The sequence below is a fragment of the Falco cherrug genome, chromosome 15, assembly GCF_023634085.1.
Source record: "Falco cherrug isolate bFalChe1 chromosome 15, bFalChe1.pri, whole genome shotgun sequence".
NCBI lineage: Eukaryota > Metazoa > Chordata > Aves > Falconiformes > Falconidae > Falco > Falco cherrug.
The window spans coordinates 8,234,312-8,728,697 of record NC_073711.1 but is presented as its reverse complement, the minus strand read 5'-3'; the positions used below and the strand labels follow the sequence as shown (position 1 = coordinate 8,728,697).

The following is a 494,386-nucleotide window of genomic DNA, read 5'->3' as shown; positions in this document are numbered from 1 at the left end:
ATGAGCGGGAAAAAGAACATCGCCTGCAACTATTGTAGTGGGGTGGAAGGACGTGGATATTTTTGAGTCTGATATTTAGAGAGAGGAAAAAAAAAAAAATAAATTGGTGGACATACACATTTCTGAGATGAAGTCCTTAAACATCCCTGAAGGATGCTTAGGGCTGGGACATTGCCGCCTTGCAGGGAGCGAGCAAAGGGGCCCAAATTCTGAAGCGGTATCAAACACAGGCGTGAAATTAAGACAAAGTGGTCTGAGCATCTTTGGTGCCTGTTGGCACAGCATGGCAGACGCGATGCCAGCAGCAGAGTGGCGGTGTTGTAATAAAGGCATTTGGCAATTTCCTTGACAGAAATGCTGATGCATCATTCAGCTTCAGAGTGTTCTTTTAAAGCAGCCCACGCTGGGTACGTTATCTGCTAAAGCGACCCTGGCTTTTGCTCTCCGTCTGCCTGTAGGCCAGCGTAGTGATGCACCGCTAACAGATTTGAGGCCAATTCCTGCAGTAAAGCGTAAGTCTGTTGTAAATGGGCCTAACGCAGCTATGCACGACGGACAGAAATCCACACACAGCAACAGCCCAGCCCAAGCCCCTCTCCATGCCCAGCCCAGCCCCTGCTCTCCCCTGGGCAGTGTTCGGAAAATTCTGGCCCTCACACCACCTTTGAGAAGCTACAGTTTTGCTCCTCATTATAGCCTTCCTGCCTTACATAAATCCATCATTAGCCTTTTTGCTTGCGTTATTTCTCACAATCCCTCTTTATCTCTTCCCTAACCTTTGGGCTGTCCTTTGTCTCCTGCCACTTTCCACTTCCTTCCTGCTTCCCTGGTGAGAACTGGTGTGAAACTCCCGGCTGCTGCCTGCCAAACGCCCTCTCTCTTGCTCCATCTTTTAGATTCTTTGCTGAAATTAATCTTGCTCGCCTCTGGTGAGTGCTCCAACCTGAGGATTAATTTCCACTTGACACAGCTCTATCCAAAAACGATAGGAAAATCTGGTTTTAGAAGTATAATATGGCTTGCAGTACTTCTGCAGGCATGTCTCAGTATCTCTTTGCTATGTGCTTTTACGCCCACCTTTCACCGTCTTGCCTACGCTGGTAGAGCTTCCGTGGATGCTCCAGTCCCACTCGCACCATCATGGGCAGAAGTTTTAAGCGACTCTCCCCTGGCTGCAGAGGCAGGCAGCACATCTTTTCCCCATAAAGGCCTTGCAGATATAACAGAAGCAACAGCTGTTTTGTCACTGATATCCGCAGCAGACCCGTTGAGGGTGACAATGCCACCAGGACAAGGTTACTTATCAGAGTAGAACCAGATTTACAAGCCCCACGTTCCTCATCACCAGCCTGATGTTTGGTCCCTCTTAGAAACTGTGCTCCTTGTGCCCCCTGCGGCCCCGTGCCCTGCTTCTGCTACTGCTGGTTTGCAAGTGGGCTGTCCCACCTTGCTCTTCTGCACGAAGCCACATGGCAGAATAACTCCAGGAATCAGAAAATTCAATGCCTTAGTGCAACCTGGCTGTTTACAAATTAATAAGCTATGCTCATCTTATCAATAATGAAAGTGAACAGGATCCCTTAAGAATAAATTAAATTTTTTTTAAAAAAAACACAACAAACACAAGAAACAATCAAATGCCATCAGTACAGCTTTGCTCTCCAATGGCGTAGTCACACCCCTGCAGCCAAATTCAGCAACCACAGACCTGAACATAAAACCCGTTCAAATGTCTATGTGCATGCAAAGGATGTTTTGTGTTAAAAGGGAAGTGCAAGCACGAAGGGGGAAGAACTTCCTTTGTTTCAGCAAAGGAAATGCCATTGTACCCCAGAAGTACAGGGCTAATCCAGAGCTCCTCTGTCCGCACCCTTACCCCCCACCCCAAACTCAGGTTTGGGTCCATAATAATATTGCTAATAGTAATTGCCCCTGCCAGACGTGACACTCAGCAAAGGAAGGGAGTGTTTAAAGCTGAGGCTCAAATTCACATGCTGCCCTGTTTCCTTTAGCTTTGTTTACGCTGGGGTCTCAGCTACAGGTGTGAAGCTGGCAGAGAAAAAAAACCCAGCAGATAACTCGGACCAGAACAGGATTTCCTGTCTGCGGGAAATAAACAGCTTCTTACAACGTGGTTTCAGTCTGAACTGGAAAAGCTGAGTCTTTTCAGCCTCTCTTAGTTTTCTGAACTGTAAATTCAGAGAAAATACCACTCAGAATAACTCAGTCTTCTCCCTGAAATACCCCCCCCGCCCCACACATCCCCAACAGTGCCCAGGGAATGGACACCCCTGCTGCTTCCACGGCTGCAGGGCCAGCAGCTCACGCCACATCTGCAGCTCCAGAGCCAACCCTCTGCACAGACTTCCCAGCGTTTTCAGGACCCAAGTCCTAGCTCTACAACCCTGAGCCTAGAAATCCCACAGCTCAAGTTCGGTGTTCTGCTGCAGAGGGAGGAGGCAAATCCCTCTGGGAGCTTCGTGGTCCCCTGCTCGCAGCTTCATGGCAGGGAGCCCGAGCCTGACCCCTGTGTGCCAGCCCTCCCCAGGACTCCTCTCTGCAGCAGCTCCCCAGCACTTGCTCCAGAGTCACGCAGGATGCCTGTGAACACCAGCTTTCCTTGGCGCTAAAGCACTCCCCGAGAGATGTATTTTGCTGGAATTTTTCTTACCTCCTGTAAGAGAGCTGCATTCTGCCATTACCAGAGGTGCCTGATCAGACTATCGCCCAGACACGAGCACCTTTCTCCCAGAATAAGAATCCTTTACAAAATTCCCCATGATGTTTGCTTCTTATTCGAACTAGAGATTTTAGACATATCTTTAGAGTTTCTCTAGGGCACAACCCTTAGCCAAGAGGCAGCAAAGTGATACAAAAGCCCATGAAATCTTCTTATGACTACAGACTTCACCCTCCCTTCCAGAAGCTCTCTCTGGATTGCTGGCAGAGGAGGGCCAATCTTTTTGCCTGATGCTTTCAGAAACCATTTTGTCCTCGTTTGGTTGCACCAGAACCAGAAGATTACCAGCTGTTAAACGCTGACTACAGGAGAGTCAACGGGTGGCCAACAGCCTGCATGGTATTAACCCCAACACGCATCCACGAGCAGGGTCTCTTGGCCGCTGCTTGAATTCATTACCATTTACAGCATCATTCTGGAAGTGATTTATTGTTACTAATGCTTTTTATGAAGTCCTGGAGTAGAAAAAAAAAAAAACCAACAAAAAAACAACCCTTGATTTATTAAGCCAGCCACTAACTTTAAAGTTGTCCCCTTCCGTTTCAAATTACGGCATGGTTTAGTACCGTGGGTGGCTTTGCTAGACTGTCAGGAACAAAGTTACACATTAAAAAACTGTCTAGGATTGTATACAGCCTGGTGGCAGTCACACAAAGCCATGAGTACTATGTGATGAATACAGAAAAGTCGGGAATACTTTCATCAGGTCACACCTTGGAAAACATCGGTATAACTTAGCACAGCTGCTGCAAAAATTCTTTGGATTACAGGGGAAAGATTTAAGTTTCAGGCCATGGACACCCAGTTACTTAGACTCCAGTTTAGTTAAAAGATGCTAAAGGAGACGAACCACCCAATCCACTTCATAGCTTCAGTATTTCTGTGACCCATCCCTGCAGTGCTTGGAAATCACAGAAAGATGTTTTTGTTTTCAATGGATTGTTGGATCAGGCTCTAAATATTTCTCATGCTTTCTCCTATTTAAACCAAAGAAGATTTCACTTCATTCCAAACACATTAAGGCTGGGCCCAAAAGTCATATTTAAACCTGAACGTCTTCAGATTTGCACTTTGCAGAGGCTGCTGCATTGGGATCGAGAGACAGTTACTACCTCAAGTAAACTGGCAACACCAGAAATCCAGACAAACCAACCAAAACAGTCATTTCCCATACAATACTCGGGAGCACATACAGTAGTTTTCGGCTCTTTAAAAATCAAATAACTTCTTCCAGCTCCTGGCAGCCGTGCTAGTTCAGTTTCACAGGATATCCAAAACGAGACCAAACAGCCTCCTTCCCAAAGGATTCCTGAGCGGACAGGCAAGCTGGAAAAAGCGCCTCTCACTACTGTAATCACAGCCAGGATGTCCACCTCGTTTCCCAGGGTAAAGCTTAAAATACAGGTCTCCCACAAGGCTTGTGTCCAAACGCCGCTCACCGTGACTCTTGCAGAAATTCATCTTCTTCTCAATTGCGCACAAAGCAGCCTGCCGGAGGGAAGCGTGTCCCTACGCATGGCACGTAGAGAGCATGAGGAACCCTCTCCCAGCAGGACTGATAACCCTCCTTCACTGCCTGACCCATGACTTCACAGCATTGTTTCAGCGCGGCACTTTGGATTTCTCAAGCAGGAACGCCGCTGGCAGGGTCCCATTTCCCGTCAGCCCAGCACACAGCCCGGCCAGCCCTGACAGCACCACACAAACGCTTGCAGGGAGAAGAGTCCTATTTTCTGGAATGATGATATTTTGCACTTCTGGCTCTCGGACTCTCAGTTCCAGTGCCAAAGGAACGCTCAATTGTGATTTTATGCAGTAACACACAAACCACACAGATAACTGTTTCCCTGCGTGAAAGCCATTTCTGTTACACCGTCTCCCCATTAAAGTTTTAAAGTTTTTCCTACTGATTTTCTTTTCTTTCCTACGTCACCAGGAATTTCACTGTATGCCTGCTATCAGAACACCAACACGTTATCTGCATGCTACAGCAACACCAGTGCACGAAGGCTGGCTGGCAATTTGGCAAAATTAAAGAGCAAGATGATTTATTGAAACAAACTGAACTCATACATTTGAGATGACCATCGTATATCACTGGTGTGCAACCATCTGCCTAGCTGTGAGTTTTTCTCTTCCCTCCCATCTTCTGCAAAGTGATTTCTTCATTCAAAGCGGCAACCATTTTAAACGCTGTGCAAGGAACAGTAGCTATATGTTACTAGGTCATCAGATCCCAATGGGGTTTGTGAATACCATAAAGAATTTCAGCCCAACATCTGTCTGCTCCCTGAAACAGATGCAATTATGGGAAAAAATAACTGCTGCTTCTTCACAGACAGATTTCTCAGGAAAAAGAAACCAAAGAAAACTGACATAGCACAGTTTAATCACTTAATCACATTAAATTTATCAGTCAAAATATCATGTGGCATATGTTGGTTTTTTTTTTTGTGAAAGCAAGTCAAGTTGTGGTAACTTTTCTGGCAGACAGGCAGAGGGTTTTTTTGACTTTTAAAAAATCTTGCAGGCATGGTTTTGGTTTTGCCAACCTAATGCTAACCTTGGATGACTCAGACCACAGTTCCCTTTTATCCAAACCACTGAAGTTTGGTGGTTAGCTAAGAAGGAACTGGTATCTGAATCACCCTTGGCTTAGAGGAATTGTCAGATAAAAGTCTTGGGCACGGGGTTTTGGGGGCAGGGTGTTGGCTGGGTTTCCCCCCCCCCCTCTTCCCCAAAGGAAAGAAAAAAAACGCAGTAACTTTAAAAGCAGGGACACCGTTCAATGTAATTTAAAAAATGAAAAAAAACCCAACCAACCAAACAACTTTATCCTATCTTTTTAACCTTTCCAATGTCACGTGTCAGTCTGTGTATATTCTTAGTAAATGAAACAGATTTTTTTAGTCGTGTTGCAAGCCTAACCTGTGCCTCACAAAATGACACAATTTTAACCTTTTCTTCAGCTACAAAAAAACCACAACATCATTGCTCAAGTCCCAGTTACACATTTGCAGTTCCCAGACCCCCTGCTTCTCCTTTTCTTAGAGGGGAAAAAAAAAAAAAAAGTAAAAAAAAATTAAAAAAACCCCAACCACAAAAATCGTCATTTATCCCCCATCCAGCCCACTGGAACAAAACCTGCCCTCTGTGACCTACTAAACATCTTCAGGGAAGCCTCCTCTATTCTCACTCCAATTTCTATTTAGTTCCAAGTTGCTTTTCATCTCAGTAGTTTGTCAACTTTGAACATTTCAAACACACTCGGGCACACACAGTGCCAGAGCCTTTTAAATCCTCTTTTCCTCAAGGGAAATGTATCCCGTCTTTGGGAGGTTGCTTAATGTGTGTGTGTGTGTGTGTGTGTGACTGCAGGATGGGAAAAGCAAGGGGAAGCTCATCTGAGCCTTGAGCAATCGAGTCCTCTTCCAACACTAACTCATGAATAAGTCCTGTATATCCTTGCCAGCCCTGTCTAAACATTCTCTATCTTTGTATATTAATAACCAGCGTATAACTTCCAGCCAAGTTTCAATGATGTCTGTAACACCGTGTTCAGTCTGCTAACCAGCAGCACAGCTCCCGTGAGGGTCTGTCGGGATACTGGCCACGCTGGGAAAGCAGTGGGTAGGGGCGCCCGCCTTGCTGCTGCTGCACAGCGCAGCTGTCAGCTGAGGCTGTAAACATTTTAAAAATTAAATCTGACAAGTTGTTTAGCGGCTTGGGAAGAACGGGAAGTCGCTGCGCAGTCATTCACTGATATGTAGTCTCACTACAGCCTCTGCCAGTTATTCACTGATATTTAGCCATGGAAGTTCTGTGGGCGAGGGATGTGTCTGCGCAGCTCTGAGGCCGGGTGTATTCCCTGCTTTTATTGATAACCTGGAAACAAATCCCAAATCATTGCTGCATAGTTCAGAGAGGGCACAAAGCCGCAGCATAGCAAGAGGCACAGGGCTACACCTGTATGCGCACATGGCTCAGTGACCTAAACCCATTTAAACATTCACCTCTGCAGCTTGTTCCCGGTTCGTGCAAGCCCAGCTTGTGTGCAGCGGGGTGGAAGGGCCATGGCACAGACCTTTCTCCCCGTGCCAGCCTGGCGCAGCTGGGACACTGCCCACAGCACTGCATCCTGGAGGCAATCACAAACCATGCCAAACACCGCAGATCCGCGGGAACGCCTTGGTGCAGCGCTGTGCCAAAAGGGCTGATGGGCTCACGGCTGCAGCAGCAGAGCAGACCGGGAAAGGGACTTTACATCCCATACGGCTTTGCTGAGGTGGATGCTGGAGCTGCTGTTCCAGCGTCTTTCTAATAATGGGCAGAGCAGAAATGAAGGCTGGGATTCAGCACAAGGAAGCGGCACAAAACCGAATAACTGCGGACAAAATGCCTTACTGTGCCCACCTTGAATAGCTAAAGCTCTTACCTTGCTAAAAAGAGAAGTGACTTTATATTTTCTCCCAAGGAAATAACAGTGGGTATTTTAATAATAAAAGCCCTAATGAGAGCCAGCAGCTGAAGCAGAAACCAGACAAAACCCAAAACAACCCCCAGCCCAACAAAGTAGAAATCAAGGCACCATGTGTTAACAGACCTGTTGGTTTCCATTTCTCATGGATCTCTCACTTTCCAGTTCCCAGGGTAAGTGAAAGAGCACTCAGACCTCCCCAAACAGCAGCTGCTTTCAGCAGCCTCCCAGACTGTTTCACTAGTCCAAAGCAGCGGGCGAACAAGATGTCCTGACCATGACACCTCCTGTGCCACCCAGGAATCCCATCCCCTCCGGAGGGCTGCCTGGCTGCTTTACAGTAGCCAAGCCACAGCCCAGCCCTGACACCCTGTAGCACACTAGGGCTTAGCCTTCCAGCAGGGAGACCCGGGGATTTAAACCAGCTTCCCTTTTTGCAGCAGCTTAAGTTCTTTAAGGAGTTTAGCTCCATAAACCAATTAAACGTCTTTAAGTCCTTGAGCTCTCATACCTTCTCCAAGCAGCCTGCATGCTTACGTTGCTTGAAAGGGTGAAAGCTCATTTCATCTAGGCGAGACCTGAGCATCTCACAAGGTCACGGGGCGAGCAATCCCAAGCAGAGCTGGTGAGGCTGGAATCCTCTGCAGAGCAATTCTGGGGTGCCGCACTCCTGCGGCACCCTTTCTGCAAGCAAATTCTTCCGGGTTTGGAAAAGGCCGACTTTACCTTTAATTCTTTGCTTTCTAGAAGCCCCAGTTCTAGGTTATAAAGTAATAGGCGGCCCACGAGCTCATAAACTTCATGCGCTAAGAGTGGGAGTAAAACAGCCATTATGTGCATTTACACATCCACTGTGGCAGCGCGGGCAGGCGTAACTGTGTCACCCCCTTGAGTCCCATCCCAATGCCTTATCTGCCCTTGCTGCCTTTTTCCTTTGGATTAGTTAACACTAAAAGGAGGAGGAGGCTAATACAGTCATTTGATATTTAAACATGAAAGCTTACAACCAAGTCTCTGAAGTACTGTTTCAGGCTTTTTTGTTTTGTCTTTAAATAGACAAATCAGCAATATCTTGAAAGCCAGAAAACCACATCATAAAGTTTTATGTGAATCTATCACCAGCCTCCTTTGTTTCCTGTAGGACATATCCCACATAGCTAGATGTATTTATATATAAAGTATCTAGATTTCCATTATATATACATAAATAAAATTACTGCATAGCCTCTAAAAGCTGTAATTTTCACAGACGCTCTGTTTTTTTATATATATATATATATATGTCAGTTAATAACCATACATCATTATGTTGTATTAAAATAGACTCTTTAACTCCTGCACAGGAAAAACAACATGCTGTGGTAACAATACGATTCTGTAAACAGTTGTGGATTAACATTCAGTGACCACTGAATCTTTTCTGTGATTGAAAATCCCCACCAGCTGCCTGATCTGCTTTTGTCAGTAAACGCTGCATCATTTTATAGCAATAAAAAACACAGCTCGCCCACTCGCTTGAGGTCAGTCATGTGTTTATGCCTGAAAAGGAGCATTTATACAAGCATTGCGCGAAGGGCAGACCTGCTCCATTGCTCTGGAGCTGCTGCTGTTGCTCACCTACAAGGTCACCATCTCTGTTTCTTCTAAAACAGGACAACTCACCCAGGGAATGCCCCATCCAGCAGCTCTGCTGGCTCAGCACCCAGGTGGTACCCCCTGCATCAGGCTCAGCCGAGGAGCACGTGGTGCTGAGCCCCCGGACCCTGAAGCAGATCCAGGGGTGCTGGATTTTGGCATGGGCTTTCCAAGATGAGCCCTGTCCCAGTAAGGCACTTGGTGCAAGTCACTACCTGAACCCAACTCATCAGCAGGTCCAACTGGAACTCTATCTGTGGAACTTCCCGGCCTACCCCCCCAACCAGGAGGCATCTCGGCGGTTCCTGCCTCCCTGCAAACACCAGCATTTCTTGCAAACACAGATGGCATTTCAAAAAACTTACCTTTGACTCAAAATTTCTCAAGGCCACACAGCTCCTACTGAAGCCTTTCCAGCACAACTGCACCCACCAGCTCGGACCCTGCCTCCCCCATCCCCTGGCCAGCAGCGCTGTCCCAGCGCCTCCAGCTCTCCGCGGGGCAGGGGAGCACACGCCGCCTGCCCAGGGCTGAGCTCCCTCCTCAGGCAGGGAGCCAGGTGCCAGCAGTCCTGGCTGGTAGGGAAGGTGAACACAAGTGTGGGCAGTTTGCCCTGGTTTTATACTCTGTCTCTGATGATACTTCTACATGGGCCCCTTCCTCGCAGGGCCAAAGCGGGGGTGTCTGTACAACTTGGGGATCTGCAGCAGTTGCTTGCATTTTGTGGCGTACCTGGCCTGCTGCGGCGCAACAGGAGTCACAGCCTCGCACAGTGACACCCTCCACCGTGGTCCATCACACTTCCTCCAGAGCTTTCCGCTCCGATAATTTTAGGGCACCCCAGCTGTAACTCAGAGGACAGCCCTTGCCAGATGGTTTCTCTTCCTCCACGTGAGCACGCAGCTCCTGCACCCTGGCCACCCTGTGCAGGCGGCTTGTGCTCACCCTGAGCAACCGGCACAGGATACGGTCCCCAGCAGAGCCTGCCCGATGCCAGGGGCTGTCCGCCTTTCACCTCCGGCCGCCAGCGCAGCTCCCATGGCCCTGTATGTGGCACCTGTCCCCTGCACAGCCCTGGCAGAACCACCCCTTTCACCCACTCGCGTCTCCGAGCAGAGCACCGGCCAGCAGCCCGCACCATCGCCTGCTGCGCTCCCACCCCACGTGGCAAGTTACTTTGCGGTATCAGCCAGCCCAGCACTGCTCCCCTCTGGCCCCGGCCCTAGCCATGCTGAGCTTTGGGATGTGGCGGAGGGTGGCTCAGCAGCCTGGCTGTGCCGGGGGCTTCCCCGGCACAGACCCACACCCGTGCACTGTGCACTTTCTCCTCTTTAATCGGCCCTCCGAACCCAGAGATGTTCCTTGTGGTGACTGAACACACACGCGTGCCCTCACACACCTCTTCTGAGCTGCACGTTCTGCGCCGCCTCCTGCTTTGAAACAGCAACAGTACTTACATTTTTTCCTAGATGTTTTGTTATTGAATTAAAAAAAAAAGACCCAACAACAAAACCCAGAACTTTCAGTTTAACGTGACATACTTGAACCTTTTTGTTCTTTTTGCTGGATTTAGGTTACCCACAGGGATCGATTGTTTTCTTTCTTGTCCAGACATGTCGTCCTGCTTGGCCAGATAACAATTCGCTTTACTTTTGTGTGGCTGGACGGGTTTGTGTTTTCCCTTGACATTTCTGTGAACAATGTAGCGAAGGCTGTTGTTGTGTATCCCCATTCCCTTTCTCTTTCTGGCTTATTTTGATGATTCTCCCGTAACTGATGCTAGCTGTTTTTCCAGTTATATTTAATCCCCTTCGTGGCCACTTCCACTTTTCCAATGCATATACTGGCATTACATTGCCTGGTATCCTGTCCTAATTTCCATGTTACAGTTGCTGGGAGGATAATCACAATTTATCTATTTTTTTTTTTCTCTCTCTTTGCCGTGTCCCTTTGTATTGTTTATTCTTCATCTAGATTGGGAGGGCCTGCAAGTCCTTTCATGACTATTATTTTTTCCACATGTCCAAGCTCAAACTGAGAATTAGAAAGCTTCCAATGCTGATCTTTACTTGGCCAGCATTTCTATCGCATTTTTCTTTTTTAACCTTTTGAGAGCATGTTCTGCAGTTTTGCCTTCCCAGCTGCTCAGGCAGGGCAGCAGAGGCAGCGGGGGGGGGCTCACGGGGGCCAGCCCCCAGGGTGACTCTGCACTGGGGCCCTTGGCAGAGGTGCAGGCTAGGAGAAAGGTAACTGCATTTTAGTCGAGCTGGAACCTGATGGACGTGGGGGTCAGGAGGGACGATTCTGGCCTCTGGACAATGTTAACTCCACGCTGTGACTGCTGTGGTCTTCTACAGTGCGGCTGACCAGGAGGGTTTGGCTGGTTTGAGTGGGGAGCACGGTTTCAGCTCACTTCTTAAAATCTGGTGCGGTATTTGATGCCTTACCCATGTAAAACTGGGAAGGGGAGAGCATAGTTTTTTACTTCAGATGGCAAACTGAAAATACATCTGGTAACTCGCCTCCACGTTAGGAGGAATCACAAGTTCTGCCAAGCCACATCACGTTAACTAGCCTAGTTACAAAAATGCAGACCCTGTAACTCACAGCTCTTTTTTTGTCCTTGGTAGAAGCCGTTGGATCGATGGAAGCCAAATGCTCAGCGTTATTACAATCTTCCTTTTAAGCCCCTCAGATGAACGGAACAAATTCTCACTTGGAGAAATCAGGTACAGATCCCTAGCAACTGCACTGGTCTGACTGGCTTTTGAGCAGCACAACTTGCAGCAGAATATCATTATTCACTTCAGCTGTCCCCTGTTCTGGCAAATTATCTTTCCTCTCCCAAAATGGATCTCTCAGCTGGAGACCTTTATTTTATCATCTTTGGGTAAAAAATCCCCACTGCTTCCTCCCTCCAAGTTAGCAATCTATGATTTCCATGGGGAAGTCCGCCCTAGGTGTAGAGCTATGACTTATGCTTGACTAATACCACCAAGACTAGACAGGGCACCAGCACATTTTTAGCTTCCAACACCTACCTGAAATCTCTCACCGGGTCCGTGACTGCCTGCTCAGGGGTTAGTCACTTCCTCCACAGCCTGTAGGGAAGACAGCAAAGTTAAGGAAATGTTGCTCTGTTCTAACAAAGCTTGTCGTCCCTGGCTCACCGCTCACACATACACCGAATTCATCGTATTCTGTAAGAAAACTGCCCAGGCTGCAGGCTATGGTCTGATGGAGGTGTCGCTAGAGCCTTCACCCAGTCTCTTGGTGTCACCTGGTAAGCTCCTAAATTAACCAAGCACCACAAGATGTGGTTTCTCAATGTTACAGTGAGCCTCGCTGCCCCAGCGCTGCGCTGCAGGCTGCCCACGAGGAGCTTTTCCCTTCCCGCAGCCTGGGAACTGACGGCGCGGCTCAGTGCAAAGTGCAAGTTAAAAGTGAAATCATCAGCAAGGGTGGCTGGGGTCAGCAGTGATACCCCCAGCACACGCAAACCTGGGGAAAAGCAGAGCAGGCTGGGGTGAGGGAGGTCAGCCCAGCGGGAGGCTTCATTCCCAGAGATGCCAGGCAAAGCTGTAGGGACACGCTGAGGCTGATGATTATCTGAGCTTGTTCTGCTTCAGCTACTTTGTGAAAACATGGCTTCCACATCACAATTTTAAAGTACTATTTAAGAAGCTAATAACTTGCTACCGGTTAAATTGGGTCCTGAGCAGGTTACCTGGTGATACTTCAGTCTTACTCTGACATCGTAGTTCTGCCACCAGCGCTGTTCCTGCGGGTTTTGCTGGCTCTGGTGGACTCGGTATCAGAAATCAGATACCAGCAGGGCCTGGTGGATATGTGTACTCAAGTGCTGTTGCTGAGGAAGTGACAGCACTTGAACCCCTTTGCCCTGGGTGCTGGCCCCAGATGGGCATCCCTGCGCCACCCCTTGCATACCGTATCCCTGTCCTGCTGACACCGAGCAATAATTCGGTCTTTGGGCTTGCTCCGGCCTCAGCCTCTTTGCCCAGCAAAGGGAGAAGCTGCCAAAGGAGAGGTCTAGGCCTGTCCACTAGAAACAGCCCCATGATCAGCAATTAGCATCACTGAGAAGTGACAGTGGGATGGCAGCAGCTGTGGGTGGCAGGGTGATGGGTGCTGCGTCCCCCCATGATAAGGAGGCTGCTGGCTCCACCCCTGCGTGAGATGAGTGTCAGCCATCTCACATGGATACTGATCCCTGCCCTTCTGCACACTCCCACCCCAACTTCTGTCAACGCCCTGCGCAAACCACCACGCTTTTCCCTGGCTCTTTGGGGGAGAGTTTGTGCTTTACAGTCTTACTGTAAAATAACAAGTCAGGCTTTTAAAATCAGGAAGTTCCTCTAACAGGCTTCTGTGCTTTTGCTATAATCGCTCCACATGCTCCTCTGACAATTTCTGTGACCTTATTTCTCAAAAAAAAAAAAAAAAAAAAAAAGAAGAAGAAGAAAAGACAACTCCCATCATCCCTCAAGCCTCAGTAAAGCTCTCCACACACTAACAGAGAAGCAGAGGCTGCTAGCTCTCTATCTGGAGCTCTTCTTACACATGTTTGTTAACCCTCAGGGTACAATGGATGCTGAGAATTACTCTTTTGTAACATTTGTTTGGCTGCCAAAAAGGAAAAATGATTAGCAGCTCAAAGGTTACATTGCTGTGTTTTGCAAGAGAAGCCCTTGTCATGGGCTGCCTCTGTTTTGCTGACTGTGGACGTGACACGGCGATGCTCGGCTGCCCGCGGGGTGCCGGGGTACCCTGCTCGTCGGGCTGTGCTGCTCCAGCTCTCTGTCCCAGTGCTTGTGGTGCAGTGCAGGTGATATCCACCGCTGTCCTCTTCTCCTCCCAGGGATGGCAGTGCTCAGACCTCACGGGTGGTACCCAGACCTCGCAAGTGGCCACTTAAGGCCTCATGTCCCACCTAATCCACAAGATCACAACCAGCTTTATACTGCACAGAAAACACTCCCTGCTACCCTCAGTGCTACCTCGATACTCTCTCCAGGGACTTCAATATGTTAAAGACAAGTAAGATGAGTTTACAAGACATAGTCGACGGTTTAAGAAAGGGATTTAAAACAGGTTCCTGAATTAATGACTATTGTTTCCTTTATTAGCCCCTTATCAGCCTGTTTCCTGGAGACAGAGCTGTTTGGACAGGATTTACCTCTCTTTGGACCCTGGGGAGCTCAGGATTTGGGTACCTTAAATAGTTCTGGAAGCCTTCTTGTGGGTCTCAGAGCAGGCTGCAGTGACCACGAGATGTTGACACGCTTGCATCCAAGCAGTGCCCATGCCCTACACACCAGCTGCCAGCACGGGCATGGCTTCAGCGCAGGCCATGGTGGGCTCCAGCCCCTCACCCGCTCAGCTCCTGCCCCTCTCTACCCCACATCGCTGCTCCGAGGCACTTCTCAGATACACTCGCCCAGCTCGGCTGTCCCTGCCACATCACTCTTCTCACTGGGCACTCGTGTTGCTCGCATTTCACAGCCGGGGCAGTCTGCCAAGGACAGGCTAGGTCCATCAAGTTCATGAATGTCCTCCTTTATTTTGCTGTCTCAGGCCCCTCTCCCTTGTTCCCCGATAAAGGGGTTGCTTTGAATTGTCCGTACACTAAGGTACACCCGTACCTGCATTGCATTAGGCATTTTGCAAGGAGAAATTGTTAGGAAAACTTCTGACTGAAGCCTTCCTCACAGTCTGGCACCGTCGTATCACAGATGCTTTCTCTGTTCATTACGTTGATGGGTGTTAGCAATGAAGTTTGAACTTTGTTCAGATTTTCCCTCAGTTTGGCAGTATAAGAGCCAGAGCTCTGACATGGGTTCAGCCTGGTTGTTAGGTACAAATTATCCACAGTCTTATTTTTTCCCCCGCTGTCTCCTTTTGCCAGTAATTTGCTACAGAGCAGAGATCTCCTGCCATCTCATCTTGTCGGTCTGCATCCTTCCAAAGTCGCTTCGCTGCTGCTGATTAGCTTCTGCCTTTTCACCTCTCCGCAGGAGAGCTGCTGATCCATCCCACGAGGAAGCATCACGACTCACTCCGGGAGAGCCCTCCCATGGCCCCCAGGACAGCCGTGGTGTGACCCATGGAGGGCACAGAGGCTGTCCACACAAACTGGAACAATCTTGTTCTGTTGGTTGAGATGATGCGGCCACAGAGCCAGGACAAGGCCATCTGCTGTGAGGTGGCCAGTCTGGTCCAGGGAGCTCTGGAGTGGGAGGCTGTGGGCACGGCCCCAGTTCTGCCTTTGGATTTTGGTAGGATCTTGAGCAAAATGGATCCTAACCCTGTTTTTCATTTGCTAAAGGGAGGATGAAAACATGTCCCCGGTGGAGTTACGTGTTAGATTAATCGTTTCATGATCATAAAGCCTTTGATATCCTTTAATCAAAGAGCCGTTAAGGGTTTTAAAGGTTGTTATAATTCGTGGAATAGATGTTAATTTTCTGTGCAGAGCCTACACAGAATACGGAGCCTCTAATGTTTTTTGGGGACTAAGTATTAAATGCTCCCTTTCAGGTGCTGACAGAAGTTACCTTTAAGCCACATACACACACTGATTAGAGTATATTGTACTTTAAAAGCTTCTTCACATCTCATTAGACCTTCTCTTCTTGAGTCACCTCATAAGAGGCCAATTTACATTGAGTCTAGGCCACGTCAGGGTCTGCATTTCTCATGAAAATATGTCCTGATAGTAAAAGCAAAGCCCCTTGTGCTCTCTGCATGAGAATCACTAATTCTCTCCTTCACATCATAAATCCCAGGGCGTGCTCTGAATCCCAAATAAATTTGATTTAGAAAGAAATGAGGAACACAGTTCTTCCTTTGACAATTTTCATTTCCACCTTGACTTGCCTACATTTCTCCATGAAAAGAGGGCACCAGAGACCTTGCAAACCCTCTGTGCAATAGGAGCACAGCCAGAACTGGTGCTATATTCTCTAGGTGTTGTTCAGCCAAATACGTGAGCCCACCCTGCCATGCATGAGCACGGTGGGCGCCCCACCGCACGCAAACGTAGCCCTGTTGATCTACAACCTCCAACGTGTTCAGCAGTAGCTGTCGGTGCTCTCACTTCAGCAAAATACTTTGTATGCCCATAGTGGAAACTTGCAGGCAGGAAAACATTTGCCACCCACTGCTTTGTACAAAGGAATTATTTTACAGTCCTAAAAGAAATTGCAAAACTCATCTAGTATAAAATACATTGTTTTGTCTTTGTGTTCGTCCTGATGAGAAGAAAGCTCTTAAAACCTTGTAAAGCCAATTATGTTCTATCAAAATGAATTAGAGCAGTTGTTTATAGAATACCTACCGTGAGAATCTGGCTCAGCCTGACAAACTATATTTTTATTATTTTTATTTATTTGCTTTACTGCTTGGTCTGTAGCTGTACAATGATATTGCAATGAAGAGAAAATGCTGACAGGTCATGTTCTGCTTCTATTGGCCGGGCTTCTCTTTTACACTTACATGACAAATATCCTGGCAAAGCTCAGTAACTTTTACTTCATGTTTCCTTTTTCACAGACATTGTTTTATACCTCTTTGGAGCAGCCTTATTAACCTCTGAACTTCTGCAGTGGCATTGAAATGATCAAATGGCTCCTTGCGGTAAGCGTGGCAAAGCTGCCCTTCCTTCACCATCACAAACACTTCATGCCATTTCTTCAGGGAAGCGAAGTACATTTCAGAACATTGTTCTTTGTGTTTGCAAGAATGTGACGTGCCAGTACTTTCCATTTTCACATTTTGCTTCCTACCTGTAACAAAGTATTTCAAAATCCCCTATTTTTAACATTTGCTGTGCTAACTAGTGCAGAAACAGAACAGAACTGTTAATCACTATCCTTTATTAAATTTTAAAACCTTATATACTCTCAAGACCGTGGAGGAAGGTACTTTTATGTATTTTTCATTATTTTATAAGCAAATAGACCAATATTGATTATATTAAATGAAGGTCATTGCAATGTTCAGGTACTCGTTTTCCTCCTGACCTGAACAAGGAAGGGCTCCTTGGTTCACTGCCACCTTGGCGCGGCTCTTCCAGCTTCGCCACCCAGAGCAGTTGTCATTTCTCACAGTCCCAACTAACTAATGCTGCTAATGTAAGAACTGAAGACCAGGACTAATTACCGTGGACTTTTGATAAGATCTGACTCCTGTGTGGCTTAATTGCTTTGGAAAAACAGGCTCTGGCTGTGATTGCACTGCTCAGCAGACTGCAAGACTGAGACCCCCGGGGATGGTACTGATGCAAACTGATACAGCACCCAGCAACTACATGTTGCAAGAGCTGCAGAACTGCTGTTGGGGCAGTTCTAAACAGTGGTATTAACTTTCTTCCTGACTGGACCATGCTTACTGGAAACATACATCTGGTAGAACAGGGCAACGGCAAAAGCAAGCAGTTGGGTTTGCTGGAATGCCAGAGCCAGAAGTCATACCTCCAGCGATGGGATCCACTGTGCTGCAGAAACTGGTCACCTCACCCATCTCACCAGAGGTGATCTAGTAACACTTCTGGCATTAACATGAAAATTTCAAACCCACAGAACCAGCAGAAAATGTGAGTTTTTACCTTGTGGGGAATTTCCACACACGTAAAGAAGCTGTTTTTTCTTTTTCCCCTTTGGAAGAAACCAAGAAAGTTTCCCTACCAACAGAAAACTGAATTTTAATTTTAAAATTATCAAGACAAGGGTTCAGAATCAAGTGAGCTGCAAGAAATGGTATTTTTCTGAGGAACTTTGCACAGCATCCGTTGAATAGTGGACAAACATGACGTGTTCATGCAAGAGCTGTCATTGTGCTATATTGAATCAGTGTTTCTGCTTGGAAGACCCTGGACCCTGACTGCTCTCTTCCTCCTCTCTCTTCTTCTCACTCTCCATATATTTCTTACTGTCCCAGTAACTTTGCAGCCCCCAGCACGAACCTCAAAGCCTGCACAAGAGAAGAGGCATGAAATGCTGCATGGACATAGGGGTTTCTTGCAGATGGTATTTCTAACCTAGCTGTCCTACTGCCCATGGGGTAAGCTACCAGTTGCCCAACTGGGACACAATGAAAAAAGCTACGGTTCTTCTGTCTCTCTCTGAGACAGTTCTCTCACTGAGTTCCCAGGGAGCTGTCACTGCCAGGCTAACAAGCACTGAACATTTATTTCTTGTAACCAGGGCTGTGAGACCTGACAGCTGTTCTGCCATAGTACTCGCATCTATTCAGAGACTGAAATCGGAAAAGCTGCTCAGAGGCTCTCCGTAAGGGCACAGTTCTAACGGCTGCTAAATACTGTGATTTCTGGCACTGAACTACTCTTCCAGGCCCCTGCTCAGTAAAGTATTTCTCACTGAATTAAGAGGAATTTAAGTATGTGCTTACGTGTTTGGATGAACAGAGAAAGCCTGTTGAATTAAAGGAGCTACTGAAAGCAGAGTAGAAGCCCTTAAAAATCACTATTTTTTTTCCCTTAAAAGTATCTGTTATTTATTCCCAAGTCCTTATCTTGTTTATAACAAAGAATGAACAAAATTCCTTTCCCAAGGCTGGACAGTCCTGGAGCATATCCACACCAAACAGGGACAAAAATAAGCTTGATTTTAGGCAGATTAAATAAGCAAATACTTCTTAGTCTGTTGACTTCTTTCTCTCTCTTTTGTCTTTTTTATTCCTCTGTACACAGGAAACCTAAGGTTTTATGGCCTTATCCAAAGTTCTGCTGAATTTGATGGAACTCCTGTTGGCTTGAATGGGTTTTGGAGCAGACCTGTAGGCTGGGTATGGCAATATCTTTATACAGGGTTCTCATCCACTGTCTAGCAAAAGGAATATTAATCATTAAAACACTGGTCCAGCACACAGCCCCCAAGAACCGCCAAGATTCACTCTACTGTTACTCTGTTAATTTAAAATTGCACGGTTTTCTCTCTGAACTTCCTTTAGCAACATAAAATCTGAATAGTTTTCCAATTTCTAGCTCATTTTATATACAACCTACAAACCATAATTGCTTCCGAAGCACATCACACACAAAGGTAAGTACACAAACAGTAGCTTCCAAACCTTGTAACGAACTGCCCTTAAAACGAACATGCCCTGGACCAGAAGCCTCATGTGGCTGCAGTAGGGATGTTTGCTGCTGGGGATGCTGCTGCTGAGGATGCTGCTGCTGGGGATGCTGCTGCTGGGGAAGGCACAGCCGGACCAGCCGGCGGTGCCGAAGGCTGCAGCCGCACAGCGAGATGCAGCACCAAGCACCGTCAGGGCAGTGCCTCTTCCCCGACAAATCCAGCTCAATAAGGACACAGCTTGCGTGAGACAGTGGAAAGCAAACTGGCCTTATGCCCTTCTATTTCACCTAATGAGGTTCACCTGAATGAGCTAGAACGTTTTTGCCACCGAAGCCCTGACCCAGCTGCCACCACGAGGGACCCCGCTGGAGGGTGGCTATGGAGGTAATTTCCACAGTGGGACAAGCTCCCGGTCCCTGTGCCACCCATGTCCCACCGATGGACACGTTGCAGTGTTTGACAGCATTTTTGCAGACCCTTAAGTGCTACCTATGGCAACACTTGGCCTCCAGCATGTCATACTGCTGTCACATGAAAGTGAGCCAACGAGAGGCCTCCTGAGCTCAGGTCCCCACCCCCATCCTAAAAGCAGAGGGGTACAGGCGGTTCCGATTCACGTATATATTGTCGCAGTACTCAATACACACTTTGAAATCTTAAAGCAGATTGTGACTTGTCATCTATAACTAAAAGATACTGATACACAGACACACAATGTGCTTTTGCAAAATGACAGAAAAACTGTTCTTTTCATGTTACCTCAATGCAAACATGACTGCATTTTGCTTTTGAATAGCTACTGCTCTACGAGACATATTATCAACAGGTAAATGAATTTGCTACCCATTGGGAATAAAAAGAAGCAGACCAACCTGCGTATGGGTTATTTTTCTTTTGTTTTTGGAGTTTGCATGCTTAATACAGAACTAGTAGGTTTAAAATCTCACTGAACATTCTATGTGAATTAACCAGATTCTAGAGTAATCCTAGAGTGGAAAGGAAAAATAATGAAAAGTACAGCTTTTCATTTGAACATATGCAGCTCTTTTCATGCAGGGTTTTCTTTTAGGTTTTTTTCCTTTTTTTAAATTACACTTTGCATTAAAGAACATAGCCGGTGTAAACACAGTCTGTAACACTTATAAAACAGTGCAAATTTTGTAAATTTCTGGGAGGAGCTTGAAATACATATATTTATAATGGAGTAAAATCACTTTCTTTCTCAGTAGAAAAATATGTATATTAAACACCTATATGTTTGGAACTTAACTTCACGAAAGAGCAATTTATAATCCTATACTGTGTAATAAATTAATATCTGTTCTAGATTTCCATTTACGGTGTGTGTCAAATGCATAATGATGCTAAAAAAACCCAAGAGAAACATGTATTAGTTAGAACCCAATGAAAATCTTACAGATAATAACTGGTGTAAGAGGGCACAGAATAAAGAACGGGGGAAAGAAGCAATGGAAAAATACTGACCTCTATGAATTATTGCACATTTGAGATCATTCTCATGGCCTTTGGGCCAATTCTGGATACTTTTAAGTCTTAGGTCAGTGTTTGTTTCCATTTAACTGTAGGGTACAATTTAGGAACCACTGCAAAATGTCAAGGAACTTGTTTGCTGATGAAACCACAGGCAGCTGAGTGCAGAGTGCTAACTTTTATTCATGCAATCAAAGAGAACAACACTAAAAACATACGGAAATACAGGCAAGGTTGCCTGCCCTAAAAATGTTTTTTGGAACTTGCTCCAGCAGATCTTACTGAGACAAAACTCTCATGTCCACTGTGTTTCCATTAAAGCTGTGCCAAAACCTGCAAAACTGGCTTCTGCCTTCAATACTTAGAGCTTTTTCCTTGAATACTGTTGTCTCCATGGTCTGACTCTGCAACCCTTAATCAACTGAGTATGGAAATCTCCACGAAATATACTGGTCCGAAGAAAACTCAGCTCACTGAGTAGTAATGCTTGATGCCGAGCACCTGTATAACACATCTCATCCACGAGCAGCAAGAATGCCTTCCATGAAAGATAAACGACAGTATCCTATTTGACTGATGGGAGCACTCATGTAAGTGAGAAATGCAAGACCTTGCCAGCTGCTCAGAAATATCACTTTTCACTAGTTGCACTGACAGCAGAAATATTCCTGCTTCAACTGTATTTAAAAGGTACATAAACTGACAGGTAGGTAAGCAGAGAGAGAACTGTCTCAGGTGATTATCACTGCAATTGAAGTCAGACTACTAGTAAATCTGAATAATTTAGCACTTTGCCTCTGAATATTGCTGTAGTAATTAGTTTCTATTGCTGATGTTCTCACAAAAAGGTTAATTTCAAATTGTAATTACTGATTTTGGGAAAAAAATCCTATGTAAAATGACATTGCCTGTACTACAAATCTTAAAAGAGCTCAAGAGATCTTAAGAAATTTCAAACTAATGAATTGACTAACAGATAGACTTAAATTGTTTAAAAAAAGTCATTAAAAATCTGCAAAAAATTGTGAAATAACCTACAATTGACAGAAAAAGTGTTTAAAATCCTCCTAAACGTCTTCCAGTATTCTAGTAAGTTGTTTAATAAAACCACGTTGCTAACCATTGACTAGGAATACAACATGCCTCAATAATAAAATGAAGAGATGCGGATGTGAGCAGGTGATTTATTCTGCGGTAACTGTTACTATGCACTTTATTGACAAAGCTTCCTCTGCATTGTTTCAGCTGGTCATCTTCTAAAATGTTTTTGCAAGACTATGTTACTGGGAAGGTTTCCTCCTCCTTCCTTTTGAGAATGATTCACCCCTTGTGGTCTATGCAGGAGATAATCATTTTTGTAGCATGATTAGAATTTCAAACCGTACTGAAGTCTATATGAAAAACCCAACAACTTCCATGTATTTCAAATACTATTACTTAAATATGTAAGGATGTTGGAGATCATATACAGTCACCTTTTATCCATCCCAGATTGTAAACCTACTGTAAAAGGATGGGATATGTTTTTTCTATCCCCCCTCCATTTTAAAGAAGCAATAAAACTGTACATTAAAAGACAGGAAGGACATTACTGAGTTACAAAAGAATGCCCCCTTTGTCAATAATTTGTAAATGTAAACAAAAAAGTTCAAGTAGAAAAGCAAACAAGTGTGCCGCCACTTCGAGTACGTTTTCTCACCCCATGGGGTTAGGGCAATGTTCGTTAAAAATGTCTTCATGACGGTCATGAAGCATCTCAAGAGTCCTGATCTTCACTACCAAATATCACTGGTGAAGCTAAGCTCCTTCGCTGATAAAGGTAGCAATGGGTTGTTCCTGTGGAACTCCTGGGGATCCTTCATGGCATTGTTAAGAGGTAGCTGTCCGTTTAGTAGTGTCAAAGGTATGTTACAGTATGTGTGATGGTTGCTTATGGAAGCTACCGGCAACGTTGCTGCTGACACATCGTATTCATATCCTCTGCAATAATGTCTCATATGCACAGAGTCTGCTTGATGGTAATCAGTTAAACCAGCCCGCGATTCTACCAACGTGGCAGAAGTGCCCGTGACAGCAAGCGAGGGTACAGTCTGGAGGTCTCCGAAAAGGCCCTGCTCTGCAGAATCCAGGACCTGATGTCGAGACACCACCTCCTTTTTCTTCCCTGGCATTTCAAAGACTAGGCGCTTCCAAAATTTAGAATTCAGTTTGCTGCTTTTTGGTCCTTTCCACTTGACCACTGAGAGAAGTTTGATGGTGTGCTTTAAAGATTCCACTTCATGATAATTCACTTTCCCTTTTAATTCAGTACACTCAATCAAAATAACTTTGATTTCTCCACTGACTAGCATGTTATGGAGTCTGTTTTCCATCTCAAAAATACTCCATCCTCTCCTGAGAACATAGTCTGGAGTTAACACGATAATGAGTCTTCTGCTTTGTTCAACACATCTTGTGAGATCTTCAATGTAGGCTACAAATTACAGAAAGAGAGAAAGAGTAAAGAATAAAGAAGTCTATTGTATGAAAACATCAGGCTTGCAATCAAGTATAACAAAATCCTACAGCTTACTGATCCACACCATTTAAGATAAGGGGCATTTCACAATATACTCCAACAAAAATAGGATTGTGTACCACACCATATTTCTATTGATGGAGTACATATAGAAAACTCCATAATAATATCCTCTTCCTTTACTGTTTTCCCCTGTTATCTCAACAGAATGCCATTTATATAGTAATCTCACTGTGCAGATGAAGTAGTGACTAAAAAATACACGGTTCACTTACTGAAAAAATATCGGCCAAGATCAATGTAATGTTCGTGTAATTTTTAACATTAACGCTGGTTATGATTAACATCAAATTAAGGGAAGCACACTCTGGGAAGCAGTTCTTGTGTTTTGGATGCAGGGACATGAGGGTGCTGCAGGGTGTGTGAACTGTAACTTGCAAGAGCTCAAAACCAAATCAGCCTTCATCACATGCAGAACTTGTGCTATTGCATAGAAGCATCATGGTAGCTCCTTCTTCTTTATCTATTGACCACAAAGCACAATAACATTCTTTGTGGCCCAAGGGTCTGTTTTAATATCACAAACCTGTGCTTCTATGTACCCCGAAGTATTAACAGAAACTTCACAAGTGACAGGAACAAATGAAAAATTTAAACATATTGGAGGTGTTTATTTGTTGAGACATCAGTGACAAAGAAAATAGTATTCTTCTTTTATTCATGCATGCCAAGTAGTTGCAAATGGTCAGCGTAAGCAGAAATGCCAGCCCCATCGTTAGCTCCATGATGTCAGCTCACAAAATATTCTTGAAGTTGGGCTTGGATCCCTGAGTTTCACTTGTCCCAGGGATGGCAGGGAAGAGAGGACAATTACACTGGTCTGACATGGAACAGGATGGGAAAGAGATCCACTTACAAACCTGATCCAAAACCCATCCAAATGAACAGACTTCAACAAATTTCAATGGGTTTTGGGTCAAGACCAGAAAAATAAAATCACTTGGAAAAAAACCCACTAAGGTCAGAAAACTGTTCATTGGTTGCATAGCATTACGAGTGCAAGCTTAGAGACAGCATATATATATATATATATATATGTATAATCTTTTTTTTTTAAACTACATGAACCTCTTGACCATGCTACTTGGAACGTGCCGCCTGACAACAGAGGAGAAGCATGTGTTATAAATGAAGACTTGGACACAAGAGCTGCACAGAACATATCTTTACTCAGCACAGGGCAGGGCCTCTCTTACACACACTGCCCTCTAGCAGGAACAACAATTACAAATAACATCATTAATCAACAGCTGTTACTGCAAGACTCATTTTTATAGTCCCAGGCACCATACCACAGCATGCTTGTTCACACCACTTCCAGTAAAGTAAATAGCTACAAAATAGGCCAACAGGAACATTCTAAAATAGCTTATTTTCAAGAGATTGAAGGCATAGTTAGCATCAAATCTGCCTTTACTGATGTTTTATTTCACCACTTAGCAGCAAGAAGAATTTCTTTCACAAATGGAAAAAAGAGGCAATTGCAAACATCCCACAGACACACAAAAATTTAAGACATACACATACATTACAAATGTCTATGCAACAATCCTGACTTTTAGTTAATGTCTTATGACTCTTTAATCATGCAGCATTTACAGTTTGCTTTGCTTGGGTTTTTTTCTTCCTTAAAATATTTTATGAGGAAACCCCCCACATTGCTCTGTGTAAAACAGTTACTCATTAATGAAAAAAATTCAACACTAAAATCCATGGGAGAGGCAGCGGAGAGGGGAGAGAGTCAGCAACAATGAGAAAATGATAAGCAGAACTGGTGAAACAAAACTTAAGGAAAGGTAGAAATGTTCAATACAATGGAAAGAGATTATCCCAATGTATCAACAGCTCAGACTCTTCATTTTCTTCCTTTCTTTCTGCTCCCAAAAAGAAAGAATTTAGGTGGGAAGCTTCATCATTAGAGGTTGAATCTGCAAGATACAGTAAAACAACAAACTATCATGCATCTTTCCTGAGACATATTCATCCCTCCTTCAAACAACTCAGAACACTGCTATGTACAGACAGTTCTCTGCAGGACACAATACCGGTCAGTACCAATATCCGGGTTAGTGCTCAGCACAGCCATGCATATCCTATATGAATCCAATTAAAAACAAAACAAAACAGAAACCAACAAAACAAACAAATATTCACTCCACTTTCATCCCTTCAAAGATCCAGCGGCAATAATTTCAATAGCGCCAACCCAGCAATAATCCATTATACCATCTCAATCAAACCCCCCAGACTTTGCTTTAATCAAACAGGGAAGGAGGTGGGAAGACAGGAAGAATTCCCTATTTTCTCAGGTGGATACTTCTCCCCTCCGTGCCTCTCCCATACTTTGGCATGCCCACCTTACTGGATACTGCAGTAAGTTAGAGCTCTGTCTACAGAAGCTAACCAGACACCGTCACAAATGACACACTAGGTCGCTCCTTCAAATTCCAAATTTGCAGCTGGTTTACTGAGAGACATGGCCAATGTACAGGGTGCCTGTTGGTGCACTGAGGATAAAATACACCATATTATAGGAAAGTGGAAACCCAAATGAAAAGGCAAATGCATTTTCCAGCCATGTGGTCCAGAAGTACTTAGTACTCCCCGTAACTTCAGCTTCAGACTGCTAATAAAGGTAGGTGACAAACTCCCTGGAGCATGTGGATTTCTGTGAGCAAAAGCATGGGATTCCTGTCTTTGGAAATTCAAGTTTTATTTTTCCCAGTGGTACCAGGCTGACTGCATAAACTTGTGAGTTGCTAAATCACCCGCTGTTCTTTCTCTTCTGAATTTGAGACTGCTCAAAATATGGCAGGTTTGGTTGTCTGTCTTATTCAGCCCATTAGAAGGTATTAAATCCGAGCAATCTATATTGCAGTGTAGAATGGAGAAAGGGTTGTTTTCACCTTTCTGGTGAGTTAAGAAGTGATTGTCAGGCATTGACTCTGTTCCACTTTCAAGAAAAAAACTGAGCAGGGATTTCACAAATGGCATCACCAACTAGGATGAACTGTAAGATTCCAGCCCAACGTATTTCCATCAGGTAAACATAATTTTGCTGAAACTTCACTTTTTCTGCAGGAGATGTCAACTTCAATGATGTTTCATTTGGCGGGGGGGCAGGGAAATTGTCTTGACAAGATCAGTATGGAATTATTCATTTTTAATTCCCAAGACTGTGTTTTATCATAAACTCAAATGTAAATATGAAATGTCAGCATTAGAATTAACTGACTTGATTTTATTGAAAACAAAACAAAACAAAACACCATTTTAAATTTTGACCCTTTTTTCCTCCCTTGAAACACCACTTTGCAATATGGCACAAAAACTGTTTGCAAAACATTAGCATTTCCCATAGGTCAAAAAAAATAGAATTTGGGTAGCTCTGTCATTGACTTACTTACATCATGTCCAATGCAATGCCCAAGGAGGTATGCACAGCAAGAACTTTTCAACCCATAAACAAACATAGTTTTTGCATGGTTACCCTTTATAATGAAGACAAATCACCTGACAGCAAATACGTGCTCACCAAACACCGTCAACATGTAACGATGCCGAACTATAGTTTGAAGCACTGAAGAAGAGAAGTCCAAGTTGTGCATCCCACTTGCAATTAAATCAAGCATAACTGCCTATTGAATCTTGAATGAGCTGCACTAACCACAAGCTGGAAGGAAACCCAGACAATCTAATATGTAAGCAGACTAAGAGCAAGGAAATTAATGAACACCATGGACACAGAGTTGCTTACACAAAGAAATGACTGACTAAAGCAGATTCAGATGATTTGCAGAAACAGTTGAGGGAGAGGGAAAGAACACCAGAAATCATATAAAGTCCCGCAGATGTTTTTGGGAACCATGGTCTGCAGCACCACAAGAACCAACGAGCATCTACCATCAACCCCATACTGGCTGGTTCCTGGCACTCTGAAAATAACCAGCCTTTCTGCGTTTGGCAATGTGACCATCACTTGACAAAGTTATTCATAGAAGAGTAACTCAGTCCTGGTTTCCTAACTGAATAGTTCCCAAACCCTAACTGATTACTTTAGTATAACAAAAATGATTGCATGTCTTGTTTTTTCTATTTGTTAAATATCTGTTGGTTCTGTTAGCTCAGACCAGAACGGCAATGTAGCCAGAACTGCCAAAACACCAAGTGGAGTGACGGCCCCTCCCCAGAGAGCTCCCAGTCCCAGTATAAGCTAAGGGACAGCTGAGAAGTTCAACATAAAGAAACAAAGCAGATGAGCTAGGCACACTGCCCTCTCAGCATGGCACTCCCTTGGCCATCACCAGACTTTCTGTATTTGACATCACAAAGGAAGGAGGGATTAAGGAGAAGGAAAAGATGCCAGCTCTGGGGATGTCTCCTAATGGCAGCTCTAGGGATGTCTTGCAGATCAAAGTGTCTGAAGTGGGTGATTTTGGTGAAATTGTTTTAGCAATAGATTTTGGAATAAAAATTCTAAATAGCTAGAAACAAAGATTCAGACTCATACAGGTTAGAAGGGGGCTCTGGTGGTCTCCAGGTCAACACCTCACCCAAAGCAGGACGAGCTAAGATTGCTCAGGGCCTTGCTGAGTTCAGTTTTGAGGACCTCCAAGGTTGGTTGGAAGCTTCTTGTCAGTGTCTCTGGGTTCTGTTCCAGTGTCTGACCACCCTCCCGATGAAGAAAATTTTCCGAATGTTTAAATGGAATTTTCAGTGTTGCAAGTCATACCTGTGGCCTCTTGTTCAACGACTGTGCATCTCTGAGACAAGTCTGTCTCCATCTTTGTGCTTTCCACTGGAAAGACAACAATAAGATTCCTCCCTGGGCTTTGTTCTTGTTGGCCTTTTCTTCAAGAAATATAGTTCTTTTGGGCCCTCCTCTTATACTGTGTGGTCCAGTTCCCTGTTCACCTTGGTGGCCTTCAGCAGGCTGTTACAAGGTAGCCAGCCTTTCTAGCTTTCGTTCATATTTATTCCGCTTTCAACTGCCATTCCTCTGTATCCTTGCTACTCCTGCCAATGCCTGGGATTAAGTCTCAGATTCCTATAGAGTACACAACCAGGGACTTCTGAAAGGAATTTGTGGAGCTGAGTATTGCTGTTCCACATAAATGGTGTCCCATCCCTAACTAATGCTCCTTGGGAACTGCAGGCACACAGTCCAACTGGGTTTTCTTCATCCAGGAACCCAGGGAGCTGGAATTCACCAGGCAAAACCCACACAGATGGGCAGACAAAACTACAAAGTGCCAGAGCTGCAATATTGACTGTTGGGTGCTTTTTATCACATGCCTTAGGTGCTCTCCTGTCGTGCTGACAATCTCTCATTTTTCAGGTAAAAGCAAAGATTTTTATTCCATCGCTGTTGTGACTGATCTCTATAGCCTGGGCTGAGCTGAACTGTTGGTGTTTTTTCAATCCTGTCAAGATCAAATCCACATATGCTTAGAGAGCAACTAGATGATGCTCTAATAGATTTGTATTACTGGTATTAAAAATCCAACTTGACAGTTTTGACCTCTTCACTTTCAGGGTTTAAAATAATTTGCAGTAACCATGTGCAAAAAATATCTTCCTCTGATGTAGTCCCAATTTTAGAAGGGTCAAGTGCAAATAGATCTTTCTCTCTGTAGACACATTGTCCTTAGCAAGACAGAAAGTGGCTCAGGTAAAAACATAACTATTCCTGTTTCCCCCCTACCCCCCGCAACTACTTGGTCTCCTCAGGTGAATCAGAAAGCTCACAGGGCTTGAGCGTGCTTGCTGTGGGAAAGGGCTTGTTAAAAAAGCCCTGGAAACTAATAGGGTGTAAAAAATTCTAACTGCTAAAGAACTTCACTAACAACTGCAACCACGTCTTAGGCATCACAGCTTCATACAGGCTAACATGCTCAATTATGCCTCTAGTTACCTAGGCAGGAAGGTATACGTGCTGTCAGCTTCGATAGAATGAAGAATACTCACTCTGTTAAGACCAAAGAATATTCTTTTAAGAAAGAAGAGCTGCTGTAGCACTTCCTACAACGTGCGACTCAAATCCTGGGTTACAAACTTGGTATTCCTGCTTACCCAGCACACCGCATGACACGTCTCCCTGCTGTGTCGCCCCTCGTCTTCCAGCCTGCATGGCGGCAGGGGCTTCTGCATGAGCAAGAACACAGAAGCGGTGGCTGCTTGAGCCACGTTTCCACCTTGCCATTTCAGGGACCCGGCTCCATCTGTGCTGCTCTCAGGCAGCACCAAGAGAGTCACTTCACGGTGGTTCTCCCACTAGGACAAAACGCTCCACTGGGATAACAGTTCTATCCTGGCAGAGCACAGAAACTACTGCAAAACGTGACTCAGTCCCATCTGACCTGAGCTCTAGATGCCAGGGATCTGTTTCCCAATGGTGAAGAGGTGGCCTCAGTCCCCACAGCCATCACCCCTGTCCTCCTGGGGACAGCAACAATCACTCCATGGGCATCCCTGAATCAGACGGCCCTCAGCGCAGAGCTGGAATGCAGGGCTTGGATGTGCAGTAGGAAGGAGTTCCTCACTGGGTGCGCACGTCCCAGCTAAGGTGCATCTGGCTGCAATCTCTCAGCTGCACAGGACATGCAAAGCCTATCACAGTTTTTCCCCAGATGTTAGAGATGAATCAGCTGGGCAAAACCACAATCAAACCTGCCCCTGAGTTTTTCTGAAATCAGCTTTTTAGTTTGTTCAGAGACGTGTGCGAGAAAGTTAAAGAAATACTATTTAACAAATCTATTTTTTGCTTGCTCTCAAATCCAAGTAGCAGCTGTACGTACTGCTTCATGCCAGGAAGGAAGCACAATAATACACACCCTCCTGTGGCAGCACCTTAAAATTGCAGAGATTATATAAAACAACCAGCCTTACAACACGCACCTTCTTTGCTGCCCTAGTGGAATGGCACACATTTAAGTACACAAGACACAGAAGAAAACACACGAGAATGGAGAGTGGGAAAGCATTACATTACACCCAGTTATTTACATCAAAAGATGAAGAAATACAGTACGTGTGAGAATAAATATTTCCTACAACAAAAAATAACTGATCAAACCCCCATTTTTCTATAGAAATCTACCTTGAAGAGGCATGTATTTTGTCATATCTGCCACATTTTGAGAGAGTCACTCTAAAATACATTATGTTTAGCTCTGAAGTTTCTAGCAGGTCCATACCACATCGCACTGCCTGCTCTCTTCAGTAGGCACTGCAAGTCTTTGTAAGACTGGTGAGCATTAGCAGAACACAGCCACTTCTCCAGAGCACACCGAGATATTACAAATACAGAGCCTGAGTCTTCCCTGCTTCCCCATCACCTCTCCCTCCCTCTTGCCCCTCGAAATAAAGTGCCTTCACCCCCATCTTTTTCAAAGCTAAAGCACGAAAATCACATTCATTCCAGTTCCACGTTTTATTCTGCATTGTCATTATGTCTGATTAAGCGTTCTTGAAGCGCCATGTGTTAGCATCAGGCCCTTTCATAATACTGAAGAAGTGAGTTTGAGAGGAAAAAAAAAAAGCTATTAAATCTGTGAATGTTCATAAATGACAACTGACATTTTCAGGTACCCTACATTTTCAGGAGAGGTTTAATGAATACCCAAAGTGATGACAAGTATTTGCTGAGCGTCTGACTGACAAAAATAGACAAAAATTAAATACCATGATGGCTGGTACAGCAATTGGGAAGAAAAATCTCATTTCAGATTAATCTGTGCTTCAGTATAGTTATCACTGAAGGACTAGCTTTATACTCTTCAATTCACTGGTATAATTGCTATGTATAAGCACTATATTGCTGGATATGAAACAACTATTTACAACAGTTCTGTGATTTTTACTACAAAAAAAAGATGTATTTTCTCCTAATAATATCTAAAAAATCAGTACTACTTGCTTGTACTGTCAGAAATAAGAAGACTGTGAGCCATGTCCCCTTTCTGGAATATGTCACTAAGGGAGTAAAACTCATATCTTGCCGGGGCAGGGCAAAAGGAAGAGGGAAGCAGCTCTAACACAGGAGCTGCAAATGCACATGATAAATTCAAGCCACTACATGGGACTTTGCATGATCTCTGACTCCAGGATTCAGAGCTCTGTTTCCAGCTCCCTTGAATGTCAGAGAAGTAGGCTCCAGCTCCCGGGGCAGGCACGGGGGTTTGGCAGCAGCAAGGCAGCAGTTTCAATTCTTTTGGCAGGCAGGTTGCTAATGCAGCCATGTTCTAGCTGTTTCATGTTTAGGGACATCTGTTCCAGCACAGGCATTGCTTCATTTTCGTGTTCGTATTTCCTATGCAGTAGCATATACAGAGAGAAGTTCATATTCCCTTCTAATGTTTTTCATGGAGGTGATTTGCAGACAGAATTGGTAAAAAAAGCCTATTTTATACAAGGGTAGCATTTCAAATAAATGTGATATTAAAGCAAACATACTGTGCATTCAAAATTCATAAACATGTTGCATATGATTCCTGGTCTCGTTTGACTTCTCCAAAAATAAATCTGGAAGAAGAGATACCATAACTACAGCTAGGAAGGCATTAACTATCGGTACAGACATCCAAAGGTGCTGCTAAATCTTCAGGCATGGCAGCAAAACTGATTTGAAATGGACAACTGTATTTCACCATCAGCATGGAAACCAGCATCAGCTTACTGGGCTGTACATAGTCCTCTGAAGAATTAGTATTACTTACACAATACCAACACTGCTCAGAAATGCAATACTTGATCAAAACTCTAATGAAAAAAATTGCACTTATACCATTAACTGGGAAACTATTGTAGCTGATTTATGAAACTACAAGGTCAGGGAAAAAAAACCCCAAAAGACAAGGGAAAGATGACATTTAATTGTAAAGCTGCTGTGGACAAACATATAATTACCGGGGAAAAAAATAACAATCCCATTTTCAATGTTAAAACAAACACTATAAAATCTGTTTGGGAAGTTTCCTACTTAGCTACCTGTGTCTGACGTAGAGATTTTGGACTACAGTGTTGCTTGCAGTGCTGCAGCATTCCCTGTAGGAAGGTCCAGCTCCTGCCTCCACTGAAATCAATGGCAATTCCCTCTGATTTCAGTGGTGCAGGAACAAGCTCTAACCTAGAGCTCAAATTTGCAGTACTGAGAAAACTTTTCCAGTCCTCACAACCACTTTACAATGACAGGTTTCCCGTATCTACTACTTATCGCACAGTCCAGGTCTTCATGACATATCAGAGGGAATTAAAACTGAAAGGTCAGAAATACTTACTTCCACTAGGGATCAGGTCCCTATCTGGAATGAAGAGCTTATATCCATAGTGCTTTTCTAGAACATCTGGCAGAATTTCAAGTGCAAACTGCTCCTCTTCGTTATTATCACAATCTAACGCATCAGGATCTACTTTGGTGTATGAAAGATATGCATCATACTCCTTGTTGTCTGTAAGAAAACAAATTCACGTTCAGCCTGCTGTTTGCAAGACCATTATAAAGAATACAGGAAAGTACTAGGAAATCGTATTATTCCTTGAAATGATCAAGCATTTCCCAACAAAACTGGGATTTTTCACAGGAACATATAATCTGGCTTCCACAGAGAAATTTTTCAGATCCAGACAAAGGACATCCTTTTAGTTTTCTTCTGCATGTTGAGCTAGTTAGTAGCTCCGCTTCATGTGGTCACTGTATACATTTCACATCTGAAAAGATCGCGGGAAAAATTTTGATACAAATACTAAAGCTGGAACTTTTTATTTTAATCCTTTACATATGGCTAATGGAAATCTTTCAACTCCTATGCCTCGAGAGTGCTATGATTATGTGGAAGTTCTGAGCTTGGAACAGATTTTGACCCTGGAAAGTTTTAAGCAGGGAAAACTTTCTTGCACTAATAATTGTGAGAAAATACATGACTTAACCCAAATTAAAATCAATTACGCAGAAAGCAATGACAAAACAAACAGTCCAAAGCATTTTTTTCCAAAAATCTTGCAGTTTTTTAAACCAATATCTTAATTTCAGAGGTCGCTTGATCCAGGACATTTTTAATACTTGGGGCGCACAGAATGACAAGAGAGAAATAACTCCAAGAGCAAACGGGGCACAGGGGGAGACTTGCCCTGCTTTCTGCCTGCAGCTCAGGGGTGGAGGCGAAGCCTCATCGAAAGGTGGGGGCAGGCGGTGGGTGACAGAGGGTCCCAGGCAACACCACGTGAGGACAGCAGGGCTGCAACACAGTGGTTTAGCTAGAAAGGGCATCACACCTCCTGCTCCCCCTGCACAGCACTGGGGCTTGTCTCCAGCTCTCTGCATCTGAAACATGGAGCGAAGAGCTGGTGACTGTGCCAGGAACAGAAGTGACACCACTATCAAGCTTGGGATCCATGCTGGGATCAGACTTCGTGACATTTCTCTTTACTATTCCTCTACAGTAATGAAAAATAGTATATTGAAAAAGTCAATCTTCAGCAATTCCGTCTCTAGGGAAGAGCACAGCAGCCATAATTTACAGAAAATGAAAAATAAAATAGTTAATGCTGTGAGTTAATAGTTAATGTGCAAAACTGCATGAATGGAGGATTGCTGGGTACCAATTATCTGTAAAGAATAGCACACATGAAAGATAATTAAAGCAGTTAAAAATAATCAATGTAGTCTGATAAAAAGAAAAAATAGCTAATCACAATACAATACATTCCTTGATGACCTTGAAACGATGGTTACTTTCTTTAATTCTTGACACAAAGCCAGGCCCATGAGGGTCAGAGCTACAGACAAAACACATGAATAATTACACGTTTCTAAAAGGCAATTTGCCTAGTGTCACCATAGCTGTATGGGAGGATGTCCACCTGGCTTGCAGATATTTCTCTGAAATCAACAACACACAAAAAATAGTAGTTACTGATAGAAAGATGACAGAAGAACAAACAGCAAGGAAATAAAGGCCAGCCAGCTTTGAAGGCTTGTCCAAAACCTGCTACCCTGTCCGTAATGAAGCCTGCTAAAACCTTTTAAGAGAAGCCAGCTACCAAGCGATCCGGGAGGCAAATATCCCTGCAAACATTTGAGAACTCTGCAAAGGCAGCAGAGCAAAGCCCAGAGCACTGACATGCCTGCTTACGAAGCAGGCTGTGTGCAAGCAGTCCCCGAGCCTCCTGCCCCTTCCAGCTGCCTGCCCACAACGGCCCTCTCCAGTCACCTCTACTCACAGCACGAGCAAGCAAGACACAGGCAGAACCAGTTCCCCTGGGCTCCCCTGAGTCCGTACGCTTGCGTTACATCTCTGCGCTCTCAACTGCCTCTTCGCAAGTTTCACATACACAGAATGAAGCAGAAGGACCTACCCATGCCTGCCCACCGCTTGCTCTGTCTGCTTGGGATGCAGCGCTGTTTGCGGCCATTGTCTAGATGGCTTCCCTTAATCCGCAGTATCATTTTCTCTTGAAAACAATGCTACGCACAACACAGGAAGGGAATGCATCCAACGTTGCTTACACAGGGTATTTTTAGAAATAGGAATACAGCAAATGTGCTGAGTACCAAATCTATTTTAAAGAAATACATGTATAAATGGAAAATGACCCTGCAATTGCATCTATACAGTTAACTGCTCATGGGAGCTCTGTATGTTCCCACTATAGCCTACATAAGTAGAAAGAAACGTCCCTGTATATGCTTTCCCTTCAGCAATATTCTGCCTCCATCTTTCATTCTGCAGGATCAGAATGAGACACGCAGCTGCAATAGTTCTAAAATCATGCACTGGAAAAATAAAAGGTTGTTTTCAGAATTAACAAGCACATAAAATCCCCTATGTACTCATGGGCCTTCATCTAAAGAACTACAAAATAATATTGTTTCATAAATTAAAAAGTGACTGAACCAAGGAATTTACATGAATAAAAATGCAGCAGCTTCACACTGAAAATGCAAGATAAATGAATCAAAGCGATCTGGAGGAAGTTACCCCTTTGGGTCACTTTTTGTTGGTGTGAACAAGGGAGGTTATGTTGCTATAACCCCAAGGTGTTACGAGGTAAATTACTTCCAAAAGCACAACATCTCCCCCTTCACTTTCTCCTAGGTATCAGTATAAATATTGTGCAGTACTGTATAGAATGAAAAAAGCATCATTTTAGGTTTTCCCACTCACAGATGAAGACTGAGAAAAAGGAAGTGCCCTGCCTCCGTTCCTGCCATTTATCATTCCTCATTCTAAAATCCCCTGGATATCGTTCCGCCCATTCTCCAAAACTCCTATGGCTTTCATTGTGGTGAGACATTTTCACACCATATCTCCCCCGTGTTAAACAGAAACATTTTATTATTTTGATAACAGGAATGCTAACTGCCCAAAGTAACATGTCTGTGCAACTGCACACTGTTTTGGCACAGTAGGGGAAATGTGCTCCCTGCTCTTTTTTTTTCAATTACGTTATTTTTTCTAGATGTAATACCATTCCAGACTGCCTACATGACTCATAAGTGTTGCAGTGGGCTACGAAAAGTACCTGTACTCAAACACTGAACTTTAGATCTTTAGCAGATATTAGTTATATGCATACTAATAACATGTTAATTATGCTATAATAGAAGTGTTAAGGATATAATAATGGGATTTAAAGCACTTGGATTTAGTTTAGCAGGGCTTACTCCAGTTTCATAGGAGCAGGAATGTTCTATATTCAGGAGAATTAAAGTTTCAATTTAAAAATACATGTTTAGCTTTAGGCACCAAAAAGAATATATACTAGTGAGGGGGGAAGTGGCGGGGAAGAATGATGGAAACCAGCCTATTTTATTCCGAAACGTTCTCTCCAGGCAAACCGTAAGTTTCCACTAAGTTGTTTACAGTCTGTGAATTAGCTGAGATAACTAGTTAGCCTCAATAATCGCCTCTCACTAGTTACTGGAGTTAGTTGGCAGCCTGAAGACAATTAAATGGAAATATTTAATGAAAAATATCTGGTGAAAGGGCCACCCACATACTGTATGGCTCTCAGGAGAAGTGATCCTGGGCACATGTGGCACCGGGACACGTGAACATGAAGAGTTCTCTCGGGGCATCAACTCACAAATGACATTCGAGCCTTTATAACAGACTCATGAATAATTCTTCCACTCCCATTTGCTTATCACACAGCCCAGTGACATTTCAGTGAAAACAAATCATTGGTTTCAGGCTGCTTTGGGAGGTCTTAGGGCTTTACACTGTTGGGTACTGTGCTGGTTTTGGCTGGGACAGAGTTAGTTCCCTTCACCGTGGCTGGTACTGGGCTGTGGTTGGATCCTGCTGGAGCAGCGCTGCTGACACAGGGGTGTCTTCGCTATTGCTGAGCAGGGCTGGCACAGAGCCAGCCAGTGGGCTGGGGGGCACAAGGAGCTGGGAGGGGGCACAGCCGGGGCAGGTGACCCCAGCTGGGGGAAAAAGGAAGAGGAAGGGGGGGGACACATTCAGAGTGATGGCTTTTATCTTCCCAAGGCACTATCATGGGTGCTGGAGCCCTGCCTTCCTGGGCATGGCTGAGCACCCGCCTGCCCATGGGAAGTGCTGAATGAACGCCTGGCTTGGCTTTGCTTGCACACACGGCTCTGGCTTTACCTGTTAAACCGTCTTTATCTCAACCCACGAGTTTTCTCACTTTTACTCTTCTGATTCTCTCCCCCATCCCACTGGGGCAGGGGAAGGAGTGAGTGGCTGTGTGGGGCCAGCTGGGGTTAAACCACACCAGATGCTTAGTAGTTTGAACTTAAACTAGCAGCAGGTAACTTTTGGGATTCATTTCAATCTAGAGGCTTCATCACTTCAGGTCTCTGAAATATTTCCATTGCATATATTGAGTTTCCTGAGCAACTGCTTACCATCAGCTGCTTCGTCTCCTCCAAAGTTCTGTCTGTAGAACAGCATTAACTCTATGTTGTAGCACTTATAGATGGTCACAAGTAAAATAAGCAGAAGAAGGATGGCTCCCAGTCCTCCAGCAAGCTCTATTTTGTAGATCAAATCTAAAATTAGCAAGGAAAGACAAAAAGGTTATGATCTTTCCGAGCTTTATTTGCTCTAATCCACTGTACAATTCCACATAAGATTGTGCAGCTTCCAATTATAACCACTGTTACATTAAGGATGCCTATTTTTTTTGTTGATTACCTATTACTTAACTTTACCCATTTACTCCATCTACTGCTCATCTGAAATAACCATCCAGAATGCATTTGAGGCTATAATCATAATTCTTCTACAAGGGAAATATGTAGTGATTTTACACTCAGGATTAATCAACTTGTAATGAGCTTGTGGAGTTTGAAACTTCTGTATTAGCAGAGTGCATCAAATGCTGTATGAAGCATGTGAGAATAGATATACTAGACATGTCGTACACCATTTGGGAGGCTCTAGTCCCCTCAAAATTATTAAACTTTGGTTTTATATTTGTGAAACCAGTGCATCAGATTTTGTGAGCTGCCAAGCCAGGACTTCAGCTGAATCACTGGAGAGTGAATTGAGCATCTGGAATGCCCAAGATAGTGTGAGGTGCCAGAAGCACAGATCAGGCTGCTAAGAGCCACTTTGTTTGAGTTGTGATGGCTACTAACGGAGTTCTCACATGTTTGTTTAGTACACATTATACTTTAATGGGAACTAGCGCTAGTTAAAATTTCCTACTGGGATGCTTTTGTTAGGAAACATCACAAGCAGTTTGTTTCAAAGAACTTCAGAAATTCATCCAAAGGCGATTATCCATCTTTTACAGCTGGGGAAATAGAGGCGTAGAAAAGTGAAGCAACATGTTCAAGGTCATTCAGCAAACCAGCAACAGAATGGGATAAAACCCCCTGAATACCAGTCCAATGCTCTACCTGATGTAAGACACTAACTTTAACAGCATTGCTCTGTAGCCTGAAATGTCCTCTGAACACAATATTGCTTGCCACACCACTTGGCATATTGCTTAGCCATAAAAGACAAAAGATGACAATTTGACAATAGTTACCTCTAACAGCCTATATTAGTTTAGATAAGACGTCACGAAGATATTTGCTGCTGTTATAAATGCAATGTGAAGATGTAAAAACTGTAATAGAGGCAAGACAGTTTTTGTGATCTTTACGCTTCTAAAACTTAGGTCAGAAAAAATTACTGGTATGTCATTTGTGTCATTTTTCAAGATAAAAGGCAAATTAGTTGTGTATCTTTTGGGGTTATTCTTGCCTTGCCATGCCTTGTGTTTCAGTAATTAACATCAGATGTCAAACTATTCTCAGTTTACAGTATCTCTGATGTCTGTGTGGTAAGAAGTCACGGACTAATAGATGGAAAAAGTCTATCATAATAGCTATTTCATCTCTCTGAGAACCCAGGGAATTCATGGGACTTTTATTACACTGAACAATAAAGTTAGCATATGCTCGGGGGATAAATCTTGTCAAAAGGAGAATAGAGTTGGTTAAAATCACTTTTCAAGGAAAAAAAACTTTTTTTTTTTTGGTATGAATCTTTTTTTTGCTAGGAAAGTGAGATGATGGCAAAGCTGCCAGCTTGCAAGGACAGAAAATGCTAAGCCTTGATCATCATCATCTGCAGCCCACAAAGGACTTCTGTTCACTTGTACAGTATCGAGCAAAACCATAAAATCCAGCTCAAAAGGCAGAATCAATCTGCTTTTGCATGTCCAGTATTTGTCCTACTGCCCCACAAACTCTCCTAGCATCCAGACATAAGGATGCAGAAAGCCAAGTCTTTTGGGCCCCTTATTTCCATTCCAAGGTAAAGGCAATGAAAAAAAATCCAGAATGTTCAGGTTTTTTGCCTCTTCCAGCTCTTAGTCTCTGCCTCTGATTAATGCCTTACTCCTCATGTGTCCTCGCTGTGGTAAGTAGGGAAGGCAGCACACCCAAGGAAAGGGGTTAAGTCTGGGCTTTATGCTATAATAGTGACAAAAAAGCAGTAAATAGTAATATTCTGATAGTTTCTAATGTAAAATAATATAAAAGGACTTAGCTACAATGCATCACATAGGATTATGGTCTTTAAAATACTAGAAGTCTCATAACACCTAATAAATGAGAGACAAATATATTTTAAAAGGTTCCTCATCATTTAGTACTGTACCAGTATCAACAAAACCCCACAAAAAATTAGTTTCCTGCATGTCTTCAATAAAGGCAGCCTCCTTGAAATAAATGGTGAGGAAACATCATTATAATATTTACTTTTACCTAAATTCTTTCCACTAAAAGCACAGCTTGATTTTATTCTGCAGTTCCTGACGAGTTATTAATGTTCCAGGACAGTTATATTATAGACTGTACAGACTTCAGTCACTAAAATACTGGACTGTTTCCAAATTAATCTGAAGGCAATCCAGAAGTATTTCCACAACTAAGGGACAAGTAGGTGTATGTTGTGCTTCCACGTAATCTGAGCACCAAGCATGCTAGGACAGAATGGAGGAAAAAAACAAAAGCAAATGCAGGATCATCCGGAACTTATTTCTGAACTGCTTGAAAGCAAGTAACAATGTGGTCCTGCATGAAGTCAGTGAGGAAGATAGCAGGCAGTGGTATTCAGATCTCAGGGACATGCCCGATTCTGTCTTTGCATTGGTAGCTTTTGGTGTTCAAAACTGGATTTGGTTCTTTTTCAGTCAAAAAAAACCTTAAAAAAAAAAATCCTAAATGATGATGCGTGCTCTGGGGCTACCAGTACACTGGCACTGTGCAAACTGCACTTCTGTATTCTCCAAAAGCATGTGTAAGGACCATACCACTAATTACAGTAAAAGACTTCAACATATTTTACCTTAATTTTACCTTAAATATTTGAACAGATCCTTTTTCTTCCTTAAAGCAAAGTACGTGCTTAAAAATAACCTCCTGATGTCAAGAACTAACTCTAGAAACTCTTATACAACAGCTATAACTTGGATTTGGGGTTTATTCCTTGGTTTTTTATCCAAGCCTTCCTAGCTTAGCAGACTCATGACTCATGCTGGGTTGTGTAGACCTGATATGCTGCAATCACACCTTTGAAGAGAGGGCAGACATGACCTACAGCACTGTGACAACCTGGAGCCAAACTGGAGCTACAAGCGCCTCTGGCTGAGCAGGGGTAAGGCAGCCCTCTGGAAGGCTTTGGAGGGAGGGAGAGTTCTCTGGCCCAGAGATCCGTGATTCCTCTTTGCCAGGAGCCTCGGCATTTCGAAAGCTGCAGCACATTACAACAGGAATCCACGATCCCTTCTTTGACAGGCACCAAAGATGCTGGTCAACAGATGTCTATCAGTTCTGCCCTAAAACTTGTCACAGGTCAGTAAAACCAGCAGTATTTCCTGGCTCATAATGCTCCACAGTCAAATCCAAGCTGGAGAAAGCTAGGATGAGAAGTAATTATATCAAGCTGCAGAAAGGAAAGGTTTGGTCAAGTATTTGTAAAAACTTAATAAATAACAAACAGGACAATGGGACAGGCAGTCAAAGGACACAGTAAAAATACTGTGGTTATTTTAAATGACACTTTAATAGTTGAAAATCAACTGTTGAGAATGCCTGAGGGAAATATAAGCTTTCTACAGCCACAGTGCAGAGAGAAATGAAATAGTAGCTGAGAAGTGATCCTTTCCACCTCCAGATTCTGTATTCAGCAGTGCTTCTTCCATAATTTCAGCAGAGCTCTGAAATATCTGCATTTTCTTGTTATAAAACCCCCTAGCTTGTTATTATAATATATGCAACACAGCTGAACATTTAACAGCGTCAACATAGAAACACTATCAGTTGTATATTTATGAGGTTCAGTGGATGGAAAGGTAGAATGCTTTTGCAGTGAAGAGGCTAATCCTTCACCATGATGACCAGATTCCTTAATTAAAGTTGTGACATCCTGTCAGTTTCAATGTTAAATATACGTTTGTGTGTGTTCCACACCACACCTCCAGGCCCTTGTTTCTCAGAGTGGTTTGCACCTTCCGTATTGTGTTTTATCCCATCACTTAGTGTAAAACATAACCTATGCTACGCCCTTCTTTCTGGGAGGATGTAAAACTCTCACATACATAGCAAAGTGTGTAAGTAGGACTTGGTTCCACTGATTTTGACAGGACTGCATACTGTACTTTCACACATATAACCTGTGGGTTACATGAAAGAAGAGCAAAAAGCTCTTCTTTGTCCCGATACCGCCCCTCCCTCACCTTTCGTTTTATACAGATTATAGCCATGAAACGCAGCATTTAGCGTCCAGCATGCCTTTAGGTGAACCGATGACTATAGCTGTTTCCTAGAACGGCGGTGCCCCATCCAGAGGGGCCTTGGCTGGTTCTCCTGTTCCTCTGCCTGGCCCTTAGTTCACTTGTCCCACGGTGATGTCTACCCTAGGCTCAGAGGTCAATCTCAGCAGGCTCAGGTACTAACATTATGTTTAAACCTTCTCCAAATGGTGACGCTTCTGTGGGCTTTGGCTGCAGCTGTGATAATGGAAAACCCTGGCTTTGTTAACCGACACTAACGCTGCAACCCACTACCTGCTGAGAATCACGTCCTTTGCCTTAGTGCTCTGAAAGTACACAAAGGACTGGAGCAGCACCTGCAGGTGTGCCTCATGAAAGCATTTCTTCTTCTCCTCTTTTGGTAAATTAATTTACAGCCAACAATAATGGCAGAGATCTGGGACAGTGGATTAACTCTTCAGTCAGTCTCCTGGGATGAGGGCTCTGTGGTTTCCCCTTACCTCTTTATCCCCAGTGTGTAGCCTTTGTTTTCCCAACAGTTGCTTTTGTACTACTTAACACATGCTATCTTAGAGAGATCACCATCAAACTTAAATGTCACCCTACTTATGAATAGCACAGGTGACTGAACAAATATAAGAACTGTAATGAGATAGTTACACTCCTTATGATAATGACTTCTACAACCAGCAGAGCAGAGTAGCACCTTTTAATCTGGAACATTCAAACCCAAATGGTTTCCTTTCTCCTACAGATAACTTGTCAGTAGTGGTATTCCCAATTCCAGATACAGTACCAAGCAAAGCAACCACGATGGAGTAATTTTCCACTGATTTATAGCTCCCATTGCAACATTTTCACTCCCAATGCAGTTAGAAATTAAAATGCATGGCAACTGTTCAAAGATTGCTGTTTAAACAGCAAAGCCAGGAAGTAGAGAAATATGTGAACATCTGACCTCACTGCTGAGGTACCTATTCTAAGAAATGCACATCTTAATTCACACAATTATTTCTGATTTAGTCAGCCAACTCTGGGTCAGACTCATAGGTTGTTCAGTCCAGAATACTTCCACTGATTATGTTGGTGCTTTGTGGGTGACTGTATTCCAGACAAGTGCATCACCTGCAAGGCTGATTCACTAGAACCTGAAGAAAAAGTCGTGATTTTTTTTCACAAATAGTAAACTGAACTTGTAACAAACATCCTTCAGCTCCAAATAGGCACACAGAAGTCCAGCCTGGCTCAGAGAGGTCTGCAGGACCTTTGCCACTGGCTGACTTGCTGCTGCTCAGGCAGGCGAGAGTACATATGATTAAATAAAGAGAATTACCTTTCTTGCGCAGAAGAACACTGGCGTGTTTCCGTCCATTTCTGTTTTCCACATGACATGTATAGTTAGCCAGGTCTGCCTCCTCTACAGCATCAAAGATCAATGTCAGTTCAACTTCTTTTTCACCGAGATGTTCTCTGAGGAGCCTGAAAGGAAGGAAATAGTCTTTGCTTAACTGAATTTAAACAGCTGGAAGATTCCCAAAAGAACTATGTTTTCTCAGGACAAGATACACGGTGTTCCTGGCCTCCCCCACTCCTGGAGAAGGACTTAGAAGGAGACTCGAGCTGGCTGAAGAAGACTTCACAGAGGTGTCTTCCATGACAACCCAAAGCTTTTTTCTCTGCCACGTTCGTAGTGATGAGCTGAAACAAGTGCAGGAAGAGGGGCTACCAGCACAACCACAGCATGTGGCTTGCTCACCGCCTGCACCAAAATTAGATGCTAAAAACAATGTTTCCTTTAAAAGCAGCAATAAATAGTCACTTTCCAGATAAGTAAATATGCACTACTAAGCTATAGATGAGCAAATCATAAGGCAGTATTTTAAAGGCTGGGTATTGTGATACATTTTAATGCAGTCTGGAAAACCAAAGAAAGGAGCTGTGCTACTCTGGAATTTTCTTCTATTTTTGGGGGCTAGATCCTGACTTTAAAAGGCAATGGTGTCAAGAACAAGAGCTCTCTGCTCCTTTGAGAGGACAGAGACATGCAAAATCCCCACAAAGGGAACAGAAAGTTCTAGCTGACTTTCAGGCCAGAGGTACAGTCTTTTGATGTCATTGTTCCAATGTGAACATTAAAAAGAATGCAAAATAAATGCAAGTGTTTTCTGATGCTGACATTAAGTCTAAAAATACAATGCCCTAGTCTCTCAAAAGGCTTCTTATCAGTTGCTCAAGGAAAAGTTGCTGGTCGTTTGAACAAGGAAATGTAGCATCAAGTAAAATCTACCAGATTCATTTGATGCTGTTAGCGCACTGCTGCACGATGTGTAAGGGGTAAACAGAAAATGTGGGATGCCCTCGCAGTTGCCTGTGAATTCACCACTGCCCAGAGTGCTTCAGTGAGTCTTCTCTCTGAAAAGATAGTGTATGGTACTAAAAAGTAAAGGTATAAATAAGATCCGGGTTCACAAAAAACATAGTTCCTTGGGAGGCTGAAGGGAGGCAATTGGCCACAAAGTAATTAACCAAAGCTCTGTTTGTGCTTGATGGAAACTGGTTCTGGAGAGCTTAAATTTTTAAATAACAACAGCCCCCAAAGTTCTGTATTATGAAGTTGTTTTGGGGTTTCCAATACGCACACACATTTTCTTATGTACATCATTTCCTGTAACAAACACGGAACTCCAAACATGAAAACGCAACAGAAGTGAAGTACAAGGGCGTTGTACTAGACAATCAAGAATGCAAGCCTGACTGCTACAAACCACATATTGCCAGTAAGGCTTCATACAGCCTTTAAAGGCTTGTGTGATCTGACAGAACCCAGATGATGTATCACAGCATCCACCAACAGTTCAGCCTCTTTCCCTATGGCTGCATAACTTGCCGAAAACCAAGTGGAAACATTGGTTTAAGAACTGGCATGTGTGTTGCATTTGGAAACTTGGAATGCATCTTTTTTGCAAATTCACTCTCATTTATTGGTGGGGGTTTTATGATTCTGGCCTTGAGTCCAAGTGCTGAAAATAATGCAAGAAAGACTGTATTTTTGCATTATTTCTGGCCAGAAAAGAAACCTCCCAAGAAAGCCTGATCTGTCTGTAGACACAAATTAGTATACATCATTGCTGGTCAGATAAATAAATTCTCATTTACCTATTAATATTCCATATCTATATATAGTGATATATTTTAAACTCGGGAAAGTATTTTTTCTCTGTTGGTATACAGTATGATCCACAAATTTTGGCCTACAAATGCTGTAAGGAACAAATAAAATCATTAGCAGAGAAGATATCTGGGACACTAACCTGGAGCACGCTGAATGCTCAAATTGTCTTGTGTTTACTATAATTTGTGTATTTTACACAGAAAAATTGAAGACAGATTGCAATTAAGATAAAATAAACTATTATTCTGAATCTATTTAAAATAAAATAATTGATTGACCCTTAACCTAAATTTAAATAATACGTGATCAGCTGAAAAGGAGCTTTCGCAAAAAAAAGAATATGCATATGGACTAAGAATTTTTTTCCACTTATTTTCATGCTAATTGAAATCTTTAGGAAGAAAACTCTTCAGAATGGGATCTATCATGAAAGTGCTGACAGTCACTTAAGCATTATGCTAGTAACAAAGTGTAAAAAGCTCTTAGGGGTCTGAAACCCTTCATTCCTGCTTTTTTTTTTTTCCTTTCTTTTTTTTTTTCTTTTTAACCAGTACTCTACAGCTAATGATTCATTGCTGCCACAGTAATACACAGTTGGCACCTACATTTTTTAATGTGTGTGCGGCCTTTAATTGATTGCATTTTGTGGTTGGTTCAGAGAACCCTGAGCACAATATTTTTGCCTTAGAAAAGGAACACAGTATCAACATGTAAGACCTTAAAGCCACAGCAGTATATGCTGCACACCCAGAAGATGAAGCTCTGTCCCTACCTGAGCTGGGGGAAACTTTGCCAGCAACACTGCCAACAGGTGCCAGCTCCCACAAGCTGAGAAAATAATAGCTCTTTTTTCTGGTTTGATGAACACACTGTAGCAGTAATTACATCATTTAATACATAGGTAAATCAATGGCGCTTGACAACTCACAACAAACAAGATGGAGGGAGACAGAGAAGAGGTGGGTGTAGTAAAAAAACCCCACCAGCTTCTTTTTGTTCAAGCCGAAGCATTTTATTTGATCTGAAACAACACAATTTGTCTACTGATTATTTTTCAGGTAAGATATGAATAAAAAACAAAAGCATAATTTAGAATACAAATGTTTTCTTTGAAAAATATCCAACGTTTCAGATTTTTCAAATCTTTTGTCGTATTTTCCTAATGTATTTATGCACTAAGTTGAATCTGAAGTTAAAATACTTTTCCCTTGAAACCACATTTTCCGGCTTGGTAGGATCACAGATGTAAAGGCCGTGAGAAAGCTTCACTTGTTCTCTTTGCAAGACCAAAGCATTAATTCCAAACCTTTACTAATTTACATGTGAGCTGAAACTTACCAAAAAGGAAATTTTTATTCTTTATATAGTTCAGGTTCTGGACTGTGAACAGGAATAGGAACCGCAGTCCCTTCTTTCCAGTCCTTAACAATAGCCTGCAGATGAAAGGGCAGACCTGCGTGTACATAAGTACCTCTCCAACGAAAAGTAGTTCAACTAACAACATGGCACAGTGATCTTCCCTCTCACTTTCCTGCATCGTGTTTCTCATTCTCTGCTCAGGCACTGCCTACCTGAATAGTGCAAGCTTTTCAGAAGAGGGCTGTCATTGCCATAGTTCTCTGCAAAATGCCCAGCACATTAGCTAGGCAGTGATGGTAATTCTGCCTCGATCCCTCATCATCCCCTCCTAACAGAATACATCATCTTTTCTGAGCATTCTGCAACCATGAGTCGACTTTTGTGGGGGATGATCAGTAGGAAGAAACAAGGTTGTAGTTCAAAATGTCTCTGTTCACTTCTTTTCATGTCTCTAGAATGAATTAAACTATTTCCATTTTAAAAATGGAGAGTGAAAAAAAGACAAACATGCTCTACAAGTTGAGCATTATGAAGCACCTGCAAACTGTTCTGCAATGTTGCATGAAGAAGAAAAAGAAATGACTCGTAGGTGGCTGGGAGAGTAATGCCTGAAAATACGTCTTTGCCATGGCAGAGGGACAGTGTTGAAATTTGCTGTGGGCTCCTTTGATAATTAGGTACAACTGACAACTCTGCAGGCAGGCTTAAAGACTCCGATTCCTTCTTTAATAGCCCTGGTTCAATTTAAATGACATGTTTATTACTGCTGTGATAAACCCACCTGGCAAGCAAAGCCTCTTTCTCCTTTTCCCCCTACGTATGTCTTACATTTGGGGATCTTAATTCAAGGGAAGGCAAGGAGGCAGGTTACAGAAGGGGTTCATAGCCTCTAGTTCCTGCAGTGCTGATTAGTTACCTTTTATTATAAGGCTCTGTAACAAGGTCTAATAAATAACGAGAAGCCCAGAGCTACATACATATTACTCATGGTGAAATCTGCTTACCAAAAGAAAACGTTCCACGGGTTTGATTTTAACAGAAATGTTCAAGTCATGTGCATTCTTATTTTAGTGCTTTCATAACAGCACACTAATTGACTGGTAACTATGCATGCTAGAAGATGCAAACTAGGGATGGATGTTTCGTACACCCACACTGCACTGATCTGCAAACCTGAACTCTCATCACATACAGCAAATCCAGTGACGCAATGGATGGGTACAGTCCAGGGTAAAGACAGCACCAAAAATTTGGAGTGCTGCTACATTTATGAACTAATTTAACATAGGGGATGCAGAGTTAAAATGTTACAGTATTTGCCAAAGGAACAATTCATGACATATCTTGGTCTGGTTGTAACAATTCCCCATTACTTGTAGTTTATCAACATCAGCAGAAATGTGCTGATAATACCATATAGAAGCAAACTGATGAGAAAAGCATCTAACCAGAAAGTTCACCATGGCTCATCAAATTTGAAACATACATGACATTTTTTTGAAATACATCAATAAACATGACTGGGTGGAAGGTGTGGGCTGGCTCTGGGCACTGACAGAGAACAGTTGGTGCTGCTTAGTTTCCCTGAAGCAGCATACCTGCAATGGTACACATAAACAAGAGCTGTTACTGTGAAAAAAACATTTGCAAAAAGTTACTACTGTAGTTGCCATAGCTACTTCTAAATGAAAAAAGGGATGGACTGTGGCTCTGCTGGCAATGATGCAGTAGGTTTCGGTAAATGCTGTGTTTTTAACGCTGGGTGTGATGCACAGGATTAGGTACATGTTAAGTAGCTTTGCTGAAAAGAAGATTCACTGAATTGCGTTAAGTCTGTAAACTGAATCAAAGAATTTTAATGGAGTGAGAAAAGGGAGTTGTCACAAAATTTGAAACATGAACGTGTAATGATATGGCACAATGAAGGACAAATAGAGCTTTTTCAAACTCAGTTTCACTAACAAATGCACATAAAAGAAAAGTTTTGAACTGTGCTATAGCTGGAGAGCTCTTTAAATACAAACCTCAAATTGTCCTTCTGATGTAGAGGAAGAACATGGCCAAAAGCACTCTGTTCATATATATATACCAGAGAGGACACAATGTTGTTAAATGCCAATTGCTTGCAGTGGCAGAAGTTTCCAATAATTGTATTTTGTGGTCAGAAGCCCAAAAGAGGATTGCACACTTAAAGCCATTCTAGCAATATATAAATTGAATCTGTATGCAATTAAGGTGCAATGTTAGGTCAGTTATTTTAGTACATCTTAATAACTAGTGGCTAAATGGCTGAACTTCAAATTATTGATCAGGTAATAAAGCAAAGGAGTCTCTCTCTCTGCCTGCGGTCCAAAATCACTTTCACAAGAAACAAACAACTCAGAAATGAAACCAAAAAATTGTGCAATGAAAGGTGCAAAGACCTTGCCTTTCTTTATAATCTATATTCATTGTACCTATAGGAGCTGGGGCAACCTTGTCCGTAGCATAACCATAGCTCAGTCTTTGCTCAAAGAGCTATTAATCAGGTAATTATTAAACAAGGAAGACAAGATGATGCTGTTAGGTGCAAATTCCATGAATGTTCATGGGGATACAAGTGTCTTTTTTCTTTACAACTGGTACAGCAAATGATAACCAGCATCTGGAATCGGCCAAGCACAAGTTGGATATTGAACATTCTCACACAGAGACTTCCTCCTCTTCCTTAAGTGTTAAGAATGGAGGAAAAAATGCTGCTCTTTGAGAGCCCTAGTTAAGGCATACTGAGAGCTGCATCACAAGCAGACATTCAGTAGAAGAGAAAAAGTATGGTGTCTTCCACAGGAGACCATTCATCTTTAAGATTAACACTGATGCTGAAATGAATGTCATCTTGCCAAGGACTGCCACAAGGGGCAGCTGCAGTGGACAGCATCATTTCCACACGGGGCTAAAATCAACCCCCAAACCACTCCAGAGATGCTTCAGCTACCATCAGGGGAATTTCATAACAGATTCTCAGGCACATAGATAGCTGCTATGTCTTTTAAGTTGATTTGCTAGAAGGGAGAAGGAGTAACTCACACTGGCCTGGTTCCAAGTCATTCATCACTCTTCAGACAGAAAACTATTTCCACTTCCAATTAAAAAAACTCTTTCAAAAAACCCCAACGGGATTTTGGGACATACCATGTTTTCAACAGTAAATACTCCAAAAAGTACCTGACTTCGCCTTCTCTAATGTGACCTTCTAATTCTTCTATGAATTTTTCCCCTTTCATCCAGTAGATCATGGGGCCCGATTCTCCACTGAATCCAAAGAAAGCTTTGCAGGCCACGGTCAGCGGGTTTCCTGAGGACAAGAAGAAAAGAGGGGGTGTTAGACACTTTGTCATGGCTACTAGTGAAAGAATGATTAAAAGAAATCTAAACACCTCAGATAAATCTTCCCACTTAAAATCAGAGGGGAAAAAAAAAAAAAAAAAAAGAGGAGTAACTATAAACCATAGGAAAAAAGGTGATGTTGACTGGTACCTTAGGAAATAGCTGTGAAATGAAACTCTGAGGTTATCGATAATTTCATTTTTCCCTGAAAGATACTACATGAACAATGAGAAGGTATGGAAAAGGTGGCAACATAAGGGGATGTCAGATTGGTTGTTAAAAAGAAAGAGATGACTTCTTTGTCAGACTCCCGGGATCTCTACCAGGACTGGGGAGCGTGCCCTAAGAGGCCAGTAAATCACTGAACTTGCTTACTGCTGCTGATCCACCTGTAAAAAAGACAGAGTAATTTCTTCCTCACTTAGACAGAAATCAAATGTTAATGAAGTCTTGGTAAGCTGTTCAGTGAGCTTTTAAAGATCCCCAAGTAATACATGATGCCAGTGAGCACCAACAACACTCATGTTACTGTCAACAGGCTTTTGGCAAAAGACCAAACTTCAAAGCATTATTCAAGCAATAAATAACTCTTCCTTTCAGCTCTGCACAAATACATCCAAAAGAAAGAAAATAAACCTTGGAAACTAATCAGATTTCTTTTCTCTCCAAGAATTCAACATTTAGATGGGCTTTTGTTTGGCTACAGCTCTAGTTGCACTAGCTAGTTCAGGACTGTGCTTACACTGCCATGACAGATGGTTGTCTGCCTGCAGAAGAAAAAAAAAAAAAAAAGAATAAAAAAACCCCAGACAAGCCAGGAAATTCAGGAAAACCATGCTTGTTCTCTTAGTATGCAAATACAGCTGCTGCAACCACTTCTTTTTCCCTATTTTACCCAGCATAGCCCAGGTTACAAAGCAGCTACAGAGTCACTAACTCACATGGGAGGACAGACCTCATTTAATGTCAATGGAGACTCCTGCTGAGTCTTCCAGGACTTGGGTCGAGCATGAAAAATCCAAATAATGCATTTTACCATATTTAGAAGAAATGTTTTATTATGCCAGCCATTCTCAGTGCCAGCAGGAGACTCCTTTGATGCTGAAATAGAACAGGCCTACACTTCTCAAAAACAGCTAGTCATTTGGAGCACATTGGTTGCTTGGGCATGGTTTAATAGTTTCACATCAGTTACTCCTTGTCCACTCAGCAGTGATAACTCACTGTGTGCATGCTTGGAGCGTATGAGAGCTGTGTGTTAAAGCATCTTTGCCTAAACCCCCAAAGAGCTGTCCTAAGTCAACTGCTTGCAGTTGTCTATCCATTATTTCAGTGCCCAATTTAAGACACATCAAAAGAGTCTGATTAGTCAGGAAGTGCAGCACTCCCAGCCACTGAAAATCAGCCGCCTTTAAATTGTTTCCAAGTCAAGATCCAAAATTACAAGTCCTTTTGAAACATTAGGATACAGCAAGAAAAGGTTTAAAGACTGCACTTCAGTCTGTTTCTCAAATAGCAAAAGACAAAAATAGAAAATGTTTATCCTGAAAATGTTTTACAGACTCTTTGATTATCTCCACATTCGCTATGAACTCTGGTACCACAGCTGGCCACTGAACACGTGCTGACGCTGACAGATTGTATACAACCAGCTCAAACGTCCAAAATACAAGAAGAGGTGGATATTCATCCCACAACACTGACCACCATCATAAGAAAGTTCCAAACTTTATTAACTAATGAAGTCAAAAACACATCTAGGCAGACATTTAACCCCATTACAAGACAATATTGGAGAAGTCTGTTCCCTTCTGCTCCTAACCCGTTCACCCAGCCCTGCGAGGTGCTGTGTGCCCTCCACGGGTGGAGGGGAGGATTGGAGTCCCTGGCTGTATCCATCTCCTGTTTCCCTAACGTGCTGGATGCCTATGAGGTGTGAGGTCTTTTGTGCCGCTTGCCTCGGAGTCATGATACACATCTATTTAAATGCCACTTAGTGATTCCTAGCATGTGGCTGTTCAGTCCGTGTTTGATTTTAATAGAGAAAGACAATTGTATCAATGTGAAAAAGAAAAGGGTATCAGCACTGACAGTATATGCCCTTTTCCTGGCACACCATGCCAAGCATTAAGTGTTACAAGGAAAATATATTACAGGGTGTGCTTTTCCTCAAACCAGCAAATTTTTACTTAAAAACAAACCCTGAAGAAAGGAAAATATTCCAAGGTGAGTCTAAGATTTCTATACATGCAGAGTAAATATCCTGAGGTAACACATCTGATCTGAAGAAATAAGACGTTTTCTATACAAATAGGAAAACCTGAAAAACCTAGTGGTTGTTACACAGCTTCTGTAATAAACAAACCCAATATAAAGCATCAGTAGCCTTTACTGTGACAGCCTGCATGCTCTGAACATGCCCAGGCAGATCTATTTCCCAGCTTTGCCATGAGGGAAAACCAGCAGAATAAACTAATACTGTCAACAGCAAACTTTAGAGTGAATTAGTGTTTTCAGCTCCAAGTCTAGGACTGGCCACACCTGAAAAAAACCAGCCCATCTCATCTGCAAACCCATCACCGATGAGAAGGAACTGTAAGCAATGGGTTTCTCATGGAACAACTGATTTTTATCTCAGTAGCAGAATGATGCACATCTAGGTTGAGCTGATCTGTCCTGGGTAGAAAGAGCTTGGAATTTGATGACACTTGAAGGTCCCATCCAAACACAAACTCTCACACACTGTTCTTCTACTCCTCCAGCTGGTAAGGACATCATCTCACTCTTCTCTAGCTATCTGAAGCAGCTTCTGCTTTTTAAGTCTCATCACACCTTTGTGAACTCTGGAAGCAGGACAAAGTCAGAAAAGGTAACAACAGCTCTTCCTTGCAGAAAGTTTATCTACTCAAATAAGCTTCCATAAGGAACGTAAGGGAGGTTTCCCCTCTCCTGCTATGTTAAGGCACAGCTGGCCACAGCAGCAACCTGTTACTACTGGTTTTCAGGGAACTCCAACCAATTCCCACCCAGAAAAGAACATAGCATGTCTCACTGCATTTCTCTCCCAAGTACTGAGATACTAAAATACCCGAATTCCCTGGTTCCTAAATGTACCCTTGAATATGGGGAGAAATGTGCTGAGCATGGAAAGTGCCCTTTGCAGGTCCTGATCTTGGGGCTGGCTTTAAGCCATGTGGTGTCACACTGAGACACAGTTCCAGGCAGAAGGAACTAACAGGCAGTCTGCAACTCCAACAACTCATCTTGTGTAAGGCCCAAACTTTTGCATATCATTACTGCTATTCTGCATGACACTGAGTAGTTCCACAACTAACTGTTCTTATTAAGAAAAAAATCACCTTGCATCACTTAATTAACAACATCAAAGTTCCTAGAATGAATGCTATCCTAAGTTTTCCATTTATAAATGATTTCTGTTTAAATCAGACACATCAGTTGCAATTTTAATTAATAATTTGCTCAGAAACAGAGAAAATTATTAGTAAGATTTTTAAGACTCAACAGTTGAGATAGTATTTTAAGAAACAAGGGAAGAAACTAGAAAATCCTGCTTGTAGACATCACTGAGTCTACTGCTTTGCTGGGGTCACCTTGTTACAGTAAAGCCTCAGGTTCCAGCAGAAGTCTCTGCTTTTGCTTTTTTTCCCTCCTCTGTCAATCAGGCAGGCTTGTTGCAAACTCCCAGCTGATAAGACACAACCACTGGCAATAGAAATTACATTTTTTTCTAAATCTTATTGTACATTTTTCACCTGACCATTTGCATAACAAATCTGCATGAACTCTACCATACATTGTAGCATTTTTTTCTGAAAATAAGAATCCCACAGAAATGCAATTATTCAAGCAAAATAGCTGCCTGATGGCAGTAGGAATACTGGTTAAGGATGGAAAAAGAGTCTGCAAAAGAATGTAGCCAGGCATGATTCTGGATGTGCTTACTGCAGGTCCTACATGCTTTGAAAGAGAATGAAAAATCCTTCAGTACAGTCCCTCTTGAACGAGGAATGCTCCAAGTAACAAGTAAATGAAGCTTAAAATACCTAGAAGTTCTTCAGTCTTTTAAAAATGTAAGTGCCAAGATGAGATGACTGACCAGCATGGAAGACAAAAGCTGTTCACAGATCGTAAGATCTGGCTTATACCAAGGACCTTTTCAGGGATTTTTTTTTAAAACACAGATTGATTGTTTCTTTTTCTTTCACTCGTTTTGCACAAGTAGTTGTATTTTGTGGCTTATTTGTGAGCATCTACTCAAGGCTGCAACACAGAGTTTGTATTCTCCGATGTCCACATTCTGCTGGTTCTTTGTTCTTCCAGCAACTCAGGCTTTCACTCATGGAGCAAATCATCCCAGAGCAACCCCATCAAACTGCCAAAGCCATCTATGAATCCTTAGGTGCATTTTTTGTTTGTTTTGTTTTTCCCCATAGTTTGAAACAGTAGCATTTTTTCCAATTCTTTCACATTTTTGTGCCAGATACACCACTCTCAACAAGCCTGAACTGAAGCAGATGATCCTTCCAAGCTAGTGGCAGAACTGACTAAAAGTGTCAAAGGAAGACCTCCTTGTGTACCAAGGAACATCACAAGTCAATCCTGAACGTGTCGCTAGCTGGATTTACATCTTCAGCTCCAGCTGGGTGTTAATATTATTGACTGTAACATCATTGCTTTTACCTATTTCAGGGCTGGATGCTGTATACACGTCGAAGGGAAAACAAGTGCACTGCTGCCACCAAAAAATTCCATCACTCCAAGTCTCTTATTGATGCATATGCATCATGTAGCTCCTCTCTGATAATGGTGCTTGTGTCTCTTTCCCTACAAGTCTGACAGAGAGAAGTGTTTGCAAAGGAGCAGCTTCCCACTCTTGACACATGCAGATGTTATGCAGGCACTTCACAGGCTTTGTTTCTTCAGTTTGCTGAGACAGAGGACAAGAAAGGCAGGTGACATCACATCTCAGTAACTGTATTCTAGAGGCTGTCTGCAGAATCAGATCTGACTTTGCAGGCTGTGAGGTTTGCAAAGCAAATCTCCATGTCACTGACAAGAACATTATTGTTCTAATGTGCTTTACAAGTGCTAGAAACTGGCCAAATAGCAGCAGAGTGATTTAAATTGCCCTGGCAAGGCAGGCTGGGTTGTATACTACTGTGAAGAACACATTTCCTTTTCCTTCAGAAGGACATCCTGGATAAAAAGATACGGGAGGCAAAGCTTATGCCTGCAATTTATCCACAAAACAAATGCCAGGGGCAACAGAGACCTTGACTCATGAAAAACAATCTCTGTGTGTGGTAGCTTCTATCTAGTTAGCAGAGAATGTCAATTTTATCTAAGTCCCTTGCAAGGACATCTTCTTAGCTGTTCCCTTATGCTCGGCAGTAAGAGGCAGAACCCAGCAGCACACTGAGGTGGTGCAGCCTGAGCCAAACCATGGGTTTTGCTTTGCTGGCTGATGCTGAACGTCAGGCTGAGCTGCCACCAGGGGTGCAAGGATGGCAACAGCAGCAAATGGTGCCCACTCAAGTTGACTCTTGCAATCTGAGTGCCAGACCCTGCGGCTGAGCTGCTGAGCCCTAGACCTCTGCCCAGGGCTCATCCGCAATGGGATGACTTCCTAAAGAAGTCAGGAGGCATTCAGCAAAGGTAGCTGAGGATATGCTTGGGTTTTTCTCCTGTCACCCAGCACAGCTGATCACCTGTGTTTCCCAGTCCCCCTCAGCAGAGATCAAGGCGCTGCTGTACCACTCCATAACATCAGGGTCTTCAGCATCTGTTCTATACCTGGCTAAGGTGGCACCGAAATTGTTCACAGATTTATCTGCTACTGAATTTAGACAAAGCTACAAAAACCCACAAAAACCTCAGGTACATTATCACTTCCCTCCTTTATTTTTTTCCTGGACATCTCCCAGCATTGCTTAATCAAAGATTCCATGTTTTGTTTAGTACAACAAGATTTACCAAGTCAGTGCTAATTACTCTACCTGGGCTTCTTTTACTTGGCTATTCTACAGAATGCAAGCCTAGCTGTGTGCTAAATCACATTAACCCATTTAGGTAAAAGTCTCATGGAGTTCAGTGAGTAGTTTGAGCATTAGTGGATCCAGTGAAAATAAAACATACTCAAACCAAATTATTTTCCCTGACTGAGGAAAAAAAATTAATTACAGAAAATTCTATAATGTTTCAGCAGCCAGTAGGTTCATGACTGGACATGATCCTTCCAAACATTTGCATAATTAAAGATCAACCAGGAATTAATGAACTGAATGCATTAGGGGAAAAAAAAAAAAAAAAAAAAGAAAGAAAAATAGGGAAATCCAACCTCACTAGCCTCCAGAAATTCAGTTAAAGAACATGTAAAACCACACACACACGTACAGATATATACTTTACTAAGATTGATTTATTCTCCAAGTTTCTACAAAGAAATGGGCTAAAGGAGGTGTTCTTCCCCTAAGTAAGCCCCTGTGTTGTGAACAGCCTATGCTAGCCATACAATGATATTCTGGTAGCTGTATTGATACGTAGGAAAAATGAAAGGTGGCAGTACATGACATACATTAAGTGGGCTCTTCAGTCATGTAAGAACTTTTTGACTAAGGCAAGTCTGGCAATAACAAAGAGCCCAGTAAAAACTTTGACAAGAAAAATGCAAGAGATCTTTAGGTCTTGTTTTGTCCTCTGTAGTTTATGATCTTAATTCTAACCTTCTCTCTTGCTCTGCTCTTATTTCTTATGCCCTGAGACAACACAAAACACATGGCCATGAGATATTTGTGCTTTTCTGTCTCACTCAAGTGAGCAAATGGCATATATAAAAAGTAGCATAAAAATAACACTGACTAACAGCAAGCAGCAAAACTCCAAACATGAAACAAAGCAACTAAGTCTCTAGACAGTTTGTTGCCAAAACCAGAAGTCAACGTGTTTGCTGGCATTCCAGACAGCCCCAAAGCCTTCTAATTTAAACACCACAATCATGACCCACTGCAAGTGCTGCTTGTAGGCTGGGTTATTGACCGTGGCTCTCACAAAAAGGGAAAAAACTAAAACACCCACAAGGCTGAAATGTTGCCGATAAAAAGTTATCGGATGTTCTAAAAATTAATCAATAAAGGCAAAATCTCCTAGAGCAACTTTCTTCCAAAAGCATCCCAGAAAAAAATCCCAAACCCCACCCCTACCAAAGCAAACCTCACCTAAATCCTGCAAAATCCTTTATCCCATTTTCAGAACTGCCTTTGGGTCATAATTTGAAATCTTAGTCATTGAGAGCTCAGGTGTAACTGAGAGTCAAGGATTTCAGTGTTCCAGTTATTCACCTACAATGAAGACAGATGCTTTGTGGGATTTCCAGAAGCAGCTTGACAGCTGCCTTGTGCTGACTATAATTCATGCTCATTGCTGAGGGTCTGAAAATCTCATTTATGTGCATTTTGAGGCACAGAAATATTATTTAAGAGAAACGCCCTGTAGGTACTTAAAAAGCATTCCCTTGGTGGTAGAGTTCCTAGGGCCGGGGGAGCCCACTGGCAACAGAACAGTGACATCCAGACTAAGGTGAAGTAAGCAGGGAGCGAGATGGAACAAACCATCTCACTATGACCAGGGCATGGGTATGGCTTCATGCTGTCACAGCAATCATTTCCCTCTATTCTGGTATCACCTTTTAACATGGCCAAAATAGATGGTGACACACAGGTGGGTTGCTCTAAGAGAAGAGTAGGAAAGGAAAAAATTATTCAGAGGGACACTTGCTTCCTTATATCATTGTCCCATAGCAAGAAGGAGAAACAGCCAACTGTTGGTTTGAGCTACAAAGAGATGGACCACAAAGAGATGCTCCTGTCTCCTCCCAGCAACCTGCTGGTTCAAGGGGAAGGTAGGGTCCTATGCCACAAATGGCTGCTTCTTGCCAGCTTCAGGACTTTCCAACTCTCCAACTTGCCCTGCATAAAATTTTCTATGAACATTCGTGTCTTACGTTCCAGTTTCCTGAGCAAGTACATCTTTGATCTTTTCTCTCAGGGGCAAAAGAGGATGAAATCCAGCATCTCTTTCCAGAGAACAATCTGGCTTCACGCAAAGGAAGTGCATGGAGGAAACAACCTAATCAAGGTCTGCCACCATCAGTGTGGCCAAATGCCAAACCTTACCCACATGAGCATGTAATGGGTATCCAGCTGTACGTCTTAGTGAGTTCCCATTTAGTAGGCAGAGGGTACATTCAAGGTTGCTAAAGAAACCAGCTGCAGGCTGCAAGAGACTGAAGAAATTATGCTAAACTTCTTCCAACTTTCGTGTTAATTTTTAAATAGATGATAAAACTTCTTAAGACAATGACTAAAGAATGGATAATTCTTCTTCGCTTAGAAAGGACAAAGCAAACATGAACTCATGCTTCATGTTATGGATGTCCTGCCCTATAAACAAAGTGACACCCTTTGAAATCAATGCATGCTTCAAACTAGGGAGTCAGCCGGGGTGTTTTAGTACTTAGTTTGTGACTGGTCACTCAACTCCTGCTTAGATTTTGGCTAACCCAGCTCATGCTAAGGCTTGATGTAAGCTGGGAGCAGTGCCACTGGCTCAATGCGAGAGCACCATGTGGGCAGGACAGGCAGCCAGACAGAGCTAAAGGACCACTATGCACCATGATCCCCTGCAAACTGCTGTCTCCAGCAGCCATTACCTTTTGCCTGGAAGTTTCCTCAGAATGCACTAACTTATGGAAATGGTATAGATCAAACCTCCAAGGTGGAGGGTATAAAACATCAGTTTACCCAAAAAACCTTGTGAAGCGAATCGAATAGCAGCTGGACTGCTGAGGCTTTCATGCGTCCTGGTATGATACAAGGGGACACCCACAAGTTGATGGAGGAGGAAGGATGAGCACTCTCACTGTCAGCTAGGTAACTAATTCTTTTCTTTTGCTCATAGGTGCACGATATTGAGAGTTATGGGCTATAACTACTGAAACCTTATGACTTGAGCAGTGAATAAGTGAATCCACATGATACACTAATCTGGGCAAAAGGGGACTGAGCCCCTGTTTGTCATGTTTGTTCATTATATTTCTTCATTAGCTCATGAAATAAAGTTTAAATCACAGAGTACATTGCCCTGTAAATCTGAACGGACTGTGACATCAGCTTTGTACAAGGGCATTAATGGAAAAACTAACTCGCCCTGAACAGCTTGCTAATATCTCCATAGTGCCCTGAGCAGGCATGTAGAGCCAGAAACGTTAATGCGGTTAACAAGGTCCAGAACATCACCTTGATAGACTTATTTAGTCCTTTCCTTTCTCTGCTGTCACGGTCCTGACAGTGCACAGGAATGGGGTAGAAGGGCTAAGAAAAGGGGCCAGACACAAAAGGCAATAACTGCTGCAACCTTCTTACTTCTCCAGCTTTCCTAGCCTTCCTATAATAAATCAAACACAGTGCTGGGTTGTCCTGGTCAGGGGGATGAAGAGAGAGATGCCAATCACCTCTGAAAATGAATGTAACCACAACTGTCACCTCATTTGGCCTCAGTTATGCAGGTGGCCTCTCATCCCCGGGAACAGGGCTTGCTAGAGCCTGTGATAAGATGACACAAGTTCTCACTTCCCCTGCACAATGGGACCAACAGGGACACAGCTACTGAGATCAGCTTGTACTCAGATGAGAATCTACAACTGACTGATGTGCTTAAAGCTCAGCAAATAAACATTTTGCTGAACAGGGAGAGGGTTCCCCGTTGATTAAATTTAGGCACGTGTTTAAGTGCTCTGCTGAGTAAGGGCAACAGTGAGTTCTAAATAGAGGCTGTAGTTATGAAAAAGATTTAAAAAGGAAAACAACAGCCACAGAGCAAAATTTTAACCAAGCTAACTCCAGTAAGTAACTACCATTTATTATTTACTTAAATTTAGAGAAAACATTTAGGGTGTGCAGGAAAATAAAACACAGTTCAATAAATACAACCTGTATTTTCCTTATTGAATGAATCACTATTGTTCATCAGTTGTCCAATAAAGAATTTACAGGGAAGTTTAATCTCTTCTAATTTCTAAAAATTAAAGGACACATTTTTCTTTTCCCTTCTTTTTGTTAAAAAAACCAAAAGTAATGATAAAAAAACCCCAAGTAACATTAAGGTGGATAGTATTTTAATAAAAAGTCAATCACACAGAAAACTCTCACTGGTTTACATCTTTTCTTTCTCTTTTATTTCTTTTTTCCCCAAAACCTTGGGGTAAGAATCTTTTAACCAAGACACAAGACCTAAGCCAGACATTTGTATCTTGGGTGCAACAATTTAGCAAGCATTTAAGAATGAAAGGGTCATGAGAAATTTTATAAATTCGGACAATTTCTCAGAGTTAAAACTACTCCTTCCTAAAGAGAAACAGTGGCAGCCCTTGTGCTCAGTAATTTGAGCCATAACCTATCAGTTCAGGTAAGTGCCAGTTGAAAATGACCTGGGTTTGTTTTGTTGGTTTGTTGTTTTTTTTTTTCTGACAGATGTGATTTACAGAAGTCAATAGACTAATTGCCCTAAACCTATTAGCAGTGCGGACTCAGATTTACCCTAAGCCTCCTGCTTTGCATTCAGTTGACAGCATTCACATTAACCACACAATAAATGTAATTTTAGTTGCACAGGAGTCTAATAATCTAATTTTTCCCTAGGTGAGTGCCAAACAATGAAGTCTGTAACTTAGAACTCCTAAATTCTGTCCCATCACTTTCCCCCCCCTGGATCTTTATACAGTGAATGCACAGCCCGTGGTTTCACCTTACCCAAATCTACTTCACCCTCATTCTCAACATTGCTGATTACTGATGATTAAAAACACTCCAAAAATGAAAAAAAATCCACTTTGCCGGCTCAAGCAGAAACTCCTGCAAAGGGGTTTACATTCATGGTGATGAGACATCACATGCTTGCAGAAAAGAGTGGGAATTTCAAGACATAGCAAGGCAATCATCCCAGGATTGCAAAACTCGATGAACAGGGAAGGGAAGATGTCTCTGCAAGGACTAACTCTGGCCTTCTCTAGATCACAGCAGAGCACCCCTGAAGGAGGATAATACTGTCTTTGGCTCACAGCACCAGAGGAGCAGGGCCCAGCTTTTATAAACTCCTGTTCCAGGTTTGAAAGGAGGCAAAACTGTCAGACTAAGCTATAGACACAGACTGGATGGTACCAGCTTTACCATACTTGCCACCAGCATGGGATGCCGCAAAGCCCACATCTCATGTGCTCATGGGACTACACTGGGAAACAGGAGCATGAATTCACTCTCAGGTGGTCCCATTGTCTTGGGGATTTCCCAGGTGGCCACATCGCCTGGCTGTGGATTCCCCACAGCTAAGGCAAATGGCACAAACAGGTCATACTCTGAGAGGAAAGTGGGCTCAGAGCAAGAGATCCTCTGACCAGGTGTGGCATGCAAAGCAAAGACAAGGATAAGAAACCTTTTTGAAAGAATAAACCCCCCAATAAATAAAAAACCTTTACCTCCACCCAGTCTCCCCACCCCTCTTGGAGAGAGGGATGTCCCGTCTTCTTGAGACTTACAAGAAGATATTATGAATTTGAATCTGAATTATATTGAGAAGAGGGAACCTTTATTACCCTGCTGTGGAGAATTCAGCGTGAACTCTCCATTTAGGAGAGCCATGTTATGAGTGAATTCAGAGCAACCTCCTGAGAATTTAGCATGAACTTAGGCGGCTGATTTTAAAAAGACTATTTGCTATTAAAGAATGAAGGGGAATCAGGAAATACGAGCTCTTCTACACTGTGGTCAGGGCTCTCAGCCCTGTTATGCACAGCAGGCAAAGCACCAGTGAGCTACTGTCTGGCCCAGGTAGGAGTCCAAGCCTGCCCTTCGCTCTGGCAGGCTGTGAGCAGCTGTGCAAAAGCACTGAGCACACAAAGCTGGCTCCCACAGAGAGCAACTTTGATTTCATACAGTCCTGGAGCTTCAGAATACCCCTCCTTGTGTCTTGTCCAGGGTGGTGTTTGGATGTAAGGCAGTATCTTAGGAGCTCAGGATCTCAGAGCAGGATCTTAAAAAAACCCTCCTGAGAGAAAAGCTTTGCTCTTCTTTATTGCTTATCTCTTTTCTTAGCTGTGCTGGTGCTGAGAAGGAAATTAAGCCGCTCCCTGTAAGATCTCATGTGAAACCATGGTCACTTCAGTGCCAAGATTGTTATTTGAGCTTTTTTCTAGTGTCAGAAATCTTTGTGTGGCCTTCACCCGAATTAACCAGAGAAGGTTACAGACTTGCTTTTTCCTCCCTTGGGAAAGCTCCTGCCACCATCCGAAAACTAAGCAAGGACCCAGGTAATTGTGATCATCTGGAAGTGTAACGGTCTAATCACACACAGATGTGTAGGAGCAAGACCAAAGGACTGGCCTTTAGAGATGTGCATCTGCTACCTGGCAGAGCACTAAATGAAGCTGTGTCTGCAGCTGATAACAGGCTAAGGCAAATGCCTGCCCCCAAAGTCTTGTGAATGTTTATTTTAAGGATTTTTTAAAGGGATGCTGCACATGTTCTCAAAAACCTCATGTAACAACACAAAACAGAAACAAATACAACAGAAAAAAACCTTCTGTAGTCCAGAGTGGATTTTCCAACACAGGAAAGTCACCATTGCTCCATGCACAGGGAGTCATAAACATGGCCACGGTTCACTGTTATCCTCCTCCAATGCCCAGAGGAATACGGGGAAATGGTACCTAGCGCTGGGGCATACCTGTGAAGAGTTGTTAGCTGCCCTGAGGGGCTGTTCTGCTTTGCAGTCAGAGAGGTTTTTCTTCAGGTCTTTTTCTGTTGACTCTGCTGAGTATTAGAGACAGAAAAGGCCAGGTGAAATTTCTCCTCTGTTTGGATAATGATCTTCTGTGCTACCTTGTTGAGAACCAATGTGTCTGAACTAATTTCTTTCATTTTTCTGTCAAAACCATAATTATTTCCTTAATCAATCCATTCTTCCTTGGGCTAGGGGTCACAAAAAGACAGTAACTCAAGTCAGTTTGTCAGGAATTGTCTTCACTGAACTTTCCTCAACCCTCAGCTCGAGAGTCAGCCTTCCTTAAAGCTGTCCACCCTGACATCTGTGCCGACTCCGTGATGGATAGAAAGCTTCTTTTCTTGGGTATGGTTGATGTACTCTGGGGATTGCACTGGAGGCCTCTAATATTTTGCCTTATATGCTACCGCTGCTGCATTTCAGCCCAGTATTTCTCAGCAACATTCCCCTCTGCTGCGCTGTGCAGGTAATGGGCAACATGTGCTTCTTTTGCTCTGCCAGGTGGAGTCATCTCCAACAGAAAGCCTGCCTGGAGGGAGATGGGGCTGGGTGTGTGCAGCATCTGAAAAATCTTTCCCACACTGCAAAACTCTAATGGTGGGGGGTGCTGCCTAAAGAGTGGGGCAGTTGGGGCAGTGAGGAAAGAGGCTGAATCTTCACAGGCAAAGGATGCTGTTAGAGGAAAGAGGCTGAATCTTCACAGGCAAAGGATGCTGTCAGCTCTGGTCACGGGGAACAGGGCCCACTGGAGGCTCGTTGAGGGGAGCCTGGAAGCAGCACTCCGTGGGGAAGGCTAGGACAGATTTGTGCTCTGTGCTACCTATACCTGTGTCATTTCTCATTTCCCACTAAGGATAAGCTCACAGCCTGGCTCAGAGAATGAGCACAGACCCCTGCAGAACACTGTACTTTATGCCTCACAGTGTGCTGAAAAACAGGATCCCTTGGGTAATTATCAGTCAGACAGACCAAATAATACTCACTATCCCCAAATGCCTAACAAATCAGCCACACAGACACTCCCACCACTCCCCCTCCAGTCCCCCTATAATGAAACCCACTTTAAAAGTCCATTTTTATGGACATTTAGAAATCCATTTAAAAAAAACCCCAAATACACACACAGAGAAACATAGTCTTGTTTGCTAACAAGTTGGGGTTTTTTCTTTCTTTTCCGATGAATATTTCTCATTTTCCCAACAGACAGAAAATACATTAAATACTTCTGTACTGATTCCTGTAGCACTAGTTTTTCAGCCTTTTTAGATTTATTAACCTCTACAAATTTTCTGTTGGAGCTGTTGACTTTCCCAGAGACCCCCTTGCCCCCAGTGACACGAAGGTACAGCCTAACTCCCTTCCCGAGCCCTAAGGAGCAATCTGCCACACTCCAGTTACCACCCCCTCCCCTGGGAAGTTACCTGGCAGCAGCACACACGTAGTGCTGTGTGTGCTGAGATTACGGAGTGTATGGAGCAGTTGACTGGGGATAGCTGTGGAAGGCAAAGAGCAACCTCCCTTTCAGAAGACTGCTACAGAGAGATGGCTTCAAAGGGGAGAGCAGTAAAAGGGCACGTCAACAAAAGCAGAAACAAAACCTCAGCATAGGCCAACATTTCTTTTGTGTATGGCACAGATATGGAGGGGACAAGGAGTGAGCCTTTTGGGCAGTGAAAGACCCAGCTGGGAGAATACAAGGGACAAGTTGTGGCCTCCCTGAAGATGTGACAGGAGGGCTCCTAGTGCAGCCACCCCGGCACGATGCCTGCCGTGCCTGAGCAGCATTATTGCTGTTCCCAAGGTGTGGGGCTGCTGCAGTGGAGATCCATCCCTGTGCTTTGCCAAAAGCAAAAAAAGCTCAAGTTCAGTTTCAGCAGTGCAAGGGGTAGTATTAATTGAGGCCAAGGTTCTCCAAAGATGCTCCAGGGAAGTTTCCTCAGCTGCTGGGAAAAGGTGACAGCAAGGTGTAGTTACATAGGAGAAAAAGACATGTAAAATCTGCCCTTCTGGCCAATGGGGATGCAAACGCATGGCTGGCAGCGCACTCTCTCTGTGCTGGGCCTGCAGGGGAAGGTACAGCCAGGGGAGCCCAGCTGTCGCTGCCTGGCAGCATGAACCATGCAATGGCAGCAGCGTGTTTGCCCCCACAGGGCTGGCACCCCGGTCTCTGCTGCCCGCAAGCTCAGAGCAGCCTGGGGTGATGGATGGTCCTCAGTCCAGCCAGCACCTCCTGCCTGTCACCCTCACAGCCAGCACTGCCCAGCGCAGGGACACTGGGCCACATGCGCTGCTGCCATGCTCTGCAAGCCCTCAAGCTAGTGCATCTTTTCTTCCAGGGTTAAAGAAACTTCAGTCCCACTGTGAACAACCGCTGCTAAAGTAGGCCTGCCCCACTGGGAGAAGGGGCATGCAGGACCCATGGGGTCCCAGCCAGCCTCACTCCCTGATACTGCCTGGCCCACTTTTTTGGTTGGCTTTTAGATGCAAAGGAGAGGACAATGTGACAGGCAGTTTATGGAAGCTACTGATTGCTGGCACCCTGCACTTTGCTTTTGTCATGTTGAGTCATCTGCAAGCTGCTCAGAGCCTTCGTGGTGGTGCTTTTTGCTTGCTCAAATGGAAATGAAGTAAAAGCCAGGGTGACATGCACTACTGTGCAGAGAAACAAATGCAGAGCCACAGACTAGCACTTCCACCTAATTTGAGGCCCTGAGCTTCACCAGTGCCTGGGGAAAGTCTATTTCACAGAATGGAATTTCATTTTGGACTAAATGAAGACAAGGTTTATGTAACCTAAAATCCAAAAGCAATCAAAGGAGTCTGAATGGTCCCACAGAAGGTTGCTGGCCTGTTTTTTTCTGTGGTTTTCCTTCTTCAGTTCCTGGCCCCCCTGAAGTGTTTCAGGGGGTTGTTTATTACACAGAGTTTACCAACCCTGACGGTCACCTGCCTTTTGTGCGAGCCAGCCCTGGTTTAGAGGCTCTGATCACGGGCAATGAAACCTGAGCATCTGGCAGGGTACAAGCAGGGCTTATCTGCTGGGCTGGCAGCTTTGCCAACCACTGGTGGGCTGCATGAAGCTGCAGCAGGTACCACAGGCACCTGGTGGTGTGTATCCAGCCACACAGACATGCCCAGCCTCTGTCCCTCGGTCTCTGTCTACCCCTGTGAAAAGGGAAGGTGACTTTTTGCATAGTTGTTCTAATACATCCCTCAACCTATGAAATATTTGCTGGGGTAACAGAGAAATGCCAGAAGCACAAGGATACTACAAGTCGTTCCAGAGCATGACGTGATCCATTTTAGCTCAAGCAAAAATATCTTAACACCCCCTCAGCCTCATAATCTTTTGATTTTTAATATGCTAAATTTCTGGAAAAGTCTAGTTTTTCAGTGATTTCATAATGAAATTAAAATATATATTTAGTCCCAAACAGCAAAATACATTGTTTGCACTTCAGGACCACAGCTGAACAGAAAGGAAGAGAAGCCTTATGAGGATGGTTGAGGCAACAAAGCTTTTGGTTGCAAACAGGCTGAATGGTAAGATCTCAAAAGCATGATCACACTTTCAGTGGATTCAACTCCACATAAAAAACTGACTAGTGAGACCTGCTGTGATCACAGGTGACAGATGGAACCACTGTGAGTCACGCTAGTAGTTCACTTCCCATGCACAGATACATAGATGCAGCCAACAGCTGATATTGGGTCCCTCCCAAATGAAAACATGCTCAGACGTCTCCATCTTGAAAAAGAATAATAATAATAATCTCCCAAATACACTCATTTAAAACAGAAATGATTCAATTTTCTTTTGTTTTACACCAGATGTGCTCCAGACATACCAGTTTGGTCTCTAAAGACTTCCCTGCCTACTATAGTCTTCTCTTCGAACTACTCATCAAAGCACACAGGGTAAAAATTTCCTTCCTCCACATCACTAGTCATCAACGTGACCCTGTCATTTCAATTTCTCACACTTCTTCTTTTCCCCTGCCCTATATCTCTGCAAAGTCTCATCACTACAGCTTATTGCCATTGGCTACTGATGTTGAACAAAGTGCTCCCAATTTCAAACATAATGAAAAGAAAAATCAGTAACACAAAAGTGAAAATTAACCATGGAAAGCACTCTCCCAGGGCTGGCCAGGTTCTTTAGGTTCAACATGTGAATCTGCTTTACAGAAGTAGACAGACTCCTCTGCTGCTGCTGTTCTTCATTTTCTCTGGAGTTTGTTCCACTGAACAATCTGCTCCCAGGGAGAGAAGAAAGAGCGTTGGGGTGGGTGCCCACCTGAGAGAGCCTCAGCACCCTCCTGAACATCACAAAGGCACCATTCTGCCCCCAAGATCTTCCTCAGGTATACACACAGGCACAACTCCACACCCCACCAAGCAGCCCAAGATCTGTTTTACAACATGCAATGATTAGGAGACATGAATCTTTCCCTCAATTTTTTTTCTGTTACATGCACATTAGATGCACCTCTTTCCCCTGTTCCTGTTGGAACTCCAGCAAGTGGCTCTCATACCAGATTTTCACTTTAAAAAGCAATTTGTCAGTACAAGTGATGCTTAAATTTTAAAAGGTAGTGACTAGTGCTGGGATTTGCAATCTCAGTCCTTGAGCCAGGCGGAACAAATCGGGCTGCTGCCTTCTCAAATTGAGGGTTGTTAGCCAAAACTCCATTTTGTGCTCATTGCTAGTATTTAAAATTTTAAAGTGTTAAAAATGGCATCTCAGGATGTTGGTCTAAAGACACAGCTTGTGTTCAAGGGCACTTATGAGAAGCACCAAAGCACACAATGTCTGATTCATCCCTACAGCCATTTGGCTATGGGACAGAGAAGGAAGACAAAAGCAAGCTGGCTTTCCTGTGGGATATACTTTACCCAATGTTTCTACATCTCCTCATTTTTCACCAGAGACCTTCCTCCTTCATACTGTTTTGGAAGGGTTCCCCACAGTGTTTCAGCAGACAGGCATGGATTTGCTTACAAGCCACAGCCTGAGGAAATGATTCTTGGAGAGGATTTTGGGGAGGCATCCTAAAGCTGTGAAACAACCAGTCTCCAGGGACAGGACATAACCAGGCTTGGAAGCACATGGAAAATGCTCTTAACCATAAAGCAAGAGGTGACAAAGAGACTTAGGATCAACGACTCTTGTTTAACAATTCTATCAAGAAAGAACAAAGGCAGCCAAGGTACCACAGAAAACAGTGACTAAAAAAGCTATGGAAACAGCTCTTTAAGTCAATGGAAACCAGAGCACATCAAGTAAACTACTGAAGCACCAGTGCAACATCACCACTGCTGGTTCATCTTGTCATATCCTTGATGCCCAAGAAATGATCTGGCGTGCATGTGCATGGCCCACTGTATCAGCAGTCTCACCACGCTGCTCCTTACCCCTCATCCATGCAGGAGAGCAAAGAAGGGGAAACCTCTGGGCTCTGCTTCAGAGACAGAAGTAATTGCCTAGCTCTGTTGGTCCATGGACTGCTTCTGACAGCAGCTTTAAAAGGCAATGCGGAAAAGCAAGCAGCACTGTGGGAGGTTTTGCAACTACTGTCTTTCCAAAGGAACATCCACCTAGTCTGTGAAATGTACTCTCTCCTTAGAGGAGAGGTCCAGGCTCAGAGGACCTAGCCTTGTACTTCTGTCTTAATTTTGCAGAACAATGCACCATTTCTTACTTCTGGTCCCAAGTAAACTCACACTTTTATCCCAGAGTAGTACACACTTAATAGATTCAGCTAGTAAATCCCTCAATTCTTTAAATGATGTCTTGCAGAAAATTATCGTTTCATAAAAAAAAAAAAAAATTACATGAGAAAAGTCTCTCCCTGCTGACACTCATAAAGTAGATGCTACTTGCTTCAGAAGATTTGAAGATTACCTTCAAAGACATGCATTTGCCAGATTAGGCTGCTAGATACTATAGTGCTTTATGACTGAAAAAGCAGTGATTTATTTATTCACCTTACATCTTGCAAGAAACACAACTTTGAGCTTTATTCCCCTGAATACTGGATTATTCTGCACATTCCCAATGTCAACAGTGCTAGGACACTCACTGATGTTGCACACTGCCCTTTTTTATTTCCTTGAACAACTACAGATAGAGCAAGCTTGTTACTGCTGCACTTTCTAAGACGTTGACCTGAATTTTCCCCCTTTTTTTTTTTTTTTTTTTTTTTTGTGTGTGTGTGTGGTATAAAGCAGGAACAGCAGCGACAGTCTGTGAAATTACATAGTGGGTAGAGAACAAGAATTCAGCATACTGATGCTCAGGCTGATTCAAGAAAAGAGCTCTTAGAAATCTGCAAGAGTCTACCACATAGTATGCTGCCTCTCTAAAGCCGATATGATTCAAGCTGAAAATTGAACCTCTCTTCTGCTATTCTGTGTTGTTTTACTAACAACCAGAAGTTCACTTATCTAATGCTGGTTTTGCTCTCTGTTAGCTGCACTGGGCTTTCTGCAAGCATCAGATTTTTAAAGGCCAGAATAGGTCATCAAGACCATCTCTCCCTACCCCTGCTGATAATGGTGTTCTTACTGATCCTTACACTGTCCCTATTAATTTGTACTTTGGTGAGAGTGCATTTGGAAAGAGGGTGAGTATCTGTGTGTCTGGGAATGGGAAATGCTCTGTTATCTCTGATCCAGCTCAGAAAAGCTGTGGTGTAAAACTGAAGACACAAAGGGAGAAAAGCGCGCCCTCAGGAGCTCTCCCTCCTCCTCCTCTGTGGACGGGTTTGATAAGCCTTGTGCGGCCCTTGCACCACTGCAGAGATCAGGACCTATTTCCAGCCCCGTGACAACTCATTTCAGGAAGCTTGCAAGTAACGCACCTGTGCCATCCTGTCCAGGCTTTACAGATTTTTTAAGCGCTAGCTGCGTATACACTGAATTTTTTAAGAGAGGAACACCACCCCCACATTACTAAGGTAACAAAGGGCAAGCCTTCTAGCTTATTTTATCTGTTCCTGGACAAAATACTTCTCTGAGAAATTTTTATTTTTGAAGTAGTGATTAGGAAGGTATATGCTATCTGCAGTCCCTGTATTCAACTGTAAATATACTTTGGAAGAGAGGTACAGCTACATATGCGAACACCTAATATCACAAAGACCCTGTCCAGTCCCCAGCAGAGATTTGTAAATCTGGAAAATCTCAGCACAGCTGGCAGGCTTTGCTCAAGAGAGAACACAGTGGTGACAGGAAGGCTTCTGTCAGGATCAATTTACTTTGGCAAAATGTATTTAAGAAGCCTTGCAGAAAATACTGTTCTGTTACAGATAGCTCTGGCTATGCCAGAAAGTCTCTTGCATGGACTTCCCCCAAGGCAAGAAGGGTTTATGGCTTCTTTGTCCTCAGCAAGATACAAATCGTACCAAACATCCTTCTCTTCTCTCCTTTAACACACCGTCCTTCTGTACACTACCCCAACTCACCTTAAAAATAAAACTTTGGCAGAGTCATCTATCACTTCGAATATAAGAGCAGATATTTCATGAAACTTAATAAAAGTAATACCCATATTCTTCACCAAAACATAAAACATGATAGATATGGATTGGTTGCCATTTTTTATGAATCTGCTTAGAGCACTAGTGGATATAAATTATGGTAAAGGGCAAACTGCAAGTTCTACATGACTTGGCTTGTAGTAATGAGAAACCAAACCTGCACATAGCGTGTCACCAGATGACATACCATTTTTCTTAGTTATTGTTAGTATCCATTCACTTCTTCCTGGGGGAATTTTCCATGTATTTAGCTGTTTCTGTTTGTCACAGCCCTTGTTAACAGTTCAAGCAGTTACCACTGTTGAGTCAAAATCAAAGGCCAGCAACCAGTTATAATGATCCTTGGGTTTTTTTAAAACCTAATGTGCTTTTAAGGAAAGAAGAAAAGGAGAAAAGAAAAGGATTTTACTGCTTTTGCAGCATGTGTAATTTCTGTCATTCTAGCACTTCCCAGAGGTAGGTCTTTAAGTTCAGGTGAGCTAGCTTTGTCCTTCTTGATGCATTCATGCCTTCTGTTATATATGGCAGCAACGCTTCTATCATAATGAGGACTCAGAATGCCAGGCTCTGATTCTGTAACTGAGGGCTGGTGTGGGATGTGCAGAAGCCTAATATAGCCTCATCTAGGACTTTAAAAGGCAAGCAGAAAAAATATTCTCATTTAGAGAAAACATGGCCTTATCTGCAAATCACCACTGCTTTGAGAGTTCTTCCTTTTTGCATGAGGTTGTGGAAAACAAGCTATTTCAATAGGTTTTGTCCCATTTTAGCCTTGCCTCCCTATCATGAACACATGGCTGTTACTTAACCACTTCAGGAAGCTAGCAGAGGGTCAATGCACCGCTACCATGTTCTGCATGGCTGGTGCAAAATTTTCACATACACTTTTCTCAGCAAGGACCTTCCACCTAGGGGCAGGTGGGGGTCATTTCTCATACAGGGATTTCAACTTCTGTGATATGGGATTCTTTTTTGGACCCAGATCTCCACTGTGCTGACCCCAAGGGGACAACTGCAAGCAGTATGCTGAGGTAAACTAGACATGATTATTAAATCTGTTGGCTTCAGCAAGGTTATTCAAATGACAGAAGGGATTAAAAAGGATAGCGGCCGTCAGTCAACCAGGCAGTGGTAGTGAAGCGTAGGCTGCTGCTAAGGTTGCTTTGTGACCTCAGGGAGCAGGAGGCTGCTCAGCATACAACTGCCTATTGCTTATCTTAATGATCAGCCAAAATACCCACACTGGCTTCTGATATTTACCGCAAGAAAGACACAAGGCAGTAGAACTTCAAAGGGGACTGAAAAAACCGTGGAGACCAAGAGCCAGGACGCTGTCCTCAGCACAGCCCAAAGCTTGCTTCTCAAACCAGAAGAACTTTCTGCTACAGGAACAGCGTCTGATTGAGTTTATACTATAGTTTTTGATTAATAAGCGCACACAGGGCAGGCTGGAGTCATTATTCAATGGGTGCAAATCTTACGGAACTTTTCTCCCATTAGTTGAAAACCAAACTGTTGCGTCCAAAGCAGAGAACAATGGGAAGAGGCAGGCTGGGACAGCACCGTGCCTAGATCCTCCCTCAGCACTCTTGGGTACCTCAGACATGCACCCCTTCCCTCACTCACCTTACCAACCCAGCCAGAGCTGGGGACAAGCTCAAGCTGAAGGGCAGAAACAATTCTGCTTTAAATCATATTCCCTGCTGAGCAGCTGATGACACTGAAGCTTCAGAAGATGGAAAAGTGCCAATGCCCACTCCTGCAATTCTGTTGTGGAACCCTTCTGTATATGGTGCATAGACTGGTGCTCTAATCCTTTGCCTCCTTGTGGCGTGGATCTAGAGCAGAATGCTAGGGTTTATCCTGATGGTTATAGAGAAAATTGAAGTTCAGTGATCTGATTTAATTATGATGAAATGCCCAACAATGCCTGAAGACCATTCTGGCATTTATATATATTTTAAAACTATCTCATTTATTTTTGGAACCTGACATTCGTTTTCTTTTAACTCTTTGTGTTGGCAATAGAAAAGAATAATACATGTTTCAGCTCTGTTCAAGGAAGTACAGCTGGCAGAGAATCAGATCAGGTACTCTCAACTTGGGGTTGGGGAATGGGTCTAAGGAAGGAATCATGACTGATCCCTCCCTCTTCATTGCCAGAGTGGATGGCTGAGGATGAGGAAGTCCGAGTAGGATTCATGTAAAGACAGCGCTGGTTGGGAAAATTACCACAAACAACCCCCACTGAAGTGTAATGTAATTTAATATCTAAACTGAAATATGTGTTTCTTTGAACATACTTCATTAGAATTCCCAGGAAGCTGTTTTCCAAAAAGACTCTAGTTCTTAAATACAAGAACTGCATTTCTTACAGACCCAGGGAAAAGCAGCAACTCCACAGGGACCAGACGGATACACGTGAGGGTCAGAGAAGGAACAGAGGTCTTTTCTTTCTGCGTTTCAGAAAAGCTCCTGCAGTGCACATAGCTCCTATGAGACATACAGCTTCTTCCAAGAGATATCACTAAAGCCCTATTTGGTAACGTATCGATCAATGGACGTTTGCAATGTTGTCAGTTCCAGACAAGCTGACCTAAGATCAATTATTATACTGGGTACTGCTTACAAACGTCAGAGGCATTACTCAGGAAATTGATCTTGACTTTATGCAATTTAAAGATCAATAGAAACCAGCAAACAATTAGCAGGCTATTAGTAAGGGTGCACTGACACTCTTATTGACAGTTCCCTTGGAATTTATGCACTCACAGATACACATACTGTGTTTACATACCTATCGTCTATGGGCTATCTGTATCCTCAACAGACGCACAAAGCTCGCACTGACTTGCACAGCTGCTCCAGAGTCTCATCCCTTCTGTGATCTGGACCCATCATTACTATTATTATCTCAGTACCATCATAAGCTTGTACATATTCTCCTTGGGATACACCAGCAGCACTCAGCAGCTGCCTTTCTTAACAAGTGCTTCAGCAACCAATTTGTTAAGAAAATCGATGAAGTCAATCACTAGGGCATAGAAGAAAAAGAGAATTCTGAATTACTGTCTTCCAAAACATAAAATAACATCAAATATGTTTGTGTTAGTGTTCTGAATTAATCCTTCTGAAGTATAACACCACCTAGGAAAGCACAGCCTTTCTCATGCAATTGTGTTTGCCTCTTCAGAACTGACCTCTGTGATCAGAACCCTACTACAACCTGTATGAAGGAAAATAGGAGATTTTTGTCACACGACTTGCAAGGGTAATTTTAAACCCCTGTGGCTTCCCTGGCAGGAAGGGTTTGAGTAAGCACAAAGCTGTCCATGAGATTACCTGTATTTTCTTTCAATCTGACTACTTGTTAGATCGTAACTGCTTTCCTATTTCTAAACTACCAGTGCTTTGAAAATTCTGTATTTCATCAGGGTCTTACTCTAAGAACAGAATCCTCAAAAGGATTTAAGAATGTAGAAAATGCAGCTTGATTTCTTTTTCTTCTCTTAAATAAAGAGACTCATTAGCTAGCTTAGCTGCCAGTGTTTTGAAAGCAGATAGTGCCCGTCCAGTTGCAGGTGAACAGAAACCTGATAAGCAAACCCCTCAACTATCTTTAGAACCCGTTGCTTCCATTTTGGTTGTCAAAACTCCACAAGTCCCAAGAGTGATGAATAAGATGAAAGGTTTCCTATGATTATTATAGTTGTGTAAGTCACACCTGCTGTCACCTCATTCCCTCCCTATCTTCTTCCATGTAAGTGCTTCAGTTTTAGTCTGAATAGCCAGGAGGAGATTTGCAAAATAGTGAATGCCCATGGATACTGAAGATCATAAAAAATACTGCCTGGGGTTTAATTGCAAGTGCTCTGCATTGCTAGCTTGAGAGTGGCTTGAAGTGACAGAGATAAGAAGGGATTTACAAAATCTTATTTATTCCCTTTCAGATCCAAAGCAGGATCACAGACAAGCAACTCTTCCATTAGGCCTATTCTCACTTTCAGAGTGATGCTTTAGAGGTATCAAAGAAAGCAAACAGAAAAACAGGTGAGAAGCTCTAGCTGGAGTCAAAACAGGCTAAGGGGAAGAGCAGAGGTGCTTTTTTTGGACAAAGTCTCTGAAAAACAAATGTCAAATCAAGTGACTGAAGCAAAAATACCACTGTTGCCTTACAGGGTATAGAATCTTCCCTTTTCCTTACCGATCTGTCAGCAAAGCACTAATGTTGTAGGAGAGAAGATGATCCTCTAATGTACATGACCCAAATACACAAAGTCATTTTGGGGGTAGAACCTCATTTCCTGGGGTAGAATTGAGAGCTGAAGATTCAAAACTCAACAAGGACTTTCACTTCCTCACTTTCAACTTATTTTTGCAAACCTACAGCCACTTACGCTCTATCCTTGTCATTGACATGGCAACTGTCAAATGAATAAATAGCAAAGTTTCAAAGGAACATCACACATTGGGAAGAGGGCATCAAGGAAATTAGAACGCCGAGCAGGAACCCGACTGTCACAGGAGGCACGTCAAGAAATGACTTTGTAACTTTGCCTGTGAATGCAGCTGTGCGGTCAGTAAATACTGGCACAGCCTTTTCATTTTATTCCTACTGGCACAGCTGCCAAAGGAAGAGCTGTTAATTTAACAGATTCCTGCCAAGTACAGTAAGGGGAGCAGTCTCATTTGTGGTGTCTGAGGACTTTGTTAGCTGGCACCATGTTTTAAAGCCCCCAAAGATCTGTCTAATAATGAAGCCTACACACTCAGATGTTGGTATTGGCAAGTTCTTTGATTTAAGTGTACTTGCCCCTTTGTTGAGCTACAGTAAACAAGCTGTGCTTTTGCATTTTTGATGTGTTTGTAAAAGCAACGTGGTATGACATCAAAGCAGCTCCCATAGCGCTGCCCAAAATCTCTCCTGCAAGAGGAGCAGAAGGCATCATCAGCACCTGGGAATAAATAAGAAAGAATCCTGCTGATGTGATCTACCCTGTGCCGAAAAAGTTAACTTTCCTAGAGATTAAGCACTCAATGACGTGACTCAGTGATTAAATTTCAGCAAGTTGTGCGCAATTTCTTTGTATGCCAAATGTGGACTGGCTGACTGCAGCAAATTTAACTAAACTACTTGGCAGCATCCAGTGCTGAACAACACTTCTCTTTATGCCTGTGTAAAGGCACAGTCCGGCTCCTATCGTATCCGATAGGAATTCACAGTCAATGCTATTTTACCTACTTAGCCAAATCCTTGATTTACCATCTTTGGTCACAATTCTATGAAGATTTCCTTAATTTGCAAGCTAGTTCTGTTACAATCACTGAGTCTTGAGATGTTGGTCTTGCCACCAGCTGAGAAAGGGATGGCAGGCAGAACATCTGGGAGAACCAAGAAGAGGCCTTAAAGGAAGAATTCAAGTACCAGTATATTCAGTTTGTCAATAAGAGGACTGAAAAGTACCTACATTACAGTGTACAAGGATTTCCCTGGGAAGAAATGCAAGACAGCGGAGGATTATTTAGCACAGCAGAAAAGGCATTTCAAGAACTGAAAGGAGAAGCCAGAAAAGTTTTAATTGCAAATAAAACACCAATTTGAAACAGTGAATCTAAACAGCAATCGGAAGAGGAGAGTCTGTGAAACAGTGAATTCTCCAGCTCTCAACACCTTGAGATCAAGGCAAGCTGTCTTCCTGAAATACACAATTTTGTACAATACACTGTGTTGGGCTCAACACAGGGAGTGACTGAAAATTTAATTGCCCATAATGCACACGAGATGAAGTCAGGTGAATTAACAATCCTGTCTCTTGAAGCTCCGTGACGCTGTGGGCTAATGTTGATGGGATTACTTGCATTAAAAACACCCAAATAAATGAGAATTTGCACGACTGGGTCAATTTCTAGTGAAAACTGCTCCCAACAGATAGCATCTATGCCATATACTCATCTCAACAATACAAAATGACCTACATCTTAATTTAGAGGGAAACAGCAAAACTCAGGGGACCTACAAAGACTTTTAGCAAAAAGTTTATTGTCCTCCTCCCCCAGTAATTTCTTAGTTGTTCAGTACTGTTGTTTTTTTGTTTTGTTTTGTTTTCTGCAAACTTGACTACTGAAGTGCTGTTGTCCAAATCTAATCTCAGCACATTTTTCACCTTCAGAATTTCACACGTCTAATGAAATATTCTTTCTCATGACTCTGCAGACTTTGTTTGATTTTATTCCTGTTTTACGGATAGGAAGAAACCTTATTAGCCCTTAAATGCAGAGGTCACTAATAGGATTTAGGGAAAGGTCATTTAAGCAATTTATCTGCAAAAGAAATGTTATTCAAAATACAAAACATGAAATGCCTTAAATTAGTTTTAGGTTAAGAAGAGAAACAAACAAATACATAAACGGTCCCCAGGCTTGAATGAAAACCTGCTTATCTGTAAATTGGCTCTTTTTCAGAGTTCTCTTGGCAGCTTTGGCCTGAGGGAAGGTCTAGAATGATATGGTTGCTTTCTTAGTAGAGCAATAAGATTAATGGGACAGATATTCATTCACTGTATATAGACAGTTCTCTGGGACTTACACTCTCTAAGGATCTAGCCCAATATAATTTCAGAAATCTGGATTTCACATAGATGAACCAATTCTTAAAGGGAGGGTTACATTTTAAAAGGCTGTCCAAATATTAAAGCACCATTTTGGCTGGTAATTCTAAAAATGGACATTTCCCCATCCTCCTCCTAGCAGCAGAAGGTTGTGGACATTTTGTGATTAATTTCTAATTCTGTAGTTGATCTGAGTCTGCTGTACTGCTCTGAGAATGTCAGCCCAACTTACACTGGCAATTATTCTGAACTGAGAGGACATCTTTAACGAGCCAGGACTCCATTGCTGACCTGTTTCCAACTCATTAATGCTTTTAAAGTCTTTGTCATCTTTCAGTTCCACATCAGCTTCTTCACAGATGCACTTGCTAGTACACACGGCACTTTGCTAACAAATGATAATGGCGCACAGCGCTCAGCCTGGAGAGGTCTTACTCTAAAATTAAAGCTACACTTTAAAAGTGTGCTTGGAGTGACAGTGAACTCTGTCAGGTCTTGACTGCTTATTAAGTTAGCAGCACCTCAGTCAAAACCTGTGCAGTTGTCCAAGTCTATTACCATTTTTCACTGATGCCATACTATTCTAAAGACTTTTGTCTTTGCTCTTGAATAATTAACACTATCCTTGCAACGTAAAAACAGCCATACTGGATCAGGCCAGAAGTTCATCTATCCTCCTATCTTATCTCTGACAGTGACTGGGATGAATGCCAAAGGAAAAGGACCTTTTCCCTGAAACTGGTTTCATCCTTTCTGCAATCAGCATTATAAGGACTTCCTGAGCTGCAGGCTGTATTGCCTTTCACAGCTGCTGATGGTCATACCTACCCGCCTCTGTCCCAACCCGTTCCGACATGCTGAGCCTCTCCATTATAGTGTCCAGGAACAGAATACTTCTGTCATTTGTGATTGTGACCAGTCCAATTGCACATAAATGCCAATAACAGCATGTATTATCACACAACTGAAACTGGCTTTGACAATGATCGTTCTCCCTGCTTATATAACGGATGCATAATAATTACCACAATATATTTCTGATCTTGTCACACACGAAACTCAGCTTGTGACAAGACAGAAATAAACTTTTCCTGGTGGTTTAAAATTCATTTACATGCTAATCTCCCTTGTTATCATCTATTTAATTGTGCTAAAATTTATTAGACTGTAATTATTTGGACAGAGACTAGAAGTCATTCTTTCTCCAGAGCCCCAATCCAGGTATCTTTGATATGTGTTTTGCAGCCTGAAAGAATAGTAAGCTTTGTTTTGTGTTTTTCTTATATTTCATAAACCGGGTATCTCAAGCCTTCTGTAGGACAGGGACTCCTGTAGTTGTGGGCTATTACACAGCTAATTGCTCCTGGACTGAGTAAATGGTGACATACCAGCGGCACTGTTACACTGATGGGGCTGCTGAATTCCTGCCGTGCTGAGCCGAGGCTGCCACAGCTCTGCCTCAGCGTGAACTTGGGGGCTGGGTGGCAACTGCTTAGGCTTCATCCTCTGTAAATGTAGCTTTACAACTAAAGGGTTGTGTCCTGCCTGAACAGACAGTAGTGCTCTAGAAAAACACATCTCTCTTGAGGAATAGTTGGGATGGACACAGCGTCTCTTGCTGGGAGCTCCGTTGCACAAAGTGCCTCCTCAGAGCCTGCCCCAGCGCTGGGGAAGGATGAAGCATCCCAGGCAGCCTCGAATGGGAAAGAACGGCTTGAGGCAAAACCCTGAGATGAAGGGGGGTCAGGTAACCCTGTGCAGTTTATGTGGTTCCTCTAAGTCGTGCCATGAATCTAGGACAACTTCCCCAACAAACCATGGATGAGGGAAGTGAGTGCTGCTTCCCCTCGCCTCCCCTCCTGCTTCCTGCATGCCTGCTCGGGGGAGGGCGAGAGACACGGGGGGCATGCTGAGTGGTGGGGGAATGAGAGGCAGTTCTTCCTTACGGCCTGAACAGATTATATGTAATCAGGGTGCTAAAGGTGTCACAAAGCAAATGTGCTGCATTGGTTAAGATGTAAATTGTCTGCAGAGAGTTACTTACAAACACGATAACAATAACTCACCAAGTAGGCGGGTGCAGCTGAAGGTGGAAACATGCTAGCACCAAAGCTTGCCTGTCTCTCGGAGCTTTTACTGCCTGGATTTTGATGGTATTGTTACACTGACGTGGCTGGTGCTCTACAATAGAGATGTGCTTTGTGGGAAGATAAATAGCATATTTATCCAAGAAGCGTCCTAGTCGCCATCAGTGCTAGTCTCTCATTCATCATGCTGTCCCCTGTCACAAGGGGAAGTTCATCTATCCCACAATATATTCCAATAACCTAGCGGTACTTTAAGCATGCACTCTACCTATTGGAAATAATCAGCAAAAGATAGGTTTGTTGCCCGTTACCTCCATCAGCTGGATCACTTACATCCAAGTTAATCTGCATGTCATTTGCAATACTCGGAGCCTAAGCAACCAAGGACAGAGCAGTTCCCACAGAGAAACACGCTCCCGCTGCTCTCTCTGCAGGCTGACAGCTGCTATGTGTTTAGCTCTGCGTTCTTGACACAGGACGCACTGCTGTGCTAAAGTGGCATCTGTGGAGAGCCCATACAGTCCCAGGTGCTGTTCTTCATTTTCTCCCTTAAATGTAGGCAATTTATTATGTCTATGCTAACACCTAAAATCCTTAAATGTTGTGGCATCCCTAAATGAAGCCCTCCTACCATCAGATAGCAAAAAGTCAGATATACAAAAAGTGTGTCAATTTAAGTGCAAACACCAATGGAGTACCTGCACGCTCATAAGCTCTGCTAGATAGAAGTCTTGCAAGAACAGGTGTCTTTCTACAAGACTTCTGTGTCAGGCCAGTTGCTTCAACATGAATGCTGCTGGTGATATGGTACAGGAATTCTTTCACTACTGTAATGAACTGAGGTCACCTTATTTCTGGACACGGCTATAGCACAACTCTCTGGACTGAGGTAAAAGAAAGCACCAACTCTGGTGGGATTTTGCAGGGACACAACTACAAGTTCCCAACTGCAGCAGGGTTGTGGAGCATCATTCTTTCTTTTTGTGGTGAGAAAGCCCCTCACCAGAGAAACCAGACTGAGTAGCTAAAAATGTCTGTCACTGATTCAACAAGGGAAGGAATGTGCCACAATCAAAAATCTGTCAAAAAGTTTCTCCTCCAGAAATAAAAAATAGGAAATTACTTCTGTAGGGAATGTCACAGATCCTCTCTGTATTATAATAGGATAACAGACAAATATAAAGCAAAGCAAAACAGCAATAAGAAAGAGAAAACAGGGTAAGAAAGTTGGAAGTTCCTGCCTTCCAATCAGAATTAAAATCTTCCCTTAAAATGTAGGTAGAGACGGATGCATTTTCCCCAAGGGAAAAATAAAGCTGAAACTATTAATGAAACCCACCTGAAGTTACCAGTTAGTCATCAGTTGAAATCTAAATAAACCTTATTTTCCTTGGAATCCTGTAGGAGAGAAGTCTTTTTACCAAACAGCAAGGAATGCACATGAGGAGGAAGCACACCATTCACCCTGCAAATCAGTACGGGAGCGAGCCACGGATGCTCGCGGAGGTTTCTGCCATCTTTTATGGACACAAATCCTGAAGCTGCACCCAGCCACCCTGGCTGCTTCACTAACGAGGCCGTGCCTGTGCATCCACCTCCTCCTCACTGCCACTTCTGTAACAGTAAATAGTCTTGTCTGCTGTGCCCCTTCCTTCTCTGTGTACAAACATCTTATTGTCCAAAATAAGATCTCTCATTTAGCCTTTAATATAGCTGCCTGTCAAAGAAGGCTTTCCAAGGGTTTCCTTTTCCCTTCCTTCATGAATCTAAAAAAAAAAATAAATACAGTGACTGAATTTGAGCAGAAACTGTCTTTTGCTTTGACTACTAACCTTAAAAAAAGATTACATTTATTTGGTCAATTCTTTGTGATGGATAGCATCTTCTTATAAAGAAATGTGGACAATTTCTTTTGTAATTGGATCTTGATTCGTTATAGCAGAGCTTCCAGATACTCGCACAACACATACTAAACAATGTCACAGAAAGCATCATCAAGAAGCAAAGGGTACAAAGTCAAGCGCTTGAAAGCGGGGAATCACCTGTGACCTTAACACAGCTGCCTCGTGCAGCGGCAGCACCAGACAGCGTAACCACACGTACACCTATTTTTCCCACAGAGCCGTTGGCTCATGCACTGTGCAGGATGAATGAATGCTGTCCACAGAAAGAGCAGCTATTCAATATTTTGTTTTTTTCCCCTTTGTTTGTTGTGTGGTCCCATGCTTTATTTACTTCACATCATTCAAACACTACTCTGAAGACAGAATTACTAATTTCCTCCTCATCTTTTCTATGGAGTTAATCTCTCTAGTTTCTAATGGCTTCAGAAACAGTAAGAAATCTAATTTTCACAGCAACTCTGAGAAGCAGGGTGTGCGCGCACAGAATCTGGCCCACATAAAACTACCATGCGTTATGCAGAAGATCACTGCATATTGGACTGAAAACTGCCTTGGGCAGTGAATTTTCCTTCCCATGGTAAAGTGCCATGTTTATCAATAAATCCATAAAGAACAGTTGTAACGTTACAACATGTCTTAGTTTTTCTGAACATCATGCCACAAAACCCTGCCTTCATGCTATTTAAAAGACACCTCCTAAAAATGAGAAACTATTTCCTGCTACTTAACGTGGGTACGAACAAGTCGATGGAGACAGGCTAGGTAGTAATGTGCAGCCAAGAAAGGCCAGGGCCAGATCCAAATTCCACTGAAGTGCAAGGAATGCCTACTCTCTGGAGGACTGACTGATCAGGCCCTAAAAGCTAATGGCGCAGTTTTTGCTGAAAACAGACAAACTCTTTTTCAGAAGTATGTTTTCTGCTAGTGGAGGGGTCTAGAGGCTTCTTTATGCAGGCTAGCCTGGTGTTCTCTGTTCTAAAATCTTTTGTGCAAGCCACATAGAAATGATGCTATAGATTGCCAGGGATTTAGAAATATCAGCGGTGTTAGCACAGTTTTAATCACAGGATAAATGTGGTGCAAAATAGGATTTTTAGGTAACAGCCTCTATTCTGGGTGAATGTTACAGCCAAACGTCTCAGCAGGGTGATTTTGTAACCTCTTTGGAGAAAGCATTTACAGTGATATATTTATATATGGTACCTCAGAGAATATTTTTTAGTGTCAAAGGAGAAAATCTTTTGCAGAGGGCTTCAGATACTGGTCAAACCTTGTTAATTAGTCAGGCTGTCAGCTTGTCAGATGAATTATATGGATTTGCAGGTAATAGCTCATTAACAAGAAATAGCTACTGCTAATTATAACAAGGTCATGAAAGCAATATCATTCCAAATTTATGAACGAATTAAAAATAATAAGGCAAGTGTCTTTTCATCTGAATGCAGATTAAATGAGTAGTAAATGTCTTTTCTCAGTATAAAGTAGTTGGTTCTGGTAGTTGAAGTTATAGCTAGGTATCTCTTTTACTGGAAGATGAGATTAAATTAGAAAGGCCCCACTAATTTAACTTTACCCATTATTTAACCATGCATACTGATTCACAACAAGTACTACTCAGCCCTTACCAGTTATCCTCTTCTATGCTAAGATCTTTCTTAAACAACCATGTGTGCAATTACAGAATTTTGTTTTCTAGATTAGCTGGTAAATGGGTTTAAGTGCCACAAAATATCACGTTTGTAATAAATTACGCTGCTCTGCAATGTGGTTTAGCCTAAGGTAATAACAAATGTAACTTCTTTTGAACTAACAATTTACAATTTGCACAAAGGCAAATGTTTGTGTATTTAAATGCTCCTGGAAGTTTCTGTTTGACATTCTGAAACTGGCAATATTGACATAGAACATAAAGGATTAAGCACTAGTATGGGGATGCTCTGCTTTTTGGGGGATGGAAACAAAAGTCATTCCAGTCCCCTTTTCCCCTTGTATGACATACTACTTCTGAATAATATTGAAGCCCACTGCCTAACCACTGTTCCCTTTTGCAGTACAAAATTGTGGGTGACATTAAATCCCATAGGAAATTTACTACTGATTTCGGGAGGGCACAAAACTGTAATTGCATAAACACATTTAATATCTTGCTGAGGCCAGAATCTTAGATAGCCTTCTAAAATCCACAACTCCTGGGCAGTTTAAAAGGTTACAGTACCTAAATGTCTGCCTGGCCATCAGGCAGATTTTATTACCCTGGTAGCAGAGATGATGGAATAGGTGGCAAGTCTGTGAACCTCCATCACATTTTACAGCCTGGCATATATAACTTCCACTTGCCACCAGCTTCCCTTTAATAATACAGGCTGTAAAATGCACGGGCTGTTCTGTCTCATCTTGCTGTGGGCTCTGTCTCCAGCACTGGGGAGCCTTGATTGTCCAGCATCAACAGCCAAAACCACAATTTGACAAACAGAGCTCCAATTCTCACTCTTGAACCAAGAAGCCAGTCATGCCCTGAACCTGCCTGTTGGGAGAAGCAGGGCAGTGAATCAGAAAGACTGATACATAGCATAGAAAATTCTGGTCCCCAAAACAGTCACTAGCTTGCTTTCTTTTCTTTTATTCACAGACCCAGCTGTGGACAGTGGTTTCTTCCTGGTGACTAGTGTGGGAAGAGAGGAAGTTGCTAAAGCATTTTCAGGAGTAGTTTGTAATAATGTCTCAGTGACAAATTCCAGCAGAATTAGCAAAAAAGGCAGTTGTTATACATATTTTCACTACTGAACGTAATACAATGTGAAGCAGCAAATTGGGACTTTCATTTTGCCTCATGGTGAAGGAAATTTCACTGCAATCTCCCATACCTGAAGGTCTTCCGCTATATTGCCAAAACCCAAAGACAACATTTCCTCTATGAAATGTAAACATAAAGCAGTTCAAAATCTGGCCTGAAGTTCCTATCTACAATATTTTTAACTATCCCTACTGAACACAGAATGGTTTCCCTGCCAAGGAATTCTGCAAGGCAAAAAAGGAAAAGAATAGCTTGTTTTGTATAAAAATGGTAACATTTTTGGAATATGGAACCCTACTGGATAGTTTTCCATGAGGATTAAAATTTCTGTTTGGAACATATAAGCCTCTAATATGTTTCTCACAGTAGCTGAGATAATGGTTCATTTCTGTTTCTTTGGTGGGAAGTATTCCCGTTGAATAGAGTCTTAAATGCTAAAACAAAGAAAGCTCATAAGCGCAATAGAAAAACAAGCAGTGTGTGGATTTAAAAACAGAAACAAAACTCATTTTACCTCTTAGGAAAAGCTTTGTAGAAATGTGCTTAGTACAATTGCAAAAAATTACAACTACACCAGCATTACCAGCCAAGAAAGCCTCATTAATTTTAAAGATGAAAAGGCAGAGCCAATTCCAAATTACACTTGTTGCAGTATAACATATATAACATATGAAAAAGCAAGGGATTGAAGTCATCCCTAGACACCACACATGGTTCAAATTTCCAAAGTGCTTTTGTGTGTACAGTAAAACATTCTCCTATTACACATTTGCATTTCAGTTGTTTGAAAGGCTACCTGTTTTTTAAAGTAAATAAAATGGACAACAAGCACTGATGTTCTCTGCCAGTGATGATGATCTCCAGTGCAACTGAGCTCCCAAAGCAAAATGGGAAATGATTGATCCTCCTGGTTAGTACCACGATTCTTAAAGAAAGCCGGTTCTTTACTTAAAAAACTTTGTTACATTTGAAGAATTATTCTCTGGTTAACTTCTTCCATCACTGCCTACCAAAAGTAGTTATATAATCTGAAGCAGTATCAATAAAATAAAAATACATTCTTTCCCTCTGCACTGCAGACCTACCACGGGGCATACCTTGTCAAAGTTGCACAAACTTCACAAAGCCTTATCACTTATTCTGCTTAAGGATATATCTGCATCATAACTAACAGACGACCACCGCTGCGCTCTAAATGTTCACCAGGGCCTAACTGCCTTTTCTGTAAGTATCCTGAAAGCTGAGGAGCTCAGCTTAAAGGATTTCACCCCAAACTGCTGAGTGCTGGAATCCCACTTTAGGCAAAACACTGTGTGTTTTGGGTTGTGCAACCAACAGCCAAAAGGTAAAAAGAAATACGGAACAATTTCTTTCAACATAAATATTTGAGGCTTTTCCATTTCCTTGAGTACCAGCTTCTTGAGAGTGTACCACTTCTGCCAACCAGCAGTTCACAACCACCCTCCTGCACCCCTCAATGCCCACCCCTCTGCCCCTGCCCTGGGAGGAGCTTGCAATTTATCTATAAGAGGCAGAATTCTGCTCCCAGCCAGAATCCCCCCAAAAGAGGCTTAACAGAGACAGGCTTTCTATATTAGAAGTCACACTAGGACAATGCTCTTGGTTTTTTTATCTAGTCAGTTTTACAGTATAAATAGCAACATTTATCACTGCTTTTATCTCAATCTGTCAAACTACCCCGTACCTACTAAAAACTGCTGTAGCACTATGAAATGGAATGAGTAGAAATAATTCTAGGTTTATTACTGAAGTGAGGGTTTTGTTTACACCTAAAGGCTCTGTCTCAATTTCACCGTAGTCAGAAGCCTGAAGCCATCAAACATGTGGCAATTAAACATTTGGGGGAAAAAAGGCAAATGTAAATCAGAGATTGAAGGAGACATTTGTAGATAACATAGTGAGTTCCTAGGGATTTCTATCTGCTCTGGAATTTTTCATCTTAGCAGGACTATAAGCACCGAAAGTTTTAATGAACATTAACAAACTATAATTCATGTCTCTATTTCGTCTGCACAGCCCTACTTCACATGAGATTTGGCAACTGAGTCCCAGTCTTGGCACCAATCTATCGTGTGCTCTCTGCTCCGTACGCTGCTCACCATCTGCCCAAGCAACAGCCGGGAAAGCTCCCCCGTCACAGCCCTCCAGCCCTCTGAATTATACATGCCGCTTTCAGCTGCCCCCGACATGCTGGGATGAGGCGAGCCAGGCCAGTGCTGACCTGAACCAAATCGCGGGCTGATCCATCTCACATGTTTCCTACAAGAGTGTGGCTGGACCAAACGGCTGCTGCGTTATTGCTGAGAAGCCGTGACATATTGTTTAACGGCTGATTACTTAAAACATTAAATGTGATGAAAGGAGGACCCGTGCACCCCAAAAGGGAAGTGGGACATAGGACTTTCCATGAAGTTCTAACGAACAACGAGGACCATCTTGCCAATTTTAAGAAACCCCTCACACAGCATTTTTTTTTTCTGGAAAATGCAGCTCCAGTAAAGATTTGTCATTTTCTTTAATTTATAACTATTTTGTACAGATAAATGTATAGATTGTGCTGGTATACCCAAATAAATAGATGTACAATAGATTATGTGGGTACACACTGATACTTAAGGGGCAGGGAGAAGGAAGGGAAACTCAGTCACAAGAGTTACAACCAGTTGCCAAAAGGACCACCAACATATAAATGCAGACTAAATTAGTGGTAAGGATTTATCTAAAATCGCTCTGCCTGTGAAAGGCAGTAATCAGTAACACAAACACCTAAATGTGTGTGTGTGTATGTTTTACCTGGGAAATTCACAATCCACAAACACTGGTGATTCTTTTTCCCACTTAAGAAATGACACAAGCAAAGCACAGAAGGATGATCAATGTTTCTCATGGCCTAATGGATAAAGCAAGACAGAGTGATGGAAATCTGGGTTTTACTCCTAGCTCTGCCACCAGCCTGCTGCGTGTCCTTGGACAAGTCTGTGGGTGCCAGTTTCCCCATCTGTAGAGCACTGGGCCCCTTGGTATCAAGCTTTGAGCTGGAGACACTGTAGCAGATTTACCTTGAGCCAACCTACCTCTAGCGCAGCTGGTGCTGAGCTGGAACTATGACATCCATCTGGATTCTTCTTGCCCTTGCAGAATTGCCTGACTATCCCTGTGCCCTGCTCTGCAAGGCTCCCAGCAGAAGGTGTAGTATTTTGGGCTGAGCCAATACAGAATTGCAGGACCAGCTTGGATTTGGTGCTGCTCCCAAGCTAGAAAGCTCTTCTGAAGCCTGGATGGCTGGGGAGCAAATACATTTACATCCAGATGGGCTTATTAGCTCTAACTCTGCATGGACCTTCCCACAATCTGCAACTACTCCCAGAAGAAGCATTCAGTGCGTCCACCCTAGACCTCCCCAAGCTCTTCCTGAAGGATCACAGCACAGAAAAGCCCCAGGCTGGCTCAGCACATGCTTCAGCTCCATGCTGCACGAAAGCAGAGACTGCACAGGCCAACTAGAGACCCAGCTCCATTCCTCTGCCTTCCTGCCACACAGCTCGATGGCAAGGAGCGCGTTATTATTTACCTCTTCCTGCTGAGCCCTACAAATGCCGTCAGAGAGAAGGTGTGTAGGTTTGAATTATTATGTTGGAGGAAGGAATCTTCCAGTGTCTCAGAACCTGAGTGCTGTACACTACATCTAAATGTGCTCTGTCAAAGCCTTCCTGCTCATTCATACCAGTGGTCCCACTGAAATCAATAAGGCAGGCAAGATTTGGCCTGCTGTTACTAAGCTAGAAGCAAAGAGAACCTAATTTTTCAAGGACTGTATTAACTGATTACAACAAATTAGTCTCTGGTGAACCTGCTTACAATTCGGGTATTTTGTTTTATTGATGGCTTTAGAAGTTGTTAAACACCTGGCTCTTGCTACCGAAAAAGATTTAAACCAGAATATTTATGGAGAAAAATAAATGATCATATGGATGAGTGGGGCCTTTGTGTGCTAGCTAAGTAAAAGTCTGAGCACTTACAGAACTTAGCTGCAAACCTCCTACTAACTTCAGAGCTGAAATCTGCAGGGATATGGCACAGAAACTCAGCATGGCTTTACCAACCGAGTTTTTAATCTCTTAATTTCTTCTTCCTGCCCGTATAGTTTATACCTTGTAGGTGCTGAGTTCCCACTCTGTCTCAATCCTTAATGAACACCACTAACAAAAATAACTACTATACCAATAAAAATGGAGATTTTAAAAAAGATTGTTACATATTCTCATTAATCAATTGATTTTTAAATGACTTTTATTTGGTTTATATTTAGGTGGACTCTCAAAACACATAAAGGGTAGTCAAACCTTCCTTAAAGATCACCATGATTTAGCATCACGTAGAATCATAGAATCATTTAGGTTGGAAAAGACCTTTGAGATCAAGCTCAACTTTAACCCAGGACTGCCAAATCCAACACTAAACCATATCCCTAAGCACAACATCTACACATTTTTTTAAACACTTCCAGGGATGGTGATCCCAATACCACATCTTTTAGATGCATTAAAAGCCACGCTTAATTCTGCATTTTAAATATTCAATAGTATGTCTCTAGGAACATTTTTCACTTTAGTTATATTAACATGTTCTGACAAGTGAACATAATAATGAGATTAACAGCCCAGCTGTGAAACAAAACTCCTGAATACTGTAACTTCTGCCACATGAGCAGTTATGTTTTGACAGGTTTGGTGAGCTGCTTTGACTTGCCCTTTATCCAGTCAGCCTCCTGCAAAAGGAATATGAGGACTCTTCAAAAACCACAATATGTCTGTCTATTCATGTCACTGTGAAGAGCCTGTGCCCCAAACTCATGAGCCTCTGAAGATCTGGACTTTGACTATTTCCTCTCTTCCAGTAAAATGCAAAAGATAAGCACAAATCTTTGATTATGAACAAACTCTTTACTGGTTTACAACATGTAGATAGAGTTGTACAAATCACAAGGCGAGGGGACGCCAACTATGGGCATGAATGCTTTGTCAGCTAGGACTGAACCTTAAAAGTAGGTGCTCCATAGGAAGGGCTGCAAAGTTGAATACTTCTGCTAATCTATATTTTCATCAGTCACCTGCAAATAAACACAAGATCACGTGCTGACATATGTGCAGGTGACAAACTGGCTCAGTGATGCATCATGAGGAGGACAAGCCAGTGAAAATCGTGGGTATCACTGGCAAGCTGTACCCAGTCAAATTAAGTACATTTTAATTTAGTCAAAAGCAAGGCCTTTAGAAATAAGAAATGCAAATCTACTTGGAAGAAAGAGGATGCTTCTGCAACTCCAGAAAGGATCTGCATTGTGAAGAACTATACACAGATATATCTACACATACACATCAGCTCCCAGTATTACCTTAATTTTACAGAAATGCTAATTTATTCCTTAAATTTGAATACTGAAGGGCAACAAGAAGAAGTAGGGAAGTGTATACAGTGCTTGTGAGACTTTGTGTTAGCACACAGGGTGTTCACATCTTGTCTCAGAAAAAAATGGAGAGAATACAGAAAGCAGCCCCAAAACCTTGAGTACACGGACTCTATGGAAAAACCCATACAGTGAGACTGCAGAACTCTCAATACATTTAGTTTATAAAAAAGAAGACTGACAAGTGACTAGTTTATACACTGTAAGCACCTTGCCAGGGAGAAAACAAACACTGGGTACACTTACAGTCTCTCCTGTCTAGCAGGGAAATTACACAAGAACAACTAATGGCTGGGAACTGAAGTCAGACAAATTCATTTGGGAAACAAGGCATTACTTTTGCATGCTGAGCCAAGCAATGTAGTGAGTTCTCCATTTCTTTACTTTTCAGCTGGAAGATGCCTTTGGACAATAAGCATTGCACAGGCACAAGTTCTTGGGCTCAATCTGGGAGTACCAGGGTAAGCTCACATACAGGGGATCAAATACAATGATCTTCCATTTTATTCTGACTTTAAAGTAAATAAATTTACCCATGTACCCAGACCTTTTGCAACTGCCAAAAAGATCTAACACTTTCCTTTAATTATAAAACACTGCAGGGCAGCACTGGGGACCTATTAGCACTAGTGACAAATTTGCAAATAACAGGTAGCAACACCATTCTCAACAACCAGACGTGAAAATGGTCTGCCATCACTGCTGATGAGGGGACAGGCTATGTTAAGGTACTGGGTTTGCATGGCAAATTTTTGGTAGAGAGGGTTCTACAGGGGTGGTTTCCACAAGAAGATTCTAGAAGCTTCCCCTGCATCTGATAGAGCCAAGGCCAGCTGGCTCCAAGAGGGACCTGCCACTGGCCAAGGCCATCAGCGATGGTGGTAGAGCCTCTAAGATAAAGTATTTAAGAAGGGGGAAAAGTTACTGTGCAGCAGCCATTGCAGCTGGAGAGAAGAGTGAGAATATGTGAGAGCAACAACTCTGCAGCCCCCCAGGCCAGGGCAGAAGGAGGTCGGGGGGGGGGGGGGGGGGGGGGGGGGGGGCTCCGCGCACCAGAGCAGAGATTCCCTGGCAGCCCATGGTGAAGCCGCCAGTGGGACAGGCTGTGCCCCCAGCCCATGGAGGTCCATGGTGGAGCAGACCCCTTCTACAGCCCAGGCAGGGCCCCTCTGGGTCAGAGGGTGCCCACAGGAGGCCATGACCTGTGGAAAGCCCGCACTGGGGCAGCTCCTGGCAGGGCCTGTGGCCCCGTGGGGAGGAGCCCGGGCTGGGGACCCTGCGGGGACCTCCTGGGGCTGTCCTTGTGGCGGGGACTCAGGTTGGAGAAGTTCATGGAGATCTGTCTCCCATGGGAGGGACCCCACGCTGGAGCTGGGAAGAGTGTGAGGAGCCTCCTGCTGAGGAGGATGGAGCAGCAGAGACAAGGTGTGATGAACTGACCGCAGCCCCCATTCCCCATCCCCCTGTGCCACTGATGGGGGAGGAAGCAGAGAACTCTGGAGTGAAGTTGAGCCCAGGAAGAAGGGGGGGGGGGGGGTAGGGAAGGTGGTTTTAAGTTTTAGTTTTATTTCTCATTATCTGACTCCAATTTGATTGGTAATAAATTAAACTCGTTTCCCCAAGTTGAGTCTGTTGCCCGTGATGGTAATCAGCGAGTGATCCCTCCCTGTCCTTATCTCAAACCATGAGCTTTTTGTTATGTTTTCTTCCCCCTGTTCGGCTGAGGAGGGGAGTGATCAAGTGTTTTTTGTGGGCACCTGGTATCCAGCCAGGGTCAACTCACCACAATCAGTAAACTTTAATATTATGCGGTGAAGGGAGCTCATTTAGTATTGTTAGTTCCTCCCTGGTGATATTTCCCACAATATCTCATTGGCAGCTTGATGCTCTTCTTTGAACTGGATCTAGTTCTGCCCGTAAGGGGCTTCCCAAGTCTGTTCAGTTCACTTTTAGCATGCCAGAAGACTTACAATACACTTAGATTGGCTCCATTGTCAATCAGCAACAGACACGATACTGCCAAGTGTGGAGAAAATCAACAGCATGCCACCGTAGAAAAGAAGGAAATCCCAAGCCTAAAAGCTCAGCAAATTATATTGGGAAAACCTGCTTCAGCACTTCAGGCTATTTGGGTAGCCTTTCTGCACCAAACATCACAAACGATCCAAAAAAGAAAGACTTGTGTCTGCATGTATATTAGGTAGCACCTCACTGTGCTGGGAGCCCCTTTAGCTTGTATCCATGTTGCTTTTGTAAATGGTTAGAGGTGTCCCTAAATTACCCCTCTTGAACAATGTTAATTTCTCCAATGAAACCCTTATGGACTTAAAGGTGATTTTACATGAGTGAAAAATCCAAGCAGATTTTGGAACAGATCTTGAAATAGGAAACATCCACTCATTTTTAAATGAGGTACTGCAAACAGAGAAAATAAATTAAATGAAACAGCATTGTCTCTGCAACATAAAGCATGGTCTAATGTTCTTGCTCTGGTCATGTCTCCAAAGGCTTGTTAGCTGATTTCACTTGAATTAGCTTCATTTGGAGACAAAAAAAAAAGAAAAAAAAAAAAAAGAGAGAAAATTAAAAAGAAAGAGAAAAAAGGAATCTTAACAAGCTGGCATGAGAGATCTGTACAACAAACTGAGAGTTTGCTTACTCATTTTGTCTTATTATTATGTATAAAAGCTGAAGAGGGGAGCTGCTCAAACATGTCTTAGACATTTCTCTGTCTACTATGCCCTTACCAGTGCTGGTAAGCAGTCACTGCAGTAATAGCAGTGCGGCATACTTCCCCATCCCGGGATTACTGCAGCATATATTTTGCCATGAAATTCCAGAGGAGTGCCTATGTTCCCCACCTGGGTGAAGTGCCTGAATGAAGCTTAACATGTCACATGTCAACTCCCCAAGCTGCATTTCAGTGATGCATGGGCTCTGGCAGGTCCACAGCATGGGCCAGGTGGAGATCCCTCACACCTTAGTGCATAGGAAGGGTGTCACTGAGGACACCACCGTAGGGCCTGTGACACCATAGGGTTTAGTGTCTCACATCAAGCTTGTCATTGCAGCACCTGCAAAAGATACTGAAGAATTTCCCTATGCCCTGCAGCTCCTGAATCATAAACTCTCCTGATCCTGGTCCTAACTACTACTGGGACAACTGAATCAGATGACAAGAACCAGAACGATGGCGCTCTGTACTAATTTAGCATTTCTTCTTCTCTCCCTCAAGCAGAGCAGAATTAGCCTTTTGTTACAGAAGCCAAAGCTGTAGTTTATTTAACTAAAGAAAGATGACGAGCACTCTACATCAGCCTTGACCTAGCACTCTAAATGGAAAGGCACTCCTTCAATACAAAGTATTATAGGCATCTGCAGACTCTCTCTGTCAAAGAAAATTTTTGCATATGAGTTTTTGGAAAGCAGAAGGCTATTTATTTAAAAAGATAGGTTTCTAGTGAAAGTGTATTTCAAAAATAAAGCCAAGTTTATTAATTTATATACAAATGAATTTCCAAACGAGGTTAGCCTGCAGTTCATTACATGAATTAATAGATTTTTAAGTGCTGAAGCTAGCCATCATTAACATCACCCAGCCTGGCCTCTGGTGTAACATAATGGTGGGATTTGGAAATAGAAAACACATGATCATTAAAGAAACTGCAACAAGGAAAGAGCTACTACATATTTTGGGGACTAAAGCACAAGCAATAGAAGCTCCTCTTGTATCAGGAGAAGGTTGCAGCCCTGAAACTTCCACGCAGTTAATACAGGATTGCCAGGCCAGACTCTTCTGCAGAAAGTTCCTTCCATGTGGGTGCACACGTGTCTCAGTTCCCACCCAGACCTCAAAGATTACAGGCCACTGAAGAATTAGTAGCAGTAGGTGAAATCCTTATGGTTTCTCAAAGCACTGGCCGGAGATGACCATATTTTGTATTTGAGGCCTCAGATTAGCTCTCCAGCTCTATCTGGCAAAGCACAAATGCACAGGTTGGAATAAAAAGAAGCCCCAGATTTGATGCCTACCAGGGGACATAAGCATATGCTCAAGTATTTCACAATGGCCTTCAAGCACAACCTTTGCCAAACTAAGCCCTAAAATTTCAATTTTTTACTGACTGTCATTACAGCAAAAAGCTAACAGATTGCCTAATGCATCTCACACAACCAGCAGTCTGCTTGCTGTCCCGCCTTAGCTCTGTACGCTCTCCCTGTAAATCCGCACAACTGTGATTTCTAGGTGACTGGAAATTATCGGCGCACGGTACTTGAGGTGAAGGGGGGGGGGGAAAAAGGCGGTGGTAGGGGAAGGATTGGTTTTGAAAATAGATGATAATCAGAATTAACATTCCAAGCTAGTTTAACTAGAAGAGGATTTGACCTGAGCTGTCTCACTGGCAGTAACTCTCAGAGCCAGGAGATAAAACAACAGATGTCCCTGCAGAGCTACTAAATGATCGGTACTTCCACCAGCCCCGAGCAACGGTGGGAGGTTATTTTCCCTCTGGAGGAATTAGGGTGGCAAACCAGCATTCAGATGGTTAAAAAGGAGATGGACTAAAGAAAGTGAGTTTCAGAAATTCCTCGAGTAGGCAGATAAATTTAGCAACTACAATTCAAACAGCCATTGATTTCAGCAGGATGAGAATTGAACTCCCTGGTCACTACCATCATATTTTCCTTGTAATTTTCACTGCCCTTTAAAAGCTGAATTTTGCCATGTGTGCAATGGCCAGGACAATAGTGAAAAGTGGTTCAGTGCTGTGACCTCAGATGATCCATTTTGGCAGTGGCAAGAAGGTAGAGCAGATATTCCTCTGACTTCCTTTTAAAACACGTCCCTAAAGCCAAAGAAATTATACTGCTTTAGAGGTAGCAAAGGAAAACTATTTGTTAGATTGACTGCTGCTATTTCATCTATTTAATGTTGCTGGTGTAATGTCTCTACCCATTTTGTGACTTGAGTTCTTATTTATGCTTGTAAATCTGTGCTTAACATTTTACATTATTACAGAAATAAGCTTCTTTTAAATGTTCTGCTATTTTTTATTTATTTTTATTAGAACATGCAAATCCTCACTGGCTTAGCTTCCAAGTGAACACATCAACTCCCAAACCCTTTTTGCTTCTGAAATAATCGTTTTATTGTCTGTGGCATTTTGCAAGTTGTTTTTTTATTACAGTCTGGTCTTTTGGGGTTACTTGTAATGTGCCATCTCGAACTGCCTTACTGGTCACTCAGGAAGATTAATTCGGTAATTACAGGAATCGTCATTAGTGGGCTGAGGCACTTCTGAACCACCTCTTTAATCACATACCAGAGTTACCAGGGCTCTGTCCTCTGCTAAGGTAGAATGTTTGTGCAGAAGATCACAAACAGCACCTGAATTCCTGTTCCTGCATCCTCCTGCAGGGAAAGTCTTACTTGACTTTACCTCATCAGCCCTGATCACATAAGCACGGCACATCGTTCTCCAGCACGCTCTGGTCTGGAGTACACACAAAGGCATCAGAAAAGCATAACCTGGCCCAACAGAATAATTGGTTTAAAATGGATGTGAGTTCCTCTCTAGCAGAGGGAAGCAAACAGAGAATGACTAATCACTCTGGCTGCAGGATTGTGTTCCTGCACCATGTAAAACCAGGGAAAGTTTATTTTAACTGCCATTAGGATCAGATCAAGCCCGCCATGGTCTGTTTTCAGGTCACTTGCTGCTTTTACTTATGCCAAGGCAGCATCAGTGCCTTATTTCCCAAGAACAGTAGGATCTTAATAAACAAGTTCTTGAAAAGACCCTGCATCCAAAGCTACTCTTTTTCTTCTTTTCAGCAACTTCTGAATTAAACATGAGATTTTCAGTCCTCCCTTAAACTCTGGCAACAGGCTACATCCCTCTGTCTCTGAGGAAATGACTTTTGTGTAACCTTAGCTCCCTTTCTCCTTCTAGCCCTTTGAATAGCAAACCATAGTTAGTGTCTATATAAGAAACATTCTTTCTAGCTGTTGAAGGCTGCAGCTCACCGTTTCTCTTTCTTAGGACTACTTATTTAGCACCTCTCTTCCACCTACACATTTCTTCTTTAAGATTATTCATATTTTTTCTCTAGGGGGAATTATTTCAGAGGAGCTGTTCTTGACAGGAGAACAAATGTTTAAGACCTGAACCCATTGCTTTTACATTCCTGGCAAGAATAAAAATTCATAGTCACCTTTTGTAAAGTAAGAACTTAAATCTGACTTCAAAAAGCAGAAAAGATGTTAGAAAAGACGAAAAAGCCAGGAAGGATGCTTTTTCCTCTTTAGTCTCCTTATTTAACTACAGTGCATCTCAACACTTTCGAGATAAATTTTGGCAGTACCAATACTCAAGCTCCCAGAATCCCCAATTTGCACAACAGTGACGCACTACATGGACAGACTGGAAATATGGAGTGCCACCAGCTAGCATGGTAGGAATTAATTTACATTACTTTAACATGAATTTAAATTAAGCAACACCTGATTATGCACATCCCAGTACACAATATTAATGCCATGCTATTAATAACACTTCTAAAGGTTTGGGCCACCTAATTCTAAGATCCATCATAACAAACCAGAGCATATTGAACAACTCCAGAGTACATTTGTTAAAGTATCCAAGTGAATTAGTACTTGGTGTTCCATTGATTTTTCTCACAGATGTCTAAATCACTAATGTATATTGCCAAACACCATGGGGCTAACACATCCCAACACAGAGTAAAACACCAGGCACCCAGTTAGTCCTTTCAGTTCAAGCAGCTGGGAGTGCCCAATTTTAGAACTGTTCAAGGAGAGAAGTTAAACATGTACTAACAACCATTGCTGAGCAGGGAAGTACATTCCCGCTGTCAGGGAGTTCCTCTGGATATGTTAGAACGAACACATAAAGCAGGAGGGAAGCCAGGTCACACATGCAATCCCAGAGGTGAAACAGTTCATTTGAGGGCAAGGCGGTTTATGGCAAGTTGTTATTTTAATGATATTTTTGTGTATCAATGCATACTCACTTGAGATTGCCTATGTTCTTACCCCCAAAATATGAACTGTGCAAGAATGATAGTGGGTCAAGCACCTGGCTTGATATCTGAAGGTCTTCCAAAACGACAAACGAGGTGCCTGGTGCCTTCCCCTCTGATTCTGTACTGGACAGTAGAGACAAGGGATGCTCCACTATCTTCTCCAAGCTGTCCTGTCTTCTAGGAGCCTGAGCTGAGCGATGGGGTCTGCCCTGGGCGTCGTTTGTGACCGCTGTCAGTCTCTTGTGATTACTGCTTCCCTGCTGACAGGGTATAATGGCAAATGCTTCTAGAGAAGATGCAACTTTTATTTGCAAGAACCCAGTAGTATAAGTACCCAGTATTTTCACATTAAAACCATCCAAAACTGATAAGCTACTCCATAACAGTAAAGGATACTTTTCAGAATAATCAGACCTAGTTTAGGGCTTCCACTAGTACAAAAACACATTGCAGCGCAGTAACCAATCAGTCACTGCTTCACCTCTTCTTCTACCAACATCTTTTCGACCATCAAAATTTTTAGCACGTCTGACTTATTCTGGGCAGCTTTTTTACATAGTATAAATCTGCTACAAGAGATCTTGGACTCAGTACGTCTTTATTTTATTACAGCAGTGGAGAAAGAGCCATCTAAAGTCTCTTCATATCAGCAGTTGTGTCAGTCTGTGTAGTTTTTATCACCCCAGACAACTGCCACCATGAGCAAAAGAGGCTCAGGAAAGATGACATTCATTCTTTAAAGCTGATAGCTGTAAAACAAGGTTCTTAGGACTGCAAAGAGAAAAACATCTCAAAGCTTGGTGCACCCTAGTAATCAAGCGAGTTGCATGTTTCTTTTTAATTCTCAGATGTCTGTAGGCTTTTCCCTTTCACAGCATTGCCTCTGACAGCTGACAGATTAGGTGCCACTCACAATTAAAGCTGCAGGAAAACTAAAAAGATCATGTTTCTTTTGATGTCTATCTCTACACTCTGAGCTTGTAATCGAAAGCTCATTTAGCAGGTTACAAATACCTAGTCAATGATGATAGCTTACCATTGTTGGGATTTAGCATGAGATGAAAGCCTGCAAGTAAGAAGGTTCAGATCTACCTCTATTGTAATTTAGAAAATGCTGGTGTCCTCTGTGTACATGCGCCTCTTGACTCAGAGTCCACCTGGCCCATTTGCTGTACGTTCTCTGTGTCCTTGCCCTTTAAACGGTGACAAGGTATCAGGAACACTGGGCAAAGAGATCCACAATGCCAGGCACCAGCCAGTGACTAAGATGATGGGCAAAGCCTGGACAGGCCTGATGAAACATCCTCCCAGCAAGCTGACCACTGGCTGCCTTTCACTTCACCTTGAAACTTCAAGAGAAGGGAACTGGGAGTCTGCAGACAGGCTGGGGAATGTCAGTGTGGCAGAAAAATGGGGCACTTCAGGGACCTGGTGTGTGGAGGCTGAGCTGTGGGGAAGGAAGATCAAATCAGGACTGGAGTTAACGTTAAAGAGTGGAACAAAACCACTCTGGAGAACTGCAAGGGTATGGAAAGGTACGGCTGTGTGCTCGCTCTAGCTGCTAGGTACACATTTAAGACAGTGGTGGTTGTGCCGTTTCTGGTTTTTTTCCCCCAAGCCCTACAGCTCTCATTTTGAGAGATTCTGACCTCCCCCAAACCCCCACTGCAGCAGCTCCTGCCTCAGCATGCTCATGGGAAAGTACAATCTGCACTTCAAAGTGAAGAGGCTCTGGGAGGCTTAGATGCTCCACAAGCTATTGCAGACTTGGAGACAGCCCCAAGGAGGGAATGAAGAGGAGCAAGGAAAAAGCAGAGACCTAGTCCAGACCCATGTAAACCAAAGGGAGCTTTTTCCATCAGCTTCCTCAAGAGCAGGCTCTGGCGGGGGGAGATGAAGGACAGAGTTGCGAAATTGTTTTGAAAAAATCCTACTTGCACTATTTTCCTAGTTGTGCTGTTTTCAACTACTTTTTTATTAGTCACTCTTGGATGACACATCCAAGTCTATTTTGTTTTATCATTCTCTTGGGATGACCTAATCGCATAAGAAATAGGGAGGTTGTTCATGTCTAATCAGATGGCTGTGTGATTAACTCATTCACAGGCATTTTAAAGGCAATTTTATAAATGCATGTAAAGGCCTTTGTCTCCAAACTTGAAAAGTCTATTTCAGTGTGTGTACACAGTCAGGCTGAGTCACTCCCTTTCTGCTAGTCAGCGAAAAGACATCCTATTATAGGACACTGAACTCTTATCTATTTGCTGGTTACATTTATAGTTCAGAAAGACTCTGATTATTTATTTATTTTTGCCCGCTGCACAGATTTAGTGCCTGGGGACAAACGAGCTAGGTGACACCAGTGTCAGGCCTGCCCAGAAACTATTTTTAAAAAACAACGCTTTTAAACCCAACTTCCTCCTGTATAGAGGAGGCAGCATTGCACAGCAGTACCAAGAACTGGGGAGCCCTTGTTCCAAAGCGGAGGAGCTCGGGAAGAACAGATGCAGAGCCCAGTCATGCCTCGCATCAGAAAATTCTGTGCCTCTCCTACAAAATGGAGAGGGCAGCAGCTTCTCTGCCCTCATCCATGAGTATGTGCCGTACCCTGCATGCTGGCATCCTAGTCCTGCGTGAGCTTTCAGGATATTGGGAGCACGGAAATGATTATTTCCACTGTGGCAGCACTTAGGGGTCCCAATCCACTGTAGAACAGTGAAATATTAAGAATACTGCTTTAACACAGACGTGCCCTTTTTTAAAAAACTAGTAACATAATTCTTCCTCCAGAAGGAAAATGCACGTAGCTATTCACAGCTTTACACTAGGTTTTTCCCCTGGGTTTTATAACATGGCTGAGACCGTGGGTGAATAGCAGCATGCAGATTCCAAAGGGAAAGCTTATAAATCTTAGCAAAAAAAAATTTCCATTATTAGCAGAATGAAAGTACTTCTTCAGTCAATAGCTCTGAGAAGAGCAAAGGTATAATTCTCCCCCAGGTTATGATTAATTTTGTTGTAAGAACAAAGACAAAACTTACAGCCAGTGAGTGAAAGTACTATAACAAAACTTGACACTTAGCAGATTTAATTAAAGTACAGATTTCTTAAATCCATTTCCCATTATTATTCTTCTTTAGAAGCTCATTAGGCAATAGCAGATGTCACCGCTGTACAAATCTAGATACACATGCACAGATATCATAATTAGAAGATTTCTTAGGTCTCAGTAAAAGTTGTCTATTGATGAATGAAAAAGAAGATTTGCTCCAAATACTTTTCAACATTTAAACCTAAACCAAATCAACTTACTACCAGAATTAAATGGTAGCTCTCCACCAGAGGGATTACCTGTAGTGAAAAATTCAAAAAGGTCTTGACTTGCAAACATTTTTGGGTGCACGGGAAGCATGCGTACCCTGTGCAGCGCAGTAGCATGCAGAGATCAGCGAAGCACCACTCAGATCAGAACTGAAGGTGGCACAGCTGTCAGCACATGGTTTAATAACTTAGCTAAAGCTGCTTCCCAAATTCATCCTCACTTCTCTAGGTGGTGTTGCTATGACTCTGCCAGACTGCTCAGTACTATCACAGAGGTAGCTTTGCTCTGTGTGGTGGCCGCAGTTACAGCACTAGGCATACTTCTGCACGGTGAAGTACAACGTATGGGACTGACTTGCAGTCCCAGGGTCCCAGGTCCCCCTTTAGGCTGGGCAGAGGAGAGGTGGCCTTCACCTCTCACTCTGGTGAGTTGCTCTCTGTAGGCATTTCCAGGGTACTCCTAGAGAAGACCAATTTTTAGATGAGCTGGGAGGAGACACAACACTGAAAACACCACAGTTCAGGCTTTCTATTAACAACTCACAAGAGCTTGCTAAGGAAAATTAATCTTGACCCATTCTTTCCTCTCCATACTTACATTTCCTTGCAGCTCACTATCCCCCCATGCATACCCAGCTGAACCAATAAGGTCCTACAAAAAGCATCTGCTAACCAGACAGCTCACTTCTTGTACTAACTGTTCTTAACTTATGCTCAGCAAACAGTGCTGTTGAGATCATACAGGGCAGCTCTGTGCTTCAAGTGAAGCATGGGGGCCTAAATAAATAGGGCTTTACCATTAACTCTTCAAAAAGGCCAAGTCTGAAACCCACTGAAGTAAAAAACAAGATCTTATGATTTTAACAGGCTTTGAGTGAGTCACCGAAAGTCTTCGGCCATGTTAGCTACTGTCTCAGCACTTGTACACTGGGGTATGCACAGCAGTAATAATAATATATATTTCAGCTGTATTTGCATTAGCAGCATATCTATTTTGCAATAAAGGAACCTTCAATGTGTAAAAAGACATTAGTAGAAAAGTCAAAGTGTCCCTCTAATAAATGTAAATTTATTTAGCACTGGCAAAATGCAGTTTGTACTATCAATCTTCATGTTGAAGACCAAAGAACGAATTTAAGACCTTTCCTTACATTATTACATTGCAATAAATAAAAAATACAGTATGCAGGGAAGATGCTATTGTGCTCCATGTAAATGGCTTGTGAGAGGATTTTCAAAAAGCACCTATACAATCTGAAGACTCTCTGGTTTCCATTGAAAAATCAGGGATATCTGTACTTCTACAGCATTTGGATTTGCATTGAAAATCCCATCCCTCTGTGAGTTTCTCTGGTAACAGTACCTGATAATTCTTTTTCCACTCTACAACTCCTGTCTTTCCTTTTACTAACATTAGCAAAAACCTAATTCCTGCCGAGTAGTGTACTGTTGCTGACTTCTGATACACAAGCTGAATCAGCTCCTGGATATCTACAGCTATTTTCTTTTTTAATCCATATCTCTTTTTGCTGAGCTGCTTCATGCTGTTATTGTTATTCCTTGCAACAATGGGGGCAGAACTGTCTGTATCAATGCATAATAGATTAGTTGCAATAATAAGTCTTTTCAAGGCATCCCAGCTTCATTCAAATGAAAAGCACCCACTTTGGAAAGATAAAACCCAAAGGTGATTATTACCTGACTTGAAAACAACAAAAAGATGAGAAGCAAACTGCTCACATGGGATTCAACTAATATTTAAAAGGTAAAAATGCAGGAAAGATTGATGCCATTTAACGTTTTACCGGTTGTAAATGAAGTCTTAGACATTTAAATTAAATGATGCATTTGTACACAGGAAATATCTAAGATTAATAACACTATGAAGACATCAGTTCTTGCCACAGCAATAAAAGGAAGTTTCAAATGCAAACCACTGAATGATATTTAGTTACTGTGGAACTGATTTCAGTTTAAAAAGCTGGAGGAAGTATAGCTGCATAGAAGATCTCAACCTGGAGTTTACAGGCAACTCTGACCCAGGATAATGATCAGCATTTACCAGGAAGTGAAAATGGACCACTCTGCTCCAGCCTGCCAGACAGTCTCCTTCCTGCCCTGGGAGGTGTTTCTAAACCAGGCGAGCCTGTGGCACTGCGGTACCCACAGGGGAGTGGAGCCAGGTTCACGATGCAACTGTGAGCAGCAGGCACAAGAGGAATGCTTTTGAAAAAACAGACAATCCAGCTCAGGATTAACAACTACTATGTAGCTGTGGAATTTATTCAACTAAATACAAGGCTTTCTGCCCTCAATCCAGCTTTTAAGCAGTTTTTGGCTTTTGGCCCATTCCCACTTCAAGGCTCCTCTTAAGATGATTTATCTCTCCTTTAATGAAGACAAGCCCATTTCCTCATCACGAAAATTTCATAGCCAGTGGGAACCCTCCACATACTTTCTTAGCACTACCAAAACGTCTCAGAGACTAGTGGGCTTTGGCAAATTCAAAGCGGCAAAGAAGGCAACATCCCCAGGTTTGTCCTTAAAAAAAAACCCCTGATGATCCCAGGTAAGAGGTAACTTGATTTGGCTTAAGACAACAGATCCACCAGCAAAATAAATCACAACTAGCGCTAGCTGTTTTTTATCCTCTTTCCTCTTCATAGGTCAGATGCTAGGAAGAAGTACTTTTCTATAGACAGAGTGAAAGCAAAAGTTGAAACCTGTTCTCTCCTACAGGTGACCTGGACCGGACTAACAGACCTGTCTGTGCCCCAAACCACAGCTGGTCTCTGCCTGTCCAGATGGATCAGAGAGGCTGGATCCAACTGTTTTGTCCATGTAGGCAAGCCCCAAATAATGACAGCAAACACAACACCTGTGAGAGGCTGGATGTTCATCTGACTGTGAAGGCTTATCATTTGGTCAAATTGAACAGATTTTCTATGGAATGCCAAACGACACATTCCTCTCCATTCCTCTCCATTAACTTTCCTCTCCAAACTAGGAAGTTTTTGTTTACAAAGCCCTAGTTAAACAGAATATTTTATTTTGCTTTGCTCCCAGATACACCTGAGTTGCTTGGATTTAAATTGATTGATTGTCTGGAGCACACTCCCACAGAATGGGAAATATGAGTTCAAAGGTTAAATTTTACCCAAATTAAATGAAAACAAATGAAAACAGTGTTTTATAGTGGAGAGTGTCTGACTATCTTAATTAGACAACAATATGAGAACTGCTTATAAAGCAGAAAGTCTACTACCACTTCTTAGCAACATTTAGTGAACATCCACAAAGCGTATGCCAAATATGCTAGAGTTGGAAAGAACTAGAAACAAAAGTATAAGATTTCATGTTGTTCATTCACGTATTAAAAAACCAAACCAAACCAAACCAAACAAACCCCCACACAGTCCAGGACTTATTCCAGCTCTGGGGTAGGAGGGTGGGATGATATTCATCACTTTGTCAGGTCATGCTGGACAGTCCTTGTTCTGTCAAATGAGCCAGGATACACTCTTGCTCCCAAGGCTGAGAGCTGAGTAAATGAGCCATGTTCCGTAAAACTGGTTGTGCTGCCCTCATAGATTGTAAACAAGTTTAACAAATTTAAAGTAATGAATTTGTCCTGGTTTTCAAATGCCAAATGTGGACTTTAAATCAGACAGCTATGAATGTATGATATGCATTCCTCACTATCAGTGCAAATGGGTTGATAACATCAATTTTACACCAACTGTCCATACCACAGTTGTAGATACCAGAAAAAAAACCCCAAACCCAACAAACTCAAACCATAGAACACGAGGGAAAGCTGTGAAGTGATTGTCATTTCCATTAACAAATTCTGAACCTGGACCGCAGGAGCCACATAGAAGTGGGTTTTAGCATACACAAAAAAGTAGTTCTGAGAGGGGTAAGACATGTTTTGGACTGTTACCTGACAGCACAAGCTATATTCCATTTGCAGTTTTCAGATAAAGGCAGATAGTAAGTGATATAACACTGTATTCATGTGAACATGAACTGAGCTAGTGTTCTGTGAGTAGAAATTAGGGCTCTATGTCAGGCACCCTCAGTATTTCTGAACAGTGTCTTTGTCTTAAATCTTCAAGGCCTGAAGATATTCTTCAGCTATAGTGTTCCCAGTGGTGTCGCAATATATGGAAATAATGTGCCTCTGTGGCATGGAGGTGTTTCAAAATGGAATTTTTAAATGCTTTTAGGCTTTGAAAGTTCTGCCTGAACAAAGTATACCAGTGTTTTCTGTAACAGTCTTGGCATTACCCACAAGGTACAAGGGATACAGAAGAGGAACTTCTGCCGTTGTGAAAAGTAGCAATATGTGAACGTGGAAATACTGATTTCAGTGGACCCTAAGTTAGATCAGCTTTCTGAAATATCTACCCAGAGGCTTGATTTACCTACAGGACTCAGTCCTTAGGCACGCTTTCTGACATCAACCATACATACCTCAGGGGTTTCTTTTGATTGAGAGTAAGCTCACATACATACTGGTCGGATAACTATTGGTTCATCTATAAGCAGTCATTAGATTTACAAATCTAACTTGCAGCATCTAAATCACTAGGGTAAACGATTTGAAAAACAAGCAGACAGTGCCGTAAACCACTGAGCTGACTGGCACATTCTGAAAGCATTTTGCATAACTCTAATTCTTTGAAAGCAGTGACTCCTACAAGAAGCTGCCACTTGGCACAACGTTAAACCCTTCTGCTTTGCCTTGGGCTGTTAGCTGACTAAATGATCATTAATTCTTCGGAAATAACAAATACCTCTGAGATTACCACTTTAAGGTTGAAGGGAACCTATTTTGGTACAAGCAATGCAGAGAAATATGATACGAGGTTTCTGCAGTGTATTAATACTTCTAATTATCTTGGACACACATTTTAATGTGGTGGATATAGCCAGGATTTAAAAAAAAAAAACAAAAATCAGTAATATCTATTTGGGTTGCAATATACTTATTCAAGCATTCGCTGTGGCTAAGGCAGTCTCCAAGCTCAGGTCATTAGTTCTCACAATGTGCCAAGGATCCAACGTGCCAGAGCTCACCCATAAAATTCCATCAATGTGTTCATAAGTTAGGATGTTGGACCTTAGGTCTTCCGTATGCTAGCTATAACCATTACCAGAAAATCAAAGTTGACACCTGCCCACTCCACGAGGACATGAGAAGCACGGAAGCAGGAGAATCCCTCTGACAGAGAAGGCAAAGGTTCTACATGGGGAGGATGGTCCAGGCAGGCTAGGGGTGGTTGATATGCTCCACAGTGCATCATGCTGACTATTTGAAGAGAAGCACTTCCTCTCACACACACGTGTAGGACTGCTTTCATGGTTTCAAGCAGCCAGACTTTACTTCTTGGGTGTAGGATGCTATCTTAACTTGGAGGCTTTGCACAGGGGTGATGGCATGGCAGAGTGCATAGGAAAACTGTCTTTCTCTCAGCCCCTCGTTACAAGGAAGGTCAGGATTTGGCCTCTCCATTTAAATATAGTTCTCAAATACCTAAAAATCAAAATCCCTTTCTGGACTAGATAATTAGAAATCTCTAGCTTTCTCAACTGATGGTACTGATGACTTCCATAATTTTACATTAAAATAAATACTTAAAGACACAATGATTTGTCCAATCTGCAAGCATTTTGCACCCTGTTAAAATGAGATCAAAGTGACACATCAGTAGTTTGCCTTTGTCTTTTCTCATTATAGCCAACATTTTTTGTTACTTGTCACATCAGTTTGCTGGAACATTGATGTCGTCAGTAGCTAATGGTTGATATAGTTGATTCCTTGAAAGTCATTCAGCATTCGTCAGTCTCCTTTGTTCCTTCAGACTAATATAATATGGCAGCTTAGACACAGGCATAATTATCCCATGAGTTGGCTGCGCTTCTATATTCACATAGTCTTTTCTTGCCTTTTCCAAGAAGTCTTTGTCAGACATTGCAGATGATTCAAAGACAGCTTGAGAAAACTATCATCCCCTTCCCCAAGGAATTTCATCATCTTTGGATAAGGCTGTACCAAGTCAGAGCTCTGGGCCCAGGTCCTTAGCAGGAACCTCAGCTCTACCACACTACCCTTGGCAGCAAGGGCACAGCAACCGTGTAGTGGTTAAGTCCTAGTTCCAGTGAAACGCTATGAATAAGTCTGTGTTCAAAGGTTTCCTCATCTTACAGGCATCAAAAGTAACTCTGAGTGAAGGAAACCACCACAACAGGATGTGTTCTTTTGCTACTTGGAGCAACTGCTGAGCTGCAGGTGTTTTGCAACTGACTGAAACTGGAGCTTGTTTCATCAGAGCGGCCTCATCTCACTTATGCTGACACCTTCAGTGCTACTCTGTGATCTTAATGTGTATTTAGCATAAAAAAGAAAATAATCAGAGCCATGAAGCAATTGTTCCCTCCCCCAAAACAACTCCTTAGAGTTTGCAAAGGACTGTTAGAAATTCAACGCTTACATGAAACCTGCAGCAATGTGCTATGAAAGCATAACAAAGATTTTTACCAATGTCATAATCTATTCAAAACAATACGGATTACCACCAAATCGCTTTACAACTCTGCTCTCTGAAGTGCCAAATCTCCAAGGAGACACACATACCATATTATCTACCACTTTAACACAACACACTGGAAAATAGATGCCAGAGAAGAGAACAGGAACTATGTAATTAACAGTCACTGTGAAGTAAATGGGAGAAGTAGTTAAATGGGGCTGGCAGCTGCGCACACTCAAAGTTTCCACTTGATTTTGAAATAATGAGCTTTTTATTTATAGGACATAATTCTGACTCATGTTGCAATAACCTGAGGGCAGACCTTAGCCCCACTGATGTCAAAGGGACTGTCTTGTCTTCAGTAAGTGGCCTGATTTGCAGAAGTAGAGAGGTGCCCAGTGGGAAATCATGTCTGAGCAGGCAAGGCACCTAGCAGGCACCAAAAAAATGCTAACAGTTGGCAGCCTCTTCCATATAGCCACGTATGCTGCATCCATCCACCCTCGAACCTATCTGCATTTTTTGGCACATGCATGACCTTTGTAAGCGTAGCACTGTAGGATTCTGCCAGTGGCAGAATACTGACAGAATCTGACTTACTACACAGTAAAGTAGGGAACTGTGCTGTTTACAAAAGAATGATGCAAACTAGGGTATTGACAAATGACTAACACCCAGGATTTTCCCTAATAATTCTGTGTATTACCAAACACACTAAACAGAAGCAAAACTTCATGAGTTCAACACCACCTCTCCATTAGTGTCCAGAAAAATAATTTAGAAATGCAGTTTACTCTGAATGATGAAGATACAAGAAATATGCCTCTCTCATGATCTGTTCTTGTGTAATATACATGACAAATGATATTGTGTTCATTTATAAAGGGCTTAGAAAAGAGTTAGTGGCTAAGATTATACTGAGGGATTCCAACTTCTGCCTTTATGGAGCATAACAGGGTTAGACACAGTGGCATCTCAGCCAGTCAGAACTATGACAGTAACACAATGTATGGGATGACATCAAACTGGAAGATTTTCAGACAGAATCAAATTGGGACAACTGAAACAAAAGCAAAAAATCAGCAAGTACCTGCAGAAAAGCTGTCTAACTATTCTAAACCGCATGAAACAGATGTGATGAGATTAGATTTTTAAACTATTTGCAGGGAAGACTTCTACATTTAAAAACAATCAAAGTCTTTCATGCAGCAGCCTATAATAATTCCTCTTAGGCACGGAGCAGAATATCTGCAGTAAGTATGAGTATTCACTAGTCCAGAAGAAGAAGTAGTATATAACAATTTTCCAACCATTACCTATAGCAAAGCCTTATTTTAAAAGACAACTATTTTTCTCATGCTGCTATAGCATTAAAATCAGTAATGCAGAGTTATGTAATGAGGGATTGAACAAAACGTAAGTCTCTATTTAGAAATACAGATAATCTATTTAATACACATAATTTAAGGAGTAATAGCCCAATGCTCTAAATCTACATCTCAGAAATATTTAAAAACTTGCAAGAAAATAAAGCCAGTACCACTTTCTTCACCCAGGAGCTGTTCAAAGCACACTCAGAAGGAGATGGCATTCAGAGCAGAGTGCAATGACTTTGCAAATTCCTCTCTTTTCTTCTTCTTCTTCTTCTGTGTATTGATGTGCTGTGGTACAGATCATATGCCAATACTTTTCCAATGCGTTTTTTTTTTATAGTCAGACATTTACTTTTAAAACTCCCTGTCTTTACAGCTGAGAATTGTGTCCTTGTCCAGCTCTGCCTCTGATGTGATGCCTGCAGGGCATGGGAAAGCGGGCGGGCAGGGGGGTCTGTGACCTGAGTTTGCCGCAAGCTTCCCCTGGGGTGCACAGGTGGACTACAGCTTTTGGTTTAAATGAAACAATAGCCTCTGGTTAAAGGCTGAGTCTGGGCTAGGAGTCACCAACACTGAAGGTCAAAAATGAGCAGGCCAGACTCCGCAGGCTCTCCTCCTCCTTTCCCTTAGGCTCTTCTCTGGACTATGAGCTGCTTGGAATTACCTCTTTCTCAAACAAACCTACCCATACAGGAAAAACCAACCAACCAAATATCCCCTTCCCCAAGACTTTTGAAATCTCACAGCTCAAAGCAGAACAGCAACCAGACATCCCCAATGGACCTCTTTTCCCCAGAGCATCACATTTACAAAAGAAATTTAAGAATCCTTCCCCAGCAAAGCTTGTGCAGCAGCAGCCCAGCCCACTTCCAGCTTTGTTACTACAGAACTGAAACGGGGTGAACAGTCCCCAGAAATTTTCATTTCACTGAATATTAATATAATTTGAGAATACCCATGCACTCCTATTGCATGATCCCTGCCCCTTATCTGAGTTGAAGTTAAAGCATTTGCACTTTCCACTTTAAAGAACATGCAAGATGGCTGGGGGAAAGCATGAAGGGGAACTTTCCGATTACTTCTGAGTAAGGATTACACAGATGAGACCATAAATAATATCAAAGCTATTGAAATGACCTGACAGGACAGTACGATTTATTTCATAGTTTATCTGAACGTTTTGTGAGACGATGGAGTGAAGCTTGAGCGTTCAATTTAATCCCTTCCTCCTTTTTTTATTGAGTCAGGAGATGTTTAAAGAAATTTATGTAGCTGTTAGAAAGTCAGAATTTTTAATAAGTGGCAGAGAAAAAGAGATTACAGCGAGGAAAAGACGCAGAGAACACAATACTGTACATAAGAAAAAAAAAGCTTTGTAGTGACTTTTCCTGTGAAGGCAGAGGGACACAAGTTATTTTTCGGGATTTATCCATACAGTTTCCTCAATGACTATCTGCAACCGACTAAAGGAGGAAAAAAATTAATGAAAAAATATAAAAGGACAGGTTGGGAACCTTGCTGTAGAAATGCAATACATGGATGCAGAACCTTCCAGGGGCACAGTGTACGTATGTGAATAATTGCGTGTGAGATAGTGATCAAGTACAGTCAGGCTCTGTATGTTGACTTACTATCTGCCCAAAAGCAGAATTCTGTTCCTCAGCTGTCCATATGCATGGACAGTGGAGTAAAATTTTATTTCCACTAGTACCGGCTTTATCCTTGACTTCTCCAGGGCCAACATTTCACCTTTAACACTGAATTCTCAGCCTAAATTAAGGTGAGGATAGCAGCTGAGAGAGTTTCATTAACTCTTATGCAAAATGTTTTCAGGGTTGTGGGCATGCCCACTTAGAAAGACATTTCTCTGAATCTTTACCTTTTTTTCTCCAGTTAAGGGATGCTTTTGAAATGGTTAAAAAGCCAAATTCATAGTATCGCCCTCATTCACTTCAGATTTACTGTCGATAGCTAATTAAAAATTCATCTCAGATTTAAACAAATGGAGAATAATTTAGATTTAAATCTCATGTAACTGTAGTTTTAAACACTTTCTTGCAAGCAAAATATCATATATATGCAGAAATCTGTTTCCAAGCTTCTGCATGAAGTATAAACAGCAATAATTCATCTCTAAAGGACAGCTGAAATATGCACTGCTTTGAATTCTTTCAATATTGTGCACAAGGGATTGGTGAAGAGAATCAAGTGCCTTATGCTGCCTGGCTGTATGTATCAGATGGATAACAATAAAACAGAAAACAAAATCATTTAGAACCCTTTTAGGACCATATGCTCAACTTCACAGGCAATAATCAACAATAACCATAATACTGTGTGATTCAAGGCAAGGAACTGGAGAGAGAATCTGGGCTCATTAGGAGGAGAGTTACGTAACCCAAGTGTACAACCGCTTGCTGCCCTACTTGTGGCACAGCTTTGTGCAATCCTGAAGATACACACGTATGTACAGACCCATCCCTTTACACACACCCAATACAGATTAACTGGAAGACACACATACTTGCCGATAAATAAGTAAGAGAAGAAAAGTCAGGATCTGCGATGAGTTTCAAAGTAACTCTGCCAGTTTTCAGGGAGTGGCAAGCATAGATGCCAGTATTTGAATGTAATTGTAGGAAAATTATTCAGACTTTAATAAAATGTATACATCTGAGTAAATGGTCAGGAGAAGTGATGTAACCTACTTATGCACCTCACTTTTAAGACAGCTCTCCTGGGTTGGATGCTAGGTAGAACCATTTCTTAATTCTCTCCTTGTTCTTTGCTCTTATTTTTTTTTTCTTTTTTTTAATATCCTCCGTTCCTCACCAGGACCCTTCCATTTTGTTTTTCTTCTCATGATAGGTGATAACCCTTTCTGTAGCTTTCTGTTTCTCTCCTCCTGTCCTTCTGCCATTTCTTTTTTGTCTTTTCTTTTTCTCCCAAACAGCTTTTCCTTTCCTTCCCTCCACCCCCTGCCCCACTTCTTATCGTATCTCCTCATGTCTCTCCCTTTCTCTCCTGCTGTTACATTATTCTCATTTCACTGCCTTTCATAGGCTGTGCATCTCAGAATGGTTAAATTATACCAGAGACCCTGTGCAGGATCCTTGTTGGACTCCCAAGAAAAGGACAAATCCCCCAACCCCATCATTTTCACAATATTTTTTTTTGAGATATTTAATTGTTTTAATGCCAGCATTATGAATTCTTCATGCCAATCAAAGCCTACTTACTCTCAGAGTAGCACGTGAAAACATTGACAACTAAGATAGGGAAATGGAGAGTGGCCCTAAAAGAAGTAAACAGAACAGTTCTGAAGGTCGCTGAAGAACATATGGCTGACTAGCCATAGTCTTTATGGTTGGAGCTGCAGGTTATATTTAAATGAAATCCCTTTCATGACTGTTAAACACTTTATTGTACATAATTATTAAGCTTTAATTCCTCGTCACTGGTTCTTCCTTTTTTGGGCTGGGAGAATTCTATTAAGTCATACAATCCATGGCAAATACAGCAATGGATGTAAGATGTTCTGGGTCTATATTACAGCATAATTGCTCTAATTTATTTTTAATAACAATAACTAGGTCATAATTAATTACCCCTTTTGTCTGACTACCCAACAGCAGCATACTGCAGGCAAAGGGACAAGTTATTTGAATAAGGCGATGGCTCTGCTAAAGTTTGCATCATTTTCTCCAACGGATCGGAATGTTGGGAAGCAGTAGAGGGCTGGTTGGAAAAGCAGCAACTCAACTTGGGCAAAGTTCATTTGCAGCCAATGAAACCGGGTCATTAACAGCCCTGTATAAAATGCTAGGTCCAGATTTAACGATTTCTCTGGCAGTTTGCCATACCTTTGAAAATTTGGCTCTTTACCCCTGAGAAATGGGGAAAAAGCATATTGCCTCCAGAGATGTGCAAAACTGATAGCACTACTGTATGTTAAAAAAAGCCACAGCCTAAAATGCAACAACTAAAAGTCAAGGAACTAAATGAAAAAAAAGCAGGTAAAAATCTAAGAGCATCTGTTTTCATTTTATCAGGGTATCTCAGCACCTGAAGTTGCAGACAACTGTAAAACCATCAGGTACACCCATTCCTAGTACAGCTATTTATGAACTCATCTTTCAGGTAATACAGACCAAACTTGAGATTTACTAAATAGGATAAGGCTTTATAGGCCCCTAGGCAAACCACAAAATTTATATATTACTTTTTTTCTTATGAGAAGCAGAATCAGACTATGCTTTTCCATTTCCTTGGGAATAGCTCAAAAATCTTTCTTTTTAGACTCCTTCCTTCATAAAATACCAAATGGAGGAAAAAGGCAGGTTACTCTGAACTCCAGGAACAGCTAACTCCACAGTCTATTTTCCTCTCCTACATTAAAATGATTCAAAATGGAATTTGCTAGCAGAAAATCAGATCTAACTGCATTACAACAACAACTTTTGGAATCAAATCCCTCTTTGCAGGCATTTAGGCATATGTAACTAGAGCTTAGCCCTTATTTATAGAGAAATAAAAACAGAAATAGAGTCGGCACATAAAAAGCAAGCATAATCTGATATTTGTTTTGTGTAAACTCAGACCATCAGAGGAGGTTATTAAAACTATATATTACCTCAGAATCTTCACATACAAGTACAGACAGTCAACACTAAGAACAAGAAACTATCTTGGAATATAAGATACCTTTATATTAGCATAACTACATAGCAGGGAGTGCACTGGCATATCTATTTCCATTTTTTAAAAACCCACTTAATAAATCACATCTTTGCCATGCAGGTGCATCTCCCAGATTTGCAGCTGTTACAAGTTAGCAAGTTTGCAGCAAGCAAACCTGGAGGCCTAGGAGATGTTTTGGGGTGGGAGTCCTATGGTACACGAGCCACCTTTGATTCTGGAGTAAGACAATCATTCGGTCCCTGGGGTCTACATCTCAAAAATACTCTAGTTTGCACAGTTAGTAGAAACAGGACATTTTAGCCTGAATTAGGCCATTTTCTCTCATATACTGTTCCCCTACAGAGTGTACTTGAAAATAACGGAGCATTCCCACAGAATTAACAATTTTAGACCAGAATTTCACTCTGGCTGTGCACCAAGGCCTAGATGCTGTTGATTTTAAGGGGCTACGACCACTCAAAAGATTTTGAAATTAAGTCACTTCTATAACTGCAGGCTCAAGAGGTTAACACTGGGCATCCAGCTTCTCTGGAGATGACAGAGGCAGAAGGGCCCACTGATCTCCCACTGGGACCTATCTCATTACACAACTCACAGGATGAGTTCAGGCTGCAGCATATCCTGAATCACGCAAAGCCCAATTCCTGGCTTAAGAATCAACACTAACGGAGAGCCACAGGCTGATGACTTGCTGTACTGCTTTATTATCTTCCCTGGTAAAAGTATGTGCTGTAAGTCTAGCGTACACTCATCTAGTGTCAACACACAGTAATCAGATCTTGTTATACACTTCAGCTTAATAGACACAAGAGCTCTCCATCACCAAATTTCAATTCCCTCTATGTGTAATTCACAGACTAAGGTATGTGGCACTGTGTTAAACACGGCAGAGTTCCTAGACCTTTTACACTTCCCCATTCTTTAGCCTTTCTTACGGGTCTCCCTTGATTTCCCTCCATGTACTCAGCTTCTCTGAAGCGCTAACAACCAGACCTGGAAACTGTATTGCTCTAAGGACCCCATCAAGATGCCAGACACTGAAATATCTCCGGTCCTACATGTGCATACTCCCTAGGGACTGTATTAGTCCTTCTGGTCACAGTAGCACTCCTAAAGTGCTTCCCAAGCAGGCTCCCTCAGTCTGTACTCTTAGAGGCGTGACTGAAATGCCTGTTGAATGGTAACTCATAAGCAAAGCCTTCTTCACTATTGGCTTCTGACTTTTTCACTAAAGTGTCCTCTAACTTTTCCCAATTCTTAGCCACAATTTTTATGTCCTACAAATTCATTTGCCACATCATTTCTGTCGACACTGACTGTGGCTCCTTTAAAGCCGCTGTTAGTCATCTGCATTTTGTCACAGGCAATACAACTGAACCTTTTCAACAAAATTGATACAAAAAAAGAATTTCTCAATATAACAAAGCATCCCACCACTAATAACTGTTCAGATGACTACAGATTTGGAAGAGCAGGGACTGGGAGCTCTCTCTTCTATCTTTCTTGCCGCCCTCCTGCCCCTGCCAATCTAATTTCTCTTGGCAGAGCAGCCAGAGTAAGCACAAAATACCACTGGATGCTTCTGTGGAGCTGAGATCCACAGGGAAGGGGAACAGAAGCTACTGAAACAGCGCTGGTGGTTGCTGACACCATCCAAATGTTGCATGACAATCAGACCAAACAACACTATGGAGACTTACTGTAAATTAAGCTCTCTGGGAAATGGGAGTAGAGGGATGGGTACATCAGCAGAGACTGTGGCATAAGATGAAGCATAAGCACCACAACGTTATGATAGTATCAGTGACAAATAAAGCTGATACCATGCAGTATTACTCATATTTAGAAGGTTTTTTTCACCCATTTGGGCATTATAAATATAATGTAGAAACAAAATTGCCAAATCGTAGGCCTTTTACGTCTACTTAAACTCAAATAGCTTTTAGCACTCTGGTCTATTCCTCTTTGCCACTCAGGACGAAGCTATCGCATAAATCCCCCGCTAAGGATATAGTACTTTAAGGGAATGCTTTATTGCTGACAAAGTGTGATTTCCAGCTTGCCACAATGGGAATGAGATGCAACATGATGGATCAGCTCCCCCAGCCCTTAACTAACAGGGAAGGGCTTCACAACAGGTCATCCTGTTGCTCAATGCAAAACCATGGTCTGCAGACACCAACCCATTCCCCACCCTGCTCTTTCACGGCTACAGCACCAACTGATATGCATCCATCAGAAAATGCTTCTAGGTTCTCAGAAACAACAAATGCCACTTCTGACAGATGGCTCCTCCTCCCGTCATATGCTCTTAAATAGGATATAAACATAGATTTTAACACTCCCATCATGCAAATCATTCCCATCAGATTTCTATTCTATCAACTAGGTTGAATTTAAGCCCATAAATGTGCCATTCTCTTTCTTGTTTTTTATTATCCAGGTTTCTTGCATGGGCGTGTAAACATTAAACAACCACAAAAAAATCTTTACATCCCCTGATGGCTTGATTAATTTTATTCTTGACATCTTGATTTTTTGCTAAATGACTGCTCATTTGTTCTCTTTCCACCTTCCTTGTTTGTTGCTATTTAAATGCCTGCTAGACTACTTCATTCATTCATCTTTGACGGGTGCTTATGAAGTCTCTGGATATGAGAAACCCTCAGAGTCTCACATTTCTACTGTTGTGGGTCTGCACTTTGAAAAGAGGTCCCTGGAATTTGTTTTCACAAGGAAAATGCACATCTTTAGAACACAGTTACCACAGGCAACACGTAAGAGCTGCAGAGACAGCTTTTCCCAATGTGCTCAAAGGAATTATGCCAGGACATAACCTCAGAATTAGGCTGCTTGTAATCCAAAAGGCTGCAAGTTAGCATGCCTTAGAAAGTTACACAAATTACTGGAACATGATAACTGACAATATATGCAGTTTCAGCTGTTTACAAATGTGATCGTTTATTTAAACTATCCTAAAGGGAAAAAACCCAAATAAAGAACACCCACACCCCCCAAAAAATACCACCAACGAAACCCCAACATTGCAAGAGGAAAACCAAAGGTTTCTACTTACTAAAATTCACTGTCTCTAGAAATGGCCCAGTAAGTCCCCATGCACATAAAAAGGAAAAGGCCAAACACAGAGTTGTGTGGTCCCTTTTTAAAAAACATACAGAATCACAAGACAGGCTGTGGACTTCAAACACCCTTGCTGCACTGAAATCTGCCAGAGACAAGTAATACTAGAAGACACAGAGTTGGGAGGGGGGGAGGGGGGCAGGGGGTGGGGGAATCCAGACTGGGGAATATACAGGGATCATATCATGAAGGAATACTTGCAATTAAGGCCTGACTCTCTGGGCATCAGTCAATGTTTTATTAATGTGCATGCGTCTCTGTTCTCATTTAAAACACAACTGGACAACAAAAATACGTGAGGCTTTACACATCATATCAAAGGGTTTTATTTTCCCAGGGTTAAATGAACTGAGACTGGTTGATTCACAGAACAAGAATGAACAAAACTCAAGGAAAAATGTAAAAAGAAAAATCACTGAGTTTCTGCTGGTGCAATTGTGTTTTCTCTTTTTGAACATATGAGAGGAGCATTCATTCATATTCTGAATGGAAAAAGGCAACTGAAACAGGTGGTCTATTACTAGATCCATTAAACAAGAGATTTATGCATTACATATCCATCTTGAGGCAATTAGGCTGATCATTTTTTTTCCTCTTTTATGGCTTCATTGAAAACTTCTGGCAATAAAGCAATTAAAAAGTAACTATCCAAGCATTTATCTATGATATCAAAGACAACCAGCCTTTCTTTTATCAGAAAAAAGCTGATTCCCTTTCCATCCTTAGAACGTACAAATATACAGGCAACATTCACCGTTAAGACAGTGACATAATGCTGCCATTGTCCAAAGTCTGAATGGTGAATGATGGGGTACGGACTTGCTAAACCATTGTTTTCTTTCTATTTTGGAAAATGATCCTTTTAAGTTTGACTTTAATCTCAGAAGGCACGGGAACAGCAAGCAAAGAAATGAAGGTGCCAGAGAAGTAATCCTGAAGTAACCTCCTTGCTGCATGTGTTGCAAGGGCACTTGCAGCTTTGCGTTTCTACAGATGCTGTCCTTGTAGGTGAGCACAAAATCTGCAAGGAATAATGACTTTCAAAACTCAGGTTGATGTGACATATGGAGTCAGCCAGACAGTAAAGCATAAAAGTTTGGCTCCAGCAATAAGATGCAGGTGCTACAATGCTGTCTTTTTGGAGGTGTTTCACATGAATGGTGGAAGCCAGTCTGTGATGCAGGTCAAAAGGCCCCACAGCCTCTTCTCTCCCAAGAAGAGTTGACAGTAAAGGGATTTATGGACTGCAGTCCTCATAGTCCTCCCTCCCAAAAATTCAATTTGTAGATTCTTTCCTAAATGTAACCACCGAGTGAATGGAAGTTAGTTCGTCTGTCAATAATTTAGATAATCCAGACACTGGGCACATGCCAATTGAGAGCAGACTACAGAGACCGATACAGTTGCTTCAGCTCTAAGTGCCTGCTGCGGATGCAAGATTGTACCTGAGCATGGCCTGGAAGCAGCTCTTTGGAAGTCACAGGACAAAATATTTCCTCATTCTTTGTAGCAACAACTCTGCCTACTTTACGAAAGATAGAAGGAGACCCTAGTGCACACGATGACTGTGGTGATTCAGGTGCTTGGTCAGGGCAGAGTGGGATCCAGGGTGCCAAGTGGCTGTGTGAAGTCCTCTCCTCCTCCTCTGCAGGAAAGATCTACAACTCAGTGACTTTTCTCCGAAAGTGGCAAGTAAAGAAGGAAAGACTGAAACAAACAGAAGCTTGTTTAAGTGAGATTTTGCTGTTCCTAGGAGCTACCCTTCCCCTGTCCTCTTGCATTACAACAAAAAGAAATGCTCTTTAATGCAGGAGCTCTGAAAAGCAGGCCAGAAACAGTCTGAGGTGAACAGTCCAAATATCACAGTGACAGAAAGGTAAATCTATTTCAGGTAAATCTGGTTCAGTGCGGTTAAAAGCAACATCAACAGTGTTCATTGGGCTTAAGAAACAAATATGAACACCCAAACCAATGAACCCAACCTGCCCCATGTGCCAGTAAGCCTCGCTTGTGCACAGGCATGTGCCACTGAACAGCAGCTTTCTTCAGTTTGCTTTGTCCATCTCCTGTGGATGATTGGAACTGCAATGATGGAAATCCCAAGCATGTGAAAGGTTTTAAGCTCAAAACCCTAGTCTCTAAAGCCCCTATGAGACCAGAAACTATACTTGCCACTTCCTCCAGAGTGGCTTATTCACTAGTAGAAGACAACGCAAAATCACTTAAATCACCCAAAAGGTTGGAAAGTTTCCAGCCATACCTACATGTTTCATGATTTCCTTACATTCCTTATGGATCATAAATCTTTAAGGGACCTGAGGATGGAAATCAAAAAGGCTTCAACTGAACCTGTTAGAGCACGTCCAGAGGAGGCAAGATGATCAGAGGGCTGGAGCACCTTTCCTATGAGGAAAGGCTGAGAGAGTTTGGGTTGTTCAGCCTGGAGAAGAGAAGGCTCCAGGGAGACCTTATTGTGGCTGTTCAGTACTTAAAGGGGGCTTAAAAGAAAGATGAGGACAAACCTTTTAGCAGGGCCTGTTGCTATAGGACAAGGGGTAATGGTTTTAAACTGAAAGAGGGTAGATTTAGACGAGGTGTAAGGAAGAAGTTTTTTATAATGAGGGTGGTGAAACAGTGGAACAGGGTGCCCAGAGTGGTGGTAAGTGCCCCATCCCTGGAAACGTTCAAGGTCGGGTTGGATGGGGCTCTGAGCGACCTGATGCAGTTGAAGATGTCCCTGCTCATTGCAGGGCAATTGGACGAGACGACACTTAAGGTCCCTTTAAACCCAAACTGGTCTACAATTCTATGACCTTTGGTGCTACAGATGATAACATCTCTCTAACCACACACATTAATACATGCCAACAGCAAAGATCAGAAGTGAACTTTAGAAGCAGACAAAAGAAAACCATTTTAATAATTGGATTATGGAGTACAAATTAACTGCAATTAAATGGTCCACAGGAAATAGGGAGATAGAAGGTTATGTATACTGCCAAATTCATCAACATCATAAGATTTTAACATGAGTCTCAATCTTTTTAAAATATCTGGTTTCTTAAATCATAACACAGCGAATACTGAACAAGGAAGGGCCTAGAGAGATCAGCTCCTCCATCCCTAGCTCCCAAGGCTGGTCAAGCCAGCAACACCCAGCTTCATTTTCCTGCTGCCACTCTTGAGTAAACGATTATACAGTCTGTTCTCTATTGTGTGGATAGCGAGGTGTGGGATGACCTGGAAAGCCAAAAATCCATTAACATGGGTACTATGGGATATACTACGGGAAACTGAGAAGCTGGATAGTATTTTTCAAAGCACAGTTCTAACAATGCTCCTACAGGTAGAGTGCAATCTACAGTCACAAGAAACAAAAGGCAAACCTCCCCTTGAATCTGACAACTCAGTCTTGAGATTTATAGATACCCAACTAATGACTTCTGAAAGCTGGTAATTCTGTGTATCTTAAAAAGCAGCATGCACAGCTACAAAATATTCTATAGGATTAACCCCTCTACTAAATCCAGCAATTACAAACCACCTTACCATATTCAGTTCAGAGGCAGAGTGACAGCAGAGCACACATTGCAAACAGAGCTCTTGGTCTTGTTCCACCCTACATTAGGTAAGTTCAATAAGTTCTGGAAGTACTGCAGCACGTTGTGAATGATGGATGAAATGAAAAATCTCTGTTCAGTGCTCAGCAAGTAGCCAACTCCCTTCTGTGCTGCATCACTTGCTTTCAAGGTACTTAATATGCAACTTTGGTGAGAAACATTCAGAAAATCCCAGTGAGCCCAGATGTCTCAAAAATATAAATAGAACATTGCAATTTTTGTCCCAGGGCCTCAGCTGTTTTTACTCAATTTTACTTTTATTTTTGCCTACCTCTATCCAGTGGCCTCCCTTGTCACAGTACACAGTGCATTATGGACTCAAAACATAAACATCTACCACTGGTAGGTTGCTTCATCTCCCACTCAGTATGCAGAGTTTTCACTGCATGAATACTACTTCTTGAAAATGTACTGTAAGAATGAATAAGTAGTGAATAATCAGCTCCATCCCATTTTTCAATCAGGGTCTGCAGAACCTCATTGTTTTCCTAGCACTTTGTTTCTATGAAACATAAATTAATCCACAAGCAGTTTGGATTGACTGATCTGACTTACCATCAAACATAATCTGCTGGGCAGTATTACCATTGAGGATGAAAGATTTAGGAATTGCATATAGTTAACAAGCAGCACAGGTTGGCTTACAAAAAAATTACAGCAAGGTTTAAGTCACAGCTTCACTTTTGCTGGGTGAGAGGTTTGCTTCTCCCTGGCTATGTTATTATGCCATTTCAGGTTATTGGATTGGGTAGATGGTCAGCTGCTTAACTGCTCCTGAAAGGTCAAAATTGCAAAAATCATACTATTTTATTGCTTTGTCTCTCCAGTCCCTCATTCCTGCCTGCTTGTCTGTATCATCAATTTATTATTACTTGTAATAACTGCATAGCAGACAACATATTACATGTGTGGGCAGAGGTCAGAAGAAGTTGCTTTATTCTTAAGTACAACAGCCTCTAGTTGTAAACCCATTAGGAATGTTTAATAAGAAAAGCAATAAACCAGTTCAATAACTGAATCCACTTCTACTGTACCTCTATAGTTAGTAGTGGAAGGAAGAGAAAAGGATTAGCTCCATCACCACTATTTCTCCCACTAGGCTGTTTCCTTCAAAGGAAAAGGCGGATATTATTTAGAGATTACATAGTGTAATAGCTTTATTTACTCATTTATTGTCACTGTAAGGCTGTACACACAGCAACAGGCCTTTATACACAGAATTTATTACTAAATCTGGAATTTCAGTGTAAAGATACAAAATTTTCATGAGGAAGAACTGTGAGTGCAGTAAGTCCTAAATGTTGCCCATATGCCAGGCTCTCTTCAAAGCCCATATGCCAACAGTGCAAGGCACACATTTAGTACACTGGAAACACATGGTGCAAGTTTGCATGGATCAGCTGTCCTGGTTCCTTTTAGCTGACAAGGTGGTGCTGACTGCTAGGTGTCAGGAAGGTGTTTGTTTCTCTGTCACCAGCATCCAACTCCACTAAAAACTTTGGGTGCTTTTCTGGGGCTAATATTAAAGCAATATCCACTGTGGGAATGCCCTTGGCGCTACACTGATCCATCACTATTTACCATTCAGCCAATATGGTATTTCACTAACACCTAGCTCTAAAAATGTATTTATTTTTATGTACACATCAAAACCCCAACTGCTTTATTTGCTTGGAAGGCAGTGTGGAACTGTTCCAGCAGGCTTTCTATTTTCCACCAATTCCCTCAAGAAGGATATTAAGGGTAGAGAGCAGAGCGGGTAATTCCCATCTCTGGATGGAAAATGAGGCAGACTAGTTATTCAATAGAGACTTTCACTGATTAAGAAAGATGCTATATTCAGGTAGACAACTGGCCAGAAACAGATGCTGTTTGTGGGCATAACTGAGCATTAGCAAATTGGCTGTTTATTAAAACAGGTGTTTGTGGAGACTCACGTGTCTGACACTGCAGATGTGGCATTCTGCTGAGATCATGTTAGAGAACATCGGATTCCTTCCCCGTTACACTTACGCTTCAACTGAGTTGATGCAGGAACTAAATCAGATTCAACAGAGTCAGCATCAGCTTTGAAAACTAGTGATTTCAATCAGGGATATAGCAAGAAAATACAATATTTTACTCATGCCAGCTGTTCTGTTGCTCACTTTTGATCTCATAATCATTCATTATTGTCTGGTCAAAAAAATCCCACAAACCTGTTTAAAAAGTTTCTCTGGCTTCCATTAAAACAACAACAACAAAAAACCACCAAACAACTTTCCCCCTCTTCCAGAATTGCTAAAGATCTAGACAAAAAATACCCTAATCATACCATCAGAAACAGGAACACAAGGAGAGCAATGGCTTTACAGACTGAAATTTAGCTACAGACTGAAACTCAGAGCAGGAACACTACATTGTCACCATAAGAGCATGCATCCTTTCCTACAGGAGACATCATGCTTATTGATACTTGAGTGCCAGGTCTGCTTAAAGTTTTCATCATTTTATTGACATTGGCAGCAGGCTATGTCGATCAGATATTCTGAGTTTAAATTATGTTCTGACAATTGTTTTCTATTCCAAGTCAAAATGAAAAAAAAAATCTTTAACTTCCAGTGACAAGAAGATGTCATGCTCTTTTCCTGACCTGCCTCTACCTCAAATAAGTCTAAAAAAATAAAATTTTAAAAAAATCTTCTTTTTGGAGGTTTACATCCTTGCATTATTCATTTATTTAAAAGACACGCCACAGTGGCAATAGTGTATCATACCGTGCCAAACATATCGGGTCACGTCATTATTTGACATCACTAAAGACAACAATTATTCCCCATTTTTTGTAAACATTAATGATGGGTGCTTCTTCGCACAACCAACAAAACCTTCTCTAGATAGAAGTACCTTTAGCTCATCTTAGAACACTGTGAACTACACTGGGCCTGGGTTCTCAATGCTGTTTTCGCACTTCTGTTCATAGTTTAGACTCTCAGCTACTCCCATTTGTCACTTAATCTTTGCTGTACCAAAAAGTTGACATACACCAAACTTCTGATAACAGAGCTCCCTAAACATTTAAAGTGATGTTTCTGAATATTATGCACTTTTCAGATCATTATGTAGGATCACAATATCTCTATAACTACTAATTGCAGCGGAAATTCCCCAGAGCTCTCTCAGTCAAGAGATTTTTAAAATTTTAATTAACGTGGTCTTAGAAACAATATGAATGGAAATTCGCTGAAGGGATTTCAGTGTATAAGACTGTAAGGTCTGTGGAACAGGAAACAAGAAAATGATACACACCCATATTTACAAGTTAGTTATAAAGGAGCCTTACATCACACAGGAAAAATGAATCTGCAAGGTCAGCTTGCAGAAACATTGGTAAAACACCTTACTACATAGTTGGCACAGTCTATTGTACAAGACAGGTATGAACCAAGGACCTGATACAAAATTAGCACAGAAACAAGATGCTGGCAAATTCCCAGAAGGGACTTATTGGTATCCCTTCTTAAAAAAGCTATTCTAAAATAATCTAAGACAACCACGCCTGTTATTATACACTTCACATTGTAATTCGCCTGTGGATTTCCTGTATTATTTTTTTTACAGGCAAAACTACAGCTAATAACGCCCAAACGCTTGCTGAAAATTTAGGTGCTTGAAATCACGAGTTTGTTTAAGAGTCCTCTGACTGAAGAGGTATTTCATAAAAGAAAGGTCAGGCTGTGAAGGGATGTACTAGATTGTGAGAAGCTGGGGTTTGATATCCTGAAACTAAGAGTAGTAGGCTTGTCTGCATCTGAGTAACTGCTCAAATGCAACGGATACCTTCTCAGACATGACCACAGTGTGAATAACAATTTGATATCTACACACCGCTCGCTTTGCCAGATGATATTTAGAAAAGCTAAACTGCAATCCTAAATAAAAGCGCTTGGTCAATGATCCTTAGTAAAGCAGAATTCTTACTGCATACAGCACAGTCTCTACAACTTAGTTTCCAAAGTGAGTAAAGCATGAAAGGCAGATAAATTCAGATGAAATTAAGCTACAAATATCCACTGAACTTACAAATGAAACCCTCTGCTTACTCTGTATGCATTCACTTCATTGGGGCAAACAATTTTCCAGAAATGCAGTTTTCTGTCTGCAATGTTTATTAATATAAACAATTTGAATGATACACTGCAGAATATTATCTATAAATTTGATTTCAAATTCATCAATGCATATCAGGAAATCATTAAAAAGAGTTAACACTAATGTAATCAGGAAACAGAAAGCTTGATTTGATCAGTCTGCCCAATCAAAGCAGCTTTACTTTTCAAATCCTGCATATTCAGGGCTTAGCAACAAACTATTCAAAATAGCGTGTCAAGTCCAGAAGCATTTAGAGACTGTATCTGAGGAAGGATCCATATGGACAGTCTTTTCCTTCATAAAAAAAGACAAAATTCACAAAATACGTTACTTGCTATTATTTACCCAGCCTACTAGCAGTGAAAAAGCACACTTATCAGACCAGTTTTAAAAATAAATAAAAACCTGCTGCATCTTAAGTATTTAAATTCTCAACTCAAACCACCGAGCTTGGTCAGAGGAATGTGGAAAATGCTTTGAATTTTAAAAGAATTATGGAACTCTTGGCCAGTAAAGCATGTAGCAGCATTTGTAAACCTCAGCACTGAGATTATAGCGGTGGCATATGCTATCTATAAGCTACATATTAGACTCCGCTAGTTCTAAAACAAAATTTACTTATGCCTTTTAATTAATGCAGTGTGCAAGACCATCACTGAAATTTGTGAGCAATATAAAGCATTGCTCAAAAAATTAGGTGTTTAATCCTATGCCCCTCTGAGCTAAAGTAACTACACACCTGACTGTGCACCAAAGAGATCTCAGTGGGTTTTCATTACTATCATATTCATTTGTTCATGCGACTAGGGCCAAGCATGTTAAAATTAATAAGCCTCCCATATATTATAAGCAGATAACAAAAACTTACTCAGTACTAGAAATTTACAGTAATCATTTACTGTGAGGCTGGTTTGTTAAAATAAAAATGTGTGGTAGAAAACTGTGCCTCTGCTGCCTTTCTACCAATTACTGCTTTCTATACTTTCACTTTCCAGCTGATTAGGGGTACTGAGAAGTCATGTAACATGTGTCTTCAGTAGGTAATAAAGGTATCTCTCTATTTCAAGAGGAGTCTTGCTTTGATTCTCTTTCATTTGGTCTTCATTGGACTGAAATGTCTAACAAGGGTACAGTAAATCAACCTAGTTTTAATGGTCAAAGTTCAATTACCTAATACAAGCTATTTGTTTCTGTAGGATACAGACAAACACAAGGGTATTGAGGATGAAGTTAAGAGCAACATTTATCAAACATGGATTAAATGAAGCAAAGATTTGGCGAGCAGAATTCCATCTCATTTCTTTTGAAGGAGTATGACAGTTTTCATTTTCATGGCCTCTAAGATCATGACATTACGATATTGAAATTTTAAGAAATAAAAATTATACCATCACTCTTCATTTTCTACACTGCTGCCTTTGGAACAGATTACAAAGTAGAATTCTCTATTATTTTTCAGCAAAGAAAGAAAAATCATGAGAACTGTTAGTCTAGATTTTAATCTTCACTGGCCACTGAACAGCAGCACTGTGATGCATGACCCTGACCTTTCGCAGCCCGATATATTTCGACTGTTTGCCCACTCGGCTCCATCCCTACATTTCAGTGAGGCCGTAAACAAGAGATGTGGAATGGCATGCCCAGCAAATCACAGAATGCTGAAAAGGTCAAAATAGTAGTGCCGAATGTTTCTACTCTGTAATTTACAGAATATATGAGGCATTCACAGCCTAATAACTCATTCATATGACAAACACTATAGAGAGAATGTAAAATGGCAGAACATGAATTCCTTCCAGTGACAGTGTTTCTAACAAGCACGGAAAATGGTGCAAACTTTGCCCTGTGGTTCTCTTTTCTGGAACATTAATATTGCCTGACTTTCGATGCACAATAGCATATGTCTGTGGACTGTGCAGTAGAATGTCTCTGTGTTTGCAGTCTGGCTTAGAACCCAAAAGACAAGGTCCCCGAGGAAAAAATCCTGGTCAAGGTCAGGAGAACTATAGCAGAACAAAAAAACCCCCCAGCTCTTATCAACAGCCCTAATCCCTTGCTCTCCACTTAAGATCATCTTTTCTACGTTCTGTCCCATGGGCTGAACTTTATTTCTGCGGAAACAAACTTGTGCCCGTTTCTCAGACACAAGTCAAATGCAGCAAATCTAGAAACCAAGCAAGAGATCCTTTAGCCAAGTTCAGCATAGATGTCTGGCCTTGTATTTCCAAGTCCATTAAAATAAAAGAAAGAAGTGTGCCAATAAACTGTTCTCTACTTCACAGATGTAAATCTGGATTAACCACACAAAAGGCAAAACAACTATGGATTTACACCAGCTCAACAACAGATCCCAGCCACAAGTCTCTCAAGTACAGCATTTTACCATTATCCCTGAGAAAAGCAGGGATATTAACAACGTACCAAATTAGCATCAAAGCATTAGCGGTAATACACTTAAGGTATTTAGGGAACTACTTCTAAACCTAAATGTCAGACAATTTGTCTCTAATATTCCCTGCAGATTAGTACAAAATGATTGTAATAGATGCAAATCCTGCCTCCTTTCATACAGGCACGTATGGCTGAAATAGCTGTGGAGCTGCATCCCTTGCGTTGCAGAGGAAGGCAGGTCCTAAAGAATATACCCCTGGATTCTCTTTATTTCCTAGTGAAAAATGCTCCTTCATGTGTACTTCTGTGCAGGAACATGAAGCTTTTGGTATTACAGCCTGCACTGCTGGGAGAAAATGATTTTCCAGCATCGAGGCCGGGGTTATTTATGCAGTGAGTCTGTAACCTCTTGAAGGAAAGGGAATAGTGTATGAGGTTTGGTCTCCTGTGGGAAGAAAGGGGAACTCCGTGGGTGCAGGGGAAAGCCCTGGATGGCTGGAAGAAGGTGTGGAGCAGACAACAGCGAAGGTACCAGCTTGCTCCTCCAGACAACAGTGCACAGGGGACATCGTTGTGAGAGGAAGGTGCAGTGTGGGGAGAACCGGGGATGGAGAGGATCGAGTTTTTGCTGGCATTGGGGTGGAGAGGACACTAACCACATGCCTTCTCCACCTTTAGTCCCACCTCCCTCTGCTCTGCTATTCAGTGCACACAGACCTAGATCCCTGGTATGGGGGTAGGGGTTCTTCCACCCAGAGAAGGCAGGTCTGGGGCAAGACTGTCACTCATCCCACACTCAGGCCTGGCACAGGGAAAGACCAACTACGTCTCTGTGGACAGCTTTCAGTCTCCTCTCTGCAGGGCACTCCGTGCACAATTTAACCTTGGATGGGGCACCATAAGCCACTACTCAAAGTACTGTCACTTTTAATAATATTTACAGAGCCTTCTGACAGGAAAAGGAGTCGCATCCTGAAAAGTTGGATTCAACAGAAAAAAAAAGTGGTATTGCTGACTCTTATTGTATTTCTCAACCAAAAGAAACACAGCGTACTTACAGGTAATATCACCTCCTGTCGAGGCTGTTCTTCATAAGGCTCTGGTTTCATGTGCTTATAATTTTGTACTGATTGATCTGTTAGGTGAAATCAAAGCTGAGATATTAGTTAATTATCTTAATTAGAGCTTTTTAATTTTGGAAGGCAGGAAGGGGGATCTACATCAAAAATGTCAGACATTCTCACAGAATGACTGAAGAGAATGGGGGGGGGGGGGGGGGGGGGAAAGATATTTCCTTCCTTCTGTCTCCTCCTTTTCACCCTAAGAGAAGCAATGTCCCATTTGATGGCAAATAGTCTCTATACAAGACACCCCCAGGAAAATCCTCTAGAGTCTGATCAGGCTATAAGCTTTCAGAAGAGTCAGTCTGAACATATTCTGTGGCCACTCGGACATCAGCTGCCGAAGCCCAGCGCACTGCTTTGCCCACGTCTCGTTCCCACTGGGCTCTGAGAACTCCTTGCAAATGTGTATGTAGTCTGTCACCACATTTCACACAGAGTGACAAGAGCTCCAAATCTCAACGCAAAAAGCAGGGAAGGGAAAATTTTTATTTTTATTTTTTTCAAAAGTATCTGCAGCCCTGTCTCCTCCTTACCCTCTAAGCTTTAATTTTGTCCTCCTCAGACATCACTTCTGGGTCTCAGATCCATCTTTCTCCCAATTCAACCTCTTTGCTTGCTCAGGGGCCATTTGGATCAGGTCACCTCTGATTCCTCAAGCTCTGCCTCTTCTGTGCTGCCCCAGCTGAGCAGAGAGCAGGAGTAGCACAGGGAAAGAGGCGCAGAGTTCTGGATTTGGCCAAGGTCACAGAAACCCAGATCTCCATCTGGGACCCCCTGCTAAGCCCTAGGCTGGAGAATACCTGGTGGGAGCTAAGGCAGGCAGGAGGGCAGCATGTAGCTACCAACATCTAAGATACCTGCTTTGCATATGTACCTGCTACATTCCTCGGTAGTCATCATATGTGACCATTTAATGAAAGAGCAAATCAAAAGGCACATGCACAATAGTCAGAGGCCTGACCATGGGAGAGTATCAGTGTGCTTTTCACTTCCCAAATGACTCCTTCCAGCCAGTGCTTCAAACAAAAAGGCTTTTTTAAAAACTATTTTTATTCTATTCCCATACCTGTCAGCAGATGTAACTTTGTATATTCCCTTGCACTTGTTTTACAGTAGCTCTATTGATCTGCTTAATAACTAGTCCCAAGGAATTGCACTGTTAAATCTTCTAGAAACAAAATCTTTCTGAAGAGGTCAGCTATTAGGAAATATGACAATTCTCATAAACTATGTGCTTCCTTTTCTCAGCATCTTTAGAAGCAGAGAAACTACTATGACAAAAGTGAGTTAAGCCCCTTGACATTTTTCCTGTTCAGTAAATGAATTAACATAGATGTTTCTTGTTTTGTTTTCTAAGACTCCTGCTACATTTCTTATGCAAATGCCTGAAAACAAAACCAGTACTTAGTCGAAAAGCAAATGATACATAAATTATATATTCAATTAATATAGACACAAACATGCAAACATTCATTCCAGTCTCAACTAACTCATTCATAAGGAAAAGACAAACTTAACATTGCAGTCACTGTAATACATGGTACAGAATTAACAGACAGCTACTATTTTGATATTGTATTTTTAGCTTTTTTGATACTCTGTGGAACACACAACTGTAAAATAGCAGCCATGGTGCAAGCTAGACAACTCAGAGCTGCATATACGTAGACTAGGTAGATATAGCTCCTACAAGATCCTTACAGGTCACTGTCCAGCCAAGAATCAGCTGAGCACAACCGTGCTTCCTTTCTTCCGCAAATGCTTATGTTCCTGTCATGCTGCTTTTACATCAGCTAAGAGATGGCAGTGCAGTAACTCACAGTACTGATGTATCAGTCAGATTTTGGCTCGTTGATGCTACCAGAATTGTGTAAAGGAGCTAGTTCAGAGAAGAAACCTACTCTGTAATTATGTAATCAAAACACAAAGGATCAGTTATCTTCCTTTCCATGGTCTCAAAGCACTAAGAGTGAACAAAGTTAGCCAGAGAAGTATTTTAAAAATAAATTAAGAAATCAGCAGAGTGATGTACCAACATGTCATCTTAAAACTTACAGCACAGCATGCTCCACTTACTGTCAGAAGAGCTGTATGTGAAAACAGATAATAGATTTTTAAAACTTACTGCACTACAGCCTCAAGAATTCTGACTAAGGTTTTGATCTTTACTTTTCTAAATCATGGAAGGAGTTCTCTAACTTCAGGGATTTGATATGAACAATCCATATACATGCTTAGGTTTATACGGTCAATGAAGGCAACAGCAAATTCCTGCTCTAAAAAAAAAAAGGGGGTCTTTGAACAACTACTTTGAATGACAGGGGCATAACCTTTAATAAATTCATGTTCAGAGCTTTACGTGGAGACAGTCACATTTTACAAACCGAGTTTGTCATAGTACAGAATTATGGCATAAAATTCTTCAAATGCAATCTTAAAGGCCTCCTGCTAAAGCCACGTCATCTCCTGGGCAGAAGATCTGTATGTATTTTGGCTTATACTATCAGACATGATTTTAATGTCATGAAGACAACTCAGGGATATCTTTTTCCAGGAAGAACATTATCAGATTAATGTCATATATTTGCAAAAACATATACTATATAGTATAAATAAGCATTATTTTTTAAAATCAAGATATAATAAGATTAAATGTGCTGCATTGAAGAACTGTTATTACACTGACCCCAATGCAAAGAGCTACAAAACCAAATTAAAAGGGTGTTTTTTGTTTAGTTTTTTTTTTTTTTTTTTTTTTTTATGCTGTGGGTTCTTGTTTCTTTTTCTTTTTTTTTTTTTTTTCTCCATGAAAAGGGAGCAGCAAATGAACAATAAAAAAATCTGTCATCTTCTAGGTAGGCCCAGAGATGAAGTGACTATCTGACTTGGTAAGGCTTCTGAGACAGTGAAATTGTTTTGGACTATTTTTCTAGTCCTCTGGGATGCTCTTTTGTCCTCCTGTCAACCCTCCTCTCTCTGGTTCTGTTTCTCCAGCACAAGCAAATACAGAAAACAAGAAAGAAGCAAATTCCAGTTTCTGCTTCTCTCTAACCTTGACAGGGTTGGTTTTGATCTGTGTCACATTCCAAACAAAAATGGAAAAAGCAAAAAGTACATTCATGCTCCTTGAGAAGAACAAGGCAGGCTCTGGACCATGTTTGAAGCCTGAAGGAACTCTTTTATCTACTGTCAATAAGAACTGTGCATACCTATTTTCATGTGAATCTTCTTATAAAAGCTGAAAGCCAAAAGGTGAATACTGAAGTCTGCAATCAGGTCAAATAAGCTGCTAAACAGTTAGGCCACTGCCTAGTGTTCTAGGAAGATTTTGCATTGCATTGTGCTAATCATTAAGGATAAAGACAGTAAATAATTATTAATCTCCTCTGCTTATAAAGCAAAGACAGCTATTTCTTTAAAGATTAGTTTTCCAATAGAAATCTAGAATAATCTCTGCAGAACAAGTAGATGGATTAAACTCTGTTTCTTTTGTAGTTTAATGGCATGTTCATACTTGCACAACCACTGAAAAAGCATGCATATTGGGTGATTTGAGTCCCTGGGCTAAAGGCCCTGTAAAACACCAAAACTGTGCCTTGATTTCTAATGAAATACTGAAGCATGTCACTTGTTCAAAACGCCTATGAGCTTAGCAAGATTTCAGAAAAGTACTTCAGCAGATGACTTCACATATAACTTTCTCCTCCTTTACTTTGCTGCGATCAAGTGATTCCCTTTCTTGCACAGTGAGGGTCTGCAGCACATTGCAGAGGTCAGCAGAGTCTCCCAGCCCAAAGCTGCAGGTGGCCTCCACAAGATGAAGGCACTCCCTAAGAATTTTCTAGCTCTATTTGCCATTTAAATTGAAGAGGGAAATCAATGAACTTCATTGTACGTTAAAGAAATAAGTTCAGGTTCTTTCATATGCATTAATCTTTTATGCATAATATGAGTATGGTTTAGTGGCAATAACCAAACTCACTAAATAACAGAAAAAAAAAAAAAAGTATCATATGTAAATTCCCTGATCTTAGGGGACAACTAATGGATTACATTCCAGCATATAAAGATGCAAGATTTGTATTTCTCTCTAGAGATATTCCAAAATCCTATTACTGAGCCATACCTCCAAGGAGAAGAGGGGGTTGGTTTGTTTTCATTTTTTTAAAATCAAACCTCTTTTAAATCAGTCAGAACAAAATGTTTTCACACAGAAAAAAGAAGAAATTCAGTGCAAAACCAACAGAGTCCTGATGGAACAGGGGAACTTGGAAGAGAAAATGAAGATGGAATAAAAATTCAGTAAACAAAGACGCGTAGTCTTTGTGTGCCTTTATTACATAGATGTATGCAGGGATAGATTGCTCCCAAAGGAAACCATTAGAAAGTTGAATTTTAAGAAGCTGGACCAGGAGACTGAATTCAGCCTTTTGGGCTGATCCAAACTTCAATGACTGTGTTTTGCTGTTAATTCTGGTGAGCTTTTGACTACAGCTTCAGACCCATTTTGTGTTTCCCCCTTTTACAGCCAGTTTCTGCTCAGCTACAGACATGAGTCCTGTGAAGGGGAACCTGAATACACACATATGCCCCTGTTTGCAGAATTCACCTGGCACTGGCTGCCTCCCAGATCCACTCCCGTCTTCCTTCACACAAGCCCTTACAGACTCCTGAGTCAATTCAGGTATATGAGAGAAAGCTAATCTTTTTGATTAGGTAAGGTCACAAATGATTCCTATTCTCATCACGATCCAATAACCACATTCAAGGATTCAAGCCCCATTTTTGAATACTTCATAGCATCTTAAGTGCTCCACTGAAATTGTTAGGCACCTGGTTTAAGAACAAGGATGTGCCTTTGTACTCAGCTCAAGCAGGACCCTGTAGGCTTTCACAAAACCAAACAGCTTTACCACAATATTATCAGCCCACTTAAAATGCTTCATTCTGAGCCTCCTTGCCTTTAAACACCACTCCGCCACTGAACCCTAGCCAGCTTTGGTATAAAAGGAAGAGAGCGAGGCTCGAGGAGGAGAACGCCACCACTTCAGCACAAAGCAAATAATCCACATCTGCAACATATCTCTTCTAATTTAAGCTCATGGCACCAGAGTCCTCAACAAGAACTCCAATTCTCCCTCTCCAAATTAGAAATCTGTTTCCAAATCATGGAAAAAACCACCTCTGGGACTTCAAAGCCAAAGACTTCTTTCAGCACCAAGATGCCCCACAGTTCCCCAGAGTTAGAAGAACTCTCTAACATTAGTGTTTCTTGACATGAGAGAAAATACAGGCTGCCAGCTGAGATATGGAGATGTGCATTCACAGAAGAATATATAATAGGAGTGAGAAAAGCATACAAGCATTTTAGTCAAAAACCATTTCCGGTAAACATTCAAAACAACCTGAAAATGCACTGATTTACATTAACTTTTAAATGAATCAGCACTTTATTATGAGAATATTTGTCTTAGATAGGATGAACATCAATTGATCAATATCTATCTAAACAAATATTAATCTATCAATCATATATTAAAAAGAGCAGCAGTGCTTTTTATCTAACACCCAATCTAACCAATTAGTACTGCCATCCCCTGATGTTACACAAGTTCATTCCTTTAAATTGCCACGGCAGTAAATTCTACAGTTATAAATGAGAAGTTGCAGGTTGATTTGCATGTAATGACAGTACCACTAAACCTTTCTTACCATTTTCAATTTTTCCCATCTGCTACCAGAATGGAAGTTTAGGATCTGTTATTCCCAGAAGGGGACTTACCCAGCTGGACATCGATAACTGTTGGCTGGTTCTCCATGGGGAACAATGGCTTTGGAGGTTTGTCTGTGAGTAAAGCTAGAAAAGAAAATGAGAAAATGTAATGGAAAAATTGAGACCAATGACTGCAAAAGAAAAGCTTTGTAATGTAAGCAATCAAATGTTTGTATACTTGGTGGCATGTAAACATTTATTAGATAAGGTGGCTGTGCACTGCCAATGCATTACCACTTCCTAGTGACTGTGGTGGCCCACTCATTCAAAAGAAGCTATTTCAGGAATTACATTTGTAATACAAAGCAGCAAAACAAACTCCATGTCTCACTTTTTATCTACATATAATAACTAGATCAAGCATTTTAGATTCTCACCTTGCAAAGCTAGTGTACTTAATTAATTTGAAATGCCAACCAAATCATTTCAGTGTGACCAGTCTCAACACATCTTTATGTCTGCCCAAAACAGTATTTAGATGCTCAAAGAAAACTTGTGCATAATTTTATCTAATGAACCCCAGCAGCCTCACACCCAGCTTACACTCCCACCCAACCACGTGGGGCACCTGGACCATTTTCCCGAAGCCTGAGTGGGGACCCTGCCACCGAGTCACAGATAATACTACTACAAAAGCACAGCTACAGATGCAGGCTTCATCACCCGGTTTAAGAGCCGAGTACCAGACAGCATAAAAAGGTTTTGTAAATTGCTTGAAATAAATGACTGAGTATTCCTGGAGATGGGGAGAACTGTTTTTTGATCAAATATATCATCTTGCACTACATGGAATTAAACATTTCAGAATTACTTCAAAACTTTTCCAGTTAAAATTCATCTCCTGAAATTATTTGATCGGAGTTTGCAAAATTAATTTGCATTTTTCAAGAAAAGACTATAGGCAAAATTGCCCTGATCGCCTCAGAAGCCTCAGCACTAACTGATGTGATAGGAAACAAGTCTACCCAGAGGTTTGGTAGCTCAAGCTGAAAGTTGCCCATGGCTGGCGCAGCAGGTCTCCCTGAACCAAGTAGAGAAAGCTTGAGCTCTGCAAGCTCCCAGCCTCTGCTCCCAACTCAGCCTGAGCCATTGGTGTGCTAGGAAGACATCTCTCCCTCAGTCTGCTCCAGCATGAATCAATGTTCAACACACCTTCCATGGGACTTTAAAACAATCTGGCTGAGCAGCTGAAGCAGAGCTGCAGGACTTACATGTTTCACTAATGTAGCTCTGATAACTAGCTATCAAATGACAGCTGCATGAAATTGGAGGCAGCTGAATTATTCTGCTACAAAAATAATAATAAAAAAAAGAAGAGTCAACCTACAAAACATTTTTACATCTACAGAAAATGAAAGCTTGTCTTAAAGAAATACCTACTTGATTTTGCTTTACAGTTGACACCAGTTTTTAAACTCCTTAAGTGATTGTCAGCACAATCCAATTCCCCAGCTCCACTGAAATGAAAATGTCGTTCCTTCCACTGGTGCTACAGCCATGCTTTGCTTATCATTAAACAGGCATTTCAGTAACAAGCCAGCAGTCAATATTTCAGATCAAAATCATGTGTATTTGTAAGAACTCCTTGCACAGTTTACCCACAAGGACAATGCAGGAATCTCCAAAGTGATTGAAACAGCATGCTATTAAATAATAACAGTTTTTATATAAATTTATATATAAATATATTAAAATATATAACAAAAAATCACATCTATTGAAATAATAATATATTAATAAATAATAAATAAACATTAAATATTAAAATACTAAATATAAAAATAAAACCAGAAGCACGGCTCAGAATGAAAGATAAATGGGAAATTCTGTTAATGAGAATTCAGCAGTTCAAAAATGCTCGTCCAATACAAAGTCACAAGATTGACCCAGAAACAACATCAAGACTACCTACCTGTACAATCGCATTATTTGCAGATTAGCCTGTAAGTAGAAAATTTCTGACAGAAACAAATAATTAATTTGCTGTGCTAAGGTACCTAAGTCATCTGAATGTCATTAGAGAATAAGACTAAAATACTGCCAAGCCTATGTGTGTAAGTACAGTCTAACTACTTGCATTTTAAGGAATTTCAATCCTAACTGAAGTTGAAAACTTTTAAGTAGTTTTGGGCATCAAATGCAAGGGACTTTGGAACACATTCCACTGGTGATTTCTTAAGCAACATATGCTTTTAAATTGCTAAAAGCTTTTGAGATGCTCTTCCTTATAAAATCCCACTGCAAGGGGAGACGGATAAGTATTTATCCAGCTTCTCCACAGATTCCACCCTAATTCAAACAGTAAATTTCTCACTTGAAGGTCACACCTTCTTTGAGCAAGGCTCATTCCCAACACTCCAGGAAAAAAGAACATTCCCCAGGAAGTCCCAATATGTTGATAGCCAGAACATTTGGTAAGGTGGAACATGAGAGTGAAAGTACATTTTCAGTACTGACATTTTTCTGTTTAACATGTATAAGGGCTCTGCTTTTCTTAGACTCTTAATTCCTCACATGAAAAACCCCTGTCAATAAATAATAAGTTAGCAAGAAGCAAGAGCCACTAGACTAGAATTACATTAGTTGAACTGTAACCCACTGCCAGCTATAACAACGACCTCTTCATAGGTATTGCTTGCCATTTTCCCTCAACTCATCACAGAAAATTAGAGGTAGTGATGTCTGGCCCTGGCATCTGCTGAGAGGGAACCTCATCACTAGAGTCACAACCTGACAATATTGCTTTTCTGCAGTATTGGTTTTTATACTGCCTAGGCAGACTCCCTCAGAATGCCTGCTGGAAGGAGAGAGGAAAAGGAAGTACTACAAGGGTATTAAAAATTCAACAATGTTCTTAACTGCCTCTGTGCAACTGAGGTCAGTAACTTCTTACAAGAATGAGCCAAAAATCTCCAGAAAATGCATTTTGGCCTAGGAAGTGCACAATTCAGATTTCTTAGGAAGGCAAGATGTTGGCCTGTATATCTAATTGCAGAAGTACCCTGGCTGCTCAGCACAGAGAGAAGAGAATGGCTACGGCCAGAGACGCGCAACTATTTGCTGCAGCTTCCACACAGGCCTGCTGCAAAACTTGGCTGGTGGCTACAAAGGGGTTTTGGGATTTAACCCCGGTATTAACAGAATCACACCCTTTTTCCAGACTAGGTCAGGACAAGCAACACTCACCAACTCCTTCAGGTTGTTATCAGGTGTTTAAAGCCCAGCACACACACTAAACCTCCTAAGTAAGGGCTGAAAGGAATAAAGTTGAAAGGAAAAAGAATTGCATTCTCAGGCTGATCTCTAAACAACTTGATAAACCAGGTACATTTTGTTCTAGGTGGAAATTTAATGCATCAGGGGGAAGGAAAAAGCCCAAACACTCCAAAACCTTGCATCCCAGTTGAGTGTGGTCTCTTGTACTTTGTGGAGAGCCTCAACAAAGTTTCACTTTCTGGTATACTAGCAACTCTTCTTTTTCTTAGTTTTTCAAACTTTTGTTGCTACCTTTAGGCTTTTCTTGTATTACTATTTTTCACCTCTGGTACTGAATTGTACTCTGTGTGCACTGTAGGATGTGGAGAAAACTTGCTGGGGTAGCTGCATCAGTTCTGTGCCAGTGGGCTCAGAGTTTCCTTGCTTAATGTTCTTTTCATATCTCATTCCCACCTGCACCCCTCACAACCCAGTCTGACCAGGGCTCCCCACTGCTTCCCTTAGCTTTACTTGCAGTCTTCGGATGTTTTCTAAATGTGCTCCTGTATGTCACATTTTAAATGGTTATTATTTTGCCATATTGTTCTTGGAGAATAATCATTATAATGAACTGGCAGACTGTCAAAGCTCTTTACATAAGAACTGAAATGGCCCAAAGGGATTTTGAGTCTAGAAGAGAATAAACTGCTGGCTCTTCAATGTCATATGTGTTTAAAGAAGACAACAGCCATTCTTATTTTAGAGGTCAGACATCAGATCTCTTATTGACCTTATGAAATTCACTTTTGGTCCTTAAACAGTAAGGCAATATAACTACATACAATATTCTCAGCTATAAGGGATTCTAATATTTCATGATCTCTGTACACGACAGAAAAATCCACAAACAACCTTTATTCAAATGCCCATTCCTCTAAGACAAGCTTCTTTAATTCTCAAAATAGTTTTTTTATAGGTGTGCAACACTCTTGATTTCCAGCCTTGATAGAAAGGCACACAAGAAGCCGACATCATCAGTCTGCATCACAAGACAGAGGCTCCCCTACCTACTTGCCACCAGGCATATGGAGGGGTCCTGAGTGACAGGGAGGAATAGAAACAGGTCCCTACTCAGGGAAGCAGGCACATCACCCTCCAACCTACTTCACCTTCCCAGGTCCCCTACACAATAGATGCACAGCTCTGGAACCTGAAGGCCAAGAAAATGATAACAGACAAAAGCTAATCCAGGCTGGAGGCGTTGCCTAGAGAGAGGGGAGAGTCAGCCAGCCCCAGGCATCATGACCAGCTCTGCTAGGAAGAAAAGAAAGGTGGCTGTCATCAGCAACTCTACTCTAGAGGAACAGAGGGCCAGACAGACTGACCAGATCCAACCTATAGGGAAGTCTGCTGCATCCCTGCAGCATGGGTCAGGGATGTTACCAGCAAACACCCTTGTCTGGTATGGTCTCTGATTACTACTCATTACTGGTCTTCCAAGTCCTCACAGTCCAAGAGGAAAAGGTTAGTGACCTGCTGCTCCACTCAGATGTGACAGGACAAGAAGGAACGGCCTCAAGCTGTGCCAGGGGAGGTTTACATTGGATATTAGGATTTATTTTTTTTTCACTGAAAGGGTGGTCAAGCATTGGAACAGGCTGCCCAGGGAAGTGGTGGAATCACCATCCCTGGAAGTATTTAAAAGACACATAGATGTGGTGTTTAGGGACATGGTTTAGTGATGGATTTGGCAATCCTGGGTTAATGGTTGGATTTATGATCTCAAAGGTCTTTTGCAACCTAAATGACTCTGTGATTCTAAGGGGAAGTAGAGCAAAGTTACTGCTGTTACTGTATTATCAACATGCCTTTAATGAAGTTAACAGTATTATGCATTCTCATGTAACACTTCACCTCCCACAAAACCACAACTAAATGCACTGCAAACACTCTTCCTATTATTAAAAGTGCAGAGTACTTCTCAAAAGAAATATGAATATACCTCATTAACTGTCACAGAAAGAGCTGGGATACAGCAGCTGTCTACATTTTTTTTTTTTTTTTGACCCCCGGAAAACACCATGCCCCTGGGCTGCTCTGAGCAGCAATAGTTATATGGTGAAGCCGCTAGAACAAAGACAGTATTAGTTCCCCAAAGCAACAATTCCTGTGGCCTCACAGATAGACCTACCTTTGCAAGACACCAGATCTGACAATGTGGCACACTAAGGGTTTTGCCTTTACTCACTGTTCTAGGATTTCATCCCACGAACAGGCTGGGACAGCTTTGGCTGCATTTGGTTATGCAAGTATCAGCTGATATCACTGCATTACTGAATTAAGATTGAAAGGAAGGTTCACACAGGGCTTCTATGCTTTGTCCCAGGGTAACACTAGGCATGCTACCTGGGGCATCACTTGAAGTCACATGTGCTGGACGGTAAGTTGGAAAGACATTTCTTCACCCAGAGGCACCTGGCAATGCACTTGCCATCCATAAGAGCCTGGGGACATGGCCAGAGGCTGTTTAGCAGCCAGACTGCTAGGAGACTGCTTAAAGTGCTGTTTCCTTCTATGCTTATGTTCACGCTATTAGAAAGTAATAAACTTTAAGACAACAACCAAGTTGCTGTGATTCCAACACTCGTCATGGGGTTCTTCCATAAGAGATTTAAAGGCACAGCATTGTACAAATCAATACACTAATCTGATCCTCTGCCACTGTTCATCTAGGTGCATTCTCTTTCCCAAAACACATGATACTTTTATTCTCTCTTTTTCCTAAGTGCAAGGAATATGCTGCCCCAGGAGAAATGCCTCAGAAAAGCAAAGAGACCTGCAAAAGATTTGGTCTCTCCAATTAGATACACACTGACCTTTAGCAGACAAGGGAGAGCACGACTTGCTGCACAGAACAGTGTCTAGCTACCCACAGGACCAACTGAAGAAGAAAACAGTCTTGAAGGAGCAGCTCCTGCTTCTAAGTGCCAACACAGCATAAGAGCTTAGAGGCTCATTTTTTCTCACAACAGTCTATTTCAAAAATCTCTCATTCCATATTCAAACATACATCCAACACACTGATGACTTCTCTTGAAGAAGTACAAAGCAGCTGAAAACATACAGCCTTAGGATATTGTTATTTAGGGATAAGCAATGATAACCAGTTAGAAAAACCACCAGGCATCTCATAAGCACCACTTCCTTCACAGTTTATTATTTGACACAGCCCTCTTTCCCTGCACTGTTTCCTACCTTCCTTCTGCAGCAGCCTTGCAGTACTCTCCCCACTCCAGTCAGACTCACTTTAAAGCAACCATGGTGAGAGACAGACAGCCCAAGCTGTTGCTACAATGAACACAAGTCTCTTACTGCAATTTTTGAGTAGCTCACTAAACAAAACTTTCGAATTTAATGCAGATCACCTTCCCCTTATGCCATGCAAAGGCATGCTCTAAGCCAACAGGCATCACCTGAGCTCCAAGGACCCAAATTGCTGCCAGTGTGAAGTCAGTCAGCACCAGGGTCATGCACTGAAATCCAGCTGCATGTGATTTGATGGGCGCCTTTCTTCTGACTCAGCACAGCTGGAGTGTTTTCCAGACCAGATAACTCTTCGAAGGGAGATGAAGGCAGAAAGCTGAAAATGTTAACACCTGTGGCTAAGAACTGGTCAAATGCTGGGGAAGGGTTTTCTTCTTCCTCAGGATGGATAATGACTTTTCCCCTTCTTGTTACAGGCACCCAAAGTACATTTGCTGTTCTATAATTTTGCTGTTGATGTACCTCCTGGACATTTGTTCATGTAATTCTCAATGATGAAAGGACAAATTATCCAAATATGAATCAGAATACAGGGAATTAACAAAATTGTTTCAAATCTTCTGTGAGACAATTACATGCCAACCTACTTCCTTCAATCAAAGGATCTGGCATTTTCCCACCATTAATTAACACAGAGCCTCTAGTATCATTCAATCAAGAATCTGGCTAACCTTTTGACAGCAGAACCGATCTGTTTGAATAGCATCCTCTGGGGCAAAGAACAGCATGCCAAATCTTTAATCTGAAACTAGCTCACACCCAAAGTTAAGCTTTTGTTCACTCCTAGTTCAAATACGCATGCTTCCAGGCATGGCTGAGATCTACTTTGGCATCTAAAAATCTTGGCAGCGACATTGCAACTTTCACACCATAGATGAAGATGGAACTAACTGTGTGCAAAACGCTACATCAGTATGTTAACCAGAGGGCACATGTTGCTAAGACAAGCTCAGCATTATACCTTTTAAATAATATGCACCTAACTCCCTTTGGCTCATCTGAAATCCCAGCTTGTGCCAACAGATTTCTCCATGGCTGACAGTAAAATGCTTCAGGCCTGACCTGCTACTGCCTTATCTTTTATGTTGCTGCTTACACCTAAGCAAATGTGTGAGCCAATTGTGCAGATGTAAATGTAAATGTAACAGCTAGAGTCTTGGCTGCCAGGACCAAACTGTGCACTTAGAGTTAAAAGCTTGTCTAAAGAGCCAAGGGCTCCCACCTGGACTTACGTAGCAAGTCTACTTTGTGGACTGAGCCTCTAACACACGTTCCTCAGCAAGTCTTGCTACCAGATCAGAGCGATTGCTTTTCATTTTCTTGGCACAGCAGTAAACTACCACACAAGGTGAAAAGCAGTGGAAAACCACATGAAGCAACTCATTCATAAAAATGTGACTTTGTGAGGCTGTGTTTATATGGGGACGCTGTTCTCCCATTAGCTGTATGTTCTATCAGCCAGTCAAAACAGTTTTTCAGCATTCAGCTGTTGAGGTGCCTTTCCTTCACCAAAGTATCAAGCTGACAAAATTATTGCACCTCCATCCGTCATCTGCTGTAACAGAAATAAAGCCACTGCAACAAAATGTTGTCAAAGGATAAACGTCTCCATCTTTGAAAATAAACACTGAACACTTATTCTCAATAAACTCAGAAACTGTGTGGAAGCCAGGAGTCATTAACCAGTGACAAAGAGTTTTTCTCTATGTATTACTATTTGAGCAGGAAATGCATCTTTTGGGACAATGGGGTGAAATGATACAGCAACCAGATCCCTCCCCCTCTGCCACCACCACCATGAATATCACTTTTTGCAAACTCTACCTAGGATCAAGAGTGCCTTAATGCACTATAGTCTGCCTCTGTGAGACTATTTTCTGCCAGAAGGAGTTTAGCATTTTTATATTAGCAGTAAATAATTGGAATTCATCACATGAATTCTTTTTATGACACAGAAAGAAGGACAACACAATCACAGTTTTAAGGAAGATGCTGTGTCCATGCTGAAACGCAGCTCACAAGGGAAATGAATTTTGAGGCACTGAAATGCTCTTGGATCATTACTGGTGGTTTTGATTCTAACCCATTAAGTCCTCAATGACTTGGAACAGACCCGTGCCTGACAGGTCATACTACTGGCACCAAGAAGCTGGCCATGACTGTAGCCTCCTTGACTTTGAGAGCAGTCAAAATCCTAAACAACTAGCTGTGTCTATACTGTTCTTGCCAGCTGTTCCAACAACTTCTGCTGCAGGCATGACCTTGCAGCCCATGGTAACTGTTTAGAACTAGTGACAGCAGCTGGAAATTCCAGGTGCAAAATCATCTCTGAACAAGAACTCTTGCTGCCAGTCTTCTCACCTAAGCTACTGCACACAGGATGCTATCACAGTACATGGAGGTGGTCAAACTGCTTTGGAGAGAAGAGCAGGAGCATCAGGTACCAGATTAACTCTGTTGAATTCATTGAAATGTTAAGAAAAATGAACTACATTTTGGGTTTGGGATCTTGTAATCTTCAGATTTGTGCAGGACCTTTTCCCCCCTTCTTATAAGGCAATGAAGTCATGTAGGGCTGTAGAAAATGAAATGGTGAGATTCTGGTGGAATTATGCAACGGAATATGACATAGGAGGACTCTGGTGAAGTGGAATAGAAACAATAGCACAGATTGCACATTACTGAAGCACAGATGGCAAAATCCCACAAGGTGCCCATCACAAAGTAATTACAACGGGGCTGAACACTTAACACTACTGCAGTATACATGTTAAATGCCAGTGGCAGCTGACTGTTATGCATCTCCTGATGTGAAACATTCAGTGACACTGATGGTATGGATCACTATCAGCACTATCACTAGAGTCATTGCAAGGTGGGTGCTGGAAAGTAGAAGAAATCTGTGCTAGCAGGGCTCTCACTGTACTCATGCTATCAAGTTTCCTCACTCCTGTGGTTGCCAACATACCTTCCTTTTCACTGCATTTCTAAATTTCACAGATCGGATTAGATTATGTACAATCATTTCATTCCTTTCCTAGATGTGGACCGTGCAGCTTTCTTTTATGAAGCAAGCATGAGTTTCGTCTGAAGTAGAGAAAAAAGTGTAATAAATTGTTACAAAATGTAAATTACATTTCTCTGCAATATAATTCATGAAAATCTCAAATGGAGTGTGCTTTATTTAATGAACAGGGTGTATGTAACACAAAGGACACATCATTTCATCTGCACTCAAAATGTTTCTCTTGGACTCTGAGCAGAAATAAGATGCTTGAAATTACCCTCTATTTCAAGGAGATCTGCAAAGAACATTTTATGACATTTTAACTTTTGGCTTTTTAAATTCTTTTTTCTTTCTGTCTTATAAGAAAGTAAAGAAGTGGTGACGGATGAAGCCAGAACCTATCATCCATCTTGAAGGGACAGCCGGAGACTTTACATGCAAATGAAAGCTATCCTTCTTGTCAACCTGAAGCCAAAGTACCAAAAGCCTGCAGTCCACAATCAATTAATATTCCATGATCAATGTGACCACTCGTGTGCAGTGAACTACTGCACCGCAGCACAACCCCAGCTACATGAATTATCATGGAGTGGGTTTTATGCATCATTTTAATAAAACTCTGTGCAATCCATTATCCTCTGAAACTAAAAAACCCTCATATTAAATATAGATAGTGTATCAAAAGATAATTATTGTAGATGATGAATGCCAGCTGAACTAAGTATTAAGCATGTATGGTACTATCTAGGCAAAACAATGGATGCTCTTTTGGGGGCTGGGAAAAGCCATCTCTAAGCTCAACAGCAGCCTTCAGCCAGCGCACACCATGCTCTGGGGAAGGAGGAGCCGGTGCCATTTTGCCACCTCTCCTAGGCTGCTGTTTTGGGCAACTGGATGGCATGTGCCCTGAGACAGCCCTAAGTCAAAACCTTCGTTACAGACCAAACACTCCAGTTTTTCAAAGAAGAGGACGGAGCTACTGAAGACCAACATTAAAAATGTATTTCACTTGAAGTCTCAAAGGCAGTAGAAACACATTTGTACTCTGGACATGATTAGATGTTGCACAGTGTAACAGCTCAGCCTGCTTTAGTGTTCAGCAGGACCATTACAATTTCAAAGCTGCCATACCGCAAACAATTTTTAGATGGAATTTCAATTTTAAGTTTTTTAGATTAATGACATTCAGAAGTAAGAAACACAAAACTTCTGCTAAGTCATCTCTTGCCAATTGATTTGGCTCCATAGGGAGTTAATGACTAGGTTTCACCCTGCTCCATCCAGCCTATTAATTCAGATGCATTCTTTGGATTAGCACCCTGGCTTCCAGAGCTTGCTACAATGATGAAAAATGTTACTGTACTTGACAAGGAAAACCTTTTCATAAAATGTTTATGCAATATTTATGCAAGCTCTTTGTCTCTAATTTGCCTTCAAAAGCTGAAAAATATATTCCACCAGGTTTTGCTATTACTTTTTTTCATTTTACCACTGAAGAAGTTTTGAATTGTATTATTCACTAAGCATATGTAGTGTCGTTAAAATAAAAATTGGGCCGAAACATGTCATTATTGGTTGGATGAACAGGAAAATGAATAAAACCAGGCATAATATAGGCACGTAAAGAAATCATAGATACACCCGCTACTGTTTATCCTGCCTCATGACCGAAGATCAAGAAAATGTAAATCTTCTGATGAAAGACAACGCTTTAAGAAATGAAGGAGATAGTTATCCCATGAAATTTGTCTTCTCATTTGAGGCAAAGGATTTAAAAGAATTAACAAAAAAAGTAGCATCCATAGAAATCTCTGGCGGGACGACCCATTTTCAGAGTCAGCACTGCTGCCTTTCACCACTTTCATCAGAGTTTATACCAGCTGATAGGAAGCAGAATAGCCCCCAGTAATCAGTGTGGGACCTGAGCCTTTCAGCATCAGCTGCTATCAAACACATGGAAATTTTCTGATCTAAGAATGCAATTTCTTTTTCACCAAAACACACCAAACATGCACAAACCACTACCTCAAAGAAAGATACTACGGGAAACTTCATAGCTTTGATAACACAAGTTCCAGATAAATTATTCACGTTCTAAGTCAGTGGGCACGCTCACCCCTATGCATCAGCTACTCAACAATAAACATGTAATATTTTGAGACAAACATATGACTTGAAAATGTTTAATGGTCAGTGGAGATGCAAAAGAATGGCAAGCAAACCTCCAAGGGGAATGTGATTAAAGGCTGCATAGAGAGCTATACATACAAAAAGCACGAGGACAAATGTCATTCCAGTGCCCACTGGTGCATCTCTGTGCAACCCCATTAACAAGCCCAGTGACATGCAGCACAGTTTACAGGAACAAATTAACTTCCCAGGGAAACAATTCAAAGACCTTGTGGAAACACTAAAAGCAATGGAAAAGAGTGAAGACATGGCCAAAAAATCTGTCTTTGGGACTACACTCATTTTGAATCTATGCGACCATTGCTAAGCAGGCTGCCAAGACACCAGACGTTTATATCAGAGGAGCACGAAATAAACTTGACAGCAGAGTAAGCAATGGATTGTACCTATCCCACATGTCAATTTGGGCACAGGTTATACCGTATGCAGCAGAAACTGCAGGAGGGCCTGGCTTCCAAATCCCCTGAAATGAGAGATTAAACAGTCCCACAGGCTGCAGGTAAGGATTTAATCCTTCAGTGTATTTCCGCCATCCTTTATTAAAAGATGAAGATAATCTTTAAATCAAGGAAAAAATAGGGAAAAAAAAACCCCAACCCACAATGCAAAGAGCCAAAAACATCAAGCAGAAAAAGAGAGGAGAGGGAGAGGGGGAGAGGGAGGGGGAGAAGGGGAAGGAAAGACAAGGTGAGGCGAGGCACCCACCCTATTTTCATTAACAAATCAGTGCTGAGTTCCATCTCAGCCAGGGCCATAAACCCGAGGTGTGTGGGAAGGGGAACTCGTTCCACCCAGCCCTGGTGGACAAGCCCATACAAGCTCTCTGTGAACGGAGCATGGATGTGATAGTGATGGGCTGCCCAAATACACACACACTCTGCCTGCTTCTGCCTGAACTACCTGTGCATACACAGGCTCCCGAGAGGGGTCTTCTGTGTTCCTGCAATTCCTCCATCCAGCTGCCAGGTCAGAAATTGGCACTGCTCCTATCCGTCAGCCACCATGACACTGCTGGTGAAGCAGCTCAAAACACAGATCACCTTCCTCAGCTTCTAAATTTCTCTGCTGTGCTCAGAAGACCATTCATCACCCAGCTTTTACATTTTCTGCTGCTTTTTTTCCAGCAGCCAGATATAAGTTTTGCACCGGGAATGTAATTTCTGAGAAATTTTTCATGAAATTGTGTCAGGTTGTTGTAACGAACCTGCTTGACACTTCATTTTCCTGTTGAAAGTGTCTTCTGTTTGTCGTGTTGAAGCAATTCAAGATTTTGCTTTGACATTTTCAACAAGAGAACAAGATGATTCAATCTGCTCTACGTAGTAACTGCCATTACATTTAAACTACATCATTCAAATGAAACTCAACATACTATTTTGACTGTCGTTTTATATCTTATCTATGATTATGTAGTACTATAGCCCCAGCTCATGGAACCATGTTCAAGCCACAAAGAAAGTAATTTAAAGAAGATCCTTCCCAAAATTTTGCAATAATGCCATCATGAAACTTCCATTTCTTTCTGAAACACTATTTTCAAGTGGCATTCTTCAGATGTGCCTTTATGAGGGGATTTTTGAGAATTTTGGCTTTTGTTCCAATGTAAAATGAAAGCAAAATCCGAGAAAAAAACAAAAACAAAAAACCAAGACAAATTCCCTCCCATATAAAAATTATAATTTCCTGACCATCTAGAATACATCAGTCCCAAAGGATAGGATGACTGGCTGATGGAGAAGCTGAGCAGAACTCAGCAGTGGCAGCATAGGAAACAGTAAAGGCTGCATTACCTGTCATGTTCATCATGCGGTGAGTGTGATAACCTGCCCTGGGTACATGTGATCGTTCTACCTACCACCTACCCCCATTTGAAAATCCTTCTCCGTTTTGTTGTCTGCTTTAAAATTTATTATGCACCACACTCAGTTCTCTCTAATTATCACGTACACGTCCATCAACTCCTTCTGATGTACAAAAGGTATCAATCACGTTTTATTTATTACAGAATAAAAAAGATTATGTCTTGTTCATCAAGTCTTTTACTTCAGTTCTAAGGTCTGTTTTCTAAAAATGTAAGGGAACATTTTAAATTGAAAGATGTGAGATGCATAGCTAAAAAGCACGACAGTTTCTCAGGAGGTGAACAGTATTTGGACTAGCAATTAAGGAATAAAGTATTTTAACAGGGTAATATGGGGATAATCTAAATACGGGATTACAGGTGGGAAATATTATCACTTTCTCTCCTAGATTTTAATTAATAAATAAAGAAAATCTTTGTGTGTTAGCACGCTTGTAAAATAGGCACTATATAAAGATCTCTCACTTATCTACAAACTATATGATACCACTGCTTTTCACAGAACCAGTGGATTAAATAGAGAAAGGAAGGGCTGGGGTTTGTTTAGTTGTTGTCTGGGGGTTTTTTAGTAGCAAAAGCATAGCAGCATCATAAACGGGTTGGATCACAGAAGCAAAACCACAGTGCAGCAGTAATATTAGATACACTTTTAAGGCAGAACGTCTGTCTTAATCTGTTACTATTCTCAGATTGTGTCTAATGACCATTTTGTGTACCACGCTTTTGTTGACTATTACCCATCCAGAGATGGGTCCCTATATGTGTATTACTGGTATCACAACAAAAGGGAGTATTCAAATGCAACTGCAGGATTGGGCTCCATTTCAGCTAATACACCAAAGTAAAAGTCAGAGACCTCTCCCAGCCCTTGGTTTTATTCTGCAAAGACATGCTTCCTTACCAAGGTGCCGTAAAGGGATCTAACAAAATGCACTGTAAATAGGCAATTTTGGCTGAACGCATTGTAACACTATTTTTTAACTGCTCTAGAGCTGACATTTAGGGGATTCTGAGTTGTTTCTGGAATGCTTCTTTTCTCCTCCTACATACTCTCAAGTTGGTGTATCTCTTTCTGTTGGTAAATAAGCACCTCTGTGTTCAAAAGCAGCCTAATCTGGAGCTGCATAAACCAGTTAAATTATCATTAACACCAGAGTTGAAAACTCCAACACAATTTCATATCAAAGCAATGGAGCCTTAAGCTTTTGTGTCTATGAATGATGAGCAACATTACTTCAAATGACATCTTTTGTCAGAGTTGCTTGAGCTAAAGACAGAGTGAATCCATTTGTATAAATTGTGGCTTCGCTGCTGAAAGATTACAAAAATATATGGTGCTATCCTTAAGTCTCAAACCATTAATATAGTTAAAATATGCCATCTTTTCCCACGAAGAACTAGCAGGTCCTTAAAACACTATCATCAATCACGACTAATTCACTAAATATACAATTCCAACAGCAATAGAAAAAGAAAATACAGTATAGTATATCATCTGTCACTACATCAAACATCTCTATTTTTCAGAGGAAACTGCAAGTCAAGATTTCCAAGGTCTGTGATATAGATGGTTCATAACTGAATTCCTGATCCACTGGGGTTAGCCCTTTGTTTTGATTTTGTCTGATAGATCCAAAGCTAGATATTTTTATTTGGAAAAGCAAACAAACATTAATTTCCCCCTCGAGAAAATATATATCTGTACGCCACAGTTTAGTCATTGAAGTACTTTAAAAAGGATCAGCAATCAAATGGATTCTTATAAAAGATAATTTGATTCCTCAAACCTACACACTAACTGATTTATTAGAATTATACAGATTTTATACTGCCAGGGTGTCCAAAACCACTACAAGATATGGGCCAGGAGTCCACTGTACTGTACAAAAACTTCCTGCCCACTGGCACTACCTTGTTTGATTCAGATCATTGCCTTATCAGTTGTATTCCCATCATGTTATGTCATGGTTTGGAGCAATGAGCATTTCACTATGTAAGACTGAAGGTCACACTAACGAAAAGAAACACTAATGGGGTGAAAATGAATATCGTGGGGACAATAAATCATTCTTGGATTCCTATTTAATTGATCATTTTGCAGCTGACCTTGCTTCTGCAGAAGTCAATGGCAAAGCTTCCACTTCTGTGGATATGAACAGGATTGGGTCCTTTAAAGTATGACATGTTTTATGAATGTTGAAGGCAGCGTTTTTTACACTAGACTTTATTACTTCTCAATACAAAACTTCACCAAGAGTGCCAAATTGCTGTATAAACACACCCAATAATACGGTACATTAATTTAATATATGAAACATTTTCCTGCTAGTACTGTTAAATATTGTCACTTTCAATATACAGACATCTAAGCAAATTTTCTCCCCCCTTCTTCCTCCCCAAGATTTTCCTCCCAGTTTTACAAACGTGTATCATAAACTACCATCTCACCATCTTTGGCTGGCAGTCTAATATTTTCTTTAATAATATGAGAACTACCTCCAAGGCAACCAGATTTCTGCCTGAACCCAGCCCCCAGCAGCACAATGCCCACAGCACTATAACAGAGGACTGAGCAATAGAATTTATGCTTACTTGAAATGGAAACGCACAAGGATTATTCTGCAGCCGTATTTTTTAGGTTAAAGAACCTGACTTAACAGAGTCTGATGCGAGTCATGAGAGAAGCAGGCAGCTCGGGGTCAGGAGTCTCTGTGATCGCCTTGACCGTGGTGACTGAGGCAGATGCTCTTTACCATGACTGAGCTGAGCTGGCCAGGGCAAGGCAAACTGGCTTGGTAGGAGCTTAGGCTACATCTGAGGAAACTTGCTCATTCTCCCTTTTTTTTCATGTTACCTTAACTCAAGAAATCTCACTGTCTCTTTTGTACACTGATTGTTGTTAGTCATAACACCAGGATTTGATGAAGTGTTTTCAGAGGAACACTTCTTTCTCTCTGGTGCTCATTTCTGCTGTGTCAGCATACTTGGAAAATCTGGATCAGGGTGAGTGGCATCCACTGCTGAATGCTCAAAATCTCCAAATCGACACTACTGTGGAAGCAACCAGCACAGCACAGTGTGATCCTTCCATCCTAATGGCATGCAAGCCCACTTCCTCCTTTTTCCCATTTCCCTCTACTTCTTAGAAAGATGGTTTACCAATACTTACCAATAACGCACACTGAAATTCCCCCTTTTGGGAAACAAGTATGAGGGATCCTAGGTGGTAACAGAACAGGCATTTACAGTACAAGTACAAGCCATGGGGACTGTCAGAGATGCACTGAGATAAGCATCCAGATTTGGGGATGGAGCACTTCCTTGAGGGACCCTCTGTACAGGAATCTGAGACAGGAGATGTGAGCTTTGACAAGACCCCCTAATGGAAGCAAGCTTTCCACCACCAATGAAACAGTGCTTTCCTCGTGCCCTAGGTAAAGACCTAGTCTTGTGTTAATGAGTCCATTTTGGACTGGTGCAGGGGGAGCACAGTTTTAAGAGCTGGGAAGACCCTTCAGATCAGAAAACTTTCCAGTCTGAATCCCTCTAATGAAGTAAATTTCATCTGGAGATGTTTCCTTTGAGAGATGAGGCTGCAGTTTCACAAGCAAGCATATTCAGGGTAAGCAGAAGCTTTGGGCTGATTATCATCATGCTGCCTATTTATCCTGACCCTTTATAGTTTCATACTCTTGACTTTTGGTAGTGTGAGTGGGATGACTCTGAATGCTGGCACAGTAGTCTGTCATAGAGGACAGTAAATTTGGCACCTGAGTTCCAAGCTCCCAAATTTTGAGCATAATAGCTTGGCAGTAAAGTATCTGATTCTTAGTGTTCATTTTCGCTGGTATTCTTGGTATGCACATTTTTTAATTCATAAATTTCATTGTAAGTTTTGGGTGTATTACATCCATTCCCATATCTTACCCCTCTCAGGATTTAATTCCTTTCTTTTTTCACTTCTACATAATGTTTGTTCTATTTAAAATATGGATAGTGAGAAGCAGCAGAAACTAGGAGAATCCAATTATATTTTCACACTGTTTGAACACTGAGCAGTTCTCAAATATTCAAGGTAGGAGCCCAGATAATTTTTTCAGACAAATGGTTTATGAAGGAAAAGAAATGTGTTATTGGCTGACTGAAACTGTTTGTAAATTAATGTCAAATTCAGGTTTAGATAAAAAAAAAAAAAAAAGAAAAAAGAAAGGAAGAGTAATATACCACTTCTCCCCAAATAGGAACACCCTGGTGTGACATTTATCCTATGTGAAAAATAGTTACATTTCTTTGTTCAGCAAATCAAGACAGTATCTTTGAAGCATATTTAACTTCCTCCAATCTAAAACAAACACGTTCAGGTTTGTAGGAAAAAAAAAATAAATCACATCATGCCTTTTCCCCCAAATATTATATTTAACTATTGTACTCAGAAAATTGTCATACAGCACTTAGCAAAGGCTCATCTTCCCTTTCCAAGACTCTTAAAACCCTACACAGCTGAATTTCTACATAATCTTCCAAATGTGTCCTTTTATACCTAGTCATTAATTTGATTAATCTGGGTGTAGGGTTTCAGGATATTGAATTTCCCCTGGTTTTGCATAATTTCATATGATGCTTTCATTATTTAATTAAGCAACTGAATTGACTGAAATGACTCTTACATTTTCAAGCTTCAGATTCAGGCAGATAAAACTTCCTAATTTAAACTCATGCTAGCTTTGAAAGCTTCTTTCACAGCTGCAGCAGCTACAGCCTTAACTTTTGCTTTTGTTTATTTTTTAAAAACTGTGAAATCCGGGAGGAATCTGGAAAAAGAAAAACAAACTACTATCTGTATCTCCCATGTCACAACTTTCAAAGGAGGAATAACTCAGCTGTAGGTATTCTTTCTTGCACGAACTGTCTGCTCCTGCACAAGTCTGCTTCCTTTGCGTTAGCAGACTAAGGCCTCTAAGAGAATGGAGGAGCTGTTCAAGACTGGGTGTCTTGCAAGATATGATACTTATGCGAATGAGGCTCAAGAAAACCCTACGGTGAAATCCAAACCTATACAACAGACAAACAGATTTGAGGTATTGCCTAAACTGAAAGAGAAGATGGAAAAAATGCACAGAGATGCAGTTTGAGAGTTCCCTGTTCATTTATCCAAATGGTTTATTGGATTATTTATTGGTTTATTTATAACCAGGTTTATACTAACATTTAAGGTAAATGGGTGAACTTCTACACTACTACGCATTAAAGCTGTGTCCAGGGGAAGTGTAAGACAACTGCAGCGGTATTTTGAGACTGGAACAAATGGGAGCACCTCCTGTCTCTACTTAGTGACACCACTCCTGCACGCCATGCACAGGTTGCTCCATACTCATACCTGCTCGAACAAAATTACAGCTGCAACTGCAGCCTCCATGGACTTGGTATAGAAAATAAGCAACAAAATCAGCTTGTGAGCCAATGCCAGCTGAGACTGCCTGCCATCACACAGCCTCTGTGAGAAAGCAGCCATCAGCACACACTGAAGGACACTGCTCCAGCTCTGGCAAGAAAGATTCTGACGGAAGCTCCAGAAGAATGGTCTGTTTTCTTTTGGCAGCCCCTCCTCATCCCCACTCCAACTAGAGCATTAGGCTTTGTCTCTGTTCTAACCCTATCCAAATCCTAAGCCCAGTCTTTGGTTGAGTCTTAGCTCAAAGACCTACCCCCATTGCATATGCTTGACATTTATCATGCGCGCGTAAATCACTTGCTGGGCTGAACACACACTTTACATACTGCTGAAATGTGTGGGCTACCCAAATTGTGACTCTTAGTTTCCTTTAATTCTTTTGTACATTTGAAATTTATAAATCACCAGCTTCCAAAACATAGGCAAGGAAATGATTGCTCCCAGGCTGAAATATGCATGTGCCAAATCTCAGGTCAAGCTATTCTAAGTAGCACATTTATAATAAACCCATACGCAGCAGGAGTTTGACTCTGCCACTAGCATGTCATACTAGCTATACTAGCATGACATACTAGCATAGCATGACTAAAGAAAAACAGACATGTCATTTTCCTCTTAATCAGTGTTATTTCCCTTACGAGATCACACAAAAGGCATATAGCCTATTTCTATGGGGTAAAGGAGGCCACTACTTTGAACAGAACTAGACCCAACAATGCTGTACAACAGTCTGTCAAAGGATCTGGGGACAGGTAGGAAATTAACCCATCCTGGCTCTGCTGTAAATCTGGGTGACAGGCAGGAACACACAAGACAGGGTCATCTGAAAAGATCCACGATCTCTCCCCAGTGTAAGCTATTACTTTCTGTTTGTTGGTTCATCTGTGGACCAAACGGAATGAGCAGAAGCAGAATGAAACGTCAGCTTGTGTCATTCATGAGCTATGAGTGTGTCATAAACCAACTGTCCCTCTCTCACACAGAACTGTAAGGTCACAAGGATGGTCCAAATCATGTTCACCTTCACTAGGACAGGGATCTCAGCATTTTGTTTAAATGTCTATGCCTACTTCCTAAAAGGACACACCTGTGGAACCCTTTTCCACATGGATCTTGACAGAGGGATCCAAAATTCATCAGGGTGCCTGTCATCTCCAGCCTGCACTGGTTTGAATGCTTCCTGAGAAGTGGTATCCAGCCTTGGTGCTAGAAAAGATGGCAGGCAGGTACAAGACCCACACAGCTGAGTGCATTTGCTCTGATGAAAGCCGCATAAATGCCTTCCCTACTGAAAGCTCTGGTCAGCAGCTCTCTATAGTCATCCCAAACACTGAAATACTGCAGGCTGGTTGGGGAATATTTTCAGTGCAATGTTCTTGACTCTGGTGTGCACCAGCTATAATCAATGACATTGGCTTCGGTGCCTGGGGGCTGTGATACTCCAAGTGGTAAATAACGATGATGGACAGGCTCACAAGTGATAAGTAAATACAATCCCACAGTCAGATGAAACATTTTCAGATGTCCCTTGTATGTCATGCATGCACAGAACACAATATGCCCTTAAACCGTTAACATCTCAAGCCTGGGCTTCGGATGTAGTGGATCTTCATTCTGAAGCCCGGTGCTTCTTGTTGAGCAGCATGGTATGATGCTTGGCTCCTAAATAATCCAAGTTGGCCAGTTTGTATCATGTACTTCCATTCCCCATTCTTTACAATGACTTTGGATGTGAATTTTTCTCCTCCTGCTGCTTTTTTCTTTACAAACAAGGCCTTCTATTCTTCCACTTTCCAGTTAGTCTGACACAATAGCTCATTCTCAATCTCATCAGTACACACTGCCCACTCGTCAAGATCTTGCCCAACATTAAGCCCACTCCTCCAAGTCTCTATAGCATTTTTAATGAAGTGTTACTACACAACTGAAAATTAGCACATTTTCTAGCTATTCAAAACCCACACATCAACACATTGCTAGCTGCTAGGGAAGCCTGGCTAAAAGGTTTCCCTGGTGCCAATTATTGCTGCCTCAATGATCACTGATTCTTTGAAAAAATCATTACATATACACAAAGTCAACAGTCTGTTAGCACAGCAGAGTCAAAGAGCAGCAGCTGGCAAACACCAGTTACTTTGCACTCTTATACTAACAACATTCCTCTTGTGTAAATGATTCCTCTTGTGTAAATGATCCACAATGAAGTCACATTACATGCCTCTAATTTTGCTTCCTGAATGCAGACAAATCAAACAAGTACATCTTAGGACACAATTGCCAGCTTTGTAGGTCAAAATCCTGAGCCAAAGTAAGATGAATTTGGGTTGAATTGAGTTGTTCAGGTGGTACTTTTCAGCTATTTCAAATGAAAATGACAGTTTTGTCTGTGGGAATTCAGGGTACCTCCCTGTGTTTACAATCTAACAGAACATATATAAAACCCAACAACCTGTAAAAATCTTCTTTAAAATGAGTAATTTTGAAAATTGGACAAAATTGATATCGCTGAATAGCAGAATGGGCAAAGATATCACCATTTTCTGAAATTCTCAAAATGAACATACAATATGGTCTAACTTCTATTATTAGTATTATCATTAATTAACAATATCTTCATCATCATTATCATTATTAAACAACTCAAACCATTTAACTTTGCAACTTTGGTTCAAGATCGTCCTGTATTCAAATTTCTGATTCTTCAGGACATCAGCTTTGTAGACCTTGCTCTCAATAAAAGAATATAATTAACTTTGGGCACAGTGAAATCACACAAGCCCCGATGACCTGCTGTTCTGACACTCACGCTGAGCTGCTCTCATACAGCAGATGGAGGTTTCCGTCTTTTAACACAGCCTCATCAGATACCTGTGTGCAAGATCTAACATGTTCCCTAAGTACACCATTACTCAACCGATTTACAAGAAAGATGTAGCTTTCTATCAACTGGTCTTCCAGTCCGCATAGTAAAAAGCCAACGCACTCACACTATCGCCATGTAAGTGCACGTTGCAGATGCCACACCTTGCCAGATCTCTGGGGTTGGCCGTGCTGATTCTTGTCTTCCCCATCCAGCCAGGAAAGGCCAGGGGATGGAGACAACACCGTCACTATCACGTGGACACTTTGCTCCAGTGTTAGAACTACCTACTGTGTCCTGTACGAACCTGTCTGGGTTCACTTGGCACCTTCCAGCTTCTCTTTTGTCTTTTTCAGTGACTGTCAGTGAGCGTTTCTATGTGAAAACACCAAATACACCATCAGAAAGAAACTATGCCAGTACTTCTATTGATAGAGAGATTAATTTCTCTCAATATTAAGCCCTTTTGACAGGTTCTCATCACCAGCCTCCTCCTGCCAACAACTGCCCTTGGAACACACCAAGGAACCACTGTGGCTCCATCAGCACAGCACCACAATGTGCTCTCACCCCTGGGCCCCTGAGAATGCTTTGGGGTTTTGGGTGTGCCTGGCCTCCCTTCTTGCTGGGCACGTCACTTTGTACCTGCTAGTGTTAAAACATATTCTGGTTTAATATATACAGCTTGACAACTGATCCAGATAATGCTCTGAATTCTTCATAAGGCAAGGCCTATTTTGATCAATAGGTGTCTTCTAAGAAAACAGGACCATAAATAACACAAATTTAATTTTTAATAATAGAACTAACATCTAATGGAAACTCTAGAAAGGCAGGAGCAAAACTATTATTATAACCCTTCCTTTGAATTCTTTATTGTCTTGGGAACTTTTAATAAATAATTCCTGCCTGTATAACAAATCTACTGCTTGCCCTTCGATTTTCACATATGTCAACCTCCACTATTTTGGGAGGGTGTCAGAAAGACCCTGCAGTACCTTCGGAGAGGTTACAGTACATTTAGCACAAAATGCCTTGACCCACTTTCAGATCCCCACTAAGGAAAGGACTCCCCCTACAGTGTCACACACTGGAGACATTTTTAAGAAAGAGGCATGTCAACAAAAACCTATTTAGAAAGTCATCTTCACTTAAAAGAACAATGTTTCAGCTAAAGGACATTATTGGCACTGGAACAAGTGGGTGTAATTGACCGTGAATTCACTTAAGCTACGAAGAGATATTTTAACCATCAGAAAAGTGAGCATTTTGAATAGGCTTTGACTAAAGAAAGTAGGGGCAAAAAACCTCAATTTCATTTAAAACAAGACTGACTAGCTTATAATGTAAAATAATTGATGTGGTTGTAAAGGAAATGACTGAAACAGATGACCTTCGAAGTCCCTGCCAAATGGTGCTCTTATTTATATCAATAAAGAGAAATGAGTCTGGCTGTAGGAAAAGAAGAAATTTGCAAACACTGGAAAGCAGCATTTCATACCTTTACCATGCTGCCATTTGAAAGCAGACAAAACTTCTTTCTAAGTAGTAGAATCTCTTTTTCCATTAAAATGCTAATAGGAAGGTTAACTTCAGCTTAAACCACTGCAAAAAAAGCAGCATAAGCAAAAGAGTTTAGCTTGAGGTAATACTTTGGAAAAAAACCCAAGTTTAAGCTAAATGGGATTTCCACTGAGAAAGAAAACTCACTCAAACAGGAAAAAAAAAAAACACAACAAAGTGGGGAACAAATCTAATGCATTTGCTTACATGACACAGACACGGACTAATGTTTTCCTTTAAGAAACACAAATTCTGTGGCAAAAATTAATGCCTCCTGAGTGGAAGTGTATCACATGGTATCCTTGCCTTTTGGATACTGTAAAATTTATAAAAACATGTCACGCACATGCATGGCGCAGTCCCTGTGCTGATTTATGTGGGCTTGCAGAGGATGAGTCCTTAAGGTCTGTGCAGGAATCAGCAGCACAACGGTATGCAGAAGCTTTTGTACATATTCTGCATATCTCAGAGATAAGGATCAAACTCCGTAATGATATGCGGGTGCGGGTGATGAATGCAAATCTGTCTTCACTCTTTCATCTGAGAATTGGGGCTCTTTCATGCTTGATTATGCTGATGTTTTCACCGGCATATGGGGAACATGCAGGCAAGCAAACATTTTAACTTAGCCAAAATTCAGCTGCGACTACCAAACAACCTCAGCCTTCACTGGTGCACAGACTCAGAAGCTCCCTTCATACAGACAGCTTCATCCATATTAAGCACATGCCCCTTCTTGCCCTTTTGACAATGAACATTGAATGCAATATAATGAGTATCAGGCTATGGAGTTCAGAATCACTAATTGCACACAAGCTGCTGCAATATTCCAAATTAAGTAAGAATTTCAGGCCTGAATACAGTCAAGGGATAGAAGAAGGTAAAGGTGAAAGGAGGAAACACCTTAGCCCCAACAAATTTCCAATGCACAGCTCTGAACTGCACAGCTTTGAACTGCACATCCATACTGGTCAGTAGACAGTGGCTTCCATTTTCATTTCATGAGCAATTACATCAAAGCTATGTGAAAACTTCTTTTTTTTAAGTAAAGCCCAGCCAGCAGCCTCCAGCATTCTTGGATTTGCACAAAATTTGAAACCTGCTTGTAATGTGGCCTAAGTTCATTTCCATTTTACATTGAGGTCCCTTTTACAATCCAGCTTTTATTCTGACTAATAAAATGAGTGGAGAAAGGATTTCTTCTGAGTACCGTACCCAGTATTTTCACTGTTTTCTACATCTTTCCAGGAACAGAGGCATCTGCATTCACTGATGTTAATTCTAGTCTGAGGAATCCAAATGGTAAAAGTTTTCTCAAGTTAGAAGATAAGATACATTGATCTACACCGGAGTTGTATAAGCCCAAACCATGAGGAATTTCTTATTTCAAGGATCTACCACAAAAGTGGGTGAGATAACTATGCCATGTTCAGATCTTAGAAAGAGAACAACTGAATCTAGCGTTGAGCAAATATTTTCCATAGCACAAGGAGTGTCATTGTAAAGATGGAACTCATCTTCTTGAGTTCAAAGTATTCCACACGTAGGAGGGAGGAAAACTGGCATATTGTCAATATGAAGGCTACAAAACTAAACTGCATGTCCTGCTTTTGTTCCCATTTTTGTGCAATTGCTGTGTGAGAGGCTGCCTCTTCAACTTGGTTTCTCACCATCATTGTGAGACTCCACAAACACCATCATCCACGAGGGAGGCATTCTCTCAGGCCGTTTAAAATCGCAAGGTTCACGTGCACATTGCAGTATGACAGCTAACCTCCCTGGAGACCAATGGAGTACACAGCTATGTAAGGCAGAGTAAAACTATCCCATGAAAACAGTTTGAGGAGTGGAGCCCACCTTTTCTGGCAGGCTCTTAGGCACACCACAGTAAGTATTAGAGCATGATGAGTAAGCACAAATACAAGATGGGTGGAGAAAGGTTTGAGAGCATCCCTGAAGAGAAGGACTTGGGGTATTCATGGATGACAAGCTCAACATGACCTGGCAATGTGCACTTGCAGCCCAGAAATCCAATCGTATCCCAAGCTGCGTTAAAAGAACCATGACCAGCAGGTCAAGGGAGGTGATTCTCCCCCTCTGCTCCGCTCTTGTGAGACCCCACCTGCAACTCTGTGTTCAGCTCTGGGGTCCCCAACATAAGAAGGACATGGGCCTGTTGGAGCGAGTCCAGAGGAGGCCACGAAGATGGTCAGAGGCTGGAGCATCTCCGCTGTAAAGACAGGCTGGGAGAGCTGGGGTGGTTCAGCCTGGAGAAGAGAAGGCTCCAGGGAGACCTTAGAGCAGCCTGCCAGTACATGAAGGGGGCGACGAGAGAGCTGGGGAGGGGCTGTTTACAAGGACATGCAGCGATAGGACAAGGGGCAATGGCTTTAAAGTTGAAAGAGGGTAGATTTAGATTAGATATAAGGAAGAAATTATTTACTGTGAGGGCAGTGAGGCACTGGCACAGGTTGCCCAGAGAAGTTGTGGGTGCCCCATCCCTGGCAGTGTTCAAGGCCAGGCTGGATGGGGCTGTGAGCAACCTGGGCTAGTGGAAAGGGAACTGGAACTACATGATCTTTACGGTTCCTTCCAATCCAAACCATTCTATGATATGTACCTAATTTGTAGGTGGCTTAGATGCTCTTCAACCCCACAGATGAGAGATGTCACTTGCTGAACTGAGGAGACTTACTTCATACAAATGTATATATTTTAACTTGAAGCATAAGGTGAACATGAATTTCCTCCTTGGCTTTAGTTTAGAATAGCAGAATAGGTGGAAGAATGAAGAAATGTAATACCCAGTAACAGCTGCCTTATTGGCTGTGATAGTGTGCAACTTTATGCCAGTCTATAAAGTGATCTTCCCAACGGCTGGTGAAGTACAACATTACAAACCAGCATAAGACTACAAATATCCAGAAGGCATCATTCTGCTATCTCCAACCATTTCTCACAGACACACGACACATCTCACATTGAAAAAATGCCAGTTTCAGAAGTGCCTTCTTTAAGTGTTGCCTCCTCTAGTGAAACGTCAAATAAATAAATCCCTCTTTAGATATATTTGACTTAAATTCTAAGAAACTATCCTGCACACTACTGTTAAACAATAGCTTCCAAAAGATGATTAATGTATTATCCAGACAAACTCAGACTCATAATCCTTTTGGTTTTGTTTTGAAGGTTCACACAGAGCCTGTCTATTTCCATGAACTTTTTAATATATCATGATTGTCTGAAGGAGAACTGCAGCTGTAAATTTCATAAAATAGTTTCACAGAGTCTGGAATCCAGACATTGATGTAACAATGTTTTTGATTTTCTGCAATACTTTGGGTGCAGGGTCTTTCATACATTTTAAAATCTAATATTTCAAAATGTCATTTGCTTGCCTGAGGACAGCATGGAGAATGACATTATTGACTCTCAAACAAACTGTGCATTGCATTGGGATGTTATTCCTGTTAGTAAAATATTTACAATAAAAAGGTACATTCATCTGCAACTTTTTCCAAAGATTCCATGCTAAACAACTTACAGGATGTCCAAATTCCTAAAAAAACGTACATTAAAATCAGTAGTACAACTGTTGGTCACAATTCTAACTGCCAAATAGTTGGGTAACTCAGTGCACTGAGTACTATGAAGAATTAAATGAGACTGATGTGATCACAGATCGCACACACACACTGCTAAATCTTCAGATACGGTGGAGTTCTTGTGCTTCAGGGTCCTTTAGTGCTCAAAAGAGTCTCAGAACTAATGACAGAGAAATAAAAGCAGCTTGATATATTATCATTGATACATTTTACTGAGGGTTGACAAATCTCTTCAACAGAAAAAGGCAAGGTACCTGTAGAGACCATCTTTACCATTTTCCCAATCCAAGGGAGGATCTGCTCCACCTTCAACAATCCTCTACTACCACTGCTTTCCTGACAAGTGTGGATCAAACCTGTTCTTCAGTGTTACAATGAGACATTCAAGGTGACATGGAGTCACCGTTTGAAATGTGCTTTGAAAGCCTGTTCTTTAATACTTCACGCATTTTATACAAGCAAAGCTCAAGTATTCTCAAACTGAACTCAGATATTTAGCTGAAACTAAAATACCCCAAGTGAGCTAATGCAAGTAAATATACCCAGAATCAGACAGTACACATATTGTTGATCAAAACCAAAAATCCTTAGGTCCGCATTGATTCTCCCACAAGAACAAAGTTGGAATGAACGTGCCTTGACTTCTTCCCTTATCTTCCGACTTTACCCCGGCCAGGGTATCTCGGTGTGTGGTTTGCCTTATTTGCAATCGAACACACTGTTGTCTCATTTTCAACTTGGCATCCACTGTTACCACCAGGCCCTTTCCAGCAGCCTTCTGTGCAGGAGTAAATTGCAATCCCTGAGATTGTTCACACAAGGCTAAGCACTTTCAGCTCCCACTGGCACACAACTACCTAAGTTTTTAGTGAGATGAGCGTCTGGGATGCCTGCAAGTTTGGGTTCACTGCGCGTCAAGTGTTCCCTACCTTCCCTTAGGCACCTCACTGAAATGTCTTAATACTCTAAAATCTGTTTTCCCCTTCACATGTCACTACCGAACAACTGGGAATGGGAGGTTCCCAATTAAGTGCCTTTCTTCACTAGAAATGCTCGAGAAAGTATTTTAACTATTTTTCCAACCATTTAGCCACGATGGGAAATAGCTAAAACTTTTCCCATTATTGAACTTCTAAAAAGTTATCTGGGGGATGCAAACACATAGCTACTACCTCAATTCAGTGATTAAGTACAATAGTTGGGTCAAATTAAAATGGCAAAAAAGAAAGTTGGCTCAAGGCTTTCAAATCTCTGTTCTGTGGTATTATGCCCAAGGCATATTTTTCAGGTCTTATTAAAAAAAAATCCCCTGAAGTATTTCTTGGAGGGCTGCATGCTTATCTTATTCATGACAGTCTCCAGTTCAGAATTCATCATTTTTTAAATGACAGGTGCTAATGTATTCTTTTATCATCTTTTTTTATTATTATTTTACAAGACTGTGGCTTTGCCCTGCACCATGCTTAATTCTTTACTTTCACTGTAAAAAATGTTCTTGTTAAGATAGGCAATCATTAAGATTAGGAGTCTTCCTTTGATAAGATTTGTCCCTTGATGACACCTTTGCTTCAAATGTTAGACTATAACGTTCAGTTTATGCACATACTTCCATGTCCAGAACAGAAAAGAGACTCAGAAGGGATACAGAGGACCAGCTGTCTGTCTATTCTGAAGTTCACCTACTAACTCCTGGATTAAGAGGATTTTCTGGTGACATTTTCTGTTAAACTCTGCAGCAAGATACACAGCAAGACTCAGGAAAAGAACATGCTAAGAATGGAGGCAGGACCCTATTCCAACCACTGCTTGGTTTGCCTTCACAGCATTTTCCATGTTCAGCTGAAGCTGCTTGGTACCAGATGTTTATCTCACTTTGAAAACCAGGTTACTGAAGGCGTCTCACAGAAAATTTCAAAGGAAAGCTTAAAAAGCACAGGTAACATGTACATTTACCCAAGATACTAGGTACCCCACACTGATTGCCCCCTTTTTTTTCCTCTCTTTTTTTTCATTTTATTTGAAATTCTGTGCTCCAACAGCGACAGCACTCACTAGAGCACACGCAATTGGAATATTCAGCACTGGAAAGAGTCAGTATGCCCACACCGGGTTGTATCTTCACTCAGGAACTTCCAACTTACAGCACAGAAATAATCTTTGAGAAACTGTCACAAATTATCCTGTTAATACAAAATTCAAGACCATAAGATTCCCGACTTATTTATCACTATGGGCTAGAGAGTCAGCTGGAGCTAAGCAACTTATCTCACTACACTAACGGGAGCTACAATGATTTTCACCAGCATGGTTTAAGACAATGAACTAAACACAACTATTCAGTTGAGAGTAGGAAGAGTACATGCATCTGCATACAGGTGAGCATTTGTGAACATCATATCTAGACACTCTGATTTATGAGTTCTTTTGCACTAATGGGAATAAATGCATTATTCTCACTCTACTGAGGATAAAGCTCATAACTCACAAACATTCAGTGTATGTCTTAAAAAATATTTCATTGTCAAAATACCTTATGCACTATTTAAATCTGCATCACTCTACATGTAGCATCTCAAAAGCAAAAAATACTTTTTATGTGTACTGTAATTCTTCAGTAATTCAAATACCAAAACTATTTTAGACGTTGGTACATATATTTGAGAAATAAGACAGCATTATTTTGCAGATGAGTTCCAACCACCACACAGTAAAACAGAATGTCCAGAGGTTAGCCTGCTTATAAGCATTTGATTTCTTGTATTACTATTTTTTAAAACCTGTTTGTTGTGACATTATATCGCTTGAAAGAAATGGTAAAACTTATAAACTGTGATGTAAAGCTCCATGACCAGGCCATGGTTAACACAGTATATTAGAGAGATTAGAGATGAAAAGGTAAGATGAAAGACTGATAAATTGGTACAAGCCACGTTATGTACTGTGCAGTGAAAGATTATAATTTTATGATTAAAGTTAGAATGGATTTTGTATCACGAGGCTCTAAAGATTTGTACACAACATGATACAGGTACAGTGGATGCTTTTAAAAACGCCTTGCCATATGAACTAATTGCAAAGGTATTACACAGCCCATACTGCTGCCAACACGCTTGTCTGTGGAAAGGTGTCAGCATCTGGCCGGTATGTGTCCTCCCTCATGAGGATGCACACCAGAAAAATGAGTAGAGTTCAGCATGGCATAGGAATACTGCAGCAACTGTACTGAGGCAAGCACATCCCATGGATGCCAAGATTGATTCCCACACGCCTGTCTTTGAATTTCAATATTTACTTAGATAAATCCTACTATTTAGAGAACAAGCAGCTAGGGGCAATATGGAGAACTGAAGCTGCAGCCCCTTGAAGGTAAAAGTACCACAGGATTTTAGCGAGAGATCTGACCTTTCTGCAAAATTGTAAAGTCCAACTATATAACTTTATAAAGTTAACCTGCTTCAGAATGCCTCTCCACCTTTTCAAAGCAATCTTCAAAATAAATGTGATTCTGGGGAGAGTCACAATAATAATTTTTCTATGGGTGTTATTTGAACAGAAGAATTTTTCTGGTAGCTTTATAAAATTAATGTAGGGCTGGACAATAAAAAGCAAATAATAAAGTATGTATTTGGGGGCATCTCTAGGCTCCATCCATAATGTAAGGAAATAAAAAACAAGCAGTAAGCTAGCTAAACTACCTCAAAATTTATCATTGGGACTGAAATAATTGACTGACTGTTCTGCTCTGCAAAATGTATGTTAATGATATGCAAAACATTACAGTACTTGAGAGGAACATATAACCCAAGGATTTCTTAACCAAGTATAGCTCAAACTGGCACTTCTCTCTCTTACTTTTTTCAGGCTTTTTGCCCCACTTCTCTTTCACGCAGCAAACTACCCTTAATATGTAAGACTACTCATACTATGCTCTGTCTGCTTCTTCTTGGGAAAAGATTCACGCTAAATCAAAGCTCTCACCAAGATATGAGTATCTCCCAGATCAGAATATGCGTATCAAGAATATCCCCAACCCTTCTGCAAAGCAGTAATCTACATAATTATGAGGAGTCCTGCTGAAATGAATGCACTACGGCAAGGCAGAGCGCTGCAAGAGGCTGTGCCTGGCTCCACCAGGGAGATGCACTCAGGGAAATCCCACATTTCCACACAACCCTGCTGACCATGACACAGCAGCAGGGACATCGGGCATCTCACCAAGCCCTGCATGTTACCAAAACAAACAGATAAAAGCTGAAAACTAAATTAGAGGTTACACATACATTCTCCCCTTTTGCTTGTTCCTGTTGCTCGGTTTAATGAGCATACAACAGTTACCTTTCTCTATACAAACCTCCCAGGACAGTGAAGCTCTCTGCAGAGGTGCCCAGTTTTGCCTGAGATGATTCTCCACTAGCAGTGGCTGAAAAACACTCAACTCCTCTACAATTCAGTTCATCACTATATTCCCCAAGGGTGTCTATATTCCCATTTTACAGAGGAGAAAGCGGCACTGCCCAGGTCAATGCATCGGAGCTGTAGCAAAGCAGGGCTGGAACACAGGTCTCAAAACACTCGGTCTCCCAAGGTTTTCTTTGCTTTGATGTGGATCAATGCTGTAAAGCATATCTTCTTTTTCCTCCCAGGAAAAGCACTGTGTCATACTAGAAAGTCAGGCAAAAGGCTTGGTTTGGGTTCAGCCTCATTTCTGGGGGTATGTCCCAGAACTAAGCAAGCACTGAGGGGGTTTACTCCTTACTCTCATTTCCCACGGATACTACCACCTGAGCCAGGAGCAGCAGCTGAGCTAAGCTGTGAGTGATACCACAACACGGGACCTTGGTCATCACCAGCGGGACCAGGTACAGAGCAAGGACTTGGATTTTTGGTGAAAGACAGGAGCATCCCCACTGATTTAAAGTAGTGCTACAACCTTATGTCCCGTTTCCTATTACCAGTTCTCCAGAAAACATTTCAGGTGTTAATGCTCTCCAAAGACCTTATAATATCCAATCCTATGACACAGCAAAACCCAGGACAGAATAAAGACAAGTGTGAAAAGCAATAAAAGTACTTCCTGCCATTTACAGAAGACAATTTTCTGAATAAATAGGTCTCTAGCAACAAAGTAATGAAATCATAGAATGTAATATGGAAAGAAATCTCTTGGAAAGGTAAGCTATGTTCAAACTGGTAACAACTGCAGGACAAAAAAAGAAGTCTTGGGAACAGCAGCTGGAAGGAGTACTGTAGTAAACATATACAAAACCACATAAAATATTAAAGTATCATCACTTATACTGACACGATTTCTTGTTAAGAATTCCTTAGCAGCCAATTATTTATCATCAGAGATACAGCTCGCTTCTTGTGCTACAAATTTCAATTGACTCTAATAAGGAACTAATTAACAAAGATTAGCACTCTTTTTGTGTAACGAGCCACAAAGCCAATCAAGACAAGATGATAACAAGATGCAATCAAGAGGTATTAAAGACAACAAAATAGTGCCTAAGACTAGGGAGAAATATGCTGCAAAAAAAGAAATACACAGCCATAGAGGAGTCTTCTTCCTAATTAATTGCTTCACATGTTTAAATATTCACTCAAAAATGTCGAAGGGAGGGCAAGGTTTGCTCTGATAATTGAGAGCTGTGTGGAGTTACTGAGATTTCTGAACTCTAGTGAAATCTTTGTCCTGTTGTCATGCAACACCAATAAGGGACTTGCTAATTCATTTGCCAGGGGTCATAATACACCTGCCCTGCACTACCAAACACCCAATCTACAGGACATACACAACAGGCTCCTGTATCGGTTCCCAGGGCTACACTGCAATGCACAGCAGAAGGCATTTGCCCCTTTCCACACATCCCTGAGCTGTGCGGGGAGCAGTCAGCTCAGCCATGCAGTGCACTCAAAGATGCACCCAACCCAGAGCAGGGGTGGCATGAAACAATTCCCCTTCCACTGCTGAGAGGCAATAATGAAACACTGCAATGGGAAGATCCTCATGATGTTAATCACTTGTGACAACAGCATTAAATGGAATGATTCTCAGACCTTGAAATGATTTAGGCTATGACACCAAGGGATACCCTAAGGGCTGATCTGTGTACAGTGTGCAAGCCAAGACTGAGAGTTTGGGTCAAACATGATTCATGTCCATTTTCCATTCTTTACAGTTGCAATGATTTAAGGATAATCAGGAAACAGCAATTTAATTTGGCAGGAAAGTAGGAAGAAACAGGTTTTTTCCCAAAACTGCTTCTAATCTGCAAGCAAATCCTGATCTTTCTGTCCCTAAATCCTGAATAAACATCAGAATAGGAGACACTGGAATAGAAGCAGCAGTGGTCTGGTAGAAAGGGCAAATAGCTAATATAACTAATTGCAGATGAGAACTTCAGTCTCCCCGAGGTGGCTGCATGAACAATCAGCCTCCTGGCTGTTCCTGTAACGCACTCACTTTTGCCAGTAGCCTGGCATTTCCACGAATATCCGTGCATTTGCACAGGTCCATGTTGGTGAAACAGCATTTCACAAACCAAAAATAAAAGTTTTACTTAAAAGATTTTGATACATTTTTTTTTTTCTCAATTGTGTATTTTTTTAAAAATTAACTCTGTCTTTTAATCATGTGTAATTGTATGAGGCTGGGTTAAAACACAGATGCTATTGTTAGGAGCTAAACCAATCCCAAGTGTAAAGAGTTCTTGAGTAATACCTAAAGCTTCTATAAAAAGCAACATTTATATTTTATTATAAATGTTAAAATGTAGATGCAATAAAAAAATGGGATAATTTCATGCCTTGTCTGTATGAAAATCTAAATCACCACAAAATAATTCATATTTGAATCTGAAAGTCATTAAATTACTTCTAAATGGAAATAAGATAGGGGGTAAAAGGCACTGTATTGACTTAAAAGCCTGTGATCAGATCTGCTCTCACCAGAACATCTCAATCCTTCAAGTAGTTGCCCTGTAATAGTGTTAACATTCAATTCACAGGACATACTGTATCAGCTTCCTTTGTTTCAATGAAAAGATGCTTCACATTTCCATTCCCCTATCAAAACATGAATGCAGTAAAAGCATGGCTTCTGTAATAAATTCTACAGTAATCTGCTTGCTAAACCTGCATTAAGGCCCAAGTGAGGAAAGATGTCAGATTTGAGATAAACCGTACTGATTGGTAGAAAAATGCAGTGATCACTGACCACTGCCGTACCCTCTTTGCTGTCCTACCTGAGCTTGGTGGGGCAGAAGCAGGCAGCACGGAAGGCAACCTTCACGCACCAAAGATGCAATACTGCTGGAAGGGTCAGGCCAGCGACCGACCGGCATGCAGGAGTGCAAGGTGCCCATGCACGGGTAGGTCGCACACTGGCTATGCACATCACACCCCCTAGCTAGAAAGAATTGCCCCAGTCTCTGTGCCACCCATGCCGTCTGCCCAGGAGCCACCTGCTCTGGCCTCCTGTGCCCCAGCACAGTGTGACCTGCACTCTTGCCAGGCAAACGCAGCCCTTATCTGCTTTGTGGAACCTCCCGCTCAACCTTTAAAGTTAAAAAAAGGGCTTCCTCAAGAAAGAGGCAGCTGTGGATTTTATCATAGGTCTGTCTCAAAATGAATTAATTATACACTATAATTTCATAATTATGCATACACCAAATTGCATAATGAGAGATCACTTCAGTAGTTCTGTAACTACAGAGACAGCCAACGGTCAATGCAAGGTAATGAAAATAAACGCACAGGATAAAAAATAAAAAAATACCTGAAGGGACCATACTGCTAACGGGAACACAGAGCCGCTTACAGTCTAGAACACCTGTAGACCAGAACGAGAGCACAGCAGCCTTTCCAGGCGTGCCACTGCATGCAAGAGCTCATTTTAAAAAGGCTTATACCTGGGCTCAAAAGCCTCTATCCTTATGGCAAATAATGAAGCATTCTGTCCGAGTAAAGTTAGGCAGGTGCCAGAACACGTGTAGGCTGACAGCTTGTATCTGTTGAAATAGTTCCACTGTGGATGCCCGTTTCTGAGCCTGAAGTATTTAGCCACCATTTTTTGCACGCCTATGTCTATGTGTCTGTCTGTACATGTACGCGAAGCTTCCCTCTAGGTAAATACTGGGGATGTGAAGAAATTATGCATGTATTCTCCTTGCTCACACAATCGTAGGAACATCTGGGGAAACTGAAAATGCAAACCACAATCCAGAATTCTGAAAAATACCTGAAAACTATGGGTGGATGATATTGGGTGAGCTCACTCATAAAGACAGTAAAGAAAGTACGCCCTCCTCCTTCTCTTTGCCTTGCCTCCCCATGCCTGAGGCTGTGTGAAGACCCCCCTGCCTGAGATGTTGTTACGCATTTTCACTTCAGAGCTAGAAGTAGATTTGGTGGGATTTGCAGGCAAGCCAGCCTTCTCCAGCTACTGCCAAAACCTGCTGCCACTCCCAATTCCACACTTCTCCTGTTCCTCATCCCCCTCCCAGTTGCAGGAAAGCTCTGTGACAGCTCTAGGCAGACAAAGCTGCTGCTGCAATAAGGCAGGATTGTCTGAGGGTAAGAAGATTTCTGGCACTATAAATGAGCAGCAGCTCTGGTGAGCTGCTGCAGCTACCAATACTCATATTGCCAGGCATCTCATCCTTGGTCTGTTTGACTAGACCAGCCTGTGTACGAAGCAAGAAGAGGCTTCCATGTCTTATTCCCAAGAAAATCAGGTATACGATTTAGTCCTGCATGCACCTGTGACACTGTACCCTGCAAGCAGACAGAAAGCATTACCTCTGTGCATACAACTAGATGACAGGAACACCCCAAAACACAGCACGTGGCACTGCAGAGAATAACAACTTCTTGCATGTTACGGACAGACTGTCAGGACTGACAGGAACTCTCTGGTTGAGCTACACTGTGACGAAGAAAAAACAATCTCACAGTAATCAGAGAAGTGCTGATGGGGAGGCTGCAAAATGGCAGGACCACACTGCTGCCACTTCCAGCACTGAGGAGAGAACAGCAAGAAAAAGAATTTTCTTTGCTAAAGACTGAAAAATAGCTTAATATAAAGTCTAAAGGGCCAGAGGCAAATTTCATATTTCTTGCGGGTTGGGGAGGTAAGTATGCTCTGTCCGGGCAACAGCAAATAACAGTGAGTAAACAGTAGATATTACCTGGGAATGTCTCACCAAATGCAACAGCACTTTCATCAGGAACAGAGAAAAAAAAATGGACTTCACTGAGTGCTTCATTGAGTCCGTACAAGCTTTGGCCTCTTAACTGCGTCAAAGCAAGGCAAAAGCTTTAATTTCACACATCGCCTTTAAGGAAACTATTCTAAATTCCAGTAAATGAAATTAATACAAAAGTAACTCTGGGGCAGGGGGACTCTGCAGAGGTTTGGGATGGCTCTCTTTCATTTTGTGCAATCATGATTAACATCAGATGTTCCCAAAACCAAGATCAAGAGATATGCTAGCTACAGTGCATGTCTCCAAGTCCTCTACAGTTCATTTGTGGCAATTGGGTTAAGCCCATTTTTCACACAGTCTGATTTTCTTGCATTTTCTTATAAATTGCATTTTAAAACAGTTTTAAAAGCACTCAATCTGCAATCTGAAGCAAGCAGGCACAAACGGGGCTTTAACACTGTCTCTTCCATTGAAAAGACAATAATCCAAATGGCTAAAAATCCACAAATATAAAAGGAATTCTTGAAAAGTGGCAATTTCTCCTAGCAGTTACATTCCTCATTCCTCTTCTATTACTTGAACCAGACTTCTTGAAGTTAACAAGAAATAATCACAAAAACAGATAAAGGGCAAACCAATACATTCCCCTCTAGTACACTGCTGACCAGGGGTTTTTAGTAGCTAGAGTATCACGTTATCTCTGAGTTCTTTTAGAAGAGTGGCAAGCTCTACACTAACTAAAGAATGAGCTCAGCAGAAGCACAGTAGCCTTCATAGCTCTTCAGTGTTTCTAGCAAACTGTAAAAGTAACCCCACACCACCCCTTCCACCCCTCAATGTACCACTCTCTACACATCTACTGAGTAATGGATACACAAGCAGTAGGCAGCATTGTACATAAAAAAATAAACCACACCAGACAAACTGATTGCTCTTTGGCAGAAATAAAACAGTAAGGGCAGGCAGCAACACAGGAGATAAATATAGATGTTAGCAAAGTAACTGATATTGCACCTTATAAATGAATTATGAAAATGTATAGAAACATCCCAAGAATTGCATGCTGGCCTGTAAGCAGAAATCCGGCTGCTAAGTGGGACATGAAAGGGGAGTTACAAACTCTTCCCCCTGCCAGAATGAAGAACAGCCCTTACAGATACGGTGTGTGCAGCAGGGCATACAGCACCAGGGAGGCAGGGCTCCTCCAAAGAGAAAAGTAGGGTTGTTTCTGTATTGATTTTGTACTTCCTCTTCTCTAAGTAATTTTAAAAACGACAGCTCAGTCTGTCAGAGGATTGCCTGCAACCTAGTTACTCAGGAAGGGCTTTCAGGGGGTAAACACAAAGGGCAGGATTCTGCAGTCATGCTCGTCCATCCCCACGCACCATTCAGGGAAGGCGAATGAGCCTCCATCAGGGTGAATGTATGCCCAAGTGAAACTGCCAGAGGAAAGAGCTCACTGAGCTAATCCCAAAAAACATCACATTGCTGTGTCCTGAGCAAAACATACTTCTCGCTTAGGAAGTTATTATGCCTTGAAAAGTATGGATACACAAATCATTGGGATTGGATTTGCAAACTCTTACCAGGTGAAGTAAGGTTGAAAGCTTCTAAAAATGAGAAACCTGAGCCATATAAAATCTCCTCAAAAGACCCATTTTTAAAGTATTTCCTATAAATTAATATTTTAACTCAGGAACTGCTTATGTGAGAATTATTTCTTATCTCAAGGCCCTTCAGCATGTCCAAACGGACAAATCCCTTTTGTCAGCTGAGCTCCATTACTCTCTTCTGAATGAACGCCTCTGGGATGAATATAATAGATATAATTTTTAACAGCATATCTAGTCTGATAATAAAATGATGCCAGACACTGTCTGCACAGAGATTTAACACCAGTAGGACTCTCCAGCAAATTTTTGCTCCTGTTGTGGTGGATAACCTCTGAGTAGGTTTGAATCATATGGGGTTTATCCAGATCTTTTTATTCCCTAGGAAGAAAATAGCTAATACAGAAATATCTGAATAGAGCTGCATTTCTAATAAGACTGCTAATGGCACAGACACCATGATGAATGGACTCCTTGCTGTTATTTACCACAGTATACAGCCCTGGGTTTTGTGTTACCAGCTGAGAAGCTGGGGGAGCCCAAGATCAGATGCTTTTCAGCACTGTACCCTTCATTTCTGAACTTGAAGTGACAGGTCAAAACTGGAAGGTCTGCACCAGTCTTCCTCACGCTCTCTCACGCTCAGAGATCTAATGTCTCTGAATCCATTATCATGTTTCTGATTTCAGGAGAGACCTGAATTTGGTACAATCGGTCTTAAAAGTGTTTGGATGCAGGACAAATACTGTAACACTTTACAGCAGTATATGGCCACTGTTCTTCCCCAGCTTCCATTTCCTAGGACTGGCTTGAATCTAAGCTAGTTAATGCCGTCCTGCTGGCATATTACCAATTATATAAGAGTTATTTGCTGGGGCATGGGTTTTCTTGCAATCACCTCCACATTCCCAGCTAAAATACCCTCTGAGATTACATGATGACTTACCCAAACACGTGAAAAGTTTTTAGCTAAAGCCAAGTGCAGGAAGAATTAGGAGTTACAGCCCCAGTAGATAATAACAACTATTATTTTTACTTCTATCTTCTACCTACAGAATATTGCAAGCATGAATTCACCAGTTATCCTACACTCTGCACAAACAGTATATATGCTTGAGCTTTTGTTTGGACAGGAAAAGGACACACTCTGAATTTAATAACTTGTTCAAAGCCATGAGTTGAATAGGGCAAGCAGCAGAGCTGAAACCCTGAAAGTTTAAGTTTTGGTGGCTTCAGATCTCCATGCAGTCACATATCAGCCATGGTAAGAGAGTACTTGCAACCAGCTGTGATATATTTTTACCATCCTGGGTCAACCACTAGTGGGGGACAAAGCCTCATTCTCTACCAGTGTGGATTGCATCTGTTCTAACGTACTGATCACATGTCCACTAAAACCAGAAGCACTTGCACCCGCAGGGAATGTTCATACTCTGGTTTTCATCTTGCTTTTATATTTAAAGTTATTCAAAGAATATTTAGGTAGAAGCAGTGCAGGATTTGTTACTGAAACAGGCCCTTGCATGGAAACTCAGTATGTTTTTTCAAGCTCTGTTTTACAGCACCAAGTGTGTAAACCCTTCACAGCTTTCTGTAGAGTCTGGAATGCAGACTCCCAGCAAAGAAAAAATGTAATAAAATACACAACTGCTGCTATTTCTATGTGAAAAAGCAAAGCTGGCAAGCTTGTATGTTAATTATAGGCTAAAAAGCTATATGATTTTCTTCAGATCAACTAGAATCTTACATAATTATTTTGAACAGACGATTATGGGTCTGCTGTTAAAGGAACTCAGTAAATGACATTGTTATTTAGCAGTCAGCGAATTCACAGGAAGTTGCATGTGTTCTAAGAATGCAACCAATATGGCATGGGAGCAGTGACAGATATTATGTACATATTTACATTAAATTTCTTTCTGCACTAATGCCAGAACTGAGTGATTTAAATTTCAATGACCACTAGAAAAGTTTTATATTTCATTAAGCTTCTTTGTATTTCACTAAAATTATCCCTCTTTAATTAAAGGCCATTGTTTTTCAAGAGCCACAGAACTAAAAATTTTCTTCCTTCTCAATTTGAATGTGAGCTGAGTTATAGCAGCTAGAAAGATTTTTGTTTGAAAGGAATTCTGTTCAGATCATAATGGAAATAATCCCCAAATTATACCAGTGAACATGCAATTTTAATAAAAGTGAACAAAATATTTAACCTGGGTTCTTTCCTTTGCAAAGAGATACTGTGATTTTCCAGATTGAATTCTCCACTACTTGTTCACATCAACACGTAATGGTTTCTATGATGACCTGGACTATTGCCTCCTCCTCTTCTGAACGTATTCTTGGACAGAACTGGTGGGGAGCTTTACAGATAACTGCACTTCCTCCTCTGAGCTCTCACAGGCACTCCTGCAAATTAATAAACTTCTCACTCTTCTTTTCCTACCGAGGAAGTGTGGAATTGCTCCATCCTTCAACCAAGATCTACTTGTGTAAAATCTCCAAAACCTGTAAATGTGAACCGATTTTAGGTACTCACCCTAACCATCTCTTCCTCCCTCCTTCACCTCACACCAAATGACATAGCATCATACAACACTGAGGAACACACTGGTGCTAAGAGAACCATCTCAGGTGATGGAGCCCAAGATCCAAAGGCCCTTTTAACCTCACTTTGCATAATTACAAATGTCATTTATAGTCTGAAAATTATTTCCTCCTCTTATTAACCTTGGGATTATTTTTAACTGGAGTGCACTTAAGTTTCTCATAAATCTTGTACCTAATGCTTCCAAGACATCTCCCATACTCACAATGTGTTGTGTTTTACTTTCAATACAGAAAAGAGACTAATCCCAGGGATCTTGATTTTTACAATTGTCTTCTGAAAGCCATTAGCTCCATGTCTTGTACAGAATTATGCAGTGCCCTATTGCTCCCTTATTTTTTCAAAACCAAAAAAGCTAGCAAATAAACTTTACTTTTTAACAGAAAGCTATTGATTGCAGAAAACAAGTGAAGAACTGCAGGAAGATGCACAGGAGTGTGGGTTATGCTAGGGCATGCTCTGTATCTAATGCAACATTATTTTGCTCCCAAATTGTTGTCAGAGGATATTACCGTACTGGACTGCCACTTCCATGCAGTTTTACGGCACTGCATTTGGCAAGCAGCTTTAAAAAAATTATTTTTAAAAAGAAGAGATACAGTAACCCCAATGCATGTCTGTGCCAGAAGGATGGAAGAGAAGTGCATGAAGTCACAGCCAGATTTTCAATTGGTCTCACTTTTAAAAACCTGACAATTTGAAGAAGAGAACAAGTATTGGAAATCAGAAATAATTTACACCAGATCTGAGCAACGATTTACTCATGTGTACTGTTTTGTTAAGATATCACATTTTCCTTCGAATCCAAGATCATATGCCTTACAATGACAGGAAACTTTCCCGAAATCTTTAGCTATTACATACTCTCAGTGAAGAAAGTGTCTCAGTAGAAAGCAGAATTGAAACTCATTTCATAGCCTTCACATTTCATTGACAGTTGTGGGGCTTATTTCTCCCTTCTCCTTACCCTTGCAGAATTAATTTCTGACAAACTGAACCCAGACTGCATCCACATTACCAAGCAACACTTTGTTCAGGCTGTAGAGTTTTATTCTCAGGTGTCCAAATTAGGCACAACAAGTTAAAGGGCCGAGTATGTAACTGAATTTTATTGTTCTGTTCCTGTGTTTTGTTCCTGCTTTTCTGCTTTTTGAATCAACGGAGAAGTTCTGAGATAAGCATGTTGTAGAAGTGATGGATGCCACCACTGTTAATTATTCCACCCATTACAAGACACAGTATAAATCACTTTTTGTCTGGTAACTGTCGCACCGCATTTGTAGAGCACAAAAGACACTGCAGATCTGTGATATGGCTCTGTTCTTCTCATTACATAAGAGATAAAGATATGCATACTTAATAAATACATTTATTTTAACGAGATGAAGACAGGCCTAATTCAAGTACTAGCACTTTCTGAACAGCTTTTTTTATTATCATTATTACTTGGTACATGAGTACAAGACAAGTTTTATTTTCAATATGGCCTTCATAACAGAGCATGGTTTTTTGCCATTTATGTTTCTAGTAGCTGCAGCTAAAAATGCCATTCAGAGATGAAACTGCTGCACAAGTACACTTTGTTCAATACAAGAGCCAAACATTCATTTCTGTCATCAGCTCTGTAACAAAAGCTTCCTTATTCATAAGGTATTGAATCAGCATAAGTTTCCCATATACTTTCAAGTGTTTGGGATTAGAGGGCATTAGAGAACGGGAATGGATGTTTTACAACAACAGTGGGAGCCGCAGTGCTGTCACAGCTGGAAAAGCTGCGCTCTGACATGTGCCTGCCTCACCACATAGTCAAGCTGGAGGTGAACAGAGGCAGCCTTGGGAGACAGAAGGGCCCTGCAAAGGTTTCCACATGCACCGCTTCTCTGAAAATCCGTTTCTGTTCTGCCAAAGTCTTATACTATGTGATTGCCCTTAAGCATTGCGCCTAAACCTCATCAGCTTCAAGGAGAATAAAACATCTACGTTTTGCTGAACAGCATCAGACAGCTGGTTACGAGATGGGCAATAGTCTCATGCTTAACCGTGGTCCCACAGAAATAAATTAAGGCCCATGAGTACCCTCCTGACATTTCTAAGGGACTTCGGAGTCAGAGTTGAGACTGGACAGCTCAAGCAGCTCACAAAGTGTTTCTCCACACATGCAGCTAAACCATCAGGATGAGGAGGAGGTAGAGAACGAGGAACTCTGAACAAACTCATGTATGTAGCATCATTTCCACAATATACAGCAAGACATATGTGCATGCCTTTTCCTGGTATCAATGTGTTCCTACCTCTACCTTTATTTTTCTGCAGAGGTGAGAAGACAATCCAAAAGCCAAGTGAATAAATTATTTTGCTGTCAAGAAATAACTGTTTCCTCCTTCCTCCTCTTTGTTTACCTTTTGAATGAACTGTTTAACATAAAATAAGTTTTTTCATCTGTTATATTCTTCAGGGGCGTTTTTAAATGCTTGGGGATTTCACAACTGACTTCAATTTCAAAACTCAAAACTTGATTTGAACTTAGTCCTGGATGAAGGCCTTTGTTGTGATATGCTTCCAAAATTATAACTGTGAAATGAAGCAGCAAAGTCATTTGAGACTAGTTTACCACATGATAATTTTCACAGCTGGAACTGCATATGTTTCTCTTTAGATGGAAACAAAACATGGCTTGAAAAGCTTACTCTCCATGTCAAAGCAAACAACACCCACCAAAAATTCACTCTCTTCCATAGAAATTGAAGCTTTTTTGTTGTTGTTGTTTCCCTCACCTCTTTCTTTTCTAACTCTTTAGCGTATGCATCTGAACAGCTGTTCTCTGGCACTGCCTGGAGCATGTCTCCAACAGACCAAATGCTCAAATCTAAACTGGCAGAAGACCACTGAGTACAACACAAGTTACTTTGATTAACAATAATAGAAGCCAGAGTTTAATTCAGATGGTTTGCCCCTACAGTGACACAGGGAGTGAGCCTAGGAATGGCACACCCATCTAATTACTATTAGAACAAAAAGACTACCCTAGATAAAAACCAGCTTAATATACATGTTTGCTTTTGCATCCTCAGTTTTTGTTAGTGATGCTGTCTAGAGCACAATCACCTTCATCTCAGGAAGCTGGCAAATACTTTCCCTTCAGTTTCATGCTGCAATGGATTTCTTGCAAACCACGTATTATTTACTCTCTTGGTTACTTTTTTTATCTCCTACACTTCTCACCTTAGTTTTGTCATTTTGAGTTTTCCTTGGTAGGCGCACATTAGCCCTTATTACAATAGTTACAGCTATACATGCAAGTATGCAGACAAGGTTGCACTTTCGTGTCAAGTCACTGACTTACAAATCTTCCCCTGACAGGCTGAAATTTCTCAGGCTTGATCAGAGGCCAGAGTTGATTCTGCTGTTGCCATTTTTTTTGCAAGTAAAATATCTGTTCAGATGCTCTTTTTCTCTTTTGAAGGTCAGAAACTCAAAACCAAGGTCAAATTCAGAAAAAATGCTTTGAAAATATTCAAAGCCCAGCACCAGTTTCCCATGAATTTTACACCAATGCAACTATCAATTTAATTGACTTTGTTCTTCAAACAAACCAGCATAAAGGATACCACAGGCCCCTTGCAGATCAGGGCTCCCACGTCAGGCTCCCACCTCTGACAGAGATGACTGCCTTGAGAAAATCAAAATGAGGCTGTAAAATACAACCTGCACTAATATGTTTAATTTTAGCAGCTGCTCAGACAATAAGCACACTGTACGTGTGTCTACACAATGCGATGGACGCAGCACAGAGAGCCTCCAGCAAGCAGTGCCTGCGTTAGCAGGGGAGAAGTGCCCAGGCAGCCAGGCCATGGGAGCTGGGCCAGCCAGCCCACTGCACAGCGCGGCAAGGAGGTGGCACCACGTCAGTATGGTGACATCTGCCCTGTCCCTTGGGACAGTCATCATGCCCTCCAACAGAGATGGAACAGAGCTACGGTTCTCCACCGCTTTACATTACGTGTGCATCTTGCCTCCAGGACAACCCCCCGCGTGATAGAGCACACACGCCATCAGCCCCATCACTACAGCAGTGCAGCTGTTATCTTGACAAATCCACAGAAGAAACCGCAGCCACATACTTTCAAGTGACTCCAGTTCCCCCCCGATCCTTGCTCTGGCTAAAAGGAAAATAGCATTTAATATTTCAAAAGTGCTTCTGCTACAAAAGGGTTTATGACAAACACTTTAAATAATGATTTAAAATAGTAATTGGTACACTAGGTCTTCAGATGAAAGGAGAACAATTGCTCTTGTTGTTACTTGCAATGCCCTCTCCAGTGGCAAGGTCCTCGGCATATATGACAAGCTGCAAGCTGAATCTAAATCAACAGGAGCAACTTTTCAAACCCATCTCCGTAATAAGCAACTGAGAATTAAAATATAAAGGCCTTCGTTCTGTAAAAAACCACACTGTTCTAGATTTTTTTTCTGCTGATTTGTGTCAGTTGAGCCTCTGGATTGCTTTTTGGCACCTATTTTAGCCTTCTCCTTCCACCTCCCCACCAAGCCTGGACTGATTTGGACTGCTGGTGCTGGGTCACTGATTGCAGCTGCCCTTTGGAGACTCCCTCTTTCTCCCTCCATGACAATATAGCACAGCCTGGTTGTAAGTCCTCAGCTAGACATGAAAGCATGCATTAGAATGAAGGAGAACCTCAAATGCAAACATGGAAACAATCTCCGTTTGGGTTTAACTTTTATTTGATTCAGGTTTAATAGGCAGGGCTATGTCACGGGCTTGAGAATTCAAATTGCCAGTTCCATACTGCAGATGTTTCTCATGTCAGCTTCTGGGATTTGACTACGCCTTATATTTAGCAAACATAAGAACAACAAAAAGATTTGCTCTAATTTAGGCATCTTCAATCGATGATAAGGATCTGCATTTTCATTTCCTTTTCTTATTTTCATAATGTAAACCCAGCAAGCTGTTATGCACCAAGCATGCTACCAACAGCGAAAGCAGAGAAACACAAATGTCTGAATTAAAGCAGAATCAGAGCAGTACAAGAACACTAAGCCAAAACAAATCATATTTAAAGGACAGAAACATGCCATGAGGTGTCCAAATATAATTGATAATATTCTTGAAATGTAGTATTTTTACCAAAATAAGCACTCATCTGTTTTTCTTCATCACCCAGAAAATTCAAACAAAAGAACAGCCTGCAATGTTTAGATGAAAATACATGCATTGCACAGTAACTTATTTTTTAACCCAGACTTTATTATCAATTTTCTAAAATGTCATGTTTTAGCAACACTTTTCTACCCCGCAGCTCAGCTCTTTTCACCCCACATACTTCAAAAGAAATCCTAACAAAAGAAGTTGGTCTTTTGGTAATGTTAGGGGGGGAGGAAAATAAAATCACTCTGATTTTATTTATCATGAGAATGATTCAGTATCAAAGGAAGAAGATGTCATCAAAGGTTCTGGGAGATGATGAATAGCTTCAGGAAGGAAATGGGCTTTTTAATGCACAGTTTAACATTGAGAATGAAAATAAATATCTAGCCTGGTTGTGCAGAAGGATGGAAGAGTTTTGGGGAAGGAGAACAGGAGGAGATATAATGTGCACAGGAGGGTATACAGCAGTACACTGCAGATTTGGGGATGAGTGTTTTCTTCCATGTTTTTTCTTGAATATTGTCTGTCTGTCAAAGTAAACAGCCCCAATTATATTCAGCTCAATTGACACAAACAGAGCTTAAGGCTGGGGAGAAAATATTTCAATAAGCAGTTGAGTTACTGTAGGCATGAGGACATCAAGTTTTAGTCTCCTTTTCTCCTCCCCCTGACATTTTAAAATGTCAAGCTACTGTCCACATTGCTGACTTATTTCCTACCTCGTCTGCAAGCGAGCACAGGAAAGTTACCTGTTTGCTGCATAAAAGGAACCACAGTATCACTGGTGATTTTAAAATGAGAAATACATGACCACAAAGTTGGAGTAATAGCACAACTATAGGTCAGGAACTATAATGTGGTCAATTTAAAATTCTTACTTGAAATACGTTAAGTTTGTGTATACCACAGTCCCAGGACAAATCGGTGAGGACTCAGCACTGGATGGGGACTATCACACAGAACGGCAAGCTCCTAGCTCCATTGATGGCTGCATGACGGTGTCAGGCAGCACTTGCACCGGAGGGAGCTTCACATGCATACCAGGGCAAGTTACAAGTTCCTGTCACCTTCAGCTGAAACCCACGTGTCAGAGGCAGTAAGGAACACCTCACCTTAATGAGCAAAGCTTTTTTCTTATGTCAAAGAAAAGCCGGTGCAGCAATGCAATATTTAAACTCTACAAAGTCCTTATTAAATGTGACAGCAACAGCTGTAGCAGCTAGAGCACTGGCAGAACAAGGAAAAGAATTACAGCCCTTTTGAGGGCTAGAAAAAGAAAACAGGTACCATTTTAAATATTAAAATGAGGTCTGGGCTGATGGGGAATATGGATACAGTGGCACATAGCCAGAGATCTTGGAGGTGCTGAAAGCTGTTGCTCTGATCCTCCCACAACTTAATGAAAAGGAACCATCTTTAATTCTTTCCAGTCAATATCCTCCACATTAAACTAATATATATAATTCCCACTCCTTATCTTCAAAAGTATGATGGATCACATTAACCTCTCCCCCACGTCATGAGCTCCAGCTGAAACAAATCTCTGTATTTGCTTGTGAAATACACAATTCCAGTTGCGATGACAGAACAGTGGATAGTGGGGAACAAAATTATTCATGTTTGGAAGTTGGAGAAAAAGCAGAAATCAAAAATAAAACCCCAAAAAGGGGCATTTTTCCCTACAAGTAGAACAATACAACATGGATATTTTAGATGTGCCCAGCTTCTGTGACTGCTTTTCTGGAATGAATGCATTGATAATTATCCTTGAGGGAATGGCTGGAAATATTTCCATGCTTTACTATACTGCTTCAGTCCTGTTGGCATCATCTATAGGAACCTGAACTGTCTAGTACGGGAAGCCACTAACATGGAAGAGAAATTTCTCTCTAATCCAAGTGAGTTAAGTTTAGTCTATGAGTAAACTATGAAACATTTATTTGCACAGGCTGTATGAAACCTGTTAAAGATGAGGACATAATAGGCTTTGTCATTGCTGGAGGTGTAGGCACCCCAATACTAACCTTTGAGCACCACCATCTTTCCAGACTCAGCTCTCTACCATCTTTTCTTTCCACCTCCAGACTGTGATCACAGTATTTCCTCTGAATGCAGCATTGCCCAAGGCTTCTTTGTCAATTGACAGAAAAAGTCTTTTAATACTAAAGTTCCTCTTTGACAAAACTCATTATTTTTTCCGAAAACAGATTTTTTAATCAACCTGATGCTTTGGTTAGTGTTTTTTTACAAGTTTCAAACAGACTTTTAAATCAGAAAACTTACCCAAGTACCAAAGGTCTTCCTCTCTGCCCATCCAATCCTTCCCAGTGTTTCTGAGGCCCCTTCCTCTCATATTGTCATCCATGCTGAAAAATTTACTGTGTACCTCTCATTCCTATTTTATTTACAATTTAAGTTGCCTGTATTTCTGCAACATCCTGTGTCCCAAGAGAAGCACAAATGAAATGACATCTCTAAATCAGATCACTTTACTGCACAGTCACATGTACATAGACATATTCAGATAACAATATTCTCCTTAAAAACATCTGGCTAAATGTAGTTGTTACAGCCACTTAGAGGTTACAGAGCTGTCGGAGTGCTGGCAGGGTCACACCTCCTTTGTTCCAGACATAATTCTTTTTCCATTTAGGAAGAAAAAGAAGCACGTTAGTGTGTTTCAGAGAAGTTGTAAGGGCATATATAGCTTATGGCAAATTGGTTCCTCCACTGTCAGAAACTATAACCACTCCTGGTCCAGGATGGGCAACGCAACTATCCACAACTGGATTGCTAATGTGATATGTACTCTATAAAGATGAAAAACCATCTGGTGCTTGAGTCTAGTCTGCTTTGATATAACCAAAGGCCTTTTATCATCTCAAGCCGTTATGAAATTATCTCAGACCAATTCCTGGCAGACAGGTACCCACACAAGAAAACTGGCACCAGCCAAGACAAAATCAGAGACCACATGGAACACACCGCCCTTTACTAGTTGAAACAGTCCTTTAGGTCCATAGCTGGCTATACCAAAAAAAAAATAGAGGATAAGAACCCAAAGCTGCCTTACAAATTTACAACTATATTGTTTATTAATTTTACTGTTTATTAATTTTGGTTTGCAAATCTGTGCTTTATATTTCCTGCACTTTCTCAAGGTACTCCAGCCCATAGGGCTTGTCATAAACAATACCTTTGAGAGCTTTTCATTTTAACCTAAGAAAAAGATGAAATGCTAAACGACTTACTGTTCCCTTCCCACTGGTTGCAAATTACTAAAACACGCTTGAATTGCAAAAACCACTCAACACATACACTAAATAAGTCAGTACATGAAAGTCTAATGTAACCTAGCAGCTACCTGTCCCTTTGAAATAGTCTGAAGTCATAAACACATAAACACAAATTTAGTTGAATGCTTATTTTTCTCCTGCTTACAAGAGGTCATCAATACTATCAAGACAAAAAATAGCTTGGTTGGTCCTGATAAAAATTAAGAACATATATTCCATGATGCTCCATGGTATTAAAGACAGGCAGGGTACTTAACACAGCTACCATATTTTTGTATGTTCTTTCAACTTTAAAACTGCGAAGCACAGAACAAACATCGGCAAGTTATTAGCTTCAGTCTTCTGGTGAACTTCATATGAGTAACATCAGAGCCTGAAGCAATACTACTACTGTCAGATCTCATAAGCTAAACAGGGTCAGGCCAAACAGGCACTTCAATAAGGCACCTTTGAGGATCACATAAGTGCAGCAAGAAATAATGCTGACAATTCAGTAGTGAGCACTGTTCCTTCCACAGCAGAACTTTTCATCTCAGATACTCACAAGTGCTATGCAGCACAAACCAGCTCTGAAAGGCATCACCATTGTGCTGAGGAAACGTAACACTAATCCCCAGCTAAAGTTACTACAGTTCACCTATTAAAATTCTCGCAGTCATTTCAAAGGAACTAGATAGCCACTGCTTCCTATTCTCACACTCTTCTTAGGAGACAAAACATTAGTCAAGATTTGCAGTGTTTCTCTGGGAGAGTGGGAAGGCTGCATTTTTAGTGGGTAAAGCAATCTGCTCACTCATGTGTATCTATTTTACCATTTGCAAAATAGTTTCAGGGGCAGTGTTACTCTGTGTCTGCGCATCTATCTGCCTATCTATTATTAATAAAGAACAATGAGCATCCAGCCTCCACTTTCATGATGAAGGAAGCCTCTTTTATATAGGAAATGAAAATGTACAGGTTTATTCCAGTGGCTGTGCTTTACCTCACTGTTGTGGGCAAAAAACCCACAATGCTATCATTTATACTAAATCATCTCTACTACTGAAAGCACAATACACTTCGAGAATATGGCTCAGCAGCTCCCAGAATAAAAGGCAATTCTTAAAGTGGGAGCTCATATCTGACATTTACAGTATATAGTAAGTGATTCAGCAAGCTACAGTTGCTGTGCACAATGACAGATCATTGGATAAATGAGTAACTGATAACAAGTGTGGAAGCCTTGGCTGTCCACATCAATAAATTAGACAATACCAAATAATCAATGCTACAAACTGCAAACTGCTGATTTAAGGTTGAAGTAGAAAAACCTAGATGATGTTCAAGAACATGACAGAGAACTAGAGGGCATCACAGGTCAATAAAAGCTAACGCTATTTGCCATTCTAATTACTTTGCACCTTCATGAGCTAGGAAGGCAGTTTGTGAAGCTGTAAGTAAAGCGCCAAGAGTACTGACACTATATATAATTCATAGACAGCAGCATATTGCTACATTTCTCATTGTCCTTAGAACTTGTACTTTCTCCAGGAAATATGGAGGTAATACTTAATGTTTATCTTCCAAACTCATTTTTCACGAGCCCTATATTAACAGGTCACTCTGGTGAATGGAAAAGTCATCCATCTGGATCATTTAAGGGACTGAAAATGAAGGAGCTTTTATCCTTCTGGATATATTGCGTTGTCACTTCAACAGCAACACTGTTCACACAGGAACCATGAATGGGCACGTGCATCCTTCAGATACTGTCCAGATCCTCAGCTTACTGACTTTGATGAGGTGCTCTTGAAACCAGCAGAGTTGGGTCAATTTATTAGGAACTTTCTGGGTGTCAGGTGAAAGGGGGATGTTAAAAGACAGAACGTGACCGGCTGTGTCACTTCTTCCAGGTGAACGGGTACCTGCATTGTATTGATACCTTGCTCTGGACTGAATTTTCCTGTTGACTCTTCGCAGACACAGAAATTGCTGCAGATTTATGCTGGGGATTTTGTGTGGTTGAACAAGGCACAATCTGAAAGAGGCACAGAAATTGCTCAATTTTCCAAATGTGGTCAAAAGCAAATGGCCACATTTCTCTTTCTGGATCACACTGGGTTTGCCTGAGGTAGCTAGAAAAATTGAAGTCACTACAGAAATTAGTGGCTATTAAGTGTGCTTTGACCATAGAAACACACTTAGTTGTCTACAGTTAATGGGATGCTGCTGGCCAGACACATAACAAGTCACAAATTAAAGATTTAAGATAAATACTTTACTGTATGAAACAGAAACCTAATATTTACAAAACAAGGACCTTGATAAAAATTAATACAAATCACATAAAATACAGCAAAATAAATGCCTAATTTTTGGCACTTCCTATATGTAGCTTTAAATAGACAGTTATTTCAGCAATGGTTTGAAACCCAGCTGTGAAATTCATTTCCTGGTCTTTTAGCACTGTATTTGTCAGCACTTAACCCATTTCTGCCTTGGTTGCTGTCATAAAAAGGAAGGTTTCCATTAGAAATTCAAACTACTAGAAGATTCAATGAATCATTTATATGAAAATGCAGCAGAGGAAATGCTAATAACAATATCTCCTACTAAAGGTATTTCAAAGTTTGGGACTCTCAATAAAAACCTAATTTGTAAAAGTAAAAATCTCAATCCATTGCATTTAATGAAAAAATGATTCTCTGGCTGTGCCAAGATATTGCAAAAAAGGAAAAGAGATGAAGTCTTGCTATGGCAATGCGTAAGTTATAGCAGCAAGAAAATGTCAGTTCATATATGACATAACTGTTACATATTTTTTAACATGTCAACATTAGAAGGGAACAGGAAGGATTTTCTGTTCCCAAACAATCTGTAGTATCTTCCCAGAAGTATAGAATTTTTGCAGATTTAACTTGCTCACTTTAAGATTTCTCTTCTGAATTAAAGAAATACATCCTATTCACAGTTATTAGAACCGCAGTCACAAGCAAGCTGCTTTTATCTTTGCCTTTTGTTTTTGTAAATATCTTTCCCCTAATAATAGGTTTCTTGAGATTTTTTTCATTTATTCTCTTTTAGACTCAAATAGTGGTAAAAGTTCTGCTAGAAAAAAAAAATGTTACAAGGTGTTTTCCAGAAGAAAAGAAGGCTCTGCTTCCTCTACCACTATAGATACAGTGCATCGGCTGATGACATGTACTAACAGCACAAATCTAAAAGGAAATGTAAGTCACTACGAAAATCTTACCAGCTTATTATCCACCTTAACTGCTTACGCTATTTTTGATGAAAATATAACAATGCATACTTTATGTATTAATATGAAGAATATGAGCATCCTGGTTGGTACCCAAAACAGTGTGGCCAGCAGGGCCAGGGCAGTGCCCGTCCCCCTGTGCTGGGCCCTGGTGCGGCCGCCCCTCGAGCCCTGGGGGCAGGTTTGGGCCCCTCAGCCCCAGGCAGACCCTGAGGGGCTGGAGCGTGTCCAGAGCTGGGCAGGGGCTGGGGCACAAGGCTCACGGGGGGGGCTGGGGGGGCTGGGGGGCTCAGCCTGGAGAAAAGGAGGCTCAGGGGGAGCCTGATCAATCTCCACAGACACCTGAAAGGAGGGTGTAGCAAGGTGGGCATCAGTCCCAAGTAAGAAGCGATAGGACAAGAGGAAACGACCTCAAGCTGTGCCAGGGGAGGTTTAGATTGGATATTTGGAAAAATTTCTTCACTGAAAGCATTGTCAAGCATTGGAACAGGCTGGAACCTGTTGAACCAGGGAAGTGGTTGAGTCACCAGCCCCGGAGGTGTTTAAAAGACATGTAGATATGGTGCTTAGGGACATGGTTTAGTGGTGGACTTGGCAGTGCTGGGTTAATGGTTGGACTGGATGACCTTAAAGGCCTTTTCCAACCTAAACAATTCCATGATTTTGAGCTCAGCAGCTCTGGTCAGTTAATCTTTATATCTTACCTTCTGACACTATTAAGAGAATGATACTTAAAGGCCAATGCAGCACACAGGAAGATGGAAGCCACAGTGTTAGCCCTCTTCTACCTGCATCCCTCCTGAGGCTGAGATACGACCTCACATCAGCCAAGGAAACAGGGTGCAAACATCTATCACCCCCTTATTCCAGAAGCATTTTGCACAGCGATTTGCTGTCCATATTACTAAGCATGGGAGGGTGTTAGGGCTTACAGATAAAAATAGCTTGTTAAGTACAGAATTGGTCTCTAAATTGGTGCTTTCTACAAAGCACCGATGTTCTCTGACTGTACTCCAGCAGCTCCCCATGAAGTTATGGAGAGCAGAAGTTGGGCTTTCAGCTGGAAACAGTACATTTCCTGCCAAGAGTGAGCTCTAGCTAGAGCACTCCCATGGGATATGGCAGGGGACAGGCACCTTAGGCCATATGTCAAGAGTGGAGAGGACTGCCAAGCCCTGAGAGTGAACTGAACATTGTTCATGCCAGAGAAAGAAGGGCTAAAGATGCCAAACCAGGAGAAAAGGGAAAGAAGGAAAAGCATATATGTTGCTGGTTCCAACAGCTGCTGACAGCTTCAACACCACTTCAGATGCGATACAATTCTGGTGAACCCTAAATAGGGGAAATTTTTCATTTGGAGATGTGGAGCTAAAAAAAAACCTCTCTAGAAGGAGCAGCTGTTTCCAAGAAAAGGAATTCCAAATTGAGCAAACACTTCCCATCCCTGTCAGCAGTGGCCACGCAAGTATGAGATGAGGAGTAAACCCTGAAGGCCAGGCTAACTCCCACCATGCACATGTCACCATGTTTTACCCTGGAGAGCTTTTCAGTCTGTTTCATCAGGAAAATTCACAGGCTGCTTTAGGCTTTCATGGAATCATAAAATTGTTTAGGCTGGAAAAGACCTTTAAGATCATCAAGACCAACTATTAACCCAGCACTGCCAAGTCCACCACTCAACCACGTCCCTAAGCGCCACGTCTGTATGTCTTTTAAGTACTTCCAGAGTCGGTGACTTTACTTGAAATGTTTTCTGCTTTATTTGAGACAACAGACACTGAAAAATGTTTGAAAATACAAATAAATAAGAGAGAGCGGAGCTACCAGCTCTCACCAGATCCACTGGTCAAAATCAGGAATGAAAATATCCCTGCACTCCAATCAACTCACAGATCCCAGGGATTAGGTAAGATGTCTAGTGCTGCCAGGAAGTAGCGTCTGCATCTGGTGAAAATTTTGGCATGTTGTAAGAAAATCCCTGTGAAATATCAATTTAATTTTTTTTAAAAGAAAATCAATTCCAAGAAACTTTTTAATAGGGACTATCAAAACATCTAACTTCAGGAATGCTGGAAGATTCCAGTAATATACATTAGAAGCTATACGTATGATTAAAAATGATACACTCACAAATCAAATTAAAATCTCTTGGCTCGTGAAAAATAAGTAATTTGATGAAACAAAATAACAAATGCAAAATGTTGCAATATGATCTTTGGTGTTACAATCACGTAAACTGAAATGGATGTTATTTCCACACAGTGCTCTAATTGACATGTTACTATCTTATTTGATAAAATGGTGGTAACAACAGCTATTTCATCCTATTCCCCCAAAAAAGGTTCTGGAGTTTAGGCTATGAAGCAATAACGTGAGGGTGAGAGCCATCCAGCTTCCACCAGGAGCCAGAGGCTCTGCCCTCTCTACAGAGCGCAACGCCAGACAGTGCTGTCAGAGTTACTCTGGCTACCAAAAGCCACACAAACATGTTAACTACCTCTGCTGAAAGACTCCAGTTAACTCAGGAATCCCTACAGACCAGAGTTTTGTGCAGCAGGCATGTCCTTAACATAGTACATCTTAATGCAGAAAACTCTGCTGAATATGATCTACTTTTGTTCCTTAGCCACCTGCTTTTTTAACCTGTGTCTTATGTTGGCCCTTCTTTTATGTATATCCAATTCCCGTCTACACAATGACATTCAGAGCTCAGTGACCTTTTAGAGCTAAACTGTTTTTTCAGATAAGTAACTTCTTAGGCAATCCTGAAGCATTTCATAAATTCACTGAAGATTACGAAACTGCTTGTGCCAAAATATAATGCCATTTGCATAGAATCACAATGAAATTTTTTCAGATTTTTGAGCAAATAACAATTCTTATTTTCCATTATAAAAGTAAATCCCTTATAACAGTCTGAATTCCAAAGGACACGTTTCAGTTGAGTTCAAACAAGCTTTTAATTTATCTTAACACTTTTAGCTGTGGTGGTTTGGGAAACTGTCAACAGCCAAAAACGTTGTCAGTCAACATGTCATTTGTATGATTGTGTTGATAATACTTTATCTTCTGTAAACTCATAAGGCTTAGAGTGCACTTACAGATTGCTGCAGGTGTAAATCTGTAATGATCAGCGCCCACTGATTCCTGCCAATGGGCCACTAGACTCCACTACAAATAATGTAAAATAACATACCCAGCTTACAGGATTAAAAATGTGCAGAAAAGCAACTACCACCAAATAGTGGACACACTTTTATCTCATATTCTCACTTACTGTGTGGTAGCTTGTCTCTGTGTGTCCCTAGACCTGCTGCAGACTATGAGTAATCATTTGCATTTTTAAATCTATTTAACCCCTTTGACTTAACAATATCGAATCACCATGAACCACTTGTGCTAATAAAGGGGTCCCAAACACACAAACAAAATCTAGCAACAGCAGCAGGTGTAATTTGAAAAGTGAGCAATGTAATGAGATTTGAAAGAATTTAATTGAAAAACTATGAGCAAAGAGTGAATTCAGGCAGAATCATTCAATTCATGTAGCCATGTGGAATAATTTGTCATTTACGATGGTCAAAACAAATACTGCTGCATAAATGACGTTTAGGAACAGCCAGGCATTTTAGCAGTCTGTGAAGAATATGACAAAGTAGAGGTTGAAGGAAACTTGGAGGACAGGGCTGCTGGACAGAGTGGTTCAGTAACTCCTGCCTGTCACTCCAATCCATCACCAGCAGTTTATGAAGTTGGTCAGATGGCCACCTTCTGCTGTCACACTGGAAAATAATTCACCATTACAAATTCACAAATCACCTCTTTTCGCAGGGAAGAGAAAAAACAATGCAACCTCTCCCACTAGCATAGCTGTCTATGGAAAAGCAGATCCCTACAAGATCGCCCCATCTGCCAGGGGGCACCTGGGCCACCCTACAAGAGCAGGTCTTGCTCCTTTCTCAGGGGGGTTGCCCCTTCCCTAATGTCCAACGTACATCTGCTTACATCTTCTTCTAAGCCTGTCTTCTTACAGACCAGTGTCCCAAAACAACAATGACAATAGAAAAGAGTGCTGAAGCAGCAGGAAAACACAGCAGGTATTTTTCTCAATTGCATCTTTTCATCCCCAAAATTACTGAAACATTGCTATGTATCAAGACAGAGTAAACTGGCTGGTAGGATTCGGGAAAGCAGGAGGTTGTGTAAATTGCCTTTTAAAAACAATATGATTTTATATGTTTGGGTTTTTCTTTTTATCTGGATAGTATAATTGTTCTTCAATAAACACTGGCATTTAACAATACTCATCAAAATGTTTATGATTTCTGATATTCCTGACTATCTGTAATTTTATTAAAAACTAATACATTCTGATACTGTTGATTATCTGTAAATTTACATTACTATGTTCATTTTTTCTATGTGCGTGCACTCTAATTTATTATCTAATTAAAACCTGAGTTTCTGTTATATTATTAGGCTTTAGAACCCTGGATCACAGTTGCTAATCTCACTTGTTTGTCTACAACAAAACTACTAAGAAGCAAAAAGTGCATTTTTATTTTATTTTATTTTTTACATAGACTGAAGGGTGACATGTTACTTGCTAAGATAACGCTGTTGTCACGTTTCTTCAGCAAAAAAGGCTGACAAGACTTGTTTCACATCTGCCTGCATAATATAACAAACCCATGAAGAACTAGTGATGAAAAAGCTGTTTTGTTGACAACTTATGATTGTTAAATGCACCCAAACACCACAATTTAGGCACTGCTCATTAGTGCTGTATTGTAGCTCAGGATTTTGTCCCTATAAATACTTCACATCAAAACATTTTTTTAATATATGCTAGGCTGCAAGCCTTTTCCTTACAACCCCAGAGAGCTATAGCCTTTGAAGCCTTTGATCACCTTAATTGCCCATCTGTACATTACCATCGAAGTCGTACGATAGTGTTGCCCGCCACGTACAGTACTCCATATATAGTCCAAGTACCCCTTTCTACAAATGCCATTTTACCTGTTTGTTTTGTGCTCTGCTCATCTACTAATACTAATAATAACTGAGATCTCTACACCTTTCTTACTTTGGCTGGGCATTACGTTGATGGCTTTCAGTTTCCATCTACGACTCCAGAGATTTTTTTCTTACAAATTACTTCATAGTAGCTAATATCATGACTTAGTCACAGGAAGAAGAAAGGGAGTAGGAACTCCCCTTCTACCTCTAACGGACCCACTGAGATCTTCTGTTTGGACCTGCAATAGTGAGAAGGCAAGGCTGGACCTGAGGAAAGCAGTGCCTGAGGACCAGCACGTGCTGTCCTTGCAGCTCCCTTGCACAGCCACAGCCACTCCGGCAGTTGCCCTGACACTGGCACAGGATGTTAAGGCAGCACCTTCTAATAGCTCTAATGACTTCACTGAAAGTTCACTTAAATAATCACTGGATAACTAACTAATAAGAGCAGGGCTTTGCCCCTAATTAAAAGTCTCACCTAGCAGACTCTACTTGAAATAAATGCTTAAGCAACAGTAATATGAATACCAAATACACAGTCATTCTTCATGCAGTCCACCCCTGCTCTCTTGTCTGCAATTAACTTTGATCAGGCTGCCTTGTGGGATCACGTCTTCAGTAAAGCTGCTGCATTAGTCTCGGATATCATTAACTCTTCTGATTACCTTTACTAACAGCAAGTTAAAATGGTGCTACTGGCTCCTGTCCTTTCAAATTTTCCTGAAGCTGATACATCAGCACTGCATTTATTCTGATTTCAAGTTTCATTCTTCAGATGCTCATACTTCATTTACTATGAATATCAGTTATTTCATATTGCTACTTCCATACCTACCACAATCTCCAAAAAGGACTAAAATCTCAGGTACCAGATTTGATACAACTTTTAAAAAGGAAAGATCCTTGTCTTACAATCAAGTTATAGAGTAAATATGACTTAACTGGCATTTCAAGTATTGTGTACTTTAGCAAATGCCTGAAAGACTAGAGGAAATATAACCCAGCCTCCTCTCCCTCCATGGCAGGGCAGCTCTCTTTGCTTGAGGGAGTTGTGGGGTTGCCCACTTCACTTTCAGAATAACTCTTTCCTCTAATAACAATTTCAGGTTACCATGGCTGCTAGCAGTGGCCAACAGAGTCTTGCTGTTCAAAATCTGTACTGTTAGAGGAACTCAGACACTCGCCAATAAATGTCAATTCAGGCACATAAGTAAGAGAAATAGAAACAGCATTACAAAGTTCCTGCAGAAGAAAACAGTATGCAAGATCCTTTCCTCCACATCTACATTGCAGGCTCTCACAGACGATTCTACCACAGCTTTGCTGGTATGCCTTCATCAGTATTTCCTAACAGTGATTTTAAAGACCAGCTGTCTGTCTTTAAAAGGTTCAGCTGTTGGAGCTCTGGTCTCACCCTAGCTCCTCCTGGTACAGTATTTTGATGAGAACTCAGTTTTCAGACAGGTGAACAATGTGGCCCAGTGCAACACCAATCCCACTACAAGACAGACATGGGCATACTGGAACAAGTCTGTGAAGGGCCACAGATGATTAAGGGACTGAAGTATCCATCATATGAGGAGAGGCTGAGAGGGCTGGGGTGGCTTGGTCGGCAGAAAAGGCGGCTCATGCAAATCTTATCCACATGTGTAAACACCTGGTGGGAAGGTATAAAGAAGGTGGATCCAGGCTGTTCTCAGTGGTATCCAGTGAAAGACAAAGAGGGAACAGGCACACAAACTGAAATAAAAGAAATTCTGTTTAAACCTAAGAATTATTTTTTTTTACTGTGAGGGTGGTTGAACACTGTGACAGCCTTGTCCAGAGGTGTTGTGTAGTCTGTATTCTCAAAGATAATCAAAACGCAACTGGACACAACCCTAGGCAGTCTTCTGTAGCTGATTCTGCTTAAGCTGGGATTTGGATGGGATGATCTCCAGAGACGCATCCATCCTAGACCTGCACTAGCCCCAAGGAAACCAAACTCAGGGCGTGTGTTAACAACTAAACCAGTATGTAGTTTTCTTTCTGCCTCCCACAAGACATATTCTTCAATGAAGTCCCTGAGTACATCATGTACCTGCTCCTACCCTGAGATCTGATCTACCTCAGAACCTTCCACCTGACGCAGCCAGCCACACAACACAAATAATCCTCGGTTGTTTGTTTGACCTCTCCCCCATAAAGATCTAAACCCACATGCATATAATATTCACAAACTGAAACAAAACAGAAACAGGAGAAAGAAACTTTGTCAAGCACCAAGCTATAAGATAATATGCTTAAATGGTTCTATCTATTACATTGGTTGCTCTAATCCATATTTTCAGGCCATCATCTACATAAATTTACTAGCCTATACCAGCCTATTCTCTCTCTAAAGAGATCAAACCAGCAAAATGTAACATCAGATGTCTCCCAACACTTAAATGTGGAAATCGTGTTTACTAACATATGTGCTTTATTAATAAACTAAAGGAAATTTAATGTAATATGGATTTCATACCAAATTACAAGGGGAACAATCTTCTGGTTCTCAAGTATTTTCCAAAAAGAACACTTGCGTATTCCATACGTAATTTTTAATAATTCAGGTCATAAACATTTCAATAAAACAAATAAATTTAATACATACTACAGTTAGTTTAGGGCAAATTAATTAAATTGTGAAGTATGAATATACCACACTGTTCAAACAATGATGAGAACACCTGAATTCTAGCAAGGTCATGATGAGACAGAGAGAACAGAGTATCTGTTACTTAAAGAATATCCATCGTGGGAATTGAATTAAATGCATCTTATTTTCACTTTGTCAGACTTAGTTCATATTCTGGTTGAAGACCAGCATACTACCTAGGATAGCAACTACCCATAAAGCAGGTATTACATCTTCATTTGACAGGTCTGGGATCAGGTAGGTCAAATCAATACTTCAAAGATCTGTTCATGGTCAAAAATGGACAATGAAGAGTCACGATACATGAATCTGGCACACAGGGAAAAGAACTCATTTAAAATGAGGAGCAATGATAAGAATAGAAAAATGGATTTCACTCAAAATAAAGGGAAGAATTGTATTTCAAGAACCTATTAAAAATATCACATGGACTAATTCAGTCTGAAATAAGAAAGTAGAATTCTACTTATCACCACTTCAAGTAGGGCCTCATTTTAATCAGTGTGTTAAAACACAGACAGGAAAATACCTAAACATTTGTTTATAAGGCTTAGTGTGAAAGGCTGAAAAAACTCAACTGTTTTCAGATGCTTGCAAAGTTCCACAGACACAGAACGCAAAACAATAATTATAGATGTCATACTGTACAGTGGAATGGAAAGGGAAAAGGAATATATTGGTAGGAAATACTTTTCCGCTCATTCATTTCTGTTACCGGACAAAAAGGGACAGAAAGTACTGTTGTCTAGTAAGATTACTACATGGACTGAGAACCATGCAACGACCTCCTGATAAGCAGGTTACTATCCCCCTGAAAGTCCAATGTTCTAACTTCATTTTTGGAATATGTTGTGCCACACTTTTTGCTAAAGACAAGCCCCAGACTAGAGAAGTTGATCATCACAAACTAAACCAAAGCTTAAAAATATGAAACTATCACTCGGAGGAAAAAAAAAAAAAAGACTCAAGATGTCTCTTTTGACTGCACAAGCCTGTTTTACAGCTTCAGTCAACCTTTCCTCTGTTCAGCATTGAATACAAAACTGCAGTTTGAATTACTTCCAGTGTATAGGGAGGACACAGGTCTGCTCTACCTTTTGCCTTATAACCAGTATTTCCAGAGAGCAAAAGGCAGAAGTATTCTTCCATGGAATTTTATAAGATCTTGATATAAATCTTCCCTACTTTGGCACTGCTCAGCTACTGAGATTTGGTTTGGACTTAGCTCCCTAAAGGTGGAAAACACTTTTTCTTATTATTTCAAAGCTTTATTTTTTCCATTGGTATAGAACAAAGATTCTTACCAGTAACCTTCAATTCAACTGTTCTTCGTATAAGCTTGCCTTCAAACTTCAGTTCACAGGTATAATTTCCTCCATCTTCTTCCTGGACCTCTTGTATTAAGAGAGTATTTCCCTTCTGAATTACAATGCTTCTCCACATTTTTGGCTTACATTCCTGCAGAAAAAAACCCATTGCCAAAATTACCCAGCTTGTATGAGATAAGACAGTGTTTCCTGATCAGATTTTCAGTATTATACGTAAGTAAACAACCAGCTCAATGTATTTTGCAATTCAAATTCAAACATAATTTCAGAAAGCACAGAGATCTGAAACTGGAATTAAATTGAAGACAGAAATTAAACAGAAATGTTTTTACGGTTCAGTAATTCCTACTGTATCACATGGGCCGTGTTTAATACGTGGTACCCTGAAGCAATGGTGAAGTATCTTCTCTTTTTCATGATAAACAACTGCCAAGACCTCTGCTGTAGGATGGACTATTAAAATGCATATCTGTTTGAAGGGAGTAAGAGCAACATCTGTTAAAAGTTAGCCTGAAGGCAAACTTTACACACAGTCTCAGGCTAGAACTGTTTACCAACAGAATAAAACAGGAAGAACAACAGAACTTTTGGGAGCAAGAGAATTCAGGAAGCCTGGTTTCTCATCACTGGCTTCTCCAGCACCTGATGAGCTTTGATTCAGCCGTCTCCCATCACTGGGCTCTTTGTAGCATCACCCCCATGTTCATGCTCTGATGGAGTACATGGCACTGATGGCCTGCAATTCTCAGTGATTTTGCCAGGCAGACCTTGGCTGTTACTTGGCAGACTTAGGTTCATCACCATGAATTGCGGTCCTACTGGAACAGCATTTGAGTCCCATATGGTGTGTGATAGTGCAGGAAGAGGCTCTGGCTTTTCTAACATACCGTATCCTTGCAGCCAGATCAGTCACCTTCCATGCTAACAGTAGTCACCGACTGAATACCTCTTGGAATGCTCTGAACTAAAAGCACAGCACAATCTGATGACTGTCTCTTTAAAATGGTACCTTAAGATTATATATTTATTGTCTCAATAACTTTAATGTCAAGCCTGTTCTGCCTGCAAACAAAATCACGCTTTTCCCAGTTCTCTAAAACGCTCAGTACTCCTGACAGTTCTGGAGGCTCCGGCTACTTCTGTACCCAGAGCACACAAAGCAGCATAGGGCCTGAGTACCTTTAATGCCCCTCTCTCGAGGTGGCAACACAGAATAAGCTCTTGGACTGCAACTAACAATCTCACATCAGTTAGACCAGGTTCAGCAACTTCAGTGGTTTGTGTAAATAGTCCAAACCTATGCCCCATCTTCTGCTCATCTGCAACAGCAGTGTCAGAAACGTAGCAAATAGAACAGAACACTCTCTTAAGAAAACAGTCAAGCAAGAAAATACATTGACATGCAAATATATGGGATAACAGCAAGAGATCAGAATGACACAAACATGATTTTTCCATGGGACTCCATACACATTCCAAATCCATGATGTCAGATTCCAAATTAAAGGATAATAATAAAGAAATAAAAAGATGGGCCTGTGACCTTCTGACCTTGCATGTGAAAACAGAGCACTGAAGCATTCAGCCCTATCCTTAGGAAGCCAAATTCAGTTAAAATGTGGTCAGTTTTCAAATTCTGAAACTGCAGTACAATTGCAGGTAACAGGTGTTCAGGTTATCTTTCTGAACTACAGCTCTAAGGAAAGTGTAATCTTGTCTTGCATGTGAACTTTAGTTAACACTGATAACAGAGACCGATCAGAATCCAGATCCTATCTGCTGTGCTAAGAAGAATCAGAACTTTTTTTTGTTAATAAATTGCACTGACATCGCTTGAGACTCATGCAGGACAGATCTGAGCTGGAAAATGCTATTAAAACCTTTCTGATTTGCACTCAATTTGTTAGTCCTAAGGTACATCGACCACCTACTTGGAGTAACTAAATCTGATCACTGGGCAAAGAGTATGATTCAGTTCAATTCTAATTTAGAAGGAATATAATTCCCAGAATACACAAAGTAAGCATATTTCAGATATGCACCCTTTCAGTGTAGCACTGAAAGACTCTATTGTATGTTACCAGTTTAATATTGCCTATTTAATTTTTTACAGTATGGGAACAAAGAGGTCAAACATATATTTTCATATTCTTTTTATGTTTTCATGTATTACGTGATTGTAATAAGAAGGGTGACACCTTTACTACTATAGAGATTAATGATTTAGCACAAATATTGTTTGTGGTTTATGTAGTTTATTGTATATATAATATGGTTTACAGAGAGGAATTGTTCTGTTGGAATTGTACCACTAATTTCCTAATTGTTTCTTTTTCTATCTATTTAAAACACTTCATATTAAGAATGATTTATACGCTTTTCTTTTGCACATCTTAGCTAATTAATTTTTCTTCTACTGACTGTGCAAGCTTTCTAAACATATGTTGCAAATGCTTGTTTTATTCTGCCTGGTTTTCGCAGACCAATTCAACATGGAAAATTGAAAGCAAAAGAAGGGAGATGCTGGAATATCATAACAATTTGTATCTTAAGCAACAAAAATGGCCAAGAAACAAACCAATAAAAAAAAAATCAAACTAGTTTTCATATTGTGAAAAAAATCTAGATTTTACTGTCAGAGGTCTGCTAATTTCTCTAAAAAGGTAAATGGTCAATTGTATGACTGTTGCTATTTTAATCAATTAATTGCTCTTTTCTGCTTTTGCACCATGTTTACCTGCTAGAAGAATCTGCAAGTTTCTTCTTCTAGCCTATTCATTCTCCTTAGGCCTCATAAACGTTTGGGGTTTTTTTCCCTCAGTAATTATTTGTGCACTATTAAGCTTCTATTTCTCGTCTTTAAAATTTAAGTGGCAGCACCTCAACAATTCTGGTTTTTGTGGGGTAGATAACAACCACCTGACACTTCGATTGTTTTCACAACCCTTCCTTCAACCCCGTATTAGAAAAGAGATGGTGGAAATGGATTAAGACTCAGCGTTCTAGACGTAATATACCTTTTTCCTCTGCCAGTTGATTTTTCATGAAACCGTTCTTACTCTTAAATCCCGTTCATACAATCATGCCTTGACACATACATTTATTTTAAAAAAATCCTTATACTTCTTGTCAAAACATGTGTAACAGAGCTGTGTGTACATCACTGGCATTTAGTTGTGGAAATCTTCAAAAATAAGTATTTCATGCAGTGTAATTTTACCCAGAAGTGAAGTTCATACTACTGTTAAAACAAATCCTCACAGCAAATGTTTTATTACTTATTGGGCATGCATGTGGAAATCTATTCAGGCATAATTGTTTTAAGAGCATGTTTAAATTACAGTTAACTCCCTGTAAACTGATGCAATTATTGCCTCAGATTCATTAATCCCTACACATAGAGAAGCCTTTTGGAAGGCAGGGCACATCCTACACAGGGTGGGCTTCCACCGTTCCTGTCCCATCTGATGGTATTTCATCGGTCTTAAGTCCAAACTCTCCAACTACCAGTAAACTGGCAGGTTCTAGTAAACACAAGGATTTCTCTTTCCAGTCAAAGGTATAAAAAAGGACCCTCCAGGACTCCCTCACATTTATTTAACTATTTTTCTATTTTGTACAACTTATGCTGTCCCCCTGAATGAAAATCTTCTCTAAATATTTCACCATAATGAAAAGGAATTGCCCCCAGTGCCTCTGGAACAGATTTGCACGAGAAGATGGCTGATTACAACTTCATGTACACATCAAACTCAGCCACAAAAGCAGCAGGGAAAAACTTGAGGATCCAGTGTGCTATTACCGAAACAGATGCCTTCTTCAGAAAGCGAGGGTCAGATCCTAAAGTGGAATACCACTTTACACTGTTCTTTGGGAGAATGGACCTGCTTTTTGTTACATACATTGCCCCACACAGCATTATCTTAAGTCCCAGACTGAGGTTTCTAGGATTACCCCAGTACTCATCATATTGTTTTGAAATCCAAGCAATTATACATTTTCTAGAAACTGGACTTAGGCTCTTTTGCATAGGCAGATTTCCATTAACAGTTAGTACCATAATATCCTCTAGAATATTTTTCCAAAACCCTGTTTCAGGAATAAGTTTCAAGTGATATCCTGACATATATACCTTCTGCATAACGTTAATATTGACATTTCACATTACTGAGCTTCCTAACTCGGTGCAGATAACACAGGTGTTGTCTAAGAACTGAACTGATAGCACCTTATTGTTACTTATGGATAAGGAGGTATATGTTGTAGGTTATACTGATAATGTTTCTTCACTATCAAGCCAGACTAAAGGTTGTCAACTTCGATTGTCTCACTGTTACCATCCAACCACATCAATTCTGTTCAATTTCACCATGCTGATGACTTGTCAGTCAGCTGTCACACTCCAGCCTGGTGTCACCCAACCTGTGTGTACAACCCAGATAACACATGGGGGTACATGGAACAAAGACACTTCTGTTCCCTTTCTTGGTCAGCACAAAGCATCATTGATGTGGGGTTGCACATTCATCTTCCTTAGACTGATTTCTGTTCCATGACAGCTGAAGATTATTCCTGCCAGACTATTTTTGCAGTCTGTTCTTGCAAAAAAAAATGAGATCTTCAGTGATCTGTTGTTCAGTAATACCTACATCGATAGGGCAAGAAACAGCTTCTCTATGGTACCCTCTTTTCTCCAAGATCTCAGACTTAACTGAATACATCTATTTTATATATGAACAGCACTGAAGATAACCACTCATATGCTGAGAGAAACAGCTTTAATGGCTGAAGGAGAAACTTTGTTTAATACCAACAGTGGGTTATGGCACACATTTTGTTACTATAAGAAAGAACGTGTGAGATTTCTGTAAAAAATAGAAATAGATGGCAACTTTTATAATTGCTCTTTTCTGATGCAACCTGCTAAGGAGGAAAAAAATCTGCAGCTCTGCACATATTACTTATTTCACACAAAATAACTATCTTTAAAGAATTTTATTAAGGTTGGAAATGAAGCATGCAAAATTCAGGATTTAACTAGATTGTATGTTTCTGTCTTAATTACCTGAACCAAGTTTGTCCTAAACTCATTCTGCCTTTATCCCTACAATCCAAACTCTATTTTCCATGGACCCCACTGAGCTCTTCTTCGTGCCCAGCTATCTCTTCTTCCCTCTGATTCTCAGCCTTTCATTCTTCTCCACTGTTTCTTGCAGCAACTCATATCCAAGGGCTTTTCAAATATCAGTTTGGTCCAAGTCCAGACAACAGGTAAAATTTACCAGACTTTGCTATGGTCTTGGTACCTGATGTCTGCCTAAAAAACCACATTTTAGTCATTATCTTGTTTTCTTGGGGATCTATAGAAATGCAACACCAATACAACTGCTGCTGAAAGTGGTGTGTGATACCTGACCAGCACTGGAGAAGGTACAGCCAGTCAAGTTCCCTGCCAAGCAGTAGAAGTATCTAACAGACCTCAGTTAAAATCAACAGACCTCAGTAAAATCATTCAATGAACGTCAGCAAAAGTAAATGCATCTCTGTGAAATTGTCCAGCAGACTTTGGTAAAAATGAGCAAGTCTTGGTGAAATTACCCAACAGACTTAATAAAAAGTCATTGGAAAGCACTGCTGAAGCTGGCGGTGCTGGTACACCTCTGGTTCCATTGTAGGTTGCCTCCCTTTGTTTCTACTACAGTATCAGGTAGGGAGACATCCCACCAAGGTAGAGACTGGTACAGAGGCACAGTGGCTTGGGAACGTACTGCTGTTAGAGAAGTCATGCGATCCCTTGCACAGAACATCCTCATTAATGCTGATTTCTGTCGGATAATGACTATACTGGGTAGTTTTGCCAGCACTTCAGTAGTACTTTTCTAATACTGGGAGAGCATCCTCCAGACCAGCCACAAACCACTGCAGGCTCAGAAAACCCCATCTCTAAGCCTCACACTCAAAACAGTGGAAGTTTTGTATAGTTTCAGCACAACAGTGATAAGACAGCAATAGTTACCTTGTACCACACCACATCTGGCTCTTGACTGGCTGTTTTGTAATCCTCAATATCAGGACAGAAGATTGTCTTTCTCTTACTGACTTCTGATTTTTCCAGATATCTGATCTTGCTGTTGTAGCACAGACCAGATTCATTCTCAGCTACCGTCAAGGACATGGACACCTTCATGCAATATGTTGAGTTTCTGCAGGGACAGAAAGATATTTTCATTTATCCTACCTCCTTTTCACCATGTTTGTTTCAGCACTGTAAGTTTGTTAGGCTCTTATCTTCACAAACACCTCAGCAACACATCCAAATAGTGACTGTCACGCTGCGTATTTCCAACATAGAGGAATTACTAGAAAAAGTAAAGGCTTGTTTCTGATTTACTATGAAGAACCTTGTAGAAATTTTGTTGACAAGTGATCTGACCCAGCACAGCAGCTTTTTTGAGCTTGCAAGTCTACGAACACAGGAATCTGTTGGCATCTCAAATGTTGGTCAGGATATACTGTCCCGTTTCCTCTGCATGTCACACGTGCTCCCCGTCTCCCTCTTTCTTTCCCACCTTCAGAAGGTATCACTCCAGTATGCAGCGCTATACATTTGAGAAGAAGGGTTATGTGCTGGATGTTAAAGCACATCATGCATGAAGAATTCCTCCCCCTGACTGAACTGCTATTTAAAAATCTACAGCATGTGATATTGTGGTGGGTTGACCCGGACCGGCTGCCAGCCGCCCACCCAGCTGCTCTCTCACTCCCACTCAACAGGATGGGAAGGAGAAAATAAGATGAAAAAGCTGGTGGGTCAAGCTAAAGACAAGGAGATCACCTGCCAATTAGTCACAAGCAAAACAGACTTGACTTGGAAAAAATTATTTTGATTAATTGAAAATTAAAATAGTCTGGGATGGTGAGAAAGGCAAAAAAAGCTAAAACACGTTACTCTCACCTCCTTTTTTGACTCCTCTGCCTCTCCCTCCCCAGCTGGTGCAGGGGGTGGGGAATGAGGGGCTGTGGTCAGCCAGTAGCGGCTCCTCCCTGTCACCACCTCACACATGGGCCCCCCAAGGCTGCAGCTGCTGTCAGGGGACCCAGCTCCCCAGGGTCCCCCCATGGTGGCAGGGGGGTCCCCGCTCCCCAGCCCGGTTGTTCCTCACAGGTTTCCCCTCAGCACTTCCCCGAGGCACCGCCAGCCCGGTGGGGCTTGGCTGTGCCCTGAGCTGGGGCCGCTGGAACCGGCTGGAACCGGCCGGCACTGGCCGTGCCTGGCATGGGGCAGCCCCTCCGCTCCCCTCAGAGGGGCCTGGCGACCCCACACACACACAAGAGGTCAGACTGGTAGTTGCACAGATATATTTTGGCCTTAAAAATCTTGGAAAATGTAATTCCTTAGCAATTCAAACCGTTGGCTGTTCTAGCACCAAAAAGCCTTGACAGAGGCAAATCCCGGCTAGCGGATTGCGAGCTACACCTAGTTTCTCTCAATATCAGCGTAGAATAGACATAACCAGCCCAGCTCCTGTGCCTCGCAATTGTGAAAACAGGATTAAATTAAATTCCCTTGGACTTATACCTCAGAGCTATCAGGCATACGCTAAAAAAAAAAAAAAAAAAGGCAAAAAAAACCCCCAAACTGGTGCCTGCCATGGCATTCCTGTGAGGCGCTCACACTTCACACAGGGTCATTGCAACCCTAAGTGCCAGCTTCTGCCCTTTGCGCAGCGCAGGTGGCAACATAATGGGACTCTTCCTCCTGTTGTGCATCATTTTGTCGTTTTAATTGACTGCGCCACAACCAAAGATTGCCTCAGGTAACACTGCCGTGCCAGCTGGTTGCTCCCATCAAAGGGAGCTGTAGGGAGCTCTTGCGGGAGACATTGCCACCCTGCCACCGCTCCCCTGGCAGTAAGGGAAGCAAGAGGGTGGCATGGGGCACAAAAAACACCCTATGCACCTGGAAAGTGACCCATCAGCCAAACCCTGACACTAACACTACTGGCTGCTTATTGCCTCCAATTAGACTCACGCCAATGCTTCTAATTTAAAATAAAAAAGCTAAAAAATTCAACGGATTCCATAATGAATCTTTTCTTACTCAATGTTTCAACATGCCACTCTGCCAAGTGAGCCTGCAGTTAGGGAGGAAATAAAAAGGTCTGCAGGGACACTTCATCCTAAACAAGCTTCATGCTAAACAAGCACTGACAAAACTCTGTGCAAATGGCTGTTCGTCGAAGGTGTGCCATGAGCAGGCATTTACATAAAGAAATATTTGCAAGGCAAGTCAACACGCAATCTTCAGAATCGTCCCATTTTCAGCATCATTAGTGTTACACATTCAGTCGAACCACAGACTTCCCCCTCCCTAATCCCTTCTTTTCAAAATGCCACCTGTACCTTTATGTAATAAAATTGGTGGGCATTTTCTCCATCCCTTACCGCAGAGTGGAAAGGCTCACTTTGCACACTGCCATGATGTTTTTCAGTTCAGAGGTTATAAAAAAGTCTCATCCTCAAAACCTGCACAAAACATCTTATTTTATATGAAACAAAAATTCTCTGGACTGAAAAAAATGCATAATTTTGGGTGAGCTCACCAAAAATTCTTACATGATTTAAGGAACATAAGTCAACTTTCTCCCAAACTACTTGCTTTTGAAAAGGATTACCTTTTTTGTAGGAAGAAAACAGAACATATTTGGGAAGTTTCAGTGCTCCCAATACAGCACGGAAAAGCCACAAAATATGGACACAAACACTCAGTATAATCCATAGTAATTAATCAGTAATGATTGTTTAACTTTCCTGAATGACTACAAGTATTACTGAGTGCAAATAAGGTCACATGTGCTCAGTAACAATGATCCAGGCTAATCAGGAACAGTGACTTTGAACAGTTGTCCATTACTTGGCGTTATTTAATAGTGCTGTATTTTCTGCTAACAATCTTGCATTATTTAGACTGTATTTTGAACAGCGCTGGAGGCTACTTCTATTTAAAATGCTTCCTGGAACCACGACCTAAAAATGTAGTATTCTTTTCATTAGTTACAATTAGAATTGAGTAGATAGAATTCAGAAAACTAAGTGCCTGGTGAGCACTATCACTTTTGTTCACACTCCATGACCAAGACAATAAATCTATTCAGGCTCATGATGAAGAAAGCCCTCACTAAGCCAACAGCAAGAGACTTGAAAGCTTCATGAATGCTTCTTCACCAGCCATTCACGTTAGCGCTACTGCTGGTAATTCAGAAAAGGGCAACTTCTGCAGGAATGCCCATGAATGAAGCAGCAGCCTTCTCTTAGTGTAGTCAGTTTGGAATAACAATCCTATTTCAGGCATGTGCAAAAGGAAACAGCAGTTTGATCAGCCTCACTGTTTTTCTCAGGTTTGAGGCAGAAGACTGCGAGCCGAAGTTTGTACAAGGCGTGAGCCATTCCTCCGTGTGCTAGGCAAGCTGTGCCCCTGTGGGAATGGATTTCATCGCTCAGTCCTCTGAGCTGCTGATGGATCTGTACTGACTTTTTCTTGGAGACTCCCATGGCTACCATTTTTCTGTGAGCTCAGATGCTATGAGACAGAACTTCCTAAGAAGATACATTCCCTTTGTTTTAACCAGAGTATTGACATGGAATTGACCATGTTCATACTATGCGGGAATTAGTAAATGAACCTGTTAATTTTCCTACACATAAAACGCCCTTGTAATTTGAAATGGAATTTCCAGAAGACCATGCTCTTGTTTCACTGGTACAAGACAACACGCTGTCTTTCCTCCCTTGTGGGGCCTGGCACATAATGGGGCTCTCTAGAAGGTGACAGCTCAAGGGAGAACTCAGGAAGTGGGTCACAAAGCAAACGATGGTCACGACAGCGCTGTTTTTACCACCTGGGTGAACAGACAGGAATATTATGGTGCTGGCCACCACACAGGTCATTGAGTTGATGGGAACTCACCTACAGAGGTCCCTCAGGAAGCCCATATTGCTGCAGTCTGGCAAGGATCCAGTTCTTTCCTTACAATTGTTTTCAGGACCTCTGTGTCCACAAGGGTTCTCCTTGATGAGCTGCATTTAAACTATGTAGCGTAAGGGTCTTTTTTGATTTTTTAGGGTTTTTGTAAAGGTGTGGAGACTGACTACCATGAATCCTTCATTCATTACTTTTCTTCTTTTAAAAGCTAATCAGATGGCCTATGAATTATAAAAAGGAGGATCTACCTTTGTTTTCAGTACATGGTCATGGAGTTTGGTGGGGCAGGTCAGTACTCCCAGCAGTTTGCAGACTGGCAGGAAAGGTTATATGACCACATTTAATGAGGAAGGGTGGAACACAAGAAGAACAGTAGATAACAACAGCAAAGCTGGTAACCTGGGTTTTGCTGTCAGAATTGGTGGCTAAAGGGAATCATCTTCCAGGAGGAAGATGCTGGAGGGCTTCCAGTGGTGATCTCAGTACTGCAAGGCCAGGTAAGAAGAGCTGTGTATAAGCAGAGAATATTGGGACCAAATGAACCTGGCAGACTGCAGACAGCCCACTTTCCACATATAAGGGAAATAAGCTTACGAGTCTGAAAGTGAGTCTTTTAATAATTTGTCTTTTCTGAAAGGTTTCCAAACCATTTATTTTTCGGGGCAGCTGATTTCCAGTAGATTCCATTTCTACAGGAGGTAGCAGTGGTCATATGGGGAGCAGGAAGAGGGAAGAAAAGAATCGCTTCGTCGTACAAAGAAAGAAAGAAGTCTTATATTTTCACACTTAAACTAAGATTTGTAATTCCCTATTTCAAGGGACTAGTTATACAGTGGGCCTACTCTCTCGACTGGAAATGTGAAGAAGGGTTTAGCTTTGCCAGAGTTCACAAAGCACTTTCCTTTGTTCTGGTGGCAAGTCATCTGTAAACCCCAGGCCACCTGGAACTTGCTCTGAACCACAAACTGAAGCCAGCTTCGAGTCCAATAGAAAACCACAGGGAAAACCAAGGGAGTTTAACAGGTCTCAAAACAAAAGCAAGAAAAATTATGAGTTTGGCTTGACTTCGAAGCAAGGACCAGAGGGAAAAAGGGAGGATATAAAGAAACGGATAAGAGGGATGTTTGAAATTGAAGTGTCAATTGTTAAATTATTTTTCATCTTGTTTTGGATTCAAGACAATTCATCAGCCCTAAGGATGAATTCAAATTAGAGGAAATATTCACAACTTTGGAAAAAACTTACTTGGCATTTGTGTTCTTGCTATGTGAGGGTGGTTTGTTAAGAGTCAAGTAAAACAATCTTGTCTCCAGTATGCATAGAACCTTCCTCCTCCATTTACTGATTTTCTTATACAGAGGAAGGAGGCAGCAAAATGGTTGGGTATTTTATATCTACTAGATTTAAAAAAATCCCTAAATTTGAATTGCATATTTATACAAGAGGATTTGCACTTTTTCTTATTTATTTTTCTCTTGCAGGCTCATTTTTCATTAAGTGTTGGGGTTTTTATTACATTCTAAGACTTTGATCTCAGAACTGAGACTGTGTTGGTAGATCCAAGAGCTGAGAAGTGTATTTATCAAAGCAGTGCTCAGGGAACAGCCCAACTCAGACTTAGATCTCTGCCAACACACCTAAACACTCTGGCTGTTTTAATGACATTTTTATTGCCTCACTGAAATACTGATTGCCCAACTGTATAGGTCAACCCTTACATTCACCTTTGCTTGTTCTGAGTTAAAGCAGTAACAGCAATAACTACACCACCAACCGTCTTTGTCCATCTGAAGGTCCACAGCAATTAATGCACTACCAGAGTCACTGCCAGCTGCTATAAAAATGTGCTATGTTATCCTCTTTCAGACTTAATTGAGCATTTGATTGTTTTCCCCTCTCTTCATGAGAATTTTATAGATTTATTCCTGTCTAAATTTTGAACTTCACAGAATGGTTACCAGGCCGTTTCATTGGTATCTGAGTTTGTTTCGCTCAGATCAATAAGATCATGGTCTGGTGATCTAGTTAAAGAAAAATGATTTATTACTTACCATTATGTTTTTTTTTTTATATTACACAAATGTAACAGCTTTCCTAAAAACAAATGTATTATTCACCTGCTCTAGGTGAACCTGCTTTAAGAGTGGGTTGGATTAAATGACCTCCAGAGATCCCTTCTAACCCTGACCATTCGGTGATTACTTACTCTTCCAAGGTTTCATTCAAGTACTAACTTACATCTCGGTGACTACCACTGCTACATGTTTGGCGTCATCGTCTGGAAAAGATCAGTTTCCCATTTATGATGAGTATCACACTCAGAAGTTACAACAGAGATCCTTCAAAGTTTTTGGATTTTTTTTTTTTATCGATTTGTCAAGCGAGAGAGCAATGCCTGAAGAGGAATAATTCAACAGATGGCTGGCACTGCTGTAGTTGGTCCCTGAACCACAGGCCAAGAGGTGCAGCGATTCCATGGCTTGTGTGTGTGGTACCTGCCCTTGGCACAACTTCAAACATTCCTGCCTTGTATTTTCCTTGCTTGTTGCTGTTATAATTGCAATTCTAATACCGATTCCTATGCATGATAAGGAGAAATTCTAACTACATGTTACTTCTCCGTTAATGTCTGAGTGGTTTTCAAGATCTACTAGTAGAAGAAAACAACATCATGGAAATATGATACCAGAAAACGAAGTGCTAAAACAGTACGACGTTACAAATCTAATATGCTTGCATTAGCTCTGCTTCCTTTGATCCTCCAACAGACAACTGCATTGTGAATCCAGACCAAGGTACCATTCAAGTCCCCATTCCCTTCAAGCAGAAAAAGTATTTGTGCTGAGCTAACCTTACATCACTCTGAGAATTTTTATTCTTTCTGTACTTTTTTTCTGCTAAGGTTCAATCACTACACAAGACTCACTGGAAACAAGACAACAATTTGAGCTTGACTAAAACATACTACATGTCCCAGAGGCCCATGTTTTACAATGATGAAAGGCTATACCATCCCTGTTCAAAAGAAACAACTTCTGAGCAAAGTCACTGAAAGGCAGTTTTGAAAGGCTCACATTGATGACAGCTTGAAAAACAGATATTGAGGGATGTCTCCTCAAGTTAATCAGGAATATAGTTCTCACCAGAGGCACTTAAAAGCAAGACCTGTACTCTCTGCTGTGAGTTTAGGCCTATTTAGGGAATTTTCAGGCTTCCTGGATACTGGGACAGAGAAAGAAAAGATGTTTGGATCTGGCAGTTGGGTAGTTTCTCACAGTTGGGTATCCCTCACCAAAGCTTAGATTAAGTTTAATTTAAAGTTGGACTTCACCTACCATCCTTAGGAAGTGGAAAATGTGACACAAAAATGTCAGGATGTGCCTAGTACGGTCACTGATACAGCCCGTAACAGCAAGGCCATGATTTGAAAATTCAGGGATAATCTCAGTATCATGTTTCTTAAGTCTCTCTGAGAATAGTAAGTGACAGCGAGCCTGATTTGCACATGGTGAAGGGTCAGAAGCTATTTCTTTTCTGGTTGCCTTCACACACACATGCACTGGTCCAGCTGACCTCTGCATCATGACAGAAGCAACTGAAAAACAAACAAATCACCAGTCATTCCAACAGGGACTACTCAGGCACAGAGAGAAAATCTCCAAGCATTTAAGTTGAATCATGCAGGTCACCAGTGTTCCTTGGGTTTGTGGGTTGTTTGTTTTTAAGTCTTCAAAAATGTTGGTTATTAGAAGTGAACATATGAAAATATAACGCAGAACACAGAAGAAATGCAGAAACTGAAAGAACACCAAGTTATCTCAGTGTATCACACCTAAGTTCATGAACTATCTGGTCTCCCAGCTTCAGCACATCCTGTGCCAGTAGTAGTCCTGTAATTGGCTGGGTTTGCTCACAGGGAAAATTTATTCCTTGCCCTTAAGAATTACAAAGTAGCAAGTTGCCCTAAAGTTTGCTACTGCAAATGACTAAGCCCTTTTCATTCATTTGCTAATGATTTTCTATTAGAACTCTGGATATTACTGTTAAATTATATTGTCTTACTGAAAAGTCCATTACAAATGACATAAATCTGAGGCACAGGGACGACTGCTCCCTAGAAAGTATTAAGAAATCACCTTCCAATAATCTTGTATTTGCAATACCCTCCTTCTGACAGCACTGAACGCTTTCTCCTTTATTTCTTCCTACCCACACAGTATGTGAATTAGTGTATCTACTCCTCTACACTTTTTATTAGACAGCATGCAAAACGAAAGTTGCATTCAGGACACCCATCAGACTTGTCTGCATTGCTAAACCTCACCAATATTACTGCCTTGGGGAATAAAACCTGTGGAGCACATCCTTCTTCATGCAGATGCAATGAGGAAAGGCAAGCCCCTCCCAGTTTGTATGTGGGCAAGTGAGCATGTAAAACAGTGGATAGTTACCATCTCATAGGGTATTACAAGGAAGGCTATCATGAAGAATCCTGAAGTGAATGTCCTTATGCTGATTTGCAATGAGAGCTGTTTGGGTTCTGCAGCTGAGTCCTCTTGGCTGTGTCTTCCCTTAAAGTGCTTGCCAGAAAAGAAGAAATCAACCTCCAGGATCACTTATCAAATACCAATTTAACTCCCTCTGGTTCTGTCACCTTGTACTTCAGGCATGATGGATTTTCTGAGGAAACCCATTTGTCTGTCCACTCACAGGACACGTAGAACATTGCCTACTGACAATGACATGGTACAGTTACAGCTGGCTTGATGCGGGTTTCCACAGGATGGTACCTGGGGGAGCACATTCTCCTCTATTGTTAAGTGGGGAACCGAAGGGAAATGAAAACTTCCTGACACGTTGGAGAGGAGATGGGGAAGGAGGCCTGAACAGCATCTCAGCTGTAGGTCTCCTGCATGCAGAAGCTGTCACTCCACTTTGCAGCCTTTCTCTCCACCACACAAGGTTTGAAGCCCACTGGGGAAGGCACCCCTTTCACAAGCAACCAGTGACAGTGAGCTAAAAAGTTACTGAGGCACAGCAGCACATGGAGCTTTCGCTATGACTGGCTGTAGGGGCTAGAAAGTAATGCCAGTCATTTAAAGGTCTGGGATTTTACTATTAGGAAAACTGAAGGATACACAATGTTCTCATTCTTGTGCGTGCTGCTGCAACAGGGGAGTCGCTGGATGCTCTCCAGCCACAGAGCAGCACAGCATTTCTGCTCGAAGCCCTGATGGTTCCTGCAGCTTCTCACCAACAGTAAACACTGGCTTTCAGAAAGACAGGGGATGGATATTTCCTCTTTAAAGCTTTAGAGGGTGGTGAGTGAGCAGAAATATACATATCACCAGGGAAAGGAAACAAATCTTTGTTCTTCTGCAAGTGTAAGTGTTCAAAAGAACAGATAGAACTGATTTCTCTCAATAAAGACAATGTCATCAAAATTATTTGCAGGAGCATCATGAGTTTTTACACAGTTTCAGATAGAAAAGTAGAAGCATTCTGATTCCACTTTCTCTTGCATTTTGATAATGCCAAAACCTCAGTAAGTTAAATTTTATTTTATCATGAATCATACTGACTTTATATTGTATCTGCTCTAACAGTGTATTTAAGTATTGAACACTATATATCACAGAGATTTTGTTTATACAGAACCAGTCATTTCTGATGTGGGAAATGTCACACACTTTTAATGCATGACATTTAATGTTAGTGTCATACAGAGCTTGGGAAGCATATGCCATGCTGAATCCATGCACTTGCCCCAAATGTGAAATTCAGCTGGCTTCTACAGACATGCCTGGGACAGTACAGCCACGAAAGGCGATCACATGCCAGTGTGCAAGTCTGAGAGGTAACTATGAGATAACCTAATCCATCAGCTACTTAGATGTGCTCCTCTTGGACATCTTATGATCAAAGACACTGGCCCACTAGAAAGTATCATCTTTGGATCTTTTCAGAGTAAGTCTATGGGAAAAGAAAGCACTTGCCAGTGAAGCATATGGAAGGAGGTATCCCATGACTAAAATGGAATTACAACACTGTATTCAGAGGGATTTGAGATACAAAATCACCTTTGTCATGAGCAGCTGAGCACTGAATAAAGCCAAAACACCTGAAAATGAAACATTCTGTAATGAGAAGATATTGCCACCAACAGAATGAATGACTGTATTAAAACACATATTGTAAGAAACATGAGAGATGCCTGCAGAGAAAGTGGCCTTACCCCTGCACATTTTTGTGTCACAGTTTAGTCCAGTTTTCCTATTTGGCCTCTGTTTGGACCTGAAAAAACCCTCTTCTTTCCTTTCACTTCAAAGCCAGACTTTCAGGGCACAGAAAAGTGGTGCAACTTTTCCTGGGATGATGAGTGCATACCGCAGTCCAGGTTGCAGGCATTTGAAACAAGTTTCTCAGCTCTGCCTCAGACCCACTGAAGTGAGAGCAGAAAGGTTATGCTGCAAATTAAGTTTTACTGGCAGCCCCTCCAGGCTGTCTAAATCTGATTTTGATTTGCTGGTCATGCGCTCCACAGAAATTCAGAAGCTGGAAGGCTTAAAAATCTATTATCGGTCTATTTTATTACTGCTTAGAAAGTAATATCTCAATATTTCACCAGTGGCTCAGCAAAGGCTTGATTCCTCTGTGCATGTCCATAGCAATGCTACTCTCCATTAAGAACTGTGCAGATAGGGACAAAGTAAGGGAAAAAGGATACGCAGATTTCCTAACTTGATTTGTTAGCAGTCCTCTGGCATCAAATGCTGGTATTAAAGATCTGCAGGTTTATTGCCTCATAGGCATTCAAAGCCTTTATTCCTTTGTTATTCTGCATCCTGTACAAAATCTGAGGTTTGGCTCCGTCACCCAGTCTGGCAACAACAAACCTCCACTCCTGCTTTCCCTGCACCCCCTCAAGGCCCAGACTGTCTACCCTCCTGATTCACATTATGGAAATTGAGTCATTTTATTTCACCAACAGTTAATTAACAGCAAAAACGCACTAATGTTTTGCTCTTACTGATCTTGCTTATAAAGCATTTATTCAGTACTTCTTCAGTTTATGTCAAAGCTGGGCCCAGTCTGAGGAAAGGGCTTCAGGAGTGGTCCCTTGCTGAGGGCAAAGGTGCAGCTAAGCTTAGAATCATAGAATCATTTAGGTTGGAAAAGACCTTTAATCTTTGCTGAGTTTTTTTTTTCCCTAGCTCATCTTCTCTTCTTTTACCAGGTTAAAAATATCCAAGTAGGCCCAGTTCTTGTTCCCTCTTCAAAAAACAGAGGCTTTTAACACAGAAAAACAAATGTATTTGTTCAGAGAGCAAAAGCAGTGCATGATATGGCCAATGACTGTCTTATGTAAGCAGAACTTTAGGGCCACCCTATGCATTTAGATCTGTTTTCATTTCCATGTTTGGCTTTGATGTTCTCATCTCTGAATCCTTCAGTGAAGATGCTTCAATCCAGCGTGCTGATGCAAAAATCCCAGAACATCAAACCTCTGTAACAGAAATGCTGACAGCTTGATCTGAAAGTAGCACTGGTGGGTGCTGGAAGATTAATGGCATATCCAGGGCCTGCAGCACATACAGACCTCCAGAACACAGCATTTCCATACTGGGTGGTGAAGTCACAATACAAGTGTCCCAGCATTTATCTGGGAATTGTAAAGAAACACACATCTATCCATTAGTCAGGACCCCTTTTGGTTGTCACTGGATCTTGCTGTAGTAATATCCCTGATTTGGCACAGAAAAGGCATCTAAGAACAAAGCAAATCCATGGAATTCACATGGATTAGATGACACAGCTCAGTTCTGTGTTTTTTTTAAAGTCCCTGCAGAATCAGCACCCCTTAATATGTTACAGCCATGCTTAACACAGGAGAAGAAAAACCACAGTTCCTTTTGCATCTGAATGTCAGTGCAATGTATTGTGAGAAGAGAGAAGTAAGTTTAAATGCAACAATAATTTCTTCCTATTATACACACACACACCCCCCCTATGGAACAATGTCTAATTGGTTAATAAAGGAGAGACAATATTTAAATTATGGTATCCGACCTCTTCAGCCTGAAGAAGCAATCTCTTTCATTAAGGCTGCTCTAATATTCCTTAATTGTATTCAGTATTACGGGTTCATTTATAAAACAGACATTATGATTATTGAAATGACAACTCTGTACAAGAAAGAACTCACTGACACATTTACTTTTTACCCATCTCCAAATAACTGTCATATTAGCCTATCCTTCACCTGCTCACACCCACCCCTTTCAGGCAGCTTCTGAAAAGTTCTTCCCAATTTTTCAAAGATACTTATGCCTCAGTCCTACAAGCACCCATAAGCAACCAGAAAATGCAGCTTCTTGAGAAATGGGGTCTTTTTTAGAATTGTGAAGAACCTTTTCAACAAATAGGAAATCTAGTGAAATGTGCAGTTGCCATTTTTCCCCATACCGTTTTCTTATTTCTCATGTTGTTTTGACTTGGAAAAAAAGAGGTAAGTTGGGGGAGAGTGAATTAGCATAGCTCTCACTATTGCCTGTGACAACCTTTATGTACAACGTGCTAACACCCTTGGTGTTCAATTCCCTTATGTCAGAGAAGATCTTCCCATCCTGAGAATGTGTCCTTCCTTTCAAGCCATAAACTTCTGAGACAGGGACCTCTTGTCCCCACTCAGCCTCAGCCCTGCACCCAAGCATCTCATTCCCTTGCAGCCTTTTGCATAGACAAATACAAGTTTCAGACACAACAGTTCTAAGGCAAGAGACTTCACGTGGTTGAATGCAGCACACCCTAGCCCCTGGGGCACACAAATGTGGGTTTCCATCCTTCGGGCAGCAAAGGGAATTGCACCAGAGCTTCCCACCTCCTTGGTGAGTGGCCCGCAGTTCAGAACGAAATTACTTTTGAATTTCTCTCAGAGAAGGTAAACGAAAACTTCGTTGAGAAAAACTTCAGAAGTTTTACATTTATCTTGAATCAAAAGCATTTTCCTCCCCAGTTTTATTCATTCAGCTACCAAACCAAAACAATCGGTTACGCACACAACCCTAAACTCACTGCTGCACACTGACGGACACAGTCACCTCTTCATTTCCACTGCACTGAGTTTTCTCTACCAGTTTCCATTCAGTCTACAAAAGATGACGTTTGTAGCAGAAATTGTTAATGTTTCTAGGAAATAAAAATATATTCTAGAATTTCTGCTCTTATTTGGGACCTCTTAGTTCTCACAAAGCAGAAGATCCTGGTTAATGACTAAAACGCAAAAATTTGCTTATCCCCCTCCAAAAAAATGGATTAATAAAGCTGAAATTACACAGTTAATGGTGTGGACAGTCTACCACAAAAGTGTGATCATATTTCAGAAGGTTACATCTAGCACAATTTTAATTAAATTGAAATAAATTAATATTGCTATTTCTTCAGCTATTTTAAGCCACCTATGATTTCATAAAAAATAACAACAAGGATACATTACCAAATCTTTGGAAGAAAAAGATAATTCAATAAAGTAAGATATACGATCTTTTATGTGTAACCACTATATATAATATTCTGCACTCCACCATAAATTTGAAAAAAGCAAAAATATCGGTAATTATATAAGAAAGTTCTAGCCAAAGCAGGAAAACTGCGTAACTGACAAGGAAGATCTTATTGCTGTGCAATGCCTTCCAAGAAGTATGCCATATAGTTTTTATCTGAAAATGAGGAGAATGCATGAATTATTTAAGAACTTGCCCATTTGTTACCAATACTTTGTCATGTTAATGAGCAGAGAGTTTTGCAATTTCATGCAAAAAATAATACGACCCAGAATTTGATCCAAGATCAGTTCTTCATTGTTCACATAGGATGCAGATTAAAATTTCCAGAGTATTAAACTAGTAACCTGATTATCACAACAGTGACTTCTTATGAAAAAAGTATAGCTCCCTTGAAACATGTAAATCACTATCTTCCCATAACATTTCAAAATTACAAAGTTCACATTACACCAAATCTGTGACAGAGCTGCTAATACAAGAATAACAGACCTAATATTGAGTTTGGCAAATGCAACTGGTATTTAAACTGGATGATGGTCCCCAGTACAAACCACCACGTGCCACAGCACAATCTTTGATTTTAATAGCGCTCTTTAGGATCAGAATCAAGACTTAGCAGAGATGGAGAGACAGACAATTCTGGGCTCTGAACAGTGCTGTTATTTTGCTGCAAATATTTGATAATAAATTCACAAAACTTGTGTATAATTTCAGCATAGAACAGCAGACAAGGATGAAGCAATATTCATTCTCTGAAACGAAATAGTTTAAAACCAAATCATATAATGCATCTGTAAACTTTTCATTTAAAACTGAACCACTTAAGCAATATTTATTCATTCATTCTTGAAGAGTCCTCCTTTTTTATCTTCTCATTTTAGGCATAGAGCTGACATTAACATCCACATGATGGAAATCACAAGCTGCAGCCCATGCTTAATTTAAGGCTCATCCAACAGTTCCAAAATAATTCTGAGACATACATTCCAGTGCCTTACCAAACAAGGTCTGCTTAAACTTATGAGAAATCATAACTGTATATTAAAATAAACATTTCTTCAAAACTAGACAGAACTGTAACTCCCCATGGCCAGCCCCATCAGAATAATTTGAACTGTGTCTAACTCTTGAATAACTCAAAGGATCTGAAAACAGCATTACTTAACCATACTTTATGATTTAAGAGATATCTAGTTTTGAAGGTTTATGGCAAAATGAGAATTTGCAAATGTTGGACTTAAAAAAAAGTGAAAGCACACGTTTAATTACAGCTGTTGCAAGAGGTAACTATAATTACAAGGGAAACAAATTTTGAGACAAAGCATTATGTGACATATATAATCATGAGAATAAAAATAATGAGTATATATTAATGGGAAGAATATCTCAATCCTGAGAGCTAAATCTAAACATATTTTTTTTTAACCAAGACAATCTATACATTCTTAGTTACATTTTAACACAATACCCACCTTAGAACACATGTGTAGAAACCACTGTCTTGCAACTCAACCGAGTGAAACCATATTGAATCTTCATCCTTGCTCATCCTAACTTCAGAAAATATAATGGGTTCTTCTAAATCTCCTTTGTTTTTGTACCACATAAGCCTAAGACCTGTGCTTTGGGCCATGCTATAATTAGTTCTGATATAGCTGTAGAAAAGGGCACATTTCACTCGGACTGGTTCACCTGCCAAAGCCATGTATGTCTTGAGATCCACTGACCAGTCAATGCAACCATCAACTGAAAGCAAAACAATAATAAAGAAATATTAGATACAGATATATTTTTTCAAGATAGTGAAAGGCAGCTTGTGAAATGCAATGCAATTAATTAAAAGAAAAGAACCTTTGTTTTATAGCAATGTGAAAAACCTGAAGCAGCTATTGGCAAATAAAGGAGTTTATGCACCTTTTTTAGTTACATGTAAATGTGAATATGCAGATACTAAATAGAGCGCACTAGGCCTGCTCAACTCCATTTCTTTAGCATATCATTCTTTTAATCCCCAGAACACTAATTCTTTAAAAAATAAACCAAGTGTTTGTTTTAACATTACCTACTTGTCCCCATAAACTAGTTTTGAATTTTTTTAATTCCTTGTTGGAGGAAAAAATACATTGGCATCTGATCCAAATCTCATCCTTAAAAACTTTTCCATCCACCTCTGCTAATTATGCTATGTAAAAATAAAAAATAAACAACAGATGTGACTTTTATCATTTTCTTTTCCAGGCAGTTCCACACAGCTGCTTTTTTTTTTTTTTTCCTACAGCCTACTCAAACTGTAGAGATATGTTTTATATACAACAGGATACAACTACAACATGCTACCTATGCAATCAAGCTTAACACAGGAATTGTACAAATACAAAAAGGCATCCTTTGATGTTCTGTTCAATGAAAAATTTTGAAACAGTTTTCTGATATTCTGCTTTAAAAATGAAGATGTCAGCCATAATGACATAATAAAACATTACCTCTCCCTACATTTTTTTCTTCCATTATTTTAAATCATCTTAGTTACAGTATAATCCTAGAATATTCACACATATCAGCACGTACCTCCTTCCTCACATATCAGAGACCTTTTAATACAATCCTTTTTATTTCTGGAAAAAATGAAGCCTGAAAGTCAACCAAGATTATAACCAAAGAAAAACACTGCAAAGGCAGATCATCAATAGGCAAATACATTATCTAAAATTAATAGATTTGATTGAATGTGTAATTTTTAGAATTTATTGATCATATCCAGCTACATGTAAGTGGAACATCTTTACTCTTGATGTAGCTCCCTCAAATTCAACCAAGTAAGGTTAAAGGTTCCTCTTCTGCATTTACACTATCAGTTCTCAAACACTTAAGTGTTACACATTCTCATACATTCTTCATCTCATATACATCTTCAATAGTATTCACTCATTAAGTGTTTTTTTTTATTTATTTCCTAAACAAACGTAGTGAGTCAAAATTTCTACATAAGGTGGAATATCAGTCTAGTCCTTTTTTTTCAGTGTTTTTTACTGACTTTAAATTATGTTTACCATTTTTTCAGGCTTCTCTTTAATCCTTCAAAACTAACCCTGATAAATGGAAGGTTTTAATTTTCCCATTATAGTAAATCAGCTTTAATTGCACTGTGACCACATGAACCATGCAACTGAACCATATTTTAAGCCTGTTGACACTGACTGCTTTCATCCATCTCTAATACATAAACTTCCACGTAACATCTTGTTGTGAAACAAACGTTACTTATAAAACAAACCAACATAGCTCAAGAGAGAAGGGAAACTCATTACTCAAAACTATACTTTTAATGTATCTACTCTCATGACGGCATTGACAGGCGAAGGGAAACCGTTCCATACCCTCACCCCACGTGGTGTGGATCAGACTACCTGCTCCTGCCACCCACCCCCCAGGCCAATGCAAACGCAGCAGCTGGTTGTGCCAACTGACTTCTTACTTCAACAAAAGCCCCAAAACCAAAAACATTCAGCTGAAGTTACGTACACAAAGTTTCAGTTAACTTCAATTTTCATTTCCATTCTCATTTTGCTGAAAACATCCTGATGATTTAAAATGCATTGCTTTTTGCTTTTAGAAGCTCCTGCTAATGACATAAAATAAAAGGCCAGTAGCAACTTACTGACTTTCCTTTTCCTCACTGCTGCAGCGTCACTTCTTCCTCTGTGTTCTCCCTCTCATAGCTTAGTGCCACACAAAACAGGACGAGTTTGGATAACCCTTACTTGAAAATCAGGTACTGAAGTATTTGTTCTCAGTGCAAACCCTCCAGGTTTATAACATCCTTCATCCTGACCAAAGCCAGACACTGTCACTCAAACATTCTCTTGCCAGGACCCCGTGAAACACTGCATTCACCTCTTTCTGTGATGGTGTTATACAGGCACCAGCAACTAGCAGCAGAGCTGGGAACAGAACCCAACTCTCCCAGTCCTACAAACCCATCCAATCCACTATGACATTAAAGCCTGGTTCTGCCATTGTAAGCTGCCAAGCAGGTAACAATGTACTCCATACAGAGCTTCCTCACAAAAGCCATGTACTTTTTTTAAGCCCTGCTGTTCAGGCTGATGCGATTTTACAATTAAAGAGCAGCACAGAGCTCGCAGCCGCCTTTTCTCAGCAAGGGATGTGAAAGGCAGTGCTGAGCTCTCCAGGTGGCTCATCCCCGTTCTCCAGGGCGCACGGGTACTCTCAAAGGCACCCTTCCTCCTGTGCTTTAGCAAAGTCACAAAAGTCTAAGTAGGAGTGTAAACTGAAATGAATAGGGGTGCCCAGAACTGGAATTTAGATCCAAACTAATTCAGCTGATCTAACTAATTCTGTCAATCTAATCCTGTCATGTCATCTAATGCTTTCAAACCTGTGCTGGTTCAACAAAGTTAAACCACAGTGAAGAATAACTGGCATTCAAGCACACATGGAAAGCTTGTGGGTCAAACAGAAAGGTGCCAGTTTTTCATTTATTTCACAGAGCAGAGTCACAATTAGGAAGACTTACGGAGTTACTTACTGACCCAATATGGAAATCCAGCTTTGGAAGCTGAAAACGCCTCTGCTTCCAGTAGAATTTCTCCCACATCCACACCAAACAACTTTTCAAAGTACAGCTCAAACAAACACTGAGCATCCTTCACTGTCATTAGATCTGCCACATCTTCCACTTTCATTTGAAAATTTTTTCTCCTTTCTAGCGTGCACTACTGTACTATTTCATTTTCAAAACTACAACTGCTGGAGTATATAAAGCACAGTGGAGGAAATACATTTGAATGGTCATTTACAACCAGGTCATTAGAGTGCCTAAAAGCCACCTCCAGCTGCCCCCAGTGCAGGGCAAGATGGGCTGGTGCACCGACAGCCATTGCCAGCAAGGCACCAGACACAGTGACCTGACCCCAGCCCAGCACCTGCACCTCAAAAGAAGAAAATGAGATTTACACTAAAGACCTTTTTCCCATTAGCAGTACCCAAATGGAAGAATTTCAGCAGCCGGCAGCAAAGCTGACCCCACCACAGCAGCGCAGCGGAGGGGGAAGGTGCAGGCAGGCTGCCTGCCCATGGCCCCTGCCTGCACCGGCTGCTCCCCTGCAGCAGCTCGCTCCCCGCAGCATGCCAGGAGGTGGTAATTACAGAGAGCAGAGCACACAGGGAACGGAGCAACCGTTCATTATAGGGTTGATGACATCTGCAGAGGGGAGAAGTCTCACAGAGCGCCTTGACTAAATCTTAATTATTGAAGAAAGACTAATCAGACAGGAGACGACTTTTTCCCCTTGGTCTTTTTTTTTTTTTTTTTCTTGTTAAATACACAGTCAAGAATGTTTTCTCTTACAAAGCTGCAGAGGCTAAAATCTAGGTCAGGCTCCCCGCACTCACGTGGAAGCTGGAATTTTTCCTCTTGCTGCACTGTCAGTCATTGGAGCGTGAGCATTGTTATATTCATTTGGAGTATTCTCCGAGCTGTCATTACAAATGACTGGAGCTGCTTAGGTGGAGTTTAGCACTCCATTATCCAGAACAAAGTTTGCTGTCATTTTTGTTGGGCTGGCTCTCAATAAGTAATATAATCAGGGTGGTAAGATGAGAAAAACAATGGCATTAGAGAGAGACATTTATTATATAATAAATGTATATACATCTTTTCTCTGCTACCCAATAATCAGCTGATCCTTAATAAGCGCCTGACTGAAAGCCCATTCAAATTAAATCCTATCTATTGTGGGTGTACTTTAGAAACTTTCAATAAAGACAATGATTTGAAATATTTTGTAAAATTTGGAGCATTGACAGGATATGGAGAATATTGTCCCATTTTTAGCCCAGCTTCCTATGGAAAGAGGCTTGCCCATCTATCTGTCAGTCACCCCCCCATCCTGTTGGAATAACTTCTGACCCTATTGACAAAACTCAATCCTTTTTTGTAGAGCACGAAAGTGTTCAGGTACACAAGTGCCCTACATGGCTGCAGGAGAGAGTCCCAATGTGTCCCCCATGGGCAAGGGAACACAGCAGCATTTAAACACAGCGGGGCCCCACTTCCCAGTTATTTATCCAAGCTAATGCAACTTGAGGAGACGGTGAATTAAAAATGAAGGTTTCAAAATTACTAAGCAAATTATAGATTAAGTTGGCTGACAATAAGTTAACCTACTTTTATGTTAGCAAACACCCAAAGTATGCACTGCATCTCCTTCCCCAACATTTCCCGGTAATTTCCCATTATTCTTATTTTAAATAAACCTAGTTGTCTAGGGAGTCTAGATGCATTTTAACATGAACCATAATAATTTATGAGCAATTATAGAAGAGCATGTACATAGTCTCTGAGTAATTTGTCTTTCTGCTTGCTGTCATATAAATAATTTTTTGCATTGCGAATCTGCCTGTAATAATTCTTGTAGGGATCTGTCACCTACAGCAATTTATATGATGGCATTGTTACCCATGTTTGCCTGCCTTGTTACCTGAAAATCTCATTTTAAATTGAAATAATCTACAAATAAAAAATTAAAATACTAGCTAATGTATTACATCTATTGCTCCACAAAGCAAGCAAGGCTTGTGACTGTAAATACAGTCAGACAAAACAAAACAAAACAAAACAAAACCCAAAAAAAACCCCACCCCAAAACAAAAAACACCATTCTTCTGATACGGGAGTTCTATTTTTATTTTTATATTACCCATAGAACAGCAGACTAAGAATTTATATTCATCATGCTCAGGGTTTGCAGACATGAAGCAATAATAGATGCACTCCATTAAGGAGGTCCAAGAAAGAATGCCAATTTTTAAAATCTTAAAGGGGTGAAATCAGTTACAGCACATGAATTTTAGGCAACTTGGTATTGTCCGGTCTTAATTCTGGAGAAAAGGGAACACAGCTTACACTTGAGCAGTAATGCCTTTAATAGCTTTGGCTGGATGTGATCTTCACAAAGGGTCAGGGGTTAGATCAGGCTCACCACACATAACTGGTTTCACATCTCTGGCTTTCTGTCTGTGCTATGCTAATTCTGCTAATGGTGTTCGCAGACCCCTTCCAGCATCTCAGCACAGCCCAGTGCTGCCATATGGGACCTGTCTGTGAGCAGAGCCCAGCGTGTGGTCCCCTGCCACCCTGCCGCCTCCCAGAGCTCTTCCTGTTCCTCACACCATGTCGAGCCAAGTCAGGGAGCTGAGCTGCCTAAAAACTGACAGCAAGCATCACCCCCTACCCCTACCCGTGATTCTTTAAATACTCCAGTGTTCAGAGATACATTCGGTGGCCAAAGAACACATTTCAGACAGAAGAGTGTATTGCCACTTTGCGCACTCCTCAGAATCATGGATGTCACCTGCAAAGCAAGGTAACATCTTGCCTGTAGAGCTCCCTCACCTTAGCTGCCCTACCAAACTGCGTGGTCGAAGGCAGACTGTCATAACAAGTAATGAAAAGCCACTCTACCGAAAGACATCTGACCTGGTATCTCTGACAGGAGAGTTAAGTTACCCAGTTCTACACGGAAGAAGGAGCAGGCTACGCTGGCAGTACTTCAGAAGGGAGCGGAGGGTGCCCTTCTCCAGCAGCAAGGGTGTCGATCTCAAACATCAAGCAGGGAGGAAAGCAGAAGGAGGTTCAGGTAAAGAGTCTGTGATGATTCTTTTCTGTGAGTTACAGTTTCACCTTTCTTTGAGTCAAGTGAACACTTTGTTTTTGACTCTGACTATACTCGTATTTCAAACTGCATTTTAGGAAAAAAAATCAAATAGTTGTCCCCTGAGGCATATAGTAAATGAAAAAAAAATCTACCTGTTAGAGACGAAGACCACTTAGAAAACCACCTTTGACGATTTATCATGATTCAAACTGGGTGAATTTTGCAATGTTTCTCCTACTACGCTGTTAACAACTTTAACTAAATAATTCATTTCTATCACAGAAACATCTAGATTCAGCAATGATCAACCAAGCCTACTTTGCCGTAGAAATACCTCATCTAAGAAAAGGATCGCTCACAGACTTTGCAGTTTCTCTACTGTGATCTCTGTTTTCTGAATGTCTCCTAGCAAGATTCAGACCATTCAACCTTGAACTTTGCTGGTGAAAACGTTTGGGAATTTCAAGACGCATAAAAGTGCAAATATTCCAAAATCCCTAAACCAATTAATGATGAGTGCAAAAAAAATCTTCATTAGGTTTAGCAACATGCAAATATTTCTCAAAATCTGGCTCATAAATAAGAAAAAATGCATTTACTTATCCTTATACACTGGCTGAATTTTTTCCAAATTTTGATCAAAGCTTCAAATTTCTATAAGATGGGCTAAAAGGTTTTTAAGACTTGTGTATGCTTCATTTTTTTGACCAGATTTTCTTATGAGCCACAGCTAAACAACCCAACTCAAATGTCAAATATTCCAGCTGACCACTCATAATTTCCTTTCAGGTCAAGGAAACTGAATGTATACTGCCAGAGGTCCAAATAACAACGGACTGCTCTGTCCTGACTTACATATTTATAGGGAGCTAGAAGCATTTTAGTCTTGTATTGAAAATGCAAAAGAAAGAACATACTAGTAGATCACCAATCTGTAAAATTCTCCAGGGAGAGAAAAAACAGCTTGAACCCTTAACAAATTCTCAGCTTCCAGAGTGATGGCATATTAATGAGGCTGAGACTTAGAAATTATACTTGAAGAACAAAAACTCTAAAGTCGTGTCAGTAGAAGTTACTGGACAGGGACATTTAATCCTGTAGCATTTGCCAGAGCCAGCTTTTCAGGTGACATCTTATCATGGGGATTTTGGGGAACGCTTGCTGATGGAGAGAAGAGCAAATCACAGCTGGCAGGTCAGATTTTGCTGGAGACAGGGAGCTCTGAAACACATTCTGTGATGGACAGGAAATCTCTGGTCTCATTGTACTCTTTGCTGCTTCTTCCAGGTCTGATGATACTGGAGACAGACGGACCTGAATTGAAGACCCTTCCAAAGCTGTGCTCTTTGCTTCAAGCAGATTGCTCTGCTGAGCGCAAAGAAAAAGGAGGGCACTAGAGCAACTGTTTAAAATGCATCATATTTACCCCCAAAATGAGTGTTTGGTGACTTTGATCTTCTAATGACTTCAGTATCTGGCAGGTTTTTAAGGAGTCTGTGTGGAAGTAAACAGTACAGAAATTGGAACTTACAAAGTGGTTTGGTTTTAAGTATTCAGTGTAATGCCTTGATTCTCCGTGGCTGTCATCACATTAGAAAAAGTAAAAGGCACCTTGAAAATCAACAGCAGTAGAGACAGGACAGCAACAACAAAGAAATCACACTTCATGGCTTTATGCTTTTGTGTATTTTGTGAAGTCCTAGACATGGGTTCAAGCAATGTGCCCCAGCCTGTCCTGCCTTCTCAGCCCCTTCTGCCCTGCCTGGCCCCTGCCCTTCCCAGTGCGGTTCCCTTCCCACACTGGGGCAGGCAGATTTGGAAGAGTTGAGGGGAAAGTTCATTTACAAAGCTCCTGCCTCTGCCCAGCCTGTGCCTTTCCTCCCACAGAAGTAAAGCCAAGGCAGTGATCTGCAGTGAACAAGTTATCCAAACAACTAAACTTCTCTTCTTGTTCGTGGATTTATAACTGAATCCCCATTTCTTTAGAGTCAGCCACAAAATTACCATCATTAAATCAGCAAATATCCCCTTTTTCCTTATCCCACTAGCAAGGGAATTTTATTTTAAGCAAAAGGTATGTTGGTCTAGATTGGAGTGGCCATATCAGTTACATGACATTACACCTGCTTCTTAGACTGAACAAGTAACAAAACTTTCCTGTTAAATACTAAAATTTAAATTCTATAAACAAACATCTCAGGTACCCAACAACTCACTGCAAACATAGGTATGACCTCAGGGCTGTAAACTAGTTTTTCACCCAGCTTTGAAACCCATCTGAACCCAATTTTTTTTTTTCTCATAATGCCCACAAAATCTAGTAAATAAAAAATCCTTCCAGTTTCTAAGCTCCAGAAGGGGGTGGGGGTGGGGGGTGGCATTTGTCTAAAATCTTCCACAATGAATATTGCCATTTTTATTAGCTCTTTGGATTCCTGGGGAAGTCAATGAACGATGGAAAAGCACAGAGATTTGTCACCACCTCTGATACTGTTCTGATGCACAGAACTGCCTTTAGACAAATCAGGTAGAAAACAAGAAGAATCAGTATCTAAAGGAAAGGGAGAATAATAACAGATTTAAGTAATGTGTAAAACAGACTGAAAAAATTTCATTGCATTTGTAAATAAAAAATTTATCTTAAGAAGATTTCGGCTAAGGTGCAACACACTGGAATATGCTTTATACCTGACAGTATATGCAGTTAATATTTTAACCGGTGTTGACTATACATGAGTTCTTTAAGGACACTCTCCGAGATGGTTTTAATATTCTCCAGCCAACCACATTAACCCACGGAGACTGTCACACACTTCTGTTTTCAAGTCTTCAGCACCATGCCAACTTTGGGAACAAAGCTGAATTAATTTCAATAATTGATGAGTCCCTTTTCATTAGTCCCTTTGAATAAAGTTACTGAAGGTAAAGTAAATGGAAACTAGATCCCAGATCAGGTAGTTGCAGCCTCAAGTAATCACACAATTAGGAAACTCTGTATCTACTGCTTGTTATTCCCAGCAGGGAATTGTAGGAAACAGCCGTGAATAATAAGAAATTAAAATTAAAGAGAATGAAACTCTATTAACTTTCTGGTCCCTGTGGGGCAGAGGGACTGGTGTACATTCACAAGATTACTTTATTTTTCATCTGTTATTCAAGCATGTGGACAGTATGAGTTGGATTATCTGCTTTGAGTGGACAGTCCTCTGGAGTGTGGATTAGGTTAGGAGGATGGATTCCCGGTTGAATACGCTGGGCTAAACTTACTTCTTCTGCAGAGGAGAATCCCTGAGTGACACAGGTCTGCTGCAAGGGCTCTTACTGCCTCTCACTTGTAGCAGAGGAAGACTGCTCAATAGAAGAAAGCAAGGAGACCATCAGAAGAGCCTAGGGATAGCATCACACCCCACCACAAGAGGAAAGTAGGACTGTTATTCCTGAGGGTGATCCACATGGTATTTGTGCAAGGTTTAAGCCCTTACGCCCTGGGACACCTCAGCAGGGGCATTTCTCATCGTCCAAATTCCCCATTTACCATGGGCATCTCACACCTGACCGATGGGCCTGCCTCGCCCGCACAGCCAACCATGCCATTGTGCCAGGCTTTGAGCAGGAGCCCAGGTGCCAGAGGCCTCTTCCAGCCTACCTGAGCCCAGTGACTTGGTCCTGCCACCCCCACAGCCCTTGCTGCTCACAGTCCGCAGACACATAAGGGGGCCTTTTGCACAAATGCCCATATCTGGGTGCACACACTCTCTACCCTGCTCATTAATCATTTATTTTCTAGCTTAGAAAGATGTGGTCAGTCCATCAGATTACCAAATGCTTTACAGAACTGGTTGCCCATCATAAACACACTAGGTAGAATGAATGTTTTGGGCCTTGGACATTTGCAAACTACTTTATGAACACATTGCAATGCTAAAAAAAAAAAAAGAGAGAGAGAGAATGCACAACTTTTGATCAGGACATGCTCATAAACAGAAAAAAACAAGTCAAGTTCATCTGAATTTACTTGCAAAAATAACCAGCTTTGGTCATTTGCTTTGTCTTTACACATTTACCTTTGGATATCTAGACATACTTACCATTTTACAATTGCTATGCCATTCCTCCTGCTATCTGGCACAGATAATTTCAGCTGCAATGAGCCAATTACCATTTCCACTTGCATGACAGGTGGACCTCCATTTCAAAAGGTTGTGACCCACACTCTAACCTAGGTTGTAATTCCTCCTCTCATTTTAATTCATTAGCTGCATGTATGCAGCATTATTTAAATAGGAAATTCTCCTGACTGCAGAACACTCTGGATTCCCTTTCAGTAAAATGAACACTCACAAATCAAAACAATATTTGCTTTTATAGGACAACCATGAACAGAAGCATTAGAGGGTTATTTGATTAAAACGTGTCTGTAACTGATGAATTATGAAGTGTTTTCAAAGTGAGATATTTTTAAACAGTAAACATTGTTCTTAAGACTTGTTTCTATTTAAATAAACAAACACAGAGCTATCCTCATTGCAAGCTACTACAATTACATGTAAGGAACAAAAATGAAGGATGATTGAAAAATGAACTATTACAAGAGCTACCTGTGTTACAGACGTGTCTCTCTAGGTAAAGCAGCAAGCGGTAACGCAGGGCTGTGCGCTGTAGCACAGCATTGCACATTTGTTTAGGTTCACCTTTACCATTTACACACACATTTTCTAAAACCTGCCTATTGCAACATCCCGCAGCACTGCATCCACCGGCAGCTCCACGCACCCCAGTAATGTATTTGCAGGACCACACGCACTTTCATCGCTCAAACACAGACTGTGAAAAGAGAGCTACAATGGCAGCCCCCCACCCCGACCCCCCCCCCACCCCTGTCTGCCAGATCCCCCAAAATCTCAGCCCGCTTCCAGATCAGTTATGCGTGGCAGCCCTGTCACCAGCACCATGACTCCTCTCGGTCCCCTCTTGGCCTCCCATTCCCAGGGCCTCGCTCCTCCCCGGCCCCAGCGCTGGTGACAGCCCCTCGGTGGGGGAGAGGGGCCATCACTGGGGCTGCACCTCCCCACATGGGCACATTCCTGGGGACTTCATGAGCTTTCTGGGCATTTTCCCAAGTCTTGGCTCAAGACACCCAGACCAGGGCTGACGGCTGATTGAAACCCCACAGAAACCAGCACCGCTTCAAGCCGTCCAGAGCACCTACTATTTATCTTTAAATAAGAACTGTCATAAAGCAGACAGACCCCAAACCAGCCCAAACAGCCTCTTCCTCAAGCTTCCCTGGAACTTCACAAGCCAGAAAAAAAAAACTGGCAGTGGGAACATTTCATTTATTAGTAAGCAAAAGCGACTAACTCCAAATACTTCATTACTAATACATTATTTGCTCAGAACGGCACAAAACAAACAGGTCTGTGTTTTATTCATGGGCCTCCTGTCATCCTCGACAGCCCCAACTCACTCTGCAAAACACGCAGCTGCCGTGTGTTTCACCGAGCAGCGCCCAAGAGCGGGACGGGAAGATGGAGAGATGTTGGAGCTCCAGGCTGAGGTCAGGCAAAGATGGGAGCTGGGATCTGGGATGCAGGTGGGGAGCCAGGGAGCCCTTGGCACCTCAGCTCTTTCTTTGGCCATCACCATGTCCTCCACCTGGGACACTGTCCCGCAGCCCCACCATCCATCACCATGTCTTTATTAAATCATCATAGCTCAATGTTAAAGGATGATCCTGAAAAATCATCATAAAAGCCTTCACCTGAGCTACTTGATAAACCAGAAAAATTATCTAACCGGAGTAACACTTTTGATTAATGTCTCTCCACTGGTACTGCCTGGTTACTCGGCATTCAGTAAGCAGTGTAGAGACTGCTCATGTTCTATCCTGCTTCCCTTTCACTCCTCGTTTTTTGACCTAAGCCCCAGCCTTTGTTTACTTTCCCAGCCTCGGGAACTGACTGCCATAACAGCTTGAGGACAAGTGCTTAAGTAGTGTTTTGAAATTACTAATACAACTAAGTGTTGAGGTGACTCCACCTGGATTGGCTTCTGTAGGGATCACCCCAAAGAAAGCCAATATGTTTTCCATTTAGGAAACCATGTTTTAAAATACAGAAAATCAGTACTTAAATTCTTAAACAGAAAAACCTCAAGTGATTAAGGAAGAGAGGACAGAAATCCAAAGCTGGGTAGCTTTTTCTTCCATGTGTCCTCTTCACAGAGAGGGTGCTCGTTTCCAAGCCTGGCTGCAGTTATCTCAATGAGTTTGAGGGGCTCCAGCTGCTCAGTGTCCTGGGGACTCCCTTCCCTGCTTGGCACAGGCAGGCTGTTCCCACTCCTCCAGGCAGGCTTGGGGCGGGCTCCTGGCTCCCAGCTCTGGGCTGGGGGCTCTCCTGCCTCCCTGTCCCCCATCCCTCATTCATCACCTCTGCTAAATGCAAGTTGAAACCAGAAATGGTGTTCAGTGAGGAAGCTGGGTTTGGGGGGGAGGACTAATTCTGACAGTGTTGTGAGTGGATGCATTCCTGATTAAAAATGTTCTATTTAATTCAACCCCGGCAATTTTATTATTATTGTGACTTTATTATTTTTTCAGCTCACAATGACATGCTTCTCAGTTCAGAGGACAGAGCTGTCATCTGTCCAGCTCTACATCTGAAGGAAGAGGAAAACGACTGTTCCCAGCCTGAGGGGAAAAAGCACACAGGAGGCATGTGACCACAGGCTATGGATTTTGGGCTACAGACAGGGAAGTGAAGTGAGCGGTCTCTGACAGTGTAACACGTGTTCCTGGGGCACAAAAAAAAAGCACTTTGAATCGGCTCTCATCAAGGTTAAAGCAGAATTTGATGGCAACAAATGAGTCATGTTTTCATAAGATACAAGGTCCAGCCTCGGAGGTGTTGATGGTGTTCAGCTCCCACGGGGGTCGGCACGCCCTACACAGCCTCCGCACCCTGCAGCAGTGGGTGCCGATACGACCACATCCCTACAGCAAACCCTCTTTGTGAAAAGGGAGAGAGAATAAAAAAGACTGTGTTAGAACCAGGGGTACGAATCAGATATAGAGGTGTGGACGTCATACAAACTACGCCAAGGGAATCGCTGATAAAGAGAAGTTCTTCAAAGATGAAGACACTTACTGTTGTACTTCTATTAAATATAACAATCACAAACGCAATCGTATTTTTTCATGTGTCACTAGTGAAATAAATGATATTTCACTGTGAGGCTGACAGTGTAAGAAATGCAATTAGAATGATTTGCATATTAAAGACATTATTATGACTTCATTGTAAATATTTCCATCATGATGACTTTGAATAGAATCTTTGCAAACAGAAATATAAATACCCTCATGCCAGATTTCACATAATCTGAAAGCATGCTGTGTCAAGTTGTCAATTTCAAGAATTCTCCTAAGCCATTACAAATCTCATTTTAATCTCTCTAAAGACTCGTCTGATTTTAGGTAATTGAAAATAACCACTGCTTGTAATTTGTTAATTTTGATGTGCAGTAAATAACAGGGTGCCAGAACCCTTCCAGCCAACCACTGTTTAGAAAAGCTGTGCTGAGTTTTCAACCTCCAGACTGCCCAGGGCTGCAAAAACCTCTACAATGCAACTTTTTGCTATTGTTCAATACTGAATAATCCAAAGAACAGCATCAAAATTATGAGAATGGAATTTTTTTTCCTCTTCCCTGGGACTGATCACTGTGTCTTTAGTGAAAAAGATAAGCAAAAACAACCTCATTAATGAGCCACCAACTTGAGATAACAAAAAGCGTCACTAATAGCTCAGTTGCTACTGGACTGCTTCTCTGTGTAGTAGCCTCCTGTTAGAAGAGATGAATCTACTCAGCAGGCATAAAGGACCCTGCACTTCTTTGCCTCTATTTGCATATATTCAAAAAATAGTCTTGGCGCTCTAGAGAGCACAGATAACAAACACACTTGAAGGATGAGAGGAGTGACAGCAGCGTCCCACTAGACCCAAACCAACAGATGTGCAAACACAGGCATGGACAGAGGGGACTCAGGTTACAACTCTGAGTCTCAAGAATACTCACAAACTTTCACTGCACCTACATGTGCATAAATCAAAAAAATATGGTGCAGGAAAGAGTGACTTTCAACCTCTTTTTGCAAACTTTACATTAATTAGGAAAGGATTTCTCAAACGCCCATGCATCTCTAGACTCTGCTGGGAAGACCATTTACTTCTAAATGACAAGCGTAGGCTGCATGCAAAATAATCTGAATTTCTGGTTCTCTAAATTACTGTTAACCCATCATTATTCCTGACTACCTTGGGTTTTTAAATGGAATTACATGTAGCCTGCAGCTTCAAATCTAAATGAAAAATGTATCTCCAATTGAACCTTAGGAAAAAAAAAATGCAAAAGTTAATGAGATTTAAATTAGTAACAGCCAAAACCTTCCCTTAAAGAAAACATTATTGATTTTAAAGAGCTACCTAATGAAAAAGAATGGCGCTCATTTAAGATTTTGCATGAGCTACACTAGAGATTCATTTATAATAATAAATAAGGATGTGCTTTACAGTGCAATGAATCAGCAAAATTTATGTACATATTTTTATGAGTTAACTACACATTCCTTAAGCCTTTAATCACAGTTTTGGGTGAATTGTTTACGGTAGTAAAGAAATTACAGTTTCTAAGGCCCAGACCATCAAAGATAATTAAGTATCCATTCCCTGTAAGAGTTCAACACCTACACTGCTCTGGGGTTTAAATCTATCCTTCATTTGTAAAATGGAAATGGATATTGTTTCCCTTTATCCCTTATTAAAAAATGTTTCTATTTTAAGTTCAAGTAGCTAATTATTGGAAAAATTCTCCTCCTATGAGTGCTCTGCAGTTTTTATACAGTAAGTAACAAAAATGAGTATTGCCAGGAGAGGGTGTATATATATGCATTCTTTGTGAATTCCTTAAATAGGTAGGAAATCTGTCAAGCTGCTGGTTTTCATATATTTTCATTCAAACACAATTTTGTACAATCACAAGATACTTCATCATATCAGTACAATTCAGGAATATAATATTGTAACCCTATAACATTTAAATACGGAACACCGGTGACTGTGCACAGGTAATTATCTGGTTGCATTTCCTCAGCTTACCAAATCCGGTTGTTTTCTCTGAGAACTGCTAGGAAAACAGATGAAGTCCAAGGTCCTCCAAGATAGTTTCAAATGACTTTTAAAACTAAACTACTCATACAAAAAGTAAGCATAGCTGGACCCAGTCCAAACAGAATTTCATCTCATAATTAATTAATGCTCCAGACAAAACCCGTAGGAACAAAAGGGACATTCAGCTCATTTGCTGAGATACCTGAAAGTGCTAAAACTTTAAAATCCGTAAGTGGTCGCATTCCCTCTATTTCAGTTGCCTAAACACCAAGCTTGCTTGGGGGAACCCCGAGCCCCCAGCCTTGTTCTCCAGCTCCCATCCTGGTGGGTATCTGCTCAGATTCACTGCCTAAGCTGGAGAGCCGCTTGGAAGCACCTCAGTGGGCTGTCACGGTGCTACATACCTGCAGACTGGCCTTCACGTAGTACTGATGACAAAGACCAGTGTTTGACTCCTCACAAACTCTAAAGACAAAATTTCTCCCACATACAGCAAAACCAGGCAGCAAGATAACTACAGCTCTCTCGATAAAGTAAGCAACACAATCTTATGTCTCGAACTAAGCTTGTCCATGTCAGGATAACAAAGAACATGAAAAGATCCCCCATACAGTACCAACAAGTACCACAATCCCACTACAGCACCATTTTTGCAATGCAGTTCACCAATACATCATTTCACAGGGGAGACAGTACTTGTCAAAGTATGTCTGAACTGCTGGACTTCGTTTTTGCTTTGTTAAAGCAAAAGATAGATTTGCAAAGAGATGCATTTATTTTTAATAAAAAAAAAAAACAAAACCACAATAATTTCACCTGCTGCAAGACTGAGCTTTGAAGAGGTTCTTTAAAGTAACTGAATAAAACTTAATTCATCTGTTTAACAGAACTAAGCATTACACCTGACTAATTGTGAGCTGATTTACAGATCCCTGGCAGACCACCTCCCCTACCTGCCGTTGTCCACCTTAACAAGACTTTGGTCATCTTATTCACATTATCGTTACAATTCAGAACAGTAGTGCAGCTTTGAATCAAATCCTACTGCTGTCCTCCCTTCCCTCTCACAGTTCAAGCCACAAGATGGGTTTTGGTGGTGTATAAAAATGACATTTCCTCAGGTGGGTGTTACCCCAGAGGCTCTGCTGCAGGTACCCACACACACGCTCTCCTGCCCCAAATGGAGACAAACAGCTCCAAGGCAATAGCTGATCCTCAGACACCCTGAAGCAGACACGAGGTTGGGAGACACTCAATCCCAGGGATCAGCCGAATCCCAGGATTCAATTCTGGTTTGAATCAAACCCCCACCAACCACATCCCTTTTAGATGTGGATGCCTCTGCCCCAAATCCTTTGTTCTAACGATCTGCTCTTGCTGCACCAAATTATGTGCTAAAATAGATCTAGCCCAGGGTGCCTTAAGATGGGACTTTCTATTCATTTTGAAAGCGATATGCTTCAGACTTCATGCATTAAAAGAAGAGCTCCCAGAGGCAAGGCAACTCCCAAAGATGTAATCTTTGGGAAGAACTTTCGGTAGAAAGAAGAAAATTGTAATTGAAGTGCGCTAGGCTGGTTTTGCACTTTACCCTTCCCTTTCTTTAATTATAAAGTAAATTAATAATTGTGAGTGTTGTGTTTGTTTTAAACTGTGGCATTCCCTAAGGCATGGCACACAAAAAATGAAACCACAGGAACTGCATCCCTGAATGGATCTTAAGGGAAATAATTCACAAAGTCTACCCTATCATTGCTTGTTTCTCTAAACTATATATTTTGGTAATGTTCAATAGAATTCCTTGGAGATCAACATAAGCCAGTCCTTTTCACCCCATGCAAAATGTGACTGGAGTATATTGTACATCAGCAAGATTCACCACAGGAGAACCATGATGGCTTAGGAGAGCGGTGCAGGTGGGAAGTCACTTACAGTCAGAGCTGTAACCCCAGCTCTGGTTTATATCTAAACTGAAGGGACTAAGAATTACCAGTGGACAGAGGGCATCAGCTGGCAGTTGAAACAGTCCTAAATTGAAGAATACCCTAAGCTAGATCTGAGGGAAGCAATAAACAGATGTTACTCACCCTGCTGCTGTAGTGATTTTCACATCAAAATAAGCCTCAACTTTAAAATGTTTCTCTTGCTTTTGTTTGATTCCATTTTATACCACACTGTTTCTTTTCCGTCTTTTCATAGCTGATGCAGGGGTCACTTTCTGATGTGTTATGGAATGACAGCTCAAAAAACCCTGATTTAAAACCTGCTCCCCAGCAAAACCGTTTGTATGCAGCTCAGCCTCCTTTGACAGCATGCAGCCTTGTACTTTTTGTTAAATCCTCTAGATTTTAATTACCATTGCTCACATTCAATGAAGAAAACTTAGCACATCATCTCTGACTTCCAAACCTTTCACAAATAACAGGCTTCCATGAGCTTTTTTTTTTCCCCAGCTTTTTCTTTATTTTTCTTGTGTCTCCTACAGATTGGGGGTTTTTTTTGCATTGTTCCAACCCACAGAGTTTAACTAGGTTCATATTCACCCTGCACGCAAGTAAAAACTTCAAAATTTGGACATTTAAAGTTCGCCTTCCTCCCCAAGAGCCTTCAGATGAGTGTTTGCTCTGCTTTACACATTGTAGTGGGAATTCCTACAAGCACCTTGCCCTTTCCCTTCTGCCTGCAGGAGGATTGCCACTTTCACTGCAGGGAGACAACAATGAAAAATATTCTGGCCATATACACCCAAGCTTCCCTAGTGGAATGGTGTACAAGAGTGATGGTATTTATTTCGGGATGGAAAAGACTGTGTTCACAAGAAGGTGGCTGAATCACTCAAGCATTTATAATGTCTGTAACTTTACCAAGTCTCTTTTGAGCTTTGACAAAAGTTTCGTAGTCAGGTGAGACCAAGCATTATGCTCTTTAAGCTTCAAGCTGCAAATGAACCTACAAAAAATGTCTGAAGAGCATTTCTTCCAGCATTGCTACAGCCAGGCTTTCTCCAGCCTTACATCCCCCCAAATGGCGAAGGCTATCCTAGGATGGTCTTCTCGAGGAGACAAAGTCTGCTCACCACTCAGAGGCAAGATTAGTATGCTAACAAAATCCCTTGACTGTTAAAGATGCAGTTTTAACTCTGGTTTTCCTTTGTTGGAAAAAAATGATCTAGTGCGGAACTTGTCAAAAGAGCTTTGTTAACACTAACACTTGGAAAACAACTATGCTAATATGACATTTTCCATCTGCTTGTTCTGTACTTTTATGCCACTTAGCAATGAACTATAGCAATTCCCTCCCAGCCTCTAATATCTGACCATGTGAGTAGGTGGGAGGCCAGTTTTTTATTATTTTTACTGTGCTAATTTATTATCATTTATTATTTACATAGAGTACACTTGCACTTTAAACCTGACTAAATGTGCCATCTGACCAATAGCCTTGTTGACACAATGTTGGTTTATTAAAAATGGTTATTATACTAGTAAACTAGTACATTAGAGAAAAACACCTGAGGAAAGTTCATTTCTACACATGCAATGCCTCCATGCTTTATACAAAATATGCCCTGGCAGTCATTTGAGCACACAGAGGAACTGTACCTCTTACTCCCAGCGACAGCTTAGAAACCTGAATGATGCTGAAAAGGGTAAGTCTTGGGGAACTCTGACAATTAAAGAAGTATCTTGCTGTGACACTAGAACCACATTTAGAAAGCAAACAAAATGGCCATCCTTTCCTAACTAGCATCTTTAAAATGCACAAGAGTTTTCAAAAAGCCTCAGTTCTGGAATTCAAGCATGCAGGTAAATTGGCACTTGTATGGCCACCAAGGTTTAGCCACACAGCACTCGGTCACCTACTCTGTGTTATTATTATGCACATTCACCACTTAGTGTGCTGAATAAAAATCACAAGCCATGCCTAGATGTTTATCAAACAGACAAAAACAGGCTTATCCCCAGGAATATAAAAGCTTGATAAGAAGAGTAGATAAGAGGAAATACTAACTATCCCCATTTCTTAAAGAAAACAGAAATATTGATGCTTCAAGGCAAGAAAACATTTTCATACACAGTAACTCTTCAAAAAAGACACTATTCAGGCAGTAATGGTAGTGAAGGGATCTGAACACAAATCTGCAGTCCACAGCTTTCACTGCATGAGCATCCTGCTCATGGCTTGCTTGGTCTCCAAGTTAAAAATAGAATAATAATCAAAATTAAACCCAGACTGAAATCACTGAAACCAGCCTTCCACATTATTTTCACTTCAGAGTTGTCAGAGTCCAAGAGCAGAGGTCACGACGTAGACTTACCTCACAGGCATCTCTGCGAAGCCCTAAGCACTGATGGACCCCCAGATTGTGAGAGTCCCCTGCTAGAGCCCTCCTCGGAGCCGTGGGCACCTCGCACCACGCACGGGGCACCTCTCCCCATCAGCATCCCACACACACCGCCCTCGCGCTCGGAGGTTGGGGGGTTGTGCGGCCGCCCCTCGAGCCCTGGGGGCAGGTTTGGGCCCCTCAGCCCCAGGCAGACCCTGAGGGGCTGGAGCGTGTCCAGAGCCGGGCAGGGGCTGGGGCAGGGGCTGGGGCACAAGGCTCACGGGGGGGCTGGGGGGCTCAGCCTGGAGAAAAGGAGGCTCAGGGGGCACCTGATGGCTCCCCACAGCTCCCTGACAGGGGGGTGTAGTGAGGTGAGGGTCGGTCTCTGCTTCAAGGTAACAAGCAATAGGACATAAAGGAAACGGCCTCAAGCTGTGCCAAAGGAGGTTTAGATTAGATATTAGGAAAATTTCTTCACTGAAAGGGTGGCCAAGCATTGGAACAGGCTGCCCAGGGACGTGGTGGAATCTCCATCCCTGAAGGTGTTTAAAAAACACGTAGATGTGGTGCTTAGGGATGTGGTTTAGTGGTGGGCCTGGCAGTCCTGGGTTAACGGTTGGACTTTATGATCTTAAATGTCTTTTCCAACCTAAATGATTCCATGATCTTATTCTATTGTATATGATGCCCTTGCCATAACCCCTTATAGGGTCAGGGGGGTTTGGCTCCCCACTTTTTCCTCACCAGGTTTTCCTTTTCAGTCTACAAACAAGAATATGCTAGCTGACCTTTCAACACCTCAGTTTGCTTCTGCAGACAGCTGGCTACAAAGTCTGCCTATTTATAACTATTTTTAAAATACAGATTAAAAGAGAATCATTTGGATGTCAGGGGCTGGCTAAGGACTTAAAGTACACTGTTTAACAAAAAAAAAAAACCAAAAACATGAAGCTATAGCTAATCACCTGTGCATCATTTATCTATTTGATTTTGTTAACATCTATTGTGGTTTCTGAATTTATTTTTCCTTTTCGTTTATAAAAGCCTGCTCCTGACTCTATTCAAATGAACATTATTTTCTCCCTGCAAAGACCCAGCGTTGCCTTTCTTGACTTGTAAGTTCCTTTCCACTCAGCCCCAGTATTTACGCAATACCTGCCCCAACAGCTCAGCTGGGAGACCTTGAGCATTTGTATTTCTAAGGAGATAAGGTGGGGACCGCATCAGGAAGTGATGTGACTCAAATACATGGCTCCACACCATTCTGCAGGGTCAGATGTCCGTAACATCATCACCCGAAGAGACACTATGCTGTGGGCTGGACTTCAGCTTCAGCGGCGAGCCAGCCCATACCGAGCTAACGGTGCTGTCACCCACGCGTGAGCCAGCAAGGAACACTCAGTGCCAGATGGCCACATCACGTTGGGAATGATGCTCATTAAGGCGACAGCGTGGCACTTGCTTTTATTCTCTGAACAGACAGAGCCCTAAAATCTCCAGGCTGCCAGTTCAGTAGGAAAGAAGAAACTTAATTATTCGGCCAATTTCTTTGCACTATGTTTTTTATTTGTATTTTAAGGCTTTCATCCCCAAATCACATCAAAGGCCAAGCATCACTGCCTGTCCCTTAAAAAAACAGTAACTGAATTCCACCTGCACCTGCAGCACATTATAGCCATGAAGCTACAGTTCAAAAAAGGTGATGTTTTTCTACAATTGCTATAAAAGAGCCTTCATGCTACCAGTGGAAAATCAGTGATCTGCACATTTCATGCAGCTACTGGGTGAGCCAGCTGAGGTACAAACCTTCCACAGAGCTGGGACACTTTGCAGGACTCCAGACAACTGAGCGTAGATCCCACAGTTTATGGCTCAGGGCAAAGGTTGCCAAAAATTTTACTTGTGGCCACACTGAATGGGTGGCTTCTTCCAAACAGGCTGCTGTAGCTCCACATTTACCATGGTGGAGTTCAAGGGCTGCAAGCCAGGTCTTCACATGTCACAGCAAGCTATTTGCAACACTTTGCTTTCATTTGAGAGTAGAAGGAAACCTAATAACCATCACCAATTGCTCTCACTATCCTATTAGACCGCAGCATCAGCGAGCGTGAAGCGGCGGCTGGGCTGAGCTGGCAGCGGTTCTGGGCCATGCCTGCAGGTTCACCGCTGCCCCTGCAGCTTGCTTCTCCTCCGACCTGGACTGCCCTCCCTCTGCTTCAGGGCAGGCGGGGGGGGGGGGGGAATTAAAAAACCAATCACTTTTTAAAAGGCAATGTATACCTGAAGTGAACTGTAACTCTGATTAAAGTTTAATTGCCCTTTTCCTCACCTTGGCTCAGTTGAATCATACGACAGTGGTCATGCAGTGCCAGGAGCCACTGTAAAGGGACACATAAAAATGGATTCCAGAATATCACAGCAGAATCCTTACTCTTACTCCTACTGTTCCCACTCTTTGTCCTTTACTTCCTGCAAGAATTCGCGAAGAGCAGGAACTCTTGAGATCGCTCCGTCCCAGGATGGGCAGTTGAGCGGCAAGGACCCAGGGGGTCCGGGGCAAGGTCCACTGCAACAGGTTTGGGGGGAATGTGCATCTCCGAGTTGTGCAGGCGGTGAACCCCACTTGGCAGAGTGCCCCAGCTGTGCTGTGTCGGCCTCCACAGCGGGGCACCACGGGGGCAAAAATCCTCCTCTGGAGGACCCGTTCTCCCTAAAGGCACTTCAGAGGACCAGCGCTGGGAAACAACCCATGCAGACAGCCCTCTCTTTAATTGTCTTTTTTTCCAGCACCAGGGTGCATGTATGAGTAGGAGGGCACTCAGCAGGATCTCAAAGCAGCATGGACACACTCCAAATGCATGCTGCCTCTTAGCTGAGCCACCCAGGTCCCGCTGCAGGGCCCTGGCAGCCTGTGGGCACACACAGCAGCAAGGAAGCTGCATGCCCCTGAGCAACGTCCCGAGGGAAGGAGCAGTCTCAAGAGAGACAGGCAGATACTGCGCCTTATAGGAGAGCACCAGACGGCACACAGGCGTTTCAGACCTGCACTGCAAGCTGACAAACCCGCCACAGCTCTGGCTCAACATGCCCGTGCTGCGCTTATGAAGAGCTGAGCCTGGGACTGCTGCCAAGGCACTGTCTGCCCCACGTCCCCGTGCACCTCATCACCATGGGCCCCACTAAGCAAGTGGGAAGGCTGAGGCTTCCCCTCCCCAGGTGCAGAGCCATCTCTTTGCACGGGCTTGATGATTCACAGCTCCAGCACCGTTCAAGGCTGGTCTTGCATAGCGGCACTGACCCATGAGCAGCCAGTGGTTACATGGGCTCCTTCTGCTCACTCAAGCAGAGAAAAGCCTACAGGGACCCTGCTCACTAACCTCCCACAAAGGCCATCACACGGTCCCTCCTGCATGGTCTGATCAATATTTAAATGACAGTGACAGCATTTTAGAGGCCTTCCCCCACACACTGATACGGTGCCTCCAGCCATCCCATCTGGCCAAAGTCTGAACGAAAAAGAAAAGATGAGCCTTGTACTGTATCTTGAAGGTCAGTATGTTCAGGCATGTTTGAAAGTTTAGCTAAGGCTTCGTGGCAGGTCATCTCCCTATTTCCTGATGTGGAAACAATTTTATTTAATACTTCATTGAAATAACAGACCGTTGCATAATACCCCCGACAACAGTCTTCAGTGCAAACCTGCTGCCCCAGACAGGTAAAGCTCCGCTGCAGCGTAATTAACAGACTGTGAATTAAAAGCTTTGTAACATCCACCCCAAGCATCCATCCCTTCCTTATCCACAACAATCCCGAAGCAAAAGCAGACGGACACTGCACCAAGGCACTGCCCTGCTGTCACCAGCCTGTGACCACTCAGCCCTGCAGCCTCCCCGAGAAAGCCTCAGCAGGTCACCCCAGGCACGCACTTCTGCTCACTCCTGCTCACGCCGCTTCATTTGTAGTTACTTAAGAGGTGCAGTACATTACCGATGACACTGCTAATGCAGTTTCCACTGTGAGGCACAATATGGCTTTTCCAAGAGCGGAGGTGGGAAATTGTGTTATGATAAAGTGTTACACTAGCTGCTCCGAGACGCCATGGCTCCAAGGCTCCCCGAGTCATGACAGCAGGGGTAAGGTGCCTTTCCCCTCTCAGCACACAACAAAAGGCAGTGCCAAAAGCGTACCACATCCTGCACATCGCCCTGCCGCAGCAGGAGTGCCACACACCTGTATCCCCTGTGCCAGTGACACCCAGCAGGCAGGCAAGCAGAGAGGAGACCCCCCTCTGGTATTTAAAACAGGAACATGTGAGCAGGTTCCTCACTCCTAATTCTGACTTTCTTGCTGGTCTTTACTCACTGTCTTCTAATTTGCCTGATTTTTGAGGTAGCACACATTTACACACAGAGAATCTCTGTCACCTCTTAAAGAATAAGACCATTTGGGCTGACGAGAAGGTCCCTGCCATGCACCAGAGAGAGCACAGATGCTTTGCGATACGGCAGAGAAGCACAGACTTTGGGATAAAGCCCTCAGAAGAGAGAGCAGGAAAAGCAGAAAACACAAATGAAAAATGTTTCCCAAAGATAGTTTTGTCTAGTAAATCACACCAGAAGTTGAAAAAAACCCCAAAAAAACAACAAAAAAAAAATCCAACTGACCATGCTTCATTCAAATTACATTGCCCAAATTTCACCTTGGAACTGCTCTCAGCTTGAACAAAGCCTTTGGTAAAAGCCCACAGTGTGCAGTGACTTGAAACATCCAACATCAAGCTGCTGACGACTTTGGGAAAAATTCCTCTCTGAGGTGGCAACAGCGGTGACAGGCAGGGAACAGCCTGAGTCACTGCGGCTGTCCCGGCCAGCCGTCCCACAGCCAGCCGCCCCTCTCTCCAGCAAAACCACTGGGACTGGGATACAGCGTAAAAGGCAACGCCAGAGGAATACTGACAGGCAGCAGGGAGGGGAGGACACTCCAGGAAGGCTCAGGTTAAAGACAACTCCTGTTTTAAAAAAGACTTTGAAATAAGGCAGGTGCTAAAAATCTGTGGACGGCTGTTTCTAGGAGAATGGCAACTTCCCGGGATTCTCTGCCCACCAGGCACAGGGGCAGAACCACCAGCCAGACAGGCAACACACAATTAACAGAGTATTCTCAACCACATATATATTTTCACTCTGCTCATCAGATAGAGTCAGAAATCAGATTTTTCCATCAAAGTATTCAGCTACTACTTTTCTTATTGCAGGCCAGCAGAGAGCATACATAAGGAGTTGCATTAGGCTTGTCTATCCTGATCAGTTTTCAGTGATGACAAAGAAGAGTTTGGCAAGCCTTTTCTGTTTCATGGGATTGCAGAAATTGGAGCCAGTCACTACCTACAGAGCGAGACTCCCATTTCTGAGGTGGATGGCTCTACCTTTAAGGAACTGGAGGGCAGGCAGCTTGTGGGAAGCCCTGCTGATTGCCATCAGCTCGAGGCACACCGGCATGGCCAGATATGAAGTCCAGACATGGATCTAAATGTCTCCAAAGACTGGATGTTTGCCTCCAGCTTTAATGCACGGGGTGGGTTTTGAGGTTCCCAGCAGCCTGACTATGCAGATGGAATTATTTTTCCCTCATCAGAAAGTCTAACCTCTTGCCACTGGCAAGCAGGTCCTGCTACCCTTCTGCAGGAATGATTATGACCTTCCAGATACTGCGCTGATTCCAGCACTAACATTTTTCACACTTTGCTGTCACAACAACAACTAAATGCCCGCATTATCTGAATACAGGCACTTGTGGGAGCAAGCATTAAGCAGACTTTCACAAGGTAACGCAGATTCAAACAGATGGACAGACCCTGGTTTTTAAGCTGTACCATTCCACGGGGTTTCCTTTAGCCAATTTGATCACCTCCGAGGAGAGGAAGCTTTATACCTGATGCATCTGTGCTGAAAGACCCCCTGCCTTTAAAACGACTTTTCTGAGTGTTATTGGAAACAACAACATTAAGATAATGGCAAGACTGGCAGTGAGAAATTCACAGGGGATGCAAAATAAATGAAATCAATTAGTATTATAAATACAGGCTGAGTTTCACGTGTCTCACATGTCAATTATTCATATTGAACTTTTGAGAGTTTATTATTAACAGGTTTGTTTTGGCAAAAGCTATAAAAAATGAACTGAAAACCCAACAGTGCTATTTTAAACTTGTGCTGTCACACTGGAGTTTACATGGCTGCAAATAAAATGGAAGAATATTTTTATGAGCCATCAAATGGCTCAGCTAATACCAAGAGGAATTTACTGAAACAAAAATGTTGAACAAGCCTGCTTCACAGCAAGCCCAATTTTGATTTTTCCAATTAAACAAAGAACAATTTGTACCCATACATGAAAGTGGATGAGCTCCGTTGAAGTCTCACCTCTGGTGGAACGCACATTAACTGAATGCATCAGTTTTGAGGTCAGCTGTCATTCTTTCCAAATTACTCCCTGAGCAGATCACAGAGCAGATGGAAAAGGCCAGTTTGACATGACTCTTTGGCTTAATTATAGCATTACTATGACAGCATATGGAGTTGGTATGTACTGTAGAATTTTATCCAATAACTTTATTTCTCATAAATTCAGTGATCTGCTTCATTTGCTTTTACTTGATCTTCATATGTATATTCACTGTGATTGAATTATTTATACCTGTGCATTACTAGGTCAAGCTTTCTTAGCAAGTACAGGAGCTGTAAATCCACATTAATGTTCAAAGAATCACAGAATTTGAATTTTATATCAAGTACAAGATCCTTTCCAAAACATCAGTATTTAAACCGATTCACTGTTTTCAGCACTAATTGTGTCAGATCCCTTGAGTTATCCTGTGATCGCTCAAAGATGAGATGCCAGACTGGTCTAGTGACAGAAAAAGCTTTGTATTACATAGGCAAACACACCCCAACGACAGCAAAAATAGGTCCAGTTGGAAGAGCAGAACAGATAAAATCCCTAACACACTACCTGGAACCATGGATGTTCAGCATCTTAGCACAGCATCACTCCATTATGATATCCTTCATTTACAGAAATCACTGCAGGGTTCAAATCTGCAAAGTAGCCACCTACCAACAAGAAAATTAAATTCTTGACACTGATCTTCCGCTGGAAATTTTTTAGGAAAGGTGAATACCAAATAAAATTAAAAACAGTTGTTCTGGTCCTCTGCATACTGCAGTTATGTAGGTTTTTGTAACACCTGTGCCAACAGTTCCATTTGCAACACTGATAAATTGTTCATGGTTCAGACAGGGTATCAGGGTATGTTGTAGGTGCTGACATAATAAAATAGGAGAACCACCTGCCATCGCGGAAGGGCATACTTTAACTGGACTGCAACCATCACTAAAATTCCTCCAAGGTCTATGCTCGCATAGACAGTGTTTTGCAGCACCGGGCTGCGCAGAATCCCATATCCCCGCCAAAAGTATAAAAACCAGTAAGCACAAAAAGCCAGTTCCTACTCGATTACTTTAATACCCTTTGCCTGTTTTCCTAAAAGAAGGAAATAGGAAAAGGACAAGGCTGTCAAATTGTGGAAGTGGTTCATTTCCACTGTCCTCTTTCTAAGCAGTTTCTAAGCAGGAATGGAAGGAAGCAGCTGTTTGAAATTAGGAAGCGATAAAAAATCCCTACACCATCAACAAAGAAAACTGTTGGGTTTCTATGATTTCTAAATAGATCTTTCAGGAAAAAGCTTCATTTTGAAATTTCATCATGAAATTAAAAAGAAACCAAGACTTTCTTGTAAAGATGTCACCTTTGAAAACTAATTTTCACACAAAATCACATCATTTTTAAACACCTCTCAGTTCTTAGCTGTAATACAAAAGACTCCTAATGTAGCAACTTGCCCTGACAAGGCAGACCGTCAAACCTCCCACTGAAAACATCTTTCCAAAGCTGACTTAGGACCCCCATAACATCCCTGACACCTTTTGTTCTTCACTTTACCTTTCTTAAAGATAAATCCAACTCAAATTAAAAAGCATGGAGATGGAAAGACAGAACATAGCACCAAAATGTAACAGTTTTAAAAAATTCTCACTGCCTAAAACGTTAAGATGCCTGATTTAAGAGGCTGCTTTCTCACATTAACTGCCACATTAACAAATGATCTCCATCAACCCGCAGTTTAACTACTTGCATTTATAATCTTAGTAAAAATGGATGGATGATGGTTAATGGTTCTTCATTTGTTTCCTGGGCAAGAAACAGACCCTATTTCACCAACTCGCAGGGAGGTACAAGCTCTCTGAGTGCCATAGAGTCTCTCTGCAGATGCCCTCAATTCCTTCTCGGTGTTTTCAGTGCACCTCACCTCTGGGATCCACTGCTGACCAGACAGCGTGTGGCAAGTGATGGGCTCTGAATCCACAGCAAGCACAGCCCTGCTGCAAAGAGCAACCAGGATCAGGCAGCACTGACAGAAGAATATCAAGCAGGGAAATAAAATGAGGAACAAGCGCGGAGGAATAAAAAGGAATCAAATAAGTGCTTATGGATGCTCCTCACAAGGCACTCTGTCTCACTTGATTCTTTCCGCACTGAGCCTCAAATGCAGGTAAGCCTGCAATTTAATATTTTCACCGACCCTGGTAAGAAAAAATAAATTCATCCTGGATGATTAGAATTCAGAAACACAGAAATGTCCCCTCTTAATATTTTTGACAAAGCAGAGGTCGATTTTTTCTGTTCCCTCTGTATCTGCTCTGGTCTCCATGGCATCCATGCATAATGCTGGAGTTACTATCCCACACAACGCAAGCTGGAATTCTTTAAAAGTGTAACAACCAAGGCTAACAGTTACTCCTGGAAATCACAAACACCACGAACTCTGACTTTCATCCTGACACAACCCAAAACTGTAGTTTCAAAACATGTTTTTGTTAGAGAGGGGATGTGGAGCTCCTATCTTCTGGGTCCCCACAGGAGTAGCCTTTGGATTCAGGATGACTGGTATGACTGGTCCTATCTTAGCCACCATCTCAACCCCCAAATCTCGTGACAACAACAAATTCTCTTTAACTCCAGCCAAGCGTGACCGGGTTTTGAAACTCAAATCCAAAGTAGTTCCAACTTTTGAAGGTGCCACCTACTCAGTGTTGTAACTTTGGTGCATTTTTATATTTCCACTAAGATTTACTTGACTTTAACATAGTTAAGATTGACTTACATTGGGGGGGGGCGGGGCAGAGAAATTGAGATATTTATGGCCGGGGTTTTAAAAAGATTAATCAACCAAATGCCACTGGGAATTCTGAGCCTACAAAATCCAGTGCTATATACAGAGAGCTGCACTCCACCCTCACCAAATCATGCATTTCAGCACCCTTACTACATGCATAATTTAGTGATATTTTTAACACTCAGTATTTAATATTATAATATTACTTTATTCTGTAATGCTTGTTGACATAAAAATTGCAATGTTCATGTGAGGATTATCAAACTTTCATATACAAAACTTACAAGGTTTCTCATTCACATTAGTCTTGGAATAATTTTAAATCAGCCTGTTTCTATCCAAACGGCTTTGCACAATGAAGTGGCCGTCTGAAAGACAAATAACAGCCATGCGTTAACACAACAGCAGTAAACCTTTAGTTAGCGGCAAGCACCTCGGGTTAGGAACACACCTTCCAGAAGTAATCCCCCACACTGTTACTCCCCAGGGGCAAATGGAAACTTGAACGAGGTCTCCTAAGAGATGCTTTTACAATCACAGCACAAAAGCACAGGTGAAAGGCAATTTTTCCTGCAGGCGCATCTCCCAAGAAAAAATAATTCCTCCTTCATCTTGGGAACACAGATCAGACTTTTAGATAACCTAAAATAGAAATTATTTGCGGCTATTTAAGCAAGAAAAATATATTGCTCCTACCTAACATCTAGCTGTTACAACTAGAAGCCAGACAGCGTTTTCACTACAACGAAATTTCAAGTCAAAATTGGAATGTTTCAACTTGACAAATATAAAAAGAAATAGGGCAAAAAACCACCCACCTGGGTTTTTAATGATGTTTTAGGTAACTCAGTTTGACACTTTAAAAAACAGAATTTAGTTTGTGCTGCATCCTTCACAACAAGGAAGACAGGCCACACAGGATATAAAAAATGAGGTTATCTGCTCTGCTGCTACAGACAGGACCTGGGTGCTGTTACCGTCTGATGTACGGTCTAAATTGAACTGTCCTACAAGAACTTGGTTATTGGTACAAAAGGCAATGCTGACCCTTACCCCTCAATAGAAATCTCCACACAAGAACTGGGGTCAGCTCTTCCAACCAGGCTGCTGTTTTATGTGGAGCAGCGCGGAGTGGAGTCCCTGGCAGAGGTCAGTGCCTGGTCTGCGGAGGGGTCCTCTCTTGGGGGTGACCTGGGCAGCAGGCAAAAGCAACCTGTAATACCCAGGGTCCACCTTATGGATGCAAGAATAAAGATGTTGCAACTCAGATACTATAGGGTGAAGACCATGCAAAAAAGACACAGGAAAAGATGCCAACACGATGGAACGTGCAGCCGGTGGAGTCACAGCAAGATTCTCCTATGAATCATTGAATGCAATATTCCTGAGGTCTGCAACATTGTCTATTTGAAATAATGTCTATTTGAAAAGTGAATACACAAATAAAGTAACAAAATAGCACCAAGGTGGATTTAATTGACATATAACTGAAGAGACACTTTGTTCAGGTAGAAAAATTTCCAAAGTAATATCCTCAATATGGAAAACTGCACACAGTTCAATAAAACCAAAAGGTGTATTTTTAATGAGATGAAATGTGTAGTCAATAGCCTCATCTTAAGAATCTTTTCTGGGGTGGGGAGAGGGGGGAAAAAAGAAACTTTTTCATCTCTGGCATTTGTCATAGAACCAGTTTAAACATAATAAATGGTTTTCCTGCAGGCAGAGACTCCTGCAGTTATACCATCCACAAACTAATTGACCCTGCTCCAGACTCCAAGAATAACAGAATCCTTGGGTAAAATGCAAAAAGAATTCTGTAACTGTAACATTATCATTCATAAAGAAAAGTTCACGTATACAGTAACTGTATTTCAGATATTTCTTTCTTGTCATAAGCTCTGGCTCACAGGCACTGGAAGTCTACAAAGCAGCATTACCAGCAGGAACCAAGTCTCACACTCCTGGGGAATTCAGAGAAATGGGGTTTCTGAAACTCTCTCTTCCTCTTTAGATACGACGCAATATTCTCAGAGACTACCCACTAATCTATGCAGCTGGGAAAGTAGTGAGCAGAGAAGCATAATGAATAAATAACTCTCTTCAACTTCTTCCACGCTTTCAACAGAGATAAAAATCTTTCTAACTTCAGTTTCTCAGTAAAAAAATGCAGTTTCTTTTGAAGAGTTGTTAGGATAAAAATTTATTTCTGGATTATATTTCAGTCTTTGTTGGGAACAGGAAAAATCTGAACAGTACAACAGTATTACTGCTAGTTAAAATAACAGTCCAAATGTTAAACTTATCCCAAATACAGGCTCAGCGACTCCTTTGGAGTGACTCGACCTGATGCATGTGAACATAGAGATGCCATCAGCTCAGCTCACTCAACATCCATTGAACAAACACTTAATACATCTCCCAGCTGTTCTTTAGAAAAAAGATCATAGTCAAAGCCTCCTAGTAAAAAAGATAAATATCTAGATAACTTCTTACTTAAATGTCTGTCATCAGCTCTCTCGGTTTTCTACTCTTCTCCTGTGGAAGCCAAGGGGAATTTGCTATTGCCACCAAGATGAGGCTTTGCCCAGGCCGAGTGCTTGGGAGCTGCCAGCCCACACGCTCACTCTCAGCTCCCTGTAGTTTATGCAGAAGACAAGCACGTTATTGAGCTCAATATTAGCAAAAAAACCTTCCCAGCTAAAAAAGTTTATTAGGACCTCACATGGCCATTACGTGAATTTTTTAGATAAAGTTTAATTTCCCCCATTTTTATATTATGCAGATTATAGTCTGTGTAGATCTTAAACGATGATAAACAAAGACCAATAATAACTTATAAACCTATCCTAATTAAAATTATATGCCATCTGATTTCTGTCCGTACTAAAGGGTTAAAAAATGCATAGATGTGGTGCTTAGGGACACAGTTTAGTGGATTTGGCATTGTTTGGTTTATGGTTGGACTGGATGATCTTTTCCAACCTAAACAATTCCATGACTCCATGATGAGTACCGCTCTGCAAAACTCTAGAATTTTCTATCCATTTTCTTTACAGGTATATTGCCATTTATTGTTGTTTTTAATCAAGCACGGAAAGTCTTCATCTTACACAGTGCAGCCAAATAAAACCATCATTAACTGGAGGAATTCATTCACTTGGGCGGATCTTCAGCATTAACGTTAGACTAACACTAATTGCCTAATTATCATGAAAGGATCACAAGGAAAAAAATCTGTAACAAAATTTATAATAGCTCATGTTAATAGGAACACTGTTGGAGATAACACTCACGTTTCAGGATTTTATATAGTCTGCAATGTTTACGGACCAGGGAGGGAGGAGAGGATAAGCCGTGCTGCCGCCTATAAGATTTTTTGCTTGATCCTTCAAAAGATCTAATGCTGCTCCTTGGGTCTCCAGTTTGAGATGTTGTACCCAAATGTTAATCCAACCTTTCTAAAACTACTGCAGTGTTTAGATGCACAGCATAAGTTCATCCAGAGATTTGCCTGGTGAGGACAAGGATGGTCTGCACCTGCCAGCTATTACTCATCTACGACCAGTCTGACTGGGAACTCAGCTCTCCCAGAGCCTTTACACACATTTTCACCATCAAAACCCTATTCAGTGGCTTAAAAAAAAAAAACAAAAAAAAAAAAAACCCCACCCAAAAAAAAAACCCCACAAACATAAATACCTTTGCTCAAGTTTTGGAAACCCTAACCCAAAACAAAACCAGGACTTCACTTTGGCAGAGTGAGCTGATACAGTGCTGATGAGTAAAGGGTGGGATGTGAAGTGTGAGGAGCAAAATCACAGGCGGATACTCATGCTTGGAAAGGCTGGAAAGCCAAGGTGGAAGAGGACCATCCCAGGGGACTCTCAGGACCACAGTCAGAGCATCCCCATTTCAGACCAAAACCAACTACACCTGAACTACCGAGTTCAAAGTACTCAAGGTTCATTTTCACAAGTAACTACCATGATTTAAAGTGAATAATTTGATCATTGGAGATGTTCTGAAGTTAAGGAGCTACCCAACATCCATTACTTTTACTACGGTGTAGGGAACACAGTGCCTGAAGCTAAAATAATTTTTCTCCACAGCAGCTGGAGTTCAGGGCAGAAAGGCTCGTTACTGATGTGCGGCTTCCATCATTCTGGACTACTTCCAATTTTCAGCTCCTGCTCCAATACCTTCATTCACACTGAATTACTGACAACTGCACGATAATTAGTCCATCATTGCTTGGAGAAACTAGAAGGTTTTCTATATTTCTTTCCAATCACTTAAGCTGGCATACAGTAGTACCTTATACCACAATTTTGCACTTTACTCTTATTAAGGTCTTTCACCTCCTGTTTTTTAACATTGAGATACTGAGCAATTCCTTGGCTTCATTCTGAAATAAAAGTTACACCACAGTTGAGCTGATGCCTTCCAGCCAACCTCTGCCAAATACAATTTGCTTAAAAACCTAAACCTATCTAGCTGAGGTTGGATATGAAACTTGCGGCAAAAGCTGCTTTATAAATAAACCTTGTACTCTTGCACTTGGGGGGGGGGCGGGGAATTTCACACAGGAACCAGAGAAAACCTGTTTCTCCACATAGCCAGAGGAGACACTCCACTGTATCAATACACTTATCCAAAAGGTTCTGCCAATTAAAGCCAAATAACTCCTTACAAATGGAGCAGCAGTTTAGCTGGGTTTGAGTAGGCAGCATGTGACTCTCTGCTTTCAGCTCCTGACAATGTGACAGACGTAAGAGGCAGACATTGAGTAAGAACCCACTGCCTCCACAACACGCTGAGGGCCAACCTTCAACTCCCTTGTTAATGCCACTAGGATTCCCAACCAGAGTACAATGGGTTGGAGTTTTTTCTCCTTGAACGTACTTATAGCCACGTTAGAATTATTCTGGTGGCCATCAACTGCAGTCTTGTGATGGAGGAAGCCCTCCATTAGGCTTCTTTCAAAAGCTGCATTTGGACTGTTTTAGCAAAAACTGCAGGTTTTAAACCACAGATCTATCTTAACACGGTCAGGAAGTTCTGAATGTGTTTAGAAGTCTTTCAGAATATTTATCATATGCACAAGGTATTCTTTTTGATGCCGTGAATTGTAAAGAAAAATCAGATCTCCCTCACACATGCTAATCTTACCTGTGAAACCACCTTTGTTTTACCTAAAGCACTGGTCACTAAAATACCGCAAGGATGGCAATCACATGAACTAGTACAGACAGACTTAAAGTGAGGGCAATAACAACACCAGGTACTTACTAGGGTTACATTTTCATAAAAAAATATTGAAATTTCCATATAAATACAATTAACTTCTTAGACATAAGGGAAACTGTTTCCAATCAAAATCATTCTCAAATAATTACACCTCACTAGTGACCATCCCTGGCATATATTCCAGGTATTTGGTGCCTCTCAATATTTGACCTTTAATAAAGATGAGCTCTTGGTGTGCCCTGAAAGCTGTATCGGAAAACATATTAATAGTGATGCAAATAGGAAATAAATCCCCTATTCTCTAAGGTTTAAAAGAGAAAAAGGGAAGAAAGCCAGTTTTAAAAGCAAGCAAACTGAAAAACACTTGAAAATTTAGGAGTTAGGATGGAGAAAATTAAAACTGCCTTTCATAAAGTAATTTTTAATGAAAATTCCAGAGTCATTTAATTTTCTACAAATCCTGACACTATAACAACTGGTTGTTTAAAAAAAATACCAACAAAAAAACCAACCAAAAAAACCCTAACAACAACAACAATTCAAAGCACACCATTCAATTGCACATGCTAATTTATAAAGCTCCAGGTGATCATCACCAGTTCACTTCAGATCCTTACTAAACACTCAGCGTGTTAGATGGAGAGTGCTTTTGTCCTGCCTACTATCAAGTAAAAAGCATAGTTATTTGTTATCATTAGAGGCCTGGCAGAGATGCTTTGAGAGGCTCTTTTCTGTTGATGGAAGCCAATTTGTTAGAAAGAAGGGAAATCTGGGTTCTTGAAGTTCATTGAGATTTTTAAGTAGGCATCTATCTCACTAACTGATGTATTTACAAAATGAGTTCATTAATCTATCATGTATAATTAGTCTGTTGTGTGACTACAGAAAGGAAACAGGATAGCAAGGACAGGAGCACCAGAAGCTTGATGACAAGCTAGTAGTTGCTTTGCCTTCAGGAGTCTCTGGAGAGCGCACACCACCAGCTCTCCTCCCAGAGAAGGGAGTAAAAAGCCTGGAGGTGACCCTGAGGAATAACTCCCATGTCGGTCTAGTTGAAAGTAGGCCAGACTACACGTGTATTTTGGGATGGTGGTGGGTGACTACGCATGAGCGTACGCGCTGAAGAGACCCTGTTTCCCAGGAATGACATCTGAGTCCCAGGGAGAACTGAAGAGATGAGAACCTGCCGACTAGAGCAGGTTTCCAGCAGTAAGGACCTGGCATTGCTGGCCCCCTGGCAGCTCCTTCAGCCCATGACGTGGAGATGTGTGGTACTAGGGGACTATGCAGACCAGAGGCAAGTCACACCAGGCAACACAGAGCATGCATGGGGCAACGCTGGTGGAAAGAGGGCAGAGAGCCTCTATGCGATATGAACTAACCTGCTGCCAACCTGGGGGGCCAGCAAGCAGGGGACCGCTACCCATCACAGCCTGTGGCATCACCCCTGCAGACCCACAGCACCAATCAAGTCTTCTCAAGGGCTACAGTAACTAATTAACTTCTGAATTCAGAGAGGAAAATGGAGATGAGCACAAAGGACACCAAAGCTGCAGATCTGGGTCAGCCTCTTGCACTGTGACACACTGAAAAGGAAGGACTCTTCTGCATGAGCCCAGCATACAGCACACCTCCTCGCCAACAGGTTCTGCTGGGTGCTGAGCTCAACTGCCTCCTTCCCATGACAAGCAAGTTTGCACAGTGTGATTTTCGATCTGCCAGTCCTTCATTCTGGTCCCAACAAATTTCAAAAAAAAAAAGCAGAAAACATACCAACAACAAAGACCAAGCTATAATTGAAAAACTGACAACTTCCCAAATCAGACGTGACTGTGACGCCAATCAGGAGGGGAAGAAACAGTAATTCATCCTGGCACGCTAATTAATTATCACACAGATTGCTTATTGATTTTCTTGTGTTCACTCTGACAACTTACAAAGTACACTCATTTCATGCAAACTTCTCATAGAACGGCAGATGCTAGCAGATCAAAAGCAGATGCAAATGCGCAGGTAGGTCAGGTCTCCGCTTCTGCAGAGGGGCAGGGCCGGGGGCAAATCCATCTATCCTCTACAGCACGGAATCTCAGCATCAAGAGGCTCATCTCTAGTCCCACTCATAAAGGCTAAATTTTTCAGTAATGATCTCCCAGTGAAGCGAACCACCCCTCGCTGATGAAAGTAGTCAAATTGCCAAGGTCATCCCCGAGTCACTTCAGCTCCTTAAAGGCCTCCTGCATTGGACAACAGGCTGAGTTCCCAGCGAAGTTATCTAACAGAACATTTTCTAATTATAGAATTAATTACTGCCACAGAATAAACAGCAGAGGCACGTCAGGCTGGAGGTAATGATTTGTACAATTAGCTCTTTCACTTCAAATACACGTTCTTGAACTGGGAATATGTAATATTAGGACACCCAACTGTCATTATCCCTGGAATATCCTGCCACTAAAACCACCAAATGAAAACTGTTTACACCTTATCTCTAAAACAGTACAAGCGCATGCCATTTAAGTTGCATGATTTTCTTTAACATGTTCTGGGTAGTAAGGAAGCATCCTCACTGCAAAGGTTTTATTTAGTCTCCTTGTTCTGTTTTGATTGTGTAACAAAAACCAGTTTCCAATGCATGATCACAGAGAAACTGCCTGTTCTTAAGCCGTGCCTACAGCAGATGTGTTGTAGTGATCAAGGAAAATTCTTGTGGACAGCATCTTGTTTGCTTGTGCACAGGGAAACAGCTACGGTCTCATTTCCAGCTCTTTGTGCAGCCAGTACAACCATCATCATTACAGTGATAAAAGGAGCCTCTGAAGATGTTTCTGTCTAGTGAAAGACCTGTGGCAGGGGAAGTGCGAACAACCTCAGAAAGGGGCTAAGCATATCAAAGGGCTTAATTTTGTAGTCTAAAAAACAATGTGAATGAGCCAGCACAAGCATTTCCAAAGTTGCATATCTTTGAGCACATCACTGCTTGCTGGATTCAGCTACAATTCAACAAAAGATTAACAAAACCTAAGATCAGGATATCCCCCTGGTCTCTCACCATCCCTTGGAAACTGCCAGCACCCTATGCCATGCCACACTTCCCTCCAGATGCTCCAGATTCCCCTTAGGGCCAGGAAAGCCAGTGTCTGGCAGAGCCTGCCAGGTCTGTACACAGTCACAGGCTGGGGCATCCTGTGATGGGCCATGTTCTGGGTAGCTCATATGAAGGGCTCAAACAGCACCAAAGTAAGGCCATTTCCAGTTTAACACGGAACCTGACCAATCTACAAACTGTTGAGGCCTTTGAGCTACAATAAAACTGTGGATATGTGTGAACTTCTCTGTACAAATGAATCAGTACAGACACATGCAAATTCTAGCCATTCGTGCAACAACTTGCTTCAGAAGTTCCCTTGACAAGCTTATTGTCTCTGATGTTACCTTGCTGGCTGCTATAGGAGGGATGTCTCACCTTTGAATTGCTCACTTAGACTGGCTTGTTGAGGCAACATTCCTATTTAAAGCTTACAGAACACGCACCGCTCTGCTGAGGACACCTGACAGGTATTTACAGCTCTATCTCTGATGCTGATACAACGGCGTCTGTAATGAGTGCAATTATAAAACAGGTTTCTTTTGTCAAAAAACCCCACATTAGTCAAAGAAACAAACTGTTTTGGGACCAGCACATCTAACAAATTCTGCTTGCTCCTGAATTTATTTCTGGTGGTTGGACTCCCTCATGTTCCAGAAGGAACAAGCTTGAATCAAAGCTTTTCATGCGGCTGGTGCATCCATAACCTCTCTCTCATTCCAGTTCCCAGAAATCCAATTAACAAGCTTGTTCTCCTCCATATCAGCCATTCATACCTGTACCTGGTACTCATTCTCATAAAATTGTAATTGCCTGTAACACCTCTCTTGTCAAAACGGGGCAACAGTTTATAAGTTGTTTGGCACAGGGGAAGACAGAGCAGCGCGCACACACAGAAGGTGATCATATTATCCTCATTTCTTTGAGCAAGCAGGGTAAAAATGATCAAACAAGCTAAAAATACATTAGCTCATACTTTGTGGCTGAGGTGTTCTGCACCGCGGCAGGGGCAGAAAACCAAGTCAAATCCCCCGTGAAGACAGAATATCTTATGTGAAACACTCTGGTGGAGAGCACAAGTTTTTGAGCCCAGCCCAAAGCCCTCAGGAAGAACCTCTCAACAAGTGAAAAATACAGACACGCTCTGAGCCCAAACCACTCAGACCACAGGGAAGTCACCTATTCACTGGAGACAACCTAAAACCCCTGTGATGAGCCAATGCAAACCCTGGTGCCGAGCCCTGAGGAGCTTGCAGCGCAGTGCTAAGCTCCCACAGAGAACCTACAACCGCTGAACTGCTTACTTGCTGCAAGCCTGGGAACAGCACCTTACCCCAAATCACTTCCACAAACGGATTCTCTAGGGAAGAAGAATTAAATCAGATATCCTAAATTAACATACCAATCAACCATCAAAACGGGAATAACTAAGGTCTCCTGTCTCCTTTTTCTTTTAAATTATTTTGGACGCAATGCCCTCGGATGCAAAGATACGGGTTTCAGGGAGGTTTGAGGTTTACTTGGAGAGAGTGGCTCAGTGCATCTCACAATGGATATCTGGATCAGACTAGTAGGTCTACTTGTGAAAAGCGATGACTATTGGAGTGTGCTTTCCCTGTTCCAGAGGAAAACATAAGTAATCTACTTAAATGAAAATCAATTTTAGATGTTCCTTTATTACACTTTATGGTCTGCAAAGTTCCTTTCTTTTCACGCTGTTATGTGAATGGTATGTAATTCCTACACTGGCGATAGATTTTCCTTTAGAAAAGTAGTGAAGGTCTTAACTTTTTAATACAAATTATTCCCCGGGAATCCTTAGCTGCTATTCAAACAGTTTAATTCAAAGAGTTATATCTCTCATTGAGAAAACTTTAACTGACACTAATCAGACCCAGCTATTTTTATTATTAATGTACAACAATGCTAATCTGGTGTGACTGGAGTCTTTAGCCAGAGTATTAAGGGCTGCTTCTCCCTAAAGTGGTATTTAATAATAAAAAATTAACATTTTTGCATAATCTGCTTACATGTGCTGCAACTGCTGAAGATTAGCTCCAGCATTTTACTCTCTTTTCTGATCCTCAGCGCAGACACGCACATGAGCTGATGGGAATCTGGTTTGGTGTGCTTGTCACAGATGCATCATGCATGACACGATAACACACAGCCCCTGTGACAATCCATGCACAAGCCTCAGCAGTTACACAATCATAAACCAGCCAACAAGTGACAATTATCACGTCACTTTATATTTTGAAGGATCCAACAAGGCCTGCACATGACAGGTATGATTCTTTCAAACCATGCTGGTTTCACATCACCTCGCACAGGTCAGGCTGCCAAAATACAGAATCTGGCCTCAGTCCGTAACAGTTTAAGCAGAGGAGGCAGCCAGTCCCGTAGGTAGATGCTTGTACAGAAGGCTGACATAGCAATGCATTGAATTAACCTAGGTATTTATTTTATCACTGACCAAAGCATCACAAATGGTAAACTTTAAACAGACACTCAATACAAATTGCAGTCCAAGCATATGCAAGATCCTGTAGGGGCCCAGCCACAAAACCACTGAATTAGGTTGTGGAATACCCTTATTCATCTTAACTGGGCCTTGTTGCTGAAATATAACCAGACTTCTACAGTATCACCCACTCTAATCAGAAATAAGGCACTCCCTTTGCTGTTGATTTTGACTAGTCAAATGTACGAAGCAGGCAACAGAGCTCTTGCGACGTCTACAGGAAATTATGCTTTTTGTACATAAGTTGTTCGCCCCCTACAAGAAGCCCTGATGTCTCTTTTTGTTTCTGATACCTTTTTAGCAGAGTTCAGAGCCACTCACTTCCAAGGGCAGTGAGCAATGCAGCCACCCGTCGTCCGCCCCCCGAGCCACGGCGAAGCACACAGCGAGTCCTCTCTGTAGCTCTTGGAAACCAGCTGAATTGAAAGACAGACAAATTCATCACAGACCAGAAAGAGATCGTGGTCTCTGACACGTGGCTTGACCTCAAATGAACTACATCAAGACCTGTACTACAAAACTATTTAGAAAGCTCCTGGAAACGTATGTTTTCAAGTCTTTTTCCAGATCCTCACTTCAGAGAGGTGCATGCCCTCACCGCAGCACCGCATGCCTGAGGGCTAAGAGAAGCCTCCTTCCCCTGGTCCTTCCCACAGGCTCACTGTGGGTAACGTGGCACAGCTGATGTGGGGAGCTTTCCTCGCATTGGCATTCCAAAAGAAATTACCATTTTGCAAAATAACCACCTCCTCCAGGAAAAAGCAAAACAAAAGAAAAAAAACCACCCCATGGTAACAGCTTTCCTGTAACAGCAGAGGCAGAGCTGGAGCAGGAGCAGGGCCAGCCAGGGGCTTGGCTCATGCAGAGCCGTGTGGGGCAGCTGAGGGATGTCAGGGAGCTACTGGTTCCCCAGTGGGAGAAAAATGCAGATCCCAGTCCCCAGTCCCAGCAATTGGCTCACAGGAGTTTCCATGCAGCAGATTAAGCAGCTTGTAAATTCTTTTCTACTTCACCTGAACCCAGTTCTTACCTAGAAATCTTTCTGCCTTGGGTTTTAAGCCCCCTGACCCCCACCCTCTTTAATTTCAACCTTTTTCTTTTGGTTTTTGTCCAGCTTTGAAATGTGTTTCATTAATACAGTGCATTTCAGGGAAAAGTTTCTGAGCTAAAAACAAACAAGATTTCAGGTCACTGCATTAACATCGATAGCTTCAAAACAATAACTGTGCATCAGGTACAGGACAGGATATTTTGCTGTGCTGCTAATACAGAATAATACTATGTCATTACCACAAAACCTAATTCAAGTTTATAGGATAAACCCAGTTAATGTCATCCAAAGAGGCATGAGATTTCTATGTATAAAACATTTTGGTATTTATTGGCGCATTGCCAAGTGCTGGACAGCTGGCATCCCCAGCCAGGCAGGGAGCGGCAACTGCATTTGAAGTTGCAGTTTCCCTTCTCCAAGCTAGCTTTTAAAAAAGTGGGGTGAAAGGCCAGATATGCTACATAACCACAAGCAGTTTTCTGAGTTTAATTCAGCTCTGGCTTATACTACCCCAGGATGGTTGAAGGGTTTCGTTATTCCCAGCTGTCCCCCTTGCTGTGCCTTAGTCCCCATGTAAGACCCGCTGAACGTCTGCAAACTACAGCATGAAAAAAAAAATTGATGCTGCCCTACATTTAACAAGTCAGGCTGTAAACTGACATGTCAGAAGCTGTAAATGGTAACTACATTCCTACCTTGCATCTTATAAAGTTAAGGTGAACAGCAGTCCAAATCCTGACCGGGCTCCGAAGCCTACTGTCACTTGAGCTCCTCTGGTCAAGTCCTTTCTGCACAGCATTATTAGCATCCTGTGTAAATGGAGCATGGCATTTCATCTCACATCAACAAGCAGGGCAGAGGGAGGAAACACTGGCTTTATGAGAAGAAAGCTTCCCATACTAATAAGATACAACATTTGAAGCACTTACACTTTTTTATCATATTCTTTCAGCATTAATTTTGTTTAATATGGTGTGACAGTCTCTAATATAATCAGTCTTTCACACCCTACTGGTAACAACTAACACTAATTCAATACGATTCTTATATAGCAGGATGGGTGGAAAACTGTTGATGTGGTAAAAGAGCAGAAAGCCTTCTAGTAGACTTTTCAAGGACCAGATTCAGGTCTACTAGCAATTTTCAAATAATGGGATAATATCTCCTCAAATAAATGAATACATGGCCTGATCAAGACACACCTATGTTTTGGGTTGTTGTTTTTCTTGTGCCAAATAAATGCATCAAGATCCTTTAATAACCTTGTCAAAGGCAGCTTTATTCATTTGAAATTATTTTGATAATTCTTCCCAGTTCTTTTCAACCACCAGAATGGGACATATTGCAGTAACTGCTAGTACTGGATACAACAAATAAACTGCTTCTCTCCACTTGGTATTTTAGCGCCTACATATTCATGCTATTTCTCTTAACCACAGCTCTGCTACATCTTGGGATCACATTTAATAGGTTCTGCAACGTGAGCTGTACAGCCTGTTCAGAGCCGCTGCTCCCCAGACGTAGCTCTCCATCCAGTTAAGCACAAGCTACATTCTCATTCCGAGATGCATCACCTCATCTCCAAACTAGTTTAAAAGAAATGAATCCAGTTTACTACATTGACTGACTTCACATCAATCTTTTATTTATCACTTTGCCAACATCTAATCCTTCTAAAAACTCTATCAGAAGATTTTTTTACTTTACTTTCACTGAAAAAACAAGAGTGGTAGGAAAAGCACAGATCTCTGCAGAATATCCCAGCTGATCGTTACTCCCCATTAACTTTTGGTCCATTTGGAGAAAAGCAAAACATTAATACTTTTCTTCATCTCTAAATCATTTCACATAGCCTGTGATCTGAAACCTAGTCCTCCATTAATCTAAAGAATATATTCAAAAGAATTTGAACTTTGCAAATTAACCACAGCGAAGACTCCTCCACTCAGGAAATCACATTGACAAAGATATCATGTTACATTTAATTCAGCGAATACACTGAAGCAAGAGTTCAATATTTTATATATATTCATGGTTTCATCAGAGCAGGATCATTTGTGAAGGTATTGATGTAATATTATTAATCGTGGGAGCATACAGAGCACCAAATTAATAGGCACAAGTATGCAACACTTCACATTTCTAACACTATCAAAACAATTAGCTGGCGTTGATACCTTATTTAGACAAAACACATGAGCATCATAGTAACATCCTTCGTATTCCTTTAGTTTGTTTGTTTGCTTTATGCCATTGCAAAGAAACAGAAAAAAAACCCCACCTAATAGTGGCTATTCTCATAACTTGTTCACAGCTTGGGAAGACAGTAAATACTTATTAGCAATGGGAATAATGTTACTAAAGTAACAGGACCCTTCACTTCAGCAGCTTACAGAATGTTATTTGATTATTTTTTTTGCTGAATAGAGCCCTTGCTGCATGAACAGGATCATTGTTTAGAAATCAACCGGACAAAACTTACATTGTCCGTAATGAGCTTTGGCTCAAATCCTGTGTTGATCTGCTTTAGCCCACAATAAAATTGAGAAAGACAAAGAACTTTTATATCTGTACATGCAACACTGAAGTCAGATTCGAAGCCTCAAGTTTGACTGCTAAATCTGATGTATGCCCCAGTGCTGGGGAGAGATCTACTCGCTGGCACAAACACTGACGAGCTCTTTTTGAAAAGACGCTACTGATTTCTGCCATAGATGAAAATGAGCCGTGCCTTGATAATACAGTTATTAGGAAAGCTGCGAATCACAGCCATGTTTGCCTTGCTCTTCGGGGAATAAAATCATGCAACTATTGTGTTTACTTATGAAATATATACATCTCTGCCTGACAGCAGAGAAAGATATTTCCCCTTTGCCTACCAGCCCCCCCAGCGCAGACGGCATGGCCAGGACTGTATTTTTAAATATTTGCAGTAATTAACCAATTACACTGTCCACATGGCCCTCTGTCTGTACATATATGTACATATATATATATGTAGTTTCCATTCTCAAATCTGACAGGCCATCACTCACCGTGGTCGGTCTTATACTGAAACTTACTTCTCCACATCAGTGCCTTCATGTGAATTTATTTAATTCTACCTTGTACTTTCCCCCCCGACAGACAGAGACTTCACATTTGTCTCCATTCCTTGGCCTTGCAGAGCTGTGTATGCCATTTAAAAATTCTTACATGAATTTAACCGATTGTGATCCATGGCAGAAGAACAACAGGAGGTTCAGATAACTAACTGATCAGGCAGGGGATGGCAGCCAGCAAAACAGAACTATTTTTATTATGAAAGCACACAAACACCATGCAGGCACAGCCCAGCTGTTCTAGATGCTACACAGCTGAGAATCTGAATGCATAACCGTGTTCCTCTGGTGGGATGAAATCTAAACCCATCATAGAGACCTTCAGCACAGGCATATGTGAGGAGGGGGGAAAGAAAAAGCAGAGGTGCAGAGAATGAAATCAGATAGGAAAGCAGCACGTACAGACGATCTCGCCAGTCTCCAAACCAGACGTGTCTCCAGGTCCCCTGCTACTAGACAAGGGAAGTCTCTGAGCAATGTCAGATTCTGCATTTTCCTAAATTAACCGCAAAAAGCCAAGTTACATAATTTTTCAGGAGATCCTTTCAATGACACACCTGGGAACCAAGCAGTCCCCTGCTCTAGTCTTCTGGCTCTCTCCTCCAAAGTTATTAGCAGGAGCGAATAGGTTTTTAGGGCAAAAAGCCTTCCATCCCAACGCCTGTTTGGCCACAGCACAGGTAGGAGACTCACCCAGCATGACTACCCCTGACGGCCCTGGGAAGTAAAGGAAATAGTATAAACCAGTAGGGAAAAAATGCCTTTAAAACATTCATTAAGCATAAAAGCCTACAAAAGAAAAGAGCTGAGACTGTCTGGGCATGTTTTTTCACCATAAATTAATGTTAAAATATTGAATGTTCTGAAAAGCAACAAGAAGTTTTCACTCTTGACTTGATTTAACTGAATGTAACAACACATTAGTCACTCGAACACCCACTCTCAGAAATGCTTTTTCACCCTCTGAAAAAAGGTAATGAGAGAAAGTTCCATCTTTTCTTTTCTTTTTTTTTTTTTTTATTTGTGCAGTTTCACTTAATTGCAATTTTTATTTGTCAACTCTAATCAGTGGGCTTACCGAGTATCTCTCTTGGTATTCTCCAACATTTGGTCCCTTTTCAAAGAATGTTCCAGTGGCATCCTGAGTTGAAGATGGCCCTTCAAGGGGCATCTACAGAGAAGCGTATCCAGCTTCAGAAGATGGTTGCTTTTCTTCACTTCAGTAGGAAACCTCAGACACAATTAAAGGAGGGCAGAACACCATGGTATGCTGGATATGAATTTACACCTGGTCAAGCAGCTGAGAACGGGCACAGGTTGAAATCCGAAGGATTTCAGAACAGACTTTTGCAGCCCAAACAAGCACAACACACCCAGAAGCTCTGGATGGTAGGAAGCCACTCCTGGAAGCACAAAATAAACTTTCTGGGAATACGATATGCTCTGCAACAATAAAGATAAGGGCTCCAAGACAGACGCATCTGAAAACAGTGACAGCTTTCACATTTTGGGGTAGCGTCTTTATGTTGTCTATTTTAGCAGATGGCTGCATTCCTGAGCCAAGCTGAAGGTAGTAAGCAAAGCCCACTTCTTAAGGCTTACCAAGACTGAAGAGTAGATGTGTAATTAAGGATATAATTTCCCAAATCTTACAAGCCTGAAAAGATGAAATCATCCATAAGCATGGGCAGATTGGCCTTTCCTACCATTTCTAGAAGGCCTATAATTTGCTTGACAAGAAGATCATGTCTTTAGTAAGACTTGTTGAAACAAGCTGGGAGATGAGCAACTGAAAGCAGGTCATCGTGTGAATTACTGACAGCTTGGAAGTCACTGCGTAGAGTTTAGCCAGTTGTACCCTTCTGTGCTCTACAGGCAGCAAAGGTCAAACTACAGGGGCCTTGGTCCACCTCTGGCTGGCAATGGCTCCTGGCAGAGCAGGTTTCAGGTACTCCACAGAGGTCTAAGAGGGACTGAGCAGCCCCTAATTCTTCTCCTTGAAACTATTTCTACGTACAAGAGCATGCACAGCTGGAGCTCAGCCCTCTCCTACAAAGACGCATTTCAAAGCTGTCCCAGCCAGCGGGCAGGCCCCCGCTGGGGTGAGAGGGCTCTGGATGAGGCCCCACAGGAGAAGGGGCATCTTTGCACACAAACAGGGAAGAGCTCTGCAAGGGCTAAAGCCAGGTGGCCTCTGGTGAAGACCTCTTCTGCGTTCATAAACTGGCTTTAAAAGTAGGCATCTCCTGGCACTGCCAAGCAGCAGCTACTGCCAGCAGAGCACGTGTCCGTAAGCGCCGCAGCCTCCAAAAAGTCCATTTGACATCGCCTTCCAAAGCCTGTCTGTCCGTGAGTGTTTACAGCAGGTGGTCTTCAGAATTAACAGAATGAAACATAATGGCCTTCCCACAATGTATTTACAAATATTTGTTTCACCATTCTAAAAAGTGTTTTCAGTCACCACCACCAAGACCATAATCTCAGCCTTTAAAGATCAATAAAATATTTACTTCCTTAAGTTAATATATTTTCTATGCAGACTGGCAGTGCTTCATTTACAAGAGTTTCATGTGAATATTGATATTTGAACTATATAGACGTAACTTTATTTACTACAGAAGAGTATATTAATACTGATTTATTTAAACACTTAACCAAAGTGGCAGTTCAATTTAATCAAATACTGAAGTAACTGGGTTATGTTTGATTTTAAACTTTGAAAACCCAACTCCAAGATTTATCAAGGGCTGAATTTAGCACAATTATCATCATTAAAAATTGATATTATGTAGTGGGGCTACGCCGGCTTCACTGGCACATTGCCAAGTGGCAGACCTTTTAAAAGACTAATTGTCCATGCCTGCGTAATTCCCCGAGCACTCAGCACAGCAGGCCACCAGCTCACGAACGCCAAGTCAAACAGTGCCAAAAGCACCAGGAGGGAAATATTCTTCTATTGCTGAAATGGGGAAACACGCTGCTCTTTCACGGTACAGAACCTACGTGCACCCCAGACATTACGGCGATGTCAGCGAGCGCTGTGCCTTCCCTGCTCCTTCCACTCTTCACCCCAAAGGCCAATTCCTTCCTGACAGGGGGAAGGAGAGGGGCAGCCAAATCCCTGCACTGAAGTGCCTGCAGAGAGATGCGGGGATAACCCATCACTCCAAGCAGCTTGCCAAGTCCCTGGTGCATTTACCAGCTCTGATTGCTGTGGGATACAGCAAGGCTATAGCAAGGGGTGCTCCCGCTGCCTCCCTCCAGGAAAAGCTGCAGCGGTCAGTCATTTAAATACTCCAACCTCATGCATCTCAGCTTGACTGCTATGAGGTAGGCAAGCTGCTGGGAGCAGCCCCTAGGGCAGGGACCAGCCGGGAGCCAGGCAGCCCCCCCCCCCCCCCCCCCCAAGGTGCATCGCCAGCCCCAGCAGCAGGGTCCAAGCACCCCTGCCCATCCATGTGGATGGCCCCAGGAAAGCCAAAGCATGGCAGAGCGTTGCAGTGCAGCTCAGGATCAGTATCAGGGGTGCCATCTCACTGGGGCTGACCACCTCTCGGCTGCGGGCTGCGTGAAGATGGGAACAGAGAAGATGTGCCACCACCCACACACTCCCCAGGAGGCCAGGAGTTCTCGGGGGAACAGCAGCAAAGTTCCATCACAGAGGGGGGAAAGGGTGGATAAAACGATTCCTGAGAATTTAAAGGAAATACTTCTCAACTTATGATACCGCCACTGAAATTTCTGTATTTTTTGCCCTTTGATTTCTGTTTTCCAAATCAGGAAACAGTGAGGAAATCACCTCCATGCTAAGCCCCTACGTTCACCACTGCAGATCCTCTTCCCTGTTGCCTTACAACTCCAAGCCCACGCAGATATTTTTGGTATGAAACACCACACCTCGATAGCTATTAGCTACCCCAAGGAGCAGGTGCCCCCTGTGTGAATTATCAGCCTAAATCCACTATCTTCATGAGGGCCATGGGTGACTCCCCTACGGCCTTGCTGTTGGACACCAGGTCAGGATTTATCCTTACATTTCCAGCACCGCCAGGGAGACAGTTTGCACTACTCATCTGACAATCCCATACGTAGCACTGAAGACTTCATGGTCTGTCTCTAATTATCAGCCCTCCTCTTTGCCTCTCCAAGGCATGCCCCAAGGGTGAGGACTGAATAATAATCCTCCAGCCCATGACCCATGGGGCACAACGTAGTGCAGAGTCTGCGGTTCAGCATGAGGAGCTGCCAAATTTAAATAAACAAAAGCTCTTGCTAGGAAAGGCTGATACAGACGCACTCACACTTAATTATTTTTAAAATCTTTTCTCAAGAGCGTAGGAACAAGAAAGCAGTGACAGCTGGAGGAAAACCACTACATCTAACTAAACATTCAAAATTATCTTCTGGAAGGAAATCTGTCCCATTGAACTGAATTTTTCTCATGTTAAAAAAAAATAAAATCCTCTTGACAGAAGCAACCGAAATAGAAGACATCTAAAAAAGCTGAAATCCTTCTGACAGCTTGTCAAATTATTCTTCACCAATAAATGATCAGATTATTTGGGTTTGTACAGAGAGGTAAGTTTCTACACCTATAAAGCTAATTGTTCCAGAATATGCATTTTAAGTGATACACTGTCCAAAAATAATTTTTTCCCAGAACGTCAACATTTTTTGTAAGTGAAAACCTTTGAAAAACATTAGTAAGGACATGTGGAAATTAAAAAATGCCTACTGTCTTAGCTGAAGCTGAACATATCATTTCACAACATCAATTCAAAATGAAACACTCCCTCCCAATCACCCCCTGGAAGCGAGGAGCTGTGTTCGCACTGCCGGCCCGGCAAGCACACCCACTGTGGGCACCCATGGCTGCGGTACGAGGGCTGCTGAAGACATGATCTGAAATTACATGGTCACCTCTTGCACCTGTGACTTGAGCTTTGCAGTACTCAGACACCCCACAGGAGGAACGTGCTGCCAGCTCGCCGGTCCCCCTTGCTCAGGACCTTGCTCTGCCAGGGACCAGGGGTGGGGGCACAAAGATTGATGCCGTCTACTCCATTTCAGAAATAAGTAGCCTGGGACTCCCTGAAGTGACAGCTTGATTCAGAGTACCATATTTAACAGATTTTGACAGGCTTATCCTCCATTAACTTAGCCAGGGAATCTGTAACCTTTCTATACATTTGGTCTTCATAACACAGTGGCAATGAGTTACACAATTTAATTTCAGGTCTCGTCTAAAACATACTGCTTTTATTTATTTTAAATCTGTTGTCTCAGTCCTCACCAAGTGCCTTCTAGGTTTTGCATCATGGGGAACGATAAATACTTGCTCATGTCACCTTCCCAAGTCTGTTATTCCTAGTGTCAAAGTTACTAGATCTAGAAAAATAATTTAAAGCAAGTAATATTTATAGTTTTTTAGTGTATGAACTACAGATTGCATGCTCATGACAGTGAAGCTAATGAGAATTTTGCTTGAGGAACTACAGATAAGACTACGAGATTTCTTGGCAGAATCAGTTTTGCCTTACTGAAACTTAATTTTAACGAAAAAGCCACATAAGCCCTGGGGAGGTTGTTAGATTTTGACCTGAAGTCCACGATTTTTGCCTACCTTTAATTAAAACTAATTAGCTTTCCTCTTGCAATACGGGTTCCACACCCTACCTTCTTACGAGCTGCCTGTGCTATCCAAGGGCACTGCAAATTTCATGAATCACTGGTATCACAAAACAGATTCCAACTATTAATTTGCAAATGATAATAGTAAGACAAATATGCAAAACGCTTGCTTAAAAATGTGGTCAGCTGAGTCTGTCAAATAGCTGAAGCCAAAAGTTTAAGATTACTAAATGTTTTTGTAAATCTCATATGACAGTTTTAATGAATTTTTTAAATTGTATACATTTTGCTTTCAGTAAGTTTCCTACAGTTTAGGGAACCCACTTCACACTGGCCTGTTTGTACCGGCAAGCTAAATGAGCAATCTTTAGTTATTATTCAGGAAAAATACTTAAAACTTTATGTAGGAAAGGATGATTTCATTTTCCACAAAGTTTCAGTAAAGAAACCTAAACTTACACAAATTTCTTCCTTTATTCTCCTGGCAAACCCAGGACAAAACTGCAACGAGGCTCTGAGATAACCCATTTGCAGAGTTCTCCATCGCTTCTTTTAGCAACACTATCTTGTATTTTATCCAACAGCATCCATCTGCTGCCTGAGACTAACCCAGCAGCGATCCCTCCCAGCCCATCCAGGCCCTCGGTGCTGTACTACCCCAAAGAAATCAGGGTATTTGCACTGTATTTCCCTAACGAAGGCTTAGAGTGGGAGGTGAGGGCTTTGCACACTTCCTCTGTGTCAAGGTGAATTTCAGCACACACAATTAGCCTGACAGTTCACATTTAAGACATATTATTGACCTCGGCAATGCTCGTCTCCCCACAGGAATCATGGCCATTAATGCAGTAACTAAAACGAAGAAGAAGAAAAAAGACTTCTGAAAATCATGCCTCATCTTGTAAACATGAATGGATTTCAGGAGCTTTTAAAGGGTGTAAGTATGAAAGATCAGTTCCAACAGCTTCAAATGATCCAACATAATGTATTTCACAAAAACCTTTCAAGACCTTTTTAAAGTTCCTCCTCTTCCATTGTTATAGCCCGTTGCTCTGAGAGCGCTTTTGACATAAAGTCGAAAACTTTTTATGACCACCTATAGAGGCGTTCAAAAGCAAGTAAAATAGCATTCTTTGAAAGCAGTTATCAATGGTGCCCTGCCCCATACAGGCTGGATGTACTCAGTGTGCTCTGCAGGAGTCTTGTTTTGGAGCCAGTTTTATTCCCTAATCCATTTTTTCTCTCTCTCACACACACCCCCAAAGAAAAAGCAAAAAAAATCCCAGAAAACCCAGAGAAATCAGGATGATAAGCCCTCCCAAACATCTCTGCACAGCAGAGGCTCATCCAACCCCACAGCTGTGAGGGTATGAGCCATGTTGGGGCTGCCCATGTGGCATCTCCACATTCTCTTCCCATCTATGGTTACCAGTCCCCAGCTCCTTCTTCTACCACCCTGCAAGTGTCAGCAGCCACATTTTGGCTTTAAGCACCAGATCGCTGGCAGAAGAGAAGGAAAAGGGCATGGACCAAGCCCAGGGCTCACAGCTGAGTTTACACAGCTCTGACACATGAAACACAACATGTGGGTTCATGGCCTGGGTTATGGACCAGGAGCTCTCTCAATCTCACTGTGCATCTTTGCATCTTTGGACAAATGACTTTGTCTCTCCACATTTGTATCCCAACATTTCCCCTCTCCATGAGACACTGAGCGCTGATGACCCGTTGTGGAATGCTGCAATGCATTAACTTTGAGTGTAACAGTGCCATGTATTAACTTCAAGTATGAAAAGGAAAGTGTAAAATCCTTGCAAATTACTCCTTTTCCCTTGGAAGCGTGAAATTACAGGAATGGGAAATCCTTTCCCAAAAGATCTCTGCACTCTGTTTGCTTTAACGATTCAGTCTTCTGACCACCTTATGGTCCCCAAATAAAATAAAAATAAATGGCCTTAAACTAAGTGCTGTGGGCTTTTTGTGCTAAGTTTCAAAATTATTTTAGCTGTTACAAAGAAGGAAATCCCTCCTTAGATGGGGGGATGATTTAAAAAAATGCTGAAAGCACATCGATGATAATGACACAACTGCTCTAATGGACAATTTATGAGGATTATGGAAAGGTATGTGTTCATAGCTCGCTCTTTTTATGTCTATTTCCTGCTCAAGCAGATTCTGAAGTGCCATGATACCTGCAAGCTGCATTCTTACTGGCACTGGAAAACAAGGAAAGCACCAAAATACAGGCAGGTATAGGCATGGTACTAAAACAGCAAGAGAATTTGTTGCACAGTTCTTCATAGTTTCTTGATTTGGCAGCAATCTTGGAAGTCTTGGCTCTACTGAACACACACTAACACCACTCACATTGAATGATATTCAACATGCACAAAACTCATTAAATTTGGGTGGGAATTTCAAAAACATTTAATATTTCCTAGAACCAGTCTGCAATGACGCCAGGACCCTGAATACTGCCCAGTCACTTCAAAAGCCAAAGGAGCTGGGCAGTGGAGCACTGCTAAAACTTGTCTTCTTCCTTCCCTAGGCTAAAAATTTTCTACCATCCTACAAAGGCTCAGTCCTGCTTCCAGAAAGTATTTTCAACAACCTGACAATGCAGTAACTCCATAAGAATGCACTCAGCAACAAACAGCTTGCTTACAATTAAACAAAATCTGCTGTAAATGCTTTGCACTCGCATGCAAGAATCTCCCAGTGCTTTACAAACAGCACTGCAGACTGTAACTTCTGTACCCTTTGTTTTGCTTTGTTCTCCTTAGGCATCTATCACCGGGATAGTTAAACATCCAACAGTTACAGAAAACACTCAACAAGTCATAAAAGGGAAAACTGAGATAAGAAAAACCAACAATTTGCTTGAGATCTCATAACAAAGATGAAAAATAAAAATCAGCAAGGCAATACTGTGTGACTAGCTCTGCGAAGCATCTCATGTCGCGGTGCTGCTAAGCAGGGAAACTGCTGGTACCTGCCTCATGCCTCCAGGATGTCTCCACTGCAAGACAAGGCAGTAATACAGCTAACAGTCCAAAGCAGATCTGTGTGGCTTTAAAGCGGGTCCTCTTGACTTGCTTTTAAAAGTCACCATGTTTTTCCATTTCCAAGACATAAAACCATAAAACTTCTCTGGGTCAGAGAAGTCCACCCTGCCCATGCTGTTGCCCTGGCTTGGGGAAGCTGCACAGCCCCAGCCTTGGCACCGAGCAGGACCAGAGCAGCCCCCGGTGCCACAGCCCTGCCCCTCCAATGTCCCACCAGCTCTGCCCCTCCAGTGTCCCACCAGCTCTGTTTGGCCTTTCTCTCCAGCTTAATGCAGCTACACTGAGAGCTCAAGAGCTCAGGTAAGGCATCTTTAAACAGCTGTAACCAAGATGCAGTTGTGAGCTCCTGGGCTGCCCCTCCTGTGAGCTCTCATTCCAGTTGACAGGTCCAGGCAGCCCTTCCTTAGAGCCGTGCTTCATCAGCGCCTTCTCTGCTAGTATCAACTGCAGCCCCTCCGGCAGCAAAACACAACTGCACAAGTGCATCAAAGCACCTCGTTCTGCAAGTAGCGGGACACACAAACCTACTGGAAAAAAGAGGGGAAAAAAATAAAACCCAAAATGTAGAAAACTTTAGAGCTAATGCTTGGAAAAACCAAACAGCCCTGAACTGCATCTTAATAAATCCCACAAAGCTGATGGGAACAGCTCACCGAGTCTTTTAACACTGTCATCAGGGAGAGATTTCCCTGACAGGGGAGGAAACCCTCAGGATCCAAACAAGCGAATCGACAAGGCCACGTTCTCTGCTGCAGACAGCCAGTTTCTCAGAAAAGGCGCTATAAGAGGTGCTTTATATTTGATGCCAGTGACTTGGCACAGTGTGTGCTCAACTGCCAGCTGACCAGCAGAAAGAGGGGTTTTCTAACCACCTCTCCTGCAGACCCAGACCTTGCTCTTCCCCATGCACGTACCAACATCAGGGATGAAGCTTCTGCAGCCTGCCTTACTTAGACTGAGGGATACTCTTAAATGGAAGTAGCAACAAGACACCCCTGGCTCAGCGTAAATACCATGAAGGTTTTTAAAAACAGAACAGTGGTTTTCAATTTTTTTTTTAAGTTTCACATTTTTTTTAGGCTCTAAGCTCTTAATACTTTCCAAGCATAGACTTCCCCACACAATATATGGAAACGGATCATCATTCACAGATCCTTTCCCAAGCTGCCTGTAAGATTACCCCATTGTGCTGAAAACAACGGATCAAAAAAGCATCAACTGTCCCTAGCAATCCTGTACGTGCTGAGCATGAGACCCCATGCCTCAGGCCATGCGGCAGGATGGGGAGACGGCTGGCCGCTGGGATGTGCGGACAGCAGCACCAGAGATGTGTGCCCCCATGAAGGCTCCTCGGTGGCCGTCAGCCCCACAGCCCCACTGCCGTGGCCGCCAGGAGCCAGATGTGCCCCCTCCGCAGCATCTGGGCAGCGCCTCCCAGACCCACCCTGGCACAGGATGGGTAAGGCTGACCATGAGGCTGCTCTGTGGCAACCCACAAGCAAAAAGTCCTCATCAGATGGTGGAGCTTGCATGGCACCAACAGTTTAGCTTTCTGTGAAAGGCTACGTGTCGGGGGGCTGGACTGGCACACCTCTCCCCAGCGCTGCCACAGCCCCAGGCTGCCGTTCGCTTCACTCCTCCCTCTTCCCTTCACTTGCAGCAAGATACTTGGCTGATGCTCCTAAATCAAATTTTAAATGGGGAAGACTGGGAGACTGACGGTGGTTCGTAAGAGGAACGTGCAATTAAAACATTCAGAAATAGCGTTATTAAAAGTGCCTAGGAAATTATTCATATTCATTGACTACTTTGATCATTTAGACTTTGGTCAGCCTTATGAATATGCACTTGATTTTAACACTACTATCAGTAGTTTTTAAAACTATGGTTTCCTAAATTGCTAAGAATAAATGAAAAGCTTGGAATGAAAAGCTTGTAAATTAAACATACAGCCATCTAACCCTCCCAGCAAATGTATATAATTTAATATAATAGCACTGAAATAGCATTTCCTTCGCTCAAGTTGGTACTTACAAATCTAGATGGGTATAAAGGTTTCATTATCTAAATGATACGCTAACACTTTTTGAATTTCACAAATTATAAGTTAGCGGTAGCTTCTATTGTACTGCAACTCATTTCAGTATGAAATCACCTTGTACAGAAACCAGTAGTGGGATTTTAAATTATTTCTGGGAAACATTATGTATTTCCTAGAGTATGATTAAGTTTAATTTGACGCATTAAAAATAATCGATATTTAATTTTTGCCTACTAATTCATAAGTGTTCTTCCTGGGGGTTTCCCAAAGAACTTTCATTAGGTAACGAGGCAATTCTACCATAAGCACGTTAGTCATTAAAGCAGTTTAACTAGTAAAGAAGCATCTAAATTCCTACTGATCTCAATAGTCATTTCTGTCAAACAGATCTTCTATTGTTCATGTCTACACTACCCTGACTTTTTAATTGCTAACGTACATGCTACTACTAATTGTACAGTACTACTAACCTCTGTACAGTAATAAATAGGTCAAAGCTTCTTTCAGACCTTAAGAGTTTTGGTTCTTATGGTTTAAGCTTAATGAATCATCTACCAACCACAGCACAGCTTTGTATTACACAACAGACCACAGCAAGCGGAGAAGTAATTTCTTTGTCCTAGCATACAAAAAGGCACAACACTCAGCTCTGCCAGGAGGGAGGCTCTGAATGGGGTCAGGGCCGGGGGGACAGCAGGAGGCTGTCAGTATGCCACTTCAGCTGAACTTTGGGTTTTTCAGGTCCTACACCTTGTTCCTTTGCTCTTCCATGGTGGCAGCGAGGGCTCGTGGCCGTGCATGTCTTCTCCCGCTCCGTTACAGGGGCTGACTGGCCATCTTCGCTTCTCACGACAGAAAGAAAATGAGTTTGTTGGACATGAAGGACTCATCCTTGAGAATAGCGTTGAGCTAGTACTTCACTTTAAACATGTAACATTTGTGAACCAAGCCTCAGAAGAAAAAGCAGTTAAAAAGCTTCCTTGAGAAGACCAAGGAGAGAAACAGAAGAAGCAAGAGAAATAGATGCTAAAAGCAACAAGCCTAATAAGGGTACTCCAGCACACGGGCACCTCATCAGAGATGCCCTTCGCAGGGAACTGTCCTACCTGAGCCACACTGGGCTGCAGAGCGCAGGGCTCCACAACTGCACGCAGTCAGCCACCAGCATCGGGCTGCTGCCAGAACAACTCAGTGGAGTCATTGTTTGCATGGTGCCGGAGCAGCAGTGCTACGTTTAAAAATGTGAGGTACTTTTCAGAGACACATACATTTGCAATTCATGACTTCTTTTCACAGGCCTGGCTGCTTTTCAAAGAGGTTTAAAAACCAGATGTGGAAAATAAGATTGCTAAAATCATTTGGCAACTTAATAAAGGGGTGCTGCATGTTCCCAGGGTAGATTTTCAACAACAGAGCACAACAAACACATGAGAAAATGCTTTCAGGGCAAGGGGGAAAGGCTTTGAAAATTTAGCATTGCAGGAGAATGGAATATAATGTTTCATTTATGTGATTTGGGTTTTCCATAAAGTATTTTTGTCTATCTTCATGTAAACAATTTTGAGAAGTTTAAATTCTTATTTTCAGGGGGGGAAGCATCAATCTCAATTGCATGTGATTTCAATTCTAAGTCCTGTTTACGTTGTCTTGCTCCTAAATGATTAGGTGCCATAATATACATTCATAGTACTACTATATTCTACTACTATAAGAACAATACGAAAAACAATTATTATTAATATAAAATTAATTTGTAAACTGGGAGTAAAATGGGAACAATGCAAATATCAAGAACAGAAATAAAATAGACAGCACTTTAACGCAAAATCCTACTTGGCCAGGCCACCAGTGCTTCAGGTACCGTGAGATCCACCCTTGATTCAACCGTTTGTCTGGACACGCCATGCCACGTTTCTCTGCCTCTATTAGCCACCTCAATACTTTGTCTTATTTTTCTTTCTCCAGATGTTTTTTTCCTGAAACATCAAACACAATGTGGAAACACATTCTACAACATAAAGCAAAAAATAATGGTAAGATATCTGCTGAAGAGCCTGCAAGGTTCCCGAGAGGTAGGCAATCTCCTGACGTATGCAACTACAAAGCACGGTCAGCCCAGGGCAGCAGCTAAGAACAGGTCCCACTTCAGTTCTGGGGATGGGAAAGGCAGAGAGGTGAGAGCTGCACCCATACGCTGCTCGAGCCCGTGGGAAGCTGCATTCCTGCAGCTCTCAGCCGAGGAGAGAGGTGACAACAGTGGAGCCACCGCTTGGGCTCTCCTCCTCTTGGGAAGGGATCCAGCTGAGTGCAAGGAGGGACCCAGGGAAGGGTGCAGGAGCTGCCTGCTCCCTGCTCGGAGCCAGCAGGGATGCTGAGCATCCTCTGTAGGCACAGCTGCTTTCCAGTGCCCTTCGCGAGATGGAAGAGAAAGAGCAGTGGCTCCTTTGAGCAGTTCCCAGCCCACGGCTGAATACAGTGACTCTAAAAAAGAAATTATTACAGGTGACATTTGGGACAAAAGAAGAACACTGGGAAAGATGAAAGCAAACCCAAACCCAAGCTGTAGCTCATAGCCGAGCTACAAAGCCTGCTCTCCCAGACAGCAGTGCAGGTCCCATTACCTGTGTTACGTATGAGAACAGAAGTCACACGCAGAAATGCAGCGTGTGAAATAGTCAAACCCGCTTGGCAAAATAAAGGGTTCAGCCCTCAGAGGGTATAAATTGGCAGGGCATCACCACCACCTCCGTGGCCCAATCTCTTCACGCAGAACCGAAGGCAGAAAACCACGAAAGCAAACAGACACACGCAAAACGCAAGACGGATAAAATGAAATCCACGTACCGCGGGAGAAGTGCTGTGGTGACCCCGTCAGAGAGCGGGCTTGCCTTGAACTTCGTGGGCAAGGTATAAACACTTGGTATTTAGACACCAGCCTGTAATGCTCATACTCTCCAGAGGTATTTTGCATGCCAATTAAATACTTTAAGTTTATATCAAGATTATTGTCACCTATTTAATGGCTCATTGATTTTTAGAAGCCATAGCAATTTTCTCTTTCCCTTCTGTTGAGTTAGTTACAGTAATGACTAACCATAAAAATTAGATAACATGCTGAAATGTGATTTTAAAACATCTGTGCATTTGATATTCCTACTTTTAAGTAAGAGATGAGTTAATATCCCGCTGTCTCACCCCACGTCACTGCCTTTGGCCTATGTGGCTCTAAAGACAGAGCAAGACAAACTGAATTACACTGAGCATGATTGAAAAAAAAAAAATCCTAGAAACTGTCAGCCATTTCTCCCATGATCCTTTGAAACACCATATAAATACACAATCAAAGAGTCCAGTGTTTTTTGTAGTTGTAGAGCTGGTTCCCAGGGAAAGGCTCCAGCATTCTCTAGAACCATTGCTGAAAGATGCCTCAGGAACATGCATGCTCCAAATCATCTCTGTACCTGTCTCCACACCACTACTTCAGAAAAGGTCAAAAATCACTCCACCGTAACATTTTCACGGCATCAGATCCACTCTCACATTTTTATTTATAAAAAAATGGAAAATATCTGGAAAATGCAAACAAAGTACCACTTCTCTGCATTTATCTAGCTGTAGGTTTCAATTTTTCATGTCAAGTAGACATTATTCAATCCACTCCTAAATGAAATATTTTAAAGAAAAATGACAAGTAAATATCTGAACACCACACTGGAAGTTTTTGGAAACCAATTATTCCAATAGAGAAAAAAAATAATTTTATTTAGCAAAGAAAGTTCTTACTGGTTTTTAATTTTATACAGGGCACGAAAAAGTTGAAAATCATAAAAACTTATGCCCCCATAATAGAAAAAATGTCTTTTCAAACCAGGTTAGCAAATTTCACCCCCTTGATCCCAATTTCCCCTTGATCTTGTTGTTGCTTCTACTTGCCTTACAGCATCAGCACTGACTGAAAACTATCAGCCACTGACAACACAAACCCTTCACAACATAACACATAGCCCACCACAGACTTGCACAAAACCCATTTACAAATGAACTACAGGCCAAAACCTACTCATTAAAATAATTTGGTGAATGCTCTTGAACGAAACTTAGAAGAATATGGCTTCATGCTGTCAAGCATTTCACATGCCCTCCAACCAAATCCATTTGATAAATGACTAATTATCCTAAGCTGCATTAAAATTCAATCTTGATTGTGATTATTACTGATTAAGTACTACTCAAAGTCTACACTTCAATTCAGTACAATATCTGTGATTCAGATGATGAGCAAAGTGTCCGCTGCCCATGGCAGCATTAACTCCAGCCACAGCAACAAAAATAGGTTCTAACCTGACACGTAGTTTTTCAAGCAACTGGGATTCATTACTTTCATAAAATTGTTCAGCTATACTCACAATTTCAATGTTATTTTTGAGCCTTTCTCAACCACTCTTTGGTTCTATCCCTTCTACAGCGGTGAGCCAGCTCCTACCCTGTTTTTATGTTCTCCATACACAAACCTCAGTTGTCCTGTTTGACCCTAAACCTCAGTTGTCCTGTTTGACCCTTTCTTTACCCTTCCTTTATCCTTCTGCTGTGACTGGTATGTTCTAACTCCTGGAACTAATATGAGCTTTGAAGCTCTGGAGCCATCCACAGGGAAACCTATGACTTACAATCTCCAAAACGTCTGGAAGGTCAAGGACTGACAACTCCATGTAACCAAGGAACTTCACTGCAGCCAAAAGAGCCAACACAAACGCAAAAGAGCACTTATAAAACATAAAAAAAAAAAAACAATGACAAAATTTACAGCAAATAAAACCAGAGGATGTGGTCCCCAGCCCTGCACACATGCCCATGCTCCATGAGGGTGAGCCAGCCCTGCACACATGCCCATGCTCCATGAGGGTGAGGGCCCACAAGAGACACAATTACAGAACAGTTGGGATTGGAAGGGATCTCTGGATCTTATCTGCTCCAAATCCCTGCTCAAGCAGGACCACCTAGAGCAGATTGCCCAGGACAAAGTTTTTGAGCACGTCCAAGGATGGAGACTCCACCACCTCTCTGGGAAGCCTGCGCCGGTGCTCAGTCACCCTCACACTAAAAAAGTGTTTCTTGATGTTCAGAAGGAACCTCCTGTGTCCCAGTTTGTGCCTGTTGCCTCTGGGCACCACTGGAAAGCTCTGTTCTCTTCGCACCTTCCCTTCAGGTATTTATATACATTGATAACATCTCCCTGAGCTTGCTCTCCTCTAGGCTAAACAGTCCCAGCTCCCTCAGACTATCCTCTTGCAAGATGCTCCAGACCCTTCAACATCTTTGTGGCCCTTTGTTTGACTCTCTCCAGTATGTCCATGCCTCTCTCACACTGGGACCAGGACTCTGTTGTGGCCTGACCAGCGCTAAGCAGAGGAGAATGACCACCCCCCTCACCCTGCTGGCAATGCTTATCCTAACGCAGCCCAGAATACCACGGGCCTTCTTTGTGGCAAGGCCACATTTGCTGGCTCGTGGTCAAGTGTCCCACCAGGACCTCCAGGTCCTTTTCTGCAAGGCTGCTTTCCAGCTGGGCAGCACAAAGTGATGGATGATTAAAGCTGGGCTCAAGGCTTTCACACATGAAAGGGTACATACTCTGCACGCTGCAAAGCGTTTAGTTCAAAAGCAAATATTTCATTTTACTCACCGCCCCTGACCCAGATGGTCTGCGTAAGAACAGTCCCAAGTTTACTCAATCACCTGTAACTTTGGTAAGACTTGTAGTAAGCTCTTCATCAGCCACTGTTTGCCTGCCTTTAAAATGTATATGTGGCTGAAATACGTGTTCATGTTGAAGAATGAATACACCTACTGTATTTGGTGGGTATTGGTCTTTATTACCTGTTGTACATCACGTAGATAAAATTTAATCCTCTGTGAACAAACTTCTTTGCAAATGTGAAATCAAAGCAAACAACATTAAGTTGAAACACAGCTGATAATGCAACATTAATTTCATTGCAAGGAAGAGTTTCAATTCTTGGTATTTGATTTTCTCTGTATAACAGATAGTACCTATTTACTAGACGTAGGAGTAAATAATTTTTCCAGTTCTCTACTGGTAAAATACATAATAGCATGATTTTGCTGCATTATTAAAAAGAGGGTCAGTATTTCAGTAACATTCTTGTTATCAATAAGGTTACTCAGCAGTCATGAAGCATAAGCTGAACATCCTGTGACACCAGAATGTTAAAATGTATCATTCCAATCATTTTTCCACTCCTTGCTAAGTACCACTGCAACTCAGATTGCAGTGTCAGCTGCCTAGATAAGGTTTATATAACCCAGGGAAAAAATAGCGTGAACATCTAACTGCAAGTCAGCATGAAAATAAATGACTCAAACATGGAAGAATTCAGATTTTGAGACAGGGACCACAGGTCACATCTGGGTCCATTTCTGTGCAAGAAACACGCATTTATTGCCAAATGAAAAAAAATACTGGCATTAGCTTCTGCAAAGAACGGATATATTTCATTGAAATATTCAGCTCCCAGATTGTGGTGTCATCCAAGAAATAGTAGGAATATTATCACCAGAGAATAGAGTTTTGGTAGCTCATAACAAAATTACAGTGCTTACAATTTGTCCAAAAAACAACTGTGACAGGAAAGCAGTCGAGGGACAACCAACACAAGAAATAAAAACTGGAAATCCTGCAGCATGAAGTTTAAAAAAAATGCAGATAAATTTGTTTTGAGAGGAAATTGTTCACAAATGATGAGACATACTCAAGCCACAGTACAGAAAAGACAACAAACGTGGTTGTTTCCTCAGTCATAAAATACTGGACTTTTTCAAACGCATATAAAAAGCAAATTTTAGAGTGAGACAAGGAAGATGATTAAAAAACTCCAAACCGTTAGGATTAACCTGTGAAGCTGGTTATCGATATTGTTGAAAGGTCCAGAATAAAACTTAGGGTAGGGTAGTTACTTGTACTGAAAATAAAACCTCAGGCTCCACAGAGCAATTAAGTGCCACTGTCACAAACAAGTTCAATGCTGAATCATTGACTCATCAAAAAACATTTTGATTTTGCCTCCTCAGTAAATAGATCACTTTCGAGAAGGGAAGGTAGAGTTCCTTGAAAATGTTAGCATTGGTCCCAATATGGTTACCACCAGCACTCAATAAGATTTCTTCCTCAGGGAAACTATGCCATTAAGCAACATGTTTGTCAGTCAAAGTACCACTAATGTTTACATGTTTTCAGAACTGGAGGTTCTAGAGACCAACTGTATCTATAAATAGTTTATTCTGAGCCAGGTGGGCATCACTGCTGAACCTTCCCAACAGCAGTAGAGTAGCCCAAAGCAACAAATCGGCTAGCAACGGAGATCCACAGGAAGGCTGAAAGAGGGAGAGAAGAGAGCCTCAAAACCTCTTTGTCAGGAGCGGAGTAAAAGAAAAAAAAAATGGGACAAGGAAGATGAGATTAAGGTACTGGAATTTAAACAGAGGTGCGGATGGACGGAGAGACAGAGAAGTGTCACCTTTCTGTGGCAATATTTTTTCAGGGAAACAAAGTGTTTACAAAAATTCTAATGGCTTCATTGAGTATTTTGATTAAGCTTCTTCCCCAGAACAGTTTGACACTATCATTTATAGGCTGGTAGTGTTCCTATCCAGACCCACTGAGTCAGACTAAGCTATGCTAAGCTGTAAGCTGGATGGGTAAGCAGGGGTTAACAGGCAGGGTGGGAGAGCAAGGTGAGAAGCAGAGACTTGAGGTAGACCCCGAAGACCAGAGAGCCAGTAAATGGATTTGAGCAAGTCCTCAACTTTGTTATGAGCTAATGAAAATCTAATGTTGGGTTGCTCACTGACAGCAATGTAAATCCTTCCAAGAATGAGGCAGAAACAGAGAAAGAATACTTTGCTCTGAGCTTTAATCAGTGGGGAGTTGTATTTTTCATCTACTGGTATACTGGGAAATCTCCTGCTCTTCTGATCACTGCAGTTGCGTGACAGCTCTCTCAGAGGGCATTAGGGACCTGGGGACTTCCCAACTAGATGTAGGTGGACTAGTCTTTTCAAGACCTTTGGGAGCATATGTGTATGGAGATGCAAAAAAGGCAAAGGCATATTTAGGGAGCATCAATAAATGATGCTTCACCTGAGTGAAGCCAAAACTACTAGCACTTTAGAGGCCTAAATGACACGTAATGCTAAATATCTTAAGAGCCTCTCAGAGAGCTGGTAGGTAGGATCTTATCAGACACTGCTCTGAGGGGCTAATAGGAGCTCAAAAGCTAGCTGATCTTCAGGGATTACCTCCTTCGAGTACAAGCACAGCCCATCCCAAAGTGCAGAAGCCAGCACAGCTGAAGAGAAAACTCCAAACTGAGCTGGAAAGCAAAATCCAGCAAGGGCAGGGGAGACACGGGCTGTCCAGGAGCACAGAGGCATTGCTCCAGCAGGCACGGAGGGAATTAGAAAAGCTGGTCTCATGTTCCTTCCTAAACTCTGGGATTGCTTCCCACAGCAGCGTGCCGCAAGTCTAAAAAAATTAGAAAAGAAACTGGACAAATTCATAGAAGAAGAGGTGGTGTAAGGACTGTTACATACAAACTCATCCCTTCTGTTGGGAAGTCCCTAATGCACAAGTTTCCCGTGTCTAGGAGAATGCTCTGGAAAGGCTGTCACACATGACATCTGCCTTCTCACCCTCTTTCACATCCATCCATCACTGGCCATTGTCATGGGCAGGATACTGGGCAAGTCTGACCTGTGCTCTGGCATGGTACAGTCATCCTTATGTTCTCTGGGTTGTGCTCCACTGTGCTCTATCTGTGCATTCCGGATCTGCATTTACTCACATTTGGAGGTCAGCCCCAAATTCCAGCATGAGTATTTTTTACAAAAAAAATGACAGGAATTAGCACAGAAGGGAAAACATCTCTGTTCTCATGTTAAAAAAAATCAAGATCTCCTAAGATAGAGTAGCATGCCATCTGAAACAGTTTTTCCTCTGAAGCTGTTGACCTACTTTGTTAGCTATACAATTTCTTACAAATTTACTATATTATAACAGCTGTGTTCATGCTGTTCTAGTGTCAGCACTTCTATTCTAAACCCCATTTTTTACACACTTCCGTAATAACTCAATTATAAAACTTGGGTAAAACGCGGCTCTCCACCAGCATTTTCTTCTCCAAAGTATACTTGGCCATCCACAAAAACGCACCATTGCAAAATGCCAAATTGCCCACTTGGGGTCTGATTTTTTTTCCCCCAGAAGTGGCAGGACTCTGCCTGGGGGTAGCTAGTGCAGACATCTGAGCCCATCTGTGCCGTCTGAACGCAAAGATCTGCTCTGGTCACGGACAAGCTGATGGCAGACGTGCAGCGTGTGGCCCTGCACTGCTTTTTTTGTGTTCCCTGGGTGGGTTTACCTGGAGCCCCGGGACCCCAGGGTGCAGCACCATGCCGGCGAGGAGTGCTGCTCTACAGCAGGTACCCAGAGTGGCCTGCCAAAATCCTGGTAAAAAGGGAGATCTTGGAAGCGCATAGCACTGAACGAAGGGGAGGGCTGGGCAGGAAAAGAGCCGCAGAGGACAAACCCGTGTGGGAAGGGAAAGAAAAAAAGAAGGGCAGTTTGGTTCCCTGCAAAGAGCCAGTGTGCTGGCAGCAGCATCCTTGCAGCGCAGGAGCTGTGAAGGAGGGAGGAGGACCTGACTTCTACACAGACAAAACAAGAAGAAATCCAGCTCCCAGTTCAGCTACAGCCAAGCTTTGGCTTTTCTGACTCCCTCCCTGCCTGCCCTGTGTTGCCTCTGGGCTCCTCCGGGACAGCCCACCCCTGCCCCAAGCTCACCCATGGCCCTTCTGTAAGTTTTCCCTATTCCGTTCTTTCTGATAAAAGGGCACCAAAACCACATGAGATATTGAAGGTTCTGGAGCAGCACAGATCTATTGACACAATGATGTTTCTCCAGTTTGTTCCCTATTTCTCTCCTAATACCCTGCTTTTCTGCCTGCTACCGAGTCCAACACCTGTTTTCGCGTATCTGTCTGCTACAGACCCAAGTCTCACTCCTGTACAGTAACTGTTTGCTTAGACATGTCACGACAGGTAGCACAGACTCTCAGATGCTACATCCACACAGCCACAGCAGCGATGTCGTGGAAGCAACGCTCCTGTAAATGAGTATCTGCTTTCTCTTTGAGGAGGGCTGTCAGAGCTGCTCACATCCCTGCCCTAAAGCATGGCTGCTGCAGGTTCCCCACGGGTCACAACCCTCCCTAGCTCAGTCCATGGCACTGGCTGGACACATCCTGAACAGGACACAACCACTGGGCAATGGCTTCACATGTGCTTTTTCCCCAGAGTGCTTCCTCTAGCAATTCCCCCACCCGCCAGCACCGAACCCCAAAGGTGCCAAGCTCCAAAACTTCACCAAGGCTGAAATAAAATCTTCCCTCAATACATCCATGACGACTCATCTTCTTGCCCCCCTTGAGTGTAACAGACAAGGCAGTCCCCACACTGGAGAGCCTCTTCTAGACACAGGACTGCTGCCACTGTTAAAGACTTAGGACTTTTCAGCCCAGACTGTATTTTTCCCTTTCTGGGCTCACTTCTGGAAGTCTCCAAACAGCAGCAGACTGTTTTTAGTAAAACCATCAGAAAATCTTAATTCAGGAAGTGGACAAATACAAAGTAATCACCATCTTTCATATCAAATCCATCTTTAATAGTTTTTCTGTAAAAAGATTGAGTTTTATGCACAAGTGACGTCCTACTGAAATAAATTAAATTCTGTGTCTGCAAAATTAGGCATGACCATGGCATTATGGTCATTGTGCATTACAGTGATTCTCTTTGACTTCTTACAGTAGAAAACCTTGCTATATGTTAATGTTTATAAATTACAGTAGTTAGATTAAATTCTACAGTTCATTGTAAAATGCCAAAGAGAACCTTTTATCTGTTCCTACCTTCTTCAGATGCAATGACCAAGTGAAAGAATTCAAATTTAGTCCATCAGTGAATCTTCCCAACTGCCCACTTGCTACCTAAGCACGTATATGACAGCTGTCAATTCAGAAATCATTCATCACAACAGAAAGATGACAGGAAAACACTGAGTTGATATGACAGCAATGGCAAAAATGTGTTAAAGCAGGCATCCCTGTAGGAAATCTTTCCGCACTACAACAGATGGCCAGTAGTTAGAGGAAACCATTAAAGCTTGAATTGAGGAAATTGGTTAAATTTTTCACAGCAAAGGGTAGCAGATAAAAATAAACAAACTTCACTGACCTTCTGGGGAGAGCCAGTCGTTTTATAGAGTGCAGGTACCTATCAATAGCGCAGGAAAGGCACTAGATTTTACAAGCACGCTGCTACGTTGTATAATGATTTTATAATCATCCTATGATTTCCATATACCGCACAGACAATACAGTCACACAAGTGTCATAATTGCATAATTACTACGTTAATACACACAGGCAGCAATTACGCAAATACGACAGCTCTGAGCTCCAGGAGGGGAAGCTGCTGAGGGTGCAGCCTGCAGGGCTGGCAGCTGGTGCCCCCCAGCCCCTGAGCACTGCCCAGCCCACAGCCCACCCCTGTGCCAGCACGTCGGCCACGGGTCTGCCAGGGAGCCCGGGAGGGTGATGGGGGTGTGAAGGGTCAGGTTTTCCTCCTCTAATGCTTTAACAGGAACTGGAGAGACATTGTACTTTCAGCTGTTCTGGAACATACCGATTCACCTGAGATGAGGTGTGACCCATGTGAAGATAGAGACTTTATATTTTAGAATTTTCTATGTCTCAAGAGAGATATTGGCAATATATACAAATATTGTATTTGTAGAAATAAAATATCAGCAAAGACTCACTCTTAAATTGACCATCTCCAAAGTTTCTATCCTTTCAGACCAGTCCTTTATAAAGATAGCATTCATCAGGTCTGCTTTTTCACATTACTGAAATACATTCTAGCACTGGGCAAAGAAAATGAAGATTTCTTAAGAAAACCTGAAACAAGGAGAAATTCAAGGTGCACAAGCATTGTAGCTCATGTGGGATGTATTCCAAACAACAAGGGCTAAGGCAGGGATTGGGGAACTTTCAAAAGGTAAAACCTCACTGAGCTTTCCTTATGGGACACATTTAAATGTGAAACTCGGGGACTATAAACCTGTGGGAACCAGGAAGCAGATGCCCAAGTCATTCCCGCTTCTGAAGGCCTTTTTTTAAAAGAAAAAATAATAATCCCTTAGGAATCCACAGCAATAGTTGTTTGAGAGCATCTCAACAGCTGCATGTCTGAGCGCTTGCACAAGGCTGACTTGAGCACAGCTTGCCTTACTCACACAGTCCAGGGGATATGGTTGTTATAATAAATGCTGTCAGTCTATGTATATTAAAGTTTTCCTGTCTTTAAGCAGAAAACAGAAGAAGGGATGAAGTAGCAATAGTCCTCATCACCCTAGTGCATACAGCACCCAAGCGGTGGGCATCATGAGCTGACAGCACTGAAAAGCTAACTCGGCATCGGCTCTGAATTTGAACTAAGAAGTCATTTTGATCACTGATAAGAAATAAGGAAACTCTTCAGCCCCTGAAACACAATTTCTACTCTTTGCCTCACAATACAATTCCTATTTTAAGACTGAATTGATTTTTAAAAAGCACAAAAGCTGTTTCCTTAACCTGAACATACATCCCTGTGAAGTGCGTATGATAAGCAAGAGCAACTAAATTAACTTCTTAACACTGCAATGGGATTTCAAGGGAAAGAAAAAACAAACAAACAAACATTGTTATGTGAAGATACATAGTTTTTCATAAGATCTCTGCCCTCTGGGTGCGGATAACCATGCTTCCAGCATACAGTTCTCACTCATTTAATAACAGGATACAATTTTGGATCGTGTATATGCTGACAGAAAGCAGAAGTGACAGAAAGCTCGGGAAGCTCTGCTTTTAGTATTTGCCCGTTGGAATGGAAACACTTGAAGAGAACCTCTAGGCTGATAAAATATGTCACTTGAATATCAAATAAAAAATAAATCAAATCAACTTTATCAGCCACTAGGAAAAAAACATGTATTTCCGTGGTGAATTGCAATAATACCTGGTTTAGGCCTTTTCTGTTTCAGACACTTCATGAGTTCGCTTCTGCTTTGGGGATCCAAATATTCTGAACCTGCCAAGTAGTATAGCAGCATTACCTCAAAGTTGTGTCAAACCACCTGCACAGCTGCAGTTTGAATTCCACAGCCTGACAACAGGGCATGAGCAGGGTTCGATGCCGAGAGTCATGAAAACCCCAGCTAAAGACCATCCCACCAAGAGCGGAGAGCAGGGTCAACACGGGCCCTCCTGAACACGGGCTGTGCTATGGCAATACTCAGCTGGTCTGGAGACAGTTCTGCTGTTTCTCCTATAAAACACGTTTTAGCTCCAAGACCAGCACCAACCCTTAAATCTGCAGGAAGATCTACCCATCTGATGAAACACAATGGATTAATAAGGGTTACAAACTAAACTCCTTACGTGCTGAAACATGCTCTCTTTTTTAAAACCCTACAATCATTAATAGTTACTTTTGACAAACACAGGCTATTTAGGCACTTAACTTTGATCATCTTGACTTTATAAACTTAATTCCATAAATACACAAATGTGTACGTACCTTTTAGACAGAGGTAGTAATTACAGCTGACAGCTGTGAGAGCATTTTATATGTTCCAGTAATAAACCTATCTAACCCTATTAAATATTAATACACAATCTCTCCCTATTACCTATTATGTCATCAGTCACATCAGTTTTAGCAGGAAGGTCAGCAAAAACAAAATAAGAAGAATTTTGTCATTTTTTTAAATATAGACTGAGCAGTTTATAGATGTTAATGAAACCCCTGACAAGTGAAGCACTATTTATTAACAGGATGATATACAAGCAGGAAAAAAATAAATAGAACATTTTCCTGCCTTAAATTTGTTGATCTATTGTATAAATATCAGAGGTCGTATTTCAGCCAGGATAGGAAGGACATGGAAAGGAAGGTGAAATGAAAATATATTGAAAATACATGAAAGGACAATGGTCCTTCTCCATGCTGCTACCTCCCAGCCCCTCCATGGGGACTCAGAGAAGCCTGCACTGAAAGTCAGTGCCGCTCTGCAAGGCAGGACACTGGGGACCCAGGTAGGGCTGCTTGTGTAGGAGAGGGTCGAGATAAGGACTTAGGTACAAACCACAATGCCACTGGTTCCCCCCATCTGTGGTGAGAAGATACGTAACAGGTAGTGTTCCAAATCTGCCATAAGCCTGAGTAGCTTCAGCTGTCATGTTTCTCTTAACCTCACCAATTATTTTCATGTTTTCCTAATGAAGAAGGATGACTCTGGCAAGTGTAAGCACATACAATACCCACAGACATTGCGGATGATTTGCAATTATTATTTCCATTTTCTGACTTAATAATACAGTCTGGCACACAGCTCAGAAGGTGACTCACTTGACATTCAGACTTTTCTAAGGAAAAAAAAATGCTGATTTGATAAAAATTGAAACATTTCTTCCCACAGATTATTTCTAAACTTAAACTGAAATGTGTTTTTTTATGTTTGAAAATTGTGAATTATCTACACAAATTTCAAGAAAACTCATACTATTAAGGACACTTCAGTTTCCTTTTCACCATTTGTTTTTACCCAAATAACCTTTGTATTGTTCTTTTGAAAGGTTAAAGCAAGATATGTTTTCAAGTTTCTTTTTGTGGGAATTTTAGTGAACAACTTTTGCATTCCAATTTAGTTGAAAACAAGAAGTTGGGAAACTTGGAATTGTTACTGGAATCTGAATTTTTTTGTTAAAAACTAATCACTGAAGAAACAACCGTTAATTTTTGGTTGCCTAATTTTATTGCTAGTCACAATTTTTTGCTCCAGTTCAGCCTCTCCTCTGCCTCCCTGCCTGCCCCAATAGCCCTTGGAATGTTGGGAAAGGGCAGGCAGTGGGATTATTTTAGGTGCTAGACAGAGAATATGGAAGGCTGAAATTCTCCAGTTGTCTGTGAAACATTTTTGATCTGGTGAAGAGGAAAAACAAATGCATCAACAGGTACTGCTTAAAACCAGAACTTCACCACTACTATCCATAAACACACCAGCTAATCTTTTTCATTAGCTGATTAGGCTCAGCCTTACCTGTTGCTTTCTACTTTCACTGCTTCTGGTAGAAAACTCCTCCAGAACCTCCCACCCAACTAATTACACATTTTCTTTCAGTTTGTGCATAACCAAGTTACCAAGTGCAATAACCAACCTGTTATTCTTACAGCAACCCTACCCTTTTTTCCAAAATAGCATCGAGCACTCCACATTTTTCAGACTGCTCCATTAACTCCAGCTTTTCTTCAGCCAGAATTAACATGCAGCCCACAGTCTTAGAATCATAGAAGCACGTAATAGTTTGTGTTGGAAAGGACCTTGAAGATCACCTAGTTCCAGCCCCCTGCCATGGGCAGGGACACCTCCCCCCAGCCCAGGTTGCCCAAAGCCCCATCCAGCCTGGCCTTGGACACTGCCAGGGATGGGGCACCCACAGCTGCTCTGGGCAACCTGTGCCAGTCACACACTGCCCCCACAGTGAGGAATTTCTTCCTAATATTTCATCAAAATCTAACCTCTGTCATTTAAATTCATCGCCCCTTGTCCTATCACTGCATGTCCTTGTAAACAGCCCCTCCCCAGCTGTCTCATCGCCCCCTTCATGTACTGGCAGGCTGCTCTAAGGTCTCCCTGGAGCCTTCTCTCCTCCAGGCTGAATCGCCCCAGGTCTCTCAGCCTGCCTTGACAGCAGAGATGCTCCAGCCTCTGACCATCTTCATGGCCTCCCCTGGACTCCCTCCAACAGGCCCATGTCCTTCTTATGTTGGGGACCCCAGAGCTGAAAGCAGCACTGCAGGTGGGGTCTCATGATGGCAGAGCAGAGGGGGAAAACCACCTCCCTCAGCCTGCTGATCACGCTTCTTCTGATGCAGCCCAGGATTCGGTTGGCTTTCTGGGCTGAAAGTGCACATTGCCAGGTCACGTTGAGCTTCTCCTCCACTAACACCCCAAGTCCTCCTCCTTAGGGCTGCTCTCAATCCATTCTCCACCCATCCTGTATTTGTGCTTGAGATTGCCCTAACCATGTGCAGGACCTTACACTTGGCTTTGTTGAGCTTCATGAGGTTTGCATGGACCCACCTCTCAAGCTTACCAAGGTCCCTCCGGGTGGCGTCCCTTCCTTCCAGCGGGTCAACTGCACCACACAGCTTGGTATCAACATAAAAATTGCTGAGGGTGCACCCAAACCCACTGTCCATGTCACTGACAAAGATGTTAAACAGCACCAGTACCAGGCCCTGAGGAACAGCCCTCATCACTGGTCTCCACTCTGACACCGAGCCATTGACCACAACTCTTTGAGTGAGGCCATCCAGCAAATTCTTTATCCACTAAGTGGTCCATCCATCAGCTCCATGTCTCTCCAGTTTAGAGGCAAGGATGTCATACCGGACAGCGTCAAATGCTTTGCACAAGTCCAGGTAGATGACGTCAGTTGCTCTCATTCCCAGACCTGCAGAACTCAAGCAACAGTACTTATTACATACACTATATCATCCCTTATTTTTTAGGGCTTTCTCAGATCACACCTAAATTTGTCTGCTTTCTCTGCATAATGCTCTGAAGTTCCCTTAGCCCTTCCAAAGCCTCTTAAGCAATCTTCAGATTTCTTCCATATCTCCTTTAAACTCCAGAGACAAACAAACAGGGTTTCACCTTCAACCCCACCATTTCAGGCACATGGTACATGCCATATCTTCCACTAATTGATTAGTAAGTTAGAACTGCAGGAGCTACTTATTTTGGTGCTTATCAGTTGCTTTCTGGGTTTTTTTCCCCTCCTGTGATAACTCCTGCAAGGCACAAAAGAATCCTCTAAATCATAAAAGCCAAAATATAGGGGAAAGTTCACACAGGCACACATATGTATTGTCTACACCATTTTCTTTTTTAGTAATTCAAAAACAGTGTTGACAACAAATTTGAGTCAGCTTCAGTGCTTATTACTGGCTTCAATTCTCTTTTACTAGGGGATACAGTTCCATTAAATCAGTGTCTGCAAGATTGGAGTCCAGGCGAATTCCATCCTATTTCATGCTTCATTATGAAAGATTCATACAGCCCTATTCATCATGTTTCAACAGTCATCTACATCAACTTTAGAGTACTAAAATGTTGTATGTTACAAAGCGACACGTTGAAATGATCAGCCAAGTTCACTGGGCTTAACCACTCTGACAATGATACCTAATCTGACTGGTTAGGGATAAAAAGACATCTTAATCAGCATATAAGAATAATCTTTATTGTGGTAATTGGCATTTACCAAATTGCAACATTAAGCTCAAAATCTTGAAAAGTGCCCTAGAGGCAGAGGTACAGGAGAGAGATCACCTGCAGGCCACAGGGAATGGAATCTGCCTTTGTGCTGGAAGAAGCCCTGCAGTGATGTGAGCACACGTGCCTGAGCTTGTTTTCTACAGGGAATTAGTTTCTACAACATGGCATGTTAATAAACTGTCTCTCACAAACACACACACCCTCCTCAAGAAAAAAAGCCACAAGCCATTCCTGTACAAGATAGACTGAATTATTTAATTCAGCCAATTTCTGAGCTAACTGGAAAGCAACTCTGAAAAGCAAGTTAAACATTTGAACTTCTTGATCAAGTATAAGCTGGTATTTTGGTTCACTTTGGGTTTCCACTGCATGTAAGATACCAAGCAAGAAACACAAAACAGGACTGGAACTAGGAGATAACCAGGGTCTGTCAAACCAGGGTTGTGTCATCAAATTCTTGATCTTCATTTAACATTGTACAGCTGAATGATCTATGTGTGAATATGTGGATATGCACAGGGCAGGTTCAGATTGGATATTAGGAAAAATCTGAAAGGGTGGCCAAGCATTGGAACAGGCTGCCCAAGGAGGTGGTTGAGCCATCATCCCCAGATGTATTTAAAAGACACGAAGATGTGGTGCTTGGGGACATGGATTAGTGGTGGGCTTGGCAGTCCTGGGTTAACGGTTGGACTTAATGATCTTAAGGGTCTCTTCCAACCTAAATGATTCTATGATTCTGTATGTGTGTGTATTAATGTTTTAATCAAGTCTGAGTCAGAAATCATTAGTCTGATGGAAGGGCAGGTGCTACAGAGTTCAAGTCCCACAGCCAGTGTAAATTCCTTCAGCTGCTTTCCATGACACAGACCAGTGAAGACTGGTGAGAAAACCACTCGCAAGACACAAACTGCATAACAGCATGGGATCCTACAGCTTTGGTCTGGCTGCTTTTTTGAAATCTTCATTCTGTCATCTTGTCTGCTACCTGGGGTGGCGCCTACAGCAGAGAAGTCTATACAGAAATGGCATTGGATACCAAAATATTCAAGCATTCTAGGGATGTTCTTACTAGGCTGATACCATCAGAGAAAGCAGATCATTTACCTACCATGACTACTATTTTTATCACTCATACTATTTCTGATTCCTGGTTTTGCTACGTTCCAGCGATCTACATTTTCATTTATACATTTGTGCCATTATTTTACTAGGTGAAAAACTTCAAGAGACTTTACTGGGGCTTCATTTGCATTTGATGGTTACATTTAATAGCCCTGTGGGCTAAAAGCCAACTGATGAACCTTTCTAATTCATGATGGCAGAAGAGAATGTTAACCCCATTAGCATCAAAAAGAAATGACCAAGTGTCAAGACAGTTTTCACAGTTCCATTCCTGTCCTTTCAGACCAGTTAAAGCTCCCAGAATTAGGTTAGTCAATGGTGCAGACTATTTCCTCAGTTAACATGTCCAACAGCGATGTGGGATGCTGCTGAACAGCAGAACTCAGAGAGTTGTGAACAATGGTGCTGTCTAGCTGGAGGCCTGTAGCTACCAGCGTTTCCCTGGGGTCAGTACTAGTACTGGTTCCAGTCCTGTTCAACATCAATGACCTGGATGAAGGGATGGAGCATACCCTCAGCAAGTCTGCAGATGAAACAAAACTGGGAGGAGTAGCTGATACCCCAGAGGCTGCGCTGCCATTCAACAAGGCCGGGACAGGCTGGAGAGGAACCTCATAAAATTCCATAAAGGCCAGTGTAAGGTCCCACACCTGGGGAGGAACAGCCCCATGCACCAGTAAGGCCAGGTGTTGACCTGCTGGGAGGCAGCTCTGCTGAGAAGGACCTGGGAGTCCCGGTGGACAGCAAGTTGCCCATGGGCCAGCAGTGTGCCTGTGTGGCCAAGAAGGCCAGTGGGATCCTGGGGAACGTTGGGAGGCGCAGGGCCAGCAGGTCCAGGGAGGTGGTCCTCCCCCTCTGCTCTGCCCTGGTGAGGCCACATCTGGAGTGCTGGGCCCGGTGCTGGGCTCCCCAGTTCAAGAGGGCCAGGGAACTGCTGGAGAGGGTCCAGTGGAGGGCTGCAAAGACGATGAGGGGGCTGGAGCATCTCCCTTGTGAGGGGCGGCTGAGGGAGCTGGGCCTACATAGCCTGGAGAAGGGAAGGCTGAGAGGGGTCTCATCAGTGCCTACAAACATCTTCAGGGCGAGTGTCAAGAGGATGGGGCTGGGCTCTTCCCAGTGGAGCCCAGCGACAGGACGAGGGGCAGTGGGCACAAACCGCAGCACAGCCGGTTCCAGCTGAACGGGAGGAAGGAGTTCTTCACCCCGAGGGTGGCAGAGCCCTGGGACAGGCTGCCCAGAGAGGGTCTGGGGGCTCCTGCTCTGGAGACGTTCCCAGCCCGCCTGGCCGTGACTGTGCAACCTGCTGTAGGTGACCCTGCTGTAGCAGGGGGCTGCACTGGGTGGTCTCCAGGGGTCTCTCCCAACCCTGACCATTCTGTGATTCTGTGACACTATGCACTGACTGCACCAGTCACGCTGCTGCATCCAGTTACTGGAAATTTAAAAAACAAGCCAACCAAAAGACACACAATTAATTCTTTACACTTAAAAGCTCTTATCGAAAAAAGATAAATTCCCTATCTTTCTTCCATTTAAAAACAAGTGCAACCAAATAAAATGGATGAGATGGGGAGAATACGTATTTTCTGTACTGTATCATTTGTCCTTCTCACTATCAGGAAAATTAAAGCATCTTTGCAATATCCTCAAATTTGACTAGATAAATCACAGGGTAAGCACAGAGTTTTATGATACTCCTCAGAGATCAGTCCCATAAGTTTGGCTGGATCCTCATCTCCTCCTCTGTCTCATTTCGACAAAGACTCTCTGCTGAACAAGAAGTTGTTCCAGGCTGACAGACTCACTGTTGCTGGTCTTAGCAAGACTACTTCAACCTTTTCAGCTCTTCCTAAGTACCTACTCCTCTTCACTTTTCTCTATTAATTTCAATGATATGATTAACCTCCACAAATAGTACAGCCAACCAGCATTGAAAAAAGGTCAACTGAGGACCTCCACAGAACATGCTTCAACATGAAGTGCAGGCCAATATCTAGAAACACAGCAAAATCAGGTACATTTTGCAAGATTGATCTTGCAAGGCATTGCCTGTCCAGTTCTACAAGGTTTCCATTCTGCAGGGGACACAAACTTTTACCTCACGTGGTGGACATTCTTGTGTTGGAAAGAGAGAAAGCCATGTCAGTGGCCAGCCATGGCTAGTTCCAAACACAAAACACAGAGGAAGCACAGAGAATTCTAACTCTGACTTATTCTTTTGTTCATTAAGAAACTAGAACAGTACTTTTGCCAGTCCTCTTGTACGCACTTGCTGTGGCCAATGAGGACATTTAGACTCTAAAAGAAAAAGGAAAGAGAAGAGAAATTATGAACAGTCCTCCTTCACTCCCCAAAATAACTGAAATTCATTTCAGAACAACAACAGAATCCTCAATAATGTGGGTCAAAGAAAATGCACTAAAAAAGTTTCACTCAACAAAAACATTTTCCCTTCCAACCAAATTCCCAACACTCGTCTTAGGCAATCTTAGACTCTTCACTCTATTAATAGCTTAATGCATGAGAAATAATACATTATTCAAAAGGAAGTTGTACTTTCACATTTGGTACAATACTTGCAAGCTACTGGCACTGTCTTCCACTTGATTTCAAGTGACATGCCCAAAGTCTTTGCAAGGAAAAATAAATCTGCCCATTCAAAACGGATACTATCTCTGCCCAGCTGAATGCATCTTTTTCTTGCAACCAAAGAAGGAAGTAATACTAAGTTCAAAATGTACTTCAAAGGGGAGGAGAGCACATGAAAAAGGGTGAGGTGTCCTATTTAATTTGGGTCACATCACTTCCAAAAGGATGCAGCAGAATTATAAAAGTTTCAAAGTTGGACAATAAATGTGATTAAAGTCACACTGAGTCTTCCGTATCAGTAGAGACTGAAGATGTTGGGACTTCTTAGATCAGAGAAGCAAAAGAAAAGGTAGAGACGACATGAAAATAAAGAAGACAATATGATAAAAGGTACAGCAAAGATAAATCAAGGTCTACCATTCAGTTTCTTTCATAAAGAAGATCAAGGATATATTCAACACTATCTGAAGGTTGCAAACTTGACACAATGCATTATCCATCTGTGGAACATAAGAGTACATGATATCATCAATGTCAAGGGTTCAGGCTGAATAAAAAAGCCAGACAGGTTATGCATGCTCAGGTTCCAATGGCATTTTAAGATTTTTTTAATTAATGTTCTAATCTTTCCAAATGAAACTCTTTTCTTAGACTTTTAGAAGTCCCCTGAACTTTAGTGTTGATAGTGTCAAGAATACTTCATTTTCAGTTTATCAGGTGGCCAAAACACATCACTTTTTACACAACAAACTGAAAGAAAACATTCTGATTTTACTGCTGTCAGTAATTCCATGACAAAGTATATGTATCTCATACTGAACTTTTAAACGTCTTCTGACCTACGTTGAAAGAAAACAAATTTATAAATATCCAAATTTCAGAAGTGAAGCTTCCCATTTCAGCTGGCACCTTTCCATAAATATTGTAAATACCAATACTTTCAACATGTCTTCAGTATGAAAACAACCCACCTTGCCAAGAACATAGACTGAAATAGTATCAAACATGAATAACCTGCAAACACAAACAAGAAAACAAGAAGGGGCATACTAACAGCACCTGTTTTGGCAGTGTATCTCTATTACAAAGCTAACAAGGCCTCTCTGAGATCACAGCATCATGGAATATCTCATGTCGGAATGGACCGGTAAGGATCAAGATTCGTTCCTTAAGTGAACACAATGCACTCGAAGGTGCAAGCCAATTTTAAACAACATATGGGAGTAAACTTGTCCTATCTTCCACTCTTCTCAGTTTACTGGGGAGTTCAGCACAGTTGTCACCAGGAAAAGAAAGTGCCTCACGCCCACGGTGGCAGGGAAAGACTCATCCTCAGCCTGCAGCTACTTAAACACCGTGTTGTGCGAGCTCCTCTCGGCTCTGGGAACAACGGCTTGTTCCCTTGGTGAGGCTGCAGATACCACCTCACAGTAAAGCAGCTTCAGAAACCAGAGGCACACAGAAACGTGTGACTATCCTGCATCAGCTCTGAGCTAGAGAGGCTTTGAACAGGACAGAAGATACTCGACAGCAGCAGAGAGGAAGAGAAAGTCTCTCCGCAGGGGAAGATAGCGGGAGCGTCACTGATATATCATCACTTTACATCTGTGTTACTATTTTCTCATTGCTATGGGAATACTAGAGAAAGTCGTTATCATTTTGTATTCAAAGACCCATGTAAAGTCTAGGTGTGAACAGTATCATTTGTTTGCAGCCTATAATTTTCTCTTCCAAGCAGTGTTAAATAGTTTTGTTTGGGGGGAGGGTATTAATAATATTCTCTTCTCTATTCACGTGTTAAAATTAGCTAACCTTCTACCTGCTCTGGAGAACATCCAAGAAAATCCAAAGCAATGACAAGCACTAACTTATCAGGGTAAAACAGATCTTTTTTTCCATATAATTAAAATTAACGTACTAACTGGAATACTATTCATAGAGCTGATGTTATCTTGCTTTTTATGACAAGGCCATCCACAAAATTAATTCCATCATATTTGAGTGTCAAGAACCAGGCTTCAAAGCACTTTAGAGGAAACAGCTTTGAAAATTTTAGTAATGATGACAGGGGCAGTCTAGAAGTCCTTCCTTATCCTAATTAAACAACATTGCCTGCATTCTTTGAGACAGGATCAACAATGGAGGTCAAGAGAAGTAAATACTAGATATTTATTATTATTTTTTTTAAGTTGTATCAACAGAGGAGAAGAAAACACACAGGATACACTGGGCTGTGTTTGTATACTTATGTGACGACTCCTCATTTCAACCTGAAAGAAAACACAGTTCCTCACATTTACTCAATCACTGGCAGGAACAAGCAGGTCTTGAAAACAGGCTGAGCACCATGGAATTGCTACCAATACTTTATTTTTGTATTTCAATAAATTGTTTGATGTTCTGTTTGAAGACTTAAGTTGTGCAGGAGTCAGTGTGCATACCTAGCCAGAGACTGCACTCCTGCTCACTTATCTTCAGGATTTAAGCTCCTCCTCATTTTTCTGAGAGCTACCTGTTCAGAGCGTTTTCCACAATTTATGTACAAGGATGACATAACAGACAAAGTAACATACAAAACAAAGAAAATGCCAATTTTCAGTCTTTAGCTTTCCAGCTATTTTCACTGAGCTGTGAATAGAAGTTTGAAACTCAAGCTAAGCATCAACTGGAGATAGTTCCATGGCATCAGGGAAGAGCCGTACAGAAAGGTTCATACTAGCAGGTTTCCCCAAGTAACTACTTAGTTACAAATCCTGAATTATTCCACCCAAAGTACCGTTTCAGTAATTTCTGCTAGATATTGACTGGGTTCAACTGTATTCAGAGAGAGTTAGCATTCCAACTGGCCGGAGTGTGGACAGGGAGTTACTTAGCGTGCTCCCACTGCTATTAATCTTACCCAAGGCTCACAGAGATCAACTGAAAGAGTCCACCTGACCTCAGAAATTTCTGAATCAGTCCTTTAGTGCCTGTTAACAATGCTCCAAAGATGCAGTTTATGTTGAGAATTGATTACTTAGAAGTAAATATATAAAACTGTAAGTAGGCATATAAATATATTGAAGGGATGCTAAAGGGAAAGGCTATTTCCCCAGAAAACCAGAGAAAGAAGACCTCAACAAAAGGCCAGTTCAAAAACAAAAATATTTTACCTCAGCACCATATTCTCTTAGCAAAGATCATTAAATATTATTTCAGATGAGTGAAACGGAGAGGAAAAAAAAAAAAAACCACGTCCTAGATTTAGATGAAGACTGATTCTACTTGTAGAAGGAACTGGAGGTATTTGATGCAGCACCAAAACCTGCAGCAGCAGTTAGAAAGGGCTGATTAAAATTCAGATGCTGTAACCAGAGTGTGTGAAATGTACAGCTACATAATTCATAAATAGAAAGCTACATTAAATAGCATTAAAGATCCTGCATATGCAAAAGCAAAGCCATACAGAAGGAGTGCTAGCATGCTCCATGTACATACCAAGTCCTGGCTTCCCCTCGCAGGCACAGGTACGCATTTCCAGCACACAGAGCACACCATCACCACAAACATTACTTCACTGCTTCAGTAGCACAAGGAGGAGAGGAGCTCTCTTACAGCAACAGTAACAAGGAAGCATCAGCTGGAGGATACCATGCAATTAACCATTGCACATTGTTGGGTGCCTGGAGCTGCTACGGGTGGTGAGAAATTAATTCTTCAGGTATAGCAGCAGATTCCTCTCTGCAGAGACGGCATCCCTTCTGAAGGCTGCATACACCCAAGAGCACAGGGGGCAGCTCGGCACTAAGACAGCTGGTGTTGTACACACTTTTGAACTTGGCAAATCATCCATTGCCATATAATCATTATTGCCAGGCATTTAATTTGGGATTAATGGGGAAAAAAATGGGTGCTAAATCAGAGCCAATACTGTATTATAAAGAAATAACAGGCCAAGTTCTTTATTGCAGTGACTCACCTTCCCTGAGGTCAATGAAACTACATCAGCAGGAAATTTTGTCCCATTACAAGGATCTAAGCAAATAATTCATACTGAATCATTTATCTAATTAATCTCAATTTGCCAGCATGAACACTAACAGGCTCCAAATTCCTCTCTTACTTTTATTTGCAGTTATTCACTGAACAATTCAGGCCCGTGACACTGCTGTGAGGTGCCCAAAGAAGGATGCGAGAATTTCTGACCTGTCCTCAAGGTTACATAGCATGTTTCTGTCCACCAGAAATACACGGTTTGGAAAGCAGAAGTTGTTTCCCATCATTGTTCCATGCCATTTGCTGGAAGGTATAAAAATTTTTGCCAGTGAACTGACTTAGTGAAGTACTCTAAAAACACAGCACTACAAATTCTGTGAAAGAACACAAAACAAAGATCATTTACCACCGTTCATCTGCTGCTTATATTAAAAAACAACTAGGAGAAATAATCCCTTTTAGTTTTCCCTCTCTTAAAATAAATGCAAGGGTTTTGCATGGATATGAATAATTGAATAACCCAGTGATTTATAGCTATTATATATTTATATGTTCTCTCTGGGTTTTTTTAAATGAAAAGAGTCTGCAGAGATGAACTATTCAATGGATCTCCCTGCCCTGCCAAAGGCTCATTTTTTGCCCAACACGCCGTATATGAGCAGCTTATTCATTGTTTCAAAGATGCCCTATCAGTGCTTCCTTTGTTTCCTGGCAGGTCCCTTGTTAAAAATCTTAAGAGCAGGTTCTCTTCATTTCCCCAGACGTCCAATCCCTTATGCTACTACATATTCGTATTTAACATTTGTACAGAGTTAATGTTTAAAGACCAGCTATGGCTGACACCATTCTGCCAGAAACTACACAGATTAGAAAGCTCATCCCTGTCCCAGCTGTGATCGCCACGTGGCAGAGACACAGTAAACAATGCACGACACAGTCAAGGATGGAGCATGCAGCAGCCAAAACAGAATGGGGCAAGCCTTACCCTCGCAGGAGCATTTTGCCACACAGGGCATTTATCAAAGGTACTGCTCAATAGCTGCTGGGTGGCTTGCTCTGGGTAAGCAGAGTAACTGCACTCTCCTCCCGCACGGTCATTAACGCAGGAAGGTGCTTCAATCCTTTTAAATTAAAAGGTTCAACAAAACCACAATGTCATTAGGGAGGGCTGAATCAAGAAATGAAAAACATCTCGCCATTTTTGCTGGCTGCCAGTTGCCTGCAAAAGCATTTCGAGAGTTGTTGCTAAAAGCTTCTGAAAACATGAATGTCACTACCAAAAATCACTTAGAGTCAAGCACACGGTCACAAGTGTGCACTATCTGTCATTTGCTCATTTTCAAACCATCATTATTTACACTCTGCAATACTCTAAGCACTTCTGGTTTGTCACAACTGTCCTCTCCCAGTCAATTATCCCACATTCACTGGAGCCGAGGCAGTAGGAGCTGAAGGATCTCTTTGCAAACATTTTGTGCTCTGAAAAAGCAAAGCCCTTCTCTCTCTTTAACAACAATTTGTTGGCTGGAGGAAAACAAAAGAATTAACGGCTCTCATGCTTCCAATTAAATGCTTTGGCCTTCTCTACCTTGCTTTTTAATCAGTGGCTCAGAGGCCCATTCCTTGTATACACTAGCGAATTTAATATTAGCTCTTAATGAACCAGTTACTGACAGCCAGGAATGAAAGCTGCAGAGAATAGAGGAAATTACTATAGAAACATAATTTGCCTTTCAAATTGCACATAAAAATAATGACAATGGCACAACAGTTTGTTTATTTATGTATGTTTTACCTGTTTTCACCGATTATTACGTAAACCCCTGCTATGTGTTACAAGGCCTGCTGTTTCTAAAGCATAAAGATCACTCTGCTGGGGTCAAACATCTTATTTTAAGCTGCTGAAGTTCCTCTATTTAGCCCCAGAAGCCCTGCTTCCTACCTCCTACTTACTGACCCAAGAGGTCATCAACCAAAAATGTCACGCCCAACAATGAAAAAATCCCCTCAGCCGTGCCAAGTCCACTCAAAGACAGCTAACGTTTGCATTTTCCTTCAGCATCAGAAGCCAACCAGTGATGGTTTCTTGCTTCACCATTTTCTGGGGCTTTGAAGGCTGTCATCAGGACTGACATAGAATCTCCAGAGTTCCTCATCACCTAACAACTTTGCTTGACAGAGCACTGAGCCCCACACTCTTGAACTGGAAGAATTATTGAGCGTTAAGGAACAGAGCTATCCCAGAGTAACCTTCATCAGCAACCATGGCATTTGAATTACTCTGGACACTTATTAAATGAAGAAGTGTGTAAGGAAGACAAAGCCATCAAGAACTAACTTACTTTTCTCTTTTTCTCTCCCCTCCCTTTATTGACAGAGAGGAATTCCAACAGCACTACATCAGACACATCTTACAATGCTTCCTTAATTGGCATTAACCAGTATTTCAGGAGGTAACATTTCACTAATTAAAAGAAAATCAGACGCAACTTATTATAGTCAGCTTACAGTAATAGTACCCTTCAGATTTTGGCAGTAATAAAGATAAAGCAATAATGCACTCAAGGTTCCCCACAATTTTGAATCACTTGGATAGCTATTAGCCTAAAGCACAATCATGGCTCATTAGGAGTCTCTGAATAACTTAGAACAAAAAAAGAAAAAGACTCCTCATACACAAACTCACACAGTTTGTCCAAATCACTGAACTACTTGAATGAGATCAGAGTTGTGGCAAGCATCATAGGTTTAAATGATTTAATCCAAAAAGAAACTTTCAGATTCTGTTCATGCTGTGTCTTACTGCATCTCCTCTCTCCCTTCTACAACCTCTCCTTTTCCCCCAGCCTCTGCTTCCAGTTTTGCTTTTTATTTACTCCAACACTCCCATTATTCTTTCAGTGCCCTCTCAGAGGGAAAGTAACAGAGGAAGATGGATATGAAACAAATCTCAAACAGCTCCAGACAAAAGGATGAAGCAAGCAGGTGAGGGAGGCATGGGCAAGGAGCACAGTAAGGCTGTACGAGGGCGAGAAAGCCTCGCCTCATTACTCCCCTTCCTTTCCAAGAAACAGCCTATCTAAGCAAGTAGACAGATACCTTCTTGCAGGCAGAGCAGCAGCATTACTGTTGCTAGTGGGACAAAACCCTTCAACGTGCTGCACAAGCCCAAAGCAGAGAGCAGGATCATTAGCCTGATTATTCCCAGTGCTAAAGATTGAGTACTGCAGCATACAACAGTCGCTGGAAGCAAATTGAAAAGGTAAAGCGAATGTCCAGCTTCATCAAGTCAGGCAACAACCATTAACTCCCAGGACCTAACAGAGATTATACCGATGGGTATCTCTATAAACCTACAAGAAACAGATAGCCTTCCCAGTGGATCAGCAGTAAACGCTCCAAGGGTGACCATCCCACATCATGCACAATTTGCCTGCATCCCACCTTCGGAAACTGCTGTCCTTTCTCTTTATTTGGTGGACAGACAGAGCCTCAGACAGATTAACTCCTTCCACTGAGTATGCAAAAAATTAGAGACACTGGTTGTCCCAGAGGGACAATATAAAAGAAACTCTGAACGGACTAAAAAGAGTAAAATGAGAAAAGTACCCTTAACACCAAATCTGGCTGGGCCATATCATCCAACAACTCATCCACACATCTTTTTCAGCCAGCTCTAATAGAAACAAAGGCAGGAAACTATTGGCTTACAGTGGCAGAAAAGCTGGCAGCGGCGAACACCAGAACAACTTAAAAAATTTAATAGACCCTTTCGTAACCAAAATCAGAATGATGCCTGGGGGGGTCTGTGAAATCAGAAGGGTTGAGCAAAGAACAAAAGCAGTACTGTGGGCTGAAAGTCAGAGACCTGCATGTCACTCCCAGCTCTGATACAGTCTTCCTATGTGATCATGAGCAAAAAAACTTGACCTGTCTGGGTCTCTGGGTCTTGGCTGCTCTTTCTCTACTTGCCCTGCAAGGACCACAGCAGGGGTTCTCTCTGTTTGCCCAGCACATGGCCCAGCTCATGATCTCAGTCAGGGTATTTGCACCGGAATGTAAAAACAATTAACAAGTGACTGACTAATGCCAGCATTTGAATAAATTAGTCAACTAGTGTATAAGGAAATGAAACCTTCCTTTTCAGAAAACACTGGGACCTTCAGCCACCAAGAAAGAGAATTCATGTGAAAGGGCTCACACACAGACAACTCCAGAACAAGTACTGTGATTAAGATTCTCCCAGTCTGGTCTCGGCAAAAATTGATAAAAATAACAGATACACATGTCAAAAAAGATGAAGAATTGCTACACAAAAATCCACACCAGTTAATGTGCCAGAGCAAACAAAACTACCTGGAGTCATATTAGATAAAGACACAGATAAAACACTGTCAACAATAAAAACAGTAATACAAAAATGTTTGGCTGGTGAACAAAAAACATACTTGGATTTGGAAAACATCAGTAGTAAAAACTGACTCGTAAAGACACATATGCCACACCACCTCTGCTCTGGATACCCAACTTGTCCCCCATCACCTCGCAAAGAAGGGCTGCAGCAAAACCCCTTCCACAGCAGGATTTCTCCGCTCGTGCTTGGATCACTCAACATTAGACTACTGGAAGAGGGATGGTAAACTGTAAAGTGCAGTAACCTGACTGATGTGACTGAAGCTATCCCGTAGACATCTTTTCTCCTGGCCTTTGTGGTAACAAAAAGACACATTAACTGATGAATTTTTGGAGAACCTTCCTCCACTACGGTGGAACCAATTGCCACCAACTGCAGCCCCCAACAGAGGACAGATGCAAAACAGTGCCACCTTGCCCACCTCTTCTATCAAGAGAAGATGAAGCCACTAATAACAATTTTAAGGCCACTGCTTTATTCTCCTATATGTCAGACCGATGGCTGTAAGTAATTTTTATGTCTACAGTGGGAGACCTAGATGATCCCTATGTCTGCTACTACACTAAGATAAAGAAGAACACATGGGTGTAGACAGCAAAATCAGCCTTCTGCAGGGTTCAAATTCAGGGGAGATACCAAAGGGATAGGGCGCAGTATGGGGCAGCGCTGCTGAACAACAGAAATGAGTATGGATGGAAGACTGTCAATTACCGTAGCACACTGAAAATTTGTTTACAAGTTACGTTTCTGCAAAAATACTTGTGAATATGTACAGGAATATTTTAAAGCAGCCACCACTTTTAGCATGATTTTACATTCCCATTTCCCCCAACTATCAGGGACAAGGAACCCAAACCCTGGTTATTACTCAAACAAAAAAAAGTGTGGAGGCTGACACATTTCTCTTTCTGGTCAAAAGATGAAACCTTACTGGCTGTTTTGAAAGCCTGGTTGTCAACCCAAATATTTTAGTCTTCTGAGAAACACGAAATTAAATGTAGGGTTTTTTTTTCAGGTACAACTTCTGCAAAACACTCTCTCCTTGCAGGGAAAGATGCAATGGAAACGAAAATTAAAAAGGTCACATAAGCAAAATAAACATGTGTCCCTGTGGAGGACTACAGAAGAGATCGTCTTGTACCTCTCGCTGAGAGCCGGTTTGTGGAAAACGAAGAGCTGAGTTTTGCTGCATTCTTCCTTGCCAAAGGCTATGTTGTATACTTATCTTTGACTATCTCCTTCGCATGACCTTACAGGCAAGAAAAAAGGCCACCTAATACATCTGCCTCGTTTGCTTTAAATCTGTTTACACACAGGACTTGTGTTTTAATGAATCCATTTTGACATTCTGGCCATCAGAGAGAGCACTAGTGGCAATAAAAGGGGTGCGGAAGTGTTACAGACTGTTAAAGGAGTTAATATTCAGGATGATAATAAGACATTTGACCCCTACCAAGAAGCAGCTAACTCCCATCATATATCAATGAGTAACATACTTGCTCTTTACTTTGCTGCAATAGTAATTGAGTCAAATGGTCTCCCTACTACTAATAAAAAGGAAACGGTACAGATTCATAATTCATACAGATTATTTTTTTGCCTGTGACCCGGCATTTCTGGTGGAAGCACTTGATACACTGAAAATCAATGAGGTACTCAGTGCTGAAGCGCAGGCTTCATCCTGACAGTGTAATTAGCTTGATGCAGTCACTTCCTAACAGCAGAACTCTTTTCCATTGAAAAATAATAAATTCCTTACAGCAACTTGGACTTTAATTAAAATCGGCTACCAAGATATGTCTTACTTTGGGTCCTGTTTCCACGTTAAGTGCAAAACAGACCAGACACCCTCTCTTTATGGGAGGTCAAGCACAGGGACCCATCCAGTATGCCCCACTCCTTGGGTTTACTTCCAAAAAATAAAGGTGGTTGTTTCAAAATAAAAAAGCAACATGAAAACTGCTTAAAACACATGCACACACCCTAAGCTCCAAAGGCAGCTGCAGGGTTCACACCTACGCTCCCACCTGAGCCTGCTAGAGGCAAAATTGAAACGGAGGAACCAACTCACAGCCCCGGTCCCCCACCCGCCTGTGCAAAGAGTAAATTTAAAGCCAGATTTGTGAAGCTTTACAGGCGCCTGATGCCCATTGATTTTATTGAACTGAGAATTCAATGGGAGTTAGACATGTAAATAGCTCTCAGAAGAGATCTGAGAGATTTCTCAACATATTCTGCTCTTAGAAATCAAGTAAGGAAATCAAGTAAGTAATGCATTTAGTTTCCTTAACCTGACACAGAAAGTGTCTTCAAGGAAAACATATTCTATTTAGAGAAATCTATAGTCTGGTTATCAGTCCTAAGGAAGCGATCCATGTTTGATCTGGAAAAGGACCTGCTGCACCTTGTAGCTTTCTCCTTGGTAGCATTTCCCGAAACACTTAATTAAAAAATTACTCTCAAGAGTTTATTTCTTTGTAAGAATTAATAATCTCTCAGGAATATATATTTTTTGTACTCATTTTCTTATCCTATATCTTATTTCTATGGACTCTTTCAAAATGAAAACAGAATTTTAGCTAAATATTAAAACACTAAGAAAGTGCAGTTTTATGTGTGACAACAAAAGCTTTACAGGCTTTTTTATTTCATGAAAGTATCTCCATCAACTCACATAGTGGAGCAGGTGTCTGTGTACAAGGAAAACAAACTTTAAAGAAATACAGAAGAAAAAAGGCAGGGTGGGAGAGAAAAGAACTATTTTACAGCTACTTCTGTCACAAAGAAGAAAGTTGATTATCGCTCTTTGATAAGGAAGAAGAAAGCTGTCTAATGCTTCTAAAGCTAAGCTGGTATATAATTTCCCTTTAAGTTCTTTGACTTTCCCCTACGAGCTTTTCTTGTGCAAGGTTACCTGCGTAAACAGCAAGTAACTGGGTTTCTGGCTCTTTTCAAAGCACGTATTAAGATCCCTAAACTCCTGCGAGTGTCCTAAAGCACACGTCCTATGAGAAAGCTTGCTAACCACCAGTGTTTCCTTGTAAAGGAGAAAATGGTCAAAGCAAACAACAACGCAGAGGGAAGCCTTGAACAAAACAGGCCAGTTTGGGCAGGCACACCAGTTCTAACGGAGGCGGCATCACCTCCTATGTATTTTCAAAATGCTCCATATAGGCTAACACAATCATTCTCAATTCCAGCGGAACATTTACAAACATACCATTCCCAGCAAGATACCCAGAGAGCTGTTTACAGGAGCGACGATGCGCATGTGTAAAGATTGAAAATGCTGCATTATGGCAGGATCCGATCATTTTCGTCTCAAATTCCCATTCTGTCCTTATTTTACATGTAATTAGTAAATGTTGTGCAAAACAAATTCCCCTTTCCTCTGAAACTCAAGCTTTACATTGCCCAGCTGGTTTTGTGAGTAATCTTTCCCTTAACAATATGCCAGAGCACTGATACACTGACAGGTTATGTTCCACAGCTCATGGTTTTCTGTTTTTCCAGGAACTCCGTGCCAGGTTCAGTGCTGTAGCACAATCACTAATCTTCAATGACCTTCTACCCCCCTAGCCCTCTACTTCTGCGATTAAAATTGATTTTTCTCCTTCTCACCATATTACAATCTCACATGCTGTCCTTGCTTTACTATTAGACAATGTAAAGTTGAACCCGGAGCAGAACATGTGAAACTAGTCTTTTGTATAGCCCTGAAAGCAATTAGTCTCAGCAGCCAGCAAGGACGCAATATGAAAACAGCATACGACTATCTCCTTCTGTCGAAAATGCCCCAAAACAGGCTCCTTTCCATTTACAGCAGCATACAAAGCATGAGGACCTGCCCAGTGGCTGGATGAAACATAAAGGCAATAACTTGTATTAACTGGAGTCAGGAGCATGAAGTGAGTTTTAATAATTGATCCTGTAAGTAGCGAAGATTAAAGAACTATTAAGAACAGAACAAGCTATTAGTAGACTATTGAAGGTACATTTTGTACACCCAAATACCCTGATGATGAGAAGGGACATGGGTCCTTTTCCTTAGATGAAGAAGAAATCACAAACAAGTACTTTCCAAGACCTACATGACTTCATACAGCATGTTCTACAGCCAGCAGCACCAAGAGAGAGCAACAGCAAATGCAGCCATTTCACCTGTGCAGAGGAGATGGTGTTCAAGCAGACCTTGATGGACACAGACAAGAAGGAACTGCTGTCCTCAGCATTCAGCCTGCAAACAGCAAGCTTCTTTGGTCACCTCCAAGGAGGTCCCGCAACACAGGCGTGAAGAACCCCCCCAGCTCTCATGTCTGACCACCCCTCCAGACCCTTCCAACTGGCCACCGCCCAGATGCAAAGCTTTTCCCATTTTCCAGATGTTTCATTAACTGTCTGAGGCTCATCAGCTCTGCCCTTAAGCCGCTCTCCATGCCTGGACAGGCAGTCTCCTGCCTCTGAGACAAAGCATTAACCTCTCTTCTCCACAGCACAAGATTTTATATTCTTGTTACAGTAATGTTTTTTGCTTTGTTTTAAGATAATTAGATGTACAAATCAATACAGTCCTCTGCAAGCAGCAATTACTACCAAAGAAAAATGGCTATCAGTAACGTGGAAAGCCATTCCAGTAGCGGCTGTTACCTTGAAGGCACTTTGTCACTTTTTCAAGCACAGATATTAAATAACGCTGGTTTTGCTTGCCTTGTTAGAAGGCCCCGTTTCCACTCAGAGGAAACACAGTTCAATACTCTGCCACACAAAGAGGTAACAGGCTCAGGAGCAGAGAGCCTTGGAAGCAAGTAATGCTTGTGAGAGAAGCGTGGCACAGGGAGCAAGGAACAGAGGTTAAACTGAAATAAGAGGATTGGCCAGCCTACCAAAGTCATTCGGCTTCTTCCTGCAGACCAGTTAAGAGTGTTATGATAGCTGCTGCATAGATCTGTATTAGGGAAATAAATTAATTCCTTCATCATAATCCATGTTTCTCACATCCTCATAGCCCTGGCTGACAATACGAAGAGATGGGTATAAAAGAACTGAAATACAAACAACGTTCATAATATACTATTTTTTTAAAAGCCTGAAAAAAGTCATCATCTGTGTTTTGGAAGCACTAAGCCATGTGTCTGGAGGGCTTATATTTCAACTGGAAGCAAAAATTAAACATGGTAGGAGTTGAGAATTTTCAATCTTCTTAATATAATACAAAATAATAATAATAGAAAAGAAATGGAAAGCAAGATATACTAAATATATCTTACTATAGTAAAGCAGGAGGGATTAAGGGGGATTCTACCTGTGACCAAGATGTTTCTAAGCACATGCAGTCTAGTTTCACCCAGGGATGGTATCCCTTCTGTGTGTGCAGCGCTCTACAGTTCCTACATCACATCTATTAACTCATGCTTGACCTAAAAAGTCTTTAAAAGAAGACATCTCAATTTGGAAATTCTGGCTGTTGGAACACCGCTCTTCTTATGGTAATGTTTTAATGGTGAATTATCCCACCACCTTTCCCCAGAAAAGTTTCAGCACAGTTGAAGTAACCAACATCAGATAAGACTGTAGGATTCATTACTGGCCTTTGCTGGTCATCAACAAACTGCATAGAAGCCCTCATTGGAGAGCATGAAATTCCAATACAAAATTCACATTTTCAAATGTTCTGTGAATCTTGCATTGAACAAACTCGAATATACGGTCAATGCCCCCAGAACTTTAGAGATTTCTGATGGGTGCTTTACAAACAACTGAATTACCTCTGCAAAGAAAATAATTAGATGAGAACAAAATATCCTCAGGGATAAGAGATAATTTTGTTCACATATTCGTGTACCTGAAGTTAGAGCTTATTTTAACAATGGTTACCAAACAGAAACTATTTTTGGGAAAAAAAAAAAAGAAATCAATTGCAAAACTGTGCTTTTTGTTTTGACAAAAAAAGAGGGGAGCCTTCAAACTACTTTTTTCACTGCCTATTTTGTTCCTGATTTAATAGAAAACCCTTCTTTGGATCTGGGAACTCACTTCCACACTGTCTTGCTCTGCTTTTATGACTCCATTAAGGTCACAACTACCTCTGCTTCACTCACGGAATTATATGATCTCTGCTCCCCTTGGCTAAAATGTCACTCCAGTGGGGCTGACCTTCAAAGCTTTCAGCTTTAAAATACTTGCTCAAGTGGCAGTTTCATTCCCAGTTCATTTCCTATTGACTGACTAAAAGAAGCATCTGGGAGCAGGTTCTCAGATCCGTTACCTTCCTTCATAAACGGTGAATTCAGACTCCAAAGATCAAAGCCTGGTGCCTGTTACAGTCGCACATACACTGTCTACCCACGTTCACCCCACTACACCCCTTTTTTTTTTTTTTTTTTTTTTTTCCTTCACCCACTCCTTCCAGGAGCTCAGAGGCTCATTTACCTTCAGGCAGGGCTATGTGGATAAATGAGTGAAAAGCCCAGAAGCACTATATATCACAAGACTTTTTAAACCTCTTTTCACAGTATCGGCAACGTTTTTTTCCCCCGAAGTTTTACACTTGAGCTGAAAATTAAGATGGCTCATGCCACAACACACAGAGATGATGATTTTTGGATGCACTGACCATGCTGGTGTCCTCCCACGGGCATCAGATCCTGACTGTTAGTAAGACAAGAGCTACTGGGAGACTCTGACTTTGGCATTGGGCTGCAGAGACCCAACTCCATCCACGGCTCACAGAGACCTTCGCTTTCTGCTCAAGCCTCTCAGCCTGCCAATCTCCCCAACAGATGCCACTGCCCTTATGTAATTATCATAGTTACAAGAGAAACAGCATACAAGAACAAAGACTTCATTACTAGCTCTAATTAGCTTTAAGCTAAAGGGGATTTAACACAATTTTCTCCTCCGATATGGATGTCAAAGGGGAAAAAAATCTTTTTGTAACCATCCACCTAGTTTCAAGACAAGAACATTTTGTAAATAGCCAGGGGTTAGGGGAAAAGAGAGGCCTCTCAGATCAGAAGATAGCTAAAGCTATTTTTAAGTTTATTGGTAAACACTTCTTCAAATAGTTTACGTTAGTTAAGATTTCTTTTTGAACAAAGAGCTTTATGACAGGTTTCAGCATCTGCCAGAGCGCCTCACAGCATCTCACGACTGTCTCTCCCCTAACAAAAGAGGTGGCAGCAGATGCTTCAAAAATAACTCATGCTTCTTCCTTCCTGATATTTTGGGGTTTCACGGTTTAAGGTTGGTTTTGTGTCACTTTGTTTTACTGTTCAAGGGTGTGAAAATGTGAGTGCGCCTAGGCTTGAACTTGAAGATGCTGAATGAATCGGTGAGGAGGGCAGCGAAGGCATGACGCAGCTGGCTGTAGGGTTATGACTTCGGCAGACTGAAGCATGAAGGTTTCTCCCCTGCAGGCCTGCCAAGACTGGTCATGCCATGACTCAACTGAAACCACCAGGGAAGGTCAGTTAAGTATTCCAAGTTCTTAAAAATCCACCATACCTTCCAACTTCTCAAGCACTTCCATGACTTTGAGGGGTAAATGATGATAAACTATGTAAGGAAAAAAAAATCCAAGGGAAGATTATAGCATTGATCAGATTGTAATTCTTTGGGCAGGTATTACAAATTACATTCTCTTTAAACTGAACAGATTGAGCTACTTGAATTTGACTGTTTATTTTCATGACTGATTTTTAGGCTATGTTGTATGTATGCACATAGTGAGTTTGTGTCGCCCGTGTTTTCCTGGAAAAAAGGGAAACAGCAGTTTTTCTAGTAGATCTATATATTTAGAATACTCAGTACTAAGCATTATTTTTATATCAGATTTCTTTTTATAAAATTATTTTGATATTCCTTCAAGGAAAATGGAATGGACTCAGACACCCTTCCAATGTGTGAAGAATACAGATTTTCAGTGTTACTTCATATAAATGTTTATGTTTGCTGTCAACATATGGACATGTGTAAAATGTGTAGTTTGCTAAATATCAAGTATTTCGCCCATGAAAACAGTAAAAAGCTAAATTTCTAGACCACAGCTTTGAAAAGTGACTTGACTCATTTAAGAACAAATTGATTTTCAGATCATAGTGGGTCCACAGACTGTGAACCAGCTCCTCTGAATCAATCTACGCTTAGCACCTGCAAAATGAAGCACCTCCCTCAAAAATCAGTAACAGGTTGCTCCAAAATAGATTGCTCCCAGGACTACAAACTGGCCTGAGATTAAATGGGCATTTGTCACTAATATTTTCTTTATTTTACACCGTCCAAGACTTGTGTAAAACTGCTGGCTCAAAATACTCCCCCTTCTCCAGCATGGCAGATTCCCATATACCCAACATATAATCAAGGAAGATAGAATGAGGTTTGCTGACTTCCAGAACATTGATAATATCCCTTCATAATGTAGACTTCACATTATAATGTCACCAAAAAACACCCTAGCCAGGAGCTGCTCAAAATTTCAGTCAGCATTTAAATCCCCAATTCCCGCACTAAACACCTCTGTGTACACGCAGCACACCAATTAGCATCATTGCGGATGCTTGCGGAGATGCTCGGTTCTTTTTTGTCAGCACCTTAAGCAAAGCCACGCACAAAATATGACCTGCTTTCCAGGTCGGCCCCGGGTTTGAACAGCCCAACTTGAAATCACTTCATTTTTGGCAGCGCTGTGCACACTTGCAACCTAGTAAAAGTCAAAAGGAGCTTTCAAAGTCAGAATGAGAGCATTTCTCAGAGCTTCTCTTGCCCCTTCCTCTCTCCCTACACTTTGTAACGGGACACTGCTTTTCTTTGAGGGCACAGGGAAGTCTTTGCAAAGTCTCCTGCAAAATCACCTTTATCCATACAAAGCTTACTTTGCGCAACTCGCTCTGTGTTCTTCTTTTTCCCCTCTTTCTCTCACTGCTTCTCTTGATAAAGAGTCAAATTAAAGTTCACTTGAGCAAAGATGTGGCAGAGATGGCTGCTAGCCTGAGGCCAGTTTCCACTCCTGAGATTTACAAGGCAGCCACTTGGAGCCGATTATACATTTTCAACAACACATTTCTGACTTGACATGGGGTCGCATAAGAGTTCTAAATTTAAATTCCACTGCGTTATAGTGCAAGCGACGTCTGCCTTGCATGGACCTGCTGTCCCTTCCCTGCCTACAGCCACCTCTGTCCTTCCCACATTGTCCTGAGCATCTCCACAGCCGCGGCACTCCATCCCTTTGTCCCCAGAGCCATGCAGGTATCTCTGAGATCTATGCCATGTATGTAACGCACTATAATTAAAACTCACTTGCCTAAAGAAAAGCACGCTGTGGGTATAAATACAATATATTAATTCATACTATTACCTTACATTTCCTCCCGGCAGGCCACACTATTTTTAAACCCTCTATAGCTCTGATTATAGCTCAGCTAACAATAGTACATAAATACTCCATGCTCAGCATTTCCATAGCAGACACATACAGGTTCCTCTTTACTAATGCCCGAAGTCCATTAGAAAGCCAACCTCAGTTAGGATGCCAAAGAGTTACCAAAGTATAAGCACTCGAGCCTTTCCGTAAGTTATTTCTTCCGATCTATACAGACAGCCCAAACGTTAACCACCCAGAGCAGAGCCCAGCCTTTAACACTGCCCCAACTCCTCACTTACACAGACGGCCCCAGTGTGCCCATGTCACAGCCCTGGCCACCAGGCAGCCCTGCACAGCCCAGCCCGCAGCCGCGGGGGAGCCCTGCGACACAGCAGCCCCGCGATTCCCACCAAGCCCTGCTTGCCTGGTTTGATGCCTGGGGCACCACAAGCTGCTGGAGATTCTTGGCCAATACAGCAGGAAGGAAGGTCCACCTGCCATGTACCCTACTGTATCGCCAGTTCCTCTGGCTACTGCTACAGGCTGCAGCAACACCTGCGACAGTATTAATCAATATTCATTATCTCCTATTAAAATGGAGTGCAATCGTCTGGCCAAGTTCATTCCGGTATGAAGAGACACAGCTTCAGTGAATCCAACACCGATTACATCTGTTGATTGAAATTGGCATAGCATGTCTGATCCTGCTTTACCTCACATCAGCCTTCTCTTTCTTTTTAAAAGACCTGGCAAAACACACGTTGCATGCTCACCTTTATTTTGGAGTTTGGTTTGGTTTGGGTCTTTATTGGGTTTTTTGGTGATTTTGGGGGGGGTTGAAGAGGGCACTGTTTGGTTTTTTTAAACCATGCACATAGAAAAGTTTGAAGAAATTGTGGGCTCTAAACCCAAACCAATTACAGAGGACCGTTCCCTGTCTTGTTTTCATCATGGCAGCTGACTGATCATTCAGTAATGTGGCTTCTCTTTTACAAACAAGCTGACTTGTTTGAAGTTAAGCATCAAATTCAATGGTAGCTTTGAAAGACATTTGTCTTCTCAGCAGTCTGAAATTCTGTAGAAAAATGAGGTCTTTACTATTGGGTCAATTAAATTGTGTTAAACTTGAAAAATAAATTGCTCCTACTGCACTCACCTGTACCTGTGGAACCGAAGTGTGAATGCATTTAAGCCACAGAAGAGACACCAAAAACCCATGGCATATGTACTTATGCCCTAGTCACCTAACAGTTAAGTGCTTTTTGGAACTCAGGTGTCAATGTCAAACCTGAGTTAAACTGAACTCAAATAGGAGCATACCTGTAAATCACCCAGAGGATTTGAGTTTGTTCATAATCAACTTAAATTACTGGTTGTTTATCCTGCAAATATTAACTATATATAACCTCCAGTTCACTTGCATATTGAGCTCTAAGAAATATTTTAAATTACCTAGTTAACCAAGCCAGTTGAGATTTACCACATTCTTTACTTCAAAGAATATGTTTCATCAGAAGCAAATACCTTTTCATCATTACTTTTGGTGACTCCACTAAACATGATGGCATTTTAATTTTTAAAGTTCTTTGGTACGGTTTTGCAGGCTGCCAGGCTGTTGTTTGCACAGTCAATTTTTAAACATCCTAGTCCCCAGCTTTACTGATTTAGTTTACTGCAGTCAAAGATTTTTGCAAATTTAAGCGCACAGCATCCACTTCAACCTTCCTCCCCACTGCTGCAAACCTGCTACCTTGAAATGCCTATCTAGCAACGTGTGTGTTGAACAGGCACCACCTACAAGCTGGGTCTCCAGCCGGCACTGCTTTGTTGAGTTCCTGCAGAACAACGTCAGACTACACAGCAAATTACAAAGCAACACATTTTCAGATCCCTGGGGTGGTTTCCTTGGCTGCTCCATTGCCAAGGGCTCACTTTCAGGTTGTGCAGAGGGCGTGAGCAGAGGGCTTGCAGGGCCTCCCTCCCTGGCGCAGGCACAGGCAGTGCAGGCTGGTGGGACACGAGGACAGAGGCAGCACGCGCTCACACTGCTGGGTGGCACGTCTGGGGCTAGGGGGGATGGGCTCTGAGCCGAGGCCCCAGACCCCATTCTCAGCACAGATCCCCCCTCCTGGTCTGAGTAGGACCTGCCTGCAAACACCCTTCTCCCACGTGCATGAGCCCAGCAGGCTCAGGAACAGAAGGGGACAGGGCTCAGCAGAGCTGACCATTTGCGTATGAAGCTGAAACACAGAAGGCTGCCAAGGGCGCGAAGGTGCAGCCACAGACGGTACGCTGTGTTTGGCCCCTCTGCCATGAGAGCTGACCAGCGCAGTTTAAAATCCAAAGACAAAAAAAGAACAGCTTTTGCTTGATGGCACACGGAGCTTACTTGTGGCCGGCAACATGGGAGGTACAAAAACCGAATCCTGCTCCAGCTTCCTTAGGATTTCTGACCTTGCCATCACAGCCTGATGAGCCCGACAGTTCATCCCCACCAGGAACTGGTTTTCCTTTCCAAGCCCTTGTGCCTGAGCTGCACAGAAATCAAAGCTCAGGTTCAACTTGCTGCTGCGCTCACAGGCTCACCACGTGGGGCTGAGAGACCAGGGATGTGCAGGGCTCAGGTCAGAAAAGCAGATCATGGTGGAAGAAGGGGCCTGGGGAAGTGGGTTAAGGGCGAGCAGCACAGATGGTGGGGCAGGGCGTTGATGCACTGCCTGGTCACACCGCTCCTGGCCTGCTGAACTCCTCTTCCAAGCACCCACCCAACCCCTTCCACAGAGAAGAAAATAACGATTTGGACATCTCTTTGTCACTTAGTCCTAAGCTGATGCTGCAGGACACCTGCATTTTCGTAACTGTAAGTTACACTGAACATACCCAGTGCTACAGGCTCCCTGGGATAAACCCCACTGTCATCACCAAACCACAGCAGGCAAAAAACAGGCACCTCAAATTTCCAGCATGTCATGTCCTGCACAACCTGGGCCAGCACACACTTGATCATCTAATGACTACCAAGCTGGGCTAGGTTGAAACAACCCAAAAGCTGGCACTGTACCTTTGCGGTGTAAGACAGTATGTTTTACAAGTGACCTGCCAGGGGTTAACTCTGCTGAAATCCTGACACACAGCACCTGTGTCACACAGGTCAACGCACATCTTTTTGGCACTGTCACCACTCCCCAAAGCGATAGGAATCTCACTGTAAAACCACTCATTTTTTCACCAGGCGTGAGAAGTCAGTTCTTCATTGCAATACTCTGTGCTCTGTACTTAAATGGAGAAGTGGATGATTAATGCCTGTGCAAGAAATAGCAGGGTGAAAAATTGAAGAACATTTTCAAAACGTGTGTTTGTTTTTAAGCTGTGATTACAGGAAATATATTAAAGATAAGTTTTCTGAAGGGATTGCAGCCCACTCCTGAACTAGGCAATTTCCATTTTGGTAAACAGACAAAAATCTCCTCTGGAGTTAATACCCCAGAGGTCGACCCCGCAAACACTAAAACAAACAGACAGGATGGCTCAACGGGCTGAATCCAGACACACCGCGCTGAGCATAACTCTGATCAGACCCAAGTTCTTTACACCAGCTCTCAGCTGGGCACTCCAGCCTCTGAATCACTGTGCATAAGCTGAGGAGTGAGCTCTGCCCCACCACCCCGATGTCACCTACAATACCCCCTTCACAAGGGCACTCCTCCCACGCTGCCTGCCAATCTCCAGCTATATAAAAACTCTACTACAACACCAACGGGAGGGACAGAGGCAGCAGCAATCTCCCAGGGTAATGAAAATGTGAGTTTACCCTCAAGCCATAGAGAACCTAACTCTTGTGAGCCAAGACCAGCACAGCCAAGCATAAAGTAACCTTGTTCACACATGCCAACAATGAAAAGCAAGAGTGGTAACTTTACGTGCATTACCATAAATCCAGGCAGAAAGCTCCTTGTTTCACACCTGGGATCCCAATCTGCACCTCCTCTACCCAGGGACAAGCTGAACCCTCTGCAGCAAAATCTCACAAATTCCAGCTTGCTGCATTAGTGCTTCATTTAAAAATTAGTAACTTAATTTTTAACCTTTTTTTTTTTTTTTTTTTTAACTGAATTTAACCTGAAACACAACAGGGCAATCAGCATGGTTCCTCTGTACTTTTATTTGCAATAATTGCAAGGAAGAGCTGAACAGGAAGACACGTGATGGACCGTAAGAGTCCAGCAGCATCTCTGCTCAAGTGTAGCTTCTGCAGATGAAGGAGGCCAGGGCCAGGTCCTCCTTGGGAGCTGGGTCTCCAAACAGCCACCTTGCTGTCCTGTGTACTTGCATCAGTCCCCACACCTGGCACAGCTCAGCCTCCTGGTACTAGAAAAAGCTGTGGGTCAGCCAGTTTCCCAGCTGAAGGGCCTGAAGCAGTGATGTGCTGGGTGAGTAGCCGCTCAGTCAAACATAATGTCCCTTTTCGCCTTTGCTTGCGCAGTCCCAGCACGTGGAATTCCCTCATCCCCTTTAAAAAGCATTTAGCTGCCAGAACTGCATGTTTTCTACTACCAGGGAGCACCTTGGGGCTGCCCCACACAGCTTTATAGGGTGGACACTTGCTAAGTACTGACATCCCCAAGCCAAAAGCAGGTTAATACAAGTCCCTGCACTGCTGGCACCGAGGACAGGACAGCCCAGACCTGCAGGAGCAACACAAGGACTCTCAACCTCAAGCCTCCAAAGCTAAGGGGTCTGTGCAATTAGCAGTTTTGGTCTGAAGTGGCCCCAAAGGGCCCAGTTTGAGGGCTGGAAGCATCTAAGCCAGTTCGTATTTCGTGACCCAGGCTGGCTGATTACCCTGGCATGTCAAGGAGGAGCTGAAGGGGGCCACTCAGGCAATAACAATTTACATTTTCTCCACATAAGCGCACCGCCGCCTTGCGCATGAGTCAGGCTTGTGGAGGATGCTTCAGAATTGGTCTAACGAACAAGCTGCTGTGCAGAGGATATCAAAACCGAGGGCAACCTCCTGAATATGCAGCCTTTGACAGAGAGCCATAAGAAAAATATTCAGTAGCAATAAACTGCATGTTAAATAAATACCAGTAAAGCTTATAACAGAATTACAGACAAGCAATTCAACTTCTCTCACGAGTCTTGCATATTTCAAGGAAAATATCTCCCAATTATCATAAAAAGCTATCTCCAGTTTTCACAGTTCATCTATAATATGCTGATTGAGAACGTAAAATGTATGGCTCAGGTATTTTTGTATAATCAGCTGTAACCATATCCTCAAGTGTAATGACGAGCAACTGGAGTAGCAAGACTAATACTTTTGCTATTTAAATTCAGATTGCCTGGTGTTTATACTAGTATTCCCAACAGAGAAAGGAAACAAAATATTTGAAACAAACAAGTACCTTCTCTGTAATATTAATCTTCTCTCATAACAGAGTCCTAGTGGAAAAACAGATTAATCAACAACAGAACAGAAACAGACAGCAATGCAATTTTCCACATTGCGTTTTCAAGAACAAGCAAAGGCCAGCGTGTGCAGGGAACAAATATTTCACATCTGGAAAACGTAGCCCTAACCTCCTTAAAGGGTCACTACAGATGCAAGGATATAAGAAGGATTTGGTCAATGAGCGAACACAATCATTGGGGAAGATGCTGTGAGCAAAAGAGAAGTGCCGGTTGGAAGGGCCCAGAGCAGCACCCGTAGCCAGCCATGCCTCAGGGGACCCGCCGTGCCCCGGGGACACCTCCATGCCTGCACAAATCTGACAGCTCCACAGAATGCCGCGGGATGCATGTTTGCTTACACATGTTAATGTGTCTTTATAACAGAGCTGCCCCAGGAGCAAAAAAGGAACAACACTTTCCAGACTACGGTGCTTTCAGGTCTGCACCAAAAAATAGCTAGGGATAGGCAAAGAACCGGCAGTGCATGCGGGATCAGCTGCGTTTCAACACACGGTCCTAAAAACCCAAATGACCTCAACATGCTAAAGCCATCTCCTATATAAGCAGGCACTTTTATTCGTGGAGATTATATGGATGCTTAATAGAGTAGAAAATCTGGCAGAAGAGTGCCGCATTCCCTAGTAACCACGTCTGTGAAAAGATCAGGCTGCAATCAGCTGCTCTGGTGACAAGGAGGTTGTACAAGTGTAAATGACCATTACAAAACAGTAACATTTAAAAAAGAGAGTATCAGCAAATAACAAATGACCGTTTAAACACCAACATGCCTCAGCAACTGCACAACAGTTTTGGGAGCAACCTCATATTCACACACTGCAGCTCTGCGGAAAACCAAGGGTATTCCTCTGTTTCAGCTCTCTGCTACTTAACTGTAAGACAGTGAAGACCCGAAAGACATGCAAGGCTGCAAACAAGTATCATGTAAAAGTGAAAATACATCAACGTAAATTAACCGCTGATGTCAGGAGGTTTTATAGTTCAGCAGGCCCCCAGATGTTCTGTGTGCACACAGCTGTCTTCAGTAACATCAAAAAGCAAATAATGTTGAAAAGCACACAAATAGAGATGTTAAGGAGGCCTGCTCCCAAATACAGTGATGTTCCATGGTGGAATGAACCAAATAACAGCAATATGAACAAGCTGGGAGCTGGGCAGCTTACTGGGTCAAGGCTCAAATCCTCCTCTAAAATTTAAACTGCTTCAGGAGAAGAAAAACCTGGTTTAAAGGGAGAGGATATCATATGTCTGCTTGATTATGCATTTCATTGCTTGGATGCTTTAATTTCTTGCTGGGAAGTCATTTCTTGTTTGATTTTCTGCATGTTTCCAGGTGCTTGTACAAGAAGTAAAATAATCTTTCTCTTCTTCCACCCATCGTATCTGTCCCTTTGGGTTGTACTACCTCTCCTCTCAGACTCACACAGTACCAGCCTGTACATGAACTCTGGAAAAGGCAACAATTTTGTTTCTGGAGTAAGCACAAACAAGTGACCACATTTCATCCTGTTCAAAAGTCCAATGTCTCAGTAGTGCAATACTACTTTTAAATGGAAAAAAAGCAGCATTCAAACACTGCCAAAAATTGGTGTTTTATGCCAACGTATTCAGAAAGAAACCATTTTCCAAAGAGAAATTCTAGAGAGAAAAAAGTTGGAGTTTATTTGCACTTGTGCAATGACTTTGCTCCATCCTGTGTCTCTCTAAATACGCAAGTCAAGGAAAAGAAAAGAAAAACTACATCATTTTTTCATGAAGTGAAGAATTTTTCCCTAGAGCTGAAGCTTCTTCCTACTTCTTTGTGTTTTGTCAGCTGGCGTGGGAGGCATATTATCCAGGAGTTAGGCACACATTTCCAAAAAGGAGAGAAAACAGACAGGGTAGACAGTCCATCAAGGAAGGAGATACTTAAAAGTTTCAAATGTATAAGACATGCCAGGTAGAAAAAACACTTTCCTTTACTCCTGCTGAGTGTTGCTCGCCCTGCCCCTCCTCAATAGCCTCATTTCATATTTGTTTATTTGTGAGAGAACGATTACCTCAGAAATCAGAGAGAGTAATTAAAATCCTAAAGTTAAACCTGTGCTTAACTATTTCCCTAAGCCAGCCCTTCGGCAGTGAGGGGGGCGAGAGGGCTCCTTGCACCCTGCGTGGAAGAATTGCTGGGGCACAAGGGAAAGTATCTGCCCAGCACAGATACTCCCATCACAGACTCGCAGAATTTGAGAATGTGCACATGGCAGAACCACCTAACGCTAACACACACACACATGTAAACTGCCTTTGGATACGCAGTTTCTGTGCAACCTGAAGTCTAACAATATTAAAAACTTGTAATAAATTGTCAGCCTGATCCTTACATTCCACTACGTAAAAAAACCAAAACATGCAGTACTGTACCAAGCTGCAGAAAGGCAAAGTAAGAACTACAGAAAATACTTCTCTTTGTTCCCTACACAAGAGCATTAATTCAATATTTAATTCTTCAAAAATGGAACATAGCTGGCATAATCAAATAAATTATTAGAAGGCATATAAATCATTACCACCTAATATGACTGCAACAAGACTCAATGCAATTTACAGATAAGTATGAGGAATGACTATTGCATTTTACTGAATTAAAACTGGCAAAAGTTCTAAGAAGACAAATGATGTAAGATGACCCTACATTCATTTGCAAACTAAAAAGGCAGAAGGAAAGCAGCAGACAGATAAGTCTTACTTTTTTCAACTATTTTGCAGCTTGCCCTGAAAACAAGGATTAATCATGAAGTGGCAATTCTTTCATTTAATTAGAAATTGAGTGGGTGGGAATCTGAAGACAGACTAAAGCTGTATGGGAGTTCTTAACACTTTCGAAAATGAGGTGTCCTGAACTGAGACAGGGATGCAGCCTTTCAGAAAGCCCAGATCCAGACTGCTGTCTGGATTGCTTGTGCTGGGTTTCATAAAGTACTGTTTACTCCCAGGACATTTCCTTACCAAACACACCTTCTCTGTTCCCACAGTTGGTCTAGATATCAAAGACTTGTTTGTGTGAGCCCTGCTTTGCTTCCTGCAGGGGCTGGAAGAAAACACAAACAAAAGCTGGTGCTGAAGCAAGGAACCGCAGCAAGCAAGCTGCTCACCCCTTAACCAACGCAGGCAGCTGAGCATGGCCTGGGAGAACTGGCTTCTACCCTCTTCATTGCCCCTAGGTTTCTTCATGATGCTATTTAAGATCCTTAAACCAAGACTTTCACAGACACCCACTTACCTTCTGGGTGTTCCTAATGCACAAGCTCCGTTTGGACCGCAGGGCCCTGTCTGCCATCTCCAATGATCCCGCACCACCTGCAGGAACGTCACAACAGCTCCTCTGGGACTCAACGTCCCCAGTCTGCTTCCCCCGTTAGGATGGGAAGGGGGCAACTGCAGTAGAGTTTTCTCAGGCTACCAAAGAGCTAAGGAGAAATTAATTACCACTTACGCAGCATTACCCCAGTTACTGGGATTAACACCTTGGAAAAATCTTTGAGAAAATTGTTAATTCTGCCTAAAAGCACACACTGAACAGTGTGCACAGTCCCACACCAAGAAATAAGAATCCATTAACACCCAGAAACTGCTTGTTACATCCAGAATGGTGCACTTTGCATCTATGGGATCTGTTTCTCTGCTCCTCCCCACCTCTGACATGCCCTTTGTTATAGTTCAGATCTTAGAAGGCCTTCTGCATAACTAAGCAGGGATTCAAAATCAATGCAAATCCCAATGCTCTTCTGCAAGTCACTGGCCATTATTTCCTGCTCATCTCACCAAAACATTAATCCTTTGCACTGGAAATCTGAATAGCCTTGAGCACTTTCCTCTTTTTGCTTCAGCTCCATAGTCAAAAAGAGTAGGACAAGAGCAGAGGACGTGTGGGATGAGAGTCTTCAGTTTTCTTCAGTTCCTATCTCTTCTTTTGGGTTTATTATTGCTTTTTAGTTCATTTTGACACTATCAAAAAGCTATCTCCGCTTCTAATCCAGGTTCAATATGGAGTATTTGCATGCTTAAAAGCAAAGCACACCTTTACCTGCTAGGGCAGGTGACAGCATTTCTCATCAGCAGATATGAGGAACGAATTCCCCCAGAAACTGTGACCTTACTGTAAACCCTAATCCCTTCTACTTCAAAGTCCCCTTGTATCCAGCCTTCTCTAATAACAGATACACCTGCAGTGATGCTGCCACACCAAAACAGAGCAGCAACGCCAACCAAAGCGCTCTGCTCCAACCCTCCTCCTCCAGAAGGAATTGAAGGAAAACAGACTAACATAAAACTGGTAGTGGCCATAGTGCTTGCTACAGAAATAAAAGGCACTCCTACATCCTGGCAATGAGCTGTCTGTAAAACCTACACAGAACAGAGGAGATCAATACTTGTTTTAGGGACGATGGATGGCACACAGACTGCCTATCTATTTTAAGGACGTGCATACATACACATACAAACACATGCAACATCTTGTACAAAGAGGACGAGGACATGTACTCTTCTCTTGAATGCAAAAAAGATATATTAACCCATCAGCATGGCTTGTTGCCCGCACAGTGTGTAGTAAACTGTCATGATACGCATGATCCACACTTACTGGAGCTTTGCCATTCTCTTCTCAGAGTCCTCCAGCCCTGTTCATATTCAAAGGCCTTAAAAGTTTTATACAATTTTGTGTGCTCTAATCACAAGTTTGCAAACACTGCCAAAGATTTGGCAGTTACCATCACCACCTTTAACTGAAGGGCTGTCTTTTTGGCTTCATTGGTTTAGTTTTACAGGTTATTTCCAGTTCTTTGACTTTATGCCTTACCTGCCATCCCCAATTAAAATATGGGGGAAGACTACCAAGAGACAAGCATGTAATTTCAAACAAAGTTTAAAGTCAAGAGCTGACATGGGCTGGAGGTAGGGGGCTGGAAGAGGCAAAGAGTGGAGATAATTGTTTCCTTTCCCCTGGTTTCAGTCCCTCCGTTTCAAAGCAGGGATGCAATCTTTTTAAGCGCCTGTGCTGCTGTGCCGCTTTCCTGTTTGTGACATGTGCAGTCACAGTATTTTAATGGAGCCCAAAGCCCAGATTTTAATGCAGACACTTGTGCTGGGGTCTGGATTTCTGCAGCTGACATGACTCTAGGGAACAGCTCTCATTTCAAATAAAAGCCAGAAAGACGTTTCTTCCCTGCAAAGGATTTTAAGCAAGTATAATCCATTGTAACACAGCACATGCAAATAACTAAGACATAGTTATGAACTAGAAATCATAACAGGTTGATTACAGATTAGTGTGATGTACAGACACCTGCAGTAGGCTCTCTCTCCTGCTAGTGCTTCACAGATTACAACAAACATTTATTGGTAGCGGAATTAACTTCACCTTGACAGCTCTTTGGGGAGAAAGGGATTTATGTACATCTATAACCTGAGCTCCTAAATAACCAAGCTCCAGAGTGTGCCGCTTGCTGCTACTCCACGTCACTGAAGCCCTGGATTAAGCATTTCAGAAAGCAGAATCCAAATCACTGTCAATCCTCTGCCATCCCACAAGAACAAAATTGACAGAGAGAACAGCAGCAATTTGTGATGCCTTTCATGAAAACTTAAGGCACTGGCACAAACATACATCTTGGGGCACAGCATATACCAGCTGCTGGGAGAAAGGTGGTATCTGAGGAGCAAAGTCCTCCCCAGATCATGATCCTCATGTGCAGGCAGAGTTTGTATTCATACTTACTCCAAACAAGCCCCAAAAATGAGCAGAGAAGACGGACCCATTTCCATTTGCCTTTGTTGAGGCCAGGGAAGGATCAACCAACTATGTATTATTCATCTGTATTTTTATAGCACTTGCTATGTGCGCTTCTTAAACAGAGAGTAAAACTGAAAAGTCTTTCAGTTTATATGTACCTTCTTCCTTACCATTTGCTCACTCGATTGTTGGTTTTGTTCAGTCTTCATCTGTGTGGAACTGACATGCCCCCCTTGCTGCTCACTCACATGCTCCAATAGCAAATTCCCAGGGGGGAGGCTAGTGCAGCCAGCACTGCTGCATCAGCCAAACCAGGAGTAGAAGGATGGATTCCCATCTCAGTGGATAAAAAAAGGTTTAAAAAAAAAAAAAAAAAGAGTCTGGCCAACTCATCCTAGCTAGCCATGGAGAACTTCCAGATAAACATTTTGACATGGTAAGCTACAAGCAGCATGGCAAATCACTGTTAGCAAAGGCAGCAACTTCTCGCAAACTGTGTGCTTTACCAACTCCTGGTTCCATTTGAATGCTCTACCTTCTTCAGGGCCCACATAAACAGCAGCCAGTAGGCTGTCTTAATGTCTAGGGAGCAAAACAACATTTTTGAGCAGCTAGACTCCTGAAGACTGAATTGAAAAACCAGGTGTTCAGTGATACTGTGTCTCATCCTCCCTTCCCATACTGCCAACGGAGACAGAGGCTCCCAGCTAGGTGAGTGGCAGCAAACGACAGTGAAGAACTGTGAGCTAGAAACGGCTCAGATCCACTAGGTTAACAGACCCAGTAAAAGTCATCCTTTTCCAAAGGTTCCAAAAGCCAACTTGGAAACATTCAGTCCAACGTATCCTTCCCAAAGCCTGCAGTGCTCCACCGGGAGCCAAAAAGAGTAATTCAGACCTGACACTGAATGACAAACGTTCCCAGCACAGTTTGCCTGCTTTCACTTCGGAGTATTCAACATAATATCTCAACAACTAATTCCCAAACAGAATGTTTTTAAAATGTGGGTGATCTCAAGCGTGTGGAATCTTCCAAGAACTTCACAACATCCATATGTCAGATTTTTATATATAGGGGCTCCATACGGCATATGGATTGCATCACTCTTCACAGCTGCTGATAATAGTATAAGAAAAGAAGTAGAGAGAGCCTGGCTTTCCTACAGCTGAAGTACCAGGGCTAATTTTTAAATGTTCATCAAGAGCCTACACACCAATATCACAAACAAATTATCCTCTAAGGAACCCAGCTCACAAAATGACTGAAGTGCTTCGGCCACTTGGGAACATGTATAAATTTTCTCCGAAGTCCCCAAGACAAAACCCTGGACTACAGTACAGGGCAGTGATTCCCACCGCCACACTGAGCAGGCCAGGGAAGCAATCCAGAATTTACCACCAGTCACAGTCTCTTCTCTGCATCCTCTTCCACCACAGCTGCACTTCAGTGGGATGTCAGGCATATAGCCCTGTTCTTTAGTCTGCCGTTCCTGAACAGCCTCGAGGAAAGAGCGAGTAAGTCCTTACACCTCCTTGCACTTTCTCACCCTGGCAAACAGGGTCTTCTCTCAGAACTACGACAAAGACCCTGGCCTCTCCCACATGGCCGGGCACATTCTCCTAGCACCGTCTTCTTAGATGTTTCTCCTGACAGATCCCTAACCTGGCACCAGCATCCCTGGCTCACTCCCTTACTGTTTTAAGCTCAGAACTATTTAATCAACAGGAATTGAACATACGTAGGGTTCTGTGCCTGGAGAGAATTTTATTTTTATTATAGACCAAAAGGCATGTTTCTGGTTTGTCAGGCAGGTTTCATTTACACAGGCTTGCAGCACTTGCACACAGCTCATTTTATTCTCAGCTTGCCTCCAGAGTGGCTGTAGGAGTACATCCATATGGTCAGGGCTTTACAGCTAAACTGGAAGTACCAAAACAGAGATGCAACTTTCATGCAATTATATGCACTGCTTCACTTTCTACATTGGGAAGCACACACCATCTCACTCCCACTGCATCCGCAGAGAAGCACATGGTAGCAAAGATGTCTGTGGCAAAGCGGCTCCTCTGCCTGGGAGAGCCAGGAGCTGCCGCTGCTCTGCTGCTCACGCCACACCGGCCTTGTGGGGCTCTTCTGGTGACACAACCTTAACAGAGCTCCCTCAGCCATCACACCCAGAACGGCCACAGAAATACTACCCCCTTCTTTCAGCAACCTAAGTTACATGAGGCAAAATTAAAGATACTGAGCCCTTATGATTTTCTGTCTCTTGAATCTCAGTAAGTGGGCATTTAAACTCTGCTGACCATCCCCCTCCGGTGATGGGTCCTGGGGGAGAAGGAAGAGACCCTGGTGCAGCCATCAGGGTCACCTGTGCAGATGCCCACAGTCCCCAGCTGTGAGGCTCTCCCAGACCAGCATCGATAGGACTCTGCTATAAGCAGATAATGGGACCAGGCACAAACGATGCTAGAAATTTCCTGCACTGAAATGGCAGGAATACATCAGTCTAGCTCCAGCCTCTGTGCTGGATTCCACCTGCAGAGCTCGATTTCTCCAAGTGCTCTGAAAGCAATAAAAGCTTTCCTATTTTTTAATAAGCCTGCACTTTAAATCACTTCATACATATGTGTGTGTGTGTGTATACATCTCAAAACATAAAACCAATTGAGTTTCTCAGCGAAGATTAAAAAATGGAAATACCTAAGACTATATACCCACATCACAAGTCAGTTCATCTCCTCAGAACTTGAAGTTCAAAAATTCACAGGAAGGAGTTTGATAAGCAAATTTAATGACTTTGCACAGACGCATGCACCTCCTTTTATACCACTTGTGATCAGATGACAGGCACTCACTCCTTGCTAGACTTTTTATGTACTTGCTCATTTGCATGCACTCCAGAATTACCCATTAAAAGCTGCCTTTTCTCAACAAATTTTTGCCTCTGATAAATGGCCAACTCCGCTGGCCTGACTTCATGACAGTCCTTGGTCCTGACAGCTTAACTTAATTAATCTATTTAATTTATTGATCAAGCCCATGGCAAAGGAATATTCCCTATTAAATAGGATTTTTATCATCCTGAGTTATATGACTAAAGGCCTTCCTAAAATCTGAAATTTAGTTAGCAGCTGACATGCTGTCCATCCGAAAAGCCACACATGAAGAGGAAGAGTTGAAGACTAAAAATTACTTGATGATTTTAAATAACGAACAGCAGGTTAGGCTATAAGTTGAACTATAGCTCAGCTGCCTATTTCACAAAAAAAAAAAAAAAATGCATTGCAAAGCAATAATAAATCCTTGAAAACCTATTCTGAAGACTGCCTCTACCATTGAACTATGCTCCATTACATTTGTGTCACTTGTGGCAAACCAGACAGTTCTATTTGTGCAAATTGTGACAATTATTTCACTGGGAGAGTGCAGGTTATTTAGTGCTACGATACTTCTTGGATGACTTATTAATATGGGTGTAAAACCTTGCAGTTAAAAATAAAACATACAAGGAAGCAAACTATAGACCTAAGGAGATAAATAAAAGACCAGTATAGTCTTCAAATCTTAAAATGAACAAATCAGTTCCAGATGAAGGACGTTCAGGTAAGTAATTCCTCTGCTGCTGAAGCCCCAAAGTGCTTGCCTTCCCCTTTACAATCAAATAACCAGAGGCCATGATAAACTGGCAGAAAATTATAAGCCTAACGAGCCAGATCAGAAAGCTGACATATCACACACCCTACACGTTAGCCTTACTATCTGTTATACAACAGCTCTCTGTACATCTACATCCGTTTGCAGAAAGATGCAAATGAGGCTTAACTCTTGCAGTAGCCTAGCCACTGGAGGATAATTAGAATAAATACTGTTTCTGTGCTAATTACTATTTGTGGTTTTGCTATAAAACTAATTTGTTCAGGGAAGCTTGGCTGAACAGGTAGGGACAGCTAGACTGGACAAAGGATAAATGGTCTCATAGCTGTATACAGTTTAATTTCTAGATAGGAAATAGAAATCTTTTTATGGGATGCCAGTCGTATCATTTTACCATTAATACGCTGGACACTTTACAACTGTTGCTTCATTTCCTTGCTAATATATTTTTAAACTGGTGACAAGCAGGATGAAAACCTTTTATATAGATCTGTCCAGCATCTGAAATCACTTTAGTTCTGTGGGCAGCAAGTTGGGGGAGAGACAATAATTGGTCAATGTGCGTATTTTCAGGATGTTTTCCACCAGCATGCTTGGATCTACATCTCTGTTTGCTCCAGAAGGGCATCTGTACTCCCACAGGACCCCTTTCCAGTGGCCATGCCTCCTCCTGTGAGGCAGGGAGCACGGCAGCAGTCGCTCCTCTTCGGCCCCCAGAGACAGAGTCTGCAGGCGAACTGAGCAGTCTCATCCAGATGGAAAAATCAGATGACAATCTTTTTTTATCCCAGTCTTGAGTCTGTCTAACGCTGGCAGGTAGCAGTCTAGGCTAACACATTATTATGCTTAATTCCTCTCGCAGAGCAGAAACCAACTGTTTCTATTTACCCTCACTGTGCAAATTTTTTGAAGGACGGGCCCAGAGCCACGCGGCGTTTCATCTCCCACCGCTCAGACATCCTCCAGCCTGGCGCACACGCCTGGTGCACGGGGAGAGCACGGCTTCCCCACCAGAAGGGCTCACCAGTGCCACGGCCCTCAGCTCTGCAATTTTCATCACAAACAGCAGCAGTGGCCTTGCCCGCCCCAGCTGTATCACCCGTCCTGGTCCCCAACATCAGCAGCAATGCGAGGGGATCCTTGGTCCTGCACCTTCAGCCACCCCTACCCCCAGCCCTTGGTGCTGAGGCTCCACAGCTCCTCCAAGCACCAGCACCACAGACAGAGCCAGAGCTGGAGCTCCTGCTCACCATGAGTGAGTCAAGTGTGCTCACAAGCACGTTTAAGAAAAAGGAATGCACACGCAGATTGCAAGCAGTTCTCTTTTCAGTTTTTTGTCTCTGAACAGTTTTCACTTTATCTCCTAATTAAAACCCACACTGTTTTTAGTCTACAGATTCAGATAAAGAGAGAGAGGGTCTGGAAGCGGTCTGTTGCTTTGCAATGAGGTTTTAACACATTGCAAATCACATCACAAACGTCAAAAAGTGCATTTGATTGTCCAGGGGTGGGGGATTCAGGCCACTAAATTACTTCTGACAACAAAGAATATTCTGAAATTAACTTTGAAAGGTGTCTCTGTTTTATTATGACAGAGAAAGCAAAAGGGACAGGTCATGCTTCTTGGCAACATTTCTGTACCTGAGCAATGCGGGATGGATTCCTGCAGGACATTTGCACAGCTCCAGCACGATGCAGCAGTCTGGAATTGGAGACTGCCTCTTTTAAAGTAATTACATGTAAAGGTATAGGTAGCAGGGTGTGATCCGTGACAAATGCAGGAGCAGAAAAACTGGGCGTGACCACATCAGAATCCACGGGAGCTGCTTTTCTGAAGAGAAAATTAATTGCTCCTCTCCACCCCTCCCCATTTCCCCCAACCTCTGCTGAAGCAGCTCTGCATGGACACAAATTATATGGCAGAGAGTGCATCTATATTTGCACACAGCTAACAACAGCCATCAAAATACTGCACTGCACTGTTATTCCAGTGGAGCCACAATACATATGCAGTGACAGGCCCTGGCCCACATCTATATTGAAAAAACCTGCCCTGCTCCTCCTCTCAGCACACACTTTACGTTCCCGTGCCTGCTTTCTTTAGATACTCCTGCCCAGCAGCAAGAGGTTGGTATGAGATGCAGAGGGCACTTTGTCTTTCACTACAGGCTCCCTCCTCAGAGCCAGGAGGAAGTTTGCTTGCCTCGTGGCAATGTAGCAAAGTGGGAAAACAGCATCTCTGTTATCACAGCACATACAAAGCACAAGTCACTAATTGGCTCTACTCACACTGCTGTAAACATTGACAATAACCCAGAACTCAAAGGCCACACTGTTAGATGGAGCACAAAGTGATTTGCAAGACCTGAAGCTGTCCCACGGCCAAGGCTTCAGCTTCAACCACAGCCTGCAAGTGCTCCTGTACCAGAACCGATTTCTTGTACCAGCTGAAACATGGGCACAAGTTCATGTCTGTGAGGGGGGAGGGTTGGATGAATCTGCTATTGCAAGTTTCTTCTGCAGTATACAAAGCTCACTTATGCACAAGAGAACATAAAATAACCCAGACCCAGAAATCAGGGAGACATGTCACTTCTTTGATGCTAATAAATGAGATATAAAAATAAAAAGCCGTAAGCAGCTGTAGTCCTGATTCTGCCTCACTGTGTCAAGGGCAAGCCTGGGGCAAAGACTTCATTCCATCGCCACCTGCATCACATACTAACATGGGGGGGACTTCTCCTGTATGAAAACTTCTAACCCAAGGAAAAGGACAGAGGTGCCATCCTTGCAGCATTATTTCAACACCTTCTCATTCATAGTCCGAGCTGCCCAAATATAGATGGTCTTGTTAAGCCGTTTGTTGTGGTTTAACACCTTCTGGCAACTAAGCCCCACACAGCTACTCACTCGCTCCCCATCCCTCGCTGCAGTGGGATGGGGGAAGAGAATTGGGGCTGGGGGGTAAAATACATGGGCTGAGATAAAGACAGTTTAATAGGACAGAAATGGAAGATAATAACAATAACAACAACAACAATAATAATAATAATGAGTGTACAAAACAAGTGATGCACAGTGCAATTTTTCACCACTCGCTGAACAATGCCCAGCCAGTTCCCAAGCAGCAGCCCCTGGCCAGCTTTGCCTTTAGTTTATATGCTGAGCATGACATCGTGCGATGTGGAATAGCCCTCTGGTCACTTGGGATCAGCTGTCTCAGCCATGTCCCCCCCCCCAGACTTCTTGGGTACCCCCAGCCTACTCACTGGTGGGGTGAGGTGAGGAGCTGAAAACTCTTTGACTTAGTGTAAGCCCTGCTCAGCAGCATCTAACACATCAGTGTGTCATCAACATTATTCTCATACTAAATCCAAACTAGAGCACTGTACCAGCCACTAGAAGAAAATTAACTCTATCCTCGCTGAAACCAGGACACAGTTCAAAGCTTGGTTCCTCTCCAGTTCTCACAATGAAGTCTCTTTTCTGCACCCAGGCAGCATAAAGAATACTTTTTTACCCCAGGGGTATTTAAAATCCACCTAGATCCCTACATAAATTAAGTATATGCTAAGTCAGCCAGGTGCTGCTCAGCTGTCAGAAAATCCCCCAGTATTTCATCTACTCAAGATACTTTTGCAAGAGTATTATGAGTTGTTCAAACTTTTGTTATCCTGAATTCACAGCACTGCAGTGTACATAAAATTATTATTTTTAATTAAGATGATAAAACATTCTGAAGCAAGAGAAACATCCAATTTTTGTAATTAAAGTGATGCAGAAAAAACTGCCTAAATTATTCCAAAATTAAATTTCACAATAGTTATGCCATTTAAAAGTTACAGAGCTTGGAAACTAGGTTGCACTTTTAAGAGACTCTTTAATAATTCAAGATCTTTCAAGGTCAGAGAGAAAGCAGTGATACAGTGATTTCTCTTCTTGAAATTTAAGAGCTCTGCTCAGTCCTCTCATATACATGCATATATATTCCAACAGTTACCAGGGGATCTGCAGTGTCAGGGTCAACATGTCAAGTCAGTGTATACAACCCACTACTGCGTACCCACCACTTGACTTCAAAGCATAATCTTTTTTAATACCCAGTTTGGTGCACCCTTGGCAACAGCACCAGGCAAGCTCTTTCCCCTCAAATTCAAGGCAACACACTATCCTGACGTAGTTGGGATGACCAAAATTTTTTGTCCTGGCTCCTCTGAAATGGGTATTCAGTACCACCTTTCTCAAGATTTCTTTTTCACTGTAGAAGTGTAACTTAGCTCTAAAGTCTATGGAACAGGAATCCTCTTTTTCAGTATGTCCAGATGTCATTTAGTGTAGAAGGGACCCAATCTCTAACTGAAGCCTTTAAGTGCTACTCTAAGAAAAATAGTAATAGTACCTACTGACTGTAGAAAAACAGAAATAACACCAAATTAACTGCCACTGAAGCACAGCTCCAGTTTGAGATTTGGTGGATTGAGTACTTGCATGGGAGTGTTCAACTCCCAAGCAATCAATCAGACCATTGCAAAAGTCATTCAGAACAAGTAAAAAACTTTTGAGAATTAGAGAGCAAAAAACTCCACTAGTAAATATGAGCATGAAAAAAAGCTTCTAATACTTCAAGGAGAGATACAGAACAAAGTATTGTTTCTTATAATAGTGGGCAAAAATAAAATGCACAGGTGGGCCACAGATATTAAAATTAACATTCTGACACTTTCACACAAGTGTTGGGCAATGAGACGGGTAAGTGAAACCCTTTTTATCTTGCCACACATTGCAATGTTTGCTTTGACAACTGGGTTTTGATGAAATCTTCCTTCCTTCTGCGCTAATGTACGCTAGCTGATCCCTGTTAGAAAAGGATCATTTTGAGAACAGTTTCTTAAAGTCCAGACATTCAAGCTGATTTTTATGCAATCAAAAACCAGTCCTTCAACTGTGTAGGGACACAGGCAAGAAAAAATGCTGGCATGCCCAAAAACAAGTTCATATTCAAATTTAGACACATACTGATGGCCAATTATTGACACACCACCTTGCTCAATAAGGGAGATCACTCTCTGCTTTCAAGCAGTTCCCTGCATAGTTGGATTCTCTGTTCTGCCTCCAAAGAGCTAAAACCCAGGTTCTCCCCTGCATCCACCTGAGGTTAGGAAAAGCCCACTACCTTTAAGGAGAGAACTACTACAAAGCAATAGCACCAGGTATGTAAAATCAGTGCAAATACAAAAGCACAATTCCAGCAGCTCCCTCTTTCCTGTCTTTTACCACTGAATTAAGAATACTGTTTGCTTGCTGTTAGTTAATTCGGTGTCTTTATAAATTTTTAAAATGTAATTTCTGGTAGGTTTGTTTTTGCACTGATCTGTCACTGTGTTGTGCATAAAATGACAATTCAAGTCTCAAGCTATGAGCCTCTTTCTGCCAAGTAAAAAATTGCAGATTTTTAAAAAAAGTCTCATGGCATTCCAGAGAGCTAAAGAATAATTGATCACCATCTCAGAAAAACATAATATTCTTTTTCTTTCCCCACTTTTTTCTTCTCCCACCCTCCCCCTGGTCGCTCACCAGAGGAGCCTAGGTCACTGGGCTCAAGAAAAGAGAATTTTAATTTTTGAGTTTTAGCGTAGGGTTTTCAAGCACCAGGAAAACCTCATTTTCACTCTGCACATTACATGGGGCTTTGTCATTATTTTGGACAAGATGTCAAAAGACTAGAAAACAGTTAACACCCTCTCCCAAGCTACTTTTTGCTGTTAGATTGAAAAGGCCAGGTTAATAAAGGTGTTAATAAAATGTTAGTGGTGTTTCCCTTCTCTGTGTAAAACAAACTTGCTAGTGTTTAAGAAAAAGAATTCAGTTTTTAGAAGAATTACATCAAACCTACATGTTAAGCTTTATTCTTTGTTTTTAATTGCTTCCTTTGCCACATTCGTTTTTAAAAGGTCTTTTTCAATTTAGGAGTCCTCTCCAATGCTTAGGACAATACAATCTTAGTAAATCCTGCTATAACCACACCTTGAGAAAACAAGTAGCATGTTACACATTTGGGTAATCTCTAGAAGAGCAGAAAGAGAATGAAGCATCTGGCAGCTGTTTATCACATCTCCAAGGCACAGAAGTCTCAAGTACTAAGACTATGCAGATTAATACTGGAACAAAAAAGCAAACCAAATACAGCACAGCAATCTCCCACATGTTAATAAAAATTTAAAAAAAAAATCATCCTTGTCATTCTGTCCTGGCACCTATTTTTACTGCCGTTGTACTCATCACCAATGCACCCACATTAAACAAAAAGTTAGGTAGCATCTTTCATGGGATTTCACCACAGAGCATTTCCAAACCACAGCCTTCCCCATGCTTCACCAAATCTCTCATACTTTACGACAGGAGCATCTTCAGCTGGGACAGAACTCCTAAGTGCTCCAGCTCCATCCCTTCTCCAGCACCCAGCCAGCCCTGGGGGTCTCATCTGCCTTCCTTGGTCAGCCTACATGGGGGACAGGCAGGAGGGCCCACAAAGAAGCCTGAAGTTTCTCAATAGACTGAGTCTACTAAAGCAATAGATGTCTTTCCACTTGTGGTAACACATTTTAAATCCAGCCCTGTATTTTCATCTTTCTGACCTTGCCAGAACAAATAATATATCCAGTTACTGAGACGGGACATCTTCGTCTTCTGAAGTCTGTGCACAATTACATCCAGCTCTTAGAGCCCAGTTCAAGAAAAAAAAAAATCCTTAATTGGGACTGAACATAAACATCAACTTATCAGTCAAATTTGTCCTAAAAAAGAGTACATGTAATCAGATGTTTAAGTGATTCTTTCATCAGGCTCACAAGACCAAAAAACATGTGATGAAGACTGACGACAGACAAGCCACAGAAGTGTTGGAAATACCTGGGATATTGCCTCACTCCATAAATGAAGGCAGTCAGCTATTATCTGGCACCTCTAATGGCTGAAGAAGCAGTCTGGAGAGGAAATGTTTGTAAGTCTCATTTTAGCAAATTCCTGACAGACACGAGAAGGTAAATGTCATGCTGGCAGCCAGACTGCTAAAGGCCCCTTCCCTCGGTGCTTTGAATAAATACATCCTCACTGCTATTGCAGTTCCATAGGAAGGATATAAGATGCTGAAGCAGGGGAAGCCGGCACGGCTAGGACAGGTGAGCAGGCAGGCAGCTTGCTGCAGATGTGGGAGGAGATGGGGGCCCCGCGGCCATGGGGGCTGAGAGCATCTCAAAGCAGACTTAACCTACTGGGATGCGGGGTCACTTGCCCCATCGCTTCAGCACAGAGCCAGCTACTGAGCCAGCTCAGGCACTGGTTTCCAAAGAAGCTGCTGAGCTGGTAAGGAAACAACACAAGAAAGGCTGAAACTGCCACGGGAAGGACAGGAACAGTAATTTCTATTTTTGTTTGAATCACCAACTTCATCAGTGGCACAAGTGCTCCGGGCTGGATGGAGCATATTTAAGTGCCAGCTCACGCAGGTGTCAAACGGAATGAGAGAGAAAGTAACAGAAAAGGAAATGCCCGGGGTGCATGTGCTGGGTGGGGGGGCGGCCGCAGTGAAGCAGGCTCCTGGCCCCTCACCCGCATAATGCGTATCAGCACATACATGGGGACATGTGCAGTCAGCCAGGGAGCCACACACAAGCAGTGACCAACCAGCAGGCACTTCTAGGAGGAAAATAAAACCTGGCCCACAGAAAACAGTTTTTTAACACACTGTTGCTTGCAAGCATGCTGGTAGTTAACCGTAAAGGTCTAGCATCAGGTGGACCAAGACTGAAAAGGGAAAGCTCACCTTTCCTTCAGCACTTGTGTACTCCTCCAGTGCGCTTCTCATACTGCCTGAGCTTTCCCTGATGTTGCTCAGTCTCCCATGTTAATGAAAGACTCTGTATATGAATTAAAGCTACCTTATAAGAACAGGGTCCCGGTGTATACATTCAGTCAGGGAAGTTATAGGTGAGGATAAAAACCACTTGGCATTTCCCAACTAACCAAGCGTGTAACAAGTGGTCAGCACAGCACTTCTGTCACTCAGCTAACAGCTTAATATCGACAGTCTTGCTTTTAAGGCACTTCACCTCGAGAGGTCTGACAGCACAGAAAAGCAGCGTGGTAGTATGCAGTTCCCTACAGGCTTTTGCCCTTCACATTACAACAGCATGAAACGGAGCACTAAAAACAACAAAGAAAGGAAAGAACATGCAGATCACGCTGCAGCTTGGTTTAGAAAAAAAAAAAACAGGTGTTGTACAATAAAACCTCTGAAATGGCAAATAATTCAGATGTGATCAAAAAAAAGTACTCCATGTGCCTGTGCCAATACGGGTGAGCACTATTAGCAGCAGCAAAGGAACATGAGCATCTACTCACAGCAGGATCTGTACTACTCCGAGAGGGAGCCCAGCTGCACCAAGGTCCCTGCCTACAGCACAAGCAATTTTTGCCACGAGCTCTATAAGACTGCGTGCGCTCCATGTAAGAACTTCAAACTCTAGAGTGAAGGGCAGATATTTCACAGAAATTGCCTTTCCTAAAAGAACAACAAAAATTATCCTTCACCTCCCACTGATGACTCTGAAGGGTGACTTGCAAAGCTCCTCTGCAGATTTTGCCAGTCATCTTCCAGGAGAGTGGGAAAACCTGAAGTGAAACGGAGAGATCTCACCCTTGTGTAAGCTGACATGTGTTTTCTGTTTTAAACTTCCTAATTCATAGAATCACAGAGCACTGATTCAAGACTACACCTTAGCCACCATGAATGACCGCAGCATCTTAAGCAAAGACCCAAGAGCAGCCCTGTCTGTGCCATCACAGCCTCCCAGGAGAGACCCAGTTCTGCCAGTGGGAATTCCCAGCCTGCCAGACCCCAGCCCACAGGGCTGAGCCACACCTGCCCGGAGCCCAGGGGCTTCCCACCTTCACCTCCAAGCCAGGATTTAGGTCTCTCCTACATCCAACTCAGAAAGAAAAAAAGTGACTGAAGCAGTGAGATGACAGAGTGCCTGGATACAGGGAAGAAAAGCGCTGAGGGAATTCAAGAGGGAAAAGAAATCAGATCAAGGGAAGGGGAGAAGAAGAGAAAAAAGGTTATTGCTGGCAATTTCATTGCAAATGTAGAGGTCAAAAAATGTTTTCTTCACCATTTCAAAAAGCATCAAACTCTGTTGTACTTGAACTTCATGATGAATAAAATATTAGCAGTTAACGGGTGAATCTGTTTGGGAGGCAAGAGCAACCTAAGCATTCTTACAATAATAAATTACTGTGATGGCTTCACATTTTCTGTGACATGGTTCCACTAAATGAACAGCCCGTATGCACATGTACTCAGCAGAGAAAGCAAATCCCTAATCTTTTGAAAATTGAAGTTCTAAATGGAAATAGTTTTTACTAGTTAGATAAAAACAAAAAAGGGAGACAATGAAAATTTCAAGGGAGTCAAATTAACCTTTTTTGATCAATGACTCGTTTGTAGGGATAGGCACATTTTTAAGTTGTGAAACTTCTGATCTATGCAAGCCACCAAGGTTAGAATCAATAAAAAGTGAAAATGAAGTGGGTTTGTGTAGTCTGATATTTAAAGCAAAACCATGCATTATTCATACAGAAATCTGTCTATAATGACTGGAAGGGAGATTGAAAAATCTAAAGGTTTAGACCCAGTTGAAAATTTAAGACAAATCACATTATTAAAATGAGCTTTGATTAGTTCTGCAGAATACAGAAATCAAATCTTGCTCATCTATAGATGAATTTCTAATGTGCGCATTTCTAGCTCGCAGCATACATACAAGAAACAAGATGCTCTTAAAGCAAGATAGAGCAAAGTTTCAGAGAAAGAAAAAACAACCTCACAGGAAAAACAACAAAATAATTCCACAAGTAATTGAGATGTTAAACATTTACAGCACCCATTTTTTCATACAAGGCACCTTCTGAGACATTCATAACAGCTGCTTTTAATAACCAGACCCCTACTTGTCAAAACCTGTAGGATGCTGCAAGTGGTTATACGACTTTTCTGAGCAGAGCACTCTCTATGTCTGGGATGCAATTTCCAGAAGGTACGGAAACACTGGTTCTCTATTTATCCCATGTCAAAGCAAAGTCCATGCCTTCAATGGAACACATTACCCAACTGCAGCTTGGTCTTCATTACCAAGCAGTACAGCTCAACAGGGCAGGTCTGCAGAGTGAAACCAATGGTGCTGAGGACCAAACCCCCACCTTTTGTGCATTCTGACCAACATTATCATTCCGATCAGCAAGAATCTGGTCATGCAGACTGAATACCTGCCAGCAGTTAGTGTGAATCAAGCGATCAATGGGAGCCCATCTTCACCTTTACCTTCACTGGAAAGGAATTCAGCCTGTGCACTGAGACCACCCTACAGGGCAGATGAAGCCTGGCAAGCAGGATCATGCAAGATTCACTTAAAAATACACTCCAGATCCAAACTAAAAATGCTGACGGAAGGAATGTGTTTTTATTAAACACTAGTTTCTAAAGATTACTTCACTGTAACAACCAGGCCGTGTCCAACATTACCCCATAAGCTTAAATATAAAGCATTTATTACTCTTTCCTCTTGACCTGTACTTTGCCAGAAGACCAGCTGATGCAGCTCCACACAACAAAGTCAACTCACTTCACTCATAATTTGGTTGTCAATTACTACTCTCACATTTTCTCAATCTCTATTTAAGGAGCAAAACAAAAAAAGCAACACAGATTAGAAAAAAAAAGTCTTCAAAACCTGCAGATAATACAAGATTTCATAGGGAAGAGGAAAAGAGCAAGAGGAAACCGAAATATAAAAAATGTCAAGAAGAGAGCTTGTACAATTTCAACAACATCCAGCTGCAATTCAACCCCTGCTTCAGCTGTAATCTCTAAATCGAAACAGATCTGCCTAGAAATGTTTGATTAGCTCTATGGGCCTATAGTTATATATGACAAGTACAGAAAATAGCAGTTTCTATCTTTTTACAATACCATTACTGTGGTTCAACTTATAAAACTTACTTACCTTGAAAGTACTTCAGGGATTGCAGTATTAATTATTTTTAAAGGACACTCAATGCAATTGGTGGCCCAAAATTGATGAGTATATAAAAAACATAATAAGAAGGAGAATTAATTGGGGATCTTGGGACCTTATTAAAATCCAGTCTTGATTGAAAATTCTTTGACTTTTTATTGCTACACTTCTCGTGATGAGGTAACTGCACTTTTACTTTAAGATTACCATTTGGTAGAGGAAAATAACCAAAATCTAAAATAGTATGCAAACACATCTACAATACAAATCAGCAGTTTTCCAAGGAAAAAAATTAGCAATACTGAAAAACTTTCCACCAAATGCTGAAAACAGGGTCTGGTTCTAGCATGTCTTAGAGGCAAACCTCTCAAAGTGCCACACTTTAGCAGAGAATCTCAGGAGACAAAGAATACATTCTCAAGGCTGCATTCGCAAAAGAAGCATCAAATTTTCCAGGACAATGGAAACCTGCACCCTTGCAGGTAATTTTGCAGTACTACCCATCTCTCCTGCACGTCCTGTGCATGGCCTGAAAGGAGGAAAACCTCACTAGTCCAAACAGCCTCGTCCCCACAGATAAAGGACTGCTCCCACGCTGGATGAAAGATACAGGCAGGCTTAATGGGACGCCAGAGCTCAGCTTTTTCTCCTACAATGAGCAGAGATGGACACAAGTAGAGCCATGCTGGACAGGACATTCCTCCCAGAGACAGATGCAGGGGCTATACCGGTGCAGGGCCATCCATACAGGTGATGTCTTGCACTAGCTGCCTTAAATCTGAGCAAGCTTCTTAAAAGCCTGCGCCAACCCTACATCTTCAAATAGCAAAACTCAATGGGCAAAAGAAATGGGTAAATCTTCAACAGCATTGAGGAAAAATGGCTTTGACCGCAAACAATAGCAAGAGCTGTCTTTTTATCTCATCACCAGCCAACTTCAACAGTTGTTTGGCCACAAAGTCCCAAGTACCTTCTCAGTTTCTTGACATTAAAGCCCCTGTTCATATTTCATTCAAGGTTTAGGTTTATTGGGGCTTTTTCCTCCCCACTGGTGCCACACAATGAACTTCACAAGTTTCACAGCACAGCAAAACATTTATCAAACCCACCCCTTACTACCATTTTGTCTGTCCTCTGTGTTATTTCCAAGGCCTCTGCCTTTGACTACACCAAATCACTTTGCTCCTTTGTGGAAATCTCAATTACACCGCTCACACCGAGTGAATTAAGCAGAAGACCAAAGAACTGGGAAGGGCTAACAGCCACGCCTGCCAGTGAGGGAGAAGGGCAGGCTTCATCGCGGCACCACAGGCTTTTTGATGCTATTGCTGGTTTTTACAGCTTCTTTGAACAAACTTCTGGTCTTTTAAGGGAGTGAGAAAGCACCCCCTTTCACAGCTACACTCCAATCTCCCCAGTATTTGCATTTTTATTAGGAAACTTTGGCCATTTTCCTTGCTTCAACTACAGGCACTACTTTATAGTAGTTAAGATAGCATCTCTTTTAACAGTAAACATCTCAAATTAAATCAAAAGTCTAGAGCCCTGCTGCTTACTAGAAACTCCTCAGACCCACATCACAGGTCAGAGCTCCCATCTCTCGCAACATTCACACAGCTTTGTTTATTGCAGGGTTTTTTTGAGTCTCTCTGCTCCAGGACCTCTCTACTTCCCTGAGGAAACACTTCAGACATTCCCCAGTATTTCTTCCTCACAGTGTTTTTCCCTAGTATACATTTATCTCCCTTGAACATCCACTAAGTCTGACCTCCATGCCAGCAGCCACCTGTTTGTCCTCTCCTCCATCCCCAGTGCAAATGCAGGACACATGGCATCAGCTTCTTATGGCCTTCCACATCCTGGTGCCTGGGCAGACAGAAACGCAGGAAATCTCAATTTCCTCAAGGCATTTGTCTGTTCCTGCCATTCCCTAGTAACAGCTGACTAGACTTTTCACAGCCTTCATTCAAACCCTTCATACATTCCCCAGCAATTTGTCCCTTTCGCTCTCCATGCAGATTCTTCTCTTAAGTGAACAACCTATCTTCACCACATCTTTATCTTCTCTTCTTTTAACCTTTCCTTCCAAATACAGGCAATATGTTTGCTGTCATTTTACACAGTGCATATCCTTCAATATCTTCAGAGATAATACTCTTTTGGAAGTCTCCCTGCATTTCCCACCTATCACTAGAAAGAGAGGGAAGAGTGGGTCCCTAACCTATAAAAGGTGCAAGGATCTTTTTTTCCTTTCACTGTATTCGTAATGGGAATAAAACACTTATATCTGAAAGCAGAATATACATTTCATAAGCAAAATATTTCTGCTCTGGATTAATGCCACAGTTGATAACGGGGGAAGCTGAATAATTTACCCTCAGCAGCTCAAAAAAATGATTTTTTTCTAACAAAAGATTTAACTGAATTCTTTCTCCAGGTCGATCTTCAAATCTGTTTCAAGTTTTCACCCATCCCAACAGCTTTTTTTTATTGTTGTTTTTTAAATAAGACTCTTACAGACAGCAAAGGTAGATAATTCATGATGAGACACACTGGACAAGCGTGTGTGTTTGCTTGTTTGTTTTTTAATAAAGAGATATAAGACGGGGCTGTGTTGATGGAGAACCCTACACCTCTAGGCCAGGTTTTAAGCTAGTTTCTATAGCAGACAACAGCTGGAAGCCATTCCCCACCAGGGACTCTGCTGATGCTTCACATAGAGTTGCCCTTCTTAAGTGCACTGAATAAACTCTTCCCTTTCAGCTGCTGCTGAGGAGCTTGTCCTTCATCCTGTTGCTTATCTTCTGCCAAGGAGGAAAGGCTACATGGCAAGGCAAGAGGTACCCTTCCACAAAATTTTCCTGAATGTTTTAATAGAAAAACAAAGCAAAGTCCTTGAAATACCTGGGGTTAAAAAGCGGGGGGGGGGGGGGAAGGGACAACACAACACCCACACTTTCATTTTGATGGGGGGGGGGCGGGGACCCACACTTTCATTTTGATCAAAAAACGAAGTTTAAGTTTTGCCTAGATTCTACATGGGAAACAGACCAAAAACCCAATCATTTTCTTACAGCACCTGAGAGTCTACCAGAGCTGAATAGCTTTAATAAACACACATTGTATATGGTTAGAATAAGATCATCTTCCAGCAGGCTTCTTCCCCTGAGACCAGCCTTGTATTTTCACTTGAGCTAGAGTTATATTTCAAACCATGAAGGAAGCAAGCAGAGACCATCCTCCAAAACCCCTGCTAAGGGAAAGCGGGGGCAAATGGAGATAAATCAGGATGAAAATAAAGAGGGAAATAAGAAACTGAGTTGCCCTCTGGGAAATGCATAATTATGTCTCTGAGCCCCTCTCTAAGCATAAACCCAAGGGAGACAGTTCAGGCAAAGCATTTGTAGCTTCCACACAAGGCAGCTAACCCTAAAGTTTTCAGATTTAGCATTGGCAAGAAAAAAATCAGGCATGTGGGGTGGATAAAAAAAAGAAGCCAATCCTGCTGCAGCAGCACTCCCCTCAGGATCTCCATGCAGCCAAAGGTTTCAGCAGCATTTATAGTGGAGCTCAGAGAACAATGACTGCACTGCTCCCTCAGACCAGGTGTAGCAACGGAGGAAGGATGGGATGGCAGCAGAATTGACATCATGCCAGACTTCAGCCTGAATGGTTACCAAGAGCAGTAGGAGGAGAACCTGCTCAGAGAGAAGACAAATCTCCTTGGGCTTGCAGGGGCAGGAACTGCTAAAATCGAAGATACGTCCCAGAGAAGCTGCACCTGAGACTGACGAAGTAACTGAAGAAGGGACAGAAGTACGACTAAAGCACACACATTGCAGCCAAGCAAAGGCAACAATCCTTCCAGCCCTGGGCCTTTGCCAGTCTGGCACAAGGCTTCACCTCGGGGCATGCTCAGCCCACAGCTTTCACAGCAAAGGGAGAAGACCTGCGAATAACACCAACTACGTGCCGCTGAGTCTAGCTGGCACATCCCTGACAGATCCGTAACCAGCTCCACAGCTTGTTCATGTCAGTCACTGGCTATTCACCCATCCCGAACAAGTAGGTGACGCTGGCTTGGCCAGGATGCTCAGGCAATGGATACAGCCCAGCTCCTCAGGTTGGCTCCACCAGCTCCCATCATGGCAGCACCTGACTAAATAAAAGCAACCTGACGCAGGAAAAGAGTTCCTCCAGAACACAACCGCCAAAATACTATGGGAGGGCCAACAGGGCAGACATGAATCTATATGGCGATATGAATCCTGGCCAACAGCAGAGTCCCAGGATGACTGAGGCTGGAGGGATTTGTACAGCCATGCCCCAGGCAGCACCATTTGCCTTGGAGTGCTGAGAATATCACAGCGGTAAGTAAAATCAGAGCAAGCAAAGGAGTTTGTCATGCTTTAACTTCAGATCCTCATTTTAACCTGAGAAAATTCAATTAGTTTCTACCCAGAAGCAGTTTAGCTGCCATTGTTGGCAATCAATGGTCCCTAAATGCTGAGAAACTGGCAACTGTTCAATGTGCTGGCAGAGAGGCTTTCCTAATTAAAGATGTCACTTTTCCAGCTAATTTAAGTCTGCCATCTCTTTAAAGTACCAATTGCCACAACAAAATACGAATAGGAAATTGACTTTCTGTGCATCTGTTTTTGCAAAATACTTCCTCCAAGTCATATGTTTCAGCTTAAATGGTTTAGGTCACTTGCTGGGAGGCGATAGCAGAGCTTTGTTCTGCCTCCTGAATACATCTTAAATAAAGAAAAATAAGCAGAAGTTCAGTCATGTACAGAAATGAAAAAGGTATTTGTTGGCTTTCCCATCGTCAGTGAGTTGTACTGTATTCCAATACTGATTTTGTTAGGATAAAAGAACAACAAAGAAATCCTTACTGAATCAGTCTGCTTATCTAAAGGGCTTCCACTGCATTACATACTTATCCCCACAACCCTGGGGATAGGGAAGTGCTGTTATTCTTGCTGGAAGGAAATGTGGAGGTATAAGGCTGAGGCACAAAGATTTTAGATGTCTAACTTGCACCAAAGTCAAAGTTCCAATTCATGCTATTTAGCTCCTTTCCACAATAGCTAAATAAAATACCATTTTTTTCTGAATCCAGCTATGCCAAGACCTTAGCCAACAGCACAATGTTAAGACCATTCATGCTCTTTGGCAACAAATGGAAAGCAACTGCTATGCACCTGTGAACAGAATTCCAAAGTTCAATAAAGAAGCAGTTTCATAATTTCAGCACAGAATCTAATGCAGTCCCAGCTATGCTCACACCAGTCCTTTCTGCCACGGCCCCAAACTCCACAGCCCCTCAATCTGTGCCATTCTGGGGCAGCCAAGGGAGGGGGCATGAGTCATAGCAGAGCTGCCTTCATCAGAATGGCTTTTGCCCTCCCTCACTCCTCCTAAGCTCTTCTTATTTTATGGTCCATTTCTGATTCTCCATGGAGCGAACCATATTACATACACTGCTAATTCGGATAGCATTAACAGAGCCCATGTCAAAACTAGATTCCTTTATTCTCCAAGCTTCCGAGCAATGAAGCAGTTAAAAGCAGGATTTGAAATCTTCCCCTTCCCTCCCATCCAAAGAATGGAAAGGTCACTGAATTTGGGGTTTGCAGAATGCCTGATACAGCTAGATAAGAGCCATCATCTGCTGAGTACCAAGAACATAAAACCCTGATCTTCAACTGGGACTTTAGGTCTTATTGTTGTACACTAAAGTTGAGTTCAACGTGGATGAGATACATTCAACAATCACTGTAGCTACTCACATGAGTATTACTGACACGATGCTGCGTTTCATAAGTTTGGAAATACTGGCTGGCTAGATACAGTTGGTTAAACAGAAGCAAGTCATACATTATTTATAATTTATTAAAATTTATTTTAAACAGTTCCTCTCCCACACCATCATTTGATCAGCTCTGTTTACAGTCTACAACTGGAGCAGAGGCGTGTAGCATTAATTAAGCCACCAGGCTCTCCCACCCCCAGGTATGACAGAGCCGACCCACATTTCCTTCCTGAAATGGAAACCTCCTAATCTTGGGTAGGAAAGGGGGAACATTTTATACTTAGACGTTTTTTCTCTGCCAATGCAAGTTCAGCTGTTCCCAATGCAGTATGCCCCTCCGTCTCTTCCTAGAGCTCAGGAAGGATTTCTGGCAGTGACAAAGTGTCTGGGAGCTGAAATAAGGAAATACATGCCACACTAAGGAAAAAGCATGGATATATCCTTTCCTCATATCTAGTTGCCAAGAAGGGAATTTCCTGGGACTCTACCTCCTCTTCTAACCTCAAAATCTGTTGGTTAAATTCTGTAACATCAGGAGAGAACCACAGAATGGGCCGGGTTGGAAAGGACCTTTAAAGATCATTCAGTCCCAACCCCCCTGCCATGGGCAGGGACACGTTCCACTAGATCAGGTTGCTCATCCAACCTGGCCTTGAACACTTGCAGAGCGCAACTGCAAAGCCAACCCCAAATTATTTGCAAATAGTTCCTCCCAACTGTAAGAACAGTGAGATTTTCCAAGCCTGGTTCAGCAATGTTGCCATTGTGCCCAGCTCCAGCCCCGGGGCTGGATGTGAACTCCATACCACACAACCCAAGGTCAATGAGGCTTTCTTTTTTTCAAGTTAAGTCACAGAGCACTGGAATGGACGCTATGCAGAACTAATTTGTAAGCCCAGTTACAGTGTCTATCTGTCTGCATATTTGTTGGTGAATTCCCTCCCCCCCCCCGCCCCCAGTCCGCATCCTCCCATCCTGCATGGGCACACCATGGCTGGAGTCAATACACGGACTGTCTGCCCCTGCTCTGCTCCTCCCGAAGGAACAGTGCACTTTCCACTTTCAGCTCTCCCTCCAGAAACACATAATTATTCTTATGAGCCACTGTGTAATTGCAATGTCATACTGAGGAAGGAAAAGTTACCAGCACACTGGGGCACCTCCAGCCCTCACCCCCAGTACCTACAGCTGCTGCTCAAGCCAGCATCCCCTGGTTACCTTCCCAGGTGAGGCGAAGGGCAGAGCTCACATGCACCCTTTCAGCTGGCACAGACCCGATGTGGGACACACACAGCAGCTCTAAGGGTGCCTCACAATCATGTGGGGGGCTGCAGTGCAGGAAGGATAAATCAGAGGGTGGCCCATAGCTCCTGCAGCCTCTGCCTTCCCTGGCACCACACACCACAGCAGTCACAGCCCACGCACACCCGTCAGATGATACTAGTATCTGCAGGCATCCAAACTCACAAACAAAAACGATCCCATCAACAGTTTACCGCAGGACAACATCCAAAGGCAAAGCCTTTCCCAAGCTCTCCGAGAAGGTTGTTGTGCAGACGAGGAGCCCAAAAGCCCCACTCAGCCCACGGCTCCAGGGCAGAGCACTAAGGTACTCAAGCTGCACAGGAAAAGGTGTGCTAGAAATCAGGAATACAACTATAAAAAATAGAAAATCAGGAATCTCAGCTCCTTATCAGACCTCCTAATTACTCATTCTAGTAACACAAATGCACTATGGAAACACCTCCAAGAAAACAAAAACAACAAAAAAAATGTTTACAACTTTATATACATATGTGCACATACAGTTTACAAAAATAACACGGTTAACTGTATATTTTACATAACTACATTTCATTATAACTCAAGGATATATCATACTTACTCTGGGTCATTTGATGTACATAGCAGCTGCGCACCAACACCTCCACCAGGAAACACGTGCGGTACTGCTGCCTCCATCTACCTAAGCACTAATGGAAAAATAGCCTGCACAAATACATCTGTCAACAGGAAAAAAAGCTTTATCCCTTGGGGCAATAACCACATTGCATTTGGCTTTCCATGAATACATACAACCCTCTTCCATTAGACAGATTCCTTCTGTGTAGGTCCACACTTGAGACAGTAACACATCCAAACACATGTGCATCCATGTCTGTTCCTCTCTTCAGTGGCAAAGCAATGCGTGCTTACTGGTTCTCATTATTCCCTTCCATCTCTTTCCACACACCAGCACAGGTCTTCCGCTCACAAATCTGCTCTCCTAGTTCCCATCAGGTGGAAAAAGTCTGAGCTGTGTCTTTTTTTAATGCTACCTTATGCCTTGTGCCATGACAACAGCCTTTGGGGAAGGAGAGGGGGTCTATTCAGTCTCTGGAAAGATTAAGGTAACCTCCGCACTTTTATACTTGCCAGGCTATAAATTACAACAACAATAAAAAGCAGCAAGAACAACATCCACAGCTATACGGAAAACCCCAAAGGACCTGACATGCCATTGCTCAGGACAGAGCTGCTCCCTGTTCTCTGGATACAGGGAAAAACCAGAGTTTCCCTCCTTTGACAAAACACCGCCCGGCTTTGCTGCTGTACCCAGGGAGCACACGCACCTGCAGACCCCTGGAAGCAACCAGAGGGACCAGATTACTTCAGTTTAAACTATTCCTTGTTCACAAGTGTGATTTGAAAACAAACAAACAAAAAAAAAGAAAACAAAACCCAAACCAAAACAAACAACAAAACCCCAAAACTAACAATAATAAACCAAAACCCACAAAACAAAACAAACACAAAACCCTCAGCATGGCTGCAGAGGGTGGCTTGTTCTCCAACCATCTGTGCTCCTGGCAGGAGCTATTCTGCTCCTACACACCCTCCAGCACCTTCTGCTCCCTGAAGTGTTACACAACTGTACAGTGAAAGAAAATCAACAGAATTAACAAGTGGCCAAGTACAGAATTACCAGTGGAGCAGAGTATGCCCGCTGGTCTCTCGTGACTCCTGCCCGGCGCAGGGTGTTTGCTCCTTAATACGATGCAGGAGAACCCCAACGCACATCTCCCTTCTTCCACCTCTCTCTCCCATCCAAATTGCAGTTCACCTTCCAGAGCCATGAACGACTCATTCTCATGACCAGAATAAGTGAGCTGCAGCTCCAGAGACTCCAGCAGCAGCACGGCACTCCTGCCCTCCCGCTGGCTCTGCCGCAGCTCTCCTCCATCCCACCGCGCTGGCTGCCCAGCTGCACTCAGTCGCCCATGTGCTGCACCACCTCAGGCAAAAGACTTCGCATTTTTTTATCTTCCTTGCTCCTTCACCTTTTCATCATAAGACTGCAAACTCTAGGAAAAAATAGTTGATCTCAGCTGTAGCCTGTGGCTACTAATCTAATAAATAATTACTAATTAATTAGGACAGCAGCGAAGACCAACAGCATAAAGTGATACTGTTGCTCCTAGCTCCCTCTCATTTCTACAGCTTATTTTCTGCAGTTGCACACTGTTTTCCACTACCACCAGTGACCATCATTTCAGCCATTCTCCATTCTTGTGGATGAGCTTCTCTCCATCATTGCCTTTGGTATTTTTGTTGTGCGAAGCTCATTGTAAGCCCAAGTCTGGATCCATAACTTCCATATGTTCCATCATTTGGATTCAGGATTTAAAATTACCTTGGTTGCCACAAAAATAGGAGCTTACAATTCCCCTTTGCCTTGCAATTAAGTCTCTAAATCACTTAATTGTGGGAGCCAGATTTTCTAGCAGAGCTCATTCACAAGCAGAGTGAGCCAGCTGCAAAATATTTATCACTGTCCAAATTCTCACAAATTTTCAGCATTTGGATCACAGGATTCTGTTCTGATCCAGGTCTAGGAGTAATCACAGAAAAATCATAGGAAGCCAGATAAATCAGAAATAATTTTAATCGGAAAGCTCAGTTTCTCCTTCAGGAAGTATTACACTCTGCCAATTCTTGCACTGAAACTGTAATTTAATCTTTTGAACCTCTTCCCCTTCTGCAAATTGCAAGACTTTATTTGAATGATGCTGAACAATTATTCTAACAATGATTTATGCTTTTTTTGCCAATTAGCTAGCTGAAAATTTCATTAGCATGAAATTTATCTGTTTGATTATTTAAGCACCTTCTTTGAAAGCTGAAAATTAGGACCACCTTCTGCAGAAACCCTCTAATATACCAATTACATCAGTTCTAGCAAAAAATGCATGTACACAGTTGCCGAGTAAAAAAGCCTCAAAATACTGTAGAACAAGGAATATTTGATGTAAATTACTTTCCCCCTCCAATATTCACCAATCAATAGTAATCTACATTAATTAAAATTACAAACCAACAAAGCATTACCAGGAGTACATACCTCATGAAAGGTGCTCAACAAGTAGTAAAATAAGCAGTTCTGTATTCATACTAAGTGCTTATATTGTCAACAGTGCTCTTTTAATAAATGGTTGCATTTGTTATGCTTTTGAAATAATTATTTTCTAGATGATTATAATCATCTAATAAAAATGTGTTTGTTTTTGAACTGGACCTAATTATCAGTTTTAATAGTTAGTGACAATATATGTACTGGAATCCCTTAGCAAGTTCTGCATTGAAAAGGTGACAGAGTAAAATATCAAAAATTACTTCAGTGATTTATGAGATCATGTTCCACAGGAAATCAATGGGATTTAACTGCTTGAAACCTAACTCTATTTTCAAAATGAGATTCATATAATTATCTTTTTTAATTATTGGGATACTGCAAAGAACACTGCAATCATCCCAACAAATCCCTCTTGCACTCGTGCCAAAGCTTTTTTTCCTCTTCCATATGCAGAAGATACAAGTTAATATTCTGAAATACATTCCAAATTTCAGCAGCTCCAAATGCTACAGTGAATTTCTGGGCAGGTGCAGAAATCAAACCATGCACAATGCACTGCAGGGCTGAGAAAGAGAACTATTATTTACTCACAGATCACTATCTTCTAGTCTACCTGGGAAGATCAAGGATTTTTAGGATCAACTCTTAGTCATCAGCACTAACTTCTCTTTTGTCGATGTGTGCCAAAGATTTGACATCTTTTAAACATCAATTCTTCATATTTATGACTGAATTACAGTTCATAAGGCACCCCACTGAATTATCACACCGCTTCAGGATAAAAATTCTGCAGGTTAACAGCATTTCCCTCCCCAAACGTCCTTCAGGCAGCAGTGAAAAATGAAGATGGCTGCAGTGTGCTTATCGTGGTGACACGAACTACCTCTCTGAATAGTTCTCAGTGCAAAGCAGGACAAGAGTCGCACAGAAAAGAAAAAAAAAAAAAAGGAAAAAACATGTCAATTACTGTGTAATGCACAGTAATGACTTGCTTGGCTGTGTCAAAGAAATCATCTGAGTTTCCAAGTATCAATATCCATAGCAATAAGAAATAAAACTTCAGTAGACAAGGGAAACCTTGATTCACAAGACAGTATTTGGAGACTTTCAAAGACTTTCTGTGTGTAACTGAACATTCACTTTAAATTAATAATCCTTTTTCAACTGCACAGCAGATCGGTTTCTGGCTACACAACACAGCTTTCCAAAAATGCTGGTTATTGTAGTAATGCTTCAAGAAATGAATATGCTAACTGGTATTAGAAATTATAGAGGCATTATTTACCTCTATTGAATACTGATCTAGATGCTTAGCAAATAGAATGCAGCTTAATTAAGTGATTTTATCTAAGGAACTTTGATTTGATAATAAGTAGTTTAAGTATCAGCTAGTGTTTTCTTATTTCAAGCATTTCAATTATTATTAACAATAGAATGGGTGTTATTGCAATAGCAATTTCTCATGCCAGTGGAAAGGACTTTTAATATAAATTCATAACACCACCATTGTATGGACCTGATTCTAATCTGGAAAGCATGCCGTGCATCTGAAATTGGTGTTCATGAATCACAACCTGGCTTCCTACTGCGGATACTGCTCCCATTTCTGACATTTCTTCCAAAAGCAACCAGTAGTGCTAACTGCACGCTGCCAGCAGAGCTAGCGGTACACAAGTGCAAGCAAGGGCTGAAGTTTAAGCACTTTCATTTGTTGCATTAAGAGGTGAATCTATTTATTCATTTGTTTTGCTAGATCAAAGTCCATCTTTCCAGCAATCAAAATCACACATTTTCCGTGAGTTACATGAAAGGCAAATGTAGGGTACTGGCAGTATATGTGGATAACCCACTGCTAGCCTGTCCTGCAAAGCCAGACCCTTACGGGGTACGGGCACCTCCTATGCACACTGTTTTCACTTGCTGGTATGTGACTGGAGCAAGGCAGGACACAACTACAGCTTAACTCAGAATAGTAACGGCTACACTTTGGACGCATGCTTTGAACACAGGCTGGGCAAATTCCTCAAGAGGTATTTAGCCAAAAGTACAGAGTGGTATGTCCTATATCCACACCACAGCTGATGGGGGAAACACAGATGGTTGCTCAAAACATAGCGGAGCTGGAGGAAGAACATCTGAATTCACAGTTCCACCACTGGAGATGGCAAGCAAGAGAGGAACTCCGGCCAGCACCACTCTCTTGGATTTTCTGGTGAAGCTTCACAAATAGCTCCTCTCCTAGAAGAGTCAAGCACAGCCCCGGCCAGTGGTGCCTACAGGACTTCTAGACCTCCCCGGAGTTCAATACTTTGCAGAAAAGGTGTCTGCATGCAGGAGGCAGGAGCAGGTTGCGTAGGCGCTGGATGCTGTAGAATAGAGCCTTTGCACATGACTCACAAAGCAGTTCTTCACAGCTATTTCCAAATCACAGATCTGCAGGGCAGACCCCCTTTGGCTAACAACCCAGCTAACTGGGAAAAAAGAAATTCCACACCTCTCATCTTGAGTGTTGAAGTAGCAAATGCTCTCTGAGCATTATTTGCAGAAACGGGACAATTATGGCAGTTCTTCTACTTTTAGAACAAAATCTCCATATAAAAATACCATGGCAAATCACTATTGTAGTACTTCTGCTTTCTCAGACACAGAGCTGTCCGAGAGCACCTGCCTAAAGAGCTGTCCTGGCATGTTCCAGGGTTTAGCCCATAGTCTGCAAATAAGAATTATTCTGCATGTTGAATATATACACTCTGCACATGCGTGTGTGTGTGTCTAGGCACATGCGTATTTCCATGCTGATACATCTGTATAATCCATCCTTTCTACATGAATTAAGCCAAACTGTGATCACAACATTTTATTCAAATATCACCAGGGATTAGAAGGTTCAGAAAGACTCCAAACCCCACAAAGTGATGCTAAGCAGGATTACTTCCTGGCAGCGTGTGGATACAAGTGTAAGCTGATTATACATTTTCATGACCTACATCGGCACATAAGGAAGAGCCATGGTCCTCCCCCCTCCTCAGACAGAATCAAATCAAATTGTATACTTTGCAGTGATGGATTCCAACTCACCTTCTTCCTTCCTTTCCCTTTAATGAACAAAACAGGAGAGAAAGATGAGAGAGAAAGATGCAGCTGAAACAAGGTGGAACTGCTGAGCTATAGAAATAACCACAGTGTTGAGTCAATGGCATTCAAAGTGCTAACAGTGGGGATCAACTGGAAAAAAAAGGTAATAAGAAGTGGGAATTTCAAGGTAGATACAAGGTCAAAGCAGCTGGTGGGAGAAAGCCGAGCAATGTGGGGCTGGGGGTGGGAGAAAAAACCCACCAGGGACTAGTCACATTCACCACATTCCTAGAATACTTGTTACCTACCTACTTACTGGTAATTTATATTATACTGCTTACAACTGAAGAACGAAGAAACACTGCTAATTATAACAAGGTGCTACACACAGAGAGTAATGCCATTGCTATTCCTTACAGGTCAAGGGCAGCATCCTGTGTTATGCTGCTCAAAAGAGGCTAAATAATGCAGTAACTCTGTTTGCAAAATCATACAAGCAAAACAAATGTAATTTTTCATGCACAGAGCAGTTACATTTCTTCACGCGTATAATCTTCAATTATTAAAGAAACTGTGATGTCAAAAATAAAGCTGCCAAAACAATAAGGGGCTGAAGACAGCTTCTATCTTCAGACGCACAACTCTTGTTCTACATGAAGGCTGTAATACAGGAATGCAGCAGAAGAGCTGAAAGCAATATTAAGTGCCCTGTGTACTATACCCAGACAAAGACCTTCAATTAATGCCAGTGCTAGTTTTCATTCAGACTCAGGTATGCTTGGGAGTGACAGAAACCGCTACCTCCAGCATTTACAGGGTTGGGGGGGTGGTGGTGTGTTAGAGACAGAACTGGTGTTGGACTATTTGTAACACAATGTCCAACCCTGCCAAAAGAGTTCTAACACTAAAGGCAAAGGATAAAACGTGCTGGTTGCAGCATGTTTTCCTCTGCCCAGATTAACTGTTCAATAGAAGCATAATAGAATCTGTAAATCTACTCTGACTCAAGAGCAGCGTATCTGACATTGAAGATACAGAGCTGTCATAGTGGAGATAACCTACACAGTGAACAGTAGGCATCTAGGTATGTATAATAAATCATCTGACAGCATTAAAGTTTAAAAAATAAATAAATACAAATTAAACCAATATAAAATAAAAACAGGTGATACCACAGACTACCTTAAGCTTTGCACTAAATAGGCACTGGTGTGTATTATCTGCTCCTTCAAAAGCACGCTGTAAGCAATTTGTTTTAAAAATCTAATGTGTAATTAACACTCTCAGCCAGTGCCTAGCCCTGCCCTGGCAGACAAGCCCATTGCCTCGGCACTCACACCGATATACGCAGGGGATGGCTCCGGCTGCGGCCATGCCAGCAGAGACCATGCACTCACTGTGCAGTGAGTATCTGCAGTGCACAGCGCTGCATCTGTGAAGAGCCACATGCTGCTGTTCCGGCTGGACGAGATGCAGTAACTGCTAGAATCCTGTATTTTTCAAGGTTTTTTTCTTTTCTTCAGTGAGTCTGCGAAAACATCCCAGGAGCATGATTTGGGGGCTTTAGATCTTTTCTCTCTAGAAAAGCCTCCAAGACTGTTCTGTACATCCTCCCACCTTTAGCCCTCTTAGCCCTGATACTTCCCACTGAAACGCAATCCCCTGCACCTCATCAGGGGCCTTCACCCTATTTCTTCTGCTAAAAGAGCTGACCTTCCTCCAAAGCTGAAGGCCCCAAGGAAGTAACACACCCCTGGATTTGAGCAGCTACTATATATTTCCACAACATCAAACGATTTCCCCCCCTCTACAGCCTTGGGCTACCATTGCAGTTGAATATCCCAAGATGTTTTAGGGCCAGATCCTGCAATCCTAAATGCAGGCAAGACTCCTGCTACTGTTTAGGCAAGTTTTACATTACTAAGAAATGAGCCTCAAAGCGGTTTGAATTTCAACAATGCAGATGGACCGCAGATCCCTGCCCTCAGGTACCTCCTTATGGTACTGATGATTTGTAAGCTCAGACAAGTCTAGCACTAGTCTAGCTCTAGCACAAAGCATGGCAACACTGAACCAGACCCAGTCCTGCAGCTCCTTCCAAATTCAGGCAGCATGCTGAGAAAATCAACAGAAGAAACCAGCCAGAAAATGCAACACACCGATACAGGAAGAGGCTAAAATTTCAGTGCACCAGTAGTCCAGACCCAAAACCAAAAACCTATAGCTGGATTTTATCATTAAATAGGATGTAAATGCATGCAATTACTACCTCAATTTTTATAGCTCCTTTAGCAGTCCAGTCCTATTCAGCATTAGCTGCAGGTTCATTAAAACAGACTAATGTTACAGGTCTAACTTTCGCAGTGCCTTGTAGAAGGAAAAGGTAGAGATTGAGCTGATTAAGATAGCATTTAACCCAGTAAGTAGCATAAAAAGGGACTGAAGGTTTGATAAACTGAATTAACGACTTCACTTTTGATCTAGCAGACAGAAAACCACAAACATCAAAAGCCGGTTTTACTCAGCCCCTTAGTATCTGCAACTTGCCTTAAGACATCAGCTCTTCTCACATATATTGGACATGAATCACAAATCCTATGATTACACCTGCCAAGACTCCTCTGAAGAGGAAGATGATTTCCTCCCCCCCACACCTCTTTTCTAGGGAAAGGTGGTTCCTGCTGAATACACTTAACAGAACAAATCAGCAAGGTATTGACCTGTTTGGATGTCAAGTCATTAGTACAAATAGATGACTTCAGAAACATTGGAGGAAAGAAAGAACAAGATGCTTTGTAATAAGGGCAAGAATGATCTGCATCTTAAAAGGTCACGCTGTTGTCAGAACAAGAAAATTTATGGAATATATGTAAGTGACAGGATATTCAGATGCATCTCAAGAACAAACAGGATAAAAGGTTTTCAAACAACGTTTGAAGTGGCAGGGGAAAATGCCAAGGGTCTCACCAAGCGCCAGGGCCACACCGGCAGCCCGACTGCTCACACAACGCTAGTGCAGAGGCAAAGCCGACCCACGCGCTCACCTGCTCGGGCCAACCTCTGGTGACAGGGCACCATCGCTGCCGTGCCTCAATACCGGCTGAAAAAGCCACAAAAAAACAACGATTGCCGAGGCGTCAGCAACAGCACAGCACTGCCAGCCATGGCGGTGGTTTGACAGCGTTCGCGGAGGTAGTAATTGGCAACCGTGGGGCCTGCCGGATGGCCAGAGAGCTCTCGCAGGGAGCCAAACCCTCAGCTAGCTAATTTAGAAGACAGGCAGGTGGACTCACAAATACCTCCCCCACCGCAAGCATAAGCACACACACTCCACGGATCTCAAGATGTGCATGCAAGAGACTGCTTCTCCCAGGATTTCTATTATTTTAGCTTTATAAAATTATTGCTTTAAGTTAGTTTACGGCCTGCCAGTTGGCTGCATTTCAGAGCTCTTTCAGCTCACACAGCTAGATTTTTTTTTTAAAAGCACAAAAAAGAGTGGGAGGGGGGGGAAAGCCTAAACAATGCCATAATCTTGATGAAATTTAAATAATCCTAAACCTTTTCTATTAGGAAAGAACTGGTGTGCTAGTCCCATCATTCTAAGAGGTGGCAAATTTTGAAGGGAGACTTCAAGATGCCTTTATCTACCTCTCACCCTTAATTGATTTTATGCAACTTGAACATCTGCTAGACTGGCACCAGCAGACAGTCACTACCCTTCTTTTCATCGCGAAGCTCGTTTCCCCAAACCACCTTTCCCTCTCTAGCCCTTCAGCTACAACTTTGACCCTCTGTTGACTAAACTGAAGGTTGATCCATTTTTTGTACTTGAGGTATGGGCAGAGGATACAACGACAAGCACTTTGCAAGGAAGGGAATTGCAGTTCAGAACAGTAACACTGACGTTACTTAGAAATGGCAGACCCCAGTCCTCTCCTGTGGAAAGAATAGAATACACAAAAGCGCTACACACTTGAATGTGGCCATCAAACACCAAACACCTGCACACACACTGCACATGCCGTTTTTCAGTCAACAACACTGCCCCAGAAGGTTACAAAATACACAAGGCAAAAGTTACCTCGTCTTAAAAATAGCCCAGTGTCGACATGCGTGCTCTTTGTTGCAGATGAAAAGCATGTGTGCTGCATCTTCATCACCAGAGTAGCCTGACCATGGCCCAGCTGACAGATGCAATCCGCAGAGTGCCCAGTGGGGTTGAGACTTTTCCCTGCATCTGACTTATGCTGAGATCAGTCACGAAACCCAGGGCACAGCGGCAGCCCCAGCCCCTCTTCTAACACAACTTGCCCCACCTTACCTGATCTCTTCCATTTAATGACATTCCTCTCACTACATAGAGAAAATTGGATTAAATCTTCACCCCACCCCCTAGTTTTCTCCTTCCTGAACACCTCAATATTTTTCAGGACTGAGGTACGTTCTTCCAGCCACCCCCTCAGACCCAATACTTGCTGCTCCCCAACACACACCTTGGCTCTGACACCTAACGGGATCTGTCCTCTCCCCTCTTGGCTCAAGGCAATCCCAGACTCCCATGTTCCTACCACCACACACCTCCGTGTTACAGTTTGATGTTCAGTGCCTGCCTTGCTTAAAACCCTATTTCCAAGCCAAGCTAATTGAAAATAGAAGCAAACAAGCAGAAACGGTGTTCAAATAGGCAGCCTGTACAGAGCGTCACTGTCATCCTCCTCCTGAGTCTAAGCACGTCACTTCCCCTGGATCTGCACTGGATCTGCTCACTGAAATCTGTGCCATGCAAAGCCCTCCTGGTAACTCTGGCATCTCTTGGAGGCAATCCACAGTCCCCTGAGCCCACTTGGTCCCAACTTAGCTAACTGCTGGCAGATCTTAGCCCTCATGTGCACCTAGAGATGAACCACCTCCAGCTGTGACTGAGTTCTGTCCGTTAAGCATTGCAAAGCAGCAGGCAAAGGCTCGCCCCACCACCTTCATCCTTCGTTCCTTCCCATCCTTCTCGACAACACATCTGATACTCTAAGCGCTGGCTCTCATTAGCCCAGCCAAGAGTTCTACACATAAACCTTGCAGCCCACACTGCCAGACTGCAGCTCCCAGCCCGCCCCTCTTCCCGGCACGATAGCCGGCATGGCACAGCAGGCTCACCGTGATGCTCAGCGAGCGCAGCTCTCCGTGCCTGTTCCTCTCCACTGAGCGTCAAGGCCGTATCACAGGGGCTTGAGATAACATCATCAAAACTGCATCTTCATATATGCAATGAAGTGCAGGCTCTTACCTCTCTTTTTATTAGATAAAAATCCTTTCAAAATTGGTAAAGTAATGGCTATTTGCCAGCCGTAGGACTCTACCAACAGGAGTAGAAATCCTAACAGGGTTTATTCCAAATTTGTTTTGCCAGTAATAACCCTAAAGAAACAGCCAAATGGACACGAATGTCATACTATATTCCTACTGTGGATTTTTACTTCTCGTTTTCATTTTATTGTAGGATATTTAGTTTCTAAAGAAATATGAAATTCAGTGACAGGGAAGATTTTTAAAACATATAGTAGTAACAGTTCTTAAACTTTATTTTTATGGAGTAATTTTAGAATCCTCTTCAAAACAACAGATCTCCAGCTCCCATGGTTGCCATTAAATGTTAGCATTTGACAGTTTCCATACAGTTATCCCTCAGACTACAGTTTCTGTCTGTAATTAGGACAATAACTGTTGTAAATCTGAGGTGGCTGTTGGTAAACAGTGATATTTTAAAGGCTGATTACTGAAGAGACCAAGATCTGGAAGAGCAAGGTTTCAGAGTGGCCTCCCAGGTCTGCTCAAAACCAGAACACTGCGGCCAAGTCCAGCCTCTTTTGGTTTTTTTTTTTTTTAACAGAAATAGGAAATCAGTGAAATAGAAATGACTGTGAATCAGTTAACTGATTCACGATCAAAATCAGATTTTTATTTGTATTGTTCACACAAGGCAAATTTTGCCAAAAAATTATTTACCCATTTAAGTTACTTTTGTGCAAAGGAATCTCACAGAGCCAAATGAAGATACTTCCCTCTTACTGCAGAATTTGGCAGTTGGTCACATATTTCCTCAGCAACATTCATGGAGGAGCAAAGTCAGAGGAATCATGGTTTTTTCCCTGCTCCATCCTTTCTCCTTTTCTGGTCAGAATAATCCCAGTAAATTCTCACCAGCAGACATTTTTCTTAGCCTGCAAAATCAGTGTGCTACCATTTCTCATTAGAACAAAAAGAAACACTTTTTTTCTGTCTCAGCAAGGAATGAACATACATCCACATACGAGCATGAGCCAGCAGACAAGACAACTGATATGGGATGTGTGGGAAAAGGACATATAGCCCTTGATCTTACCACTGCCTTGCAGCTCTCCAACATCCCAGGGAAGTTGCCAGTCATCTCTAGTAGGGAAAACTGTCTCAGTATATTCATGTAGACCTGCATACACAGTCATATGTAAACCTGAAACTGTATGCCCCTCACATTTTGTTCTTTTTTCCTCACATGCAGCCTTCACCCAGGTAGCCAGATTGCAGTGTAGGCTGGCTCTGTTGTTATTCAGAAGTGGCAAGGTGCTAGAAATCAAATGCTGGTAAACTTTAAAGGGCAATGCAAATTGTTTTCCATACCCTATGAAATCCTACCTAAAGTTTAACACATAAACATCCTCCATCATCCACCTATAAGCTTCTCAAGCCCTGCCTGAAAGACAAATTGAGGGCTGACATTTGTCCTTTGGTATAAGCTCCTAGTCTCAAGAGCTTTGCAGAGGTATCTTTAAAGTTTTTGGTGTACTTCAATAGGATTTTGAACTTGCACTTGTGACACCACAACTGAATTCAAATATACCAACAGAGCAGCAGCTGGGGCAAGCAATTTCTTCTGATGCTCAGAAAGCAAAGGTATTCTACAATATCAGAAGCAAGTCCCAATTTAATGACTCGTCGGTGTTCCTAAAAGAATTGCAATTTTGAGAATGTATAAAAGAAAATATGCTGGACATGCTAATTGCATCTTCTGTCCTCAAAGACCAAAAGGGAAACCAATTATCACATACACTCAACAGGCTACAGCACCAAAATATCCATCAGCATAAGGCAGCAGCTCCAGCAGCACATTAGCTTATGTCTGTTCTCTTTGTGCAATCAGCAGCTGAAAAAAGTTCACTTGAAGAGATAGCACAGGAGGGAAAATACAAGTGAATACAGCTGGCATTTCAACCAGAGTTCATCATACACTGCAGCTGATGACAGGAAAAAGAAAAAAAAATTAAGAAATACAGAAGAGGGAAAAGAAAGTTGTCTTTTCCTGAGCTACACCCACTCCCTACAGACCACAAACCCATTCAAGAACTTCTCCAAGTCATGGCCTGAATCTGCACTTTCCCTGAGCAAAGGCACCCAGAGCAATCACATTAAAGTGGAGGCAGAAGAAAGAACTAGCTTTTTCACATGCTTCAATGGCTGACAGCACTTTCATTTCCATTTGGCCACCCGGTATTCAGCCCAACTCCTCTCCTGAAACTGTCTAGAAAAATTAAAATGGAGGAACAGTATACTTTTGTGAGAAAGCGAGGACAAGGGATTGCAGTCTTGCATAGATTCTAATGAAGTTCCTTTTGAATGTGGTTGTGCTTCACAAGACATCACAATTAAGCAGCACTTGCAAAGCGCCTCCTTTTCCAGCCCACACCAGCACCGGGGAAAGCAGCATCTGCCACATCACCCCTACTCAAGGTCTCCAGTCGTGCAGGCAAAATTGAATTTTGCTGCCCATGGATCAAGTCTGGGTTGCTCCAGCTGGTGGGAGACACATGAGGAGTCAGACTTGCTGTTCCTGCTACCAGGGACGGGATAGCCCAGAGACAGTCAACAACAGCTGGTGCTGGGACCAAGCCATCTCTTCCATCAGACGTGTGCCTTGCCCCATCCCTCAGACGCAGCCTGGCTCTCCAGGGCTCTGGCACCAACAAGGAGGCAGCAGAGCAGCAGCTGCCAGGACTGCCCCTGCCTGAGCACCCTTCTGCTTTGCCCAGAGCTGCTCTGGTTTTCACACCTTAATCTCACAGACATGTAACTCCGAAGAGGTACAGGAGATGTGGAAAACAAAGGTGGAAAAGAAAACAAGAGGATCTCTCGTGTCAAGTTAGGAATGTTCTCAAAGCAGTATTTTACTAGCCTTCCTAAAAAAATGAGAAATAATTGCTATTAATACAGTGTAAGCAAAGCAGGCAGAAGCTGGATCTGTTACAAGTAGGAGCTTAAAAAATTACAGCCAGCTCTTTAGGTCAAGAAACATAGCTAATTTTGGGGAGGAAAATGAAGTGTCCAGCTTGCTTTTGGATAAATCATGTCTTTCATGAGAAGCATTACAGTCCATTTGCTTTTAACTTATTCCAATGACTTGTAAAAACATATTTGGGGTTTTTTTATACTAAAAACTGAAAGATCTTGCCAGTGACAAACACATACAGAAGAAAATCTATGAGAGCTGGTAAAGGGAGGAAGATACAGAAATAATCGTATGAAGAACCAAGCACAACAGAAGTTAGTCGCCATGCAAACCAGCTACCCCAGTTTCAGAAAACATACCCAAAGGAGGAAGCAAAGGGATGCAAAGTTGCCCTGGCCTGACAGGACACGCATCCCTTGGGCACACTTCGCAAACCCTGCCTGAGGGAAGGCTGTGGAGAACCAAGCAAGGGGCATTCTGCTCCTGCGGACAGCTACATGCACATGGACTTCAAGCTAAATTCCGCACCAGCATCTCTGAGTTCAGACAAGTTAATAGGTGGGCAGATTTTGTCCTGCTGACATTAATGTTAACATTTTTCTTAAGCTAAAGTTTCCAGAGACTCCTGTACCGCTCTGCTTACATGCTACCTAATGGATGCAACAACCCAGTCGAGGTGCCAGCACCACTATGCTTTGTTCACAGGGAGGCAGATCTCAACATATTCCACCCACTTATAAAATCTTCCAAAGGCAATGCTTTTTCTTTTTTTTTTTCTTCCTTTTTTTTTTCCAAATCTGTCATCACAGAGGGACACTTGCAGAGCAGATGTGCTTAGAAAGCATCAGCATGCAAAGCAATTTTTCACTACTACTGTGCCACTTTTGGACAGTGCAATGAATTCTGTAACTTCCACGTCAAGCTGAGTTTCTCTTCTTTCAGAGATTTAAACTACCTGCTACTTGCAACCACGTGAAGACTTAGCAGTCTCAAGCAACTTAGATTAGCTGACTCATTGAAGTACAATTTTATTTTCTAGAAACCAATAGACCCAAACATCCTTCATCCTTAAATCTAACACAGGGCTTAAAAGATTATAACATCTCCAGAACATATAAAAACATGAGAGGCAGCCCACTGCCTGGAGTGAAAAGGCTCATTTCAGTGGGTTTCTTATCAGATAGCCACTGAAGTCCTGAAGCTGGCTGGCAGTGACCGAGCCTGCCATACAAGGCAGCTACCTGACAAAGCTGGTGCAGAGCTCACCTAGGCAGGACATACTGGCTCATCCCCAGCACAGTCCCCTGCACCCTTGCCAGCAGTGAGATCTGGTCTTGAGATTTTACCCCCAAGTCACCCACCTCTTGTAGGGTCCAGATTTCTCTCTCTCTCTCTCTTTCCTGGAGGTGAGCTATTCAGTATCTGGCTGGAGATTGTTTTAAAACCTGCAGTACCTGAAGCTCTGTTACATAAAGCAAAACATTTCCTGTAAAATTGGCACAAAAAGCACAAGCATAAGCTAGGTCTTTTTCTGCCAGGATGGATCCCATCACCTGTTTTATGATCAGAAATAACACAGCAATAGCTTTCTCTCTAATGAGCACCTTCTGGATTCCTATCAGTGCTACAACTACCTGGAACGACAGTTACCCCAAGCACACATCTGCTGTCCTCGGTTAACTCAGACACATCCATATTTTGAACGCTTGCCAGAGTATGGTCTAAGCAAATTAAAACATGAGAGGCTTCTCAGTTGAGTCCAACCGGTTCTGACACAGATCACCTTTGCAACCAGGTGGTACTTCTCAGAAAAAGCATCTTTATTTAGGTCCTAATACAAGAAGTTTCATCAAAATTAATAGGTTTCTCTTTAAGAACAGTAAAAGCAGTTTCACATTAGAGAAAGAGCCCTGGGTAGGAGAAAAACGTGAAGGTTTACACTTTCCTATCTGGCAGCCAGGTTTAAAGGATTACCTTTTACCTTGAGGGTAATTTTTCAAGACAAAGCTGCCTCTCATTTTTTTTGATCACAGAAGAGATGCTAAATTGCCACAGATGGTCATTTGTTTTCATTTTGTGTGTTTTACAGAGTACACTTTATAGATTATAATAGTTAATTAAATGTAACAAATAAAATTAATTTCAAATTCAAATGCTGAGCCTGCTTAATCTTCACAATATGCCATTACTGTCAGGGTAGCACAGTTTGAATATAATGGGGGGAAGAAGGTCCTTTGGCAGTCCTGTCACAGACCAGCTGCTGACTGGCAAGTCGCTTTATAACTTGAAATTCAGAGGAGCTGACTGCCACCAATGTACAGGGTGCTCAACATCCGATAATATCAGGCCCCTGGCTTCTTTCTAGTAAGAATAGTATTGCCTATTTATTTTGCAAGGGCTTTTTCAGAATTGTTCATATTCATATATTGTTCTCGTCTTCCTAAGCTGTATTTGCAGATTGTGTTATTCAGATGCACTTTCATGAAGGTGAAAGATAACAAATAGAGCCAGGCATGTGGTACTTCACAGGATAGAAATACAATTCACCTCACTACGAGAGGACTGCAATAGCATTTTAAAATGCCCGATTTGCAGAGCCAGCAAAACTGCAGTTCTAAAGAAAACTTTTTTTAAAAAAAAAGAGCGCTTAACCCACTCTCCCCACAAGAGTGTTACTTGAGGGAAATAATGGAAATAAATGGAAAATAGAAGCGCTGGCCATAATGTACTGCACGACGTATTTCAGTTAGTGCTCTTCATATGTGCATCTCTGATCTCTTTAAGCTCACAACCCAGTAATATTTCCAAGCACTATTCCAACAACTAAATTGGGTTGCAGACCTGCCACAATACCTTTTGTAGAGGCTGTGGCAGGGGTGGAATATAGGACATTAGGAGTGACAAAAGTGGGGGGAAATACAACTGCCATATCTTTTGCTCCTGGACAGCTGTGCAAGCCCAGGCTGCTACAGCACTACCTAAGATCCAAGATTGCAACAACTCACAAACTTATTCCCCCTCCCCAAGTGGGAGAAGATAAAAAACACCATATAGGGAAGGGTTTTTTAAATGTTAAGAAAGCAGTTTGCACATTATTAGAAAGCAAGAAGTAACAAAAAAACACTAAAAAAAAACCCCAAAAAACAACAGGTTAGCTGACATACTTGTCTTTGTCTGTCTCCCCACTGTGAATAAATACATTTCAAGATGAACATGCATTAAGTAGGAAAGAAATGTTGAAGGCACCACCCCTCAAGCCAATTGGAAAGAACCTTGCCTTTTGCATTTTCCCAGAAACTAACGAGGACTGATGGAAGGTGATGAGAAACACCCTATCTTCAGTAATGCACAGAGGTTTCTCTACCAGGCTAAGATGAAATCATTTATCATCCAAGATTTAACATCCATACTTGCCCATTCCTTGCTAACATGCCCTTTTTCCCTTAATACAATCATAACTGGTGTGACCTTTCAAGTTCCCCATACAATCTGTTGTTAGTTCTTCTCTTAATGTTATCTTTTTCAAAACGTCCTACAGTTAAATCTTTTGCTATAGAGCTGCTTTGCCTATACATTAAAATAAAACTACACTTTTCATTGGTGTTATTACTACATACATGAACTGTTAGCAAGGTTTATAAAACACAATGGGTTTCTCTTGGAGAAGGCTAGAAAGGCTTTTGTAAATTGATGGATTGCTGGAAACTGGAAGCTGGTATTTGGAAAAAATAGCTTGGTTGAACTGGGGAGGCAATCTGTGCTTGTTTGCTTTTGTCTGTTGTATAATTTTTCCATTAGACTAAAAGCTCAGTAGCCCACAGGTTTTAAGGTACTATTTTGTTTTCAACAGGACCAGAGCAAACAGTGAAGTGTTTAATGAAACTAAACCTATTCATCTGCCCAGGCATTCCAGTACTTCACTTTCATTGCAGATCCTGATCTTGAAACATCTCAACAGAGACTAACTTTCAGAAAAAACAAGCCCAAGCACCTTAGCACCAGCTGCTTTTAAAAAGCTTCAAGACAGAAGCTTCCCCCTCCCAGAAAAACTGCATTCAATGGTGACTGAAACAGTCCCAGGCTCCACCAGTACCTGGACAGACAAACATTAAGATGAACATGTTTGTAGAGAAGAGAGGAGCACCATCAAAGCAAGATTCGGTCTGGATTGTGTTCAAATTCTGGAGCAAAAGGGGAGTGAGCACTTTAACTACACCGTTATGACCTTCCATGGATATAGCATCACCACAACCTTACATTTTTCTCTTTCTTGACAGAAAGAAGATGCATACATGCAGAAAGCCAACCTTCTTGAAACAGTAGTATGTACAACACCACCGGTGGAGTGCTACAAAGGCAACCATGAGCTCCTCGCATGTGCCTTTCCCAAGACCATCCAATAGCTATTGAGGCATGTGGGACAATCACCTTGCTTCTGAAACACCCCTCACCAATTTTATCACACCTTACTCATTCCTGCAACCTCTGCATTCAGCTGGACTTTCCAAATAACCTGTTGTGAATTTATTTTCCACTGAACAAATACATAATATTTGATGACTATTTTTTCCTTATTCATTAATTGTGATGAAACATCATAAAATTCTCTAACGTATTCATTATTCAATATTATTCAAACATTTTGTCAGCAAATAATTCTCAGTTTATAGGTCATTCAAATTGCAAATTATAACTATTATTGTCATGGTTTGCCATTTATTTTTTAACATATGTAATTTATTTAAGTAATGCATACAGCCAATTTAATCAATGTGCAATGAATTTCAATTGTGCATTTGGCTTTAATATTCCTGCATACATAAATCATGCACTCAGGAAACTGAAAATAATAATATGGGACTTAAGTGAATAATTGGAACCACATGAACTAGTTCCACAGAAAACATGAAAATAGTCACATACACAAGCAAATCTAAATTCACTTTCCAAATCATATGAACATTTGCAACTCTTTTTTTTCCCTTTCTAATTCACACTGATACAGTTAATTTGTAACAAAACCATGCCAGCAACTACAGCAGACATTGCCAGATTGCTTTCCACTTCCTCCTCTGTATCCTTATTTAGGATATTAAATAACCCTGGTCGCCATTAACTTTTCTTCATGCAATATCTCAGAAAATATCTGACCACCACAAACAGCAAAAGACCTTCAACTTCCACAGCATTTGGGAGGCAAACTGCAATTAGTGGTTATCCAGATCGATCATAAATAGCCTAGGACAGCTCTAGTTACTTAATGCTTTTGATTTTATTATAAGACCAGAGATAAAACTATAATGAGGTTCAGTGATAATAGGAAGTTGGTCCTCTGGGACTTAAAATTCAAGTAAGTAGGCAGAAATTAAATGTTTATCTAGCAGATTCCTGTTTGTCCATGCTTTAATGTATACCTCCACCCATGCCTTCCACTGCAATTAGGGAACAGCCTGAATTAGTCTGAACATCCTCCCTCAAGAAGGAGGATTATAAAAAATAATAAAGAAATAGGAAATAAATAAAGAAAAAAAAAAGTTAAGCTGACAGTCAACATCTATTACCAGCACAACTTTTCCTAGTGAAGTGACCTTCCTTGGAATGGGCAATGGACCAAAAACTCCACTACCTCCACAGCTCTGAGACTTCCTCCTATAACTGAATCCAAGGCAGAAAACACAGCACAGCTATGCACAAGCAATCTGGAATAAGCTTACATGTGCTCACCCATATCAATACACTGTATGGTCTACAAACGAGCAGATGATCTGGAAGCAAGAGCAAAGACATTCTGTGTTATATCATTGAAGTCAAGTTCCAACAAAATACACAGTCTTTGCCCTCTCTAGGCAAGTCTAGAAAGGGGTTTCAGACACATAAAATTGGTGCTCAGATTCAAAGAGCAATCAAAGAGATTCAATCATGAGAAAATAATCAGCCACATAAAGTGGCTGATCAAAAAAATTGCATTCCCTCCCCTGTGCAGGGTTTTGCTTCAGGCTGCTCTCCAGTTATTAGAGGATGCATGTTTCACAGATGTCACATCACACCCCAGATAGACCAACAAGTAAAAAGCTGTAACCATCACTGAACTGTTGAACCAGCATTTACATGGACAGAAAGGTGGTTACGCACATGAATCAAAATGGGATTTTTTTGAGTGAAGAGACAAAATAAAAGCAACTTCTGCATTCAGGTTTTGTGTATATTCATAGAGATGCTGTTCTGTCTTGTGATGATGCCAAACAGTAACGACATAAGACTTCCACACTGGTGTAGAATATACAAATGGTAAGCCCCAGAAGCAACATCCATTAGAAAGACTGATCCTCATGGCCAAATTCTTCTGATGGCAATTACAGAAGAGTTTGGGGATTGCCCTGACACTGGGATCTTGAGTCTGAGAAGGCAGAGCAGGGAAGTTGAAGGGCCCTTCCAAGGAATTACAGGGGCAGTCAAGCCTGAAGAAGATTAGATGGGAAATGGCATGATCTGAGTACTCCGCTTATTTGGGTTATAAACTAGAGTTCTTCAAAGAGTTCCAGACCACTACATCCGAGGTGGATTTGCCCAAATGGTAACCCACCCAGGCATTCAGACCTACTGTGTGAATGAGGTACATCATTGCACAGAACTAACTCCGCTTCAAGGGGATACAGAACTCACTAAACTCATACCTAGATTTTAACACCCTAAATTGCTGACCCTTTTCCAGGTGGTAGCATCAATCTGCTTAGCTCATGCAGGTGGGTGAACGCCAAGGTGAGAAACACAGCCTGCACCTATCACTTCCCACCCACAGCACCCTGTTTGCAAAACAGGGAAGGAAGAAGACAATTTTTGTGAGTTGTTTGTACAAGGGGTTTTACACAAGAGCTCAGAAACCCTTCAGCACATGCCATTTCATGCAGCAACGGCCAGTTGTACTGACAAATGCAAACTGGCCCTGCCTAATTCCCTCCACCAAGCTCTCTACTAATATAGCCCCATTTTAAGGGCAGGCAGACAGGCAGGTGGCACAGAGGCAACGCAACCAGAACCACCCTCTCCTCATTCTGTGCAACTGGACTTTAAATTGCAGTCCCTGCAAGCCTCTCCAAGGGTGATAGCAGCCTACTAGCTGTACAGAAAAAACCCGTAACACTCATTGCAAAGCCTTTCTTCCTTTTCCACTTGAATCTTCCCCTCATTCTACATGACAAAATCTGAAATCCTTACTAAACGCCATGACACACTGAATTGTTATTAACAAGCTTATTAGAGCTGTGAAACAGGATTTCCATTACATAAATCTCTTACTTTCCCCACAGTACAACAGGATGCTATCCTAAGTATCTTAAAATGCCCAGTGACCTACCTATTGCCTTGTAACAGAAGCAATCGTATCTGATTTGCCCTTTATGAATTCTCCAGCTGTCTTGATTCATTAACATACTGTTAAGTGTTCCTTGTCTAGCAGTGAAAATGTCCTGCTCTCCCATCTCCTAAGTAGCCTCTCTTCATTCAGCTCCTTTTTTAATCAATGCTAATTACATAGTCCTGTGATCATCTCCTGAAATTAGCTCAAATGGTAACAAGTTCTTTGATTGCCAATGTTTTTGTAAATGTTATATTAAAAAATAGCACTAAAATAAGAGCACAGACAAAATCTGTATTGGAACCACGCGTGCTGTTTCAAAATTCACAAGAATGGCATGCAGAGTGGGAGCCCACTGCCACTCACTTCAACTGATTCAATTAAAGAGTGCACAAAGAAACCCACCTACTCCCAGTTTGGAAAAGTGCTGATGAAGGAAAACACAATCTGCAGTGAGTATTAGCAATAAGAGAATATAACATTACAGCTGCAAATTCTCAATGTGTCACTTTTAAGAAAAAAACCTGATTTAGTTATCAACTCATTAATTTAGCAATATTTGAGGATGGGGAAGGGAAAAAAACAACGCAAACAAATTTCAGAATGTTGTTCAGAGAGTGCTCAAAACCAATGCATGTGATGAAGATTGCTTTACATTCCTAATTGTGCAGCATCATGTAGTGCCAGGCCCTGTAAAATAACTAAGCCATTACCAAACAACTCCCATGAGAACTTACAGAAATACCAGAACACGTCTGTTTGGTACTGAAAGTCAAACCTCTACAAACTCCCATTACCCAACAGCAGCTAAAGAACTAAAAATATATAGGACAGGTCATTTCGATATACAATGAGATGAGAAATACATGACTATCCAAGGTACTAAGAAAAATGAATGAGGAATGAATTGTGTAACTGGGTCAAGCCATTAATTGTGAAACTGGGAGCCTGGTAGATAATTTAGAGTGATTGTCCAAGACAAGAAGCAGCTTATTGGAGAGAGTTTTTATGAAAATGGTGTCTTAAACATTTTATTGTGAAATAATAAAGCAAATTCCTGGAGGATGACCAGCTCCAAAGACAGGGCCATGATCAGATGAGCGATTAACACACCTCAACCATAGGCCCTGCAGGACCCTACACTGATCATGTTTAAAAAAAAAAAAAAAAAAAAAAGGATGAAATCTCAATGCCTCTGAAGTCAGAGGCAAAATCTCAACCAACTTCATCCTAGCATAATTCTCACTCACCAATCACCCAGTCAGATGTTTCCAGCTGAGGACTAGATCTGAGACACAGCACCATTAAGATCATCCCCTGGGATATGGATGGAAATTCATGACAAATTCATTCAGTTTCCTAACTTGACACTGACCACAATTTCTGTATGGTCATTCTTCTGCTCATTGCAGGAGTTAAGAAAATAATATGCCCTTTCTCCCATCAGCTCTTATGCTTCCTTAATTTCTCTGTAAAGCTCTATGAGATATGAAACATCTTAGCAGATATGAGAAAAACCAAACACCATGAACCTTCGATCTAATTTGGGTCCTCCATTTCCTATGACAGCACACTTGCATGTTTCTTACACACAGGGACTTACTTTTGTTGAATTTGCGAAAGGAATACAGAACACTTTTAGAACACAAAAATACTGCAGTACCAGAAAGCAGAACTAAAACCAAGCAATCATCCTCATCTTCACAACATTATTTGTAGCACACGTGCCTGACATTCATCATTAGAAATCCTTCTGCAAAGGCACTTAAACATCAGCGCAGTACAGGTTATCTAAAACTAAGGAATTTGCTCTTAAATTTTTGTAAGAACATGTTGGATTACCTTCTGTTAGGGCTAGTCCAAGTGATACTTGTTCACCACTCAGCTGAGAACCATTCTTTCTACCCTGTGGTGAAGACTCATTACTGTCAACAGAACTTTAGAAGTGTGCTGTTACAAATATATATAATCAATTACTAAAAAACCAACACTGACCAAATGTGCCTTCTGAATCAGGTACAAAGCTTCTTTGTCTCCACATATTATCTAACAGGAAGGCCAATCAATGGTTACTGCCATAGTATCCTATTTCACTTCCATTCACAACATTATTATAGGTGAAAGCAGAAGCCTCAGAAAGGCCCATTGCTCCATCAGCCTGAGTACAGCAAAGAACTTCTGGAAGCTTTGAACTCCTCATTTGTGCTCCAAGCACCTACCAGAGCTTCCAGATGTCCTGGTGAGCCAACCATGCGCAGCAGTGCCAAAAGCACACACAAAGCAGTTGTCATGTGCAAATGACATCCAAGGGCTCTTTCTCCTAGTTACCTATTCTTCCGAAACGTCATGAAGACAGACAGAGGCAAAAAACAACATTTAACTGGAGAAACTGCCAGTGAGCAAGAGGTTATTTGTTGTGCGAGGAAGAACTGTCATGTGAATTTTAAACAGATGTAATAGTCAATTAATGCTCAGTATTCCCTCGCAGCATTAGAGATGTGAACTAATAACAATTCTGACTTCTTGTAGAAGACAATTTAGCGTCCGACAATGCAATCATTTTACAAGAAACTCAAATACAAACCACCTTGATGCTTTTGCTAAAGGGAAATGTATCCTTTGCCCCTGGACATGCCCACTGCAAGACTTCATGCATCTGTGAGACATAACAAGCTGATGGGAAGAAGCGTCCACAGAAATGCACAGTTGCAGTCACCCATGACTGAGAAATTCATACTGAAAGGAGTGCTGAGAAGGATAATCTTGGAGACCAGACAAACTGTGATTCAATTTTACAAGACAAAGGTAGCTAAATAATTGACTCCTAAGTACATCAGGGGAAAGCACCAGGGAGGCAGAAAAGCTATTTACACAGCCCCAAGTAACCACGGGTACCTTTCGGGTAGTAATGAGAAGACGGCCTCCAGTCATCAGAGCCCAGCGGTTCTGAGGGAGCAGCAGTACTGGAAGCATGAATCCAACTGCTTTCACAATAAATCTTGATGAAATTAAGGGGACTATGTGACATGTTTTCCCACTACAGCAGAGGATTTGACCAAAAGCATCCTCATCCCTCCATACACCCAGGCATCTGAGTGTCTAATACTCTGAAACTCCCCGTTTTGATCAATTAGTTGCACTTCACTATTTCTGAAAAGTATCAGCCTTTAAAGCCTCAGGAAGTATCCACAGAAACAATTCTGTCATATTCTCAACACATGAATGTTTCTATGGTGACTTTCTAGCACTTCACTGGGTTCCCTTTCCTAAATGTTCAGGGTACTCCCACATCACTCTGCAATCCCAAACCCTAGGTAAACCAAAATGGAAAACTCAGTTTTTCTATACCCACGTGTAAAATCAAGCTCTAAATACACATTTGCTGTATACCCACACATCACACCTCCATGGCCTGAACAATTTCTAGGGCAATGCCAAATGATGCCACGTCATCCAACCAGTGGCAGCGACACAGTCAAAGCTATCTTTTGCTATATATACACATGAGCTCACTTGAGCCTGGAATATCAGAGTATTTTGTCTTGAAATATCACCTTCTCCTGCAGCATTTATACTCACAGGCTGTTTGCAGATACTAGAGCACAGAGTCCACCTAAATATGGAATAACTACAAAAAACAAGCTTTCTCACTGCCTTCTCCCTTTTTTTCCCCCCCCTCACTATATTTTCTCCTCCTTGTCTATTAAGAAACTCCTTCATCCTTCCCAAGGTCTCGTTAGAAAATCATTCTGACACTAGCAAATGCCTTCTGAAAGGGCTGGTGCTGTCAGCGCAACCTGAGACCCCACAAACACTCTCAGAACACTGACCTCTCAGAAGCCTATTCACCTACAACACTTGCGCATCCTCATTTGTCTGCTTTTAAGTCATTTAGTCATTTGTTGATAAGCAATCATCAGATCTTCCAGGGCCTGTGGAACAATTTATCCTTGTCTTCAGCTCAGTATTAGCTCTGAAACCTTGTGGATGGTAGTGCAGGGTAAAACCCTTTCCCGTCTGCCTGATCGAACAAATCTTGGTTGATAACCAAGATTTATCACGGCATTGGTAAAGCCAGCACTGTGCATGATAGTGTATAAACAGGCCAGGTGGATGCTTCACTGTATTATTTTCTTAAGAGTCTAGAACATGAAGATAGTTCTTGGAAACTCAGTACAGCCCCAAGACTCACAAAGCTTTCACAGGTGCTGGTGAGCATTGCCAAACCAGGCCATCCTTTCTTCCTAGGGCTCCTCTTTTTGCACATTAAAGATTAATACCTTATTTGCTACAGAATTTTGTTATTCTGTCTCCTTCCATCCTGGCACCAATGCAGCTTCCTGCTGAACTGAACACACCGCTACAGATACTTTAATTTCAGTTTTGAATATTTCTGGCAAAGGTAATATTAGCAAAACAAACATTCTTGCAAGCAGCAGATGTTGTGAGTAGCATATATCCTGTATATCTGCTTAAAGGAAATAAAATGGACTGTTTCCTCCGGGAAATATGTATAAATGGAGAGGTCTCGGATGCGTAACTTCAAGAATCTGAACCTAAGGTTCCCCCTTACAGTCACTTGGGGATATTCTTATTAAACAAGGGTACGCTCCACCCAGCAAGGCTCCAGTAACAAACCCTCTCCAGTGCACACAGCCTTTGACAAGCACGGAGGTCATTACAGCAAATAACCCCAGCTGCTCCTCCTACACAGCGCTCCACTTCAAGCCTTCCATACAAGACACATTTAAGGAGTTTACCTTTTCAAGGGCTTGATCATTTGTATAAAAAAAAAAAAAACACTCCTCTGTTAAAAACAACATGGGTTAAAGGCCAACCCCACAGTGTCACAGCCACCCAGAGGAAACCCTGATTCTCCGCGATTAACCCAAGCCACAGTGCTGGTCATTCTTCTATCTACTAATCCACAGGACAGATTGTCAACATTAATTTTGAAATTCTGTGATGCTGTCACTTTGTGTCACACAGTTAAGTGTTTTTGATTATTTGATGTCAGCTCAGTTTACTTAAAGCATTCCCACTACTGGCATTTGCTTTCCATCAAAACATGTCAGAAATTTCTTAGTAAGAACCATTCTCAACCCAAAGTTGTCACCAGGACCCAGCTGCAACTGCTGGTGGTGTGTACATACAACGTGTAACGTTTTCTTGGTAGGTTCTCCAAGAACAGCTGTTGTCATCACAGCATCATTCCCACCAGAACGAGTCTGGTCCTCAAGAAAACCATTTTGTATAGCTTTTATGTGGAAGCATTTCCAATGACCAGGATTGCCCACACTATGCTTGAGGCAGGCCAGCTGGCCATGTTGTTGGCTGCCCAGGCCTCCTCGGCCAGGCAGAGGGTTTACTTTCCCAGAACTGTACCCTTTACAAGGGAAATACTTTGCTTCAGTGTGTGATGAAACCTCACTGAAGCGTTGCCAGCTCTTCAGTACAGTAATGGTACCAGGCAGCAATACTTTCCTTTCACTTGCTTCATTATAAAAATGACATGGGGTTTTGTGTGAAGATGGGTACTACAAGGGCTGGAGTCTCCCCTCAGATACATGCCATAAGAATGAGAAGGAAGTGATGGTAATTGACTTTCAGCTTTTCTTCCCATTACTCATTCAGTTCTACAACCTGCATTCACTCTCCTCTGCTCAATGGAACATTAACAGCCTTCTCAGAGCTTCTGGAAGCAAGAAACATCAGGTAAAACGCACTCCCACTGACATCCAACTTCCCTGGACCATGAAAAACTTCACAGCCAAGTGATATGCTCTAGTACTGAACGTTAACACAAGCTGCAGGGTTAGATGAATGAATCACTGAACACCCACCAAAATCATTATGAAAATGCGTAATAATGCGTTCTTTAAAGCTCTCCTGACTTTAGGTCCTGACCTCCCAGTGCACTGTTAGCATCGATAGTTTCCTTGACATAAAGGAATTTTATGTAAATCATTGTAAACTGATTCACACATGATCAGAATCAATCACCTGTGTTTTCAGAGTGATCCTGGACACAAACTGAATGCCATTAGAACAGGATAGCTAAAGGAAGTCAACAATGAAAAGCTTGCAGAAAGTAGGATTATTTTTTTTTAAATGAAGTCAAAGTTAATTAAAGAATAACAGTGTTCTTAAATTATTGAAAGATTTAATTTACCCCGGAAACACCTGAATCATCATTAACACTATAAAGATCTCCTTTCATTAATTCATACCCAAATTCAAGGCTGCGCATTTTGTTCAGCTTCTTTCTTCCTGTTCATATTTGTACCCGATTAAACTTCAGTACAGGTGCATATGGGTTAGTAATCACATTTTTATATTTTGCATGCAGATTAGTCCTATTCGAATCTGCATAAATTTGTTATGCATCACTGCAAAAGTGAATGCTCAAGCAACTTTTATTTTTATCTAATCAAATCACTGCCTAATGAAAAATGAGCAACTGTGCACAAAGGTGCACTCGGGCAGACTCCAGGGAACCCTGGGAATAGGAACATTTACTACTCAGTAGGGCTACCAGGTACAGGTCACTCCAGCCTCATGGTCCAAGCCTAATCAGGATCAGCCACATCCAAAATGCCAGTTACCTTCTGCAGAACGATTACATCCAAGTTCCCACCACAGGATGGACCCAGAAGGGGTTTCTACAGAACTTCTCACCTAAACCTTACCACACTCAGTTGAGACTTGGTAGACTACAATCAAAATCTTTCCTCCAGTACCAAAATGGACAAGTCTCCTTGCTTCCCTACACCTGATTTTTCTGGCTAGGCAACAAGCACCACATCTTTTCTTCTAAGGTAAGTACTTGCAACAAGAGGAGCTGAACCTCAGGCAGAAAAATAGTTTATTTAATTAAACTGCCAGCAGTCACATTACACAGTGGTAGGTAATACTAAGCAGTTTACTCTGCAAGTAACAAGACAAAGCACACACCTTCCACTGCTGAAATTGTATTAAACCATTTTAAAAGAGACTCTACAATGAAAAAAATATGCACAAACTGTCACAACTTCTTAGATTGGCAGGATCTAGTCCAGAAACAAGTCTGCTGGTGGAGACAAGGGAGTTTTTTAAAGCAAAATGTAAAAGACACAACCACTTGAAAATGTCATCCTGAAGCAGGCAACAGTTTCCTCACGACTTACAATCCATCTACTCCTTCATGTGTGCTCCTGTCCATGCCCTCACCTTTCAGCCAGCACAGACTTCAGAGCAGCTATGGGTACAGCCCCATGTCAAAAAGCATCATGGATAATAGCGAGAAAGTAATAATGGAGGCAAGGAGTTAAAAATTTACGCAAAGTGATTTCAGACCTAAAGTTGAATAGAAAGCTTGATCCCCTCCAGAGTCCACCCCTCCATACAGCAAGGGCCAGTGGCTGAGGGAGGAGATGGATACGGAGTGCTTGAGGAGTGCCTGGAGGGGACAAGGCACTCTACTCACCCATCCCACCCCCAGCTACCATGCCATACCCAGCCATCTCACAGCTCTAGGCAAATCTATCTTGCCTCATCCCAGGAGCTAAAGGAACACATGTACTGGGATCCGCAAAATCTGTGTAAATTACCACGGGGTGGGGTAAAGGAACCGTAGTGCATTCACCTGAACAGCTGCAGCAGAAGCAACAAAGGCTTGAATGGATATGAACACTATACCACATGCAGATCATTTTAACATCTGCTTCACCACGTAAGAGAACATTGTGCACCATCTCATCTTCAGACTCACAAAAACGTTACAAGCATGCTCCCATCTCGGAAGCACGCTCTGCTCCTTTCCTATTATGCAGCACAAACAGCGATGCTGCATGGCTGCACCCTATTTCAAGTTCAAATCAGCAAGAGAGATGCTTAAGTAAAATAACTACAGCAAAATTAACACATAGCTATGCTTTCCATTCAGCTCCACTACTGGTACCTCCTTTCCATGACAGGAAGGGAAAGGAGGTCCCCACAGACCCATCTTCCCACAGCAGCAGCGTGGGGTCCATAGGGCTCCCTACAGGAGCAAAGCCCTGTGGACACCCTGCTAACAGGGCTCTCTCCTCCTCTATACTGCTCCCCCACAGGCAAGTGCCCACCACCCCACCGACTCCTTAATTGCCATTTCTCCTTGTTCCACGTTAATTTTTTTAAGCGATTTTGAAAAGGGGAGTTTGAAAGGAATTATATTAAGGCTTAGGAACAAGGAGCAACTGGCAATAAACAAGTTCCCCAAAGTGTGAGAGTGTTTGTCCTCTGCACTCACAGCACATTTCAAGGTCAATTAAACTCCCTAACGAACCGCTTAGCCACAGCCAGGCTGCAGGAGTTACACCAGGCTGAAGAAAAGCACAAATAACTTGCATCTGTGCTTCTGCCAGGCTGAAATCAGAACTCATGCCTCTCCAGCAAGGAAGGCTCTGGACCTGCAATGGAAACTAAAACTCTGCACCTCAACCCTTGCCTCAACAGCATAGCCCTAGCCCTCCTGCTTCACCCAACAGATCCTTCCAGAAACACTTTTTTCCTTTAATTTGTATTTTTTTAATTACATGTCTATTTGCAATTTCTTTAAAAAGCATATTATAACCCTATCCTGACTTTCCCATCTGCCACTCTCCTCCTACCCACATCCTCCCAAGAAACACAGACATCGCCACCAACCTTCCTAAAAAATCCATACATTGAGGTAACTGAAAATCAAATACTTCATATTAAAATATTTATGAAATTTGGTCAAAAATAAAAACTGAAAAAGGATTTTAGATACTTCACTGATCTCTTTTCAGAGAATGCATGCACTTTTTCAGCCTAATTTTACTCTCCATAGGTTTGAACAGACACATTGGTAACCTAATTGCTCATTTGTCCATTTGCACACAGTGACAACTTTTTTTCACTTTAATCACAGAAAATAATCTATTTCAGAAATCAAATCCATGAGACTGGATATTTAATAAAATTTTAAAAAGCAGATCTGCATTGCCACCACTGAATAATATGAATTTACTTATTTTTCTGTGGGTCAGATGCTACACCATGCCCATGCTCTGTGGACAGACTGGGGAAATGCAACACATAAGTGGCTATACCCGTCACCCCAGGATACAATTTCTTCCCCCAAACTCTTACAACCTCATCAAGATTTATTTCATGCTGCTGGGCCATTAAAAACAGAGAGCTTTTATCAGAAATCCCCGCATTTAACTGCTATACTTAATCCATTAATCTCTAATACATTTTAGAACAGTTTTCTTGCTGTGTTATTTAAAAGGACTAAAGTGGATAAGAATCAGTTTTAGACCAATGTATTACCTGAATCATTTACCAAGATAAAACGTTTTTACTGATCATCACACTGCTATTCAATAGCAAAATTATTGCTCAAGTTTAAAAGCATTCTGCTTTAGGGAAAATAGACCAGTATTAACATGAATGCATTAAGACTAATTTTCATTATTGTGGTTGAATACAATGCCAAAAATTTATATAAATAACAGCTCTAGTAAGCAATATCTGTCAAAAAAAAAAGTCATTAAAAGGGCATTTATCAACCACAATGAAATTAGTTTTTCCTTTTCTTTTTTTAATAAGGGTATGGCTTTCAAATTATCGGTTTGTCTTCACCTGCAATCTACACAGCACCCAGATGAAGAGTGTCAAGTCTCTAACCACTGGAAACATTAGACACTTATATTTTGTAATTAGCGCCATTGTTTTCAGGTACTGCAAGATCAAAGGTTACTAGAAGCCACCCCTTCCTCCTCACTGACAAACATTTGCATACAAAAATTTGAGAGAAAAAAGCAAAAAAAACCCAAAACACCCCAGACCCCAGAACACAAAGTATGCTGTGAGGCAGCCAGAGCCGGCAAAGTGACAGGGTAAATGTGCTCCAGCACTCCGATCCTGCACCACCAAAGCCAGGGAGAGTTTTGCTGCCGAGGCCAGGATTTCAGCCTACAGTATTTTCTTCTCTAATTTGAGGGATACTCTGATTAACTACAAATAATTAGCTCATTTTAAAATGGCATAATCTTCTTTGTGCATGATGCACATACTAAAAATGGATTAGCACGGGGTCTAATGCCGAAGCCTCTCTAGCATTAAAGGATTACAGGACATCAATCTGAACTCACAGCTAATTGGGATGGCTGCGTCCCCCCAACCAAATCCACTTGTTGCACCTGTGTGGCAGGACCTGCAAGAAGGTGCGTGGAAGGGAACACTCTTGCCCATCCCATGTGCAAATTCAGTGGCTTTTGTTGCAGCTAAAGCAGTCGCTTTCTGCAGTGCTGATTTTTGGAAAGCCAGGCACAAGGGCATTCAACTGGACATCGCTGTTTAATAACCCCGGAGTCACAACTGCAGATGTCTACATTAACACGAGGTTTGAAAGGGTAGCAGATGGTTAGGAAGCTCTTACTGTGAAGGCCCTAACAATTTCCAAAGGTAAAACAGCAAGTAGCTTTTATGTATAAATGATACTCACCATATGGTAAGCATGATGGAAATTTTAAACAAAAAAATTAAATTATTACAGTTAGCTTGAATGGAACCAAAACCGATTAAAAGTAAAGCCAAGCTGTACAATAAAGACTGGAAACAGTTTATATCAATAACACTAATGCTGCCAGAATGGGGAACAGGGCACACACCAGAATAGTAGTGTTCTTAAGTGCTAGGCACAAATTCCATTAAAATTCAGCTTGCTTCTTTGAAGATACACCCAAAGATAAGGCTGGCATTTCCAGGCACTGAAATCAATAAACAGACCTACAATCAATAGAAAAATCATATTTCATTGACGTTAATTTATTAATTAACCTATTAATTTATTGATTGTGATTACAGGCCATGATTACAGCCTGATTACAGACTGTGAGAAGGTATTTTTTTATATACGTAAGCATCCCACAAAAATAAGTAACAAATGACATGTTCACTTCTCCACTTGATCAGAGCACCTATACCCGCATATGAAGGCAGGAAATTACCAAGTGTTCTTAATAAAAATCACAGTCGTCGGTTTTCAGTAAGAAACTTGGGCACATCACCACCATCACTTTTGCTAAAATAGGGACCTCTTGGTCACAAAAATTAAGATCCCTGGAAGCCAGAGGCTGCCCCGTCCCAACAGGCATCCACAGCACCCCACCAGCCAGCCAAGAGCTGGAAAGGGTCCTGCCAGCACCCCACCACTGCCACCCCCCACTTCTGCATGTGGGAGGGGGCTACCAGGCAAACCCCTGGTCCTGCCCCCTCCAAGAAGGGCCTCACCGCTAATGTGATGGCTCAAAATGAGTTTTCCTACATCATGCGTGGTCAGGCCAAAAGACTAAATGCTTCTGACTGGTGAGGTAACATCTACTGCTCTGTACCACTTCTAGCACTGAAATAAGCACTGCTCGGTTTGGTAGAGTTAAGCATGTATTTAACTTCACACAGTTAAATCAAAATAGCCACCTGTGGATCATTAGATTATCTGCTGCCTCTTAACATAATAAGCAGTTAGATCAAATGGCATCCCTCAGTTCATTAAATTAAGCACACTCAGCGGTATGCAGTCCGTGTCTCAGGAATCTTGTGGTTTACTGAATCCTGTCAGTCATTCTTTACTTTGTCAGAGGCCTGTGAGGAGAAACCACCTAAAACTCTGGTTTTACCGAAGTCAATCTCAAATTTCCATAGACTTTAAGGTAGCTGGACTTTTGCTGGATGTTACATGACAGCCACAGCAAAAAAACAAAGCTAAGCACAATTGTGGTCCAGTAACTGTTTCAAGCTCCCAGGTCTGCTGAGGATTGTCAACAAATATTCATGTCTTCAGCAGGTCCAGCGTGAGTTGCAAACAAACCTTGTGCATGTGATATGGAACCTTTGTGGATAAATTCTGCTTTGTCCTTTCAGGTTCACTGGAAACCAAAGTGAAACTCAAGGGCTGCATATTAAATCCAGGGCAAAAGATGTTTGCATGCACACACACACAAACAGCATCCCAGCCTTTCTTCTCCTCCTTGTTTTCCCCCCACGCCAACTCCCCGAACGCCAAACCCCAGCTCACATGGGTACACTGCCCAGTGATAGCAGAGGGTTTAGAGGAAGACTCTGTAAGGTCCTACTGGGCTGTTCATTATACTGTGAAACATGGTCCCACTCCATGCAACACCAGCCCTGGAGAGGCTCTTTGCTATGGATCCACACTACTTTCTGGGTCATAATTTCACTAGTCCCGTGCTCAGAAACAGGGTCTCCAGGCAGTGCTGGAGACTTGAGCCCAAGCAGGCAGCCCAGTACTGACAGGCAGTGTATCTTCCCTCTCCCAGTACCAGAGCAGATCATCCATTCGCTCCCCTGTTCTGCACTGCCTGGTAGGGAGGCAGGACCATGCAGCTGGCCAGGTGAGATCCATGGCACAAGTATCCAGGGAGGCTGCCGCACCTGCATTTGGCACGGGCAGCTGGAGGAGCTTCGGTGCCTCCAAAATACTTCCTCCGTCAGGTTTGCAGGGCGCAGAAACAGAACTCGCTGTCTTGCTGTAAATGGGAGAGGGAATGGGATTATAAACCATCCTCTGGGGAAGACGGGGAGAAACCAAAGTATGTTTTATTGATTCTTTCATTTTTGAATGTAAGTGGATAAGTGATTTCAGCCTGGAGACATTTCTTGACTTTTACATGTTCTTTCAGAGATTGTTTCCTTCTTTCTCCATGATGCACAAGGATAATGAGAGATAAGGAGCACTCAGAGGGCAAGCATCTAGAAACAAACTGCGGTCAGGCCCAGGGCTGCTCTAAGAAATTTTTGTTGTAGTCCACACTCCATTCATGGGAGAAGCTATTCCCACAGAAGTACAGGTCACTGGGATAAATACTTTGCAGCAGCTTAGGGCTGAAACAGAACATTAGGAAGACAAGCATGTATATCTCTGGGGTGTGAGAGATGGGGCATGCTCAGTGTTACTAAATCCCATTCCCTTCCTTTCAAACAACCTACAATGAGTCACTGTTCCACTATGCCATCCCATCACATTGTAAAAAACCTCTCTGTAGTAACACTAGTTACAATTCACACATCCTTCTCTCCATGTAAGCGCTGCATGGCAGGAGTATGCAGACAAACATTAAACCAGCTTTCTTTGCCTGGTACGAAGCCATTGTCCTTCGCTGCAAAGTCACTGTGGTAACCCAGAAGCAACTCTGACACCTGAAGTGCTTCGTTCTGATGGGGACAAGCCTAAGACAAGTCACCACCGCTCAGGCTGCTCGTAATACTCCCAAAGAATTTCTAGGTTCTCCCAAATTACCTCATTTGAAAGACTCAATACATTTTAGAGGCTTTCCCATCAGCTCAGTTACAAACCTCCCAGCCACTCCACTGTCCCCAAATTGTTAATTACTAGTCCATACTTTTCTAAAGACTGTGCTATTCCCCACCAGCAGATAGCTACATCATGGCAAAACACAGGATGCTCCCAACAGCAGCCTCAGACCTCTGCATCGGACTGAGCAGACCTGAGCCACCACACCTGCTAATTGTCACCCCACTACTGAGGGAAAACACCCACTATTACAGCCCAGCACAAGATGCTGCTGTTCTTAACCCTCCCTGATTTATACAGCAGAGATGAGTACTAAAGAAAACACACCATGAGGATCTTACACTTTTAATTATTTTATCACAGCCTTCACGTACCCTTTTTTGGATATTATTACCCTGGAGAGTATGCTAACAACCTTAAGTTGCTGACTAATTAAGTTTTGGTATACTCCAAAGCCAGTTTTTGCACACTAATTAAATTTACAGGCAGTTAGATTTGACAGGTACTATGGTATCTGCCAACGTGCCTTCATAATCACTTAAATTATTAATTCTGAGGCAGCAGGCCATCCCCGGGCAGGCAGGGAAGCACTCCGGCAGCAGAGCTGTCCCTGGAGAGCAGCAGCCAGCAACCCCGCGCAAGCTGCTGGGGACGCCAGGGTGCTCTCTCCCTAGGCAAAGGCAATGGGCTGCAGCGAGGGGCACTGCCAGCCCCCCACATCTGTTGGGGAGCAGTCTGAATTTCTGCCCAGACCGGGCCCTTAAGGGCTGGGTGGCAGAGGCCAGGCAGCCGGCAGGCATGGGTGCCTCCTCAACCCTCCTGCTACCCCAGCAACGGGCAGCTAAACCCCCCAGGGCCACAACCAGCTTGGGATGCTGATGGCATCCCTCGCCCCGGCCCTGGAGACTTGCACCTTGGGGTCATGTCACAAGGCAGCGCAAGCAGCAGGGCCCCCGTCAGATACCTGTCCCCAAAAGCCCTCTGCAGAGCCCTAGGAGCTGCCATTGTCACACTGCTGGTTGCAATCACAGCAGCCAGACAAATCCCCAGACTCCACTCCCACGCTATCACACCTCAGGCCCTCTATAGACAAAACATTCATTTAGCAATCTATATGATTCGCAATGTCAAGTGCCTGTCTCAGAGTTCCCTTAGGACAGCTGCTCTTGCTATTTCATCTGTTAAATATTTCCAGAACCCAAAATCCTCAGGGAGAAAAGCAGTTATTTTGACTAACTGCTCCTCCTCCTCAACTAGTTACTGCGTTAGCTTCCTCCCACTCAAACACCAGGAGTTGATTAAGACATATGGATTATCTCAACACTACCAAGAATTTCAATTTAGAAAGTGAAATATTGACATTCTTAATATCACTTCCCTCTTTCACTTGAGAGCCCTTCCTCGCATTGACACTGATCCCCACTGAAACACGGCAGCATCACACAGACTGTGATTCAAGGGCTAGGCAGATGGGGTTTTTACATGGTTTTTGGTTGAAGTTGCTGATGGAGTCAACCCATCATGCTTTTTTTCATTCCATTGAGAAGACTACTTGCAAGAGACTCATTTAAGGAAATTTTTGGGTCATAAAAATAATTATTCATTTCCACATTAGAGTTTTATTTTATGGTCTTCCTCCTTGTTTAAAAAATTATCTTCTAGCATATTGGGCCTCTTTTCAATATAACACAAAAACAACACACACAAAAGAAAAGCCATAAAGGAAGATTCTGCATTTGGAAATCCCTCATTTTGAAATCCTTCAGGACCCCATCAGTCTTTGAAGTAAAATCTTATTTCCTACATGCAAAAGCTTTGATGTGTTGTTCCAAGTAGAGGAAAGGTGAGGTTTTGAACTGGAACAGAAACTAAATTTCAAGTGGGCAAAGTCTCCTACTAAACAGAAACCCTGAGTTTGGACTGGCTCTGCTGGGATCCTACAAGCTCCCATAAAAGCAGAATCACCAGTAATCCCATTCACTCTTGTTGGCATCTCATTTCACTGAGTTTCTATTTAATATTGATGGCCTTACACCGCAGTTATGTATTTAACCAAGAGAAGAAAAAAATTAGAATGAACCTCCCTCACCAACCTTTTATATCTCAAAGTACTAGGCAGATGTATTTAAGTTAACAAAGTGTGAACTCGGGTGAAACATCTCAAAAACCTCAGATGCTACCCCACATTTAGATGAGCATTCCATGACAAAGAGGCACTTTCAAAGGAAAAACATGGGAATTGCAGTTGTGCCATTGTGCACTTAATACAGCACAACGTGCATTTACCAGTATCTGTAAAACTCAAAATTTCAGGACTTCTAAGAGGTGTAGGACAGGGGACAGGCTCTCTGGCTGACCTGGTAAAAGAACTCACATAAACCACAAGGAGGTGGAAGGAAATGGAATATATTTTCTTCTTTTGACAAATCATAAACAAGTAATCACTAGCCAAAAGTATTATTTCAGGCAAGAGACAACTGGGGTTTGAAAACCTCTGAAAACATGTGATCTCACCCAGGATGTTAACAGATGGGGGAAGACTGCTGTCCTTACTGGTAACCCTCAGAATGGCAGACTTACTGTCTTTGGAGACAGGAAGAAAGAAAAAAAAAAAAAAAAAAAAAAAAGATATGACAGCTACAGAATTTTGGAACAGAAAAGTTCTGACCAAGCACTAATTTCAATACACTAACACATAAAACAAGCCATAGCCTGAAAATGGGTTGTGCAATAGCCACTCCTGAATAGTCCACATGATTCAAGAGGATCATTAAGGGCATTACTTCGGGTGGAGGAGCATGTATAATTCCAGAGACTCTCCATTCATTAGTGATCTCCCTTACTCCTCAATATTTTGAGAGCTTCTCAAAGCAATGCTAACCTCATCTTTGTTTTTAATCAAACCTGTGTGAAGAACCCTCTATTTATTCTAGACAAATATCCCCAAAACCCAAGGAATATACACCTGTTCTTCAGAAAACAGAGTGACAGACAGCAAAAGGATCAAGTCGAGGAGATAACCTTATTTCAAAACAGCTGTAGCTACCACCACAGTCTCCTGCACCCAGGAGAACACACTCTCCTACCACCAAAGCTTTTTTACAGCTCCACACAAACAACGAGAGCTGTAGACCCCAGAACTGCTTGAAGATGACATTGCTAGTGCTCTGAGCCACCGTTTCTGAGGCAGTTACACATGGAACAAGCAAAAGTGATTGTGAGGCTTTATGTATTGATGCCAGCCATTGGTTTGGAGTCAGTGAACCAGGAGACATACACATTGAGATGTAGTGAAACAAACAAACTAGAAACAAGCCTGAGGCAAAGAAAAGAGGCTTTTATATATTAATTATGCTCTGGTTTTGGTTTCTGCCTTGAATAGCAGCTGTATAATGAAATTCAGCAAGCACTCATCTCAGGTATTGCAGAAATGTGCAAGTCAGTCAAATGACCTCCCAGCATCAGGCTCAAAGTCTTCAAACATGAGGGAAGCTCGCTCGAGGCAAAGAACCAGCACTCATCCTTACTTTGCTGATGCAAATCCTCTTTACCTTGAAAGCAGTCCCTTGGCTTCAGCAGTGCTGCCTGTGAGAGCAATGTGGCAAGACCTTTGCTCTCAAGTGCTGCCCACACACCTCTGCCATAGCTCTGCCTGGCACCCATCACAGGATGATGATCAGACACCTCCAGCAGCACGTTACACCTGTCTCTGGCCAGCAGCAAAATGACCCTTCTTTCAAGGGCAGGTGGCAAAGACTCGGGGCCAGAGCTGCCAACTCAAACTTGAGGAGTTCAGCCCTGCTTTGAGGCAAGTTGAAGATGACAGAGAGCAAAGCCCAACAAAGCTGCACTCCAGAAAGGGCTTTGCTTTTCCTATTCCATACATTTCGCTGCAGTGAAACTGGCACTAGGTTGACAGGAGTACAAGCCAGAGAGCCTCTTTAGCTACATTACAACGACCCTGTGCATTTTTAATTGTAATCTGCCCCTTATTTGTGTTTGCTAACAGCCTGAGGGGGGCATACAACACTGCTCATGAAGCCAGGTGGGGATTCTGGAGCATCCTAAGCTCTGCAGGCACTACAGTGTCTTTCAGTTGGAGTTCTGCCCTGATGCTCCCTGCAGCCTACATGCACATCGCAAAGCCTGCAGCCTGAGGTTTCCCCTTGAACATGCTGAGCCAAGTCCCTGCTTTTGCAGAGGTTTTTTTCTTAAAAAAAAAAAAAAAAAGGTTCTGAATGTAGGCTGGAAACACAGGAGGAATTCAGTTGCTTTCCCAGCCTTTTCGTATTTAGAAAAGAGCTTCCTGTGCCCAACTGCTTGACATTTTAACTTTTAATCTCCTTGGTATCTCTTTGCTCTTCACTGAGTAAGCCTAATTCTCTGGCACAATTCCCCTCCCTTGGTCCACCAAGCCCAGCTTTTCCCTCCACCTCTCAACAGTACAGAGTGTGGAAGGACAAGTATTTTACAAGTCCCGCTGGGGGCCAAATTCACAGGAGCTCCCAGGTGTTACACGGCCTGTTGTAAGCCCCAAAAGCTGCCAGAGACCCCCAGTAAAAGCCAGAGCCCTGTATACAGTGGGAGGAAAACTGGGGCAGCCTCAGGTTGCTGCACCCAGATGAAGAGAAGCTGGCTCTGCAGCCATCAAGGCCTCCATAAGTTTCAGAATTTGGTCATCACTTCACAATTTTGTCAATGCCAACTCTACTTATTTTCCTTGTTCTGCAGTTCTCCACATAATTTTTCAAGGGGAAAAAAAAAATGTCAGGCCAGGCTCCAGGCTAGCTGGGAGCTGTTTGTTCACCTTGGTTTGTTAGCATTGTCTTAGTCAAAGCTCCCGTGTTCCCAGAGGCAAGCTCCCCTCCTCTCGCAAGGCATCATGAGGACACAGCCCAAGATTCAAACACAGGCTGTGAGGAACAGCACACTGAATGAACAACCCACTCTCCAGAAACACAGCAGCCTCTTCTATCCAGCTTCTGAGTCCTGGAAAAGCTAGTGGCTCTGCAAAACTTTTTACTTTCCTCTCCTCCTCCTTCCTTCCCCCATCTATCATGCAAAGACACTCTCACAACGAACCTCACTTCCATTCTTTTATATAGTTTATAACATGCCTATTTATTTGTTTTTCTTATGCATTGGTTAATCTTCTCAATAGTTGCAGTGAAGTTAATCTACACTCCCAAAACTCAGCGTGTTTGTGCGGAAGCCCAGGAAACCCTGTTTCCTGAGAAAGAGCTTACAGCATGGAGATGGCACAGGCTGTGAATGAGCCAGGTGCAGCTCTAAGCACGCACATAGGTCCTGCAAAGCTCTTACATTCCACTTCTTATAGTATCAGCCTTTCAGCATATGCAATGTGTACCAGGATGTAACACTGTATTCTTTTTTTCCCTATTAGCACTGCAAGTAAAGAAGAAACCCACCTCGTTAAAAGTTTAAACCACTAATTCTGAACACACACATTCCACCATCTCTTTTAAAGAAGTTATTCTACTGATTTTTTTTATTTAGTTACTTCAATACACAAAGTATTAGCATCCTCCAGCACAGAGAAGCCACAATAGTTTAATAAATCCCTATCTATACACTAGGGTGCATTTATATTGTTCAAAGCCTTATGAACACAGATCAGCAAGAGGAGATACAGCCTGCTAATTCAATGAGGACAAGACCTTCCATCCTGGGTAATTCTTATTGCCCAGAAAAACAGCACATTTGTTTCCTCCCCAGAGAAAAAAAAATAATTCCTCTTGTTAACAATAAGCTACAGCAATCAGTAAGCAACTCTGAGCTGGCCGCAGCAGCAGCTATCAGTGCAGTATAAACAGTGCTCACTTTCTAAGCTGCCCATCACATCACAAGATGGGGAGAGGGGGCACGGATGGGTTCAGGGACCATGAAAAGGCTTCCAGGCAATCCTGCAGCACCCTGCTCCCACAGGAGAGCCCCAGCTCTGCTCTCAGTAGGTGACACCACCAGAAGCAGAGAGATTAACAAGCCTCTCTTCATTTTAGGTGGTGTAATTTCAAGTAAAGCTCCCAAAATTCCCCAAGGTATGTTGTCCCTTCCATCATAGGAAGCCAGTGAGCAAGACTGGTAGTTTGATTTTCAGCGGTGCTTAAGCTCTGCAGCTCTCAACTGCAGTGCAAGTTGTAGCTACTCAAGGCCAAATTTTTTTTAAAGGGTAGGTATATTAAAATTTATTGCAGTCAACAAGAATCGGAAGCTACAGCTCTTTGAAGGGTACGAAAGCCTTCAGCACTTCTCAGAAGCTACACTGCAATTTTTTGTTCTCCTTTTCTCCCTGATGTTTTGCTTTCTGGTTCAGAAAAGATGACAGACCACTGGAGACCCTTGTTTCATTACAGAAATTAGAAAGAGAAGATCCAACAAAATACATCCTCAGAGAGGAACTCCAGTAGTGCAGGGAGCCTCCAAAAAATATACAGAACACTAGAAAAATGCACAGGAACACAGGGAAAACCTCTCTGGAATGTTCAATTATTTGCTTCTGTTTCCCAGAGGAGAGGGGAACCCACACGATTTCAAAACCCAAATTTATTCCCTTTTTCAGGAATCCGTTTAGTTCAAAGCAGATGACTTTTTTCGTACAGCTAGAGAGATCTCACAATGAAGTCCCTCTCTGTCAGCACTGCAGAAATTAAATAGAAAAACTGCATTATCCATTAAGAGGTTTTGAAGTTTATTTGTTTACACAATGAGAGTAACTTTTACATTTCTAATTAGGTAGCTATTAACTAACATAAAGGGATATCACACCAGCACACGAAGTTTTGTTATTAGCACAATCTTATTGAAAGGAGAGCTTAAGATTTTAGCAAGAACAACAAATTAATCATGATAATGTGTTTTTAAATCATCAAATTCAGAAGCCAAGGGGGACTTTTTAAAAGTTCTTTGAAACAATATGTTTTCTTTGTTGATGTCAGACTTTTAACACAGGCTTCAGTAAGAGAAAAGCTTTTTCAAATTCTTCTGGCATTATTCTATATATGAAAATCTGTGAGGTGCACGGAATTAAATTAAAATTAGATTATGCATAGTCATTCTTCCACTGTTACACAGGGAAAATAACTGCTGTAGTAGTCAGAAGCTGCCAGATAGTCTTTAACCCTTTCTGAGCTAACACAGCAGAGTAGATGCTTGCTGACGCATAACAGGTCAAAGACCCCCACCACGTGCAAGGAGACTTCAAGTGCTTTATCATCATTCTGTGATCCCCTGCAGGAGGGATTTTCTCATACCGTTTTCCAATACAGTGCACCACCAGAGAATTCAACTTTGACATTTTTTTAAATCAGCTGCATTAAACGTACACACTTTTTTTTGACCTTTCTTTTTTTTCTGGCTTAGAATTGTGGCTTGAAGAACTGTTGTCAGTATGAAGAGACATAGAAGTTAACAGACCAAAGGAATGCATTAGTGGTGCTTTTGGAATAGCACTGACAGCAGTAATCTGTGACTGTGCCATCACAGACTATGGCAGAAAGCCATAATTTACAGTTGCACCCAGGTAATTAATCCTTCCTGATATTGGGTTCCTTTACCATCTCCAGGAGGATGCCATATTATTTTTTTTCTGCCAGCTAGCAACACAAACTACATGGACTTGGAGCCAAACTGGGACAGTTGTAAGCAAATGCAGACTAGATGACTAAAGGCAAGAAGATAATTTATAACCAAAAATAACAGAAATAATGTTTCTGTAATTCCCAAAAGCATGAACCTGAATTTCCCACATCCTATTACAAACCCTCTGCTCCAATGACTATTTCATTTAGATCACACAAAACAAAGTAATGGAATTGGCTTCTAGAAGACTGTTCTGCATCCTCAGACTCAGGAAGATACTTGGCAAAGAGCTGCTGGTGGCCTTCACTGGTTCTTCATAGCCACAATGATGATGAGAAACAACACAGATCTTCACCCTGTTACACCTCCCAACAACTCAGACTAAGAACTTTTGTTTGTAGAGGTATCCTTCACAGACACTCCTGTTTGAGCACAATGAATTTGTTCAAAACAACACTAATTTGTTCCAGCTGCTGCAGAGTATTCCTGCTTTATACAGGGAGATGGAGATGCAGCTACCATTTTAGTGGCATCCAACCATAATGCTCCAAGAACTAATGCATACTCAATACAGCGCACAGCACTGAGTCCTTCCATCCCAACAAACTATTTATCTCAAAGAAGTACCTTTAAATATATAGTCTATATATTTGCTGCTGCAAACTTAACAGGACAAGACTAAGATGGACACTAAACAGGTGGCCAGGCAACCCCATGTATTTTCTTACAGAAAAATGTGGATTTGTGCCTTCAGTCGGGCAAGTGCTGGAGAATGGTACCCAACTCAGAGCAGAATTATTAAGCAATCCTGATTCGTGGTGTAGTTCTTAGCCATGCAGATCACTCAAGTCCATGAGAAGTTAATCACAAATAATATCAGTAAAATAGTAGTTTCTGAATTTAAAAAAAAATAGCTCTGCCAGTAATTGCAGCATTTCTGCTCTTCAGTACAAAGTGATCCCAATGTCTCGAAGTAATCTTAATAAATGTTCCAAGAGATTAATATTTTATCATTATCACTGTAAGTTCAAACAAGCTCTTTAGGACAGGCTATGGCCCTCTAATGAGCACTACTAAAGTATTCCTGGTCCTTCATAAAGCTGAAACACTCAAGAGCTCCAGTCAAACACAGAAGAGACACAACACCAGTTCATGAGAACTTAGCAGTTTAAATGAGTCAACAATTCCAGCCTCAGAGGTAATTTTATCACCACACGTACTTAACAAAAGATAGCTGCTTACTGATACAGTCAAGTTCCGATTTACAATTTCATTTAGCTTTCCAGTTGCAAAGGCAGTTTCACGGGCAAAGCTCAGCTGGAGACCGTCACAGCTTTGTTTCTTTATATCATATCTAATTGAGAAGGTTTCCAAGGATAATCATTGTTGAGAAATGTATTGATTTGCTTCTGAGAATCTTAAAGATGCTTGAAGAATTTCAACTGGGAGTCGTGTGTCCGTCCCCCCCCCAAAGGATTTGTCTTTGAAATAATAGTAGTGATGTATTACTTTTCTCTTGTGGGCTAGAAAGCTTCAATTAAAATTCAGATTTTGTATTTGGAAACAATACTGTGGTATCCAAATGGATTAGCATTAAAGGGCCTTTTCAAGTGGATGCACTGAAGCAATCTGCACAGCATGCCTGATTTCAGCCTGCACTGAACTATTGGTTGATTGTTTTGTCAAAGTACAGCCAAGGTGTCATTTTAGGGGAATTCCTCCTGCTACACCTACCACATTGACAGGCTTGACTTTTATTTTAATGGTCAGGTCCCTACAAAATCCACTGCAGTGCAATTTTCATCACAATACTACCTCAAAAAGGCCAAGATTCTTCCTGTGGATTTACTGAGATACATTTATACTTCTTTTCCCACTTATCCATTGCAATGCCTGAGGTAGAAGCAGGGGAAGGAGCTGTCAGAGTCCACTTCTTGGTTTCCTCCTGCTTATGTTCTCACCTCAGCAATTTGTGGCACACATCAAAATACACCAGCAGGGAAATTTCCGCTGCAAAATGCTTCGAATTTACAGAGTACAAACATCCATTAACTAGTCATTACTTAAATGGTAATTGCTGTCCATTTGCATGCACAATAGTCACAATCTAGAGGCAGGATACGTGCGTGGGGACCTGCTCTGCAGCCATCTCGCAAGCAGGGTCAATGGGAGGTTCACTGCAGCCAGTGCCAACACAACTAGGCACCATAATAAGAACTGTGTTGTTATAGGCTAAATAAGCAGCTCCGCTGCTTGATCCTGTGGGTTACGAGGTAATTAGCTTCTGAATAACTGAAATCAATGGATGTTTTTGCAGAATGACACCAAATAAGCAGAAGCTTGGCACACAGAAGGGACAAACATTCCCATCACTACAGTCATGTTTGTTAACTCCTGGTTTAATTCCACCAACTTCAATAGCTTTACAGCAGGAGAAAAAAAACACAGCCTAGTGTTACTAGCAAACCCTACCAAATTACCCTGCAATTTGAAAGCTAAAATGAAGTATTTATCTTCCTTCTTAAAGGCTTTCACTTAAAAGCCATCTTTGCTTCCAGGACTGCGTACACTGCCACCTTTGAACAGTTTATGGAATTCCACTGCCACCAAAGTGTCCTTGGAAGTCATGTCACTTGGCGATTTCCTGTCCTTGTAAATCCCCAAACCCTTCCGACTTCCCCATCAAGCCAAATCTATAATCAAGTAAACATTTTAATGAGTTTTCTTCTAAAGCTTTAGTCTTTTACACATACCCTTGCAAAAAGCCTGTCCTTGTAAACCCCAAACCCTTCCCACTTCCCCATCAAGCCAAATCTATAATCAAGTAAATATTTTAATCAGTTTTCTTCTAAATCCTTAGCCTTTTACACATACCCTTGCAAAAAGCCTTCCCAGTTGCCCCCGTATGACATCTATCCCATCCTCTCATCTCTCAATACACCATTAAACTGCACTTCTACTTGCAGACATCCTTACATGACCTTGGAAACATTGAATCCCATTGTCCCAGAGCCATAAGTACATTCCACTGTTTCTTCAAATTTTTCAGGTTCAAATATTTGAGTTGCACAAAACAAACCAACAAACCTTGTTTTGTGATAGTAGTTCTCCCTCCAGTGCAGGCTGTGGACTGAACCTAAGCCCAAAGCAGGATTTTAACTGAATAGTAGTATTCTACCTCAGTGAGGATCAGCATCATTCAAAACACTGGTTTATCACCAAAGCAACATCAAAACTATTAAAATATTCCTCAAAAACTATATCTGTTCCCGAGTTAAATAGTCCAGGCTAGTATTTTTAAAATACACGCCACAAAACCCAATGTTAACTCAAAAAGATCTACCAAAATGGCACTGTAACTTGCACATACACAGCAGTGTAAAGGTTAATCAAGCTGAAGTGGCACCATTCTTTTCAACAACCACATATGCTCAAATTAACAGATATCCAATCTATTAGAAATTAAAAACATCAAGTGAAGCAACAATGTAAATTATACCCACTGAAAATGCAACAAACAGCTCTGTTGAGGGCTTGGTGAAAAAACATGTACCAGAAGGGTTAACTAGCAGCTCTATTTAAACCCCACCAAGGAAGGCCTGAAAGGCACCGAGTTTGCAGAGAATCAACAAGGGAAACATTAAATTCTTTCATTAGAAATAATTTATGACAGTTCATGACAAAGACATGCAGGCACTGATGGGGAAAGTAGCTCTAAACAAAGCGTAACTACATAGGAGACCAAATTCTGACTGTTTTGGGAAGAACAATTATCTGAGGGAGCCCATTTCTTCCCCAGCCCAGTCTTTATGGAAAAAGTCTCTTAAAAACAAAGTCAGTATGCTTATGAATTCACAGATGGGGCGAGGAAAGACTCTCACTGCTCACAGTGAAGTGCACTAATGGACAACAGTCATTTTAAGATGGGCTCGGACCCTGCTCAGGCAAAAAAGACTGCCCAAAGGAGGGATGGAGCAGTTTTCCTTTCACTGGGACATGTGGGATGAGGGGCAGAGGGTGAGTCTGTCATTTGGAAATGAAGCCATGATCATTAACACCTCTGAATTTACCCTACAGCTTTGAAGTCAGGAGACCCAGGGCAGTACCCCTGCAGGGCTGTGTGCGCCGGCAGGTGTGTTAGGAAGGATGCCAGCAGTGTCCCTGCTCGCCCTCAGCAGGGTGGCTCCTTCCCCCAGCCGTGCTGGGGGCTCCAGGCTCTGCACTTTCAGTCTTCCCTGGTGAGTGATCTCTCATTTTGCTATCCACTAACATTTGCAGAAGGGACTCAGAAAAAAATCTTATTTTGAATAAACTGTTAACAAACTGCATACAGAAAAACAACATAAGGAAGAACAAAAAGCAAAAACCTACATGTATTCCAAATAAAAATTAGGCTCTGAATACATCTCTCCCTCTAGGCAATTACAAGGGTAAATTAGGTACTGAACAAATGAAGTAGTTATTGTAAGTCCATTCCTGCAATATAATTTTTCCAGAAACAGTAAATTACTTTGACTATTTATCATAATCTGTTATCTGCAGAAAAATGTGAAAACTAAATAAATTTATGGAAATGCATTTACCTAATAATATTTACCAAATGACACAGTTCCCTCTGTTGCTTGTAGCCAACTCAGTCACAGAGACTAAGGACAGGTTTGCCTTATTAATACAGCTCTCCGACTGTGTATTTTAAATACCTTAGAGCACAGTACCATCTGTGTGTATTCTACTAATGAGCTACTTCTTAGAGTGAGGAAGGCCAGTCAGCCAACTCCGATTACTCAGATGGAGACTGCCTAATTTTTAAGCAATTAATGAGCTCCTCTCTAACTCTACATAGAAGCTTCCTCTGATTAATTCTCCTGGCATATCATGGCCTATCCTATTTTAAAGAAAGTTTCTCAAAGAAGAAAATATAAAAAAGAGGAACACAACACAGCCCAGTCTGGTTCCTCAGAGCAGAGCCCAAACCCCGTGTGTGGGACACAGGCTTGAGAAGTCCCTGCTGGGAACCCCCTGAGCAGGGGCTGCACCCCTGCTTCCCAACACAGCTGAGACGGGGAACAGCATCCTGCAAAGGGGGTGGCTCAGCCCCCTCCCTTGCTCTAGCCTGTTTGGGGCACTTATATATACATACCTTTAATAACACCTCAAAGGACAGACTGGAAGAGCCAGCACCATGCTTTCAGAAGACCTTCAACAGTTCTATTCCCTCTCATCTCCCAGTCATTTGGAAAAATTTGGCACTATCACCAAACACTGCACAGCTCCGCAGCTGGGGACTGCCAGCCATGGATGCTGCATGCTCAAGAATCACTGAACACTTAGCGAGGTGACTGACTGTTCCCATCTCATCATCTGACTGATGCGATTTTAAAAGGGGAGCCTTAAGGGGCTATTAGATTATGAAAAAAGAGTATTCCCTCTTCTGCCACTAAAAAATATTTCTTAATAACCTAAACAAAGTTTAAGGAGATCAAAATTACCTCTTACAGCTCCCCATTGGAAAGCTCTGTAGTAAAGCACAGAATGAGTATTAAATTATCCCAGTAATTACATTGATAATGCACAACTTTCATGTGCACAATAAAACCATTAAAGGAGATCTGATTTTTACAAGTATATTACACATCATAATTCTGAAAGAGCAACCCTACGTGCAGGAAAGGGTGCACTTGTCTTGCACAAACCTGGAAAACATGCCAATCATAGCAGTGAAACTATTATCGAGGAGAGCTTTTACTCAGCAGCCTCCAGAAAAAAGAAAGAAAAAAAACCCCCAAAACCTAACACATTTGCCTTACTTGAGGATGCTTACATTTACACATCAATAAGAGACTTAATGTAACATTTCAACTCGGTTTGATATTACCAAGCCATTCCACAATCACATTGTAGAACTTGTATTTTTAATGTTCTTACAACCAAGGTGCCCAGCATGCTCTGAAACACAACAACTAATTACTATAGCACATCAAGGGTCTTCCTTGCTACAACATGAAGCAAGTTGGTGACACATTCTGCAAGAAACGCCACACAAGAGCTTACCAGACAACCAACTGTTCACATAGGATCTGTGTCCTTCAAAAAAGGATGAAAAGGGTGAACACCATCAATTACAGCTCTTTAAGACAGCAAAAGGAACATTCATTTGTAGACGTTTCTAGAACAGGATTTTAAAAAGATCCTTTCTTCATCAGCTGAGCTTTACACTGTCCCTGTGTAAGGTCTACAACAGTTGTAGCCAGACATCCCAGGTGGCTAGATTTAGGTTTCAGCTCTCACGTACTAAGTCAGAGGCATGTTTTGCAGTTGGAACAAAACCATTTGCAATAAACACTGAATGGTAAAGAGCAAATTTAATCACCCAATCCAGATGAAAAAAAATCATAATGCTGTAAATAATATGATGTAAAGTCACAGTGAATAGGAATTATGTTGACCTACATCAGAAGCCAGCCAAAAAGCTTCAGCTTTCAATCTGCTCCAATAAAGCCAAGACACTCTACTCCTAAGTGCAGTTTCCACTGTAGTCCCCTGATTTGCCTAAAATTACAGATGTTGTTTTGAATGGAAATATTATATCCAAAATGTCATTAGTGATACATATCCTAATTTCTTTTCTTATTTTTGATTGTCTAAAACCTCACCATTATTCACACTTCTCTGGCTTTATACAATGGGACAAAATTTTCAAGGTCACATGAAAAATAAGTAATAGATTCAAGGGTTCAAATCTACAATAATTATTTTCTTGGCTTGAGTTTCAAATTTGCTTTCCTAAACCACAAGTACCAGAACAAACGAGTTTCAGAAATACTTTAAAATTGGTTTATTTTCTCAACAAAACCTACTCTGCAATAGGAGCCTGCAACTAGAGAGGAAGAAGCAGGTCCAGAAGGTGGTCCCCCTTCACCAGGGAGGCATGCCAGAGACCAGTGCTGATGGCCACAGATACACCTCCAACCTAGGAGCCAAGGAAGCCTGCAGGGTGACCTGGCTCTATTAAAACGCTCCCGCTTTCTCAGTTTTCAGATCTCCTCTGCAGGCAGCCTGAGAGATTTACATAGCCACCTGCTCCCCAGCAGGGAATCCCAGGAGCAGAAGGGTTCTGACCACTGTTCGCTCAAAGTCGTCCAGCTTCTTCATCCAACATCCGTATCAAGGACCCCAGAAGTCCTAGTGTTCAGCTGCAACTCCTGAATGCCCCAGAGGAACAGAGCCTGGGAATAACCCTGCCTTTGTGACTGATGTTCTAGCTGTTTTCCATTGCTTATGAAATGTATCCATCTCAGGGAATTTACTGCTCAAAATGAAATTGTATCACTGAAAAAAAAAAATCTGACCAATGCAATTCATAGAATCATTCAAAGAAGTTTTGTGGAATGTGATTATATTTTTGCATTTTACCGTTAGCTCAAAGGCATCAAAATGATTATATCTTGCATTACTCTTCCCCTTCAAGGCCCACCCACATGTATATCTTGCTGAACATGTAAGACAGCAAAAGCATGCATGAAGTGGCTGTGCACATTGATCCAAATAACCTTCGGATCACAGAGTGCACAGCAAAACAAAAACATAATGCTTAAATCCAAGAACAAACAATTCCTGTTTTCCTGTGAAAAATCTGCTATATTACCATCAGTCTTCACAAACACTAAGTTAATTCTATCATCAACACACCAGACAAAATCCATTAACTCTCAGATAATAAAAAATAAATTTAAAAAAAAATATCTGTGAAACAACTTTGCACTCAAATTTTATATGTATTTGTACAACGGGATGAAAGGATCAGCATTTCTTTAAACAAACACGAACATCTGGTTAGACTATACGCTGAGGTGTCCTTGGATAAAGCTGTTTGAAGCTATTCACACACCTGATGACAGAACGTAAGTTCCTGGTATTGCTAAAAATCTAAAGGTGGCTACCAGGGAAGCACAGATGGAGGCCAGGGTGGCTCAAATGCAGCTTGCTGCCTGCAGAGTCACTGCAGTTTATGATCAACAATTGTTCTTTAGGTCAGGGGAGTAAGTATATATACAGGTTTGTATAAACCTGGTTACTCAAGAGACTTAATTGGCGTCTTGAATGCTCATGGTCCCTTAGGTATTCCATATGCCAATTTACAGTTGTGGTTTTTTGCTCCAGCGTCCTCCACTATACACTGGAAGCACGGTTTGTTTATAGCCAATACACACAACAGGCTTGTAACTACTTAAAGGCAAAAGCTCTTAGCCTAAAACTAGTGCACAAAACCTGGTATAGCAGAACCTCTCTCATCTTCCTCCTCTATTTCTATTAGACACATCTTACCGTCTTCTACTGAAAATTAACAGAAATTACAAATGTTTTTTCCCTAGCACATATATACAAGGACACAAAAGCACATTCTATATAGATGCTTACCTAGCCTCAAAACTTCTCTAGGGGATAGCACTAGTTTCCCAGTTCTTGCCTGAAGTGCTAGCAACCCAACAGAACAGAGGGAAACATTTATTTCTGTTATTCCCCCCCATCACCTCCAGTATGCTGGGCAACCTTCACATCACTTTGTCTCTGGATGATTTTCTACCATCTGTAAAATGGGAATAACTATGATGCAAAGATTAGAGACAAAAAGCACTTGTATTAAATATCACAGTAGCAGACGTTTATGAAAAACACCAAGTAGTCCCATGAGACTTTTAAAAAACCCCTGCCAAGCTAAGAAAGCACAATCAGAATACCAGAAGTCCAAAAAATAATACCACCGTCATGTTTCAAGGCCTCTGCTACACAGCTCTAACAAATGTTTAAACTGTACGCATGGTTACTGGATGCCTAAACATCAGTACATCCCCCCGGACACACGCAGGAGTCACATACAAAATACTGTACTTTAAACATTAGAAAGGAACTTGGGAACTTCAGGCTTTCTCTTCTGCCCTGTTTCAGGCCTGTTCGCTGAAAGGGGAGCTGAATCCCACAGGGGCTTGCCCTGACACGTACCGCTTTACCTGATGCCTCCTGCCCCACAGGGGCTGGTAGGTCAGGTTAGCAGTCAGGGTCTCACGCAGGTCCCTGTTCCTCCCACTTCATTACAACATCACACATGAGATAGCCAGATACGAAAAGCTCATGCCAGGTACTGCTGTTGGCTCCAGTTTCTTTATTAAAAGCCACTGAACAACGCTTACAGCTGCCTGGACCAAAGTCTCCTACTTATTCAATTACTATTTCGGTTCCCATCTGGAATAACGGATGTAGAAATCTCAGCAGATACCTTTTTAAATCAATACTGATCCCTCAAACGTGCAAAGAATTGCATCCGTCTCATACTGAAGTGTCAAAATACCTTCCTTAAAAAAAAAAAAAAAAAAAAGTGACCCAGAATGTGTTTCAATAGGTCATACACTGCAAAACAAAGCTACAGGTTTGTGAATCTCAAAGGTGGAGGGTATTTCAAACGAGTCAAACTAACAGAAATACCCTCATGCTGCCTCTGTTCCTGCCTTGCAGGAGGAACCACAAGGGGAGGGTAAACAAGAAGGAACTGATGGCAGAGGCTGGAAGGCACAGGCAGCCTGGCACCCTGTCACGGAAAAGCATAGTACTCAGGTCAGAAGCTTAACTTTAATCTAAGTCTCTGTCTCCAGCAGCAAAGCAATGTATGTTTTCATATCAGTATTATAAGTGTTAATCATGCTTCTTGTAGGAATGAATCAATTGGATTTGAAAGATAGATTAATAAATTGATAAAATGTACACTCTAGAGGTGACACTGCAGTTCAGATCAATTTTGCTTTCAAGTCATAGACAGGCAATCATTTCTACTTCAGCAAGTTATAACAGTACCACAACAATCTCACACAGGTCTATATACTAACATTTGCACATACATGCATTGCACTGAAAAGAATTCCTTCCTTCTCCACAGGTCAACAACTGGAAATATTTAACCCTGCACCTCCTGAAAGAGGCAACCTCTGATGTTTCCTTTAGTATTTGTAAAGCCAACTTCTCCAAACTTAAATGCCAAAACCCAACCAAAAATGTATCTTAATTTTCCTTTCTCCCATTATTTCCCATAGTGATCCCAATATCTCCTACCCCACAATTCTACTGCTTACCACTTTCACAGCTACATTCAGGGCAAAACCAAGTAAATACATATTAGAAATTTCTTTTCTATTATGTGTCACAGGCACTAGTCATTCAAAACTGAAATGCACTTCAAACAACAAGCAAGGTTCCAAAAGTAAAGTAGAAAAAGTTTTCTTAAATTCAGTGGACAGAGATACAAGAATGCGTATTAATATTCATACCTAGTTCAACATAAGGAGCCTTATTTACGTTCCTTCAAATATATACAGCAGTCTGTAAAACCTGCCTTAAACATGTATTCAGATTACAAGAACCCAAGCACACTTCAAAACTGTTCTTGGTCAGGAATTAACCCAAAGCCAAACCATTACATCACAGGTTCCCTATAGCTCCCATAGGTTCACATCCCCCTAAGTTACCTCCAAGCCTCTGCATCACCAATAGGTGTCCCAAACGGAGCAGACATTCATCTCTAGGACTAATGAACATGCTGAGCTTGAAGACAGTGTTCTGGGTAAGTTTGTAGCTGTATTATTTATACTTTCATTTGAACGTAACAGGAGGCAGGCCTTCCAAAACTATTTGCATGAACAAGATGAAAAACAAAACATGCCAGAACAACTTTCCCTCTCAGGACAGTCAGAGTAAGGACACAGACCTAGGACACACACCCGCAAAGTGAGCATAGCAGAAATACAAATACGAAGATCTCTCTTATAATTTCTATTTAAGATCTGAAGGAAAACAAAGCAAAGATACCTTGATGCATCTGGTTTTTTTCATTCAAAAACATCGCGTTGGGGGGGGAAGCATTATCTGGTTAAATGCATAGAGCTGGAAAATTTCTCAGTCATGACATTATGTCTGCTAGAGGTTCAGATATTATTAATAAACTCTTAAATGCTGCAGCTACACGTAGAACAGATATCCAAACAGCTGACATGATGCCCATCGCAGAAGTGGAAGATTATAGATTTTTAACTGAGGAAACAACATTTCTTTCATGCTTTGCTTACTTCCTCCTATCCCTAAAGATCCTACCTTTGTGATTTACTGTGGTTTGGAACAATTTAATTGCATTCATTTATTTTATTCAGATACAGCTGCGGTTTCCCTTTTGGGAAAGGAGTCTAGCTTTAATATTTAAGTATCAACTCAATATTTTAATTGTTTTAATTATACATGAACTCGTTTTAAGCAAGTGTAATAGCTAAAAATTTGAGTGTTTAAGTAAGTCCAATATTTAAACCCTGTCAGGCTGAGGTCACTAAAAAAACCCCAAGCCTCTAGCAGATTATTTCCTTTCTTGTTCTTCCCTCCCTCCCACCCCACCAGCAAAAAGAATGTCTAAACACTGCCAGCTGTCTCCCAGATAGGCCTGTCTAGCTGCAATGCTGCTTTCTGCCTCGAGGAGAGGAAACCAAGGCTGAGACTCCAGTAAGGAGGTGCACAGATTACCGGTGCTTCACACCGCACTGGCTGGTAGCCTCCCCGAGACCTAACTGAGCACAGGAGCCTGGCTCCTCGCTTCCCACTGAGCCAAACTGAACAGATGGAGAGCAGCCATGAACCCGTGAGCAGACACGACCATATGCAAGAGGGACTGGACATTCCTGCACTGATGACATCTTAGAACAACAGTGATTCTGACTTTTTTGGTCTTCTGGAGCTCTGAGTAACTTAACATCTTCTGGGAAAAGAGATTGGCGTGTGCTGATTAGTGTTACCAAGCTCCCATTTCCTCTATGTCTGTACATTATTTGCAGGAAGTAAAAGCTGAAAGCCTCTTTTGCATCTCTTCTATCTCAGAAACTGGGAGGGCTCATAGCTATGCATTTCACAACAGGGCCAGAAGTCAGCTCCTCAGGCAGATGCAATTGCAAACAAAAAGCAAATGGCAACTGCGAATGCTCATCCTGCAGCTCCTCTAGGGGCCTGCTCCAGCAGGAGCAATGGACTTGTAAGAATTAGGCTCCTCCGGGATATCCCACACCAAGGAAAAATCCATGAGTCTCCTGTGAAGTACAAACACCTCCACTTCCTTGTACATCATGGTTTTCATGGCCAAAGTGATCAGGCAACAATACAGAGACTGGGCTTCACAGAAGGGAGCAGAGGGAAATCCTAGGCTAGAGCCGTGGCAGCTATTAGGAAAGTGAAGGTCTCCTGAAACAGACCACTGTAAGCTGATGCATGGCATTTAAAAGGCACAAAGCATCAAGCCAACCGGTTTCAAATAAACGTGTTGATTTTAATCCTTTATCATAATATTAATATTATCAATATGTATATGTATATCAATATATAAAAATATGTCTATGAAAATATATTCACATAAATAAAAACTCATATATAAAATATATGAACATATAGACACGTAATATAAATATATAAGGTATATATAGAGAGAAATATGTCAAAATATTATATCGAAAAAAGCACTATGTCCCAACCACTGCAATGTCAACGAAACAAGTTAAGACACTGGCTATGCCCATACACAGCAAGGCATGATGCTAAGTCAAGCCCTCTCTCTCCCAGGCCATTGGTGACAAAGTTGGATGCAGCTGGAGGGATGAGAGAGACACTTGATCTTCTGGCACATGACTGCCTTTTGGGTGGTCCCAAGATAAAGAGGTGGAAAAGGAAGGCCAGAATCCTAGAGCACATCCATCTGACGCTACAGAGAAGACACGAAGCTGGCTCTCTAGCTTGTAGAACATACTGGTACAAGACCCGAGCCAATTAAGCCCTGTTAACCTGCAGAAAGACACTGCCAGCTCTGCAGCCTGCAGCCTTGTAGAAATCTTGGGGATGTCTGGCCATGCTCCTCCGCACAAGGTTGGCATGCCCTCTGGAGCTCTAGCATGCTGAGACAGGGTATTTCAGCTCAGCAAATAAATACAGCAACAATAAATGGCATCAATTATTCACTAATGGAATTATGTCTCGTAAGTCAAACAGAATCTATAACCTGAAAAATCTTTTGCTTAAAAAATACCATGATTTTTTAATTGGTTTTATATTCCCTGCTAAGATTACTCAAAGCACCGTACACAAAGGGCTTGGGAAAAGAAGTCACTTAATCAGATTAAAAGGAAATCACCTACCGGCTGGGAACCTAGCAGCTCCCACATCCTCAATTTATTTGTATAACCTCCACCTGTAAAATACCCTTTCTAGGGCATTGCTAAGGCTGCAGTCCCAGCATTAGCTATTTGCTCAGCTTTACTTCTTAAAGCAGACAAAAAGGATGACCTGCAGCTTTCAGAAAAGCTTCTTAATATTAAGAAATGCTTGTGAAACTTAAATCAACATCACATTCATACAGATGCTCGAGGCAAACGGTTCTGTTCCCACCACAAACAGCAATCGTTGCTCTGTAGACGTGACAGATTTTTTCTGGAGCATCTGGAAGTTGCTGCTTGTAAAGAAGAATCTGACTACCATAATTAAATTAGCTCACCCTTTTTAATTATTTTGGCACCACATCTCAAGTGAGAAGCAGCCAAACAATTCAACTTGCTACAAGTTTCTGTATCATTTTTGCAGCATTGCAAGGTACTCAACCTGTGACACTCACATGCATTCCTGTTTGTCTTCTCCAAATGGAAATATGGACACCTGAATCTATAACAAAGGGCAAGTAAAGGACATGAGACAAATCTCTTTCAGTTCAGCTTTTCTCTTCCCTTCTATAAGGACTGTTTCTTCAGCAAACTAATTCTATGCTTGCAACTGCAGCACCATTTCATCACCCTGGTTGACATCTTAGATCCTCCACTCCTGACCTCTTTAATGACTCCTGCCTGTTGTCCAGCCCCTGTGTACTGTCTGCATTTGCTGTCTGGAGTTGTCATCCTCAACTTTCCTCCCTTCAGCTGCCATTCCTTGGTTTCAAAGGATTATTTTCCTATCAGCCTCTGAAGATGCCTTCCTAGCCAAACCCCTGTTCTCTTTAAGGCAACTTCAGTTTCACTGCTAATGTCCTTTGCCTCAGTGATGCCTTTGTATTATCTGAAGACACTACCACATCTCATTGCTCCACCCCCAAGTCCTCTTCAACTCTGCTCTCTTTAGATACTCTCTACCCCTTAAACAAGACATATTTTATCATGCAATGTTACACACATGCTAGTCAACTTCATAATTGCTCTGGTACTTAACACAAACCACAATTCTGGCCATTTGTGCAATAATTCTATGTGTTGCTTGGAAAAATGCCAATCTACATAAGCCAGCAGACACCAATACCCTGATTTTGCTGGTTTATTGCCCTAGTGGCCCAAATCTGTCTTTATCATCAGTGTCAGAACTTTCCATGCACTGCTTCAAACAGCTCTACATAACTGTCTGCACAATTTCCCTTCCCCTTTTCAGGATGCTCACCAGCTTAGACATCCCCATACCAACAGCTGGCAAGACCCAAGACTACAATATCCATCCAGAACACCGCTGCACAGATCCTGTCTACCGGGTGTCATCTGAACACCCCACGCCAGCTCTCCTCTGCAGCTAAAGCAGTCTTCCTGCTTTCAGACATCCTGCTGCTTACACCGCAGTGCAGCTGCCCACAAATAACCATTAAATTACTTTCCCCTTCCCATTCTCCTTTATCAAGACACCAATAAAAAAACCAAACTGCACTACAGCACCAGCACACTACAGCTTCTGTCACCCTATTCAGCAACATGGTCCTACTGTTTCTTTACACATTTGCCTGGCTGCTTCCATCCACTGTCTCTGATCTTCTACTTAAACAACAATACAAATAGTTATTTGGAAGCCTCTGGAGCGTCTGTCCCTTCACAATATGTAACATTTAGTGAAGCCCCAAGCAACACAACAGTCCTTCTTATCTAAAGACCCCTTTCAGAAAGGGGAGTCAAATTAGCAATTTTGTTCCAAGTGCTGAAATCACACAAACAGAAAATGTATTTCACACACAATATCGTAGAAAAAGAAAAAATCAATAGTTTGCTCTACACAGCAACCTAAAAATCAGCACGCATGACAGAATGAATACTGAAGGTGAAAACCAACTACATGATCATATACTTGCAAAGAAACTGTAATTTTACTTTACGTGCATTTTTCCCCTTCATCTTATACTCAATGTATACCAATTCAATCAAATGAAAAGAAAAAGAACCAGCTATTCACTACTGGATTATATTTAGCAATGGGTAGTCTAACATATTAAAGCATTTTTCCCACCAGTACTCAGCCTGAATTGATACTGTCAACAGCTGCCAATAACACAAGACATTCTGCAGAATGAAAGAAAGCAGATTTAAGGAAAAAAACCCAAAACACTAAAATATAATTAAAGGTAAACTACCAGCCGCATGATGCTATAACCACAGGCATGTTACTTCTACAGATGTGTAGTTCTCATAAAGGAAATGCAAAGGCCCTTCCTTGCAGCCAGGTGGTGTTGCATGGCACCAGTGAATAAAGGCTGCTCAATTATACAGATTATGGATCTCACAGGGGTTCCCATCCAGGCCAGTAATAGCAGTTTTGAAAAACAGGAACACTATCAGCCTTAGCAAAGTTTAGATCAAGCTCCACTGTAGCCAGATCCCAATATCCATGACTTCTCTCACAAGGCAAACAGTGCTCAGGGGACGATAACCGCAAAAAAAAGGCTGGGGACTAGTTTGATTTAGCAACATCCATTTATACTTCCTAGCCCAGCAGAAAGAATTTAGCTTAACATCTGGTGGTTCCCAGAGTAACACTTCCTAGCCTGGGATGTGACATCTAATTCTTAATAATAGATGAACCAATAGCTTTTCTCCTCTGTTCTCAAGAAATGCAGGAATTAAACTTAAAACTGGCCACACCAACTAAAGTCAGTACTCGCAGCTTGAAGTCAAACTCACAGCTTACTCAAAAGGCAAACAGTCTCATGAAGTCATTCCTTTTGAGGCAGGAGACCTGCATGGACTACGAGTCACTTCAGGCTCTAATACAGATGAAATATTATCCAGATGCTTCTTTGAAGTGTTCTGTTATTATTGGTGGGTTTCAAAAGCAGATGTAAAAATAAACCACCTGCCACGCCCTTCCACTGCCAGAATAATCAATGCTTATCTACCCAGGAAATCTCTTCCCAGTTAACCCCCATATATGATCACACATACAGCTGGCACGGCTTTTTGGAAGATGCCCTTCCAACACACAGAAAAATCATCCAGACTTAAAAGTCACCACAAAGCACATACACAGTCAAGAAGATCCTATAGCATGAGTAAAAGATTGGATGTTAAAACAATACCAAAGTCATTATTACCTTTGTGGGTTTTTAATCAGATCAACGTTTGGTTTTGGTTGGTTGGTTTTGGGTTTTTTTTCATAAAAGGAAACATAAGAACACTTTCAAGTAGCTTAAAGTCATATCAAGGGAACATTATAGCAAGAAAATTCATCCTGTAACATCTGGTAAGCAAACCATATTGGTTATGACTTTTTTTTTTTTCAGAAGAGAACAAGAAGTATATATGCAAAACAAAAAGCAGCCATCTAAAACACTTGATTGCATGAGCACTAGGTCCAGATTCAAAAGTAAAGATATTTTTCTGTGACTTACCAGAATTTCTCTTTGACACGAGCTTCAAATTCATGCTGACTACAGTACAGATCACAAGAACCAAGAGAACAAGAGGCTTCATCTTTCACTTTCTGTGACAGCTGAAATGCAAACATAGTATGAAGTCTGAATCACAGCTCTTCACTACAACAAAGCAGCAGCTACAGTTAAACATTTCTCAGAGAACCATTACAGGGCAATGGCTTAATCTAGTGACTTTGGGGTTTATTTTTATGCAGAGGTAGCAAAACATAATAGTTCAAAGTAACTGTCTATGAACTATTTGCATCTAACACACAAAAGGGTTGGTCTTCTAAAATGACACTTTGAAAATATTATTTTGCTTTACAAATCCATAGGATTTAACTGTTTATTTGAAATAGCACAGGTATAATCTGGAAGATTTTTGTAGCTTATTTAAGGGAGAGACTCTGATGGTCAAGCTTAGTTTTATGTCATACAAAGAGGGCATATGCTTAAAAAACCTTCACATTTTTCAGGAAAAGATAAAAGAGTAGGTTATTCATGCAATTTTTCTTAGCAACCTCATTTTCCCACTGGTGACTTTTTAAAAGCTCCTAGAATGAATTAATGCTATTCCAGAGATTTCTCCTATAAAATGAGGTAAAGACAGGTGAACAAAATTCAGAAATCAATGAATGCAGGCCTCGGGATTCTTACCAAAAAGATAAAATAAATCTCTCCTGTGAAATTTACTACCTGCCTTATATTACATACATTTAAAAAAAAAAAAAAAGTAAAAATCTAGTTTAAAATTGTATTTTTAATTTTAAGTTTTGCTGGAACTAATTCTGTTTTCATTTACAAGTATGAGGTCATTCAAGAAAACACAGCAAGAGCAAACTGAGGCTCCTTATCTGCATTTAAAAACAGGTAGAATGAATCTGAACTCAGCAAAGCCCCTCTCTCTCTCTCTCATTTAATTATAAGCTAGAGTCCTCAAACACATGCTTAGCTTGAAGTCACAGGCCTTTAAGTGGCTTGATATATTTAGACTCCAGGAATTTATCTCCAGATCAGATAAAGACTTTTGATCAGGACCCTTATTCTCAGATAAAGAGGGCAGTCATCTAAATCAGTACACAATTATTATTTGGGACAAAAGAATCAGCATTTTATAGCAGTTTCTTTTAAACAGAAATGCATAAAACTACCAGCATTAGCAGCCAAAACCAAGGCAAATGAAACAGAACTGTTCCTTAAACACTGTACCACATCCACCCGCCCAGCCTGCTCAGAGGCACCCTCAACTCGGGGACCAGCCCAGACCCTGGCAGCTCTGAACGTTTGCTCAGTGTGACAAGCCAGCAAGACAGTGCAATGCCCTGTGGTTCGCTAAAAACTATTCAGCTTAATCTGAGTTTATTACATCAAATATTCTTCCCTTGTAATTTTACTACCAGCTTACTACTGTGTGAAGAAAATGTAAGGAACCCCGTATAATCTTTTACACAATGGCAATTATGCTGCTATTAAATTATTTCAAAATTACTACTTAAAATTGAAGTTTTCCCCTTCTCACCTTACCACACTATAAATTATAAATAGGCAGTGGATTTTTCTTCCCCCCCCTGAATTCTATGTTCCCGTGGGCACTTTATGCCTGTTGATTCCCCACAGTAAAGACACTAAAGGAGTTCTCAAGGAATTATAAGCGCTGAAGGCTGTCTGACAGTGGTTAATGGCAGAATTAGTATTCACTCTTCCTTAACCTCACCTTGGAGTACCAAAATCCTGAAACATGCAAGGCCATCTTGACAAAAGAGCTTAAAAAAAAAAGTAATTGAACTAAATCTAGTGACAGATAATTGTAACGATGATGTTATGCTAGAATGATTTTCAAGTGTAGCTTTACAAATTACTTTCTCCACTTTCCTCCCTTCAGATATTACAGCTGAAGTACGTAACTCCTAGGTCTTTTTTCATATGGGTCCCTCCATCCCCATTCCAAATGAGCTATGCTGTATTAAATACACTTAAAAATTCAAAGCAAGTTCTGCTGGCCGACATTAATGCTAGAGACAGGGAAATTCTTGGTTCTATCAGCATTGCTTTTTGAAGCCCTGGTCTCACCAAGGAAGTCAGTTTCTGTACCTGCAAAAGTCAGGAAAACACAGTAGGGAAAGGGCAAGAAATTACTCCACCACCCTGTCATTCACAGCTGGGCCCAGAGCCTCAGCCTGTCACATCTGACACGACCCCACTAAAGCTGGCATGAAAATACACATCAGTTTGAAGTGCCATCTTCACCATTCGAGACCTCCAACCCGAAGAAGGTAGGATCAGTCACACCGGTGTGACCAAGGGGTTGGCTGGTTATTGTCCTGAGACAGCAGGCAGCCATAGACAACAATGCTGTTCAAACTGGTTTTTAAACATACAGTTTTACAAAGAATGCAAGGTATGGTGTAAGATGTATTTCCTCCAGAAGCATGTCAAGCAGCCAGAACAGGGAAAGTTCTATGTGTCCAAGGCAAAGTCTCTAAATTTGCTCAGGAGATTTCTGGGGCTGAGCCTGCCAAGACTCCCATCATGTCTCCCAATGGGACCAGTCTCACAGCTCCCTCCTCTGAGCCATTCGCTCACCTATCAGGCAGCAGGACAGACTAGAGACTCCAGACAACCCTGTGCTAGACCTACCAGCACTTCTGGAAATAAATGCATGGGAAAGTGTCTATGATCTGATGAAGAACATGAATAAAACTGTGCTAGCCTGAAGATAAATAAACGGGATAAACCAGTTAACATTTAATACCATTTTTCTGTAATTGAGGCATTTTCCTCCAAGCAGGGCTGATTTTGTCATTTGACAAACTCTCCCCTCACAGGCACTCATCAGCATTTCCCCAAGGAGCTGCTTACTCTGATGCTGCCAACTCCAAGCAGCTGTGAGTAGGGGCTCACAGCTGTAAAAAGAATGTATCTACTGGATACATCTTACAAGAGGGGGACCAAGTTTAGGACCACTCCCAGAAGAGTAGAGATGACATCTTACTTAATAAGGACATAGAAATACCAATTACAGCTAACTTGCCCAAGATCACCAAGAGGAGAGACACAGAATGAAGTGCTTGTTGAGAAAAGAACCGCTTAACATGTTAATCCAGCCCTTGTTGTGACGTGCCAGGTTGCATTTGTATCGAGGTAAGTAAAGGGAGGTTGCTACCATCAGAGGAGAAGCAAGGTGACAACTATATTCTCAATAATCCCACTGCTAACAAGGCTCCCCCTTCCCTCCCCATACCATTTGGTGCTACAGACCACAGACTTCAGGCAGCTTTCCCAGCCTGCCGTAAGCATCCAGCAGCTACAAGGGGACTGGGATGTGGTGTAGCACAAATTCTGTTCTAACAGAAACCCTGACTCCCGTATGCCTCCTAACGCCCTTCACTTGTGTTGACAAACTTAGTTCTTTCTTCTGAGTCCTCAGAAAATAAGGCTTGTGAAATTGCATCCCATTTTCTTCATGTACTGCTCGCTGTCCTGCCAGCACCCACTTTAGCTTGCATAGCTTCCCAGACTCAAAAGAATTTCAAGTTACAAGGTTAGCAGAAAGCACTCAGAAACAAGAAGGAAACTGGAGCATTAATATTCTGCACAAAACCCAGCACTGAGATGCCCAAGTTCCTACTTTAAACATGATTTAGTTTTGCTCTAATTTCTACCACAAGCTTTGTTTACACAGTGTTCCTTTTCAAAAGAAGGCAAGAAAAGTGGTGCATGTGTGCACTCAGGCACACATCTGTGCACAGACTGAGATTTGCTGACACACCATGAGGCTCTGTAGGTTCTGGTTTCTCCACAGAAGCAGTGATGCAAAAGGTGCTCATTAAAAACAGCAGCCCACCTCTTCAGTGGTTTCCAATTGTCAGGTTTTGTTGCTGAGAAGTCTCACCGACATAAATTACGGTTTTCACCCCACACAGAAAGGATGAAATGGCAACAGTAATTCTTCCCTTGTCTTTACAGTATGCTAGATAGTGACTTCTGTTCATTTCTTTTCAAACCTTTTCCCCGCTCCACTTTTTAAGGCTTTGAATTTTAATATGAACTCTCTCTCAGGTCTTCTCTTCTGCCAACACACCACACTTTCAGCTGTTTATTACTGAAAGATTTCCAGTCTATATAAAATGCTGGACAGAAGCAATCCACAATGGGCACCAGTCCCTTTTTGTCGATACCTCAAACACAAACAAAAGAATATGTAAGATCAGAGATGCGTGCTAGTTCAAATAACGTATCTTCAGCTCTACTTGATATGGGTCACGCAGCATTCTTCGCTCTGTTGCTCAATAAGCATCAAAGAATATTTCATTTTGCCTAATTCACTGTGCATCTTCACCATCATAACCAGCCACTTAAGTTGTCTAAATATGCAATGAACATTAATTCTACCAGGCAGTGTGCATTCAGCATTTGTCTTGCTGGATTTGAGCCTCCATTGGACTCAGCTCCTTAACTAAATTCACATCTGGCTAATTCTCCTTGTTCAGCTGAAATTCTATGAGAAATTTAAAACCAAGGTAAGCACGGAAGGAACCTGGCAGCGCTTATGTTGTGTGAACTGAAAGTAACCAGCAACAATGAGACATCTAAAATGTCTGGGATTATTACTGGCTCAACAGTGTATCAGCTGCATGACAGCAATACAAAAAGGAAAGACAAAGGTATTGTCCTGAGGAAGCAAAGGGAACCACAACTAAATACACAGAACACCTGACAAGGTTGCAACACCAATCTGTAATGATTCCTCCAAAGGCTGCATGAAAGAAAAGGAACAAACAGTAAAACTCACAGATCTTTTGTGATGTGAAGGGGGTAAACACAGAATCTTACCTGTTATTTGAGAAGAAACAAACAGCACCACCTCTCAGGTGTTAACACTGAGGTTTTGCTTGAAAGATTATAATGCATCCATTAAAAAGTTAAATATCCTCCAGATGGCAACCACAGAAGTTACCAAGAAGAGCACCTTAAAGCTTCAAAAGGCACCTTACAGTGTAACACCAAAACAAAACAATGAGCTTTAGTGGCAGGCACGAAAGAAAAATACCATGGATGGCCTCCACACAGTAACTTCTCCCATTAACATTCCTGGCTGCAAAGAGTAGAAATTATTTTAGTCATGTTAAAGCAGCAAACCGACTCAACACTATGAGCAGGGCTGGTCTGCCCTGTAGAGAGAAAACCCTTCAAGCATTATCACAAGAACTTTCCCATGCAATAGCTGCCTAAAATAGTGCTCATTTATGGCCAAACATGAAGAATAGGCAATGGAAATATCCCCTGAAACACTCCAAATACAGATAAAGATTCCAATGTCTATAGAATCAAAATGCTAACCAGAGACGTTAGCGATGAGCATACAATACAGGCACTATTCTAATTCTCTACTCAGAAAATTCAAAAAAAACCTGAGCAGCCCATCTTAACGATTCGTGAACCAAAAGAACTAGAACTACTCAGCGCTGATTAGCAGATCGAGTACTATCAGCTCACACCACACACTGACCTCAATTCCCTAAGCAACTCACACAGAATTCAAGTTCATTATATCTTCAAATTGGATTTTAAATCCCTGAATCATACTCCTCCCTTATTATAACAACCCCTGCACTTGGAAATAGAGAAAGCAACAGTAAGGAAGAACAACAAGAACAACAAAGGAGTGGGAAAGTTAGCGATTATTTTTTAAGCCTCATGCCCAGCTGCACCATCAATGATGTACTGATTCAGCACTACCCTGGATTCTACAGAGAACGATTGTTCCAGTCTTAACTTCGCAATATTCTAACTACGCATCCCAGGATATATGGATATGCTTGTCCAGTATCACAGCTTTTAAATTCGAGTAGTCCAGGCCTTTTATAGACATTCAAAGTGAAATACGTGTTGTGGGAGGAGGATTACAGCTGTACTTCAAGCCCTCATGGTTTATGAGGTCAACATAATGGATCTATTAATTTACAGCCTTTTTTCCCCACTAGAGTAGGAGCTATTAATATTCAACATATATTTACTCCTGCAGATTGTGGTTTAATCAATACAGTACTTCAGGCAACATGAAGTACCGTAGGCAATGTAAAGACTGCCAGACCCAGAGAGTTTAAGTCTAGAGAGCGGGGCTTAGCCTCTTACCACTCTGCAGAAGTACTTAGAAGATTATAGAAAAGCCAGCTGGGGGAGAGAAGAAAACATGAAGATGGTTTACACTTGGAAAGCTAAACACGTACGCTAGTACCGGGGAAAGGGGAGTGATTTTAAGAAACAGCTTAAATCAGCCTAAGTCCTAGAACTGACACAGTTACAGCAAAACAGTTCCCAAAGCAGAGTAAGCTGCAGCAGTAATCACAGCCACCCGCGGGGAAAGAGGAGCCCCAGGCCTGGGCGACCACATACACTTCCCAACACTGAGAAGGCCACCGGGCACTGTCCCAGGAGGGCAGACAGCTTCTGGGCTGCGATGAATTTGGAGGTTACTCTCTCAGACCCAACTCAGCCAGCCCACCCTGGGCTGCGGAGAAGCTCTGCTCAGAAAAAAAGGACTCTGAACCCTGCTTTTTAGCTCACCACGGGGAAAAATAGCAAGTTGCTGATGAGAACTCTTAGGCTTCAGAGTTGCTGATAAGCCTTTAAGTTCTGGAAAACCCATGGCTTCACCTGACTCCAGCTCTTCAGTTGCTGACCACTGAGCAAACACCACTGCTCAGGTCATGGCGTTTTTCTCCTAAGTGCTTTAGATGATCTCACCAGTGATCACAGGTTTCCACTACAGAGCCTTAACCACAAAAGGGGAAGACATTTCGGATTAAAAGAGATGATCAAAGTGCATTCTCACCCACACCAATTTCAAAACTCACTCACCGCTCTTACATCAGTAAGGAAGTCTGTCCACTTTGCAGCAGCCTATGCGAAAGCATTAAGCCAAAAGATTAGATGCTTTGCTTCTTTCATACTCATACCAACCTAGCTCCCCAAGCAGCTTTTGTAGAAAAACTATTAAAAACGGAGAGAGAGAGACAGTTCAAAGAAAGGTCTCAATCCTGAAAGATAGCATATCCCTCCTCTTCCCCCCACACTGCTTTTCTTGTTCCCCTTGTGTTCCTCAAGGCTCATTACAGAGGTGCTCAGCACAAAACAGAACTAGATTTTAGACTGGGCTGCCATCTGCATGCTGAAATGTTCCCTGCTTTTATAGAGGAACTGCTTTTACAGCATCTTAAAACAGGCCTCTTTCCAGGACCACATAGAAGATGGACTGCAGTTGTTAGAAGTGTCAGCTGTATTGACTTTATATCTGCTCCTATATACATTCATGCCTCTGCAATATTTACACAATAACAATATTTGCACTATTCATGGCAAACCTGGTCCACATTCACTCCCATACATTAATGAAACAAGCACCAAGAGAACACAACTCCACATGCGATGTGCTTAGAATTTCATACCTTGGTCTCATTCATGGCCACATGCTTCCCTAACTAATACACAATGCTCCAAGACAACAGAATTAACAGAAAAAGATGGCATACTAGCTGTTACACTTCTTATAAAACACTCTTCCACAGTTTTCCACTTCGAAAGCACAGTTCCAGAAAAGCAAGACAGGGCACTTCGCTGTGCTGTCAGCAAAGGCAAGTTGCTTTCACTGTACTCAGCACTATCTCATAGTACCTTAAAGTGATAAACATATTCTTGATAAGGATTTTTTTTTCCTTTACATAACCAGAGGCTAGCCTTTACCTATATGTATTTTTTCAGATTTGTCTGGGTAAAAATAAGAATTAATTAAGCAAGCAAACCCCCCAGAATTTCAGAATCATGAGAAACTGCTTATAGAACATTACTTGCAGATATTTTGTAGAAATCCTGTAAACAATGGGGTTTTGTTCTAATGCAGACCAAAATCAAATTAAAATATATATTTTATGTGCCCTGGAATTGCCCTGCCAAGTAGACATCCTTGTTAATTTAACTGTTACATAAAGCAGTGACAAGAGGGATAGAAGGAACTCTCTTCCTGTAGTGCTTTTGGAGTGGAGAGGGGCTGGAAAGGACAGGATTAGCCAAGCAACCCCTACAAAAGTTTCTAACATGCAGTCTCTCTCCCACCAGCTTTGTCACTGAACTTAACACACCCCTCGGTCCTCCCACCAATTCCATGGGTGGCTTACCTAGATCAAATACCAGATGCCAGAGGAAGCCCTGACCATCAAAGCTAGCAAAAAGGTTCTCATTATTTTCAGCAAGGGTAAGATCTCTTCCCTTTGTCTTCTTTTCAAGGCTGTTCGAAGAGAGGTTTATTTTTAGTTGGACATCCTGGAAAGCAAACAGCCTCTTAAAGTGCCTCTTTATTTTGTGATACAGTTTAAATGTTCACTTCCCTTTCCAGCACTAAAGACCTCCTGATAAATAGCTCAGACTCACATTGTTTGAGGAAGGCTTAGAAACAGAGAGCAGACACTGTTTCCCATACAGCCCTTTAAGGCTGTTTAATAGTTGTTCACGATTTAGCATCCCTTGATATTTTCAGCTTGAGCCTCAGTTTGAAGTGAGAGATTACTTAGAGACAGAATGTTTTGGAGAGTAGGAAAAGTCCATACCTTACACATGCTTGATTTTTATTTCTTACTGTGAGTAAAACTTCTCAGCCCCTTCCCTCACACGCACAGGTGAAGGCCACCAGCCCCAGCCCTCCCTGGCAGCCTCCCCGCTCAGCCAGCAGGGACGGCTGGCTGCACCAGGCACAGATATGCTCCTTGGAACTTTCCCTCCACCTCCAGTCCCACAGGGGCATGTCAACCCAGGACACAAAAAAATTTGGACCAAACAGCCTCGCCCTTCCAAATGCCACAAACAAGACATTGTTTGTAGCTTTAACTGGGTAATTGTAACAGGAGCCCTCCTCTGCCCAGGAAACACCTTCGGGCAGTTAGGAAACAAATTACTCTGCCTATGCAAACAAACCAGATCCCTGTACAGACCCAGCCTGACCAGAGAGCCTCTCCTGGATGCTCCTGTCATCTCCAACCACGCAGAGCATCCCAAGGTGTATGGGCCTCATACGCTGTCCCCGTTTCCTCCCCCTTTCTCTCTCCAGCAGCCTATCTGCATCTCTGCCGGGCTCCTAACTCACACTGCCTCCATATGCAAGCTGCCCATTACTTCCGCAGGGAACTGGAGCCAGCAGCTACCCACACCTCCAGACACACACTTTTAAACTCTCCATAGCTCGAGCTTATTGTACAGTGGCAAGGCACAACACCTTTGAGATCCTGAGCCCAGCAAGTACGCTCCTACTTGCCTCTGCCTTCTTCACTCCTCTGCAGCCTCCTCTGGGCTTAAGGCTGTAAAGCGCAGCTTCTTCTGAGGCCCTGGCCTCCAGCCTCCATCAAACCAAGAAACCTCAGGCCAGTCCCTGCCTGATCAGGGGTGATCTGTGCCACAAGAACAGACCTTCTGCTGAGCTCACCTTCTCCCCAGCAGCCTGTGAATCCCTCCCGACTCTCTCAGGCTCTTTTTTGATCTGAGTTCTGTTTGGAGAGTGGCCAGTGCCCCCACACTGGTTTCCAACAGCTTCAGCTACTGCACTGCTTCAAAGTGCAGCCACTAGACTGGCAGCCCTGGAGATTAAAAGGCTTTCCATCACTCAGCTCTGCAAGATACAAAGCAGTTCAGACAAAGCTGGCTGGTGCCACATCTGTACAAGGGCTCCAGCAACTGTGTGGCATCCACTAAAACAGCCTAAAGGTGGCCAAGTGCATTAATGTGGCACAACTGGGTTTTTTTCTTACCCCTCGTGCAAGCAAATCTTCCTTCCTTCTCCCTCCCTCCCCTGCCCCCCACTTTACTGCTAAGGCATCAGTCACCAAACAATTTGAAGACAAACTCCTATAAGCTTCCAGGTACTGTTAAATTAAAAGGGTGGTCTGCAGAGAACTCTTGAACAACTGAAGATTTCCCTCTCTCTCCCCTGTGCTCACTTGCAGCCCAAGCAGGGAGGTGAGTATAAGGAAGTCTTGTGATCGGCTAACATCCCTGAACATTCCCAGCTGAACATCCCTGAACATTCCCAGCTGAACATCCCTCCCTGGCACCCAGGAGCAGGCCAGAAGTGTATGCAGGGTATGTGCTTTCCAGCATCCTTGGTCACCAGGTAGAAAGCTTTAGTTCAGTAGAGGAAGGTCTCCCCTTGCAGACTCAGATCTGGAGCAGGCTGGAGGTGCAAGCTGCTGCCTAGCAACATGAGCACTCTGCGGGGAGGTCAGAGCATGCCCCCGTCCTCCCACTGCAAGAGGTCTCCTTTGCACAGAGAAACACCCTCAAAAGGATGTGATCCTTCGTAATTTCTTGGAAAGCCATCCCGCACATCACCAATCACAAGCCCTGCTTAACCACGGACTCGCCAAATCCTGAAGAGCACTGCCTGTGCCTTGGTAAGCTGCCAGAAGTCTTCACCTCTCCCGTTGACTGTATGTGTGTAACACCCCACTGGCTCAGGGAGCCCAAAATCCCAAATCCCAGCCTGTCCCTCCACCTCCTCCTCAGCCACTTGTCCATTATTGCAAAGCAAGAACCTGACTGTCAGCTTCCTCCCCAGACTTACCTTCTGCCTCAGGTCTGGCATGAGCAAAGCTTTTCAGCCACCGTGTCCTCAAAGCTGGCCTGCTGCTGCCTCCGGAGGGAAGCCCCTTCCCACACACTACACAGAAGCAGAGAACCTGCTCTTACAGCCGAGATACCTGACAGATAGCACAGACCACCAGGCAGCTGCACAGTTTAATCTCTGCTAAGAAATAACATCCCCTTTCAAGCAGTGACAGCTGGCGTTTGGGGTGAGTGCCTCTCTTGGGCAGGGATGCAATCACACTCGCACAGCGCCTGGGCACCCTGCAACAGCCCTTCGCTGCTCCCACGCAGGCAGCGCCTCGCCTCGCCACGCACCGACCTCTAACCATTCACTGAAAAACCTCAAGACTACACATACTCTTGACGGTATTACCGTAACAGCCACAAAACCCACACATACTCTAAATTTTATATTTTTTTTTTTAAAATGATCAGGTTAAAAACAAGAGAGTATAAACACTGCACAGGAGCACAGGGAAGTGCCAGTTCCTGCCAGGATGGGTATTTCCTCGCGGTACAAAGCCTATGGGTGGGCATTATCCCAGTGGGAGCAGAGGTTGCCCAAAGCACGCAGCCCTTACCCCAACTTTGAGAAACTGCGGCTTACGGCATCTCCTACCAGAAACTTCAGCTTCTCTGGATCCTTGCAGAGGCAGCCGTCCAGGAGCCTCTTTTAAAACAGCTGCTTAAATCAAGGTCTTGAGAGACGTTTCGTGCCCATGAACGGGTTTCCCTCAGACCCCAAGCAAAACTAAAGCCGTTTTGCCACAAAACTTTGGGAGGCAGCTGGAGATTCCCGAGTCGCCCGACGTTCAGGACGCCGCCACGGTGCCTCCGAGCAGCCAAGAGCCAGCACCTTCTCCACAGGCTGCACCAAGTTGCCGCATCCCCAAAAAAAAGCGACTCCTCGCGCGTTTTTTCTCTTAAATCCCCGGCAGCGACACTTTTATTCCCCGGAAGCCGCAGGCGCGACGGCGTGGCGGGGTGCGAGCCCGGGTGCTGCCCGCGCCCTCCCCTCGCGGGGGACGCGCGTCCGGCGCCGCCGCAGGGCCCGGCACGGGCGGCCACCCCGGGGGAGCGCGGCACCGGAGGGCGCGGGGGGGCCGCCCGCCCGGGACCGAGGGGTCGGTGCCGGCAGCACCCCGGGAGCACGCCGGCTCCCCCGGCTCCCCCGCCGCGGGGCGGAGGAGGGACACGGAGCAGCCGCCCCTCAGCCCCGTCCCGCGCACGGCGGGGGCGGCGCCGAGGGGACAGTCCTTACACCCCAAGTTGGCTGTTTTGTTGGTGGTTTGTTGGGGGTTTTTTGCGAGGGAAAACTGTTTTTTAATTAAAACAGCAACATAAGGGGGGTGAAGGAAATCGCCGCCAGCAGCGCTGCGCGGCAGGGCTTACCTCCGCGGTGGCTCCCCTCTAGGTCTCCATGCCGGCACGGCCCCGTCCGAGGGCGGCGGGCTGCGGGCGGGCCCCGCCGCGGAGGCAGGGCGAGCTGCGGCCGGCGGCGCCGCTGCGGGGGCGGTGCGGGCCGCCCGTGTGCGCGGAGCGCGGCTTGCCGCCGCCGCCGCGGAGGAGCAGGCGCTGCCCCCCGTCGAGTTCCGGCGGGGCGGCCGGGCGGCGGCGCCGCGGTGAGGGGAGGGCCGGCAGCGGAGGGCGGGAGCGAGCGAAGCGGCCCGGCGCTGCCCCCCGCGCCGCCGCCGACGGCCCCGCACGCGGCAGGTGCGGCCGCCCGCCCGCCCGCCCCGCGCAGCGAGACGCCGCAGCGCCCCCTGGCGGCCGAGCCGAGCCGTGCCGCTGTGCGCCCGCCGACCCGCACCCGCGGCGAGCGCCGCCGCCGCCGGCCCCGCGCCGCACCGGACAACCGGCGTGGCAAAACGCCGCCGCCGAAGCTCCGACCGCTGCGAGAAGGCCAGACGGGAAAGGGGCTGCCGGCACCAGCGAGGGACCCGTGGGGGAGCGCCCGTGGGCGGCAGAGCCGTGCCGCGGCCGGGGGGCGGCAGCCTGCGGGGCTCCGAGCGGAGGAGGCGCCCCCGGGGCGGGCACCAGCGCGCTGCCGCAGCGCCCCCCCGGCCGGGCACCTCGGGGGGCACCCGCGCCCCCGCCGCCCCCCCTCCGCCCCCCTGTAGCGCCCGGGCGCAGCGCCGGCCGCCCGCGCAACTCGCAGCAGTTGGGCTGCAGCGGGAGCGGCGCAGCTCGTCCCGCAGCGCTGCGCGGCGAGAAGCCGCTTCCAAACCCCTTGCACGCTCTCGTACCACCATCACCGCCAGTTTAACCAGCCTGCCCTGAACCGGGTTAACTTTGGCTTCCCTAACTCTGATTCCGACATGGCACATCTATGCTTTCTACAGCAGGGTAGCGTTATTTTTAGTTTCCCTTGTGCTGCTTTTTATTCGCTTTTAAATATCTTAGAATAGCTCCATGCAGAATATAGTCTACTTCTGCTTTTTTTGCTCGGATTTATCAGAGGACCCAGTTTTGTTAGGCAGCTGCGATACAGGCAGCGAAAAGCATTCGCCAAATTTCTGTAAGTGCACTTCACGCTCATGGAAGCAACGCAACTTCGCAGTGCCGCTGCTTGGGCGGACTCGTGCTGTACCACAGCGCGTGCGACCGTCACTCCTGCAGTGACCCCCTGCGTGGCTGCAAACCCCGGGCCACGCAGCAGCCACAAACTCATAACCTAAACATGCAAGCAGCACCTAGCCAGCTGCAGGAAAACAGCGTCCTTGGTGTCACCGCCATCGGGAATCAAACTTCTTAACACCAACGTAGCATTAAGAAGCGGGCACTCCTTTATTGCAGCGCTGGGCACTCGGTGGCATCTCCACAAATCAAGCACACCTGTGCAGATTTTACCATTCCATTTATACACAAAATTACAAGGTCGTACACTCTCAGTTACAATGATTGGTTAGTAATTTGCATAGAGTTGCAATATTTGCTGTGTCATCCTTTTCTGTTACTATGCTGTGCAGGGGAAGGGTCTTCACCTGGGCAAGGGTCTTCTTGACCTGTGGGAGTGATTTTTAGTGTTATCATGAAGGTAGTTCAGGACACCTTAAAAGGAAGTTTTGTTGCCAAGTTGGACGGCTGGGTATCGGCCTTGCCAAGCTGTCCAATAACTCATCCTATACACAATAGAACCTGGCTGCTCTGGTTATGGTCTAGAGAGTAAAGACTAAGGGTATTATGGTCTATAGCATAGGGACTTCAAGTAACTGTCTCAGATAACAAGCAGCACAGCAATTCATACATCATTGGTTAATAAGTGCTAACCTAATTCTAACACGGAGGTTAACTCCTTAAAATCAAAATGCTCTTATAACTCACTGTTACATAAACACAAAATATAGAAAGATTCAGTAAAATTTTAAGATAATCTGCAACATCAGGAGACTCTCTCCATAGGTTAGTGTCCCCTCAGCATCCTCGCCCCAAGCCAGGGCAGCTGAGAAGAGCCAGACCCTGCTTGGTTGCATACAGCCCACCTCAGCTACACATCGGTGTCAGCATCTTTGCAATTATTGATGTCAAAGGCAAGTAAACACCCAGCTCTGCTTTCAGGTCTTTATCACATCTTGGGAGCTGACCATCAGAAACGTTGTCTTGTTACCTATAAACAAAGCAAATCTGAACTAGATGTCGTATGGGGACAACAAAAGTAGCATTTTCAGTCATTTCTCTGAGTGTATCCATGCTTTACAACCTCGTTTGATGTGAGGAGGTGCTGGGGACGAACGACGGATAGCCGCCTTGTTCTGCAAGGTGAGGCCAAGAGCAAAGACGACTTTTCCCAGTCCCAGTTGTGGGGAGGGAGCAGGCACACACAAGGTATTCTTACGCACAGTAAATGAGCAAAACTATTGTAGTGCAGGGATGTGACAAAAATCGATAAACTAGCCCATTTTTACTGCCTGTATAAATCTTTTAACTAATTAGAAAGAGTCAATATGTTGCCAGGAGACCTTGCTTCTCTGTGTGACACAGACTTCTTCACCAAGATGCTAATACCTTTGCTGCAATTTATAACCTCTGACACTTCAGCTACTCTTTCATTTCTCCTGGCATGATTACAGTGTAAAAGTGCTATTTTTTAAATTATTTATCAAGTAACTTACTAAAGTCACTTTTTAGCTGAATTAAAAGATTAAAAGCCTAGAAATAAAACATCCCATGGACTTTGAAAGATACAGTTAGGTGAAGCTGTATCTAATGATAACTTGGATTTATATTTGAACTTTAAAAGAATAGATAAAGCAGCATCATTAGACATTCTTCAGCATTTTACAATAAGTCAAAAAACCTTAATTATTATGCTACAATATATGAAAGTATACATTATTCATAAAAAAAGAAGGGAATACACCACTGACTGAAGTTTCTTAAAACTAATTTTGTTTCCCTTATTCTGAACTCATCTCAGCCCAGTGTGGAAAATAATCCACTTCACAGACAAGAGTAATATGACATACAGCTGTCAGTCTTTAGGTAGGCTCATAGGAATGAAAAGAGGAATGTGGTATTAATGGACTTGAATACAGAGCAGAAGAGATCAGCCTTCAGATGAACTGTAGGAACAGCCTGCCACGCACCAAGCCTTACATTAATTTCTGATGTACCACTAAAGAAGTAACAACACCTGTTTTGGCCTTTGTTTGACCTTCTTTTTGGTTTTGTTTTTTTAATATGTGTGATAAAGCAGGCTAGGGACCCAGCTAAGACATCCCAGGTGTGCTGTGTGTTGTAGACGCACAGAGAAAGAACAGAGAATAATGCAGCTGACACTGATAAAAATGGAAAGAGAGAATCACTCACACTGTCATACCTGTCCATAGTAGGAAGGGATGTCCAAAGAGACTGAGGAACTTGGGCAATGCAAGCAGTAAGTCTGTGGAAAGCCAGGAACCGAATCTATCACCTTGAATCCCATTTAGTTCTCCAATCCTTGATTTGTTAAATCTCTCCATTCTTTCTGCTAACCAAATTACTTCATGATGGGGTGTCCTAGGGTTTTAATCCAATGCCAGAGAATTCGGTGAAAAAGACTCTTTTGCACTGACTTCAGTTAGCTTTGGAAGAGTCCCCAGATAAAATCAATTTCAATCGATCTGTGTGTGGACTCACCCACATCCCTTACAATTAGTTTGTGGCCAAACAACCTCTTCTGACTGCCACCAGCAGAGGTTGCCCTCCCAGCTGCTCTTTTCTCACGTCCCGTGGATCGATGGATGTGCTAGTTGAGTGCCTTGCACTCTGTCCTGCTTCAGTGAAATAAGATAGGCTTGTTTTGACCTTAAACAGCAGAAATTAGAGAGCTCCCGCTTGAGCAGCTTGCTTGGTGGAGCTGGGGTACAAAGTGAGCAGCCTCCAGCATGAATAGGGTAATTTGAGGAGCATAAATTGCTCCAATAAACCCTACCACTAACACGACTAGTTCTAGAAGGGGTCATCATCCCTGGCTGTGATCAGGAGGCCCCCAGTCTTGCCATGAACCTCTGCTTCTCAATCTACACAATCCTCACATCTTTCTTGCCTGAATGGGAAGATGACAGGATGAGATAATTTACAGCTGTATAAAGTCCCATTTATTGACTTTATGTCTACTTTTTTGTATATAGCAGCACAGATTCAGGTCTGATCTTTGGAAAATATGGCCACACATGCAAATTTGTGTGTGTGTATGTGTGTGCTCCTGCTCAGAAGAGACCCTGCAATGACCACCATAAGCAAGAAGAAATAAGGCTGAAAGCTAAGTCCATCTCTCCAAAAACACCATCAACCCTATCCAGCAATTAATTTCAGCAGACAGCGATGCCAAGCTGGTAGATAACCCCATTGCAGCCAGGTGCCAGAATCCAGCCTCCCTAAGACCGGGTGACAATGACAGACCTGCATGGCTGCACACCTGCAGATGCTGCAGAGCATCACCCACTCCCACGCTGCATCCACCACTTCCAGCCCCGCTGCGTCCTGCAGCCCAGGGCCCCGTGCTCTCCGCCAGCTGCTCTGCCAGCAGCACCCACATGGCTGGAGCAGAGAGGGGCAGAAGCGCTGAGCCACAAGGGTGTGAGATGCTGATGCTGCAACAGCAGAGCATGGAAGGGAGCTCATCACAGAGAGACTTGGCAGGGCTGCGTTTACATGGGACAAAAGCCAAAGCCAAGAGAGCCTGCTGTGAAAGGAACGAGGAGGACACTGGTGCCCAGATAACACCGGATAAAGGATTAGCTACAGGAAGGAATAAACTGACAAGGAGAGAATCCTGCCTGGCTGGTAGCAGCCATGATTCTGATCACTGCTTGTCAGGAGGAAAACACAGACCTGCATAGTAACATATTTCCAGTTCAGCTCTGCAACGAGGGAGTTTTAATAGGGTGCCAATTCCCTTCAGTTGGAGGTACTCGCCAATAATGTCACTGCTGTTGACTGAAGTTGCACACAGACAGTATAAAGCAGCAGTAAATGCCAAGATCTCAAAAATGATTTTGCATCTGACATTCTCCTGGGTTATTTCAAGTGAAAGATAAATGCGCTATCTTCCAAGCAGTAATCTTATTTGATACCAACAACATACACAAGTAGTTAAGTTTGGAATAGGGTAACTTTGTTGCTTTTATGCTTGAAAGCTGAAGATAAAATTATTAAGCATTTTGCATGTACAGAGTGTAAAAGGAGTGACTGCTCTGCATAAGTATATGGATCGGAAAATAAGAATTCCCTTCCCCAAAGAATAACACGGCGGGCTTACAGCACAGGTAATGCCTTCATGCAGTAGTCACCATATTTTTGTAAAAGACTAAAACGATACCGCATATTAACTATTTACCTGTCCCTCTTGACTGGCAAACAGCACAAACGGACACACTGTTTGGGATTAATTAAAATCAGACACAAATCCTAACTTTGCCTTAATCTGGCAAGCAGCTGTGAAGCTTGTTAGGGAAACTGCTCAAATGAAGAGCTTTTTTTCATGTGCAGAATAGTTGTTTGTGGAGCAGGAATGTAAAAGCCACTAGCAAATAGTGGAAATATGCTTCCATCTCCCACTGGGAATTTCTCAGACAAGACTAAGACAAATGCTGCCTTTGACTGTTTATTTCACTTTTTGGTGTGAGAACCAATAATCAGCTAAAAAAAGGGGGGGATGGGGAGGGAAAGGAGTAAAAATAATTCACACATACAAACTCTCATAGCGGTGATTTCTGTCCTCTGGATGGGACGTAGCTACACAAATAATTGATCCAGCAGTTCTGAGACCTCTGGTGAGCACCAACAACATCCTAAAGCAGATCAGCCCCTAACAGTAGAAAAGCCCTCCATCAACCCCTCACTTCTCCTCCCTTCACCCCCATTCAGGTGTGCTGTATCTACCAACAAAGCTGTGGATGGCAGAGACACAGAAACAAAAGATTAAATGCAAGTTGTGCTTCTTCTAACCTCTTGTGGGATTTGGAGAAGCTAATCAACCTTGGACTCACTTCTATTCCACAGATCATTTTTGTTTGGCAGTACCTAATCGTGATTGCAGAAATCCCACTGCAATACAGTTTGGCAAACTCATGTTGGAACCGCTCGTTTGGTGCAAACTTAGATTATATTTTAACTTCAATGATAAGAAATTACTGTGAAAATGACAAGCATAGTTAGTTTTAGATGCCACAAGCTGAGGAAAAAGAGGTAAGTTACCTAAAACGATCTCATCATATTTTGTAACTTTGTCCTCATAAAATGCAAATTTCTGCAAGTGGATGGTTTAAAAAAACTAGTTTAAAAAGTAAAAGGAAATAAAACCTAGAAATCAACAAATAGTGATGTTTTTCTATTACAGAATTCTTTTCCCCTCTCCATTTTTTGCTGGTGCTTCTAAAAAAGCAGAAATTAATGCGGCATTTTCTTTACTTCTTTGTGTTTGTAGCAAACAGTAGGAGTTTTAAATCTGGTTGTAAAAATCATCCTATTTTGCATTTCTGTTCTGCTCAGATTATCATATTTCAGGCCACGGAACAGAGAAAATCATAACAACGAAGGGGAAGGTACAACACGTGGTCTGAAACCTTGGACTGATGGCAAAAAAAATGCAAATTACTTTTCTGGACAGAAGCTATACATATTTGGGGTAGCTTGTATTTAGCTGAATAATGGATTTTCCAGGTCAGCTGGCAAAAGGAAAAGAAAATCGTTGTTTCAGATGAAAACGAAATGGAGTTTCAGTGTAGGGGAGAAATGTGGTAAAAATAACAATAATCAACTTTAAGTCTTGTGTCATATCCTTGTTCACAGATAGATAAATTGTGTATTAAATCTACGTACCTGGATCATACTGTAAACAAGTGTCTCTTTTTCAAGTTGACCAGCAACTTTACCAAAATGTAAAGTTCAAGGTTAAATTGTAGAGTCTGAATTTTTTGCTTCCCGAAATGATAACTGGGCTTCAACTCAAGCAGAAGCACCAGGCTAGCCTGACATGCAGAAAAGGAGAATTTTGCTGTTCCCACTTATCTCTGCGCAAGGGTCCTCCCTGGCTCTGCACACCCACATGCTGCAGTCGCTGAGGAGCTTGCCAGAGAGTACAGAAAGAGCCAAGCATGTTAAATGACCCGTGCTGTGTAGCCGCAGCGGCACAGCTCCCGGCTAGCGCAGCTCATGCCAAGCTCCAGGTGGGGAGAGTTGGAGGGGGAGCTGAGGAGTCTGGCTTGGCTCCTCTGAGCGCAGCCCCCAGGGGCATGGCCAAGAAGCCCACGTGCCAAGACCCTTTCTCAAGCCCTTGCTTCACCTCGGGGGCAAACAAAGGCATAAAGAACCTCTAGCTTTTATGCAACGGAGTATTTGGCAGGATATTTTTGAGGTGCGCATACATGAAATACATTTGGCAAGAAAAAGCTGCTCCACGTTGACACACCTGCACATCCACCCGTTCGCCTGGCGGGCTGCTCCAGCGTGACCTGTTTGAGTAGTCCTCTAATTTGTCACATCAGTAATTCAGTTCTGATGTCAATATTTCAAGGTCTCTTTAAGCATCCGTGACCATACCCTACGAATGAGATGAGGGGGAGAAAAAAAAAGAAAACAGCAGTCAAACATATTTGGTAGCAGTCAGCAAAGCAAAGATATTGTAAAATACTTTTTCCAGCCTTACCTGTTTTAATGCCTGGTAATAAACACTTTTCAGGACATTTGTTTTCGGGCTTTGTCATCCTCTGTTGTCCATGCATTCTAAGGCACTGGATTCCCCTCTCCCGGTACATCTGAGAAGAGAAACATTTAAGGAAATAAATGGATATGGTTTAATCTCAGATTCAAAGACTGAACAGTGGCTTTAGATACAGCATTTGGGGTTTTTTTCACTATGCCTAAGCTAGTCCTGCCCTCCAAGCTGTCAGCGAGTTCATTTCCTCAAAGGCAATGAGAGTTACTGAAGACAAAAAACCAAAACAAGTCGGTGGAACTGGAGCTAACAGCTTCAAAAACACCTTTGATTGCCAATGCTTTTGGCTTGTGATAACACGGTAATATTCTAAAATTGGCTTGATTTTCTGTAAGAAGCTGTTCAGTGTATTTCAGACTTAAAGGTTTCTTACCTATGTAAAAATGCCACTACTTGGAAATATCAAGCACATTAGAGTTATACCCTGTCTTAAAGGAAACAGAACATGCATGCTGAAACTACTTGCCTAATTTCTATTTTGAGTATTAATATTTCCTGGCAGAAAACAGGTGGAAGACAAGTGCAGAGGTATGTCTGCTCCACACAGGTACATACTGCCTGCACTCTCCAGCCTACTCCTCCATCAAACCTCCAGTGTGCAGCTTCCATCAAACTGCTTAGGGCCACAGGCACCTCTTGTACTTCCCAAATAAAGAAACCACAATTTGGAAATAACATACAGCACCAGTCATCTGAGCAGACATGTCAGTTGTTTTGGAATTTAAATAACCACAGCTTTGGAGCGGGCACACCAGACAAAGCCTTAGCTCAAGCAACAGAATCACAGCATTGACTTCAAGCACTTCCTAAGATCCAAAGAAACACCTTTTGCAGTTTAAACCCCATAGTCCGAAACCTTCTGAGAGGGGGACACGTCCCAAGACTCAGGAAAAGGGCAGCGGCTGGGAAACAGGGAGCTCGTTGCTGAGCTAAGGAACAGCATGAACAGGAGCCAAGGCAGCTGTGTGAAATGGTGGGGTGATGGGGACATAATAAAAAAAAATGAAAAGTGGAGCACAGAGCACATCCTGGTGGAGATGTACTCCAGTACATGATAAAAAAAAAAAATGAAAAGTGGAGCACAGAGTACATCCTGGTGGAGATGAACCCCAGTCATCACCTCTTGTGATTCTGAGAGGGAGAGTGGAAGCAGATTAGGTGTAAAATCAGGTGAAAATCCTGCTTTTAGGGAGGATTCTGGTGAGCAGCACAGCTGGAAATCCTCCAAGAAGTTGTTTGTCAAAAGGCTGGAGGTTGCAGGAGCTGCTCGGACGCCCCATTCCATGCAAAAACCCCAACAATGCTTCCCTGGAGGGATGAAGGCAGGTTTGGTCAAACTCTGCAAACACCAAGGGAAACCCAGAGACTGTGTCCAGGGGCAGATGGGAACAGGGGCAGGAAAAGAGTTATAGGAAGCACTATTTTATATTTTTTTTACTAGAGATTTTACTAGATTTTTTTTTTTTTTACTAGAGATGCTGTGAGGAAGACTCAGTTTAAAGATTACTGCAACAATACATTCAAGAGCAACAGTCTGACTTGAAAGCTACAGACCATTGATTGACAACTTTCTGAGGTACGTTTCAAGTCCAGTTCCCTTCCTAAATCTTTGTGTTAAATCCCTGGACTCGGTGCTTCAGAACGGCAATGCTTTGCCTACTGAGGGTAGGCACTGTCGTTTCCCTGTTCCTGAGAGAGGGACTAAGATGGTGTCATGGTCTCTGCAAGGATCTGAGACCACTGAATCGTGTCCTCCCTGGAGTAATCATAACCAGGAGAAATATCAGAAATACCACTTTCTACAGGGAAAAGGGAAGACAATTCTTAAGCAGTCCTCAAATTTACAGGAGTGACTTTTCCACTGTGCCTCTGATAGAGCTCGCCGTTCCTTCCTCTGCCTTATTGTCACCTCAAATCTGGCACAACTCAGACAGCAGAAGCAATCCACTAAGGGTGGTGAACACAATATATGATGTTCTCAAAAGTTCTCAGATCAAGGTTTCTTAAAATAAAAACTGTAGAGCAAGAATCAGTGTTCAAGGGCAGTCAATCAGATGTCTGAATTATGTCCTGCCTTTAAAATATACAGTGGGTAACAGTTTTTAAATGGTCCCTGTAAAAGCTACTATGTGTACTGTACCTTGACATTAAGTCCACAGTAAAGTACTTACCTTCAGGATTCTCCCCATTTATAGGTCTTTTATGCTGCTTCAAACTAATCAGAGCAGCTGCTCCGGAATGTAAAAAAAAAAAAACCACAACAAAAAAGCAAACATGATTTACTGCCAGACTCCCAGTGAGCAAAAGGGCGCACACCCATTACTTGCAACAAGCAAGCGAAAGAAAAATGATTCAGAACAACAGAGGGAAAGGAAGAGGGAAGGGGGGGTGGGCTGGGTGGGGAGTTAGTTAATGGGCGGGGGGGGGGGGGGGCAGGCTGACATCAGGGAAGTTGTTACAGGATGCAACGGCATTGTGGCACATATACAGACAAAAGAGGCCGTTACCCTCGAAGAACCACTGATTTATCCTTTTCAGCACAAAGCAGCGGGCCTCGGGCTCACAAAGCCCACAGGCACACGCTGAGCTTTGCATGCTGGTGGATCCAGACCAAAGTGTGGGAGCCCACCAGCTCTGCCAGGAGGCATCAAGGTCTCCTGCACAAGTGAGTCCTCCCTACAGGCTCTTCACCAGGGACCCAGAGCAGGCTGCTCCGTGACAACAGCCAGGATGCTTATGATCGTGGAGAAACTGGGAAGGAGAGGGTATTCATCCAGCTCGGTGTCCGTGCTGCAACAGAAGAACCTCAAGAGCCAGCTGTAGTGGTTTGAGACTGTCTGGATGCCAGGTACCCACCAAAACAGCTCCGTCACACCCCTCCTCTACTGACAGGGGAGAAAAAATATAACAAAACGCTTGTGGGTCGAGGTAAGGACAAGAAGATCACTCAGCAATTACCATCACAGGAAAACAGACTCAACCCTTGAAAAATTAGTTTATTACTGACCAAATCAGAAAAGTACCTTTCCTCCACCCCTCCCTTCTTCCTGGGCTTAACTGAATTCCCAATTTCTCTATGTCTTCCCCTCAAGCAGCACAGGGGGACAGGGAACAGGGGTTGTGGTCGGTTCATCACACGTCATCGCTGCTGCTCCTTCCTCCTCACACTCTGACCCGCCTCCCATGGGAGACAGCTCTCCATGAACTTCTCCAACCTGAGACCCCGCCACAGGGTGCCATCCCTCAGGCCCAGCCGGCCCCAGGGTGTCCCTACAGGGTCCCCAGCCCGGGCCCCTCCCCACGGGGCCACAGGCCCTGCCAGGAGCTGCCCCAGCGCCGCTGCCCACGGGTCACAGCTCCTGTGGGCACCCCCTGCCCCGGGAGGGTCTGCTCCACCATGGACCTCCATGGGCTGGGGGCACAGCCTGCCCGCCAGGAGCTGCACCACGGGCTGCCGGCGAATCTCTGCTCTGGCGCCTGGAGCTCCTCCTCCCCATCCTTCACTGACCTTGGGGTCTGCAGAGTTGTTGCTCTCACATAGTCTCACTCCTCTCTCTCGCTGGTGCAGGTTATTTTTTTTCCTTGCTTCTTAATATGCTGTCACAGAGCCACTACTACCATCACTGATGAGCTCAGCCTTGGCCAGAAGTGGGTCCATCTTGGAGCTAGCTCACATTGGTTCCATTAGACATGGGGGAAGCTTCTGGCACCTTCTCACAGAAGCCACCCCTGTAGCACCCCCACTACCAAGACTTTGCCATACAAACCCAATACAGCAGCACTCGTTTATTCTTTGCCATTTTCCTTATGATTGCCCCAGGACTTAACTCCGGGCTCAGTTTTCACTGACCCATTCCTTTATGACATTCTCCACTTACCTGCCATTCTGCACACCCCGAGCTGAGGCTATTCCCTCTCCTCTCTTCTCATTCGTGAGCAGGATGAAAACAGTTTGCTTTTGCCTGTGACATGAAGATCTTGGCTGAACCTGACAGCTGATCACTAGCCTATTTTGAATATGTGGCCACTGTAGAGCTGGGCCATTTCTAATAAAATTGCCTCTAGGGACCACAGAGATCCCCGAGCAAACAGCAGTACCTTTAGGCCTTACCTGTACTGCTGTAGGTCAGAAGGAACTATTCAGGTCAGTGGTTGCACCTCAGTTATTTATAAAAGTGAAGATTTGAGCCACTAGGTCAGCAGTGAACAAAGTAGGAAAAAAGAAATCTGGCTACAGCAAAGCATCCGGGAGCCGCATCAACGCAGCTGTGAACCTGGCTCAGGCAGGGGGTGAAATTCCCTGTCCAGGAGCACCGTTTCACACTGCCCAGGGACAACACTGCAGCTTCACCGCGTCCTGTGGGTGTGTATTTGCCTTCCAGTGCATTCAGCCTGCAGCTAACCCCAAGGACAGGAGGGCTCACCCAGGTGCTGCAAAGGGTAGAGTCTCTGGGGTGACTCCTCCAGTCTGTTCCAGTGTAAGCTCTTCACCCTTTACTCACTGTCCAGCCCAAGCTGTGGTGGCTTCAAACAATGCTGCCCCTGCTCTGGAGATGCCTTCTCCAACGCCGGCAGTTCAGCCTTGTGAGGGGGAGCAGATCTGGTCCCTTAGCATGTCATCTCATGTTTTTCAGTAGGAAATTTAGATTGCACATATCTAATTAATGGAAAACAGGGATAAACAAGCAGATTGCTTACTTCAATTATGTGCACAGTGCCTGCAGGGTTACCATTTAAAAATCATAAAGAAAGAGTAAAAAAATGGGTAAAAAGATGCAGACAGGAGTATGCAATCTGCAGCTTACCTTGATGACAACTGAAAACACTTCTCCACTGAGAGTGAAAATAGAGAGGTTATTCTTGGCAAATTAGTATAATCCAGAATTTTTCAGCCGTCTGTAAATAATATTTACCTGGAGCAGCTTTACATAATTAAATGAATTCCTTATGAGTGTTGCAGAGACCCATCTGCGTAGAGAGGGAATAACTTCCTCAAAATAAAGACAGAGAAGGAAAGCAGGCAGAAGCTCTCCATTAATTTATTTAAATTTCTCCCAGAGGCAATTTCTACAGAATCCCCCAAATTCCATGAAGTCAAGCATCTGCTTTCCTTGCAGCTTAACTTACTGAAAGAAGCATTACCTGGACAAACAATCTTCTCTCTAAGCAGCTTAACAAGTTTGTGTAAATGTTTGAGCTGCTGTAAAGAGGCAAGAAAGTCATTCCATATCCTATTTAGAAAGGTAAACAATTTTCTTGTTATTTTGGGTCCCTCAACTACTTGCACTACCAGATGGATTAGGTGGATACTCTGTGGGATGGCTATTTTGGGTGACAGGACTCATATGTAGCAAAAGGTTCAAAACTGGGAGTGAAAAGTGGTTTCCAATTCAGTGATTTTAATAACTAGATGCAAACCCAAGTCCTTTGAATGACTTAATTTGTATTTAGTAAGAATGTTAGTGAGACTGATGATCAAAATTCATTGTTCAGCTGCATTTGAAAATGAAAATGGCCAGCAATGCCAGCACACTGAATTCCCATGCTGGTCCTCTGTGTAAATTAGCTGATTGTAAAACAAACACCAGAGTTATTTCTGTTGCCTTCTGTAGTCAATAGACGCCTGTGTTTGGTGCTAAGCAGGACTGGTTGAGACATTCAGCATTTCACCTTCCTCCTCTTCACCTGGTTCTTGTTTTATTTTCCTAAGCAACTGTGGGAATATTTCTCCCTTACAAAATGGGGGTGGGGGGTGGGGGAAGGGAACCCCACAAAAAATACAATAACTTTCTGTTCTGTTCAAAGGTCTCTATGGGACTGAAGGAGTCTCACTGACCAAAATTTAGCTTTACAATAGCTTTAGAAGTAAGCACTCCACTAGTATTGCAGCTAGTTTATTCCTTAGAATAAACTGGAGGCCTGGGTTCTTTACTGGTTTACATGCGGATTTCAGTGATTGCATCGGAAATGTCCAGAGACAGACAAGACTCAGTTTGATTGCATCCATCCAAACGCTGTCTAAGAAAACGTCCGGACATTTGTGTGACGCTGTGCAGTGACTGGTGATCATCATCTCAGATTTAATTGTATTAATGGGATGAAGCTAAATAAACTGCTCGCTTACAGTGAATAACTCTGGATCGTTATTTGCATCTTCTCAGCCACAAAAGTGTTATGTGACTGGAAATAATTTAGTACCAAACACTCCAGGGAAAAATTCACCAGATGTGTTAATGGTTCTGACCCCCAGCATAAGATGCACCCCAGAAAGAAGATTTCAGAACAAGATTTATGCAACATATGGTGAGGATGCACAGCCTTTCTTACACACTAGCTGGTGTTTTAGTAACACCACAGATATGAGACCTCCCTGGGCCCCTGTTTCACAGCTTCACTGTCTTCAGGAGGGAAAAAAGCTTCCCTTACATCTTATTTGAAGTTATGCCCGCTATCATCCTTCCACCACACACCACTGTGAAGAGCCTGGCTCTGTCTCCTTGATGCTTCCCCATAGTGCCGAGGCTGCTATCGAGTGCCCCCAAAGCCATCTCTTTTCGGGCTGGAGAAGCCTGGCTGCCTCAGCCTTTCACTACAGGGCAGGTGCTCCAGCTCCCAGCCATCCTGGGGACCTCTGCTAAACTCACTGCAGTTTATTGACATCTTGCTTGAATTGGAGGGCCCCAAACTGGACACAGTATTCAAAATGCCATCCAACAAAGGCTGAGCAGAATAGGATAATCACTCCCCTCAAACTACTGGCTGTGCTCCTGGCAAATCAGATCCTCCACATATAAAAAGACAGTAATCAATTCTGCTTTTCAGTGCAATGAGGACTTGCCTATCAATGTTATCAAACATCTAAGGTACCTTTAGATATGACCAGATTCAGAGCTCACTTGCATTGCTGGAGTGCTACTGGTACAGGAGGGCTTTGAATCAGACTGTAAATACAGATTTGCCAGCAGAGGTGGTCCAAAGCAGTATGTTCACAATATCTGAGTTAGATCTATAGTTATCCGAGCTACAGAGTTGCTTAACATGCACGATGGCCATCTGTCTCATGTCTGGTAGTCCATGTTACTGAATATGTGATAATCATCATCCAAACCAATCGGCCTGTATTGGGTCTGGCTGAGCCCCACAGCAGCCCTCACAGCCTGTGCTTTGCACTGGCAGCTAGAAAGGTGGTGATAACACCCGGTGTTTTGGCTGCCGCTGAGCAGTGCTCACACAGCATCAAGGCTGTCTCTCCAACCTTCCCCCCTGCCCAGTAGGCTGGGGGTGGGTAGGATCTTGGGAGGGGACATAACCGGGACAGTTGACCCAAACTGGCCAAATGGATATTCCATACCGTATGACATCTGCTTAGATATAAAAGCTAAGGGAAAAGAGGAGGAAGGGGGGGACATTTGTTATTTATGATGTTTGCCTTCCAGAGCAACCACTATGCATACTGAAGCCCTGCTTCCCAGGAAGTGTCCAAACATTGCCTGCTGATGGGAAGTAAAGGATAACATCTTTTGTTTTCCTTTTCATCCGCGTCTGTGACTTTTGCTATTGTTTCATTAAACTGCCTTTATCTTGACGCACAAGGTTTTTTGTCATCTTATTTTCTCCTCCCTTGTTCTGCTGAGGAGGGGAGTGATAGAGCAGCTTGGTGGGAAGCAACGGTTTTTGTCTGCCTAAATGAATACACCTGGTAGGTGTAAATGAACCTTGCCTAAATGAATACACCTGGCTATTTCCTTGGTAACTACTGAGTGGAGTCAGTGCTGATGTCATGGAGATCAGAATCTAGCCCTGGGTTTGTAGGAGTCAATGCAAACTGCATCAAGTAGCTCGACCTACTTTTCTTCATCTATACAGAATTCATCCTCTCTCTGCCAAGTTAGCACTAAACCTATCCAATTCTTTCACGCTCCAGAGTCACAGGTACAACTCAGTGCCACAAAATAACTAAATCATATGCACGACTGAAATACACCAGATAATATGAAGCATGCAAAAGAGATGTAATCAATTTTACAACAAAGTAAAATCTGCAGTCATTCATCCTACTTCCATTAATATCTAAAATAATGTAATGCATTAAATATTTCCATCACTTTTGTTCCAGTGGTGAGAATCTTCTAGCAAGTACTAGAAAGCAAAAACAAACATCAATGAAGTGAAACAACCACAAAAGCAAAGCCCCACCACCACCTACATAGTATGTTTGCGCTCAGCACAGATTTTCCAGACAGCTCCCTTTCCAGCAGGGGAAAGGGTGAGTTTTGGCCAGAACTAGAGGAAAGGCAGGTTCTTTTTTGCCTCAGCAATCAGAATTCCATCATACGTATCCCAAATACAAATACGCTTTCCATTAGATAGGGTCAATCTCCTCTGATAAGAAGGGTAAAACACTTGCTATATCAGAGCAAAACAGGGAGCTTGCTTTCTCAAGCTAGCTGATTCCAAGGAAGGTATAAGAAACAGTTGTGAATTCAGTATATCTGAGCCTGCACAGTCATTTCAGAGCACATGGTTTAACAAGCTTCATCGACTTTTACCCTGCTTAGCACCACTCAACAGGCATAAAGGAAAGACATATAGTTCTGAAAGCCAGACATTGTTCTTGGTAGTCTTCACTTGTATGTTTTATAAGATTTTTTGAAGGAAGTTGCCTGCTTCTGAAACATGGCTTCCTCTGATTTCGAACTAAATCATGAAGTTAAATTGCTTTTAAATGAACTGAATAGATCTATTAAATGTGGTATGTAAAATCCTCACCAGTTTTGTCTGTAGGTATACTTCATAACAACACAGGATCTTGTGAATTGGGATCTACAGGTTAAGTTTGCACAAAATAAAAAGAATTAATTTATCTCTTTCAAGGTTGCCACCTTTGAATTTCATTGATCATCCCTTTTTTTGCACTGCAACCACACAGTAAGGAGTAACCCTGCTGACCCTCTCTGTGCTATTCATTATTATATATCCTTCTCTCACGCTCTTGTTTAGTAGTCTACTCATAGAATCAAGCGGGTTTTATCTTGCCTAATATTGTCTCAAACGAAAGCCCCCTTATGCCTGTAATTATTTCAGCTGCCCTTTTTGGCCCGCTTTCGCTTTCAGCTCTAGCCTTATTTGAAAGGAGATGATTTTGCATCAATTTCTCCAGCTGCAAAGGAACAGTAATAAGGTCTGAAAGAGGAATAGAGTAAGCAGGGAGGCTCCCATGTTATTAATATTTATTTCATGCTGGCATCTAGAGGCGTCGGCTGAGCCAGAGCCCTATTGCAATAAGCTACACAGCCATGTAGCGTATGACAGTCCTTGCTCAAAGGACTGCATCATGAGGGATACAGGGAAATCGAAGAGGGAGAATTTGTATTGCAAGTTTACTTGCCTAATGCAAATTCATTGCCTTTCAACTTGCCAGCAGATGCAGCCTGTGCTCGCTGAGAGCATGGCACATGTTTGATAATGAGAGCACTTATATTTCATCCCCCACAAAGGGAGCCGGTCCCTGCTGTCACAGATCCCCATGCACCCTTCTCCACAAAGCTACAAACAAACCCCTCACAGCATCTACATCTGCACATGGATAAAACACACACTAGGCCATCACAGACTGAAGAGCTACATTGCTGGCAGTAGCAAGGGGCAGAAAAGCTTAGGACTCCAGGGAGGAACCTGCCTGCTGAGCAGGCATGGAGAAGTCAAGCACAGACCCCGTACTCACACATAGTAGTCACTTTAAAGCATGCAGCACTTCAGCAACCGAAATCACTCCGATCCAGGCCCTAGGGAGAACATATTAGGTATTAGTGGCCTGTTCCCAGAAAATGCAAGTGCCCATATTGGTAATATCAGGGAGAGAAAATTTCAGAAGCATCACACAAATAAAAAGTCTAAATCTCACTTAGAAGGTGAAAATCAAAGCAGCTAAATGACTTGGACACAACCACTGGTCCTCACAACCTCTGCTGCTTTCTGCTCACACCAGTTTTGTACAAGTGCCAGGACAAAGCCATTGCAGTGCCTGAGCTCATCCCTCTCCTCCCACCTGGCAGACAGTTCCTGCTCTGTGTCCACCCAGCCACCTCCTCTCAAACGAGCCCCTTTGCCCTGCACTGCAGGGGCTGCCTCCTGCTCACCCTCCTCTACGCTGGAGAGTCTGCAAGAGCCTCTGGAAGGGGGCAGGCACATTTGTTTGCCTGCATTTCTCTGCTGGGCACAGTTTGCTGTGAAATGGCCCTGTTACCAGGGAAAAGGCAGACTGTTTGCTATGTAGACATAAAGGTGGCTCTACAACAGCTCTGCTCACTGTGTGCGTGACCTTTTTAGCAGGGGGAACAAGGTCAAAGGGAGCACTTCAAAGTAGACAAACAGCTTCACCAGTGAACGAGCACCAGTCCCACAAGCACTCTCACCCTTTGAGTGTGCTTAGGAGAACATAAAAGCAGCCAAACTAAAAGAGCAAAAACAGCGACGAAGATGCTCCTTGAGGCGTTAGAGGACAGTAGCCAGCCCTTGATTGTTTTTTCTTTGATTAAAGGCATAATATTAGAACCAGTCACTTATCCAAGATGCAGGCAAGAGCATTTTTACCAGTTCCCACAAGCTCAGGTCTTACACCCAATTTCCTTTGATGATTAAGGAAAAGGTTTTATCTTCCTTGCTAAATAGGTCAGCTGTCCACAATGATTGCAATGGTGATGATGCCCATGCTATTCAAGGATCGTTCTCTCCCTCCCTGCCCATCCCTTTCTAATTCTCTTTCTGATTCCTCACCTGCCTATATTATACCACAGGCACATCTTTAAATGTGAAATAGCAGGTGAGTTCCTAATACACAACCAGAAATGGAACACTACAAAGCTGCAGGTCATAATTCCTGCAAAGTTTCAGGGTGAACAGAGCTTAATACGTTTTTAATACAATTACCCAATTATAAGTTCATCTCATTCTTGCCTTGCACTTGCATTTCTCATGATACAGCCAAATCAACCAGACACACCATCAAAAGTGGTAGTAGGGGGTATATTTATCTGACATTCCGAAATAGATCATAAACCTTAAAAAGCCCAACTTACTGTAGACTTTGGGAGAAAGAAAGGGTAGAGAAACTGCTGAATAGAAACAGTGCTTGTGCCATGAATAAGACATGGCACTGCAGTTAATTCTATTTTAGAACAAATATATTAAACATTTATTACACCAAATGTTAGTTTAAAACAATCATTAAAATCAGTTTTCTCTGTCTACTGGAGATCAGTTAATCATTTAAAGTTGATGAAGCTTCCCTAATTTCAACATCATTATTTCTATACGCACAGAACAGGAGCCATTATATTTTAGATTCATATAGTAATGTTGCTCAATTTATTCCTCACACTTCCTATCTCCTCTTGCAAACCTTTATACTGATCATGAACATTTCATTTAAAAATGAGTCTCTTAATGACTGTCTTTTGGAAATACATGTACAGCATGTACAAGGGGGAAAAGTCAGCTTAGAGTAATACACACAGACTGATTATTTCTGAGCTGGATCATTTTTACTCTTTTCTTTTTCTTCAGACTTTATTTAACTAGCCATTCATCACAGGTGGGTGTTTTGTCCTTCATTATTTGCCAAGCTATTTACGTCCCCGACTAGCTGCAGGCGAGGATGTGGCCCCACGTTTTCCCAAACCTGTGCTATCCTCAAAGTATAACCCCAAAGGAGCTGGAGGCTGGTCTACCTCTTGCTGGTGCCTGGTGGCACCACAGGTGGCGGAGAGCCCAGGGAGCCAGCTCGGCTGGTTGTTGGTCCCACCCTGCCTTGCCAGCACGGAGGCTGAGGCAGCGAGCATCCCTGGTGCTGGCTGGGCTTTTCAGAAGGCAAGGGTAGGATGGGCAGGCTCAGGACTTGGTCTTTGCTGTTGCCCAGCACTGGACTGACTGGAGGACAGCAGGGATGACATCTTAGCTAATGACTGCTGAAAAGGGCAACTGAAACTGAAGCCTTTACCTTTAAAATAAATTAATTTACAGTTATTAACATATAGATCTTATCAGATTAGGACTAAGAAAATTGCTGCCATCTACTGCTGGAAATAAATACGTGAATACCGAAAGCCTCTTCCAACAACAAGTTATGAACTACAGTTACCTTGAGGAAGTTTATTTCAAGCGTGAGCCTAGCTCTGAGAAGGTGGGCTGTCACCCACGAGCAAGAGGGACGCAACCCTGCAGTTTGGTGGTCAGGGTATCAGACTGGGCAGACAGTCAGAGTGCTCTTCTTGTTCTGTAAGCAAATATTTCTCATTAGAGGTAGAGAAATAGTACAGCTAGCAGGCCTCTTTCACACCACAGTGTGCAGAGCTGTACTTTAAATACATCTCCCTCTGTGTGAACAACTCCTCGTTGTGACACACAGACACTTCCCATCAAAGGACTAATTGCTTAAACCTTGGGGAAAGGTTTTTTGACTTTGGATTCCTCATTTGCTTAAAATTTAGGAGGTATTTTTCTCCTCCAAGTTCAGATTTACTCATTTATGATTTGAAGGGATGAGGCAGTCTCCCATATGTCACTGCTGGTTTGGCGATGTTAATCCAGTAAAGATGCTACCTTGTCAGGGATTCATAGATAAACGCTATACTAGTCTGCAGACAGGTATTCTTTGTGAGAAAGGCGGAGAGAAGAGACAGATCTTACAAGGGGAGTACGTAAGAGCCTGGAATAGTTTTATATTCATTCAAAGCTTTGGGGGTGGAGCAAGAGTCTAGAAACTGGAATTCCCATGTCCGGTTCTCAGTCGTTCTGCCCATCAGGTGTCCTTGTCCTTCCTCCTAGCCACAGTCACTCAAATGCTGTTTTGCACCAACAACGTATTTTTCCTCCGAAGTATTTGTTTCAACAGCCTCTTAACCCCTGCAGCACCAGTGCCTCTGGTGATTTTATTTCCTTGTACTCATATGAAAGCCATATGACTCCATCAGCCTCCCTCATTATCCCTAGCATGCTGCTTTTTTAAAGGCTAATTCTTTCACTTCATTTGCAAACATGTCATTGTCTTCATCTCATGTGCCCAGCAGCCTCAGGAGTCCTGCCTGCTCTGCTCAGTCAAATGTCCTCTGCCGAATTCCGTGTGCTTCACCCCTGCTTGCGCTTTTGCTGCAAGATCAACATTTCAGCACTTCCCTTTCTGAACCATCTAACAAAATTATATGAAAGGACAGAGAAATATCTCTTACTTGATGAAATCCATGTGGTGAGGCCAATTCCTTTAACCAGGCTATTTGTCTGCTTTCCTAGGACATTCCTCATCCAGTGGGTATGTTACTTCTGCCTTAGGTGAGCTCCGCTGGCTTTAACATTTGCCCAGTTTCCTCACGCTATTCTTTCTCCATGGTGAAGAGAGCAAGCAGCTTGTTTTAACTTTCCTCAGGGGCAACCACTACCTTCGCTGAGCACCAGGACATGCGGCTGTGGCAGAGCACCTTTGACAGCACTTTGCACAAACTCACACCCAAGCCTTTGTCCTACAGAAAAAAAGACCAATGTCAAATTTGCTCGATCCAGCCCTGCAGCAGCGTCCCCAGAGCAGCCGGTGCCGTGCAGCTCTGCTGAGAGCAGAGATGCTGCCACCCACCCGCATGCGTGACTCCGCTGGTAGTTCACAAGAAGGGGACAGGCTGGCAGGAGGGAATGAAACCAAATTAGACCTCGCTGAACTACAATTCATTTTTCATTTCCTCTTAATTCCCAGAAGCGTTTGACTCTGTCTTAGACACAAAGCGGCTGAGAAACGGCACTTAGACCTCAGCCTAGACCTCATCGCAGCAGTAATTAAGAGGGTAAAAAACAGTAATTTTCTTGAGTAGCTCGCTCTTTCTCCTGTACACACATCATGCGCAGCACATTGATTCATGTCAGCAATTAAGGCCTAGTCTTTAATTTCAAACACTTTCATTACATAGCTGATAGTCAAAAGTATCAGAAGTGCAGTCTCTCCATTCCCCACTGCCAAGTGGCAAAAAATGGTTGGAAGAGAAGAATTAAAATAATAATAATAATTAAAAAATAATTAAAAAAAAACACCTTCTGAAATACATTTCTACAAGTGTAGACAAAACCAGGCTCAGAAACAAGTGTCAGAGACAGCAGACCCTCGCCGCAAGCACACTGCCCTGGGCCCCCCGTGCCAGCACAAGGCAGCGAAGCCAGCTGCAGCTCATGGTAACACTGAGGGAGAAGCAGGTAACGGCCCCACACACAAATACAGCCCCTGTGGCCCCCACCACCAATACAGCCTTCCCACAGGGGCATGACAGAATCCACAGCTGCTCCCTGCAATTCCCTCCGGACACTCCTCAGCGTGGCCCAGGGCTGGGCACTGCAGCACCATCCAGCTGCAGCTGGGGACAGAAAACAGGAAGGTTTGCGACGTGGCAAAGATTGCCTTGCTGTCTCCCACCACCACAGACACGCCAGAAGGTGTCCTGGGTGACAGCTGGCTGGGCAGGAGCCAGCCCTGTGCCCAGGTGGCCACGGGGGCCAGCAGCAGCCTGGCTGGTGTCAGGAGCAGTGTGGCCAGCAGGGCCAGGGCAGTGCCCGTCCCCCTGTGCTGGGCCCTGGTGCGGCCGCCCCTCGAGCCCTGGAGGCAGGTTTGGGCCCCTCAGCCCCAGGCAGACCCTGAGGGGCTGGAGCGTGTCCAGAGCCGGGCAGGGGCTGGGGCAGGGGCTGGGGCACAAGGCTCACGGGGGGGCTGGGGGGCTCAGCCTGGAGAAAAGGAGGCTCAGGGGGCACCTGATGGCTCCCCACAGCTCCCTGACAGGGGGGTGTAGGCGGGGGGGGGGGGGGGGGGGGGGGGTCGGTCTTCTCCCAGACAACAAGCAACATGACAAGAGCAAATGGCTTCAAGTTGCACCAGGGGAGGTTTAGGTTAGAGATTAGAAAAAAAATCTTCACTGAAAGGGTGGTCAAGCGTTGGAACAGGCTGCCCAGGGAGGTGGTGGAGTCACCGTCCATGGAGGTATTTAAAAGATGTGCAGATGTGGTGCTTGGGGACATGGTTTAGCGGTGGGCTTGGCAGTGCTGGGTTAATGGTTGGACTCAATGATCTTAAAGGTCTTTTCCAACCCAAATGATTCTATGATTTTATGTTTCCCTCAGATAACTTGCCTGGGATGATTCAGTGCAAGACAGCTGTTTCTATGAACAAGTCCATCCAGCACAGGCAGCTGAAAGTGCTGCTACTGTCAGCTAAACCATGGCTTCAGCAGCAAATCGTTCCACCCAGCTAGTAAATCTTCCACTTCACTTGTGAACTTGTGCTTGCAGCACTGAAGAAACTGGTTAGCTGAGCAATCACTGTTGTGCAGCTAGTCAACAGAGGGGCAGGTAAGAATCTGTCCCTGTAAATACAGACAGATTTAAGTGTGTTTAACAGCTTTTCTGAACAGAGACTCTGATGGATTAACAGGGAAAAAAACAGCATTTTTAGTTGTATTTTCCTGATAGAACCAGGTGCCTGAATAATGTTTTCCCAGTAGGAAGAAACCACAGAAGGCTTTTTTTCTCCTAGGAAAACAGTCAACAGTCTTTCAGTGACACAGAAATCAGCCTAACAGGAGCATTTATGTCAGGTTATCCTACAAGGAGCATTTCAGCTGTATTATCCAGAGAAGAGCATCTGTACAGTATTTGCCTGCTAGGAAAAAAGTCTCTACTGAACTTTCCCAAAAGAAAAAAAAATTATAACCTTTTGCTGACAGGGAAGTAATAATTATCCACATAGGAACATACCATTGGAGTTCCCTTTGAAAAAGATGTATTTACTTATATCTATTTGCCATGGAAGAAAAAAAAAAACATGATGAATGAAGTACTGGTGGATTTCTTTTGCTAAAAGAGCTACAGCAGAATAAAAATAATACACAAATAAATAAATAAATAAATAAATAAATAAATAAATAAATAAATAAATAAATAAATAAATAAATAAATAAATAAATAAGAGAGGAAAAAAACCCAAGTCACAATCCAGATAGAGGACCTGAAAGCACAAATATCACAGCAAAGCAAACAGCCGTAGCACAACAGAGACACTGCTAGGGACCTAGCTGGCCCAAACCAGGATGTGTGCAGCTTCAGCACTGAGGCAAGCGCCTCACACCACGAAGTGCAACCTATTCACAAAGCACACGGCTGGTATTGTCTTGAGTTTACCAGTGCTGTGTCTCTTTTGCCAGCCGGGATCCTTGTGGGAGTCTGTGAAGGCTGGAGGAGAGGAAAAATGAGAGAGAGACTTACACCATTATTTTCCAAGCTCTGCTGTGGTATTCTTCCCATTGATCTCCCTTTCAAGTGATCTTAAGAAGCTGACATGGTGCCACAAATTATATACAAAACACAGTTTAATATACTCAGTCTGAAAAAGGAAGAACATCACAAATAATTGCAAGGCTACCACCGTGGTGAGATGAAAACAAACAATGATCTTTCTTTAAATTTGTTTGTCTAATTATTGTCATATGAGCCTCACTGTATGAATCAAGACCTCTAGTCTCGTAGCTCTTTTTTAACAAGACAGTGTTAGAAGTTCCTCTTGGATGAACATCACTCTTCATTTGTTCATCTTCCCCATGGATATCTGTTTCTCCTGGCCTTTGTCAGCTCTCTTAGATGTGCTTGTTGGTCAGGGGCTGGATGGATGGGAGAATAATTTACATTACTCTGGTGCCTTCATGGGCTCCACACACAATTACTAAAACCAACTACTTTTAAGCCCCTGGGTAAAGAAGCCACCCAGGGGAACTTCTATCTACGCACACAGTGGTACTAGACATTGTCTTCCTGCCCATGCACTGCTCTGTCTTGTCTGTGCTTTCATTTTCAGTGCCTAAAGAGATAATTCACTCACTTTGTTGGCATAATGAATATGATCAGTGTCCCTCTGGATCTGGCACTGGGGAGTAAAGCATGGCATGTGCAACTCCAGTGCTACCACCCCAACAGCCAGCCAAGCAAGCAAGGCCACGTCAGGCTGACACCCCATGATTTATCAAAGGCTATGGCTAACCTACAAGTACTTTTTTGCTTATCTTGGTACCCACCTCCTTTCATAAGCTGAAAGAAAGAGATTCCCAGAGTGCTGGATATCATGGAGACACAGGTACATACTGACTCTGGTCAAGTCTCAGCATTTTGGTGTTGTGCCTTGGTTTGGGGTCTCCTTCAGGTACTCAGCTGGAAGAAGCAAAAGATGATTTTCAGTCCTTGTTTCAAGAACCCTTCAGATATTGGACACAAAATAGTCAACGATACAAAAGCCTTGGGTCAGGGACATACCACATCCCTGTCCTAGGAGTGCTCTGGTTATCAGGATTTAGCAGCACAACCTCATTTTTCTTGGGCCCAGTGACTCTTGAATTCCTCTGCGCAGCACCCCAGCTTGGGGCTGTGCCAGCTCCCTCCTGGAGGGCAGGAGACCACAGGGGTTCCTTCTGATGACACAGGAGGTGTAGGTTTGTTGCTGCAAAGGAAGGAAAGGAGATGGAAGCTGAGTCTTTTCTCACCACGGCTCTGCCCCTAGGCTAGGTATAAGGTAACATTTCCCAGCCTGTGAGGCACACCTTAGCAGCCAAGCACAACAAAGCGCAAATGCAGTTGCCCACATACTACTACACATAATTAATTATTAATTCACTGAAGCGAAACATAGGCTAAAAAAAGGACAAAAGAGATCTGTGTCCAGTTCTCCTAGAAGATATAGGCAAGGACAGCTAAGTGCTGAGACACTAGCCCTGTGGTGGAAGGCCAGGCTCTTGAGGTCCTTGCCATTATACAGTCCTGAGCCCTGGTCCTGGCATCTTTACTGACCACTGCCTCGTTCAAGATGGGAGCATTCCCTAAATAAGGACTGTAGAATCTGGCTTGATATTTCCATAAGAACATGATCGTAACACTTGACAGAATAATGTCTCATGGCTTTACTGGATTATTTATATCTTTCATGCCTGCTAACAGTCTTGTCAAATGAGTATAGATTTATTATTTTAATTATCTCAAGCTTGTAGAGATTTAAACATCTGTTATAGGTGTTCAATAAGTATTAGAACAGCAATCAATTTTTTTTTAAACAGGGGATTGATTCATGGTGCTCTGTGAATAGATAAACTCACTACAGTCAATACTAGAAAGATACTTTGAAAGAAAGCAGAAGGCTCTTTTAATTAACTTCTAATTAATTCTATTTAGAGAGTCTAGATGAAACATAACATTTAGGAACACTAGAAGTCATTCAATTACAGGATTTGGTGCGTTATCCTGAGATCTTCCGTTGCCAAAGCAGCAGTGTTTTCTGTTCTGTTTCCCAGCAGGACAGTGTTTATGGATTATCTATAGAACTTAAGCTGAACATCCTCTGTCCCACATGGCTTTCCTGCTTATGTAATAAATTTATCAGTTAGCAGTGATGGACCATCGGAAGAATCCAGCCCAGAGCTTTGCTTGATGCGATTTGAATCCTCCTTGGGCATTACTTATCAGTAAAAATAAAAAAGAGACTTCCAGGTTTGACTTGGCACAAAGGGCTTTGTTAAAACAGCATGTCTTGTGGAGACCGTAGAGAGATCTTGGGAGTACCAGCCTTTAAGTCTAGCATCTATCCTGAGGTGAATAAAAGAGCAAATGTTCATCTCTAGGGATGTAACAGATATTCCCGTACAAAGTTATAGGACTTCATTCTCTGAAGTCAGCGATGTTATAGAAGGGTCAGAGCAGGTCAGGGTCTAGGACATGAGGTACATTTCTCAACTACCAGTCCATTTGTAATGGTAGAGTTGGCCTTGGATCAACACTTCCCAAGGACTTGTATAGACTTAGATTTCGGGTCCTTGGGCAGAGCTGCTAGCTCGGCTCCCGAGCCTCTGATGCACCATCTGCCCAGGTCAGGAAGCAAGACCTGGTGGTGCTCCAAAATCCCCTGTGCCACATCACCCCGCTCAGGGTCTTAACAGGAGCACTGCAGAGATAGCCCTGAGAAGCCCAATGCTGGCCCTGGGGAAGGTGGAGGGACCAGCAGATGCTACCTGCTGAGTGGGTGCTGGACAGGTTTCTCAGGCCCAGCCCAAAAGACACTTTGGAACTCACCAAACTCTCCAGTACACAGCTCCCCGTTTGCTGTCACTGGGTGCTAAGCCATTGAATCCTCAGATCTGTGACAGGCCACAGGAGGATGGGTGGATGGCATGTGCCTATGCTCCAGCACGGTAGCCTTAGCTCAGCCACCATCACCTGAAGCTTCTCAGCTTGGGACAGGCCAGGTGTGTGTACCCCCACAGTATCTTTTAATGTCTCCCCCATTCCTTCTCTCCCATTCCTGACTCTCCCACACAGCAACATTTCCATCCTGTTTGGACCTCATCTGTCCAGGATCTAGGCCTCCCAAAAAAAGAAGGAAACTGAAGGCAGAGAAGACTACTGAACTCCTGCTGCTATCTCCCAGCTCCATCCTGTCATCCATTATTGTCACTTTAGTAGCAGGTATTTTTACAGATGCTGCTGAGGACAGGTGCAGAGCTGACGTCCTGTCCCAAATGTGGTACACAAGAAACCTTTAAGGGGAATCTCACTGTGTTGCATGCTACCAGCACAGTACAGATATAGTTAAACAAAAAAAATGTCCCCTTAAAATATTTTGAGCCGCTGCCGTGGAAAGGAAAGGGAATAGGTCTTTGAAGGTAGCAAGGCTTCATTTCATGCAGACCAACAAAGTGCCACAACAATAATAGATGCTTATCCATTTTTCCCCAGTCTGTCCTTGAAGAATTTTAAAGGATTACAGAATTGGAAGTTGAACCAACTAAGAAAGTGCAGAATTCATTGAAGACTGCAAGGATAATAATAATGGTTCCTTTTACCCAGTTTTATAAGAAAAAGAGACCTGCCTCAGTATGTGTGTGAGAGAGAGATATTCCTGCAATCTTCAGAGTAAAATCTTGCCCTTATGGAATGGTATATGGGAAAATTCAGCTTTAATTTTGCAAAATACAATAATTTATTCTGATTGCTGTAGATTTCAAATCCATCAGACCAAAGACACAAATGCTTTACAATCCCTAGGAAATTAACAGTTCTTTTATACCAGCCCTTGACATTGCCTACCTATAAGAGAGAGCATTTCAGCAGAGCAATTTCACCTTTCCAGAGTCAAACCTGACTCTAGGCTCCAAGAAATTTAAGCCCATGATTAAATCTTCCAGCTGAGGAGCTAACACAAAGATTGTTATTACTTTGCTTACCGTGGACAGTCTTAAATGAATTTTTAGGTGAGATTTAAGCTAGGAAGGAGTAGAAATTTGTAGATAAGCCTGTATCCTATGAAAAAGAGGCGGCAGCAAAATGAGACACAGAGCTGTTTATGGGAGAAATAGATGAACAGAGCATCAAAGCTGATCAAGTTAATGAGAAAAAGCCAAATGTCTAAACAGAGAGGGTTTTACTAGGATATCTGAAAGTTGCAGTGAGCAAAAATAAATACCATTGATCTGATTGCTGCCCTCCAACAGAAACCAGACAGCTTTTAGGTCAAATTATCCCCAAAGGCAGAGATAGGAATATCGTTCTCTCCCGTACAACAGATTTTATCGTTCCCAAACCTCAAAATCAAACCTTCCTGCAATCAATAGACAAAGCCATTATTTTTAGGAAAGAGAATACAGATGCAAAACCAAAGGCCAGCTACCAGTCTTAATAAATTTGCCATCAGTTCCAAGAAAGCCTTTGGCTACGTATTGAAGGGATTAAAATGAATACACTGGATTTGTCAATTGGTAGAAATTTAAAAGTGGATGTAAACCCCAAATCTGTTCATTGTACAGAGTCACTGATACAATGCAATTGTTGGTTTCACACCACACCACATCAGTGACATTCCCATGGGCTTCAGAGACTTTGGATGAAACCAGACATACTATAGTACACTGGAAAAAAAGAGTGAGGAAAAAGCTTGCCTCCTTGTCATTCTCGAGATTCATTTCACAGCTGTAGCCAGGACTCAGTGTGTTTCTAGAGCTGAACCTTGGTCATATTTTCCAAATAAAAAAATCACTAGAATTTGGTCCAGAAAAAAAGGTTTGGCTCTGAGGAAAAATTATAAAACAAAATACATGTTTTCAGTGCTAGAAGCACTAGAGCCAAAATTCCACTTCTTTCCACTTGTAATAGTTTTTCCTAGTTACATAGGATGCTCTGGGCACAGAAGCACAGAACCTTTATTTTTTTAAAACTCTACCTGAGCTTGCAGGACCAGCAGTTTTGAAAAATATTACAATACTGAGCAAATGCAGAGCTCTGAGGAAAAAAAAAAAAAAAAAGAAGTGAAAAACCATGGGATCATTTTTCTATTGCCTTTTTTTAAAAGAAATGCACACAGTTATTTTCTTTTTTGGGTTGTTTGGGTTTTTTTTGGTTAATTGGTGTTGTTTTTTTTTCCAACTGACTCTAATTCATAAAATCTAGTGGAAAAAAAAAAAGAATCCTAAATTACCAAAGGCAAGAAACAAACTTTCTACTTATCTGTACTGGTTATAGCAATTTCCGTAATAATTATATGCTCCACATCATCTAATACCTTGTCTAGAGTGAATTCTCTACTTCATTTTAGTACCATCCTAGGAACATATACTTAAGAAGTTATAAGAAGGAAACAATTGCCTTGGGGAATCACACTTGCTACTGTGTTCTAAATTCTAAAACAATATTTTTAAGAAAGCGGATTTTCTTTTATGAGCAACATTACTAATTGAGAGCAGGAAACAAAATATGAAATTTGTTATTAGTCTCATCTCCTAAGGAAAGGCAGGCACTGTTTGTGTCCTCTGTCCACCCACACCCAGGAATTACTGAACTTGTTGACCAGTTTAATTTAAATTCAGCACAAAGTGAGACATTCAAAAAGATACTAAGTTTCTACAAGTTTGGCAAGAAGAAAGGTATATAGGAGACAGAGTCATACTAAGGCACACAAAGACAAAAGGAACACTAACTTTAGTTAATAAAAGGAGATAATATATCTGATGGGCAAACCCCCTCCTATTCCTATTCCCGTCCTATGCAGATCTCTAATGCCTAATGTAATTCAGATAAAAAGTCCATCAACCCAAAACAATATGCACTATATCCATGTTGGCATCTGATAAAGAACACAGAAAGTGCAGGTTAAAGGTGATTCATGTTCTCAAACTTATAATCTAGGACAATGACTTACTTAAGATAGTGTCACGAACTTTTTTTGGTCCTGAGCAATGCATGGGCTGCACGTGCATGGCTTCTGCACTGCTTTGTGGTGTTGTGTTCTTGAATTAGCCATCATTACTTTCAGTCAGCAATTCCAAATATCAATGACCCTGTGGGATGTAAAGAAGTATCTTGGTGACTTCCACAGCAGCTGAGTTACTTAGTGCCTCCCAAGGGCTTGCCTGCAGTGTCTGCAATGGGGCCTTCAGTGAAGAAACCTTTTCCTGGTCTACCTGATGAATAAGTCTTGAATCAATTAATTTGTACTGAAATGCAAGCTAATCAGTAATGAACTAAATTTGTGATCGATGAATGTTGCATAGCACCTTTAATTTCAATGCACTTTTACAGATTTGACAACGCTTTCTCTATTTCTGGGGGAATAAATAAAGTAAGAAATACATAGCCTCATGAGGAAACAAAGCTAGTCAAAGAGCACAAAGAGCTAGTCCCCCCTCGCCACACACTGTCAAAAAATGTTTTACTACATTACTGAAACATACCTTGATACATTACCTACATAAACATGCAGCTACCTGACATTTTAAATTATTAGTGGAAATGACTTGCAGTGACATAAGGCTCAATCTTGCATTTCTGACAGATTTCCAGATCTCCCATGGACATTAAAAGGCATTGAAGCTGCATCAGGAATGCAAGATCACGGGAGCACTGGCTTTGTCTTTAGGATCTCAAGTCACGTTATACACACCTAAGTCTGAGACTGAGTCCATACCACAGGCTCATCCTCACCATCGTGTGATAAAAGCATCACTAGACTATTCATGCTGATGACTTACCTGTTTTCCCAAGTCCTTTTTGTCTTCAGTCTCTGTTCTCTGAAAGAGAAAGGAAACATGACTCTACAGACTGGTGGAAAAGAATCACAGACATGAACCACAAGTAAGTAATGTTTCCACTGCGCTCCCAATGCACTTCTGTAGAAGTCATTCCATGTTTCTGCCTTTTGCTATGAAAAAAGCAGAAAACAGAGCAGCACCCAAGATGCTTGTTTGAAGTGCTGGACACCCAACCTGAAGTCTGCCATGGCAAGGACTCAGACCTGAACCTGCCGCCTTCCAGCAAGTGCCACAGGTTCACTGGCTTTTCAGAAATGGACTTAACGGTCCTCCAGATTCCTGCTGTGGTCCTGAATAATCATCCACACCAAGTGCCTGTAAGAGATCCTAAGACCTACGCATTTGTCCAAAGCAGGCCACTAGATGCAGAACATGGTGCCCGACTACATCCTGCGTTCCCAGACTCCTTCAACTGGAAGCAGGGATGGGACGAACTGCTTTGCTGTGACTCTTTGGAATAATATTACAGAGCTTGACACATCCCCAAATCAAGATGTCTCAAGGCTGGTATCTCTTCAGCATCAGATATCATTACTGAACCTAAGAAATCTTTCAATAAGAAGCAAAGCCCCATTGTGTCAGGTGCTGTTCTAATACCAGGGACAGCATCTGCAGAGAAAAGCCAAAAATCTCAGCAGATGAAGCAGACAAGAGCCATGAGGAAAATAAAAACGTAAGGGTGAGTAACATCCTTAGGGTTGCAGCAGAGAAGCAGGATACAGCACCCAGGTGTCCTGGCTCCCAGCCCTATGCTTACAGCACCACATCGCTACGCCAGGCATACAGATGCTGCACTTTTAAGCCTATCAGTCTTCATGTCAGGTGTTACCTCAAATAACATGAAGTAAAGCTGCCACAGTAACTTCTCCAAAATTTCTCTACTTTCGGCCTTGCAAGTCTTGTTAGAAAGCAGCCCCCAAACAGTGGTGCACTAGGACCTTTCTGTTTGCTCCTTTTCTCAGAGCTTTTGCCTCATCTTGTTTTACTGCATAGAAACAAACTTCATTCAATTACAGGTGAATATAAAACCACACACATGTAGCAGTTTTGGAGGTTGTTACACCTCCACCAGCACTCCCAGCCTTGGGCTATCCATCAACACTCACAATAGATTGCTTCACACTCAGATAATTTAATTTAGTTCAAAACAGTTCTCACAGCAAAACATGCCTTCAAAAAAACAGTCAGCACGCTGTTGTCAGGAAGCTTACCCTAAGTAACTTCCACTTCCAGGCTGCTTCCAAAAGTCTCTCTTGACTCTGACAGCCAGCTGTGCATAAGAGGAAATCAGTATCCAGAGAAGATGGCTAAATTCAGAGAGGAAGGTTAAGAGGAAAAACAGCAGGGAAAAAAGATCACAGTTTAACATCCTAGTCTTCAAAGTCACTGCTGAGTTACAGGAGGTCTATAAACCCTCTTAGATGCTTTCTGAGAGAACAGGTCACTGGGAGGTTAGGGAGAGGAAGAAAACCTGATGAAAGATCAGCAAAATGAAGGAGGGCTGTAATTTCACCTGAAAGAGGAGCTCTGAATTTCATGGAGCTGCTGGGGCAGGCACTACCACCCATCAGAACTTTTCTTCCTCCCTGTGGAGAACAAGAAGATCTGTAAAAGCTCCACAATCTTCAAAAATTGTCTCGTAATACGGCACAACAATATCTGCTGCACAGCAAGAAAGCAAGAGTTAAGGTTGCCACAGTAACCCCCTTCTGAGATGCTGTGGCAGGGATTTTTCACAGGAGTTTGAAAGAGGAAGGGGCCCAAATCACACAGATAAAAAGCAAAGGGAACTGAGTGCCTCATACCTCCAGCCTTCCCCGAGGGAGGAATCCAATTAGCCATCCATAATAGGTTCGTTTGGTCTTAGTCTATGAAGAGCCCCAGCCAACTACATCTTGGCCTGAATCCCGCAAGGACTCTCCTGGTGGCGGCAGCAGCTGAGGGTGCTCTGGAAGCTGCCTGCCTTTTCCTTCTGCTCCAGACTTTGCCACCTTGGACTGCAAAATACTATTCCTTCAAAAAACAGACACAGCCCAAACGGTCAGGTGGGGATATGGCACCGGGCCACCACTGAAGGAGGCCTGCAGTTCTTCAATCCTGTAGGGTCTTTAGAAAGACAACGATCATCTTATGACCAGACACAAGACTCACCAAAGGCTTGGCCGCTTCCTCTCTGCGCTGGCTACTGTATAGCTGACCTTTCAAGCAGGATCTTCACAAACTACAGAAACTCATTCTGTTCTTCTTTCTCTCAAAATGTGCTATACAACAAAATAAGTAGAAATCCAATTTAATTAACTCTTCTTCCCACCCTACTATTGTTTCTTTCCTCTTTTCCTGACCCTCTTTATTTTGATTAAGCATTTCTGGTGTAGAAAATGAGGGCGAGGCTGGCAGAGAGGGATTGTGATGGAAATGCTCAGGTGACAGGGAAACTCTCTGAGACTCTTCCACACCCCACCAGAAGGCAAAAATGCAATGCAGACACCTACATGATCCATATGTTCCCAGGCTGAGACCTGCAGAGTACAAACTCCCTCCCCACTGGCCTTGCAGAGGTGAGATGCACCAGGGACTACTTACGCTGACCTGGCCCCACTTGAATTGTCCTTACCAGAGGGGACCTGTAACCAGCCAAGTCCTAACGCCTGAGCTCTGCAGACGAGCAAACGGCTCAGTACTTAACCTGGCACATCGTATTTCATAACTTTCATTTATCCATCAATCTGCATGCAGCACCTCAGGCAAGAAGTAAAGGGCTTACTTCAGGTGTATTCAGTGGTCTATGAAGATCTTGTTTTGAATTGCCTCGTGGGTCCCCAGGGTCCTCCCACCATCACGCTGCACTTTATACCTGGGCAAGAGGGAAGGAAGACTCCAGAAAGAGTGGGAACAACATGAAAGATCAGGACTCAGGCAGTGACAATAAAAGCTAAATGAGGTGAATGTGCCAGTGCAAAAGAATGTGCTTTATTTCAAGGCTGCAGTTCAGTACCTTCACAACAGCACTGCATTAAGTTATTGTGGCTAACATTAAAGCAAATGCAAATATAAATTTTTCTGATAAAATACTGTTACCATGTTTCACTACACAAAGATCCAACTGTACATCCCCTAGACCTCTCCATACTCAAGAGGTCTGGATACAAATGGGGGGTTATGGTAAAGTCCCCCTCATCTACATGAGCACCATCATTTGAAGAAGTGATTCTCTGTTTTGATATTCTAACAAATGTTCTTCCCCTAAAGTGTAGGAAAGACACATGGTGAGGAACTTATATAGAGCATATGGTGCTGAAATAGCAAGCTGATAAGTCTTTAACAGCTTTTGACAGTGGTAAAAGATCAATTATTGCACCATAAATATTAAAAAGTTCCTCCAGCATTTTGCTGGAATGAATGTATATTTAAACATCAGTGTTTCCCCTTAATAGTAGCCAATTTGCCTCAGCGTCTGAAAGTTATGCAGCCCCACAAAGCTAAATTAAATGCTCAATTGCTGTATGTTTACATCTCCAGCTGCTAAAGAACAAGACTAACATTTGCAGCACAAACTCCTGAAGCCATTGAAGCTGCAGGCAACCTGAAAATGGCCCTTGACCCTTCATTAAAACTAAAGGGTAAAATAGAATACCCGTTGTTTTCCTTTCACTTTCTGGTGATTACAAAGGTTTACAGCAAAAATAACCAAAGATGCCCCTGGGAAGTATTAGGCAAGAGGGGCTGATCTCCCAGCTTGACTACTGTGCCAGCTGAGACGCATTAAGTGCAATGGGTTTTACTCTCTGAATTTCTTGACCCCTGAGATTTCTGCCTTGAATTAACATACTTATGTGTATATAAATATGTGTGTTTGTGTGCACATGTGTGCGTGTGTGCCTGTGCACATGCATATACAGACTCACACTCTTACTAGTCTTAATTTTAATCAGAAAGCAAATTGCAGCCCCCTTTCAACAGTTCTCTGTGGAAAGTTGCTGAGGTTAAATGATGACATAGGTTTGCTACTAAAATTAATACTATACATGCCAATTTTATGGAGATTTGATGACAGAACCTCATGTAATGACCCTAGGGTCCAGTTCAAACCAGCACTAAATGGAAGCTGACACTGAGCTGCACATCTTGTGTTTGGATTCAGAGCTAAACTCTCCTGTTATGGTTCTGAAATTATTCATATGGATCCACTGTTATTACTTAAGGGCAACATACTCCAGTAGCACATCAACTTCTTGTTTTGGAAAGGTTCCCATCCGAGAGAAGGTATCTTAGCATGCTTTAGGCTTTAAAAAAGTGCCCGTCTCTGCTGACTGCTGTAGGTAGGGTTGTTAAAAACTGTATGCATTATTTATACTAGTGGGATCATACAGTGATAACAGTGAAGGTCAAGGCTTTTTTGTACACCAATGGACAGACACTCACTTGCTGTGTGAACCGACAAAACCAGCGGAGAGAGGGAAAAAGATACAAAAGGTAATGGATTCATAAGCCTGAGCACAGCACTACTGAAAAGCAGAGTGGGGTTTCCTTGCTCCCAGGCCAGTGCATTACCTGCCAAGCCAAATCACTGCTCTGCTTCTCATTTCAACACCTGCCTGTATTTAACAATGTATGATCCAGATTCCCAATATGCCCTGAGGGCACAGCCAACACTGCGCATGGAAAACCACCTCATGCACAGGTATTGTTTTCAGTGGGATGTTTCTATCCACATTAGTGCTCTACATATGGCCACAAAAGTGCTATAGTTCAATTAAAGACAAGAAGGCCAATTAAAAATATTGTATTAATAATAAAGAAAAGAAGCGTAGGTCAAATCTAGCATGGAATGGTGTGAAATCACACCTCCATATATAAAATGCCATGTGTGTCACTGACCCATACCTCTCACACGTGGGAATCACCTATTTTCCAATCTTGACTGTTCTAGCTGGAAAGGCAGAACTTGTCTTCAGGTCTTGTCCCCTCTCCCTTTTCCACCTATATCTTCCCACTTCACACTAATTGAAGTTCTTAATTTCCTGCCACATCCAAAGTGCAGTGCTCAGGGTGGCGATCATTGTCAATTAGCTGGATTGTCTTTTCTTGGATGAATAAACTTAGCTTCCCCTTTTCTCTGTGCCATTTTGAGTACAGATCATTAGGTAGCATAAGCACAACAGTTGTTGTTGACCTTTGCATCTTATTCCCTAATGACAGCCTTGTCCAGCAGTCTGAAGTGTTCTCCTTTCTTAGCAATCCTACCTACCTTGGCTGGGAACGGCACTCTGAAGTTAGACCCATCTGCTCCCAAGCATCCTTAGCTCTGCAGCGTTCTGTTCTTACCTGCAGGTCAGACCTGAGCCACAGTTCAGACATGCCCTAGCAGGCAATTAGTACTATTTTTTAATATCTTCAGCCAAACCTACCAGGGAAATTAATCTGCAGGGCACAGTCAGAGCACGAAGCGATCAGTAGGAGGTGGGGTAAGCTAAACAAAAAAGGAACACATGAAGAAAAGTTAAGTATCATTATGGTGCCATTGGGAATGCAATGGCATGAAAAATCAGAGCTTACATCCTCCTTCCACATCCAACACATTGTCTAGACCATTTACATTAAATGACCTCTTCATCACACCAGGGGCAACTCATGCCAGAAAGGCCACCATCTGACTGATGGGCAGGTCAGCAGAAGAGAACAGAACCAAGCCAGTGATTGTCAATCTGCTTCAACCAGGGGTGACCTTCTCCATGAATGGACTACTCACAGCTAGTTCAGCCAGCCCAAAGGCAAGAAGGGTGTTTGTAGCTACCCTTCAGCAAATGACTGCTTGCAGCAACTATGGTGAGCTATAAAAGAAGCCCTCCCCTAGTTACCAAACCAGGCAAGAAACAGAGTATCATAGGGGAGGAAGAAGAGAGGAAAAGTCCCCAGTCACATTCAGAAGAGCAAAAGAGGCAGCCTGGAGTCAGGGAGCAAAGACAGTATCTGTGAAGCTGCCTGGGACCATGCTTGGCTGAGCCTAAGTCTATTATCAGAGACCTTTAAGACAAATTCTCATTTTTTTCCAAAACTGGGCACTTTTTGCCCTTCTCTAACATTTGTGTCATTTTAAAAAACTGTTTATCCTTGTCTAACTCTGGGTAATTTCATTCTGCAATTTGGCTCTGCCTCAGCCCTAACGGTACTTTTTTGTTTGGGATTTTTAAAGGAGATTTTCTGTTCACAAAATATCCCAGACTGGCAACTCCAGGAAATAAAAGCTCCCATCGAGCAGAGTGCCTGTATCAGTCATGAACAAGGTAAGTGCTCTGCCCCATCTCCCATCTGCATCCCAAGGTGAGCCACAACATCCAGCAGAACATGAGGCCGTGCTGTTTTTTGGTGTGGCAGGCTACAGCCTAGCTAGCATGAGCCAGGTCTACAAACCTGACAGCATTCGCAAGGAAACCAAACGGACACCAGAGACTGTGAGCTGACATCCCAGCCAGCAGGCAGGCTAACTAGCAACAGTGCCTCCAAAAACCCAGAGGTGGAAAACACCTCACAAGTTTTGAAGTAAATTAGGCAGATGCTGTGTTGATTTATCACTTGCTGTAATTGACTAGCAACATCTTCTTAGTTAACCACAATGCAGTGGGAAGGGAACAGAAGAGCTCTCAGAGCAGGACGGACTCAGGGCTCAGAGTTTACTAAACACCAGAGTCCCGGTTTTAATGGACTACAGGAATTTACCAAACATCAAACTCGACAGACAAAACAGATCACATACATTAATGATGAATATACTTCAGCCAGTGTTAGCCAACAGGTTTTATAAGATTAGCCAAGAAAGAAAGAGAAAGACAACATCAGGTCAGGGACAGTATTTCTTCTTTGCCCAGATGTTAATGTCCATAGAGTTTTATATCCTAATACTCTCACTCCATTTCATATCACTTCACACTGCTACAATTTTATGTTCATTTTCTTTACTGTTTTGGATACCTTCTTCATTACAACATCCTCTACACATTGTTCCATAGAACCAGCTCACTCATAAAAACATAGCTATATCTGAGTCTCTCTGATTCTGTAGTTTTATTTCATACACAAGTGTCTGCTTTAAAATATAACTCTTTGATGCCCTAATTTCAACAAGGACAAAAAACCCCAACTAAGTACACCCTCTGTGGTTTGTTGATCACAGATTAGTGTTTCCAATTCAAAGCTTATCCAAATCATGTGATACCTGCACACAGGTGTATAAAATAATGGAACTTCTAACAAGTTCATCTGTGATTATACCTATTGTTAAGCTTGGCTACTATTCGCGCTCACTATTAAATGTTTCTGTCTGCACTTATGTGCTTTTATTGCTAAAGCTAAGGAAATACCAATAGCTCTAACTGAGCAGAATGCAAAGTGTGTCCCCCTATACAGGGTCCCTGTTGGGACAGGGGCCCAGGCCCGGGAAGCTAATGGAAAGAGCCAAGGAAATTCTTCCAGAAGGTAGGCAGGCTTTTATTTTTCTTCAGGACATTCCCACTGTACGTAAAGAAAGGAACTGCAAGACCTGATGGAAAACGTGCTTTGAAACTTACTTTAAAGCTGCAGACATTTCCAATCCAACTAAGAGCAAAGAATTGCAACATTCATAAAAAAAAAACCAAAAACCTTCTAACAGGCCATCCTCTTTTAAAACAGCATAGCACAGGGATGGGAGCAACTTCTCAAATGGATGAACCACAAGAACAAGGTCAATACCTGAAATCCCATCCAGAGAACTCTGGAAAAATAACACAGCTCATGAGCCATTAGTGTTGCATCAACCCAGCAGCGCTGTTAGCTTTTCAGGTACTATTCCAGTTTAGATGTGTTAACTCACAACCTGGATGCAAAGCAGCAGTGCTCTCATCAGTGCAAGCCCAAAGACACTGAGTGTCTCAAGAGCCCCCACTCACAAGAGCAATAAAACACATACACCTTCAAATGAGATCAGAAGTAGGGGGTGGTGTTGGTTTTCTTGGCTGTTTTGGTGGAACGGTTTAATTAAGACTGACTGCAGCAAAAGTATGCCCGCTATAGCATTTAGAAGGGCAGTGAGCTTACTACTGCAGTGCCAGACTGTTACTGGCTTTAGATTCTGGACTAACTTAGACCAGAGACCAAAAAGTGAATGCATCATCAGCATCTCCAATTAATGAAAATGCAAGTGATAGCAAGGAGCACACTCAAGGACATTGCTGCAAACTCCTTACACAGTTCAAGCAGCACCTGCTTAACAAGAGCAACAAACAACTCCATGCAGCAAATTGTCATGTCCTATGGCAAGTGTCCATCTTTCACGGCAGGGCAGAGAGAAATCTTGCTATTTCTAGTCTTTTCCCCAGCCTCCTCACTACATTGCAGGATTATCTAGATGAAGCTCCAGCCAGCTAGCTCTTACGCCTTGCACACTGCCAACCTCTGGCATTAGTTCAAAGAAAGAGGAAACAGGTGAAGTAATCAGTCTTCTAGTGACTCAGAATTGTTCTGTGCGGCTATGTAACTTCCTGGAAATACTCAGTGCTGAAACTGTTGGAAGGGTTTTTCATTGAAAAACACTACTTTGATCAAGATATTTATGTAATTTCAATTGTGACATAACTACTGACTTTAGCAAATTGGAAAATATGGACAAAGCACCCTTTTTATTTGGAAAAACTAGCTCTCCATTTCATATAATTTACATACTCACAAAATTATCACCTCCAGAATATGAGATGTCATATTATAGCAAATGAAATATTTTGATTTCACGCCTTAAATCAGCAGCAGCAATTTTGAAACACCTTATCAAGATCACAGCATCTCCTCCTGGGAAGAGAATGACACAATTAGTGAAGCATTAATAGTGACTATTAATAATGTGTCTGGCAGCATTGTCTAACAAATAACAAAAGTAAAAAGGAAAACAGAATAACATGCAAAATAATATTTTATAACTCCCTTTCAATTTATTTATTTATTTGTTTTTAGTGATGAGTCAGTGCCTTTGGCATACACTGCAGGCCAGGCAGTTGATGGTGCATGGTGGCAGTTGGGGATGGGGAGTGTGACTTGAGATTGGCACTGGACTCCTTTAGTAACTTATGAGAATTTAAGTCAATGTGCTATTATCTGCCAACTTGTAAACAGTTTCCCTGTTTTTTGTCGTTGGCAGGATTGTCTCTCATTCAAGACTGCAGAGCACAATTTTTCGATTCCAAACCACGCAGCCAATCACGAAACACAGCATAAGCCAAAAGTCATCAAACATCACTTCAGGATGTTCTCTGGGTGTTTTTGTTGTTTTGGGGTTTGGTTTGGTTTGGGGATTTTTTTAAATAAGCTGTGCAAGCATGTCCAGGAAAGTAAGGAATTAATACCTCTGCCTTAAAGCAGTCAGGTGAAGTATAGCACCTGTCTGCTCAGACATTTCAGTCTCAGATGCAGGGCTACAGTTCCTGACCTTCCCTTTAGCTCCAGCTGCAATATGTGCCAGACTGCACATTTCAGATGGGCACAAGTGGAGATGATGATGTCATGGAAATCAGACTTCGCAGATCACCTAGCAAGGTCAGGGCAACACCTACATAAATGAAAGCAGAACTGTGTGTATCACAACCCTTAAGTTCTTAAAAGAGTCTAAAATGTCAGTGGAAATATCTGAGCAAATAATACAAAGCACAGAAGATAATCTGAAGCTGAGATGAGAAGGGTTTTCATGGATCAAGGTCCACAGGAACGAAAGTTCCCCAAAAGTAGAGTAGGTTTGAAAGCAATACTAATAATAATCCTAGAAACAGCACACTGTGAGGTAGACGGAAACTTCCCATAGAAACCAATTTCATCCAAAATACTCTCTATCGTTGACCTCAAAATGTATTTTTCAAAACAGGTTTGACTGACTTTGGACAACCCAAAGAGAAGATCCAGTGATAAAAGCGAGGCTGCAATTAAGTGCAGAGGTACAAGGAAATTGCTCAGTGTAGTCAGGGCCAGCCACAGCCACCAAGGACCATGGCAAGCCAAGGTGACACTGAGTGTGTATGCAGAGGAACAGGCTTACATTCAGGGAACCAGGACTCCTTACCACACAAAGAGGTCCTGAACGACAAACAGGCAAGACCAGAGCCAGCAAGAGTAGCAACCTGAGTAAACAAGGGGAGGAAGGGCAGCAGGGGAGGGGACGGAGCAGGGCAGCCCCCACCATCAGTGGCACTGCCTCGACATGTGCCTGGCAGGCACCCAGCAGCCTGCAGTGCCCACAGCCCGGAGCATGTGGCACAGGGCAAATCCCAGATCACCAGACCCCCAACCACTTCTGCCTGTTTCATGGCTTCTGCCAGCACTGGTGGCACTGAAAAAAAGAAATGCATTTTGCCCAAAAGCAGGGTGGGCCAAGGGAAGTAAATTTACAATGACATATTTCAGCATTTACAAAATTGTATTTTGCCGGGATATCCAGTTCACAGAAAGTGTCAAAATATTTGGTAGCAGTCTGATTCAAACTGACAAAAAATATAATTAAAAAAAAAAAAGTTGTTTTACAACATGGAAAATCTGCCTTTTGGCCAGCTCTAACTGATAGCCCAGTGTCAGCTCAAAGAAGCTGGGCATATGTTACTTCCTTCATTTTTCTCTTATTACATTGTACACTGTAAGAACAAGGGGGTAACTTGCCTGTTAGATTTCATCTGGCTAATCTGAACCTGTGCCCCATTTTCAATCAGCAGAATTAGCAGTCAATCAGTCAAGTTCTTTTCTAACATCATTGCAGAAAATGCAAATGGTTCACATTTATTTTATAGTTACAGAAGCTATAGTACCTTTAGAGATTTATATCTTGCTTTCATGCTTTACAGCACTCCTTGAAACATTAGTAAAATCATCTAGGCAGGAGCAATAAAACGCCAGGACTCTTTACCACATGCAACTCTGTCTGACACCAAATCAAGTTTCTCAAGTGAAATATAGATTGACGAAAGAAGTGGCGTGAGGAGCAGAATCAAATTCATCTCAGTAATACTCATGCCACTGATGTCACTATATTACATCCATACCAGGCTAAACCAAGTGCGTCTTCTGAAAGATGCAAGAGCAGAAGTACAGCTTACGATCTGAAAGTAGACTGACCCGGGTGTCTGCATCTATTTTTAACATCACATAGTCTTATACTTTCTAACTCTGAATCTGCCTTTTTTTAAAAAATAATATTTTCTATCCTTTCTGTTCAACACCCTCTACAAGAAGATTTAATATGACTGTAGGACAGTTGTATAGAGGAATAACAGACTGATTTTAATCCTACTATTAGTCAATGAAAATATTCTAGATGAAAGACTGCAGATAACCTAATAGTCTTCTCTGTCTCCGATTCCCCGGATCTTGTGGGACAGTTAAATGTGAGTTACAGCCACAGCCTGGTGATCACACTAGATATTTATTGTCCAAACACTGTTGAAAAAGAAATATTTACTTCAGCAGACTTTACATCCGAGCACCGAGTCCTCCAAGAAAAGACTTCCTTCTCACTCAGCCTGAGAGTTCATGTCATTCTGACAACACTAAGAGCATTTAATATGAACATATTTTAGCCTCTGACATGCCGTCAAACAAGGGGAAAATACTTTAGTGCAATTGAGAATTGAAATCACAGTGTATTAAAACAAAAAAGAATGAAATCAAACCACCGCCAGAAGAAGAGCCTACGCAGGACCAACGCAGGGGCATGGAGGGAAGTGCCAGAAGTGCCCACCGAGACACTTCCCACCATTTATCTGCCATCCTGGCTAACCAGGGAGGTCCCAGCAGGCTGGAGGTTAAGGAGGAACCAGGGAACTACAGGCCTGACCTTGGTGCCAGGGAAGGTTCTGGAGCAGATCACCTTGACCTCCATCACACAGCACGTGCAGGACAATGGGGGATCAGGCCCAGCCAGCGTGGGGTTATGGAAGGCAGGTCCTGCCTGACGAACCACATCTCCTTGTGTGACAAGGTGACCTGCCTAGTGGCTGAGGGAAAGGCTGTGGCTGGTGTCTGCCTGGGCCTTAGCGAAGCCTTTGGCACCGTCTCCCGCAGCATCTCCTGGAGACACCGGCTGCCCGTGGCCGGGGCGGGTGTGCTCTGCGCTGGGCTAAGAGCTGGCTGGGCGGCCGGGCAGAGCGTGGTGGGGGATGGGGTGACATCCCGCTGGCGGGGGCACACGGGGTGTCCCCAGGGCTCAGCGCTGGGGCCGGCCCTGTTTGATATCTTTATCGATGACCTGGATGAGGGCACTGAGCGCACCCCCAGCCGGTCTGCGGAGGACACCAGGCTGGGGCAGTGCTGCCCTGCGGGGGGGCAGGAGGCCCTGCCGGGGGTCTGGGCAGGCCGGGCGAGGGGCCCAGGCCGGTTGTGTGAGGTTCAACCCGGCTCGGACACTAGCGTTTAGGAAGAGATGTTGGCTACCATGTAAGAGTACCTGCGACGTGACTAACTGCAGCCACCGGGCAGGCTCCACAGCACATTTTCCCCACTGAACAGGCTGTCAGCCTGCCCCACATGCTGCCTTATGGCCAAGTATTTCTGCAAACTGAGAGACTCATCCAAAAGCGAGCATTTCTAACGCTTGGGGCAAGGACTGACCACGCAGGCTGCTCCCAAGTAGTCTGTAACTTCACTTTGCACCCATGCATATCTAGAAATTATGTTTTGCCTGCTCTCTGAGTGGTGAAGATCGAGAGATTGCAGCCAGCATGCGTTGCTTTTTAGAGATCATCAGTGACAATGATTTATGCTTTAATAGCAAATTCCCCATGAGTGCTTAATAATACAGATTAAGCCCTAATAAATGTGTTTCCTGCAGGTTTAAGTGACTAACTGTATGATCTATTAGGCTTGTCTCATAATACATACAATTTTCCTTGGTAACTGTGGAAATTTCTAAAGAATTGGCAGCATCTGTGACTGAAGTATTAAAGAAATCTATTTTTTACTGAAGGAATTTTGTAAAAATTAATTCCAGCCTTGGATATAATGTGCTAAATTTCATATTCTCTGTAAATATCTATTACAAATATTCAGAACAAACATTTGTAATCATTAAGAAAATTGAAGTGTTAAATACTCCTCAAACATTGTAACGAATCATGTCAGGCTGCAGCTTTATATTTTATTTTCTAGCTATTTTATCTGTTTCAGTTATACATTCACAGCACATAATATATTCTGTGTTATTCCTCCCAGTTCTTAATACTTTTATCTGTGGATCACTAAAACAAAGTTTTAACATACAGCTGCTTTTAGTTAGCATCTGTCAGAAACCCAAAAGATTAATGAATCTGGTGCTGAGTAGCAGGTCCAAACTTCACAGAGCTCCACTAACGTTTTGATTAGTCTAGAGCAAAACAGTATTTAAGAATCTCTCGGACAGCTAGAGGGAGGGAAATAATCACTTTGAATGAAAAATCCGAATTCACTCAACTGGTAATGAAATTGCACTGAATATTGATTCAGGGCTCTAATAAGCTCAGAAGTTCAAAGCAAGCCCTGGAAGGCAAATATTCCCTCCTCTTCCTTCAGACAAATCCGTAGTACTACCACAAGGTAGGATTTCACTTCGTTCTAAATATACAGGATTATAAAAGCAGTCCTACAATCTCTCCCCTCCTCCCATTTCCCCGCCCCCCCCGCCCCCATTTTTAAGCTGACAAATTTAACATCAACTAAATTCCAACCCAGAGCAGCACTTTAAAGTGATTTACAGCTAAATGAATAGGTTTTTGTCTCCCTTTGGTTTTCAGAAATTATGCAATTGCCTTTTTTTTTTTTTTACTAAACCAGACTAATCTGAGATTAATGTTCAGCTAAAGCTCATCCTTCATTCCTCCCAACCATGCCAGAGACATTAATGACAACGTTAGGAGTCGGCTTTGCAGAGGATTTCAGACACCGCAGCACTGGAGGAGAGTTACTCATGAACAGTAGAAAGGGTTCTCTTCATATTTTTGTAAATCACTTACCAAACTGCCTTTCCACAGCAGATGGTGGGACAGGCTACACAAAGAAAGGGAAGGAAGAAAGCCTTTTGGTGAGAGTTTTGCCTAATGAAGGAGCTGCACATATGACACAATGATCAGAGGAGGGTTTCTACTGGTTTGCTTTGCAGGCTGTAATTCACAAGAGATGAGAGAGTGCAGTGCCTCTGTCTGCATTAACTTTGGAGACTTCCTGGTGACAGCAAGGAGACTGCCCCTCCATCTGCTCAGACACCCGTGATTTGTTGCGTGCAGCCTCACGTTCTGCATGCTGGAGAAAAGAAGAGGATCCCATGCACTTAAAACTGAACCGACCACCTATTAGCAGTGCTGCCAGTGGGGAAGCACACGGGGCTGGGACTGCGGAGGTCAATGCTGTCATTTTGGCTATGTTAGTGACTGAGCAAAGCACCTTACTGTTTGATACTTATTCTCTACTTGTTAAGTAGGCATGAAGTCCGTTGCAAAGCACGGTTGAAAACACTAGGCACCACCTTGCCGTCTTCAGCTGCATTTATGTGCCACACTGACTGCTCACAGACTGGTTTCAGGCTGCCTCGGCCTTACACAGTTCATGCCCCTTCTCCCCCCCATCCTGCTCATCAAACAGCGAGGACTTAATGCTGCTTTAGATCTGCTGCTTTTTTAGTAAAGTGTGCTATTCCGGCCATCACTGCTTGAAGTCCAATTATCCTGATCTTTTAACACCACCACCCACTCCCATCCCTCCAGTCAAGTGTGACAGATACCAGCCTCGACCTCCTCATCCTCCCCATCTCTTGACACCACCTAGAAGCTGCCACTTTTCCTGAAGAGCAGGGCACTTGCTCTCTCCTCCTTGAGATGCCATCTCTGCGTACAAACCCCTTATCCTGCCCTGGCTGTTAGGGTGATGACCCACCACTACGCAGATCAGCTCCCCCAGCTCTGAAGCCTAAAATACCATTCAGTGAGGAACAGCCTAGAGGCAGGGCGTGAGGAGCACAGGTATCACTTTGTGAGCAACAAAGCATGACAGAGCTCTTCATAATCAGTCAGGTCTCCAGCCACTAGGTGTCAAATAAATAAGAGCAACAGTATGTGCCTCTAGCACCCTCTTTTCCGCCCGCTCTCATGCTCTGTGAGGTTGTCTGCATCTATCATCCAGCCAGAAAGTCAGTGTCCCCGAAAAGACTAGCTGGTGATTGAAGTGCACAGTGAGACCTTCCCTGACCACACTGAATGCGTGCCTCAGAACGAAGCCTCAGAAATGCCTTCTTAGAATATATCAGGTAATTGACAGGCAATTTAAAGCTTTTGCTCTCATAGCTTCCTTACTCTGGTGTAAAAGCTCTACGTGCTAACTTGTCTCATTATGCTCTCTGACAAAGAAAAAAAAAAAAAAAACCCTAAAGATTTCAAAGGGGAAACAAGTCCTCTTGTTACAGCTCTGCCCAATCCAGCCAGGTGTGACAAGGCCAGTATTTCAGCAGATCATCTGAGCATCGCAGAATTGCTAACTGTTGTCAGAATGCCTTTTCCTCCATTCTGCCTCCCCTTCTCTCCTGCAGTAAAAAGTCTGATCGTTTTCAATTGGCAAAATACTAAAACCTGCAGCTCTCTCTCTATGGGAGACTCATTATGGCTGCCATTAGATGGTCTTTGATCTTTAGGAGAGAGGAGAGCAGAAAATATCTGGACTTACATGCTTGTCATTAGAGCGTCATTGTTGCATGTAACCAAAAAGGAGGTCAGATTGACTCTATTATTCTCTTCAGATGAAATCCAGAAAACAAACCCCACACTGAGTGTGAATAAATGCTCCTTCTTTTGCTCTTTAAGTGATGAACACACACACAAAAATGCACGTTCTTAACCTACATCTCTCAAACAATGTCATTCATATACCTCAAGGTAATCCCCTGACAGGTGATCACTTCCAATTTTCCTGTATCTGAACATCATATTGATCACTTGCTGGTGTACAAGCGCAGATCCATATCCATATCTACACACACCTCAAAAAAGGAGAGAGAAGAAAGCATACATGATGGAGCATAACAAAGATTTCATTGGTATGCACTCAGAAGAGTCACATTATTTATAGGCAGTGGACCTGAACAAATTTTCAGGAAATCTTTATAACATGCAACACCCTCATGTATTCTGCATTTGCATCAGTGTTGGGAAGAAGATGCATAAGTGATGCTTCATTCTAGTGCAGGCAACCATGTCCCATAAGTGTTCCTTTGCAGGATTCAATTTACTAATACAGATAGAGACCGCTGTGGAGAGGCTGCTGGCTGAAAGAAGGAAGCAGTAAGCGGGTGAACTGCTCCACTAGTACAACTGTGAAATCTCAACAGCTCCGCCACACAAGTGAGTAGAGGATCTGAGCTTGGGAGCAGCAAGTGCATCTCAGAGTGCAGCTAAACTTTGTGCACATGGATGAAAAGGGCTGTCTCTTCCTCTCCACCAGCTTTTTATGACAACCAATCTGATTCCAAAAGCACTCAAAACTTCATGACTAGCATATAGACAAGACCCTCTTCAGGAAAGTTTTGTTATTTGCTGTAAGAGCTGTCCTGAGGTTCTTTGCAAAATGTCTACTTAAACTCTGCCTAGCTGTAGCAGGACTATTAAGTTTCATGGTCACTAAGCTCATTCGTGTGTGCCTGGTGGGCACATTGGCCATTTTGCTGTCTGTGTGCAGAGCTAGCTGCTTTAACAAGGCATTCAACTATGAAAAAAATCCAACTATTTCTTAGTAAACCACAATCAGCAGAAAGATTAGCAGTAGATGGTTGAAGATTTTCTGTCCCAGAGGATTTGGAACTGGGAATTTGTTTTGGCCAGCGTTTGTGACTCTGGGCTGGAGAGGGGGAAGCACTTTCCCACCATGACATCCTTACTATCTGGGAAGCTTTAGAGCTGATGTGCATGTCCCACTCCTGCTACCTTCTGTCCTCTGCTGGTAGTCACCATGTTTCACATTGCAGACTTCAGAGAGGCTCGGGTGATGCAGTGCAGTCACACCTTTAAACCCAGGAAGCGTTAGGCTTGACTCCAGCTGCCAGCATCTCCCTCTCTGCACAGCATGACATACCTTGCAGACCAGCACATGTTTCCCGATATATCTGCTGTTGTAAGTCGCAGCCCTTTGTGCATTAAGGATGCCACAGGGTAGGGTAAGTGAGGAGAACAGACTACTGAATTATGTCTTATGTCACGCACTGAAACAAGATATTAATTATTGTAGAAGACACAGACAGGGCTGGGATAAGGGACTGAAAGGGACAGATGGGTTATTTTGACGCACTCCCTGCTGCTACCAGTACCTTGTCACATCTCTTTCTTCATCTGAACAAGCCCTGACTCAAGAGTAATCAAACTCTGGGAGGGCTCAGACATTTTTTGGGTGCGTTGGCCCAAATACACTGATACTGCATAGCACTGCCATGGCAAACTGATATCTGTGGATGTGCCTCGTACCTGGTAAACAGCAAGGCACACAGCATGCTGCCAACTGCATATGTTTTCTCTGTATAGATCAATACAGTCACTGGGAAAAAATGCTTGCCAACTCCCTGGATGAAGCATGAATATCAGGGTGAAAATCAGAGGGAAGCACTACCCACATAAACCAGGCAGAAAGCATCTCCCCATGTTAATAGAGGGGTGGGGGGAAATCTTACTGCAAGGACTATCACAGGTTAAACTCTACAAGCACCTGGGACAACAACTGCATCTTCCACAGATAGATGTTGTATGGATAAACACAGACCTTGCTTCATAATGCTTGCTTTACTCTTTCTCACAATCTACATAGCTTCAAGATCCAGCCCCAGGCTTGAACTTCACAATCAGCAATTTCCAGTCTAAGTATCCTAGTAAACATTATGGTTCATGGAACTTAGAGGAGGAAAAGGCATACGTAGGCAGAGCCCAGGAACTAAACAATCCTGAAACTCAGTCTCAGCTCAGATTAATTTTCACATTTTCCTTTATGATGTCTCACCTGCTATATATTATATTAGCAGTGGAGAAATCAATTTATACAATGCCCAGGACACAAATTAACTGCTTTTGATGACAGACAGCATCTGGTATTTAAAGAACGGTAGCTCTACCTCCCAATTTTTAAAGCTCTGATTGAAAAGATACTATCTGAAACAAAAACTAAGCCATGGTGTAGCAGTTGGACACAGGAGGCAGAGATTTATGTCTTTGCAATAGCAGTGGTTTTAATTTTAACTTCTTGAACATTTCATTCCTTGTTACTGCCTTGCTTGAGACAACCACTTCCCTCTCTGTTTGTCCATCTGCAATTTTGCAGAGAAAGAAAAACGATCAGCAGCTTTTCCTTCATCACATACTTCACACGAAACTAACTTCTCTGAGTTCTCCTAGCACATACAATGTCCCTGATGCTGCAAGATAAAATGTGTCACTGCTCCATCTGCTACTCATTTGCTGATGAGTCTGTATGGCAACATGCTGCTGAGCAGAATATTCCAAAAAAGAAGAAACCGTGCAGCCCAACAGATCTGGTTTTGACAGAGCTAAGGCCAGGTCTCATAAATCATTTTGCTATGCTGCCTACAGTACCTGGTGGAACATTAGGACTGCCTCCCCAATACAATATGTCATGGGACCATCACACACTAGTTAGACAGCTCTTCATTTGGTGCAGGAAGGAAGAAACAGAGACAGCAGGAGGTTCTCAGTGCTAAGTGAGTCCTTACTTCAGTGCTGCTCTGATATTCATAGGCAAAAGGCCTTAGTTTTGGGGCAAGGAGTGATGACAATCCAGGTGCAGAATGTTCCCAGTTGTCACCCTCCTCCGCACTGTGTTAAAGCTATATCAGAAGATGCTGAAATTGTAAGATGCTCAGTACTGAGGCCTTGCCAGCTATTTTGGATTCCTGCCCAGTACCTGCTTACAAAGGGGAAGTCTTACCCTGTGTTTTGGAGAAACAAACTGCCTCTCAACATCAGCCGTGGGGCAAAATTCAGAGGAACATGGCAAGAGACATGCAACCTCTGGCCACTCTCAGTGGAGGCATCCCACCATGTCAGTGATTGTGCAAGAGACTGGATGGATCTACCACTATTCTAGCAACAGCCAGGGAAATCTCCTGGGGACCGGCTCTGCCCCAGAGGAGGAATGCCTGCTTTCTTCTCTGGGCTTGCCCTGCTGAAGGCTGAGTCACTAACAGAGGTAGGCAAACCAAAAGAAGCTGGGGTGTCCCATCATCTCTGTCAGGTACACAGGCTCCATTAACATCACCTGGAATGTGAAACATCCCACATCACCCTAAATGGCCCCCACCAAAATCAGCCCCATCAACGTCCCATTGGCTCAAATAAAAAAAAAAAAAATTACTAGGACACCTGCCTCTCCTCCCCACTCACAGCCTGCTCAGCACCAGGGAGACACAGGGTCCTGTTCTCCCCTGCCAGCCCAGCTCACTACCCAGCAGCCCTCTTACCCCATCCTTGTCCTCACCACAGCATCCCTCATCCTCACAGTCCCACCATCCCTGGGTATCCTGAGCTGTCTGAACCTGCAGTGTAAGAAAGCCTCCTTCTCCTCAGAGGGCAGACTGGAGAAGCAAAATAAATAGGTTTTCCATTCAGGTCATTCAAGTCTGACTGACTCTCCAGCCAGCTGCATCTGAGTAAAGACTGCTCTATTACTCCAGGCCTGGAGAGGCCTCTGGTATCCCAAGAGCTCTTAACCTGTTTTACCCCGCAGAGGCAGCAATACACCCAGGACTGTGTCCTCTATATCAAATTAACTGGAAGCCACACATTTGGAAAAAAATTTCCTAATAGCCATGTCTGTTCAAGTACATTTTTAAGATTTAAAAACAAACAAAAGTCAATCTCTAAAACATAAATATTATTCTATTTTTCAAAATTATTGAGGGGAGGAAATGATGATTATTTGCATTTCATTTTCATTTTTCAAACCAGCTGCCATCAAAGAAATGCCTGATGTCTATTGAATTACAATCTGCCTTTGAACTCCTAATGTACAGCTCTTTCCTGTACTTTACATAAATAATGTTGTTATAGTACATGGCCAGTCACAAAGGAGACACAGACTGACAGAGACAAGAGCAGCGAAGAATCTGAAAGCAAGGTGATAAGATTTTCAAGGCAGAAACACATTTTTTTACTTATCAGTGCCTAAGGATAACACTATTTGAAGCACAAAGACATGCAGCTGCTTGTGTTTGATGAAAAGGTTACTGAAAAAGAAGAGAAGAAGAAATTATGACATTTCCCCCCACTCTTTCTGATTTGAGTCAGAAGATAAACCAAACATGCCTAAAGGGGAAGCAAGGCAGCTGCCTTAAGATACTTCCTGAAATTCAAGTTTTTGCTGAACAACTATCTGGTGAAGTTATAATCCAGGTTGAAGTTGATAACACGGGATCCTTAAATTTAAAAAGGCAGTTTTCTAAGACACATGGTAAAGAAGAGCTCTAAAGGGGAATTGAGAGAAGCTATTACAGTATACTACAATTTCATTACAAGCCTGACAATCTGACAAAGGCAAACAACCCTCACCAATAGAGAGGTGTGAATAACTGATCTTTTTATGTCAGTGGTTCAGCTGGGGACAGAAAAAACACTTTGGGAAGACGTGAATCAATTTATTAAAAAAAATAATAATTACATAAACATGTAGGTGTATATATATTTTTTTTTTTACAATAAATGGTAACAATAAATGGTTTTGGCATGAACTATTCATTTCACCCCCAAATGATTTTGTTTCATTTTGCAGTATTTCAAATAACAGCAGAAGTTGACAGTGGTACACTATCACAAAACCAGCAAGACTTCATATCTGCTAATTCTACTAGGGAAAGAAAAATCTAGATGGAAAAGAAAAATCTGGAGACATACTCTTTTTCTACCCAGATTAGAACAAGGTTTCAAATCTGTTTATCATTTTTTAATCACCAAGATCTCTCTGGACCAACTCAGTTCTGTTGAAATGGGTCCACTTCGTAATCAACACTGGAAATTTTTCCTCAAGCCTGCAACATTATTTTTAAACAAAAATCAGCCATTATATGCCCAATACTATGCAATCTCTTGCTGTAGTTGTCCTTCTCTTTATGGATATTTGCATACCTCTTAGAGGTAGAGTATATGGTGACTTTATAGCTCAGAGGTTCAAGAACTCACATGGCATACAAGAACCAGCCAAGGTATTTTACCATAGATATAGTAAACACCAGGCTTGAAAACCTGGGACTGATTCTAATCAAAACTTCCCAGCCTGAAAATTCCCTTTAGCCAAATTTAATTTGATTCAAAGCAAAATTTCTATGTATAAATCCCAACCTTTTTAATGGCCCCACTGCTGTCACTGTACATGCAGTTCTGCAGGACAAAGAAACCTCGATCCCAAATCAGGACCACAAGCCTGTTTCGCAGGGCCTTGCCATCCCAAAAGCAACCTTAGCCACCGCTGGAAGTTCAGCTATACCCTCCAGTGAGGACTGATACAATAAAGCTAGTCTCCTTGTCCTAGATCTTATGACTGCCTCACCATGCTGCTTACAGCTCTTCTCCAGTCATACTGTGATTTAACAGGTTCCTCCAAACCCTCCAAGGCAGCAAAAATCTAACAGCAACTACCTGAAAACATCAAGACCCCATAACAAGGCAGGAGAGAAGGCTAACCCTGGTACATTGAACCAACCAGGGCAAACAAATAAAGCTGCTCTGCAAGTCCTAATTGCTCATTACCAACATGCAAGGGAGAGCAAATTTGGATGGCTGGAAGCAGCGATCACTTGTTACTGCTCCTCCAAGCAATCACCTTGGTCTTACCATGGTCAGCAATTACCACACCAGCCTCACCCCCTGTGACACCCCCCTGGGAACTCATGTACTAACCACACTTGCAGCCACTTCGTAAAAACTGCAGACGGCAGCAGATTTTGTTGGCTGGGCACTTAGCGGTTTGTTACACAGAAGGGATATTTTGTAAAAGGAAGTCTTTCTAAAGTAGGAGAAATGAAGGGTATTTATAAAAATAACCAGAATCCTTCCCCAAGGCGTTCTGAATAAGACATTCCCAACTGCCTTAAAGTTCAGTGTCAGCAATGCAAAGGTCGATGAAGCATTGAAAAGACACACCCTTCTCCATAATTAAAGGGTAACTTCATTTCTGATGACTTCAGTGGAGTGACAGTGAGTACGTGATTAACTCAATATCCAGAGAATTCCACACACTCATAGCACCGCAGAAGAATCAAGTGCTGACAAGGTGGAAGGAAGGTGAAAGATTTCAACCAAATGTTGAAAGGATGGAAAACCGACTGATAATTAATTGGAAGCAGAGTTATACAGTGAGAAAACTTGGGGAACAGTAAAAATCAGTAATAATATTAAGTTGCCAGTAGATCTACAAGCATTTTAGGGTGGGTATGTGTTCTTGCACCAAGCTAGGGAATTCCTTGGTCTGTAGGCTGTTTTCCCCCACATTCAGCATGTGCGTTTTGTTTTATCCTCAACCACAGACGATTTCTGGAGAAAGGCCTCGTCAGTCTCTGCTCTCTTTCAAAACCCAGTGTCAGCTACACACACAGAAAAGGCTGGCAAAGGAACATCTCACACAGAACAAGATGGGCTTCTAATGAATAAGGCAGCCATGCCATGCTTTAGTGTAATAGATTTTTTGAGGACCATCTAAAACACAAAGTAGCCCCAGAACAACTCTGAAGCCTGCTGCACAGGTTACTATTGGTATCAGGAGCACTTCATTCACTTTATCAGGAGCTAGGCATAAATTTAGGAGGCATCTCTAAAAAAATACCGGTGAACAGCTGTTTTCACTCAAAGCTAGTGGTGGGGTCTTTTTGTACTCAACTGATGAGCCATGCCATCTGAGAACATCCCCAGAAAATGATAACTTAGGTCTGCAACAAAGGTTTTGTCCTCTCAGACATTACAAGCCCAGGACAGAGAAAGCTCACCTCCATGGAGCTTGAGAACATACCCTGCCTGACAGTGCTTAAGATCCTGTTTGCTTGACTGCAAAAAGACCATCAACATCCCAACCTCTGCCAGAGCTGCGCTGGGGAAAATCATTTCATGGGTAATGGAGCCAACCAGCCCTATAGCCACGTCCTTGAGTACTTCCTGCCCCAGCAGCGAAAAACCTGTCTTCTAGTAACAGTTCACATTCATAGAAAACATTTTTTTTTCCCCAAGTCTTTCTAAAAGTTCAGATTCTCATCTAGTCCTCAATCAGAGCTGTAAGAGCTTTACAAATCTAAGAGATAAACTCTTGCTTTTATACTAACACAGTTGGCTTCAAAACCTCACAGGCTTGCTTACAAGTCTATTTGTTCCTCATCCTCCCCAGCTGGGATACATCGATCTGCTCATCTTTCAAGCTTGCAGCAGCCAAGGCAACACAAATGTACTTCCACCTAATTCACCATGCTCCTTTTGCCTTGACCACAGCTTACATCGGCTTTCTTGCTTCCTTCCTGTCCTGTCCCTTGGGTCCTCGAGCCTTCCTACAGGGTCTCATTAGCTTAATCACTTCAGAGCAAAAGGATTCCGTTCTTGCAGGTTTTGCTGGAGTCTCCCTGATTACACACAGACCTCCCTGGAAACCTGGACTCACCGAGGAAATCCCAGTCACGATGTGGAGCTTCAGCTTACATCAAGAACAGCCAGCTGAAGTAGTAACATGCCCTTTCCATACTAAACACACTTTTGTCCAGGGCATCGCACATTCCAGCTTCCCAGCAGGAACAGCTGTAGTCTATCTGGACTTCAGCCCCCGAAAGATCTCCAGCTCAGCTGCCACACATCCGCACATCCCTACCAGAGCCAGTGAGCCGTGTGCTAAGCTGTGCAGACGCACTGATGTCCAGTCCTTCGGGAAGCCCCAGCTTGCCCTCTGGGGTGACCACACATCTGAATATTCACAGCTCAGACACCCAGCATGTGAGTCACCCAATTGCTCTGCTCCTGCACCTCAATAAGTTTGTCAGGCCTCAGATTTTGCCTGCTTTGCCTGCAGAGGGTCCGTGCTCAAGAGGAACGCCTACATCCCAATGCTACGTAGCCGTGCCACATGTGCTCCAACGCCAGCCCCAGGCTCTGGGCAGGCAGGGTCCCCTCACTGTTGTGGGGCTGGGAGGACCGGCAGTCACCATCACACTGCTTGCTGCCCGTCCTCAGCAGCTGCACGTTGTGCCCATGCCTGGGGCCAGACCTCAGCGGGTCCCTTCCCGGTCTGGTTCTGCTCCTCCCTTCTCACAGGCTTGCGGAGAAGTGAAGTCTCAGCTGTCGGGGGGTTGGCAAGAGGAGCAGGGTTTCTAGGTGAGAAGAACAGGCCAAATGCTCTCTTTCTATCACCCTCCAATGTGCCAGCTTCACAAACCTGCTGACAGTCCTTGAGAGCTGATGACACTTTTCAAAACATTGACAAAAATAGACAGGCACCTCCCCCCTCACCATTGAAAAAACTCATCAACTATTTCCACAAAACCCTCCTGCTCTCTGCTCTTTCTTTGACCACCTTCACAGCCAGCTCTTCTTTGTCAAAACACTTATGTAGACTCATCCCATCCCATAATAAAACCCCCTGTCTTCTAGGGAGCAGCTGACACCCCAACCCGTGAAGAGGTGCTAACATTTTAATGGCAACTCCCGTACACTGTAAATTCTGGCCCTTACACAAGAAGAACTAGTGATTCCCCACAAAAAGATGTGCTTGAGTGAGAGTTTAATGATTTAACATGATGTAAATGAAGCCATTAGAACCTGTAACTAACACTGGAAATAAAGTGCCCGTTGAGCTCATAATTTCAAATTAAAAGGAAAAACAAATATGTTTTAAAAAACACATTTCATAACTCGTTGCTTATATCTTGGATCGCTGTCAAAATACTTTTGTGTTTTACATCCGTTTCAGTTTAGCAACACTAATAAATCAATTTATTTCCATAACCTGAGTACATACACTTGCTATATATAGTGTCCTTTGGCAATATGCTATAAATTGAACTCAGTAAGTGCAATACCATTATTTTTTTTTGTTGTTTTTACAGATACATTTATTTCCGTACTTCTTGTACTGATCCTTTAAAACCTATAATTAAACCTCTGTTGGATGTAAATGTACCAAGATATTTATTCTAGAGGGGCAATCCAAATACTTTGCATAAGCAGGGATTAATATGCCCATTATGAGCCATTAGTTGGCCTGGGAATAAACTTGCAAGATGGAAAGCATTTTGGCTCTTATTCAGTATGATCTTAACATGCATACATTCAGCATATGCCTACATCCCCTGCAGAACTAGAACCAAAGTTGTTGACCAGATAAGGGACATGAAATCCAGCATCTTGAAGGATCAAACTATCACAGATAAATGATGTTCTGGCGGCAAGTACTGTGATATGTGTGAATCATCAGGTATCACAAGCAGAGCAAAACCACACAGCTCCACCAGAACCCAAAATCCAAAGCAATTGAGAATTAATTCTTACAGGCGCTGGGTCTATTTGTGAAATACAGGCCTTCTTCCTAACCTCCTCAGAAGCTAGCTTTGTTTTGTGTGGCTCAGATTTTGAAGAATTCCTACTGTTTCTTACATCCCTCCATATCTAAGCAGCTCTTCTCAGGCAAGACACGAGTGGTGTGAGACACACTCCCTCCTTGTTCCCTTTGCTAACTAAAAGCTCACCATGCTAAGCCAGAGCTGTACAGAGCATAATTCCATAGAATTCATTCAACACACACGAATTCTGCTTTCCAGCTGAGGCAAATGAAGCTTTAGAAGCCTCCAAAGACCTCATGTACAAGCAAAGTATGAAGCCAGCACTGCAAGACTCATGGTTGAGTTGCGGTTCTGCAACTGGACCGTGTGTCTTCGCATCCCTAGGATTAGCTATAAGTACTAACTAGCCTGCTCCAACAAGTCCAAGAACATAACTAAATCATTGACAGTGTTAATTATCTTCAAAAGGTCACCAAAAAAAGCTATCCATGCTGCAAGTTCAAAAACCTGAATGCCACATTTTTTCAGCTCCAGATGAGCTGGCACTAGGGAAAATAAGGAAAGCCATGTTAGTGACTGAACAGCTATGACACTGGGTAGTCAAGGACAGACAGGCATACACCAAGACTGTCTTTTGGGCTAGAGAGCACCGGTTCCATTGGGATTCAGCTCTCAGTGCTTCATTTGGTTTTATTGATATTTTGGTAGGTTCCTCAGTGTTGTATTTGTTGAACTGTATCTGCTGTCACTCCTCGTTTGATGCATGTACGACTTGAGCAACAGACTCAAAAGAAGGGAAAGAATAAAATGAGGGAGCTGTGGTGTTAGAACATTATGATGCGCAAAGTGTGATCATATAATTATTACAAGGAATACTTGTAAAACCACTAAGTTAATAGAAAGATTTTCTTAGTTGGAAAGACACAGCATGAAGTTAACACCTGGCCTCATTAATATGTATGTCAACCTGCTTTCAAGATAAATAACAGCATTCATGTAAACCATCTAATATAAAAGCAATCATGCAGAGACATACACGATCCAATTCACGCCGAGGTTTTAATTTAATGTTTAGATCACAATTTTAGCTGTTTAAATTGAGCATCAGAAATAAATAACAACCAAACATAAATGCTTACTTCAAATTTGGTTTAATCTTGAAGCAATATACAGCCTGGCAGAAGGGGTCAACAATTTGGGACTCATGGCAAAAACACCTCCAAAATTCAGAGGTTCTGTTATTTGAAGAATTGCCTCCAGTTTATGGGAAACTAGATTATGGCTTCTACTTCTTCCGTCATTATACCAGGACTACCCATATTGCATGCGTTTTTTTAACTTTCAGGATTAAGAAACACTAAATATTCTTAGCAGTGGCCCCCAGGAGGAAAATTCAGAAAATTCAGGAGATAAATCAAAAAAGAGGTTCCAGGTCTCAATCAAGTAAAAGCTTCAGACATCCTCCACTGTTCAGTTTGGACTGATATTCAGAGTATTAAGACCATAGTCACGACAGTATAATGTCAGGCTTAATCTGCCCTCAGCCAAGCAAGAACAGGCATGGACAATAAAACAGACGCTCCATCACTAGGACAGAGCTTACACTATTCTTTGGTTTCAACTATAGATCTTACTGTTCCATCGTCCTTGATGCTGAGCATCAAGAACTGCCAAAAAACCCAGGTGAGACCTAGAGCTGTGGGGTTTTGTTGTCAGGCCCTTGGCAGCCCACCCTTCCATTCAAGAAGGACTAATACAATGAACGCAGCGGGCAGCCAGCAGGTTGGGAGAGAGAAGCACTTCTGGCTACTCGTGATATTCTGACCCAAGCAGAAGGGAAGCACTGCAGGTGTCAGGCATCCCTCCGTTCCTGGAGTCCTATCATTATATGGTCTAAAACCACAGAGGATGGCAGTGACAGTGAATCAGGTGGACCCACTCCCTGCTTATATTCCTCTCCGTTACCTTCTTTAGGGATGTTAATTTCAGCATCGTCTTACCCCTCCTAGAGACTTTTCCATGGGAAGGATGACCAGTCAATAAAATGGGAAGCAGAATACACATTACCCCAGCAATTACCTCCAGAAAGGCTATCTCTGCTCCTACTCATGATGATATCTCAGACTCCCATCTCCAGTGATAACATCCTGACAGCCTGCTTTGTCTCCTCCTTCCGTCCTTCTTAAAGAATAATTCTGATTTTCTGTAACTACATTGTTACTTTAACAGAATATAAACGAGCCCACTTTCCATCTAGTCCTGCTGCTTCTGCTACGAGCTTTAGCTCACTCCAACTTGAGACATCAGCCATATTCTAGTACAGAAAACAGTCATCTCCAACCTTTGGCTTTCTCATTTACTATGTTTTGACTACAACTGTTTGGATTTATATGAAACAGTTAGTGAAGAGATCCAGGAAAAGTCACAGCAGGTATTATTCATGTCATACTTAGCAGTTCTTTATGATTAAAATTCTATAAGTCAAAAAAGTCTCCCATCTTATAGCTTAGTCAGAAAACAGATATTATTTGCCTCCCCAAAGGCACCTTGAATGTTTGTTTACAAATTCTGACTTTTTAATAAAACACACTTCTCCCTCAAAAAAAACCCAACAAAACATCAAAAAAAAACCCTAAAAACAAAGCCAAAAAACCCCATACAAATTATCCCATATAAGTGAAGTTTATTTTCAGTGGTTTGGTGTCAAGTAATCTCAAATTAATGACTTGCATACTGGCATAACACTTAACTGTATCCTGCAGCTACATACCCTGGCTCTAATATTTCTATCCTGATGCTTACCATAAAATTCTCTCCAGTTGAATAACTCAACGAATTGCTGTGATGTACATAACACAGGTAATAAAGAGCTGGCAAACTTCGCTTTCACATTAGGGTAGCCAGCTACCTCATAAGCTTTTGTTTAGCAATGATTGATAGACCATTATTAACAAGCAGAAAAAGATGCTGTAGCAAGTCATTTAGTCCAATTCCACTCATTGCTTATATTCATTGAGGAAAGATGAAGATCTGAGGAGCACAGCTTGTCCATAAATAAGACTGCTTATATGAGATTAGAAAGCCCTCATTAACACAAAGCAAGCCATGTAATTCCAAAATGAGCAATCAGAGGAGTAAGTTCTTTGTGTGTGTTCTTGCACTAGAATGTTTGCAAACGGAAAAAAATCCATCTTGAAACCTCAGCTCACCCAAAAAGAGTCATAACTCAGCCCCTCCATGGAGCATTTTTTACAACTCTCCAGTTAGGCAAGACATTGCAACAAAGCCAGTCAACAAAAGCTGCCATGACAACAAATGGCTGCACCTATTCGGAAGGGTTTGGTAGCTTTTCCAACATTTTTATCAGTTTTGTTTGATTAGCAAATATATCACTTCCTCCTATTGACAAACTCAGCCTGTACATGCCACCAACCTGCACTGGGCAACCTCCCCCAGTGCCCATGCAGAGGTGGTATGAAGCAAGCTGGAGACAATACCAACAGCACCAGCGGCAGCTCAGAGGGGCCAGCCCGACAAAGGCACAAGTGGCTTTGCATCCAGCCTTCTCACAGCTTTTAATTCTCCCGTCAGGCTGCATCTCATCATCACTAAGCATCAAATACAGCCCTAGTATAAACACTTCTCATGTAGGACCAGAGGCACATGGTCTACATTTGCGTGTTGGGGTTTTATTTTATTTTCCAGTTCCGTCACACCTCATTTCAGTACCACTTGTGTATTCCCACTACTGCTCTTGGAGCTACGTTGTCCCTGTGTGATGCTACAGCATCTGAGAATGTTCTGTTTGCTCAGCCTCAGGCCCTTAACTTTGGGAAACAGTCAGATCCATTTGATGTACTAGCTAAACATTGTACTTCTGACGTCTACATTAAAAAAATTTATGGAAATCCCATTACATTGGATAGCTCGGAGTACTGCAATGTATTCAGTGCCAAGTGCTTATACACAGAAGAACAAGCAGATATTGGCCTAATTCTTGACATGCTGAAAGCTGAGATGCTCACATACATTCTGAGCATATGACACTGTGGATTTAGCTAGTGAGGAACAGCTCAGGAATAAGCTCATGAATTTAGGTCTTTTGCCTGGTCACAGCCATAGTCAGGCACTATATTTCACCCTGCACAAACGAGTCCTTATTTGCTCACCCAGAAACTCGCAGGGAAATTTTACTATGCTGGATATTTCAGTCTATTTGACTGAAGCAGATTCATAGATTTCAGAGAAGCAGGAATCTTCTGTATTGGCTCTTTCTTACTCGTCTGTACTTGATTTGTGACATGGACTACACAGAATTTGCACTGTTCTCACCATTTTTTTTTCCTTCAAAATTGCACATTTTAATGAAAGAGACATGAGAAAGGAAGTTTCCACTATATTTTGTATCTCATTTTCAGCCCATTCTATATCCCACCCAAAACATACCCAAACATAGTGTCAGAAAATAATTGGAAAATGTTATTTGCTCACTGCTGAGAGAAGCTCAGAACTGTCTCGTGTAAAAGCACATCTTCACGTAGCAGACAGATGGATCGTGCCTTGCCCTTGCGCGGGCGAGCACTACACTGCCACCAGCCCCGCAGCTGGAGGGCCTCAGGAGGCAATGTAGGAAAGCAGAGGGAAGAAAAGAGAGGTCTGACAGGCGGCTGCCTTCTTCATATCTCATGCAAAAATCTTTAATTACCATGTTACGCCATAGATAAGTCCTTTGTTCAAGGCTGCCAATACGGTCTGTAATCCATGGATTAGGACAGTCACTTTAAAGACTGTGGCAGAGCTAAAGATGTATCCAGACTACTAGTTCACATTAAAACCACAACACCTTCATTTTCTCTAGAATTTTACATTGGGTTAACAGTATAAACCCCACCCCCCACCCCCAGGTTTCCTCAGGTAAGTAAGGCTGTAAGGGAAGGTACTCTTATCTAAGCTGTTCACTGATTCTTCAGGGAGAGCAATGCTTAGAAAGGGAGAATTAGGAAACAGCCGGTCCTTTTATACTGTAAGACATGGAATCAAAACTCCTGCAGCCCTGGCTGAGGAAGCAAGCCCAGAGGGGAGCATCCTGCCTCCTTTTGCCTGTACCTCCCAGCCAAGCACCTTATTGTTATGCCAGGATGGCTGGCCATAGATCCAACTTCCACCACCACCCCCATCCCCCCGCACCCCCCGCACCCCCCCCCCCCCCCCCCCCCCCCCGCCCCACACACACACACCCCTGCACTCTTTACAGCTTTCTGCATCTCCATTGCCCAGGGTCAGAACAGTCTCTGCTCCCCCCAGAGAACTGAGTCCACAATTCTCTGGGCACAAATGGGACAAGGGAGAACTCGCCTGTTTACTGCAGGCTGGCAGGAGAATCAGGCTGATGCCGGCCCTGCTCTTGCAGGCTGCCTTACATGTATAAATAGTCAAGCCCTCAGAAGATGCCCATTACTGCTGAGTCTGGCGAGCTGGAGAGCAGCTAATTTTAGTCAGTAGCAGAGCTTTTAAAACAGAAATTCTTCATCAGCACAACCCTTCCTTGCTGGAAGATAACATCTTTTTCACCTGAAAGACAGAGCTACATAGTTCTGTCTTTCTGGTGACACTAACGAGTTACTGCTCTGGGGGTAGTACACCCAGGTCCCTCTAGCTGACTTGCTTTAAGCTGCCAACCACTGCCTGCACCGTAGTAACTCCCTACTACTGAGTTAACTCCTCCAGGAGAGCACATTCTCTGTGCGCCACGCTTCCTGTACCCACTTCCCCTCTCCTCAGACTTTATTCTCTAAGCTCAGACCCACCACAGATCAGGCCATGAAGTGTCAGAGAGATCCTTAAATACGAATTCATTCTTTTCCTCCCACATCACCCTCACCTGCCATCACTTCCCTGAATATAATTACCTTCACTCTGTCTTCTCAACCCTTTACTCACATTTTGGTCTTTTACAGGTTTAGTAAGGTGTAGATCTACTTTGAAATGTGGCTCCTGACATTTTTTGTAAGATTCTCTGTGCTTACTGTCTCGGAGTGACTCCAGATCAGACATGCTCAGTTCATAAGGGGAGGGAGGAGAAGGGAACCAAACTCGGCAAAGTTTCTGCCAGCTCAAGAGTTTGGCTGCTACCCTGCTTGCCTCCAAAGGTTCTGCAGGATGAGCCTGTGTCTTGAGCAGCTCCCTGCAGAAAAAGGACTGATGTTCTCTAACCTCGTGCACAGGGCAAGCAGAGCCAAAATCCAAGCCAAACCGAGTGCATCACTAAAGCCATTGGATCTAATTCCATAAGCACAGGGAACAGATCCAGCGCAAGTTATACCAAAGTCCTCGTGCTTTAAAATCACAGGATCTAAGCCTTCTGTTCCACCCAGTGATTCTCCCACCCTGAGACTAGCTTCTGATCCCATCCATCTTCCCAACCTTTTAATGATGTTACCAAACCCAGTGCTGGTATTAAAAGCTGTCTATAGATAAATTCCCCTCTGGCTGCCTGACCTGGTACCTACCCCTTCCTCAGCCTGCTCCTTTCTCTCCTCCTCCTCATCTCTTGCACGTCATCTTCCATCAGTGGAGGCTACTGTTCTAGTGGTACCACCTGCTAAACTGCCTTCCAAGTCATCAAGCAAAGAGTAGAAGAGCAGCAAATGTACCAAGTTTTCATGGAAAACACAGCTCTTTTTTCCTTTTGAGTGATGTCAAGACCTGGACGCTGCATTTTTGCAATGCTAAGGGGTCGGTGGGCCACTCTGAACATGAGCTCATGAGCTCGTGAGATGCAAGTTGTCCATATTGCTAAGCTGAAAATAGCTTTCCAAGCCACGGTGAATGAACCAAATCAGACAGGAACAAGAACTGCACGAGACTCTCAGGGCAGACAGAGACAAGTGGCTTGCAGGTTCTGTAGAGTGGAACTACATGCAAGGACTTTTTGGGGCTCAATGATAAGGATGTGATTCACTAAGCGAGCTTTCCTTGGGCATAAAAGAAGGACAATACAGACTGATACAAAGCTATCAAGAGCTCTAGAGGCATACAGACGGTAAAACATCAGGCACTGATGACTGGCAAGATTGAAGTTATCAGCTGTGAACAAATGAGAAGAAAAGCAAAGGATTAAAATAACGCAACACGTGCAGACAAATAATAATAAAAAATTTAAGTCCGGAAGACACATGGGGTGCTATGAGTGAAGCAGCCTGAATAGCTCAGAGGGATACAGCAGCCAGGCTAATTTATCGAGATAGCAGAATGACATTTTCTAAAAGAAGCTAAACTAATTATTTGCCTCAGCACTCCCGAAGGAGAAAAGAAGCTGACAGAAAATGACATGTCATATAATTCTCAGGGTGACAAGGAGGGGAACTAGCAGAGATGCAAGGGCTGAGGCCTATATATCCCTCCTGTGCCACTCGGCTGCCTAGGGCAAGCCCTTTAGTTGATGAATGCAGACAACATAGCAATGACACGCCAGCAGCGCTCTGCGATGGGGAAGGGCTCCATCTGATCTCTAGAATCATGAAGCTTAAGTCGAATTTCTAGGTCTGACTCTCCATTACCACAGCCTTCTTGTCTTCATTTTTGCCTACACAAAGTGACTATGAAATTCTTTCAAGTAAGAATTCTCCTTTTTTCTTGGTGGCAGCTCAACACTCCCTGTTCACAGGTATGAATGTCTAGACAAGGTGCAAAGAAAAAATTCAGGCATGAACTCATGTCACTATTCACAAGGGAAACAGGTCAGAAGCCTTTTCCAAAGTCATGTGAAATTAACAGGGGGTAGACCTGGCCTCGTTAAGCTAGGTGCAGCCCCTGTGAGCTCTTGTTGCCTTGCTGCAGGGTGACAGGGTTGCTGGCTTCCTGACACCAAAGGGACCTCAAGGTAAGATAGATTTCCAGGGGAAAAAAAAAAAATTAGATCATAGCCAGTTTTTCCTCTCAGCATCAGCGTTAGCTCTGCTTTTTTCTTTTCTAAAAAGAACTCACTAACTCACTTCCATTACAAAATAGCTCCCCTTAGTGACTGAGGGTACCCATGCATGTTCCTGTGCGATGTGTTAGAACTGCTCGTTGTTGCACGAGCGCCTTGGAGATCAGTGACTGCCTCCAAGGGCCTCACTCCATCCCCCAGCCTCCAACCAAGTCCACAGCAACACTTCCATTGCAGGAAATTCCACCTGCAAGGGCATGATATTAGAGGGTTTACTTCAGTATAACCAAGCTACCAGAGCTGAAACTAGGGTAATAAGCTCGTTTTGATTAATAAAGAGGGACACATCAACCCATCAAAAAGCAGAATGCAAAACTCTTTGCTGTGCTTTTCCAGATTTTAAGAACTACATTAATTTCTTAGCTTGAAATAAAACCCAATAAAATGAGGCTGGCATATACACTCGGCAGTACTGTTGTTTTAGTTTCCATTGCATAGAAAGATTTTTGGATACTATAGTACATATATAATGAGAATGCAGGGTGTAATGTTGAGTCATTGAGAAGTGGAATTACAGACAAGCTTTATCAAGATCTGCTTAACCAAATAGGTAGAGAAATCTTGAAGGAGTGATAACGTACTTGCAGTGAACCTCTTGGAAGCTGTAATAATCCAGAAATTGTCTGCTTGTCATGCACAAGGCTGACCAAATAATTTGTCAGCTGCACATTTTCTGCCTACAATGAAGAAAACCACACTGCATAACATTATCATCATACACAATGCAAGCAGGCATAGTTACTTATAGACAGATGAACTTAAGTGTGGGGAGAGGAAATAATAGATAGGCTACAACATTCCGTAAATATGTTTAATCAAAAGACCCTGAAATGAGACTGTTAGAATTCCCTCTTTTCAAATGTTAGTGAGTTGGAAGATCACGGCAATTGCTCACTTTAGACACACTCAAGAAGGTAATCAATAGAGAAGAGAGAGTAATAATGCAATTTAATATAAATAGACTAGGATAATAAATCTTTCTCTAAACTAAGAGATAAGTCCTTTCCCATTACATTTCATTCTATGCTTCTAAAACAGCAAGTGTGTGAGTCTGATGAGATATGAAAAGTGCAAAACTAAGCTACAGAGGTATGCATAGAATTACATGTGAAATGCTATAACTAAGCAAGAGGTCATGCAAGACAAGGATAAATTTTTCCTGTTGGCATTTTATAAATGTTCTTTTAGCTTTGTAGAAACTGAACTGCACTCCAAGCTTCACACAGCAACTGACATACCTGAATCTGTCGTATCTTACAACGATGCATTTTGGAGCATCAGTAGCAAACTGTAAGAGATGAAGACATAATTCCAAGTAACTGGAAACAACCTAGATCAAAGCCCTTGTGTCAGCATGTAAATAAATATATTCTCTGGGCATGGTCTCTATTAATTATGCTCAAGTTCTGGTCAGGAATAAACAAAGAGGGAATCATTTTTGTGCAATGCAGAAAAATCTGCACCTATTGCTTGGGGGATAGGAAAAAGGAAACAAAGCATATCTTCAGTAGCTACAGGTTCCAAAACCGCAAAGTCATAAGTAACAAAAAATGTTTATACTACACTTCAGATCTGTGCTTACACCAGAGGCAAGTAAACGTGACTCCAATACATATCAGAAGTTCCCAGGTATAGGAAGGTATAGTAATTTCTAAAAAGAAACTTCTCTAGGGCAGGCTGAGGAATCAAAGAAGCCACACTTCAACTGCATTATGCACAATGAAAATCATTCCAGTACAAAAGGATCATTCAGAGATGAAGAAAGTACAAGAGACAGCTGGGGCATAATGCAGGAACATTGAAGTTATTGTTGGTTTAGAAGGTTTTAGAAAAAGATGAAATTAAAACTCTACTTGAAAGAGATGTCGGGCCATCCTGGGGTCCAACCCATCAAGGTACCCTACAAGATTTTGCATGCTCCTGGCTGCTGCAGATGGTACAAAAAAATCAGTGTCCAGGGAAGTGAGGTGGCTCTTGCTCCCAAAGAGCAAGAAGACTGTCTGAATTGATGTTTGTCCACAAAAATAACTCTCAGCACAAGATCAGCCAGATGGGCTAATCAATAATTTCAGGACAGCAGTATGTAAGGGCATGTTGTGCTGGACAGAAAAGTTGATCAATGCTTCATTATACTCTGGCACTCCGTATCAGATACTGCTGGATGCTCCTAGCTGCACACATTAGACTGTGGTGCTTTTCACCATGATACAAAACTAGCAATAAAAAGCCAAGACAAAACAGGGTCCATGGGTAACCTACTGATCTGTCAGTGATTCTTGTCTCTGACGTCTGCTCTGCGCCCTGTTGCTGTTTCAGCTGTGCTAACAGTAGCTTTGTGGCAAACCAACTCCCTAAAATACAAAGTGACGGATTCTGATCCTAACATCCCTCTCCAGCTCCATCCTATGGATTAGGCAATGGAAGGAATCATAGACTGGTTTGGGTTGGAAGGGACATTTAAAGGTCATCTCGTCCAACCCCCCTGCAATGAGCAGGGACATCTTCAACTACATCAGGTTGCTCAAAGCCCTGTCCAGCCTGACCATGAACATTTTTCCAGGGATGAGGCATCTACAGAGTCTCTGGACAATCTGTTCCAGTGTTTCACCACCCTCATTGCAAAAAAATCATCTGATAATTCACTAGTATCTTGACACTCTATCTCCTTTTCATTACAATTATTATTTATTTCAGTGACTGTTCTTATATCACCCCATGAGTTTTACCTTTTTTTTTGCCCGATTCTCCTCCCCATCCCACTGAGGTGTGGTGCATTGGTGAGCGAGTGGCTGCGTGGCACTTAGTTGCCAGCTGGAGTTAAACCACACCAGCTTCTCTGCACCTTGCTAGTAAAGTGTCTGGTTCTGACTTGAAACCAGCGCTGCAGGATTGCTGCTGGATCACACAGCCTAGCTCTGTTTCACCCGACTTTTGTCCAGCCTCACATCCATGGGTCATAAAGATAACACAGAGATGAGGGGAACCCAGACCCATGGCTGGTGGTGCAGGGAACAGCATGCAATGCAAACCAGCTGTCCCCTCTTACAGCTGGTTGGCCACGCAGTGTGGGCTCACTTCAGCAAGCCAGAGAAACATATGGGGTGCAATCCTCCACAAACTGGTGCCAGTTTCCTGTAGGTAGGGCACAAGCTCTTTCCTCATAGTCACTTCTCTGGCCATCGGTGCATTTGGAGGACATTTCCTTCATTCCCTTAAGACATTGGCACTGATGGAGAGTGTTTATAATCCTCCTCGCCAATCTTCCGTTCTTATTCCACAGCTTATTAACAATTTCACTACCCAGGATGAAACGGGAACCCACTTGACATGGCAGCTCCAAGCCACAATGGTAGAAGAGCAAAATGATGGACAGGGGACTAGACGGTCCACCAAGGGAACCGGCACACAAGCACTGGTTTGTAAAGCACTGTCAAACTATGGAGAGCAATGAAATAGGCAAAGTGAGGCCTTGCACAATGAAAAAACACATTGTTCAGCATCCTGTCCCATAGGGCTAACTCCCACTTAGTACAAGGCCAGTTTCCATGAGCTGTGTGCCGGAACACAAGTGGAGTGCCACGCTACTCTGACTTCATTTCTCCTGTCCTTTCCACTCCTCCTCGCTCATCAAATCTACTCCACTTCCAGTAAACAGAGGTGTTTGCACACCGCGATGCTACCTAAAGTCTCACTGTAAACATAGCCCGGGGTCTGCAGTGGCAAATGGTCTGAACCCCGGCTGGAAGGAAGGTACGGTTCCTAATTCCGGGCTCTGCATCAGTCCAGCTCTCTGCCTAGAATCCCCACCTGAAAGTGAGGGTAATACATGTGCCATACACCTGAGGCAGACTGCAAGATTTGATGTCTGACAAGACAAAAGACAGTTCCCAGCACAAAGTGCTGCTTCAAAAGCATGCAGTGCATGTGTCATCACATTACCTTTTGCAGCTGTCTTGCAGACAGCCACTTCAGTGACAAATTGCAAGTTAAGAGAATTGTGATAGAGCACTGGGTTGTATCCTACTGTACCTTGGTCATAGCCAAGTAGCAGAGTTCCTTAAGCTAAAGGGCTTAGACTTCTGATGACAGAAGGAAAACAAGCCTGCTAACTGGAACAGAGGGCAACCAGCTTTTGCTGGGGTCTCCAAATCCACCCCAAGTGTTCAAAACAAAGGAAACCATCCACTAATTTGTGTTAATTTAACACTGTCAGGGGACAGGAACTCTTCTGCCACCTTGTTCTCCCAGCATACCTCACTGTTTTGCCTATGGAAAAAGAGAAATGCCTTCGATTGTCAAGTTCGGCTGCAGAAATCTTCTAGAGAAGCTGCTCTTCATGGGATACGAGCAGTTGCTCAGCAGAGCAAAGAAGGAATAAAACAGATTTCTGTTTGGTTCTAACCATCAGTGAGGAGGCACCAAGTTGAAATCTCAGGTTTCTTTCCAATAGCAATTTAGGGCTCAGATTCACAAACACTTTTCAGGCTGACTTGCGGCAGCAGAAAATGTCAGGTATAAACCAGCAAGAAAGGTTATCTCTCCAGCTGTTGCAGCCTGTTCCATGCAGATTGTGAACTGGAGGCTTTGGCCAGTGCAGCTCCCAGTGTGGCATGTTCACAGGCTGGAATTGGTGGCAGTTTGTTACCAAAGAGCACTGTGAACTGCGAGGGTTCAGGAACTGAATCATTGCCTGCTCTGCTACAAGCGATGCAATCTCTGTGGAGGAGCAAGGGCTGGCTGGCAGTACTAACTCATTCCGATCAGCACAAATTGCTGGGGTCGTGAGTCCTCAGCATCCTGGATTCCTGAGGCAAGTCAAACAGATGCTGAGACCTTGACTGCTCAGTCACCTTTGAAAATAAGCAGCATCCTGAAACGCACAGTGATTTTTGAAAATGGATTTGATACACATGCAAGCCTCTTGTGCTATCTACAGCCAGATGCTTCTGGGATTCAGAAGTTATTTCCCACCCCTTGTGTCTGTTTGGCTGGCTGCCCAATGGGTTAGCTCCCAGTTTAAGGTGTTACTTCTATAAGAGGTATTCGTATGGTCCTGTTAAATTTTAGGTAAGATTCACACCTGGATTCTACTGCACCAATTATTTTTACCCTTTTCCTCCTTGGAGTTTCTATAGAAACCAGGTACAACAAAGGGTTCACACAGACTGAGCAACAAGTTGTTCAGATCGGGAGGGAAACAATCTCTCTTCTATCATTCTGTCCGTTGACTTTGGGGTTTTTCTTAGCTACTACCGGTGTTGGATGTTGGAAACAAGCTAATGCCAGCTGCCTTCCCGGGGTGCTGCAGAAGCCAGTGACAAAGCTTTCAGAGATAACGAAAGCTCCTGTAATCACAAAAAGCTGGCGGGCAGCAGCAGCGATGTTTGTTTGTTTGTTTGTTTTTTTAACGCCACCAAGATCCAAGCCTACAGGCGGAGCACCGGGCGCCCCGGACACAGGGGCTGCAGCGAAAGGAGCGCGGCACGCACGGCCCCCGCGGGCAGCGGCACGGCCGGCGGGCGACACCCTGCGGCCAGCGCGGCACCGACCCGCCCCCTGCGACCCGCTCCCTGCGACCCGCTCCCCGCTCTCTAACCCGCTCCTGGCTCCGATCTCCGCTCTCTAGCCCCGGCCTCGCTCCCCGCTTTCTAGCCCTGGACCCTCTCCCCTCCTGGCCTCGCTCCCCGTTCCGATCCCGGACCCCGGACCCGCTCCGCTCCCCGCTCCGACCCCGGCCCCCACTCCCCCCTCTCTAACCCCGGCCCCGTTCCCCGCTTTCTAGCCTTGGACCCTCTCCCCTCCTGGCCCCGCTCTCTAACCTGCTCCCGGCCCCCGCTCCCCCCTTTCTAGCCCTGGACCCTCTCCCCTCCTGGCCCCGGCTCCCAGTTCCGACCCCGGCCCCGCTCTACTTTCCGCTCCCCGCCCCGCTCCCAGCCCCACTCCCGCTCCCCGCACCGCTCCCGCCGCCCGCCCCGTGCCCCACCAAAAGCAAGGGCAGGGGAGCTCGGGCTTCCCGAGGCCTCCATCGCCCACCGGCCCCCACCCTGAGGCCGGGAGCAGCGGTGGGTTAATCCCCCGGGAAATCCACAGCGAGCTCCCACCACCCGCCAAAGCCCGCTAGCACTGGCGTGGCAGGAGGCAGCTACGGGAAGCAATCGCGTGTGAGCACGGAGTGTGTCCCACAGAGAATCCCACGCCATCCCTCTGGCATCCCTCCAGCCAGCGTGACTCCTGCCCTCTCATTCAGCAAGGCCTCCTCATCCCCCTGCTGCCCACAATTTCGCTGAGCACTACTCACGCCACGGGCAGAAAAATTGCCCAGCCTGGAAGTTAAAACAATTGAGAACTTCAATTGCCCCATGATATTAAAAAAGTGGACTCTGATTTATTGCATCCCATTCTCTGCCAGGCCAACGATGACTCAACTCATCAAGCACCTACTCAGGCCAACAATATCTAACAGCATTTCCACCATTCCTTCCCATCCCCTGGTACCGAGGGCTCGGAGAGGGCTCTGCACATTTATGGAGTAAGAGCTTCCAAGTTGGTCCTTGACTTTGTGCACCTTAAGGTTTACCTTGCACCAAGTTTATTTTATTCAGGCTGTTAAACTCAGTCAAATTCAGCCAGTCTCTCCCTTTGCTGATGAGCAAAAACATCTCCATATTCAACATTTGCATAAAATGCCATGGAATTCTCCAAGTTCAACTCCCCTTTCTATGCACTTTCACTGCCTAAGAAATAGTACTGGTCTCAAACAGCCAGAGTGACTATCGCATCACAGATCTGTTGCGTCTCTAGTAAACTTTTCAGGGCTTCCCTGAAACAAGAGTCCTGCCCCAGACAAATCCAACCAAGTTCTCCAGACCAGGACAACTATTAGCAAGCCCCAGAGAATCACAATGTAACAAGACCAGGCAGAGCTGGACAAGGAGAGGAATGAGGGATTCAGGCAATTGTAGGCAGCTGCCCAAGGAAGAGGGAGAGGGGCTGTGAAGCCTGGGGAAGGGAGAAACCCTGCTTAAGTCCACATGGAGCTGTCATCTGAAGGTGAAAGGTGTCCCGTTCACTGCACAGAACAGTGCAAGTGCATTGTCAGACCCAGGGGACAAAGGAACTTCACAAGTGTTGGTTGTGCCTGTTTAGCCGAAGACAGATCCACAACATACCCAGACCCCTCACGGCGAGGGGGCAGGAGGGAAGGCAAAAGGAAGCGGGATGAGTTCAAATTGGCTAGCTCAAAGCCTGTGACTCTGTTAAGGAAAAGCCACACTGAAAATTCAACTGCATCCCTAAAATAAAAGGTAAGAACTGCTGCAGTCTAACTCCAATTGTTGAACTTCAAAGCAAGGGGATTTCTACTTTAACTGATAAGCTCAATAGGCTCCATCCAGCCACTTCCATAAACCAAGCAGTGGCTTAACCCATCTCAGAGTAATGGGTAAAGCTGGCTTCCAACGGATCGTTCTGCAGAGATCAACTGTCTCCAGTCCTTGAACCCACAGTAAATGCTCGATGCTGCACTGCAGCACACAACCGAAGAAGCTCAGACAGTAAATCAAAAGGAGAAAGTTTAAATGCATCTTCTATTTTTACCAGCCAGAGGTTCAGCAAAAATTCTTCAGTGACATTTAAAAGCTAAATCTTTGTCAACCCATCAGGGGCTACATAAAAGTGCAAAAGCAAGTAATTCCCTGGGCACAGAGGCACGTGCCACCACCTGAGCGGGGAACGCCTGGCTCCCCTTAGGGTCCCTACACTACATCTGCCAGGCAAGGACCAGCCCTACCCTTGGCCTGGCTGATGCCCTGTGTACATCTCCCAAGGGGGCATCAGGGAACTAGGAAAACCCGCTGGTGAGACACACCTCATTGTCTGTGGCTTCTTCCTGGAGGAGGGAGCTTTGCTTTCCTTCTCCTGTACCATATATCCTGGGCAGAGCAGGCCCATCAGGAAGTATTTTGACTTTGGGGTGGTTAGGTTTATGCCACATGTACCTCAGTGGTCACTCAGCTGGCAAAGGACAGCAGATCCCTGGCTACAAAGCTCTGTAATGCTTCTCACTGCTCGATAGAGACAGGCTGGCTAGCGGATCCACTTACTCCACTTGCCCAGAGTGCAAGATGGGCAAGCGCAGGGTGAGCTCCAGGCAGAAGCAAGTCATCTCTCTCAGGACATTCACACATGCAGAGGTTGTTTCAGCCCTCTGCCACTCCCCATCCCTCCACTTCTTGGATACCCCCTCCATCCCAGCACAACTGACAATGCTCAGCGTCACTGCGACTCGGTAGGACTGCGAAGCTGAGCACATGTTGCTGCTGCCATCTCACAGCCCTTCGTGGGCATCTGTCAGCATCGGTACAGTCAGGTTTGGGGAATCACTACTTGCTTCCCTCTCAAACATCGTTCCAATTCAGAGGAGTGGGTACGGTTTTGATAGGGGTTATAGTTGGATTCACTCTTAAAATTCCTTCGTGTGCAGGAATTCATTCACCTTACCAACCTCCCAGAATGAAGTAGCTTATACAACCCTTGTACCCATCTTATCAGTTGGCTCCAATGAAAAAAAAAAAAAAAAAAAAAAAAAAAAAGAGTAAGCTTTCAGAACTTAAGCCCTTAATCATGGGGAACCCAAATGGCTTTTCAGGAAAATTCATTTTCTTGTCTATTTTGACAGAAAGTCTTCACATAACTGAGGTGACACATCTGTTTGATGGATGCTGCCACAACACTCAGCCTTTTCACACTGAAGATTGATTGCTCCTTCAAATAGGTAAATGTCATTCACCCAAGAACTGGGATCCCAGCTTCAACGGAATAAACAGACCTTTCCTGCACCTACTAACTGCTGAAGCATTTCCTGGGCACAACAGACTCCATCAGTGCCAAAGAGAGAAGGTCACTGCACAAAGAGAATCTCAGAGCACCAGCAGCTGTACTAGCCATAGCCAGCTTTACTCACGGAGGTAAAATGACACCTCCTAGAGAGAATCCCTTCAATTCCCCCAGGTCCAGGATGAGTTTTAATTCAGAAGAATGGAGCACTGTTTATAAAACCACCACAGAGTTGAAATTAGCAGTGTTGCTCTACACGCAGCAGATTCGCAGAGCCAGAGCCATAATCAGTGTCTTGATTGGAGAGAGTTCTGGAAGGGGCAGGTTATTTGTCTTAGTGCCTGTCTCTCATTATCTGCCCCTCGTGTCTCAGCACTGCTTCTGCATTAATCAGCCAGGCTGGTTAAAAATCGCCTGAACTGCCATTTGACCAAGTGCTTATCTGCACAACTGCACAACCCATACCATCAGTTAGGGAAAAACAATTTCCCCTGGCTACTAGAGACAGCCTAATTACCTAATCTGACAGTATATTAATGGTTCAAGTCAACAAAAAGTATAATGGATGCTGGTAAGCACAAGCTGCCTGGACATTTGGCACGTACAACCCAGCTAGAAATCACTGCTGTGAAAAGTTGCCACTGGCCACAGGACTAAATTGTCTGATCTCTCAGGGTTTCATTTAACAGGTCTATCAACATGATAAAGAGACAAACCGGCAAGTTGAGTCCATTAATGAGAACTGTGAAACTGCCTAACAGGATAAAAGGTATTTACGTTGCAGGTTAATGTAAAAATAAATCTCTGCTTCGTTTCTCCATAATTACAACACCCTCCCCTTTTACAGGGCTACTATGGGGACAAAAATCATGTTATTGCCCATACTAGAAGGAGAACTGTATGCATAAGGGTTCAGGAGGAAACAGGCAGCAAGAGTCAAGACAGATGTTCTTTATAGCATTGTCAGCCCTCCCATACCTCACCACAACTGCTCACTATTTCATGGGTCTGTTTTAAAGACCTAATTACTGGACTCACACCACCCCATCGGAATCTCAGGTTTTCATTTTTAAAGAGGAAAAAAGAGAGATGTGTCTGTTGCAGTTACTGAGAGCAGTGCACATATGTGTATCCTGAACAGCTCCAGGCCAGAACGCATACAAAGAGGAACTCACGCTATCAGTTATTTTTTGCAATGTCAGTTTTCTGGGCACTCTTGTAACCATTTGGCACATTTCTCCTGAGGTATAAATGCCTGGAGCTAGCAGCATTATTTTTTTTTTTTTAGGGCCATTTAGGGATGAAGAGGAAGAAACAGATTTGTCCCATAGGCTTCAACTTCTAGTTAGCACATCCCAACACTGACTGTTGCTAGAACAACCACACCACAATGGTAAACAGCAGCTACACCTCCAGCACCCACGAGACAGGTTCTTCACAGAAAACTATTCAACTTCATTCCGGATCATTGGCTTTTTTTTTTTTTTTTAATTAAATAGAACATTTCTCATTGTGTTTTGCTGCACCAATTCCCCGCGAGATCTTTCATCCACCACTTCTGCACGTAGTCCATTTCGCAGCATAAGCATCCATCCTCTATCGCTCATGCAACAATGAAAGGGCTTAAGGGGGCTACTGGAGCAATCAATACTCCAGTAGATCTTATGTTTTGAGACATGTCCCATCATTAAAAAAAAACTTTACATCACTGAAATATTTAGCTCTCTGTCTCTGCAGATTGCCAGCAACGTGATTAGCAACACCTTGGGAAAATACAAGAGAAGACACCTCCCTGCTTAAGTGCACCCTGGACAATATGCTTGACTGTCATGTAACACGAAGATATTTCGGTTCAGGATGTTCCACACTTACAACAGCTTATACTCCCTGAAAATAGAAGTCCTGGTGGCTGGTGGCTCACTCATTGCTTATATTGCTTAAAACACTTCAGGCCTAAAGCCCACCTTCTAATCCAGATAAAGCAACTATTGATTTCCTTGGATTTATTTTTTTATTTCAAAACTACAGATATCTACATACTCATTCTGCAGCCAATTCAGATTCTTTAAACGACAGCAAAGGCAAAGCAATTTACTTTGACTGGAACTGCCCAGAGAACCACATCAAAATCAGAGCATTTCATTAATGTTAAAATCTTCCACTACTGTCGTGGTTTAACCCTGACCAGCAACTCAGTCCCATGCAGCTGCTTGCCCACTCCCCCCATGCTGGAATGGGGGAGAGAATCAGAAAAGTAAAAGTGAGAAAAGTTATGGGTTGAGATAAAGACGGTTTAACAGGTAAAGCCAGAGCCGCAGGCAGGCAGAGCAGCCCAAGGCGTTCATCCAGCACCTGCCATGGGCAGGCGGTGCTCAGCCATCCCCAGGACGGCCGGGCTCCAGCACGCGTGACGGTGCCTGGGGAAGGCAAACGCCATTGCTGCAAACGTCCCCACATTCCTCCTCCTCCCCCAGCTTTATACGCTGAGCATGACGCCATACGGTGTGGGACATCTCCTGGGTCAGCTGGGGTCACCTGCCCCGGCTGTGCCCCCTCCCAGCTCCTTGTGCCCCCCAGCCCACTGGCTGGCTCTGTGCCAGCCCTGCTCAGCAATAGCGAAGACACCCCTGTGTCAGCAGCGCTGCTCCAGCAGGATCCAACCACAGCCCAGTACCAGCCACGGTGAAGGGAATTAACTCTGTCCCAGCCAAAACCAGCACAAGCACCTACTCAAAATCATGATACATCTAACCAACATGAATGGTTTGTATTGTCCACGAGACTACTGATGACATGGGAGGTTGCAGCCATTAAATGGATATAATTACAGCCAACAGAGATGGCAAGTCATAACATAACCTGCAGGATGTTGTTAGCCTGGGATACTACTGTTCAGGCAGCGGCAAAGGGTGGCTTCCCTGTTCTAACATCAGGCAAAACAAGATGCCTCCTTCAAAACACTCCACAGGAAGTCTGGAACTCAGAAGACTCACTTGCCTCTCAGTACCTTCGAGATTAGGCTTTGTACCAGTTCATTACTGCAGCACCTGGGTGTCCTGGAGGCTCCGGACACTCCCACATGTATGCATGCATGCAACAGCACTGCAGCCCACAGCAAAGACCTGAAGCTTACTATGTACTGCCAGCGAAGGTCCCTTCAAACCAGGCTCCTGGCCCCACAGGGGACATGGCATACTGCTCCGCTGTAAGACAAAACAAGAAAGGTAAATTCTTCTGTAAGTGCAAGAAAACACAGCATCTTTACACAGCATATAGTAACCTGCAGTAGTCCGGGGCCTTGTTCCCTATTGCTATTCCTTTTCCCATTTGTAAAGTAATAATGCACATAATTTCCACCTATGGGATAAGGATCTTTGAACTTCTATCTAAATGTTTTGTACACTCTAAGGTCAAGAAAGCTAACAGCGCACAAAAAAATCATTTTCTACTGTTGAATTACAAACCTGCAGAAGACTCAACATATAAAGGAAAAAAATACACCAAGTGGAGTGGACATCTGCAGGAGGTGACATAAAAACTTTAACCAATGTTAGACAAATAGCCTTAAGCTGTTCTTTCTTGTGCGTATGTAAAAATCTATCAACAGAGCATATATGTATAACTATTTCACCGTTCTGCATTCCCTGGTTTGGAAGCTGTAATACAGTACAGCATTCAGCATTTAGCCTTGCTTTAAAAAGCTGTTTGCTTCAGGGCTGTGTTCTGATCTCAGAAAGCCTTTTACTTTCATGCCATGGAAGGTAAATGTCAAAACTCTTCTTTAATCCCGCCACAAGATGCTAAGGAAAACGGTAAGACCCTGGGCTTCCCCCGGTGTTAGGGGCAGGTTTTCCCGAACTTTTTTCCCGTTCCCACATCTGCCGCAAGAGGGAGCGAAGAGCTCACCTTGCTCGACGCGGCTCCCGAGGAGAGGTGGAGGCCAGCAGATCGACCTCGTCGTTACCTGTGACCAAGCTCAGGCCAGGAGTTTACAATACCCTTATGCAGCGCGCAGGTCCTCAGGCAATGAAAAGGGCCGGGTTTTTTGCTTTAAGAAAGGTGCTGCCCCACGTTCACACTGTGCACAGCTCTGGTCAAAGCCAGCAGGTGCTGCAGAGCTCACCTGAGGGACAAAGGCACACAGAGGGATGCCACGGGCTGGTAAAAACAAGACCATGCTGATAGAAAGAAACCTGCAGCTTCATCGCGGCAGCGTGAATTGGATGTTTACAAGAAATTGATATGCATTTCCAACCACATCGGAGATGCATATGGGAGCAGGGGACACACAAGGAAAACGACACCCTTCTAACCGCATGTACCGTGATTTCTCATTAAAATGCTATCAGAAAATAGCTCCCTAAACCCCACGCACCCCCAAAAAACCCACCCTCTTCTGCAGCATACACGACCGCAACGAGGGAACACATTTTTTTTATAGGAGGGTCTCCCCGGTCATTCCTTCCTTCTCCCTCTCTCTCCCCCACCCTTACCAACCTCCCTGCCAATCATCAAAACTCTTTTTAGGTTCTGCTCTTATGAAACTGAATAGTTATAATGATTAAAAATTAATCTTAAATCCAGGCAGTTACAGGTTGCTGCTGAAATATTACGATACCACTGCTAAAAGCAACAGCCAGTATCTCATTCCAGCTAGGCATTCAAGCCCATTGACTTCCAACCTATAGCAGTTCTAACTAACCATTGTTACCACTGGTATCAAACACAGCAAGTTAAATATGCTTACACATTGCTGGATAAAGATGGGCTAAATCTAGATGCAGATTTTCTAGAAGGAGAGGAGAACAGAGTCCTCTGCTTCACACTTACCGTCCTCTCAGCTGAGGTTACTCGGCTGTAGCTATCCAACTCTTTGCTCAGATCCAGGCTACATTTATGCCATCGTTCCCAATTAGTTTCCAACATGCAAATGAGGGGTTTGCCCAGATCAGGTCTTAAGCCGCTTAGTTGTTTCCTTTTGATAATTCACTCCATTCCAATTCCACAAAGCTAATTACAGAGTAATTTTACACTGTCTTGCTGTTCAGAGATGGTTCATAAATTAAAGAAGCCAAGTGACTAATAAATGCCAGTCTCTCCTCCATGCTTTCAATCTGTGGAACCAAATAACAGCCTCATCACAATTTAAAACAACAAACAGGTGCCCTTTTGTTTCTAATATCCCTGTGGAGTCCTGAGAGGTCAGCTTGGCTGTAGACCACAGTTCCTTCCCGTTGATATTGACAGCAGCTGTCACAAACACCATCAGTGCCAGAGTCCAGGTGCTGGCTGTTACCAAATGTGCTACAGTTCAGAATGACACATTTTCAGTTGAACACAAACTAGATCGGATGCCACTTACACTTGCATCGTTATGAAGCAGAACTGCTGCAGTCAGAAATGTGAGCAATGACCCCCCCACACCCAGGCAGACTCATTCATCAATAAATCCAGCAGCAGGAGTTCCCAAATCACCTCGTTACCAAATGGGGGCCTCTCTGATCTTTAAAAAGACAAGAACGAGTCAGGGAAGCAACCCACAAAACAGTGTAGGAATTTACTACAGCTACACCTGTTTTGTAGTAAACATGTTGGCTATTAAGGAATAGCTGTGAGCACACAGACACCCTAAAAGAAATGTACTACTACAGACCTTCACCTATTGATAGGTTGCTTCACTTCCAATTTTGTCAGGAGAACAGATGCAGACATGATGGATTTCTACAGCTCAGCCTACTATAACATTTTTAGTGTATTAAAGTGGGTGCATTAAAGGGACAGTCTGAAAGTTCAGTCAATAAGGCTGAACATGGGCAATCACTTTATATAAACAAAACACCCCAGCATCTTTCCTACATCATTCCATCTCTCTATGCCTCAGTTCCCCTTGTAAAATTATAGCAGTAACAGAAAGCGTTATACAGAAATAGGATGAAGCAGCAATCACTGCAGCTGCAGAAGAGTGAGACAGATAACACAGGTGGTAGCAGAGCCTCCCTTGCACATTACTAGACGGTTCACACTCTTGGAAGTTTAGCGACTTCAGTCCCTCTCTGTAAACACTGAAGTGAGTTTGAACTAGTCATAGTACCCGCAGTGTCTGGATAGAACTGGGTATCTCCATATCTGCACAAAGGAAACCTGGAGGACCTCAGACAATGCTGAAGAACACATCTGGGGAAGACTTGTTTCTAAAGTAGTCATAATTATTAACTCGCCCAGAGAAAATAAAAAAATCAGAAACAGATTTTTCAGCGCTTATTTTAAGTAAATACCTTTATGTTTAGGGTTAAAAAGGTAAAATGCTACATGCATAATTGGTGGGTACAGTACATTTTACAATAATAAGTGGGTAAACATCAACTATGAAGTATTTTAACCACACTCAGCTTTCCCAGAGATAAATCATTAGCAAAGTCCAATAACTTAGCAAAACCAGTATGACTATTCCAATTTTACGTACAAATAAAGGAGGCACAAGGCTATGGTGATTTGTCCTGGTGGGCCAGCAACAGAACCAGGAACGTGGTCTTCCAAGTCTAGTCCAACATTCTGTCCAGTCAGCCCCTACACAAAATAATTTGGAAAAAAGAGATAAATTTTCACTCTAGGAATGTGCAACCATGACAGAGAATGGGCACCCCTCAGAGTCAAAAAAGAAGCCTTGGAGATATGAACTGGCTTGTTAACCTGTTATCTGGTACTTTGTCTTAAGAACGCCAAGAAAAAATAAACATATCAAGCTGGTTTTATTTACCCTTGGACTTGCACACCCCTAGGCTCTACCCCGATTTCAAGGTTTTTCTCCATAAATGCAAAGTCTAGAAACTTTTACAAGTTAAAACATACATTATTTACCTTCTGGAAAAGACAAGAGCCTCATGTAATTGTGACCCCAAAAGGGGTGGCTTTAGAAGACCCAGTAAATATTACAACAGCATAACAGCACTGCCAGAGGTACCCATGCAGCAAAGACCTCTTCACGTTTCACCTAGAGGGTTTGAGAAATAGTGCATTTCAGCAGCTGCTGAAAGAACACTTAGTGCAGTATGTTTAGGCTGTAAGGTCTCTCTCACAATACTTTCATGGAATTTCAACAGGAACCTCTTACACGCCTACCCTTCATGAACACTCTCCTTCAAGAGCCAAATGCACAAAGGGAAGACTGAGGCTCTCAATTTATTTGCCTGCAGAAAATAAAAGGCCTGCAGAAGGGGAGAAGAACAGACCTGAAATTAAGACTGCAAACAGATTTGGACGGGGACACAACAGGAGGGCATCTGCTCCAGGCTGGCTGGTCAGAACGAGCACATGACAGCAGTGTCCACCATCTCCACACGATGGCTTCTCCAGAGTTAGTGAGCAACACCCCTATTCTTATCCCATTTTTTTTTTCAACTAGTATTTTATTGTGCTCTTGAATATGCAGCACAGAAAGGGAAACTGATTTGCCATGTATCGTGCACACATTTTTTTTTTTTCCAAGCACTCAGGTATGCCTAATCAGCAAAAAGCACTTACATTATTTTCAGAAGTTATTAACTGAAATGGGAAACCAGCATACTGTGATTCCATTACAGAAGAGTTACTACACTCAAGTGCAGCTGGTATAATCAGTATCAATTGGCTTGAGAGAAACGAGCTATGCCAACTGAGGCTCTGTCCCTCAACATCCAGCCTTGCAGTTTCCCGGTATTTACAAGACTGCCACACATAACCCAGACCTAGTCCCACAAAAAGAAAGAGAGGTGCTGATCTTCATGTTCACCCAGATCTTCAGGCAGCTGTGTAAAACGGAAAAACAATGAGATACCAGTTGTATTAATAAGAATATGAAACAATCTGGAGAGCTACATTGGCATTAAAGATCTTAGCACCTTCCAGTATCTGGTTCCTAGAACATCAACCAAAGCTGACTGAGAGCTCTCATCAGAATCACTTCTGCTCTATCCAAGTTCTGCACTAGTAAGCAATCACCCTCTTTCTTCAAGCTAATAAATATCCATGCTGAGCTGTCAAACTAACTCCTTGGAGTTTCTTCAAGAAATTTTTCTGGTTAACTTTGTGACATATTTTATCTCAGAACTTTATTTCAGTATAAATATAGACAAGCTCTGTTTTCTAATCTTAAATATTAAACTTAATTAAAATATATTTATGTATTTAAAGCACTATAAAGAATGCTGATGCACCAATGTGCCTCTAAAAGAAACCAAAAAACATTTCAAGGACAGCAAATACCAGTCCACCTCACGTGGTTGCAACTCTGCTGTCATCCAGATACACATACGCTTCCTTTCATCTCTCAAACACTTTGTGTACAACATGAGCGTCATGATTCACCTGTCATGTTTTACTTTGTATGGGAGCCAAAGAAAACCAAGAAAGCAGTAGCAACAAGGTTGGTTGAACATGAAATGATGAAAATGCCATTTAGATCACACTCTTTCAGGACATTTTTCAGTGGCATTAGGCAGCAACTACAACACAGGTTGTCCAGCTCATGACAAGACAGAACACAACTCCAAAATACGGAGTCAAAAGTCAGTCAGTGGGATAAGCGTGACTTGCCTGAAGGCATCCAAAAAATACAGATGTGTGGTGGGTTGACCTTGGCTGGATGTCAGGTGCCCACCAAGCCACTCTATCGCTCACTGCCTCAGCAGGACAAGGAGGGGAGAAAATAAGATGGAAAAAATTGATGGGTCAAGATAAAGGCAGTTTAATAAAGCAAAAGCAAGGGCCACGCATGGAAGCAAAGGAAAAGATTAATTCTCTACTTCCCATCTGCAGACAATGTCCAGCCACTTCTCAGGAAGCAGGGATTCAGTATGCACAGTAGTTGCTCCAGAAGACAAAAAGTTATCATAAAGGAAGAGGAAGGGCGGCCATTCACTCTCTTAGCCTTTATTGCTGAGCAGACATGCATACCTCACAGAAGACACCTCTGTAGCCCCCCCACCTCCAACACCTTGCCACACAAACGCAATACAAAATAAAAGAAAGACTACACTGTATCCAGGAAATAATGGTTAGAATATATTCATCCTTGAGAATTTCCAGGTGTAGCATTATTCACTTAATCACAAAATAGGAAAAG

General features: G+C 42.5%; 1 protein-coding gene and 1 long non-coding RNA gene across 3 annotated transcripts; both read right to left on the bottom strand.

Moving 5' to 3' along the window:
* Positions 1-19,335: 19,335 nt before the first annotated feature.
* Positions 19,336-412,305, bottom strand: IL1RAPL2 (interleukin 1 receptor accessory protein like 2). 2 transcript variants are annotated; one of them, XM_055727756.1, is made up of 11 exons: positions 411,986-412,305; positions 399,941-400,041; positions 213,850-214,123; positions 198,846-199,032; positions 192,806-192,959; positions 131,621-131,695; positions 49,015-49,144; positions 42,613-42,758; positions 36,913-37,056; positions 32,318-32,488; positions 19,336-22,934 (listed from the first exon to the last, which is right to left on the bottom strand). In XM_055727756.1, exons 2-11 carry the CDS (start codon positions 400,020-400,022, stop codon positions 22,237-22,239), a joined length of 2,061 nt encoding a protein of 686 aa, XP_055583731.1. In that variant the 5' UTR covers positions 400,023-400,041; positions 411,986-412,305; the 3' UTR covers positions 19,336-22,236. The 2 variants fall into 2 exon arrangements, with proteins under 2 accessions (XP_055583731.1, XP_055583732.1); XM_055727757.1 differs by lacking the exon at positions 36,913-37,056.
* Positions 412,306-435,875: 23,570 nt separating this feature from the next.
* LOC129737412 (uncharacterized) lies at positions 435,876-446,649 on the bottom strand. Its single transcript, XR_008735239.1, has 9 exons — positions 445,692-446,649; positions 445,079-445,188; positions 444,733-444,940; positions 444,441-444,513; positions 442,868-442,906; positions 442,039-442,177; positions 437,118-437,301; positions 436,883-437,015; positions 435,876-436,471 (listed from the first exon to the last, which is right to left on the bottom strand). It is a non-coding gene; the product is annotated as an uncharacterized LOC129737412 (long non-coding RNA).
* Between the last annotated feature and the right edge of the window lie 47,737 nt (positions 446,650-494,386).

Coding starts and splice junctions, on each gene's coding strand:
- IL1RAPL2 (XM_055727756.1), bottom strand. CDS start 400,022: ATGAAGCCTCTTGTTCTCTTGGTTCTTGTGATCTGTACTGTAGTCAGC. Junction 199,033..213,849: donor TTCTACACATGTGTTCTAAG/GTGGGTATTGTG, acceptor CTGTCCCTGCAG/AAACTCAACATATTGCATGA. Junction 22,935..32,317: donor GGACCTGATCCCTAGTGGAA/GTAAGTATTTCT, acceptor TGTAATTTGTAG/CCTACATTGAAGATCTCACA.